The sequence below is a fragment of the Lichenostomus cassidix genome, chromosome 2, assembly GCF_008360975.1.
Source record: "Lichenostomus cassidix isolate B80296 chromosome 2, HeHo_3.0, whole genome shotgun sequence".
Lineage (NCBI taxonomy): Eukaryota > Metazoa > Chordata > Aves > Passeriformes > Meliphagidae > Lichenostomus > Lichenostomus cassidix.
This window is the reverse complement of record NC_139482.1, coordinates 4,081,614-4,560,610: the sequence shown is the minus strand read 5'-3', so window position 1 is coordinate 4,560,610 and position 478,997 is coordinate 4,081,614. Positions and strand designations below refer to the sequence as shown.

At 46.4% G+C, this 478,997-nt stretch overlaps 9 protein-coding genes and 1 long non-coding RNA gene across 20 annotated transcripts; 5 read left to right on the top strand and 5 right to left on the bottom strand.

Moving 5' to 3' along the window:
• Nucleotides 1–137,818: 137,818 nt before the first annotated feature.
• XIRP1 (xin actin binding repeat containing 1) lies at nt 137,819–171,178 on the top strand. Of its 3 annotated transcripts, XM_085050188.1 has the most exons (9): nt 137,819–137,937; nt 139,300–139,439; nt 140,662–140,716; nt 142,102–142,515; nt 143,317–143,395; nt 154,864–154,953; nt 159,620–159,762; nt 160,890–160,943; nt 162,540–171,178. In XM_085050188.1, exons 2-9 carry the CDS (start codon nt 139,312–139,314, stop codon nt 170,202–170,204), a joined length of 8,628 nt encoding a protein of 2,875 aa, XP_084906314.1. In that variant the 5' UTR covers nt 137,819–137,937; nt 139,300–139,311; the 3' UTR covers nt 170,205–171,178. The 3 variants fall into 3 exon arrangements, with proteins under 3 accessions (XP_084906314.1, XP_084906315.1, XP_084906317.1); XM_085050189.1 differs by lacking the exons at nt 137,819–137,937; nt 139,300–139,439; nt 140,662–140,716; ... (1 more) ...; nt 143,317–143,395; nt 154,864–154,953 and adding an exon at nt 149,138–149,294; XM_085050191.1 differs by lacking the exons at nt 137,819–137,937; nt 139,300–139,439; nt 140,662–140,716; ... (3 more) ...; nt 159,620–159,762; nt 160,890–160,943 and adding an exon at nt 162,282–162,416.
• A 10,368-nt stretch (nt 171,179–181,546) lies between these two features.
• LOC146440744 (solute carrier family 22 member 13-like) lies at nt 181,547–190,543 on the top strand. The gene is made up of 10 exons (XM_085050187.1): nt 181,547–184,342; nt 185,615–185,718; nt 186,160–186,314; nt 186,429–186,597; nt 187,032–187,152; nt 187,744–187,835; nt 188,326–188,540; nt 189,306–189,414; nt 189,559–189,769; nt 189,893–190,543. The coding sequence occupies exons 1-10, from the start codon at nt 183,971–183,973 to the stop codon at nt 189,923–189,925; spliced, it is 1,581 nt and encodes a 526-aa protein (XP_084906313.1). The 5' UTR covers nt 181,547–183,970; the 3' UTR covers nt 189,926–190,543.
• Nucleotides 190,544–192,997: 2,454 nt separating this feature from the next.
• On the bottom strand, nt 192,998–200,167 carry LOC146440743 (solute carrier family 22 member 13-like). 2 transcript variants are annotated; one of them, XM_085050185.1, is made up of 10 exons: nt 199,756–200,167; nt 198,681–198,784; nt 198,207–198,361; nt 197,703–197,871; nt 197,148–197,268; nt 196,463–196,557; nt 195,938–196,182; nt 195,350–195,458; nt 194,996–195,206; nt 192,998–194,517 (listed from the first exon to the last, which is right to left on the bottom strand). In XM_085050185.1, exons 1-10 carry the CDS (start codon nt 200,125–200,127, stop codon nt 194,422–194,424), a joined length of 1,677 nt encoding a protein of 558 aa, XP_084906311.1. In that variant the 5' UTR covers nt 200,128–200,167; the 3' UTR covers nt 192,998–194,421. The 2 variants fall into 2 exon arrangements, with proteins under 2 accessions (XP_084906311.1, XP_084906312.1); XM_085050186.1 differs by having other exon boundaries at nt 195,938–196,152.
• Nucleotides 200,168–201,438: 1,271 nt separating this feature from the next.
• OXSR1 (oxidative stress responsive kinase 1) lies at nt 201,439–290,348 on the bottom strand. 3 transcript variants are annotated; one of them, XR_014849654.1, is made up of 18 exons: nt 290,096–290,348; nt 270,933–271,045; nt 261,220–261,328; nt 250,411–250,552; nt 236,085–236,140; nt 226,858–226,967; nt 223,333–223,434; nt 220,587–220,720; nt 218,732–218,780; nt 216,054–216,119; nt 215,685–215,807; nt 210,599–210,634; nt 208,759–208,968; nt 207,235–207,311; nt 206,292–206,344; nt 205,891–205,959; nt 204,869–205,018; nt 201,439–204,118 (listed from the first exon to the last, which is right to left on the bottom strand). XR_014849654.1 is itself a non-coding variant. In XM_085050182.1 (18 exons), the coding sequence occupies exons 1-18, from the start codon at nt 290,163–290,165 to the stop codon at nt 204,044–204,046; spliced, it is 1,659 nt and encodes a 552-aa protein (XP_084906308.1). In that variant the 5' UTR covers nt 290,166–290,346; the 3' UTR covers nt 201,439–204,043. The 3 variants fall into 3 exon arrangements, 2 of the variants coding, with proteins under 2 accessions (XP_084906308.1, XP_084906309.1); XM_085050182.1 differs by having other exon boundaries at nt 204,954–205,018; nt 290,096–290,346; XM_085050183.1 differs by having other exon boundaries at nt 204,954–205,018; nt 208,792–208,968; nt 290,096–290,344.
• Nucleotides 290,349–290,391: 43 nt separating this feature from the next.
• Nucleotides 290,392–300,146, top strand: LOC146440741 (uncharacterized). The gene is made up of 3 exons (XR_014849655.1): nt 290,392–290,527; nt 294,943–296,936; nt 299,723–300,146. It is a non-coding gene; the product is annotated as an uncharacterized LOC146440741 (long non-coding RNA).
• Nucleotides 300,147–300,196: 50 nt separating this feature from the next.
• Nucleotides 300,197–311,159, bottom strand: MYD88 (MYD88 innate immune signal transduction adaptor). The gene is made up of 5 exons (XM_085050184.1): nt 310,758–311,159; nt 307,247–307,378; nt 305,441–305,621; nt 304,803–304,894; nt 300,197–303,200 (listed from the first exon to the last, which is right to left on the bottom strand). The coding sequence occupies exons 1-5, from the start codon at nt 311,098–311,100 to the stop codon at nt 303,046–303,048; spliced, it is 903 nt and encodes a 300-aa protein (XP_084906310.1). The 5' UTR covers nt 311,101–311,159; the 3' UTR covers nt 300,197–303,045.
• A 1,395-nt stretch (nt 311,160–312,554) lies between these two features.
• LOC146440739 (cryptochrome DASH-like) lies at nt 312,555–330,535 on the bottom strand. Of its 2 annotated transcripts, none has more exons than XM_085050180.1 (14): nt 330,396–330,535; nt 330,120–330,292; nt 328,904–328,997; nt 328,482–328,612; nt 327,355–327,503; nt 326,319–326,407; nt 324,189–324,262; nt 322,472–322,561; nt 320,256–320,335; nt 319,361–319,420; nt 318,295–318,452; nt 315,318–315,437; nt 314,076–314,322; nt 312,555–312,939 (listed from the first exon to the last, which is right to left on the bottom strand). In XM_085050180.1, the coding sequence occupies exons 1-14, from the start codon at nt 330,450–330,452 to the stop codon at nt 312,794–312,796; spliced, it is 1,668 nt and encodes a 555-aa protein (XP_084906306.1). In that variant the 5' UTR covers nt 330,453–330,535; the 3' UTR covers nt 312,555–312,793. The 2 variants fall into 2 exon arrangements, with proteins under 2 accessions (XP_084906306.1, XP_084906307.1); XM_085050181.1 differs by having other exon boundaries at nt 314,146–314,322.
• Nucleotides 330,536–342,820: 12,285 nt separating this feature from the next.
• Nucleotides 342,821–420,425, top strand: LOC146440738 (mitogen-activated protein kinase kinase kinase 3-like). Of its 3 annotated transcripts, none has more exons than XM_085050178.1 (17): nt 342,821–342,951; nt 363,116–363,195; nt 378,361–378,470; nt 387,998–388,038; nt 389,046–389,145; nt 394,168–394,281; nt 395,797–395,911; nt 402,835–402,968; nt 405,521–405,594; nt 407,732–407,799; nt 409,674–409,766; nt 410,711–410,905; nt 411,746–411,894; nt 412,452–412,583; nt 415,522–415,651; nt 416,232–416,409; nt 417,683–420,425. In XM_085050178.1, exons 2-17 carry the CDS (start codon nt 363,192–363,194, stop codon nt 417,909–417,911), a joined length of 1,866 nt encoding a protein of 621 aa, XP_084906304.1. In that variant the 5' UTR covers nt 342,821–342,951; nt 363,116–363,191; the 3' UTR covers nt 417,912–420,425. The 3 variants fall into 3 exon arrangements, with proteins under 3 accessions (XP_084906304.1, XP_084906303.1, XP_084906302.1); XM_085050177.1 differs by having other exon boundaries at nt 387,995–388,038; nt 395,800–395,911; XM_085050176.1 differs by having other exon boundaries at nt 387,995–388,038.
• A 1,435-nt stretch (nt 420,426–421,860) lies between these two features.
• ACAA1 (acetyl-CoA acyltransferase 1) lies at nt 421,861–431,853 on the top strand. The gene is made up of 12 exons (XM_085050175.1): nt 421,861–422,087; nt 422,835–422,928; nt 423,181–423,238; nt 424,086–424,165; nt 424,611–424,653; nt 426,384–426,482; nt 426,887–426,967; nt 428,600–428,790; nt 428,879–429,058; nt 429,835–429,890; nt 430,364–430,509; nt 430,752–431,853. Exons 1-12 carry the CDS (start codon nt 421,887–421,889, stop codon nt 430,825–430,827), a joined length of 1,305 nt encoding a protein of 434 aa, XP_084906301.1. The 5' UTR covers nt 421,861–421,886; the 3' UTR covers nt 430,828–431,853.
• Nucleotides 431,698–464,682, bottom strand: DLEC1 (DLEC1 cilia and flagella associated protein). Of its 3 annotated transcripts, XM_085050172.1 has the most exons (38): nt 464,446–464,682; nt 463,541–463,681; nt 462,840–462,996; nt 462,256–462,366; nt 461,074–461,225; nt 460,617–460,816; nt 460,299–460,380; nt 459,822–459,909; nt 458,846–459,019; nt 457,910–458,046; nt 456,924–457,016; nt 456,581–456,671; nt 455,546–455,708; nt 453,662–453,854; nt 452,298–452,356; nt 451,626–451,800; nt 450,274–450,367; nt 449,918–450,048; nt 449,438–449,596; nt 448,518–448,657; nt 448,121–448,274; nt 446,887–446,997; nt 445,697–445,827; nt 445,168–445,353; nt 445,021–445,076; nt 443,726–443,877; nt 443,099–443,202; nt 442,621–442,691; nt 441,733–441,950; nt 440,644–440,778; nt 439,310–439,432; nt 438,240–438,334; nt 438,072–438,156; nt 437,336–437,536; nt 436,275–436,436; nt 435,197–435,350; nt 434,469–434,589; nt 431,698–432,830 (listed from the first exon to the last, which is right to left on the bottom strand). In XM_085050172.1, exons 1-38 carry the CDS (start codon nt 464,584–464,586, stop codon nt 432,716–432,718), a joined length of 5,055 nt encoding a protein of 1,684 aa, XP_084906298.1. In that variant the 5' UTR covers nt 464,587–464,682; the 3' UTR covers nt 431,698–432,715. The 3 variants fall into 3 exon arrangements, with proteins under 3 accessions (XP_084906298.1, XP_084906299.1, XP_084906300.1); XM_085050173.1 differs by lacking the exons at nt 452,298–452,356; nt 453,662–453,854; XM_085050174.1 differs by lacking the exons at nt 431,698–432,830; nt 434,469–434,589; nt 435,197–435,350; ... (2 more) ...; nt 438,072–438,156; nt 438,240–438,334 and adding an exon at nt 438,835–439,147.
• Between the last annotated feature and the right edge of the window lie 14,315 nt (nt 464,683–478,997).

The window sequence follows — 478,997 nt, the reverse complement described above, 5'->3', positions numbered from 1 at the left end:
CTGCTGCAAGCATGAGGTTGTGACTGTGGACGAGGTGCCTCAGGCAAGCAGCGAAGCATAGTAGGACACGGGCAGACAGGAAAGCCAGGAAAAGAGAGGATTGCAGGGAGGAAAATGCGAAGGGTGTGAGAGGGACAGAGCTGACCCTCCAGGCGAACCCCTACTCTCTCCAAGAAACCCAAAGAAAATGGCCCCGTTGTGACACAGCGAGCTGCTTTCATGCGCTTGGCCGTCCTATCGCATGCCTTGCCGCGCACTTTTTTCCCAGGCATCCGGGGATCTGTCCCCCCAGCAAGGGGAGGAAGGCTGCCTGCAGACCAGCAGTGGAAGCTTTCTGTCTCCTGACTGGCTGCCAGGCAAAGCCTCTCAGGGGACAGAGCTTCCAGAACATACCTTAAGGTAACTGTTCTTTACCTCACGTATAACGTATGTTGAAGCATAAATAAGAATCAGATGGGTCTCTCCATTATACCCCGTGACTCAACTTTGCTCATACAGAGGCAGAAGAAAGGGAAAAGTCACAGAGAGAGGAAAAAGAAACAGAGGGAGGGACAGAGAGGGAAAAGATGGGGCTATCTGAACAATTCAAATTCCTTCACATATTCAACACTGGGTAGCAACAGAACTACACAGTTCACAGATATCTCTAGACCCATACAAGGGCAACTACTATCCAATTGTGGCGGCCAGCAACTATCAGGACTTTCCGTGGGTCCACAGGAAATCCTAGCCTGACTGTACCTTGCCCTGTACCAGTAAGTGTAGGCTGGACACCACCTCCATGCATCTCACTCTCATTCTGACCCGTTCTGATGTCAGTCGGTGGCCCCACAGTAGTATTTATTTTATGGGTGGGAATGCGTGTAGGAGTTAGGTAGCCATGAAAAAGGACGCTGCCACAAGATGAGCATTACAGTTCTTCCCATAGTAGCAATCTTCTTGCTAAAGGAGTGATTCCATAGAGTTCAGCTTCATGTCGGAGAACGTTAGTACTCACTCCCCATAAATCTAAGTCGTCTGTGCAGAGAAAATTTAAAATGGGTGCAAATGTTGCTGGATCTCAATCAATAAATATAGCACCACTTTCATCCTGTAGTGATGAAATTCTTCCACTCAGCAAACGGGAAAAAAATGAGTTTGGAATCCACATCAGTGTTCGTCTTAATGTGCTGAGCCTGGTGACTTCCACGTTGAGCTGGATGATCTCCCCGCTGCCGGCTCCGCCGAAGCCGCCGCCGTTTCCCGCCATCTTCCCGGCCGCCACCTCCCGCCAGGACCTCGCAGTCAAGGGAAGCAGCGGCGGAGCAAGGTGGAGGCAGCGGGAAAGGAGGCAGCGGGGGATCGGCCAGCGGCGGCCGGGGCAGGGTCGGTGGCTGGGTGGGCTGCTGCCCCGCGGGCTCCTGGCGCTCAGGCCCGGCCATGGGCGGCAGGCGGCATGGCAGCACCCGCGGGAGGAGCGGGGCCGGCGCGGGCAGAGAGGCCGCAGAGCGCTGTCGGAAGGCGGCCCGGGCCGGGTGCAGGCAGGGTGCAGGCGGCGTCAGTGGCTGTGTCGACAGAGAAGCTGCAAGCATGAGGTTGTGACTGCGGACGAGGCGCCTCAGGCAAGCAGCGAAGCATACTAGGACACGGGCGGACAGGAGAGCCAGGAAAAGAGAGGATTGCAGGGAGGAAAATGCAAAGGGTGTGAGAGGGACAGAGCTGACCCTCCAGGCGAACCCCTACTCTCTCCAAGAAACCCAAAGAAAATGGCCCCGTTGTGACACAGCTAGGTGCTTTTTTGCTCTTGGCTGTCCAATAGCATGCTTTCCCACGCACCTTTTCCATGTGCTTTTTTCCCAGGCATCCGGGGATCTGTCCCACCAGCAAGGGGAGGAGGGTTGCCTGCAAATCAGCAGTGGAAGCTTTCTCTCTCCTGACTGGCTTTCCAGGCAAAGCCTCTCGGGGGGCAGAGCTTCCAGAACGTACCCTAGGGTAACTGTTCTTTACCTCACGTATAACGTGTGTTGAAGCATAAATAAGAATCAGATTGGTCTCTCCACTATACCCCGTGACTCAACTTTGCTCATACAGAGGCAGAAGAAAGGGAAAAGTCACAGAGAGAGGAAAAAGAAACAGAGGGAGGGACAGAGAGGGAAAAGATGGGGCTATCTGAACAATTCAAATTCCTTCACATATTCAACACTGGGTAGCAACAGAACTACACAATTCGCAGATATCTCTAGACCCATACAAGGGCAGCTACTATCCAATTGTGGCGGCCAGCAACTATGAGGACTTTCCATGGGTCCACAGGAAATCCTAGCCTGACTGTACCTTGCCCTGTACCAGCAAGTGTAGGCTGGACACCACCTCCATGCATCTCACTCTCATTCTGACCCGTTCTGATGTCAGTCGGTGGCCCCACAGTAGTATGTATTTTACAGGTGGGAATGCCTGTAGGAGTTAGGTAGCCATGAAAAAGGACGCTGCCACAAGATGAGCATTACAGTTCTTCCCATAGTAGCAATCTTCTTGCTAAAGGAGTGATTCCATAGAGTTCAGCTTCATGTCGGAGAACGTTAGTACTCACTCCCCATAAATCTAAGTCGTCTGTGCAGAGAAAATTTAAAATGGGTGCAAATGTTGCTGGATCTCAATCAATAAATATAGCAGCAGTTTCATCCTGTAGTGATGAAATTCTTCCACTCAGCAAACGGGAAAAAAATGAGTTTGGAATCCACATCAGTGTTCGTCTTAATGTGCTGAGCCTGGTGACTTCCACGTTGAGCTGGATGATCTCCCCGCTGCCGGCTCCGCCGAAGCCGCCGCCGTTTCCCGCCATCTTCCCGGCCGCCACCTCCCGCCAGGACCTCGCAGTCAAGGGAAGCAGCGGCGGAGCAAGGTGGAGGCAGCGGGAAAGGAGGCAGCGGGGGATCGGCCAGCGGCGGCCGGGGCAGGGTCGGTGGCTGGGTGGGCTGCTGCCCCGCGGGCTCCTGGCGCTCAGGCCCGGCCATGGGCGGCAGGCGGCATGGCAGCACCCGCGGGAGGAGCGGGGCCGGCGCGGGCAGAGAGGCCGCAGAGCGCTGTCGGAAGGCGGCCCGGGCCGGGTGCAGGCAGGGTGCAGGCGGCGTCAGTGGCTGTGTCGACAGAGAAGCTGCAAGCATGAGGTTGTGACTGCGGACGAGGCGCCTCAGGCAAGCAGCGAAGCATACTAGGACACGGGCGGACAGGAGAGCCAGGAAAAGAGAGGATTGCAGGGAGGAAAATGCAAAGGGTGTGAGAGGGACAGAGCTGACCCTCCAGGCGAAACCCTACTCTCTCCAAGAAACCCAAAGAAAATGGCCCCGTTGTGACACAGCTAGCTGCTTTTTTGCTCTTGGCTGTCCAATAGCATGCTTTCCCACGCACCTTTTCCATGTGCTTTTTTCCCAGGCATCCGGGGATCTGTCCCACCAGCAAGGGGAGGAGGGTTGCCTGCAAATCAGCAGTGGAAGCTTTCTCTCTCCTGACTGGCTTTCCAGGCAAAGCCTCTCAGGGGGCAGAGCTTCCAGAACATACCTTAAGGTAACTGTTCTTTATCTCACGTATAACGTATGTTGAAGCATAAATAAGAATCAGATTGGTCTCTCCATTATACCCCGTGACTCAACTTTGCTCATACAGAGGCAGAAGAAAGGGAAAAGACACAGAGAGAGGAAAAAGAAACAGAGGGAGGGACAGAGAGGGAAAAGATGGGGCTATCTGAACAATTCAAATTCCTTAACATATTCAACACTGGGTAGCAACAGAACTACACAATTCGCAGATATCTCTAGACCCATGCAAGGGCAGCTACTATCCAATTGTGGCGGCCAGCAACTATCAGGACTTTCCGTGGGTCCACAGGAAATCCTAGCCTGACTGTACCTTGCCCTGTATGAGTAAGTGTAGGCTGGACACCACCTCCATGCATCTCACTCTCATTCTGACCCGTTCTGATGTCAGTCGGTGGCCCCACAGTAGTATTTATTTTACGGGTGGGAATGCGTGTAAGAGTTAGGTAGCCATGAAAAAGGACGCTGCCACAAGATGAGCATTACAGTTCTTCCCATAGTAGCAATCTTCTTGCTAAAGGAGTGATTCCATAGAGTTCAGCTTCATGTCGGAGAACGTTAGTACTCACTCCCCATAAATCTAAGTCGTCTGTGCAGAGAAAATTTAAAATGGGTGCAAATGTTGCTGGATCTCAATCAATAAATATAGCACCACTTTCATCCTGTAGTGATGAAATTCTTCCACTCAGCAAACGGGAAAAAAATGAGTCTGGAATCCACATCAGTGTTCGTCTTAATGTGCTGAGCCTGGTGACTTCCACGTTGAGCTGGATGATCTCCCCGCTGCCGGCTCCGCCGAAGCCGCCGCCGTTTCCCGCCATCTTCCCGGCCGCCACCTCCCGCCAGGACCTCGCAGTCAAGGGAAGCAGCGGCGGAGCAAGGTGGAGGCAGCGGGAAAGGAGGCAGCGGGGGATCGGCCAGCGGCGGCCGGGGCAGGGTCGGTGGCTGGGTGGGCTGCTGCCCCGCGGGCTCCTGGCGCTCAGGCCCGGCCATGGGCGGCAGGCGGCATGGCAGCACCCGCGGGAGGAGCGGGGCCGGCGCGGGCAGAGAGGCCGCAGAGCGCTGTCGGAAGGCGGCCCGGGCCGGGTGCAGGCAGGGTGCAGGCGGCGTCAGTGGCTGTGTCGACAGAGAAGCTGCAAGCATGAGGTTGTGACTGCGGACGAGGCGCCTCAGGCAAGCAGCGAAGCATACTAGGACACGGGCGGACAGGAGAGCCAGGAAAAGAGAGGATTGCAGGGAGGAAAATGCAAAGGGTGTGAGAGGGACAGAGCTGACCCTCCAGGCGAGCCCCTACTCTCTCCAAGAAACCCAAAGAAAATGGCCCCGTTGTGACACAGCTAGGTGCTTTTTTGCTCTTGGCTGTCCAATAGCATGCTTTCCCACGCACCTTTTCCATGTGCTTTTTTCCCAGGCATCCGGGGATCTGTCCCACCAGCAAGGGGAGGAGGGTTGCCTGCAAATCAGCAGTGGAAGCTTTCTCTCTCCTGACTGGCTTTCCAGGCAAAGCCTCTCAGGGGGCAGAGCTTCCAGAACGTACCCTAAGGTAACTGTTCTTTACCTCACGTATAACGTGTGTTGAAGCATAAATAAGAATCAGATTGGTCTCTCCACTATACCCCGTGAATCAACTTTGCTCATACAGAGGCAGAAGAAAGGGAAAAGTCACAGAGAGAGGAAAAAGAAACAGAGGGAGGGACAGAGAGGGAAAAGATGGGGCTATCTGAACAATTCAAATTCCTTAACATATTCAACACTGGGTAGCAACAGAACTACACAGTTCGCAGATATCTCTAGACCCATACAAGGGCAGCTACTATCCAATTGTGGCGGCCAGCAACTATCAGGACTTTCCGTGGGTCCACAGGAAATCCTAGCCTGACTGTACCTTGCCCTGTATGAGTAAGTGTAGGCTGGACACCACCTCCATGCATCTCACTCTCATTCTGACCCGTTCTGATGTCAGTCGGTGGCCCCACAGTAGTATTTATTTTACGGGTGGGAATGCGTGTAGGAGTTAGGTAGCCATGAAAAAGGACGCTGCCACAAGATGAGCATTACAGTTCTTCCCATAGTAGCAATCTTCTTGCTAAAGGAGTGATTCCATAGAGTTCAGCTTCATGTCGGAGAACGTTAGTACTCACTCCCCATAAATCTAAGTCGTCTGTGCAGAGAAAATTTAAAATGGGTGCAAATGTTGCTGGATCTCAATCAATAAATATAGCACCAGTTTCATCCTGTAGTGATGAAATTCTTCCACTCAGCAAACGGGAAAAAAATGAGTCTGGAATCCACATCAGCGTTCATCTTAATATGCTGAGCCTGGTGACTTCCACGTTGAGCTGGATGATCTCCCCGCTGCTGGCTCCGCCGAAGCCGCCGCCGTTTCCCGCCATCTTCCCGGCCGCCACCTCCCGCCAGGAGCTCGCAGTCGAGGGAAGCAGCGGCGGAGCAAGGTGGAGGCAGCGGGAAAGGAGGCAGCGGGGGATCGGCCAGCGGCGGCCGGGGCAGGGTCGGTGGCTGGGTGGGCTGCTGCCCCGCGGGCTCCTGGCGCTCAGGCCCGGCCATGGGCGGCAGGCGGGAGGAGCGGGGCCGGCGCGGGCAGAGAGGCCGCAGAGCGCTGTCGGAAGGCGGCCCCGGCCGGGTGCAGGCAGGGTGCAGGCGGCGTCAGTGGCTGCGTCGACAGAGAAGCTGCAAGCATGAGGTTGTGACTGCGGACGAGGCGCCTCAGGCAAGCAGCGAAGCATACTAGGACACGGGCGGACAGGAGAGCCAGGAAAAGAGAGGATTGCAGGGAGGAAAATGCAAAGGGTGCGAGAGGGACAGAGCTGACCCTCCAGGCGAACCCCTACTCTCTCCAAGAAACCCAAAGAAAATGGCCCCGTTGTGACACAGCTAGCTGCTTTTTTGCTGTTGGCTGTCCAATAGCATGCTTTCCCACGCACCTTTTCCATGTGCTTTTTTCCCAGGCATCCGGGGATCTGTCCCACCAGCAAGGGGAGGAGGGTTGCCTGCAAATCAGCAGTGGAAGCTTTCTCTCTCCTGACTGGCTTTCCAGGCAAAGCCTCTCAGGGGGCAGAGCTTCCAGAACATACCTTAAGGTAACTGTTCTTTATCTCACGTATAACGTATGTTGAAGCATAAATAAGAATCAGATTGGTCTCTCCATTATACCCCGTGACTCAACTTTGCTCATACAGAGGCAGAAGAAAGGGAAAAGACACAGAGAGAGGAAAAAGAAACAGAGGGAGGGACAGAGAGGGAAAAGATGGGGCTATCTGAACAATTCAAATTCCTTAACATATTCAACACTGGGTAGCAACAGAACTACACAATTCGCAGATATCTCTAGACCCATACAAGGGCAGCTACTATCCAATTGTGGCGGCCAGCAACTATGAGGACTTTCCGTGGGTCCACAGGAAATCCTAGCCTGACTGTACCTTGCCCTGTACCAGCAAGTGTAGGCTGGACACCACCTCCATGCATCTCACTCTCATTCTGACCCGTTCTGATGTCAGTCGGTGGCCCCACAGTAGTATTTATTTTATGGGTGGGAATGCGTGTAGGAGTTAGGTAGCCATGAAAAAGGACGCTGCCACAAGATGAGCATTACAGTTCTTCCCATAGTAGCAATCTTCTTGCTAAAGGAGTGATTCCATAGAGTTCAGCTTCATGTCGGAGAACGTTAGTACTCACTCCCCATAAATCTAAGTCGTCTGTGCAGAGAAAATTTAAAATGGGTGCAAATGTTGCTGGATCTCAATCAATAAATATAGCACCAGTTTCATCCTGTAGTGATGAAATTCTTCCACTCAGCAAACGGGAAAAAAATGAGTCTGGAATCCACATCAGTGTTCGTCTTAATGTGCTGAGCCTGGTGACTTCCACGTTGAGCTGGATGATCTCCCCGCTGCCGGCTCCGCCGAAGCCGCCGCCGTTTCCCGCCATCTTCCCGGCCGCCACCTCCCGCCAGGACCTCGCAGTCAAGGGAAGCAGCGGCGGAGCAAGGTGGAGGCAGCGGGAAAGGAGGCAGCGGGGGATCGGCCAGCGGCGGCCGGGGCAGGGTCGGTGGCTGGGTGGGCTGCTGCCCCGCGGGCTCCTGGCGCTCAGGCCCGGCCATGGGCGGCAGGCGGCATGGCAGCACCCGCGGGAGGAGCGGGGCCGGCGCGGGCAGAGAGGCCGCAGAGCGCTGTCGGAAGGCGGCCCGGGCCGGGTGCAGGCAGGGTGCAGGCGGCGTCAGTGGCTGTGTCGACAGAGAAGCTGCAAGCATGAGGTTGTGACTGCGGACGAGGCGCCTCAGGCAAGCAGCGAAGCATACTAGGACACGGGCGGACAGGAGAGCCAGGAAAAGAGAGGATTGCAGGGAGGAAAATGCAAAGGGTGTGAGAGGGACAGAGCTGACCCTCCAGGCGAGCCCCTACTCTCTCCAAGAAACCCAAAGAAAATGGCCCCGTTGTGACACAGCTAGGTGCTTTTTTGCTCTTGGCTGTCCAATAGCATGCTTTCCCACGCACCTTTTCCATGTGCTTTTTTCCCAGGCATCCGGGGATCTGTCCCACCAGCAAGGGGAGGAGGGTTGCCTGCAAATCAGCAGTGGAAGCTTTCTCTCTCCTGACTGGCTTTCCAGGCAAAGCCTCTCAGGGGGCAGAGCTTCCAGAACATACCTTAAGGTAACTGTTCTTTATCTCACGTATAACGTATGTTGAAGCATAAATAAGAATCAGATTGGTCTCTCCATTATACCCCGTGACTCAACTTTGCTCATACAGAGGCAGAAGAAAGGGAAAAGACACAGAGAGAGGAAAAAGAAACAGAGGGAGGGACAGAGAGGGAAAAGATGGGGCTATCTGAACAATTCAAATTCCTTAACATATTCAACACTGGGTAGCAACAGAACTACACAATTCGCAGATATCTCTAGACCCATGCAAGGGCAGCTACTATCCAATTGTGGCGGCCAGCAACTATCAGGACTTTCCGTGGGTCCACAGGAAATCCTAGCCTGACTGTACCTTGCCCTGTATGAGTAAGTGTAGGCTGGACACCACCTCCATGCATCTCACTCTCATTCTGACCCGTTCTGATGTCAGTCGGTGGCCCCACAGTAGTATTTATTTTACGGGTGGGAATGCGTGTAAGAGTTAGGTAGCCATGAAAAAGGACGCTGCCACAAGATGAGCATTACAGTTCTTCCCATAGTAGCAATCTTCTTGCTAAAGGAGTGATTCCATAGAGTTCAGCTTCATGTCGGAGAACGTTAGTACTCACTCCCCATAAATCTAAGTCGTCTGTGCAGAGAAAATTTAAAATGGGTGCAAATGTTGCTGGATCTCAATCAATAAATATAGCACCAGTTTCATCCTGTAGTGATGAAATTCTTCCACTCAGCAAACGGGAAAAAAATGAGTCTGGAATCCACATCAGCGTTCGTCTTAATGTGCTGAGCCTGGTGACTTCCACGTTGAGCTGGATGATCTCCCCGCTGCCGGCTCCGCCGAAGCCGCCGCCGTTTCCCGCCATCTTCCCGGCCGCCACCTCCCGCCAGGAGCTCGCAGTCGAGGGAAGCAGCGGCGGAGCAAGGTGGAGGCAGTGGGAAAGGAGGCAGCGGGGGATCGGCCAGCGGCGGCCGGGGCAGGGTCGGTGGCTGGGTGGGCTGCTGCCCCGCGGGCTCCTGGCGCTCAGGCCCGGCCATGGGCGGCAGGCGGCATGGCAGCACCCGCGGGAGGAGCGGGGCCGGCGCGGGCAGAGAGGCCGCAGAGCGCTGTCGGAAGGCGGCCCGGGCCGGGTGCAGGCAGGGTGCAGGCGGCGTCAGTGGCTGTGTCGACAGAGAAGCTGCAAGCATGAGGTTGTGACTGCGGACGAGGCGCCTCAGGCAAGCAGCGAAGCATACTAGGACACGGGCGGACAGGAGAGCCAGGAAAAGAGAGGATTGCAGGGAGGAAAATGCAAAGGGTGTGAGAGGGACAGAGCTGACCCTCCAGGCGAGCCCCTACTCTCTCCAAGAAACCCAAAGAAAATGGCCCCGTTGTGACACAGCTAGGTGCTTTTTTGCTCTTGGCTGTCCAATAGCATGCTTTCCCACGCACCTTTTCCATGTGCTTTTTTCCCAGGCATCCGGGGATCTGTCCCACCAGCAAGGGGAGGAGGGTTGCCTGCAAATCAGCAGTGGAAGCTTTCTCTCTCCTGACTGGCTTTCCAGGCAAAGCCTCTCAGGGGGCAGAGCTTCCAGAACATACCTTAAGGTAGCTGTTCTTTATCTCACGTATAACGTATGTTGAAGCATAAATAAGAATCAGATTGGTCTCTCCATTATACCCCGTGACTCAACTTTGCTCATACAGAGGCAGAAGAAAGGGAAAAGTCACAGAGAGAGGAAAAAGAAACAGAGGGAGGGACAGAGAGGGAAAAGATGGGGCTATCTGAACAATTCAAATTCCTTAACATATTCAACACTGGGTAGCAACAGAACTACACAATTCGCGGATATCTCTAGACCCATACAAGGGCAGCTACTATCCAATTGTGGCGGCCAGCAACTATCAGGACTTTCCGTGGGTCCACAGGAAATCCTAGCCTGACTGTACCTTGCCCTGTATGAGTAAGTGTAGGCTGGACACCACCTCCATGCATCTCACTCTCATTCTGACCCGTTCTGATGTCAGTCGGTGGCCCCACAGTAGTATTTATTTTACGGGTGGGAATGCGTGTAGGAGTTAGGTAGCCATGAAAAAGGACGCTGCCACAAGATGAGCATTACAGTTCTTCCCATAGTAGCAATCTTCTTGCTAAAGGAGTGATTCCATAGAGTTCAGCTTCATGTCGGAGAACGTTAGTACTCACTCCCCATAAATCTAAGTCGTCTGTGCAGAGAAAATTTAAAATGGGTGCAAATGTTGCTGGATCTCAAGCAATAAATATAGCACCAGTTTCATCCTGTAGTGATGAAATTCTTCCACTCAGCAAATGGGAAAAAAATGAGTGTGGAATCCTGTCACGGTCCACTCGTAAGCAGACGCGTGATGGTTCATACCAGCTACGATCTCAGAGTGCAAAAAGGAAAAGAAAACACAAAATGCAACAAGTCAAGGGAGTTAAATTTCAATCCAAGGGGGAACTTTATTAATTTGGCCTGTAAAGCGGCCTGCGATAGAGAGAGAAAGAGAGAAAATTGGGAAAAGATGGGGAGGAAAGGGAAGGAAAGGGGCTATAGCTACCACCACGGGTCCACAGACGTCCGGCGTCCCTGGAGTCCCGTCCAGTCGGCGTTCCTTGGCCTCTGCAAAGATCGATGTGATCTTTCGGTGGGGAAGATCTTCGGAGTTCAGCCACTCCAAAGCTGTCTTTTTTGCTAGTCCATACACCTGGTCCCTCCTTGCCAGCCGCCTTTGCCCCCCCTTAATTCTTGTGGAGATTTGCCAATCTCCACTTGGCAGGGTCAAGGGAGGAGAGTCCGAGGCATGGTCGGCAGGTTTTTCACAATGGGTGTCAGGGCAACGGGTGCAAAGCCTTCGTCACATACCCGCATTGGCAGGCACAAGGCCTTTGTTCTGTATCAACTCAGGCAGGTGCAAAGTCTTCGTTCTCTACCACCTTAGGCAGGTACAAAGCATTCGCTCCGTATCAGCTTTAGGTAGGCACAAAGCATTCGTTCCGTACTACCTTAGGCGGGCACGAAGCATTCGCTCCGCACCAGCCTTAGGCAAGGACACAGCATTCTCTGCATAAGTCCTGCACCTGTAATTTCTGATGAGAAATGTTGAGACAGAACTCGATTCTTGGATCGACCCTTACAAATCCACATCAGTGTTCGTCTTAATGTGCGGAACCTGGCGCCACCCACGTTGAGCGGGATGATCTCCCCGCTGCCGGCTCCGCCGAAGCCGCCGCCGTTTCCCGCCATCTTCCCGGCCGCCACCTCCCGCCAGGACCTCGCAGTCGAGGGAAGCAGCGGCGGAGCAAGGTGGAGGCAGCGGGAAAGGAGGCAGCGGGGGATCGGCCAGCGGCGGCCGGGGCAGGGTCGGTGGCTGGGTGGGCTGCTGCCCTGCGGGCTCCTGGCGCTCAGGCCCGGCCATGGGCGGCAGGCGGCATGGCAGCACCCGCGGGAGGAGCGGGGCCGGCGCGGGCAGAGAGGCCGCAGAGCGCTGTCGGAAGGCGGCCCGGGCCGGGTGCAGGCAGGGTGCAGGCGGCGTCAGTGGCTGTGTCGACAGAGAAGCTGCAAGCACGAGGTTGTGACTGCGGACGAGGCGCCTCAGGCAAGCAGCGAAGCATACTAGGACACGGGCGGACAGGAGAGCCAGGAAAAGAGAGGATTGCAGGGAGGAAAATGCAAAGGGTGTGAGAGGGACAGAGCTGACCCTCCAGGCGAACCCCTACTCTCTCCAAGAAACCCAAAGAAAATGGCCCCATTGTGACACAGCTAGCTGCTTTCATGTGCTTGGCCGTCCTATCGCATGCCTTGCCGCGCACTTTTTTCCCAGGCATCCGGGGATCTGTCCCCCCAGCAAGGGGAGGAAGGCTGCCTGCAGACCAGCAGTGGAAGCTTTCTGTCTCCTGACTGGCTGCCAGGCAAAGCCTCTCAGGGGGCAGAGCTTCCAGAACATACCCTAAGGTAACTGTTCTTTATCTCACGTATAACGTATGTTGAGGCATAGATAAGAATCAGATCGGTCTCTCACAGGGCTGAATTTCTGGGACCAGGCAGGACCACCACCCCCTGGGCATTCCTGTGATGCTCTTGTCATCTACTTGGCTCTCTGCAATGTCAGATCAATAGGATAGGAGCAAGACAACTAAACTGGGTGCCGGCCTTCTTCCTTGTCCCTCTTTAACCTGTGGAGGTGTCAGGTGAAATCTGCTCTTAGAGAAAGTTGTCCTGAAATGCCCCTACGTGTGGTCAAAGGGGAATGTGTACTTGGTGTAAAGCAGGAGCCTAGCTTTGCAGGGACAGGGCTGGGATCTTAGAAGGGCTTAGAAACAGGACTCCTGCAGCATAAATCCTCTCTGTATTTTCCCTATCAGCAGACTGTTCCAGATTCAGGTGTTGTCTGCACAGATCCTGGGCTAGAAGAGAGCAATGGATTATTAGCAAACAAGGGAAAAGCAAGCAGAAACCTTTGGCGGTGGCCCGCAGGTCATTTAGCATGAACTGTCTAACCCATCAAGATAAATCAGTGCACAGGCTATCTCTTGCCATAAAGCAAATATAGTTATTGTAGGATATAGTTAAGGGAAGCGAGACTTTGCTTTTCCCACTGCTGTGAGACTACTTCCATTTCTAAAGCCAATTGCCTGTGTCCCACTGTTTCGTGGGAGGAGGATTTCAGGCAGAGAGTTAGATTTTCATGTGTTTAAACTCACACAAACTGACTTGCATGGGAAATATGCATGCAAGAGAAAAGGGTTCCCCAGTGCAGGCTTTCAATCCATTCCCTGTGCTGGTTTTTTTTTCCTTCTGCCTCACTTTGCTCTGAATTGACAGCTGTGGATTTTCAGATTTTTCACTGTGAATCCACATCAAAGTGGTGTCCAGTCCTTTCTAGGAGGGACTTCATTTCTCAGTGTCCGCTCTCTTTTAACATATGTTTTAACATTAATAGAAGCACATTAAGTGGCATTAGGAAGTGGAGCAGGGGAACTGCCCTACCAGATCGTATAACTAATTGCTTTGCTGCTGGTTCTGTGCTTCCTATTCCTGTGACATTCCTTTGAAGTCAGAGCGGGATGCTCTGACATATCTGGTACATCAGGGAGCACTGAAAGGTTACTGCTTCCTAACTAAATAAGAACAGAGGAATGCTTAATTCCCTTTGCCTGGCATCCATCACACAGCAAGGTCAGTGTCACATGTTGGAGAGGATGCTAAACTGGACACATGTTGGGAATTGCTAGCTACAGGATGCTGTACATCCTCTCAAAACCCCTGGAGTAGAAGTGCTGATGGAAAAAAAAAAGAAAAGCCTAAGTGGATTTGCTGTCACTCCAGGGACATGGTTGAGAATGCTTGATGAGACAAGTACATATGGACTTGCAGGTGCAGGTTGGCCGTGTTTTGCATAGGATCCTGACTAGTGCTTGCTGGATAGTTTGTTTGATGCAAGTAGATTTTTCACTTTGCTCCAGCCGCCTGTGTCCACGGCTGTACTGAAGCGTCCCACAGACAGTGTGGTACAGAGCTGCAGCACAGGCTTGTCACAGCCACACACAGTCACACTGCTGAAAAACCTCTCCTAACATCTCCTTTGATAGATTTTCACTTCCCTCTCCACCTCGTGCATGAGAACATAGTGCAAACAGACCGAAAAATGCTTTACACATGGGAACAGGAGCTGAAACAAAGTATTGGGCTGATTTATCTTGGGTTTAGGCGGGTTTTGCAAGCTACAGGATACATCCTGGAAAAGCAGCTATCAGGACAAATTGAAATTTTTTCAGCTATACCCACTCTCTGTTCTAGGGTAGGTACTCCCTACACACCTAAAACTCATGTCCCCAAGCAGATTATCATGTAGTCTGTCTATTTAAAATGCCACCCCTGAGCAGAATGGCTTTTGGAGAAATTCCAAAAGGTTCAGGGACTTGGTTCAAGTCTGAGTGGGTGTTGTGTGGTCTGGTTGTGCACTTGCAGTCAGGCTGGGCTCCTACACGTCCTGGTTTTAGCTGGCTTGGAAATGCCCCAGAAATGACAGAGACACTCAGCTCTGCTGACTCCAGCCCACAGCTCCCCACCATAATATAGATGTAGCCACGGGGAAGCACAGGATGGGAGTCAGATGAAGCAAATGCAGCACCAAAAGCACTTAATTGCTGATTAGAAAGAGGCGTGGTCCATTCTTCACCACCTAGTCATTAAATTAGGATCAGTTGTCCTGCCAGGAGCAGAGTCCCATTCAGCTGCCAGCTATTTGTAGCGATGCAGGGCTTGGCACTGATGCAGCCTCTGGCCTCCTCCGTGTAAGAGATCAAACATGACTGCTGCAACTGTCCCTTTGGATCCGCTTTCCTGCTGTGCAGCTGGCACTGAATTGTTTGGGAATGAGCCTCAGTCAGATTTTTGTGACAGTTGTTCTTTTTTTTTCCTCTAGAAAAGGTTCTTGCTGCATGTTTATCCTCCTGGCTCATACTGGGAGCAGCTGGGGTGACACGGGGAAGGTTGGTGGAGTTCCTCTCAAAGCACATAACCACTTTTCCAGGATCCTTAAGGTCTCTGTGGTTGAAAATAAAACTCTTGAGTTCAAAGAGAGTGCTTGCCACATAACAGCAAGTTCTCAATAGAAATTAGTAATTTCCCTCCCCAATTAAAAAAAAAAGCCAAAAGCAAAAAAAAGCACCATGAGATCCTGCCTCTGCAGCTTGATGGGAATGTCTCACCATTTTTTGTGCTGGCTGGTGGAGTAGCAGAGCTCCAGTGTGGGGAAAAGAGCCTGAAACCCAGCCATGTGCTCTGGGAATGCACAAGACACAGAGAGGAAGATGCCAACAGGCAACAGAAAACGAAACCGTCTGGCTGCATGGTGTAGCTGGAGTGGGGCCAGCCCAGCCACCCACGCACGGCAGGCAGTCCCATTCCCATTCCCATTCCCTTGGCCAGGTGAGGGATGTGCCAGGCTGGGATCCCTCAGATCACTTCCCAAAGAGCACCAAAGCACCTCGGTGCCAGCACTAGGGTCCCTGCCACCACACGGGGAGTTGCTAACCTGGAGCTCATGCCCAGTGTCACACAGCAGCTTTGCAGGACAGCTGCACAAGCTTCAGGAAGTATGAAGTGATACTTGCTCCAGGACAGCAATTCCAGATGTCCCGAGTGTGTTAGAGCAAAGCTTTAGCTGGGGTCCTCTCCGGGCTGCAGTGAGAAGGGATGGGATAAGTCATGGAGTTCAAATGTCTTTGGCTGGTTTCAATGTGCAGAGCTCCACTGAATTCAATTAGTTTTGGATTATGTCTATCCCCTGAGGAGTCTGTGTCTGTGACAGGACTGACCCCTTCCCAAAATGAGGCTTTAGCAGCTCAGCTCAATGGAAATGCTGGATTCACCTCTAGTGGCAGGTGGGGCAAGACTTGTGCATTGGGTTTTAGGATGCACACACAAAGATGTGCACTCATACACAATATTTATGCTAGATCCACCAACCTCCTTTTGCAATGGGGATCAAAATACTACGGTTTTATTGAAAGGACTGTAAATTTGTATGTGCAGTTTATTAGAGCTTGATGTCCTTTCTGTGGGGTTTGAAGCACCCTGTGAGCTCTAGGAGACTCATGTCCTGAATGTGGCATTCAGTAACTTGGTTTGAAAACGCTACAGTAAGTTTGCTAATCCCAAATAAATCTGGGATGTCTTTTCCTTAACCATCTAGCAGGAAGCATTGATAGAGCCCCCAGTGAATCACATGCAACCTGAATTTTTTAATACTCCTGTCGATGTGCACATCGATCCCTTCCCTTCCAGGCAGCGGAGCTGGTATTGCCTTGCATACCACCACGTTTCTCAGGCTGCCTTTCACACCACAGAAATACTGTTTCTCATTTCCCACTAGACACTTTGGAGTCCAAAACCTCTACCGCAGCCTGAGTGCTGCAGGGGGGGCTGGGGCACCCCGGCAGGAGATGAGGAGATGCCTGTGAGAGCCGAGTGCCAGCGCAGGGGAGATGTGCTGACCTGATTCACCACCCCGATTTGCATGTGCGGTGTTAAGGGAAAACGCTGTATCCTATTAAATTAACAAACCAGCACATTCCATCAGCTGGTTCTCATGCCCTCGAGGCATCCTCTGGAGGTTTCCTCGACATGCCAATGAAACATTCAAGCTACAAGACAGCCCAGTCACTTCCCATCCATTTTTTATGGTACCATGGAAACAAAGAGTGCCTGGCAATTTCTTCTTTAAGCTTTCAATAAATCACTCCACAACTGTAAGAGGTACGTGCCTTCAATGCCCCTGTGTTTCGCTTGGCTCCCCTGGGCTAAGCAGCCTTCTGCCCCCTCTGCCATCTATTCTCTAGCCCCTGTCACCCTGTGGCCTCTGCTCCCCAAATAGCCCAAAGGGGTTGGGAGCAGACTGGCTCCATTCAGGCTTTGTGTTTGCAGACATTGGAAGGCGTCCTGTACATGTGCTGGGATGATGTGAAGCCAGAGCCTTAGAGGCAAAGATGGTTTTGCAACAGCTTTGCCAGCCAGAGAGGAGACTGAGGGCCATGGGACAGACTCAGCGACTCCACTGCCACAGAAGTCACCTTTTGTCCTGCCATTGGGATTGCTCCCCCAGCCATTTCTGGGCTTTGATGTGTCCATCAGAGCAGATTTTCCCTTTTTGAATCCCACAGCCACTCTCACTCTCAGTCAACGTCTGCCTGCGTGCCTGTGTGCAACCTTTTCTCTTCTCTTCAAATATCACCCTCCTGCAGAGGTCAGGATGCGTGGAGTCCCCCGGGGTGGTGTTTGTTGTAGGTACTGACATGTGAGCAGCTATGGCATCTGTCCTGGAGGAGAATGAGCTCCTCAGTTTGCCACACAGCACAGCAGGGAGCAGTTGAAGGATTCCTGCTCAGGTCCCAGCAGTCAACGCATGTGTGTTTAGCCCAGCTAAAGTCTGACCACTCTTCCTCTCAGGGATTCTTTACCTGAGCTGTCCCTGAGATACTCCCAGAAAAAGTTTCCAAGGGAAGACTCAGAGAAAAGAAAGAGAGAAGAAAAAGAAAAGCCAGAGCTATGCTTTTCTGTCCCTCCTGTCATTGCAGGAGAGCTGAAACCTTACAGCTCCTGGCACCCAGTGGGGCAGGAAACCCTCTCAGGCCATATTTGAGATCACTGCCTGATAGTTAAGTCACTTGTGTGGTTGGGTCGAAATTGCTACTGCAGAATCTGAAAGTCAGAGTTGGCCCAGGTGTTCCCAAGGGAGGAAAGTGGAAGTGGAAGCACCAATATGTGCTGCAGCTCAGCAGAAAGTTTCCGGTGACTTTAGCACTGGTGTCTGCTGCAGATGTCTGGAGGACAGAATGTGTGTGCACATTTATGTTGTAGGGTTTATCCTGGTCTCTGCTTAATTCCACCATTTTTAGTGGTGTAAAGTCTGACGAGCTCAGCTTGAAATATCAGTAAGAGATGAATGGGACCTTCCATTGGAAGCAAACCTGTCAGATAGCCTTGCTAAAGCATTTCTGCATGTGGAGGTGCTCAGCTTGATTGTCTGGCTTCTGCCCAGTGCTGATCAGTTCTTACCTGGTGGAAATTGCTGAGAATCCAGACCATTAGAAGTCAAAGACAGAGAAACAACCCCAAAAGCAAGAATGCCCAAATCAAACCAAACCTCCCTTTGATTTCAGAGGGCTTTGGATCAGGGCCTTCATTGTTTCACTTCAGAATTCCCTGAGGGTGAAACTGCATCCCACAAACCCAAACAGCCAAGGGAAGGGGGTGGATGTTGTGCCAGGCTGTCCTGGCTCTGGTTGCATTAGGGACAGCAACTTTTCCAGAGAACAAGGGGTTAAAATGAACATTAAATTAAGAAGCTGCTGAAGCAGTGAACAGGGAACCATCTGCAGCAGCTCTGGCTGTGGTGATTCCACCAAATAAAACATCTCCAAGCTGTGAGTCTCAGGTCCCCATGCTGCAATCCCACCAGCTCCAGTGGATGAATCCCGTGGCACTGAGACTGGGATGTCAGTGGATTCGCACAATCCTTTGCTCCTGAAAGCTGTCCTCCCATTTCTGTCCTGATGGCTTAAATTAATGTCCCATTAAGATGCTTTCATCTCTAAATTGTCAGAGTCTGCCTGGACACCCTTGGCAAGGTAGGATTTGTGCTTTTGCCAGATGAGCCTGGCACATGCAACAGCCCTGAGCAGCTCATGGGCACTGGCTTTATTAAACATTAATGGTCTCAACTCCTCTCCAACAGCTAATAATAAAAGGGATCGTTTAAGTTTATTCTGACTCAAGTGAAGAGGTTTAGCTTCACTGGGAAGCTGCTCAGTGGTGTTTCTTAAATGTTCAAGTCCTGCCTTCCAGCAAGAAGATGAACCAGTTGTAACATTAAAACCCTAAGGCAGGTGGTGTGGTGAGGATGGTCTCAATTCGCCCTCAGCGTGGCCAGCCCTGACCAGGCTCCTTCTCCAAGGAGTGGACACAGGGCTTGGGGACAGCTCTCCCCATCCCAAGAGCCAGCTTGTTCTGCTCCCACACATGGCCACTGGCAAGTCTGCAGCTATTTCTAACTGCCTCTGTCCTAACCTTGAACAAAACTGACTCTTCCAATGAAAAACATCCACATGCAACCAAAAATAGTTTGGTTTTCATTTATTTGGGGAACGGCTTGCAATAATGAGTTGGGTTGCTTGAAACTTTAGTTTGCTGTGGTTAGAAGAGATGGTGAAGCTTCTGTTCATGATGCATGAGGAAAAAAAAACCAAAAAAGCAGTTGTGAAGCATGTCTGGATTGGAGACCCCAAAGGTCTTGGGAAAGGGACTGGGAAAGGGATTGTGGAGCAGCAAAGTCAGGCTCCATCAGACCACAAATCTACCTTGACTGCTGCTCCACTCACCCTGTGCTGGCAGCTTACCTGCTGCCAGAAAAGTCTGTTTGCTTTGGCACGCTTTTACCTGCATGTTCGATAAACGTTCTCCTAATTCCGAGATGTGGGGAGGAATGGACCTTTCCAGGGTGTTAAGCTGCCTGCTGCATCCCCAGAGCCCCTCTGCGCTTCCTTGCAGGCCGAGCCAAGAGCAGGATGTGACCCCGTGCACTTGCTTGCGGTCCTTTGCTACCGGAGGGGTTATTTCAAGGCTCCCCATCACCGGCTTCAGATTCCTCTTCCCCTTTTGTACTTTCAAAAGAAAACATCTGTGAGCAGCTCGTCACAACAAACCCCTGCCAGTGTCTGATCTCTTACGATAACATGCTCTAATGAGGTTATAGCTCTCCTGTCTCGCAAGTGTTTCGGAGCTGCTCGGGCTGAATGAGACAGGAGATAATTAGAGTGACATGCTTTCGTGCTCAGAGAGAATAAAGTAACACAAATTTCCTGAATGGGCAAGAGCAGTTTGGCCTCAGCTGAGGGAAATAACCAGGCAGTGATCTAATTCACTTTACTGTTAATAGATTGTTATCTGCGGAGCCCTAGTGCAAACATGATAAGCTGTAAAGAAATACAGATGAAAGCCAGAGCTCTGAGGGCTGCAGAGATGCACATTCAGCCCAACGCTGGTCTCATTGGCCTCAGCCCAGCTCTGCTTTCTGCTCATCCCTGGAGCTGACTGGGGTGATAACACTCGAGTAGGGCTGTGCAATCAAATCCCTTCAGGAATTGCAGGATTGTTTGGCTCCAGCATCAGTTTGGGAATTCCGTGGTTTGCCTTGTGGAGTTTAAGACACAGTGGGAAGAGGTGGAGGCAAAAACCCTCCATGCGTTCAGGCTTTGACTCTGGCTGCCATCCCCCCCATGAAGGGGTTTGTGGTGTCAGCAAGTGGTGCTGTGGTCCCCAGGGAGGTCCTGACTGAGCACATCTGCCCTGGAGCAGCTGCAGTCACAGCCATCCTCTGGCACAGCAGCCCTTCAATGTCATGACTGCAGGCAGAGAGCCCCCATGATGGCTTTATCTACCATTCCCCTCCCCATCATGCTCTGAGATACACTGCTGTGTCCTCCTGTGTGCTTTGGGAGGAAGATATTCCACAGTTTGTGCAGAGGGGCAGACCCTGATGGTGGCTGTCACTCAGCCACAGGCGCTGCCAGAAGACTGGACTCCTCGTCATGGGAGGAGTCCGAGAGCAACTCCGAGGTCTAGCTCCCTGCCCTCCTCCCGGGAAGTTTTAAGTTCTGTCAGTTGTCACTGGTTAAAAGTTTTACTGTCCCATCCTCGCTTCCAGAAAGCTCTGTTCTCTGTTGATATGGATTGGTTGTTTTGTTGCTACGCTCCCCTGAGAAATTTTATTTGTTCCCCTGAGCGCCACTCGCCCCCTCGGTTGTCCCTTATTGGCTCCTACCCCTTTTCCACGCCCCATTTTCCCAACCCCAAGAATCCCTGTCGTGACTGCGTCCACGGGATTTCCCCAGGATCTCTTGTTGTTCCGTTTCTCCCATATTAAAGAGATCAAGGACAATCTCCTCTCGTGCCTCTTTATTGCTGCAGCTGTCATCACCATGTCGTGCCAGTGCCTCTCCTGGAGCTGCACTCCCTCGCCACAAGCCATCTGCGTTGAGGCAGAGGCGCCTTCCATGGCACTCTGCACTTGCTAGCTGGCATCCTCGGCTGAGGGCTGCACGAAAAACCCAGCCGACAACAAGAAGTTTGTACCAGGGATGAGTTGCAGCTGGAAAAACATGGTGAAGGTGGGTCTGTGAGGTTCCTCTCTTCATAAACAGGAAACCAGTCCTGATGTACACCTGTCCAGGGATTTGGCCAAAGTACTTTTTCTGGATTCTGTAAGCATGCCATGCCATTGCCAATCACATCCATGATGCTATTCCCTCTCCTCTCCCCTTGCATGGAGCTGTGCTGAGTTTATCACTCTTGTCTCCAGCCGAGCCAGCTGCCAGCACAGACACATCACACCCTGCTCACATCCACTCTGATTGTAGCTCTTCCCTGTCATGGGATGAGACTTCCTACCCTTCCAGCTGAGGGAATAAAAGGACATCCATGGGGACCTGGAAATTTGCTTCCAGTGCTCACAGTGAGGATGGATTTCTGCATGACCAAGGTGGTGCAGGAAGGGGATCCATTGGGGTCTGCCCAAGCCTGCAATGATTCAGAGTGTAGAGGACAAGCTGAGGAAGAGCAGGAGCCTTCCTCATGGTTGTGGGGTGAAGCATCACCCTCACACAGCCTTTCTTCCCATAACCCACATGCTGCCCTGGCCTTACATGTAATACATCATGTCTTTTATTCATTTTTTCTTTCCTCAGGCAAGAATGCTGTCAGCTACCCAGGCAGGTTTGAATGCGTCAAAAAATGTAATCTCTTCAGCCAGATTTAGCCTACTTTGGGAAGCGAGTGTGCTCTGATTTCTCCTTCCCTGACAGCTTCATTAGAGCTGAGAGAACCCCAGCCCTGCCTGCCCCATGTCTCCTCAGCCAGCACCCAGCTATTAGAAAAACAACAGCACAGCTCTTTATGATCACTCTCCTCAGCATTTCCAGGAGTTTCTGGGTCCCTCCAGCCCTCATTTCCACACTTGAAGTACCCATTATCTTTTTTTTTTCCAGTTCTACCCAGTTTGATGGCAAAGAGATGAGGGACTGCAGAGATCCCTGCTGCAGTTTTACATCTCCCTGACATTCCACTGGAGCCTCTAAAGGTGCTGCACAGCAGACATGAGTATGTGCTAACCCTCCAGACACTGCTTTGCCACTCCTCCACTATAGCCACAGTGAGCCAAGGCTACAAACACTATAACCATTGTGGGCCTACTCAAATATCATCAAACTCAGGCAGTGAGGCATGTCTCCACCAGGTTCTGCTATCAGCCAGGCCTTTAGGAGCACAGTCCTGGCCAGGCTCTGGCCACTGAACTCTTGACACAAGCCCAGGTTCAGGCTGATGCTTGATCCAGGCACACGTCCTTGATGGGTGGTTTGGATGCAGCCATCCTGTGCTGGAAAGGAGGAGAGTCATGTATGGACCTGCAAGCTCTGCCAGCTGCTGGTTGTGCCTGCAAATAAACCGGTTTATTTATTTATTTAACTTAACCCATTTTATTTAAAAGTATAGACTTAACCCTGGCCATCCTTCAGCCCATCCTTAAAATCCTGCCTTGGATTAATGCCATGCCAAGTGTATGGAGAGCAGTCTGACTTCCACTGCGAGTGCCAAGAGAGAGTGGAGGAGGCACAAACCAGCTCTCACTCAGCTGGAGAGTTTACTGAAGGCTGCAATCTTCCAATTGCTTGAAGAGCTGTCATTAGACAGTTTAAGATGGCAGATTGCTAAATTGCTTTAAGGCTGGAGCCAAGCAGCACTCAATAGGGCCCTCTTTGCTGTGAGGATATGTGTGCACCACAGTCCTTTGCTGGGAGAGAAGAGGAAAATCATTGTTGTGCCTCAAGCATCCTGCGGGGCTGGGAAGGGGCAAAACTCACTGTGGAGATAAGGGGGAAAAGGTACAGGGAGGGGAAGGGGAGCATGCAAGAACAGAGTCCCAAAAACTCTCTGCTGCCCAGTGTCTGCCCCATGGTCTTTCACATGTTTTTTTTCTGTCACTCACCGCCAACACTTTCCTCCTGTGATGGAAGGAGATGATATTTGCTGTAGCTTTTGCAGACCTGGTGAGACTGACCTGGAGGAAATACCTCTGTGACCTCACCAGGGGTCAAGCAAGGAGCTGAGCCAAGGGAGAGAGGCTGGGAGGGAGAGGAAGGAAATTCTTCGCACATCAGCTGGTGCAAGAGAATTTCAGGATCCACCAAGGAGTTTGGTTCTGCAGTGACATGTTACTGGCAGGGATCAGATAATCAGCCTCTCAAAGTATCCAACATGGCCAATTCCAGTACCTGTCCTGAAAAATTCAGTGGTGCACTTTCTGTCCCCTGGGGCTGGAGCTTTCTCAAGAGAGAAGGAAATCAGCAGCCAGCACAGCACAAACCTGCTGACAGGACCAATAAAGCAAAGGGGACAGCAGCAGGACTTGGCTGCAGCCTCTTCTCCACTGCAGGAATACAGAACCTGGACATATTGTCCATTGAATGCATTCCTTCTTCCTCTGCACCCACCCTCTGTCTCTAAATCCTCAAGTGCTCTTGGACACTGTTTCCAGGCCTTGAAGAAGTGTTGGCTCATCCCACCTCCAGTCCCAACATCTGGAAGAAGAGATCCCAGCTCTGCTCAGCAATGGGGTACAAGAGTTACTTATCCCTGGGGTCATCTTCAGTGGTTCTCACTGCTGGCACCAGCTCCACTGAGCAGCCCCCACAGGACTGAGTTTTGTAGGGACATGCTGATCTTTTTTGGGGTTGAGGCCACTCCTGATGGGTGTGATGGGTGCAAGAGGGTCACTCCCTGGGGTCATTCTGCCCACTGGGAACCCCCAGTGCTGATGGAGTCTCACCTTTTCCAAAAGATCTTGTCTGCTTTGTGTCAACCAAGCACTTGGTAACCAGCCAGCGGAGAAGCACCTGAAATGTCCCCCAATGCACCTATGACACCAAATTTTGGTAGGAACCAGACAATTTGGGCTTGCCCAGGCATTTCCAGCTCTTGACTTTTTTCTGCTTTAGGGAGAGGCCTTTGGATCCACTGGTCCTGAAAGGGAAAAACCACTCAGTAAAGGTGCATCTGGCTCTGTTTTGTCTCCCCCCAGGAACTGCCCCTTCTCCCCTTAGTCTCTCCATTTCCTCAGGTCTCCAGACTCCCAGGTGCCTGCCAAGCACACATTCCACAGGCCCTCTGTGCACACTTCCACCCCTGCAAAATTAAGACACGTGACCTCCATAAATCCCCATCAAAGGCCTTTATTCTTGCGCTATTCTTCTTGCTGTTGTTCACTCTGAACATGCATGTGACAGCCAGATAAAAGGCATCATTCTCGAACGAGCTAATTCAAGTTAACCACTGCGGGGAGAAGGACCCAGCAAAGCCAAAGCACTCTGGCATTTTGATGTGCAACAGGGGTTTGAGCCTCCAGCTCATTTTTAGTTTCTGAAACCCCAACTGTTAGCCAGACACGTTTGGCAGGAAGCAGAAATTGAGGAAACCTGGCTTCCTTTGCATCTGTGTCCCAGGATTTTGGTGTAGGAGAGGGAGGTTAGCTTGAAGGATGGGTGACTGAAAAGGTGGGCCTTGTTCTCATTTTGGGGTATGTATTAGCAGTTCAACCCTCGTGGGTCCTTTAGTTTACCCTTCCTTTTCCTCAGAAAATTTAGGAGACTCTGGGACACATCTCGTCCTGCCAAATTTGGTTGAAGTCAGCAACAGATATAAATGTAAAACAGAGAACACTAAAAATACATATTTTTTAAGTTTTGAAAACAGATTTTTTTTTCACTGAACAATTAGAAGAATATGAGTTGAAGTCATATCAGAACAGTGTGACAGTTTTCTTCTGTTCTCCTTCAAGCTTGGCCAACTGGGGATGCTTCTGGGATATACACTAGGAAGCGAATCTCTAGTACCTTGAGCAGAAGGTGCTCCTAATGCAAAAAAAAAAAATAGAAATATGCAACATCAACTTTTGTCCTATTCTAAATCTTGCTACACAGATGATGGTACTACCTGCAGAGTCTGACTCGTGTTAGATTGTTCACTCTGAAGGTCTGGAGTAACCACAGGAATCCCTGCAGGCAGGGACTGAGGGGCTGTCCAGCCTCTCTGTGCAGGGCCCTGATATAACTCCCTTTGAATTCCACCTAAAATGGTGTGCAGGATCCTGAGTCCTGCTGGAAGATGGCATTTATAACTCGAATTATGTCAGTGCTTTTGAAAATTATTTCCCATCAGGACTAGAGGTGCTGTGAAAAGCCAAGTGACACAAACTCCAGGCTGAGGAGACAAAGCACAAATTACTTGCTGTAGCCACCAAAAGGTGATGGACAGCACAGCAAACTGAGCAGCAGGAGGGTCACATCAGCAGCAGCTCCAAGAAACACCTGAATCACCCCAAGAAACACTTGTCCCACCTTGCAGGCTGCACAGGGCAGGTGGCAGCAGAGCCCCCGAGCTCACGTTTCATTCCCCTCACGCGGAGAACGTGGGGAGATTGGGAGTGACAACAGCCGTGTGATTGCAGCTGAGCAGGCTCTTTAGATGTTGTCCTGCTGGTAGGACCCCAGGGATCTCATTTTGTACTCCAGCTTGGCGCCCCAAGCAGCGAGAGCTGCAGATGAGAACTCCTTCCGAATAAAAATGCAGCTCCAGTACTTCTCAGTAGTTTCTCACTGGGCTTGACATTCTCATCTACTCACTGCCCCTGGCAAACTTCTCTCGTGGTGGCTCTTCATCTCCCAGCTCCACACGGGGAAATTAAAAATCCTTGTTATATTTTTCTTTAATCTAGTCCAAGATTGAGCTGCACTGGGGGAAGTTTACATGGATGAGGGGTGCTCAACTCACCTCCACTGGTGAAACTCCCTCTCCACCTAAACTTCTTGAAGTACGTAAATAAAGAGGGAGCAGAGGAAAAAACAAAGGAACAAAGAATAAAGGTCTCAGCAGAGAAATGCTCTGACTGCCATTGCTAAGGGGCAGAACAGGGGGGAAAGCTTGGATGTTTGCAAAGGGCAAACACATCCTTCCTGTGGCTCGCTGTGGATTTGGAAGCAAGATGAAAAGAAGCTGAGGTAAGTTTGTGACTTGGGACACCTTGGCTGCTGCCACCTTCTTGCCACAGTCACATGGTGTCTCAGCTCCTTGCCTGCTTCCCATTCTGGTGCCAAGCACCCAGAATGCAAATATTTTTAAAGTCCAAGCCTCAATCGAGTCCATGGTAGTGCCCTAGGAAGGTTTTTTCTGGCAGGTTTGCAGTAGCATATCTGATGTGGTTTAATCATATAAAAAAGAATTCCCACATGGTTTTCCTTGGATGATGCCTGTGTCACAGTTCCCCACAGGATAACATAATTTAATGGTTTTGTATAATTCAGGCAATCATAAATCCCCCCAAAAGAAACATATTTGATCCCTAAAAGGTTTTTCTTCCGAAACATCTTTTTTCAAAAGATACTATCAAGAAGCACCTTATTACTATACACTGCTTAACATTTTCCCAACCCAAACTGTTGTTCACACATCCTGAGTGAAAATCAGTGCACAGTTTGCAAGCTTGGCAGAGGCTGAAAACCCCAGCACAGGCTAATCCATGAATATAGACCGAATGATAAGTTACTTCAGGGAAGAGTGGCTATATTTGGGTACTTTGCTCCCCCTCTATTACTGCCAGCCAGCTCTAGGTTCAGAGATGCTGCTGCCCTGCCTGATAAATTGAAGGACTTCACGGACATATTAACACAGCCAGACCGTAGTCAGTGAGCAGACAATTGATTATATGTCAGAAAGTCACAGACTGGGCAATTTTGCTCCCAGGCTTTGCCTCCATTTCTCAAAATATACGTTACAAAGTGAAGAAATCAGAAGTGAGAGATAAGAGCCTGCGTGTTAGGAAGCTGCTTGGAACAGGTTCTGTCTGTCTCCCTGGTTTTGTGCAGCACTGTGTGTCTTGTTGAGATTCTGAGAGGAACAGAATCTCTCAATCGATGTCTTGCAATTAAGAGGTTTTTCATCATGAAATATAGGACTCTGTCAAAACATAACTTTTGACTCAAAACCAAGGCTTTCAACAATATTCCCCTATTTTTCACTAAGTCTAAGCAAACAGTTGGTTATTTTTTTCCTCCCTTCCCTTTCAAATCACTATTTGTAAATGTTGAGGGTTTAGCTGAAAATGTTATCATTTATGTCAAAAATGTTGAAATCTTTCCCCAAGACCCTGTCACCAGATGTCAGACTTCATTATTCAGAGAAGACACTCAGGTACATATTGTTCCCAACTCACCTTTCTCACTCTGTGTCATAGTGAAACCAACATTGCAACTTTTGGGGGGCAGAAATTGCATTTCCAGGGAAGTGAAAAATTTGAGTGTTGAACACCAAGGCCTTTCTTGTGAAAACTGCCTGAAATAAATCCTTATTATCTGTATTGTAGTGAGGGCTGGAGGTCAGTGGTGGGTTTTGGTGTCTCATTGTGCCACACGTGAACAAACACACTAGAGGCAGCCCTGGCAGCAGAGAGCTCACAGGCTCATCTGACAAGACAAAGCACTGAGGGGAAAGGGAAGCTGGGAGAGGTGGAGTGACTCAACCAAAATCACACCAGGGCCAGGTCAGTGGCAGGAGGAAAACTGGCATGTCCAGATTCCCAGTGCAGAGAAGGCAGGATGGCTCTGATGGCTGCACCAAGGGAGGAGTGGAAAAGGGAGGATGTTTTGCTCAGGTGATCACCTTGTCTCCTGAGACCAGGAGGACTTGCCTGGCCTCTAACTGAGATCCACTCTCCTCTTCCCTGCCCTGAGGGCTCTTCTGGATAGCCCAGATGGCTCATCCTCCAGCATTCTTTCTGCATCTCTGTCCCCCTGCAGTCCATCCTGCCTTTCTCCTCTTGCAGCTGCCTCCTGCAGGATCCCCCAACAGCCCTGGGTCCTGCACCAGGTAGAGCAGAACCCCTCTGCTCCTATATATGGAGCAGATATACCAGCAGGGCAGAGCAGATCATGGCAGATCTTCCTCTTTACCATCAGCTGGAATGACTTGGTTTCCAAAATCAAGTGGCACGTGCCCCATGGCGCTGTGCAATCCCACAGGAGACCTGGGTAGTGCTTCCTTGGGTCACTGTGATGAGATTTCAACAAAAAACGTGTTTTGGGGGCTTTTCAGCATGGGAGCATCCCTTTCTTCCCACCGCAGCTCAGCCTTCTCTGTGCCCCAGAGCACACAAAAAAGCTCTGGCCCATCTGCTCCAGGGCAAGCACAACCTACCTCCTGCACCTTCCCAGGAGGAACAAAAGGCTTTTTTTTCCCCCAGCCTGCAGCTGCTGAACACATCAAAGAGGGGGATCAATATCTATCGACCATCGCTGTTTCCTTCAAGTGTCCCCAGCCCCTGTGATTATGTATCTGCTCTCCATTCCCAGCCTGCTTTCCACATCAGGAATTCACCTCATTTCCCCCAAAGGGAGCTCCAGAATTGGGTTTTTCAGAGCCAGTACTAATTCACAACCCAAAACAATGGTAACAGGGATAATGTTTGCCTCCATATTATAGTTACTGTGGAAATTCTGGCTTTCTGTGTAGAAAATAACTGAGGTATTACATTAAAAATGCTCCTCTGGTGCTTTTCTGTGTGGAAAAAAAATGCTCAGTACCAGCATGTGAAAAGTCTCATTGCATCCCCACATGGGGTAGGGGAGATGGGGAAAGAAGGGCTTTCTCCAGATGTGGGATATTTCCTCAGTCTTTAACTCAGCAGGAATCCCTGGGAATCCCAACCTCCACCCCAGTTCTGCCTGGGCATCCCATCCTCTCTCTCCCCCTGTAGTACCTGCCCTCCCTCTGCAGGCAGATGGTTTGAAGAGCTAAAGCAACAAAAAAGCATCCCAAACAAGCAAATAGTTTCCCACTGTCTCATTTTCCTGAACCCACTCACCCCAGGCTGAGCTGTGCATTTGTTCCTGCAAGGCAAGGACTCCAAACGCACACCTGGGGCACAGGGACAGGCAAGACTTTGGGGGGCTCAGCTGATTTGCATTGGTTTCACCAGGACAAAATGACTCTGTAACCTTGCTGAGAGTTTAGTCCCCACAGGGCAAAGGGCCATGGAGGGCACATGCTCGTCTCTGCAGCCAGCACCCCAAACCTGATGCCTGTCTGCTCTGAGTACTTGCCTGAAAATATTGTTTAACTACAAAAAAACCTTCCTCCAGCCCCGTGATACTGACTGCTGAAAAACAAACAAGCAGCTGCTGGCAAAGGATGGAGGGAAAAAGAAATTGAAAGAGCAACACCCCAAACTTGACACAGCTAGGGTGTCTTGCGCCTACAGGGCAGCAGAAGCAGCAGTTCATGTCTCTGCCCTCCCTTTATTTGGGATAAAACAGCTTTAGCAAGCAGCTGAAGAGGTGCTGGGAGCAGATACCCAGTAACCCCCCTGCCCATTCAGTGGAAGCCCAGCTCTGGCACTCCCTGGAACTTGTTGTTCATCCCTGGGAGCCAAAGCCAACCCCAAACCCTCTGGATTTGACCTCTTTCAGCTCCTGCTCTGGTGGGAAAGCACTCGGGCACCACACAGGAGTGCAGGGGGTGAACAGCACGTCGGGATGCTTGTGCAAAGCAGGCATCTGTGACCAGGGCACATCTTGACTGCATCTTTTCAGATAAAAGCTTGGATCCCCTCCTTGCCTCCATCCTCCTCCCCACCCCCAGTGTTTACTGCTCTCAGACTCTGATTTAGGTGGTTTACTGTGGCTTTCATCTAAGTGCATCAGCATTTTTAAATTAGTCACAGGTGACTCACAGGGTTACAAGAATAATGTTAAATTGCCAGACATACACAGCCCATATACTTTATTACCTCATTTTTGTATCTTCTTTATGGTCTGTGATAGCAATGACCTTAAAGTCTGTGGCTGAAGAGCCAGTTAAACTTGTTCTCTGTCAAAACAGTAATTAAAAAATTCCTATAGGCTAGGAAGCAAACCTTTACTCTCCAGTATATTTCTCCTTCCAACAAGGCCCCTGAACGAAGCTCTGTGAGCAACCGAAGACAATGTGCACAAAAGTCTCTTCTGAACACATTTATCAGCCAGGCAGAGCTCATTCATCTGGATTAATATTTTAAATAAATATGTATTAGGTTTAATGGCGTACAGCGCATGTCAGAGCCAGACACATACAGCAGTTTCCCTTTAGCCACTGACAGAAATTTGGTCTGATTGAGAAGAAGGAAGGAAAAAAAAAGGGATAAATGCATTAAATATATTTAGCAAACAGTTGGTATTTTTCTCGCTTTTAAATTAAGATTGCAGTTTGATATCTTTTTTTTTTAAATCCCCTTCTTTTTCTAATTTTGCCTCAGTTCAGTTGGAGAAAAAGAAAATAAAAAGGAACGGAAAATGCAGTATCTGAGGAAAATTTGGAAGCTGAGGTCATGAAAGAGATGGGAACAAAAAGAGATAGGAAAAAATTAGAAAATTTAATTATTTGTTGAGGGAGAGGTATCAATTTTGGGAGACCACCTCCAAAAGGCAGTGGAGACAACTCTGATAATTTTTCACCCCACTATTCTATCTGCTCTGATATTATAGACATGATCCTTCCTCCTCCACCCCCCACCCTGAAAAAAACCCCAAACCCACAACTTTTCTCTTGGGAAGGTTGGTCACATCTAATTTTCCACCACATGGACCTCACAGGGTGCCAGGTGTTTTTATTACTGGCTAGAAACAAATTCCCAGAAGGCGTAGAAATGCTAGATGAATCTCACCTTTTTCTCTTCCCTCCCCATTCAAATTCCTTTTATTGGTGTCATTTACAGGTTACTAACCAAGTTGAAACATCCAAGCTGAAAGTCCAGCCGTTAAAAAGCAGCAAGGCATTCAAAGCCTGCTTCCCGTGCAATTTTTAAAGTGCTGCACTAAGGAAATGTTCAGGAGAGTGAAGCTTTGCCTTTTATATATCCCAGCAGACTTACACTTTCTAATAGACCCATCTAAATCAACAAAGTATTCCCCAGCCAGGGCCAAGAGTCGGTGAAAATGGCTCGGAGGCAACTGATGCAGCCACAACTTTCCACTGGAAGTTAATGAACTTTTAAAAACATTTTGGAAAGTGACGTATGCGCAGAGCTCCTCGGTGTATCACAGTTAATATAATGTGTTTCTGTCCCCAGGGGAGACCCTGGCTGAGCTGTCAGCTGTAAGGTTGTTCTTCTGGAGCTTTTTCTTTGTACATACAACCCTCCCTCTCTGTCTGTGTTTCTCTCCTTTTGCTTTGCGGGGGAGACAAAAGGCAAACCGGCTCCCTCTTGCATAAATTGGGTGCTTCAAAGAGTTTGAAGGGCAAGTGAACAGAGGGGGAAAAATATCCCTGGGTGAGTGGATGGAGGAGTCAGGGTGCTGCCCTGGATGTCAGTGGCAGTGATGAACATCCCGGGGATGTGGCTGCACACTCACCTGCACATGAGTTCCTACATCCCTGTAGCCACACGTGGAACAGGAATCTCTGGTGTAAGGGAGTGTTGCCTCATCTCACTGGCCTTCTGCAACACAGCCCAGCAAGTAATGAACTGGGGCAGGGTGGCTGGTGGAAAAGGACCTGGGGCTGGTGAGCAGCCAGCTGAGCATGAGCCAGCTGTACCCAGGTGGCCAAGAAGGGCAAAGGCTTCCTGGCTTGTATCAGAAATAATGTGGCCAGCAGGGAAGGGATTCTTCCCCACACGTCAAGTGCTGTGTGCAGTTCTGGGCCCCTCACGACTAGAAGGACATTGAGGGGCTGGAGAGAGTCCAGAGAAGGACAGCAGAGCTGGGGAAGGGTCTGGAGCAGCTGAAGGAGCTGTGGGGACTCAGCCTGGAGAGAAGGAGGCTCAGGGGTGACCTTCTCACTCTCTAAAACTCCCTGACAGGAGGGTTCAGCCAGGCTCTTCCCCCACATAACAAGTGACAGGACCAGGAGAAATGGCCTGAAGTTGCACCAGGGGAAGTTTAGATTGGATATTAGGAAAAAATTTCTCCACTGAAGGAGTGTTCAGGCATTGGAACAGGCTGCCCAAGGAAGTAGTGGAATCACCTTTCCTGGAATTGTTCAAAAGGCACCTGGATGTGACCCTTGGGGACAGGTTTAGCAGTGAACACAGCAGCACTGAGCTAACAGCTGGACTTGATCTCAAAGGTCTTTTCCAACCTTAATTATTCTGTGATTCTCTGGTTTCTCCTTAAGAAACCCAAATACCCCTGTAGAGGAGTCCTTCCTGGGACTCTTTAGGATGGCCTGAAGCTCATCAGGTTTATCTTACTGTGGTCCATAAACAGCTGCCAAATGTTAAAGGAACCAAGAAAAAGGGGGGGTGACAACCAGAGCCTCACTGGTCCAGGAGGCCACCACTGCTCCAGCTCCATCCTTATTTAAATTCTCCTCAAAGATGAGCTACAGCATAAGCTAAACAGCTTATCTGGAGAGAGCCCAGATCACCATCTCTCTCCAGAACACCCAATGGTCTGTTGTCTCCAGCCATAAGGAGCTGAGGGCTTCTTTGGGGGTGAATTTATTTGATTTTCAGATATGATCACCCATCTCTGGGTGTCCCTCCGAACTCTTCTTCATACTTGCCTTCCCAACACATCTGGACTCAGCACAGCTCTCTCTCAAGACTGTATTTTCCCTGTCCCAGCTGTTATTACCCACCTTTTTAGCTGCTCTGAAGATTATCCTTTTTTTTTCCTTTCCCTGATGGAATTACCATGGTGAGAGCTCATCTTGAGAGGTTATCACGCTGACCCTGAAGTCGTTCCTCAAGACACTTCTTTCAAACACAGAGCTGGCTCTTCTCTAAGCACAGCCTTGCATTCTCCACTCCCAGAGGGATTCCCTTCAATTTTGCAGGACTAAAAGCATCCTGCTGAACCATGACCAGTTAAGTACACAATCCATATCTCTGAGTAACCCATACCTTCCTCATTCTCTGGACTGCAAATTTCTGTGTCATCTGTAATGCCATGAAGTGTTCCTCACCCCTGTATGTTCTATATCACTGCAAAATGACCTGCACAAAGCTTTAAACACAGGTGGAGCAAGCAGTCTCTGGGGAAACCACCTCAAAATAGCTCTGCTCTTTGGAGTCATGGCATTAATGGCTTTCAAAATGCAGCAGAGGACTGGTCCACATAATTGTTGACCCCTTGATACTGCAAAATGTACCCTCAAAAATGAAATATCATCAGCTATAATGGGTAATATTCCTTGAAGGATTTTTATTAGCCATATCTGTGCTGTGGTTTAACCCTGGCCAGCAGCTCAGCTCCATGCAGCCATTCCATCCCTCCCAGTGGCATGGAGGAGAGAATCAGAAGAGTAAAGTGTGACAAAACTCGTGGGTTGAGATAAAGACAGTTTAATAGGTAAAGCAAAAGCAAAATAAGGAATGAATTCACTACTTCCCACTGGCAAGCAGGTGTTCAGCCAATCCCAGGAAAGCAGGGCTCCATCATGGGACTTGGGAAGACAAATGCCATAATCTTAAATATCCTCCTTTACTCCTCCTTCCCCTGGTTTATATACTGGACATGGCAGTGCATGGTCTGGAATACCCCTTGGGTCAGCTGGTCAGTTGTGCTCTCCCAACACCTTGTGGACCTCCAGTGGGGCAATCAAGGAGCAGAAAAGCCTTGAAGGTGTGAGAGCCCTGCCCAGCAATCAGGAAAACATTGGTGTGTTATCAACACCGTTTTCATCACAAACCCAAAACATGGGAGTATAAAAAAATTAACTCCCTGCCAGCCCAAACCAGCACACTTCCTCCAGCCCAGCCAAGGCTCAGGACACCCCAGCAGGCTGTTCCCAGCCTGCCCTGAGTCACTCTGTCTGAGAGGCATTCCAAAGTTTCCCCAGTTCCGAAGGAAGCTTTGCTAATATCTGGCAGGCAAACAGCAGAGTGAAATCAATAGAGGGAATTGAAGAAGATTATGGCTACAGGTCATTTGTTTACACAGCTTTGCTAGTGACCTGACTAGGGGAAAGTTAATACAAGCCTGCAGTTTGGGAAACCAGAAAATGTTCCCATGTTCAAGGAGTGCAGGGATCAGAGCCTGTGAAAATGGACACATTGGAAGAATGTCCAGGAGAGAGATATTTTAGCTTTCCAGTGTTAACCATTTTATGCTGGGTCAGAATACAATCCCTGAGCAAGACTTCAGCAGCAAACCAGACCCTGCTTGGGGTATTCTGTTTTAATGCAGTTTTAAATAAGAAAAAAAATCCTTTTTTTTAATTCTCTTAGCAAGCCTGCACAAATATGAGACATTATTTAGATATTAGCATTTTAATTAAAACCTCTATCCATGCTCCTACTGCATTCACTGTACCACTGCACTCCAGAATGATCCCATCCTACTGTGTTTTTCAGAAGTTTACATGAAATTTGCTGTCACAAATATTTTTCTGAATATGAAACATCTGGAATGGACAAATAAAGCAGAGTTGTGGAACGTCCCTTGTACAGCACACTGTGCAGTGAACCAATAATCTAGGACTTGTCTGTCTCAGAAAGTCACTGGGGAAAAAGCAGGGATGTGATGTCTGAAAGCTCATCAGTGACTCAAAGAAGATAAACAAGGACCAGGTGTCCGTGGTCTCCACCAGCACAGGAATTAGAGACCAACAAGCAAAACTAACAGGCAGATGTCTTGAACAAACACCAGGATGTGGTTCATTAACCCACGCTCAGTTGGGCTCTGGAGCTCCTTGCTGCAGGAGGCTGTGGATGCTGGAGAGGCACAAGGGAAAAAGGAATTCCTCAAAAAGGAATTAGCAAATTCTCCCAAATAATCCATCAGTTATTGGAGCCAAAGGCACTGCCTCAGAAAGACTCCATTTGACACACTGCTAAAGCCTTCAAGTGTCCAATGGAAATATTATATATATTTCTCCTATTTTTCAGCTTTTTTTCCCTGTTTTTTTTCCAGCTCTTTCCATCTATGGGCTAATCCAGCAGTCCTTAAGCATTTTTGGCCTATTTTACTGTTTGAATTTAATTTCCCAGCAGGATTTTGGTCCTCTTAGTGAAACAAATTTTGCCATTACCAAGAGAATAGAACAAAAATCTACCTAGCAGGTTAAGAAATCTCCATGGAGTGAGAGAAGGAATGATATTCCTATTGTTTTCATGAACTCATATGCCAGGGGGCACGAGCTGCTGCATGAGGCTGGAGAGATTTTACAAACTAGACACATTCCTCAAAGTCTATCAAGAGAGCTGAAAGACAAAGCTGCAGACACAGCTCTGTGGATAAGGAAGGTATTAATCCTCCTCGAGCCAGACATCAGGGAGGTGAAAGACTCACTTCAGAATTCCTTTATTTCTCCTCTCTTCCCTGGGCATCTGCAGGAGACCACTATGAAAGCCAAGATGCTGCACTGCTGGGCCCGGATCAGGCATTTAAAGCTGCCCTTGCTCCTCAGCCTGGAAGAAGATGCCCCCCAAAGGGTTAAGAGTTCTGACTGAGCAGCAATGCTGTTTTGGTGCCATATGGTCCTCATCATCTCCCTGTTACCAAGGCAGCTGCAGCAGAGGCACCTGCAAGCTCAGCCCCTCCTGCTGCAAGTGCCCAGGGACAAACCAGAGCCTACCTGCCTGCCAGGAAACACAAATGTTCAACCATCACCCCATTTCCACACCAGCAAAATGGTTGCTGGCACCAGAAATTGACTGCAGTTCTTCAGGCCAGCATTAGTGCTAATAGAAGTTTGTTACCCTCCTCTTGGGTTGTTCTCATGCCCAGGTCTTGGGGACCAGGAAATCTTGGATAATATTTTCCTCAGTGTTTTTAAGTGAAGTTTGTGAGCAGCTAGATTCTCAACCTTGACATTTTGGTTGTTCCAGTGTCTCTGTGCTGCTCTCTGAAGGATCATCATGTGGATTCCACTCACTGGCTTCACTCTCTGTCTTCCAAGGAAGAGGCGAGTCACCATATTTGAAATGCTTAATTATCTCCACAGAGAACAATGCTAATATCAAATCCAGATGTCTACTCTGGAGAGCCATAAACACCTTTGCAAGACCCTTCTAATTGTTTCTTCCCTTGAAGTAAAATGTCAAGGTTTTGAAGCCAGGCTCATCATTTGTAAATGGCTCATGGTAGTCCCACTTCATCCCAAGAGGAGAACAACTGCACAGCATATCCCTCTACAGCTAAAGAGCTGCCTGGGCTGGGCTGGAGATGATCTCTGGGCTGGGCTGGCTTGCAAAGGTTAATAGCAGAAAAAAACCCAGCTGCTGAGGGAATCTAGAGGTCTCAGCTTGTCCACAGGAAATCCACAAGTCAGGGGGGAAACAGAGAGGTAAATTCCCTAGGAAATTGCTGAGATTTCTTTATTAAGAGAACATGGTGTTGTATATCTGAGTTTAGTCCCAGAACAGTGAGCTCTTTCAGAGGGCTTGGGTTTGGTGGGAACTTCATTAAAGCAATTTTGTTGGTGCTGGAGGGACTAAGGAGAAAGACTCAGGTGCCTGTGTTAGACAGCTCAGCTGGGAGGCACGAGGTGTTGGTCCTGGACAGCCAGAACATACAGACATGCTCTTATTGATGGTGATCCCCAGCAGGAACCTGAGCCAGGCTCTGGAAAGGCTCCCTCCTTGTTGCTGACCTGTCTGAGCTACTCCTTGATGCCCTGAGACTTAGGAGAAGGAGCCCAACTTGATAACCATTGAAAAGTTATAGAATGGTTTGGGTTGGAAGGGATTTGAAAGATTGTCCAGTTCCAGTCCCATTCCATGGGCAGGGACACCTTCCACTATCCCATCCAGCCTGGCCTTGACCACTCCCAGAGATCAGGCATCCACAGCTTCCCTGGGCAGCCTTTTTCAGTGTCCCATCACCCTCTGAGCAAAGAATTTCTTCCTAATATCTCATCTAAACCTGCCCTCTTTCAGTGTGAAGCCATTTCACCTTCTCCTGTCACTCCAGGCCTTGTCCCAAGTCCCTCTCCAGCTCTTCTTGGAGCTCCTTTAGGCACTGGAAGGGCCTCTAAGTTATTCATGGAGCCTTTTCTTCTCCAGGTGAACACCCTCATCTCTCTTAACCTGTCTCCAAAGCAGAGGTGCTCCAGCCCTGTGAGCATCTTTGTGTCCTCCTCTGGACCTGTTTGAATAGGTCCAGGTCATCCCTAAGTTGGAAACCCCAGAAGTGGGTGCAGTACCCCAAAGGGAGTCTCATAAAAGCAGACTGGAGGGGGAAAAATAAAAAATAGTGACCTCTTAGGGACTCCTGGACCATGACATTGTATGGAGAGTGTAAGTAACACAAAGTATAATTGTTTAATTAAATCATGTGTTGGCAGGGAGGCAGAGTGTCACCATCATGGTGAGAGCTGACATTGGGTCCTTCTCCACTTCACACCAGGCTCAGGGTGAGAACAGAAGATCACACAGTCAATGGAGCAACAGCTGCTAGGAACAGCACAGCTGTGGACTCCTGCATCCAGCTCAGGTTGTGGTGTCAAAACCCAGGGATGGATTAAACTGCCTTCAGAGCTTGCTGTTAAAGCTCTGTCAGCCTGATTTTGCTTCAGGCTGGACACAGTTTGCCCAGGAGGGACACAAATGAATGTCTCCCAGATGGCCACGTTGAACTTCTGCCTGAGACACACTCCAGGCTTCTGGGCCCAGCTGGGACTGCACATCCCATGTTCAGCTGTGGCTGTTGACAGCCTCACTGATAACAAACCAGCCAACATCAGGGCTGGGAGTTGCATACACAGTGGAGATTGCTTCAAAGCTGTGTGGAGACCAGATCCTGCCTCCCTTGCCAGCACTGCACCCAGCCAGGTGGGCTGGGAGACATCAACCCAGCAAGGCTCAGGGTGGGTCAGTCAGATTCTATCCCTTGGTGTGGAACATGAACATAATGGGATCTCCCAGACTAGCTGATTTTCCCCTGGTTCATCATGCTGTGATCTTGGATCACAAAGCTGTCCTTTTTTCATATGGTATCCCCAAAAGAGCAGGGAAAAACCCTCCAGTATTTATTGCTGAAAAGCAATAAGGGCCAGAGCCCAAAGGAAGAATAGCTCTGGATCACACAATCATAGAATCACAGAATGGCTTGGGTTGGAAGGGACCTTAAATATCATCCAGCTCCACCCCCCTGCCATGGGCAGGGACACCTTCCACTAGACCAAGTTTCTCAAATCCCCATCCAGAATGGCCTTGAACACTTCCAGGGATGGGGCAGCCACGACTTCTCCAGGCAATCTGGATGTCCCAGCACAGCCACACCACCTGTAGCTGGATACCATTGCAAACCCAGCCACATTCTCACCCCCTTACCTGGCCAGCCTTGCTAGAGCCACCCTGTGCTCCTTGAAGACTCTTACCTTTGGGGGTGATTGCAAACCATCCCTGCCCACAGCACAGCAGTGCAGCACAAGCTCACCCAGCACCGTGTTTTGCTCAGCACAGACATTCCTCCCTCCCTGAGGTCTCAGTGAGGGATCAGTCAGCTCTGTGTGTGTATTTGTGTGTGTTTGTCTGTGAGTGTGTGTTTGTACACCACTGTGGAGAAAACTTTGACCTCAGTGAACACAACCACTGCTGCGGTGGCTGAGGGAGTGATTTTTTATCACTCACCACTTAAGCACAGCACCAGCAAACGAGCCTGGAGAGTGCCAGGGGCTAACAAACCACTCTAGATCCTTCAGGGAGCTTGGTTACCTCCACAGTGCTCTACCCTACCACTGGTTCTGTTAAATACTGTGCTGAGCACTTCAGAATGGAGGATTTTTGATGCAATCAAGTGCGAGCAGCAGCATCTTGGAGGGAGGAAATAGCCAGGCTCAGCCTGACCTTTCAATCCAGGGTGACTGCAGCTGTGACTCTGGAGCAGGATGAAGCCAAATTAGTGATTTTCAGAAATGTTTTGCTGATACCGGCGATCGCTCTAAGTTGCTGAATGAATGCAGACACCGGTGCCCCGCTTCCCAGATAAAAAGTGATTAAAGTCTCCTTAAGAGCTTCTAAATCTGCTCTTCAGAAATTCCATTAAGCAATCTAATTAGCTAATTCTATTAACTGATTAGGTGATATTAATTAGTTAATTTAGGGGGGAAATTTATAAAGCTATCGAAGGAAATACAGAAAAAGGAGGGGGACTTTCGGCCAAGAGCTTCCTTTCTTCACCCCCACAGTGCCTTAATTAGAAATTTTAATTAGCCATATGCTGGGGGTAGGGAGTCGCTAATGGACCTCTGCTCTCCCCATCCTCTCTCCTGCTAGTCGTGTGTCTGCTGGTAATTCATGGTGTCCAAAGCAACTGTGGAGGTTGGAGGTTTGCCTTTTGGGTTTGTTTTCTTCCCTTTTAGTCCTGGCTGCACTGCACAGTGCACCAGACCATTGATTTGGGGGATTAAAAAAACCAGACCAAAGCTGGTGCTTAGGACAGAGCACCACCAGGACACTGTGAACATGGACCTCTGGTAGCCTCCAAAATAATTTTTCAGTTTACAGCAAATGCCATGGGAAGCTGGCAAGGCTCCTCACCAGTTTTATAGGGGGAAAGCCCCAGGCTGGGAGACCCCAGGCTTCAGTTCACACCACTGCACAGGGTCTCCTGCCAGAGCACGTGTGTGGTTTGAAACAGGGGTGAGCCACTTTCCAGGCATATTCCCAGAGATCCTGGGTGAGGACTCAGTCCTGGCAGCCTTCTGCAGCATTGACCAGATTGGAAATTTGGCCACCATTGCTGCTGATACCATGATTTCAGCTCCTGATGAATACTGGCAGTGGTGCAACTGAGAATGTAAATCCTCCCGACCTGGGAGGATGTACAGGACCTCCAAACATGCCAGAATGACTCCCACTGTGCCCCAGCTACACGTGAACCGAGCGTACCAGTCTGTCACCAGTTCCACACAGACCTACCAGGGGAAGTAGGAAACCTCTCACACAGCTGCAGTGATTTCTTCTGACAGGCACCCATGCAGAAAAGGCTCAGCATGCTCCAGAATCCTCTCTAATGTCTGCTCTACCCCCACTATACTGCCCTTTCTCCAAACTCGGTGATTCATGAAGGGAGGAGAGTGGGTACCACCACCACAGAGTCCCCAGACTCTCAGTGAGGTGCTGGGCTAATTGCATCCCAGCCACTTAAATAAGACTCCCACACTCATTAGCTTTAATAACCCAGGTGGGCAAGGGCAGAGTTTGGGGAGCTGCAGTGTGAGGAACAGGGTCAAGTGGTTGTAGAGAAGATCCTGCAAGTCAGAGCCCTTTGCACTTGGATCAGGAGCTTCTTGGGACAGAACTGTCTCATGCATCGCTTCTGCAGCTCTGTGAGAGACTGCTGTGGGATGAGTTCTGTCACAGAGCAAATGCAAATGGAGTCCTGGACCGTGGTGGCTCTGTTAATATTAATGCTGGCAGCGTTCCTGCTAAAAGCATCAGTGCCGCTGCCTGCCTCCTCCCGCGCCCACCCTTAGCAGGTTTCTGAATCCAAGAACTGACAGCTTTTAGTGTAAATTTTGAGGCTATAAGCTTTCCAATTATGCCTGCACCACGCTTTCAAGTCTTCCCCAGCAACCGTCAGGTTCACAAGTTTTCCAAGTGGAAGGTGAGGATTCGTGAAATCCCAGGAACTGGGGCAAAGCCCCAGGGATGGTGTGATTCAGCCAGGAGCCCTGACTGTTAACACTGCACTGCCTTGCATGCTGATGGAAAAGGAGGTTTGTGGGTGTTCTGGCAGGGAAAGGAGCTGCCCCACAGCCTCCAGGTCCCCAGACTGATCTCCTCTGCAGGACTCATCTCCTTGCATGTCTTCATAGCCTCAACCGCAAATTCTTCCTGCAAAGAGGAAGCTGCATCTCTTACCTGAGCTGTAAGCAAAGTGACTTCCAAGCTATGGTCCTGCTCCATCCCAAGGCCCTCCTGAGACACACAGCAGTATGGAGCTAGGTTTGGACTTCATTTGAAAGGCGAAGAGCCACCCCAAGTAATAAATACTGCAGAGGCTCTCTGATGAAACTAATTTCTACCAACTGTGGTTTGGTCCCAGCCAAAACACACAGGTTTTAAAAGATATATGGTAAAGTGACTATTTACTGTCTTTCCTGACTGGATGTTCAGGGGATTCAGGGATTGTCCTGCTCAGATGGAGTAAGTCCACGAACACTGCTGGCCAAAATCACAGATGAACTCCTGGTAGGAGAAGCAGTGTACACATCCCCTGTTCAAGCTCAAACTGGGCACCACAGCTGAGCTCAGCTGCATGCAGAATACCTCAAGGCATTTATTACTCTTTCAACCCAAACTTGTTGGGTTTTTGCCCTGTTACTTTATTCTGTGCCACAGTCTATACACCCTTCTAGATCTGCTGAGTCCTAGTCATTATTTCACAGGAAAAATTCTTTTCTTCCTCACAGTTTGTGGGCACATGGAGACTCCAGATGTGTTTTGTCCAGCCTGCCTCATCCTTCTTATCAAGTCTCATACAGAAATAAGTGCATTTTTTCCAGTGGTGTGTAATTCCATCATCATCCCCAGTAGAGGATGAAAAATGTCATTGGTTGAAAATGTTTCTCATATCTTTATGTCCCACTAAGACCTGGGCCATACCTGTAAAACCTCTGCTGAGAAGTGCCTCAAATTTTTCTTTCTGTGGAAGAAATGGAGGAAGACAGCAAGGATGTGCAGCATTAAGTTTAGGTTATGGTAGGCTCCCATGTGGGAATAGACTGAATGGCTTTGAATTCTTCCTCTGAAAGGAAAGAATTCTCTGAGGATATGATATTAGAGGTTGTAAAACCATGAATAAGAAGGGAAATATTAATATTAAACAGTTGTTCATTATTTCCCATGCCAGAGGACCCAGGAGCACGCTGAAAATTTGCAATTAAGCACATTTTAGGCACCAAAGTAAGCACATTTTCCCCGTGCACATAGTCCGTCCACAGAACTCATTGCTGCAGGATGATGTGGAGGCCAAAAGGCTGTTTGGAAATTCAAAAAATTATGGTGGATATATTGACCAGTGGCTACCAAAATCCTTGGTCTGGACTCTATTTCAGGAGTCCTCCACTGCTGATTGCAACAGAGTGGCTTTTGAGGGAGCCTGGAGAGGAGACACAGTGGGCTCTCTGGGCATCACCACCCTGCAAATCCTATTTCTCTGCCTCACCCGCTGCTCAGCCCATGCTAATTGCGGCTCAGAGTGCACTTTTGCGAGGATCCCTGGAGCAGCAGAAGTTGGTACTAAAGTTCAGCTGTAACAGGAGCTTTGTTTGGCGGTGCTGGGACCAGAAGGTCAGCAGCAGCTGCTCTGCCAGGCTTTAACGCTTTGTTCACCTCCACGCGCTCGCCGTGCAGAGTTTCCTGTTCCCCAGGCAGCGCGAGGAAGAGCCTTCTTTCATTTTGTTAGCCCTATTATCCATCAATTTTAGCTCTGTGACAACACCGAGAGGCCAGCCTGCCTGCAGCTCTGCTGGGCTGTAATACAGTAGCCGGCAGCAGTTTTTCACTGCTTTTTCTCAAGCAACCCCAGTGGCACCGGGAAATTTCACAGCTTGTATGTTTGCAAAGTGCTGTTCAAACGGTGGAGCTTCTCCAGAGCCACGGGGCTGCAGCACTGTCAGGATATTTAAATCAGGATGAAACAGAAGTACTCGAATGAAGTCCCACTTTGCAGGAGATCAGTGATGCAGAGGGCTCAGCTGCTATTTCCCAGTGCAGATCTCTCCTAGTTTGAATTTTCCTGAGCATCTGCAGGGCTGGGGAGTGCATGTGTTAACCTGACAGAAGTCGGGGAGAGTTCAGAGGTGACTATAAACAAGCAGAGGAATCTCTAGGAGGCCATTATGTGGAGTGACTCGAGTGCACAATAGATATCCAGGAGTCCTGGGGCTGCCAGACCCCATTCTGCACCCTGGCACCATCCTGGCTGCAGCAACCAACACAGTGGGCATGAGACCCTTTTCCAGCTCTGAGGATATAGGGAGCACCAGCATAGTTTGCATCCATCCCCCTAAGGTGTTCTTGTCCTTCTTAAACGACAGCCACTGTGCTGATATCTATTTTGGATGGCTCCAGCCTGGGATAACCCCCAAACTGCCTGGGAACCACTTGGGAAATGCCAACAGGACCATGCCAAGAGCCATCTGTCAGCAGGGACACTCTAGTGCTGCAGTGGGAGCCCATGCTCAGGACCTGCATCATTTACCAGTCGAGATGCAGCTGATGCACCCTCCTTCCCTGGCTGCTCTCAGCCTTAAAGGTCTCCCCCCAGACCACCAGCACTTGCATTTTCTGCAGCTCCTGAGCAGCCAGCCCAGCCACGAGCTGCACCAGACCTGCCAAAGCTCTGGCTCAGCCCACGCAGCCCTGCTCCCTCCAGGGCAGCGCTGTCTCCAGCCCTGGCAGCACGCCACGTCCTGTACACACGGCCAAGGCATCTCAGAGGAGATAAAGCTCCAGCTTCCCAAGCACTCACCCACCCTGCCAGGCCCAGTGCCACGTGCCTCCCTGCTGAGCTGCTCTCTGGGTCAGCTCGTCTCATATCACAGCTCTTCAGCAGCCCCTGCCTGGCCATTCAGCTGCACTCCCTGGAGTTATGGTTTTAAATTATACCGCTGTGTAATGCTGATAGCCTCTGCTTCCCCAGCCTCCTGGCTGAACAAGCATGACACTTTGACCAGAAACCTCAAGGAATTCCAATTTACTTAGAAATCGGCCCCCCTGTTCCCTGGGGTTTGCTGGTGTGAAGCTTCTCTGTGGCTTTGCCATTTAGTGCAAGACTGAATTAGTGCATTTAGACAAGAACATCATCATGCTGGCCATGTCACACACAGGGCTTCTCGTGTCACAACCTGGCAGTACTCACTGTCATCTCGTGACACAGCTCTGGGACATTAGTGCTTTCTCGTGAAATGCTGCAGAACTCTTTGTGCCCACTCAGAAATGGCTTGGAGGATCAGCCAGCTCTGAACCACCAGCAGATGCTTGGCAGCATTCCCCAGGGCCTTGTGGAGTACATGCCATGCTCAGCTGGTCATTGTGTGAAGGCTGCTTCCCCAGGTCACCAGCCTTCCTGCTTCTGATCACATGAGGAAAAGGCTTTCATGTGCCATGATTCATCAGCATTTTCATTTCTGCCTAGATTTCTACCCTGAGCATTGCCACCAGTGTATTAGAAGAAAGAGGTACATGAGAGCCTGTTCAAGGGAACAGCCCCAAACAAGCACTGCTGCCAGTCTGGAGCAGCTCAAGCAGCGTGGTACAGCCACAGCCATGGGGTGCCTGTGCACCTACATCCCAGGAAATCTCCATCTGCCCACAGAAGACTGTCAGGGAAAAGCCTTTTCTAGTTGGGTAGGAGCTGAAGTCACAGAGGGAAAGTGGGATTGTGTGAAGTGTGATGAAGACATGTCCTCCAGCAGCTCCATGGTGAGCCTCTGTGGCAGTGGGAATTCAAGCTCTGACCCTTCACAGCACACCAGACCAAACTCCATGGAGGCAAACAGCATCCAGCTGCAGCAGAGTTATCTTGGGGGCTGGTTTTGATGTGTCATCCGTGGAGGGCAGCAGGAGAAGGCAGATGTTCTTATCTGATTTGAACCAGATCAAGCATCGCCAGCAATCCCTGATGTACAACCAAGGGCCAAGGCAAGAAACACGATCAGTGCTGGGGCCTCCAGCTGTTATTGCACTACATCATGAAACCTGCTCCCTACACCTGCTCATATAACCTGGTTCCATGGGGGAACAGCCTCCCTGACCAGCCCCAGAGATCAGCTCAGACCTGAGGAATCAAGCTGGCCAGCCCCTGTCATTGTAGCTGATGTGGTTAGCATTGGCTTCCCACTGCTCAGGGTTTGTTAGCACACTTCTTGCTTTTACAGTATGAGTTTGGAGCCTTGGAACTGTCTTCCCCTTCACTGTTCAGTGGTCAGTAAATCCACAGAGAGATGTAAGCCACGAGAAGGTGCAGACACACCTCTCTGCATGGGCACTCAAGACTGCCTCTTGTAACACCATGAGTTGGGATGGGAATGCAGCCAGGGCTGAAGGCAAGGATCTTTCTCTCACTGTCCTCTAGGAACAGACAAGGAGACAAAGACACCATTTGCAAAAGCAAGAGTGACCTTTCAAGAAAATTTCAGGAACAATATTGATCTAGACACAAGCAAAGGTCCCCTACATCACCTGTCATCATCGTGCAGCTCTTTTTAATGACAGTCCCTATCAGGACAAAGCTTGATCCTTTCTGATCCTTGGGGTAAGCAGCAAAATACTCAGGACCAAATGGAGGTAGATTTCTATCCCACTCTCACCTTTTCATTCTTCCTTTTCCCCAAAATTCACAGGAATGTTTCCACAACGCAGCAACATAAAAGGGAATACGATACAGCAATATCCCGTAGAGAGGCAGCTGTAAGTCAATTATGAGCTACCTTTAAGCCAAGAAAAAGTCTCTGAATTTAAGAGGAGAGACACCAATGAAGTCCTACTGGGACAGACTCTACAAGTAAAAGAAAGAGCGTTTTTGCACAGTTTCTTTTGAAAAGCACAGAAGAGCAGCACTGGGCAGGAATAAAGTTTTCTCTGTGATCCATCAGGGGCTCAAAGATTCCAGCAGAAATGTACCCTCCTCCAATAAATGACAAAGGACCAGCATTCCCCCTTTCCTCACTGGTTGCAGCGAGGTCAAAGCAGATGCAGTGACCCACAGCAAGTCAGGGTTTGAGTTGGCCACTCCGTAACCCAGACTTCTCCAAGATCTCCAGGAAGTTGTTCCCCAGCAGAACCTTCAGCTGCCCCATTCATTACAGGTTCTTCTCCTGCCCCCACGGCAGGCTGGATCAAATAATATCAAGGACATCTGCTGTCTGTTGTTCTTTTTCTTTCATCCCTCCCCCAGGCAGAGACCAGCCTGGCAGGAATTCCAGCTCCCTTGCATTGTTTTGGATCTCCCTGAGGCAAAGAGGTGGAGAGGAGGCCTCCAGGTCATATCAGACAGTTCCTTTTAGCAGAGTAATTGTAAATATTTGGGACAAAAGCCTTCTGGATCTACTCAAACAGGGCTTTTGCCAGTGCAGAATAAGACACATGCCAGCAAGTGTTTTGTTTAACTGTGTCCTGGCTCTTTCCTAACTCTCCAGGTACTGAGAGGGATGGGAGGTGACCTCAGGCCAAGCAAAGTCAGTCTCTGGTCCTTCCCACTGGAGGCAGTGGGTAGGATCATGCCTGGAGCCCCACAGTATCCAAACATGTGACAAGCACAATAAATGTATTCACATTCTTATTACCAGTTGCAATGGACAATTTCACTTTCTTGCCTCCAGTGCAGAGTACAAGCCCCGTTCCAGAGCTCTGAAAGAGTTCTCTACACAAAACCTCCAAAATTTTTAAGGGTTTGGCAGCAAGAAAAAATCCCACATCTCCCTGCCCCGAAACTAAACCGTGACTCTTGGATTCCTGCACACCACTTGCAAATAGGAAAAAAAAAATTGCTCTTTTCTAAGAAGAAGCTGTGGCTGCAGCTTCTTACCAGACACAGGTGAGCTGTCATGATACTGGTTTGGATAACAGGATTGGCCTCCCTCGGCCTGGACCCAGCCTTGCAAGCTCAGGATATACCATTCTTTCCATCAAGATGAAGCAGCAGAGAGAGGGAGCAGATACCTGGGCATGCACCACGTCCCTTTGACAACCAGCTTCAACCCGCCCCATAACTTCTGCCTGCTGTCTTTCCCTTGTAGAGCTTGTAGACCTTGTACCTCATCTGGCCCTTGCCTCACTCACTTTCCTGTCCCTGCAGCATCAAAAGACATCCCCTAAGTGCTGGCAGGGCAGTAAGAGTGCTTCTCATTGCAGGGCAATTGATTTCACTGTCACTGATGCAGACAGCATCACTGGGGACTGAAATAACTTCAAACTAGCTTAATTGATTAAGCAAAGCAGCTGAAATGGATATTAGGACCGTGTATGGGCCAGAAGTATGAAAGGCAAAGAGCAAGGCAAAGCACATGAATGCCAACCTCCAGCTGTGCTGAAGGGAGAGGAATGACAGGAAAACAGGGAACTTTTTTCCCTCGTTTCATTCAATCTCAGCTTCACAGAACTGGAGAATAATTTGGGTTGTCAGGGACCTCTGGAGGTCTGCAGCTCAGTGCCCTGATCAAAGCAGGTCTGGGTTCAAGGTCGTCTCCAGTTGTTCAGGGCCTTGCTCCACTGAGTTTTGATTCCCTCTGAAGACACAGACTGCTCACTCTCCCTGGGCTTCTCTTCTAGTGCCTCAGTGCTCTCATGACAAAGATGCTTTTTCTTATGTCCAGAATTAATTTCCCCTGGTGCAGCTTGCACCCATTTCTTCATCTTTTGTTGTCTTCTCAATATCACTCTTTTAAACACAGCAAAATCTGTTTTCCTCCTTTTTCCTTCTCTTCTCCTGAGCCCTTGAACATTCCTTTCGACCCAGAGTTAAACACTGTCTTGTAGTACAAAAAGCAGTAGCAATGAGTGCTGGATTCTGGTGGGAGGGGTTGGTGTCACCTCCCCTTCCAGCCACTCTCCACACTTTGCTTTCCAGCTGAAACTGTTCAGCAATTTGCAGTTTGAACGGGTAAATGTGCTTGTGGTGACCAAAAGTCACATTTCTCATCAAACTGAATATTCACTGGAAAACTGTACCCAAGGAAAATCACTAGAAATTGGGTTCCTTTGAAAAATTTCACCCATTCTCAGCATCCTCCCCCTCAGCTCTCTTGGGTGTTAAATATTAAAGTAAGGAGCTGCTGGCTTTGATACAGAAGTAGTAATTCTCTGCCTGAGGTATTTCCTTTCCTGGCTCTCCTCCCTTTCAACTCAGAGTGATTTGATTTTTTTTTTTTTTAATTCTGTATTAAAAATAGTATTTGCCTATTTCAAACACCTCCCCCACGTGGCATGATGTCAAATCAGCAGCAAGCAGGCCAGCACAAAGATATATTCCCATTATCTTCAGCACTAGAGTGGAAGTTTTTAACACATAGCTGATAAAATCATCCTTCTGCAGGGCAGTTGCTCAGCAGAAGTCCCTCTTGCAGGAATGTCACAGTGTGCTTCCCACAGCAAGGCAGCCAAAAGGCTCCTGCAGTTACCAGCAGATGGTTGGAGGGTCAGCCACAGCAGTGCCAGGGCTTTCTGGATGGCTTCCCTGGGATGCAGGTAAGCAGAATTATTGCTGTGTGTTTGGGAAGAAAATGCAAGGCCACAGCCAAAATTGGGGAGCTCCTCAAAGTGTGTTTGGAAGGGTCACCTCTGTGAGAGTCAGCACAATTTCCAGTTGTCCCCAGCCCTGCCCAGCTCTTGGTCTCTCTGCAATCCTGTCAGGGAGAAAGGTCTGCAGGCCAGTTTGAAATTTCCCCTTTGGAATTTGTTTTTCCTGTACAAATTCCCTCCTCTTATTACTTTTGTCCCATATCAAAGGCTCAGAGAACAGCAGTACCTTGTCTGTCTGAGAAATGAGATCGAGGCACATGTGAAACAAATGATCCCAGAATCATTTCCTTAACCCACTGACACACAAATGAAAGCACTTTAGTTTCCTCTCTTTCCTTTTTTCTCAAAGAAACCAAATCCTTTCCTGCTACAGTTCAACCCAAGTGTTATTAGATCAGCCATCAGAAGATGACCAGACTGAAGGAACCAGATGAGAGGGATATCCATAGAGGTGGTGTTGGACCTCACATTTGTTACAAACCTAAGCCTCAAGGAGATAAACATGTGTAGTTCTGGGCTCTACTCCCAGACCTGTGACCAGATCTTTTCCTGTCCCCAACAACTCAAAACTTTCTGTGCAGCTCTCACCACATCAGAAAAACATTTATACCCAGTAACGCAGAATATATACCCTTCTGCTTCAAAAAATTCAAATGTTATGCATTAAAAATTGCTTTAGGGAGGGAACAGAACCAGTGAAGACTCCGAGCATGGTCATGGGAGGCAGGCTCCAGGAAGATGCATGAGCTACAAGGCTTCTGGTGCCCTACGCCACTTTCCCTAATGCTGGGGACAATGGTGATCTATTTATTTTATTACAAACCTTTGCTGTGTTTTAAGCTGCTGCTAATTAGAAATATCTGCTTCAATTGCCACTGTAACACTGATTTAGTTTCATGTAATTTTAAGTGAACTGAAATGTTTCCATCTATAATATTTCTCTCCTGCTCGTCTGCAAACAACAAAGATAAATGCTGATCAACCTGACAGATAAACCAGACACAGCTAAGGTGAATTATTTGGATCAACTAACATTTATCAGGCAGTCACTGCATATTCCCATGTTCCTGGAGTGTAAGGGAACTTTCTTGCATTACAAAAAGAAAGTGTACTGCTTGATTGCAGAAACCTGAAATACATGTCTTGCCATAGGGATTATTACAGGCCTTTGCAAAATGAAGATTTGTATCTTTAAAAAACCTTGTTAGCACATATTTTTTAGCAAAATCTGACTGTGCAACCTGCCAATGGAGCATTTCCTGTATTTTCAGTCAATTTCATCAGCTTGTTCTTGATGTGAGATCCTGACCCACGAGTCACAGTCTGACTGAGAGGTGGGCATGCAGTCCCCTCAGCAAAAATGTCCTGCATTTCCACACCCAGCTGGACATCCTCCCCTCTTTGATGACATCAATAACCATGGGCAAGGTTTATCTTGCAAACAAGACCCTTAACTGTGGGCAGCCAATTGCCCCTGTCTGCACATGAGCTGAATGTCCAAATTCCCAGAATTGTGAGCAGAGCTCTGGGCCTTGGTTTGGTCATTCAGTCTCAAGATTGTCACACACCTGTACACAGGTGGCAGGTGACCTTTGGGAGACCCTTCTGGGGCACAGCTGGAGCCCCTATCGGGGTCTTGGGACCACCTCAAAGACACAAAGGTGATGGGAAGGGAGTCATGATCCTCCCCAGTACAGCCCCATGAACAGGAGCAGTTCATATGCTCAGCTCATGCCTGTCTGTTCCAGAGAGAGTTGATTTTCCCTCCAAATTCCTCTGGCTCTATCGAGTGACTCTTCACCAGCTACAGTGGAGGAGATGCCTAGACCTCATCTGGCCACTCAAATTCAGATGCCAAATTCTTTCCATCCGGATTTCCCCCCGAATTCCCTGTTGTGCACACTGGACCAGGTCACATCGCCCTCAAGTGGAGAAGGATCACAACGAGCAGCCCCAGCCAGAGATCACCCAGAGGCTGCTTTCTTTTGAGGACACTAAAAAAAAGCAGGGAACTACCCAGTCCTCCAGGACAGTGTGTACTGTGACAAAGCTGAGTTGCAGGAGCACAAAGATTTCAAAAGACAGACCAAAAAAAGCTACAATGGAGAAAGCCATAACTCATGCTGTCGAGCGCCACCATAACTCAGCCACCTTGTACAGTTCCATTAGGATACCATCTCACCCAACTCAACATCAAACAAAAGGTGGTAGCCAAGCCAAGACTATAATTTACCTCTCCTGGATACCCACAGTGTGCATTAATCACCAGAGAAAGTGTTTGCTTTACGGCCTGACTCACTGTCCAACCAGCATGGTGAGTGAGGTTGGGCCCCTCTGCTGAAATATGCAGGGTCTTGTAAAAAGAAATCAAAATAGGAGATCAAACTGAACTGATGTGAACAGCCTGACTTCTGGCAGCTCCTAGCACCGGGGTGCTTGGCATTGAAACCTTACTGTTGTTCTTGGTTGGACTTTCTCCAGGTTACGACAAAAACAAAAACAAACCAAATCAAAGCAGTGATGTAAGAACAAGAGCTCTTTTATATGGAAATGTACCGACGGTGCTCACTTACGTCTAGGAAAAAATCTGAACCTATAGAGGAATGTACAGCTCTTTGCAGCTCCAAGGAGTGGCTGGTGGTAGTGACAGGTGATTATCTCCAGTTTGGAGGCTTTGCCAGAGAACAGTACTCTCTGTGCTCTGTTTACTTGCTGGATGGGAGAAGAATGCTGGAAACAAAATGTTATGAATCCTTCAGCTGGCTCTGGAAGGAACATTCTCCAGCAGCAGCAGCAGCAGCTGACCTCACAGGATACACAGGAAATGCAAAGCTGGGATCTCTCCCAGGGAAGGGACCTTCCTTGCTTACACACTGTCTTGTTTCAGCTCAGTTTCTTAATGACTTCTTATCTCCTCTGTGGGTGGACCTATTGCTTGAGATTCTTTTCCTCCTTGTCTCAATTCTCTTCCTCAAATTCTTCTCTCAATCTCCCAATTTATCCTGTAAACTTGATGTTCAGTCTGTAGAAGTAGTTGAGCTCTCCACCCAAAGTGAGGGGCACAGATATATTCCAGGTTTATAACACACTATTCTGGCTGCCTTGGATGTACCAAGAAAATGGTTTGGGTGAAAAGAAAGAGGCTTCTGGAACAAACCTTTTTTTCTTAGATTCACCACGAGCACATTTCCACTGCAGCGTAGCCTGTGCCTAACCTTTCCCCAGATTCCCCTTCTAATCTCAGCCTGGAGCAGCATGTGTGCAGCCCATTTTACAGCACAAGGACCTAATTACATTTTCCAGCTGTGCAGCAGACTCCCGCAAAGCAAAATAAAGCCTAATAATGTACATTTCTTAGCTACCACTCTTGGCCCTCTTGGAAGCAGTCCATGACTCCCAGGCTGACAAGTGGTCTGAAGGATGCTTGCACCCTTCCACTTTTACCAGGAGAGCTTTTCCTCTTTCATCCCTGCTTTTTTTATGCATCAGGCCTTCGCTTTCCACCCAAGTCCACTTAACATCTTCTCAGTTTGCTAATTGCCCTCTGGAAAGCACAAAAATGAACCCATGCTCTGCTGCACCCATCAGCTTTGGCAGCAGCTGATGGATTTTGCCCTCCCCATAGCAAGATGCCCTCCTGCTTCTCCATCTTCATCCAGCTAGCCATTCCTCTAGGATCTCCTGCCAACATGGAGAGGAGCACAGGCAGCAAAAAGGGAATCCAGCAAGGTACAGTTGGTCTGGGAGCAAAGAAGCTGCTCTGAGGGTGGTGGATTGCAAGAGTGCCACCCCACCAGTGTCACCCCAATAGCGTCACCACAACAGCCAGGACATGACACTGTGGAGAAATGAAGAAGGGGTTTAAACACAAGAGAGTAGAGGAGCAATGCTCCCCAAAAATCCCTTGCTCATCAAAACCAAATGCAATCTTAATGAGAAATGCATTCCCCAGGCAGTCACAGCGAGTCTGTTTGAGGGAGGTTCATATTCTATCCCCTACAAAGTTTCATGGAGCATTTCATGGCGTGTAAAGGATCATCTAACTTTATCTCCCCTGAACAACAGGCTGTGTGCCAAGTGCTTTTGGAGCTTGACAATGATGATTTGGAAACAGCTCTTCACTGAAAAGGAGGTGAAGGATGTGGCCAAGAGCTGGAGGTATCAAGGCACCATAGCCAGAGGAACATCACAGCCTTGTGACTGCAGGATGCTGGGGGTTGTGTCTATACCCTCAGATATTCCTGGATTTTAAGATCATTCTGCAAACCAACCTATTTGGCATCAGAGAAGCCTGGATGAAGGTAGAGCTGAGCTGCAGGGCTCTCTGAATGTAAACCAGCCCAAGTGTGCTGGGCATCGCAGCTCCAGCCCAGCTTTGCTCAGCTGAGTGAAGTGAGTACAAGTTGGACCTGGCATGACCAGACCAACCTACAAATTATTACCTGAAAGGGCTTTAGATACTCTGTTTAAACCTAACCCTTTCAGAGACCTCAATACAGCACTTAGCATGGCATCATCAGTGAAATAATATATATACATATATATATACATATATCATATAAGATATATGAACTCTTATGGACATCTTAGGGAGATGAAGAATGAGTTAGTCTGGCCAGTAGGTAGAGCCTGAGAATGTCAAAGGTGTGAAGTGTTTGGGGCTTTTCCTGGGGAAAAGGCTAAGAGGAACAGCTTGAGTGTCATGCAGCCAGGAAACAATTTTTTCCTTATTCAGATTAAGACAAAATGGTGTGATTGTAGCCATCTGTTTCAGCTAGATGAGGATATTTTTAATTATTTCTTAAGAAGTAAAAGAGGGATCTGATGGCCCAATTGCATTCCTGTCCCCAAGCTGGCATTCATACAATGTCCTCCACCAGCAGATGCCACAGCCTTGCTTGAAATTTAGTCACAACACTTATGCCAAATTTCTAGTAGTCAATTTCCCTATTATCCTTTAAGGAAAAAAGCAAACCAAAACTAGACAAAACAACACTATAATTCCCTTTTGATTGTAAGCTTATATGCTTCCCTGTTTTACATTGAGTTTATTTCCATTTGTGTTAACATTTGCCTACAGCTCCTATCAGTTTCACAAGCAACTTTCCCATGCCATATCTGCCTCCCTTTATCCTTTGTTTACCCATTGTAGTAACTGATTACATTGTTAAGCGAAATTTGCTTTAATCTGTCACCATGAAAGCCTAATCATTTTGGGGCAGGCTGCCTGAATTACTGGGAATGGTGATCTCATGTCTGTGAATCGATGGAAAATAGGTAAATAGAAGGGAATTGTGAGCATCTCGAGGATGCTGAGACCATACAGAGTCAGGACACATTTGAGCTGTGAGTGAGTTAGGGTGAGCACCTTAAGAAAATTCGTGGTTTATGGACTCACAGTATGAAATTTGCTTTCTGCCCTAAAAACCAGGCAGCACTTGTGTGGCTTTCCCTCTGCCACCTGAGCCTGCAGTGCCTGCCCTCCTTCAGGTGCCAAATCTTGGTTCCAGTGCCTGAGGGCTGGGCTCTCACCCTGGGTGGGCTCAGGCTTGAATCCCACGTCTGATCACAGTGCCAACCTCCTCATGACACAAACCTTCTCCTCCTGCCAGCAATGACAGCAGAGCTGACTGCAGCTTTTCCTCCCCCGATTCCCACTTCTCCCCCGAATGAGCCATCGGGGCCACCCATGCAGGACTCCCTGGGTTTCCACAGAAGTGCCTGGGCTGTGTTTCCTGTGGCTGTAGGTGTGAGCTCAGCAGCAGAGCAGCCGTGCTGACTCACAAGCCCCAGGATGGCTCTGTCACCACTCGCTCCAGATGAGTCACCGCCGTGAGTCACTCGCTGCATCTGCACTGCGTATTTATGGCAGCTTTGCATTGACCGTGTCAGCGGGGAAATTGTTTGTGTGGAGTCACCATGGAGAGGGAGGAAATGCTGGAGAGGACGGAGAGGTTAGGGATGAGGAAAAACCAACAGGGGGGAAAAGTATTCCGCCTCCACAGCCCCGGAGTGCAAAAGGAAATATTTGCCGGTGTTGGGTTTCTTCCCCCTCTTTTTTCCGTGATGTCCCTAATTGGGAAAAGCTGAAATGCTGTAAGAAGTAGCCTTGTGGTGGCACCTTCAGGGTGTGGAGGCCTTGCAAACCTCACAGGGAAGTGTGTGTTGGCACAGTGGATTCAGTTCTGATCAGCTTTTCCCAAGAGAACAGCTTTAACCAGATGCATCTAAGATGCCAGGCAGGGTCACCTCATCAGTCCTTTCATCTCACCCTACACACTCTGTGATCATTTGGCTCAAAAATCATAACTAAGTGATTGCTGAGGGCAGACCTCAAAACATTCACTGCCTTGCTCTGTCTGAAGTTTTGGGAGAACAAGGGTCAAGAAGGCAGGAAAAGTGATGTTCGTGTCATTTGGGTCCTACCAGCTGGCAGAGAGCTCACACTTGTCTTCTTCCCTCCATCAGTGTGGTTTGTACCATCCAGACCACCTTTGCAAGGAAATTAAAAAAACAAAAAATTTTTTTTTAAAAATCCCATCAGCTAATTCTTTAAAAGAATTATGAGGTGCCTTTTTCCAGGAATAGTTCAGACCACAGGACTTTTAATAGGTGGTAAAGGATTATGACATTATTATTATGTGTTCTCATAAATGGTTAATCAGCCAATAGATGCAGCCACCAATAAATGTTCCCATAGATGTGGTTTAACACCTGTTAGAGATAACATCTGTATCTCCAGTATCACTTTACTCTGTATCAAACCACTGGATTAGTCATAGGCATGGTCAGTTTTTCACTTTTATTGTTGGTCTCCAGACCAGAAACACCTTCAAGCCATGGGTTTTACAAGGCTGCACATCTGGCTCAATCTTGAACATGATTAATTTGTCCACCTGCCTCATAGAAAGAACATCTCCCCCTGCAAACAAGGGGACTGCACAGCTGATTGTGACACAAACCCCAATGAGATGGAGCAGAAAATTCCTGCTTCTGCACAGGTTGTGCCACGAATGTTCACAAGAAATAAAGTCTCTTTTTCACTGCAATACAGAGCTCAGCTGCTCCTTTTATTCGCATCAAAACTCAGCTGAAAATGTTCTTTTTGCAAAGATAGGGTGGATTTTGTGTATTTTTTTTTAATCACTTAAAGTTGAGAAAGCGCCAAAAGCAAGTGAATATGTTTATAGACTGATTTGTAAGGCAGAAAAAGCTGTACTTTGCACCGCTGAGAACCAGTGTGTACACAATGGGTAAACACACAATGAGAACAAGCAAGTTTAATTTTCTTTCCAAACAAACTAGACAAGGGAAAGATTATCCCCTCCTTGGAGCTGCCTCTGCGAAGTTTACTGCTGATTAAAACTGCTCTACCTTCCCTCTGCGGTGTGTTTACCTTAGATTGCACATAAAAGTTAGATATGCAGAGGTAAAAATAGCTGCACATACCTATCAGACAGAAGATAAGGCTCCTTTTCACGTCATTTTATTTAAATGTACTGGTTCTTTTCGAACTCCCTCATGCTGGGACCAGTTTCCAGCCAGTCTGTACAGCAGCAGCTCAGTCCCTCCAGGCAAGGAGTGAGATGTGCTGGTGGTTACCAGCTGCAGAGGTAGAAAATGCACCCACAGTGCAGGGACTGAGTGCTGAAAGCAATTAAAGACATTTAGCAGCTCCCTGAGTAGTGTGACCTCTTTCCAGCCAAGGTCTGTGTCAATTCCCATGTGGGAGGTTCCTTGTTGCTGCTGGCCAAAACTGTCTTCTAACCCAAAACCACCTGTGGATGTGTTTCACAACCTCACCAGGCAGTCAGAATCCACAGGTTAGTAAAAACTGCCCAAGATTACTCTCCACAGCCCAGATCCTGGCATAGACAATTGTTTTTTTTTAAATTACTTTCCCAGAAGAAGTACCGTGACATGACCAGCTGTCAGGTACCTCAAGGTACAGAAAACCTGTTGGAGGCTCCTTCTCAGAGCCAAAAAGCCAGGAGCAAACTCTGTCTGATGAGCATTAAGAAAGGCAGAGATTAACTTGATTTTTTGGCAGAACTGAATTTACAGCTTGTCTACACTACGATGTTATTTCAAACAAACGGAGAATGTGAATTAAAGGCACGGTGGTTGTGCCAGAATGGCTCTGTGTGTGCACTCATTTTTCTGTTCAAAATCCTTGCGTCTGTCTGGGAGGGACTGGGACAGCACAGCCATGCCAGGCAGGTCTCTGATGACATCAAAGCCTCAGGGACACACGTGTGAAGCACAGGCAATGACTTGCCCCGAGCCCTGGGAATGTTGCTGGCAGCATGACAAGGTTGAGGGCCAAAGGTTGAATGGGAGAGCCAAAATTCATGCATGTTAGTGCTGAGCTGTGTTTGCCAAGGGAGACTGCCCTGGGTCTGGGAGAAGCTGGGATGTTTTGCCAGCCTGATATTAGAGCATGGAGAAGAACTGATTAAACCACTTGGGAATAGAACCAGTGTTACTTTTACCTTGGCCCAATATAAGTACATTTTTCACTTCTTGGTCTCTAAAACTCTCTGGAGCAGGAAAGCACATCTGGAATGCTGCACAGAGGCACAACTTTTGTGTTCTTCACATGGAATATCCCAAGTCCTCCTGGCCCATGGTGAGCTCCTGCTGTCCCACTCTAACCTGTGCCTGTCAGATGTAGCTCTGTGGTGCTTTTCCAGCACTAAATCATGGCAATTTTGGCCCACATGTGAATATCTTCATAAAAACAAGTTACCATCAGATCCCCTTAAAGGTTTGTGATTCTGGTGTGATTCTTCTCACCCAAAGCAGACATTCAAAATAGATCAGGGGAACCCTTCCAGAAAGAAGAGGTTTTTTCTTCCCTTCCTGCTGCTCAGCCTGGGAGAGCATAGTCTCTCCTCACCATCAGATGACCAAGGGCAGAGAAAATGTTTATCAGCTAGAGGACATGGAGGGCCAGCAGACATCTGAAAACCACCTGCTTTATAAAGCAGATCTTCAGGACCTGTGTCTGTGATAGAGAAGTCTGTGTTGTGTATTTCAACTCCAGCTCCACCTATCAGCTTCTGAAAATAAAGTTTATTTGGATTCAGGTTTGGATGAAATATAGATTTTGGTCAGGACCTGAATTCCTTAATGTGTGTCTCACTGTGGACTTTATTTCCCATTTCTTTAAAGGTGTGTCTTGCTTGCAACTGGAGATTGAGAAAAACACACAAAATAAAGTGAAAATTTTCCTCAAAGATTGATGTTGTAGAGATCTGGCAGAAAAATAGAAGGCAGGTTTTATTTTGTCAACTGTACATAAACACAGGCATTTTATAAACAAGGAATTGATTCAATTGTTTCCAGAGGTACGAGAGTGAGGGAGAGAACTGAGATTTAGCTATTAAAGACAATCTCAGGAGAGGCAGGGAATTAGTCTCCAGTTGAGCCAGATATTTCCCTCTCAAAAAATAAATGAATCAAAGTCATGCTCAGTCAGCCAAATTATCCAAGCAGCTGCCAGCATCCCTGGCTTCTGGGGTTTATGTGATTTTGAGAGAGGAATGCTGTATTCCCTGCAAATGGAGCATCCTGAAGGGGGTCAGGACTGTGGAGTGTCCCAGTTTGGGGATTTTTAAATAAGGCGAAGCTGGTGACTCTTAGAGCCTCTCCATGCTCCAGATGCTTGGACCTGTTTTGCAGCTTGCTCTCCAGCCTCCTTTGGACCCAACTCATGCCTGCACAGCTCCCTGCATGGGTCACTCCCAAAATCACTGCAGAACTGAGTGCCTGCCTGGGAGCAGCCCTGCAGTGCCTCCCACTTTGCTACGGGGATGTCCCACCTCTTGGTGCCCCACTTTGCTTTCATGTGCTCTGCTCTGGTTCACACCAAGTGGGCCAACATGCCCTTCATATGATCACAGGGCCAAAGAGTGCTTTGGGTTGGAAGGGACATTTAAAGGCCATCTAGTCCAACCCCCTGCAGTGAGCAGGGTCACCTTCAGCTAGATCAGGTTGCTCAGAGCCCCATCCAAACCTTGAATTTTTTCAGGGATGGAGCATCCTCCACCTCTCATAGCCAATCTGTTCCTGTGCCTCATCACCTTCATCACAAAAATTTTCTACTTTATATTCAGTCTGAATCTACATTCCTTTTCTTTAAGACTGTTAACCATTGTCCTATTTCTACAGGCCCCACTAAAACTCTGTCCCCAACAAAATTAAGTCACCTAATTAGCTCTGGAAAGGGTGCTCCTTCATCCTCTCCCCATTATGTGGCAGCCACAGCAGCAAGGGCACAGATCAGCATCTGCTACACGACCTCAGCTCCCAGCTTCCCTCAGAATCTCCAGCTGGTCCCATGCACAGCAGCCAAGAGCTGGTTTTTGTTTTACAACCTGGTCCATGGAAATGTGTAAGTGGCTTGGAACAACTCTTTCTCCTTTCCAGAGCTGTGACATGGAGTGTGGCTGCTGAAGTGAGCCAAGGGCTTGGCAGGTCCAGTGGTCTGTGTGTCCCCTTGGTGGGACCAGATGATGCTGATGTAAGGGACATGAGCTATTTTTAGCATTCTGGAGAGTGCAGAGCACGCCCAGGCACAGAGGGATGGGATGTAAGCTAAGCTCAGCTCAGCCTTTGGCTGATTTTCCTGGAGACCCCACCTTGCAGTGACTCCCAGGGAGCACAGCAGGGCCCAGAAGTGACACCCACTGGGGGCATTCCCACCTATAAAAGCCACCTCCAGGCACCACTCACATGTAACAAAGGCTGTGGAGCCCAAATTTCCCCTCTCTCACAGCATGACAGCATCCCCTGGCTCCCTTCCCCTGCTCCCTGACTCACAGCCTGAACTCAGCGCCGGGCAGGGGGCCAAGGAGGGGTCACATCCAACTCACAGCTCCCTGCAAACCTCCTTCAGGAGGGGTTCCTGCTTAAGGGCAGCATGAAGCAGAGGCCAGCCCTGCAGGAAAGGGTGGTGGGACCTAGGGAAAGCCTGGCTGTGCTGCATGCTGCCCCACTGCAGCTCAGGTTTGCCTCTCACATGCCCTGCAATGAGCTGAGCCTCGCTCAGGCACAGGGCCTGACGTCAAGTGTCCACCCTGGCTCCCTCCCCGGGCTCTCACTGATCCTATTAGTGCTCACACGGTGGCAGCCAGCCCTGCCAGCCCTGGAGATGCCACGGGGACCTGCCACAGCCACCCCACGCTCCACGTGAGCCTGGAAGAGTGGCTCAGCCAGCAGAGTGCCCTTGGTCCTCTGCAAGGGACACAGCAGGGGGATCTGCCAGAATCCATCACTGACAGCAGCCCTGGCTGGCTCGGGTAGAGCAGCATCTCCTCTCCTGGCAGTGCCAGGGATGGGGGCAGCTGGGCACTGGGGTATGCCTGGGGATGGGAGCAATTCCCCTCTGGAAGGGGATGGAGCCATGCTGGTACCCCTTCCCTTGTTCTGAGAGGTCCCCACAGCCTTTAGAAAAAGCAGAGCTGGGCAGTGAGAATTGGCAAAGATTTGCCTGAAAAGGATTTTTGGAGAATACCTCTTTTGGTGAATATTTTATTTCTTCCATGACTGATGTTTCTGCGCAGAGGATTAAACAAGGACGTGGATTAAAAGGTACACTTTCAGCAAAAAGGGCTCTTCTTTTGTAGCAGTCTGAGGCCCTGGAGGAAAGCTTTCCCTGTGAGGAAAACTCCCACTTCTGGGCAATCTGCACAGAGCATTTAGTCCTAGGATTTGTGCTCTGGGAATATTTCTGTGTGTCCTGGTTTGGTATTCGCCTGCTGTAGGTCAGATCCCAGGGCAACCTTCTGGATCCACATTGGTGTCTGGGTCAGCGTGTGAAAGGTTTAGACCTGTTTGAATTCAAATACAAAAAAAAGAGGGAGACCGAGGGAAAAAGAGAATAAAACAGCTTTTATAAAAGGTTGTCTGAAAGCTGGATTGCCATCCAAACCAGAATGGAAAAAATGATCAAACCTGAGGGAGACAGTTTTGGCCAAGAAGGATCCTGACCTTCCTGGGCAACCAAAGAGACCTATCCCAGACTTGAAACCTGGCATGACACTCACACATGGAGTGACAAATGCAGAAGCTTATAAGCCATGCCATGCAAATAAGGAGGTCTCAGAGCATCTCAGCGCAGGTCCTGACGAGATGTGAACAGACTCACAGGTTGTGGGAGACAGCATATGGCTTCACCACTTGCAGTATCAGGGCTGCAGTGAGCCAAGGAGGTGGCTTCTGGTCTGGTGGCTCTTTACTGTGACAAATGGTGTCAGTGAGTCCTTCAGCTGGATGCCATCTGCCCACCCTGCCTGCAAAGCTGGTCTGGAGTTTTTCAGCAGAGATGCAGGAAAGCATGGATTTAGGAAAAGGTTCTTCACTGAGGGGATGGTTAGGCACTGAACAGACTCCCCAGGGAATGGGCATGGGCCCAAGGCTGCCAGAGCTCCAGGAATGTTTGGACAACACTCTCAGGGACAACGTGGGATTGTTGGGGTGTCTGTTTAGGGTCTGGAGTTGGACTCTATGATCCCTGTGGGTCTCTTTGAACACTGGACATTCTATGATTCTATGGTGAGAATCTCTAATTCTAGAGCTGACCCCTGGAAAGGTATCCCTGGACAAACAGGTGGGATTCATCTCTCTCCTGGTTTCCACACTGCTCTCAAATGACATGAGGAGGGACACACAGAGCTTCTGCCTCTCCATGTGCTCCTGGCAGTGCACATCCTGCTGCCAAGTCTTGAGCCAGGCACAAAGAGATCACCCAGGGTCAATCACTCCCCTCACAGCTCTGACCACAAGCAGGTGCTCCCCAGGAGAGCAAGAGGCTCTTTCACAGCTTTTCCTTTCTCCCTCAACCTCACATCTGCTTGCTGTATTCATCACCATCTCTCAAAACACACACGATTACTCTGGTTTTGGTTCATGTGGTTGAATATGGCCACAGTCCCTACCTGGGCCTGCTGGGTCAGCTGCAGCACTGATGTCTGTAATGCTCCATTAGGGAATAACTTGCCCCCAGCCATCCAGCTCCTGTCTGCAGGAGATGGGGTCATGAGGAATCACCGCCCATCCATTTCCTCCTGCTCTCAGGTTGCTTCAGAAGTTCAGCTGCGGAAAGTACAATTTTCCAAGCTGTGCCTAGCCAGGGGCACTTACCACCAACAGCCTTGACCTAGAGAGGTTTCTCCAGAGCCACCTGGTCTCCCCAGGAAGCTCAAAAACCTCCTCCTATCGCATTGCATCTGACAGGAACTCATAAATCAGCCAGCAGTCGCTGGCAGCCCCTTTGAGGCTCCTGGTCCGTGTTTGCAGTGCTCAGGTGAGGTGCCCTGGGGGAAAGCAGCCAGGAGAGCTGAGTTCATCACCACCCCTCTTTTCTCAAACCTTTGTTCAGGAACAGAGTTTGGTCCAAATCTCTGGATTTTCATTCTGTGGAAAGAATCATAGACTAAACTGTGCTGGACCAGTTATTTCTGTCTGTGAAAAAACTGAAGAATTTATTTGTAGAGCAAAAAGTAAAATGAAATGAAATGAAATGAAATAAAATACATAATGAAGTGAAAGAAATGGAATGGAATGGAATGGAATGGAATGGAATGGAATGGAATGGAATAGAATAGAATAGAATAGAATAGAATAGAATAATACACAGCAGATAAAAGGATAAACCTCTGAATCTCACCAGTATCAGATCCCAGTGGATGTATTTCCATTTAGTAGTAATGCATTGCATACACAGTCAGGGCTGTATTGTCCCTTTGAAGATCATGGGAATTTTGCCATTTATTTCTGTATGAAAAATAAAGTGCTGAATGCTGAGCAAGAGTCTGATTGGCTGCTGACTGAAACACTCTGCAAAGGGAAATCATCCCAGGCTTTCTGTCCAAGGACTGCTGCCTTTACTGAGTCTCACACAGGTAACATGGGTTTGGAAAAGTCCTGTGTGTTGGGATTGGATGGTTTGGATATAGGATTGCAGTTTCATTCTCTCCATGACAGGACATGGCAGCATGGGATGTCAAAAAGATTGTTGGGTGACCTTATCTGGTCCATGGGGAAGTGGCTTTGGAAAATTGCCTTTTCACTGCATGTGGGGAAACCAGAGACAGGGAGGAGTAATGGTGATCCAAAGAGCCCGTGGGAGACACCAGAAGAATGTCTGGGGCTACTCATTTTCCAGGTTGAAGTTGTCTTGCTCTGTATAGAACTGATAATTCTACCACTTTGCTCATCCAACACCTCAGATGAAGATGGCTTTGATGCATTAATGCTCAGAGTATGCAACCAGAACTCCAGAAATCAGTGAGAATCTGAGCCTTTTTACAACCTTGGGCCACCAGATCCTTGATCCCCACCCAGTCAATGGAAAAAAAGGACTTGTTGAGTAGTTGAATAGTGATCTCTTCTGGCTGACACAGAGGTGCTTGCACTAGTAGTCAGACTGAATTTCTTTTCTGAACTTCAATGACATTGAAAACATCTCAAATACAGCCTTAAACCTCAATGATCCTTGTGGGTCTCTTCCAACTCAGCACACTGTGATTCTATGATCTCCTATCATCTCTTAACTAATCGACAGTTTCAACACATAAAAGTTCTCCTAAAGCCTGAATTTACATCTCTTCACCTCCATCCACCTCCAGCTAATGATTAATATGCTGAGGGAGCAAATGGGAGAATCTGATCTTCAGTGAGCAAAGAGTTTGTTGCACAACACACCTCCAGCCATCTGCCAGCAGCTTTGTTTGAGAATTACAGCAACTTCATAGTCCTTACTCTCTGAGAGCACCAAGTCTTTGTACCAGGGACCAAGAGACCTGGGTGAAACTTCCTTCCCTGTTCTGAAATGATCAGTTCTTGATAATGAAAGTTTGAGCCCAGATTGTGCCACTTAGTCATACATGTTGATATAGAGCAGCAGCACAACAGTAAATAACAGATTTCCATTCCTGCTTTTCCTCCTCTTGGAATTTAAGCTGAAACACAAAATATTTCAACTTTTGTTGTCCTTCTCCAAAAGTAGAAGGGAAACCCATATTTTTAAGCAGCTCATTTGCAGAGCAGTGCTAAACAAATGAAGCAGAGTCTCTACCAAAGCAGCGGAACAAAGATTTCACATTTGCTCAGCAAAAAGCTGCCTGTTCCTCACTCAGCCCCTTTTGTTATGGGATCAGTAGGAGACACAGCCCAATTCCAGCCATGAGTGACCTGACAAACCTTGATATCTCATAGCATCCTTCAGACAGTGAATACATTTGCACCCACAGGGATTAGCTCCAATGCACAACCTTTCTATAAACACCCTTTATCTTATGCAAGTAAGCGCTGGGGATTAGCCTTGGTAACCCCACCCTGCTTTGTGTCCCATTTTCTGCTTTCCCACAGGCTTAAAATGACCATCCCCTTCAAAAACCTTCCTGTGGATGAAGTTGCTATTGAAGCCACAGCAGTAGCTGCCTGGATAACTCTCTTCAGAACCCTCTCACCAGTAGTGTGATGTTCTTCATATCAGGTCAGCTGTCCCAAGAGACCAGGAGTCCACATGCTCTGGTAGAAAACAGACTAGGGGTGAAAAGACAGGAGGGAATTCAGTCTGAGCAGAGTAAAGTTTAAGGGAGTGAAAAGAATACAGTGAAAAAGTAGTATTAGGGGAAGGAACAGTCCTAGAAGGCAGCACAATTCAACTGCTCGTTTGACAAGAGTGACAAGAGTCAGAGAAAATGCAGAAGTGGTTTTGCAGTGATTAAATATTAAAGATAATAATAACAAACTGGTGGATTGTGGAAATGGGGAATGAGGAGATGAGTGGAACTGCATAGATGAAAAAGATGGTAAAGGCAGAAGTTTGTGGGAAGGAAGGTATCTGATGAACAGGCTAAAATTCAGGAAAATCCCATGGCAGGAGAAACACACCAAGAACAAGGTTTTCCCTTGATCCTTCTTCCCAGTAAGGGAGTTCTGAGACATTGTGGCATTTCTACATGGGCAGCTGGGATTGCTGAGATTTCACATCACTTGCATATTTGGAATTCCTGGTGAAGGAAGAAAGTGAGGATGAGTTCCCTTGGCAGTTCTCTGTCACCTGCCAGGTTGCTAGCAGATCCTGCATTGCCATCAGATATTTCTCCAGCTGCCTCCAGGAGTATTTATTTTCTTTACTGTCAGGGCTCATATAGGTAGATCAAACAACCTAATCCCAATAAATCATGGAGCTCATGCAGATGAGGCCCCTGACACTTACTGGGTTGAGTGGCTGCCAGTGGCCCATGGGATATTGCGTGGAAAAGGGATAAATGCATGAAACCTGAGAGGGAACTGGAGACTGCTGTGATCTGTACCCAAAGTCCTAAGGTCTGGCAGATCTGGGGCATTAGTAACTCTCACAACTTCCTCACCAACCCTTCTATTAATTTCTATGTGATTTTGGTAACAAGAAGAAGCAGGGGGGGAACCCTCAATGAAATAATCAGTGGAAACCACAATGGGGACATCTTTATAGGCTGTAGGATCCATGGAAGCCACAAGCAATTAATCTGCAACAAAAAACATCTTTAAGAAACCTCTTTTTTAAAGTCATTCTAGAAAAACATAACACAGCAGGAGCTTCAGCCTTCATGAAGTTTTGTAACCCAGTCCAATGGAGCCCATTTTGTACTTTATAGCCCTTATGTTCAATTTTTAATTATTAGCTTTTCCCCCTTGTAAATTTAAATCCACTTCCATTACATTTAGGGAACAATAGTGAAACCCTCCTGTAGCTAATTTAACGCCTTTAAATTCCCATGGAAAATAGCCAAAGATCTTTTCTCCTAATGGATAGTAAAATGCCTACCTTGTTCTAGGGAAGGCAAGTTCAAATCCTGCTGTGGCCATAGTTATTAAAAGAGGCTGTTGGTTAAGTTTTTGTTGTTTTCCATCAAGATGGCTAAAGAAAAGTCCTTACTCATTAAGATAAAATGATGGTGAAATATGTACAGCTTGTCCAAAGTACTTCATATTCCCTAAAGGTCATCTGGGAAAAAAGTAGCTTGATGCCAAAGAAATACACACACCTTCAAAAAAATGGGAGAGATTTATCAGTTCATTTTTATGAACCAAGTTGTGACCTCTTAAGAAATATGATGCACTTACAACAAACATCCTTCCACACCAGAAGATGCTTTTTAACCCAAACTTCTACTATCTTGGTTGAGAAGACCTCAATGCCTAATACATATTATCCTGTACATTTAATAAATATGAATAAGTCAAATCTCAGCTATATCTGTAGGGAGACGTATTACCTGTTTAATAGGTCACAACTTGCTTCATAAAAATAAAAATAATTTCATTTTCATTTGATGTTCACATGCATCTTGATGTTGTGTCTGGGTTCATGTGGGTGCCTTGGGTGTTCTGAGGGCACATGCATTTCTCCAGAATCAGAGACTGTCTGAAAATAAGTTATCAACAGCTAATTTTTTTCTCCCTTTCTGTTTCCTTCTCAGTTTCTGGTTACATTCTAAGAATTTTGCACACTCACTTTCTCAAAAAAAAAGAAAGAAAAACCAAACCCAAAAACCTTTACCAAATAATTTTGATGAGTAATTCCTAGACACAGTTCCCCAACACCACTTCACTGTTTGGTCAGTTACCAAGGCTATTCTGTCTGAATATTGCCTGTACTAAGATCTTGTCATTTGTTAGTACTTGGGTGGTCATGTGAAAATCTACTTGCACAACTTCGTCTGCAAGTGGTATTTCAGCCTGGGAGGAAAGAAAAGAAAAGAAAAAGTCTGTATCTATTTATATATCCACAGAAAGACAGATTTAAACCTGCACCCCTGAATCTGTTGCATCCAAGCATAGACACACCAGTTGTCCTTTATTGCAGGTGTGTGACAGATCTGTGTGCAAGATCCCCCATTAGGCCAACCAAAAATGCTGAAATGAGCAAATGAGCTGCCTCAATAAATCCTCTCAGAGCCTGGGAAAGGGTTTCCTCAGTTAGTGGATTTTTCTAACAGTTTTGGTCTAATAAAATAATTTTGGTCTAATAAAAAAAATAACATCTCACCCCACAAGACTTGCCTCACTTGTTTCCCTTGACCACCAGTGGTCCAAAACCACCAGATGAGATGCACCAACTCTCCAGAAACCAGGTGTCACTCAGACTGCTGGAAAACACTCCACTTCCCAAATTCAGACCAGTTGTAATAGGAGGTTTTACCCACTACAGAGGTCACTTCTCATCCTCAGTTCAAATCACCTTCAATTCTGATGACCATTGGTCAGGCTTATACACTAATTCATGCATACATAAAGCTTAATGAAAAACCCTTGTCCAAAAATGATCCAAAATGCATATTTATGATAAATCAGGTGCTACAAAGGTGGCTGCTGATGGCTTTTACTTGATGTTGAGTACAGTATGAGGCTTTCTTCCCTGACCTTGTGCACGCTGTTATAACGTGCAGCTCCTCCACCACCAGCCCATTAACCTGTTGTAAAAATCTCTGAGATAATTTAAGGGTGAATATGGTGACGGATAAAAAAAAAAGAAAAAAGAGAGAGGGAGGAAAAAAAAAAAAAAGAAAAGAAACCAAAACTTTGCATGTGAAAGGGAAAATAGTGGGAGGAGGGTAAAATCACCAGGGTGAAGTACAACATGTTCAGCAGACTCCCGTCCCTTGGCTGCCTGCCCGATGACTTTCCCGAGCGGAGCTCTCCTAGCAACCGGTCCCCAGCCGCTTGAATTTTTATGTATCGCTATGTCGGCCGTGATGTCACGGTTTCCATAGCTACTATCAGTTGGAGGAACGATGACACTTATGCCGCTCAGTAACTGAGGGGGAAAAAAAAAAAAATTAAAAAAAAAGATTGTCCTGGCTGAAATATTCCGCGGAACTCTGGGAGCTGGCGAGCGTGGGACACGCGGTTGAGCATTTTGCTGATGGAGCCGCTAGCTCTTCGCGCTTTCGGCTGGAGAGGCAAATCACAGCTGCTGCAATATTCATCCTCCCCTAAGTGCTCCATTGTAGAAATTAAATATTGTTATTAATTAAACTCCCCCATCCCACAGGCTGCTCAGCCCTGTCTGGTTAGAGCACACTCGTGAGAAGAGAGCAGGCAATCCATTTGTCATGCGGTGACAACTTCTGGCATCGGGAACGGAGTGTTTCAATAAGAGAAGGCTTTGATCCTATTCATAACAGAGTATTTAAATAATTGCTAACCAGGCAGAGACTTCAGGCATTATCCCAGGGAGTGTTGCATTATTGCTAAAGGTTAAACTGAGCCATTGGTGCTCAGGCAGAAAAAAAAAAAAGGAGGGCTCAAGAAATTTGGTCAAGGGATTAAATTTGAAGCACATGGCTTTGCTAATGTGAAATAGAGCAGAGACCAGGAGATGGTCCGGACACAACGTTCCCTAGGAATGAGCCTGGAACATGGCACAGAGGAATAAAACACTGCACAGAGGAATGAGACACAGCACTTGCAATCTCACAGCCAATAGTTCAGGTTGCAGCAACTTCCAGACTGAAGTCAGAGGGCTTTTGACAGTACTTTGAATTTTACAAAAGCACAAACTGCTGACTGCTCCCCATGGTGACAATATTGTTCTCCACCACATTACCAAGCCTTGCTCACTGTTCTGGGGGGCTTCACACACGTTAAGTGCTCAGATGCTAACAAACTTCTCAGACATTGACAACAAAGCTTCGAAGGACAGGGGGCTGCCTTTTCACTCAGTTAAACCACATCTTTCCCACTAGGGTTATTCTTAGCACAGTCTATCAAAAAATCCCGAAGAAATAATCCTGGGGAAAAAAATCCTGAGAATAAATAATCCTGAGAAATAACATTTTGGCCAACATTGGACAGTTCTCACATGGAATGTTGAAGGGATGAAGTAAACTGGGGACCTTCCCTGTGGTTTGTATTCGTAATTCTTTGGGGATTTTTTTTGCAGGATTTGCCTGTGAGGGTAGTGAGCCACTCAGCACATGCTGTTCATCAGCCCCACTATAAAAATCACTTCCCCCAGAGATCATGTCCTCCCTGGTGCTGTGACCACTTCTGCAGGTCTGTCTCACAGTTCTTCATGCTGCTGGGCGCAACAGCAATTCCCTGAGATTAAGATAACCACAGATTCAATTTAAGCACTTACAGGTAAGTGTCTGGCATCTAAATGCTCCTTGCAGTGGAAAAAGAGCCAGTTAATATAGCTGAGGCTCCAGAGAGCTGTTCAGGGTCCCAGGGTAGACACCTGCCTTTGGTCAAACCATCTCAAAGGACACTGACATGAGGTGAGATTCAACTTCCAGCCACAGGAACTCCATGTAATTTCTTCCCATTCAGGTGAGATGCCATCAGGTACTTCAAAGGTCTCCAGAATCTTCTTTCCTAGTTCTCCACATGCCTGTAGACATCTTTATGCAGGTGTAATAATCTCTGGGCTGATTCCACTCGTGTCTTCCATGACAGCTGTGGCCAGATTCAGTTCTCATGTATCGTCATGCAGTGTCCTTTCAGGTGCTCACACATCCTCTCTGGTCTCCAGCTGCTGCTCCAAAACATCACAGGTCTCCTGTAAACATTTGATTCTCATCTCCCAGCCCTTGTGGCTCTCCTTGGGGTGTTCCCACACTCTAGAGCTTTCCAGAGAGTTTTCCAGAATACAGGCCATGCCTTTGGTACCTAATTCAATGCTCACCATCCAGGCTTTGCTGCGGTGCCTGAGCAGCCTCAGTGATGCTACTCCACCTGTGTAGGACATCCCCATGTGTCCTTTAGATCTCCAGCCAGCTGAGCAGGGCACCAGCCTCCCTCTGCCACCCTGGGGACAGACAGACACCACCCCGGGACAACTCAGAGAAGGAAGATGTGAATTGCACCCACCAGTATCAGAGGTGCTGAAACAACCACGTTCAGCCAGATGAGTCATTTCACCCCCATAGCCCTGTCCCTCTCTGAGCAGTGAGCTGGGAAATCAGGACATGAATTCTCACAGTGTCGTCCTTGCTTGCTTTATTTGAGATCCCTGGCAGGCTGAGCCAGAGCTAGGTGGGTGATCTTCACACGATCAGACAGCTGCACACTCGGCAAGGGCGCCGCGATTCCACGACCTACAGGAATCACAAATCCACGTATCATCCCCCTGAATGGTGGGGCAATACCTACACTCACTCTGAGCCTTTCACACAGCCACTGGTGCTTTATTTCCCGGGCAATAATTAGATTTGCTATTGACTGTGTGCCTGCTTCCAAGTAATGCTGGATATGCTATTTTCAGGCATGATTCAGAGTAACCTACAGCAGCAGCTCAGGGGTTTTTTGGCAAGTGTTTTGCAACAGCACTGTAAAGTTTTTAATGTGCCATCATTTCATTTCAGTTGTTAACACAGATGTCTGTTGAAAGATAATGTTGCACATTACAATCTTTCAGGCACCGGCACAAGTCCACTTTCTCTGAGAGGCAAGTCCTTGGCAGAATTAATCCCTGAAACTCCCTCTGAAAATGTGTGGGAGCAGTTCTCTGAGGCCTGATGCCTGCCTAGTTAAGACCAGGCTTGTTAAAAGTGTGAATGTACACATCTGCACATACACAGGCTTTTTTTTTTCGAGGAATCTCTGTAATTGCACTCTTCATGCTACAATCTGCACGTGGAAATGACTCCCTGCATATTCACTTTGGTCATTTGCAGAGGTCCTTATGAGGAACATATGTAGGACTGTGATTGCTTTTGTGATCCAGAGACGTGACCAGCAAATGCAATCACCAGACAGTCCAAGGCTCATTCAGGAGGAATTAACCATTGATGGAGGATGTGAATGAAGAGAAAAACCCAACTAAGTGAGCATATGCACCTTCATGCTTTAATGCTCAGCCTAGCCTAGCTTAGGGATGGGCAAGAAAGCCTTCCTCTGGCCTGGTGCCCTATAGAAGGCCATCATATTGTCCCTGCACTCTGCTCTGAACCCTGGCATTGTGATTTTCTCCTGCCATCACCCATCTCCTCTGTCCTTATGCACAGGAGCAGCAGCAGAGAGCTGTGGGCAGCAGAAACAGCTGGAGAAAATTCATCGTGGGGCTGATGGCTGCAGAAGAGAAGCCACAAGAGTTAGCTAGCGAGATTCTAGTGCCCCTCTTGGGGTCTGTGTGCAGATGCCCTCAATGACACAGCATAGCCAGCAAGGTTTCATGGTGTCAGGAAGATTAACCCACAAACTCCAGAGGTTTATGTCCAAAAAGGAGACAGATGAGTCCTGTACCTTTATTCATGAATAAAGGGAGAGGTCATGGGCATTTCCCATGGGGTTGCTCTAATTGCTGGAGGACACAGCCTCTTTTATCCTAATTTCCAACCACATTTCCCTTTCTCTTTCCCCATTGCCTGTGGTACTCGAGAGGTACAGACTTCCCAAATCGCCTAATACAGATCCCCTTCTAATATACATCCCCCCTAATGCAGACCCCCTTAATATACATCTCTCCTTTTCTTCTTCTTGCATCTCTGTTCTTGTAGTTCATTAACACAGTCTTGGGTAACTCAAATTAGGGAAATTCCAATGGAAATCCTACCCATTGTTTCTTCTATCTCTCAGTATCGACCTTATCTTACCAGCAGACTGAGATCTTAACTTACCAGCCTTTTGTTTGTAAAGACACTCCCTTATTCCTTTCAATGGCCAGCTCCCTACCCTTCTTCTCCATCACCTTTTCCCACAGCTCTGTTGTGCTACAGTTCTTGGTCTCCTCCATCACTGCACAGAGGACCTCATCCAGACCCCTCAGGCATCTTTTCTGCTCTGGGGCTAAGTCCAGAGTGAGAAGACACCTCCGAGGTGAGAAAGTATCCTGGATTTCCTCATCTTTTTACCACTCCTAACCCACCCTGGGTGTCTCCAGCTGTCCCACCCTGCAGCCCAACCCCTCCAAGCGCTGTGGAGCAGGATTTCCCCAGGGTGCTGCAGCATCCTGAGGCTCCCGGAGGATTCCAGGCGGTCCAGGGGCAGGAGTGTGCCCGCTGGCTGGTACGGGCAGAGCTCCAGCAGCGACCTCAATGGAACGCTGTTGGCTCACGGGCCTGGCTCCCATTGTCACCCGGTGATGAATGGGCCATCAGCGCGCCGCAATCCTCTATTTGTTTTAGAGGTCAGTGTCACACTGAAGGGTATTCTTCACGCACCGAATCAGGGGCTTGGTGCCGACGTGACCGGATTGGTAAGTGCACGCCGAGCCCCCGGTAGCTCCCATTGTCCCGAGTGGGAACAGAGCTCCTTTGAAGACCTTGCCCATAAATTATCTGACACCCCCCGTGCCCCCACCGCTCTCTGCCAGCTCCCCACTCGTGCTGTGATTCAAACATCAGCACAGAGGTGATGGGCTTGTGCCATTGTTTAAGGTTTGCTCCTATCTGGGATCACAGTCTCATTCCTGAGGGAACAGCACAGTACCTGGCTTGAGCCCCCAGCCCTGGTGCGAGGATATCATGAGGTGGGCGGTGAAATTCTTTCTTTGTTTCTGTTTTCTCCCCCTCCTGCCTCTAAGCATCATCTGGTCTGATCTGACAGCTCACAGGAGAATGCTCAGTGCAGGGAGCAGTCGCTGGGAAGTCAGCATCAAACAGGACAGGAGACCATTTTCCCTTGTTTTGAAAATAAGGCTGTTTAAATATTTCTTTCTTGCTCCTCTCGAGAGTCCCACAGGAGCTACAGTCTGGGACATCACATGCTGGGCTGGTATTTCCAGACAGGACACATGGGACTGGCTTGGCACAGGTGGTTAAATCTTCACCCCTCTCCCTTCACAGGCACAGGGAGGACCTGCATGCTGAGCATCACCTGCCTGGCTTTGAAGAGCCAGATATCAAAGGGATTGTCCTTTCCCCTAGCTTTGTCTGTCCTCTCTGCAAGGGGACACAAAAACTAGGGACCACGTAAAGCAGAGAAGGGGATGTTGCAGAAACAGAGCCAGTTTTCCTCCTCGTTAGGCCTGAATGCAACAAACCAGCCACACAAATGGAGGCAGAGGTCAATATTTTTGAGGACAGAATTGAGACAAAAAGCTTTCCATTTGCCAGACCCACATTTCTTTGTTTAATTTTAGGATGATGCAATGCCAATTCCAGATGCCCGTGATGCCTGGGCAGGAATTTGTACAGATGGAAAAAACTCCAGTAGGCTTAAACCTGATTGCAGTTCATATTTCTTAGCATTGACCATGCCAATCACTTGTCATAACTCTGGTGTGCAGAGAGTCATGAGCCCTTGCAGCCAGCCAGGTTAGAACAGATTAATTTCTCTGGATTTTTCTGCATATCCCATCCTTGGAGAGGAAATGGCCTTGACTGCCACCATGACATTCATTGTTCCAGGGCATCTTCCCCATTAGGCACAGTATGCCACAGTTGCAGGAGTTTTCTGCTCCTTTGCACACTAACATTTGCTGCCACGTTTCTTATTAAGAGTTAGGAATTTGTGACCTTTTGCAGCGCAGAGATCTGGAGATTACTTACCAAAAATAAAGTAGTCTATAAACTACAAAACTGCTGCATGTGCATTGCTGATAGAGAAGAAGAGTGAGGCACCTCTCAGTCCAGCCTGATAGGATCTGTGGCTGGGAGGGTGTGTGTGTGTGTTGCATGGCAGATACTCAGTGTGGGGACCATGAAAAGCCTTTTTTCTTTTCTCACTGAGTGGCTTTTGTTGCTTCATAAGAGTCTTTCTGTGCAAACAACCTGGTCTGGTGGAAGTGTGATTAGATATGGCACCCAACATGGTGAAAATATCTTCAGGGGGGGTACAGGCTGTGGTGGGAAGGGGAGGGTGTGTGCTAATCCTCCCATTGCTGGTCAGCTCTCTGAGGCCTCAAGGCTGGCAGAAGGTGTGGAATTATCAAACCCTTTTCACAATCAAGTCCTTTCTTCTGTGCATGGCTTGTCCAGAAGCAGCAAAATGTAAATGAAAAAATGACCATGTGTTTTACCAATAGAAGAATTGGGGGCATCAAAATGGAAGGGGCAGGAGATCAAAACAAGCAGCAAAAAGTTCTTCAGCCTGTGAAGAGTTGGGCTGCAGGTCACCCAAACCAATACAGTCAGCATAATCCTATCAAACTAGGCAAGTAGTTTATGATACATCACAGCAATTTATTTAAATTGGGGAATTCTCATCCCCCAGGACTAATTCCAGAAGGTGGGACATTTCCTTGGGTCCATGCTCTTGGTGGCTTCAGCAAGAATGCAAGAAAAAATAAAGATTACATCACTCCAGATAGCCTGTGTTGACAACATTAAACAAACAGATGAACAAGGGAGGGATGAGCAGGTAATTAAACAGAGAAATTAAGAGCTCAGAGCCCTCTGTGGCTCACAGGAGCAATTCTGTGCAGGGTCAGTACATGCTGAGCTGATTTTACTCAAAGGGATGTAGGTGATCACAACTTCCCCAGATGATGTAGAGGCAGAATGAATTCCCAGTGCTGCACACTGCTCAGAAGGCAAATATTAAATGCTGGGTGTGTAAAAAGGGAGAAGGATCTGACAGTGGGAAAAGCAGGTGAGCATGGCTCTACCTGCACATGAGCAGGACTGGTCTGGGAACCTTCTCTTTGCAGAGGCTGTTTCCATACTGGCAAGAGATAGAGGGAAAACTCCATTGATAAGAAATCTGGAAAATACTGAGAAATATCAATATCCCTTCCCTTCAATTTATGCAAGACATTAAAATGTGGCTTGAATCTCCCTTCTCCTTCTGTGTGGAGGCTGCAGGTGAACACTGGCAGCAGCCAGATGTTAGCTAGATGTGTCAGACAGCATTTGCCTAAATGTAGACAACCACATCTCAGTTGGGTTGCTCCAGGCCCTGATTTTGCCAACAGATCCCCAGCCAACAGTGAGATTCCTCCCAGCCTAAAGCAAACAGAAGAAATAGGGATGATGGAAACCACCATCAAGTGCTTTTTTTCACGTCTTTGAATCTGAAAGGACTCTCAGGCCATCAGTTCAGCTGTGGACATCTACAATGTCCCAACATTGTAAAAAACACCCAAATTTAGGTAAGATGAATCCCACCAGTTCAGGCTAGAAATGATGTATACACCTTGTGATGGCAAAGGTAATGAAGCATTGCAACAACACATCTATGGATACAGTGGATTCTCCATCATCCAGGGATTTTAAATGAAGACTGAGCATGTTCTTACAGAAAATGCTGTAGTTCAATCAGATGCTAAAAACCAAACACAAAGTGGCCCTGGACCATAAACCTCTTCCCTGTGTTGCAGAGGGATCTGGCAAGAACCATCTTTTCCAGTCTTAAAAATATTTTGAATCAATGTCACAAAGGACTACTAAATGTTTCATCAGTTCAAGATCTACAGATCATATTTGATATTCAAATACATCTTGCACAGGGCCACTTGGAAAATCAGTATTTTTAGCCTCTCACACACTGCTTTTCCTTTTCTAAATAAGAAAACAAAACCAGCAAGCAAGAGGACTACTCTGCATAACTATGGCTCTTTGCTTTTGAAATTATTTGTGTCTTGTCAAAGTGGTCTTGTAAAAGCCCCCATGAAAAGAAGATATGGTATTGTCAACTTTTTCCTGTTGTGCTTTGTTTTCAAAAGTTGCCTTTTTTGAAAGAGGGAAGCTGTTTGGCCACAAAATGCAACTGTCACCTCTCACAGCCCCAGGACTTAGAGCTAAAATCGTCAGTGGGAAGAGGGGGAGGGGAATGGAGAGTACAGCTTTGTCTTGAAAAATAGACTATTTAAATTCTCCTCCAAAACCACAGGGGAAGGGGCAGCCATCACATCCCAACAGCCAGAATTGTGCAGAAATGGTCTTTGCACAAAGGATTCTTCTCATTCCTGGAGTGTCCTGTTGTGGACACCACATCCCCACTGTGCCTGGATGGGAATTATCTGTTAACTTTTTTTGCTAGGAAAGTGTCAGTTAAATGCAGCTCTGGATTTCAAGGGAGTATCTGAATGAGGATGTCCTCTCTGCCAGCATGGCTTGTCCTACAGGTGTCCCTTCAGCCCCTCCTGTTGGAGCTGCTCCTCTGTGCTGGTGGCTCAAAGCCACAGGAGACAGGACTGGGATTTGCCACACGCCGTGTAGGAAGGAGAGGAGCTGACACACACTCCAGCTTTAACAACAAAACCGTCCTCTCCTCACAAGTTTATTTGTATTTTTCGGAGGTCAGAGCCCCAACATACTCAGATAAATCAAACTCAGAGGATCCTTTAGTGTAGCATCAACTCCTGGCTGACAGATAATGTGATTGCATGTAAGATTCGTGCTTGGCTCACCACATTCTTCCTGCAAGCATAACAACAACATGATGGTAAGGAGTGACCACAGTGGGATCCAGAGCAGCAACGCTGCGGCAAACAGTCCTGGATTCAGTTATCTTTTGAGTCACCCTTCCTGTCAATATTTATAGAGAAATAAAAGGCTCTGGCTGGAAATGAAGGAGGTTATTTTACTGGAACAAGAGGCACATTTTGGCTGCTCAAATCATCCACAAAGCCTTTTAAAAGTGATTGCATGCTGTGAATCTATCACTGGACACGGCGACTTAGAAACGAGTCCTCAACAGCTTGAAACACTGAAAGATGGATGGAAGGATTTTTTCCATATTAGTGGGAAAAGCTCATTCAAAAGGAACACTCAGTCCCACACCACCTTTTCTCTCAGTTTCCTGGTTCGTCACTTGGTTTCCAATGACTTTCCAGTGGCCATGGAGGTTTCAGACAAGGTTAGTAGGAGCATGGCTTGAAAACTGGATGAAAGCTTGGATATCATAGAATTGTCAAATGGTTTGGGTTAAGGTACCTTAAAGATCACCCTGTTCCAACCTCTCTGCCATGAGCAGGGACACCTTCCACTATCCCAGATTGCTCAGAGCTGCATCCAACCTGTCCTTGAACACTTCCAGGGATCCAGGGGCATAATGTGTCTCTTTTCCTCATGTCAAGGGGTTCGAGTAGCCCTGAACAAGGAAGAGAGAGCAGTTAAGATGCCTGGCTGTGACTTTGCATCTTTTAGCATTGATTACACACCTTGGCTGGCAAGTTCTTCTGAGGTGGTTTCTCAGAGTCCTCTTCCAGGACAGCTTCACTTTGTCTGACTGCACAGACAATTTGCATTCAGGAGTTCTACACAGAAACAAGGGTATAAGATAATAAAAGATGAATATTCCACCACGTCGTGTGAGAGACTGAAGTGAACAGAAGAATACAAATAGCTGCTCCAAATATATTTAATGGAGAACATGCCTCTCTTACCAACTAAGCAGGAGAGGAACAAAATAGAGGGTTCTTGCTATTTCTGGCTTCATCTGTGGTAGTAAATTAAGCAGTGCCAGGAAATGTTCCCCATTAGTGGAACTTGATGAGCCATACTTTCAGATCATCAGCACAGTCCCTGGCTGGTTTATGCTCATGCAAACAAGCACTGTCCCAAACAATTCCTGGAAAGACCCACTTCCAGCAGGCAGCTGTGAACTCCCTTTTCTTCGAATGCTGACTGGGATTACTAAATTGAAAATGGGATGTTCCATGCTGGTATATTTTGCCATCTGGGTTTGACTTAATAGTACAAGCAAACTGCTAAGATATTTTGGTTTTTTGTCCACATCCATCCCCTTGTGCCAGGAGTGAAGAAAGCACAAGACCCAGGTGATTCTGGAGTCTCTGACACCAAGGAAATCCCCCCAAGAAGATGTGTGTAGGTTGTGCCCACAGCATCATTTAGGGTCAGGAAAAAATAGAGCAGGACAGAATATCTCCCCCCGAGGTCTAGTAAATAGTGTCAACGAGGCCTGGGAGCTGTTCAGCTCATCAAATATGGGCAGCTGTGAGCTCAATGGAATTGCTCACATGCAACATGTGGATGTCCAGAGGCACAAATACCACGCTGGTTCCAGAGATGGATGGAGAAGCTGCTCAGTGTTGGATGACAAGCAGAGCCACTGGAAGGCTCTTAGCTCTCACCTGCCTGTGAAGTTTTATCTCTAAATTTAGGCACATGAATTTAAACTCTTCCAGTTATCAGCTTGACTGCTTTTGTACATAAATATCCTCACTTTAAAATAAATAAAAAATAATAAAATAAAATAAAATAAAATAAAATAAAATAAAATAAAATAAAATAAAATGAAGTAATTTGGTGGTTTGTTTATTCCTTGAATAAATCTATGCTGGTATAACCAGTATTGCATAAGGGAATGCTACTGGCAAAACAAGAGCATTCTAATTAAACTAGCATATCAGAAAAATTAAACAAAACTAAACAAAACAAAAAACCAACCAAAAACCCAAACCACACCATGCTCATCAGCTGTGGAAGCAAGACAGCAGCTGCTCTCTGCTCTCACAACCAGAGTGGAATGAATCATGGCACTCGACCTGGATTTGCATCTAATTCCACTCTCCTTCTCTCCCAGTGACTGGGTTGAAGCTCATCCTGTTCCTACACACTGAGAATGTTTTAGCTTCACCCAGCAATTCCTCAAGCTAGCAGTAAACTTCCCACTACTACAGAGGGCTTTAATATGTTTTTTAAATGAAGAACAAAGCTCTGCAGAGCAGCAGCAGCCGCAGCATGGCATCTGCAAGCAGCCACTGTCTTATCCCTCCAGCTCATTTTTCAGCTGTAGTATGTTTCTTGGCAAAATCAATTCAGCAAATGTCCAGATTTATAGAGTTCAGCCACACAGCAACCCTTTTTCAGGGCCACATGAACAGCTATTATTTAAAGCCTTTTACTGTGTTCGTAGAAGGGAACAAAGTGCACTTTCCCATTAAAGATTTAAAGCCTTTTTGTGGCAAAGCACATGTCACCCTGAAGGACATCTTGGGTCTTGCATATAGATGCATCCTGTGCAACTTCCACTGCAGGATCAGCGGGTTGGTTCTCAGCCATGGGAATTCTTGGGAATTTTTCTGATCTTACCATTAGGTTGTAAGATAAGATCTTTCTCAGGGGATTAGGAAGTGTCTCCCACATTGGCATATAAGAGCATTTTATTCTGCACTGTGCAGAGCTAAGCACCAGAAATATTTTGGGGACACAAAAGAAAATCTCCATGTTAATGCAGTGCTCTTCCCAAGGACTTAGAGCTCAGCAGCAAGGTATAGACAGATATTTTCGGGCACATATAGTTAGGAGGCATTAAAGTGCTGTGATTTCTTCAGCAGTTTGTTACATCCTCTGCTGAAGGGCACTGCTCCCCATCCCTGAGACCTGTGTGCATCTTTAACAACATCTCCTGGATTATCCTGGCTGGACAAGCTTTACCTAGGTCATCCCAAGGCAAATGGGAAGCAATGCAGCTGGGCTGACCCTGCCCAGGCAGAGAGGACAATGACACAACTCTGCTTTTCTGGGACTATAACCAGAGCTTGAGCCTGCAAACTTGTCCTCAGGCAGACTTTCAGCTCCCCTGGGCTTGAAGAGCCTGTCAAGGTGGGATCTGGGGGAGGATCCAGGGACGGATTCTCTGTTTGGCAGAGACAGTATCCCCCTTAGGAGCAGAGCTGACTTAACTTGGGAAAGAGGAGGAGGAGGAAAAGGGATTTGGGCAAATCCATGTGTTTTGCCCCTCTGTACAAGCATCCCCATGGCTGTCTTCATTCCAGAGGAAGTTGCTGGCAAAGGAAAATCTCCCTGCAGTTTGCTTCCTCCCAAGGCATAGATAGAAGTAAACCACACTGCCTCCTCCTTTATGCTTTCCACCTCCCATTTCACAGCATTTCCTATGACAGCTTGATGGGAAGGGGGGGGTGGTGGGTTTTTTTGTAGGGCTTTTTCTTTGAAGGCAGCTCAATCTCCATTTATCTGCATCCCCTGGGCTTTAGTGCACACAGTGCTAATGGAATGCTTCCACGAGGAGCTCACTCCCTGCTCTGTGAGCACAGTGGGGCAGCAGGAGCAGGAGCAGCACCTGGACTGGTCACCCCTCTCCCCACTCCATGCCCGGGTGGGAGGGCAGAGAGGAGCACTCTGCTCTGCTATAAACACATTCCCTGCCATGCCAAGAGCCTGCCAAGTGATGCCAGTAGGAGAGCTTTAGTGATTTAAATGATGTACGTGACAGAGAACAGCTTGATTAATTCATATGAATTGTAACTACTTAGGGCTCCATTCAGCTGGAATGATCTGTGGTCCTGTCTGCCGGCAGAAGTCACAAAAGGTCCCCAGCTCTGGCTGCAGGTGAGGCATCAGTCACCCCCTCCCCAGGACACTGAGCACAGAGAGCTGTTTTGGGACTGAGAGCAAGACAAACACCAGGGAGCTGCCCCTCAGCAGAGAAAAATGGGGAGCCCCACCAGGCTCCTCTCCAGGGAAGGGGCTGCAGTCTAGGGATGTCTAACCCCAGCTGGCTCCTTCCAGGGTGAATGGCTCTTCAGAAACGCTGCTGACTTTATCTGAAAAATCAGGTACATCGTGTGTGAGGACATGTGGCTGAGGCAGAGCCCTGGGCCAGACACTGCTTTGACAGAGTGGCTCATGGGATCACCAAGTTTGGTCTCATTACTCCTGCACATGATAGAAGAGTTTGGCCACAGACCCCAAGTTAGACACGTGGATGAAGGATGGGGCTATTTGGTGGCAGCTGCTCTGGGTGGAGGAGCCAAGGTCACACACACAGACCCTCACCTCTGTCCAGAAGCTGTTTGGCCTTTTGGTTAACTGGAGGAGACAAGGTCTTCATCCCCCTTAAAACTGAAATCTTTCAGGAGCAGCAAAAGGAGCCATGGGCACAGCCTGGTCTGCTGCTGAAACCAGCGTGTGCCTTGTGTCACCTGCAGTGTGAGGAAGATGTGACTCTTGCTGGCAGCACTGGTGGAGACAAAGCCAAGCCCTGGAGAAGGCTGGTGCCTCGGTGAGATGTGGAGCTGAGATTCCTGCTCCCTGGCACGCTGTCAAGGCTGATGCAGAGAAGGTGAAGCTGTCCCACACCAGCCCTGCTGTAGGATTTGCACCTCCCAACACCCCTGGCTGCTGGGCACGACCTGTCCCCACAGAGAACAATGGTGGCAGTCCAGGACGCTGGGTCGCAGTGCCACCGTGTGGGCTCTGCCAGCTCCCAGAGCACCGAGAGAGGGACCTGGGGTGTTCTGACCTGGATCTGGGTCCCTCCAGCTGGTGACTGATGGACCGTGGAAATAAAAATATCAAGCTGCAAGCAGACATCCCAACTTCCCTGAGGATGCAGAGCTCATTGGCTGGGATCACTTTTATTGTGCAAGTCCTGGGTGTTTTGGTCAAACATTTGCTTTCTTTGCAGGTTTCTTTAGAGAAACTCTAAACTCTCCCAAAATGTTGCCACCCTCTGCACCCCATATCTGAGGGCCAAGGGTCCTTCAACCCCTTCCTTCAGCTGTGGGTCAGTGGAGAGCCAGGATAAAAGCACAAACCCCTCATACCCTTCAGTGTTTGGGGCTCTCCTTTTGCCACACCAGCTACATAAAACGCATGCACTTTCTCAAGCAAAAAACCCTTCCAAAACCCCTTCCCTTGTGTATTTTATCACCAGCCAAGTAAAACCATGTGGTGATGCCTCCAAGCTGTTATGCTGCTCCTTAAGGAACCTGCCTGAGGGACTGGGAGCAGTTTTCCTCCCAAACCTTCCAGCTCCACACACATGCATGGTGAAATCCTGGTGCAAAGCTCAGCAGCTCTGGATGTGCCTCAAACACCCTTCAGAGCTGACACCCATCTTCAAAGCCACCACAAGACCTGAATTTGCAGCAGCTGTGAATCAAAACAGCAAAATTCAGCAAAACAGAACTGAGCAAAAGAGATGACTTTTAGGTCATTTTTTGGTGACAAAGAATTACTCTCCACTGATCATTGCCTTCCTGATGGATGGCTTTTCCCCTTTTAGCCCCCCTGAGTACACAGCCCTGTCAGGACAGGCTGCAGTGCCCTGGTTTGCAGATTATCAAGGACCTGTGTAGCCTCTTTGGAGCCACACCAGTGTCAAAGTGTGAAATCTGCTGCCTCAGATAGCTGTAGGAAGACTTTGATGGTGGCCTTGGTGGAGGGAAATGAGAGAAGATGCCTAGTCCTGGGCAGGAGAGTCTCCTGCCACTCCACATCTTGGTGCAGCAGCTCTCTCTGAGCCTGTCCTCATAAGGATTTTGCTGGAGGGAGTCTCTGGAGACTGGAGTGACATTCCCCATCCTGCAGCACTGAGTCACCAGCAGGATTCCAGGGCCATCCAGGGCACTGAAGCTTTCCTCCCGCAGGGTTTCCAAATGTGTCAGCTTCTTGGAGACTCTCAGGCCTGGAGCTTTCCCAGGAATTTCCCAAGGAGCCTGGCCAGGCTGGGACCCAGCACCTTCAGATGATACTGGGAGCAGAAGGGGATCTGCAGCTCCCTAGGCACTGCTGGCCCTCATTGCCACCTGAACAGCATCAGTGCAACCATCAGGAGACAGCAAAGGCAGCTTTACCTCCCACCCACCCCACTCCTGCAAGAATTAAATAAAAGTCATGTGCTCCATGGTTCACACATCACCTCTTGGAGATGTTCCCTGGAAATTCTCCAGGACACAGCTCCAGCTGTGGAGTGGCTCTGGCCCCATGGCACAGGGGAGATGTTCTGGTCCTTCAGAGCTTCAGAGACCTGCCTGGTGCTGGCCCTGTTCTCATGGAAAAGCCTTGCAGTCCCCAGGGACCCTGGGGAGGAATAGAGAATTGGAATTGGAGATATGTCAGCAATTACTTTGCTTTCTCACTGCCAATCAGGCCATTGAGTAACATGAATGAGCACTTCTTGGAGGTTTGGACCTGGATGGTGTGAGATGGGGCAGAAAGTGAAGGGCAGGAGGACACTGAACTGGGAAATTGAGGGCTGATGCTAATATTGACTGGGTGTGGAGTGTACAGACTGGTGACCCCATGAAACTCAGGGTCAAGGGGTTTCTCTTCTGGCTGGCTGTCCAGCATGCCTGGGGCTACCAGCATCAAACACAGCACTCAGAATAGCTCCCCTGTTCCCATTTTCTCATGTTTTGGCATCCATCAGAGAACTCCCCACCAGGGAACACAGTAGGGTGTTTTTTAAATCATGAAAAAGTATATTGTGGTTACAACAACCATGACTTAAGACCTCAGCTCTCCCCCCCGAGGCTCTGTGGTGAGCTGCCCCCACAGCTGCCTTGCAAAGCTGTGTCACATAAAGTGAGCTCTCACGAGCAAAGAGGTGGCCTTGAGGTTCTTGTGGCCAAGTTAAACCCAGCAGCTGCCAAAGCCCTTGGCAGGCACAGCTGGACCCACTACAGGTGAGCCTACCCTGCAGCAAGCCCAGAGAGCTCTTCTGGAAAATAAGCAAGCAAAGTGTGGGATGTGGCAGAAAACCCAGCAGAGACAGAAACTGCACCAGTCCATCGGGAATGAGAGCAGAATTCATTGGAGAACACTGCTCTTACTGCACTGAGGAGCTGCTCCAGCAGGGCACTGCCTCAGCACTACACAGCACAGCAGAGGGGTGAAAGGAATAACAACCTACAGACTCAGCTCTCTTTTCCACAAACTGCCCCTGTGGAGCTCCATGCACAGACCAGAGCACTGTGGCTTTTTTTCCCCTTGTCCTCTCTGCTCTGGTGTTGTCTGTTCCCCTCTCACCTGCTCACAACATGAAGCATCAGACACTTCTCCCTCCCTGGAAAAGGGTCACAGCCTCAATAGAAGATCCAAAATCACTCTCTCCAAACCTTCTGGCAACAGCTCTCACAACTTATCTCTTAAGCCTGTTACTCTTACAGTCCTTGCTAATTAGCCCTTAATCAGGCTAAACACCAGATCCTATCCACACTCCAAGACTCCATTTCCCAACTTTTCCCATTTCCCTACCTTGTGTCCACCTTATCTGCTGAAGCTGGCAGTGTTTCAAGGGTTGCTGGCAGCTGTAGCTGTGCAGAACTCACCAGCATAGAGTTCAGGTAATTCTTCTTCAAAAATATGGGTGAATAATTATTTTCAAGTTACTGTCTCGTTATCACATTTACAGCAGGCGAATAAACTTCAGAGTGAAGCACAAATAGGCTTTAAAGTTTTTACAAGCTTCTCCAGGCATCCACCACTCTGGATCCTGTGTGTCACCTCCTCCTGCTGGGGACAGGACTGTAAGGAGGGTTTTTACCAGTTTGGGTGACATTTCCCTGAGAAACAGAGCAGTTGGACTAAATTAGGGCTGCAGTAACACCTTTAAAACCCCCTCTGTTCGGGATCTCCTGGGAGAATATTCCATGTTTTGTGGCATCTTGCAGGCCAAGACTAAGGAGACACGGTTGGGTCCTCTGGCCCTGCTACCACCCAGGACTCCTGGCATCCTTCCCTCCCTCCAGCAGTGCAGACAGGAGCCCCAGTGCAGTATTTTATTAGCAGAAAGGAAATATGCCTCCAGAAAACTTCCAGAAATCCTAAGGATTTAAGATGCTAGAGAAACCATATTTCATAGGCAACAAATGCTGGCAGACTGAGTGCCAGAAGTGCCATCTAACGAGAGAGTGATTGAGCAACTGCTCCCATTCCTCATCTGCAGCACCCAGGGGCTGTTGTGTGCTCTAATTGAAAATGTGAGTGTAGAGGAGCCTGGTCTGTACAACCTTCTCAAGAAAAGGCCTATTAAGTTTAATAGATCTCAAGTGCTCCCAAAATCTATAAACAATGAGTCCTCGGGGAGCAGGGGGAGAAAGGGACCTTTAAAGCATTCTTCACTGGAGCTGTAAAGCACAAAACACAAATTGTGGGTGCGTTATTCAATTTCATTCAACTGTTTGGTAGAAGGAGACTTCACTGAAGGCTTGTGCCCACTAACTTATCTATTTTTTCCCAGTGGTGGGATTAAAACTTGTATATCACTTCTGTCTCTGCTGTGTGCTTTATCAGGAGCAGCACAAACCAGTGCTGAGCTTCCCTTACCTGCATCCCCACATCCTGGAGATAAATCCTCCAGGAGGTTGTCCTTTGCACTCCCTGTGGATACCACAAACCTGAGAGCCTCCCAGGAGCTCAGCAGCCCCTGCTAAAATCTCTCACAAAGTGCAAATTCCTGCCAAGGTTAGGAATGATGCCATGAGTAGCAGTGGTCAGGGATGAGCAGGTCAAAAATGCTGAGCTTCCCACAGTGGGGAATCCAGACCAGCACATGATTTATGCGACCCTGGTGTATCCAGGGGTTTTGCTTTCCTCCAGCAGTTGCATCATAAATGAAGTTGTTCCAGGCTGTGAGCTTTGCTCGAGCTGTAGCTTCCTTCAAGGACAACTGGTGGAAGAGTTAATGTAGCTGCTCTGCAGAGCTGGCTCAAAAGAACCCTTTTCTTGCCTCATATGGGAAAATGAGCATTCGTTCTACTTTAAATTTCCCCTTATTTCTTGAAAAAAAGAAAATCCTCTCATTTAAGCCACAGAAAAAAACATTTCACAACTCTGCACTGTGAAAAAAAAATGCACAGAAAATTGATAGAAAATAGGCAGTGCTGCTGTGTTATCACATGGACTGTGATCCATGATCTCTGCTCTCCAGAGCTCTGCCAGCATGTGAACACCTCCTGATCAGCTTCAGGGCAAAGGTGCTTTTCCCTTTGCCTCACACAGGTGAGAGGGAGCTTTCACAGCTGGAACCAGGGGTGGGTGAGCAAAGAGAAGTGCAGGAACACCATGATTTGGGCAAAGACAGCTTTCCCCAGCCTTTTGTTCTGGGACACGTTTCACTGGCTTGTGCAGTCATGCCTTTTATTGACAGGGAACCCAAAACTAAATCAGTCCTTGGGAGTCTCTCCTGCATTATTACAACATTGCAGGCTACAGTTTGAAACAAGAGATTGATGCAAAGGCTAAAACCAAACGTGGAAAAAATGAAAAATAGTAGGAAATTGCTTTATTCAGAGACTTTTGAAAGAAGTAGGTGGTAAAACACAAAGCACTGTAAGGGAGCTGCCAGTGTGACCTTGGCAGAGCAGGCTGGGCAGGGAGAGCTCTGCCCTGGGCATGTCAGGTAGCATCTGCAGAAACTCTCCTCACTCTCCACAGCACCAGGAACCACGCAGGGCTGCTGCCTCCAGCCCTGGTGCCACAGCGCCGGGCACAGCATGGATGGAAAACAAATGGCAACATCATTCATTCTGAGAAGACCTCCCAGTCTAAATGCCCGGAGACACAACAGGGAAGAAATTCCTTGGCTGAGCTGTAATCCTGCCTATAGGATCTGGCCACACAAATGCACTCCATGTGGCAGTGCTGCTCATGAAAGTGATGGATGTCGCATCCTCTCCTTTGCAACACACCAGAAACAAAGCTCAGGTGGGTTTCTGTGCTGGGAAATCTGTGCCTGCTGCCCAGGCAGGAGCTGTACCTGAGCAGATGTGCTCCTGCCATCCCTCACTGTCAGACAGGAGGGAGCAGAGCTGGGGCTGAAGTGCATTTGCAGGAGGACTTTGCAGCTTGTCCCCAAAGACCTCCCTCATGTCTTTGTGGCTTTTCCAGGGTGGGACATCATTGTTTCTTACAGAAAGGCGTTTCACATCTCTGAGCTCACATATGTACCATATATTTGCTCGGTGAGCAAAGGCTTCAGCTTCCCAAGGCCACAGCTGTGTTGGGCACAGGGAGCTGGCAGGGAGGAGCAGAGGACTGTGTGAAATATGGCCGTGGTGGGAAGCCAGATCCACTTCACCAAGCAAGCCCAGAAAGGCTTTTCAGGCACTCAGGCAGTGCTGGGCACTTTCAGAACCTGGGGACCCCAGGCCAAGACCCTGCTCTGGGACCACAACATCTTCCACAGGAGGAAAAACTTGTCGGGTTTTCACCCTCTTTATTTAATCTCCTTTAAAATTCTATGGAAAGGGGATTTCCAAAGAACTGATCATTCTCCTGTGCTATCACATACTGTGTCCAGTGTGCAGCACTACCCCTTTCTGGCCTACGCTGGAACTTGTGGTTCTTTCCCTTTCATTTCTTCCAAATTTGCATTCTGAAATCCCTTCACTGGAAAGACTGCAATCTGTTAGTCAGGCAGGGTTATGTATATCCAGCAAGCCTCTCTTTCATAAGCATCCTTGCCCTGGTGCAGCTGCTTGGCCCCTCACCAGTAACATGTCCCTGTCTATTTGGATCACGAGGGAACGTGATCTTTCATGTTGCAGGAGATTTACATATGGCATTTCCAGCAGCATAACAAAACCCCACCCAAAGTCTCAAAGCTTCCAGGAAGTTCAGATACAAATTTTACAACCTGGGACCTATTTTTGTTTGGCTTTGTTTTAAAAAAAAAACCCTTTCTTTTCTCTCTTTGATGATTTTCCCTGCTGTCATGGACAGATGAGAAAACATCAGAGACAGCACTGTGCAGCCTGGAATTGCTTCCCAGTGCTCTGGTCCAGCTCTGCTCCCCATCCACACCCCAGCTGTGTGCTGGGAGGAGGCAAGGGTGGCATGTCCCTTTCCCCAGGCCACAGGGGTGAGGTGAAATGTGTCCTCACATCTGGACCATCAGGAGACCACAGCTGCACTTACCCTGCACCCCGGATGCCACCACTGTGGAGGACACCACTCCAAATGGGAAAGCAGGAGGGAAATCATGGCACTTGCAGGAGAAAAGCATCCTTCACTTCACCCTGGCAGGGTAGCACAGGTCTGAGCTCATTTCCAAAATGTGCAAGACACATAGAAAACCCTAAGGACCAATCTGTGGTCATCTCCAGAGCTCTCCAGAGAGGAAAAGCCTCAGTTAGAGGATGTTGTGACAGTACTTTACAAGGGTCAGGCCAAGATCAGGCCACGTGTCCCAAACCCACCCCACCTGCAGTTATCCCTGGCTCAGCATCACCTGGGGCTGTGGAAAACCCTCCTGGCTGAGATACAGGGTATGGACAACCAGCAGGAGATGCACACCTGCCTCGAGTTCTTCCTCCCCCATTTGGCATCTCCTGGTTCAGGAACAGCTGGCAGAGGGAGAGCAGCTGATTTGCCACAGATGAAAGCAGAGAAGTGTCCTCTTCCAGTCTTCCTCTTCCCTGGGGATCCTCAGAATGGGACTGTCTGCAGAGGTGCTGAGGAAGGGAGTTGATCCCTCACTGTCTGCATGAGAGCATCCCCAGGAGAAAGAGAGGTGGAGAGTCCAGGTATCTGACACTTGGTGTGACTTGGCCATTTCCCTGTGTGACCCATGGATCTGCTGTCCACAGGTGTCTATGCTCAAGTGACAGAATGGTAAAAATGATTCACAGCGATTTGCCAACAGTCTGTGAAATCTCAAAAAACCTGATGGTTTCATGTAATCCCCCTCCTTTCACAGAACCACCAGGAATAGCTCAATGGTCAGGCTGGACCAGCCCAGAACTCTTCCTGGGCTCTGTGTCAGCACAGATGTAGTGCAAGTGTCATAAAGTGCCATAAATGCACCCATAAAGTAAAACCATCTATCTAAATGCATGCACACACACCCACAAAAGATTTTTTCCCTTGACACTGTATCTGCAGATCATCAGCATTTGGCTTATACCATGATTTCTGTTATCAGAATCTCACTTGTAATTTGTCTTTACAGTGATTTGTCTGACCGTCGGGTTTCTGTGCAGAATAAAAATGCAACTTGGGGAAATGAGAGGGAGGAGGCGAAGTGTTTTCCAAGTGATCTCAGTGGTTGTTTGGTTTTTTTTTCCCAACTCAGTAATGGGTACTGGGAGAAACCATCAAGAGCACATGAAAACATTAATGAAGGTTGGAATGATGTCTAGTATCCAACCCAATAATTCTCCTCCCAGTAATTTCTTTAAGCCTCATACTTGGAGTTCAGTAGGTCATAAATTTTGCCTGCTCTGAAGTTAACTGGATCCACAAGATGCAAATGTATTACTCATACACTGGTTAATTTGTATGCTCATTGCTTTCCAACCTCTCCACAAATTGATTTTTAGATTCGTTATTTAAGCCAGGAAGATATTTCCTGGCTTGTCCCTCAGAAGGTCACAGCACAATGTGGTGATGCTGACTGCCACGGGGAAGTAGAAAGTCAGGCAGAGGGCTGGAGAACAAGTTTCCCCATCTCAGGCTGGGGAAAAAGTCAATCAAAATGCAAGATGCAGTTGGCAGATGCCTGTTTGGAGCTGTGCTGGGGCAGGAAGCAGAGCTGCAGGGTGGTGGGCTGGGCAGAAGGGAAGCAGAGCAGTAAAACAGCTGAGCAGCACGCAAGCTGACAGCTCCAGGTGCTTCCTTTGCTCTCACTTTCATCTCTCTGCACACTCTGGATTCATCTGCCACTTGGACCCCACAGGCTGGTGGCATCTGTCCTCTTAGAAAGGATATATTGATTTTTTTAACCCATTTGGAGGATGTTGTCTGGGCTGTCAATGTCCTGGCTGGCATCATGCTATCTCCACAAGTTGTCCAAAGTCCACCTCTGCCCGTTTGGAAGCTGTCTTGAGACGCTGCCTGGAACTGAAGTGAGATTTCAGTGCTTACCTCAGGCAGGGATTGGGACTCAGGACCATGGTGAGACCCCCAGGCCACCTCCAGGGTGCCAACTTCCAGAGTGCCTCTCCATGAAAAGCTGTCAGCGCTGGGAAACGTGCAAGTCCACCAACTTGGAAGCAGGCTGGAATATGGCTCCATTCCACCTCCAACTCCCCTGGTTCTCAATGGTGCTTTGGGAAAATTAACCTTCACTTGGAAGCAGGAGTTCTTAACAAAAGGGCAAAGAGGTCCAGAGCATCTTCAGACTTAATAAATGGAGTCATTAGGAGAGATTCACCTCTGATTTGCATCACTCACAGACCCCTCAAAAGCTCTCCTGCTCATCCCTGCATGTTCCTATTAAAGTTCCCCAAATCCTTTAAGGAGGGAGCTTCACCTTCTCACAGGTTCTCATTTCATTCTTCTCTCATCCTCTCTGGGGCGTCCCATCCATGTCTTGGTGTCTGCTTTTGCTTTCTTCTTCCATCTGAATTCATTTTGACAGTGATTCTGCAGCCTTTATGTACTGGCTCCCACTCTGTATTCTAGGAAACATTTACAGCCTGTCTGGCTTGCCAGCACCAGGATTGCTCACTATCCCTTGGGAACAATGAGAAATGATGTGTCAGAATTCACCCGCTTCCCAGCACTCCCTGTTTACTACGAGGACCCCATGGGCAAGAGAACAAATAGATTACTACAATTTATATCTCTCTGGATAATGTCTTGCAGCTTCTTATCTTCCCAATTGGGATATTGTTCACTCTGTTGGGCCCCTTTCAGCTCAGGAATTGTGTGATTGTGGCATCCAGAGTGGTGAAAAATTGCTGCTCTGACAGCAGCAGCATGATGGGAAAACCAAGATTTCCCCCCTTTTTCTATTCTCAAATGTGCTTATTATAATGTGGTGGAAATTTGGGCTTGGCGGGAAAAGGTTTCTGAATCCTATTAAAACTTTTTATGATTTCCAAAGGTTCCCCATTCCTCAGTGAGACAAAGGCCAGAGCTCCCATCCTGAAAGATAGAAATTAAATTATCTTCTTGGCCAGGACCTAGCAGGGTGACAGGTTGCTTTTGCCCCAGACTGGGATGCTGGGGCTCAAGTCCCTCTTGCTGATATGTCCAGGCCAAATGATGAATGGACCAGGGTGGCTTTTGGCTGTCCTGAAGTGGTTCTGCCTTTTAAACTGCCTGTTGGAGGTGTTCCATTTTGTATTCAAATGTCCTTTTGAAACCATGACTTGATGCTGGGATTTCCACATCCCTTGGCACTGACATTTTGGAAAAATTATAACCTGGTCAGTGGTGTGCAGACCTGAGGAAGCTCCTGCCTGTCCCTAAAATAATTTCCAAGACTGGCATTTGGACTCAGTGTTCTTAAAGGTCTTTCCCAAGCTAAATGATTCAATAGGTATATGTTTCCAAATCTCATGAAAAGTGTTTTTTGACCATCATCGTTTTCTGCTATAAATAAATTTGTCTGAAAATTTCCCAATGCACTCTAGCAAGAGTTTAGCACAGAAGCACAGCATTTATTAGGTTATTAGCAAGGAAGTCCTCCTCTCCTTCATATTTTACCTGCTGTCTTTGTTTTCCAAAATCTTCCTAAAACTAAATCAACAATCACTGTCAGGGTCGCCTTCACCTCCCAAAATACCTTCAAGGTCACCAAGCAACAATCTCATTGTGTTCTGCCCTAGGCCTCCGTGGTGGTGGCCTCAGGAGCCAGGTGATGTCACAAGCCAGGTGGCCTCAGCTCTTTTCATCTCAGACTCCAGTTGGGTCTTTAACTTTTGCCGCCTCCATGGTAACTGGAGCTGGGAGATCTTTGACTGAGGACTTTTTAATTAAATTCCTCGTGTTGTGCCCTGCCAAGACAGATGGATTTCCTGGTCAAGGCAGGAAATGGTGAGGAGGGAGGTGGCTCCTTGTGCTTGCAGAAACCTCTGCTGCTTTTTTAGCCTGTGAATCCCATAAAGAAATGTCACTGTGAGAATTCAGATTTCCACTGATGCTCTGCCTGCCCTCAGTGAACACCACCACACTCTGCACCTCCCAGCCTGCACAACACAACTCATCCCTCCCCACACTCACCTGAAAGGTCTCAGCATCCTTGTCTGAAGCCTCCTGATGCAATCAGTTGGCTTCAATCCCTCATTTAACATTCCCCTTCCTGCTCACATGGGAAGCCTGCCAGCCTGACAGCCCTGAGTGCCACTGAAGGGCAGTGCAGCCACGAGGAACCCTCTCTCCCAGAAGAGCCATCTCCTCTGGCAACCTTATTCACTCTGCCCAATCAATCCCAACCCCATTCCCAGCAAGGAGGCCTTATTAATCCTGCCTGAATGGAGAGGGAGGGCTGTGGTCTAGAAGATTTTCCCGCAGGAATAGGAGCAAGACCACCAACCCTTCCCCAGTGGCCACCCAGATGGAAATAACCTTTGGCCAGAGCTGGCATGGGCTGGGCTGGATGCTGGACATGGTGCTGCTGAATAGAGGGGTTGAAGCTGTCTGGGGGTGAGGATGCAAGGAGACTGGGGAATTGTTTAAGAGAGCCCTGAGAAATATTGGTTGAGTGCTTCCATTTAATTATTCACTCTGCTTAATTTGCTCTTGGACAAGATGAATCGTTCATTGACTGTGCAGTCTGGAAGCAAGTCCTTCCTGACTAAACAGACTCAGCATTAAATGGTAAAACAAATGAAAGCCAAGCAAGGAAAATTCCTCTTCTCTGATTGATCACGTCAGGGTAAGATTCTTGTAGGGAAGCCAGAGCTGATAGAAATATAAACACAAATTCTACCACTTGGCAAAATAACTTTCTCCAGTTTTCCCTTTATTCCGGCAAAAGGTTTTTTAGGCAATTTTGTTTTTTCAGAAAATAGTGCACTGACAATGTTAATATCAGCTGGAGGTCTGGGTGGATGAGTGGCACAGGCAGGGCTGGTCTTAAGCTGCTGGGATATTTTTTTTGCTGGGATGTCAGGAGACATGGTGGGAGTCACCTTTACCCACTTCAAAACCCTGAAAAGTAGAATTTTCAATCTTCAAGTCCTCCTGCCTTCACAGTCTTCATCATCTGTGTTTACAGAGAAGCAGCACCACTATGGGGCACTTCCATCTGAGATTTTCTGTCCGAGGACAGGAGGAATCACCTTCTGGCTCATCTCCATGATCTCAGCTGCAACCACACAGCTACAAATTTCTGGTCCTGTCCACCCTGTTTTGGGGCTCCCCACCCAGACCAGGCACTGGCAAGACATGGGCAAGTTGATTCCACTTTCTGCTCTGTCCTGTGGAGGTATGAAAGGTTTCAGGGTGTTTGCTAAATAGCTGCAGGTATTTATGGGCTTTCCAGCCCAGCAGGATCCCCATCTGCATTTGGCATCAAAGCAGTAATTATATAAATAACGGATGGGTGGATTTACACAGGAGTAAAGCAGCAACATCTTCAGCCCTTGATTTTTAACCACTGACTACCAACAAAGACTTCTGGCAAACTGGAATTATTCATTTACTAACCTCAACCCTTGAACTAAATGACTGGCAACCATAATTCCAGCGTGAAATCATTCAACCCTCATTTTCAGGTTTTTAAAATAAACAGGACCAAGCTTCACACAATAAAGATGTGAAAATTCTTCCAACACAAATGTCTGAGCCCAGCACATGCTACATTAATTTTATTTTCCTTCTTTCATCCTGATTAAACTGTCCACTAGTAATTCTTTGCCTCTGGCCAAATGCAAACACAACTCTGCCACTAATAGGAATTGAGTATGTCTGCATAAAAATACAATTAAAGTAACAGTACACTTCACATTTCATGCCACTCAAATTCTCAAGTAGGTCTGTTATTACAGGATTTCTCATGCATTGTTAGAATTTTTTTACATTACACTCTAAGCAACCAATTTTCTTCTCCGGTCAATCAGCATTAAATATAATGTCATGCCTTATCTTGCCTTGAAATAATAACAATTAAAAAAATCTTCTCCCAGATGTTTAAGATGTTTTTTCCTCTTCTGAGAGGGGTTTACAGATGTGAAAGATTTTCCCACCCAGCATTTCAAGGAACCCATGGATTTTTACAGTTTTTGGCAAAACCCAGGAAGACCCAGACAGTTTCAGGCCAAGGAAGCTCTGCTGAGGTGAGTGAAGGATGATTTTCAAATCACTCCTCTGAGCAAGACAGAGAGGAGGTTTGATCCCAGCATCCGTAACGGGAGAGGAGACTTCACAAAACCTTTTGCACCCTACTGAAGTGCTGCCACTTGGACTGGGGATAACCCTGCACTCACACTTAGCAGCAGGGACAGGTCAATGTATTTTGGACAATTCTCTTGTGCTTCAGCAAAGAAAAAGCTGCATTTACTAAGGTCTGGGAAGGTCTTTCTTCTAAGAGCCTTTCAGACATGACACTGAACAGCTGTGAAGGGCAAAGAAAGAGCTGGAAACCAAGAAAAGGTTGGCTGAATGAGCTAAATTGTAAGAAATCTTTGGCTCATGTGCATGAGGTTAAAGGCCAGAACCTCTACAATGTGTATGTCAGCCCAGTGTGGTTTAAAGTCTTGAGGAAAATTGCAGGTTTAGCTGCACTGGGTGCATTAAATAAAAGCCCTAATGTAGCAACTCATCTCACAGCTCACTCTAAACAACCTCTGAACCTCATTCTATAGCCAATTAATTCAATCACTTCTTTTATATCTGCTGGAACCAAACTTGAGCAAAAAAAAGCTCAGCAACCCTTTTTATCGCCTGCCAGCACTCAGCAGTCATCAGAGAAGGTTCCAATAGGTCATAATTTAGTCAATATTTTACTTTGCAAAACACATGAAAACCCTTTGACATCAAAAGCAGTAGATTTACAGATGCTGGGCATTTACAGATATGGTTGTTCTGCCAAACTGAGCGTGATCACTAGCTCAGATTAAACTTCTGTTATTGCCTCGGAGTGGAAATTGGCACTCGTCCATCAGCTCCCCAAATTCAATTCAACAGCTCCTACACATTGCAACCACATTTCCTCTCTGGCTGGCCTGTGCCAGGGTCAGGGGTACAGATGCAGGGGTCAGATCCCTGCCAGCCCTCAGTGTCACCCAGAGTTGTGTCTTGTCCTTACCTGCTCCAGAGATGCGTTTGTCTATAAGTTCACGTGTCACAGAGGAATCTGGCAGGATGCCTTAGCTGGAAGGTGACACACAAATATCTGTCCTTGTGTCCCTGAGGACACACCAGGTGTCTGCTGCTCGCGGCACTGACACGGTGGTGGGGAAGTCTCAGGGGATCAGGACAGTGGAAAAATGTTTCTCACCACATCAGGAGCTTTTTCTCAGTGCATTTTTCAGAGTGACAGTGAGTAGGGTGGGGAGGATATGGATGGCCCATCTAGCACAGCCCTTCACTTACTGCATTTCCATTAAGGCGTGCAATCGAAGAGTTTTAATTTTATGGTGTCTGCATGGGGGACAGAAAAGCTTTTCATTTCCCCTTCTCCATTGATATTTTGTCCATGAACCAAGCAGTTTCATTAAAAAGCAGGTTTTGCTGAAGACGCATCCGCCAGTAAATTGCTCTGCTACAATGAGGGACTAGAGTGGATGGATTACAATTTGCGGGACTCTTGGCTTCTGTTTCAAAATCTGCATTAACTCCTGAGTTGACCCTTGGCCTATCAAGAGCTGAAATCTTCTTATCTTATTGAAGTGACAAGGAGGAGAGTGCCAGTCTCATTAGACCCTTTCTGAAGTCATTTACTTTGGGTTCTGCCTGCGATATTTCTCGTAAGTCTTTATTTTCATTACATTACATTTGTATTGGGAGGGAAAATCTTTTATTCCTCGCCCAGCCCAGTGTCACTGTGCTTCCTCCCTTCAAGGAGGACAGGGGATATTCCAGACTGCTCTTCAGCAGTCTTACCTACCAGCTTTGTTTGGGGAATGATCTCAGAAGATGCAGTACCATCATCACTCTTTGCCCACGCAGGTTTTTAATTATGTTTCTTTGATGTCTTCTTTTCTGCATGGAAGCAGAGACCCCACTAACCCACCAGCCACACCCCAAAGTACCCTTTTATGTGCTGCTCCTGGCACTGATGAAGAAAGGCAGGAGACTTCTCCTCCAAACACTTAAAATGTACAGAAATTCTTGCTCCACCAACTCCTGCAAAGCTAAAAGCCTCATGTTCCACCTGCAGGAGCTACCCTAACCAAATCCCCTCTGCCACCACTACCATGACAGCTGAGGAGATGCTGCATGGGGAGGTTTTGCCTGGTGCTCAGTGATTCACAGGAGCTTGTGCCATGCTGCTCCAGGATTTATTCTGCTCCGAGTTTGTTCTCCAAGTCCTTCAGCCTCACCAAGCAGGATACCTCCAACTTCACACCTCTCCTAACTTTCACACGTCCATTTCCTACACATCCTTTGTCTCAGCAGCTGCCCAGGTCCCACCCAACCCACCAGCAGGGCTCCTCCATCCCTTGCAAACCTGCCGGTGCTTTACCAATCGGTCCAAAGCACTGTTTCAAGCCCGCGGTCGGGAGCGCAGTGCCGGCGGAGCAGATGTGCGGCGCGGAGCGGGCGGGAGGCACCCGAGAGGAGCTCGGAGACACAGAGGGATGGCAGCTGGAACACAGACGGGCTCTCCACAGCCTCGGCCAGAGACGGGGGAGCCCCTTCCAGCCTGTCCGTGCTGTCGCTGCGAGCTCGCATCCTCATTAATAACATCCAGAGGATGTGATGGATGCAGAGCGCTCGGGGATGAACCGCGGCCAGCTGCCTGGAGCTGCCCTGGAAAAGCCATATGTAGCTAAAAGCCCGGCGGGTTTTTTCCCCCATCCTGCCAGGTTTGGAAGCACGAGGGACATCTTCGATTCACTCGCTGAGATGAAGTTGCTTGGATCTCCTTCTGTTTCCCATGAGGTGATGCTGCACTCCAGAAAGCAGAGAGGGATGCAGCTGGCGCTCAGGGAGGGCTCTTTGTGCGAGAAAACAGGGAATTGCTTCTCCCCAGCGGTTGTGCCGCTGGTACTGAGATGTTTTGCTTTCCAGTATACAGAAACATCAGTTAACCAGGAAAACAACCCCGAAATTATGATATTCCAGTTTCAAAGTGTTTGCACCTCTGATTTTTGAGCTTCAGCTGGATGGGTGAATACCAGGAAATAAAAGCAAACCAAGCAACTAACCCCACACAGACACACATACAGAAACTGGAAGATACAGGCATGAAAAACACAGAAAATAAAATTCATAGAGGCCTCCTTGGTCTCAACCAGGTGTACGTATATTAGGGGTGAGAATCATCCTCCCATAGGTCTTCCAAACAGGAATGTTTTTAAAGTTCACAGAATTTCACACAGGAACTGGATGTGACGTCAACATCATGTCAAATTGAAAAGATTCATCGAAACAACTTCAAAAGTTTATTTGTTTCCCTGAAACAACTCTGAGGATATGCAGAGGTATTTCTGACATGAGAGCATCCCGGATTTAAGTAAATATAGTCCTGTTATAAACAAATAAATAAATAAACACAAGAAGTGCATCAAAGCTCTCTTTTTACAGGAAATGGGCCAGATCTTCCAGTGGTGTAAATGAGTGTCTGCCCACTGAAGCAAACCAGTCTATGCTGGTTCCCCTTAGCTGAGCACCTGGATTTAATTTAATTTTATATATCTGAGTGGCACACACTGGAAATAGCTGCCTGCCTTTAACAAGTGGTTGTCACTGGCCCGAGCAGATGAGAACAAACCAAACATTGCTGCAGAGCTCACTGTTCCCACCTGATGGGACAGGCACAGCTCTTGGCATCAGCTGGGGTATCCTGACACTCTGGGGCTTGGGTGGGAGCCCTGGAGGGTTTATAACAGCACATGGATGTGAGTGGCATTGGGAATGTCATTATATAAATCATCTTCCCAGCAAAGCTGATTTAATTGCTACTGAGTCTTGGTGCTTTTTCTCTGTATTTCCACAGCCCCTCACCAAGATGCTCTGACAACTTTAGCACCTCCTCTGTAGAGTAAGAAATGGTAGAGATCAGGATATGAAGAATGGAGATGGAAACAATTCCCTCATGTCAAGGTATTTTCAGGATCCTTTGGGGAAGCAGACAGTCCATCCACTCTGAAGTTTGGGAAACTGAGGCAGAAGTCTGTTATGTCTTGCAGGTTCACCCACCAGAAACCATTTCTTCCAACTCCCAGTGACTCTTTGCCTCTGCCAGGAAAAGTTATTTCTTATAATGTCATTCCTGCTGTAAGCCAGACCATCAGGGAGAGGCCAGAGGGTCATGATCACATAGGGTTTAATTTCATGGGAACATAGGATAAAAACATACTGAGATTTGTATTTGATTCCTTCATTTATGTCTGATTTTGAAACCTTCCAAGTTGTATTTCCAAGCTTCTCCCACAGAGAGCAAAGCTGTGAGTTTTCCTAAAATATATATTGCACAAAGCGAGGAAACAGATAGTCCTCGAAAATCTCAAGACTCCAGGAGGTGGGGATTAAAAAAAGAGAGGAACACTCCTTTCCTTCTGCTCTCTGAAAGCTCACGTGGTAACCACCACATCTGCCAAAACAAGCAACCCTGAAACACACACTCCCACCACCCCATCTTGGGGATGAGGACAATATTGGGGGCTGAATGCTCCCCCTAAACCCAGCTGGCAGCTTTGGGACACTCACTTTATCCAGGCAGAGGCTGCCAAAAGCCACAGGTTTAGTGACAGCACACACTGGGTCAATCCCTTCCTCCCTTCCCCTCCCACCTGTGTGGAATCACACACCTACACCCTCCTCTCCACAGCAGCAGTGTGCAGAGAGGGATCTAAAATTAGCTGGGTGGATTTAATGTCGCACAGCTTCCCTCTGCTTTCGAGTGCTCGGCTCCCTGCTATATTTAAACCAAAGGCAACTGGTAAACAAAGGTTTGGTGCGCTCTGCTCTGACAGAAATAGGCACTGCAGCTATTTTTATCCTGCAGACTACACACAATGTGTGTCCAAGTTACAACCAGCAGCAACAAAAATATCCCAAAGAGGGTGAAGACGCCGCTGTGAGCAGTGAGCAGCAGTGAAACCACTCATTTCTCTGAATGCCAGTGAGGCAGCCTTATCCAGTCCCTAATTTCTCCCTTTGAGGCTCATCACACAAAAGCCTCACAGAAAGCAGATGAGGTTGTATGTCATGCTTTGCATGTATTTTTTTCCCCTCTGGGTTTTCTATTTTATCTTAAACTGAATGGTGCACTGGAAATACTAAAGTATCTTGATCACAGGCTGGATGCACGAGGGCTATTTCTGCTCTGTCCAGTGCTGACACACACAGATGAGGTGCTCAACATGAAGAAAGAGGTTTTTACCTTTCAGGTGACTTTCAGGAAAGGCTCTGAGGCTCAGATGCTCCAAGGCAAAGCCAGGAAGTGGTGTTTATAGCACATTTAGGGTCGATGATGTTTATTCTGCTAACCCTGGGGTTGCTGCCCTTGTGGGACATCACAGGCAGTGCTGAGCAGGACAGAGTGCCCTTACCTGCTGTCACAGATGGTCACCTGGGTGCCTGTGGCAGGAATGGACACTGGATTCAGACCCTCTGGGAGAGGGCACAGAGCACTGATCCGCTGACCAGGACTTCACATCCTCAAAGTTTGCCCTCCTGTCTCAAACCCCACACGGTTTTGGTGTCATGCCAAGGTCAGGCACATCCCTGCCTTCAGCAGGGATTTGTGGAGCATTGCAAAGGGCTCAGACCAGACAGTGCCATGTATAGTTTTTAATTATCCTCCTAGTAGCTGGTATAGGGCTGTGTTTTGGATTTAGGATGAGAAAAATGCTGATAACATGCTGATGTTTTGGTTGTTGCTAAGCTGTGCTCACCCTGAATCATGGACTTTCCAGTGTCTCATGCTCTGCCAGTGAGGAGGTGCACAAGAAGCTGGGAGGGAGCATGGCCAGGACACTGACCTGAACTCCTGAACAGAACTCCATACAACAGAATATCCTGCTCAGTGTAGAAACTGCAGCTGGGGGGCCCTGATTGCTGCTCAGGGTCAGGCTGGCACCAGGCAGGGGGTGGTGGGAAATTGTGCTGTGCATCACTTGTCTTTATCAGGTTTTATTTATCTCTCTCTTTTTGTTGTATCCCTTTTCATTATTATTTTTATTATATTTTATTGCTATTGCATTTTATTTCATTTCAATTATTAAACAGTCTTACACCAACCCGTGGATTTCTCAATTTTTTTTCTCTTGTTCTTGCCCCACCAGGGGTGAGGAATGTGAACAAGCAGCTGTGTGGTACTGGAATGAATACTTTTAATTAATAATTTTAATTGTGTTGCCAGCTGGAATTAAATCTCTACACCACCTTGACTTGGACCTTCCTCTGGGACCACTTTGCAGGTCTGCTGTCCCCAGCCAGCAAGCCCACAACAGAGCTGAGATGGCTCCTTCTTTTCTCAGCCCTTTCTTCCCACTCTGGGGACAAACCCTGTGCCTGCATGGGGGAGCACACAGTGATGAAGGTGTTGCCACATCTGGCAGCAGCTGGGAGAGCAGTGCCCCACAGCTGGCACACTGGGCACTGCTCAGAGCTTGGGAAAGGAGAGCCCTGGGTCACCAACCAGCCCTGGCTTCTCCCTTGGCTCTCATTTGTCACCAGTACAGGCACAGCAGGGCTCTTTTTTATTTTTTTTTCATGCAGCAAATCATTAAAAAGAAAGGAGGAAGGAAGAAAAAAAAACCCTTTTAGTAACAACTGTAAAAAAAAAAAAGGAGCAAGGGGGAGGCAAGCATGCAACCACAGACAGATAAATGGAGTCTGGTTACAGAGCAGTGGAAGTCCAGCTGGGAAAAGGGACCACAAAGTGGGTGAGGCTTAGCAAAAACCCCCTGGTGCAGGGCTGGTCTGGAGCCTGCAATGAGGGTCAGTGCCCTCCTGGAGCCCAGCATCAGCGATCACAGACCCAGGTGAGCATTTCATATAAGCCTGTGTGGCCTTTCAAAGGGGATCTGAGCTCAGCAAGCCTTGCTGAAGGGAGCAGACAGAGTGACCCACCAAGGATGCCTGGGTCAGCATCACTGTGAGGTGTTGGGAGTGGCTTGGTTTGCTGCACCAGGAGCAAGGTAGGGGTGTGGGGTGAAATATAAAGAAATATATCCAGGTCTATTTGCAGGAGAAGATGCTCACCCATCTGCAGCAGGCTCCTTTCACAGGGCTGCATGTCCTGTTCACCCTCCCAAAGATTTAGCAAAGTCAATGCCCTGAGAAGAGCTTGCTGGGTTGGCTTTTACAACATCCACCTCCTTGGGACTGAAGGTTGGGGTATGCAGCTGCCAGAATCTGTCATTATCCTCTTTCTTGCTCCTTGCCAGCTTTATTTTATACTTTTTTTTATTCCTCAGTGTAAAAGCTTCCCTAACTAGTCATTAACCTCAGTCACAGGACACAACCATTAAACATTATTGTGGCTGTAACATGGTACATTACTTGCAAGCATTTCCTCCAGCAAGGGAGTAAAAAAGAGACCTGCATTAAGGTCAGGATTCTCCTGCACAGGAATTAAATCAGCATCTGGCACTGCAGACCTGTTGCAAGGAGTTTGTTTGCACGGAAAGGACATGTTACAGGAAGAGTGCATCTTTCTTAATTAAACACATGAGTGGGCAAACCCATCTTCAGTTTCATCCCAGGGAACAACCCAGGCATTCAGATCCCAAATTCAGTAGTCCCCATGCCACCACAGCCCACTGCTAAGTGGGTGAGATATCCTTGTGGAGAGACTGTCCTTAAATTCAAAACCTTCTTCACACTCACAGCCCTGCCTGGGCTCTGGAAATAGCATCTTCTACAGAAATCAGTTTTGTGAATGGGACATGGAGAGGTCCCCTGTGCCATGTGCTGCTTGTAGACACCGACTGAAGGAGGAAAAACTGCTTTGGAGCTTACAGTAGACATGGCTTTTGCTGTCCACCAGCACTGCAAAGCCCCTAGGCTGGATCTCAGGGTCCTGAAACACAAAGAAAGGGAGGGATGGTCACTACAACCGTTCCTTCATGTGCTCTGCGCCAGCTGATGCTGCAATCAGCTGTCTGGGGATGTCCTACATTATCCAGGGAGCCTTCCTGAGAGGCAGACAGAGCTGCTGTGTCTCAGTGCAGGAGGGAACAGAGCATGTGAGCTCCTGAAGTGCAGTCTCTGCAGTCACAGCCCCGGGCTGACAGGCAGTGCTTGCGATGGCTCCTGCCCGTTCCCATCCGTCAGCAGACCCAATGAGACATGACTGATGTGAGTGGAGCTGACAAAGGCTGCAGACCACTTCCCCATCTGGGGACGTGCCACCAGGCCAGGGGGGGAAAGGCTGCCTTTTCCCACGTGGGGGCTGTTTCATCCAGCAGCTCCCTTCTGACAGCACAGGGGTCCTACAGCTGCAGCACCTGCCTCATAGCTTAGTATGACCTCCCCTTCCACCTCGCTGCCTCCAAGAGCACATCCTAAATTGGAAGTGGCATGACATGAGTAGTCCCCCCCTCTGGAACTAGGCTGACCTCCCACCTCAGGCTGGGTATCCCCAGTGCTCGTTGTCACACAGGGACACCCAGCAGGAGAACGTGGCCCCAGGACTGACAGTGTTTAATGAAGACCTTTGATGTTCCAGGGAGGTGATGGCTGTTTGGCAAGGTCAGTCGAGTCAGGAGAAAGGGACAGGCCAAGCTGAGCCCGTTGGGCTGGCAGGGCCCCATCTGGAGCACTTAGGAGCTGTCTGGTCGGAGCCAGGCAGGTTGGAGGTGGGCAGCTACAGGGGGTTGGTTTCACACTGAATGCCAGCTGCCACCCCGAGTTACTGTCCCTGTCACTTGCCTGGGGCCAGGACCACTGCCTGTGGGTCAAAACCTGGAGCTCTCTCTCATTCCTTGCACCCCAGGGCTGAACTCCCACGTGCTTTACAGCAGAAATGGGAATGCCAGTGTTTAACAGGGGAGGTTGTTAACAAGAAAGAAATCTCTTCGAGAAAGACCTGGGAATTGCAGTTAATGACCCCACAGTTCAACCTCTCACTTGGGTCATTGATGTGGTGAGGGAAGCACTCATCCTTCTGCAGTCCCAAAATATGTCTCTGTCCAGGGAAATGAAACAACATCACCCATCCCAGTGGTTGAGCATCCTCCACAGAGGTGTCCAGGCCACTGTCCATGGCTCCCACAGAAATGACACATCCCTGGAAATGTTTTAGGGCCAGGTTTGTTGGGGTCCTGGGCAAACAGATCTTATGGGTCTCAAACTGATCTAATGGGTGTCATCCTTGCCCATGGCAAGATGATCTTTTAGGTCCTTTTCAACCCAAACAACTCTAGGATTCCATTATACAATTCTATGATTCCATGATTCTATGAGTCTATGAGTCTATGATTCTGTGGTTCTATGAGTCTATGATTCTATGACTCTGTGGTTCTATGCCTTAAGGCTCTTACACAACTGGAGCATCTTCAGTGGGAAAATGAAGAAAAAATTTTGTTTTGCCCAGCAGTCTGGGAGTTTTCCCAGAGATGAGAGGGTAGATGAAAAATTCCTTTAAACAAGAGGGAATTTTGCTTCTTTAGAGCATGAAGAGCAAGACCATTCAGAAATTTGAATTAGTAGCTGTAGAAACAGCCATCTGGATGTTTCAGAAATATGGCATTTTTGTCTACCATAAATATTTTTTCAATAGGAACAAAGGAAAATTAACAAAAGATAAACCAGCATTTTTTTCTCCAGCTCTGGTGGTGACATATTTCAAAGTATTCCCCTGACAGAGTGTGTTTTAGCTACTAACCACATTCCCATGTCCTTCCTAAGTGCCTTTTATTTCTCACCTGTGCTACAAAGGTAGCAGGTTTAGGTAGAAGACCAGCCCAGTTTTAACATGATGTCCCAATCTGCAGTCACTGCACATCAGCAGAATAGGATCTTCTCAGAAGCAGCAATATTTGCAAACAGAGAAGAATTTTCAGCAAAAGGAGAGGAACTGAGACAAGTTTGACCAGAACTCCAAGAGTGACCTGGTCGAGCCAGTGAGTGTAGGTAATACACATCCAGAGCAGGAAAGAGAGGGAAGATGAAGATTTCTGAGGTACTGACCTTTGTTATTTCCTATAAGGTGATGCCAAGATTTTCTGCCCAAGTTCACCATGTGGGCAGAATCACTCCCACCCAAAACATCCCTGGTTTGAGACAGTACAAATGGGATTCAGCACCACCAGACAGCAAAAGACCTTGAATTTGCCAGTTAAACTCTACTAAACTACTAAACTCTAACAGTTAAACTCTACTAAACTCCAGTGAGCAATTCATTTCTCACTTGGAAGCAGATTAAAATACCCCCATAACTCCTGGTGTGGTTCAGGCAGTGTCTGAACACCCTTTTCCATCCTGAGGTATTTTGCCTGTTGCAGGCCGTGGAGGATGGTGGTCACTGCTCACACCAGGCCCATGGAGGAGGCAGGTTGGGGTTTTCCTCTGAGTCAAACTTACTGTATTTGGGAGAATGATATGGATATCAGCCACCCATCCTAATCCAGGAAAAGGGCTGAATGCTGCAAGGAGCCCAGGGCATTCCTCTGCTCCTATTGCCAACCTCATGGGGTGAAAGGAGGCACTGACAATAATCTGCCTTGCATTTTCTGCTTTGGGAAGTCATGTCAGGGTAGCCCTGCATCAAAACTATCTCCAAGACTTTTTTTTTTTTTTTTATGTTTCATTACAACATTAGGAAGTGTTTTGGTTTAGTTCCCTGGGGGGAATGAGGCTTCTGTGACAGTAGTACCTGTCTGTGCATATCTTAGTCCTGGCCTTTCCCAAATCTTCCCAAACCCTTGAGCAATTTTGGCCATTTGGCTACAAGTCTACAGAGACACGAGGTTGCCACCAGCTTTTGAATGCAGGTGGGCAGGGAGAGGACGGAGGCACAAGAAGCAGCACAAGCCCAGAGGCACCAGCAAAGAGCAGAGAAGCCTCTTGGGTGAGAGAGAAAAGCTCTGGGGATGTTTCAGTCAGAGCTGGTAGCTCATGAGAGGTGTGACAAAAAGCCACGACTCAAGACCTGAAGCCTGTATGAACATCTTATTGTCTAGAGAAGAGGGAATGTTGCTGATTGCTCATGCTGGTTTGGGTCTGAGTCCTTCAGACTGGCCCCACAGGCTGCTCAGGAGCTCTGCCCTCCTCTCTGCACAGCCTGGTGGACAAGTGATTCATGTCACAAGAGGGGAAACGCGAGAGCAAAGCAGAAATGAATCACCCTCCGCCGCAGGTCATTTAATTCATTCTCCCTCCAGGAGGCAAGTGCTTTTGCACACTAATTAGATAGTTCATCCTAATGGCAGCTACATGATCTTTTTTCCTTCCTTCTTTACAACTTTCAGCGAAATGGCATAAAACCTGATGGATGTTTAAAAGGAAAAGAAGCAGTGCTACCCTGAAACCAACCCCATGTGCCATATGGCTCAGACAGGACAGTTGCAAAATCCCACAATGTGCTTGTTACATGGGTTATCTACACTGTAGTGCTCTCTCTGCTCACTGCCTCCTCTGCCCTAGTTCCCAGACTTTGGGGTATAATTATAGAAAAGCAGCAACTGAAACTGCTTTAAAAAATATGGTCTTTTTCCATGGAAAAAAAAAAAAAAGAAAAAAAAAGCTCTGAACAAAATAACAAAAAAAAAACCTTGGCAATGTGTTGATTTTTTCACTCTCTTTTTTTTTTTTTTTTTGAGAAAAAGAGAACAGAAAATGTTCCATCTTCCTCCCCCTCCCTGCCCACCTGTTTTTTGGAGGAAAACAAGGAGAAAAGAAAAGGGCTATGGTTTCAAAAGTATTAAAACAATTCTACCAAGGCTGACATTTTCTAAGGAAATTCTCATTTTACCTGAAAACCCCTTTGAGATCAGGAAAGTACAACTGCTTGTCAGAACAAAAGGAAGAAGAAGAAGAAGAAGATAAGAAAGCCTCTATTTTAACTTTCCTCCCCAAAGCAAGTGGCAATGAAAACACAGACACTTGTGGGTGAGGAGCCTTAGAATGCAGACTGTGCAGCCTGGGAGGTGAGGAGCACTTTCCCTATGGATAAAATCTGCTCAAACATTACCATCATGGTGACACTTCTGTATGGGGGCTGGCAAGGCTCAACCTTTATGATTTCAACCATGTTTTGTTAAATTAAGGACATGGGGATTTAGGGCAGAGTCAGTATCTTCAGGACTGCTTGCACCTTGGTCTGGAAGGCTGCAGAGCCAGCAGGGTCCATCCAGAAGCTCACATGGGATGCAGAGGCTGCAGGACTTCTCTCCTGCTGGAAGACACCAAGGAATGCCCAGGTGTGGATCTGGTGGGAGGAAGGCAGGTATGGCCCCACAGGGATGAAAAAACACCTCGATTTTCCTGAATAAAGGGGATTTGAGCAGCACTCTGTGATCCACCCAGAGTCTCCAGAGCCCTTCAAGGAGGGTTCAGTGCTGCAGGAGGGATCAGTCACCTCAGGCTCAGGTGCTCACTGCTAATTCTGGGTGCCAACACACCACAGGCCAGGAAAAGCCCTGGGCTGCAATGCCTGGCTCTTTCTAGGTCATCTCCAGCATTCCCTTCCCAGCAGAAGACTGAGGATTCTTGCTGGCATCACTCCTCATGGAGGAGATCTCAGCCCAGCCCTGGGATACATCCACATTTCTACCAAAGTGATGGATTTGCTGTGGGATAAAATGAGGAATGCCGAGAACTGGAGGCCAAATCTCTCATGCATGAGCCATGCCCTTGTAGAAGATGACACAGCCTTTCCCCACACCTTCAGCTGGGAAACAGATGAGTGTCCAATCCTAAAGCCACCACCACCCAACCATACTGCTTGGAGTCCCCATTACCTCCATCCAGCTGTGAGCTATGAGGACAAGAGCCTTGCAGTGAAAACAAGGCTTCTTGCAAAGGCTTCCCCCAGCAGCTCCCACACTTCGAAGCACAATCTCCCTCCCAGAGCCCTCATCTATCTGCCTCAAGTCCTGCCCTGTCTTTGATAGATGATTTTCATTACCATTTCCCTGCTGAGGCTCCCACCACAGCCGCTGTGCCAGTGACACAGCGCGAGAGCTCGCAGAGGGCTGGATGGCAAGTGATGAAATGCTGCTGCTCAGGCCAGAGAAAAGCTTTTTTGGGACTGACCAGTGCTGTCCTGTGTGTGCTTGGGCTGGACTGATAGCCTGTCCACAGAGCAGTCCCTGGTGGGAGAAGGAGGGGTTATTCTGCTCCGTCTGTGTCCTGCCTCCCTCCTTCCCTGGTCGATCTGATGCCTCTTCTTCACCACGGGGATTGTCTGTGAACCCCCTGGGGATGATTAATGCCCTGCTGCCTGCACATGCCCTGCATTTCTAATGTCCTTCTGCCCCCCACAGACAGAGGATGTGCTGCTGCCTCTGGGTCACTCGGAGGGATTGTCATCCCCTGAGGAATGAAGTGGTTTACAGCATTTGATTTGGTTTGTTCTCAGTTTTTGTATCACCAGTTCATCCCATTCCAATGAGAACAATCAGCCATTGGAATAATCTCCCCAGGGAATAGTTGGATTCCCCATCTAAGATTCAGCTGGACAGGATGCTGCACCATATTTTGCCAAGAAAGGTTGAACCAGCTCATCCTCTAAGTCCCTCCCAACCTGGTATTTTGTGATTCTATAAAATTATTATCTTACAAAAAAGCAGTAGGTCAAAACACTGCATCAAAATATACTTCTTTTTTCTTTTATTTTCTTTTTTTTTTCTCAAGGGAATCCCAAGGAAAACCTATATTTATGCATAAAAGCTTTTTGGCTGAGACATTTGCAAGTCAAAAGAACCTCACCAAGAAGGTGCAGAGAATGTGTTTAGGAAATAAGTCAGAGCCTGTGAGGTCACAAAAGGCCCCTAAGCCACACAGGAGGCATAAAGGAAATGCAACAGCAAAACCCCAGCCTGTTTTACAACACCCTCTTCGATTGCTTAGCACCCATGTCTGATATTTCACACCTGAGCCTGAGCCCTCGGGCTGAACATGAGGAAAAAGCCTTTCAGTGGGATTACAGCTCCTAAAAGGCTGATTATCACACACCCCCAGGCTTTGATCCAGACCTCCCCCAGCCTCCCGAGGGACAAACTCCCTAAAGAGCCATCGCTCCACGGATGGGCATCTTGCAGGTGTCATTCTTGTGTCACCAACAGTACTGTGCACATGCTGCTTGCTGCCTAATGGTGAGCTCCAGAAATCCCTGCACAAAGGCACAAGGATTCCCTAGATTGAATCTAACCCACATGGGAATGTGTACCTGGAGTCAACACAAGCTGTGCTGATCACAGCAGTGACCCACACTCCATCCATGGAAAACACTCCCTGCTGACAGCCTTGGCCTTGCACCTTCCTTACAGGGGGCCATCCCAAAATTTAAAAGGCTAAAGTTCTTCCCTGGGAAGTTTTGTTTCTGAAAATTCCAAAAGTGGCATCAGTTCATGTAATACCCATATTTTTCCATTTCACTACTACAGCACTGTCCTGGCAGCATAGCAAAAAGCCCCTCCATCCCCCTGGAAAAGCAAAAGTATAAAGATGGGAATAGAAAAAAGGCTGGTTTTAGGGCAGGAGGGTCTGACATTTTTTCCCTGATCCAGAAAACTCTCATTCCCTATGACCTTGTTAGGAGGCTGGAAGTTGCTGTTTAGTCAGAGCTGTCAGCCAGTGGTGCTGGCAGGAGATGGATGAGTTGTGGCTCTGCAGAAGGTGCTGTGGAGACAGGCTGCTTTGAGGAGCAGCTCGGGGAAAAGGCAGCACAGAGGGCTGGGGCAGCACAGAAATGCCAGGGAAGGCACTGTCTGGCTTATCTGTGTGCAAGAGACAAACACATGGGGCTCCTCAAACAGCCACTGAGACAGCAGAGCTCTGGGATATCTTCAGGCTGAGCTGACAGCTTGGCTCTGAGAGGCTGTGGGACCTGCCCTTGATGCCTCAGGATCTTGATGCTGTCCCCTGCAAGGTGCTGATGGGCACCCATTGTAGTCCCCAGGCATCCATTTGGGCTGTTTGAAGAGCAGGGAGATGTGTCCTCCAGCATCTCCCAGCAGGACTCCACCACACTGCCTGCTTCATCTCAAACACCAGCACTGCAAAGCAAACCCCACGAGACAAAGATGCTGAAAGTTTTGCTTTATTTTTTACTGTGCAACATTAAATATGGGTTTGCTTTGACATTCACTGCATTCATAGTGGCAAGGATGTGATCTCCCCCTGCCCTGGCACAGAGAATGGATTTGGGTACAATCCTGCCACTGTTCTGATGCAAAGCACAAATCTGGAGGTTGTTTTACTGCTGCCCTGTGCTCACTCTCAAGACATCTGACCCTGCCATTTTCAGCTGTGCAATGATGCCCTTGTCACACTGCTGGTCTTTGCAGGACATCTGCAGCTGCCCTGATGCAAGCCCAAAGGAGATCAGGACAGTGTTATTGTGCTCCATGAATCGTCACTGAAGTTCCTGGACTCTTTTGTGTGGCTTTTTCTGAAGCAGAGTCTTGACTTTGTTTGTACCAGATGTTCACAGACTTTGCCCTGTCAATGTCCTCAGTCTGCTCTGGTCAGGAGAAGACCTCCTGCATGGACACTTCCTAGGTGGGAGAGCAAGTGCTGACAGAAGTGTGCTTTAGGAAGCAAGAAAAATATTTGCCTCTTTTGTATTCAGAGCACACACAACCCCTTCCCACCCCCAGGACCTCCTGCTGCAGAGAGAGCCCTCAGTCCACATCTGAGGCAGCCTAAAAAGCTGCAGCTGTGGTCCTGCACCAGCTCCTGTGCTAGAACACTGGTGGGGCAGACATTCCAGCTGAGAAGTAAGAGAAATCTCTGGCTAACACCAGCCCTGGGATTTGGGAGGGCTGGATTTGTTCTCTGCTGTGCCAAAGATTCCCAGCCACTTAACCCCTCAGCTCCTGGTCTGTAATAGAGGTGCTGGTGTGCCCATCCCTCTCTGCCTGGAGAGCTGTGAGATGCTCAGGCAGCAGCCACAGAGGCACCCTGAGCAGTTTGGCAGAAAGAGACAGAACATGTCCAAGACTGTATGCCTGCAATGGATTTGTAGGGTAAAATTCAGCCCCAAACTGCTCAGAGGTGATCTAGCCTTGGCTCGATCTCCTCTGATCCCTGCAGCATGGTTTGTTGGCATTTTCTGTTTGGCTCCTCACTGACACAAACACAGGCCTCTGACCAGATGTTTTTATTTGGGAAACTGTACTTCCAAGAGGGTGGGATATGTGGTCCCTCAGTTTCACAGTCAGGATTCTGCTGAACAAGGACACCATGTCCATATCAGTAAATAAAAGGCACTAGGAGCAGTTGTGTGGCCAGATGGCAAACAGACCTACAAAGCAAACCCCCTTCTCCTCTCCAAACCCTAACCAGGGTGGCCTCAGCCATGCTGACAGCTGGGGCTGATCCCTGCCCCATGCCAGCCCTTGAAGGATCCCCAGGCACTCTCTGGGAGAGAAGGACGCCGTGCCAAGGAGCTTGATGACAATTTAACAGTTTGGACCATTGTGAACGCCTGGTGCCTGGCTTAGTGCAGAATTATGAATGTTGCCTTAGAGATTTTGGGCTCCCCATTGGTGCCTGTCCTCTGATGACACAGAGGTCTTGAAGTGGGCACACCCAAGCATGAACCAAGCACTGGGGTCCCATTTATACCCCTTTGTGGGTCTGCATAGAATTCCTGTGTCACAGAGCAGTAGGATGCAAACCTTTTATCCTGGCACAGTGCAATTCAAAGGGATGGTGGATCCCCACTGGCTTTGCATCCAACTCTCAGCAGGTTAAGGCTACAGAATCAGGGGCTGTCACACCCCACAAGGAGCTACTGAGTCTGGCAAACCCTTCATAAAACCCTCCCTCCCAGCTCAGGGTACAGAGCTCTGCTCCACAGCTCCAGGTCTTTGCTGCTTTATATATTCCTCCTTTCTGCTTGAAAGGTGTTATTTTTTCCTGCTCAAGACACCCACAATGGGTTTTGGAGGGGTTATCCAGGATACCCAGGATGCACAGTCAGCGTACAAATTGCCTGACTCACAGAATCCCAGAATGGTTTGGGTTGGAAAAGATCTTAAGATCATTTCATTCCCAACCCCTGCCAAGGGCAGGGACAACTTCCACTATTCTAGGCTGCTCAAATATGTGCAAACTTACCCAAAATTCACCTCCTCTCTCAGGGTCATGGCATGTGCACTTTGCTGTTCATCTCCACTCATTCAGAGACTATTTTTTTCCAGGAGAATCCTGGGTGGAGGGGGCCAGGAAAATCCAGATGCAGGGAAACCCAAACAGAGACAGGCACCTCTTGGAGTGCTTTACAACCCATTTGCTCAGCTCGGAGGGGCATGAGCAGCAGCACAGCAAAGAACAGCGATCTTGATGTCTCTCTTGGATCAGATACAGACAGTAGCCTGTCTGGTTACAGAGAGCACTTTCTTTGATTAAAAGCTAATAAATATTCATCCCTCTCCTCCCCTGCCGTCCCTCCCAAATCCCCAGAGACAAAACTTAGACAAGCAAAACTGGTTCATTTGTGATGTATTCCAGTGCATTGCTCCAAAACACTTGGAATCCTTCCAGACAGCAGTGCACGGCTGCGAGGGCTATGGATCATCAAGGAAAGGGCCAACACTTTGCATTCACTTAAAACAAGGCTCAGGTCATAAAGGACATGCTCATTATTAATGGTGGGTGTTGGGAAGCAAAGTATAAAGTGTACACAGATCCTTATCCCCAGCTAATTCCTCAGTAAATTGGCAAAGATACATCACTGCCTGCAGAGTGGGAGACAGAGAGGAATTAGATGTTAAGGGCAGCTCAGTTTCCCGGGAATACAGATGTGCCATCAGCTGATGAAAACTACAGTGAGGAGCAGGGCAAGAAGATATATCAGTGGTGAAGGCTGTCTCCTTTTAAGGCAAGGAAAACTAAACTCTCACCAGGAACGAACAGATCCAAACAGATGGAGAGATCGTGGCTGGTGTAACAGCACAGGACACACTGAGCTGATCCTGGAGAAACAGAGTGCCAAACCAAGCCACTGCCACCCAGCAGAGGATCAGAGGAGCCAAGGGCTTGTTCAGCACAGAGATGTTGCTGGAGAAAACCAGTCCTGCCATAGAAATATGGAATAGATGCAATACTGTGCTGTCTCCAGCTCAGATTTAAGCCACAGCAATGCAGGGAAAGTCCCCTGAGGGCACTGGACTGGGGATGAAGAAGAGCTTCCCACCTCTGGATGAAAACCTATCCCTTAGTTATCTCTGAAGTTGCTATAATCCTGTGTTTTCGCACCTCTTGGCCTACAGTCAGAGTATAGAGCAATTATTTTTTGGGGAAGGGCTTCCTTCAGCCTGTACCAGTAGGGAGTCCAGAAGTAATCATGCAATTATTAGCAAAATAGTAAGATTAAGATAATAATTTATATTTAAAGAGTAGTAGTATATACCAATTATAATAATTTATAACCATCATTATTATTTATTATGATTATTACTGGTGTCACATCCAAGCACCTGCATCCTCCTGTATCCTGGGAATGTGGTGCTGGGACACCAGGCTTGTTCTCTGCTCAGGGTGAGCAGCAGCATGTTATCCACATGCTTCTGCAGCCCACCACCTGCCCATCACTGAGCTGGATGCAACCCCACCAGCATCACCATGCTCAGCAGCCCAGGGACAAACCTCCATCCCATGACCTCCATGCTGTTTAAGCACAAATAAACCTCTGTCTGCTGCCTTCCCTGTTAGGAACCAATCTCTCGTGTCTTTCCTTGAATTCTCAGACTTCCAGCTAGAGGCTGACAGCAGAAGTGGGTAGAAGATGAAGTATTGCAATTTTCCAGCTTTTCTGATGGCATCCCCCAGCTTTGCGGGGGCTGTTGGGCAAACAAGAAGCACGCAGCTTCATGGCTGTATTTCAGCTGGCACCAGCACTGCAAAGCCCATATCGTGGGCCATTTTCTCTGCTGAGATGAGATTTGCTTGGCACATCCCTGTGGTGGGTCCTGAGGGAGCCCAGGGTTGCTCTCTGATGCTCCAGCTGGGTCCCAGCCAGGCCCTGCCGAGCTATCCGTGGCATGAGGGGAGCATGGCTGAGTGGGGCCAAGAATTGTCTCAACAGCTCAGCTGATCATGGCAATAGAGGAGGAAAAAAACAGTGGGAAACTGAGGATTCTCACAATTGAAGGGGAAATCCCTCCCCAGGGACAGGATCCAACCACCCAGGTGATGCTGGAGAGCACAAAGGCACCACACACATGGCAAAGGGACTCTGGGCCTCCGTTTGAAGAGATCCAGGCTCTGGGGTGAGAGCAGGATGCTTTTCTTTAAAAAAAAAAAAAACAAAACACAAACCCTGCCCTTTCACACAGCTTCTCACATAAATGGGATGCTTGCAGGGACACCTGCATGAACAATTCCTTTCTCCAGAGCCCTCACGTTCCCTTTGCCCACATGAGCTGAAAGAGCTCTCAAGGACAGCAACAGCCCCATGAAAGGCATGGCCATGCCATCATTCTGGGATTTAAAAAGATAAGTGGGACAAACACAAACCTTTCCCTTTTTTGCTACTGTTGGTGTTCACTGTTTCAAACCCTTTTTAGCATTTACTGCCCCTTTCTGTGTGGGGTCCATCAGATTTCAGTACTTTTAGACCTCTGGTAGTTTCTCTTCATGGGGATGTTGTACAGCACAGACCTCAGGACTCATGGAGATGCTCTGCATGTCACAGGGACTACTCAGGGATGGGCCAGATTTTCTGCACCAGGCAGAGAGTCAGGTACATTGAGAAATTTGTTCTTTTTGTTTCCTTTGTACCCCAGGTTAACAGGCTGGCAAACTCCCTTACTCCTTTGCAGGACTCTCACTGGTGAGGCAGAAGAAAATCTTGGAGTAACTTCAAGAAAAGCACTAAAAGCCCCTCAAGAGCTGCCAAAATGGGTACAGTTAAACCTCATGCTTGACTTCGTCTTCAAGTTCCTCTTGCCATGGCAGTTCAGCAGGAGCTAACAAGGAAAATACTTCAGCAAATCTGGCAGGGAAAAAGTAGATTCAGGGAAAAAAAAACCCAAAACCACTGTATCATCTCCTAGCTAACATGTTTTTTGTGACGCCTATATGTGCACATGTGTAGGTGGACATATATACATATATATATATATATATGTATGTATGTGTGCATATATGTATATATGTGTGTGTGTATATATATATATACACACATACACACATATATGTGTCACATCATGTTCCAGTCTGTTAGGCAGGTCAGATTAGTTTATATGAGTAACTTGCACAGCTTTGCTTAACAGAAAATATTGCGCCCATGCACAAGCAAAAAAGAAAAAATATAGCTTTTGATAAAGAAAAATTAATCTTGTATGTGGACAGTTTGCTGAAATATTCTGTAATGGTCCCAGATGTATTTTTGCATTTATTTGCTGTTTTGCAAGACCCTGGCTGTGGTTATTTTGTGTTCAGAAGACTCCACAAATAGTGTGGTTTAATGCATGATTGTTAATGAACTTGTTCAGGATTTAAACCAGCACCAGAATCTGACCCACTGCATCTATATGCAAATACACTCTCAAAAGTACTGTGCAGAAAGTGACCTGCTTCCACTAATGCCCAGATAATGAGGAAATGAGGATTTATGCCACCAGAGACACTCCCCCCTTGGAGCACATCTTCTGAGACATTCAGTCAAGGAATCGCTTCAGCACAGCCTCCAGAGGGAAGCCTGATCATTAAAAAATGACATTTCTGTGCCGTGTGATGAATGACAATTGAGCTGGCAGCTCAGCTTTCATCCAGGCTGAGGACTCATCCCACCAGAGCACTCATGTCAAGAGAAACAATCCCTTCAATTTAGGGCTGGGCCCAGGCTTCAAATGCAGGGGCTGAGGGCAAGATCTTGTTTTCCTGAGAGCCCCAGGCTGTGCTGCAGCACATCCTAAAAACCCTTCCACAAAGACATCCCAGGGTTTATCTCCTTTGAGGGTCTTTTCACTGTTCATAAAGCAGGTGTGTCCCAGGCCATCACAGGTCCTGCAGCTCCACCAGTGTCAAATTCAACACCACAAACCACTGTCCCTTGGCACCTGAGCCCAGATTCTCCTTGAAGGCAGATGTTGTAGGTCAGGGTGTCCTGTGTGTCCCCCACACCAGGCCTGATGTGGTTTGATGTAGATCCCAGCTAGGAAACACAACCATTCCCCAAAGCCAGATTGCCTGGGAGATGAGGACAAGGTCATCCTTCACAGGGGAAAAAGTTGGAGCACTGTTGGGTTCATGTTTGCCTTCAATGGCAGAGCTGAGGCTCCTGCAGCTGATGAGGTGGAAACCAGGGTGGGACAGGACAGGTGGCACCCAGTTAAAGACATCTGGGCTGATGTTGTCTTTCTGAACACCTCACGTGGGACTCCCACTAGAGACAATGAGAAAAAAAGATCCTTGCAAAGACCTCCTCACTTTCTGCTTCGGTGCCTATTTTGGGTGAGAAGAGTCACACTCTGGGATGGACTTTCACATAAAAAGGGCTGAGAACACCTATTCTAATGCAGAGCTTGTACCTACCTCCTACAAGGAGGTCCTTGTCCTATTTTGGAGGCCTGTCTAAATTCCCCACCAAACCCAAGAACCAGCTGATTCTCTTCTTGTGTTTCACCACAGCTGGGGCCCCACCAAACTTGCCTTTCATCCCAGGAATTCCTCTTCATGGCACTCCAAATTGAACAGCGCTGAGCTGTCACCAGGCACTCCAAATGCTGAGATGTCATAACCATCCTAGGCAGGACCATTCCATCCACCCAAAGAAGAAGACACATAAAAGTGTGAGGAAAGAGGAAAATCCAGCTGTGGCAATTCTGAAATGCCTGCAAAAAAACCCTGAAACCGACACAACTGGATTACTTAAGACATTCTTAACCAGTTTTTGATTCCTGCTTTCCCTCCATTGCAGCTGGAGGTGCCAGATCCCATCATATTTGACAGCATGCAGAGCAAGGTCTGCACTGTCCCAGGAAATTTCTTTACTGTCAATACATTGCAAACCCCCTTGGAGATTTCCTGGGGTGCTTAACTCAGCCAAAGAGTGATATATCGAAGAGTTCTACATTTTCTAAATTGCAGGTCAACAGAAAAAAGTGCCTGTAGCCACCAAAGCTCTCAGTCGCTTTGAAATGGAAAGCTTTCCCCCTTTGCACAATCTCCCAAGTATGGCAAGTGGCCTAATTCTATAATTACAAAATAGATCTGAATTGCTTCAAAGGAGCTGTTGTGTTCCAGCAGGTATATTACAGGTTTATAGCATCAGCTAATTGCACTGTTATATAAGGGTTCAGAATGACTTTTGAAACCAACAGGCAGACCATCTAGGTATCAAACATATATTGTTTTGTTTGGGGAATTTTTCATTAATACCTCATTATGAAGGTAACCTGTGTTTTCTCCATCCTTTCCAGACAGGATATGAATGTTAATACTGTGCAGAAAGTGCTGGGCTTGATACTGAGCTGCTGCATATCATCTCCACTGACCTCAGTGGATCATTTGGGATGCCAGAAAAATCTAAATAATGTATGTAAATCAATGGCTCAGAGCCCATGTTCACCAGAGCTGTGGGGACTCCATCCAATGGGAATTACAATGGTTTTAAGAAGTTACTGCCAGGTGTTGTCCATCTTGTGTCAGGCTGGTTTGATGTTCAACCTCACTGGTGGGAATGATGCAGGAGCTCACAGCTGAAGGGACATCACCTCTGTCACAGCAGCTCAGTTGTGCCTTTGCATCCCTTATCCACAAAAGATAGGGAAATAAAGGTGAGTTTTGCCACAAAGAGCCCCTTGTTGTTGTCCTCTGTTATGGGTGAGACTCTTGAGAGCTCTGGGCCTCAGTTATGAAAAAACTGCTTCCATTTAGAAAGCAGCACCAGAGCCAGGGTCACTCAAAACATGGGCACCACTTCATCATGCAGCCTCAAGGAAAAATTCCCAGAATACAGCAGAATCATGCAGAATGCCCTGGGAAGAGTCACAGCACTAGATGGGATGGGGGACACCCTCCCTAACCATTTCCTACCTGGCAGGAAATTTCTACCATTTCACATGCAGAAAGTGCCCTGTTCAGCAGGTACCTGGACATTCCAGTCAAAGGAAATATAATTCCAAGCCTGTGCTCCTTTCCTCTCCCGTGCTCCAGCTCACCCAATGCACATACAACACCCAACCCCATCAGCCCCCATCTCCCAACACCCCACAGGGCAATTGCCTGCTGTAGCTACTGCCTGTCCTGGCACTGAAGGAAGCTGAAATCAGGAATCACCCCATCCGCCTCCTCAAAGCTGCTGTGATGTGAAGCCAGCACGATGGGGGAACCCTCTGACCCAGAGCACACATTTGCACTTTGTTATCAGCTATTCACCCTTCGGAGAGCAGCTGGGATTCCCCAGCTGCAATGGGAGTTCTAACTTTGTAAACTCAGCTCAGCCTTTCAGGAAGAGATTTCTAATTTTATCCAGGCCATTCATCCACCCTTAATTTGCAACAACTAAAAAAAAAAGAAAAAAAAAAGAAGAAGAAGAAAAAGAAGCTGTTGCAGGGTTATTATTAACTATTGGCCAAAACAGAATGAACTCCAGGCTTGGCTGACTCCCTCTTTAGCAGAGAGCAAGTGCACAGACAGCAGACACATTGCTGGTTTGCTTCCCAAGCTATTCTGCTCCTGAGTGAGGATGTCTGAAAGCCAAAGCAGAACCTTTATTTCACAGGTGTAGCTGCATTATCCAGGCTCCACCTTAGCCAGCTGGGCTTGGAGACTTTTGGCCAGCCTGCAGTGCTCAGCCTTGTTCCACTTCCATACACTCATAATGCCCTTGCCCTGCAAAAATGAGTGGGAAAAGTCCCCACTGGCCTCACCCAGGCTCTGAAATCAGGTCTTAGACACAGGGAGAAGTGGTTTTTTTTACCATCAGCTTGTGGGGTTCACATGTCCCCACTCTCCTCTGAATACTCACCAAGAGCACAACTCCTTGCAGTACAGAAGGACATATTCAAACCACTCCATCAAGCACACAAGACAATCCAGGGGCTTGGTATGAGGCCAAGGAAGCAATGTTCTAATCTTGCCAGCACTGCAGAGATGTAAAATTCCCTAAGCTGGATACCTAGAGCCAGTTAGAAGAGGATCTCCAGCCAAACCCTTATACCCAGCCATGCCATTAGTCACTCTGCTTGTTGGCAAAAGGTGATTAATGACAAGCGTTCAGCTATGATTAATCTTTTTAATAAAGCATGTAAATTTACAAATAATAGCAGAAAGAAAAGTCAGGAAATCCATACACTTATTAGTTGGGCTGGTAGCCCAAGGATTAAGGAGAACCCAATAGATCTTGACCAGAAATATTGCAAAGGTTGTTACCTTTTCCCTAAAGTCTCCTAAAAACCCAGTTATTCTTATGACCATTGTTGTAGGATTTATTGCCACTTGTTTCATAGTTTTGACTTTGATGAGATAGAGGTTTCATTTAGATTGAACTTTTGAAATATAATGAATACTCCATGAGAGTGAGCATATTTAAAATGCCCTGATCTGAGGGTAAAACAATTTAATTTGGAGAAATTCATGTAGAGCTCCCTTGAAGTCAGGCTGCCTTCAGCTGATTATCACACTTTAGGAAATGTGTATCTATTTATTGCAAACATAAAACTCAATGCAATTATGTTTTTTCTTTCCATGCAGCTGCAAGAGTTTTTCTGTGATCAAGTTTTTAAAATAATGCTACTTTTCCCAAAATTTATCCTGGAAAAATGTTCTTGCTAACACAGCAGGTATCCCATTGCTCCACCTGCTCTTCCTTTCATCCAGAGAGGATCCACATGGCACCCAAACAATCCCTCACCACAGACATAAATCAATTCTCACCCAACATCTACCCAAAAACCTCATTCCAGAACTGCCAAACTACCAACCCCTGGCCAAATGAGAGGGGAGGCAAATCAGGTCCCAGAAAAATACACCCTGGATTTGTGAGCATGCAAAGCTGTGGGACCTGGGGACTTCCATGGAAACTCTGTGTATAAACAGCACCAAACAGCTTGAAGTAGCTGCTTTCCTTGCAAGGCCAATGAACAAAGTATCTCTGTAGCTTGGCCAACACAGCAAGCTCCAGCCAAATGTAAATAGCCTGCGGGGCTTTTTGGCACTTTGCACTCTATTTTGCATACAGCTGGTAATGTTTTAAAGGCCAGGCCCAGCCAAGGGTAATGCTTCCAAGAACAGAGCAGGAAACACTTTGTGTACAGAAAAGAGTCCCAGGAGAAATCAGGGAAATCTTAAGACCTTTTGTGTTTCTTTCTCCCTCCCCAAATCAATCAAATCATTTTTATGTTAAAAATTTCCAGAGCTCCAGGTAGATGAGGTTGCCTAGCTCAGAGTGCTCGATGGGAAAGGGAATATCTTGGCTCCTGCAGGCACATAAACACTGCTGAGTGTAGGCAAGTCCTGCTGGGCACATCCAGGATGTCTTTTGGGGCAGAATTTCTGGAGCTGGCTGGCAGGAGGGCCAAGCATGAGTGACAGCATCAAGGGAGGATCAAGGTTCTGTCAAAGCATCAGTGACACTCCTTGAGTCTTCCACAGTGACAACACCAAGGAAAGGCTACAGTATTTCCAATTATCTGGATATTGCTCAGCATTTTGGTAAAAATTAGCAGGACCTAAGGCTTAGGATGGGTTGGTGTGATGGAATGAGGCAGTCATTACCTAAAATGCTACTAAACCCCTGCTTCCCAGGAGTTTATCCTTGCAGGTGGTATGGGATTTCCCTCTTGATAGAATGCTGAGGAAGTGGCACTCCACTATTTTGTTTGTTTTATCACCTTAGCACCACTATGTAGAGCGTGAAAAGGGCAAATCTGGCTCTCCTGCAGCCTCTCCCCATCCTAGGTGCAGAGGGCTGGGGAGGGGATGCAGATGGATTGGGCAGAGCAGAACCACCCTGAGCATGCAAGGCTGAAACACAGTCAGAAGGATTAATATTGCAGCAGAAATTTTGTTTTCAAGTGCTTAAAATCACGGTGTGCCTGCACACACATTTTGCCCACCTGGTCCTCTCCTTTCAACCTCATCATGTGCGAATACACTTGTGCATCAGGACCATCATGTCCTGGAGGGAGATTGTCCTTCTGTTAGCTGTCCCAGTCACTTGATTATTCAGGGTTGAGAGATGAGTGCTGGCTGAGTTAGCAGCAGCCGTCAAAGCTGGCAGCAAAAGGGAATATATGTCAATAATTCAGAAAAGGGAAGCAGAGACAACTTAGAGAGGAGTCATTGCTACACCCACACAAAGCGAAATCGAAAGCCCTGTTTATCATAATGTAGTGCCCTTTCCTTTGCATCTCACAGATTTCTGTCCTTTCACAGGTAATTCATGTGAGCAAAGCCAAATCCCTGCCCTGCAGACAGGGCTGGAGCACAAAGGAAGGGTCAGGCTGCAGAGGGACCCCGGGGACAGATGGGGGACTGTGTGCTGCTGTCAGATGGCACAAAGGGCTGTGCTTTCATGTCTTTGTGTTGTGGCTGCACATGATGGGCCAGCCAGGGAACAGAGAAATGGGGGGAAAACAGAGCTGGGATCTGTAATGAAAACCATGCATTTGACCCCTCTGGCTGTGGACACAGCCTAAATCTCATTGCTGGCTTTAAAGATGACAGAATCAGGTCCTCTCTGCTCAGTGCTTAGTCCCTTTCCCTCTGACCAGCTTTGACAAGTGGGTATTGGACCTTCCATGGGATGCAGAAGCTCTGGTACTGCCAGATTTCAGGGAACTGAACTGTCCTTGGCCATGGGGACATGATGACACACAAACATTCAGCAAATCCCTTCCTTCCAGAGCAAGCATTGATAGGCTGCACCAGTTCAAGATCTCAGCAGGCTGGTCCCAAACAGGTCACATCCCAAACTGCTGAGAGAGGCTGGGCTCAGCCCCAGCAAGAGCCTGCAGAGATACTTGGTTTGAGCTGACAGGAGGCCAACATGGAGCTCACTTGTCCCTCACTGATGCCAAAAGAACTTTTGCCTGGATATCTCCAGGGAGCTCCAGTTTTGCCCAGGGTGAGCTGAAATACTGGAATTCCCCCTAGGCTGGGGGAAGAGAGATGGAATGGCCTTGCAAGACAAGCATACACAAACAGCTAGAAAAGCAAGATAAATATGGGACATAAATATGTGATGGTATAGGAGGTGGTGTCATAAACTTATTTTATTGCCACTTGTCTGCAAAGGCCAACGTAACTCATTCCCTTTGCCTCACTCTGTCGTTCATGAATAATTAGATGGCCCAAACACATGCTGATAAAAACCTTCTCACACCCTGCACCTGGGTAAGGAAATAAAGAAATGGGGATTTTTTAATAATGATCAATGTCCTGCTCTCCATATCCTGCATACTTTATGCGGTTTGTACTGATTACCAATACAATCTGCTTGTTTGTGGTAGCTCCTACTCAGCTGCCCTCTGCCTTAGCCCCTATCTCAGGAGTTTTTAGGGGTGATAGGAGCACAGCAGAACCCACGTGCTGCAGGCAGAGGGTCAGGAGTCTCATAAACAGCTCCCAGCCAGTGCAGCCCATGCTGTGGGGTGAGCAGGTTTGTGCAAAGACACAAAGCACAGTGTCAATACACATCCTGGGGCTGGATCAGCCCATCCTGCCTCTCTGTGTGGCTTTTGGCTTGTTTTGGCTCACCACAAGCTGTATAGGAGTACAGAAGAGCCAGGCTGTGCCCAGAGGTGCTGACAAGGGCTTGACCTGTGCCTCCAGTGGGAGCAGGGAATCTGCCTCGTGGTTTTGGAGATGCACATTGAATTGTAAACACTGTGCTACTCATACTGGCAGATAAGAAGATGATATTTACTACCCTTTAGCTGAAAATCCTTTTCTTCCCACCTGCCCCAGAGGACTGTGAATACAGGTGGTGTTCTCCTCCCTCACTGTCCTGGCCAGCCACATCCCCACAGCCTGCTCCAGCCCCTGCAGAAGCCAATATCCACCAGGAAATGTGATAGGCATGTGTGGGATTGACTGTGCCAGAGCCAGAGGGGACAGAGAGGGATCAGGCTAGTGGATATACAGAGCCACAGAAAGGTTCCTGGTGCCTGTGGTGAGGCTGCACTCCCTGACCCATTGCTCTGGCACATGGATGTGTGGCCATGCCAGAGCCCACATCAACACAGCCTCTGGCTCCTGAGGGAAAACCACTTCAGAGAGGTGGCAGGGATGTCTCTGCCCTGCCCTCGCAGCCCAAGCCTCAGTGAGCTGGAAGAGCAGTCAGAGCCAGGGCAAAGCAAAGCCAAAGAACTAATCATCTTTCCTTCTGTTTCAGACTAGCACTTCTGAGCCACCATGGTCCCAGGGCCAAAGGAAAGCAGACCTTGCTGCCTTCCCCTGAGTGGGTGACAGCAGCCTTTCCCCAGCTTGCTCAGGCTGCATCACCTGCTCCATCTGGGCTGAGAGCTGGAAGCTGTAAATCAAGGTGTCTAGTGGAACTCGTAAGGGGATAAAGCATCCTCAGTAAAATTTCTCTGACAAGTAGTCACAGCTGAGATATCACTTGACGAATGGCAGCAGAATTCCCAGTGCAAGGTGATGGATTCTCTGTGGCTGTGAGCAGACTGAGCTCTGTTGAGGCTGACAGGGCTTTAGGACATCTGTCACTTGAGCAGGTATGTGTGAGGACATAGCAGCCACACACCCCTGGGATGTCCCCCTACACCCCCAGCACAGGTGGGTTTTTCTTCCAATTGCCTCCAGCTAGGGAGAGCTGGCTTTGTCATTAAGCCATCAAACATAGAAGCACTAGTATTACGCCTGTATGGAGTACTTTGCTCTTCTCCACTTCATGGTCCATGTTGGTAAAAAGAAATAGGTAATTGCCTCATCTATCAAGGGTGGTTTCTCCAGAGCAGAGCTTAAAAGCAGTGACAATCCCAATGGGCAGCTCAAAATGGTTTGATCTCTCTAGATAGATAGATAACAGGTTACAAAAAGTGTTAAAAAGTGGAGATACATGGACCATGACACCCACACCAGGTGCCAGGACATGGAGCTCACACCTTATCAAATTATGGCCCTAGAACTGGAGCCAAAACCACAGCTGAGCTCTGTCACAATGGGAAGGTTCCCAGGGGCGAGCTCATGAGATACAGGAGAAAGTTCATGTCCTGATTAAAACCAAGCACCCCAAGGGTTATTTTCAGGATGGTGGGAATGTCCTCAGTCTCATGGAACAATCTCCAGCCAAATCAGGATGTACAGCCACCCTGCAATAAATTCTCATCCTCGTTTATGACATGATTATAAATGTTATAGCAGGAACTGTAACAGAGAAAATAGTCCCAGATATGGCTTGGGAAAAAATAATCAGGGCAGGGCTTTCCATTTCTCTTTGCTTTCCTGGAGATACCAGGAATTTCAATAGATGTGGTACATCTCTGAGCTACTCTGATACTCTGCCTGCTGAGCAAGAGCCCTAAGAATTATTTGGGTTGTATGAAGTGAGGTTGTCATGGGCATCTTCCCAGAACTATAGAATTTCATTTCAACTTCAAAACCACTTTTGGTATCTCAAAAATAAAATACAGGTGCCTAAATTCATTCAGCTGGAGCACATACTGGGTTGAATTTACTTTGGTTTTCCACCTTCAAATTTTTTCTCTGCCAGCTTCATGTGCCTCAATGTCCTGACCTTTAATCCTCCATCTGGGGACATGTACGTGGCACTGTCTGGACAGAGAAGTCCCACCAAGAGCCTGCTCTCACCTAGAGGACAGTATCATGACCCTGATCTACTCATGACACCAATATGCCCACATTGCTCTCATCAGACCCAGCACAGAATTCTTGTACATTGGAGAAGAAGATTTCTGAGAGGTGAGGCCCATTTTTCAGCTCAAGACTTCAGTGTCCAGCAGATGTACTTGATGGAAGAGGAATTAAGGCAAAAACATTTGCTTCTCACATAAAAAGAAGCATGTTTAAACCTCATTTACTCCTGGGAAAGATCCAGTGTCATTTTGTGACTGGCCATGGGTGATGCATAAATCAAGCTTGCTGGAAAACCAGTCTGGTTTGCACCAAGGGACAAAAATGTACATTACAACTGAGGGCTTTCCATCCATATCTCCCTTTCTGCCAGGCCCAGCCACAGAAGCTTGTTCAGCTGAGAAGGGAAGTGACAGAGCAGTTTTGACGAGTGTCTGCCATCCAGTCAGGGTCAACACCAACGTGCTCTGGTGATGCTCCAGATACAACCTGCACTTGGCAAAAGTCTATAATAAATACCACTGCAAGACAATCCCTTTCATTTCAGTGAGACTCTTCTCAAAGAATGCAAAAAATTAAAATCCAGAGATGGAGGAAGAAATGGACTAAGATGACACTTGGATCAGGTCCTGTATTAGGTTCTATTTCCTGGAGCAGATGTGATGCCCAGACCCCCAGGTGAGGCACTTCCAAAGAGCCTGGAAGTCACTGTTTGAGTGCCATGAGCTGCTAGGCAGCATTTGGGAGCTACAAAAAGTTACCAAGCCTCCTAAACTCTCTTCTTTCTTCCTTGAATGAGGACAAACTTTTTGGAGGACTGAAATGACCTTGTGCTTCCCTCCCCTATCCTTCCACTCTCACTGTGCCATTCCCTGCCTTTGGTACCAATCTACAGTGACAACACATCATTTAAGTGAGGGGAAGGGTGACATTTCCTAAGAACTGGGACTTTCTGAGGTTTGCTAGAGATGACAAACTTCATCAGGATGAAGACCTGGGCTTTCTGGTGCATGACCCTAAAACAGGGAGCACAGGAGGCTCATATCCTTGGCAGAGGAGACATCAAGGTGAAATTGTTAGCAGGCAACAAGTCCTCAAACAATCTCCACTGGGGTGACAACAACCCCCTTGATGACCACCAGGGTCTGCTGAGGGAGATGAGATATATGAACATCTAAAGCAGGAATCTGCTCAAGCACTCAGGAGGATCTCAGCTGTGCTTCCTAACAGGTGATGCTCAAGAATTCCATCCTGACAGACGTTGAGTTGGACCTGCAATCCAAAATCTGTCACTGCTGCAGAAACTACTACACAGGAAAAAAAAGTCATGTGGCTGTTACCCTTTAGCACTTTGGCTTTATCTTCACAGCAACTTGCCTTCCTGCTAATATAGATTAGATTAACACTGACAAGGAACATGATGGAGTCTAACCATGTCAGACAGCTGGAGAGCTGCTCTGATCATGTTTAACCAACCAGTACATTTTTTTGGGGGGTTGGTTTACTGTGGAGAACAGGACCAACCCAAGACAATGGGAATAAGGGGGATCTGGCAGTTTCCAGGTATCTTTGCCTACATCTGTATTTTTCCCACACATTTATATGCACTTAAAATCTGCAGCCACACTGGGAAGTTCTTAAAAATACCTATTCCCTTTAAAGACCCTCCATCTCCAGGGTCACATCATCAACTGGAGTACATGGAGCTACACTCAGAAGCTCTTTACAATGAGGGTGGTGAGGCCCTGGCACAGGCTGCCCAGAGAAGCTGTGGCTGCCCCTTCTCTGGAAGTCTTCAAGGCCAGTTGGATGGGGCTTGGAGCAACCTGGTCTCCTGGAAGGTGTCCCTGACCATGGCAGGGGATTGGAACAAGATGATCTATAAAGTCCCTTCCAACCCAAACCATTCTATGGTTCTGTGATTCCATTGCAGATGCAGCTTTGTGTCTTTGTGACAGCAGAGATTGGTGTGGAACTGTTAAGTCTTGCAGCCTGGACACCAAACAGGGAGAGTTATTCCTGTGGGGCACTGAAGGTGTCCTGGGCTCTTTGATGGGATCTGTCTATCCCACATTAAATCAAAACATGTAATGAATTTAAACAGCTGCAGTTTTCAGAAGGGGTGACTGCAGTAACCAGCCTTACAGACAGAGCTGCCAGCTCCCAGCTGGTGGAAGAGGTTATCAGAGATGGTCATCTTTAAGAGTCCTGGGATTTGTCTGAACCAACATCTGAAAATCCCTCAGTGCTTTCCTTGAACTTGAGCCACTGCAGGCAAGATCCAGGTTGGCACTACTGCACTGCATTTTGTATTGTTTTGATATCTGCCTAAAGTCTGCTTTGAATAAGTGTCCATGAAAGATGCAGCCCTGATCATACACTGGAGTTATTTAGGTGTTGGCCAGGGGAAGGAGAATTAGAACTGAAAGTGCTAAATTTTTACCCCTCTTACTGTTCTTGTGCCAGGTGGCCTTGGTGAACTCAGCCAATATTCTTCTGCCCTAAATCATTCACAAGAGGAAGATTGCCCTACTCCATCTTTCCAAGACTTGTCTTCTTTCAGTGTTAGCTTTATTATAATTATTTTTCCCGTTTTCAGGTAAAATACTAAAAGGCTACATCTTGGGGGAAAACATATGAGGACCATCTTCTCCTTGGGTTTATAACCTCTTGAATACTCAAGGATTGGTGTAATTTAAATACAAGAGTGTGTTGGAGGAGAATTCCAGCCTAATTACACATTACAATGGTGTTGTGCTGCTTCTGGGAGACCAGCCAGGCATCTGGAAAGAGGTTCAGCTCCCAGCAGGGGTGAACTGACAGGACAAAGGAGAGAAGGCTGGAGAGTAATCGGACACAAAATACAACCAGAGGAGGGTGGCCCAGCTTCAACCAGGAGCTGGCAATATTGCCCATGCCAGGCAGCATGGACATGGCAGGCACGTGGCCAACCTCAGAGGTAAATCTGGGTCACAGTGGTTTGAATTCAGGTGCCCTGGGCTGCCCCTTCACCTCATTGAAATCCTGGCACCAGAAGCATGCTTGAATCACAGCTGAGCTTCTCACTTGCCTTGGGCCACCTTGGAGGTTCTTTCAGTCACCCCAACACAGTTCCTAAGAGCTCTGCTCCCTTTTAGGACACCTTGGAGGTTGTTTCAAACAGCCATCCCAACACAGTGCCAAAGAGTTTTGCTCCCTTTTTGAACACCTTGAAGGACCTTTCAAAGTATAACCTGACACAGTGCTCAACACCTCTGGTACCTCTCCCATCAGCACAGCAGCTCTGCACGTTCTGTCAGAACCTCAGCCACTCCCAAGATGCTGGTAAAAGTGTCTCCCAGCTTACCCCTCTTGTACAAATTCCCAAGTTAGAGATAGGATTGCAGGACCACCTTCCCCACACATTCCCTACATCCATGAGGTTTCCCTGGCTGAGACCAGCAGCTGAGGATGGTTAGTAGACACTGTCCCTTGCAGAGAAGGGTTGGTCTGGACTTTCTTGGCATACAAAGCTCAGAAGGTGCCCTGCCAGCTGTGTTTGAAAGTTCTGCTTAAGTGACTGTGAAGGGCCAGATGGACTTCAGCCCTGAAGACTTGAGTGCCCTATTTAGTGGGGATGCAGTGAGTTTCTGTGTGCAGGCTGTCTCACTATTCTCCAGCCCTGGTTTGGAGGACTCCATCCAGGCTGGATCTCCAGATCCATTCAGCCCTGCCAACAGACTGCAGGAGCAAGCTTGTGGAGCTGAGCAGCAAGGAGCCAACCCATTTCACCAGCTCTTCAGATGGTAACAATTGTCTCCAGGCCATAAGCCCGAGAGCAGAAGAGGGGAAAGACTCCAGATTTCATTCTCAATCCTGAAAGTTATTCATCCATTCCCCAGCATTAGGAAGGACAACGTTCCCTTATATGGTGAAGAAGAAATGGGGAATATCTGCAGTGCATTCTCACATCTGTGCTCAGCTGAGCCTGGCACAGCATCCTTGGGAATGCAGGGGTTGGAATCGCCAAGAGTTGTAGAGCAAAATGCCTCCACCCTGCTGTGAAAAGGGATGAACAGATATGGGTGGAAACATTGCAAAATGGGTCACGTTAAGCAATGCTGCTCCATGGGTCTGTGGTATCTCATCTGGGATGTTTTCCCATGAAAGTCTGGAGTCCAGTGGGAAAAGGGGACCTGAAAATGTGAAAATAACAATAAGAAAACACTGCAAGGCCAACTCCTGGAAAAGTAACTAAAATGGGGCATGTAGATCCCCAAAGGACCCAGAAGGAAACTGGTTCTTACTAAAACAAATAGGTAAACATTCCCCTGCTGAAATCCTTCAACATTTTCTTGTCTGATACAAAGGCCAAGGTTTGAAACTGTGGAGGCTCAGGAAGAAGAAGGAGGATTCAGACAAGTTCTCCAGGGAAAAAGGGACAAGACCACTGGGGAGATCCTCCCAACAGATAGCATTAGGGATATAAAGAGGGAGATGTTGCCATATTTCTCTGCTGATGGAGAATTTTGGAGTTTTAAATACCAATTCCTGTGCCACGTCATGCACAAGACACATCTGAAGGTTTTCCCAGGCAGTGTTTGCCCAACTGCTCTTCACCATACTGACTTCTCACACCTAGCTGTCCAACTTTCAGAAAGGATCAGCTATTCAGTACATGGGTTTAGGTTTTGAAGGACCCTTGTATGAACATTAAAGAGACCTAAGCATGTTTTAAAGTGCAATCCACAACTCTGAGAGCCTCTGGGCTATCAAAAAGTCATTCTATAGTCCTGAACACATGGCATGTATGGCATCCATACAGTGAAACCCAGAGCTGTGTGGCCACATCCAACCAGACTCAAGCACTGCCTGGGGTCACTCTGTCCAGGGCACAGCAGTGCCAGGTGTGTGCTGCTGATGGAAATGAGCCTGGCTGTGACCTGCTGGTCTCAAAAAAAGTTTTTTCCATGACACCATATCCTGCTCTGCCCTCCTACTATCTTGGCCCTGGCTTTGCAGCCAAAATCCCTGAAGGTGATGGTGTAGAGAGGAGGTTTTTGGGCAGCAGGGCAGCAAGGTGGGCTCAAAGACACCTTGGGTTTCCTTCCTGCCTCCCACATCCAGTCCTGCCAGGGGATGTTCCAGGCCCAAGGACCAGGTTGGGGCAGAGGTTGAAGTGTTTGGAGCTGAGGCATGGAGAGGAGGAGACAAACACAACCTCCTCTTGACTACCCCAGATTTCTCTCTTCTGATGAATATTTGATTTGACCTGGGATGGGACAGCAGGCAGGAATGTTGTGTTTAAGTCACTTGTAGATGGCTGGAAAGGACACACACAGTTTCAGAACCCAGCAATGCTGCTCATAAGCCCCCTCACCAACTCCTCCCCTAAGGAGCTACAGATGCTCTGGAAATCAGAGCTTTTCTGTGTCCAGCTCCATATTTGAGAAACTAAACAGAGGCAGTCTGATTTTCAAAGGTGCCAAGCACTTTTAGTTTCTTTTTCCCCTAATGGCCTTTGTTGCTTCATTAAAAGTAGAACACTTGAAAAAACCCTTTAACATGTAACTAGTGTTTGGGGAACATCCTGTTCCAGAACACAGCTTTACACATCAGAAAATGGTCTGATTTGCAGGAAAGACCTTTCCTCCCATAGAGCACTTGTTGAAAGACAGGCATCTTAAAAGTATCTTGATTCAATAGTCTTTGAACAAAAAAATAATACTAGGCAGTAACCCATCCAATGTCAGCCAGCACAAAAACCCACCACCTCTACATCCTGGAGATTATGCAGCCCCAGGAAAACCTAAAGCCCTGCTGTTTTGATGAAAAATACCCCAGCACTTTGATTTTCTCCTGCAGGTTGTATGAGGATATGTGTCTGGCTGCACACTCTGTGCCTTCTCCAGGTCAGCCCTGCTCTGGCTGTAAACACTTTGTCCCTTTCTGCCAGATCTGCAGCAAAAACATCCCTGTCCAAACACCTGGAGGGAAATCTGCTTTCCCTGTGTTGGGACAGAGGTGATAGGACAAGGGTGCTCAGGAAAAGTTGGGTGCTGGCTAATTAGGCTTTATTTAGAAGCAGGTAATTAGGTGTTGCTGCAATGAGAGATGTGTTCCCATTGTATGGGTGTCCCTTAACTCTGTGGTTCTCCAGGAACAGCCTGTCTGGAGACAGCCTTGAAGGGTGATGGAGAAGGAAAAGCAGACTCCAGATCCCAGGAGTGAGCCAGCTAAGGAAGGGAATTCCAAGACTGCCTGCATACAATCACTGCTGCACAGCCTGGACTTTCAGGCTGCTGTTCAGACTCCAAGTGTGGAGTTCTTGGATACAGCAGGGAATAAGAAGTACCTTTCACTGCCAGTGTCATGCTGTGTGCACTGTAGGTCAGCCTGGGGGTCAGGGGTCCTGTGTTCTCCATCTCCAGAGCATGGCTGGGATATGGCCATCAGCAGGTAAAACCTTCTCAGGAAAAGAACACCAGGGAGCAAATGGCCCCAGTTAAACGGACACAGACAGGTTCCCCAACCTCTGGCAGCTTTCTTACCTGTTCTGCCTCCTCCTCAGTGAGGGGGTGTCAGATGTGTGATGTGCTCACTGCACACCCTCTGCTGCCACACCCAGTGGGGCAGTGAGTACAAAATCCATTCCCTCTCCCTCCACAGGCTCCCAGCTCTTGTTTTTAAACCAAATCTCCCCTGGATCTGTCAGCTCTGTTACAGTCTGAGAGGATCCCAGCAATGCTGCTTTGACATGTCTGTGTTTCTCACAGTGAATGATCAAAACCAATGACATATCTCAGTGTCTCAGTGTCAGAAATATCTCAGGATCCTCTGAGACATCCTCCAAAAATCCACCAGATCGTGAAGTAGAACAATCCTTGTCTTACACACATAAATATGATTTAATTTGCTCTGTGTGCAGCTCTGGGAATGCTGCAAGGATGAAGCTTCCCTCAGACGAGTGCCTTGCAAACAAATACAGAGACAAGTTCCCTGCTCCAAGGACCTTCACCCAACCTTCCACAGCTGACAGGGTGAAGGGGAGAGAAATTTCCTGCTACAGAAATCCTCCCTATAAGTGATGTGGAAGCGCCCTCTTGTGTCCTCAGAGATCCGTGTGGGATGGTTACCCAAAAAAAGGTGGGTGCAGGCTCTCTGCAGATCGTTTTGCAGAAGTAGGAAACACCTTCACTACCTAAAGGATAGAAGGTGGGAACAGGGAGTGTTCCTAATGTGACACCGTGTGACACCAAAGCTCCACCTCGTACTGTGAAGGCAGTGGAAAAGACTGTGCAGAGGTAGAATGGAAATGGATTCTATCACACCATCAGGATGCTCAGCACAGAGCCCACCACACTCAGGCAGAGAGTTGTGGGGAGGAAAATGCCAGATGGAGGACAGCAGTGGGGGAATTTGGGGAAATAAATGGCACGGAAAGTTAAAATAAACTACAATTATGTTTTAAGAGTATTTTTGCCTTCTAAATCCCGGACACCTTTGCAAGCAGGACCCTTGAGCATCAACAGAGGAGCTATGTCTGGGCTCTGGCCTCTTTGCTCACTCAGCTGTGGCTGGGATGCAGTTTGGAGAGCAGGTGGATGCAGTCTCCATGAGGGCCAGAAGCAAACTCTGGGCAGGTGGTTCAGGACAATCCCCATACTAAAAAATCTATTTGGAAAAGAGCTGTCTGGAAACCACACTTCGACAGTGTCAACACTAACATGCCATTTTCAACATTCCTTCTTTGAATGGACAAACTTCCCAAAAGCACTCTGGGGCTACCCTTGGCTGTTGTGCAATAAACCCTCTGAAGCTGGGGGAGCAGTGAACAGCAGTTCTTCGAGGTGAAGAAACTGCAACAACCCAATACTGATTCTGGAAAACATGTGTAAATCTCATGACAAACACGATATTTAGAGTGCCTCTGCAGGCATGAAGACAAGACAGACAACAGGGCTGTAAACAGAGAAACAAAGCTCAGAAATGCAAAGAGGTCACAAGCAAGGAGAGGGGAGAATGAATCAGGGCTTTGAGCCTCTGCAGCTCAGGGTTTATCCACAGCATCTGTCCATAGGTAACCCTGAGCTTGCCATGCTGACAGCAGAACAATCCAGTCGAGCAGAAAGAAAATCCAGCTCCCCTCTGCTGTGTGCTCTGGGCTTGCTGACTCCTCTGTATCAGCAGCCCACAGATCCCAGAGGGTTTTGTCTTGTCAGAGGCACAGCAAGCCCCGCAGGGCACACTCTGCACACTCCTCCATATGTCCCCACGTGGCTGCAGACAAACACCCTCTCTCCTGGTGGGGACATCCCTGGGGCTCCGTGTGTTTGGCAGCTGTGGGCTCCACACAGGCAGCCCCCAAATCCCTCAGTGCACCATTTCTTGTGGCCAGAGAGCACTTTCTGAATTCTGAGTAAATGGTGGCACCACGGGCTGGGAGGTTTCAGGCTTCACAAACCTATTTACAGGGGAAAAAAAAGAGCTGGAAGCAATCTCTTATTTTTACTTTTTCTGCCTTCCAGAGACCAGCAGAAGCACGCCACTGTTAATAATAACAATAATAATAATGCTGAATAAATCTTACTCAGAGCCTACTTTGGTATGCAAATGCTTCCTCCTTATTTGCATCTTTCCAAAGATGCATGCAGATATGAAACCAGATCTGTTCCTTAACGGTTGCATAAGGTTGGCATGTGAAGACCTTCAAGATAATTACATGGGATTCGGGAATACAGCTCCTCAGTGAGGACTTGCAGGCATTAAAGTGGAATAAAACTGATACCCAGCCAGCTCATCTATAGCCTGCAAGCCCTTCAGCCCACTGCAGAAAAACCCATCTGCACCATTCAACCTACAGTTCCTTCTGATATATGATTTTCAAGGTCAAACTAGGCTTGGGGGGAAAAAAAAAAAACCAACTGTTTTTTAGGCAAACATGAGCAGTTTGGAGTCCTATCACATGGAAGACTGATGCAATTCTGCCCCATTCCCCATCCTCTGGCCCAAACCCCTTTCCCAGGAGGGAGCTGAGTCTGAGGACCAAGAGGAGGGAGGCAGTGACAGCTGCCAAGTGCCCCAGCCAGCTGGAGAGAGGCTGGGATGGAGCAGGGCTGTCTGAGGGGCCCAGGGGAGCTGCCCTGCACCTCCCAGCATCCCTGCATCCTGCAGCAGCCACTGTGCTCCAGATGAGCTCAGGGCCAGAGCCCAGCTGAGAGCGATGGAGCAACACACATTTTCCTCCTGGTGAGACAAGGGAAGCTGGGTTTGCTGCTTGGGCTCAGCAGAGGTGCAGTGAGGCAGGACTTGAGCTGCTCCTTGGCTCCTTGCCCACTCTGCTGAGCCTGGTGTGGGGAGCAGCTCCCTCTCACCCACATACACTCTTGTTCACATTCCCCAGGCAGATCTTAGCAGATTTCCTATTCCTTTGCTGCAAGGCTCGTGGTCAGGGCTGGCAGGCAGCAGCCACTCAGCCAGATCCCCCAGAGCTGCTCCCTTTCCTCTGAGTCTACATTTTCAGGTACTCAAGTTTGTGCTGCCAAGGGTTTCTAGTGCAGACACAGAGGTAAAAAAAACCCAAAAACCAAAACCAAAACAAAAAAAAAAAAAACAAAAAAAAAAAAACCACACTCATGGTCACCAAACCTTTGCACACTTTTCGAACAACCCAAAAATACACTGCAAACTGTGCATAAGGGCATTTTTACCAGGGATGCTGAGGCTGCTGTTGCCTTTCCCCCTCCTTAACACCAGTCATGTCAGTGTGTATGCTTTAGGCCCTTACAGAAAAGAAGGATAAGCCTAATATTATGGGTTTTGCCCCATATTTGCCCACAGAGTACAAGAGCACGGGGTATGCACACTGTGCAGTTTGCAGACAAACACACACACACAGAGCCCCCATGGTGTCTTGGATGCAGCCAGGAAATATTTCCTCCTCACAAGAAATGTATTTTTGCTGGTTTTAATTTTCAGAGCTTCCCAGGGGGGAAATAAAAAAAAGATACTTTTCAATGAGAAACTGAAGGCTGAACAATCTGCGGTTTCGCATTTTGCTGGGTGGAAAGAGGGTGGAAGGAACATCCACCTCCAAACACTTCCATAAAACCATCACAGGCAATCACCCCTTTTCATGGGGAAAAGCCTGTGAAATAAAAACATGATCAGCCCGAAGGGACACTGCAGCCCCATACAGTCAGAATATGATGGTTTATACACTAAAGATTGAAAAGATGAGGTTTTCCCTCGAGAAAAAGCAGTGCATGGGATGAGCAGAGCACTCAGTGTAAGGAGAGTCATCCAGCTTTTATCTGTGTGGGCTTATTGTATTCAGAATTAAAGGTAGCTCCAGTTCTTCCTTTCTTTCCTTCTTTTCCTCCTTCTTCTCTTCCTTCCTTCCACAAACACAGGCAGTTTCCCTGCTGTGATGAGTGAAGAGTTAGGGGATGTGACCTATAACCATGGAAAAGTATGTGAGAAACCAAGGGAATTTGGGGGGACTGTCATTTGGCTTTGAAAGCAACTCAGCAAAGTCTGGGGTGATGATCCACAGGTACTGTTGCAGCAGTGTATCTCCCTATGGGGGGAAAGCCTACGTTCCTCTCCCAAAGAGGTTGTGGCTGGATATTAGGAACAATTTCTTCCCCAAAGGGGTCATCAGGCATTGGAACTTCTGCCCTGGGACATGGTGGGTCACCAAGCCTGGAGGTATTTCAAAGGCATGAAGGTGGTAGGACTTGGGGAAAGGGTTTAGTGGCAGTTCTGGGTAGACATCTGCACTCAATGCTCTTAAAGGTCTTTTCCAACCTAAATGATTCCTTAATAATCTTCCATTTGGAGGGAGATTCTCTGGTGTGTCAGGAAGACATTGTCACCAGGTATTTCTGGAGGACAGCTCTGGTTCTGGGGGAGGTGGTGGCTGTCACTGAGTGCAACCCAAACCAGCAAACAGCCCTGATGTTATCCCTCTGCTTGGTCCTGTGCACCACAAAATGATCAAATTTGGGCAGCATTTCAGGTGTTTTCTACTCACAAACCCTGTCAGGATGTGCCAGCACTGTGTTCAGAATCAAACCCTAAAATTGAACTCTTCTCTCCTTTCCAGTGTATTGTATTCAGTGTTTCATTTCTTCCAGTCCAGAATGTACATCATCTTCACACACCCTGAGGTGGTGGCTGAATCTGTGGTCACACTGATGTCCTGAGAGCTCCATCTTGACTCCACTGAAGTCCAAGATTTGCTGGATTTCACTTGCTGAGGCCGAGCAGGATCTGGATTTTGCCTCGGATGTCCCCACACCCTGAGCCCTCCATCCTTGGCCATCTCTGCAACTCAACTACCATCTGAACTTGAGAACATGGATCCCAAAAATTTGTGTCTTTTGCTTTCCTTGGAGAAGCCAGGGGGCTTCTTGAAGTGAAAATTACCACCACAAAACACAGCAACTACAAAGTTGCCCAAAAAAACCCCCAATTTTCCACCCTGAATGAAAAAACAAAAATCAGGAAAAAAAGACTGGGGGATCAGGAAGTATTCCAAGGGAATGTGCATTCATGAAGGTTCTTGCAGCAGTTTTTCCGTGCTTCTCACAAACCAGGAATTTGTGTTCCTACATGTTGGGGTGAAACTGGAGCCCCACAGTCCCAGGGGGAATGGGGTGAGCACACGTGGGGATCTCCCCAGCACGTGCCAGGGCTGTGGAAGCTCATTAAAATGGACTGAGCCATGTGCCAGCTGCAAATGCAAAGACAGGTCTTTTCAAATAAGCCCCATTAGTTCCACATGTGCGTTTGATAGATAATTTTTTTTTTTTTTTTTGGTTATGTAACGTGAAGCCAATAATTATGGAAATGACTGTGAGGACCCAGATAGTCTCCACAAGAAAAAGGAGGAGAGCAAACAATACCAGAGACTTTGCAGGGATTTTTTTCTCCCCTAATGCACCCATCCTTAGCAAACTGCTTGTGAAAAGTACTATCCAGCAGAGCAAAGGAAGGGAATTGGCTCTGGGAGCAGCAGCTCCCTGGAGATGCACAAGGCCTTCAGCTGCAGGATTAAAAGCTGGCTAAGCAGCCACATACCCAACCCTGAGGCCACACAGGCAAATGGCTCTCCTCACCCCCAAAAAATGTGGAGAATGTGCTGGAAAGAGTGCAAAATCTGGTTCTTCCCTCAACTGCTTGTAGCTAGTTTGCTGTAAATTCCTTGGTTGAGGATCAAATCTGGAGGAAACAAACATCTCAACCAGTATTTTTCAGAAAGCCATTTATGCACCAATCTGTTTATAACAAATAGCAGATCTCTATTCACACCCAAACTGATTTATTCCCTGTTGTGTTTGCTCACACCCCACCATCCCCACTCACACTCATCTGACAAGCAGAGCACAAATCTGCGTGCAGCAAAGCTGGGCACATGGGGAGGAAAGAAAGAGGAACACACAGGTTTTTAGTGGGAATACAGCTATCAAAACAACATTATACAATTGGAAAAAAAAGAAAAGGTGGGGGGGTGGAATAGAAGTGATTATGTAAACTGCTGTCCCTATCTGGTCAGCACAAATCTCATGTGGGCTTAGGTCAGTCGGTTTGACACGGCTACAAGTAATTGTCTGTGTTAACCATTAGCAGCTCCCAGTTCAAAGTTCCCTGTGAGATGCCTCTGTTCCCTGCCAATATTCCCTGTGTCTGGCTCAGGTAAGATGCAGGCAGCATTGCCCACCCCTGTCCTTGTCCCTTTTGGAGAGCTCAGCTCTTCAGCAGGGAATGAAACACCAAACTGCAGCTCCCAGCCTGGATGCTCCCCACGGAATGTCTGACCACAGCAAGCAAAACCAAAAAGCAGGGCTTATTGTTCCTAGTGTAGCCGTCAGGAGATGTCCTGGGCAGGCAGTGAGGCCTCTGAGTGCCTGGAATAAAATTCCAGCCCCTACCCTGGAAAAGTGCTGGGATGCAGTCACAGCACAAGGAAGGATGGGTGGTTCTGACAGGTAAAGCTGTGACCCTAAGGAGGAGCATGGGAGTGGCATCACTTGCTGCCTGTGGAAGCATCTGGAGGACTTTCTCCCTCCCTTCTCATTTTCTGCAGGGAAACCCCCATTGTTTGTGGGGAAAGGGTGTGATTTGGCTGTTGGTCACTAAAGGTGCCTTAAAACCTCTCAGCTGCCTTCTCTCCCAAGGTGTCATCAGGACAGACACACATGAGTAATGTGGCTGTTCCCACCTTTCTGCAGGAAACAGAGGAGCTGTTTGAGGCTGGCTGCTCTTTCTATCTGGGCCACCGGTTTTTAATTAGAGTTAAGGACATCTGGAAAGGCCTTTTCAGAGGTACAGGCAGTGCTGAACTGTTTGCTTCCCTTGGAGAAAGGGAGCAGAGCAGCCAAAAGACAATCTGTGTCCCAAATATCTCAAGGGTTGCTGGAAGGAGCATTTGGGAGCACAGAGGCACTGAATGATCCTCAGAGCACCTCTTTACCCACCTGGGGGAAATGATGAAGCTCAAAAATCACATCCCATCAAAGCTTTCAGTTTCTACAAGAGATCTCTTCCAATTTCTCCCAGGACAAGACCCAAACCCCAGGAGTCTTCAAGAGTGATTATTTCCCTTCCTTGGCTGTGGGAGGAAAAGTTGTTTTGGGGACTGGTGCACCTAACTAGTCCCCCACTGCCATGATTTGCTACCTGGAGGCAAATCAAAGTGATCCAGGCTTCTCTTCTTCATAACAGCTCAGCATGAAGAATTTTTTCCCATGTTCCCACAGATCCTTGCCAACAGAGCAAACCCAGAGCACTGCTAATAGCAAAGGCTGAAATCACTGTGAGCTGAGCAAGGCCCCCAGCAGAGACAGTAGCTGAGGAATCAGCCTAAGGCTCTGTAATCCTGGCAAAATACAGTTTCAAAACACACTTTATCTAGTGAGGGTGCCCTAGAGCTGTGCAGGGAATTGTTTCACTCAGCCCTTTTATGGAGAGAGGAGCTGGAGAGCAGTAGTCCCCGAAATAATTCACGGGGCTTTTAGCAGCCTCTATTACTCACTATTGGAAGGACTGCAGTGCTCATTGTTTCATTCTGGCAGCCAAATTCTCCTCCACTAAAATAAATAACTATCGACGATGCATCCCAGCTTCAGAGCTTTGGTTTGCCCATGCAATTAAAATCCTTCTGTCCTCTGTCAGGTTTGTCTCTTGATAGTCCAGCAGCTGCAGCAGTCACTTGTATTTTCCCATTACCATGCAGGGCATCCTGCACAGTTCTCCAAGAACTGAATGTCCATCAGTTCAGGGAGACCCTGTGAGAACATCTGGCATGAATCTGAGCATGTACAAAGTCAGGGCTGAGCTCCAGGCTGGTTCTTAGGCACTGCTGCAAGGAACTTGACTGATAGCATGACAGGAGTCCACCATGTGGAGCCAAACTTGTTGAATCTATCCACAGGACAGAGAATTAAAACCATTAGTGCCTCTCAGTTGTTTTAGATGCTGAAATAAAAGCTCAATAAGGAGATTTATTCCAGTAAGAGCTGAATCAGAACAGATGGAGAAGTGCAAGCTATTATTTCATGCAGCAATGACACGGACACACTGTTTGTTAATCCAGATCTCTGCCTCGCCCTGACTCACTGGCTTCTCATCTCAAAGATTTCTTGCTTAGCTTAGTCATTTCTGAGTAAATTATTTTCCAGCTTTTGATGTCAAATGTGGCTTTTCTTGTTCATTATAAACCAACAGAGTGATCTCTTATTTGTGCACCGGCTTTGCCGCTTGGTCAACTTTCCAGCGTGAGCAGAATAAATCCCAGGGAGAACCTCCCAGTAACCCAGTTCTTGTTTGGTGAAAAGCAATTCCTTTTTGGTGGCTATGGTGCTCTTTGAGAGGATAAAGAGGCTACTTTTTTAAAACTCTGACTTTAATCAGACTTAGGTTTTGGCTAAATCAAATCTCCTCAGACAGTCCTGCCCTCTGTTTCCCCAAATGGTGAATTATTTCAATTCATTTCATCTGGACCCTTCCTTTCATTTTTGCCAGGAGAAGGAGAGCATTCCCTGGGCTGTCAACACCCCAGAGGGAAGCTCTCTCCTGCAGCTCATGCAGAACCTCCCCAGCAAAGCCACAAGCCCAGGGGACCACAAATTGAGCTGAAAACCCTCTCTGGTTTGGAGGATTTGGAGGATGGATGCATGACCTGTGCCAGAAGCATCCATTTAAAAATCCCCTTTCAGAGGAGTTCATTCTGAGATGAGGTGAGGACACAGATTACAGAGCTTCCCACCTAAATCAGAATCCAGCTTTGGGTTTAGATGGCTGTGGGTGTCCCAGCCAGCATCTGAACTTATCTGGTGATTTTGTGGGGAGGAATGAAACCTCAATAATTGGCAAAAAGCTGACAGGAGGAGGGAGGAGGCTTCATCTCCTCTGCTCTCCAGCGCCAGCTCTCCGATTCACACCATCCCCATTTGCACATCAGCTTTTAATATTTAATTGCAGCTCTGCCAAGGGACTTTGCCTCCTCTCTTGCACAGGAGGGGGAGAGGAAGGAGTCAGCAGCGTGGTGCTGGAGAGCCCCAAGGAGACTATCAAATGGCAGATCTCGGGCAGAGGGAAGCGCTCTAGCATGTAAGTGATTTTACACAAAAAAACCCTCCCAGATCACAGGAGATGGAATGAATTAATATCAGAAAAATCCTGTAAACCCTTAGCAACTGGGGGATGCTGTGCTGGTTGTGGGAACTGCTCAGGGTGGGCTGAGAAGGGTATTTTCATCCACTGCCTGTACTGTATTTAAGGAAAAGGAGGGATAGGGAATACTTCCCTCCTAACAGGCTCCTTTTGCCACAAAGTAAATCCCTGGAGGGCCCTTAACCTGGAATTGTTTAATGTTAGACACCACCACAAAAACGGGAAACAATCCCTGAACTGTGGGAGGTGGGAGCCTGGGATCTGACAAATCTTCCTCTTCTCTAACACCATGGGAAATGACCTGGAAAACAAAAAAAAAGGAAAATTTTAAAGCAACTGGTGAGAAATATATCTCCCTCCCTCTGGTCTTGATTTCAGCTGTCTTAAAGGCATGAGAAAAGAGGCAGAGATTCACAAGCTGCTGAATGACATTCCTATCCCCCCAAAAATCTGTCCCTCTTGAGTGCATCTGGAAGTGGACACCCAAACAGAGGTGGACAATGACTCTGGACACTGAATAATATTCAGGCCAGAGCCACAGAAATCGCTGATGAAACATATTTTACAAGCAACGTGGCTTTTAGAACAAATACTTTCAAAATATAAATACAAGTACTGAATAATCCCACAGTTCAAATGTCTGTGTCAGTAATTAAAAAGCAATTCCATACAACTTGTAGGTCCCCAGAGCTCTGTCTACATTCAGAAAATGAACCCCAGATGACCTAATGTACTTCCAAGTGTCAGATCAGTCACTGCAAATACAATGCCTGAGACTTCTGCTGCACATGGCTGAAGTCTGGAAAACAAGAATATTTTTGGCAGAGGAGGCCAAGGGGTACTTAAATCTCCAGTAACTGTCTGAATCCAGAGCTGGTTCAGGTCTACGCGACATTGGAAATGTAAGAAATTTTTAACTAATGATGCATACACAAATTCCATCAAATAACTTTTAAATTATTTAAAGCTAATTTTCTTCACATCTTTTCCCTCTCACTGTCACAGAGATGAACTTGGGGATCTAACAGAATGAGATAAGTGGTACACAGAGTAGAAAAGACCAATTCCCTGCATTAAGTGTGATTTAGTTTAACTTGTGTCTGCTTTAACCCCATTTTGTTTTCCAAAAGTGAATTTAAGTGATGAGGTTTGCAGATGTTTCAGTGAAGACAGCATTTGTTCCACAGCCCTTTACTGATGCACCAGTCCCATGAGTGGAGGTGGACACTGATTTTTGGCCTCTTTTCCTGAGTCTTCACATCCAGCACCATAACCTTTGCTCTCTTGTTCCCTTGCCAGCAGACAGAAAACATGGAAAAAGCTGAGAAGCTGAGGCCAGCTGGGTCTTTCCCTTCTCTGTGCCATTCTCCAGGGAGCAATCCAGAGCTCAGGACAGTTCTTCTGAGGAAAGCTGTGTCTGTCTCAGAACTGGTGGCCAGGTGGGTGGTTAATCTGTGGTTGCAGTTCACCTCAGGTCTGAGGGGTTCCAGGGAGGACTCTCCCTCTCCCAGCTCTGTAACAAACAAATCTCACTCAGATAACTCCTTTCCCAAGCACAGCAGCCCAAATTATCAGATCTCTTCTGCCACAAGTGCTCCTATCTGTTATATATTTCCAGTGCATTATTATGTCTTGGAAGACAAGTCCTGATTTAAAACCCAGACACACTTGACAACCTTCACTAAATAAAATTACACAGAGGAATTTTCCCTCGACCCCAAGGACTGGAGCATTCCCAGGTGGACAATTAAAGCTTTTAATCTTGGTGGTTTGTAAGGTGCCACAAGGGAAAGGAGCAAATGTGGAAGAGTTGAGCTGATGGGGAAGCAAGTGGGGTATGGGCACTGCATCCCCTCCTGGTTTCTCTCAACTGTCTCTAACCAAAAGGCTCCAGGGAGAGTCACATTTCAGCCCAAGCCTCTGAAGAGCTGATTTTCTTCTTGTTACAACCCATAACTGAGATCAGACCAAAACACTGCCAAGCGTGAAACGAGTAAGATTAGGAGCAGAACCCAAAGTACATCTCCCTCCATGTAAGAGTGACAGGGCAGCTGTCAAGTCTGTCTCTTGAACTCCCCCATGGGACAGTTTAATTCCAAATATCCCAAAATTGGTTAGTTTTCACTGTAAACAGCCATCTCTCTGTCAGGTCTTTGGAAAAAGCTGAGAGTGCACTCCCCAGAGCATGGAAGAGAAGGAAGGTGGTTTATTCTGAAAAGGTCTCACTCATCACTGGTGTATTTTTTGGTCAGGTACTGACTTGGTAAATCCCTTTACATCAGGTTAAAGCTGAATAAATTGACCTTCTGGAAAACCTGACTTCAGCTCCAAACTATAAACCAGCAAAGTTCAATAATTCACCTCATTCAGGCAATGTAAACCCCCAACACATCCTCCACCAGTGGGGACAGGGATGGGACATGTCTGCATGGAGCTCAGGAGAAGAGAGCTCACAATGGGTCTGGAAGTACTGCACTGACCCCAAACTAGTCCACTTTGAGAGATTTCTTACATCTCTGTCACTCCAAGTTTGCCTTTGGAGTCTGTTGGGTTTGATATTTTCCAGAGGGTAGGAGAAGGCAGAATGATCCTGTCCACAATATGCAAAAATATATTCAAGTTGAAAATGGACTAAGGTGCCATTTCCTGTCCTCCCTGCAGGTATCAGCGCATCCTGGACTGTGAAAGAAACATGACTAAGCAAGAGCATCCCAAGGTGAGAGCCAAAGGCTCAGACCAGGTGGTAAAAGTCCTCACAACATAATTCTCCAGTTCTTGGCAGTAAGAGACAAAAAAACAGGATTTTCTTCAATAACTGGTGCTGTTCTTAGGACACTCCAGGGCAGGCATAACCAAGTGCTTCTAAGTACATACAGATGGACTGATATACATAAGATGCTCCAGGATGGAAATTTCATATATTCATATGTATAATATTTAGATTGCTGTGGAGTGAAAAAAAATGTAGAGGTAGAGATTAAACAGAGGACAATCAAGAATTGAAGGACCTGGCAGAGGATTTAGTACTGGCTTGAAAGTGAGGGAAGGATCCAGCCTGAGGTAAAGGTACACAAAGTCATTAAGGAACACAGAGAGCCACACTGGGCTGGCAGGGATGACACTGGGGCATCTCTGCCCTCCTGCACCACCAGCTGGAGGTTTTTTGACATTGCCCTGTGTGTTTCAAATTAGGTGCTTGTGTGATTAGTCATTCTACCATGCCATTCTATCAATTTCCTGGTGCTTTTGGCTGTTATGGGGCATAGACATGAAGTTCATGGGTAGATTTTGCTCCCGGATGCATTTAGATGTCTGCATTTCAGCATCTTAAATGGAATTCTCCCCAAGCCAGAAGCTGTGACTGCTGTTCTCACATCATGGCAGAGGGGCACCTCCCACCTGCCAGTGTCCCTTACATTTTGATTGCAAACTCATCAGCACAATGTGCAGTTCTCAGCTCTGTGTTTGCTCATTTGACCCTGCTTTGTGATAAGGGGCCTTTTACAACCTGAAATAAAAAAGATAAGATAACACAGCAAAAGCCAGATATTCTGGACTTTATCCAGCTTTTCTACTCAAGATGGGGTTGATTCCCACAGAAAGAATAACTCCACCTAATTAAACAAAAGGCAGAATCTGAAAAAAAATTGTTTTCGGTCCAGGTTTCTAAGAAGAAACTGGAGGTTTCTTATTAGATTATAGACGGGAGGTTTTCTGACCATTTGGAAACACATTTTCACTGAGTGGGAGGATGGAGATGGGAATAACACAGTGATCCAAGAGGGAAGATAACCACTGGCCATATTTTTTCTACCCCAAGACTTCCTTGCATGTTCATGGACAAGTCATTAGAGTTCCCTGGAAATAGGCAAGACAGAAACTTCCACACTTCAAAAATGGCCTGGAGTTCAAATTGTGTTCCTGATATTTACTCCAGAGAACATAGAGAGTGATGGGACACTCTTTCATTCCAAAAAGTTAGAAAATCAACAAATGTGATGCTTGAAGTAGAAGAGCAGGAAATAAAAATTTTTCATGGTTTATTATTGAAGTTATATAAGAAACTATTTTGATGGTTTTGGTTTGATTTTTTTTTTTTAGCTCATGGAAGCAAGATATCCATCACAGAACAAAGCCATTTCAGTGGGGAAAAACTCTGCCTCATCTCGAAGTCATCCCTGTGATATGTGCTCAAACAAATCCATGGAGGGTGTTCCCATCCCTAAGATTGGTGCTCCAACCAGGAATTTCCAAGGGCTCCTAACCAGCTCTGACACCCCTAAAATCACTCCACATGCTCAGAGTTCACACTGTGCTCCCCTGGAGACAGCATCTCCCAAAGGCCTTTTGAGGAAGAGGGAGGCTGATCACACCAACATCCTGACAACAATCCAGCCCCTGAGCACGAAGAGCAGACCCCACAGAGACCCAGCCTTGCCTTCCCCTCTCCAGAGCATCCAGAGGAAGGCACCATGGAGCTCTGCCACCACCCCATGGAAGGAGTCTGCTGCAAAGGTCAGTAGGTGCTCTTCTTCACAAGTTCCTGCAAGTATATTTTCTTTGGATCTTATCATTATAAGGACTCCATGGTGGTGCTTCATCACCCACTGATGACAATCCCTAGGCACAGGGGACAGGTTTCCCTGTGGATGTTTATGTCTAGTGCCATCCAGCTCTGGGGGATTTAATGGCACCAGGGGCAGAGGGGAGATGTTCCACAAACTAAAAATCTTCCACAAAATCTTCCCTGTGAAGATCCTGTTCCTGGAGAGGAGTAGGTGGGAAAGGGCAGCCTAGACGGAGACCTACATCAAGGAAACAGGAGAGATTATATCAGCTTCATGTTGATATCATCTGGAATATTAATTATGGATGAGATCCCATCAGAAATGGTCATGTCCATCTCTTTGCTGTATGATATTGTCCACATCAGGGACTGATGGTCCTTTGCTGGTCCTTCACCAGGACTGCAGCAAAGGACAATACAAATCACTACTGGGTCTGAGACACAAAAATCATTGTGGGAGTTGGTAAATGAAATGGATAATTCTGACTCTGAAAGGTGGCCTCAAAATCAAAGATGGGTAGAAAAAATAACACTTAGCTCTGGAAATGACACAGAGCATCAAAAAGCTGTGAAGCACAGCCCTTGGAGAGAACAGAGCAAAGCCAAGGCTGGGTCCTACAGGAAAAAAAAGGACTCCTTTGCTTCTGGAAAGCCTCTGGTGCAATCACCTTCCCCACACTGGGCCTTTGTGCAGTTCCTCTCCTCTCTTTGTGGGATTTACCTGTTTCCCTGCTGTTGTTCCCACACAGGAAGGGAAGCTGTCCCGGAACAGGCAGGGGATCTCCTCGGCACCAGATACATCTGATGAGCCAGCCATGGGCAGAAGCTGTGAGTTGCATTTATTTTGGTTACCAGGCATCATTGCTACCCTACTTCCACCTCCATAGCTGCAGCTGGGAAGGATCTGCTTGGTCCTTACATGGGTTGTATTTCCCACAGAGCCCCACAGCAGACACTGACCAGGCAGTGCTGGCTGGGGACAGTGTGGGTCCTGCTGGGACTGGACATTCAGGAATGTGGCCAAGGACAGGGAGCAAAGAGAGCAGACAACCCCTTGACTGCAGCCCTGATCAGTCCCACTACACAGAGCTGGCAAATCCCAGCACAGCCGGGATCTGGGCCAGGGATGAGTCCACAGAGCCACACTGGCTCTCCCTGTGCTGTTATCCCAGCAGTTAAAAATAGTTGCTATTAAATAGCAAGGCAGAAATTCATCCATGTTTAGTTTGGGATGAGTAATATCTCCCTGCACCTCGGCCTTGAGGAGAGGAAGAGGGAGAGGTTCCTTTGTACCTAACTAAGGAGCCTTGGCTGGGCTCCTGTTTGAATTTGGCAGCAGTGGTGTATCAGACAGAGTCATCCTTGGCTTAAGATAGGGCATGTAAGTGATCCCTAAAGTTATGATATCATCGGGACTAAAGCAGGTCAGGGATATTTCAAGGCAAGAGGCATCTGTCAAGAGTGAGAAATCCAAGCTTTGCATGGGAAAGAGCTGAATTTTGCCAAACTTTGTTGTTTGACTTGGGGCAGAAAAAAACAGATCTCCAAAAATCTCATAGTGACTGGATTAGAGACCACTGGACGATCCTTCCTTCTTTGGCCCTGGATCAGGAATCCAGAGTCTCCTTAAACAATGTATTTAGGATTTGTTCTTTTTCCATTTCTTTCTGGCCTTTCACACAAGAAGGGGAAAAAGGACGACATGCTGCCTGGATTTGAGACCCTGTATTTAATTACTTTAATTACTTTAAAAGAAGCGTCCTTCATGAGCACACAAACGATGGAGCTGAGGTTTCCACAGCATTGCTGGGATTTGTTTTTTAGTATCAGAGCACATGAAGTCACCACACTATCTAGCTAAACACTGTCACAGTTTTGTGTGCCTTTTTCAATGCCAGGAACATCTTTTCCTCTGGCTGGCAAGGGATGAATCATGGCCTATCTTAGAGCCTTACACCACTGCCCAGCCCCTGACTCAAAGGCCTTGTAATAGCCACTGGAAGGGCTTTGTGTGAGGTCCTTCTGGGGAGACAATTCCATCCAGGGAGCTGGGAACACGACAGCTACTGCTGAGGTAGGAGCTGGATTTGCTCGGAGAGTTGTAATGCTTCCTAAAAAAGTCCAGGAACCAGCTGTCCCAAATCTCTGTGGGATAAGACACATCCAAGGCTATACCTGTGCTGTGTTCTGTCATTCCCATGGAGTGAGAGAGATATCAGTGCTCCACGAGCCTCAGCAGCGACCAGGGCAGATCTTCTATGGGAGCCTCCTCACCATCCCACAGGGACACTGCCCTTCCCTAGGGGTGAGGGGGGACATCCCAAACCTGGGATAGGAAAAGCATTGTCAGGTGGTTTGAAGCCACACAATAAGGTAAATTAAGCACAGACCACAGTTCTCAGGGGCTGGGATGCCTGATGTGGAGGACAACAGCTTGGCAGTGTTCAAAACAGCTCTGCTGACTGGCTTTGGGCTTATCAGCAAACACATATCAGTCTGGAGCTGGATAACTGCACACAGAGTGGCTGCAGCTCTTTCCAGGCATGGCAGAGTCACACCTGGGACACTGCTGAAGGCCTGAGGACATCTGCTGCACCCCTTAGAAAAGTCCATTCCCAGGCAGCCAAACCAGCTGGGCTGTGTCCCTCCCTGGCCACACTGGTGATATCAGATGATCCGGAGGAAGCTGCCACCAAAGACGTCACCAAGTCACTAATTAAAGAGGTTCAAGTGGCTGTAGGCTGCAGTAATGAGATTAAACTGAGCACTGGAAGACTTCCACAGCAGAACAAAATTCTTCCTGGGAAGGAAGACAGCAAATCAAGGGATTTTTCCCAAAGGGAAATCGTTGAAAGCTTGAGTCCTTTAATATTCAAAAGGAGAAAGCACCAGCTAATTGAGTGCAGGTAGAGTCTCCTGAGTACCCTGGATTTAAAAATCAACAACTTGTAGATGAACTTTGGCAATCAGGGAGAGGGAATTGTGGCCAAGGAGGATAGAAGAGGGCCATGCACACAGGCTTGTGAGTGTGTGTATTAGCAGTGCTGCATTATCCAGGGTTTCCAGCTGAAGGGCACACCGGGATGTTACCTCGGTGCAGAGCAAGGACGAAACAGGAGCCTGACGTGACTGCAAATTACAGAGCAACCAGGCAGCCTCAAACCTTCCTGCAATCCCCTCCTCCCCCTCTCTATCCTATTCTACCTTCGTTTCGAACTCTACCCACGGGAAATTCTCCAAGCAGGGAGGGGAGGCGAAGGAGAGGGCAGGAAACAGTGGGATCCCCCATTCTGCACGCAGGGAGAGCCAGGTTTGGGTTAGGGTTTGCTTGACAGGGGAGGCTTCTTCCCCTGCTGGCTGCAGCATCCTCACTCTCTGCTGCGAGGGGGTTCGGTGCCATCTAGCGACAGCGGGACCGCCTGGCTGCCACCCCAAAATCGGGCTCCGCAAGGATGCTCCGGACACAGCGCTGTCCCTGCAGAGCCACCCTCCCTGTCTCCGTGACCTGGGGCTCTGCAGCCATCATCCCGCCGTCTGCATCACGCTGCTGAGCAGACGGGCTCGGGAGAACATCGCTAGTGAACTGGAAAGGTCTGAAAGGCGGGGGGGAAATGCTGATTTAAGATAAAAGGCTGCGCTCAGGCTGCAGACGGCTCTGAGTTAAAGGAAGCTCTGGTACTTGCCATGTTAGAGGCTCCTGAAGTCAAAACAATCCTTAAAAGCTCATTTCCCTTGCAGCAGTTGCTTTTCATGGGCATGACAAGCAGGAGTTGAATGTCAGGACTCCTGTAAGGGGCCAGTCTGTCCAGCTCTCACTGCTTTGTGCCTCTGCAGCTTGGGCAGGAGGGAAATTTGGGGTGTTTAAGCAAGAGATCCAGCTTCTCCCATGACTCAAGCACCTCAGATCACAGGAAGAGGGGCAGCAGTAAGTGCCATCCGTCCTCTGTCAGCTCTCCCAGCCCCTGTGACAGCTGATTAGGGAAGCTGGGATCACAGGCATGTTTTGGGGAAACTCCCATGGGAGCATCCAGTAGTTCCCAGGCAGTCATGGAGAGCCAGGGAGGGATCAGCCTCTGCTGATCAGTCTGGCAGAGCTCTGCCAACAATCAAAGCAGACAAGCTTGTCCCTCCTAATTGGCTTTTCCTGCAAGCCCCAGTCTCTGCTTTCACTCAATCTAACCTAGAGAGCCTTTCCATTGCTAAGACCCTCCTGCCCTCTTCATTGGGCTTCCAGCAAGAGCCTCCCCATCTCAGTCCAGGGCTCAGGGCTACCCTCTGCTCCAGACCCCCAGGCTGCTGATCCCTCCCATCACACTCTCAGCACCTCTCAGAAAATCCCAGAGCCTCAGTGATTATATTTTCCTCATTTCCTGCTTTCTAATTAGTTGCTGTCTTCCAGACAGGAGGACAAAATCATTTCCCCAGGAGCTGTGCAGAGCTGTCAGGTAGCTCGGATCTCTCAGGGCAGCAGGAGCAGCTTGCAGGGCACTGATGGGGACACAGGTGGAAGTCACAGCCCACAGCAGAGCAGGTCCTTCACCTGGGGATGGAGAGAGACAGCAGGAGTGTGAACAGCCAGCCATGTGTGCAGGCAGACCATGTATGTGTTACTGATGAAGAGAGAGTCCACACAAATACACACATGCAGCCTGTGTGTTCCTGCTGGGCACAGGCAGGCCATGACACACACACACCCTCTGTGAGCTGCTGACTGAGCTGATTTGCTCTGCCCTTCACCTCCTGCGTTTGTGTCCCTCCATCCACATGGAACAAATAAAGTATCTCAGCCCCCAGTGTGCTGCTGGGTTTGCTGGCACCATTGCCACCCACTTGGTGCTACCTGAGCTGTGTGTGTTTGCTGACAGCCCTGCCATCCCCAGCCCTCTGCCCCACCACCTGCCTGGCCATCATGACCTGTCTGTCACCCTCCTGACAGGTCGTTTTCTGATCCTCATTTGTGGAAGGAAATAACAAAGAACACAGAGACTTGAAGGAGGGGTGATGATCTCCCGAGGCACCAGGCAGCAGGGGAATGGCAATTCATAGCCCTGCAGGATGGTTAAAGAAACTGGGCTATGTCAGAGAGGAGCTGGGCTCTTCCAGGAGCCTCAGTGGAAACAGATGGTCATTTGGAGCTGGATGTGGTGTGATGCCAAGTGATGCTGGCAAAAAAAGCCATTTCTCATGCTAAACTGCAGCCTGTAAAAGTCCAGCAAAACTATTCAGGAGAAGTGCATGAAAAAACTTAAGCATCTCAGAACTTATAGGGGGCTTATATAAAGAGGGAGAGAAACATTTTACATGGGCACATAGTGACAGGACAAGGGGGAGTGATTTAAAACTGAAAGGGGAGAAATTTAGATTAGACATTAGGAAGAAATTCTTTACTTGCAGGGTAGTGAGACACTGAAATGGGTTTTCCAGTGAAACTGTGGATGCCCCTGGATCCCTTGAAGTGCTCAAGGCCAGACTGGATGGGGCCCTGAGCAATCTGGGATAGTGGAAATTGTACCTGCTCATATCTCCCCACCATGGCAAGGGATTGGGAACTGGATGATCTTTAAGGTCCTTTCCAACCCAAACCATTCTTTGATTCTGTGAAACTGGAAAATCAGCACCAGTTGCTTGGCCCTTTGGAACAAAAAGAGTGAAGTGTTTTATCTCAGGTGATAGGGACTTCTGGTACTGGCAGAGCCAGCCCACACCTTTCATTGCCACAGGGTGATGTTCTCAAACATACACTCTCTGAAGGTATCAGAAAAACAAACCCAAGAGAGAACAGCCGGGTGTGGTCCAGTGTTATTGGGTACATCAGTGAAATTGCTATCCCAGCCTGCTAAAGGTGGAGAGCCCTTGGTTATATTTGTATTTGTGAATTAGCTGGGCCAGGCAGGATCACCAGCTCTGGCACACAGCTGTACCCACCATGAACATGCTAAAAATAGTAATTTGCCTTTGCCCAGCTGAACTTTGAGGCCATTGAGAGTCCTCCAGGGTTGAGTGTTTTATAATTATCCCTCTCCAAACACCTCCTAGAGCAGTTACCTGTGACACCACATTGCTGCAAGGATGGGAGCAATTCCCACCTTAGCATAAACCAGGTGGAGTCTTTGTCCTTCTTTAGTCACTTTCCCAAAGTAATTTTTTCCCTTCTTGGTTCTAAAATATTGGAACTGATGAGGAAACAAGGAACCAGACAATGTAGGTAATCCCTGTCACCTTCACAGCTTTTCTGTTAAAATTTTGGCAGTGGCCAGAGGTGAGAGGGGCCTGGCTGTGTGGATCACAGCCTGAGGACATGACAGTGAGTCAGGGAAATGCCTCTTCCCCATTGCAGCACTGCCTGGATCATCCCCTGTCCCGTACCAGGTTACACCAGGGGTATTTTGAATGAATAAATTCTGAAAATAAGCCAAGGCCCCAGCCTTTCCCAGCCCCTGTGCAGGATTGCTGGGACTCATGATTGACTCAGCCTGGTGGAAGGGCAATTTCACTGTTCCCTAAAAATAGACCAAGTGGTTCATCCTCTCAACATAGCCCAGCACTCTGAGATAAAACCAGCTGCCAGAGACCACTGGGAGGCACTGAACAGGACCCAGGGTGTGGGGTGTGGAGCAGGGCTCCTCTTGGGATACACGAAGGGCTGCCTGGCCCTGGGTTTCACACAGATTTTCCACTGGGGCTGTCTGAGACTTGATTCACCTGTTGGAACTACAGAGACCTCCCTGTAAGTAATTTGGGAGTAGATTAGAGTGGGGTGAAGTGTTGCATGAATATGAATCTCAGACTGATCCTAAAATGCAGGGCAAAGGAGGATGCATAGTGCTTCATGCTATGAAAGCAGCTCATGGGAAGCCATGGATTTTATTCTGTTATTCTGTTTATTCAAGTAAATCCTGCTCTCTGCTGCAGGTGTGCTCCAAGTATGGTGGCTTTGGTTTGGTTTAACACCGTGGTTTAGGGCTCCTGGGCATGTTCCAGCCAGAAACAGAGCATTGTAACTGTGTGCTTTTCCTCCACCCTGGAATACTGAAGTTCACAGTTTGAAGCCTAAATTCATGGGGACAGATCTCAGTGTCTATTCTCTTCCCTGAAAAATTACTGTTATTTACCGTGACTCTGGTCACTGTGACCACAAAAAGGGGAATTAATCTGTAGGGGATCCAGCTGAGCCAAATGGATGCTGGGGGTGAAGGGGACAATCCCAGACCCAAACTGTGATCAGGACTGGCAGTGGGTAGGCAGCAAAACGTGGACTGTTCAGAAGGAAACCAGCTTTGCTTCGTCTTACATCCCTAGGGAACAGGAGGCAGGAAGGATTAATTAAGGAGGGAATTTCTTTCCCTTTCTCTTCAGTCTCTGTCTCCAGAGAGGGTTGAAAAATGTGTTTGTGTCCCTGAGCCAAACAAAGGGCTTCAGGAGCCTGTGGGGTCAGCAGCATTAATAAGGCCATATCCCACTCCCTTTTTGTGCTCACGTGGGTAGAAGGAAGCTCCAAAAACCTGTGTCACTCTAAGCTGGAGCAGAAATACACCCTTGTGTGTGCACTTGTGTGTCCCACACCTGATGACCCATTTGCCTTTTGGCTCTCAGCTCTGTCTGGTGGTCACCAGGAGAAACAGGACTGCAGGTCCAGCCCTAGGGCTGCCCCTCAGTCACTGTGGGAAGGACCTGATCTAAGCTGAAAGCAGGATTTATTTTCTGCTCATGCATTTGTCGATGGCTGATGTTTCCTTCTGAGATTCACATCCTGCCACAGGAATAACAGAAATTCTGTAGCTTTCCCCAATTCCCTCTACTTATTCCGTTTTCACCCAAATGTTTACATCTAAAAAACGTGTGAAGTATCTGCAGATTTTTATTAGAAAACAGAGGTTTAGGGAAAGAGAGGTGGAGTTGTCTTTCTTTCCCTATGCCTCAGGTACAGATATCACTTTGTGAGAAGTGGCAAAATCTAAAAACCGGTATTCTCATCCAGGTCAAGTGGTAGAAGATTCTAGTGGCAATTAAGGGATGCAGCATGGGTGGAAATATCTAGGAACATCTTGCAAAGGCTGTTTGCAGCCCTTGAATAGACTCAGTATTTTACAGGATACAAAAGCTTTGTTTTGGGGGGAAACTGGCAAGGATGCTCTAAACCTGTCACTAAGAGAGTGAAAATCCTTCTTCAGTGCTGGTGAAAGTCCCAGGACTGGGTCTGAACAGGAATCTTTTCTTGAATTACTGTACCTTACTGGTATCTTACTCCTTCAAGCCAACCATTTCTCTCTTTTCCCATATTCTCGCTGGCAATTTGCCTTATCCAGAAACCAATGAAAATTCTTGGGAATCTCAGCAGCTACAAGTGGGTTTGGGGTTTTCTCCTTAAAGGATACTGCTAAATTGGTTTGGGGCATGACTCTTTCTTCCAAAACAGTATTAAGTTTTCTTGGCTGCCAGCGATAAAGAGCTGACGGCGGCATGGAAACACTGGGACAAGAATAGAAAGCCAAGGCAGGGCCTTGCAGCTCCTCAGGGCTCAAGGCATCCCTGCAATTCCCCCACATAAACACCATGGCATGGCAAAAAATGCTGAGGGATGCCTGCCACAGCCCTGGGCCCAGCTGGGCCCTGCAGGCAGGGATGAGGGATGCTCTCAGGGCTCCTGCCTGCACACACATTCCCAAGGTATCTCTTCAGAGGGGTGAGAGGGGATTTCCCTTAAAAGGTTTGGAATTTGTGGCATGCCAAGGAGCCCTCTCCCCAGGCTGAGGCTGTTCCAGTGGGGGAACTCAGTGCTGCTTTCCCTGGGGAAGGGGATTTTAGAGGGAGGGAAGCTGCTGTCATGGATGGTCATCCCAAACTCCGCGCTGCAAGGGCTCAGATGCTGCGCTGCAGGAGGAGGTGGGACAGGGAAAAAATTCCGGGAGAAGGATTAGGGATAAAAGCCATGCTGATGATGGAAGAGGTGAAATAGAGAAGTGGGGGAATGAAAAGAGCTCTCTTTGGACGTAAGCAGGGGTGTTTATCACCATTCCAGTGAAAACCCCTCTGTGAATAGCAGAGAAAGAGTCACTGGAGGCTACGAGAACAGTGCTGGCATGAGCAGGCCGTGATTCACAGCGTGTCAGGGGCAGTGCTGGACACCCCCAGGGACACAGAGAGCAGTGCTGGACACCCCAGGGACACAGAGGGCAGTGCTGGACACCCCAGTGACACAGAGGGCAGTGCTGGACACCCCAGGGACACAGAGGGCACTGCTGGACACCCCTAGTGACACCCATCCAGGGTCAGAGTCACTCAACATCCACCCGGCCTTTATTAACCCTTTATTAATTTATTGATCTCTGTGTTCCTTAGCAGAGGAACACCAAGAACTGAGGGGACAGTAAGGGCTGCACCCACCTCCTTCAGGCCCTTGCTACCCAAAATGTGGGGTGATGGGGGGATGCTGAAACCCTCCCTGAGGAAAGACAACCCCAAAGCAGTTGGCCCACTCGGGAAGGCCACGTCCCCAAACAGCAATGCCACTCGCAGCTGTCTCTCAGCAGAGCTTCTTGGCATTTTTTTGGTGCCAGGAATAGAGTCCTTCACATTCCTGGATTTTTGCAAAGCCCAGAAATAGCCCCGAGCTGCCTTGGGGCAGATGCTCAGCTCTGCCTGAGGCTAAATTTTCCCAGCTCTTCTCAGAAGCTCTTTAAATTACCTGGGGTGTCATGATGCTGCTCCTGCTAAAGGAAGTCCAGCTGACACCGAAGAGCCAAAAACATTTGCAGAAGTGACCAAAGATCATGAACCTTTAGTTTGGAGATGCTGGAAATTGCAAAGAGATCTGATTTTGAAAATCAAGAGCAGGAAATAAGACACTCCTCAGTAGATGTTTTTTTCCTTCACCACCTCCCACCCTCTCAGATTTGCAAATGCAACTTAATACATGTGCAAAATGTTAATTATTTGACTATAATTAGTAGACAACTCCTAAAAGCATGAAATGATAATTTAAATCTTATTTCCTCTTCAACACAGCTGGTCTTTAGTTGCATTATTTTATTTTATTTCTTTGTTTAGCACCTTCCTCTGTTTCTGGTGCTTTTCTTCTCAGCCCATTTCCCACCCCAGAATTCACCTATTAACTCTATGTACCAGAGCTCCTCTAATGATTGCAAGATGTGGCTTGCAGACCGAGAAAAATGTCTCTTAAACCCTTTCAAAAGGAAATTATTTCTATTTATTTGATATGTGTTAGTCATTACATTTATGTTCTAAACCAGCAGTGCTTCCCACCTGCAAACCAGGGATCTATTGTATGTGATGCTGGACAAATTTAGTTGAAAGGATAACGTGTGCTCATGAAAGTCTGGAGTCAGCTAAAAAAAAAAGGTTTGTCAAGTTGTATGATTTTCTTTAATCATCTAACTGTAATTACTGCTGTTCCTGCATCTGATTTGGTAGGTTTGAAAATCTCAGTTGTCCCTTTTAAAGGTCGATTGCTGGTCCATATAGTTAAAACAAACAGGTACTTTTGGACCAAAACAAAAAACCACATGAATTCTATGTAAAAAGAACATGTTTACAACTGCCACCCCATCACATAATGGGCCAGTCCACGGCAGAAAGAAAAAGCTTGAATTTCAAACACTCGCTGTCCTTTGTAGGACTGAAAGTGAGAGAAAGTACTGCAGTTTGCAAAGAGAAAAAAGTGTGATCCCAGTGTCAGGAGGGAGCACCCGTGAGGGTAAGCAGGGTGCTTTAGAGCATGACTGACTTGTCCTCAGTCTTTGCTAGAGCCTAAAATCCCATCCATGCTCCCTGTTGCATCTTTGTCCCACCTTCCCCTTAATTCAGAAAAAAACTGATGGTATTTTACCATTCTGTAAAGCCTCAGGGCCATGAGGGCAATGAGAAATAGACAGAGATGCTCTCCCCTGCCCAAATCCTCACCCTCCCAGGACTACCCTTTCCTGCACACCCCGAATCATCCCAGGACCACTCACCTTTCTGGCAGCCTCCAAACTGGGGCAGCAGGGAGCCTGCCCTGCTTCCCACACCTCCTTCAGCCTGTGTCCCCTCTGGCAGAGCTCCCCTGTGGACCAGGGCCGCTGGCAGAGGGGTTAGGGCAGAGATTTAAACCTTTCCCCGCTGACTGAGCACCCCCAATGGGCTGCCTGGCTCCCGGATTAAGCAGCAGCACTGGCTTCCCAGCCAGCTTTTATGGGTGCTCACCCATCCATGCAAATTCTCCCAGGCCAGCCGTGGAGCTGGGCTGGTATTTAGGAGTCACTTTTGTCAGGGAACCGATGCTCTGAGGAGAAAAACTGGGAGGAGGATGGGACAGATGTGATTCTGCTCATGCAGCTGCCACATCCAAGGGCAGAGGTGCTTAGGAATGGAGTTCCCATCTGCAGGGATGTGCTTCCAGCTTTGGGAGGGTCAGTGAGCTGCTAAGGTTTCACTGGCAGGAGCAGCAGGGACAAGCAGGTGGGAATGGGGACATGTCCAGTCACACAGGGGTGACACATACTGCTGGGTCAGGAGGCTGAGCTGGTAGTGACCTTCTGATGGGGGTAACCTGTGGCTGATCCCAGGCAGGGAGGGACACCAGCCCCAAATTCCCAGGAAACAAGGAGCTCAGAGGGCCACAAAGCAGCATTTCCTTGTCAGTCCACCTCCATCCCTTGGAAAAGGAAGGTGCTTTCACCTTCTGAAGAAATTCCTTGTTTTCCTGCTCTGATTTCCCTGGTGACAAGGAGCTCCAGGACATGGATTCCTTTGCTCCCACTAGCGTTTGAGTGCTGGGTTTGCCTCCTGCACCATGGGATGCACCAAATGTCCTGTGGTACTGGAGCTGTGGCATAGCCAAGGGATGAGACCACAGCACAGCTGTGCTCCATGGCACAGGACATGCCAGGCCCTGTGACAATCCTAATGTGACAAACCCAAAATTGACCTGCAGAGCAGCAACATCACTGAGCAGGGGGTGGAGGATGCCAGATTCGGGATGAGATGCTCTCTGCATGACCTCTCCCTTCAGCAAGCGATGGAGAGAGATGGGACCCTGGCAGAACTCGTCCCACAGGGCCACCCCTTTCCCTCCAACTCTTGCAGCCCCCATGAGATCCCAAGCGCCCATGGGATCCCAAACCCCGTTACACAACCCCTCTGCTCCCGGACCGCCGTGGGGCGAGCGGCGACACAAAGGGCTTTGCTAAGCAGCTGTGTTTGCTCAGGACGGCTGATTTTGGGAGCACAGCTGATGACGTGATTGGCCAGGCGACCCGGGAGACTGGTGCTGAGCTTGCAGCTTCCTTTTTTAGTAGGTGACGCAGGCGCTGGGCAGCTCACTGGGGTTGGAGGTGGGAGCCGGGCTGTGAAGGAGTGCCAGCGGCAGAGGTGGTGGACACCGACAGGTGGGTAGCGTTGTTTCTTCGTAGGATAAAGTGGTTTAAATAGAACGTAGAGCGAGACAGAGCTGCCCTGGTAGTGGTGAGATGGGGTTTTCTCAGGGAGGGAGGGGGCAGAGGTTTTGTTGGTGATTTGTTTTCCACTTGTCGGGAGTTGGCTGTCGGGGGTGAGATGATTCTGGTTCAAGAGACCTGCAATATTATCGACAGCAGGAGAAAGAACAGTTGAGCGATTTATGGGCAATAACTGGAGAGGATTTGAGTGAACTTTTGGAGGAATATTTAAGAGTCTTTTTGCCCCCGTTGCCTTGCCTTGCCTTTTCCCCCTGTGCCTAGAAAGACCAGTGAACACAAACGAATACAAGGCATTATTTTCCCCTCTTGTAAATTTCCATGTCGTGCGCTGCCTGGGGTGTGGCCATGGAGCAGAGAGGCTGCAAAACAAGCCCGACGTGCACATGCGTGGGGCACGGGCAGAGCTCAAAAAACCCGACAGCTGCTCCTGATGGGCAGTCCTAACATCGCAGCCCCTCTCTCAAAATGTGCAGATTCATCCGGCGCCAGACAGTGGCACGAAGGACATTTTGTCGGCGAACGCCAGCAGGGAAGAGCATTCCCCGCATCCTTCACTGGGACAGCAGCGCCGTCGGCCGCGGTGCCAGGACGGGGTGGGACGGGAGGAGGGGGGTTTCAGGAGATCTTTCCTCCTATTTTAGCTCGCAGGGGATGCTTTAATGCCTGAGGTATCGGGTTTAACGCCCCCGGGGCCGCAGTCCGTGCAGTCAATCAGCGCGGCGGGGGATGCATCGCTCAGCACCGCAGAGGATGCCGAGCGCGCCGAGCGGAGCCCTTTGGCTCGGCGAGGCAAAAACCTGGAGCTCGGCACAGGTTTCAACCCGGGCTTCCACCTCATCCCCAGCAAATAACACCCTCAGCCTGCTCTGCACGGTGACCTTTAGCTGTGCTCCAGCATCTCCAGCTGGGAAGCTCCGCGCTCCCTGCCGGGGATGCTGTGAAGCCACACCTCGCTCCCTCCCAGCTCCTGAGATGTCCTCGGTGCCGCTCGGATGTCGCTATCCGCACACACGTGGCAGCTCAGCCCTCTCGTTAGCGGAACGAGCTGTTGTTCTTCGGCTCTTACCTATAATTAGCAATTTAGAGGGTGGCAGCAGCCTGTTTCTTCAGGCAGAGACGTGTGGAGAGACCAGACTTGGTGCAGAGGCAGCTCAGAGGGTTGGAGCAGCCCCTCTCCAAAGGCAGGAGGCTTTGTGAGAAGTGAGAAGTGAGAAGCAAACACAGGGCTCTGCACAGCCTGGGAGCTGCAAAAATTAAAAAAAAAAAAAGGGAAAAAAAAATAGAAAAGAAAACAAAGGCAGCGATAAGGAGAGGCCTTCAACGAAAGCCTTGTATCTAATTATATCTGTCATTAAAACAAGCCCTGTGGCCTTTCATCCATCCAAGCTAATGGGTGAAGGAACAGACAACACTACATTGAGCTATTTTCCACTGCCTGAACTGGAGGTCTTCCTTCAGCTGCATTATTTGTTCATGGCTGGAGGGACACTTTGCTTTTCCTTGTGCAGTATGGGAACCTACAGGCCTATAGGTCAGTACAAATTGTACCATCCCAGCAGTAATACCATAGCCTGGAGTGGGAGGAGACCATGAAACATCAGCAGCCGTGCTTACGGACACAGAGATGCCTTTGCTAAACATTTCACACTGAACTGGTTAAGCACAGAAACTCTCATCTCAGCCTAGGCAGGATTTCTGTTTTGCCATGAGGTGCTTCCATCTCCTAGAGGTGGTTTTCAAGAAAGCCAAGGGCTTGTGTTTATTTTCCCAGGCAGAAAGGTTGCAAATCTGTGCTTGGTTTCCTTTCTGCTTTGAAGCTCGTGAGGCTCACTGTCCCCAGTTCTCCCCATTGCTCTTATTGGGGTGCTTAGCCAAATCTCATTACTGTGCAAAGAAGGAACTTTCTGTTTGCCAGATTGATTGGAACCCTTTTTGCTTTTCTAGTAGGTAATTCAGCAGTGTAGGAGGAAAGAAAGAGATTCCCAGACAAGATTTTTCAAATTCCTCGAAAGCAATTTTTTCAGATTCCCCAAGGCTTTCTGCAGCTAGCTCAGCACATGCTGCAAGGACCCTCCTGATGTCCTTAGGACAAAGGGGAACAGTTTTAAACTAAAAGAAGTGAGATTGAGGTTAGGTATCAGGAAGAAATTCTCTACTGTGAGGGTGGGGAGGCCCTGGCATAGGTTGTTTAGAGAAGCTGTGGCTCCTCCAACCCTGGAAGTGTCCAAGGCCAGGTTGGACAGGGCTCAGAGCAACCTGATTTAGTGAATGGCATCCCTGCCCATGGCAGAGGCTTGGAACAAAAGGTTGTTTAAGGTTCCTTCCAACACAAACCATTCTGTGATTTAAAGGATACTGTCCATCTCAAAACTCCAGGGTCTAGTCAAAGTCTGGGATGTCTTGAGCAGAGTGGGAGGGAAATGATGCAACCAGAGGGTGGTTGCAACCCCACAGCCTATCTGAGGATGCACCAGATCTGCCCCAGCCTTGCCACTGTCTCCTCTGGCTGTGGACAGATAACTTCTTTTGACTCAGTGTTTAAGCTGTGGAGAGCAGAAATCAGGGAGAGAGGTGTCATATTCCCATAGAGATTTAGCAAAAAAAAAAAAAAAAAAAAAGCATTAAGGAAATATCTTCTTCTGTTTCCTCCTCTGGTGCCCTAGGGACCTCCAGCAGAACTGGGCAGATAAATCTATATTGCATCCCACTGCTTCCTCATGTACCCAGCCTTGGTTCTGCATCAAAATGCCTGTACATCTTCAGGAGCAGCTAGAATGAAGGACAGCAGAAATCTTGGGGTTTGGCACCTTCCAGCAGCAAAATTGGCTGGGTCTGACAACTCACTAGGGTACCCCTGCTTTTATTTCCATGGCTTTTGTGCCCATAGGAACTGGTACTTCAGTTGAAGCACCTGGAATCCTGTTGGTGCATTAAAATACCTCTTGTTAATTTAAGATAAAACCAGAGTAAGTTTCTTCAGTATTGTAGAGAAAAGCTTGAAAATCTGAACTTAAAACACAGAAAGAAGAAGTGTCATTAGGTTTGTTATTGTTCTCATGATTTGTGGACTGAGAGTTGAGGGCAAAGAATGCTGGAATGGCTGCAGTGCTTCTAGTGTGCACATATTAAAAAGTACATCAGCCCTTTCCTGGCTGTGCAATAGCTGGATTTGTGGAGAGACAGCCCATTGTTCAAACAGAAAGCATTGCAAATACCTCACTAAATCCAAATGCAGCAATGCAAGCCCCACAGAGAACAGGAGAACCTTCTCGTGTTTTCACAGTGGGAACAGAGAAATTACAGCTCTGACTAACCTGGAGGGCTGAGAGGCATCCTATAGGTGTAAATCTCTATATATTATGTATGTCTGTGATGGGAGGTGGAGCTGGCCATCCTTACACCTAGCATATTAAATACAAAAAGAAAGTTCTTAGCTATATTTTGGAGTTGCCTCTTTCTTTGAAAACTGAGGCTCCACTGGGGACCCCATGGGAGCTGGTGAAGCTCAAAATATCAGATCTCTAAATTCAGAGCAGGGTTTGGTTCTCTGGCTTCACCAAAGGCTCTCTGCCACATCCTGGGACAAGTGTCAGCCTTTTCATCTCTCCTGAAACAGGATCCCAGGGGAGTGGCAAAGATAAATGGATATAACTGCTTGTGAGGCACACCCACAGGAGAGTGGTGAAGCCACAGAGTAGAAAAGTGGGAATTGGCTCAGGTTGGATATGTGTAGCTCCTCCATGTCCTCTGACTCACTGTGTTTGGTGATGGCCATGCCCCAGGATGCAGGAATGGGGAATCAGGTCACTGCCAAACATGTTACTCTCATCCAGCCTCAACAGGCCACTCAGCCATGAAAAACAAGGGAATGCCAATGTTTTCTCCCTGAACAAGAAGTGTCACCAAAACTGCAGGAAGAACAAAAACCTTCCAACAACATTTTTAATGTTAGAATGTCAAGGCAGTACTTTATTATCTGGACAGGATGTTGTTCTTGCCAGGATGTACCACAGAAATAATCTCATCCACACATAGCCTGGGTGTGCAGAGAGAATAATTCTGTGACACATAAATTTTACAGGATTTACACCCAAACTTTATACAGTCAAAACCCACAGAGAAATGCTGTTTCAAAGTTCACTGGTCCAGAGTTGAGCAAATGCCCAGGATTCAGTTTCCCATTGGATCTGAGTCTCCTTGCCTCCAATGTTAATTAGGTCTTCTTTCTTATTTCTCTTTTCCCACACCAAGTGTCTCTGACCAGCCAAGGTGAGGTTTGGAGCTGATGTTCCATTAATGAGCACTGACAGCCCTTACCTTTTTGGGCTACTCTCAGTCTGTTGATATATTGAGCTCATCAAACCTCACCTGGTACAACAATGCTCTGGAAAGAAACTTAAAATCCCTTTGCCTGGGGTAAAGACAAACAAAACCTTTGACTGAAGTTATAAAAAATCTTTAAACTGATATATTTTCCAACAGAAGGGTGTGATGTCCCAGGGAGGGGGCTGTGGGGGGCTCAGTGTGTGGTGCCAGAGGGCTAGCAGAGCCCATGGAAAGCACTGTGGCTCACCACACTCCTCTGTTCCCATTTCAGATGATCGGGCACGGTCATTTTTAGACACCAGCTGCATTCTTCAGCAAGGACGAGGGAGGTCCTCTGCGCCCTCCGTGAAGGAGCTGTCGGCTCTGTATCTCTCCCAGACAGCTGCTGCTGCTGACACCAGCCCTGCACAGCCGGTAAGGACCTGGTGCTTCCCCTCCCATCACCAGCGGCATCCCAGCAATGTCCCCCACCGGCAAGTGCCTGTGAGAGGGTGACAGGGAACGTCTGGCTTTGTAAAGCTGCAGAAATGCAGCATTTGGTTTCCCAAAAGTGGCCATTTCCCCCTTGTAATTTGCAAATGTTGGCTAGATGTGTACAAACACACACATATATCAGTTAGTTATTAAATTCCCACATGCACACACATGCACCCCTTTGTCCACCAGCCTGTAGAGTTTACTCATAATAAGATTTCCACTTTATTTGCACATTTATATTTACCTACATCCATGGAGGAAATACTTAGTACAGAGTATCACGTATGTCTTCATGATATCCCCATTCTCCCCCTCCCCACACACACACATATATATATATTTATTTATTTATTTATACATATATGTGTATATATGTCCATATATGCCACATTCAGGCATAACTTTATAGTGTAATCTCCCTGTGTTATTCTGTTTGTATCCCTTAGTCTGGGATCCAGGGATTTAAGGCCCCACTACAGGGTGATCAGTGGCCCACAGGATAATTCAGGTTATAAGGGTTAGGAGGCATATTTTTCCCATTTTCCCAGTTCCACTGGTGATCCAGGGGTGACATGGGATGGGATTTCATATCTGGACCCTTCCTGCAGGCACCTTCATCTTCCCCCACATTCTCAACCTTTTATGGGGCACCTGTTCAGAGCTGCAGTCCCAGTTGAAAATAAATAAGTGGAAGCTGCAATTGGAAAATTACAACTGGTTAGAAAACCAAACTATTTTTCTAAAATTACAAAGCAATTATTACACAATCCATAATGCAATGACAAATGTAGATCAGTTTTCCCCCTAACATTAAAAAATATATGTTTGGGGTTTTGTTTATTGACTGAGACTTTAGGAAACATGTTTCTGATTAACCTGGAATATAATTGTGTTCTCATCTGTACAAAACTGTCAGTAAACCAAAGGAGAAAACCACACCTGCATGGTTTTCTGGTCCCTGTAATTGATATACACATTACTATACATAAGTGTATAAAAATGTATGTGCAGATAATGTGTCTTCCAGTGCAGTTTCAAGGCATTTCTCTTCATATCTTTTCCAGAGTACTGTGAAGGACAACTCCATTCACTCTCCCCACAGACAGAAAAAAAGCAAGGTAGGAAATGTTTGAGATAAGCACTGTTATCTAACCAAATACTTGTGGCCTGTGAGTGTGATCTAAATACCCACACAAGGCAGCCAGGAGCACTTTCATACTGAATATAGCTATCAGCTGCTCGGTTGCCCTTCCCCACATTCAGAAGTTCTTCACAGATTAAAAAAAAAAACTCGACAAACCCCTTATTTAAAAAAGTGCATTCCAAGTACATTGGCTCATGCAATTCGCATTTTTCACTCGCTGCAAAATATGCTGAATTTGGTGTTCTGAGTGTGGGTTTCTTTTACTAATGCTCAAAACTTATTTTTAGCCAGAACAATCTGTGTGTAACAGAGTGAAATAACACCGTGCACCATTGCTTTGAGCAACAACTAATAATATTCCGGGCATAACTCTGCAGGCGTAACTGCACAGGCATGCCAAGGGTCAGCAGATCTGTTTACTGAAAGGAAAGCCACCAGGATTACAGTCTCTTTTAGACAATGATTAAAGGCTTCAGCTACCTTCCCTGGGGATAAATGCCCAGGCAGTGCAGGTTGCAGGTATTCAGTTCAGTGTTCGGTGCCCAGGATGCACAAACTAAGGAGAAAAAGTGCAGAAAGGGAGGCTCAAAGGGAGGCTGGACAGCCACAGTCCACTCTGTTCATTTCTGTCCCAACCCTGCTGTGATTTGAGATGAGCTCAGTCTGACTGAGTATAAACAGGTCTGACTTTCCTGGGCCCCAAACAGAGGTGTTACTCCAACCTCTGGTCCCTCAGCCTTGCTTTTCCTCCTAAGGCAGCACAGATTTTTGCCCTGCTGATTCCAGCAGTTTGCACACTTTAGTTAGCCTTGTGCCTGTACAAGTCTGCAAGGCAGAAGAGCTTTATTTATGTCTGTAACTGTATAAATGTGCATCAATTCTTGTGCAAGTAGTCACATGGGGCACACTCGTGAGTGCAACAGAAGAAATCATTAATCAGATGAACATTCTTCCCCAAGCCCTCTCTCCAAAGCAGTGGACACCCCATAGTGCTGCCAAAAGCTCATCATGCTACCTCACCACCCAAACTCATCAGCTTAATTTAATATTTTGGTTGCCTCTCACCATTTTCTTCTTGAGACCTCTTGACAAGTAGCTCCTTGGCTTTCTCCTGCACCCAGATCCTTTGTTCCCAGACTCTGTGCTGGTCCTCAGCTGGGGACACAACAGTCGTGGGCACTGGGGAGCAGGAAGGAGAAGTTAACTTTTAGCTGGCTCCTCTAAGTCAGCCTTATCCATGTAATTTTTGTGGTCCCTCTCTCTTGGTGGCATAGTCCAAATCGGGCACCTCTGTTGTGCTCTAGCTGGACTGAATCCTGGGAATTGTAGACTAACCACCTCACCTGGACTAGAGACCTCGCTTTGCTGTGGAACCAGGGCTAACCCCAGGCCTGGAGCGTGTGCAGTGATGTGATGTTTTGGAGTGCTGTGTGCTACTGAACCAAAGGTATGGAGCTTACTGGGTGCATGGAATTCCCTGTTGGCTTTTCCCTTTGCCGTTCTCTCCATTAACGGCCAGGGGGATGGGGGGTGAGAGGTGGTGCTGACCTTTGAAACTGTTTCCCCAAAGATGTCAGAAGCTCAGAAATCATCTAAAGTTGCCATCAAGAAAATGGAAGACGACTTGCCTCCCCCTCCAGCTGTCAGCTCAGTCCAGGTCGTCGCTCCAGGGGCTCAGGATCTCAACCCACTCCCTGTGCCTCCTCCAAAGCAAGCCTTCTCCAAGTTCTACCAGCAGCGCCAGGTGAATGAGCTGAAGAGGCTCTACAGGCACATGCACCCTGAGCTCAGGAAGAACCTGGAAGAAGCTGTGACTGAGGACCTGGCAGAAATGCTTAACACTGAGGATCCCAACTCACAGGGCTCTGTGAACCTGGATAAAGTTCTCCCGGGAGAGGTTCAGTCCATGCGCTGGATTTTTGAGAACTGGGCACTTGACTCCATTGGGGACCATCAGGGCACAAAGAAGCTGACAGAAGAAGAGATCATTCCCAGTGGGGATGTGAAAAGCACTTCCCTGAGGTTTGAAAGCCAGTCCATAAATGGATACGGCCCGTCAGCATCAGCCAAAGTGTCAGAAACAGACCTTGCCAGAGGCGATGTTCGCACTGCCCGGTGGCTCTTTGAAACCCAACCACTGGACACATTAAACAAACTGTATTCTGATGAAACTGAGGTGCAGGAGGCAGTTCTCAAGGAGCCTGTCCAGGGAGGTGACGTGCAAGGGGCCAAACAGCTCTTTGAAGCACAGTCCTTGGATGCCATAGGACGCTGCTCCTCAGTGGAGGAGAAGAGCATCCTACAGCTCAAGTCAGAAATCCAGGAGCTTAAAGGTGATGTTAAGAAGACTGTCAGGCTCTTCCAAACAGAGCCCCTCTGTGCCATCAGAGACAAAAGTGGGACTATCCATGAAATCAAGTCAGTGTGCCGAGAAGAAATTCAGAGCAATGCGGTCAGGACGGCTCGCTGGCTGTTTGAGACTCAGCCCCTGGATACCATCAACAAGGACACTTCCAAAGTGCAAATTATCCGTGGCATTTCACTGGAAGAAATTGGAAGGCCAGATGTCAGCAGTGCAAGGTGGATATTTGAAACTCAGCCTCTGGATGCCATCAGAGAAATCACAGTTGAAGAACAGGACTTCAAGGCTTCTACAGATTTTGTCACAGGGGCAGATGTCACGAAGCAGCGATTGCTCTTTGAGACCCAGACTCTCGACTCCCTGAAAGGAGAAGCTTCTGAAAGTGTTGTAGCCAAAGAACAAGTCATTGGAGGTGATGTGAAATCTACACTCTGGCTCTTTGAAACGCAGCCAATGGAAACCCTGAAAGACAATTTTGAGGTGGGACGTTTGAAGAAAGTAGAGCTTTCAGCAGAGGAGAAGGGAGATGTGAAGCAAAGAAAACATGTCTTTGAGACCTGTCCCCTTGGCAGTATCTCCAAGGCGTTTGAGGAAGAAATTCCAGCCAGCAGCATGGAAGAGGTAGTGAAAGGGGATGTGAAATCTTTCAAGACCCTCTTTGAGACTCTCCCCTTAGACAGCATCAAGCAGGCTGATGCTGAGCCCACCACCAAAGAAGAGGAGGAGAAGATTCCAGCTGGCAATGTCAAAGCCAACCAAATCTTGTTTGAGACAACACCCCTCTATGCCATCAAGGATAGCTTTGGCAATTTCCACGAAGTCACCTCTGTAAGCAGAGAGCAGATCATCAGTGGTGACATCAAGAACTACAAGTGGATGTTTGAAACCAGGCCCCTGGACCAGTTTGATGAAAGCATCAAGAAAGTGGATATAATCCGGGGGATCACGAAACAAGAGGTGGTGGCTGGTGATGTCAGGACAGCCAAGTGGCTCTTTGAAACGCAGCCCATGGATGTCATTCATCTCCGAGCCACGGAAGGGGAGAAGCATTCCTCAGTGAAGAGGGAGATCTCCCAGAAGGGGGATGTGAAGACCTGCAGGTGGCTGTTTGAGACCCAGCCCATGCACACCCTGTACGAGAAGGCTGAGAAGAAGCAGGAAGAGGATGGCAGTGTGCCCCAAGCCGATGTGAAGTCCTACACATGGATGTTTGAGACTCAGCCCCTAGACTCCCTGAAGGGCCAGGAGGAGCAGTATTTGCAAGTCAGCAAGGCCTACAGTCAGGAGGAATTACAGGGAGTGGATGTCAAAACTGTCCGGCACCTGTTTGAGACTGAGCCCTTGGGCAGCATCACTGCTGGAGAAGCTGATCGGAAAAAAACCATGAGATACTGCAGTCGTGTGGAGATCCAGTCTGGGGAAGTGTCCCGAGTGAAAGAGTTCTTTGAAGCCAAACCCTTGGACACAGCCACCAAGTCAAAATCCCAAAATGATGCTGGAACAATTGAAGCTGGATCTGTACACAAGTTCACCTGGCTCTTTGAGAACTACCCCATGGACACCCTGAAGGACAGCTCTGAGGGCATCCAGGAAATCCCTCCAGAAAAGGATGTCAAGGGGGGAGATATTGGAGGCAAAAGGTTTGTATTTGAGACCTATTCCCTTGACCAAATCCATGACAAAGTGGACGAGACAGAGCTCCAGAAAATCCAGAAAGACACCATGAACAAAGCTAATGTCAAGTCCTGCACAATGCTCTTTGAAAGCCAACCTTTATATGCTATCCAGGACAAAGAGGGGGGATACCACGAGGTCACCTCAGTGCAGAAAGAAGAAATCATGAAAGGTGATATGAAAGGTGCCCGGTGGTTGTTTGAAACTAAGCCCCTGGATCAGATCAAGAAGGAAGAAGAAGTGTTTGTGATTAGGGCTGTCACCCAAGAGGACATCAAGAAAGGAGATGTCCAGACGGCCCGGTGGAGGTTTGAGACAGAGCCTCTGGACTCCTTCTCAGGGGCAAAGCTGTCTGTGCCCAGAACAGTGGATGACGTGCAGGGGGGAGATGTTCAGTCCAACAAGCAGCTCTTTGAGTCCCAGCAAGTGGGCCAGAAGAAGTACGTGAGGATGGTCAGCGTCAGCGACGTGCAGCGGGGTGATGTGAGGACATCCACTTGGCTCTTTGAGAACCAGCCTGTGGACTCCTTGTATGGGGATGCAGAGAGAAGCTCATCCATGAGCACAGTGCAGAGAGAGGACAGCCAGAAAGGGGATGTGAAACGCTGCACCTGGTTGTTTGAAACTCAGCCCATGGACACTCTTAAGGACACAGAGGTGACAGCCAGTGCTGGGACCCAAGAAGAGATCCCTCGGGCAGATGTGAAAAGCACAACGTGGCTCTTTGAGAGCACGCCCCTGGATAAATTTAGTGCTCCTGAAAGTAGCATAGAAACAGAACTGAAGGAAAGAACCATGAAGGAGACTTTAGAGACTCTCTGCACTTGCCAGGCTATCCAGCATGACGGGATCCTCATTGAAGCTAATGATATGGAGAGTGTGAAGATGGTGAAGTACCAGCTCAGCAGCCCGGGCACTCCAGAGGTCCTGAAAGAGGAGATTGTGGGAGGCCATTTGCAAAGGATTATGCTGCAGCTCCTGCACAGAACCAACGTGGAAGCGCAGAGCATGCTGGTGGAGGAGGACAGAGAGGGCAAGATCAAAGTAAGCCCATTGCAGCTGCTGGACCAGAGTGAAGCTGTTAAAGGCAAAGAGGACTTGAGTGGAGATGTAGCCAAGGCCTTACAGGGTCTCCTCAGCCAAGATGCTTCCATCAAGAAGGGGATGGTCCTGCAAGAGACAAAGTCGGGATTGCTGAAGATGACTCTCTACTCCCTCCTGTTCCATTCTGTCCAGCAGAAAGTCGTCAAGGGGGATGTGAAGTCAACGATTGGGAACCTGTTGGCTTCTTCTCAGGAGCAGAAGGCAGCAGCCACCATCAAGCGTGAGGACAATGAGAAGGGAAATGTCCAACTTTTTGCGAGCTGCATTGAGAAGGGAGACCTCAGCTATCTGAAGAATCTCCAGCAGGAGTCAGAGATCCAGTCCCTCATCTCTTCCCAAGCAGAGGAGGGGGCAGATGAGAGTGCCCCACGGGTTGTTCAGGGGGCTAACATACATGTCTTGCCAAATAAAGAACAAATAGAGAAAGTAATTGCAGACCGTGAGCCAGGGGCTGTGGAGGGAGCAAAAAAGGGATTTGTATGTGAAAGCATGGGCAGAGAGGGTGTGTTAGAGAGAGAGGCTGTGCATGCAGCAGGTGTGACAGGCACTACTGTGCAATGTCTTGGGAAGCCCCTGCCCACAGTGGTGGGAAAGGAAGAAATTCTGTCCGGAGGGCTTAAGGTGACTACAAAGTCAATCCAAAGGGTTGCAGACACCAGCAAGAAGGCAGAGAAGGAAGAAGCCACCACTGCCCATTCGAAGGAACCCAAAACTATGGAGCAAGGCACATTTCCAACCCAAGTGACAGCTCAGAGGGCAGAAGTGGATGGCAAAAAGCAGAGTGTGGAAGCCAGCCAGACTCAGACAGAAGAAAAGGCCCTGGGGAGTGATCTTCAGGCTGCAATGCAAAGCCTGAGGCTGGCGACAGCAGAAGCAAAAAACATCCAGCACCACGTTCAGAGCAAGTTCCAGAGGAACAGGGAGGAGGTGCACACAGCCTGCAGGCAGCAGACAGTCAGCTCACAGGGGACCACAACCCTTCAATCGACCATGCACCAACAGGACTCTTCATCCACCAAGCAGGAGAGCAGCAGCACAGCCACTAGGACCACCACCACCAGAGTCCAGGAGGCATCCAAGACCCACACAAGCGTGTCTCAGAAGAGCATAGCGTCACACAAAAAGGTCAGTGCTTCTGAGGAAGTACAGGCAGGACAACTATTGAGCCAGGAAAGCCAAGTTGTGCCCAGTAGAGATTTTAGCATTAAGGATGGCCTTTATACTGCCACACCCGTGAAAACCTATATAAACCCTTGTGTTGAGTCTGATTCCAAAGAGCAATCAGTGCAAGAAGAAAGAGATGTTGTTGACAGAGGGGATGTGCAGACAGCTATCAGAGCACTGCACAGTGCCACCACAGAACAGCACCTGGTAGAAAAGGAGGATGTTGTCCGAGGTAATTTAAAAGCCACTCTTCAGTCGCTGGAAAAGTCTAACATTAATGTCTCCAGAGGGGATTTTAAAGCTGCTATGATATACAGAAATGCAGGGCAGTCCTATTCGGTGTGTAAAAAGAAAAATGAGACTCAACTCGCTAGTAACCAGACTGCTGTAGTGGCTTCAGGGTCGCAGGCTGATAATGACTTTCCTCCTCCTCCCTCAGTTGCTGTGATGAAAGCAGAGCATTGCCCACCCTCAACCAAAGCAGCAAGAGAAGGTGCCCTTCCATTGCCAACCAGCAAAGATGAAGCCCCAGGATGTTCTGCACTACTCCAGACCCCTCTTCCTACCTTCCCTCCTTTGTCCTGCAAACCCAGTGATCAGAGTCCTGCAGAGAAGCCCAGGACTCCTCCAAAACCAGAAACTACTGCCCCACCCGGGAAAAAACCTGTTCCCCCTCCAAAACCTGAGCACCTCTTAGATGAGGTGCATTCTGCCTCTGCAAATAACAGCACAAGCAGATCACCCAAACGCACCCCTCCACCGCTGCCTCTGAAACCTTCAGGCCTGAAGGATTTCAGCAAAGCAAAGCCTTTCCCCACAGAGCTGGGATTGAGCTGCATGGAAGTTCATGAGCAATCAGGCTATGAGGAGGTTCAGTCAAAATGCTGCAATGTGGAGACATCTGCGAAAAAGTCTGTCACGGTTCAGGGTATAAACTCTGAGAGAAAGCTGCCAAAATACACTGCCAAAACTCCTCTTCAAATAGCAGAAGAAAGGTACAAGGCCAGCAAAGGAGGACAAGGAAAGGTAGAATCAGACAGTGCTACGACCTCAAAGCCAGTAAAAAATGGAGTGATTGGTTTTGAAGTCAATCAGGAAAGGATGAGTGAGGAAGCAGCTTCTCCAAGGAGATGCCCAGGCAAGGTGGCTCAGAGGCAGATAGAGCTGTGCCAGGAGGAGAACGGGTGCTCTTCACTGTCACCTCCAACCTGTCCTGGCAGAGCACAGACACAGAACGTGCCAGGACAAACTGAGCCAAGCACCTTCCCTGTGGGCCACACCACCCCTCCAAAGAGAGGAGATGGCACTGCACAAAATGCCTCATCCAAGGTGGAAAGGGAAAGTGTATCTAATTCTTACGGATCGTGGGATAGTCAGAGAGTTGTGCAGCAGGTGCATGAGAGGAGGCAAATGTCTCAATCAATGTCCTTCCATCAGCAGTCAATGAACTCCTTTGAGGAGCACCAGCAGGGGAATAGCAGGCAACTGAAATGTCCTGATAGGGAGGCAGAGACACCTGCCCAGGAGAAGCCAGAGGTTGTTATGAGAGAAAAAAAAAAGAGAGAAACGGAAGATGAGCGTCGGAAGAGGTTGTCAGTGCACAAAGAGGAGATCATGAAAGGCAATGTCAAGGAGGCTATGGAGATCTTTGAGAACCTCAGGAGACAGGAGCAGCTGCAGGAGATCTTGGCCCGAGTGAGGGAGTTTGAGGAGGAGACAAGCAAAGTGGATGTGAAAGCTCTGAAGAGCTTCTTTGAGAGGGTCCCCGAGTGGGTTTTGCGCCAGAAGGCCAAGCAGCAGGACAAGGCTCAGGCAAAGGAGGACAGTGACAGTGTCTCCTCAGTGGACCTGGTTTTTGAGGACCTGGAGCGAGCAAGTGCTGAGATTCTCCACCTGAAGGAGCAGACACTTGCCCGCATCCAGGACATCGAGGAGGCCATCAAGAAAGCTATTTACTCTGTTTCCAGTCTCAAGTCTGAGTCAGACATTGCTGGGCTCTCGGGGCTCTTCAAGGAGTCTCTGGGGAGCACCCAGAGCTCTGTGAGCAGCAGCAATATCAGTAAAATCAGCATTGTCTCAAGCAAAGCCAAGCAGGAGGAAGTCACACTGGAGACAGGGCAAGCAGCATCTGTGGAATGTGCAAAGGTGGCAGAAAAGACCGAGGCAGCCAAGACAGAGCTAGAGGTCCCTCGCCTCATTCAGTCTCGTGTCAGCCCTCCCTCCTCACCTTCCTACATCACCATTGAGTCTGCTGCCAGGAAACCAGCAGAATCACCCAGGACAGCACATTCCCCCCAGGATGTGCCTTCACCAGACTGCCTTGACTCTCCAGGAAAGAGGGATGCTTTTGCTCAGAACAGCTTTAGCTCCTTTAACCACCCCTCAGCAGGGTCAGCTGGCCAGGACACGAAACCCTCAGAGAAGAGGCCAGACCCCATCCAAAAAAAAACTGGGCTGAAACAGCCCACGCTTGGCAACGCCAGCCAGCCAACCAGTGACAAAGAGAAGTGTTCTCCAGACACCTCCAAAGACAGCTGCCACTGTGGGGTGAAAGGCAGCTTTTCGGAATACCGCTCCCTGAACACCCCCAGCCCACAAAATCCACGGAGGCAGAAAAGCATCTTGGAGCTGCAGACAGGGCCAGATGGGTCCAAGCTCTACGGAGCCACCCGGACTGTCATGGAGCAGTACGAGGAAATGGACCAGTTTGGAAACAAAATCATCACTTCTTCCACCACAGTCACCAAGCAATCCGAGACACAAACTTCTTCCACGTGCGATGTGGTTTCTCATCCCCAGTATGAGGTATCAGCCTCACCCATGTTTCGGAGGTACGTGAAGAGCCCAGGCGAAGAGTTCCACACCAACGAGACTTTTCAGGAGCCAGGAGTGGTCTTTGTCACCTTTGGCAACTCCAAACCAAAGAAATAGATTCTGGAGAGTGAGAGAGGACTGTATAAGAAAAAAGAGAAAGGCTACGATAAACATTTCTCCTGTTTTATCAACATTACACCCAGGGATTCACCTACACCCTAAGGACTTCTCAGGGTCATCGTCTCAGTGTTTGCATACAGACAGGACAAGTGCAGTCTGCCTTGACACTGGAGAAGAGCCCTCACCTGGCCAACCTGACAGACTTGGTGCTGCACCACAACCCAGAGTCCTGGCACTGTTAGAAGCACAAGGGAAAAATCCATCCATGAGCACCTTAGGGTGTCTTCCTCCTAGAATATTTGGTGGGGTGGCTGGAGGTGTTGGATCAGGCTTCTCTCAACTACTGCAGAAGGAAGGAGAGGTAGGATCAGTTAAAGAATTAATCAATCTGGTCATTAGCAAACAAACACCTTTATGGCACCTTCTTTTTCTAAGAAGGGCATCCTACACATACACACACACGTTTATATACACAAGTTCATGTTGATGGGTGCGTTGGATAGGTTTTCTCTTAGCTGTTAAGAAAAGAAAAAAAAAAAAAAATCTTGAATTGTTGTCACTTTTGGACTTGGGGGAGTTATTTATCAGTTTGTTTTTCGGTTCCTGGAAATTGTTTGATGCTACTGGAAGTTGTAAAGCCAAGATCTGCAGCTACTATCAATGCCATTCCCCCAAGAAAGTTGCTATGAAAGATTCTTGAGTCAGAATGGTTACTGCTTTCTTTTCTTTATTTCTAAACTGTAATTTATTATTAAGTATACACAAACCCTTTATTTTAGATTTTCCATGCTTTCCTACATGTTTACTGTTTAAATTCCTTTTGAGACTTTGTAAAGCAATTTTTCTTATTATTATGACTTTGTTTTGTACATTCTCAACTCAAGATTTTAGATATTTTGTGGCTTTTTTTTTTTTTTTTAATTATAACTTCTATTGCTGCGTTCTGACAGTAAACATTACCTCTAAAAATACTTTGGTCTGGTTGAGTTTCTTTTGTTCAGTGCTTGTTTCCTTCCAAAGTACCTAGGAATCATCTCTCGATGGACCAGTTGAATCACACATTGAGAGCACTCTGAGCCAATCCAGGGATTTGGTCTACATCTGCTTTACTGTACACTCAGCTCGGGGCAGGGTGGGTGTGTGGGTGAGCAAGGTGATTACCCCAGGTTTGGGGGAACATGGGGAGGCTGTGGAGGGGCTGGATGGTTTCTCAGAATAATAGAATGTGTTGAGTTGGAAGGAACCCTCAAGGACCATCGAGTCTAACTCTGGGCCCTGCACAGGAATCCCCAAAAACCCCACTCTGTGCCCCAGAACATTGTGCAAACACTTCTAGAGCTCAGGCTGGGTGCTGTGATCACTTCCCTGGGAGCCTGGTCAGTGCCCAGCCACCCTCTGGGGGAAGAACCTTTTTCTAATATCCAACCTAAACCTCCCCTGAGACAACTCCAGGCCATTCCCTCAGGTCCTGTCACTGTCACCACATAGCAGAGATCAGTGCCTGCCCCTCCTCTTCCTCTCACGAGGAAGTTGTAACTGCAATGAGATCTCCCCTCAGTCTCCTCCAGCTGAACAGACCAAGTGACCTCAGCCACTCCTCACACAGCTTCTCCTCGAGGCCTTCACCACCTTTGCTGCCCTCCCTTGGGCACTCTCTAATAGTTTAATGTCCTTCCTGTATTGTGGTGACCAAAACTGCACACAGGACTCGAGGTGAGGTTGTGGAGCTGTGTCTTACAGCCTGGCTCACTGAGACTGCCAGCCCCTGGGTCTGATGGGGTTGATCTCCTCTGGTTGATCTACAGGCAGACACCTCATCTCTCAGTCCATCAGTTTATCTGAGAACAAGACAGTAATTTCATTAAAAAAAATTAAACAGTAAGTTGTTATGATTAATGTTCACATTTTTCCTCTGAGGAGGAAGAGCCCACACTAATGAATTAAGAGCAGGACACCAGGAAGGAAGGGACTGTTCAGAGTCTGCCACTCCACATCACTGAGCCCACAGTTAGGTTTCTAAAAAGCAGTTGTCATCCTGCATCACAAAGACTTTGTTCAAAGTGTTCTAGACCACGTAGGAGTTTTGCTTCCTCCCCAGAAAACAGGTACATACCCAGAACTCACTGATTTACATCTAGAACCCCAGAAATTTGAAAGACATGACAAAAGAAGAACAGGAACATAATTTTCAGTTCCACACTGAAGGTTGAGCTGGAAGAGCAGATCATCATCAACTGAGCATATCTGTTTTCAGGCAATCAGAAAAAAAAGAAACAATACTTAGACCTCCCCAGTTCCTTTAGCAGGACCAGTTGCAGAAATAAGGGAGAGTTAGTTTTCTGGAGAAACCCTTCAAAAATTTTCCAACACTCCTTTCTTATCCTTGTTTGTTTCCATCTCAGCTTCCATCACCCATATTTGTTTCATTTCTCTTGAAGGACAACTGTGGAACAATTTTAGTAAGCTGCAAACAGGTTGCTTGGGCAATTGAAATTACTCCACATAAACTCAAATAAACCCAAATATCCTGCACTGCCACTGCTTGAAAATACCAATCTTATTGTTTGTGTTTTTGGTTTTATAGGATTTCTAAATTTCTCAAAGATCCATTTATGAGGCTAAGATCATTTAAGACATGTTTCTTTCATGGTATTTCCATCAGCTAGGAGCTGAAATATGAAGAGGAGACAGATGCTGTATTATTTCTGATCATACATGGCTCCTTGAGACACTGAAAGAGCTGGAGACAAAAAACAAATGCAAAGATTTGAAACACAAACACAAGCTGAAGGATCAGCTCATATTCTCCATGCTTCAGACTTTGCAATAATAAACCAGCAGAGCACATACAAACTTCCAGATCTCAAATGAGCTGTCACCAGTTTTCTGTGATTTTTGGGTACAAGACATGACATTGTTCACTGTGCTTTGCCCTGGTGGGCCTCTGCATTCTCACACAGTAGATATTCTCAAAAATAAACAGGCTGGGAGAGTTACCTGGACCGGGGGACAGAGGATAGTTGGTATTGTGAGAACTGTACCTCCTTGAGGGGTCAAAGCACAGGTTCAGCTGCAGATCTGGTTCTCTTGCAGCAGTGGACAGGAAATCCACTTGGAGTGCCCACAAAAAGTACTGCCCTTGCCTCAGTCACTGCTCTCCCTGAGGACACTCAGCCTTAAGTCTGAAAGGTTCTTCCTCACCATGGAATCACAGAATCATTAAGGCTGGAAAAGCTCTCTAAGATCATCAAGTCCAACATTAACCCATCACTGCTGAGGTCACCACTACCCTGTCCCCAAGGGTCACATCTGCACATGTTTTAAACCCCTCTGGGGTTGGTGACTCCACCACTGCCCTGGGCAGCCTGTTCCAATGCCTGACAAGCCTTTCTGTGAGGAAATGTTTCCTAACACCCAATCTAAACCTCCCCTGGCACAACTCGAGGCCATTTCCTCTGGTCCTATCTCTTGCTGCTTGGGAGAAGAGCCCAACCCCCATTTGGATACACCTTCTTGTCAGGAGTTGTGCAGAGCCAGAAGGTCCCCCTAAGCCTCCTTTTCTCCAGGCTGAGCTCCTTTCCCAGCTCCCTCAGCTGCTCCTCATCAGCCTGGTGCTCCAGACCCTTCCCCAGCTTCTCCACTTATCAACAACACAGGCGTTTTCAGGATGACTTCTCCTACTATATAAAGATTTTAATTCACACAAGGAGAAAAAGGCAACAACTGATAAGCCATAATCCAGCTGCAACTTTCAGCACTGCAGTAATCAGCAGTGTGCTGGAAGAGCCTTCCAGGAACACCCTGTAGCTGCTTTTCACAGAAGCCTTAAGATAATTTCCTTGCCCACAGTGCCATTCAATTGCTTCTAATCACCTCTCTATCTTCCAGACCATTAGGAAGGCTTATTCCCAGGGCTGATAAATACACCTCTGAAGAGCAAGAGTATTTGCCATGCATCAGACAATGAGCATTGAAAATGAATCCCCCTGTGAAAGAGACCTTATAAAAGGTCTCTCCTATAAAAGGTTATCCGACTTTGGAGACACACTCCAGGAGTACAGACATTCATTCCCAGCTCAGAGCAGAGAGATCCTGTTTGCTAAACAGCATTGCTTCCTTCTTTGGTTGTGATTAAAGGAAGGCATTTTTATCTTATACAATACAGACATGTTGAGTTACTCTCTCCTCTGCCAGGACACAACCCCTTGTGCTGGGTGAGAGCTCATCACCATGAGAGGAAGTTCTGCAGTCACACTGGTGAAATTCACCTTGCAAATGGATTGATTTTGTACAGCTACATGGGCCTGTTTTAGGGTAGATGCATCACCCTCTAGGTTCTCTTAACTGGACCTCCACTGAGTATACTGGGAATTTGTACACCCATTACATCTGGATTCACTTCCACTTTGTAAGGTCTGCCCTGTGCAGAGAACTGGAAGAGCAGAGGGATGCTGGGATCATTGCAGACTGAAGGAAATGCAGGGAGTTTGTTTGTATGCTTCCCTCTAAAAAGAAGGAAGAAAACTGAAGATGTTAAAGTCATCTGCTGGAAAGTGTTGTCACTTTCAAGGGAAACAAAGATGACCTGACCCTAATGGTATGTTCATCCAAAATAAAGTTAAAATTTAAGAAATTTAAAAGTTAAAAATTGGTCCCCCAGGTGTGTGTTGCAAGTAAAAGACAGGGTTCTTGTTCCCTGTCTTGTTATTGTTCATGTCAACTCACCTCCTGAGATACAGAAACACCTTTCATTTTTCATGGAAACACAGAGTCAGAGAATGGTTTGAGAATGGATGGGACCTTAAAGATAATCTAATTTCAAAGCCCTGCCATGGGCAGGGACACCTTCTACTAGATCAGGTTACTGTCCAATCTCGCCTTGAACATTTCCAGGGATGGGGCATCCACAGCTTCTCTGGATGCCAACTTGTTTACTCTGGGCAAAGCTAAAATCTGGCCATCAGCCTATTCCACACAACAGCAGAAAGTAAACTTACTTTTTCTGTGAGCTGACAACGCTGCAAACCAGGGTGAGAACATAAAGACAAAAGGCAGAGGGATCAGACAGCACCAGCAAAACTGTGGCAAATAACCCCTTACAATGAGGCAGAGTTGCCCTGATGTAAGGGAGTGTCAGTGCTCAGAGCACTGACCTGTCAGAGTTAGGCTGGGCACAGCTGTGCTCCTTCTGGGGCTTTGGAAAGACCTGAATTTTCATAAAACTCACCAGCTAAGCTGAGCCTCTGCTTTGCACCACAGAGGAGTGCACAGAGACATCCTCACTGCCACCTGCATCCTCTGGTCACTTGACCGTGCAAAATGCCTGGAGCTATTGCTGCAGCTGGGCTATAGCCAAGATGCTTTTTTCCCTCTCTCTCTCCACTAATATGGCTGGTGCTGGCAGTTCTTTCCAGAGAGATTCTCTGGGCTTTTAACATAAATAGGTGTTTGAGGAATCAGGTCGTGGCACACAACACAATCCAGAGAGTAAACATAGTGGAGTAAACCACCAGATTCATGGAGCTGTGGAAACTTTGTGCTGATATGAGCTGCCTTTCCAGGGTTTGGACTATGTGTCTGTGTGAGCAGCTGTAAGATTGCAGTGATTCCAGGAGCTGCACAGAGTTTTTGAGTCAGAGCAACATTTCTCACCTCACCTTTTCAATTATTTAACTGATTGAATCATTTACTCTCAATCAAAAGAATATATTTTTTTTCATCAGAGATCCAAGGGTGGTCTGTCTTTCTGTCCTGACTGAAAATTAACACTGACCCATCCAAGATGACAGGTAGATTGAGTCAGACAGGAATCTGAACTCCCACAACAGATCTGCGTAAGAACAAGAAGAAAATGTAACAAAAGCAGAAGATTCAGTAAACTACCTTGCAGATGCACTTCCAGGTCACGATTCCATTCCAGGTGGTCATGATTCAGTTATTTAACCACAATCTCTCCTTCTTCAGCCCATCTTGAAAGAAATGTGTGCCTCCTGCCTGAAGCCTGTGTACCCCATGGAGCGTGTGGTCACTGACAAGGTCTGTGTGCACCACTCGTGTTTCTGCTGTCAGATCTGTGGGAGGAAGCTGAGGTGAGTGGTAAGACTCAGGTGCATTTATTTTTAAGGGATGTCCAAGTAATTTCCATCGCAATTGTCCAAGGGTAATTCCAACAGAGCAGGACTCAGGAAATGAGAAAAAGGGCAGAGAGTTTCCTGGATTCCATCTGCCTCTCCATCCCTGGAGGCTGAAGCCTGCCCACCTCAGAACTGCACACACCTGTGGATCAGGAATCTGTGTAGATGGAGGAGTAATGGTGAGCTGAAACTACTGTAAATATGTACAGTTTGGGAATACTGATGGGGAATGTAATTGGAGGAGTCATTTGTGCTCCTCCTATGTTCATAGAATCACAGAACCATTAAGGTTGGAAAAGGCAATTAAGATCATCAAGCCCAGCCATTAACCCAACATTGTCCACCACTAAACCATGTCCCCAAGCACCACATTGAGTCAGGTAGGTTGGAAGGCACCTCTGAAAGTCTCCACCCAGCCTTCTGCAGGCCCAAGGAGGGCAGGAGCTCAGGAACAGGTCCAGGAGAGGTGTGAATGGCATCAAGGATGGGGGTTACACACTTCTAGTTGGGACCTCTCTTTCAGTATCTGACCACCAGTGAAAATGGTTTTTCTTGTATCTCATCACAATTCTCAGTGTTACAACTTGTTCCCATTGTCTCTCATCCTGTCACTGCCCAGCTTTAAGGGCACTCCAGCCCTGTCTTCTCTATAACCTGCCATAAAATAGACACAGAATATTTAATTTCTCCCTCTTAACCTTCTCCTGGTAGGACCTGGCCAACCCATCTCTCAGACTCTCCTCAGATGACACAGATCCCTCACCACTTTGGTGGCTTTTTGCTGGATTCCTTCCAGTGCATCAGTGGTTTTCTTGCTTTGAGGAGCCCACAAGTGGACAAAGTATTCCACATAGAATCCTACAAAAGTCAAATGTAGAGGAACACTCATTTTCTTAGCCATGCAGCCCACAATGTAGTTGGCTTCCCTGTGCCAAGGGTACAATGCTGACTTGTTTTCAGCTTGTCAGTCGCTGAGACAACCACCTCCTGTGAGGCTGCCTGAAATCCTGTTGCAACCCTGCAGACACTTCCTCCCATCCTGCAGTTGTTGTGCCATGGGAGCCCTGGGCACTTTGACCCATAAAGTCCTCGCTGTGCATACAGGGGCAGAGATGGAGAGTTGGTATGAAGCCTGGCCTGTAAATGAGAAAGGACTGCACATAACCCAGGCTACAGCCCCCAGAGGCATTGCAAGGAAATGTTTAATTTTTCACGTTTTGGTGTTTGAAAGAAAAATCAAACATGTTCTGAGAAAGCCAACACTACTTTTAAAGGGTTTCTTTCTTCAATCCCCTCCTCCCTTCCCTGCTGAGAAATGATTTTGCCGAAAGCCTGTCCATCAGTGCTGCAGCTCCCCTCCCACACAGCCACTGACAGCTGTGCCAATGTGTGTTTTCCAGCTTGCAAAACTATGCTGCCCTCCACGGGGTGTTTTACTGCCAAGTCCACTACAAGCTGATGACTGGGGCTGGAAGCAGAGGTGAGATGGAAAGGCTGGAGCACCATGATGTTCAGGATGGACCACAGCCCTGGGATTGCAGTGACAAGGCCAAAAAGACTGAAACAAGAGAGAAATCCACATCCTTCAATGCTCAGTGTGAGCTGGCTGAGCACAGAAATAGCAGGTCTGTCCTCTTAGGGAACAAGCTCAGAACAGTCTGGCCACCTTCAGAAGCAGCCTTGGCTGTGGATGGAAAAGCTGGAAATGGAGTGTGTTCCTGGAAAAAGCCTGCCCTGAGCCTGCAAACCTACCAGGCTGCAGGCAGCAGGGCAGGCAGGATGGGGCTCAGGGGTCAGGAGGGAGCAGTGGAGAAGGGAAGATTCCTACCTGGAATCACCTACACCAAGGAGAGAGAGCAAGTGTGCTCCTGGCCCAAGAGCAGGGAGCAGAGAGGCTGTGAAGATGCTGGGGATGGGGATGTGCCTGAAGGGAAGCGAGGGGGGAAGGTGTCCCAGAGAGTGGCTGCAATCCAGCAGGGCCAAGCCCAGCTGAAGAGAGGAGCTGCCTGTGCCTCCCTCCCTCCAGTCCTGGAGCCTGTGAAATCCTTGTCTTGTGGCTCACTTGCTTCCCACGCCACACACCAAAGCACCAAACCCACCTCGTGGGTGTGCCTGGGGGGCTCAGGGGGCTGCATCCTCCCTGACACAGACCCAGTGGCACAAAATAAGGTCTGTGAGTCTCTGAGCACACCCAGAGGAGGCACAATGACAGATGACAGGCCTGAACTGACTGCAGGGGCCAAGCATCACACTGGAGAGGGAATGATCAGCACACAGACCATTAACATTCCAGGAGAGCCTAAAGCCAGAGACACCACAACTACAGAGCTACAATGTGTAGCTGAGGGTGTTGATCCCCCTGACAATGAAGCTGAAGAAGCTCATTCCCCCTCTGGTGTGTCAAGGACCTCTTCTGTATCTTCTGATTCCCTGGAGCCAGGAGGGCTGGGTGTGTCACCTGAGGTGACTGAAATGCTGAGTGAGAAATCAAAGGCAAATACCAGTGAATTCCCTGGGAAACAGATGCCAGTAGTTTTGGGGGAAGATATGCAGCCATCCAGCATGAGTGATTTGCCTGGAATTGAGAGCAAAGGGGCAGAATTTGAGAAGATAAAAGAAGAGAAAAAAATAAGTGTGTCAGGATCTCTAGGAGAGCCCAGTCCTGAGCATACATCTCAGGAAAATGAAGCTGAAAAGAGCAGAGTCTCTTCACGTCATTGTCCAGATAAGAAAGATGATCACAATGTGTCCTCTTTACAAGAAACAGAACTTCAGGACACATGTGGCCCTCTGAAAAGTAACAATCATGAGGGTGTTTGGAGACATGATGTTAAATCACCTGGGAAGGATTTTCCAGTATCAACAGACACACCTCTGAAAGGAGCTTGTGCCACTTGCCCCTCACGTGATGATGAAGTCAACAACTCCAAGTCAAAGGATTCCAGGGAAGTTCTTAGTGAAAACACCTTGAACATTTCTGAGCAACCAGCCAAGACATCAGAATATTCCAAGCCGAATATATCCTTAGACAAATCTGGAGGCCATCCAGTAGGTGAAGAAAAAGTGGATCTGAAACTCCCAGAGGAAAGCACTGTGCCTATGTCACAGACCAGTGCCCAGAGCAAGGAGGCCAAAAGCAGGCAAGCCTGTAGAGAGACATCAGGTAAAGGTTTCAGGCTTGGGAAAAACCCCTTCATTACCCTTTTTGGCTCTGAAGACAAAGGCAGAGCTCCCAAGAAAGAAACAACCACCCAGAGAAAAGCCACGAAGCCCCATTCAGCCCTTGCTACTTTGTTTGGTCACTCCTCAGAGAAGAAGCAAAGTCCACAAGAAAAACCTGCAGGCTCCTCAGAACAAACAAATATTAATGGCAAGCCAGAAAAGACCCTCCTCAGCTCCTCCAGCCTAGGAAACCAAAAGGCCTCCAAGAATGATCAGCTGCCGCAGCCTGGAAAGATGGAGGTGTTCCCTAAACACACCCAGGAGAGTTCTGGAGGATTCTCAAGCTCTGCTGAGGGCAAGGAGACTGATGAGCTGTTGTCAGCTCCTGGCACAACCACATCACACGATGATAAACGTGAGAGAACTGAGCTTGACATTCATGCCCATCTGTCTTTAAATACTCAGGTTTGGCAGCAACAGGACAGCTGTTGGCCTCCTCTCCTGCCAGCACAGGAAAATCAGAAAGAAGCTGCAGGAATCTCAGAAGGTGCAATAAACCCTCTACAGCTTCCTCCAGAGCTCGTGCCTGCAGCTGACAACAGCAAAAACCTCACCAAGGAAGAGAATCACCATGATGCTCATCTGCTTGAAACCCAGAACCTGTTGAGTTTGGATGTCCAGGACACAGTGGCACAGGATGGCATATTTTTTTCACCAGGCAATTCAGAAAAGTTACCCAGGGAAGCTGATCTTCAGTTCAGCAATATAGATTTTCTGGGGGACAATAATAACTTGTTCTTTTCTGGAGGACAGGGTTTTCCCAGCATAGAAAGTAAAACCCCAAATTCGGATTTGCAAAACTCACAAGCAGAAACGCCACCTTTCTTTGATCCAAATCCTTCAGATTTATTCCAGGAAATCTCAGCAGAAACAAATGCCTCACTGGAGCTGTGGGACACCTCCAGCCTCTCGCTTCTCGACGGGCATGATGAGATTAATATTAGAGAGCTGGAAGGGATTCAGAGCTGTGAACTCCTGCTGCAGTTGGATCCACAGTGTGAAGCTCCAAAGGCAGCAGAAGAAATGTTTGGAGTGGGTCTTGGTGCTGAAGGCTCCACGAAAAAGAATCTCCCTACAAAGGAAGACAATTTTCCCAACTTTCCATGCCTGTTCACCAGCAGTGCTTCTGAAACCTCTAATCAGGGTGTCTTTGATCATTTTGGTGCTGATTCAACCAAAACAGGCCAGGAGGCTTCTGAAAAAACAAACAGGAGCAGAAAAACATCAGGAGCTGAAGAAGATGAAGACAGTCTGTCTTCCGAAGACTTCGAGATGTTAAGTTATGACCTTTCGGAGAAGGAGTTTTTTATATAGGTGGGAAAAAAAGGTTAAAAAAGACACACAGCGCTCCCCTGCAGCACAAATTAGCTGATATGGGACCAAAAGTGATTCTTGAAATCAGCTGTACAATGATGAGCAAAGAAAAGTGAAATGACTTTGCCAAGGTCAGAAATGCAGAGGAGGGGAAATGAACTCTGGTGACTTGAAATCTTGGGGTGTGAGGACATTGCTACATCTGCTCTCCCTGTGCCATTGCACTCTGCTCCTCCCCAACTGCTCTTTGCATAAATATTACATAACATAAATGTTATAGAAGTTAACAATTACACTAATGATAAGCAAGCTCACGAGAAACCCCAGAGGGTCAAAGCATGAACACGTGCACTATGAAAAGGGTCAGAGAGCATATCACTTCACATGTTTTAATCACCTGTCTGTAAAACATAAAAAAAGATAAAGGTGTGAAAGTGATTAATTTTTGAAACAGAACAAAATGAAACAAAATTAAATAAAATAAGTAAAGTGAAATAAAAGAAATAAAATTAAATTTAAAAATGAAATGAAATGAAATAATAAAATAAAATAAAATAAAATAAAATAAAATAAAATAAAATAAAATACCCTAACAACCTCCCTGCCTCACCAGTGCCAAAATAACCCTGGCTCTGTCAGATCTACTGGAGGAAGTAGATCTCACATCTCAGAGCTGTGCCTGAAACCTGGCCAGGCTGCGCTTGGAGCTGGAGAGGAGGCTTGCAGAGATCAAACACCTCTCCCTGGAGCAGTGGGAAGTGGGTGGCCCTGTCACCTGTGCAAAAGTGCTCAAAAGGATGTCCCAGACAAGTTATCACTGCCAGATGACACCCATAAACCTGATCTCTCCCTGCCAGCTCTAAGAGGAGGAGGGAAAATGCAGGAGCACCACAGACGGTGGGTATGAATCCATTTCCCCACAATTCACCCCAAAACAGAGGTGTCCAAAAGGGTGTCCAGCCCCTGTCACTCCTGACATACAGAGAAAAGCCAAGTGCATGAATTAGTGCATCAATGCCCTATTTCCTGCACCAGGCCTCATTCCAGGCAGTTGTTTCTTTTTCTGAATTTCTCTCTAGGATGCTCCCTCTCCCTTGTCCTTAGCATGGCTGTACAGTATTCCAGCTGTCCATCCCAGGCCTTCCCTGAGACCTGCTGCTTTCTGATGCCCCCTGACAGAGGCTTCTCCATTTCCAAGAGGCTTTGCCAGCCTGAGTAACCCACCTGGGCAGAGCTGCTGGACAGAAAGAAGCCCAGGATCCCAACCATGGGGGCTCCAGGAAACAGAGGTTTGCAGGGCTGCCCCAGCCTCTGTCCCTGAGAGATCTCCACCATGAGGGATTTACCCACTCAGCCCCAGGTGATGGAAACAGATATGAAAACAATGTTTTTCCATGAGAAATGTCATCTGAAGGTGACAAAGGGCTGAAGCTTTCCCAGGGCTTCAGAAGAGCCTGTCTGGTGATGGCTGGAAGAACAGCTTTAAGGGAAGAGTCACATCTGCATTAGCATGTGAGACTCATTCAGGTCTGGGTCACCCCAATGAGGTTTTATGGTCAAAAATCTGACCTCTGCCACAGGAGTTGCTGGGGACTGAGCAGTGGGAGGGAAGACCATGAGCCACACACAGCAGGGTGAGCCTGAAGGCTTGAGCTTGTTGCACACTGATGGAGAAGGCAGGAGAGGGTCAAAATGTCTCTGCCACAGCAGATCACCTTGGCCAAGTCATCCCACAAAAGGACCGGAGATGGATTTAGGGTAAAAGGAACCTCTGGAGGTCCTTTTAGCTCAGCCTCCTGCTCAAGGAATGTCTCTGAATAACAAGAAGTCTCATCCAAGGGTGTGGAAGCAGAGCTGAGTGATGTTTGGCTGTCTGGTGTGTGCAGATGATACATACACAGTGCTGGATTTACACAACTCTAAGTAACATTTATTCCTCTCTTCCCAATGGCATTAACCAGTAATGATCTCACTCTCCCACTCCAGCTTAGGGGGTGATGCTTTAAAATCCAATATTCTACCCCTTTTCCCACTTCCATAAGCACAATAGTGCCATTCCCACCACTGAAACACCAATCCAGGCTTGTGTGACCCCTCAGTGACTTGGCTGGAGGCTCAGATGTACTATCAGCATTGAGTGGACAAAGAAGGACAAAGAATTTGAGGGGACACATGAAATGAGCAGGTCAGTGATGTCTTCAGCCATGGTGAAAGCAGCCACGAGATCTTTGACAAACTGCACATAAAATTTCACACACCAACAGCAATCCAGCTACCCAGTTGACCAGAATAAAGACACAAGCTGCTCAGGGAGACTACCCAGGAAGCAGCTCAGATGTGCAGCAGAAATCAGGTCAATCTGCTTTTCAAGTGACATCAGAACCTCAGGCAAAGGCAAGCTGGTGTCATTTCCCAGATCCTGTATGTCTGTGTGTGTAACGTGCTGTTTTCCCTGAGGGTACTCTCTAAGCCAGGTCTATTTTAGGATTCTCCCCAAGACACCATAGTTTAGATCCAGTTTTATGACTAACTAGGGTTTCTACAGATGAAAACAGCTTGGGACACAGCTGTCAAGACCAAATCTACTGGACTACCAGCCATGTTTCTTGGTCCAGAGCAAAAGTGTTCTTCTGGTTCTCTTCCCTATAGTCTCCAGGATGGGTTATATAGCAACTAAACCATTAATGGGATCCACAAATTTACTCCTTTAGCTTCACCCCACTGAGTAAAATTAACCCTCATTTGCAGAATCCCAACTTCATGCCTCAGACAAAAACCATGCACTGCAGCACCATTGCCTTCAGGAGGCCTTTTGAGACACTCCAGGCTGGAAAAGAACAAGCTGTCACTATCCTATCTCCAAGAATGGCAATGCTCTGGCACCTTTGTTCTCTTCCCAAGAGCAGGGAGGGAATGGCTGGTGACAAAGTACAGCCTGGAGGACTTTAGGGTATCATCATAATGGAGTGGCGTGCCAGTCCAGGTGCTCATTTTATCTCACTGGATTAGGGGTTTAGTGCTCCTACAGTTTAAACATTAATATTTGCCTATTTAAGCCACAGGCACCAGTGCCTGGCCATAGAGGTGCTCGCCATGGCTGAGTTTGGAGATCTCCTAAGCGCTGTGGGGGAGTGTGGGCTGTATCAGAAACTGCTGATCCTGCTCATCGCCCTCCCACTGCTTTTCAACCCTTTCCAAATGGTTGGCCAGCAGTTCATGGTTGTGGAAGTGCCTTACCACTGTGACACCAGCTGGATCCGCGCCGCCGGCCCCAACCTGACCGAGGAAGAGCAGCTGAACCTCACCCTGCCCCGGGGCGCCGACGGGCACTTCGAGCAGTGCTCCATGTACTCCCCGGTGGATTGGGACCTGGATTCCATCGTGGCTTACGGCCTGAACGACACGCAGAAGTGCAGCAGTGGCTGGGTGTACCCCTCAGCACTGCCACCCTCCCTGCTCACCGAGGTGTGTAATTGTGATTGATGTGCCGGGGGTGTGGAAAGGAGGGGATGGGAATATCCTGGCCTGTGGTTTGGTCAGCCAGTGCCAGCTGTGGTGGCTGAGATGTGCTGGGGGATTTTGCCTCCATCACACAGATGGCAGCTGTAATCCTTGGGAGGTTGTTGCAGGAAGACCATGATGCAGACGCCAGGGGAGGGGACAGGCAGTGACAGTGGGGGTGTGTGTCCAGCACATGTTCTGCCCACCATGTGTCCCTTTTCCAGTATCCAGACCCTTGAACCTATTATGTATTTTGGGCATTCCTGCCACAGTTTGCCCTATTCTTCAGTCTGGTTCTACTCACATCATCTTCTCTGTGAAAGACATTTACTTTCCAAGTGCTTTTAATTGATATTTCTGTCATTGATATCTCCAGAGACTTTCAGGGCTGCAGCAAGACATCCCATGGGCCATGCAGTTAAACAAAGGCCTTGTTTACCATCATCTTCAATTTCTCTATTCTGCTTTGTCTCCCACCTGCTAGTTGAAAAGGTGGTGGTCAGTCAAAGGTTGGACTTGATGATCTTGGAGGTCTTTTCTAAGCTGAATTATTTTGTGATTGTCCCTCTGTGGACTTTTGTTCCTTTCTCACTTTCCTTCATTCCTCCTCCCTCCTTTCCTATCTCCCAGTTTCAGCACTTTCTCACAAGTACCTTCCTCTGAGCTGGAACAGAGGAGAAAGTCCAGCCTCTGGCATTTGCAAAGACTGCTTGGTGTCCCTGAAGAAGCAAGTTTATTTCAGAGAAGGCTTCTCTAGAGGCTACTTAGCAGCTGCTGCATCCCTTCCCATTCCTATGCTGGTTCTCCTTTACCAGAAAAAACCACTTCTCTCCTCATTCCACCCTGTCCTGCCTTTTCAGCTGGAGAAACCAGCTGATACAATTCATCCCAACCACAGCTGCTCCAGCTCTCACCCCAAGGTCCCTCTTTAAGCAAAACTTGCCAGCCAGGAGGCTCCCCCAGGGATGTTTGGGCTGGAGGGGAATCCTGCAGATCCCAGCACCCAGGAGATGTGCACCAGGATGCAGAGCCATGCTGAGCACCTCATTGATTTGTGTCCCAAGTGCTCAACATGAAGGGCTCAAGCCCTTGTGAGGGTTTCTCTGCTCTCAGGGGCTGGAGCAAGAGCTCAGGCACCCAGATCCTGGATCCACCACGGACCAGAAAGGCTGCCTGACCCCAGAAAGCAGCTGAGGTCTGTCCAAAGCAACAGCATCTGTGTTTTCCTTCCTCCAGTTTGACCTGGTGTGTGACAGGGCGATCCTGAACGATGTCTCCCAGTCCATCCTCATGGCTGGGCTTCTTGTAGGATCCACACTCTTTGGGATGCTAAGTGACAGGTGAGGAAACAGATTCCCTTCCCAAAGCCACTGCCCGGCACCCAGGAGCATCCCAGCTGAGGGTGCAGACTGTCCATGCAGTGAGCATGAACTGCTCTGCTCACAGGACTCCAACCCTTGCCTGAGAAAGGGAATCTGGGGCCACCTGAGAGGTCTGTAAATGTCTGAGAGTTGAAAAGAGAGGCAGATGGCCTTGGGGGGGGGTTCTTCAGGAATCACAAGTTTAGCCCCTGCTGGTGTCTCAGGCTTTTCCAGCACCATGATGGGTCAACAGTGTAGACATTTTCTGCACATTATTTCTTGGGGTATATAGAGGAGCTTTGTTCATATGGATATGAGCTGTCCTCTGGTTCTCAAATCCCTTTGTATCCCACCCGGGCTCTTCCCTATCCCCATGGGGTCTGTCCAGACACTGACTATGTCTTCCCTCTTCTTCCACAGGATAGGCAGGCGGAAAGTCTTTCTGATCACTGTCTTCCTCCAAGCCTCGTTTGGCCTGGGCGTTGCCTTTGTGCCCCATTTCTATGTGTACATGGCCTTCAGGTTTGTCATTGGAGCTGCAGTGGCAGGAATTATGATGACTGCCGTGCCCCTGGGTGAGTGGCAAGCCCTTGCCCTGCGGCAGCAGATGTGGCCTCTCAAGATACAATAACCAGAGAGCCTGACATGTTTCTGAAAAGGTGACCCTGAACCTTTGTTTTTCGTCTCAGTCACAGAGTGGGTTGGTGTCTCCTACCGGTCAAAGGCGCTGCTGGGCACTCACACTGCTTTTGCCATCGGACATATGACAGTGGCTGGCTTGAGTTATGGGATTCGCAACTGGAGGCTGCTGGAAATTGTAGGATCTGCTCCTATGTTTGCCCTTTTCTTCTACATTTGGTAAGCAGGAGCAGCGCAGAGCTTCTGGAAAACACAGGAGTGATGTGAGGGGTGTGGGTGAGGAGGCAGCAGCAGCTCAGGACCAGGGTGGCTCTTCCCCATTGCAGTGCAGCTGCTGGAGGAGCTGCTGCAGAGCTCAGCACATCTCCTTGGGGTACTGCACTGCTGACAGCAGCAGCTGCTTTGCTTCAGGTCTCCAAATGGGGCCTTTGGAGCCTGAATTTAGGGCATTCAGATCCATCCATCCCATGGGCCATTCATTGAAGAGCTGGACTTGGTGATCCTTGTGGGTCCCTTCCAACGCAGGATATTATTCTGTGGTTCTGGGATCTGATTCTGCAGTGGCCACGGCTTGCTGGACGTGGTCCCAGAGGAAGGGGCTGTGGGGGAAGTGAGCAGAGCCCAGCAGCATGTGGTGGCCTCCCCTCTGGCAGGGTGCTCCCAGAGTCAGCTCGCTGGCTGGTGACCAAAGGCAGAGTGGAGGAAGCCAAGAAGCTCCTGCAGAAGGCAGCAGCCACCAACAAGCGCAGCCTCCCGCCAGGGCTCCTGGAGCAGGTACTGGGGGTTCTTGTCCTCACACACTGCCCTGGGCCTTGCAGCAGCCCTGGGGCTCAGCTCATCCCACCAACATCTCTGCATTCCCACTGGGGTGATTTGGGATGCACTGTGGGGGACGCCAGCTCCAGATGAGTTACACAGGGACAAGTCAGGGAAGAGGCACAGCTTCTGCTGAGGCTCAGCCTGGAGCTTTCTGGAGTCCACCTGGGGATATGGAAAGGACTGAAGTGCTCCCCTGGCTTTTCTCCTGTGAGGATTGCAGGAGTGTGGCTGATGAGCACAAAGGCTCTGTTCAGTCTGTGTGTTTCCATGCAGAAATGCCTGAAGGGGAGTTCCCTCCTTGCCCACCCCAGAGTTCCTACACTGGGGAAATGTTCCTCCTGAGGAACCTCTCAGTCACCACCCCCAGTACTGGGCATGCAGAGCACAAGGACAGGAGCTCAGCCTCACTGGGCTGCCCTCCCTCCTAGAGCACTGGGGGCTAATGGGCCTGTCCTACTGAGGCTTTCCATGGACTGCAGGTGGGAAAGGAGCTGGATGTGGGTTTCCTTTCCCTTCTTTGACTCTTTGGCTTTCTGTCTTTTGAAGCTGAAGCCTGAAACAGATGTGAAGTCTGGGAGTCTACTGGATCTCTTTCGGAAGCGCCTGCGGAAGGTGACTTTAATCATGTCATGTGTCTGGTAAGACATTCCCCAGTCCCTCTTTCAAAACTTCTAGGTGAAAGAAAAGAAGTTGATGGTTGACAAGAACTGTAAATTAATGTGATTTTGGTGGTCATATATATTTGTCTGTCTTTATCTCCTATCATTTTACCTCCCCATACTGGACCAGATTTACCTTGTCTGGGCATGGGAAGGAGATGATACTGCTGGTTTTGTTAGAAGGGCTTGAGTAATTCCAGCTTTGGCAATCCCTGGGCCTTGGAGCAGTTTTATGCCTATCCAGAAGTTTTGGGTTCGGTCTGGAAGTTGCTGACCATATGGGGACCCATTCTGCTTTATCTCCTGCAAATATGTCCCACAGAACTGTCACAGGTGGTGACTAGCAGCAAAACAGAGATTGTTGGGAGTTTAAATAAGTTGTGTGTGTTCTGACCTTTCTAATTTTTGGTGATGAACCCCCGTAAAACCATCTGGTGACTCTTTCCATTCAACTTTACTTGAATTTCAGGTTTGCAGACAGCATTGCCTACTATGGGCTGAGCCTCAGCGTGACAGATTTTGGTCTGAACATCTACCTGACACAGCTGGCCTTTGGGGCAGTGGAACTTCCAGCTCGAATTTCCTGCATTTTCCTGCTGGAGTGGTTTGGGAGGAAGAAAGTGCAGGGCATCCTCCTGCTGCTGTCTGGCCTGCTGTGTCTAATCCTCACTGGCATCCCTGAAGGTGAACTTTCCCAGCCTGTGAGCTGAGCCAGGCAAAGCCCCAACCATCCCTATCCCTGCTCAGACCAATCCTCCCAGCTTGGCAGACCCACACTCATTCCCAGAGGCTCCAGTGCCACAGCCCAGAGTGCTGCATCCCCACATGCTGGCTGCCTCTCAGCTTGGATTCCTTCTCCCTCAGGGCTGAGCCTGGTTGTTTCACAGCTCCTGGCCCTTGGCAGGCAGTGTCCATCAGACACCACCAACCACGAGACATCACCACTTCCTGGCAGAAAGGTGTAGTGCTTCAAAGGTGTAGAAGAAGTGCTTCAAAAGCCACCATGTCTCCCTTCTTTAGATGGAGAGAAAAAGCAAATGCCCGGTCCCCCTCATCTGTTTGTGCCTCAGTCCATACCCCACCCCTCTTGCTGTGTCAATGCTGTGAGAGAGGCTGAAGGCAACAGTGGGGATTCTCAATGCTTTCAAGCTCAGGGATGTGGCATTTCCAGCTGAGCACTCCCCAAACCCCTGTGGTGGCTCAGAAGCTCACTTCAGTTGCAGATCTAGAAAGTGCCTGAGGCCTCAGGAGAAATCTGGGTTCTCTTTGCCAGAGGGTATTTTCCAGGTAATGGTATGCTGGAACTAATGTCCAGTGGGTTAGGTGGTAGGTTTGCTCAGTAAGTCCACTAGAAAGGGCTGTCCCAACAAATCCCCCTGCAGAGAGTTCTGATCCCAAATGACCCATCTCCCTGGAGGTGACAATGGTGGTCTCTCCTCCTCCCCTCAGACCAGCCCGTGGCAATCACCGTCCTGGCCATCATGGGCAAGTTCACAGCCACGGCCGCTTTCTCCTCCTCCTATGTCTACGGCGCTGAGCTCTTCCCCACCATCCTCAGGTGAGGTGTCCCCACACATCAGGGCTTCCCTCTGCCCTGGCTAGCAGCGGTGATGGGGCAAGAACCCAGTTGTCCTCATGCCCACACTCAGTCCAGGAGGTGCTGAGCCCTGCCCACACCTCCTGCTGCTCCTTTCTCCCGCAGGCAGACGGGCGTGGGGCTGTGCTCGACCATGGCGAGGGTGGCAGGGATCCTGGCCCCACTGATCATCCCCCTGGGCCAGTACCACCGGGCCATCCCCATGGCCATCTTTGGCAGCATCCCCGCGGTGGTATCCCTGTTCTGCATCCTGCTGCCTGAGACCCGCGGTGTTGACCTGGCAGATGAAACGGGCAACGACCAACCCCCAGCTGAGGTGGGTACAGGGAGCTCTGAATTTAAGGGAAGAAAATATTTAAAGCAGCAAATTTAGGGCAAAGAAAAAAAATGTCAGAATCGGGGATGAAAACAGTCTCATCTCTTCCTCTTTCCCTCTTAGCTTCAGGAGCAGAAAACTGGAGAGCTTCCCTGAGACACCAAAGGGGATGAAGGAGACTTGGAGAAGGATGTCTGCAGATGCTCAGAGGGCAAGCGATCATTGGACAGGAATCTACTAAAGGTCAAGTCTGATTCCTTCATTCTTGAAGCAGACCAGTGAGGCATTGCTGCCTGGAAACTGGTCTTTCAGATGATGAACACAATATCCACGGTCACAGGGACAGGAGATCTGTGTCGCTCTGTGTTTGGAACAGATGCACTTCCAACTGTCCCTGAAAGCCAGTTTGGTCATGCCTGGCTGGCCTCCCAGCGTGTTCCCCAGTCCTTTGCAAGCTGGTACCCGTGGAACCATCCCTGTCGTGTTTTACAGCAATAAAGAATCGCCAGTAGAGTGGTTGTACTGGGCAGAGCAGGCGCTGGGTTTGTCCCTCCTGCACTAAATCCCTTGGGTCGTGGGGCTGCGTGTCAGCCTGAGCCTCGACGTTTGATCAGGATGTCACTGCACCCCTGTCACACACGTATTTAGCTTTTCTTTCCATGTGGTGTTGAAGTTGAGTTTCTACATGAATAATATAAATTATGCTCTGAGTTTGATAAGAGACACTTGTAATGCAATATGTGAATAATAAATGGTGTTGACTCTTTTTTTTTCCCTACTGTTTCACAGTTGGCCTTTGTAACTGCTCTTGGCTCTGGAGTGTTTTCTACACAGAAATTGTAAGTCTGTAATTTGACATGCAGATGGAAACGTGCTTTGTTTCCATCAGACACAAACAATGCAGAAACAAAATGTTAAAGCAGAGTGGCTGAGTTCAATAAGGACTTTTTTCTTTTTTCAAAGTCTTTCACTGAACAATCTATATTTATTTTCTTCACTAGCAGCTGTAGAAGTTTTCTGAATTGCATAGAGAACGCCTCAATTTGATGCCAAACTGTGTGGGCATTTGGACTCTCCCCAGTCACGGGTGAGCCTTTAACAATGACCTTTAGTTGGCTGCTGCCAGCTCAGTCATGACATTTTAGTGTCATCTAGTGTCATGCAAAAGAAAGAGAAGGGCGTGCTCCTCTCCTGTGCTAATTTGTTTGCAAGCAGAGGATGTATTTAGGTGCCCTTTGATGAATCCATCTCCTCAAACACATCACTACTCTCGAAGAAGAAGGCAGCTCCTCACTCGGATTTGCTGCATCCTTTAGTTTCCTATTTCTTTGTGCCCTAGTAAATGGTGTTTTGAGGGCTGGGGTGTCCCAAGTCCAGGCCAGATGTGCCTGGAGGTGATATTCATTTTGTACTTTGGCTCTGGTGCAAAAAATCACCCCAGAGCCATGCAGAACCTGGCCATGGGATTGGAAATGGGATGGGGAGTTTGCAAGATCTGGGCTTTGGCACTGAAGGGAACAGAGCTGGGGAAGGGGCTGGAGCACCTGGAGCAGCTGTGGGAGCTGGAAAAGGAACTCAGCCTGGAGAAAAGGAGGCCCAGGGAGGACCTTCTGGCTCCCCACAACTCCCTGACAGGAGGGGGCAGCCGGGGTTGGGGGGGAGGGGGTGGTCAGGCTCTTCCCCCAAGAGACAAATGACAGGACAAGTGGAAATGGCCCCAAGTTGCACCACGGGAGGTTTAAATTGGATAATAGGGAAAATTTCTCCTCCAAAAGGGTTATCCAACATTGGAACAGGCTGCCCAGGCCAGTGGTGAAGTCACCATCCCTGGGGGTATCTAAAAGTCACGTAGCTGTGTCACTTGCTGAGATGTTTTTGTGGTAGATCTGGTAGTTCTGGGTTGATGGCTGGATTCAATGGCCTTAAAGGTCTTTTCCAACTTATATGAACCAATGATTCTATGCCTCCTTGTAGCTTTAATGCTCATTTCCTCACCTCCTCAGCCATTCCCTGCTGGGTCCCTTTCTGCAAGCTTTGCTCTTCTCGTTGACCTGGGGCTTCCCAGCATGGGGTCAGGAGAAAGGAGAGGGTGATGTCCTCTGGATAAAGAGGAAAGTCCAGGATCCTGAAATCTCTGCCTCACAGCTAGGATTTCAGCAGAGTTTGTTGGTGTCACTGACAACCAAAACGTGCTGATTGTCTCAGTGGTCCCTGTGGGGCTCCTCTGACAACAGGAGCTGTTGTCCCAGCTAAACCTCACTATCCCATTTTGTCACCTCCTCTTCAGCCTTTTGGCTCTCTCCCTTCATCCTCTTTCCCTTATTTATCCCTCGGGTCACTTTTTGCCCTTTGCCCATGGCCTCATAATCATGAGAGCCCAGAGCTCCCCACTGTGTGCATGCAAAAGTGTGTTTGCATTCCCACAGGTTGTCTTTGCATTCCCACAGGTTATGTTTGCATTCCCACATGCTGTTCCAGCACTCTTGGCTCCACTTTGTGCTGTCAACTCTGCTCATTACAGTGCAAGGCCATGTGTGGGCTGGCTAGGAGTGACATCAAGGCACAGCAAAAGCCCTGGACATCCTCCCACTTCTGCTGAGCTGGGCAAAACATGAGTCAAGCTATTCAGGTGCTCTTCAAGTGCTTGATCCAGGGGTATTCAAACTGACAAGGTCCAGTGATCCAGAGAAGAGCAGATATAATATGATATTGAGCTGCTGGAGTGAGTCCAGAGGAGGCCACAAAGATGATTAGAGGGATGGAGCACCTCTGCGAGGAGGAAAGGCTGAGAGAGTTGGGAATATTCAGCCTGGAGAAGGCCCCAGGGAGACCTTAGATCCCCTCCCAGTGCCTAAAGGGGCTCCAGGAGAGCAGGAGAGGGACTTTGGACAAGGGGTGGAGTGATGGGACAAGGGGGAATGGCTTCACACTGACAGAGGGGAGATGTAGATTAGATGTTAGGAAGAAATTCTTCCCTCTGAGGGTGGCCAGACCCCGGCACGGGGTGCCCAGAGAAGCTGTGGACACCTCTGGATCCGTGGAAGAGTTCAAGGCCAGGTTGGATGGGGCTTGGAGCAACCTGGTCCAGTGGAAAGTGGTCTCTGCACATGGCAAGGGCTTTGGAACAAGATGGGCTTTAAGGTCCCTTCCCACCCAAACCATTTCAAGATTCTATGAAATGGATCTTCAGCCCACTGGAGGCACGAATGAGACAGAAGCAGAAGTACATCGGCTGTGCTTGGATGTCTTTATTTATTAAATGAGCTAAACCAGAGAGTCTCAGAGCACAATTCCCAAAAGGAGCCGTGGTTCCCTCAATAACTGCACATTTGGCTCCAAGCTCTTCCCTCAGCCTTTACCCTCAATGCCTTGTTTTCCATAAAAGCCTGAAGGAGGCACTTCCCAGCCTTTCCAATGAAAGGACAAAGGACTGAGCTCCTCTCTTCTCGGGGTACTGAAGAGGAGCACCACAGCAAATCCTCTGAAGAGCAGTGCCAGAGAGAAGATGGCACCACAGCCAGTCCCACCTGGCAGGACACTGTCACAGGGCACTGATTATATCCAAAACTCTGTGAGGTCCTTTGGTCCATGGAAAACATGTAGGCATGACAATGGAGAGAAGAAATATTCTGATTTAAAAGCTTCTTGACACCACCAGAAAATAACCTTTGAGCTGTACAAAGATGAAGAATCATCATGTGCAATTCCCAGGCTTCATCTGTACCCATCCAGTGGGAAAAGGAACAGGAAATAAGAGGAAAGGAAGAACAGGAAAAACACGTGTTTTTTCTTCACAGTATAAAACAAAATTTGTCCTAAATCTTTTAAAGACAAAATGGATGCAACAAAAAGGAATAGACTAGAACAGAGTATAAAAGACCTGATATTTCCCAGAAAGATTTGCACTTTCTTCTAAGAGACCAACTGCCACAACATCCCTCCGTTTCCTGGGATGGACAAATCAATTTGCTCCTACACTGCAGCCCAACAGCACCATTTTCCATGCCCAAAGCACCATGACAGGCATCAACTCAAAGCCACCAGCACTGAGGTGAAAATTCTTCTTCTTGTTAGACATCCTTGCTCCTTGCATGCTGTTTCTTCCATCACATCTTTTTTTTTCTCAACTGAGTATCTCAAATTTTAAAAAAAATAAAAAGGAGTGTTTTTATGAGAGAACAGGATGATCTTGCTAGACAGTCACGATAAATCACTCCTTGCAAGTGTGAGATTATTTTCAGTGCTGCATCTGCTCCAGCTCTCCTGTTAGTGAGCCCCGTTCTCTGTTGCAAGTTTATTCAATGTTCTAGTGGATGCCTCCCTGGACAAAGTTTATAGTTTCACCTTCTGGAGACATGACAGGAAAAATGAAGAGAAAATGCCTCCATTCTGATTCTTGATTTCTTTCTTTTTTCCCTCAAATAAAAAGCACCTGATTTTCTCCAGCGAGAGCACTGTTGGACATCAGTGACAGCTTGCAGTGCCTGAGCACAAGCTACAGAGGGAGATACAGGAAGGCAAAAAAGACAAGGAAACCCAAGAATTGGCAGTGATGGCCTGAGCAATGGTGGTATCCTGTGGTGGAGACCCTGCCTGTCCTCAGTGCCCACAAAGCCCTGGGCTGTTCCATCCACAGCCACCTGCAGAGCTGGCTAGAAGTACGTGGTCTTCGTGCTCTCATTGTCTTGGCCATCCTCTTTTCCTTTCACCTGCCCATTCTCAGAGCCACTGGTGGTATTTTTGCTGACCTGATGGAAGGAAAAAGGGTGTAGAAGTAATGATGAGCTGATAGCAGCCATCCCTGAGACAAGAAGCCTTCAGCAACTTGGATCCCATTCCCTGTTGTTCCTGTGGACATCCTTCTCCCAGCAAGACCACAAAAGTATTGGGGTGCAATTCCACCTGGTCCCATGGATAATGAAGGCTGGGAGTTCTGAGAGGCTGAAAGCCAGGGGACATGGCTATGAGGCACCAGCCCTTCCCTGGGGAGGGCAGAGGGAGGAAAGTGGAGTGCTGGCAGTTCTGTCTCATGGACAGGAATGAAGGGATGACCACCACGGGCAGGATTATGGGGTCGCCTCCCCTCCCATCACAGCAGGACAGCCTCACTCCATGCCCTGCAACCCCTGTAACTGCTTAAGGAACCCCCAGAACACACAACACCAACAGGGTCCCCCAGCACTGTCTCCCCACATCCCCACCCCAGAGGCAGCCCCAGGGACCCACCTGAGCCGCGGGGTGGCTGTCCCCAGTGTCATCCGGCAGGTCGGTGCCGTGAGTCTCAGGCAGCAGGACACAGAGCAGCCCCCCCAGCACTGGGCCACTCCCGAAGATGGCCATAGGGATGGCCTGGTGGTACTGGCCCAGGAGCCGGACCAGCGGGGCCAGGATCCCTGCCACCCGCGCCGACATGGAGCACAGCCCCACGCCCGTCTGCCTGCGGGAGCGAGGGAAGCTGGGCAGGGAGCAGCACCTCCAGGCCACCACGGGGCTGTGTGGCCATGGGGACAGCTGGGCTCCTGCCCCATCAGCACCGCCAGCCACGGCAGAGGGGAGCTCTGAGGGGTGGGGAGAGCTCACCTGACTACCGTGGGGAAGAGCTCAGCACTGTAGACAAAGGAGGTGGAGAAGGAGGCTGAGGCAGCAAACTTGCCAATGGTGGCCAGGATGGTGGTGGCCACGGGTTGGTCTGAGGGGAGGAGGAGAGATGGCTGCTGTGGGATGGGGAGGGCTCAGCACACTCAGGGATGGTGACTGGGGATGAGCAGGGACAGCTGTGTCACCTGCAGGGACAGCTGTGTCACCTGCAGGGAGCCATCATCTGACAGTGCCTGACCACGGACTGATGTGCCCTGGCGGCCACTCTCAGTGCCCTCTGCATCCACCATCTCACCTGCCCAGGTATTAACTTTCCCACAGGACAGCTCTCCTGACAGGATGTCCAGTGGGCTCAGCTCTGCCCTCTGCTATCACAATCGGCAAGAAAAGGTTTGGTTTTTTGGAATGGGCCCTGGGGGTTCAGCCAGGCCCCTGTGGCCAAGGCCAGCTCAGGCCTAGAGGGATGCAAACCAGCTTGGTTGGGAGGGCAAGACCAGCAAGGGAAGGGCTGGGGATCTGTGTCTCCCTGTCCCAGAGGGTGTCCTCTCCATATGGGACGAGGGCATTCACCTTCAGGGATGCCAGTGATGATCAGACACACCAGGCCACTCAGCACCAGGAGAACAGCCTGGGGTATCCTCCTCCCGAACCTCTGCAGAATGAAGATACAACCAACACGGGCTGGGATTTCCACTGCTCCGAATGCCAGCTGAGTCAGGTAGATGTCCAGGCCAAAATTTGTCACGTTCAGACTCAGCCCGTAGTAGACAAAGCTGTTCACAAACCTGAAAGCCAGGCAGGGTGGCACTGAGCAGCTGTTAGCCAGGAGAAAATGCAGCATTGATCTCCAATGACATTTTGACCACGCCACAGCATTTCCAAGGCAGCATAAAACCAGAGTATCACAGGACTGCCAAAGCTGGAAATGCTATTTCCCACCTTTCCCACAAACCGCATAGCATCTTAACAGCCAGAAACAGAAACACCCATCAATAACACGCAAAACCTGCAAGATTAATTTAATTATGAGTAGTTATCAATCCTTTCTCTTCTCCACCTAGAAGTCTGGAAACAGGGGACCAGGGAATGTCTTACCAGGCACATGACATGATTAAAGTCACCTTCCGCAGGCGACTCTTCCGAAAGAGATCCAGAAAACTTCCAGACTTGGTCTGTTTCTCAGGCTTCAGCTTCAAAAACAGAAAGTCAAAGAGTCAAAGCAGGAAGAGGAAACCCATGTCAAGCTCCTTTCCCACCTGCAGTCCATGGAAAGCCTCGGTAGGACAGGCCCATTAGCCTCCAGTGCTCTAGGAGGGAGGGCAGCCCAGTGAGGCTGAGCTCCTGTCCTTGTGCTCTGCATACCCAGCACAGGGAGTGCTGACTGAGAGGTTCCTCAGGAGGAACATTTCCCCAGTGTAGGAACTCTGGGGTGGGAAAGGAGGGAACTCCCCTTCAGGCATTTCTGCATGGAAACACACAGACTGAACAGAGCCTTTGTGCTCATCAGCCACACTCCTGCAATCCTCACAGGAGAAAAGCCAGGGGAGCACTTCAGTCCTTTCCATATCCCCAGGGGGACTCCAGAAAGCTCCAGGCTGAGCCTCAGCAGAAGCTGTGCCTCTTCTCTGACTTGTCCCTGTGTAACTCATCTGGAGCTGGCGTCCCCTACAGTGCATCCCAAATCACCCCAGTGGGAATGCAGAGATGTTGGTGGGATGAGCTGAGCCCCAGGGCTGCTGCAAGGCCCAGGGCAGTGTGTGAGGACAAGAACCCTCAGTACCTGCTCCAGGAGCCCTGGCGGGAGGCTGCGCTTGTTGGTGGCTGCTGCCTTCTGCAGGAGCTTCTTGGCTTCCTCCACTCTGCCTTTGGTCACCAGCCAGCGAGCTGACTCTGGGAGCACCCTGCCAGAGGGGAGGCCACCACATGCTGCTGGGCTCTGCTCACTTCCCCCACAGCCCCTTCCTCTGGGACCACGTCCAGCAAGCCGTGGCCACTGCAGAATCAGATCCCAGAACCACAGAATAATATCCTGCTTTGGAAGGGACCCACAAGGATCACCAAGTCCAGCTCTTCAGTGAATGGTCTATGGGATGGATGGATCTGAATGCCCTAAAGTCAGGCTCCAAAGGCCCCATTTGGAGACCTGAAGCAAAGCAGCTCCTGCTCTCAGCAGTGCAGTGCCCCAGGGAGATGTGCTGAGCTCTGCTGCAGCTCCTCCAGCAGCTGCACTGCAATGGGAAAGAGCCAGCCTGGTCCTGAGCTGCTGCTGCCTCCTCACTCACACCCCTCACATCACTCCTGTGTTTTCCAGAAGCTCTGTCCACATCCCACTTACCCAACACAGAAGAGAAAAGCGAAAATAGGAACAGATCCTGCAATTTCCAGCAGCCTCCAGTTGCGAATCCCATAACTTAAACCAGCCAAAATCATCTGTCCAATGGCAAAACAGCAGTGAGAAGAGAGCACTGCCTTTGGCCGGGAGGAGACACCGATCCATTCTGTAGCTGAAAGGAAGAAGGAAGGGTCAGAGTCATCCAAATGATTTCCCCTGATGGAAACAGGGTGTTTCTCCTGGAGAACTCTTCTGGAGGTGAGAATTACATTGACAGTATCCTGAGCTGGGATACTGTCCCAGTGTCCTCCTCTGAGCACTGGCAGGGGAGAGATGCTCCCCACAGCCCTTACTGAGGGCTGAGAAGATGCCAAAGAGCCAAACACAGTGAAGAGCAAGACCTGCCTCACCACAGTATTTTTCTTGTGAAACATGAATATTTTTATTTATTTACAGACTTTTGCTATTGCATCTTGAGGCACCTCAGGAGAAGGTCATCCTACTCACCTAAGGCCAGTATAGTCATGGTGATCCCTGTTACAGTGGCCCCCACGACACACCTGAAAGCCATGTACACATAGAAATGGGGCACAAAGGCAATTCCCAGGCCAAACAAGCCCTGGAGGAAGACGGAGATCAGAATGACTGGGCGGCGGCCAATCCTGGGAACAGACAGGGACAACACAGTTGGTGTCTGGAGAGACCCCATGGAGATGGCAAGGAGCCCAGCAGTGATTTTTATCATCCTGATAAGGCTCAGACTAGACTGTGGGGTGACAAGTGAAGCACTGTACACACATGCTGTATCTCTCTCCCTTCCCCTCCCTGTGTAGCCATGTCCTCATAGGACCCAAGGACTTTGGTCAGGGTCTGTATTAGTGAGAAGTGGTGACAAAATGCACAGGGTGCAGTGTCCAGACAGGCTCACACCTGCCGTGCTGGCTTTGCACAGACCCTGGGCAGGGGGTTGTGGCTCCTCACCTGTCACTCAGAGGCCCAAAGATCATGGATCCCACGAGCAGCCCTGCCATGTAGACCGCCTGGGCAATGTCATTCAGGTTCTTCCTGTCACACACCAGGTCAAACTGGAGAAAGGAGAAACAGATGCTTTTGGATCTTCCAAGGATGTGAATCTCCACAGTATGCACAGGGCACAGAGGTCAGAGGTGGGACAAGCCCTTTGGGCTATCAGTGGTGCCATTCTCCCAAGCAGCAGCCCGGCCAACCCAGGGGAGCCTTCTGATCAGCAAATTTTGTTTTAGGAGGACATGGAGGCAGAAGCAGCAGCTTGCTTCCTCCCTGACCACCTGACCTGCCAGAGGAGAAAGGATGAATGCAGTGCTGATTCCTGGGACAAGCAATTTCTTTTACAGAGATGTCCTGCAACTGCTGGCATCCAGAGTGCCTCAGTGGAAGTAGTGACAGGGAGGATCATAGAACTATAGAATGGTTTGGGTTGGAAGGGATCTTAAAGATCATTTATTTCCTACCCCTGCCATGGGAGGAGAAACCTTCCACCAGACCAGGTTGCTCCAAGCCCCATCCAACCTGGCCTTGGACACTTCCAGGGATCCAGGAGCATCCACAGCTTCTCTGGGCAAGCTGTGCAGAGCCTCCCCACCCTCACAGGGAAGAATTTGTTCCTAATATCTAGTCTAAACCTACTCTCCTTCATCATAATTAAATTTCTCTCTCAGCTAACAATTGTGATGTTGGGGATTGACGAGATGACTTTTAAAGGATCCTTCCAAGCCAAACCATTCCATGATTTTAAGATGAAAGGTAACCTCCTGTATGCAGAGGGACAGGAAGTCCCTCCAGGAGAGATTCATCTCCCCACTGGCTCTGCATGTAGCCCCACTGACACCTCTATCACAGCCTGCACCCTCTTCAGGACCACAGCTGGAGGCTGCATGGTGGAGCCAAGGTCCCTAACACCCACCTGATCTCAGCCCACCCCAGCTGCACACGGTCAGGCACCAGCTCTCAGGGAAGTGGGGCCATTCGGGTGTCCCCTCCTTTCCACACCCCCAGCACATCAATCACAATTACACACCTCGGTGAGCAGGGAGGGTGGCAGTGCTGAGGGGTACACCCAGCCACTGCTGCACTTCTGCGTGTCGTTCAGGCCGTAAGCCACGATGGAATCCAGGTCCCAATCCACCGGGGAGTACATGGAGCACTGCTCGAAGTGCCCGTCGGCGCCCCGGGGCAGGGTGAGGTTCAGCTGCTCTTCCTCGGTCAGGTTGGGGCCGGCGGCGCGGATCCAGCTGGTGTCACAGTGGTAAGGCACTTCCACAACCATGAAAAGTTGGCAGAACTGGTGGAAAGCCACGCTGAGGCAGGGGATCACGGAGAGAAGCACCAGGCATTTCTGAAATCGCCCAAAATCACCAATTGCTTTCAAAATTTCTCCGACACCTGCCATTGGTGACTGTGTCTGGGACAAGACAGTGCTGGGACAGGCTTCCCAGAGGGCTGGAATTAATGTTTAAACCTGAGATAAGCGCTGCAGTCAGAGGCAGTCCCCCATGTAATATATTAATCATCCCTGTACCACCCACGAATTTCCAGTGCTGGCTGGAGCAGGACCCTTGTTTCAGGGAACCTGAGCCACCCCCTCTGCCAGGGCCAGGTGGCATTGACAGGGAACAGTGACTGCAATGGCTGCATTTGCTGAACCACTCAAGAAAGCAAGGTTCAGAGGGACCAAATAGAGCCCAGCCTGATGAAGAGCTGGGAGTAGCCCAGAGGAATGAAGGGAATTATGTTAATGGATGGGCAGAGCCAGAGACAAGGAAGGGCAGACGGTTTATTGTGATTACAGGTGATGGGAGCTGCAATTTTCTTCCTCTTTTGCAGCTTCCCTGTGCAACACAAGCAAGCCAGGCATGGGATGTCCCCCCTTCCCACCAGTTCTGGGCCACCCTGCAGGCTCCTAAATGCAGGGAAGACTTGGGGAAGAAGAAATGGGAGGGGAGAAATTTGACACATGGCAATGGTGCTTGAGGCAGGTTTGTGATATCTCAAATGATATCACAATCTCTGTGATCTCAAATGATCACAGAGAACCCAAATCCAGCCCTGCTCAACCCATCCCTGGTGTAGGAACAGCATTTGCCCCTTTGAGATGCCCATGAGGTGCCCAAAAGCCACTTGGATATTCCTCCTGCCCACAGATCCATGAGAAGGGCATGATGGAAAACAGACCATGACTGCCCCGTTGGGAGTGACCAGGACACCCACAAAGAATAACTACTGGGGAGGAAAGGAGGGAGTGCAGTTCAACGCTTGTCGGGATATAAACCCTCCCACTTTCACACGAGCCTGTATCATCCTGAGGTGTTTCTGGACAGGGGAAGCTCACTACCAGCTGCACAGGGCATGCAGAGGTTGGGGCAAACCTCTCAACTGGAGATAAGCTCTCAGGCCACCATCCCAAGTGCCCTCCTGGCTCTGTTTCTGCACACAACTTCTGCACAGCTGGACTCACAGAATGCTTTGGGTTAAAGGCTCCTTAAAGATCACCCAATTCCAACCCCCTGCCATGGGCAGGGACACCTCCCAGTAGATCACATTACTCAGAGCCCTATCCAGCCTGGACTTGATCTCCCTTTCCCCCTCCTGGGGGCTGCCAAACCTCCCACCACCCCAAACAGAAATGCCCCAGGGGTTGCAGACACCACTATGACAAACCCCTTCTCCAAGACACACCATCAAACCACACATCAAACACCTGGCAATGGACAATTTGTTCTTTATTGATTAAAAATTAGACACATGCAGTAAAATACAAAGTCCAAAAAAGGAAAAAAAAAGCCTGACTATTTTACATCTTTCATTATAATCTACAATACACCAAAGTTGTGAAGAGGATCCGTTTTCATTAACAGAGCATTGTCCTTAAAAGTAGGAACTAACTGAAAATTACCACCTGCTTCCAGGTTCAGATCAGAAATTTGCACAAAAACCAAATTCTTAATGACACTGGAAAACAATTATGAACAGCATTGGCACTTACTGGAACAACATCAGAAAAGACAGTTGTCTAGCACTGTAATAGCCCGAGTAAATATTTTGGATCCCTACCCAAAAGATCTGGAGATCTATAGAGCAAAACCCATCAGCTTCTTCCTCACTTATTTTCTCCATTAAAGAACTACGGAACCTTGGGTTAGCGTGAGCTCAAGCTCTCTAAGTCCTGGCTTTGGGAAGATGGGGAATAACAATAAATAGATGCTGCATTGTTCCATTTGAGCAGTTTGAGTCCTAACCTTCCTCAGCACCAGTACACAAATGAACGAGGAGGTCCCCAGGGCATGCAGGCAGAGGGAAAATAATACTGTACCACAACAACCTTGTCTCTGTATCCTAAAGGTTCCCAACACATCCACACTGAGCACAGGGTGACGGGAAAATCAAGGTGCCAGCCTGCTCCTCCCAAGCCAAGAAGCTCGATGGGGAATGCCATAGAGAGTGCTTTGTGTCAGGCAACAGGGAATGGTGCCACACACACTTGGCCAAACCCAGCCACCACCAACTCCCTGGGATCAGCATTCACTTCCTGGGCTCTTGAGAGCATCAGCTCAGCACCCTGGGATGATCTCGCTCCCAAATTCTCATCCTCCTCTCCCTCCCCTTCACACTCACCAGCCATGGGGCTGCAAAAAGCCCATGGGGACACACCCAATATCCACCCAGAGGCTACAAGCAACAGGGGCAGTATAAAAAGAACATGCACAATTCCGGAAGCTTCCACAGCTGCTCATAGAGAACAAGATATAAATACAGACTGTTCGTCTGAAGACTTGGAAATTAAAAAAAAAACAAAAAAACCCAAAAAAACCAGAACAAAAGTCCTAATTGAACCTAGTCATTCCACTCTGTTTCTGCATTGTTTGTGTCTGATGGAAACAAAGCACGTTTCCATCTGCGTGTCAAATTACAGACTTACAATTTCTGTGTAGAAAACACTCCAGAGCCAAGAGCAGTTACAAAGGCCAACTGTGAAACAGTAGGAAAAAAAAAAGAGTCAACACCATTTATTATTCACATATTGCATTACAAGTGTCTCTTATCAAACTCAGAGCATAATTTATATTATTCATGTAGAAACTCAACTTCAACACCACATGGAAAGAAAAGCTAAATACGTGTGTGACAGGGGTGCAGTGACATCCTGATCAAACGTCGAGGCTCAGGCTGACACGCAGCCCCACGACCCAAGGGATTTAGTGCAGGAGGGACAAACCCAGCGCCTGCTCTGCCCAGTACAACCACTCTACTGGCGATTCTTTATTGCTGTAAAACACGACAGGGATGGTTCCACGGGTACCAGCTTGCAAAGGACTGGGGAACACGTTGGGAGGCCAGCCAGGCATGACCAAACTGGCTTTCAGGGACAGTTGGAAGTGCATCTGTTCCAAACACAGAGCGACACAGATCTCCTGTCCCTGTGACCGTGGATATTGTGTTCATCATCTGAAAGACCAGTTTCCAGGCAGCAATGCCTCACTGGTCTGCTTCAAGAACAGACTACATCTAAGATGCAGAATGAAAGCAGCAGGAAGGACTGCTTAATGTAAATGAAAAGGTTCAGCCCTCATGCCATGCCTGGCACTCATGTGGAGAGAACCAAAATGATTTAAAAAAAATAAAAAAAATTAAGGCAGTTTACAAAGGGAAGCTGACTTCTAACACCTCAAAGTCAAAGAACTTGTCAAAAACACAAACACAAGGGAAGGCAGCTCTCCCTCCTGTGGTTTAAGACTCTGCTTGCTTTCTCAGGTGCAAGCATTCAAACCAGCAGTTTTAAAACATACAGCCAAAGAGAAGCAGATGTCTCAGCACTCCAGGTGACCCAAACAACATGTACATTGGTGTTTCAGATAGGAGGAGAAGCAGGTAAAGAACAAAAAAAAAAAAAAAAAAATCCGTTCAGTATTAAAACTTGTGCAAAAATAGCAAGTGAAAAAAAAAATGAAACCACATGTAAGCAAACGCTTAGGCAAGATCATCAGAGCAGTGGAACCCCCTGCTTCGTACTCAGTAGTATTTTTCTTTAAAGTAAGGCAATAATAAAATGAACATGCAGGCAATGACGTGTTGGGTCTGCATGTTTGAGATGACAGATACAAAAACATGAGAGTTGTTTACAAAAGGTGTAAACGTCATCGGTAATTTCAGGAAGATTTGTGATCCTATTAAGGAAAATGTTAAAGCTTCTAGGAAGGGGGCTGTAGTTCAATTCTTTGGCAGTAGTGGTTTTTTTTTTAGGCTAACAGAAGCATTACGAATATGCACATGTGGGTTCTCTGTTGGGAAACATCTCCTGGGACCAATGTTTAGCTGATGGTGAGCTGTGCAAATCCTATAAGTTTGCCATCATCCGGAATTTCTGAGCCATCGACACCAGATGCCTGAAACAAGGAACAGAGATCCAAATAGCAACACACATGCTCTGTCTTCCAGTACAAAGCACTAGCAGGTGTATCAGACAGGGTGTGGGCAGGAAGCAGACACAGGACAGCTTTGCACTGTATTCAGCAGCTGACACTCTTCCAAAGTTAAAATTGAGGGCTTTTATTTTTTTGCTTTTTTTTCTGAAGCTATGAAGGGCTGGGACTGAAGTTTTGCCAGTGTCTGCTCCAACTAGACATCATATGTGCAATAACTGGGGCAAAACAAGTGAGAACTCCTTACAGGAAGGGTGAAAAAGAAGAGCACTTACTGCTTTGCTCCTAATAACCTGGTTACACACCACTGTGACTACCTCTGAATTTCAACACCTCTGAAAGATTCACCTGCTCTGTTCTCAGTTTTGGCTCTCTTCTTTTGCCCAGCATTCTTCTATTTTCCCTTTTTTCTTCTTCATTTCCCCATTTCCTCCTCAGGGACAATGTATCTGGACCTTACCTCATTCTCTTCCTCCAAGAAAGGAGTCTGTGGCAATTCTTGTCCCATCTACCTGCCCCGAAATATTTCTGCAAGTGTACATCCCAAGCCCCAAAAATACCCTTTTGCAACATTTTTCCATGTTGATTAGCACCTCATCTCACGCTTATTTATCCCAGGTGCTCCTCAGAGGATACAAACAGGGAGCCTGCACTACCCACAGTTATATAACCAGTAATAAGCTTGGGAAAGAAGGGAGGATTTAGAGTGCATACATCAGATGCCTGCAGTAGACATCTACATGCAATGCCTTCTCCTTGCAAGGGACAACTTGATCAATTAGGGAACAGGAATAAATACCAGTCTGAAAGTGATGGATCTGTTTGCCTGGGGCTCTTCCACAATTTTCTGCAAATTAGCTGCAACTGAAATCACACAGACACAAAGAAAATGGGCAAATATTAGGACCGGCTGGAGAAAACATCCCAAACTCATTAGTCTTCTTCCTATTACTTCAACTTTGAATTTTTACAACAATAAGACAAGGTTTAGGTCTCAACTAGACTCAATCTACTCAAATCTAAAGATTTGACCTGTGAAAACGCTGTTATTGTTACTACATTGCTTTTTCAGAGGTAGTTATTTTTCCCAGGATGTGATGGGACTAATAGGAATAAACTGCCAACTGCATGTGGAAATCCAGTTAATTTTGCACTAGCAGCCTTTCCTGTGTACAAGAACAGTTCTGCTTGCTGCAGTTGAAATACACAGGCAGTGCTGACAGTTTAGAAGTCTCACCTGTTGCATAGAAGGACATATTTATTTAGCAAACTGCTGCTAGAAGCAGCTGTTCCCTCCATACAACTCATGATGCTGCCCCAGAGCATGTACACCTCACATGTCCTTCCACAGCCCAAATTAAACCCCAAAAGCCTGGCTGATTCTGTTCCCAGAGCTCTCTTGTACAGGACCTGTGAGCAGGACAGGCTTGTGCAGCAATTTGGTAATGCATCTATGTCAGATGATCATGATTTGGCTAATGCATCAATTAGACTTCATTCTGCATTACAAGGAACATTTGCTTCACTATGTCACCAACTAAATCATCTTCTTGTAAACTGGGGGTTGCCTACATGATGGCACAGAACTCTCACAGGAAATGACAGCAGTTGTGCAGAGCCACTGGGGTAGAAAATCAAGGCCACAAGAAATTCTTGTATCACTCACTAATCAGGTTATTTTAAACATGCAAAAAATTACCGCAATGGCTAGAGCATAAAAAATAATTTGTAATTACCTATTACCAGATCTCTGCCATCAACAAGACCTGCTGAAATGAGCTCCTGAGACACACCATCTGCAGTATCTGTTGGGGAGAAACCCAAGAGCCATCAGCACAGAGCAGAAATTGTCCAGCTGGTGGAGGCATCACATAGAAACCTGAAGGAGCTTGTACAAGCCAAAGAGCAGAAGTGTTCTTTACAAAACACAGACATCAGGGTGCACACCAGGTGCTGTGAATTCACTGGAATTTGCTGAAGGGTTGCACTGTGGCCATATCCATGAGTTTTACAGGAGTGCTCCAAGCCCAACAACAAGCAGCCCTTTTGGAAGGCACTGTGGGCAGACACTCATATAACTGCACAACACCAAACACAAAGCTTCCCCTTCACACAGTGGAATTTCCCATCAGCTCACCTCTCCCTGGGGTGAATTCAAATCGAATATCATGGAGCTCTTTATTTGAATTCCTGTGGAAAGAAGAGAATTTTAAATAAAAGAGACCATTTCGTGGCACTGATAGGTACCCAAAAGAAAGTCCTGTCATTGAATAATCAGTCTGCCAAGTGAATTCATTGCATTCTACCCCCTCAATGGCAGAAACTAATCACTTGGGTGTGCATGTGGAGGCAGCACATTCTGCCTCCCAAGCTGACAGAGGCTGGGCAAGTCCAGGAGAGGTGAGTGCCACCTCTCTGGTACAAGGCCGTGTCATTCCACTGTCTCAGCAACTCATATCCCCCAGGAGAGATATCCCTGGAGCACATGGTTCAGAGGAGGGGAGTGCTCACTGGCTGCAGATGCACACACATTATGGAACTGGCAGGTGCTGCTTGCAATCCCCAGTCCAATGCCTACCAACCAGCAGGATGCCTCCAGAGAGAAGAGGCAGGTGCTTTTAATGAGAAACATCGTTTGTGTAATGCATGTAGAAAGATCTTTTTTTTTTCTGCCTATTTCTAGTAGCACAGACCAGAATCCACTCCCTGAATTGGATAAAAGCTCTTCACTCTCAGAACTGGCTGAACTTACATGAAGAGTAAGATGGTCCTGCACAAGGCCAGAACCCCTGGATCCCTGAATCCTTTTAGGGAACCCAACAAATTCCTTCTTCCCACTCCATTACAGTTTAGCAATGTTTACACAAATATCAAAACCTCTTTCAATACACAGGTTTTGCCAAACTGAAGTGGATGTGATAAAATGCTTTTCAGGGTCACAGTTTCAGAAGAGTGGATGAAATCCAAGCTGACAAACAACATTTAACCACCACCCTAATAATTAAAAGGCACACAAGTCTGCCACTGTCCCTCTCTACAAAGGCTCATGTTGACAGAAGAGGACAGTTTTGTGTCCTTACCTTAACCTTAATACAAGGTTGATGGGGACTCTCACATCTTTCTGTACCGGAGCTGCAGCAGGGGCTGCAGGTGGGGCCTGCAATAGGATTAAATCATTTTAAACCAGGTTAACAATTCCTTGCTCTGGTTTTAAAACTAAAGATAACCTTCATCAACTATAGATACAAGTAAAAGTTTAACTCATGGTTGGAATAATGGCACTACAGTGAGAAAGACAACAGATCAATGAACAAGGAAAACTTCACACTTAAATAAGAGGGTCTCTGCAATCGCCTTGAAAATGGTAAAAGCTGCAGAACTTTGAGAAATGCCAAAATGGCAGGAGAATTCAAAAGTGCTGAATGTAAAATGATTGCTTGCTTTGCATTAAAACTTAAGGTTTTAGGGTATTTAGCTTCAAGACCTCCTGTGTTTTAATCCCTGCCCCAAACATCTGATTTAAAAACCTGATACAATTGTACCAGAAAAAAAATTAATTTGCAGATTATTATATACTCTCAGTTACTTATTTTTATGAAATCAAAGGCTTTAAGAGCATCTAGCAGCAATTTTATAGCTGCCTATTTTCAATTATGAGTTACTTCTGAGTAATTATTTGAATGTGTATCAAAGCATTTTATATTGGTCAGCAGCAGATTTCTAGAAGGGAAGATCCAAGAGTTGCCCTGCACTTGTGATATTTCCAGTAAAGAGCTAAGTGTTACTCAATCTCCACTAAAAAAACCCCAAATAAAACAGAGAGGGGTGTTGTGCACTTTTCCACTTCACAAGTCACCTGCACTGCCTGTGCTGAGGCAAGGATTTTATACCTGCATGAACAAGACAGACACAACACCAGGCTGATAATTTAGGCATAGAAGTTTTAACCAAGTGGTTTTCACATAGATCACTTGTTTTTCACAAGAGAAACAAAAAACAACCCTTTGTTTAAGACTAGCATTTTACTCCAAGGCGCTCTTGGCCCAGCAAAGCAACTCAGGGCTTCTGATCACAATGTGGTTTCTGTTGAAGCTGAAAACCACCAGGTCAGTGAAAACAAACAAGGGTTCATGGAGAAGCCCAGAGCTCTGCAAAACAGTAACCAGTGAACAACAAGAACCAGAGGAGAGCCATGAAGAATAACACACTGACACAGAGAGCTGTAAGGAAGAACATATTGACAATGCAGAGCTATTAAAAAGAGCATATTGACACTAAGAGCTATAGAGAAGAACACAATGACACAAGTTCATGAAGTTCAGCTTAGGACAAGCTACCAACAAAAAAGCTCTTGGGCACTAGTGGTAGGTACTCTCATAGTGCATATCCAAAGTGTCACTGACACCAACACTGCTCCAGCCTTCACTGCTGCTGGTGCTTCAAATGCTGCACAAAATTCAGGGATTAAACACTGGCCTTTTTTAAGAGATTTGAAGGGGTTTGATTTATATATTAAAGCTATTTTAACATAGCCAAGAATATGTCAAACTTCCATGGTTTCAAATTGTTCTAGCACATCTGGAATAGAACTGCTAAGTGCAAACCTGAAAGCTGGCAGGAATGGTCTCTGCTCTTACCTGGGCTGCTGCTGGGGCTAATGCTGCTGCTGGGGCTGCTGGAGGAGCCAGGCAGGGTGGAGGTACAGCAGTTGGAGGTTGTGCAGGTCGTGCTTGTCCTGCAGCCTGAGGTAGTTCAGTAGGTGCCTGTGCTGGAGCATTGAGTGAAGGACCTGGAGGCCCAGCTGATGGAAACAGCTGCAAGCAAAGAAAGGAGTTTTAGTAAGAATAGGAACTCAAGAGTTCTGATTCAAGCACCAGCTTTCCCAGAAGTGCTTGTCTGCCACATAAATCATTTAGAGAAATTCAGTGCTAAGGGCATTCCCAGGCCTCCAGGACATTATTGCTGATCCCAAGTTAGCATTCAGGAGTTTAATGCATCCTTATGTCCAGGGATCCATTCTGTCCTGACATTCCCAAGTTTTACTAATCCATAAACTAAGATACCAGCATAGCTGTGGGTCTGGGACAAAAATTACACCGTGTGGCAAGGCTGCATGCACACAGATATATAGAGCTGGGATGAGAGCACCCTATCCTTCACTTTGCCTCTTTCCTGGAATCTGAGTCCTACTTACATTTCCAAGTAGTCATACATTCAGAGCAGAGCAACCCTGCTTTGACTTGTAGTTCCTTTCAGAGAACAAAACCTTGCAAAGCAGTGAGATAACTATCGACAACTGAGCCTTTCACAAAGCAAATGTTGGAGTAATTTGGATATCGATGGAAAGTGAATTCAGAGTTCTTCAAATCACACTAGACAAGATTTAGGATTGGACTTTAGTCTCTTGCAAAAACCAAAACCAACCAACCAAAAAAAGCCACCCCCAAAAAACCCCATATGAAATTAATTTGATGGTGGTGATACAGAACTAAATGAAAGTTTAATCTCTTTTTTAGCTCTTGTTATTCAGTACAGAAAACCCAATTTTGGTGTTGGAGCCAAAGAACTGTCAGCTTGATGGCACTTCAGTGTGCTCTCCAGCTTACTCTGATAGGTTGTAGGAAATATAAATCACCTTGAATGTTGGAAACCTGGACAGGAGACCTACAATGGGAAAATTAATCCCAAAGGGATTCTGGTTTTCAGCTTTTTGTTTGAATTTAGAATTTATGTCAAACTACACGGCCAGAACTGTAGTCTTTCTCAAGATCTCCTTTTATAAACACTTCTCGGAAACAAATGAATGAAGAACAGGACAGCCCAACCCAAGACTAATTTCTAGGAGACAGCTCTGTTTATCTTTCAACACAGGTAGGGAAAAGACAGACATAGCACAGTCTCTGGAAGATAAGCAGTCACTCAAAGATTAGATATACTAATATTCCTAAAGTAAGAAACAGTTCAGAATTGAAAAAAGATGATAAATTGCAGCAAGTTTTGTTTGCTGTCAAATGCTATTACAGATTTATTTCACAGTTGTGACCACAGGTTCCAAACCACAGAATTAGACAATGGAAACCAGACATCCTAATGTTGTCTTCTGTTGAATTTGTATTGCTTGGGTTTGGTTTTTTTTTTAAGGAGGAAATAAGAAGACGGTTGTTTTGCTTAGATTATTCTTGTGACCAATTCATTACTTTACAACAAACAGACTTTTGCCACAGCAAGTTGACAAGACATACAACAAACTTACCTCAAGAAGAGCTCTTGGCATTACACAGCCAAGGATTCCTTTTATAGGAAGCTCTTCAAACAGAGCTCAGCTAGATACTAGCTTCTACTTCACACAATATTGCTTTCAAAGGCTAATAAAGCATGTTCCTTGAAACAACAGCAGTAACTAGGAGTCATCTTTTCAGGAAGCCATTTGCAATTATAACTCACCTCGGAATTCTGTAGAGGTTCTTTCACTCTGGGAGACTGAAAAACAGAGAAAAACATGTCATTGCCTAGACCAAAGTGAAGCTTACTGACTAGGAGGACTTGTCAGAACCATACTGAACATGAGAAACCTACATAATTGTTTCAAATTACACATGTGTTTTGAGATGCATGATAAAAGGGACACTACACAATTTGTTGTTATATTGTACCACCCAGAAAAACAGTCACGTTTCAGAACTTGCAGTCAGTACTTCCACTGTGGCACACAATACCCTAAGCTGCTATCAGTTTTACCCATTAGCAAAATCCAGGACTCTTGAAGATCACTCAGATTGGATCAAACTATTTATGCACCAAGATGGGAAAATCCACTTTAAGCTACTCATATCCAGCAGAAAAAGATACAGACAGATCTGCCTGACAGAATTCTGCTAGAAAACAAATTACCTTGACTTACTTAGGGAGATAGTTTCCAAACCAACTTGCTAAAAACATACAGAACCTTTGTGGGGTGGGAGGAGAGAATCAGCCTTTCTTGTGCTGCTTTTATAGAAGGAAATCCCCAGCTTGCTCTCCCTGCCCTTGGACCCTGCATTCTGCTGTGCTCTTTGTGAGAGAAAGCAGAGAGCTGACAGGTAGGTGTACACTCAGCAGTGAAACAAAAAGACCAGTGGAACAAAGGGGAAAGTGCAGGCAAAGCCTGCATGTGATCAACCTCTGTTTATCAGGTAAAACAAAGATAACACTGCACTAGCTGGTTCACATGAGCAGAGAGGAATTGCCAAGTACTCCTGCAAGGCCCTGCAATTAAGAGTCTGCAGCTTTGACCTCCAACAGGTCCAATTGCTATGTGAAGATCAGTGGGATGGTTTGGTCCATGCTGGGAATAAAAAAAATACCTGTTTCTTCTCCACATAAAGGTCTAACAGGTTGTTTGGAGAGTACAAGCTGGACAGCAGAACATGAAGTCTCATCATGCCCCACTGATCTCTCAGAAACTCAGAGCCAGTTTCTGCACTAATATAGGCCACTACCTCAACAAGTGCCGATCAGAGCAATTTGTAACATATGACTCATAGGCTTCTCACGAGAAAAGGTTCAGAAATCTTATTCTCAGAACAGCAAGTTTCAAAAAGCCCTCTGGACAGGAGGAGAAGGAACAGTTCCCTCAGGATGACTACATGCAGGCAGTGTCAGGAAAAAAGTCACACAGCCAGAAAAGTAAAGCCTGAAATTCATCTCAGTGTGCTCGGCCTTCACTTGACAGTTACCAGGCAGGATGAAAAACATGGCATTGCTCCCAGAGAAACAGCCCTGCTCCACATCTGCAGGCTACAGCTGCTGCAGTGTTCTTCCAGGAACAAAGCTCATATCCAAGAGTACTTGGATGCCTCAAGGAATTATGTAAACTGAACTCGTCTGAAAGATCAGTGTGCTAAGCACTGTACACACAAATATGGAACCATTGGTCCTGCCCCTCAGCTGACAACTAAGCCAGATAAATGACAAACAGAAGTGGTGAGAGCCAGTTGAATATGAGCCAGTGAATGCCCAGGTGGCCAAGGAGGTCAGTGGAACCTGGCTTGTAGCAAAAGTAGTGTGGCCAGCAGGAGCAGGGCAGTGATTGTCCCCCTGTAATCAGCACTGCTGAGGCATCTCAAGTGCAGTTCTGGGCACCTAACTACAAGAGAGACATTGAGGGGCTGGAGAGAGTCCAGAGAAGGGAATGGAGCTGGAAATGGGTCTGGAGCACCAGGCTGATGAGGAGCAGCTGAGGGAGCTCAGGGGGCTCAGCCTGGAGAAAAGGAGGCTCAGGGGAACCTTCTCACTCTCTACAACTCCCTGACAGGAGGGTGCAACCAGGTGGGGGTCAGGCTCTGCTCCCAGGCAACAAACGAAAAGAGGAAATGGCGTCAAGTTGCACCAGGAGAGGTTTAGATTGGATATTAAGAAAAATTTCTTCAGTGAAAAAGTGGTCAGACACTGGGACAGGCTGCCCAAGGAAGTGGTAGAGTCACCATCTCTGGAGGTGTTCAGAAAACATGAAGAGGTGGCACTTGGGAACAGGGTATAGTGGTGAACACAGTGCTTCTGGGTTAACAGTTGGACTCAACAATCCTCGAGGTCTTTTCCAATCTCAACAGTTCTATGATTTTATTAAAAACATGGACAGAAAGAAAACAGGACAAACATTTAAAAACATTTACCTAAGGCACAAATAGGATGACTCTGGGGATTAGTTCTAACTAATATTTGCTTGTGTAATCAAAGATGATGTGAGTAAGCAGTGAAATGTGACCACACAACTCACCACTGCACAGATTTATTGGGTAACAGAAGGTGCACGATTTAAAATCTCACAGAGCACAACTGTTTTAATTTGAATTCAAGGTTTTAAATGCAGAGAGGAAGGAAGTTCAAAAAGTCTTTACATGTAAAAGATAATGTTGACCCATGAAGTCACCATATTCAATGAACTAAAGAGATATTTCTGGCTCTGCATATAACAAATATTTGCCTGCTGTTTGCACGTATTAAATTCATCCTATTTTTTTCTGTAAAGTAGAAAGAAGTGAAAAATACAAATAATTTTTATTTATGTAGATGACTTTATGCAAGGTTAATACTTCAGTATTTTGGCAAGTTAAGTCAATCTGCAAAGCCTCATTTTACTTTGTGGCTGACAGCAGTAAATGCAGGTACAGATGGAATCACAGAATCACAAAATGTTTTGGGTTTGAAAGGACGTTTGAAAATCCTCTACTCCACCCCCACTGCAATGGGCAGGAAAAAAAGGTGACACTTAGTTAACACGAGTTATTCTATACAACAACTTAGTTAAAATTGCAGAGCGATTTACAGACAAGTGGAATTTATACCCAGTGTTTGAAATATGGCCAAAACACAGGATAAGCACTAGTCCTCAGTAACATCACCATATTCATGGCAAAAATTGGCAGTTTGGATGTAAGTCTTAGGACTGCTTGAAAAGGAATCAAATTCAAGTACCCAGGCAGACATGTAGTGAGGTCTGAGGTGTCACAGTGCCCTTCCTGACATCCTGAAACACACAGGTGCCCCAGAGTTCTCTATTACATACACATGGGATACCTCCAAAATGGAAATATACACCTACAGTGAGGTAACTGAATTAAGACTACTACTCCAACATCCATGCTAAAGGTTTGCTGAATGGGAGACCTACAAGTAGAGGCCAAGCACAGCCCAAATGAGAGCAATCAGGACAGGCAGCAGTACAAGGAAAATATATCAAAGCATCAAGAAAAAACTGCCTTGAAAAGGAGCTTGTAAACGTGTGTCAATCTGCTTTTTTCCTGCCTGAGAGGAATGAAACAAGTACATACTGTTCAAAACACAGTAAACAGTGTTAAGCCACTGTACCCCAGGCTTCAAGACAAGATACAACAAGTTCTAAATAATCTCTGAAACAGAATCAGGGTCTCTTACAAAATTTATCATATTCTAGCCTGCAAAAGGAATTTAGAAGAATTCAGCTTATAAAGAACCAAAGAATCTTAGTTGTAGCCACCTGGTACCAAGACATCTTCCTTGATCATGTGTAATAGAAAGCTGGACACAATAAGCTCTTTAAGAAGCCACAAGAGTTGTTGTCACAAAGTATGGAATTACTTTTAGAAAGCCAAGCATTTCAAAAGATGCTAAAAAGATGCAAAATCTTGCATTTAATATTTAAGTGTCAATTCAACATAGCAACAGAAGCCAGGCTAATGAAAGAGAAATGAGAAAAGTGGTAAAGGGATAAATGCTTCAAACAAATACTGGCTTTTTTCCCTTTCATATTGAAAAGCTTTCTCTAAAAATCCTTCACTGTCTCAATAACTCAATTACAGGATGATTAAAACAGTACACTTCCAGCCACCTGCTGTAGTGAAAAGGGACCAGGAAACCATTACAGTCAAAACCCACAGTGGTGACTGTTGGGGGAAGACAACCTGAAAATTCACTATAATCTTTCAGCTGATCATTATGCATTACTCCTCTGAGTTCTTGGGGGATTTGTGTATATACTGGGAGAGGGGAAAGTGGTGTTTTCTTGATAATTTTCAAGCACTACACCAAGCACTCCTGAGCCCTCAGGGATGCTGTGAGGTTTTCCACCAGGATAACTGGGAGCACAGAACCAGCACCTGCATGTTCAGGAATCAGACAGAAGCATGTTGCAGTGAACTAGCTTTGAATTTATAATTTCTGTTCCAGAATTTTCCCCCAGCTAAAACATCCCATTGGTTAAAAGTCATGTACCGTCCCCTGCAATACTGTTACTGGTTTGTAAGCCTGCCCTTCACCCTAAGACCCTTCCTGATAGGTCCTCTGGGTCTGGACACGCCCCGTGCTCGCCGCTCTTTTTAACACTGTGCAGAACCGGGCTCGGGGCTTCTGGGTTTCCGGATTCTAGGCTACCCTATCCTTTACCTTGTCCTCCACCCCCGTTCCTATAATAAACCCTCTAGAATCCCAAACGCAGGAGTCTACGCCTCTTTCGTATTTACCGCTTTCCTAAAGCGCTACTGTTCTCCTGGAAGCCGCACTCGCCTGATTGCTTCATCGCGGCTGCGCGCCCGGGCCGTGTTCAGCGCTGCCAGCCGCCTTTCCGTTGCTGCTTTTGGGGCAGCTGGCAGTCTTTCGGGGGTCAAAGCAGCAGAAGCACAGACCCTATTGATTTCAGCTTCACCCTGGAGAGGGCAGTAGGATAAAATCTCTCCTGACACTTCCAGAAGAAAGCATTCCAAGCAGTCAGCACCCTTAAAGGGAACACCCTAGCTGCAGTGAATTAGTATGCAGAGCTGAGAGCAGGCTGTCTGAATTAACATTTCCAATTATGCTGAACATCCCTGAATGAGACCAGCTGTGCCCCACCACAATGACAGAAGAGATCAATACAATTTCTTCAACCTTCAGTCTGCTTTCTTTGCTTCAGCTCCCAACTTGAGGAGTTTATCATAAACTTGCTGTTTATCATACTTAGGGCCATGTGCTCCCTAAATATATTTAGACGTATCACAATTGGAAAACAAAACAGAGACAGTGGAGTTTGAGGACCCACCCTGAGCTGTGAAATTGCTGCTCTGCCTTCCTCACTTTCTTCATCAAGCTCATCATCACTCCATTCCCAGCCACCATCTTCAGTCTTATGAAGACGCCCGCTGGAGCCTGGGACTCTCCGAACCTGCTCAGCACAAGGACACAGAACTTACACCTCATGCAAACAGTTTCTACAGCTGACTGTTTTAGAATAAATAGCACCAGAAAATCTTCAGGTCCACCACCTGTGCCAGGGAGCCTGATTATTTTATCGAAATGAATAGCTCTATTTAGAAAAAGCTGTACTGCAGTAGTTATCATTAAAATTGTGAATACAAATGTAAAAAGATAGTGCAGCTGTAACAGCAAGAACCCAGGAGATTTTCAGTACCTTTTTGGATCTTTCAGTGATTGTTGGTGCTCTCTGCAACATCTTCTCTTGTAAAAACTCTTTATTCTGCAAAGAAAAAATACCAAACATTTGCATTGCTGAAAATGCCCTTTGATGCCTTCAGTGTCTCTGACAAAGTAACTGCTAAGCTGTTTCTAGCAGACAGTGGTTTACATGTTTCATCCCTATCTCCCCATAGATATTAGCCACTCCCCTACTTTGGGCTGCAGTAGATGATGTTTCATCCTAAATACCTTTTCAGTTAGTGGCACTCTCCCTATGAAAAGTGACATGGAATTAACAACTGAGGAGTTGGATATTATTCTGATTTACTTGGAAATATACTTATTATACTGCAGTATCTGATACCCTGCTGAGGCATTTGGCATTCTTCCACTTGCAGATACTACACCATCTGGATCCAACCCCTTTGCTTTATCTTACTCGTAAATTTATGCCTGTCCAACTGTCAAAGGCAAACCTCAGATGTCAGACAGGTGGGGATGCAGGAATCCCTCTGTGCTGGAGTAAAAAGAAATTGGGACAGCAAGATTTAAAGTGGCTGGAAAAACATACAGCATTTATGTTTAGAGAGGAAGCAAATGAAGTGATCACAACAGATTGAATACTGGGAAACTGCTGTGATGCTTCATTGTATTAAATTTCGCTTTCAGCAAGCTACTCCAGACTGGCCAATGTGAGCTCCTGATAATATAATTTTCTGACTGCTGGACTGTGGGGCCAAACTTCTGGCAGCAGGGGAAGCATGGTAGTCCAGGCAGGCACCCTGGCATTTGGATGGGTATTCCACACTACAGAGTGCAGTTGGAAAGCCCTGTTATCCCTGCCCACGCAGAGCTCCCAGAACTCCCCCAGGATGACTGCTTGCAGGCAGGATGGAGAGTCTCAAGACACACTCTGTCATTCCTGGTAAGTGGCTCCCAGCATTATCAAATCATGCTTTTACATAACCTAGAAGGTATTTAAATATATGACTCAATATAGATGTATAGAAGCTGCACTCTTCAGCCCTCAAGTTACAGCTGTCAGTTTGGCAGTGGCTGATGTGTGACAGTAATTTAACCCTCAGTGTGAACAGGCACACGTTTTCACTTGAGATGCTGGGTTAAGCATTGCCTCATTTATAATAATGTTAATTTTCTATTACCACCCATGCTAATATGTTACTCTCCAGCAGCTTAATGAAAGCACAAAGGAGATTTAACACACAATGAAGTGTAACGTGAACCACAACTCGCGTAATCAAATGGAGAAAGGTCAGCAATGTGTAAACTATCTTGTCACTTTGGACACCAAGTGTGCACCCAGCATACAGATGCAGACTAATCAGCTGCCTAAAATCCCACCATGGGCAGTGAAACCCCAGTTAATACTGTCAAGAGCCCAGACATCAATTAAACTTGCCCTAAAGCAAACTGCTGCATTTCATCAACTGGATCACCCTCCAGACTTCCCTGGTTCTTAGAATAATCAAATCCCACATACCCTGAGCTGGAAGGGACCCACAAGGACCATCCAGTCCAACTTCTGGCCCTGCACAGGACACCCCAACACCTGAGAGTTCTGTCCAGACACTCCTGGAGCTCTGACAGCCTTGGGGCTGTGACCATTCCCTGGAGAGCCTGTTGAGTGCCCAACCACTCTTTGGGGGAAGAACCTTTCCCTGATATCCAAACTAAACATCCCCTGATACAGCTTCAGGCCATTCCCTTGGGTCCTGCCACATGTCACCAAAGAGATCAGCACTTGCCCCTCTGCTTCTCCTCATGAGGAGGAAGTGCAACTCTCCCTGGGTTATACCTGTTAGATTCCTGCCAGCTTTAATAGGGCATTCAGCTCCTGTACAGATACCTGACATGGCCAATTCCATTTAAGCATTTTAATCTGGAAGTTGAGAACTACTCTGATTAATTGGTGATGCTGCCATGCTATCCCGAATACAGAGTCCCTTTCTGACAGTTTAATCTGTATTCTGCAATAAATCCCACACAATTTGATTAGAGGCACACCATAAAAAAAATAAGCAAACAGAAAACATTCCCTCATGCCCATGGAAATACAAATCCTCCCTTGTGTTACTGCTGTCTGTCTCCCGCAGTAAGACCTCGCACGTTGCATATGCACTAATCTCCAGGCAGTAATTACATAATGCTTGCTGGCAGTTCACTCCAAGGCTAGAAATGGGAGTTTCCTACTGTTTTGTATCACAGGATCTTCACTTTCCATAAGGCAACACAGGGTGAAATATCTTTAGGTAGCCCTTGCACCGTGGGCCTCATTCAGCCCCTTGTACACAGACTGATTATAGAGTTTACTAAAATGTAAGTTACACTCCCTGCCACAGAGACCTTTATGGTTGGACAGGCAGTCAGAATGGCACCATTACTAGGGAAGAACAAACCCAAAAGGCACTGAAAGACGTTTAAATGCTCAAGAATTTCTAGATGATTTCTGTTAACAACAGCATACACAGGAGGTACAGAAGGAGGATTTCATTCTGTTCCTTCACAATGACCCATTCAACTCACTCAGCTCTGCTGGCTCTGAGTGAAAGAGCCCACACTCCTGCCAGTAAAGCTGTCACCCACACCTATCATGCTTCTGAAAAGTCCTTTCCACAGCCTCTGCACAAATCAGTTTAGGAAGTGTTTTCTTACCTTTGCTTTCGTGAAAAATTTGTGTCTTAGGAGTTCTGCTGCTGTTGGTCTGTCAATAAAAACAGATGTAGAAAAGACAATTATAAATGTTCCCTTTCAACCCAACGGTCTTCCAGGCTGCTGCAGCTTGATGGCATCTTGTGAGGGCATCAGCTTCTCCTGTATAATTCCCCTAAAATCAATGTATTCCAAGTAAATTTTACACCAGCAATCATTTAAATTACTCAGTGCATTCTGAACAAGGCCTGTTCTGTTCAAAAGCAATGAATAACTTGGGACTGGTGGGGAGAATTTGCTCCCATTTTGATGCTGAACTTGGGACTCTTAGATAACGACAGGGTCACAGAACCAATTTGTTCAAAATTGAAATCACAGAATCATCACTGCAGTGCAGGACTTACCCTGTGCAAGTAACAGTTATTTCAGAGATACTTGATGTGTGTGATCAGTTCTAGTAAACACAGGTGGGATGATCAATCGTGGTCTAATAGAGATTAATAAGTATAAACTATTTTCCCGTTCAAGTCAGACTTCAGAATAAATACTGGAAAGTAAGAGACATCCCTTGGTCGGTTTAGGAGGAGTTTCCTAAAGACTCAAGCCTAAATGAGGAAGTAGCAGCTAACAGCATTTGCCACACTGCAAATGGTGTTTAAGTAACAGAGTTGAATCAGTGACTTGCAAAGGCAATTCATCACAGGGTTTATTTCACCACTGACTACTCCAGCTAAAGGCATCCACCTTATAGCAAGGGAGCCCTTAAAATAACCAAAAAGCAATTGCACTCAATTCTCTTCCCATGAAATATGCCAGCCTCCTGCTCCCACAGTCAGGACAATGCCAGTGGCTGTCAGTGGTGCTTGAGGAGAGGGAGGGATGTGCCACAGTTCAGTGATTATGTATAATCTGATAAGCACACATCCTAACCTGCAAGGATAGGATATGCTTTAGAAAGGGGAAAAATGTCATGCTGGGGGAAAAAAAACCAGCTATCAACTTGTATCAAGCACTCCAACTGGATTCATTAAGCATTTCAAGTGCAATGCTTGTTAGAAGAGAGAGACTCATTGCACAGTGCGTGAGAAGCCTGTGTTCCTGGATCTGACATATTATTATTATTATTTTATGAAAGCACTTTTTGCTTCCCAGAATTAAGTTTGCTTACTGAGGAGGAAAAAAAAACAACCTAAGAGGCACGAAAAAATGGCACAGCACACACACCACCCCCTTGGTACTGTTTCCTACATCACTGAGTAGTCAAGATACCATTCAAAGAAGGGTGGAAGTGTCATCAGGTCACTTAAGCAATCTGTATTGATGAAAACATGTTGGTAAAATTTGCCACTGTTTTTCTTGATTTGCCCTCCAAACCAAATATTACATATAATTAAACAAGTCAAAATGACACTGAAAGACTTCTCTGCACTGGCAAATTTTAAAAAGTTTACTTATGTCGTTTTGCAAGTAAACATGTATTGCCCAACCTGTAATTTCTGATTTGTAAACACTGAGCAGTTTTGACTGGGAACAAAACATGAACTGAAGTCACCTGCTGGAGGTGGCCAGGGCAGAATGGCCTACCCAGGCAGTGGACTGAGATGCACTCTCATTAACCCAAATGGAAGATGTGTGCCCTGGCCAGGCACAGTGCCAGACGTTTATCCATAAAAATAAGGACAGCCAAGAGAATTTGCTGCCACACAGCAAGATTGCTGTGTTCCTTGTGACTGAAAGGTTGGAGGGGCAGAGAGTATACCAACTTCAAAAAGCAGGGAATACAATGAGGTTTGTGAGTTTGGTTTTTATTTGTGTTTGCTTCTTTGTTTTAATTTATTTTGGTGTTAACTGTTCTTACCTCTTTTCAGGGTCTTTTTGTAGGCATGATGAAATCATCTTCCTAAATGACTTCCCATATTTCTTCAGCATCTCCTTATCTTGCACACCAGTTTCCAAAGATGGAGGATCATTTTGTAGCGTCAGCATTAAAACCTGAAATAATTATGTCTATTGGCAATGAGATTTTCCTTGGCCTTTGTTAGAGACAGATCTTGGGGAAAATGTATTTTAGACAAGCTCTTTCATCAAGCATCTGAGTCAACAAGGAGGACTTGTTGACAACACCCACAATTTAAGTTATTGCTTTCCATCCCCTTTCCTGGCCCACAGTGCAGTCTGTGGGCCAAACACAAGGCTGGAATGTGCTTTCAGGTCTGTTTTGTGGGATTAAAAGTGCAAGCAGAGCAGAACTTCTACCAGCTTTGCTCATGTGAGATGAGCAGTTGTGCAAGGCTTTTGATTCAGTATACCTCCCTAAGGTATTTCTTATCTAGAAATTAAATTAAAGACAGAAGGGCAACATAAAAAAAATACAAAAGTTCACTTCCATGTACCAATGTGACAGCAGGTGAAGACATTCCTCACATAAGCACCCATCAAGCCAAACTGATTATTTCCCTCACATCACTTAAATATTCTGAAGGAAAGGAAGAAAATTACTCATTTCCATTTCCACTTGTCACCTACATACAGATGAATATCTATTTTTAGAAAAGGAAACAGCACATAGCACATTTAAATAGCTTTCAACAGCTATATTGCTTAGGGCAGCAAAAGCCCATCAATCTAGCTGAAATTATACAGCCCATGACAGAACTCCCTGCTTTCTTCCCCACTCCTTGAAGGGTCACTTAATGCATGAATAATTTTGCTGCATAACAAAAATAATCTGCAGTGCAATACAATTACATTCAATAAATAAAATAGAGAAGTCTTCTTGCAGGCTGCATGACGAGAACCCAAACCTTATAGAACTGGGGACTCAATTCTATCTAGCATATGACAGCACTAAGCAGGTGCTGTTGATACTGAATAGGTGATGTTGGTATTCAAAGCTTCATCCCATGCATTCAAACTACAATAAACAGAAGTACAACTTGCAGAAGCTGCTGCAAAATGCTACCAATAATCACAGCCCAGATGGAAATATCAATGAAACCAGCAGCACCTACATCAGCAACACATTCCCCTGAACAGCTCTTTGCTCTGCCACAGCCACTGATATTGGAGGAAATTTAATGGCATTTCTCAACTACTCAGCCTCTCAACAGTCCCTGCACGTCGATGACAAGTCTTAAAATGAATTCTGTTCCAGAAGAGTTAAACCTGTGCAAAGTCTTAGCATTTAAAGGGATACATGGATGCGTCTGTTCTGAGTTAGGAGTTGCTGGATTCCCAAATGCTACAGTAACTGTGGGATGGGAGAGGATGAACCCAGGTCCTGAAGAGGTGACACCCAACTCCCACAGCACTCCAGCAGTGAAAACTCAGACAACAAAAGTCTGCCCCCAGGGATTATTGAATGGTTTGGGTTGGAAGGGACTTTAAAGCCCATTTAATTCCAATCCCTCTGCCACAGGCAGGGATACCTTCCACTAGTCCAGGTTCCTCCAATTCCCATCCAACCTGGCCTTGAACACCTCCAGAGATGGGGCATCCACAACTTCTCTGTGTACCATGTTCCAGTGCCTTACCACCCTCACAGTAAAGTATTCCTTACTCACATCTAACCTAAATTTGTCCTCGTGGCCATAGTAAAACATCACTCTCCCAATGCCAAAAACTGAGGGACTTGACACCACAGACTTCATATCCCTGCTCTAATCAGCAGCCATGGGGGCAGAACAGGCTCTCCACAGCCTCGTGTAGAACCAAAGTGGCCTTCAAGAGGATAGGGCAAAGGGGTTTAAAGCTTTGTGATTGAGACAAGGCCTCATCAGATATCACAAAGGAAATAAGGAAAAAGATGTCAAAGCTCAGTAGAAGGACAGGATGTTTCAGACCTCAGCTGATGGGTATAAACTCTTAACTTTACGATGTGCCCTCCCCCTGAAAGAGCAGCATGTTAGGAGCAGCTTCTGGTTCAAGAGTCAGGAAACAGGGACAGTTAGCCAAACTGTAAGGTGATCTAAGGTTCAAGACATTTGAAAAGGAATTTTGAAGTGTCAAAGTTTAAACAAGAACATTTCTTTCACTTCAACCTTATTAAATTACTATTGTTGCCAATATCACACAGTTTCAGACTGATGTGGTATTTTCAACTGGAGCAGTGATTGACAGGACTGTGTCAGTGTTAAACAAAATTAAACATTCTTTCAGATAACTAGTAACACGAGAGGTATCAAGAGAATCTCTGAGAGGTATCAAGATGGATTATCAGTGCAGGAGAAAGAACGGCTCGCCATCCCAGTGTCACTGGATGCCCATAAGGCATTCTGAATCATTATTTATAACTCCAAAAACATCTGCTGACTTCAGAAGTTTAAACATACAGCACTTTCCTTAAGAACGGTGAGACTCAGGATCTAAATAAAAACTGCAGTTTCAGATAATGGTGATTAAGTGGTGTATTTTTAAAAGGTGACTCAAGATACATCCAAGAACATCATGATCCACAAGTGCAAGTTGAAAGGACAAACTCTTCTATGCACTGTGCTAAGTTGAGAGGACAAACTCTTCTGTGCAACATGCTAGCCAAATTCTTGGAAACATCCACAGAACACACTGATCCCTTATCTTGCACAAGTATCTGGAGACCCACTCACCTTCATCGGTGGGTATTTATGGTAAGGAGCTGCTCCCGTAGCCAGTTCAATAGCAGTGATCCCAAAGCTCCAGATGTCTGCCTTGAAATCATATCCTCTGACCTGAAAAATATTAGAGGATGTTATCATGTGCCTCTTGCTGTCCTGCAGTACCATTCCTTTCACACAGCCTTTCCCCTCGTGTTTGGGAAGACCAGCACTACAGAGATGGAAAAAACACTTTCTCCCTTCTCTCTCCCCAGGTCTTTACACCTTCAAGGAGATGTTTTAGAAGTCACAGTCTGATGAAAATCGTGGTTATTCACTGTACAACTAGGACTGCTATGCCATAAACTCCAGTGCAGAACATAAAGGGGCACTGGGCTAACCCAGGCTCTGACACAGAGAGTCATTACACAGTGTAATAAAGCTCTCATAGTTAATAGATGGAGTGCTACCCCTTGGGACACCTGCCTCACTACACTTTTAGTCAACCACTTAATCAATCTGACTGCAAACATGCTGCATATCCTGAACTTCCCGATACAGCAGCCCAGTAAAAGCCCCTCATTCCTGCCTGAAGACTAATGCTTCCCTCCACTAATTAACAGTAGCTTCTGCACTTGACATTAAACACAGGCTCGTTCAGGAAAATTTATAGCATTTACTTCCCCTCCTGCACAGGAAAAAATATTTCATATGCCAAAGCGGTTACTTCCTCATTATCATTAGGTAATATTTTGGCACTTGCTTTCTCCGCTGCAGGGGAGAGACATTATGTACTAACTTCAAGAGCAGCTCCGAAAATCAAAGCATTTTGGTTGCTTAGGATGGTTTGTATTTCTTCTCGCTACACTATGGAAAAATGAAAATTGAATCAGAGCAGAGCTAACAGGGGTATTGTGCTCAGCTAACCTAACAAGATTTAGAAAGACACTCCTTGTGATGAAGCCAAAAAGCATTCCCCAAACTACCTTTAAGATGATCTTGAATTTTGGCAAACTAACAAAAACCCCTCCTGCACTATTTGTCATGTAATACTAGAGTTGAACTGAAACTTGTTATGGAGACAGGAATTTATATCTTGCACTGATTTCTTCCACCCTTTAAGCATAATTTTCATGAGCCCTAAAAGTCCGAAATGTTTCTTGAAGTGCCTCAGTTTATGGATGCTATGATTTTGAACAGATTTCAAGTCAGTTAAACAAACAAGCACAGATATCTAGCATAATTTAAAAGAGCACAAGGTAAGAAGAAATACATTTTAAGGGTTGTTTTTTGTCCTCTCACACTGTTTTTAGGTTTTGAGAATAATTTTTTCGGCATTTCTTAGCTCCATCTTTCAGTTATTCTTGCAGCACACCAATACAGTGCACAACTTCAACTTCCTGACAAGATTTTAACTCTTTAGTGTGGGGCATTTTTTTTTTATTATTTCACATAATCCTGCTTTCAAATGAAAGCTATAAAGCTATAAACTGTCTGCATCAGTTCATCTTGACATCTGCTCAATACATTAGTCACCACCCTGCAGTTAGTTTATATCAACAACATTTATTTTTCTCATTCACTTTTTTTGCCATAAATCTGTCAAGTGACCATACATTAAAAGACAATGTTGAGCAATCAAATATTAACATTCTAAAGGAATTTAATGGTGCTGAAGCAAACCAGATGGAATTGGATCGATACTATCTACATGTGGAAGGCCAACCTAGAGCAGCCTCTGTCCCTCTTCCTGGCTGATCCAGTGGCTCAGAGTGACACCTGCTGGAAGGCAGCAAGATGATCTAATGGACATTGAAGGATTTCACATCAGCATCATCAGCATCCCAAATACTGCTTTACGATGATATTTGCAACTGGTTAGATGTGCACAGTCTTGGCAGAGGTAGTGCACTCCCTAGAAAATTTACCTCCTTTGGAAACACATTTGTGGGGGATTTCCCCCCACCTTGTCACTGAAACCTGTATTTCCCCTTTTTAGCTCCCTCCTTGAGATTTTTTTTTTCCCTTTTGTCCTGCAGCTGCAAAAAGCCTGGAGCAGCACCATTAGGTCCTGGCCATGCTGCTGTGCCCTGGGCATGACACACAGGACAGAAAAGCAAGGGACAGCTCTGATCTGGCTTTGGAAATACAAAATACACTATTTATTTAAAATTAGTGTTAAATAAAAGAATCTATAAGAATATGGATATCCTGCAGTGAAGCAGTTCCGAATCAAGGCTGCAAAGACAGTCCTGACTTGGGAAGTGTGGCTTTATTTTGCAGTGTTATATCTGCACTCTGAGGAGGCTGCAGCAGTGCTGAAATGCACCAGTCCCTCAGTGCCACCATGGGGAGCCACTGAAAAGGCCAAACATTGAACAAACCTTTCATCAAAAATATATTTAAGCTACTCCAAAATGATCTCCATTCCTCAGGAAGTTTTAGATATTGGAAAAAGTGCATTACAATGCACTTTATTGCACTCGTGTTTAGCTGCATTTAATTTTAGATACAGATATACATGGGGGTCTTATTCAAGTTCCTTCCAAGCTTTTTACCACTTATTTTACTGTGAATAATAGCAAAGAGAAACGTATTAAGGTGGATTTACTGTGACAAAACAGCGTTTCCTTAAATACTTTTGTTTAAAAAAATTTTGAAAGAAAAATGGAAACCCATTTATAGCCAGTTATTTCTCTGCTTAGCACACCTGTCAGAAACCCAGCCTTCTGTCAAACTGATTTTAAGGGAATGAGGGATAATTTTCAGTGTTAATGACACTGAACAGCAATGCCATAGACAGCTACTGCAAACACCTTGGTAAGACTGTGGTGTAATTTTCTCTGTGGATCTTGCTCGGAAATGGGCAGCAATTTTACTTTAAACAAAGTTCCCAGCTGTCCTTCATCAGAAGTCACACAGACAAAGCTTCTGTAGTTTAGTCTAGAAGCAGTAGAGGACAAAAAGTGGCATTTCTCCACCCAAGGGGAAGAAGTATGACGTCTTTTAGTGAGCCAAAAGAGCAGAGGAAGAAGTCAGAAATGCAAGCATTTCTCAGCATTTAGAGCCTGGATACTCACAGGCCAAGAGGAGTTAAAAACCTGAATAAAATCAAACACATGTTATTTTACTGAATTAACTCCTCACTCTGACGTGCCACAATTAATTACCCCAAATTCTCATGTTTGCAGCTGCAGAAGAACACGTTACTGAGCTGTGTATGTGCATATTTACCACGTGTGAGACTATTTATATTCTACCTCACATTTATGCAAAAGGGAGGGGCAGGTTAATCTTCTTTATGCAACAGCTGAGCTGCCTCATCCTCACCTTAGGCAAGAACCTGAAGAGATGCAATGGGGCAAAAATCTACTGAACACTTACTATTCCCCAGTACGAGTCTGGCTGCAATAGGAAGTCAAACAAAATCCTGTGGTTTTAAGAAAATCCTTCAGGATGTCAAATTATCATCTTAGTTTGAAATAAATATGGTCATTGCTGATAACAGGGAATTCCAGGCGCAGATCAGCTCAGAAGACACTGGGAAAAACAATTCACCTGTTCCATAACTTCTGGTGCCATCCAGCAAGGTGTGCCCACGAAAGTTTTCCTGACTTTATTCCTGGTAATGTCACCACCAGTAGCCAGAAATGCGCTAACACCGAAGTCTGAAAAGAAAACAAAAGCATAATTAAGAACACATCCTGAGCAAACTGAAGGGCTGTCCCTTCTTTCCCCTCATATTCCCAGCCACCTATTAAGTACCAGACCATGCAGTCACGCATGAGGAGTTTCCTAATAAAGGAGAAATGATCAACAGTTAGCTAAGAGTGCTGGTACATGAACTGCCATTCAGCAGTTCACCACTCAATTCCTGGGGACAGCAGAGCTTTCAGTCCTGGCCGGCAGAGAGGAAAATTCCACTCTCCATTACAGCCCACTGGTCACATTAGAGCCTGCCCACACTCCCCCAGCAGCCCTGCTGCTGTACAAACCTGCCCCTGCCAGCCACAGCTTTATTCACATTTGCATACACACACAACTGTACTGACCCTCATGCAGCATCCTGTAACATCTGCAGCGATCAAGATGGGTGCAGAAAAAGTCACTGGGTAACATTTAACTGTCCTAACTGAGGTATCAGCCCCTTATTCTGGATGTTTTATTACCAGAATATGCTTTATTTGATAATTATCCATGGCCCAAATGCTCAGTGCTTTAACAGGACCTCAGACCAGCTCCTGATGATACTGCACATGCCACAAACCAGCCTGAGCATCCCAAGGAAGCTTCACAAACAGGTATTCACACCCTGCACAGCATCTCCCCCACCTGAAACATTTTCTACAAATTGAAGGATGCTCAAGGATGCCCTTTACATTTGCTGGTAATTTTATTTCTTGGAATAAATCATTCTTTTAAGTGAAAACTATGCTGTCAAACAAAGCAAACCCTGATGCTTTATGCAATTAAGAATGACATGGAAAACAGAATCTGTCACCAGCAGCAGCATACAGGGACAGCAATGGGATAAAGCATGTTTGTTCAGAGAAGAGCATTACAAAAGATCTGGCAAGTAAGTCATTCAAGAGAGGATGGCACTTTGCTTGGAGGAAAAAAAAAAACAAAAACCCCAAGTGACATGGAAACTGCTAACACTGAACTGTGTAAGTATTTCTTCCGAATCTGCTCCAAACTACACTACTTATGTATTGCTGAATTATAGGCCTGCAATGGGCCTATAACTCAACATATAACTCAATTTCCCATAACTCAACTTTATCACACACAGTTGGTTTTTTCTTTAAACATAGTACAAGCAATCAAGATCTCGAATGCCATTTTTCAGATTGATGACAGGCTTGGAGGGCAAATCTCTGAAATTCCTGGGCTATTTAACATAAAACCAGAACATTATTGATCATAACTGCTTTGAAAATTCTTGAAACTCTGATGACAATGCAAAATGTAAAAGCCTTTGCCTCTCTGGCCAGAGGAACCAGAGTTACTGCATAGCTTAAGGATTTTATAGTGAAGAATCAACTGCAACAAAAGATCCCTCCTTACAATTTGCAAGTCATGGCATCCATACTGTCCCTAAGTTTCCCTCTGCATCACACCAGCAGTGCAATGAATCACTTGTCATTAGTATTTTGATATTTGAGAAACACCACTGAAGTTCTCACTCGGAAGATGCTGAAAGCTTCCAGCCCACTTCAGTTAGAGATTTCCAGGACAGGAACTTAGTGCTCACTGAAGTACTAGACCTGGATAATTGAAAGGTGACATTAAAGAAAGCTGCACAGAAATCTAGAGCTAAAACCAGCACTAACACAAGCCTAGCACTAGGATTCAGCTCTTCCAGATGTGCTGTCCTGTTCTTTTCCTGTTCCAAAAGGCATCTTGGCTTCCTGCTAACCTTCAAGTTTTAGAATACCTAGATGGATCACTGCCCCCATCAGCACTGCAACCTGTATTTTTCTGGAAATCCACTTTTTGCAGCAGTGATTTTTGCTTAGAGATCTTCCATGTGAATATGCACCGTCCCAGTTTTTCTCAGAAACTGAAGGAGCTTCCTAAAAGTCGCAGAGTAAAGTTGCCTTTTACTGCTCATTACAGGAAGTCTTGCAAGATCTATTGTTCTAAACACAAGAGCAATTAGCAGTTCTTTTAAATAAGATAATAAGAACAGAAACTTGTCCAAGTGCCATCAGCATATTATTGTGATGTGCTGTATTTGAACTTGCACATATTATCTTACCTCAAGTTTCCATGCAGTCATTTTGAGGGGAAAGGAAATGCCATTCAAAGCAAAAGCATTCCAGCAGTAAAAACACAAGTCCTTTACACAGTGCTCACCACATCTCACATCAAACATGAGTTTATAAATTCCAGATGGAAATCAGGCCCCTACATCTGCCATCTGAGGAAAGCTTAAATGGAATTAAAGTTTATTTCATTACATGGTTGATTTATTTAATGTTTTCCCAATTAATTTCCCTCATTTCCAGTGGGCTAAAACAGGCTCAAACAGCCTGTGCTACTCTGCTGTAAGGAATGACTTAGAGACCATCTTCTCAAATGTCATCTTACTAACTTTATCCAAGCCCCAGCTATTCAGATAAGAATGCGCCTGCTCTCAGGAAATATCTGCAAAGCAATAAAACACAACCCCAACCACAAGTTCAGGTTCAATTCCTAATTCTGAGCAGTTGGTACCATCTGTGCCTCAGTCTCTCTGCCCTCAGAAAGGTTAAAACAGAACTAGGTTACTGCAAATGGATTTAACTCTAGAAAATGGGAAAATCCATGAAATTCAGGATAGCTCCCAAGTGTTTATACATTTGTACTCTTCCTTGGCAGCTCGTAGTCTATATTGGCTCACTGTGGTGATAACTGGAAAGGACTGAATCACCAGAGACAGGAGCGAATTGGAAACGTTTGGACCTGGCTTGTAATGCCTGCAACCACCACTGCTGGGGATCCACCGACTGTCAGATATCCTGAAGGAGCCCAAAAATTGCAGACTTCCAGCAGTCTGATAGCAAATAACAGTCTCCAGGATGTCTGGGTGCAAGTGGTAGGATCTTTTTTTTTTTTTTTACCTTCTTTCTGAAGCAATGTAGAAAAGATTCATCTACTGGAGCTGTTTCAGCCATATAAACTAAAGATTCTGGGAAAAAAACCCATAAAGATGTGTATCTCCAGACTCTGATATCACAGCAAAACCAAACCGGGATGAGAATGTCAATTCTGCTGATGCATGCCCTCCAAAAAATATGGCAAACTTTGTCTTTTTCAGAAGAATCATGTTTTGCAAACCACATACCCTACAGGACAACTCTACAGTGGCAATGAAGTTGCAGAGTAGTGTTTGAAAAAGTATGGCATGAGGCAACAGTTCCTGATATTAAGGTATCAAAACTTAAAACCTATTCTGGCCACTCAGAAAATGCAGAAGCTGAGAAGAAAGAGCCAATACACACAACTCACCAACACGAGAATGCTGTGGCAGGACCACATCACAACAGGTACCACTGCAGGTGTGTCTCTCAGGAAGATACATTTCTACCATATTATGGATTGTTTTATCCGAATCTAGAAGTCAGTTGTTAAAAATCATGTCTCCTTGGCCATCTCATATTGTAACATTAACCTTAATCCTAAAAAGCCCAAGTACCTGCTAGTGCACATAGGTACACAGAAGGGAAAGAAAGGAAGTATGTGCCCTAAGAGGAGGACCAAAGCCCGCTGACATCAGAAGGGCTCCTACAGAGTTTGGGGGGCTTGGATCAGACCCTAAAGCAGTTTTCACCGTCAAGAGGGGCAGAAGAACAGAATAATTCAATCTTGACTTCAAAACCACTCAGAGTTGTCTTTAAACAGAAAGTATTTCAGAAGACAGCACTAAGTGGTTTTTTCACCGGTCACCTTCCTTCTTGTTCAGTTGTTCTCCATCAGAAAATATCTGCAGTTGTATTTAATGTTTTCCTGCAAATCTTACAGCTTTTAGAGCACTGAAGATGAATAAACCTGGCATCAAGAAGAGGAAGGCCGTGATAAATAGCCATTTTGTGCTGAGAACGCAGCAGGTGGTAGGACACCAGATTAAAGGAAGATTAGTGGAGAACAAGAATCAAAGGCTTCTTTCCTTTTAAAGTCTAGATGGATGCACAGTGGTATTGGATCTGTAAATGCACACTTGTCCTCCTACTTCACAAAGTAACTTAAGGATTACAAAGCCCAGGCTGGGTGATGCCACCCACCACCCTCAGAGACGTTCACAAGTGGTTTCAACAATCAAATAGTGCAATACCTCATCAGGAAACGCAGATCGTACAAGTGACACAAAGAAAAAGTTATTTCCCAGCACGCAGCTGCAGGAGAGGCCCTAAAATTCTCCATCAATCACAGAGAAAAATACTTCTGGTCCTTTTTTTGAAAGGGAGAAGAGGCTCCAAGGTGTTTGTGATGTAACACAGGCTCCTCAAGCGAGCCCTGCAACTGACACTCCCCTCTCAAGTTAGATTTGTGCCTTCCCCCTTATTCAGGCAATTTAATCTCCCAAAGTTAGAATTTCCTAAGGGAAAGTGGGCAATGACACTGCCTGCATCATAGCTCGATGTTTATGTAGAGCGCTATTTTAGTGCAATGAATTAAGAGCAGTCAGGAACACAGCGAACCGGTGACAAGCTGGCATGGATTTGTGGAAAGTTACACAAATTCAGTTACACAAGTTTTGCCTGGCCTTAACTATCCCCGTTTTATAAATAGATAAAGAGAGAGGGGTTAGGCAATTTGCCCAGGATCAATTAGCAAGTCCTGAACGACTTAGTGAAATCTCAATCTACTTCAACTGCTTGGCAACGCGGCCTGCCCGGGCCACGGCTGACACTGAAGGCACCTCTTGGGAGTGCGCAGTAAGAATTCTCTGGTTTTAAAACCCAAAGATATCGTGTTATTGTCTCCACAACCAAAAAACCTACACGTGGAGGGATGTGCGCCTCTCAGCCTTTAGCAGACACTTGCATCATTACATGCAGTCTCAGAGGGGTGGATGACAGCATTATTTAATATCTCAGTGGATAAAATCAGAGGAGAAAAAGATATAGTCTGCATTCAGTTTCATCATTCACATCGTGCCAGGGCTGGAGCATGGCTCATACTGAGCAAGTCTCATGCATCCTGGGAGAGCTTCCCCTCAACCTCTCCCATCTCTTCTCAGTCTATCAAGATGTTCACTTCATTTCACAGTAATTTATAGGTCCTGCATAATTAAATAGACTGACAAATGCAAAGCTTTGCTTACTGTGAGAAGCCATCTCCTGGTTTATGCAGCAATATTGGTGCCGATGCAGTTTTATGTTGACATAGTGCTTTTATCCGTGCACTTTTAGACTCCAGGGAGCCAATAAATGCCAGGGCAAAGAGGTTTTATGCTCTGATTAAAAGAAATGAAGTAATTGCCATGGAGAGGCTGAAACACAAAAGAACGTGGCTATCTCCATTTACATTGCAACCACTGTCAGCACAACTCAGAACAATGGTATCTGGGAAAGAGTCCTGCTCTCTCCAGAAGACAGATTAATCCAGTGTGCAGGAAAACACTTCAAACTGAGAAAGTGACACTTTGAATTGTAACAGGCTCCAAAAACTCAGTGCCAAGCCACAAGCCCAAGCCAATGCCCTTGGGGGAAAAAAGAAATGTTAAGATAGAAGCAAACTGCCTCAGTTTAGGTCTTGCTGGTCAGCTGGATCTATTAAAGGCAATTTTCTCCTTGGTTCAGTGGATGCACTTTTTGAAAGCAAAAGGAGCTAGAGAGTCAAAAATAGAGTCATGAGTAAAAATAAGTCTTGGGGAGGAGTTTCAAGCTGGGAATTTGTGCAGGCCATTAGAGGAATTTTTAGAATTCCCACTTCCAGCAGATGCCCCTGAGCTCACACATTTCTCCTGCATCGCTTTACCTGCACCCACCTCAGCTCACAGTGTTCCCACAGTGGCTTTCCCCATATGCAAAACCACCAATTCAGGGTTACAAACAGAACCTGAGAAAACTCTGACACAACTTCACCAAGTTGCTTTTTCTGTTCAGCCTTAACAGAACTGCAGAGCCCAAAATTCACAGAAGAGGCTTTAATTTTCACTGGCTAAAACTGTCTTAACACTGCAGCAAAATTACTGCTGTGAATGCCATACAGGGAAAGTTTCAAGTAATTAAATTCACTGACACGTTGTGGAGGTATAATCCTGCAGTGAGGTTTCCACACTCAATCTCAAATGCACCTTTGCTTTTTTTCCTCAAAGGATTTGCAGATTGAGATGTACATTCCTCATTTACATTTAAGAATTACATTTCATCTGGGACAAGAAACAGGAATTGTGTCAAGCAGTAGGAAACACACAGGAACACAAGGTCACAAGGGCCAAAGATTGAATAAAACCTTCTTAACAACTGTTCTCAAGCAGTTTGGATAGAGGAATGGTAGAAGGGAAGGAGTCATTATAAAAGAATGGAAGTCTTTCTTCCCTGCCACATGATTTAAATTTTTCATGTACACCAAAGCAGCTCCTTGCAGGGAGGTGCCCTATTCACACCAACCCTCAGGCTACATTCCACAGCTGATCAATCTTTTGTTTTTTATCTTGTGGTGTAACTTTCCAGCGAAACTTAAGAGCGTTTGTTTCATGGGAACAAAGTGATGTCATCCGGCTCATAATTGAAGCACTCAACAATCAACAGAATTATTCATAATATGCATTAATATTATTGTCAAAGGCAAGTGCTTTGATCTTACTCAAACAAATCTCATTTTACTGGGATTGGTTTGCTTCCAACATTTTTTCCTCCTCAAAAAATTCCCCAGAAATTCTGCTACTTCATCCTGGGTCAGGAGGCAAGGAAGTTTAAGTGTCAGAAATTCCCACAGAAAGAAAATCTAATGTTATGACCAGGTCAGGCTCTTCTCTGTTATTCATTCATTTATTTTCATTTCTTTCAAGTCATCAGCTGCCTCCACAGAAATGAAAGTGCTTCCTGCCACTGCAGTGAACCTTCTGACCTTGGTTTAGTGGCCCTGCTGTGGCTGATGAAAGGTGGCAGGGTTGGTCCTTCTGCATGTTCAAAGAAAGAATCTGCAAAGAGAGAACTTTGCACATCTTGCAACGCTGCTTTCGCAGGATATGCAGAGAGGTGGATTTCATCATTTAAATGTTGCACATATAAACCACCAGTAGTTCAGTCTAGGGGAACATGTAAAATCATAGACAAAATAAAGCCTCTGAAATGTATTGAGCTAAGATCAGTCAACATTAAGTCTCTTTTTTAACTAAAAATTGCGTAGCAGAAAAAACACATTAAGAGGTACCTACTGCCAGTGAGCCTTAATACAAAAAAGCCAAGCCCTGACACCCTTGAGGAAGAGAAACACAAGCAGCTCTCTCTAGGCTGGCAGAAACACTCGGAGTTACAGCTTTTTGTAGCGTCTCCCAGAAGAGCATCAAAAGCTTCATGCAATTACAAATCCAAAGTGTTACATCTTGGCTTGGCCCCGTTATGGAAAAAACTGTAGGATTTCACTGTATAAAGTTTGCTCCTTTGAGCATTTTAGAGGCCACTCCCTACCTTCCATTAGCTACCACACAACTGAATTATTTACACTTCATTAGAAATATAACAGCAGGCATTAAGGGCACCGGGAGACTTGAAAACAAAGCAACATCAGGTTTTAAACAGAAATAGGTGTTATGTCCTGTAAAAGGGCATATTGTCCTCTGCAGAGAGGAGACCTATCCATAAAAAAATTGCATTGCAACATATTCTGCTTCCTGATGGAAAATCTACACCTTTCATTCTAAGGTTGAACGCCAGTAGGTATTCCAAAGGAACAAACAATGCTACAGGCATTTCTCCTGGACATAACAGTCACTGCCTTGTCCCAAAACTTCCAGCACACTGTCTTGACTCACTGCCATGCCTCCACCAGCAGGACAGGGCACTACAGAAGAGACCTTGTCACACACACAGATATGGCTCTTCCTAATTAAATACAGGATTGGAAATGTTAAATATATACAGGGATGTTTGCAAAGATGGCAGGACTGGACACGAGCTCTGCCCTCCAGTCAGAGGTGACACTAGGACTGGAAAGGCACTACAAGATCCATGGAAAGAACATGGTACAGAGGGAAAGGAGGAGAAAATTGTACTCAGGATATGAAAACAGTGCACTGGGAAGAGAAGAAAAACAAATATCATAGGTTCTAAATGTACTCTCTAAAAATCTTGGCTTACTTAATAGTCTGCAATAATAATAATCAAAACCAGTTTAGGTTGGAAGGGACTTTAATGGTCATCTTGTCCAATCCCCTGCCATGGGCAGGGGACACCTTCCACCAGAACAGATTGCTCAGAGCCCCCTTCAACCCTGAATGTTTTCAGGGATGGGGCATAATTCTTGATTTCTGGAAAGAGTGAAGTCTGTAGAAACACGTACGAAATAAAATAGCAGAAGGGGATCGGGGGAAAAACCCACCACACAATACCCTTTTCCCCATGGTCTATCCCCACCCAGGACTGCTTCCAGCACAGCTCTGTTGCTGCAGCTCATGACAGCAGTGACTGCAGACATCTCCAGGCACTTCTGTATTAGCTAAAGCAATTGTCTTAACAGTTTTTCCTTGCATGACTACTTCCAAGACTTCCAGCTCACCCTAGTTTGGGCTGGGCCAGGGCAGCCATTTAAACACCCTGTCTGCCATCCAGCTCAACTGAAGCGGAGCAGGGAGCATCCACAGGAGCAGTTTGACCGGCTGATCTTTCCTTAAATGACTTTTACCATCAGATATGCCCATTTCCTTCCAATAGATCTGTCCACCCTTCACCAGAGTCCTCTGGAAAACCACCTCCCACATCAGTGATAAATCGTTGAGGTCTGTGCACTCCATTTCCAAGCCTATAAACTTGCTGATGTAAAATCTGACTAGCTTATGCCAAGAACTTTATCTGATCTATTGATTCTGAGGACTTCACAGTCAAATGATTTATTTCTGCTGATTGTCACTATTCCAAGTAATAGTATTTTAAGATAATAAGATATTATAAACTCTGGGTTGGTTTTTCTTTTTGGTTTGTGGTGTTTTAATTGTTGGGTTTTTTTGTTTGTTTTAAGAACTGTGGGGCTTTTTGAAGCTAACGTTTTTATGTAGGTTTCTCCTCGATCATTAAACTGTTTATTTGGGTGTGCAGTTATGCCTAAAGTTTACTCAAAGCTACCAGGAAAGTTACCTGCAATTTGCACTGAGCCGTCTTCTCCAAGAAGAATATTTCCTGCTTTCACATCCCTGCAGAAAGATAAAGCAACAATAAGTGGAAGTCATTAAATCTTTCCTTCAACCTACAAAAATACATTAAAAGGTTATTATTTCTTACACTTTGTTTCTTACATTAGTACTTCTTGTGTCAAATCATGCATTACAGCAGTTTCAACTTCACTAGACAAGCACTAAGAAAAACTTATACGTATGATTTAAATTTTAGGTACTACACACAGGAAAAAAAAAAAACTTTGCAGAAGGTACCCTTAAAAATGCAAGGAAAGTGATTTGTCCCAGGTTCTCAGAGTTAGCTAAAAAAGTGAAAACTGAACCTAGCACTGGTCTGATACTCATTTACTCCTTTAGGGGGAGAGACTTCAAGAGACAGTGAGTCGATCTTTTTCTCCCCCAGCCCCACATCTCAATGCTCTCCATCCCTGGAGAAGTTCCCATGCTTCCTCAGGAAATCAGTCTAGCCCCACACACTGGTGAAAATCCAGAGAGAAGAAAAATGTTGTTTGTTCCAGGCTTAATGAGCAGAACCACATTAGCCTGGCCAGTGAAAAAAAATCTCCTTGTTTTTTGTTTTGTTTTTTTTTTTTTAAATGAACAAACACACAAGAACATCCAGCATGCACTATGAATGTTTTGTACTATCCTCTTTCTAACCAAAAGCTCTGGTTTTCAGGCTAACAGCAACACTTCTCCATCCTTGAGGGGAATGCTACTTTCACTCCAAACACTTTGAAGTTTTCCAGTTTATTTTCACAGGCTGCTCCCTACGCCAAGCCAAGAGAAGCACTTCATAGGTGACACCCCTGTTCGTCAGTATGGCTGCTAAGCTTTTGCACTGCCCAGGAATTCACGTGGACTGGGAGCAAAAAGAGGAAAACAACCCTAAACAAGCAGATTTTCCCTCCACTGCCTTCGGCAAATATTCCAAATCCTTTCACACACAGAAAAAAATCCAAAGTTATTTTCTCCTCTCCTCCCTAGTGCATCATGAGAACAGAACTGGTGTGATGGCTTGGCCAAAGAGCCCCAGTCAGGCCCTGGAAATCTCCTTCCTGGCTTTGCTGTTCTGAAGAGGAGGCTGGGCCACTGCCAGTTCCAGGCCAGGATAATTTTAAACACATCCTCTCCAGCAATAGCATTTGTCAGACTCATCCCAATACCCAATGTAGGACAGTGGTATGTCAAGGCTTTTCCCCAGCATACAGCAGAACAAAAATTGTCCGTAAGACAGTCCCACTAAAGATGAACAGCAAACTGCAGCTGACAGCACCTATAGCCTTCAAACAGGTATTTCGAGTGGTGCCAAATGTACACCTATTGCTAGTAGTGCCCATCCTGGAGCCTAATCCCAGTTTGAAGCACAAGTGTGAGAGCAAGTACAGGAAAAATTCTAATTTGCTTTAATAATGCAGATAGATCTATATGGAAATTCTGAAGTTATACAACACGATAGCCTCTAAAGGCTGACTTTCTCTCCAAGCAGCATGATTTTATTTTCTTCCTGCAATTAACACTGCAGCCATTTCAGACAAGACAGCATCAGTGGATGGAGGCTCTTAAATACATGAAGGACCTGAAGGGATTAAAAGCAGAATTAAGCAGGTGGCTACACTACCACCCCTTAGCACCTATTGGCCAAATCCAATATAATTGGTATTTTTGAGCTAATTGCCATGAGAGACACAAACCTGACTGAGCCCTGCACTCCCACAAGAAAAGTTCATGGTCCATAACAAGGAGGAATGAAAAAGCTCCCTGACAATACTTGGGTAGAAGATGCCTTTGGGATCCAGCCTCAGGAGCACATAGAGCCCGAGAGCTCAGGCCAAAGTCTGCTGTGTCCTAGGTAAGGAGCTGGCTCACACGGTGTGAAATGTGCTTGGCACAGGCACAGCCACTTCCAGGAATCCCCCAAACACCAGCACTAATTCAAGGGAACACAGGGCATTCAGGAAATTCTCCAATCCTACTGGAAATGTTTACCCACAGTAGATTTTCCTGCAACAGCCAGGATGCACAAGGCCCTGCCAGTTCCAGGTTATGGGGAAAGAAATAGCATGCACGAGGTTGCCTGTTGAAGTTATTATTTCTCTTACTGGAGTAAGAGTAATTTCCTCTTCCATCTGTACTCCAAGGCAGCCCAGGATGCTGGAGCATTTCCCCAGTAAGCTGGGCCATGCAGTATTGTGCAGCCTTTCCAAACTTCCCCTCTGGCAGAGCTGCATGTGTGGCTCACCAAGCTCCTGGAGCAGATCACAATCAACCATGAAGAAGTGCCAGGGAAGATTTTAAGCAAAACTAAGGTTGAAGTCCCAGCTATCATGCAGTTCACAATCCAAGACAATTCAGGCAGGTTTCACTGCTGTAGCAATAGCAGCCAGAAACCAGCAGGCATTCCATATCACCAAACCATCCCACCACAACAGAGCAAGCTGGACAGGCTTGGAATGCAAGAAGTAGTGAAACAAGCACTCAGATTGAATCCCACAGAAAAAATGAGCCAAAGTACTCCAGGCCCTTAACCCCTTCAAATCAAGAGGCTTGTTTTCTAACTTCAGCTTGGATTAATTAAAATGTATGTATTTTCTCACTGGAAACAAAAGCCAGTAAATATGATGCTTAAAGCTGGCTCAAGAAATTAAAACAAGTCATGGCCACAGTACAAAATCCAGGAGGCCAAAACAGTCACTGCCAAATATCCAAGTCAAACTGCAGAGTTAAATCACCACTTCATGTGGCACCTCCTCACAGTGACCACCCCTGCAAAGGCCATTAGTCACCCCAGCCCAGCACACTCCACCCAAGAGCAGGAAAACTAATGGCACAGCAAGATGTCTGGGGACACCAACGCTATTTAGGAGTCACTGTACCATAGAAGCAATTTTCACCTTTTCCATTTCCCACCCCTGGTGCCACTGCAACAGCATCAGGTGAACATGGAGCAGCCATAACACTGGGTGAGCACAAATCCCTTTCTATTAGCATATACTGCTGCAGTGGCAGCATCTTTGAAGTAGGTCCTCCTCTAAAATCATATTTAGGATTAATAAATTGCATTGAAAGCAATGGGGCAGGGGAAAGAGGGTCAGTGCTTTCCTGTTTATTTTCATCAGGAGATGCTTATAAACTTGAAGTGAGGTGAATGGCGAGAAGTTTGTTACTCCAGGATAGAGTTATTGCCAAGTATAACAATTCGAAGGCACTTCCCACTAATGTGGTAATGACCATATCCTGGGCTGATACACTGGGAATAAATGGTGTGCCTCTGGCATAATTACTACAGTGGAAACAGGAAGCAGCTTTAGGCTTTAGTGTAAACAGTAATTACATCACATTTGAAATGAAGTTATAGAAGGCTGGAGTAAACTTTTTTGTCAATAGCTTAACTAAATGCTACACTAGTTCTGGACACTCCTGCTCCACAGCTGTCATCTTCCTCTCTTCTAAAGCCTCCAAGAGCCCTTCCACAAAATAACAATTATGTTTTTATTTACCTTGTACTTCACAACCAGAGTGGGAAGAGCGGTTTGGGCTCGCTGCAGCGCAAAGCTGGATTCTCCACATCAGCCTTGAAAGGTTTCACAGCAGGGCAGAAACCCTTCTCCACCTCCATTCCAAACTGGTTTAGCTTCCCAGTTTGACCAGACACTAATGCATGAGTTACATCACATTAATGCCTCCAGGTTGGGGCTGGGCCATAGACATGAGGTGCTGTATAACCAAATCTCATCCCAACAACAAAATTACAGCTGAGCTCCAGCTACAGGAGAGCTGGGAGCACAGAAGGCAATGAGATGATGCTCCCCAGTTTTAAGTGCTGTGCTCCCACATTCCCCACAATTAATTTTTCAGTGGGGCACAGGGAAGTTAAATGAACTGTATCCTGATGGCTTGTTCCCACTTAAAAAAGAGTCCTTCAAATCCTGCTAAATTATCAGATCTGCCCTCACCTGTAGCCCTCAATCCCCTGCACCACCACACAGTGGTTGTTACAGCCACTGCAACCAAACTAGAAGGGACCTGAGCAAAGAGTGTCACCCCAGGAGCTCTGCAGCCCAGCACTGAGAAAATTGTCACAGGAGAGGGGAAACAGATAAGCCCTGTTTACTCTGCCTCTGCTTCCAACCTGCTGGCATGTGCCTTTAGAACACAAAGCTGGCTGTAAGCACAGCCGTGAGTCATTTGCCCATTAGATGCAATTTACATCAACGGCAACAATAAATTTTCGTGGACTGAACTCTACAGTGCGTAATTTGGCACAAGGAAAGAGTGGTTGGTCCTGCCAAGTTTCATTTAAAAAAAGAGAAGGTGCAAGATGCAACAATTACTATTTTCTGTTAATGGTAATGAGTAACTCAAAATATTTATGTTGAATGCAACCAATTGCTGGAGTTGACACTGTTCTGAGTAATTTGCAAAATACTTCCAGGACAATATTTCTACACACAGTTAAATATGAGGCAATCTGTGACATTTTACACCAAATGAATACTATTCACTCCCTACCGGCACACATTCCTCTCCCTTCAATAATATGCTGTTACCTGTGTCACCTCTTCCCTTTGCCTTATAAGCCAAGTTATAAAAAACTGGTGACAGGCAAGAGCTTTACCATTTAGAGCTGCAAAATGTAAACTAGGCTTGGAGCACACAGGCAGATCAGTATTTTTACACCCTTAAATGTCAGCACGTTCAGTACAATATAGGAGAAGGTATTCAAGGCAATTGAATTGGAAGTGCTATACATTAATATGTCCCTGTTCCTGCTCAGGAAAGCTATGTGCACTAACATTTCCATGCTACAGCATTGAACCTAAAGCCCCAAACTCTTGGGTGAGATGCAATTACTGCCTGTTACAGTGCTGTACTTAACTGCAGAGCCGGATTCAGAAACATCTCCCAGAGCTTGAAGGTTTTCCAACGGCAGAGAGCTGGCAGAGCAGCTTCCATACTCCCTGCTGAGCCAGGCATAAGTAGGGGGAAGACAGGGCCAAGTCCACAGCTTGCTTCATCCCTGCTCATCCACAGCCCTCCCAGCAGGTCCTCGTGGCCACTGGCAGCCAGGCCCAGCGGCAGCAGCCAGACTGCCATAAATTCCAGCAGGGGACCAGCCCAGTGACATACTTTATTGCCCAGGATCAGGGAAGCACAGCAACTGCTTCTTCCCTCTTCTCCAAGCTGCTCTGTCAGCTGCTGGGCTGTGGTAAAAGACCAGGACCTCGACACAGGAGCTGAGCCAGCAGCACAAGGCAACTCATAATTAACTCCCATAATTAAATGGTAGAAGCATTTTTGAAGCTACAACTTCATGGGGCCTGCATAGGTAGGAATAATTAAAGGTTTTTGAATTATCATTTTAATGGCTGGAGAAAGTTAGATGAATAATCCAATGTTACCATAAATTTTAAAAGTTTTTTTGGGTTTTATTTAAGCAGTCTAAAGCCAGGCTTTGAAAGGCAGAAGTGACTGGCAGACAGACTGTGGCTTTGCAAACAGAGCCATGTGTAGACAAAGTCCACTGGAAAGGACTGTCAGCTTCCATCACAGAGAGCTTTAAGAGTACATCAAGTACTCGTTTTCTCCGTGCCTTACCTGTGATCCAGGCAGATCACTCTGAGTGCTGTGAAGAGACCTCTTGGGAGAGGTAACTCCATCCTGTCGCCCGGCATAGGCAAAAAACCCCAGTAAGGGTTGCATGAGAAATTAATCTCCCATTATTGTAAAAACATAAAACATCTTTCAGAGGCTCCATGATGCACTTACTAGGCACAATCCCTCTCGATCTTTTGCCCTCCAGTGCTTCAGAAGTGGACTGCTGCTTTAAGTAAAGGGTTTGGGGCCCAAGAAACGATGACTCAAATTTGATTTCTTTTAGGTTAAGTCGTTGTGTCAGCTGAGACAAGGGGCGACTCACTAAAGAAAGCTGCAGGAGATCTGCCTGGAATTCACTGTCATCTTGGCTGTCTGAATAGCTCCAGGGGCTGAGAAGATGCTGAGGCAGTACAGAAAGAGTTGCAGACCTTGGGCTAACTCGGTGCAAGTCTCTATTATGAAGTGAGACAGGCAGCAGTGTGTCACATCCCTCACTGTGTCCCTGTCTGTCACACAGGCACTGTTATCGCAGCGCCTGCAATTTTCCTTTATCTCAGCAAATTACGTCCAGCTCACACTTCTCGTTCCTGTGCCAACTTTGTCTCTGATGGTTTGGTGCTCTCATTAATTCCTTCTCTTCCCACGTGGTTCAAGCCTAACAGAGGATTAAAGGAAGGTGTGGCTCAAGGACAGATCCTGCCTGCCTTGGACTCCACCTCCCATCCATGACCAAGCCCCCAGCCCAGCAGCAATGCTCAGGTAATCTCAACTGCACATCAACGTGGGACAAGTTGCTCCAGCTAAATTCAAAACCTTAACAAACAGTTTTTAGGCACATCAGCTCCTTCAGCCAGAAAATAGTGCTACAGCCACTGGACCTAGCCATGTCTCCCAACGTGGAGACAAGCTAATTGTATCAACTCTCACAGCCCCACTTCCTCCTCCTGCAAAAGAGGCCATTGTTTCACACATTCACCCCAAAGCACATCACTGCTCTGACATCGTGGCAAGGAGGATTTGCCAAACAGCCCATACTCCTGACAACCTTCAGCAGTCAATGCAAGAGAGAAGCTACATCTCCAACTTCATACACCACTTTCAAAGTTTCCCCTAGTCTGTCAGAACATCAGGGTTTTTTTCTCTTTTATAAGTAAAGGGCTCTGCCCAGCAGGCTTTAAAATCAAGCTTTCATACATTGAACAGCAGCTAAAAATGTACCAGGATTTCTTCCACAAATTCATCTATTCAGCCCTTCCATTTCCTGATCTTACTTCCTAAGGACTGCAGTGGGGACAAGGCACAAAGACCCTTTAACAGCTGCTGCATAAAAAGCAACACACACAGAGGGCTGTGGAGTCACAAGGTCTCTTCCTACCTCTGGAGGCCCAGCTATTTTTGGGACACCCTGCGTTAGTCACTGGTAACAGAGGGAAATAGTCAAGTTATAACATGGTCTTATTTCAATATTTCATGTCAAATTCTTTCATGTGGAAGGAGGTGGGTTTGCTTCCCGTGGCAATACCAGTGACACACCACCATGCTGTAGTATCTCCTGCATGTCGTAACATGTTCCTACTGTGCTCAGAAATCAGACTTTCCAAAAAATTACCATATGTACATCACCCCAGCTGGAGTACAAGCTGCACCAGGTAGCAGAAGAAACAGGAATGTCAGTGATTCACAGATCTCCCTGCCATGATGGAAAGATAAAAGGTCGTTCCAGTAAATACAGAACCGACTTGGATCAAATAAGGCCACAAAAAACTGATATAGGGCAGCTCAAAAAGGTCTCCATTTCCAAAAGGTAATAAGCACCCCTGTTCTGGAGAAGCAGAAAATATATCCCTATACACACAAGGGCCAAGGCATTCCCCATGCAGCCAAGAGCTGTCCCTATCTACAAAGCCACCCACAGCTCCTGCTCAACCATGTCTGCAAAGTGACACAGGAGGAGAAAGTCAAGACAGCCAGGGCTCACAAGAGACCTGTCAGCAAAACTTCCTTCTCCAAAATCTGTAACATGACAGTTTCAAACATGAGCAGCGTAGGAAGAAGAAAGACCTCTTTATTCCATCCGTTATTCCCATAAAATGAAGAAAGCAGTTATAAAATCAGGTATCTGTACAATGGAAACAGTCCTCTCTGCACTCCCAGGTCTCACTTGGTGATGCTTTCCAGGTTACTACGAAGAGATAGATTTCTCTGTGGCAGTTCTCTGTTGTCCTAAACGTGTGTGGATTTTGTCTCACTTTTGTTTTTGGAAGTATTCACCTTACTTTTTAATATCAAGTGTTCCAGTTTTATTAGAACTCTGCAAGGCAGGATATAATTCAATTTAGCAAAAATAATTTCTGATGCAGCCTTGCAAAATTTTCAAGTGTGTTTAATATGTCACCACACAAATCTAGCAAATGGCCCTTTTCTCCTACTTTAGCACGAGACATAAATGAAAAGACTGCAGTGGTCTGAATAAATGTTTAAAGTATCTCCACATATGCAGCTTGTAGGTTCTATGAAGGCCAGAAATTCTGCTGCACCAAAACAGGGAACAATATCCACAGCCACCTTCTTGAAGTGAGTTATTCACTTAATGTATCCTCACAGTAGAACAGATGAACAAGATAATTTATACAATTCCTTTGCTGCTGGAGAGATGCTGCAAGAGCCTATACTGAGTGACCTAGTCTCAGCAATCTACACCAGATAAAGGCATTGACATGAGAAAGATGTCACAAACAGTGTTGTACACATGTGTGAATGCCACTTGGTTTCTTCAGAGTAAAAGCTAAGAGTCTATTACATTTTCACTTGATACATCAAACGTTGCGGACAGTGAATGACTATTCCCCCTGGAAACACATCAAATTCAAATACTGCTGACAATTTGAGAATTGCTAGAAACCACATTATTTGAGTGTACAATTCAGTCATGGATCACTGACCAAAACCTGCCACTACTGTTGAACCTTTGGAAAATCACCCAACCTCTGTTTTCCCATTCTTCATTGTATTTTCTCCTGCTTCTCATCTCCATGTAGCAAAGAGAAAAAACTAAAAAACTCTCCTCCTTTTTATAAGTGGCCAAAATAGTTCTCTCAAACAGTTGGTTTTCCTTTGGACTAAACTGATGTTGCTTTGAGTAACTGCAGGACACCTAGTGACAAAGTTCAGAGGTAGCCCCTGGGTCTGAGGGAAATGACTGGGGGACAAACACCTGATTTCAAGAGCCACACCTTCAGGCATCACCCTGGGAAACCACCTGGACTCTTGTACCACAGGGAGTTGCTAAGACTTGGGGCACTGGCATTACCTGGAGCCATTGCAGGGCCCCCAGCACCCCTGCGATTTCAGCAGCAATGATATTTATCATGAGAGGTTGAAATCCCAGGTTTTTAGATTTCAGAGCAAAGACTGTCTTTGTCTACTTTGAGGAAAACTGTCTCCACAGGAGTTATTGTTTCTGGCTGTCTGCAGATTTGGGATCTACATCTGGTTCAAATTATCTCTCTGCAACCACAGGGAATTTTCTTTTTTCTTTTTCTTTTTTTTTTTAAACAATGAATTTCTGGATGATGCAGTGGAAGAAACAGTCACTGAGAAAAAGTGCTGGGTTGCCAAACCACCACAATACACCCCAGTGTGACAGGACAGAGAGTGGGGGTTTGGTGGTGCTTGGGCCCTTGATGCTGCACAGCAAGATGTTTATTTGGGGGAACAAATCACCCAGTACAATCTAGAGCAGCATCTTGTCCTCCTTCCTATTGAGACACATAAAAATAATATTTCTATTCTTCTGTCTTCTGAATCATTTACCTATTAAAGCTCTAAAATTTATATTAATTACCACTTCTAAAAGTTATTTCTACCCATCCAGTACTGTAAGACAGAAGAGACCAAAGTAGCCCTCTCTGAATAAAAAATTCAACTTCCCACAGCTAAGCAATAGCTAACTTTCAAATTCCTGGTGTCCTGACTTAAAAATCAAACTGGCAATTAGAGGTGGAAAGGCTCCACATCCTGTTATCCATTCCTCAATCCTCCCCTACCAAACTTCACTTCCAAAACACATTCCCCAAAGAAAGATCACAGCACTGTGGAGAGGAGGGCTGAAGTTCCCCCACAGTATTCCTACAAAAACATAAAATGCAGCATTTCAGAGGCATACTGGAATCCAGTTTAACCACAGTACCTGCCAGCATGGCTATCAATGCATTAATCAGCTACATGAAAATTAAGCTTGAATCCTCTAGGGCAGCCAAGTTCTGCCAAAATATATCCATCAGCTCCTTCATCTTAAATCCTTGCTTCTGGAGGTGAGCTCCTGCAAAATCCCACCTGCAAGTATTGGTGATGTGTATGTACTCACATGTAGATACCCATGTTTCAGAAGCTATTTACTCTTAGTATAAGTAAAGAGGCAAAGAATTAAACTTTGATTCTCTGTCAAAACCATCCTAAAGTCCAAAAAAAAAAAAAAAAAAAAAAAAGTGAATCTATTTGGCATAAAAGCACAGCAAGAATATTGTTTCCAGGGCCTCTTCAAAGCCACATTCGAACAGCTGTCCCAGCACCCTGCTGCCCACATTCTGATTTTGAAAAGACACCAAAACCCCCCCAAACATTGTGTATGGCAGCACAGGCTGATCTAACTCAGCATATCAAACATGCTGCTGCTCCTCTCACTCTGTAAGAAGTAGAGCAACAAACAAACTAATAGCTGGATTGCTGCCATGCCAATAGTTCAAGTGCATGCAACTCTAAACTACTTCCCAGGCTTTTTTGTTTTTACAAAAAAAACCAGGCCAGTATCACATTTATTGTGCCGCAATAGGAGAATCTGGTTATATTTGAGCAGTGTATTATTTCACCTGGACTAACTAAAATATTCAGTTACACAACAGCTAATCATGAACAGAAGATAAGCTCAGAGATAAAAATAGGGAGAAAGACAGAGAGACCTTGTAACAGTTAATCAGCACGATTCATTTGTCAGCCTGCCATACGCAGCACTACCTGAAAAAGAAAGCCTTGAACTTCCCTCCAATAAATCTTTTTAAACAATAAAACCTCTTGGGCTGGTTCTGCTTTGGTTTTATTTCTAAGTCATTCATCAAACTCCTGCTAATCCCCAAACACACAGAAGAATCAAGAGTCCAAATGGGGAAGAGGTACAACATACCCTGAGTGTCACCCAGCCCAGATTAGCCCAGCAGTGACCCCTCACAGCACATCAGTCTTGTTTGACTTCCATAAAGAAATGTGCCCGAGCAGATTCCTGCAGGACAGTTTCACCCGAAGGCTTCCGAGTCTGGCCCTCTGTCCTCAGCACACTGGCTGGTGCCCAGGTACTTAACTCACTTAACATGAGCCGGATCACTGGGATTTCAAATCCTCATTGGGATCACTGTGCTATGCAGGAAACCACAACAGGGACAGTAGCAGCTGGCACGGGAGAGGAGGCCAGGGACAGGCACAGGGCAGTGAAGGCAGGGAGCTGCCAGCTCCCAGATAACAGAGGCACTGGGGATTTTGGAGGAAGATGGGGACCATTTGTAATCAATCGTTACTGTGGTATAGAATGTTTCATGAAAATAAAACCGATTTTGTCTTCTCCTTTGTCTTTGCCATAAGGCCTCAGACACTTCCCAACAGCCCTTGCAAGTTGAAAGCAAGAAAAACATCACTTTGGACAATGTGGGAGACTTCAGCATTTGTTCCTGAACAATGGCGTCTATTCAAGTCTCAGACTCGCTCTGGCTGTTAATTAGGAAAGTAAACAAGAAAAAAATTATCATTTAAGCTTTCACTAGATATTTGGCTTTCTAAACTCCTCTAGAGAATACTGTCAAACTCCTCTCCTGTCCAAAGCAGGGATTTGCACTTCCACACCAAGCCAGCTCCCCAAACTTTAATTGGAAGTGGCATTAAGTTCAAGGCGGGTGTAGGCAGAGCAAGATTCAGCAGCAGCAAAATTTCATTAAGGCAGTTTTTCACGTGTTAACTTCATTTACCCATTTAAGATGATGCATAATTTAGAAGTATCGAACAGCTCCGCTGACAGAAATATGTTCTCTGATCTCACCAATGATTTACAGCCCCACTTCTGGTCTACAGTGCCCACAAAATTACATTTGGGACCCAATATTCATCCTTTGGGCTGTGCCACTGGCCTGGCTGTCCAACTTCAGATGTGCTAATTACAGTCATTCACTCATACTGTGTCTCTAATTTTATCAAGTTGTTTTCCCCAAGGTGTAACATGAGCAGAGCTGGGATATTTAGTGTAACCAGCTGAACATTTGTTCTGCTGGATGACTGCTTGCTTTGGGCTGGCTGTTCCAGGTCTTAACTAAAGCCCTTTGATTTTGACCCTTCACAGCTGATCTTGCTCTGGCCTGCAGTTCACCCTAAGAACAGCTGCCCCACACTACAGACACAATATTTGCAGTTCAGCCATCACTTGATGTGCTTTCCTCCAGAGCCAGATACTTTAGGCTGACCCAGGGGACCGAAGTTGAGTTATTTTAAACACTTCCTCTCAGAGCATCTCAGGCGCAGCTGCAAGATTTCCACCTGCATTTCCCATCAGGAATGACCAATATTTTGACCCCTAGCATTAAGCAAAATGGGAAAACCATACAGGTATTCCTACGGATGAGGAGAGGTCCCAGCTGCACTGCAACTTTACACTGTGTTTTCCTCAGCAGCACACACACATCTGGATAAAATGGAACACAGCACGAGGAACTCCATTAAGGAAACATGTTTCATCCCTCAAAGGCATGTCAGCTTGCCTTCTGCCAACAGCCAAAACAGCTTTGCATCGCAGGTAAGAAACCACACAACTTTCCTTCTGTATCCCACTTCTCCAAGTTTTGCAGACCTCTGTGCCCAACAGAGTGACATAATCCAAATCCTTTCCTATGATAAAATATCACACAATTGTTGGAGCAGCCCCAAAATACAGGGATGCAACACATGTAAAGTAGGTGATGCACAACCACAACCTTAAGCTGCAGCAATGACACAGCTTTGGTTTCTTTGCTGAAGTATGGGCAAAATGCTTCAATGAGCAGGATGAGAATGGTCACAGCAGGTTTGATCCAGTTCACTTCCAAATGATTCAATATGAATCACATTTTCTTCAGACCAAGCAGTTTGAATTTTGTGAACATGGTATTTTTGCTGAGTGCAGTAAAAAAAAAACCCACACCACACACATAAATATATTCTCTCTAATCTTTACCACATTTACTAGTTTTGCTTTTCCACTCCAGCCAGCCAAATGGAGAACCACCTCTCTTCAGTACATAAAACATTATGCAGTATCTTCCGAGAAACTGAGATTCAACAGGTTTCTGCTGTTTAACATTTATATTTCAATTTCACTAGACCAGAAGATAACTAAATCAGCCAAGCAAACCAACTGCAGGTCACAGATGAACACAGCTCTGTCAATTACTCATGACAAAGTGAAGAGTTACCATATAATTGGCAAGTAAATTAGTTTATTACTTTACTCTAAATTCCCAGAGCTGCCTCAAGTCTTATCTCTAAAAAACAAAGTTAAGCAACCAGCTATGAAATCAAAACTGTCTCCAATGAAGACAACAATTGTTAAATCAGAATTTTAATTGAGAGTGGAAACCGAAATCGGAGACTTCTTTCAGGGAGAAGAATTCCACCTGAATTATTTCCAACTGTTTCATTCCTTTTAATCCAAAATAGCCTACAAAAGCCAGTCAGTTTGATTGAAAATATGAAATAAACACTTATTGTATTTTCTAATTAAAATAACATTTTGGCAAAAAAATTACCTCCTCTTGTGCAGCTATAAGAGGACAGCAACTTACTCCAGCACAGCAGCAGCAATGCTTATAATGGCATTGTACCAGAAGAGAGCCAAGCTCACAAAATTCCCAAGAAAGAAGAGGCTGTTCCAGCAGCAGTCTGTGGCTGGGACTGTGTATATTACCCACAAGCAGTATATTCTATTTTCAGCACATATTTAGGATTGCAAATCTCAGTCTTTTTAACGCAAAACAGACCAACTTAGCATCTTCTCCTACTGAATTACACCACACCTTGACACCAGGAGAGAGGAAAATAGGATTTAAAAACATAACCCAAACAAGACAGCAGCACAGAAATCCACGTTTCAGTGATCTGTCAAATCACAGGCCATTAGTCAACTGGGCCTTGCCTACAGAAGAAGTTTTTCCATTATTTTTATTTCCTTTTTTTTTTAATGAAATCACTCAAATTGAAATTTCATTATGTTGATCTTGCAGTTAACCTCAAAAAAAAAAAAATCACAGCTTGAAGGACTTTTTATTAAATTGCTCAACTCTGCCTATGTAGTGCTGTTGGTGATTTGTAACTCTGCAAGAAACAAAACCAGTTGAAGTTTTCCAGCTTTCCATTAACTACACTTTCCAGCTGAACATTGACATTTAGAAAGAGATTCTCTATATTAGAGCTTTCAACACCCCAAAGTTTACCCAAAATTGGCCTAGTCATAGAATATAGACATAGTATATAGGCTACAGACATTTAAATTATGCATTTTTATTAAGCTCCCACCTTTACTTTCCTCTCTTCAGGCCCTCACAGTGAGCTGTGGGATGAGACTGTGTGCTCAGCTACTCTGTTTTAATAGCATTCTATGACAAAGTGAGAAAAACAAATACCTGTGGATTTGCCCGTTTTTATGCAGGTAGTCCAGCCCCTCCAGCACCTCCTTAAGGATTGTGGCTATACAGGCTTCATCCAGGACACCAGTCTTGTGTTCTCCTTTGGCCACGATGTGCTTGATTATATCCAAAACAGAGCCTAGAGAAAAGAGTTAAACACCATATTTTAAACTAGAAGAACTGATTTACAGTTAAATGTAATTTATCATCACTTAATACACAAGTTCAAGGGATTCACTGATGATGATCAGAATCAGAGTCAGAAGTTGAAGTCTTTGCTGCAGGAAAGCAGAGGCAACAATGAACCCCTCGGGGCAGATCCTCAGGGTGGGCTGTAAAACCCCTGTGATCATAAGTAACTGAGAATTTATTTGAACAAGCCAAAATGTAAAATGTACACACACACAGCACTCTTGGAAGGTTTTGAAGAAGATACTGACGCTACAGCTGCTTTAGTGCTGAGTACTGGAGAAGCTGAAGGGGGAAATGGAAAAAGCAGGGGGATGCCAGGACTCACAAGCTGAAGGCAACAAGCTTGATAAAATTAAGCACTCTTTTTCAGCTCCTACCAGCTCTGTGCAGAGGAATAGCGGGAAAAATCTAATCTGTTAAGGGCTGGTACAACCCTAACAAGGAAAAAAGTGGAAATCATTAAATAGAGAACAGATGAGGCTGAATTCTGACAGTAAGACACTTCTCCACTGTGTACAAAACTGGAATAGCTTAGATCCTTCCCTAGAAGCATGTTTAGTCTCTCTCCCAAGCATGGTGTGAATTACATCATCTTCCATGACAAACCAGGCTTTACAGAGCAAACCACTTCTTCAAACTGCACCCAGGAATAAACGGAACCAATGACTCGCAGCAGGCCTCTTGTGCAAGGCCCTGCTTTTCACAAACACTGCATCCTGCACTCTGTATTTGCATCTGGACTGAAAACAGTCTTCTCAGAACTTTTTATTGCTCCAGTATGGGATGGCTAAGCCTCTTTTCCGAAGTCTGTGCCATTTAGCCCCATTAAACTTGAGTTTCTATGGTTTAATGACTGGATAGGAACTAGTAGGGTTTTTACAGCTATCGGCACAAAGCAATGTCAGTGGTGCTGGGAAGTTCTTGAAAAATGAGAAAAGCAGGTACAACTGCAGAGCACAAATTCCAGCTTTGCTTGTCTTTGAACAGGAAGCTTACAGGCAAAGAACATCCTGGTACTAACTCAGCTAGCTCAGAAAAGCTGAGCTCAGTTTTAGAAAAGTTTAGAGAAGTTCATTCTTCCTAACTCACAATCAAAATAGTAAGAGAAAATTATTTTTGAATCTGAAGAACAGAAACTCTCATGAATTTGGCCCATGGGCGAATTAAAAGTTTCACCTTGTAAATTCTTGAAGTAAGTGGTATGTTTTTAGTTTGATTTTCTTCTCACCCTTCAGGTTCAGGCAGACAAAAACCCCTTTTGTCTCTAACATTTATTTTATTAACTATCCCAACTGAATTTCTAGGCCAAAACCATCGTGCAGATGAGTTTTTCCCTTTTTCACATTTTCCTTTTAGACTCTCCTATGAAAGCAGAGGCTGCAAGGTTTGAATCCAAACACCATGTGTAAAGGATCATTTTGCACAATTCAAACTGCACAAGCAACAATTACATGGGTGCATAGTGTCTCTTAGCTGGTGTAAAGCAATGTATGCTGAGCTCATCTAAAAAGCTTTCTGGAGCCAGCAGAGCCGCTATTTCTCACTTTCCATTTTCTCTGGCCCACTGGCACCAGCCTCACCTGGAAACCAAGACACCCAGTAAACCCAGAGGAAATAAATTGAGGGATAAATTGGTTGCCCTGAATGGTACCTTCAGCTTCCTCTTACCAGAAAACCTTTGCTTGGTTCAAGGTATTTGCAGAGGACACAATCTTAGCACAGCAGACACTAACAAAAATAGAAAAAAAACCCAGAGGAAAATCAAAAAAATAGAGAAATGAGGTTACATAACATCACCCCAGCATTTTATGCAAGAATACTCAGTGTTCTTCCCGGTAAAGGCCTTCCTTTACCCCACCTAAGCAGAGAAACACACTCATGTTTAGTGAGTTTTGACATAGGTCTCAGCCAAAGGTTTCACCTACACATAACACAGTTTATTTTGACATATGTTGGACTTCTGCATCAGAGCAGAAGTATCTTTTCTGAAGAAAACTCAGATGCTGGTGATGTACCCTTCATTGAAATCTCACCTTTATGTTCTGAGAAAAGGATCCTCTGTGATGTGTCATGAGGACTCACCTGGCCTTCAGCCTACCATATTCTCACATTTAAAGACCACATACTTACAAACTTTGAGGCTCATTATTCTGGACAAGAATTTTTGTGACATCAAAAACAACTCCACCAAAAAAGCCCCTCCACTTCCATTGGTCAAGTTTTTCCTCTCAAATGTGCCTTAATCTGGAGAACAAACTGCCACTTATTTTAGAAGTCCAGTGAAAATATGTGGTTCTTCACGTACTCGTTTTGTCCTCTTTCCACCCACGACTCCGTTAGCAGACTTTGTTCACAAACATCTCCTTTCTCCTGCAAAGGGCTCAGGGAACATGAGGAGGCAGATCATATGGTGCTCAAATTCAGTTGGTCAAAAAATGTGCAATTTAGCCAAGTTAGAGGTTGTATTTAACCCTCAAAAGGGGGTGGAGGGTAGACAGACAAGAGGGCACACACAGAGCCAGCCCTGGTTGTGAAAAGGCTGATTCACACCCAGGCTATATCTGCTCACAGTCCTGCCTGCCTCTCTTTAAGTACATTTATTTTAAAACCACTTTCACGTTGAGTTGTTCCTAGAAGTGAGAGAATTTGGCAATCCTCTACAGAAAGGAGAACGGCAGAAAGGGATCAGCAAAATGTCCAGTGAAGGAAACAGCAGAAAAGCAAACCAAGAGCCACCTTTCTGTTGGAGAAAGTGTTATTAGGATCATCCCCCTCTGTCTGCTCAGGGTTTGGCTACTGGCACCACAGCACCATGAAGCTGTGATTTTTCCACCTCACAAATCAGTAAGTTTGGGAGTTGGTTCTGACTCACAACTCAACTGCAACTTCATTAAGCACAGCACCATGGAATACAAAGAACAAAGCCAAGCTGCATTTCCAAGCCCTGCTCAGTGCTGTGTTCCAGCATTCTGGCTCAGGAAGCCTGGCATGGTGCAACAGAAGAACCAAATCCCCAAGCAGAAACCCACAGCCAAGGTAGAAACTATTTTGAAAGCAGAAGTCATGGGAATTTCACTATTAAGGAAAACACCTCCTGCTAGAAAGCCAGGATTGGATTTCAGCCTTAGGCTGGTAAATTCAATACTAAGTTGATCCCTGGGATCTCAGTTCAGTGTGTGACACACTCACTAGGATAAGATCTCCACTGCCTTAGGAGGCAGATAAATTCCTACACCAACTCCATTATACTGGACCAAGAGATCAGGGGATCAGAATCTAAAGGGAAAAACAACTTTTTTGTACAGTGGCCTGTTCCCAATCCAGCAATACAATAACTGCTAAAATTAACTGGAAACTAATTCTGCTGAACTGGAACCAGGGTCTAAACCACACCAGAGCATGTGCTTTACAAACTGACCACACTGCTGGAAAGCACCAGCATGACTGCAGATACTGCCAGCTTCTGAGCCAGCTTCCAAACCAGTTTAGGAATAACTGGGGCAGAGAGAGCACATCCAAATGCAGCTGGATCTCTGCTCAAATGCAGTTTCACTATGGATTTGTGCCCCATGTGCAAACTGTTCAATTTCACTGTGTAAGAGAGAATCTAGTGGCCAGAAGACGAGGTTCACACTTGGAAATAAGGCACCCTGCTCTGTATTAAAGAACTGTTACAAGATTCTCAAAAAGAAAACCAATCCACCACGAGGGCTCCAGAAAATAAAAAATATCTTTGACTCCTCCCTAAAATAAAACTTCTATTTTAAATAATGCTGTGAAGCACTCTGGTCTGTATTATACATGGCATTAGGCTTGATTACAACAATTCCCTCATGATTTTTCTCATTAGAAATGCACAAGAAGCAAGTAAAGACTCACAAGGAAGGTGAGCCCCAAGCCAGAGAAAGAAAAAAAAAGAAATTAAGTTTGGCTGAGGCTGACTGGAAAGCTCTTCCAAGCCCAGAAAGGGCCACATACCAAGAAAAGACAAAACAAGACACAGAGAAAAGGGTCACAACTGCAGTCTAACCATAAATATAAATAATGCTGTCATTAACAAGGATGTTTAAAGAACGCTGGTGATGAGCAACTGATCTCAAAGCCCAACAGAAGACAAAGGAAAGGAGACAACATTTAGTGATTGATATGGAAAAAATGCAGCTAAAACAAATTCCTGCCCATCACATATACACTGTGCAGCACATCAACAGGAAGCCTACGAGATACTGTGCAATCTGATAAAGCATTCAGCATGACTTGTCATTCATCATCCAAGTGCCTCGGTGTACTCTGACACCAATGGTCATGGAAATGCACCTACTTAGTAAAGAGCAATCTCTCAGGGCAAACTGCACAGCAATGGAGAGGGATGTGGTTTTCTCCTCCAACTCACAAGCTTCCCAGTCTGCTCCTAAAGCTGATTATCCAGTAGCTCCTAAGGACAGCACAAGTCTCCAGGAACCACCTGTACACAGACTTACCCTCAGCTGAGAGAGCTGTAACTACTTGTAAGAGAGGGATATTCAGATTTTGGATATTGACCATCAGGCAGACCACTGGTAATGAACAGTCTTGGATCCCAGCAAAAGCAGTCCTGACTTGCACCCCACACACATATCCAGTAAAACTAACTTTTTCAACACCCTGAACTATGTGCTACTCCAAAGATACCAGGTTACCTAGGGCAACAAAAAGTGATTAAAGTTCTACGGTTCACCACCTTGCTATTGTGCTCCTGCACCCACTTACAAAGCCATACTGTAAATGGAATCACTGCAGTAACTGGAAATCCAGTTTTCCAGGCAGGGTGGAGACCAAACAGCCAGGAACTCCTTAAACCAGCTTTGCTGCTGCAGAAAACTTCTGTGTAATCACACCCTCGGGGCAAGAAGTCCTAATTGTTCCACTGATTCGCTTTCAACAGCAAACCACCACAAACACTGAGGCTTCCTGTTCCAAATCCAAAGCACTATTCCTTGACCTCACCTACACCAGCAAGCCTGTGGAATGGCATTTAGGAAGCCTGCTCCTGACGTGTCTCTGAGTAGAGGAAGAAAACATCCACAGTCATCATTGACAATGCTTAGTGCTTCAGCACACTGGGGCTGAAGCAGAGAAGGGTATGAAAACCTGAGCAGAAAGGAAAGCTTGTTTGGAACAAGATTACAGATAAATGCAGGAGTATTCCAGCTGGAATTTTACATGCCCCCAGAGGCAGAAAAAATGTACAGCAGAGTTGGTTGCTATGGGAACCATATCTTGCCTGTTATATTATAACTTAAGTGACAGAACAAAGATATACTATAAGTTAAATACAAAGAAAACACCTTTAACTTTGTCTAGGAATCAGAATACGAAAATTTAATATTCTAATTTCCAACCTGAAAACAACAACAAAAAAAAAAAAAAACCCAGGTAACAGTACCTGCACTGATTGGCCATTTAGAGGCCTGGCACAAATAGGCTGAAAAACAGTGCTGGGGATCACTACACAACTTTGTGAGAACCAATATCTGCCCCAAACCTGACAGATACTGATGCTGAACAGGCTGCACCTCTGAGAAGGGGGAGTTGGCAGATTCACTGCTGCTTCTTTCAAGACATCTCAGCATTAGCCAGTGATTGCGGTGAGCTTGGCCGTCATCAGAGCCAAGAATTAAATCTGCACCTTGTCAGTCTCTGGCAAACAGATGAAGAAAATGCAAAAGAAGAAAGAACTGCTTGGATTCAGTACTTCTGGGACTGAGGAATACAGATACAGCAAGAGAAAAGCAAAGTAAAGGAAACAACAAGTTTCACAAAACAAAGGAAAAGACATTAACCCTGGTTAAACTTCAGAGGGAAAGCTAAGGAAATTTCTACTTCTTGCCTACTTCCCTCCAGGGCATGTGCATGAATGCATAAGAAATATGAAAAGATTAAGGCAGAAAACAAGATAATACAATAAAGGGAGCAAACCAGCCTATTGCTGTTATGATCAAGACATTTATAGAAGAAAATCTGAAGACAAACTGGTTTTTCATGCTTTTCCTATTAGAGTTTGGAGTGGCAATGTATCTACACACTCTGCAATCATGTACAGTCCCTGCCTTCTCCTGTTTCTGACTTTTCCTATCCTCAATTGTCTGAAATTAAATTGTGTTTCTACAAATAAAATTTAAAAACCTCCTGATGAATTAAAAATAGCATATCTCTCTTACAAGAAAATAATTCAACATAAACATGAGGATTTCTAAGAACCTGTGGTTTATGCTTTGATCATAACTCTGCTGGAATTAGGAGGGGCCAGATGAGAGATTAACACAGCAGAAGCAGAACAAGATGTCCTAACTCCCTGGTAGAGAACTAAGACTTGCCTATCTCCTTTTTGGTCTAGCTTTCTAAACTTCCGATCAAAAGTTGAAATAAGAAGTTGATTACATAATCTAAAAAACTTTTGAGAAATAAAAGGTTTAACTACTTCAATACAGCAATCTCCTCAGCAGATTTCATTAGGAGCCTTCAAGAAGGCAGAATATCCAAGAACCCTATCTGGAAATGTTTCAATATTTAAAGGATTTCCACAGTGTAAAAATATTTTGGCATTTTCATCTGCTGTAGGCTAGGACAGTAAAAATTGTTGTGTGATGCACCAGGTCACCAGAGCTGGCTGCTTCATAGGAGCAACTGTTTTATAGAATTATATACAGGCTTAGGTCACCTGTGAAATGAGAGCTCTTGTTAAAAGCAGGGAGAATTTAGAAGAGCAAGCAGGTCACAATCAATAAAAGCACAAGAACAAAAGCACAGCTGCTCCTCTTCCTACTAAAAAGCCACAGGAGCTTGAGAGCAGGACTGGGCTTCAGCAGGCTTTAAAATGACACAAGTAAAATCCATGAGAGGAGAATGCCAGGGAGGCAAAAGATCAGGTCAGCACTTGTCCAGAAATAGCCATTGGAGTTTAGTTTGGAGTAACACCGGACCCAAAGGCCGAGGTGTTGAGTAAGCTTAGTGCCCTACAAAACTTCCATCGTTAGAGAAAAGGGCCTGCAATTTCTACTGAAGGGAACAGAAACAGCAGACCCTGCACAAACCTGACACAGACACACATCACCAGACCTGAAAGAGGCTGTCAGTAACTGGACACAGCAGCACCTCTTGTCTCTACCAGCTGCCTCTCATCACAGCCACGTTTCTGCCATCAGCAACTCCACACCTGCTTTGGTGTTAGCGCTGCCAGTTCTTTCTGCTCTCAGCAGTGACTCCCACCAGCCTGCCTGGGCTCTGATGCACATCAGCAGTGCTGCTGCTCCCCAGTGTTACCTCCCGGCTGCTGACAACTTTCAAATATAGAAATCTCCCATCAACACAGTGCGTGTGGAGACAAATCGTTCCGTTTCAGTGACAATGTCGGTCAGGTAATTACGGCACCTTTGAGTGCACCCTCTGGTTGTCAGAGGAGGAAGGCACTGTTAGACAACAGCACTTTATGGATTTAGAGTATTTTCCCTTAGAGACACTTCTAAAACACTTGCATGTTTGACCAGGTTAGGATCTCTACAAAAGACCACCAGAAAATAAATCAAATTGCACTTCAACAACAACAACAAAAAAGACTTGAATTACAGATTGGGCTGTCTGTGGGCTCTTTATCAAATTAATGAGGTCAATGTTTGTAGACTGAAACTAAAACTAGTTTCAGCCTGAAATCACACACCAGCATGCACTGACAGAAGAGAGGCAATAAAATTCTGAACTTATACCCAGAATAAATTCTCAAGTACAAAAGCTATGATCAAGATACAGAATGGACATGAAAATGTATTTCATATGTACTTATTGGGAAGTACAAATCTCTTTGAACAGCTAAACAAAATGAAAACATTAGGCTGTACTCTGTATTGGTGGAGGGCTTTTTGTTTGCTTGTTTATTTTTGGTTTTGTTTTTTCTGTGAACTTTTTTTATTGTTGTTTTCTGCTTTAAAAACCAGCTCAAAGGTTTTTCCTGTTGAGAAACCCAGATCATTATTTTTCCCACTGGATGACAGATGACCACAAAAGGAGCCACTTTATTACAGATAAGAACTAAGCTCAAAGGAATGAGAAGCAGTTTTAAAAGTGTCTCTTGTTACATAAATCACTCAGCCTAAGACCAACTGAAAATAGTCTCGTTAGAAGTGAACGAAAAAGCTCTTCAGCCAGAAAGCTCCAATCACAAGTTACTTCCGTCATCCTTATGATTGTGCTGTCTTAGAATTAGCCTATGAGATCCAATATGAGATTTCTGAAGCAGACATAAGAAAATTTAAAGTGAAAACAGCTGAAAAACACCTCACAAGGTACCCTCCTGCTTAGAAAGGGACAGTTCATTGTCAAAGTCTACTTACTTTAGCAATTCCTCCAGCTTTCAAACGATTCCTTTGAAATGAGAGAATTTAACACTGACTGACAGAAAGGTTGGGGAGAGGGAAGAATGGAAGAATTACACTGTTCCTAGTCTGTCTTTTATTGTATGGTCCTACTCTTCAACATATGCAACCGAGTAAGAAGCAGTGAGATTTCCCAGCACTTGCAGCTCTACTGCAAGTCCCCCACTAAATGCCAGAGCTGCACAAGGGTCAATTATCAGGCTGAAGAACATAAAAGCCCATTCAAAGGGAATATTAAATGAGAAGCAGGTCATCATTCACACCAGTGAGAGGCTGGTTTTGAAGCAATGATTATTTTTCCAGAAATTTTCCAGTGTAGTCTTTACATCTGCAGTGCTTTGATAATGATGGTATGACCTTTTTTCCCAGCTTTACACAAAAAAACAAAACAACCAAACAACAAAAAAACCACCTCCACACAAAATTGAGAACAAACAGAGACAACATTTGGAGGTTCAAGGATGAGCCTCATCGTGACTCAATTCTGACAGAAAACTGCTGTGAAGTGACTGAGGCAGCTGTGCATTTTCTTCAAAGAGGTTGTGTACTCTCCTGGAAAAGGCCAAGCCCATTGCTGCTGCCTCTCCAGCACCCCTGAAATGCCATTTCCTCGTGTTGTGGAAACTTTCCCATAGATACACTTTTTATACACACAGCAACACTACTTGCTCTAAGCTGGCAGGGGATTCTTTTCCACACACAAACAGTCATCATATCTTTAATGACCTATTACATGTCCCTCTAAGAAAACAGAGGGTATTGCTTGATGACACATGAGCACATGAGACATTAAAAACCCTTTAAGACAGACTTAAGTTGGCATAGAATTCGATTTCCCCCAAGAGGACTGGTAAAATTCTCTAAAGAGCACCTTCAAAGACATATGTTTTATGGTCATTATTGAGCTCTTGTGCAAAAAGCAAATAGGTTTAGCCAGATTTTTCCACATCATCTTCTGGCATTTTACAGTCCTCAAAATTAAGCCAAGAACAGAGAAGCCAAGTTGGGGTTTTTTTTAAAGCAGGAAAATAGGGATTTTTTTTTTTTTTTCAGTTCTCAATTCCTTTTCATTGCAGTGCCAGGAAAATTAAGTCTTCCTAAAGACAGGCCCAGGATTTAGCAACAGCCCTTTGTGTTACCATCCAGAACTTGATTCCATTTCTTGTCTCAACCATAATTTAAAAAGGGATCCTGGAAAATATTATGACTTCAAGTAAAACATTGCTGATACAAACTTTTCAAACTCACTCTCTCAAAAAAAGCTGTATCTCCAGTGTCTGAGAGAATAAATTCAGAAAAGGGAAGTTTCCCTGCCTTTGTGTTAACCAGGCAGTGATTTTAAAAAGCTAGCTACATGTTACTATGGACATAAGATGAGAAGCTATTTCTGAGCTGAATGGGTTGAAATCAAATATTACCATTCCTACAGAATGGCTGGAAAGATGGCTGGTGGGAAAGGACCTGAGGGTGCTGGTCGACAGTGGCTGAATGAGCCAGAGAGTGCCCAGATGGGCAAGAATGCCAATGGCACCTGGCCTGTGTCAGCAGGAGCAGGGCAGGGATTGACCCCCTGTACTCAACACTGCTGAGGCACCTCAAGGGCTGTGTGAAGTTTTAGGCACCTCACTACAAAAGGAAGACATTGAGGGGCTGGAGTGAATCCAGAGAAGGGAATGGAGCTGGGAATGGGGCTGGAGCACCGGGATGGCAAGGAGCAGCTCAGGGGGCTCAGCCTGGAGAAAAGGAGGTGCAGGGTGGACCTTCTGACCCCCCACAACTCTCTGACAGGAGGGGGAAGCCAGGTGGGGGTTGGGCTTTGCTCCCAGGGAACAAGCAGTAGGAGAAGAAGAAACTGCCCCCAGGTGCACCAGGGGAGATTTGGATTGGATACTAGGAAACATTTCTTCATAGAAAAGGTGGTCAGGCATTAGAACAGGCTGCCCAGGGAGATGGTGGAGTCACCATCCCTGGAGGTGTTTAAAAGACATGTAGATGTGACACTCGGGAACAGGATTTTAGTGGTCAATCTGGCAGGGCTGGGGTAATGGTTGGGCTTTCTGATCCTAAGGTTCTTTTCCAACCTAAACAACTCTATGAAACGTCTTAATTCACAGGTGGGAAGCTTAAGAGGTGAACAAGGGAGAGAGGAAGGAGGGAAGACAGGTTTTCACGCTGCCTTTTAGGGTAAAGAAGTTGGACCACTCACCTCCACTAAGTAACTTCATCACCAGCCAAAGCTCATCTTTCACCACAAACGATGTGTAGTAAGATACAATGTTGGGGTGATGGCATTGACTCATGGCTTGAATTTCTTTCTGTAGAGAAAAATAAAACATTAGCAGTTGGACACAGTGATTATTACTCCTTGGGCACAGAAATTACCTTTCTCAAGACACAAAGAGGGTGCAAAGGAAAAGGATATCTAGAAGGTAAATGTGGAAAATCTAGAAATATTCTAAACACTCAGGCTGCATCATACTAGAGCTCAAAAGTATTTTAGGGTGTTCTTCCTGTCTGTCTAGAGGAAGAAAAAGTTAACCAAAAAACCCTTGGTAATGTCATCAAAGTGGTGGCAACCAAAACACCTGCATGCAGGCACAACAGAATATTCCCAAAAATTCACTCCAGTTTGTGACCTAAGAAGTTCATGCTGACTTCTCCTTTCAGTAAGACACTATGCAACAGATCCTTAATCTGTTGAAGATTATCACTTGGACAAGAAAGGAAAATACTGGCCTCTGGGAAAAAAAGACCTGTTATTCCTAATGTTTCTTCCCATCAGGAAAGCAGATGGCTTAGCTCCATCAGGTTGAAGGCACAAAGGACAGCTGTATCGTATGTCATACTGGAAGAAGAGGGAGATCACTTTGAGATTAGAAAGTCATTAGCTACCACCAATGGAGGACAATATGAAATATGTTAAGATATTAAATTGGTTTGAGTTTTGACTGTGCTTAGTCTTAGTTTTGGTTATGGGTTCAGGATTGAGGTTTTCCAGGTTTTGGAGGAAACACCACCACAGAAAACATTGGCTGATTTCATTATGCAAGCACAAATCACCAACTTGGACAGAAAGACTCGCAGTTTCTTGGCTGTCTATAGACAAAAGCCATCCACTGAGCCAAGCCTGGCACCCTGCACTGCACCCAGCTGAGCCTTTGTGCTTCAGCCAAGTCCCCCAGCCTGTCAAGTTGTACCCTCCAGCAGCACCCACCCCAGACACTCATGGTCTCATCCCCTCACACCCTGAACTTCTGCTCTCCACTACCACATTCCTTCACTGGACACACGCAAGGAGGAGAGCAAAGGCCCTTCACCCCCTGATCCTTCCCTCCTCTAAGCACAAGACTTCCCTGGTACTGCAGAACAAGAAAGAGCTCTGAGAAGAATTCACTCGTGCCTAGGACACCCCACAAATGCAGCACATTCTGCTCCTGTACAAAGCTCTGCTTGTGACTGAGTCCAGCATAAAGCCACTGCTTCCCCTTGGCAAGGCCTGAGCTGGCAATCACAGCTCCAAAGGAACAGGCTCATGTTGATTTATCCACTTAACGCTGCTTTTCAGGGAGTAGGTGCATTTGAGGAATCCAAAGCAATTGGTTCCTCTTTTTGCTTCCCCAGGAGAGGCACCAACTTTCCAGGAAACTTAACAAGCAGATTAAAGAAGAATCCTTCTAAACAGGAAAAGATATTTGAAGAGTGGGGAATAGGCTATTCATCTCCATGTAGCATACTCTGACTAAAAAAACACTCTGTGAAAATAAATACAGCCTAAAACAATATATTCTGCTTACTCTGACAGCTCCAGCTCCCTTCCTTGCAAACTTTCACTTGTGTCAAGCCATTTTTCCAAAAGGAAATAAATCAGCTACTTTGGAGTTTTCTGTGGCTCTCTGTAGTTCTCTCTCTGGCAATTAAGATATACTACATGAGCACAAGTGGCACCAGAGGAAACCAAGGTGGAAAGCAGCAAGCAGGACTGGTAATCCATCCCATCAACCAGACCTGCCCAAAATCCACCACTCTCAGAAATTATCTAGAGGAGCTGTTTTTATATTTTCTCAGCTAGACTGCTCAAAATATTTTGAAGCAGTTCCCTAGGAGATCAAGAATAATATGAGAAATATATACAAACATTGCGTATTTAATATATATTTGTGTATCCTACTGGAGTACAGGAGGCAATGAGACAAAGTCTGGACCAAGTTTACTTCAGAGCCTAGACATGGATCAGATCTTTGCCATTTAAGCAGTCCTGTACTACAGAATTTTTCAGGCATTCCGTGACACTCAGTTACCAATTCATTATTTTTTAAGAACTTCCTCTCCCATTCACTACCACAATCTGCTCCCTGGGCTGGGAAGCACAGCTAAAAAAAAAAATAGCTCAAGTCTGTCATGTGCACCAGAGCATAAAGAGGGGAAATAAATAATCGCAAACCTGATCTGTACAATTAAAACACCTCTGTCAGCCAGTGGATGTATAACACAGGCCGATTAATCCATTTCTCACACAGTGTAGCACAGCTCTGAATAATTAACTGCATCACAGACCACAATTTTCAGTGTTTTTACATTATTACTAATCAGCAGCAGCAGCCACGCAGACTTTCCCTCCCTCCCACAAATCCCCACTTCATTTTCAGCAGTTTTCTAGGCTAATCTCACACTGGCTACATCAAAGCTTGGTTCCTCTTCTCCCCCAAAGAAGGTACCAACATCCTGAAAGATCAACCCCTACAATTGTTCTAAGTGATAGTGGCAAATCCCAGTGGGCTTTGTGGTTGAAGTGCTTCCTGGCCTAACTGAAACCAAGCCAATTCTGTCATACATACACAGTTTGCTCCAGCAGTACAAATGCAGGGGCTGAAGGGTTGTAGCTAAAAGAGGAATCCCACTCAAGGATCACTGGGCAGCTCGGCTCAAGAACATACTTACAGTATGTGTAGGAAGGGATAAAATGCAGCCACAGCCATTCTGTGTGTAGTAAGCTCAGCTTTAATGCCAGTCCTAAAGCTTTTGGGAGAGTTTGCTGCTCTTCAAACACAAAGTCATAGCAGGCAAAGGTTTCCTCTTCCTACCTAGTAAGACTGCTCTCTCCAGAAAACAAGAGTTACAACTGTGCTCCCCACATTTTCCCCAGCATCAAAACTATATTGGAACACAGCTAATAAAAATCTCAGTGATTTCCACACCTCTCTAATAATTCATTTGGGCTGCCCTACACAAGTTTTAAGGTGGGAAGGTTGTTTTATTCCCTCTCTGCCAGGATGCTTTATTCCCTGTCTGCCAACAGCCATGGGTCGCTTCATACAGACCCCCAAGCCATCCAGAGATGCAGCAGGTGATAAGCAGCTCTTCCACCCAACACCCCTCACACTCCATGGCTTCAGTGATGAGAGACAGCCTTCCTGCCAACTCCCATAAATTGCTCTGCTTTCTGCTCAGCTGTGGAGAATGAATTCCCGACAAAAACATGTCTAGACACAGGCAATGGTTTGGAAATGGTTACATGCTCACCCTGGGCGAGATATTAAAAGTATCTGTATTGTCAAATACCAAAACAAATAGACAGGGATTAGCTGTAAATGCCTCCATGGCTTCCATTAACAGTTCTGACAAATGTTTTCAGTACTTCTACAGGCAATAAAAGAAACATTTCAAGGCTTGCAAAATAGTAATAAAACTGCTGTGAAGTGTAATCTAGAATCATAAGCAACCTATTAGTCTCCTGTAAGTCCAACATGCTTCTGAAGATCTGCTGTTCTGGATGAGGGTTTATTTGCCCACTGACATACAACTGAACTTTGAATTAATAGGAGTGGGTAAAGCTGTGTTTTAGATACCAGCTCAACTTTCTTAATGGTATTTTCTTCTCATATCACCTTTTACTCTGTATTTATCTGCCCCTGAGGTTTGCTTCAGAGGCACTTGCTCTCAAACAGCAGGATAAAAATTGTGCTTTATTTAGTTTTACTTCCTACATGTTGACACAAACTCAAGGGATGCAGCACAGCAGCAGAGTGCTTTCATGTGGCTACCTGCAACTTCAGAGAGCCCAGAAAGCTGTCAACGTGGCTACCCTCTGAAGGCAATCACAACCATAAGAGGACTGGGGAGGGAAAGCACGGCTGGGGCAGAAATGAAAGCAGGTCAGATGTGATCACCCCTTGAAAACACCAATGCTTCTACTACGGATGGCAAAGATCTTATACCATGAGATGTCAGCTGAGAGATAAGGCATTAAAGCTGCTCTTCATCCTTTTAAAGCAGGATTTAGAGCTCCAGTCCTACAGGCAGCCATAACCATTCATATTTTGCTCCAAGTGAAATTCTAATGGTTCACCTGAAAGGTTGTAAAATTGAGAATAATAATTCATTTGACTTTTTAAGCGGCAACATAAAAAAAAAAAACCCAAAAAACCCCAACCAAAACCAAACATGTTCTTCCATCAAAATCAACTTGAGAGACTTTTTTAAAGAAGGTGGGGAAAAAGTACAAAGCTCAAAATCAGAGATTTTGATGCAAGTCCCAGTCCTTGGATTATCAGTTCAGCTCCTTGCCTCAAGTGGCTACAGGAGCTAAACTGCCATGAGTAAAGGGGGGCTAGCTTAGCCCTAGAACAACAGTGGAAAAGAAACAATTCTGAAAGGGATAAAGACACTTAATCCATGAATTAATCTCCAGTGATGGAACAAAACAGTCCCATGGCAAGTCATTCAGCAGTTGCCCATTTTAATGGCTACCCTTCAGCCTCATTCAGTGATTGTTCTCTCTCTCAAAGTCTTCAGCATTGGTGAAAAGGTATTGAAGGAAGCAGGTGTTATAAACTGTCGTGGGGTAGCAATTCCTATGTGGCCATTTTTTATTGGTTTCAGCCAAAAAGTAAATGGGCAAGTGACTGCCTCCTCTCACAGATACAAGCAAGCCAGCTTTGCCCACATCACCAACTAACCTATCCCTGAGCATTACAGTTATTTCAGGTCAATACCCAGTTGTTCAGTTACAATTGTTACTTACAATTGTTCAGATCAATACCCAGTGCTTACAGCTCAACAGTGCTTTAAATGTGATTAGTCCCCACAGACAACTGCAAACTCTCCAAAGCTCTTTACATGCACCATCTCATGTTCATCCAGTCCAAGTGAAGGAAGACATTCTACATTCAGGATTTCACCCACCTTTAATCCTCATGTTCATACTGAACTTTACCAAAAAAACCTCACACTTCAACTAGTTCTGTAATTAAAGATTTCTGTTCTTGCTGTTTTCCTAAACAATCAAACAAAGCAGGTATCCAGCATAGCTATAAGTCTCAAGATGCAATCCCAACATGCAAGAAACATGTAACACAGCCGATCAAATGACCATGCAGAAACCACATATTACACATCAGACTGCCTGGCACCGACACTTGGGGACCTTTTTCTCCCAAAGCAAGGATAAAGGTCCTCAGGCCTGGAAATGGAATTATAATGGCAATTCTCATCAAATGACAGGCATGGATGAAACATCTGTACTACTACCACAGCAATCTGCTGCTTTGTTCCCAACAACCTTATAGTCCGGTTAATCCACTTGTAGGAAGTGCTCTGTCAGATCAAAGGCAGTTCAATATCCTGTCCAAGTCTTCAAAAGAAGGTGTAAAAACCCTATAAAAAGCAGTTACACAATTATCTGCCCAGAGGGGAGACTTCTAACTAAGCCTGGGCAGTTAACAGTTGGCTTATGCTTTAAACCAGGGGAGTTCATAATCCCTTTTTTAAATCCTATCTAATTTAACCTTCTCAACTATAGGTTGATTTATTTAATCTCACGCAATGTTTGATCTCCATGTTATTGGCAGCAAGTTCCCCAGGTTATTTCCATGAAATTCTAAAGGACATTTCTGTTTAACTGCAGTTCAACTTGTTCCCTCAGCCTCTTTAACTGCCCTGGGGCCAGAGCAGTGAAAGAGTAACACCTTCACTGCTCTTGTGTGCAGACCTGTCAAGCCCAGTATTATCAGTCTCTGGAGTAGGAAGAATTTGGAATCTTTCTAGGAACAGCAACACCACATCTTCCATGCTCTTTCCTGAGCCTATCTCCTCTTGAATCATCTTAGGCAATAAACAGGCAGCAGTTCTCTCTAGCTGGGAAAGCCCAGTGTGAAATATCCCATAGCTTATGTTTCCCTCTCTGCTGTTCAACATTCCTGGTAACTGCTAAGCTGACAACCCACGTCATCTGCTATCCATGGAGAAAAAAAGTCTCCATCTGGATGAAAGAAAACTCAGCTTTAATTGCATGAAAATGAAGCAGAGTTTGTAGGACAGAGGGGGGATTTAAGGCCTTTTAGATCAGTAATTCTTTAAAACAAGAAAGCACTTGTATAAGAAAAAAGCTGAATGCATGGTTATTATAAGGCAGATGTTACACCACTGTTTCAAGGACTGGCAACAGCAGCAAAGCAACCAGCATCCCACGATGGAAAAGAGTAAGTGCAAAACACAGCACTGAATGGTGTGCAGCTGTGAAATACAACACATGAGCAAGCAGACTGTTTGCAAACCCACACCACCAGTGTGGTTGTTAACTACTATGGGTTGCAAGACAAACAAAAAGTGGAATTGAATAAATTCCATTTCAGTAATAAATCAGAAAGTCCATGATCATTTGTGGACAACACTATTTGACCACCTCTCCTTACACTCCACTCCCAGTCAAACCCCTGAGCAAGAATCATTATAAACTACATTGTACTTTCCCATCAGCTGAATACCACAGGTGGCTCAGGAAAAGATCTGGGAGCATTCAAAAACGCACAGGGAAAAAGATAAAAATCGAGCACTGAAATAAATTCTTGACTAACATCACCTAAATTCAGTAGCTGGGCTACAAAGAGGCACATCTCTGCACAGCATTACTCCTGCTGTCTACATTCTTTACTGCAATTAGCACTTCAGCTGAAGAGCTGAATGCCCTTGCTTGGCTTGCCCATGATTCAACAAAACTGGGCCTTCCTGCATTTTCCATACCCTGTAGCAGCAATAAATAAATCCACTGCATTAACCTAGAATGTCATACAGGATATGCAAAGTGTGCAGTTTATTCCTGACCATGCACACAGCTCAAATGCATATTGAGATAAAAGGATCAAGATCAATACCTTTAATGAGCCAAGTCATAGCACTTACTCACTGTAAACACGACATCTCCAAAGCAAGGACGTGGCCCCAGATTTCCTGGCCTCTGGACACCTGCTAGGCTTAAAGGAAGCTCAAGGCCACTCATCCATTCAGCTGGTGATAGAGCCACTTACTCTGCATTTCCCACTCCAAATTAACCTTCCTCTTCTCCTCCATGCCAAGAAGTAGAAGTGCCAACCACTAAGCAGTACAGATATTGAAAGACATGTACAAGAACCAAGTCATTCTTATCAAGATGGCAGAACTGTCTGCTGCTCTCTCTACCCTCTCCCAAGCAACATGGCACTGTTTTACCCTGTTGGCTAGGCAGATTCTGGGAATAAGGAAGCTTGCTTCAAATAAGAGAAGTCTACAGGTCTGAGGCACTGTAGAAAAATAATTATAAAATAATTTAAGCATGACTTTCCCTTTGCTATCACACTACCCGATGAGTGGGCTGTGCTGTAACCCCAGATCACTGTCCTGACCCCTGGCAGAAAAGCAAAGCTCACCATAAGCTGACTGCTGTGCTCAAACGCCTTCAGAGCAACAGAAGGATAATGGAGCTCATGAAAGCCCCAGTTTGTGGTTTTAATTGCACTGGGGGAGAAGAGAAAGCAACAAGGGGGCATAACACACCCCAGTATAAATTTATATTTGTCTTTGCATTTGCTTGTTAAAACAACTGTAACCTGCAACAATCTACAGTTACTTTTGGTTTTTTTGGTGGGAGGGCACAGTCTTGCAATAAGAAGTAGTTGCTCAGAAAAGTTAATTAAACTAACTGGGGAAAGCTGCCATGAAGGGAGACTAGAAAAATGTAAAATTTGAGAGTATTTACTGTAGGGTAGAAGCAAATATGAAAACAACATAAAAAGAAATGAAGAGTTGGGAAATCAGGATCTTCCATTCTTTTGGCTCTTGCATTGAAAAACATTGGGTGATCCAAAAAACTGACTAATTCAGAACAAACCCAAGGAAAACACTTCTTCCCACATCTACCTCAGCAACCCCTGCCCCAGGAAGCTGCTACAGCTCAGAACCATCTCTGTGCCCCTCTACCTCTCCATGACTTTTAAGTTCAAGGATATTTACAGCTGCGTACCCAAGCTTAGATGAGGACCCACACCAGAGCAGTCACAAAATTAGAAGCTCTGGAGAGCAGAAACAGCAATATATTGCAGGTCTACCCGTAACAGGAAAATACATTGTGAGGAACAGGTCAGCCAGAGATTTAAAAATGCAATTGGAAGTACTTATCTAAAATTACACATCAAGCCTCCGCTGTGTCTCTTTCTGAACCTAACCCCTTTTACACAGAATTGGCAATTACTAAGACTCACAATCTCAGTTACTACATCCTGACAATGCAGTCAGCAATACCACTGAGGCAGGGTAGTATGGGCAAGCCACATAAAAGGCTTGAAAAGGATAGCAAGGGTTGGTGTAAGGACAAAAAGACCAACTGTGAGAAGAGATCTTGAACTCCTACACTAGCACGAGCTGTAAGAGGATTTGAACACAGGCCATCTTGAGTCCTACACGCAACCCTCCACAGGAGCACTACAATGTGACAGACTGAATGGGGCTTTTCCTCTTTACAAGGGCAGATTTGCAGATACCTATGATGACAAAAATGGCATTAGACACTAGATGGAAACTGGAACCGTGGTTCAGGTGATTTGCTGGAGATTGTACAAATGTAGAGGTACCCAGGACTCCCAAATGCTGTCTCTGTTCTACTTTCTAATTGCAAGCAGCAAAACAAGTGCCTGAGATAACACTACAGAAGCTTTTGAGATGCAAGTGGACAGGCAGACTACAGGTAAGATTATAAAAATCCTAGAGAGTTGCTTTAGAAGAAAAGGTGGTACAAGGCCTCATCTCCATAATGCCAATATTTACTGAAGAAAGTTTTACCCCAGAGAGCTTTCTCATTTTAATGAAAACACCTCAATGCTCACAGGAATGTCCTTCTGCATGGCTTAAATTCAGGGACCTTCCAGATGTGAGGTGAATGTGACAACCATGCACTGCACCAGCTCACACACATGGAGAGGAGAAAACCAAGCCCATCAACACAGGAGCCAGATGAGAAAAGGGAAATTTCAGTTACCACGGCTACTGCAAAAATCTGTTTTTCATTGAGATAACCTTGAGCAGAGGCACAGAGCAGCAGAAAATTACAGAGCTACAGCTCCAAAGGACTCTGTCTCCTGTTCTGAACTCAGAATTAAGCGGGTTTCCATATGGCAGCCTGCAATATGTCAGTGATCCCTTCAGCTGGCATCAGTACCAGAAAGAGATTAGGAACAACAGCTAATTCATTCAGTTTGTCTCTTTACAGGTGAAGGGGAAAAAATGTGAAGAACTACAGGAAAGGAAAAGAAAGTAAGGCCATTCCCTTAAATTTTGAATGCTCTGAAAGCATGCAGCTCTGGATCCCCTTCAGACTTCAGAGCTCTTGTGGGTACAGCTGAGCTTCACACTTGCACATTAACTCAGTTCAAAACAAAGGGATTATACAAAGTGCTGAGCTCTAAACAAACAGTCTGAAGTTTTGCAACAGTTGATCTTTTTAACATTTTAAGTACCATGTCCCACAAACTGTACAACTGAGCTGCCTCTAATGAAGTCAGTCAAGCTCCCTTCACCTTCAACCCCACCTCAGGAAAGGTTTTAAGGCACTTGGCAAAGAGATATTTCAGAGGCAGCTGAAATACAGCTCCCCAGACAATTCTGATTGCATACCAGGAGTTCATCCATGCTTGTCTGACACTTCTCGAGATTGATCCGTTTAATCGCCACCTTCTCCTTCTTCGGAGCGCAGAAGGCTGCCTGGACCACTGCAGTCGCTCCACTCCCTGGGGGGGGAAAAGAGAGAGTTACCAACACCTTACAGACTTCAGCAGGAAGGGAGGGAGGCCAGACAACAAAATTCTGAGTGCCACATAGTAAGGACAGCAGAGCCAGGTAAAAATCTAGTGAAAGCCCTCCAGGCACTCCCCACTCAGGTCTGTGCAGCTCCATGGGTTGGCTCAGCCGCCACATCCAAGTGCTGGGCAAACCGAAGGAAAACAAGTGGATCTTTATGATCCCTTCCAGGGATCATTATAGCTCTGCAGACCAGAAAACCCCTCCAGACTCCAGCTTACTTACAAAAGAGTGATTCTACTCATGTACTTTTAAAAGATATGCCACTGAGGTCACACATACCTTTAACCTGATGTGTTCACCCAAAGTATCATAATAAGCCACTCTTTGCTACAGACACTAATGCGATTTTTCAAATATTTTTATGCACTAATTGCTGTTCTCATCTCCCCTCATTTTATGCAAAGACACGAGGTAGGTTTCATTCAAGCAGGTTCAGCTCCAGCTCTCACACTGCCTCAGTTGCTGGGTTGAAAACCACAGCCACAGAACATTTAAATTCCAACGGGGAAAAAAATATCACATTTTAATGTACAGTTGCTCAAACTACTACAAGTAGGGAGTTCTGGATTTAATGTGCACAGCAACATCATATCGTTTGACGTCAAAAGGAATTTGCAACTGAGAGACTTAAAATCTATTTGATGTTAAGTCCATTTTTGTTGGCCTCCAGAAGCTGTTGCAACATTCACCTTTCATCAATAGGACACCTTGTTGCTTTACTTTGTACCTTCATCTTGGTTCCCCACATTTACACACTTCACTGGAAAGGAGTAAATACAAATTGATCAAAAAGGGGGTAGGAAAAGTTGAAAATAGCTCAAAAGCTTCCACCTAAAAAATGCTAATAAACATAAACCCACAGCTATTTTGTTTATTATCCCAGGCATAACTCTTGAGCCCATTTGGGCTGAGAGAAATGAGAACAACTATTCTGCATTTTGAGTAATACACCTGTTTTAGCAGATTCTCCTATTTTTAACACTATAAAAACTACTTCCAGAATCTGCACTTCATTTTGGCATGCTTCATGATTTTTTTCTAGTACATTCACATAAACTGGGGGGCAAAAACTTTCAATCTCATCTTCAAACAAAAGCTACCAAAGCTCTCTGCAACCACCAAGAGTGTTCTCATACCAAGTTGCCTCAACTCAAATAAAATTCCAGGTGGGGGAAAAAGCTTGAAACGCAGCCCTGAAAGATACAGGAAAACTGCTCTATTCCGAGTCACACTGAAATAAATTGAAAAGCCCTGAACTGTGGGACTCTGCTCCTCTAATCTTCAATAAGTACCTGCTACAGCAGAGCTACAGGACTTTGACTTCACTTTATATGGCATGGCCAGTGCACCCTGGACATCAGCGTCAGCTTGCCAGGATTCCCTGTACTCAGGAGTTTATATTTTAATGGCAGAAGTCAAAAGTGTGCAGAACACAAAATGCTAAGGTTGCTAAAGCATTATTATTTCACAAAGCAAATGGATTTTTAAGAAGTTCAAGACTTAGGCCATTTATTACTTGCACACATATTGTTTTTCAGAGACTATTCATAGCACAGGGCAAAACAAAGCTATGAGGAAAAGGACAGCAATAACAGCAAGAAGATTAACAAGGGGCTTTTAAAACAAAGTTTGAGTGCTATAAGCAGGTCCTTGAGCAAATGACAGAGATGATGGAGGGGTCTAGGCAGACATTTAACAGAAAGTGTTCAGACAGAGGAAGGGGGAGAGGTTTTGACAGCAGAGTTTGGTTAGACTGCCAGAGGCAAGGCTGAAATACACAATATTAAGCACGGGACAAACATCCCAAAGCAAGCCTCCACATCCAGTCCCTGTAGTCACTTTGCCCAGCAGGTGCAGAATCCAGCATGAAAGCAGCAGTCCCAGCACAGATGTATTTCCACTGGGAACCCTGGGTGGCAGGATTCCTGACCTCCTCCTCCAGTACCTGCTTCTTTGGTTGGGGGAAAAAGATAAAAACACATAAAGGCTTAAGACAAAGAGAGGGGAGCACACAGAAGTGGTAACAAAAGGCAGAAGTGAGTTTGCACTTCGTAGCACTGCTCGTCCCCTTACAGCAATAGCCTTTTGGAAGTCAGAACAAAAAACAAACAGTATACCATTTCTTTGGAAAGAGTTAGATCCCAGAAGAAATGTTGCTGCTGACACATTCAAAGCACCAGTATTATGATTTCTCTCTTTGGATGTCTTGGTGCATAGTAATAGAGGCTGAAAACACAAGCCAGATGCTGGAATAATATATTACTGTGCACCTCAGAGGACTGTCTTGTCACACTCTTTTCACTCCCCCGTTAGTTTTTCAGTGTGTATTTTCATCTCTAAAGCTACCTGTCCTCATCAGCACAGGTATCTGTGTTCAAAGACTCTTTGTGGATAGCTCAGACACTCAGTGTCAGCAGCATGACATCCCAGGACTTGTGTGCCAGTTAAACCCAGTTTGTGTAAGCACAACTGGCAAGGGTGCTACTTAAAATCCAGATGCAACATCACTACTGTGAACCAAATCCTTCACAAGATGAAGTTCAGGGCTTTATAGAAGTCACCACACAAAGAATAGCTTTGTGTTTTATGCTTTCAGGATGTTACTACCAAAAACAATAGATACAGCCTAATTAAAAGCAGGACCACTCATGCTACAGGCTCCTTTCCAGTCCTTGATTCTCCAGGATCAATGCTCACTAGGACTTCAGGGCAAAAACTGCTTTTCACTAAGTGCTGGACAATGCCCCAGCCTACAGAGACCCGATCTGTTATGAGTGTATGGCATTATTTGAACAGTAATGAAATCCCAAACTAAATCCTTCTGGGCACATGGCAGGGAATCATCTGAACTCGAGACTCCTCCCATTTAATTCCCTGCTGCTCCTACTTTTCTGGCAGCTCTCTTTAGTTCGATCACCACCTGCTCTCCCCACTCCCCCCTCTCCCGCTAATTCGTCATTTCTTTCAGCTCCTCTGTAGCACTAATTATAGAGAAACAATGAAATCTCAAAAGCGTATCAAGCAAGGATTAAGCCAAGCTGCAGCACGATGTGCCACAAGCAAGCTGCTCTTTGGTGGCAGCAGCAGCGTGCCGTGCTTCTGGGACCAAACAAAGCCGGGTTTCCATGCTTCTTTGGAGAGTTCAGAAAACATGGCAACACGGGCACTTCAGCCTTTGCAGCCACACAGCTTGTTTATTAAATGCCAGGGTGGCAAGAGAAAGAAAGGAGAGAAGCTGCAGCAAGGATGCCGAACACATTGCAAGTGAAAACAAGCATAGGGAAAGATGATGACACCAACAGAGAGAAAAAGTCTGTCAAAGAAGTTTTATAAAGTTTAAGAGAATGTAACAAATATATGGGGAACAGCTGGAAGAGATTGCCTGGGCTGCTGTGAAAAACCTTCAGTGAGGAAAAACCCCAAGGGCAGTTTGTGCCAGGGTAGCACAACTTGGACAACCAACTCTCCAAGCAGCCACAGACCTGCTGCAATCAGAGCCAGTTGCAATCCCAACATCATGGGCAGAACGGGGTTAATGTTCCTGTGCTGGGTTCCCACTCACTCCCCACCTCAAGACACTCTGATCAAGGTCAGTGCTGAGGCTCTTCCCTCGGCCTCTCTCAAGATCAGCTTTCGGAGAAAATTTGCTCCCTGGTTAATCTCTTCCAACATAACGGCTTAGCAAAACAATGAAAACCAGGCTCAGCCAAATGCTTGATGCTTTATTCCTGAAAAGCAGGAGATCATTTTGTTGAAGGGTGGTGGGGAGGAAAGAGACCCCAAATGGGTATTAGGATCTGCTTAATACCCCCTGCTTTCGCCTCTGCAGGCTCTCAGATATAGTTCCAACCCTTAGGATAGCAGCTGCAAAATTCCTGCATAAGAGGGTCATGACCTACTTTAGAAAACACCGCCTTAAGAGGAAAACATACCCTTTCTAACCCTTGCTTCTTTCATGTTTCTACGATTAAATGGCTCTTTCTGAAATAAAACCAACCTCTGAAAGGATTAAAATAACCCAAATAAAAAAGTCCCCAAGCACTCAGTTACTAAAGCCTGATTTCCAGGCTATCTCCTCTGGACCCTGGATCCATGCTCCCTGTACATTCAGTATCCAAAGCTCCAGCCTGAACTTCTCCTGAAGTTGAGACAAATTCCCCATGAAAGCCCAGCATCAGTCTTCAAGGCACGCTGGACATCATCTCTTCTACAGCTGCACAGCTTACAGGAAGCTTCCATTTTTGAAAATAAAGACAAACCCTCTGAGATCTCTGTTGAAGTTAATGAAAACCAATTATTTCAGGGCTAACTGGAGGAATGGAAAGACAGGGGGCTGACCAGAGGACACAGCATGTTCCTATACATTGTGCTTCCAATTTAACCAAATCTCTGCAGCCACATAAGGACATTGCAGCTCTCCCAGTAAGACTGGGATGAATTGCACCAATGCCTCTTCCCAGGCAAATGCAATTGAAGCTGGAGATCCTCTTGGCAGAGATATCTGTTTAAGCAATGGGAACAGTCATGCCAAACAGTCACAAGACAAGCATCAAATCCTGGCTCCAGGATAGATTCTCCTACCACATGCAATAGCGATTTGAAGTAGTTACATGGAAGGACTCACAAAACAGTGTTGCCCAAGCTTTAAATTTACTTTAGGCACTCTGGGAGATGTGAAGATTTCCTTTCACTGTAAGTCAGTTGCTCAGAAAGCTCTTACAATCAACAGGGGACATATTCCATAATAGTCTTGAAGTATCAGTTCTTATCCTACTGCAGTATCAAATCCACTCTGTAGAGGAAATATGCTTTCCCAGGTCAAATGAATGTTACAAACCATTTAGGTCTGAAGGAACCTCTAGTCCATCTCTTTGATCCTGAAAGCAGGATCAAATCCCAACTTAGATCAGGTTCCTCAGCATCGAATTCAGCCTAGCTTGAATTTTCTTTAACAAGAGACATTTCTACAACCTTTTTGGCTGTTTCTGTTTGACCACCCACATGGTACAGCTTTTTTCTCCCCTTGCTAACTAATCAGATTTCCAGTTTTGCTCACAACCTTGGCATTTCGCTATGCACCTGTGTAGAATCCAGCTTCATTACCTCTAGAACTTCCCACTGAATAGCAGAGGGCAACAACAATTCTTCTAAGGCTGGAGAAATCCAACTTTCTACACCTGCCCCCATAAGTCACGTTCCCAAATCTCCTTCAGCACTGAGCCACGCTCAGCCGAACACCTCTGCACAACCCTGCCCTGTGCGTCCACCCTTCTCCAGCACACACACGACCTCTCTATTTTTAAGCAAGATCTGGAATCCATCCTCCACTATCTGGAGTGCGGTGCCAGAAAGCCGCTTGTGACGCAGGCTCTGTTTATAATTGTGCCCCCGGGTTTTCCTCTTATGAACAATGCACACAAAACACTTCCCTGCAAGGCTGCTCCGGACCAAGCAATGACTTTCAGGTTCCGGGTACCCCAAAGTCCAAGAGATCTTTAATGCTTTACATCCCAGGCTCAGTATTCATGTCTCTGCAGGCTCGCTCCATCTCTGGATGCCTCAACTCTTTGACAGCCTCATGCCAAAGAGCTGTGGGAGCCCTGCTCTGATTACTCATTCCAAGGACAATACAGCAATAAAACAAGAAGCTACAAGACTGGGAATAGAACTTCTTATGCGTTCTTACAGAGTATAGGGCAAATACAGATCTGATTAAACCAAAAATTAAATACCAGATTGTAAATTCAGACTGATCTTTGTTTGGTCCATTTACTATGAAGACAAAGTGATGCCTCGATTTTCTGTACCTCATTTGAGGCCTGTGGTGAGAAGAATCCTCTTGCAAAGAATAAGCCTCTTCTAAAAACAAGCTAGCAAAAAAAAAAAAAAAGCCTACTCTCGAATTTCCAGCCAACTCAGCATGGGGTGGGAATACTCCTTTCCCCAAGCAGGACTTGGTAACAAGAGTCCACTGGATGTCAAAGTCTTGCTGGCACAAGCCCCACGATTCAGGAAGAGTGAAGTAATGCAATGTTAATGGTCCTTGAATATGTTTTTCAAGCCGTCTCCTCACTACATATCACATTCTTACTACAAAATGGAGGATGCAATCTACAATTATAGCTACAAATACTATTAATAAAACCAAAGGACGTTCATAATAGGACTCAGAGTATCCCCAGTACTGCCACAGAGGGGGCAAAAAATCTGCTTACCTGTGGAGAGGAAAAAGCTTTCACAGCAAAGTAGCATCTACTCAGTGTGGGACAATGCAGGAAGAGTGCTAGCAATTCCAGAAGTGGAGTTACAGCCCCAGTCAGCAGGAAGATCACTTTGGTGCTTCTAGCTCTGCTCAGAGTGACCCCAGACAGCTGTTAGAGACACTGGGAGCAGCAGCAAAACCAGTAAGGGAAAATTCAATTGGGTTTGCTCTGTGCCTGGTTGGGAAATCTGTGGGAAACTGAAGCAGCAGCAGAGCAATCCATGGCCAAGACACATAAAAACTACAAAATCACAGAGTGAGCACAGCTCCCCTCCCACAGCAACATGGGAGTGCAGACCTACTACCCCCAGGAAGCTCCCAGAGCTGTGCCAACACAGCCACACTCACTCCCAGACACCTTTCCACCACTCATTCCCAATACAAATTTACTATGAATAGTATTTCCTATTGAGAGAAGAACCAGAGCTTTACATTTATTTCTTTACAAGCTGAAGGAAGACACATGGACAGCACAAGCACCTACATAAAACCCTGGCTGAGGTAGTAAGAGGCCAGGTTTAACTTGGTGCACCTTCTCTCAACTGCAGTCACGCAGCATTTGATCTACGGCAGAGATGGAAAGGTACTGTGCAGAGAAGAGGGAAAGAAACACTTGCAAATACAGTGCAGGGAAGAAATAAATCAGAGAAACATAAGCAAAGGCAGAAAGTAAAAGCAGATTTAACTGAAAAGTTGTAAGGGAGAAAACTTAAAACCCTGTATGGGGAGATGGGTTGGAGAAAAACCAGCAATCCCCACTGACTACATATCACAGTGTAAGTACACACTGCATATGAAGACACCTGCACTGTGTATGCAACAGTCCTGTAGGCAGCAACAGCTGAACTCTCACATTTACAAGACAGTGGCTATCCTCATATTTTTGAGGAAAAGGCTTTAGGAAGAGCAGCTCAACCCTAGTTTAAATAAATAATTTTAGAACTTTGCACTTCCGCGTGGTCAATGTCAAAACGTCGCCCCACCCTTCAGTCCAGCCCAACTCACATCACTGCATGCAGCAGGTTCATTCCTCATTCAGGCTCACCTTGAGCATAGCTCAGTTCTGGGAACATTCAGCTGGGTTCAAGCCAAAGGTGGCTGCAGGTACACTAAGACACAGGGCATGTGCTGGACAACACCCTGAGAAAGGGCAAGGATGGGGAGGTAACAAGTCCAGGCAGAGAAATAAGACTTATATTTAAGTGATTTCTATTTCACACCAGCACATCTGATGACTACAGTCGAGACTTTTTACCAAAGAATTGAAATGAGGAATGGGAAAAAGCAGATTTTTTTCACTCGTGAATTCCTGTTTGTTTCATTTAAAATGCAGGGGTATCACTTTGCAATGTTCTCTGATCATTTATTGCAATATAGCCAGAGCTCAAGTAGTTAGAGATTCTGAGCAAGCTGCAAGGCCAAAGATTCCAAACAGTCCTTACAACACAAGGGATTTCTGTTATAAAGCCACCAATGCATGTGCTCCCCAAAGCCCAAAAATCTTTGCTCAATTTATGTCAGCACCTGCAGTGTCTAACAGCAAGTGATATTCCAGTATTAATCATGCATGTTCAAAGAATTTCAGAAAATAAGGAGAAGCATATTTTGAAAGTCTGCTGTCCAATTAGAAACAGAGCCAAAACATTTGAACAGCACATAAACTTGCTGACAGTGAGTTATTCACCATCCTGACGAGAGCTCTCACAGTTGACAATACCACTGGAAAACCACACATCGTGTCCAGAGCTCAGAGGTTTCTGCCCATGTAAGACAATGTATTTCTCAGGATTCCCAGTGCTCCATGTGCAGTGGAGAAGGATGATAAGCCAGCAAAGATCACACAGTGCTTCCAGCACTTGTTTGAACATGTTTCCCCCCTCCAGTGGTCCAACAATACAGAAACACTCAATGCTGCAGACGTATCACCCAAGTCTTTAATTCACGTCTCAGACTCAGAGGAAGGAATATAAACCCATATCCAATCACTTGTAAGAAGTCCAGTACAATTTTCAGAGCCATCAGCAACTGATGGGCAATACCCACAGCTGGGTACATCTTCCCATGGCCCCACTGAACTCTACACGATAAATAAATGACATTGATTTCTAAGCAGGAGTGAGGTTAGCTACTGTAATCTAAACGACTCAATGCCAAGGTTTATAGAGAAAGGAAGGGGAGTCTTATGGAAATTTTCACCCCACCCCACATTGCATTGTTCTCTCAAAAATCTTTCAGTATCTCTTAGGCCCTAAACACAGAAAAATGTCATCTGTTTTCCACCTTCAGCAAACATTTGGGTTGAGAATCTTCCCAGACTAAGCAGGGAAGTGACAGGCTTGGAGAGAAAATGGTCAGCCTGTCATTATAAAACAGGCCAGAACTGGAACAGAGGGCGAGGAGTAGGGCTGGCCATGCAAAGCATGTCAGCAAGGTATGTGACAAAGTTGTCACGGGGTTACTTTGCTGTTTGATTTCATCTGCAGTCACCAGCCCACAGCACAGGTAGCCAAGGCAAGCTTTCCACTGCCTCTCTATGACACAGCTGCAGCCCCCCAGCATCAGACTCCACATCAGAGCAAGAGATGCAAGAGAAAAAATAAAGACCAGGGGAAAAGCCACAGGCCACAGACGGTATCAGCAGAGAGAAGGATTACCAGGGAGGAGTATCAGCCCATCTGATATTCCTCCAACATTTCTACTGCAAACACCCAAGCATGGAAGAGTAGGTGGCAGAGGCTTCTCTTGGCTGTATGCCTGACCTCCCACAGCCCTCACAATATCCCAAATCAGCCCAGACTAGCAGACATCCCCATCATGCTTTTAAGAAAACACACTCCAGCTGTCCAAGGTACCCAGGTGATTTGGGGAACACCTCTGAGACCATTTTCCCCATGGTAGTAACTACAGTAAGCTCCAAGGGCCAGTTACACAAGTCCTGCGTGACCTGCCACATTTACTTAAGATGCTATTAGCATGCCTAAATTAGATTTTCAGTTTGAAACCAATTATATTTATTTGATTTCGTGCCAACATCTCTGGCTAATTTAAAGGGCACTGCAGCTATGCAGTGTTAATTCTACACGATGGAAAGCAGGCTCAAACATCTCATTTCCAAACACAGCAATTGCAGTGGAGAAGGTTCATCCTTCCCTTTTAATCACTGTCAGTTGCCTATATAGTATATGCAGCAATGTAAATATCATGCTGGCTGTCATCAGGTATTACCAGGGCTCAAAACACAGCACTGGTACAGTAGCCAAGCCAGTGTTCTCCATTCTTCCCTCCCAATCTTTATCTCTGAACTCTGTCTCAAATGTAATTGTCAGCTGTAGAGGATATTTTATTTGGCCAGGGTTCCACTTAACAGAACAATCTGTCTGCTTACAGTGCAGATGTTTGATAGTACCATGGTTATTTTAGGTAAATAAGCTTTTAAGTATCAGATATATCCTCTCTCAAAGGCTATTATCCTTTCTTTTCAGCAAATATCTTGATCTCGTAAATATTTTCTGCATCTATTAGTCTGTTCAGTACACAAAATTAGCCCACTGGTTAAAAATTACTTTCTTTAACCAAGAGTAATGAGAACCATCCTGAGCCTTAGGATCTGGACAAATAACTGAGCTGAGGTTGCCAGTCCATCAGGTCTCTCAGCTGTTCAAATAAGATTTGCATTGGTGAGCTGTTCAACACTATAACTGTTCATGCTCAAGATGCTTCAACACTATAACTGCTCATGCTCAAGATGCTTTTTTTCAGCAAAGTACAGTTTGCTGGAAGTCAATATCAAGGTATTTATTAGCTGTTAATACCAAGCTATTTATTAGACAGCAATTAGCATCCTCAATGACTATTTTTACTTCAGTGAAAGGATGGAACTTACGGCTTCACCTTTCAACTTGCTTGGTGCTCCTAGGGAGGACCTCATTTTTTAACTCCCTGGAAGGAGGCTGTTGCAAGGTGGGAGTCAGTCCCCTCTCCCAGGTAACAAGTGACAGGAAATGGCCTCAAGTGGCACAAGGGGAAGTTTACATTAGATATTAGGAAAACCTTCTTCACTGAAAGGGCCATCAGGCATTGGAAGAGGTTGCCCAGGAAAGTGAAGGAATCACCATGCCTTAAGTGTTAAAAAACACTGGATGTGGCACTTGGGGACAGGGTTTAGTGACGAACACAGTAGTGCTGGGTTAATGACTGGACTTGATGATCTTATCCAGTCATGATTCCATGACTCTACAGTTTTATGACTACCTCACATGGTGAGAGACAGAAAAGTTCACAAAGAAGAGGCCTAGGAAGTAAAGACATATAACACACCAAGTTTCCAAAGGACTCCATTTCCATCAGCAGATCTTGAGGAATCACAAACTGAAGACATTTGTATCAACACCTTTAAGGTTTAGAGACAGCACAAATGCCAAGGTTCCGCTTACCTGTGCCTTCACAAGGAAGTGTCCTTGCAGAAACAGCCTGAACATAAAGCAAGGAGAGTAATAAAGCCACCAAGCCTCAGCCACGTGCTCTGAAAGACAAGGCATTGTTACTTCCCACTGTGGTGGGGAATCCATTAAACAGCTGTTTCATCCAGCGATGACAGGGTCACAGGCAGGCTTGTGTGTTTAATAGAACGTGTGTCGGTAATTCCCCCATGTGCCACTTCCAGCACAAGCATTCATTAATTCAGTATAGGGATTATACAATTTGGCATCAGCTAGAGCAGGGAACTGAACTCCACGACCCTGGGAGTCCTCACTAGCTCTGCGTCTCAGCAAAGTAAGTGACAGGAGCTTTCTGGTTTTGTTCTGAAAACTGACATCATGAAATCCATCTCTGTGGATTTTGCAGAAAAGGTGTTTCCTCCATGACAAGAAGTGTTGTCTTTAATTGATGAGTTTTCAAGCCATCAAGATAACCTAATAATGTGTTGCCTGCCCGAAGCTGGAGACAGCCTGAAATTCCCAACTGCAGTTTCAGCTGCCCCACTTACCTCAACAGGTATCAGCTCAGAGCACAGCCAAGCTGATCATTTTGTTAAGAAAAATATTCTGCAAGTGCTCCCATCCCAGCCATTAATGTGCTCTCTCACTCTTCAAATACCATCATTTTCCACTACCCTGTGCACCGTTTTCAAAGCTTCCTTTTCAGAAGAGCTGGAATGAACCCCAGAACCTAAGGAAATGGACTTAAAATCCCCTGAAGACTGAAAATGAGCAAGATCCTAACTTGGACCAACTCAAAACTGAAAATGTACAACCTGTCCAACAGTAACTATGGAGCTTTCATCCAATGTTTAGTAAACCATCAGTTTTACAAAACATGTGTTGAACTGCTCCAAGATGCAATAATCTCACACCCTGACCACAAGTATCTCAACACAATTCCACATTCACAAATAGTTTTTTTGACATTTTCCTACCTGACAACACCCTCCCCGCTAATGAGCTTCAAAAATTGTCAATTAACTGTGCTGTAAGACAAAAGCTAACTTCAATTCTTCAAAAAAAACAAGCCAGCAGAGGATACCACTGGACAAGACATGTGCTCAGTCAGATCTCACCAGAAGTGAGGTGGGTACTCAAGGTCAAATTTTCACTCTGCAATTTTAACTTAATTCAACTCTGTGGATGGATGAAATGGGAACAGCATCCTCCCACACAGCTTTATTAATAGCAAGGTGCTAGCAGTAAGAGTAAAGCTTGTCCTTAAATTACCATTCATGACTATAAAACAGCAAAACTTTGGCAAAACCCAAGGAGAATTTACTACATTAAGAGATGATCACTGAAGTATTTAAATTCACACTGTTCTTTAACAGCTGCTTGTACCTCTTCTTTCCAGAATGAATACACATAGGCCCATTTCCTACCCAAAGGAAGTATCCATTGGGGAGAATGCTACAGTCAGTTTAGCATGAAACAGTGAAATGAAAGAAAACAAGAATTTTTTCTCTCCCCTGCCCCAAGCTCTCAAGACAAAGTGCTTGGAGCAGAAAATTGAAATCTGGCAAAAAACTAAAACCTCATTCAGAAAAGCTTTTCTGTATTCCCTAACAAATGCATTTTAATTTGACTGAGTTATCAGACTTTGAAGGTGTCGTTTCACGAGCCTGCAGTACAAGCTGTATAAAACTGTAAGGGATGGGAGGTGGAAGGAAGATTTGCTTAATATGGTGATTTGGTGAGAAAGTGAATCAGTGCTCTGAATTTACTCTGTACTTCATTCATAGATGGGATCTGTGAAGCCTTTAAGAGTGGAAGACAGTCATCCCCTGCAGACTTCGCAGTGTGTAGAACCAAAGAGGTCTCAGAAATCCTGGCAAGGCACATTAGACTCTAGTTTGATGGGGGTTGATACATAACCAAATATTTTTTCCAGGATGGAATTTCTCTTAATTACAAGAAAATCCACATTAAGAAAAAAATCTTGTACGGTGATGCACATCGGGAAACAATCTTTAAGAACCTTGGGAAGTGGTGAGAGAAAGGACTTGGAAAAAAAACTCTGCTGGTTGTTGTAGCTGTTGAGCAGCTGTGAAAAGTAGTGGATTTTTCAGTTTTGCATTTGTATCACCACAGATCTCTACCTGCTTGTACAACGTGACAGGACCACCTAATATGGTTAAAACCAAGGAATATGCAGGCTGTGATGATTAACATGAAAACCTCACTCATGGGCAGTGTTTCAAGGCAACCAATGTGCTCAGACAAGTTAAGGGGTCAAACTTAGAGCTGACAGAATCCCACACTAAGGTCAGTCCTTTCATTTTTGTTTGTGCACACGAGGGACAGGAGAAATTCTGACTCAGTACCATGGACCCAGTCAGGCGCCTGTCTACTGCTGTCATTCAACTGTAGTTACACCACTTGTAAAGTGATCTTGTCTTACTCAAGCCCAACAAGTTGGATTTTGTTCTTCGTCTGGCTCCCTTCATTAGTATATGTATTATTTTGCCTACCAGAGCAAAATACCAGAGGTACCCCATCTCTTCTCACACAGCAAGAGCAATGACCTTCTAATTAAGAGCCTGGACTGCCTGTCAGCCAGGGACCTATCCCTGTCTCCAAGACTTTCCCGTGTGGCTGCCAGGAAGAGAGACGGAGTTTCACGTGTTTTTTAGAAACGTCAAGGCTGAACTCCCTTAGGTGAAATCACAGGAAACTGCAGCAACTTTGAGAGCCAAGTCCTTCATATCTGCATCTCAGTTGTTTGATTCCAAAGGGAGCGCAGGATAATAGGCTCAACTTGTCTGGAAAGCCCCAGCATCCTGATATTTTAAAGATTTTGCAATGCCAAATTCCACTGCTCCAACAGCTATTCTTCTACACCCACAAAGCCCTCAAGTCTGTCTCTCCCTATTAAGAAAGTTTAATAACACCAAGTTTACAAGCACTCCATTAGCATGTCCACAGCTAAATTTACTGCTGCAAAGATTTACGATGGATATGGTCCGTTTTTGGGGAAATCTTCCAAGAAAATTTGACCAAGACACAGTTTATCACAACACACTAATACAATTAGCAAAAAGTGCTACTGCCATCATTTTAAAGAGGTCCAACTTTTATTAAAAGATTTCATCTCAAGACACTGGCTTAATGGGCAAGCTGCTAACACTCAGAAAGAAAAGAGATGCTGCCAAGTCTAAGCAGACAACCATTCTGGAGAAGACTTAGTTCTCTTCAAGATTTCATCTGTTGCAGAAGGAAGAAGCCTCCCAGGCATGCATTTCTCAGGGAGCACGTACACCCCTCAGGTGTGCTCAGGAGCACAGCACAGCCACACTTCCCAGCACCAGCCAACACATTTGCATTAAACTGAAACTATTTAAATGGATTCTTGAGAAATGGAAGTGTTAAATATTAATCAGTCCAGGTACCAACAGTACTGGAAGCAATTTCTACATAGAAAACAACCCCAGGAAAGCGTGAAGTACTTCCCCATGAAACACCCTCCATGTTAGTTTTTTTCCCTTAATACCCAGATGAGGTGAAAGCAGCAGGATCTGTCTCTGCTCTCCCCTCAAACCAGCAGGCAAGGCTAACAACCACAGATTCTTCCCAGCCAGCCTTCTTGATCACTGCTTGGTTTTGTAAGTCCTCATTCTGCTGCCTTGTGCATTTTATTCTTCTTCCTATCAGGGCACAGACAACAGAAGCACTAAACAAAGGCACACGCACAACCAAATAGCTTATGCTTTCACCTCCCCAGAGGTGAAAAGCGACTCAGTCCAGCTCTAATTCCAGCAGGGCAATGGTAGCAAAGGGCTGAAAGAAACGAGATGTGTCAAGTATCCAAAGAAAGGTAGCAGGGATGCAGGAGTAGCCTGGCTATTCTGCTGCAATCAGGATTGCACAAGATATACTTGTCTACATACAAGCAGCTGAGAAACTGGTACTGAGCATCTCCCGCTTCAATGCCCCAAGCAGACCAAGTACTCTGACCAACCAGTCACGTTTTTTAACTTATGTACATTTGCCCAAAGTTAATTTTATATAAGATTTAACATAGTATGAAACAACCAAGGCTTTTCTACCAACTTTAATGGAAAAAATGAGCACACAAAGCAAGTCTTCAAATGAATTAACCAGCCTGAATACTGGAAATACAGTGTAGGAATCAATTTTGCTCAGCTAAGCTGGGGGGGAGGAGTGGGAATCCACGAGGAAATGCTAAAACAAAACATATGGCACCAAGACTGAATCCTAAACACTCCATTTAGAGCTCTGGCAGTTATATTTTGTACAGCGTAACATTTTTCTTGAATGGGTTTTAAATAATCAGGCATGTGAAACTGGCTGCAGCCAGCACATGGGCACCACAGCAAGCAATGAACACCGTGCTCCCAAAAAAATCCCAACCCCTGAAGTTATCATTGGACAAGAACCTCTCATTCCAGCCTGGTTTTTACATCCAAAGACTCCAATCGCTCCTGGTGCACACCTCGTGGCTGCTCTTTTCCAATGGCAGTGCTTTCTCAGCACATGAGACAACTACACAAGCACCAGATGGATGACCACAGGCATTTTCATAAAATTTGGGAAAGCAGAAATCTTAATTCTAAGAAGTTCCTCTGTACCCACAAAAGAAAACTTCTCTCACACAGGGTTGGGATGAACACTGACAGAAATCGAAATATTCAGCCCCAAAAGATCGACATATTCACAGGCAAAGCTCAACTCCAAAGCTACTCAAACCGCAGTCATTAAAAAAACTAATCATTCCTTAAATGGTGACTTCAATTTTCAATTTAGGCTTGATTTCTGATGGGATAAGAAACTCCCACCACATCTGTTCATGCAGCCTGCGCTGTCCTCATCGCTGCGAAGGAATCTGTCAGGGGAGAGAGGGCACAGGAACAGAGCATGGGAGCACTCCCACCACTAATTTATCTCCTGTTTCTGGCACAGGCTGTTTGCAGCAAAGGGGATGCTCCTAAATCAAACAGCCACAGCCAGCACGGCTCTCGTCTTTCCAAAAAAGTAGCAAAATGAGAATGACCCAGTTCCAACCAAGTTCGCTCCTGCTACCAGTATTTCCAAGAGGAATTGTGAGATCCAGGGGAACCCGCATGTGTGAGTATCTGATCAGCACAAGCAGCATGAGGTCGAATTTTTTCCAGGCTTCAAAAAGAAGACTGTAGTAATTTATATGCAATCCACGCTCAAAAGACCAACCACCTTCACAACCACGACCACAGCACAGACTATATTCTGCTTTTTAGATAAAAACTGCAGTGTCTCCAAAGGCCCTATTCACCTGCAGAACTCTTGTTACTCTAGGGGTGCATTTCACTGAAATGCTTTATAAAGTGCTTCCTCTACCCCACCTCCATTTTATCCTCTTTTAAAATGAAATCAGGTTCTCATCTGATCAAAGTTCCTTGATTCAGTGTATTGGAAGTTATTTAAGCCTAAGGAGGCTACTCAGCAGTTATTAACACTAACTGAGCATAATCAACACGGATATTAATCCATACCTTTATAATGGCATGAGTCATCACCAGTGCTGAGTAATCCTTTTTTATTTATATATAGCATTAGCCAGAATCAGGGGGGCAGTTTTACAGTAGAGGTTCTCTTTGCAGATAGGAAACTTGCTCTTTCTGTTTCGGCAATGAAGTGGATGGAATCATCCATATCCAATAAAAGCCCCATATGGCTATTTTCAGGCAAAACCAGTGCAAATTAAGGAATTAGACTACACATGTATTTCCTTTATTCCATGTGAAAAAACAGCTGAGCTGATAATCTCAAAATTTACTCTAAATTTTAAGAGCAATTTTTTTTTTTTCATCAGGAAACAAGTTAAATCCTTTAAAGGCAGGGGTGCAAGGTTCATCTCTTTCCACACCAGAACGTCTCTTTGTTCCATGCTGAAGGACCTTTACAGATCTACAGTTATAAAGAGAGCTCAAAAAAAAAAAATAAATAAAAAAAACCCAACCAAAACCCCCTTGAGGTTTACAGGAGACATGAAGCAGGAGGCAAGGCAGTCCAGCTCAGTTAACACAGTGACATTTTGTCCCACAAATCATATACGTGCTAGGAAACTTGCGTCACATCTCCATCCAGGCCGCTGGCAGACACACCAGGGTTTGAAATGAGTAAAGGGGGGGTGGGGGACGGGAAAGTTAAAAAGAGAAACCATATGTTTGCAATATACACATCTCAGTGTACACTCCATCACAAGCCAAAATGCCAACACAACCTTTCACTGAGCAGGCGACATCCAGAAACTCAGTCTGCAGAGGGACAGGGAAAAGATACAGAAGAAATTAAACACTTTTTCCAGATTTCTCCCCAAGTTCTGTCAGTTAACATGAGACAACACATCTCTGTGCTCCTAATACTCTGAGACTGTGGGATGTGCGTCTGCAGCAAGTTCTCTCAAGAGCAGAAGTGTATTTACGTTCTCTTTTGTTCCCATCCCACCCTGCTCCCCAGCTACAAAGAGGCATTTGCTCCTATCCTTGATTACTCAGGTCCAAATCCTTGCTTTGTGCCACCACAAAGCACCCCTTTGCAGGCTCTCAAAAGAAAAGGAAGCATTTCCTTCACAGACAAATCCAGTTCTCTTTCCCCAGGAAATGGGCAGCATGTTCTCCCCCTTCCTCCCCACACCTGTATCCCCTGCTCCTCCAAGAGGTTGAAAATCCTCCTCTCCACACTCCACCCCAGGGCACATTTTCCAGAGGAGATTTAAAGGGTTGGTGTGTAGGATTACATCTTCCCTGTCTTTACAGGGAGCTGGTCTCCTTCCTAAAGCACTGAGCAGAGGGAGAGGACAAAGCTTCATCCCACAGAGCAACACGGATTTCCAGAAGGATTTCCCCACTCCACAGCTTTAGTTCCTTTTCAGTTTTAAACAATGCTAAGAATTTAATCTCTTAAAACAGCATTTTTGGTAACTCTCCCACCCTCAACAGAAAACAAGCCTCCCTACGAGGAAGAGATGGAAAGCCTGGGCATGACAGCGCTACGTCATTTAGAAACTTCAAATAAAAGCACTCCGTCAAGATTACTCAAAGAATTAACCTCCTTCCTAAAACCCTTTGGCCGGGAGCCTGCCCTACCACCTCCTGCTTCATTCCGTGCCTCCGGAGGGTGAGATGGCAGGCACCGACCTTAGCGTCACCTGTGGCACCACCTCTGATGTATCACACACTCGCCCTACAGCAATATATCCCTCAAACACACCCCAACAAAATGGTCGAGAGAGCCAATAAATCAGCACAGCGGGAGGCCTTCGGTAACTGGGCAGTTTAACGCCAAGAGAGGGTGAAGAAGGGAAAAAAAAAAAAAAAAATCACTCATGGGGAGAGCAAGGGCTGGGGCCTCGAGCTGAAGACAATGAATGAAAACGCACGGCAGCAGCAAAATCCCAGGATAAAAGGCTCATTCGCCCGTTCTACCAAACCCTCCGTGCAAGGGCCAAAGCAGCGCGGGGCTCCCGAAACTGCTGAGAGGTGTGATCACCCCAAAATGAACGGGGGTGCCCAACAATGAAGAGAGCCCAATCTATAACACCCCACAAGCTCTGGAGCTCACTCCCGCTGAACACCTCACGCCCAGCACACCACAGACCACATCATGGTGGGAATAAAAGCCCCCCAAAGCAGACCCCGTCCCGCTCACCCCGACACGAGGGGACTCAGATCCCGCCCAGAGGAGCCGAGAGAGGGACGAGCCCCTACCACGGAGGTGTCCCCGCGACCACAACCCCCTCCTGGGACCCACATCCCCTTCCGTGGGCCCCACACAGAGGAGGAGGGGCAGCACCCCCAGCAGAAGGGTCCCACAGACCCTCACGCTCCTCAGATTGCCCCGCAGGGCACAGGGACAGAGCCTCTCACATCCTTCGCACATACGTGGCTGGAGAGGGGGAGGAGGTCACACAGCCCCAGTCCGTGACAGGGTGTGTGCGGCAGGACCCCTCCGGTTGAGGGGCACCCAGAGTCTCACAGCCCTCAGAGCGGGGGGACAGACCCTCCGCAGCCGAGGGAACCCCCAGACACTCGCACAGCTCAGCGCGGGGAACAGACACTCGCACACCCTCACGTGGCTGAGGCAGGGGGCAGCCATACAATCCCACTCCTTTGCGGGGTGTGCGATAGAATCCCCTCAGCTCAGGGGCATCGGAGCCCCCCTTCCCTCAGCGGACTCACACCCCCACATACGAGGGGCACCCTGCATCCCCCCAAACCCCGACGACCGCTCACCGATGACCTCCTGCAGCTCGTAGTCATCCTTGTTGATGGACCAGGGCAGCGCGCTGGGCTCCTCGGCCATGGCCGCGCCGCGCCCGCCGCCCTCCGCGCCGCGAGGGGGAGCGTCCCCGAGGGGCGAGGGAGCGGAGAGGAGGCGCTGCGGTGTCCCGGCTGCCCCCGAACCCCGGCCGAGCCCGAGCCCCCTCCTCCTCCGCCTCCTCCTCTCCCGCCGCTACCGCCGGCCCAACTCCGGCCGCCGCCACCTCCTGCACCTGCCCATGCCCGGAGCGCCGCACGTCACCCGCGCGCGCCCCGCCCGCCCGCCACGGCGGGGCGCCGCCCGCCGCCATCTTGAGCGTGGCGTGGCGACTCCCCGTCCGCCGCCACACGGTGGCTACGCCACGGTTCGCTCGGTTATCACCACCGGCCTCGGGGAACGGGCCGGTAAGGGGGATTCCGAAGCGAAAGGCGGAGGAGGAGTGCTTAAGGAAAGGGCGGGGATACCACACACAAGATGGCGGCCGCAAACATCGTCCCCGCCCTCCAGCACAGGGCGGGAGCGGCTGCCGGTTTAAGATGCAGTGAGGGCGTCGATTGGCTGTCCGCTGGCGGTTCCGCCGCCCCTATTGGCCGAGCGGCTGTCAATCATGCGCTGGCCTTTCCCGGGTCCCTGCGCCCGCGGGGTCGGGCCTGATCCTGATCCTGCCGTGAGGGGAGCTGCAGGCTGCGGGCGGCAGCGCCGCTCGGCCCAGGCGCTCCGGGGATGCGCATTCCGTGTTTAAAAATAGCGTCTGGGTGTGGGGGATCTGGTATTCTTGCAGCCCCCTAGGACGGGCAACTCTCCGCGCCACGCTGCGGTTCAGCGTTCGTGGATATGTCCAACACCCTCATGGAGATGTGCTGCACTCTCATCGTGTGGTTTATGGCTCCGCAGCCGGAGCTTTTTTATCTGGATGCATTCGGGAGTACATCTGGTGCGCATTGGGGAAAACAAGTTGGGATTAAAAAGTGGGGAATGCAAGGCTGAGTGGCACCATGGACCCACAAAGGCTGATGTCTTTCTCTAATATATATACATTTAAATTGTTTGTAGTTTAAGGATCTTTTTTTTTTTTTTTTCCTTTCCCCACATGAAAAGAGATGAAACGGCATCTCCCAAGGCAGGACAGTAACCATAAGGAGAACCGAGTTGGATCTCAATATCAGGTTTCATCCTTTGCTGGTCACTGTTCTTGTGGCTTGATGTCAGGCCTTTCCACGGGTCAAAGAACATCAGTTACATGTATTTTTAGTTTATTAGGACAAATTCCTGAGATGCCTCTGGTGAACCAGGCTTTGTGGAGGGCCATTGCCAAAGGCATGTTGTGACCACACTGTTTTCACTTGTGCTCTAATGCAGGACACCAGCTCCTTCCTTCTACTCTTTTTTGTGTCCTACAAAAGCCCCACAGCCCCATCTCACTCCACAGCTCTGTCATACGGCAGAGCCTCCAACTGAAAATCTGTTTGTTTTCCTGCTTGTCTGTGTTAAACATTCCCCTGCTGAGCGATTTTTAATATTTGCTAAATATGCCTTAATTACTGCTCGGAACCATCTCTGTGATCTTTTAACCGTGTTATAAAAGGAGTTTATATAGCAATTAAAAACAGGTTTTACCCCAGAGCAGGCACCCGGGTAGCCAGTGTCGTATTTCTGATAGCTAACAGCATGTTAAAAATGGATCTGAGCCAGGCACCAACAACAAAAAGAGACTTATACACTTAATTTTACCACAGTGGTTTTAAATTCAGAACCATCTTCTGGATTCTCTTATTCTGGGCTGAATATCCTCTCCTTGACAGCAACGCTAAAACTCTTACTGCCTTACACCACTGGGGCAGGGTTAGGTCTACAATGAGCCTTGTTCTTTAAGAATAACCACAGGCTTTGATCAAAATTAAAATTTAAAATGTGCACTGGCAAGACCACCGGCAGCCACGTGAGCATAGTGAGATGAGTGCTACATTTTAGTTTTCCAACTCCGCAATGAAAAATGCATTTCCATATTTTTAAACCCAAATCTCTCATTCACTCATAGACTCTGGGTCTCATAATTTTTGCATTATTTTTTTAAATGAACTCAGCATTTTGAGTCTCTCAAAATTCAGGAGTTGCTGTTGCACTCATTCATTCAGTGGGTTGTTCCAGCCTGAGTCTGATGAGGGATGAAGACATGGAGCTGGATTCCACAAAGCTTTTATTCCTTAGCCAACTTCAGACCTCCAGCACCACCTTCTCTTTCATCCCTTCTGCTCATCCTCTTTTTCCTGATTTGCTGTATTTTGCCTGTCTCGTGTAGGCTGTGAGCTCCTCAGGGCAGAGGCAATGCCTCTATTTATAAAAGAGCTGTGAAGTGGTGCTGCTGAATCAAGTGCTCTGTTGTAATAACAAGAAATTTTAGTGGAAATCTGAAGTGGAAAAGCAGCTTCCTGGTGTATCCACCTCCGCTCTGGACCAGGCTTTAGGGGAGAATGAGAAATGGAAAAACTTCAGATGTCTTTCAGGTGGGAAGGCTGCAACCTGAGGGAAAAAAAAAAAAATCCCAGAGCTGGGTTTCCTGAATTTTTTGACTTCCAGTAAAACACCACGGATCAGGGCAGGCAGGGCCCTCCTCCTCCATTGATTCTGCAGCAGAATGGAGGCTTTCTCCTGACTCCTGCATTTCACTGATATCCTGGGGCTGGTGTTCCACTGCCAAAGCCTTGGCACACCAAACACACAAGGCATGCTCTCACACAAAATGCTCCCCTTCTCGTAAGGCACACGGTTTCCTGCCTTTCTGGGCCAATTACTTATTGTTTCAGTGAAACTTACTGGCACTGTCCAGCTCTTTGCTTGGTTTTTCCATCCATGTAATCTCATAAAACTGATGTTTAATGCACAGGTTGGTGATTCTGATGCTCAGCACACAGACATTGCTGCCTTTAGTGCCTGGAAAGGGTCCTTGATGGTTTTTGGGTTTTATCAGCAGGTCAAGGGAGGTGATTCTGCCCGTCTCCTCTGCTCTGGTGAGACCACACCTGCAGAGCTGCATCCAGCTCCAGGGTCACAGCACAGGAAGGACATGGAGCTGTTGGAGCGAGTCCAGAGGAGGCCACGAAGATGCTGGAGCTCCTCCCCTATGGAGAGTTGGGGTTGTTCAGCCTGGAGGAGGCTCAAGGGAGATCTTATTGGGGCTTTTCAGTGCTTGAAGGTGGCCTGTAATAAAAATGGGAACAAACTTTTTAGCAGGGCCTGTTGCACTAGGGCAAGGAGTAATGACTTTAAACTGAAAGATGGTCAATTTAGATGAGATATCAGAAAGAAGTTTTGTGCAATGAGGGTGGTGAGGCACTGGCACAGGTTGCCCAGAGAGGTGGTAATGCCCCATTCCTGCAAATATTCACGGTCAGGTTGGATGGGGCTCTGAGAAACCTGTTCTACTGGAAGATGTCCCTGATCATTGCAGAGGGGTTGGACTTGGATGGCCTTTAAAGGTCCCTTTCACTGTTTTATCATAACTGTTTTATGATTCTATGATCATCGTCATAACTGTAAACATAAACGAACTTCATTTACACTTGTGTTGTAGAAAACTAATTTAAACTCCAGTTTCTGTACTGAGGCAGATTTCATCTTGCTAGTCACGTAGCCTCTCAGATATATAATTTTCTTCTTAAAGTTTTAGCCAAAGTTGCTCTTTCAGCACAGCCATGCAGAGACATTTGCTGTCACAGTTCAGTGGTGTTCGGGCTGTGGCATTTGTTGCCCTGTTTATGGCTTAAGGCTCTTTAAGGCATCATAAACCTCTGTGTGTAAATGCAGTGGCTCCCAGGGCTGGTACAAACAATGGCAGTTAATGTGCCTGTGGAGCTGCCTGGTACAGGCCTGGGCTGGGGGAAGCCCAACAATGCCTTTTTTATTGCCTTTGGAGCTGGGCAAGCCCCTGTCATTGAGCAGAATGCCTGACCTTGTTCCACTGCAGAATTTGCCCGCTGTTCTCTCTTCATGGAAACACTTCCAGGTTTATTGAAGGGACCTTAGTCTATCAAACTGCAGCTGATTACTTAACTAAGTACAAGGCAGTTTCCTCTCCAACAAACAAAGGCAGGCACTGCACTTGATCTCCAGGGGTTTCTCCTGGCAGCTTTGCTTTGAGTTTGGAGAAATGAGATGAGGACCCTGCAGTGGAGGGAGGAGTAGTGATTTCAAGCCCTCCAACTGAAGCAAGCTTTTAATAATAGTTGTTTTCAAACCACAAGCTAAATTCCAGTCTAAACCACACCGGCAGGTTTTCCTAAGTGATCCCGTGTGCTACCCTGCATCTCCACCCCGTCACTGAGCCATTTTAAATTCAGCTCTGAGGTCACTTTGAAGTCAAGTAGCTGAAGGCCTGGTTTTAACAGGTGAATTCTGGTTCTCACAGGGTGTTTACTGAAACTAGCTTTTGCTCTGCAAACACACTTCTCATCCCAACACCCTGCCTCTCAATAGAAACTCTGCACTGTTCTCTTACTCCCTCCACTGAAAATATCCCCCAGATTTTAAGCTCCAGGAAACAAGCAAAGGGTTTATGACCAAGACAAGTTTTTTTCTTCTTACTCTTTTCTTCTAAGTTTATAATTTTTTTAGTATATAAACTGAAAGCCAGTTAGCCCCTCTCTGTAGCAAATTAAAGCTTTGCAGCCTCTGTCCAATCTAATATAAAATCAATGCTCGGCTTGTGAAATAATTATAATGAGATCTTGATTACTACATACCTGAACCACAGTTTAATTATCAGCCCTTGCTCTGCTCTGGTATACAACAATGCTTTCTTCATACCTCTTTGTCTTTACAGAAGCCAATGAAAGACACTTCACTTGCCTGTACCTCTTTTCACCCTGGGAATGTCACAGCTTCTGAGGACAGAAAGGTTTTCCCACTGGCCTCTTCTGTGGAGTGTAAATCTCCATCATAAAGCATTTTCTAAGCAGCTGACCAGGACAGGGTTGAGAATGCATTTCAGAGCTTTTCCCCTGGTTCTTGAAAGTGCAAAATAAGTTTGCTGCAAGCAGCCAGACCCTGATGGACAAGTGAATACACCTGGCCTGACTCTTCTGCAGCTGATGAAGAGTGGCCAAGGGCTGTTGGTTCTATGATGTAAAGCTTTGTGTGTGTGTTTAAGACCATTTTGACATTTTATTACTCAACAAAACTCTTCTAGAAAAAAAAACTCAGTCTGGACATAACCCCTGACAGGCCCTCAGAAGGAGATTGAAGATCCAGGGACACTTGGAACTTCTCTGCTGCAACAGCAAGTGGCAGGAAGGGTTGGCTACGGCAGGACTGAGCACAGAAAGCAGCTTTTGGAGGTGACACTGCTGCTCCCAGGTGGTACAGCATGACTACTCTCTCAGCTGGGAGTGCTTGGACCCAATTTACAGCTGGGAAACTTTGAAGAAATAAAATAAAACTTCTTTTGTAAAGTCACAGTGAGGTAAGAGGAATTCTCTTAAAAGGCAATGAGAAGAGAAACCCTAGGAATAGAAAGATAGGATTGAATAAGATTTCATTCACTTCTTGCCATCTGGGAATAAAATTTGTGAGGGAATACTGTTCTTATCCTTATAAATGGCCAATATCTTCTCAAACTCAGCAAAGCACAGGCCAGGCAAGGTTTATGGTTCACATTAGCAGATTCTAGTGACATGAGTTTACAATAATGGTCTAATAGTTCAGTATAACAGTGACTCATGGCTTATTACTGTGGCGATAGGAATGTAAAGGGATCTCATTTGAAAAAAAAGATATTTGGATAGTTCACATCCTTTCCTCCCTACTCATGAATTCCTGTGTCATTGACTGCTGGCTGCTAAAAATAGGATCCTTTTTGTGTATCTAAAGGAAAACCTAGAATCAGAGAGACAGTGGGAGGGGACCAAGGTCCTGCCACACAGAGCCTTCAGGAAATACTTGTAACGAAAGCCCTCTGAGAGTGCAGGAATGTTTTCAAAAGATGGGAACAATCTAAAGAAGGTATTTTGGAAAGAAGAAGGAGAGGAATTAATGAATCACAGCAGTTCCCAGCTTTGGTTTTTTGCACCATAGGGGTGGGAGGTACAGGACCAAGCTGCAGCTTTGTCTTAGAGGAGCTGCTCCACTTCAGCAGCAGGAAGCTCCAGGGAACAGCCCCTGTGGGCTGATGAGGAGCCAGAGAGGAGCCACAAGAGGAGACTCACTAGGAGTTATTTGAAGTTATACAAGTCTCTTAAGGACAGCAGCAGGAAAAAGGATCTGGGAAGACATGAGTAAGGTATCTGCAAACGAAATGGATTATCACCACCACCCCTTCGAAAAAGAAAAAAAACCCACATGGCACCTCAGAAACAAACCGCTGAAGTGTGAAATCATGCGGCAGGGAAAGCTGTCACAGAGAATCAGAAATTGATTTAATAGACACAAATTGACTGCTGCATAATTTGTGCAGATTGCTGCTGGCTGAGAGGGAGAGAGATCCACAGCTCTGGAGAGCTGAGCGCAGGCACCGTCTGGCAAAAGGTGTAGAAAGCAAAATTTCATTGTTGGTAATTGTACGTGTACTGAATGCTTCCTCTTCAGTAGGGAACAATTAAAATCGATGGCAGGATGCAAGGTAACAAAAGGAAATGACTGATCAATATGCATGTCTTGGAGCTGAAGACAAGCCCATCTGCCAAGAGCAGCATGCTGATGAGGCAAGATTCTGAGAGAGAACCTGAAAAGCTTCCACTTCTGATGCTCAAAAACACAGTGCAGCTGAGCAGATGCCAGGTGCAGTGCTAGGAGAGGTGAAGGCACCAAGGAGACTAGAGAGTAACTGTTAGAAAAAATCAGGGAATATTAATTTTAAGACAGAATAGCTTTAAAATAAAAAATGTGGTGCTTCTCTTTGCTTTTCTAAAGATCTCTAAAGCCCTTTACTGATATTGAAAAATTATGGTCTTTGCATACCTGTGTAAGGTTCTAGAGATGCTGAGACAGTGATACTTTAAAGGCCAATGTTAAATTTATTCCTCAGCTCAAAGCACTTGAAATCTTGCTTCCCTGTATATTTCACTGGGGGGTTTCTGCCAAGTGCTGCCAAAAATCAAACTCTAAATCTTCTATGATTCAGTAGTTTTCAATCAGTCACCCAGATTTTTGAAAAGTTTTGAAAATGTTGCTGTAAAGCTGACTGCAGAGTCTGCCATAGCTCTAGTGGGACAGGGAAGGGCCCATGGAACTCCAGGTTTGTTTTCCCAGTTTTTTCACTCCCAAGTGGTATTTGTTTCTGAGGCAATAGCCCAGAGACTGGCACATGAGCAGTTAAACACCTCAGGTCTTGCAGCTCATACATCTCATTCTGCTGACATAGACAGAAGGTGGACACAGCTGAAGATCAGAGCCAAAAAAATGCTGCAAAAACTTTGTGAAAGTTCACTTCATTGTAACCCCACATTTGCCTGAACATATCCCCCATGAGCTCCTGACTAGCATCCTAAACAGTGGATAAATACCTATTTTATCACCTCATGACTTTGATTTCATTAACAGACCAGAGAAGATTGGTAGCATTGAGCCCCCACGTTCTCACTGGTATTGGAGCAAGGGTTCTCCTCCACCTGGTCCTGCACCGTGTCACCCACCGCCTCCTCCAAAGAGCCCTCCTGCTCCCTTGGCACAGGTGAAGGAGCAGCCACTTCCCTTAGGAGCCAGCAGGACCCACTGCATCTTTCCCTGGAGGCTGGCACTCTGCTGGGCATGCTGCTCTGCTCTTTCCCTGCGGGAATGCACAGAAGGACTCAGAGCTGTGCAAAATCTGTCCAGTCTGTGGAGAGTTTGGATGCTTGGCTGTTGAGGAAATGCTGGTATGTTCCTCCCAGTGCCTCTGTGCCCCAGCCATCTGCCACCTGCCTCCTCACTGGGAGTTTTCCACTGGGAAGGGGAGGCTTGGAAGCACAGGGTGGAACAGCTGTGCTGTCCTTGGGCTCAGCTGGACACACTGCACATTGCTCTCCAAGGCAGTGGGAAGGTGTGTGAAAACAGGAGGAGGAAAAGGTTCCAAGCAACCTTTTGCAGAGAGCCATAGTTAAGTGTTTCATGAACTACACAGATAGGTTCATTCCCTCCTTCCAGTCCAACCCCACCAAAACCCACCCTACACAAGGCTAGGGGAAATCAAAGCCCCTCTGCTGGCTGCCAGGCAGGAGAAACTCCGTGTGCAGTTGATGCAACCTTCATGTTCTGAACTGCAGGGATGCATCCCCTGCCTTTTTGGAAACCATCTCTCCAGCTGAAATTGGAGGATCAGGCTGTCTGGTGGGCAGGGACAGCCCCAACCTCTGCCATGGCATGAGCAGCTTTATCAGTGGGAATGGGAGGAGGAAAAGGTGCTGCAAAACTGGGCTCTGCTGCAGAACAGAAAATGCATTGTCTGTAAATCAGACTTTGGAACAGCTTAAGACTTAAACACAGCTTCAATTAATTAAACTTTTGCAGAGCAGCACAGCCCCAGAGTGAATACAACACTATTCAGTCCCCTGATTGCAGATTTTGTTGCAAAATAAACAAGTTTTTCCAGGGCTGGGCTTGATAGTGCTGATCAAGAGGCTGGGTTGGGTTCAAAGTCATCTCAAAGTCCTAGTGGGGATACGAAAATGGCTGTAACACCTAGAGAAAATTACCTTTAGCGAAATATTTGTACACAGCACATGTTGTAAAGCCCAAATGGTCTGACAGAGGTGCTTTAATAAGCTCTATGAGCATGTTTCCCAGCAGTGTGAACCTTGTGGGGTTTGTTTTTTATTGCCTTATTAAAATCTGTTTCCAGGATGCTCAAATAACACTTTTACAGCTATTTTTTATGCATAATTATACTTTCTTCCCTATGCATAATTATACTTTCTTCCCTATGCTAATTTTATTCCTGTAAATGTGCCCTCTGGACCAAGCAGTGCCTCCATCATGGTAACACAACTCTTTTCACATTGGTGAAAATGAAGGATGGAATTTGATCCATCAAGGTCAATACTTCACACCTCACCTTCCTTCTCTGAAGCTGAGAACATTCTGCAGCAGTTTCCAAATGTCACCAAGTAAATGCTGTCCCTTCTGTAAATGAGGAAATGGCACCAACATTTCTGCACCAAAAGGAAACAGAGGATTGGGAATATTTCTTCAGCACAAGGGGAATGACAGCTGGGAAAAAAAACATTGCAGCTGGACCCCCTGACCCCACCTGATTCAGTTACACTTTTGCTCAAATATGGGCAATAATCATTAACTGCTCCAAACCACAGAACAGGGGAGTGTGTAAAGCTGCACTGGGAGTGATGGGATGCCAGCACTTCCAGGGAATGGGACTCTCCCAGCAGGCTGCTCCTGCCAGCAGTTTCCATCTAGAATAATGTATCCAGGGATGGTTTCCATACTGCTGTCCATATGTTCATAGTAGCCATAGCAGAGACACGACTTCATATGCTTTATAGGGAATGTGGCCCTGCAAGTGGCTTAGGGTATGGCCCCTCCCATTGGGAAGAGCAGCTTGGCCTTGACCTCCAGGAATTCCTTCCAACCAACACTTCCGTGATTCAGTGATCCTTTGTCTTTTCCTGTGGCAGGGCCTTGGCCTGACAGCTGCTGGGTTTGTAAGTTATTTCCCTGGCTTGGACCAGCTCCGAGCAAAAGGAAATAAAGCTGGCAGAATCCCCCGGATCGCTGTGCTGTAATAATCCCTGCTGGGGCCTCCAGAAAGGGTGTGGAACAGGAGCAGCATCCCAGCAGAGCCCTGGCTCCATATCCTGCAGCCTGATGGGCACCAGGGCTGAAGAAATCCAGGATGGCAACACAGATCACAAAACAAAAAATGAGACCTGGAGAGGAACCACATGTCTGAAGTACAATTCCTTGATAAACTTTCCTCTTGGCATGACATAACTCTATTTTTCTCTCTCCCAGGCACAGCCAACCACCCCCTCTGATGAAGCTATTAAGCCAAAATATGAAAATAAAATAAAGAACTATTCCATATCATTCCTCATTTCATTTTAGACACAGTTTGATTCTTCAGTGCCCATAAAGCACATTCAGCCTGCTGGGCTTTCATTCTTTATTTTAAAATGTTTTCACAAGTAGCAAAAGTTTGTATTTTTGAGGAGAAAAACACGAAAATGGTCTATTTTCAGAATAGCTATAAACATGGATGCTTTCCCCCTTTGTATCAGGACACAAAATTAATATAAATATATATGTCTGTATATAAAAATAAATGATTTGGCACTAACAGATTCAACTAAGACAATTTCAGTGAGGGACAGAGACAAAATAGAAAAAAACTTGTAGCATCACAATTTTATAAATCCCTTTTTTAAAGGTGTTCCAAAATTTTGACCTTCCACTGAGCGTGAAAGAGGGGAGAACTCCAAATGCCACTGAAATGGGCAAATGGTTCACAACAACTATATTTTGCATCATTCATGATGTCACACCTCAAGTAACTGTGACAAGGCAGATATGAAAGTGTCAGAAGTGCATAAACTCTGGGGTTTACATAGGATGCATATTTAAAGCATATTTTATGTTTTAGGGCTGTTACCTCACTTTACCCCAAAATAATTATTTTAGCCTGTAAGATAAATTGTAATAAAGCAACAGCCCCACAGCTGTAAGACCTTCCCAGCATCCAAGCCAAGCAGAGAGAAGGGCAAGGACACCACAAGCAGGGTGGTAACAAGACCCCAACATCTTTCACCACTGAGTTGAATATGGCATTTATCTATTGGAAGTCAGAACATTTAGAAATTCAGCTCCTCTTCTGCTTTCCCTTCCAGAACCAGCACTTTCCCAGCTGAGTGATCACCAAATCATCTATTACAAACATCATCATTTTTCCTGCTGTTATTTTCCCCTCATTCACAAGACACCAAGTCCCAAACCATCAGGACTCAAAAGATATCGCATGAGGCTCAAGCTGCCAAAATTCTCCCTGGTTTAGGTATAGCCTCCTCAGAAGGGGAGCAAAAGGCAGAGGGGGAGAACCCACTTGTCTTTATTCCGTGCCAGGCAGAGGTCAGTGCCCAAATCCCAGAACTCTCCATCCCACCCACATTCCCTCCCAGGAATGAGCCATGGGCCATGGCCTCCCTCTAGCGTCCACAGCAAGGGCTCCTCTGCCTCAGCTCCCCCTGAACAGCCACCAGAGCCCTTCCAGCTCTCCAGGCAGGAGGAATCTGGTTCTGTCCTGCGAGTAATGACCCATAATTGATGTTTATAGACTCTCCAGAGTATGAGAATTCACCGAGCCCCCGGAGCGCCTGGGGATCAAGCAGCCTCCTGAAGCTCTTCTATAATTAACATTTAACGATTATGCAAAAAGCCCGAGGCAAGCAGCTGTCTCCACTTCTGCAGGAGAGGCCTGAGGGCAATAGGACATGAAGACAATCTATTCAGAAGCCCCTCATCAACTTAGCTTTCCTCCTCCCGTGCCCACAGACTTCTCACTTGTTCTAGCAAGACAGGAAGGTGCAAATGTCACCTTGGCACGACGGCAGCAGTTATTTTTGTAGGAGAAACACCCAGCTCGTGGGTCTATCCAAAAATGGCTCCTGCTGCCAACGTGATGTGTGTGAATGAGCTTCACCATGCTCAGGTCAAGGGCTGCTGCTGTCAGCTGGGAGGAACCAGCAGCAGCACCTGGGCAGGATTTGGCAGCATCCCTGGTAAGGGATCATTCACTGACAGGAAGAGGTAGGAGCACATTTCTGTCTGTGCCTCAGCCCTGGTAATGCTTTAAAACAAAGCTAAAACTGAAAAAAAATCACATCCAGATGCAACCTTAAAAATGTAAACTAGTAAAACATTAAGCTCTAAAATCAACATGAGTCAGTGGCTGAAGTAATGAACAAAGGGGCAGAGTTCAAGCAACTGTGGACACATAAGCGAGATTCCTCTCTTCCCCAATTTAAAAAGTAAATATTTACGGTAAATCTGTTTAATACACCAACGGATCGCTTTAAACACTCCTTTGGGCAGAACTCCTGACCTCCACCCTGGAGCACTGATGAGATCCTCTCTAGTCACGGGCAGGATTCAAGGCCAAGTCTAACAAGCAGAGCAGTCTCGACATTGCTCCGAGCCTTAGTCACAGAAATACAGTAATTATTGTGGCAGTTAATTAAATTAGGCTCTTTCCTATTAATATAACATTGCCTCCATAATTTAAATAGCCCAAATGTCAATTTAATACACTCCTTATCCAGTATTTAGCCCTGTGCCTTTGAGGCATCCCAAAATCTGCTGTGTTTTGGAAGGCTTTTAAAGGTGAAAGGATTTGAAATCTGGACCCTCTGAGGTGCAGATCTTGGTCAAGTCAATGAGCAACAGCAGCCCCTGCTTTGTGTAGTAAGGACTGTCACTGAAAAGATGTATTTTAAGACTGAATTTCTCCTGAAGGAGAAGTAAAGATTTAGCAATATCTGGGAATATTAAATGCTGGTATAAAGTCACTGAATCAAATGCGACCTAAATAGAGATAGACCATGGTAAAATTCCAACCAAGCCTCAATGTTACTGTAGCTTTTAAAACATTGGTAAAGCCTGCAGTTTGAGGCTCTGAGGTCTTGCTAATGCTTACAACAGACACTTGCTAATGCTTCCTGTGTCAGACACTCTTTAAATGTGTATTTTCAGTACTTTTAGTGAAAGTGCTTACTCCACAAATGCTGGATGCTGCTGCTCACTGACTTAACCCGTAACACCCACACAGTTGCTTTATTTCCCCTCTGAGTTGGGAAGAAGTGCTGGAGAAAGTTCTTTGTTCCCAGTTGCAGGCTCCAAGCAAGGATCCAGGTTCTGAAGTGGTGGAAGACCCTGTGTCAATGACACCCCTGCTCCGAAGGCACAGCCAGGACAGCTTACAAGAGCACCCAGCTCTCGGGACTTTGCATCAGGGCAGCATGAGGGATTTTGCCAGTCTCGTCCAGAACCATTTTTTGGTGCAAGGGTTGGTGTAGTCACAAATGGTAATGAACCGTAAGATACTTGGGAACTCGTTCTTCATGGATTTGTACTTGACTGGAATCAGTCGTTTGTGACGAGCTCCTGAAAGACAGGTCACACAGGCAGAGGGTTACAGAGAGCCACAGGCAGATCCTGCAGCCATTCCCTCCCCACCACAACACACACATCACATGATCCAGGTTTGCTCCTGATTGTGCATCATCTCATTATACTGCAACCAGCTCTCACCCTGGAGAACAAGTGTCTGAATCCTGATTAACTCAGGCTGCAGATGTTCCCAGATGAATCTCCCTGCTAACATGAACTGCTGTTTTTGAGACATCATGAGATGAGAACACCCTCCCTGTGACTGCTGCTGTTTGAAGGAGCAGCTCTTCTACAGAGGAATTCCTCCCCTTGTAGTGCTCCACAGGGACACCTGCCACCACCTGCACTGTGCCCAGCACAAGTGACAACACCGAGACCAGGAAGAGGCAAATAACCAAGATTTCATAACTGCAGCAGATGCTGGAGTAATCCATGGAGCTCCCAGAACCTGCCACCAAACCCTTCTGTGTATTAGGAACACCCCACACAAACAGGTAACACTGTGACTTCTCCAAGCCTGTGTTCCACCCGTGTTCTCACCGGCAGAGCTCAGGTCATCCCATGCAGATGAACTTCTTTTCCTGTTCTAATGGAACATGTGATGCCCACAGAAACTGGTGAGGAATTAAAAGGACCTTTCTACAAATCTTGATGACTGGGGGCTGATACAATGTCCCGGGGTTGTTCAATGGATTAACTGATATCATAAAAATTCAGTGTGTCAAGGAATATGAAGTGAATTCCTGACTCTACCACTGGCTGCCAGTCTGACCTCTGGCATGTCATTTGTACTATCATGTCAGATACCTCATCTAGAATAGAGACTCTACATCGAGAAACTCTTCCCAGTTCTACATATGCTCTATACTATTAGGCTGCAACTTACTCCCCAGCAACATAGACAACTGTAGAACAACTAGTGGCTAAAGAAAAGCAATCACAACACACCCGGCAGAAGTAAATTGGTGGCTTTTCAATTCAGGACAAAATATGTGAAAAATTTCCCAACCTAAATTGAACATTCATTCTATTATTTTGTTTACCTGTCTGCAATACTCAAGGATCTCTATAAGAGTCATAGAATAGAATGGTTTGGGTTGGAAGGGGCCTTAAAGATCATGGAGTTCCAACCCCCCTGCTATGGGCAGGGACACCTTCCACTAGACCAGGTTGCTCAGAGCCCCACCCAGCCTGGCCTTGAAATCTGCACGTTCATTTCCTGCCACCTTTTTCCCAGCTTTACTCACATCCTGGCTTTATTATACTACTTGTCTCTTTAGCAGCAAATTTTCCTGTATGGATCTGGAAGCCTTTCACAAGCCTGGCATGCAGCTCTGACATTTCTGGAGCAGGCAGCATTATCCCACTGACAGCTGGAGCAGTGCAGCCCAGGCAGCTTCTTGCTCACAGCCATGTGAGGCAGGTCAACAGCAGGGCAAAGCACTGAGCCCAAGCCCGTGCCTGCACTATCAAATTATGAAGCCCCTGTTAGTTCCAGTGGTACAGTGCCCATTGACCTCATCTGGAGCTTTAGATATCACTGTAATAACAATAAAATCACATGCAATTGTAAATGGGACATTAGTGCGATCTTACCTGGGGAAAGGCTAAGAGCAAATTTGGTCTGGAAATCACATTCATCGCTTTCCAGGTAGTCATCTGAAACGACAACCACCATCCTCCGACACCTGGAGGTGAAGCAGGGGAGAAAAAAAATAATAAAATATCAAAGGAGATGGTTCTCATTCCCACAAACAGAAGTGTGTACTGCTCTGAATTGCTCCAGTGGAGAAGGAGCTGGCTGTGCTCCAGCAGGAATTAACTGCAGAGCAGGAACAAGTGACAGACACACAGCAATGTTACACACAAAAGCCTGATTACAAATACACACTCATATACCAAAAAATGAGGCAATAGCAAAGTCCAGACTATCTGTGCAACCTTTCTGTGATCCTGTGCCCATATATGAAACATAAGGCCAAGAAAAGTGATCAAAAAGTGATTGAACATAAGTACCATCACCACAATGGCACCTCCCTTGTGAACACAATGAAGCGACACATTGGGGAATGCTTGAGTCGTCCTTCCTGAGCCAAGAGCATAAAACAAACCCCATGAAGCTGTTCTTGTGGGTTTTTGCTGTTTCACAGGCACCCCGCTGCAGACATCACTGTAAAATGAATGTAATGTTGCACTACACTCACAGCTGGCCCCAACAGCCACGGTTCACTTACCTCCTCTCTATAAGCTCTCCACTGATGGACCACACACAGGTTCCTGGCAAGACATCCCGATCAAATACACACAGCTTCAGTTTGAACTCTGTTTGCTCCAGCTCCCTGATCATCTCCTGGACAAACTGAAGGTCCTTCTGACAGTAGCAGATGAAGGCATCAAATATCTCTGTTCCGCTCCCTGAAACCATTAAAAATGTAGTTGTCATCTTCTACTATAAATGAAGATCATTCCTGTAGTGAACTTTCAGGAGCTCCCACAGACTTCAACTCAGAATGAGGAGTCTGACAGAAAAGCTCTGGCCAAACTTGCAAAGGTAATTTAGCATTTTATTAGATGAGCTGCCCTTCAGCCCACACTCCTGTCCTTAACAAGGCTGGCAGGAGCTAGCACACATCAGTGTCCTGACTGCTTTCACTGGCCAGGCTGGTCACATACACCCACATTGGCTGGCAGGGGTCAGGGAAAGGGAGCTGAGATGCAGACAGGCAAAATCTGTGGAGGTAATAACATCCAGCCACAGGGAGTCTGGGAAGAGCTGGAGGGAGCAGAACATCCCAGAGGATGCAACTCAGAGCCCTGAAGCTCTGGGATTTCACTGAGAGTTTCACATCTAAAATATCCTCATGGCTCCAGGGTCCTTTTTCTCAAGTTCAGGTCACAGAGATTCAGCCTTCCCAACCAAAACATTTGCTCATCCAGCAATGTCCTGCCATCTGCTGTCCATGGAGCTATGGGGTGAGCCTTGAAATTTGGAATCTTTCATTTTCATGGCTAAGATGTCTAACCTGGATACCTGGAGTCATACCCTAATGGGCCTGTTTTCCAATTACATTAATGGCTGGCAGCTCTTGTTTATTTAGCAGTTATACAAATATTAAAGTGCTGCATTTTAAGGGCAATGTCTCCCATAATTAAGTGCCTTAATACTGCTGGATAGTTTCCAACTGTGTTATTTTTTTTCCATATCAATGTCACTACAGATATATTCAATTTTTTATGCAAGTTAAAGCCTACCACAGTGAAAAAATAGGTCAGGCTCTAAAAGCTGCTGAGGAAAGTATCAACCCAGCAGGCAAATCGAGCCCAAGAAGCATCCAGTGAAGCAGAAGGGGAATGTCTGCCAGGTCAGTCAAACTGAGGGTACTGCTGCAGGGGCACAGCGTTAACTTGGGGGTCACATCAGGCAAAGCTGCTGTGTACAAACACCAGAATATTGGCCTGTGGACATTTGGGGATGGTTAGTGATGTCCACACATGCAGCAAAGGTGGCCACCCAAGGTCAGACTAGCCAGCACACACGTGTGCACTCTGGCTGCACATGCAGAGCTGCACACACAGCAGTGCACACACACAGAACTTGTTTCCTCTCTCCACCCACTTCACCCCAGCCCTACTTCAAACCTACTTCCTTTCCATTCAAGGTGGTGCCACCTGCCAAAGACAGGGCAGGGAAATCACCTCTGACATCCTTCCCCCTGGGCTCCAACCCCCTGAGCTTTCAGCAGCTGCTGCTCTGGGCCAGGCTTGGCTAAGGGACATATTTCTGGGAAGTCACCTCCCATGGGTGTCCAGTGGCTCTGTGCCAGCCTGTTCCTGGGTACAGTGCTCCTCAGGGTTTCTTTCCCTCTCTGCTCTAAGAAACAGGAAAAATGAAGATGCCCAGTGACCGTCAGCCCAAGCATTCTGATCTGTATTGTGAAAAGTTGTGGGAATAATGAAAGCAAACAGGTTTTCCACACTTCCCATGGGGAAGGTGATTCCACCATGGGGTATCAGGCAGCAATGGAAGTGCAGGTTCTCACCATATGGATCATCCCTGATGGTGATGCCCATCAGTTCTGACGTCTTCGGCACGCTGCTGTCCACTGCTGGCACTTGGAGAGGCTGGTTGGCCTCTTCCTGCTTCCTCTGCAAGTACTTCTTACAGTCCTCCTCTGCAAAAACACACAACCAGGGCAAGAGGCTCCTGTGACATGGGTTTACACTGCTGGACTTCATCAAAACAGGAATAGCTACTCCATGGATCAGGGATGTTAGAGGGAAACCTCCTGTCTGATTTTTTGCTATGTAGAATTTCTCTCACCTCTTTCTAAACCTCTTGATGCTGCCTCCACCACCTCCTCTAGCAACTAATTCCTGGACAGTGATGGACACAGTTCTATTATAAACAGACTTGGTTTAAAAATAAATTATAAATCTAAATGTGAAGTCCTTGGAGAAATGACAAGAAACTCTGCAGCCTCTGCTACTCTGCAATTACAGAAGAACTGAAAGTAAAAGGAGATTTGAAAACAGGAATTAAGAAAAAAGATGAAACCCCTTAGAGCCTTTGCTTTTACTTAAGATTAAAAAAAAACAAAACCAACAAGTGTTAATCAGGAAGGTACCAATCACTCAGAAGGTTCTGCTGGCACAGCTCACAGGTCCAACAGCAGAGTAAAGGATCCCTTAGAAGTGCAGGAGGAAGGTGGGAGCCCAGTGAGTCCTCCTGTAGCACAACCTGGCATGAGCAGGTCTGCAGCAGGCACAGCTTGAGCCCCCATCCCCTGCTTCTATCTCAGCTTTGCATCTCATTACTGGATTATCTCCAATCTAATAAGGCTCAGATCTGATCAAAGCTTTTCCTGAGGTGGAGCCATTCCCAATCTGCCTTCCTCCTCCCCAGTCCTGCAGAGGGAAGAATCAGCCACATTCTTTACCAGCCAGAAGGTTCAGATTTCAGGTATTTCCTCAGTAAAGCCCTAACTCAGGTCCCACCTCTCTGCCAGCTGCCTGTTGTGTGAGGTGTGTCAGCTAAGTCAGTGTCTTTGAAATCATGATTAAAGTTACTTTGAAGTTGCCAATGGGTTCAGCAGTCCCAGAGGAAGGGCTGGCACATAGCCACCACTTATGTGTGCCTTGATTCCCTTGGGAGCCAGGTTCCCAATCAAAAACACTGCTGAATAGGCAAGAAAATGCAATTACCTAACAGCATTGTATAGTGCTCAATATAGAAGTGTTAATTTTCAGTGTTTTCGCTCCAAGTCTTCTCTCCTTGCCTCTGATTTAGAATGGATCAGTCCCCAGCTGGAAACAGCACCTGATTGTACAGGTTAATGGGAGTGAACAAGGATCAGGGATGATCTTGGGACCATAAAGGATGCTAAACAACACAACCAAGTCCCAATAAACTCCTCCAAGCTAAGTTGTCCTGCTCCACCAAGCACCTAACTAGGCTTTACATTCTTCTGGCAGTCAAACAAATTCCCAAGGAATTGGAAATAAAAGAATAGAAACATAAAATCTAAAGTGCAAAATGAGTAGCATGGTGAGAACACAGAGAAAACAGACCCAGTAACTGTCACCCAAGAAAGAAGCACTTTTGTTACAGGTCAGGGAAGAAAGAAAAATCATTGAGTTTCAGCAGGAAAGAGCATAAATGTATCAAAGCAAAAAGTTTCACATGCCTAAAGATGATTCCACAGCAAAATAAACTGCTGAGGAGGATCACATATATATATATATATACACATATACATATACATATACATATATATGTATGTATATAAAACCTATCTTTTAGGTATAATGTACAATCTGTGTTTATAATCTATCTTTTGGACTATTCACAGTTAAGGAATTTCCTGAGCCACAGACAGTATTTTTGTTGAACAGCCCTTAGTGGGCCTCTCTTCCAAGAATTTACCTGTCTCCTCTGATCAGTGTGACCTAGCTCTGAGCTAGGTCACGAAAACTTGTGATTTTCCTGCAGCCCAGGCTACTCCTGCTCCTGATGGAGTCTATTCCAGATCTTTCCAGAGAAAGCTCATCCACCACACTCCCTTCCAGTGGGACAGGTCTTGAGCTCAGGGCCAGAACCAGCCTAGGTGTTCTCAATGTTTTTGTGAAGCCCCAGATCTTTTGCACAGCTGGAAGCTTCCTCTAATCTGTTAGGAACCTCTGATCAGCAGATCACAAAGCACACTGATGCTTTTGCCTTTCCCAAAACCTGGTCTTCAGACTGTGCCTTTAGATAGGAAGAACCACAGGAGCAAAGGGAAGTCCTCCATTGCTTTTTGGTCAGGCTCTCTACAGAGATGGATTTCTACATCTTCCTTTATCTCCATGAGTAACAGGAAGCAAGATTTATTACTTCCTCATCGCTAACTCAGTAAGCTCTGTTATACAACACAGGCCTCCAGGGAATTCTCTGGCTTTGGAAATCGTTTGACAAAAAATTTCCCACTCTGATGACAGCTGGGTTCCCTCTGAATTTCTCTGATCACAAAGAATACAAAGAGCCCAAAAAGAAAAGGTTATTAGAACACCACGAGGACCTTCCTTCTTCTCACTGACCTATCTCCATTTTTTCAGTTTGTATGGAAATTTTTTTTCCTCAACATTATGCAGTTCCACACATCCCTAATCTCTCTCAGAAAATATCTTTGTATGCCACTATATCCCCACATTGTAATTTTCACACTGGCTGGTGTCAGCACAAGCTGTCTCCTGGCTGACCTGGCCCACAGCATCTTTTGACACCCAGAAACTTTCTTATTGAAGGTTTGGGATAAGATGGGGCTCCAGGTTACTTTGCAGGGCTAATGGTTAGCAGAAACACAGCACATTTCTCTCCTGGAAGCCAGGTGAGACTCCTGGGAATCCTAGAACGGTTTGGCTTGGAAGGAACCTTATAGGTCATCTCATTCCAAGCCCTTGCCATGGCAGGGACACCTTCCACTGTCCCAGGCTGCTCCAAGCCCTGTCCAACCTGGCTTTGGACACTTCAGGGATCCAGGGGCAGCCACAGCTTCTCTGGGCACCCTGTGCCAGAGCCTCCCCACCCTCACAGGGAAGAATTCTAATATATCTAATATAATATCTAATCTAAATCTCTTTTAGTTTAAAACCATTCCCCCTTATCCTATCATGACCTGCCCATGCAACAAGTCCATCTCCCTCTTTTCATAAGCCCCCTTTAGGCCCTGGCAGGGGCTCTAAGGTCTCCCCGGAGCATTCTACATTTCAGGATGAACACCTCCAGCTCTCCCAGCCTATCTCCAGAACAGTGATGCTCCAACCCTCGGAGCATCTTTGCGTCCCTCCCGAGAACACGGAGGATGTCACTCCATACTTCGCAAAGGGCTTTTCTCCTTGTGCGAGAGTTTTCTTTCACATCACTTTCCCGGACAGAGCTGCAAAGATCGACACGAACAGCAAACACCGCCAAGAACATCATCCCCTCCCTCCGCAGGCATCAAGGAAGCAGCACCGAGGGCAGGTTCCCGTGGACTCCCCGGGCTAGCCCAGCTCTCCCCCTTCCCAGCGCCTCACCCACGCTGCCGGCCAGGTCCGTCAGCACATCGTCGCGACCCAAGCGGCGCAGCACATCGAGCAGCTGCCCCACGGTGGCCCCGCCGGGGCAGCGTGCCGGCCATTCGTCCAGCAGCGTGGCCGTGGGGTCGGGCAGCCCCTCCAGCCGCCGGATCTCCAGGAAGCTGCAGCCCAGCGCCTCCGCCAGCGCCGTCCAGTCGGCGGCCGCGGCCGCCCGCGGGTTGAGGTAGAGGCCGAGGCGGCGGCGAACGCCGTAGTTCAGCGCTACCAAGGGCACGGCGTGCAGATCCAGCGGCGGCACCGGGCTGGGGCTGGGAGCAGGGTCCGATGTGGCCGTGGCCATGGCCGTGCCGCGCTCCGAACTTCCCCTTCCCGGCACTTTCGCTTCCCGGCTCGCCCCGCCCTCCACCGCCCCCGCAGGGCTCTCTCTGCCCGCCCGCCCTCCCTCGGCAGCACCGGACGGGCTTGGGTCGGGAGAGTGCGGCCAGGGGAGCGGGGAAGTGATGCTTCCCCCGTGCTCGGCACCGCGAGACCTTGTCCGGGTCTGGGCTCAGTTCAGGAGGGACATTGAGGGGCTGGAGAGGCTCCAGAGAAGGGGATGGAGCTGGGGAAGGGTCTGGAGCACCAGTCCTATGAGGAGCAGTGAGGGAGCTGAGGGGGCTTAGTCTGGAGAGAAGGATGCCCAGGATCACTCTCTAAAACTCCCTGCTTCGTGGTTGTACCCTGGTAGGGATCAGCCTCTTCTCCCAGGCAATAAATGATAGGACACGATGATAGAGTCTTTAACTGTTCCAGGGGAAGCTTAGGTTGGACATGAGGAAGAATTTCTTCACAGAAAGGGTGATTACATTGCAATGGGCTTCCCCACAGAGGTAGTGGAGTCAGTATCCCTAGAGGTGCTTAAGGAAAGACTGGATATGGCACCCAGTTGACTCGGTGGTGTTGGGTCACAGGCTGGGCTCAATGATCTCAGAGGACTTTTCCAACCTAGTTGATTCTGTGATTCTCCTGCTAGGCTTTGTCCAAATGTACCACCCTGCCCTCTGGGGTGGCCCAGACAGGGATCTGTGCTCTGTGTCAGGAGACACTTATGCCAGAGAGAACAGTGCTGTCACTAAAGCTGTTTCACTCTTTTTCCCCCCAAATCACTCCCTGATGGCTACATCCCTGCCCAGACCCCTAACACAACAAACTGGAATTATTAATGTGTCCCTTTACACCTGACAGGGTGTGTGTTCAAAATCACTTGGTTTGTCTGCTTCTGCAGAACAACCTGCTCTTGTGTTCAATGTCAGTTCATTTCTCATCTAGACCTGAATCCATCAACCCAGAGTGTTCAGAGATTTTACAGTATTACAGTTACTCTTCACCAAACAGGCCCAGTGGATCTCTAGCAGTAAATCCAGAGCCTTGTCCCATCTTTGGTGGTTTAGAGTGTTTAGAGCTGGGCTGCCCCTCAGATAACAGTGCTCTGTGACAGCACAAATACAGCCATCTCCAAATTCCCAGATTCTTCCAGCAAGTACAACATTCTGCATAAGAATAATATGCTAAAAATGGTTAGGAATCCATTTCAAACTGGTTTTGATGCTGAGTAGAAAACACGATTCTTGGCTATGAACTGAACATTTTTCAGCTTCCAGGCTGGTACCAAAAACAACAGGATACTGCAAGGACCCCAAGGAAGTTTTCATGAACAACAGACTGTTTCTCCTAAGTACCCCAGGAGACACAGTAGAAGAACATCCTCTGAAGTCTGTATCTATGGATCTGTGTGCAAATGAGGAAGATAAACTATTCCAGTAGCAAAATTTTTAATTGCACAACGAGCAGTGGGTTTAAAACTTTAAAACATGAAAAATTATCATAAGAAGTTTCAGTTCTGACTGAACACCTGCCACATAAACATTGGCTCCAGATTTTAAGGAGAGGTGCTCATACATGATCTCCAAATACCCATGTCCACCAAGTTACTTTACCATGCCAGATCTGTATCTTTGGCTTGTTTGAGGTGATTACCCATTATCCAGACAGCCTCAGCAGCAAAACCTCCTGCTGAGCACTCCTCCAGCCTTCAGCAAGCATCTTTCTTGCGAGAGAAGTAAAAATCTATCCCTCTGTCCTTGTGCTGTGGTGGTGCCTGTGCAGGTCCCCTCCTGCCCCTGGGATGGGGACTTCCTCCCTGTGGCAAATGACAGAGGAACAGTGAGATATTTACTGATGCTGCAGAGTGAATCTGGGCACAGAGCAGTGCTGACGTGCAGGAGAATGTGAACATGGAATTTCTGCCTCACAAGTTCACTAAAAAAGGCAGGAAGGCCTCACAGGCACTGCTCTAGGCTGGGATTTAGGAAACCAGGGTTTCTGGTAAGGTGAGCTGGGAAAGTTGATCAAAATTGGACTGTGGTCCAATGGAGAAGCTTTCTGGCTTCAAGTTTTATCAGTGCCTCAAACCAGTGTCTCACCAAGGTGCTCCTGCATAGAGTCCTGTCTCTGATCCCAGGAGGTTGGTAATCCAGGCTCTCCAACAACATGGATGAAACAGAAGGCTTTGCTTCCACAAAACTTCCTGCTCATGGCAAAGGAATCTGGACTAAAAATTTGGTACTGCACCTTGGGATTAAAACCTGAAATGGGGACGTGTTTCACTCTTCACTGACTTTGTACAACACCTAAGTTTGAGCCTCCACAAACTATCCTCACTCAGGAGGAGGCAGGGAGGATGCATGGGGGAAAAGCAAAATGCTGAAAACTCCTTGTAACACACAACCCCTGGTTATATGCATTTCCTTCCATATCCACCTCCTCCAAGAGCAACACCCCAGGCAGCAGATAAAAGCCTTGACATGATGCAGGATCAACATCTTGTTCTGTCCCCATTCTAAAGAGGAGATACACCCAAAAAAGCAAAGTGCAAGGAGCAGTCCCTGTATTTTCAGGTCTTGCTGAACTCCACTTTGGATGCACTCAAGCAGGAAGCTGGTTGTTTTTACTTCCACCTCCTGAACAGAGGGAAGGATGGCTCCCTTCTGTCCATCTGCACTGGGGAGTGGTCAGGCCAGTGGAGGCTTTGGAGATACCCCATTCCTCCATGCTGGCCAGGGCAGGGAAGGATGGTCAGAAGGAAATTCTCTGGCTAAGCCTTGCTGACTACACAAGGCTGATAGGACAGAAAAGCAGCAAAATTTACATCCTTCACCACTATGAGCAGGACAGACAGAGCTAAATAGCCCTGAGGGCACAGCCCCTGCCTTTTTGCCCCTTTGCATTAAAACAACTTTTTTCCCTTTACACCTGACAAAGAAGAGCAGAACTCACAGAGACTCCTACAGATGCAGAGCAGCCTCCTGGATCTCTCCCAGCCCATCCCAGCCTTCCCAGTACTCACAGGCCTCTGGGGGATGTGTCGGCTCCACTCTGGGGCTGTCACAACTGGCTCTGGGTAGGTCTTGCCTAGAGTTACTCCTGCCAGGGAGAGAGCAGCACTGCTCAGTGCCCAGGGAGTGTGGATGTCTGCTCCCTTTATGCCCTGCAGCTCTGGCACCCACAGCCGGATGTAATCCCCCTGCAAACAGAACCAATGGAACAGGATCCATTCAGTGACAATCTGTAAGGGCTTCCCAGCAAGGGTCTTTCTCAAGGGGAAAGAGAGGAGCCAGGCAGAGAATTTCCAGGTAGAGAAGCTGGTGTTGTACAGCATCAGTTATCTCTGACAAGCCTTAGCCCCTCCTGCTAAATCCCCTACCCAGAATGAGCTCTTAAAGATAGCCCTGGATGTCAGAGATCTCCTCACAGGCTCACTCTGCAGGCAGAGGAGGGAGGCAGAGGTGCATTTTTGGCACTGTTCCCCTGTCCTGTTTAGGACATCCTGAAATGAAGTTACCCCCAAGAAGTTTCCCGTGACTGAAGGAAATTAGGATGAGTAGCTCAGCTGCACACTCTTGTGCTGCTGAATCTCTCCTATTAACTCTACTGCTGTGTCCTCTACTAGGACCAATTTCTGATTTCTTATAACATCCTGCCAGCTACAGTGCCAAAAAGGCAACAGCACAGCCTGACATGAATAGTGTGGAAAGGAACAGTGTGGAAATGGGTAATCCAGTGTGTAAACACTGGCTAAGCACATGGAAAGATAATTTTTCTGCTCCCACCATTTAAGAGGATAGTCAGAGGAGTCACAGGTTTACTCTACAATTCAGCAGCTCTCAAGGAGCAGTTTTGTCTCTCTGGTAACTCCTGACTTCTCCAAGAAGCTGTTCTGTGCTCAGGGAAGCATCTCTGTGAGGTACTGACGGGATGTGGCTGTGACTCGGAGGAAATGGTGATGAAACACTAAACACACCGACCAGGGAGCGTGTGGGGAGCTCCAGCCTCCCTGGGGACAGTGGCAGCTTGGTAAAGTCACATCTCCCTGCACACAACGAGGAACTTGCCTGGCTGTTGGCCAGGAGGCACAAAAACTGCTTTTGTATCCACAGAGCAGACTGATCTCCTCTGCTCCCTGAAAACACCACATCCTTCCCTGCGCTCATCCTTGTAAAACAGCCAAACAAGACTTACATTGCCATCGTAATCCAGGCCTTGTTTGATCATGTTGAACTTCCTGCTGTCCCGTGGGTCATTGCCAATGCCAGCATTGTATAACCAGTTGCCATAATTGCTACAAACATCGTAATCCACCTTGAGAACAAAAGGAGAAAAGAGTCAGAAAAGCTGGGCTGGCCCTTGGTGAATCTTCTTGTCCATCCTTTAGCTCAAGGGGAAAATTCCTTGAATGGGATTCACTCCAGCCAGACTGGGGTGGTCAGAGCTCTCCCATGTAGATACAAGCTCCTCTTCTGGCTCAGAAAAGGACTGTGCTGCATAGCAGCTTTCTACAGCTGGGATCAGCTTCCCAGGCTACTTCAATTCATGATCCTTAGGTCAATGAGACAGATAAAAGTTCAAACAAAGTCTCTGTCTCAGTTTCCTTTCTTATAAAGAAAATTCTTTTTTTCTGCCTTCACAAGTAGCCCTAACTTTGGAGTGTTTACAGTAAAAAAAGTATTCAAATGTGAGAGAAAATTGAAAATTCTTCCTGACCAGTTACCCAGACACCACAGACTGACAAAATCATCTCTGCAGATCCTACTAGGCACACTGGAGAGAAGTCTATCTCAGACTGTGAGGAGAAACCACACAGTCTATATGAAGATGCAAACAGTACAAGCACTGCAGTTTTCTCCCACTGTCAAGTTAGTCCTCATCTAAACAAATAAAAAGATCTCAAGGATGCTTAGGTAAAATGGAGCACAGCTTTTGGAACAGGCACAAATGAGAGCAGAACATTATCCCATCTGAGCACTCTTCAGCTGGGCAGGGTAGCTTTAATCCAACACCAGTTTTCCAGTTGTAGGACATTTAAACCCAGCTCAGGAGGGGCATGGAAGTGATAGCAAAGCAGGTGTGGCATCTCTGAGCATTCCTAGGGGTGTCTGTGCTGCAAAAGCAGCAGCTGTGGCAGAAAGAGCTGGTTCAGTGCTGTTCTCCCTTTACTGCAGCCACAGCAGCAACACACAGAGATGTTTCCAAGATCTCAGCTGCTCCTTAGAGTGAGGAGCTCAGTGCACCAGGATGGGCAGAAGGCACAGGGAATGGGTTCTGTCAAGTTTTCCTTTCCCTGCAGAGCCAGTGAGTGCTGGGGTCAGGGTGAGCAGCAGCCAACTCTGCTCCCTGCACACCAGGCTTCCCCTTCCCAGCTCCCTTCCTCTAGCTGGTGAGATAAGGAGGGAAGAAAGATGCCATGGGAGGCCTGATTGTGTGATTAGCATACAGGAAAGTGTGTGGGAGGTGAGGGCAAATCCAAGGGGGCCCGGAGGAGGCAGGCTCATTTCCCCCTCAGCCTTGCCCCTTCCTGGCATTCTCTTCTGTTTGTTTCTCTGCCTTTCCTTGGGGCCTGACCCTGTGAATGAAATCAATGAAGTCAGAGCTGAGATATTCTCAGTTCAGGACACCAGTGGTCTCTGGCCTTTCCCCTGGCTCCAGTAGGTTGCAGAGAGCTTGTGCCTCAGTTTCCCTGCCTGTCTGGTGTGGATGGCACACACAAACACTCAGGGGCCTTTGTTGACAGTATTGGAGATGAAATAGGCATCACTTTCCTTTTCTTAGAGGCAAGTGAGACCAGTTTCAGTTCAGTACTGGCCTCTGCTCTTCTACAGCCATGTCTTCCCCACCAAGCTGATGTCTCCTATATGCTGCTCTGGGGATGCCACCAGGCTGCAGTGACAGAGCTGTGTGACACAGGCTGAAACAGAAGGGCACAAAGATCAGCCTGTGCCACACCAACCTACAGTGTCCATCAGCATCTGGGGCTTCCTGAGGTGAAAGGGCCAGTGCAGAGTGCTGGGCTGGTAGCACTCATGTCCTTAGAAATAAATGCAGATAACACAGGGAGCAGCTTTCTAGTGTGAGACCTTCCAGGTGTTCCTTACTTGTGGAACAGGACACACTTGTGGAAAGCTCTTGCTCTTATCTGGGAAAGCATCACTGCATGGAGCTACCAAAACCCCTTCCTGGAGGATCCTGAAGTCCTGCACTGTGTTGTAGTGCAAACCCACTGCTGCTCACAGCCTTGGAACAGCACCCAGACCTTCCTCCTGCAGCCAAAGCCATGTCAAAGCCCAGCTCCAAGGAAGTTAAAAAAAAAACATTCACAAAAAAGGCACTTTTAACTGCAAATAATGGGAAGGCAATTGGGCTTTCTGTGTCCCTCCAGCACTCCAAGTGAGTGGAAAGTTTTCTGATTGCCAGTAGCCTCCTGTATCCCACAGATAAGACTGTTAAAGTGAGGCTGATGTGAGTATTTGGCTTTTTCAGTCAGTACCATGAGAATCCATGGGGACTGAGGTCAGAGAAGTGACCCAGATACTTAACTGAGCTTGCACAGCTGCTGATTGATATATGAGAGGGCAATTGGTGCTCCAGTTGGCAGGGAGGCCTGTAACACCCCAGAATGAAGAAGGATGCCTCCAGCCAGGGTGGAGCTCCCTGGAAGCTGATCCAGCTATTGTCCCTACTTGCCTGTGCTTGACTAGACTGGCTTCCCTGTCCACAGCCATCAATGCACAGATGCTGTGCCAGCACACATTTCTTTTTATGTCCTATTTCTGGGCTGCCCTCCTCCCAAGCCTCTGGGGTGAGCAAATCAGAGCATTGTTAACATAATGTTTGAAAGTTTTCTCAAGTGTGATGGATCTCTGGCTAAAACCCTACATCAACCTATTACTGCAAACTTATCAACCTATTACTGCAACCTATTACTGCCTTATCAACCTATTACTGCAAACTTCCTAGCTACATCTTGGTTGATGATAGCTTTACTGTGGCAAAATTCCTTTTACTTATGTGATCCTTGGGAAGTTCACACCCTGCAAATAGTATATACATAGACTTGGATCAGCCTGAAAATTACTGATCACCATCTATATCCTTTCTCATCAATCAGGGCTGTCCTCCTGCCTGTCATTGAACTCCAGGTGCACAAAGGCTCCATTCTTACCAGCAGGTATTCAAACCATTCTGCCCCCATCCTCCAGTCCAGCCCCAGGTCCTTGGTGAGGAAGCTGGCGACGTTCTGCCTCCCTCTGTTCGACATGAAGCCCGTGGCACTCAGCTCCCGCATGTTGGCATCCACAAAAGGAACCCCAGTTTTGCCCTCTGCAGAGACAAAAGACAGCACTTGGACATCAGGATGTTTTTGTAAACCGACCTGTGGTCATGGATTCACAGCCATTTCCAAGACAGTGCAAATGCACAGCAGCAGGGAGAGATTTCAGTGTGGTTTAGCTGGAGTGCAGCCACTAAGATCCACTGGAAATTATATGGGATATCGCACTGAAAATTAAGCTGAGGAGGATTTTTGGCAAGGAAAAAATAAAAAAGGTACAGAAAAATCTCAGACTGGAAGAACAATCAGGCGGGTTGCAGGGAATTTTGCAGAGTAAAATAAATATTAGTGAGATGGGCCAAGAACAGAGAGATTCTTGACAGGTGACTAACAGAGGGATGTACTGGACAAATCCCCCAGGGTTAGCACCTGAAAAGTAGAGTTTGTCTGTTGTTAAGGAAAGGATTTATTTTGCCTGGGTGGTTTATTTTATCCTGTGTGCAAATGGGTACACATGGCATTAACAAGAAAAAAGATATACAGGTGTGTATTTCACTGATTTTGATACTTTAATCTGTTAGTCCCTCCAAGTTTTGAGATATTTTGTTTGCTATTCATGTTACAACAAAGTTATGAAAACTAAAGAAAAGACTGTGGGATTACCAAAGATGTGATTTAGTCTAAATTTGTTGTAACCTTGTAACCAAAGCAAACAGAACTAATTATAGCAGGCACGGCAATCTAACATTGATAAGAAGGGCTGGTCAGCCTCTGTGTGACTGAACAGAAGGGACCAGCAGGTCACAAACACTCCCTCCTTGGCAGGAAAATCTACCTGCAGTGCACCTCACAAAGCAGGACAATCCTGTGGGCTGTACAGAGACCCAAGTCAGCATCAGGACATGTGTGAGCCCCAAGAGGCATGTGGAAAACAGCAGCACACCCAGCCAAACCTGACCTTTCCAGCAGTCAAAGAGCTGAAGGTCCTTCTTCCAGGGGATCTCTTTACTTTGAAGCCCTATGGAGGAAAATAAAGAGCTGCTGATGAAGAAACACTGACACAGTGAGTTACTCATACAACAGCACAGCCAGGGGCATTTGGTTGACACAAGGTGTGAGGGTGAAGCTCAGCCTCTCAGTGCCAAAACAAACCAACTTTCTGCACAGGTTTAGAGATGATCCATTCCTCCCCTCAAGTGTTGCCAAGGGGTGACTTTTGCACACAGAGGGTGCTCAAGCCCTAATGGATTTTGACTATTTGTTTTCCTGGTGGTTGCTCAATTTTTTTCCCCTTTTTAATTAAAAATGACTCAGACCTCACAAGTGGACCAAGATGTGCTCTGGCCCATGCTGGTATTTTCTTTTTCAGCTTTATTTCAGGACAATGTTTATGTGAAATCCATTTCTGTAGCAGGTACTAAACCCAGAATTACCTGGCAGAAGCCCCAGTTAACACTTTTCCTATGTATTGCAATATCTGGTTTCTTGGGATTCACCCTGCTGGGTCAGTTCCTCTGTCCCACATCCTCTGGTAAACTTGGGCAAGCCTGGAGTCTGGATTCTACTTAAAGGTGGAATGACTCTGGAAACAGCATCTTCACTCCCGTGCTGCTGTTTCCCACAGACATGTGTTAATAATACTCCCCATATCTAATCAGATTTGGGGCTCAGTGTCCAGCACTGTCACGCTGAGGCACTTCTGTGCTAGAAGTGAGTCTCCAGCAGCATCCAGGGTGGTGACACAAGCACTGTGAGAAGAAAATTTGTGCAACTCAATGCCAACAGCCTCTTCTCTTCCTTTCCCTGTTATGAGACAGTACCTTGCCACTCCAAATACGATGATCCATACACACCTCTTAATGAGAAAATCCTTCTGCCATACTTCAGGGCCACAAACCGAAAGTAATCCCTCCACAGCAGCTCAAACAGGACCCTGAAACACAAAGCCATCTCTGTATTTCACTGTGGGTCAGATGTGATTCCCGAATTAGGATTTTGCTGCCATACAACCCATCATTAACCCTGTGAGGTTTATTCACAACAAGTAATTTCAGGGACTTCCCCCTGACACCAGTTCTTTCCCCAAGCCTACTCACCTGGCTTGCAGCTGGGTGACTACAGGCAAAGCAAACTTTGCATGAATCACTTGGGAAGCTTTCCTTAGCTCACATGCAGGAGCAGAGTTTCAGGAAATGTGTTCCTCCTCCGTCCCTACTGGGATGTAATTCTCCAAAGAGCAGGGCGAGGGCCTGATTCAGCTTCACGCTTCCGCAAGAACGAGTGCATCAGCACATTCCTCAGAGCTTGGCTTGATTTAAGCAACAACCTTCACAAGGGACTAAAGGCACCTTTCAAAACTGGTTTGCAGAGCTCCAACTCATGAGATCAGCTGCTTGGCCCATGGAAAATAGGCAGTTTCATATAAAAACTTTTATAGAAAAAGAGCTTCTTATAAAATGATGGCACATCAGCCTCAGAGACCTGCTTCAACTCTCTGCCATATGGGAAGCACTCTGCTCAGCTGATTTTTAGGCTGACAAGATCTTTCTTGTCAGCCCAAAATCTGGTTGCTGAACAGAATCTGGTTGCTGGACAGAAAAAATCTGGTTGCTGAACAGAATCACAGAATCAGGGAATCAATTAGGTTGGAAAAAACTCTGAGATCAAGTCCAGCCTATGACCAAACACCACCAGGGCAACCAGACCATGGCACTAAGTGCCATGTCCAGTCTTCCCCTGAACACCTCCAGGAACAGTGACTCCACCACCTCCCTGGGAAACCGATTCCAGTATCTAATCACCCTTCCTGTGAAGAAATTCCTCCTAATGTCCAACCTGAACAGGACACTGTCCAAATCCTAAAAAGTAGTGTCATAATACTGAGCTTTGATGAGTCCCTCACGTGCAGCCACCACAACCTACTTCACTGTACAACTGACTTCTTGGGAGCTTGACAGCTTCATTTTTATAACTACTGAACACTTAAAATGCTAAAATCACCATGGCATGCCAGCTGCCAGCAGGTTGGTTGACTGTTAGATGGAAAACATGAGTATGTTCATTTCTTGAAACCTTTCCTCTCTTAATTGTCTTTGAAGTTAAAAAACCCCAAACATGCACTTCAAGGGTGTTGATATTTTATCTGTCACTTGAATTTTAATGAAACTGAGCATTTTGGCCAGAATGGTTGGCAGTGTTCTGCCTGTTCTTCACCAACCACTGTGCTGTTTGACATGTTGCAAATGTAACAAACCAAAAAGAATTATTTAGTTTCTAGATTTTGCACAGATGTTATGGTTTGGGATTTTTCCCATCCAAGTCCAGTGTTAGGCCAGGCTCTAACATGAACCTGCTTCTCTATCAGAGCTCTAGGTTCTGATTCACAGTGTCAGGGCAGAGCTGAGCAAGGCAAGTTCAACGCCAGCCCAGGGATGGATAAACTGAGTTCAACCATCCCCAGACTCCCCCAGGAGAACCTGCAGGCAGGAGAGCAGCCAATGGAGAGGTGAGGAAGAGGACAGGTGGCAAGGTGGGTGCATTAAACCCAATTTCCAGTGCCCTCTTGCTCTCTGCTCTGGTGTGGGGGTCATTGCCAGGCAGCTGAGCAAACACGGTGCCATTTCCTTCAAACACCATGGGATTTGTACAAGTCAGTTGCTGAGACTTTGGGGTGAAATCCTGCTCATATCCTTGGCAGGAAAAACCCTGTGGCTTTTATTTGTAAATTATTCTTCCTTCTCATCTAGCCCATAATAACAACACAGAGACGGATGGTGTTGATTTGCTGAGACTGTTTTTAAAAATCATGAACTACAGTTCCCCAGCAATAATAATGACAACTAGCATTCATAATCTTTACTTACACAGTGCCTAAAGCCCCTGGGTGTCAAAGACAGACTAATAAATCCATACTGAAAAAGAACTACAGTGCAATTCAGAGGAACCAGCCAGCAGGCACAGGAAAAACAAACATTAATTACAACGAGAGTTAACAAATCATTCTCCTGTGCACAAAATGCCAGGTTCCTTTTCAGAGAAAATAAGCCCTGCTGATGGTGCAAAGACATACCAGTATGTGCTCTGATTTGCTGTTCTCTCTCTCTCATACTTCTGGATCTGCTCATAGATGTATCGAGGTGAGATGCAGCCCAGTGCCAGCCTGAAAGCAGAGGAATGATGTCCTGAATGCCATGCAGGACTGACAGCTTGATGTCAGTTCAGAGGGAGGGCAGGGGCAGTTTTGTGTCTAGAGTTGTTGTCTAAACAACTCTAGATAAAAAGTTCTGCTTGTTTTGCAGTTCTGACCCTGACTTCCTAAATGGCTTTAGTCAAGTTGTGTAACTCCTCTGCAACTCTTCAAGAGAGAGAATCCCTTCCAAGAATGAAAATCCTCCCCTTCCCAGAGTATGACTGTTACAGGAGCCTCCAGGCTACAGAGAGAAATCATTTTTACACAAGTTTGACAAGTTGCTCCTAAATGATTTGACAAACCCAGTGACAAACCCAGAAAAGGATCTCAAATGTCAGCCTCTGCATCACCTGTCCTACCTGTCCTTTTACTACAAACCTCCTTGTCATAAGCCCAGGGCTCCTTTTCCTTCAGTGTCTCATTTCAGCAACCACAGAAGGCAAGTGACTGCTGAAAATCTGAGCCCAGGCAGGAAAACCAGGGAATCAAATCCCACTCTGGCATTTCAACCCACTGGGCTCCTTCTATTTGTTCCAAATCAGTGCTGTGAAAGACAGGAAAGAGCTTGCAGACTCCAGCCCCATCATACAGGCTCATAATGAACAACTTTTATCTTGATTTTCCTAGAAATGCATTTTATTGCCATTTCCACTATGGCTTGGACATTCTAATGAATTTTGGAAAACAGGAAGAAAGGCCTTGAGGAAGAGTTTTTCCTTAATTGCTGACGAGCTCTAATGGCCAGTGTGAGATGGGAATGACTGGCTGCAATCTGAACCACTCTGATTTTGATTATTTGACAGAGGAACATTTTGGGACAGGCAGATCAGGACTGTCTGCTCTGGGCAAGTGGCCAGCTTGGAAAAATTCAAGTGGAGGCCACAAATTTCCACAGTGCCAGCAGTCCTGAAATCCTGAAGTGCCACCAGATGGAGCCATCCACTGCAACCATAAAAGCATGAAGCTAGTTGGAAACTAGAAATCCTAACCTTTATAGCCTCAGAAATTTGCTTCTCATTGCAATTCTATTGGGAGAATCCAGATGGTCTCAGCTTAGGCTGAACTGGATTCTGCTGCCTGCAATTCCAGTCTGGAATTGAGTCTGCCTCTTCCAGCACCAGGGACCAAACCCCCCAGTTAAAAATCAAGATATTTACCCAAAAAAAAGATCCTTTCCAACAAGAATAATCAGAAGTATCTCTTCACCCCACAGGAAAAGAGAAAGGCAGTGAGGTGGGATGGCTTGCCCCAGAGTATTCAGAAAAACAGAATTGGGCTGAGTTCTGCTACAACCCAACTAACACTCTGAAGCTGTGTTGTTTCCCTGCCCTTCCCTTCCCACACAAAGCAGCACCAAGCCAAAGGCAAATGGTGAGTCCCTCCTGCTCCCTGTCCAATGGTGCTCCCAGCACACCCAGTTCTGCTGCACTGCAGCAGCTCCAGGGAAGTGCAGCTTCAGAGCTGCTCTACCACAACAAAAAGGGCCAAAGGAATCACACCTAGACCCCTAGCCATACCCAGCACTCAGCAGACAGGTAACATCAGTTTGGGATGGAAGCAGAAAAGGATTTTCCAGTCTCACAAAAAAAATCTTTACCATGGTGCAAATTTGGTTGAGTAATCCATTCCCACCAGCCCATTCCGAGTCTCCTTGTAAGATGCAATCAGGTTCTGGAAGAGCAAAAGAACAAAAGGTTTTAATACTTTACAAGCAAGCTGCTGTTTTCTTTCCTTCTGGAGCCAGAGCAACCTGGCAGGGCTGGGTTCCCTCTTATGGCTGCCTGCAAGGATTGCACAGCTGCCAAATTCCTGCCTCCAGTGCTCAGGGATTAATCAGGCCAGCAGTTTTCATTACAGCTCTGGGATGTGTGTCACAAGCTGTGCTCCCCACTTCATGCCTGTAGCATGTTTCTTTCTACCAGCACTGTGCACCTGGCTGTGCTGCTCCCTGGCCATTCCCATCTGATCCTGGATCAATAATCCATGCAGAAGCACCAGTGGAATGGGCAGCTGGCTCCCTTATCCAACTGGCTGCTTATTTGGGGGCTTGAGAACCACTCTGACACCACCCAACAATCACTCAGCTGCAGGAAGCCTGATCACTGTTCTTTCTGTGCCCCCACATTTACAGCAGGATGCAGATCTTCCAAGTTCTGAGCATTCCATGGACAATGCAGAGGACAGAGGGAAGACCCATCTCTCCTTGATCCCCTTCACTGCACAGGTCACAGTTGCTAAAGGGCTGTTGCAGCTCACTGGGGAAGACAACATTTGCACTACAAAAGAGGAAAGAACAGGTTTTCCAGCACTGATTATATTAATGTTTAACCAAGAGCAGAAGCTATGCACACTCTACTCATTTTGGCTGGGATGGAGTTAATTTTCTTCACTGTAGCTAATCTGGGGCTGGTTTGGATTTGTGCTGAAAACAGTGCTGATAGCACACCAATGTTTTCCTTACTGCTGAGCAGAGCTCACACAGCCTCAAGGCCTTTTCTGCTTCTCTCACCACCCCACCCCAAGCAGGCTGGGGGTGCACAAGGAGTTGGGAGGAGACACAGCTGGGACAGCTGACCCCAGCTGACCCAAAGGGTATTCCAGACCATATGATGTCATGCTCAGTATATAAAGCTGGGTAAGGAGAGAGTGGAGATGTTTGGAGTGATGCCATTTGTCTTCCCAAGTAACTGTGATGGGGCCCTGCTTTCCTGGGGATGGCTGAACACCTCCCCACTGATGGGAAGTATTAAATGAATCCTTACCTCACTTTGCCTGTGCACGCAGCTTTTGCTTTCCCTATTAACCAGTCTTTACCTCAACACATGACTTTTCTCACTTTAATCCTTCTGAATCTCTCCTCCATCCCACTGGCAGGGACTGAGGGAGCAGCTGTGTAGGGCTGAGCTGCCTCTTGGGGTTAAACCAGGACAATGCTCCCCAAAAGCAAAGGAATGTAGGAACTTTGGAAACCCAGCTGAAAGGATGCCCTGGAGTTGTCCCAGTGAGGTGCTGGGAACACCACACTTTTAACCCATCTCAGCTGGAGAGGTGCTCCCTCCTTTATCCACAAAGCTGCTTGGGGTCTGATGCTGTTGGAAATCAGCACATGTGCTTTTGAATTCAAACAAGGCAAATTCAAGACAGTTCCTCAAATTAGCCCCAGAAAGAAGTTCAAAAACTGTCTGACAAAATGCAGTCAGCAGGAGCTTCACCAAAGCAAGGAAACAAGTGGTAGCTGTCATCATTGGCTGCAAGCTTTTAAACCACACTACAGAAACCTCCTACTATTTATAACTGCGGGCAGAACTTGGGTCGCTTGTTCCTCACCCCAGTTGCAATTCCAGCCCTTCAGGCCACTTTTCACTCCTCCAAAACAGAGGAACTACATTGCTGATGACGTGGGACATGAGCACAGAAGGAGCAAATCAAGGTAAAGCAGCTCAAAAATTTTGTCCCAAGTCCCAGAAGTTAATGGAAAAAAATACTTCAGCGAAATGGCCAGTAAACTAGGCTCCTAAGCATTTGGCTTACATTCCCCATTCCCAGATGACTTCTTTTTGGTCTAGTTTGTCTTTCTGAAAAAACTGAAATAATGCTAATTCCCTCCTTTGCAAAGTTTTATACAGGACCTAAGGAAATATTATTAGGAAGTGAAATTGCAGCCTCACCCACTTGCACAGCCCTGTGTACAAGGGGGAGGATGTAGGCAAGGAAATGTAAGAGTTACCGTGTCCCAAAAATAATATTGCAGCCTCATTAGAGCCTGGGTCTCTCCTCCACTGCAGGGGAAGGCTGTTCGTGGATCAGTCACAGGATCTGCCACAGAAAACACCAGCACCTTGTTACCCCCTGGGAAAGCATCTCAAAGGCAGGGAGCTTAAAATCTAGGGATGCTCAGCAGTGGGGATGTCTGCTTTGAGGGTGTAAAAGATTGTGTGGTCTCCCTTCAAAATAAGGAGCACATCAAACATATTAAAAATCACTAAGAGGATGTTTCCTACCCAGCTGCAGGGCAGCTCCTTGCACACAGGGAGTTTACCTTCGTTTGCAGTGTGAGTGAACTGAGGCTTAGCTACTGTTTGAAGGGCAACCACTGCCTCCCTGTTTTGATTCTCAGTAAGACATATCATACAATCATAGAATCACACAGATTGGTTTGGGTTGGAAGGGACATTAAAGATCATCCAGTTCCAACCCCTGCCATTTCAGGGACACCTTCCACTATCTCAGGTTGCTCCAATCCCTGTCCAACCTGGCTTTGAACACTTCCAGGGATCCAGGGGCAGCCACAGCTTCTCTGGGCACCCTGTGCCAGAGCCTCACCACCCTCATAGGGAAGAATTACTTCTTCACATCTAATCTAAATCTACTCTTTTTCAGTTTGAGGACAAATATCTGCCTAACCCTGCAACTAGAGGCAGATGCTTCTGCAGCAACTCCTAGACTGAAAGGGCCATAATAATCCAATCACCCTTAGGGAATATTTTTCATTTATCTCTTGAGCACTCGTTGTCTCTGCATCTTTACAAGGAGACACTTCTGTGAGAGAATATAATGTGCAGTGCAAGATGCTTGGCTTGCAATAGCAATCAGAGCTCAAGTGCAGCCACTACAGGTACTTCACCCTGGCTGAACATCTGGGAATCTGGAGCAGCAGGGAATTCATAAACCGTATTTTTAAAAACAGATCTAAGTAGGATATCTTAAAGAACAGAACCCTAGTAGGATCTCACAGGAGCAATAGCCAAATGAAGTTTTCTCACCCTTCTGTCCGAAATCCTCCATTGTAGGGATACTCCCTTCTTCCAGCCCTGGAGCCAGGGGCTTTAGCTGCTCTGCCATCTGCAGGGTTGGCCTGACTTTGGCTTGGGATTCCAGGGCTTTTCGGAAGTGAGTGTAGACATCAGGTAACCTGCAGGGACAGAGCACTCAGGTCACTGCAGGGTGGCTGCCCTGGCCCCTCCACACCCCACACACCCCTTCCTCAGGAGGAGGATTAGCATTCCAGGCTGTCCTCTCACGTTTGTGATGCCTGTTTGGACACTGCCAGCCACAATAGAGGCAGATGCCCCCGGGGATAACAGCCACCAGAAGCTCAGTCCTTCGCCCAGTTTCTTTCTGCTTCTGATGCAAATTGTGCCTTTTCAATGTAAGGTGTGTCCTGATGGGGAAATCCATGAGAGCCAGATTAATCTCACCTAACTTCTGATTAACACAGCTCACCTCAGTGTAAAAATCTGCATCCTCATGGTGCCTTTTCAGCTGAAGGAGAAAAACAGGCATTTTCATGGCCTGACTCATCTGCCCCTTATTTTACACATTTTACACAGAACACCATGAATCACTCAACTCCATCAACTACACCTCAAGTGACTACTGAAGAGTCCACACACAAAGGAGGGGTTGGAAGTAAGTAATCTCTTAGGTCCCTTCCAACCCAAAATTTTCTGTGACTCTAGAAAGTTGCTCCAGGGGAAGTTTAGATTGGGTATTTGGAAAAGTTTCATCATAGAAAGGGTGCTCAGGCTGGAACAAGCTGTCCAGGGAAGTGGTGCAGTCACTGTCCCTGGAGGGATTTAAAAGATGTGTGGATGTGGCATTGAAGGACATGGTTTAGTGGTGGGTTTGGCTTAGTTCATGGCTTGACTTGATGATCTTAGAGGTCTTTTCCAGCCCCTTAATAAATGGTGAAACACACACCTTGGCTTTAGACATATTGAAGCATAAATCCTACTAGTGCAGAGGGGTCAATGTGCTGTTTCCCCTCTGTGTGCCTCAGCATGACAGCACTGTTCCATAAAAGCACAAATAGATGGACTAATGGGTCCTTTTCCTGCGGGACCAGATGACTGGGAGTGAGACACAAATGTGACACCATGGATCAGCCCACCTGTCAATAGGCCTGAAGGGAAGATCATCCCGATGGTACAGCGTGGAGCCCCAGAAGGTCTGAATCTTCACCCCGTGCTGCCTGCACACCTGGCACAGCCCCTCCTCCACATCCAGCTCCTCCTTCGTGGCCTGGGGAGAACAGGAGAGTGAGGCCATGGCTGCACAGCCTCAGCTCCCACCTGCACACAGACCCTGGCCCTGGTCTTGCCCTCCTCATGCATTGCCTCCTCCACATTGCCTTCATCCCTTTGCCCCATCGAGGACTCCCACTTGGGGATTCCCCATCCCAGGAACTACTCAGTTTCCCCGAGGTTAACACCACCACAGCCAAGAAAAGCTCCGAACACACAGGATCTGCATCACCACTCGGTTGTGGAAGAAACCTTCACAGCATAATTTTAACTCGAGTATTTCCCTTACCTCTTCATGGAAAACCACAACGCTGACAGAGCCCAGCTGAGTAATCAGATCACGGACCACATCTTCCGGCTTCCCCTTCCTCACAACCAGGGTACTAAAATACAAAATACTGGCCTGAAATAGGTTTGGTATTATTGTTATTTTTGTGTGCAAAGAGGTCCTCGTCCCAGCCCAGGCAAGCACCCATGTCCTAATTTTCTATGGAGCACAGTGTGTGGAGGCAGACAGACAGGATTTGACCAGCCTGCATTTTTTAGGAGCCCCTGAACAAAATTTGTAAGCCTCTGGGGCTTAGTTTGTGTCAAACACATTTCTGCCACTCCGAATGCCTTAGAAAGGATGACTGGGCACAAAGCCAGGCTGTTACCTAAAACTGAATCTGTTCACCCTCACACACTACAGAAATTAAAGGGCTGCCTGATGCATCTTGCCCAGGTTTCCCACAGAGGTGGTGGGTGTCCCATCCCTGGAAATATTCAAGGTCTGATTGAATGGAGTCCTGAACCTGATCTGGTTGAAAATATCCTTGCTCATGGCAGGGGGTTGGACTGGATGGCCTTTAAAGGCCCCATCCAACCCAAACTATTTTATGACTCTATGATCTTTCGTTAGCCAAAGCCAGATATTACCTGCTAATGGATTCCTCAGGCCCTGGTCTACCCTAATTACGGTTCCAAAGGCACCATAAATGAGGCATCTCTGAAGACCCCCTTCCCACAGAGCAACCTACCAGAGACTGGGTTTAGTGGGACAGGGCAGAACCCTCCAGTCTCAGAAGCCAGGGATCCATGCTGGGCTGCCTCAAGTCCTAGGGAAAACTCTCCAGGGACAAGAAAGGCCAGAGGCCACAGTGGCTACTGTAATTACCCACATCTCAAAAGAGTGCCATTGGTATCTCCCACTGTCAGGGCTCCGAGCAAAGCACTGAAGGCTGAACACACCTGTGGCATCAGAGTTCCAGACAGCAAAACCCATGTGGCACAGAGCCTGGATGGCTCTTTGTCCCCTGTGCAGGCTCTTTGTCCCCCAGCAGCAGGTCACTTGAACAGGGGCTCCACATGGGACCACACTGCATCTAACAGAAGGACAGTGGCTCTCTGCAATAAGCCATCAGAGCCCAGATTACCCTGCATGAACCAACTCACAGCATGGTATGTGTTGGAAAAGAGTAGAAAAATAAAACTAGATGTTATTTGCACGGTGCTTTCTTAACTACCTTCCTTTTTTCTTGAGCGTTTCCCTCAGATCCGTCACACTTTCCAGCAAAAACCTGAGCCTGTGTGGCCCCGTTTTGGGGAAACCATAGCAGTGGGTGCGCAGGTAGTGCCGCGGGTCGAAGCAGTAGAGGGGAACCACGAAATCCGCGTTGCTCTGAGCCCAGTGCAGCACCTGGAAACACAGGGAGGGCCGTGAGAGCTGCGGGGGCAGGATGCAGGGAGAATCCCTCCCCATCCTGCCGAGCAGCGGGGTTATCCCCGCAGAAACTCCCTACCTGGTTGTCGTGGGCGCGCAGGTCGCAGCGCAGCACGCAGATGGCCGTGCCCGGCATGGTCCCTCAGCGTGGCCTCTGCCACCTCCCCCGGCCCTGCTGTGTCCTCCCCGTGCCCGGCGGTGTCCCCTCTGCCCGGCCCCTCATCCCGCCCCGCCGGGGAGGAGCTGTCCTGCCCCCGCATCCCGTGTCCGCCCCCAGCGCATCCCGTGCGGCGGGCGCGTCCCGTCCTGCATCCCTGCAGGGCATGGGGACCGGGGCGACATCACATCCCTCGGGATCCCCGCGCTTTTCCACGGCAGCTTATGCCACAGCCCTTCCCCGGCCGTCACACTTATTGCTGGGTGTCTTTTTAACCTCTTTATGTTTTTTTAATCGATCTTTCACGCAGCAGCATCAGGGAGCAGCCTCGCTGCTAAGGCTCAGCCACGGCGACAGCGACCCTCTGCAAAGGTCGGTGTCACCGAGCCTCGCCCTGCTCCGACTGTGTTGATCGGAGCTTGTCCTTCAAATCCCGTGGCTGCGATGTGATGTCCCCTAGCACAGCAACCAGCTTTGCAGAGAGTTTGTCACCTGCTGACCGACAAAAGGCAAGCTGTAAATTAGCAATAATTAATGTATTTCGTTCTCAGCACCGGCAGAAGTGGCTGAAGTGAAAAGGCTTTGCCTCATCTTATAGCTTCCGTCAGCTGACATTGGACACCAGTAGTCACACATCCCTTACTCACTGAATTCTCCCTCCGGATCCTTTTTATCCTTCAGCTACTCATAAGAGGAAACCAAGCACAGGAACAGCCTGGCCAGGGAAGTGGTGGAGTCACCATCCTTGGAGGGATGTAAAAGTAGTGTAAATGTGGTGCTTAAGGACACAGCTAAGTGGTGGATGTGGCAGTGCTGGGTTAATACTCGAGGTCTTTTCCAACTGAAATGAGTCTCTGATTCTAGGAAATGCTTGGTTGATGTGGTCTCCAGCCACCTGCTTCCCTTGTGTAACTTCACTGATTGTCCTGGCAGAGGATGGAGAAGGGCTCAGCTCATGCTTCAGCAAGGAGCTGGTGAGATTCAGGATCCAGATTTACAGCAACAAATTGCTGCAGCTTATTTAACTACCTGAGCTGCTGAAGTGCAGCTTTTGGTGAAGCCACATGGACTCTGACCAGCTGACCAGAAATTAAACGTGGTACCCAAGCCCCAGTGGGGACTCCTGGCTTTACTTCCATCTCCTCCAGGCCTGGAGGTGCTCTGCATGCAGCCTGCATGGGCTGCCTGTGGGAAGTGATGTGGTTCTCCATGGAACCCACATGACACATCATCTCCTGATCTCTGCTCTGTGCACCAAGGGCTCCTTTTCCTGGCTCAGCAGCTGCAGCCCATTGAGAACCAGTGACTCATCCCACAGGGCTCATGTTTGGTAACAGAAAAGAGGAGCCAAAACTTTGGCTCATGCCCAAGGAAAACACTGTTGTCAGCTTGCAATGCTTAGAAGACAACATGTCTCTTTATCATATTAGAAATAATGAAAAAAAAAAAAAAAGCAACACCCCAGTTTATAAATCTTCCCTGTTTCCCTTTGCCTTCATTTGGATGAGGACAAACAGTGCAGTTGGCTTTGCTTTTGTTTGCAGTCAGGCTTCCCCCACAGTGTCTTGGTTGACATTAAGCTGGGCCAAGTCTGGCAATGCTGACATCCTCTTGCAGCTTACTCAGAGCAGCGAGACAGCCACCCACGTGCACTGCAACGCCAGGAGCCTCCTCAGGAGGCTGGGCAACACAGGGGTGCCCTGCTGCCTGCAAAGGGGGTTTTCCCATTGGTTTCCTCCAAACACACACCTCTGCATCGTGAGTTAAAAGATTCGAAGCTCTCGATGTGACGGTGAGGAAAGAAAAGTGGGTTTAACAGCAAGAGAGTCTCAGCCAGCTTTGGATGTGTATTGATGTAAAGGGTGTGAGGTGTCCAACACTGGCTGTGAGAGCAGCACAGCAGACTCTGCACCCACGTGGCTGTTGGATTGCTGATCCAGGCAGCTAGAGTGGGCAGGAAAAACAGATGTCCATAAGGGATGGGCAGTTTGCTCAGGCCCAGGATTTGTACCAAACATTGTACATTTTCTGTCACATGGCTGGAGGTTGGTTTTATTCCCTTTGCACTCCTGTAGCAGGGTACAAATCCTGTTGAACACTTGAGCCAGTGCTTCCTAAAACAGTGCTTATCACACCCACTCTGGATTCTGCTCTGATGAAAAATTATAGGTTTTTCTTATTTACACAGTTGCTTCTTTTCAGACTCTTCAAGTATATCTGCCTAGTCCCTGCTTCTGTGAGACCTTATGAAATCACCCTCTGAAAATAAGTGTAACAGGGTTGTTAAGGAAAGGCAGTGTGGGCAGGAGTACTTTGTTCTAAAATTAGAAACCAGGAGGCCTGGCATTGTGAACTGCAGGCCTGCCAGTCTCCTTGCCTGGATTTTCCATTCAGATGAACAGAGTCAATGAGAACAAAAGCTTTCTTTTTTCCCCCACTGACACCTGTCTCTTTACTCCAGGATGATGTTCCAGCTTTCCATTCTCCCTTTGGGAAGCAGGGAAGCTTTGCCTGCTTGCAATACCAGCAAACTCTACGCCAGTATGGAGGGAACAAGCTGTCCACTGTAATTTTTGTTCTTTTAGGTATCCTGCAAGAACCAGCTTCTTTTCTGGAGTCCTGAAGTTAGGCAATTCATGGGAATTGGGAGGAAGTCTGTGAGCTTTGATGAAGTTACATAGGGGAGCTGTAATAAAATAACTGGACATCCATGGACTATCCAGACTTAGTGGAAACCTTGGGACCAGGCTATATAGTATCTACCAATTGCTTCTTGCAATGTGAGCAGCAGCATGTGAGCCCTTGGTTTCTCAGAGAAAACCTGCTGGGATTCCAGGTCATGGACACACCCCATTGCCCAAGTCAAGAATCATTTAGCAGTCCTTTCCCCCTTGCTGCTTTGGGTGTCTTTTTTCACTCATTAAAGCCATTTATGGTCTCTTGTTTATTCCTTGTGTTGAGTGTGACAGTCAGAACTGCCTGTTGTACCCATCTTGGATAACAGTCAGAGGATTCTACCTCATCACCCCTGCAGTAAGGTCACCTTTTATGGCTTGTGCTGAACAAATCTCTTAGAAATATAGCCAGTTTTGTGACATTTCTCTTCTCCTCTCCTCTCCTCTCCTCTCCTCTCCTCTCCTCTCCTCTCCTCTCCTCTCCTCTCCTCTCCTCTCCTCTCTTCTCCTCTTCTCTCCTCTCCTCTCCTCGTGTCCATGCTCATGAGCATCTGTGCCCAATTTCATTCATGATGTGTACCCACATCTTCATTCAGATGGTGTTTCACCTGTCAAAAGCACAAATTGGCCTGAATAATTTCCTCTGTTTCATTTTGGAAGCAAATCCCAACTGTTGCTCCTTTCGAGTCTCTGTGAGAACAACGCTTTGTCATTTAGCTTGTCACGCGTGAAAAGTTTGACATCGTTATTTGATGTTTTACTGATTCTCCCTCTGAGCCCTTCACTGAATCTTGAATCATGTCATCGTTAGCTGTTCTCATAAAAGCATAAAAACTCCAGGATCAACACAGAGTGCTGCTCTGCTCAGGGGCAGACCAGAGATTCTGTTACCAGTCCTGATGCATCCAAGCGTGTGCTCTAATGGCTCTTTGACTGTGACAAGCACAGTTTAAATAGCCTGATAAATCCTGTCCACCAAACACCTCTGTCTTTTCATGCCTATCTGATACTGCACCTAGATCTAGCTTTCATTTTTTTTGAACCATTAGTAACAGTGACAACCTGCTTTTAATGCCAGCTCCCTTCCAGAGACAATACTTTGATGTTTTGACTGCAAAAGGCTTGGCACTCTCTTCCCTGATGGAAGCAGGACACAGCCCTGCACCAAGGGTTCAGTTCTCTGCCTGCAGAAATGCAGCCACTCTTTTTAGGGGTCAGAGGCTTTTCCCTGGTGTCATTTGTCATTCTGGTTTGGAGGGGTCTTGCCATCAGATAATGTGCAGGGACAGTCTGGCCTTGGTTCTGCTATGATCGTCCTTGTAGGAAAACATAGAAACTGATTGCTCTTTGTAGTTCAGCTTGTGACCACTATTCATTAAATCTGTCATTTCCTCTTCTGCCTTTCAGCAGTGTTTCCTCCATCAGGAACCTAATGACCCTCTGCAAGCTCTCATCCACCTACAATTACTGGACCTGTCTGAGCTTTGCCAAGTGGCTTAAATACTGTTTAGTCTCCGGTGTCAGCTGCTGCTGATGGCTGCCACACAGGTTTGTGACACACTCTCACCTGGCTTTTATTATACCCTCAAAATCCTGGGAAAAAAAATCTACCCAGGCAAAGGATCAGACATGCACCACTGCAACTGAAGTAGCTTAATATCAGTTGAGTGTTCTCACATCCTTGGCTGATGGAATTCAACAGAGCTAACCAAGGATTTACTTCAACCCTCAGCTGACAAAAAAAAATCTCAGTTCGAGAGGCTTTTAAAGCCAAAAAAAAAAAAAAAAAGAAAAGAAAAAAAAAAGAAACGGTGGTTTTGTGGTAACAACTAGACCTGGGAACATGATGTCTGTGTTGTGTTCTGCTCCATGCTTCTCCTTGTGTTCTTGGAAGGGATCATTTCAACCCTCTGCCTGTACAGAATTTATTCTGCTGTACAGTGGATGTAACATCACTTCCAGCTCACACAGGGCAGAGTGGTGACTGCCTTCACATCAGAGACCCATCTCTAATGGTGTTATTAAAAGCACAGAATATTCTAGAAAATAATAGTTATAGAGGGTTACAGTCAAATCATCTTAGACATTTAAAAACATCCAAATGTTACTGGGTTAAATGGTTAAATCAATAGTCACCAGGCCATCTCAGACATGCAGGCTGTGACAAAAGGACTGCAGCTGAGGTGAGCTTCAGTGTCTGCCCAGCTCAGTGGCATTTCTACAGCAGTTATGGGCACTGTCAGGGACAGAGGAAGACATCACAGTCCTGCCATGGGTGCTGAGGAACAGCTACCCCACACAGCATTTTCTTTATCACATCCCCACTGGGTAGAGGGTGGTTTATGTTGAGTTTTGTTTAAAGACTACAGTAGTTTAGAAGACACTATTTCTGGGAATCACATAAACACATTTGCAGGGTAACCATTATTAGAAGGAAATGCCATTTTAAAGTGTCACATCTGTTAGAATTTTCTCCTGGAGACAAAGCCCAAGGTCATCATGGTCCTGCAGTCATCTCCTCCTTCCCCTGCAGAAAGTGAGGCTCTGCTGGAGATGGGAAGAACCAACACTGACCTGGGATGTGAAATATTGGCTTGCAGGCTCAGTTTGGAGAGCTTAGTGCTGCATCTGCAGGTGACACTGGGCCAAGGTGAATGACAAGGGAATGGAAACCAAAATAAGAGTTGAAAAAAAAAGCCTTCACTTTCTCCACTCCCCCCAATTCATATTTACTGTAGTCCCCACCAAAGTACACCTAAAATAGCTTTTGTCTGTTGCTATTTAGCCATTTAGGTCAGATCTACCAGCTGCATGAACTTGCCTCTATTGTACTATTGCAGTTGGACTGTTGCCATCCTCCCCCCATGGGTTTTCTACAGATCTATATTTCAAAGTTATGGCTCTTGCAAAGCTCTGCTGTGTGAGTTCAGACAAGCTAAAAAAAAAATTAGTCATGTTTCCTCTGGTCCTGCTCCTTTACTAGGCTTCCTATTTGCAATCAAATTATTTTTAATTTTGACCACGTTCCTATTGTTTGCCAGGAAGATAATCATCTTATCTCGCCGCCGGGATATTTCTCTCCTTTCTCATGTAGTTTCAGATGGATTAAATAAATACCCCTTACACAAAGCACACCAAGCTGGGCAAAAGGGCATTTCACCATTGCTAGCTGCTCTGAAATTTAGGAAATGTCTCTCTTTTGGGGAAAAAAAAAAAAGTTGGGAAGGGTCCAGACATGCCATAACGGCAGCTGTGCTAATTGTACACACTCAGTTAATTTTTATCCATCTCAGAGTGGCTTCATGGAAATGTGTGGGTGAAGTTGAAAGTCAGTGAGTGACATTGGCTTGGTTTTCCAGTGCCAACAAGAGCCACAGGTACGGTCATTGGGTTTTTGGCAAGAGAGAAGCCAAAAAATGTCTGAGTGGTCCTGTGGGACCTTTCTGCTCCTTCTTCCCAGGTGACAGTGTATTAGCTCCATGCAAGAAACAGGGAATTCCCCACTGGGCCATCTGTCCATCCGAGGAGAAGGTTTTTTTACAAGACCATCAGTGGGTGCTTTTCTCCCCCTCTACCTGTCTGGAGATCAAAGGGACTGAAATGGGACCAGATCAGCTCACTGCATTTTGAGATCTGACTTGGAGTCCTTCTCAAGGGAAGGATTTACACCCAGAAAAAGCCAGCACCCAGCTCAGAGCAAACAGACTGGGGAAGATCAGGCATGTTCAGACCTTCCCAGTGCTCCCAGTATCCCTCCATGGAGGAACTGGTTTGCAAACACGCGAGCCACAGGCGCGCAATGGAAAGTTGTGCCGACCAGTGGCACGGCTGGAACCCAAACTGCTCTGTGCTGCTTTGTGTTTTGCAACCTTCACCCACATCCACTTTCCTCCTGCTGGATGCTGAGTGCTTTACCTCCAGCTTCCTAATTATCGGAGCGCCGCTGCTTGTGTTCTGCCGCAGATGAGGAAATGAGGACATATGGCTTTTGTGATAAGGGATTTATGGGAGCTGTCTGTGCGGCGCTGCTGCAACTTTCTATGCAAGTCCATTTATAAAACAAAACACGCGTAAACAGCCAGGTTTTGATTGTTTCGGTGATTTCTTCCCCCTCGTGACAGATGTAAAGGAAAAACTGGAGGTTTCCACTTGATGCGTGCAGATAACCCTGTGGCAAATGGGAGAGATCCCACTTGCAGCAAGTCACTCAATACTTGCTTTGATTTCTGTCACCGAAAATTCAGCTCCATGTGGGTAGATGGGAAGAAATACAAAGAAGCTGGGGCTGGATGGGTGCTTTTGCATGATCCACTTTCTGCTGTAGGAGTACAAATATTCCTGAAGAGTTCTGGTAGGAGCTTCTTTGTCAAGATACCAAATCTTGACAAAATACCAATCAAAAAGGCAGCCAAAATCCTGTGATTATTATGGGTGGCTTTGACTACACCCCTGTCGATTGGTTATCTTTCAAATCAAGAGACAGATTAGAGAAATAGGGTCATATTTTCAGGGAACAAAATCCTGTTTTCAGTGGGGACAAAGAACATGGCAGTCTGGAGACACATACCTATATCCATGTCTGGGCTGTGCTCTTTCAGTCCTTCCCTTATCCTTTACATTCTACTCAAGAAAATCTAGTTGCAGGGTGGAGAATCTTGGCTCTTTTCAGGGAAAGTCTCAAGGTTTTCTCTGAAGTTTCTGGGGACGTGAGATGAAAACACTGGATGTCCCTTGCAATTTTCGTCTTTCTTGCAGTCCCAGCTGCAAATGCCACAAGGGCAGTATTTCTTCTGTGATTTTCCACAATATTCAGGTGCCAGATGAACCCATAAATATCCTGGGATAGTTCTGACCTTACCTGAGAAAGTTTAAACTGAGCCTGTTCACAGATAGGTACAATAATTCTCCAGGGCTTGCAGCTTCACACTTGTCACCAGTGTCACCAAGAGTCTCCCTGCAAATACAGTTTGGTCGCCAAAAGTTCCAAGCACGACACACACGTGAAAAAGCTCCACAGAAAAACGCCCTCCAACCATGTTTCCTTAACAACCCACCCAGAAATCAGCTCCACTTTCACTCTGTCCTTTTTGGAGATGTTTTTCCCTCTGTTTGGCAGAGAAGGTGAGTCATGGAACAGAGACAGTGTGGAAATTTACGTTCAGCTGAAAGTGCATGTTATGACTACCATGAAAAGAAAATCATCCACACAACTCAATCTCAGTGTAAGTCACACCCAGCTTTGAAGAAATGAGTTTAAACCTGTTCTTTTTGGTTGACTGACACAGCTGGCTGCTGCAAGCTGCTTCCTCTGCATGTCACACTTAGCCTTCAGCCTTTGTTTTGTAAGATCTGAAATCTCTCTCCAGCCGTGGCCAGCCAGGTGGATGGACACAAATGCTGGTCAGAGAGGGCTGGGGGCACCCCTTTGCTCTGACCCCTTCATGAGCAACTTCCCAACCCCTCAAGACAGGGAGTTGCAGTATTCCCAATGTTTGATGGGTGGCAGAGCATGGAGAGTTCCCCCCTGCTCTGAGGTTTTCATGCCCTGAATCCTCCCCTCCAGGATGGGGACTGAGCATTTTATCTTCAAGTGCAGGACTTGCCCTTTCCTATTAAAATACGGTGCCTGCTGCTGCCACCTACCTTTTGTGCTGGAGTGGATCCTAGAAATATTCCATACACACAGTCTGGGAAGGAGCCCTGGCTTTCCTCTTCATCCCAAGAGCTAAAACCAAGCTACAAACCACATGGTTAATTTGTTGTGTGGGCAGGAGGCTTCATCTGACAAACATTTTCTGCCATGGAAGAGGAAAGGTTTCAAAACCCATCAAGAGATCACTTCTTGCTCTTGCCTGGTTGTGAGGGCTATCATGCAGATTTTTTCATACAGATTTTGGCATCGTGCCTGCAGAGCAGGTGCTCACAGATGGGTGATCATCATCATCCCTGGATGATGATCCAGGGAGCATTTAATGCAACAGGAGATGCAGAGGAAGGTGGCTGGGAAGTGTGTGGTGCTGCAGCAACTGGAATCTGAACCTGATTCTCACCCTTCTCAACCACTCCATGACACTGTGATAGTAAAACAGATGTAGAGGTAGAGATGAAATGCTAACCCCAAATGTTTGTCCCCAGAAAACCTCTGCATACCTTCAGGCATGTTCTTGGAGGAGCACAAAACCCTTAGGAATGCTGACATGTGGTTAGTGCCAGTTTTGTCTATCAGGCTGTCACCAGATCGCTCAGAACACGTGGGAAATATTTAAGTGAAATAAATGTGGCTTTTCTATGGGTCCTAACATTAAGAGGGACATTAGATAGCTCTAACTCTCTTTCCCCACCTGCTTTTCTGCAGCAAACAGCAAACCTGCAATTAATTTTTGGTGAGGAGGAGCTGCAGCTGACGCAGATCTGCCAAGCCCAGGCGCTGCTGTGCAGAAGTTTCAGCATCACAGCTTGGATTTTTGTGCTGACATCCCAGCCAGGCCCATCACCAGCTCCAGCCTTCTGCTGAGGAGCAGCACACAATCTCTGAGTAAGTAATTGGTTCCTTTTCTTTACCCCGAAACAGCATCACTCCTGTACAGTTTGGAAACTAAGTATAGGAATGATTTCACCTCCCATTCTCAGACATCTTGATGGGAGAGAAAGCCTGGCAGACAACAGCTTTATGCTGCTGTTCAGGGCAGGAAGCAAGAAAGGATGTTATATCAAACAGAAGGCATGGGAGAATTTCAGGTTAGATGGAGCATACTTAGTCACAGAAGAATTGGGTCAGTGCTCTGGGACCTGTGTTCACTTCCTGCAGGAACCCTAACACAGCCCAAAATAGTAGCAATTAGGTAAAAGCCAAATATCTTCCATTTTTCTCCCCACAGTAAATACTAATGCTTACGTCATTAAAGGAGAAGCATAAATAGAACAAGCCTGAGGCTGTGATCTGCAAAGTTCTTGGTCTGTGGATGAACCATCAGCTTTTCTTATAGCTCACTATTACCCACTTGTGCCATCAAACTTTTCACTGGAGATGCTAGCAGGATGAAATAGGCCAACATTTGCACCAGGCAGTGAAGAATCAGAGCGCACATCTGGAGGTTGTATGTGTGACATCTTGCTGACAGGGACAGCATGGGACAGCATGCACCAAAGAATGTGTCCTAGTGGCAGTTTGGACACTGTTTTGGAAAAGAAGGGAGAGTTTGGCTCTGTGGGTACAAGTGTGGCACACCTGTTGTCCCAAGGGACACAAAACAGCTCAAGCCTGTTTAATTTCACCTCACAGAGCCACTACAGCCACTGCCTCCAGCACTTGGGTTCACCTCTGCTCTCCACTGTGCCCCTCTCCACCAGGTGTTCACTTCTCTGCAGAAACTGGCAGCCAGCATTTGGAGGAAAACACCTGAAACCCTGCACAGAGCCACACATCTCTGCCCATCCTTCTGCCAGGCTTTGTAAATGTTTCCAGCTCTAGCAGGGAGAATCCAGGGGCAGGTCCTCAGCACACCCATCAGCAGAGAGCTGTTGACATCAGTGGGAACAGCCTTGACACACATGAGGATCCTTACATTGTTCAGGGACACCCTAGAACTGAAATCCTCCTAGCAGGATTCCAGGGGCACCAAACATATTCAGGAAAGAAGAGATGCTTGGAAGAACTGCAGCTTTCAGCAGTAATTGGTGTGTGCTGAATCAATTCCCATTAAAACCAGGTGGTTTTAAAGGAACTGCTTGTCGCTTTAGTGCCTTATAATACTTGAACCCAAAGTCCTGGGGTCCTGTGCCTGGTTCCCAAGGTAAACACATGTGACTTATTTCAGAAAGGCATCTGCAGCACAGGAATTCATTACATACATCCCTGATGGGCAGCAGCCAACATTTCAAATGTGCCAAGTTACCAGGATTTTATTAAAAGCTGTTAAGAGTTAGAGGGAAGGTGCAGAGGAAAGCAACCTCCTTCCCAAAGCCAGGTGGCTTAGGCTCGACTCACACTGCTTCCCGAATGGATGAGGCAAGCTGGAGTCAGAGGTTCCTTCCAGGAACAGCTCAGTCCCCCTGGATGTATCTCCATAAGCTGCACAAATATTCTGGGGAGGGGGAGGGAGAGAGAAAAGAGTGAAACCTATTCAATTACATCAAGATCACGACTGGCCCTAGTAAAATCATTTATGGAGTGAGGGAACCCGGAGCGGTTTGGGCTGGAGCCATCTGCAGTTATTTGGTATATACAGAATCGGTTTCTATGGATTTTATTAATAGGTCACGCGATTGTATATGAGGATGTGAGATCTGAATCTCTCAGGAGGGGTCCCTGGTTGGGGTTTCTATTGCCTTTATAGGCAGTGGCTCAAACTTTCTTGCAGCAGCAACTCCTTAAAAACTTGAGGGGAATGGGGCTGGGTTTAGGATACAGCATATTTTTTTCTCTCCCCCACCAAAATCTTGAATTGACTTTGTTCCTCTTCCTCTCCACAACACATTTACTAAATGGGGAAACAAGGAAATAATCAGAGAAATATTCTTACTTACTTTTTCCATTGTCTGCATGAATTTTCTCTCTTTCCCACCAGTCTGAGGGATATCTGGTACATAACTCAGCTCCCACTTCCATCTGTTTTTCAGCCTCTTGTTGGCCCTTTTTTAGGGGTAATTTTGCTTCTATGCCATTGTTGGCTCCTTCCATACAGAGTCGAGCCCAAAGGAACTTGGACACAAAACAGAGACTTGGGACAGTGGGTGTAGATCAGAACAGCCCAGATGCTTCTCTGCCTCCCCAGGGAGCTGCCCAGGGAGCCATGAGCTGCTCTGGAGAGCAAGCTGTGACTCAGGAACAGTCTAAAGCCCTCTGGTCTTCACTACGGCTCGATTTTACTTTAATTGCCACAAAAGAGGCAAAACCAAACCAAGTTTTAAGAGCAATTCCTGCACATCCCAGCTGTGTGGAGAAAGCTGGGCCCTGCAGAAAGCCACCCTGCTGCAGTAAGATTCCACCATCTCCACCAGCATTCCAGCTGATGAAGCCCCATCCCAGAATCAGGGGGTTTCAGCCCTGTTCCTCATCACCTCCCGTTTTCTTGCATCAGCCCTAGGTAGGGCAGCTTGCTTCCAGCCCCCCTCTTCCAGAAGGTAGGGGACCTGAAGTGCAGAGGTCACATTCCATCCTTCTTGAAAGCAAAGCCGGGAGATCCCACGGTGTCTCACCGGGGTTGACCCGACCTGAGGAGCACAGGAAGCTGCAGCTGGGCCGAGCGGGGCTGAGAGATGGGGATGCATCACTCGGGATGTGGATGGGTTTGGAGCTGCCCTGGGATCGGAGCTACCCAGGAGGTCGGAACTGCCCCGGGGCTGCTCGTGGGTCGGAGCTCACCGCGAGTCTCACCGGGGCTGTCCGACCTGCGGGGCCGGGGGAGCACCACCGGGACCGAGCGGGGCTGCGGGACGGGGCATCATCAGGGATGCGGATCCGCCCGGGGGCTGGCACCGCCCCGGGGATCGGAACCAACCCGAGGTCCGGAGCTGCCCCGGGGGTCGGGGCCGCCCGGTGTCGCCCCCCAGAGGCAGGGCACGTCCCGGCCCCGCGGCGGCTCGGCTCGCTCGGTCCGCCCCCGTCCCCATCCCCGTCCCATTGGCCGCGGCGGCTCCGCGCGTCACCGCTTCCTCCCGCTTTTGTGCGCCGCCCCAGCCGAGCTGCCGCCGAGCGGTGCCGAGCCGAGCGGAGCTGTTCCGAGCCGCGCCGGCACCGCTGGGACCCGAGGTGGTGACACCAGCCCCGGGTGGCCGCGCATGCCCCTCCGCCGGTGACCCCGGTAAGTCCGTCCTCAGCCCCCCTCTCCGCGGCCGCCGGGTCCTTGCCTCCGCGAATAGTTTCGTTCTTTGAATTATTTTACTGTCTGCAGTGGTGACCGAGAGTTTTGCCGCCGGGTCTGGCTTCCGTGGCTTTCTCTTCCTTCCTCGCTAGCCTTGCAAGTGGGAGCTTGTCCCTCCGGCTGTGTTTGGGGGGCGAGCGGGGGCTGGAGCGGCTCCCCGAGAGGAGCGGATGGAAGGATTGACCTCTCCGGGGCTCCCCGCACAGCCCCGCTTTGCCTTGGTGCTCTCGGGTCACTGTTTCCCCAGGTTGTCGCTTGTCCCAGCTGCAGCTGCTGACAGCGCCGGGATTAGGCTCCAGCACCCGTTTAGGGATGCGTTAACATCCGAAGCCAGCGGTTTGGGGATGTGGTCACTTGTGTCCCGAGTCCCTGGAAAGCATCCAGGGAGGTGCGGGGGCACTTGGCCATTCCTCCCTGTCCTGCAAAGCTCTCCCTGCCCCGTCTGTCCGGAGCGATGGGGATGGGCTGGGCAGGGAGGAAGGCTCCGCGGCGGGCATGGACCCGGAGCCCGGACCCGCCTGGTGCGAGTGGGCGGCGGAGCTGGAAAGCTGGATTTCCACCTGGACGGAGCGAGCGGCTGCCGTGGGGCTGTGCCACGAGTCGGGATGATGCTCGGCAAGGATTTGTGCTGCCGGCACCAAACCTCTGCCCTCCGCGGCTGTGCGGGGAGGAGCGGAGTAGAGGAGGGAGCCGTGGACCAGCTGGGCAGGTCGTGCACAGTGGCCAGGTACAGCTCTTGCTGGCCCTGACACAGCTTGGAGAGTGGCTTCTCCCTCGGCTGCTGCTGTCATCCTCCTCTTTAATTCCTGTCTTGTAATCCACCAGTTTTTGGAAGTAGATCTGCTCCCGGTTCGGGGAAGGGTCTTGCATGTGTTGCTGGTTCATAGACTAAAAACTCACGGATTTGGAGGCTTGGGATTTGTGCAGGGTTTAAGTGAACCTAGGAATTTCCAGGGTCAAGCTTGTTCAGTTTTTTTGGCGAGAGTGAGAGGTTTGGGGGAATTCCTTTCTGTGCCACCTTCTGGATTTATTTCCAGTCTGGTATGTGCAGTTTGATGCAGCTCTGTGCAGGATTTGTGCATGGAGTGCGGCTCTTGGGAGCATTCCTCAGGTGTGCATGAGATCAGTTGCATTTGGGGAGTTGCCTGTGACTACCTGTGTCTCGATACCTGTGTCAGATGGTCCAATTTCCAGAGCCCCTCATTTGACATTATTTATAATCAGGGGCTCAAGGCTTCCCAGGGCTCCTGCAGATCAGAGCAGACCTCCACGGCTGGGCACAGCCTTTGCCCCGGGAAGTTTTTGCAGCTTGTAAAAGCTCCTCTGTTGAGGCAGGACGTGAGGCTGGATGGGCTGCCAGCCTGGTGGGATGTGAATGTAAAGGACCTTTTATACCTTCCCCGTGTGAACGGGTTTTGGTGCCGCAGCTTTTTCCACGGGTCCTTAATCTCCACCAGAAACCCACAGCTCTGCCCTGTCAACGTGTGCTGATGGGCAACGCATTTATTTTTTTGGAGGCTGTTAGAGCCCTGTGAGGGAAGTGTTCTCATGCAGAGAGATGTGGTCTGGATTTTCACCCAGACGAAGCGACTCCGCCGCGAAGAGCCAGCGACTGCGGCAGCCAAGGAGAGGCTCCATCCCGTCCGGAACGTTCCTCTTGCTCCATGATGCTTCGTGATTTTCGCCTGCAGCTTGGACTTGATGCTCTGCGAGTTTTCCCGTTGGGAAGATGCCGGCGAGGATCACACGGTGTGTCTGGCTCGTTGGCAGAGCCGTGGGATGGAGTGTGCTGCTGCTGCAGCATGGAAAGTGCTGTGCTTCCAGCCCTGCTCGCCCCAGATGGACGTGGGAACGAGTGCGAGAGCTGGCAGAATGCTCTGTCCTGGTGGATCTGGCCCTGCTGTCGGAGACCTCCTGGTCGAGGCTGGAGGGAAGTGAGTCAGGGTTTGCTGTTAGAAGGGATATCTTTTATTAGACTGCCCGGGGAAGGCGGGCTGGCTTTGGAGTGCACAAGCCTGTCTACACGTAGAAGAAAGGAGGGAATGATTGCTCTGAGTGTACCTTGGCTCTCCAGACTGAGAGGATCATCTGAAAGAAGAGGGGGGGGGAAAAGAGATTCAACTGCCATTCAACCTGTGCAGTTCATCTGGCCTCAGGAAGCACATGTCATCTCTCTGCAAATCTCCAGACTCTTTAGATGCTGAGACCCAGTGGGAGGAGGGAGGAGAGGGACATGCATCCCACATGCCAGCCTTTCACGGGGGGTGGCCAAGCCCTTTCCAGCCTGGCTCCCGCAGCGAGGAGCTGTGGGAGACAGGGATGGTGCTCAGTGATGCCTGACGGTAGCAGGAGGCTGCTGGACTCAGTCCCTTCCACTCCCCTCTGCACAGAGCACAGGCCAAGCACAGTGTGCATAGAAATGTGCAGAATGTCAGCTGTGCACTGGGGAGATGGAAAATGCAGTGCGGAGCCATGAGAAGTGGAATATGAATTTAAATTGTTGTTGTTGTTGTTGTTTCCTGAGACACTTTTTAGAAAAGCTATAAATGGCCCACTGATACTGAACCTGGCAGGTTCACCCTCAATCCCCAGGCTTTATTTATTTACCTTTTCAGGCTCCACAAGGGGAAATGGGTGACCAGGTGTTTTCGGTGAGTCCCTCCAAGGAGCAGTTCCCCATCCCCACATGCAGCTCTGCAGGCCAGGGCAGTTCAGCATTCCTTTCTGGCACCTTTTCTGCCTTTGCTGGGTGCAGTGTGAGGTGCAGAGATGGTGAATGTCATCTCACTTGTGCCTGAACCACGCTATCTCTGCAGGCTTGCCCCTTATCCCACATGGCATGAGCTTTCATCTGATGTGGTCAGTGCTGTGGTGAGCATCAGACAGGCAAGACGAGAGGTTTTCTGTCTGTGAAGGTGCAGGTGAGCACGCAGGAGTGTGGATATGTGGGCATTTTTGTTTGTTTTCTGTCTGTCCTCAGAGTTCTGATCTGGTCTAGCCAAATAATCTTCCCGTTAGTCACTAAAATGCTGCTGGTGCCCAGATCAAAAGGGTGGTCTGGCTTTGGAACAGGCTGCCCAGGGAAGTGGTGGAACCACCATCCCTGGAAATGTTCAAAAGCAGTGTAGATGTGGCACTTGGTGACATGGTTTAGCAGTGGACCTGGCCGTGCTGGGTTAATGATTGGACTCAATGATGTCAATCATTGGACTCAATGAGGTCTTTTCCAGCCCTAACGATTTCTATGACCCAATCAGTCTGTCCCAGTTCATCTTTCATAACACAAGGAATTAAAAGTGAAGATCTGCTTCAAAAATCAATGTCTTGCTCCTCAAAGCCCCTGGGGAGCTGTTCCCTGCAGCAGACCTGTTGCTTGGGCAGGAGGAGCAAGAGAAGAATGCTGTAGTGGGTCTGCAGGCAGGGGGTACCTGGCTCCCTGCTTTGTTTTGATGCTGGAGATGTTCCTCCTGGAGCTTTCCCTGGAGCCACAGGGCTTGGGGCCAGGCTGAGAGCAGGATGGTGGGAGAAGCAGCATCAGCCTGGCCTGTGATGGGGACCTTTGCAGCTCTACATCCCCATCTCTGTCACCAGGCTGGGGACACAGCATGGCATGTCATGGCTGTGTCTGGTCTCAGGTGCCAAGGGTGCTTAGAATGTCTGTGAAGGGAACCCACAGGGTTGGACCTGTATTTCTGAAATACACCTGTGAGAGATATACCTCTCAAAAAAAAAAAGATATTCAACTCACAAATGCATTCCCCAAGCACATTTTTTTCTGTGCTGAAAGATCCTAATAAAAATGTTATTGGGAGACCAAGTGGCTCAGAATTTAATGAGAATCTGTTGCTGGTTCTGCTCTCCTGAGCTAAACCCCAGGCTGGCCACCATTTTAAGCAGAACTAATCGTCCCTTCTGTGCAAGCTCCTCTGATTTTGTTCTCTCCACTCTGGAATATGGTTTGGTGCAGCCCAGGGAGAACGAACTGTACCAGCAGTGAGCCAGGGTGGAGCTGAGCCAGGGTTTGGCTCAGGAGCTGCCTGGGACAAAGTCCGGCTGGCAGAGTGTGCCAGGTCCTGGAAGGAGCTGGACGAGCTCCTGCGTGGGCTACTGTGGAAACAGCATGTGTTCAGGCCAGGTCCTGGGGGTGGGAGGATAGGTCAAGTGTTCAGGTAGTGATTAAACACCAAATTGCTTGAAAAAATAGCCCTGGATGGGTGGATTAGAGGCATTCTGTGATACTACTGCAGCCAGGAACTTGAGTGTTAAAGTGACAGAAAGTCATCTGATTGATAGCTGGGTGATTCAGAGGGAGAAAAAGACTTTGTACAGCTGCTTGGGGAAAATAATTGGTGAGATAAGAAGTCTTTGGGATGGAGGTAGGAATGTCTCAAATCCATCAGTGCTGAGAGGTGCATGTGGCTCCTGCAGTGCTTTGAGAGCTGCTGTACCATTAGGACTGTCTTGGAGTGGTTGTGTTTGTCTTGTCCATGTGCAAGTGTGTCCTGCACAGTGGCTTTCAGGTGCTCCTAAACCCCCAAGGGAATATTGAAAACTTTGCAGCTGACTGTCATTAGCACAACTGGTGCAGAGGGTCAGGGGAAGATGCTGCTGCTTTGGCACATCTGTTGAGGTCTGTCCTTGTCCAGCTGGCCTTGTCCTTCAGTCCTGAAGTGGTCAGGCAGCTGGACTAGATGATCCCCTGTAGGTCCCTGTCTATTGAATTATTCTGTTCTATGGATGTGCATGGAAGTTCCTCGTGATGAAGGTGGTGGATTACTGAGATTGCTTAGCACTTCTGTGCCACAACCCCTTGTTTTTGGGGTTTTTGTCATTCAGCAGAGGTCAGATCATCACAGTCTAGTTGTGAACTGGGTATAGTGCAGCACCATCCATGGTACATAGGAGCCCAGAAGAATTTAACAGTTCCTTAATCTCTTCACAGCAGGCTGACTGCACCTTGTGCTCTTCGATGTGGCAACAGGGATGCTTTATCCCAAGCCATGGGAATCCTGCAGAAGGGTGGTGTACATAGGGTGACGGGCATGTCTGGCTCTCACCAGCTCATGTTAACAGATTTGAGGGTTGGGGCATCCCCTGCATGAGGCAGTGGTTTGATAAGGAAGGCTTGTTTGGGTTAAATGGCTTGGGGAGAAGGTGTGAGGGTGAGGTCTGTTACCACAGGTGGTGAAGGTGAGCAGCAGGGCAGGTGAGAGTGCATGCTGAGAACTCTCCTTTAAATACCCTCTTCCTTTCAGCCTCTCTCTGCTTCCTCTCTGTCACTGCCTGGGGAGTGCCCTGGGGTGAACTGTCTCTCTTTGCAGGGTCAGTGCAGTGTCACCGCAGAGGGCAGCTGAGAACACTGTTATCTATAGCTGGGTGATGCTGATGAAGGCTGATGATAGTGTTCTCCACACAGGGGTGATAACTCTGAAGTCACTATGCTGTGGGAGGATGTGGCTGCAGGGAGGTGTGTGCAGTGGGTCTGTGGGGCAGAGGTTTTTGGGAATGTGTAAGTGATGAATATCCAGTACCTGGAAATCAGAGATTTGGGCTTCCTCCTGTGGAGACTGATCTGTGCACTGATGTTGTGTGGAGCTGTGGAGCAAAGTTTGTTTGATGAAGCATCCTTCATTAAAGATACCAGATTGGGCCAAGCTCCTGGAAAGCTTTCCTTGCTGATGCAAAATGTTCACACAGCAGCCTTGGTGCCTTCTGTTTGCCTTTCAGCACAGAGCTACAGCACTGATCCCTCCACTGCAATCCTTCTGCTGATTCCCCCTTGGAGAGTGGCTTCTGGGAAACCTCAGCACCCAGTGATTAATAAACTAGTGGAATGCATTTGCTGCTCCTTGGTCTTAGTCCCTCAGTGCTGGTGCTAACAGAATAGCAAGAGTCATTAGAGAAATATGCAAGATATTCCGGTTATTTCTCTTTGGATGGTGCTGGTAGCAAGTAAAAGAGATAAACAGACTGTGTTGAGCTGTGCTTAGCTTATTGCATCATTGGTTTTTATTGAAAGAGTCAAGGTCCAGCCCTGGATGTTGTTGTAGGATGCATTTGAGCTGCTCCCGAGCTGTGCTGTGCCAGAGGGAAAATATTTGGGAGAGACATCGTTTCGGTGCTCTCTCCTTCTGAATGGTGGCCTTGGCTGCAGTGCCTTGGTAGAGTCATGATGGCACAAGTCCTGTCAGGTTAATTTCTTGTCTTTGCACTGGAAAACTCTGCCCTTGGCTCCTGTTGAGCCCCAGGAGCTGGCAGTGGCAGCCAAGGGAAGCCCAGCTGACATCTGCTGCAGCCTGCTGGGTGTTGGGGCTGGGAGGAACCATCAGGGCTCCCTGGATGTGGAACCACACAGTGCAGAGTGGTGCTCTGTCCCACTGCTGTCCTCAGGTGTCTGCTAGGATGGCTCCTGGTGGCTTTGCTGGCTGGCTGGATCTGCTTCACTGGGGGCTGGGCTGAGGTCTGCTCACTCCTCTTGTGATATGGTGGCTTTTGGCTGTGCTACCCAGGGAATGGGAGATGCTCCTGGATGCTGACTTGAGTCACAGGTGGCCCTGAGGAAAGGACAGCTGTGCTGTTTTCTGCATGCCCTGATGATAGTCTTTGTCTGAAGACTGAGTTGGCTTCACCTTGCTTGGCTGAAATGAAGGATTTGAGGAATCATGCCTGTTCTTGCCTGTTTTTGTTTGGATTTGGGGAGCTTACTGAGGCTCTCCCCAGTGCTCTCCCTGAGATGCTGTAATGTTAAAAACATGCACAGTGCATGTCACTGTGTGACCTGGCTGATGATACAAGAAAAAGAGAGAAAATGTTTGTTTGATCACTCCAAAATTTCAGCAACTTCACCTCCAGCATCACAGGTGTGAGAAACATCTGATGCAAGCCTGGTCAGCTGTCAGGGGTGAGGATGTGTTTTCACAGTTGGCTTTTGGACTCAGCACAAAAGGTGCTGAAGATTGTAACTGTCTTCATCTCTGGATGGGCATGAAATTGTGCTAGTCTTGGTCTGTGTCCAGGAAATCCTGTGCTGGAGAACTTCCCTTTCAGGAGCCCAGTGGGGCTGTCCCAGGGAGGTGGTGTGGCAACCTGAGCTTGGATGAGATGGAGCAAGGCTTCCCATGCCTGGTTCATCATCATTTGGGAAGTTGATTTGCTTTTCATGCCAGGTGTTGGCAGAGAGGTGCAGTTTGGTGTCTCACCCCTGCAGGAGCTTCCTGGGAAGCAGTGGCTGTGTGTTTGCTGGGGGAGTCACCAGGAGGTGATGAAAGGGGAAAATGTTTGTGGAAGAACATGGGAGATGTTGGGCAGGATCTCCCCTTGCTGCATGGGGATCCTACTACCTCCCTGAGCTGTGTTGGACTGGATTTCCAAAACCTTGGGCAGGCATGGTTGAAGGGCTCTAGGCTGCACCACAGAACATCACCATTCCATGGCCACGTTCAGGACTGTCCCCATGGCCTTGGAGTGGTGCCCTTGCAGGAGTCTCCTGAACTCAGAGAGGATCCTTGCTAATCCCTGCCTCCATCAGTCACTTCCCTCTCCATTTGCTGCCTGTGGAAGTCATCTCTGCCTGCTCCAGTGTGGAGCACTGATGACACCCCTGGATCAGCACCATGGGGGATCCTGGCTGCTGAATGCTGTGCTAAACACCTTCAAGGGACACACTTTGGTGCATTTCCCATGAAACCTCCTGTGAGGCTCTATTTTGGGGCTGTCTCTGACGTAATCTGTCAAGACTCAGCTTGCACTTTGACTTACTGCTGCAAGTCTGGTTGGGGATGGATGACCACTTGCTTACCTAGCATTACCAAAGCAACGAGTTGTTGCTTTCCATGACTCATGAAAATGCGCTGTAGGCTCTCTTAAGAATGGCTGAGATCATTTTTTGGCTGGCTTTGGGCATCTGGTTTCCTTAGCAAATAGCAGTGGGGGTGGAGGGAGGGGAGGGGGATTTCCAAACTCGTTTCTTTGTATGTGTGATCTGGAGTTTAGAGCTCAGATGTAGTAAGTACTCAGAAAGTACTTACTTCGTTTGAAAAAAGGGGTGGAAAAAAAGGACTTGTAACTTCCGTGTCTGGTTTTTGTAGCATGTCTCATTTAGCTGTGGTTTGGTGTAAAAAGGGGAAAGGTGCTAATAATATTACAGAGCTGTGTGCTGTGTTTCTCCTCTGAAATAAGAAAGGATAGAAACATTATGAGTGGTATTTTCCTTTTAGAGCAAATCCTTCTGGGGAAGGAAGGAGAAGGAGGTACAGAGAAAATTCTGCAAACAAAATTTTAATTTCATCTTTTTTTTTTTGTTGTTGTTGTTGACCATGTTTGCTTAAATAGGGGACTTTGATTCTACAGTGATGCAGCAGAGCAGAGTCTTAGCAAGAGGTGTTTTAGTGCTAGGTTAATCTGATTATTATGTTTTAAATATTCATTTGTTTATTTGTAGACCCTTGATTCACTTTTTGCTTGCTTCCTGTGCAGTCCAAAGGTAGCAGCACTGACATCCTTGAGAACCAGGAGCAGCAGGATTAGCATTAACCAGAGGAGAAGCAGAGCTCTGTGGCAGCTTCAGAGGGCAGGAGGTCCCCAGATGTTCTGACACCTCTGCAGCCAGCTTGCAGCAACCTCTGGGATATCTTTCCCAAGTCCAGCCACCCTTTGCAGGCACCTGAGAGTGCACAGAGAGAAGGGAGGGGAAATCCTGGGTAGGCAGAAGGTAATTGTTTGGGTAAGATTTGTGGGGCAGTAGGTTTGGTGTGCCATCCTTTGCAGGGGTAGGAGCAGCAAGGGTTTGGTGTGTTCCACACTGTGCAGCTGAGTTCAGGAATTTGACAGCTGTGGATTGACCTCTAATGCTGTGCATGATCTGTGCTGGGCTGGGGTTAGTTCTGCAGCCAGGGCAGGCAGAAGCAGAAATGTCCTGCTGTGCTGAGGGATGGGTTGGAGCTGCCCGAGGAGCCACAGATCTGTGCTGGGAACAGCAGGAACACAGCAGCAGCTCAATGGCCCGGCCCTTGGCCAGGGGTGAGCGGGAACAATGTGACTGAACAGGTTTGTGCTCACTTCCTTGTAATCTCGGAGATGAGATAATGCAGAAACCCAGCAGCGTTTGCCAGCGAGCTGCGAGGTTTCCTTTCTCTGCCCCCTGCGAGCAGGAGGAGCTGACTTGCTGCTCTCTCTGATGAAAAGCTGATGAAAAGCAAACCCTTGGAGCTCGAGGAATGGCATGGTTGGGCTCCAGTGAGGGTGATGGATGCTACATTGCCTGTGCAAGCACCCTGTGCCAGGAGCTGCTGAGCACCACAGCTGCTCAGGCTCTTCATGTTCTCCTCCTCCTCTGAATTTCTCTGCACCTTTGTTAGTTACTTTGGACAGGATGGGTAAAGACCACTGATGTAACCAGAAGTATATTCCTTACCCTCTTTTTCCATGGGTATCATATATTCAATGCATAGCCTAGCACGCCACAGATCCAAGTCTTCTAGATCTTAATAGTTTTGTTCCATGCAAAAATGGGAAATAAATGGGACCTGAAGTCTTCTGCTCTTTGTGGATCTTGTGAGTATCTGAACATGTGGCCAGGGTTTGTTTTTCTGAAGTGGTGGGCAGCTGCAGCCCAGGTGCCTGTAGTGCCATGGTGACACTGCCCCAGGCTCAGCAGCAGCACGGGATGAGCTCTGTGAGATCCAACACAGGCTTTTTCAGAAGGCCAAGTCCTTATTTGTTGACTAATTTTTACCATAAGTTATTTCTGCTAGGCAGGATACAGCAGCGGTAAATCTGCTTGTTTTGGTGAGCAGGGAATGCCAGCAGATGAGCTGGCATAGCTGAATTCCATGGCTTTACCCTGCTTGAAGCTGGATAAAAGAAGTGGAAGCAAAATTTGGAATGCTTTTCTGTTGTATTTTTTTTTTTTTAACTGCTGTGCCTTGATATCGTCCCCCAGTGCATAATGTTCTTTTGGCTAGGAAAGCCAGTATCAGGGTACCCCAAAGGGGCTGCCTAGTTTCTAGGCAGGTGTTGCTATGAAAACTGGATTTTTCCATCTGTAAGTTACTGATGGAGATGTTGAAGGAGCCCAGCTCTCCCTGAAATTAAGTCATTCCCTGTCCAGTTAAAGGCTTCCAGTGTATTGTATTTGGGAAAAGGAATCCTGGATCACATTCTTCCCTCCAAAAAGTAGTGATTCATTTCTTTTAAGGTAGATGTTTCTATTCCTTCCTGTTTGAGCATTTCAGACATGACTTACACTACTTCAGCTTTTGACATTGCAAATGCTTCTTTATAACAAAAGAAAAAAAAAAAAAGGGAAGTGTGGATTCTGATGTAATCATGTGATTCCGGGAACCAGATTCTTACGAAAAGCACAGAATCCTGTGAGACTTGGCAGTGCTCAGGGTTAGCCCATTGTCCAGCAATTGAACTAGAAAATGAAGTAAAACCTTCTACTCTCAGCTCCCTTTCCAGAGATGCTTCCCCATCTCTTGGTGTCCATCTTGTTGCATGAGAAATTTAGATTGTGTAGCTTTTGGGGTTTTTTTTAATGTTGTGGGGTCTTTTTTATGACTTATATGGCAAAATATTTTTCTCTTTGCATGGTGAGATTTGCAGATTTGTGGTCTTGAGGCTCTTAGGTGCTTTTTGGGTTGTGTGTGAAGATGGTCTCTTGTGGAAGCCTTGTGCTCTTTGGGCATTTTAAAACCAAGAGAGAGCCTTGCTGCTGTTGTGGCAGGAATCAATGCCAGGGCAAATTGCCATCTAAACCCAAACCTTTAAGCTGCACTGGAGCCTCTTCTCCCCAAACCTGTGGTTCCTTGCATTCCCCAACAGGGGTGGTTGGTGGTTGGGGTTTTTTTTAGCTTTTTTCTGAGTCTGTCACAGGCTTGACCCGGATGTTTGCTGTCTGTTGTCTTGCCAACCTACTTTCTGCAAAAGTAAATGAAGTGCCTTTCCACCTTGGACAGGGAGAAGCTTGAGTGCTCAGAGAAGCACAAGCACTGATAGTAGAAGAATGAGGTTTCTGCGCTGCCTGTGGCTGTGGGACAGGAATTGAGGGACTTGCTAGGGTGCCTCAGAGCTCACTGAAGCCAAAAACCAGCCTAATGCAAGTCCTCTGTTGCTTAACTTTCCTTGGGTAAGCTTTGTTAGCTGTCTCTGGAGTTATTCAAAACCTGCCTGGACGTGATCCTGTGCAACCTGCTCTAGGTGAGCCTCCTTTAGCAGAGGGGTTGGCCTGGGAGATCTCCAGAGCTCCCTTCCCACCCCAGCTGTTCCGTGATTCTGTGAACATCTGGAAAACAAAACGTCTTCAGAGGGCAACACTCTCCCACCACAGGCAGGCAAGCAAAGCCAGCGTGTTCCTCCACAACGTGGGAGATATTTATCCTGTGACTAAGCAGAAAAGTTAAGAGATGGAAAAGGTCCTATTAGATCATCTCGTCCGCCTCCCTGCTGGCGAGCAGCTTTTCTCCCTGGTGTGTATTTATTAATAGGCTGCTGGGCAGACAGGAGTGGTTTGCTCAGGGCACTGTGGAGGAGCAGCAGGCACCCTGTGCAGGTGAGGGATTTCTGTGTGCATGTGACTCGACCTGCACGTGCACCAGTTGCTCTCAGCAATAGGATTTTGTAGCAAAAGGGCCAAAATCTCTGATGCTAAATTCTTGGAGTGTTTGGAGCCTTCCCGTTGACTTGCTGTCGGTTTGTGCAGGCACGGGCTTGTCTTTTTTTAGCATTCTAGGAATAAGCTAATTTTACTTTATATTTATGATGGAGTAGGTGGCTTGAAAACTAATAATAATAGCGGGGGGGAAAAAAATAGAAGCCTTTTGGAAAGGAGAGGTCAGCCAGCTGGACCTGTGCACAGCTGGCTTGGGCTCTGCTGGCCATGATCGATGACGGTGGTGTGCAAAGGCTCCCAGAGGAGATGTCAGAGAGGTGCAGGTGGAAATGCTATTGCCATGACAAACAGAGCAGTGCTGGAGTGTCAGGCCAGAGCTTGGGGACCATCAACATTGCTTGGTTTATTAGTGCTTAGTAACCACAGCACAGCCTCATGCACTCGGATTGGTTTTTGCTTTGCATTCCCCAGCTGCAGCTCAGAGTGCTTGGGTTGAAATCACTGAGTGTTGAGTATAAAGGGATGAATTGTGTCCTTCACTAACTCAGGGAAGAACTAGAACATGTGCTCAGAACAGGTAGGCAATGGGAGCAGAAATTTTCTATCCCCAGGCATGTACTGAACTGCCTTCTCCGGAGGCTGTGTTGGCTTTTGCATTTAGGATCACTTCACTGCTCCAGAGGTGTCTCCTGCTCAACACCAGTGGGAGATCAATATTTAGGGTTAAGGATGAGAGCCATTCTGTGGTGCAGGTGAGCAGCCAAGCCTCCTCTGCACCAGTGACATCTTTCTGCTGGTGGTGGCACTTTGTTGGGCTCCTGGGGCTGTTCTGCAGGGCCTGATAATCCATTTCCTGACACCACAGTACATTCTGTGTGGTTTTCTGGAAGAGTTGTGGGACATCTCTTGGCTCTGTTGAACTGGGAGCTCTCTCCCAGATCCATGGAGGGTGTTTCTTGGTACAGGCAGTGTCCCTGGCACTGCTGGTCTTTCTCTTGGCATGTTCTGTGGAAGTGACAGTATCACAGATGACGTTTTCCAGGAAAACTTCCAGCACTTGTAAAGAGCTCTGAGGGCTTTGCCTCCCTTCCCTCCACCAGACATCTTCTAGGGAGGAGGGAGCTGGAGCAGGGCACAGTGCATGCAGGGAGCAAATCTGCCTTATTATTATTTAATTTAGAGAGAATTTGGCCTAAAGATGTAAAAAGAAATTGCAAGCGCTGTCTGGACACCACCTCTCCTCATCAATTAGCAGCATTAAACTCTCAGCAGGGAGGATTAATTAGAAAACTGAGATCTTTTTATCATGACAGCCTTCTGGTTTCCATTGAAATGCAGCCGGAGGACTGGAAAGGCTTCTGTATTTTGTTTTGATATGCAGGCATATGTTTCTTTCCATCCTGGAAATTAATCCTGTCTGTCTGTAACGGAGCCGTGGGAATCAATATTGAGCTGAACTGTGTTTCTCCAGAGCTTTCTTCTAAAAGTAGTTGACTGCTTCCCCACTGTGCCTAATAAGTGACCTGATTTCAGAGCAGCTGAGCAGTTGCTCTGCCAGTTCAGAGGTGTTGTATGGCTGCCTTGATGGTGCAGGGCTGGTTCATGGTCTCTCAAGGGTGATGGGCTTCTCTTTTCTGAAAATCTTCAGGTCAGACTTTCTCTGAGCTGGACAAAATGCCCACAGTGACTTTCCATTGCTCTGCACCAGGCTGGACATCGTAGGAGAGGAAATTACTCATCCTGCTGCCTCCCTTGCAGACTGCTCTTGACCTTGGTGAGCTGTCATGCTCTCAGTCTTAAGTTCTGCAATGCCCTGAGCTGGGTTTAGAGGCAAGATATGCCTTTTCCTCAGTGTCATCATCTTTCCTTCCCTCCACTGGGCTTGGGGAATGAAGCAGATGTAAGGAAGCTGCTGCCTTGCACTGGGGGAGCAGAAGGGCACTGTGGGGTGATGGCACAGCTTGGGCAACTCTTCTCGAGAAGAAGCTGCACTGGGGCAAGCAACAGGCCGTGCTCAGGCTCTGCAGAACCACAGCTTTGTGGAAATCGGGTGGGGAAGGGCTGGCAGGAGAGGCAGGGCAGACCTGGGAGGCCCTGAGTGCTCTGAGCTTTGGGCAGTGTGTGTGCTTTGCAGCCTGTGAGGCTGTGAGAGTGACTTTGTGAGTGTGGCTTTGTGCTCACAGCCTGCTTCCTGTGCTGTTGATTTCTCATTTTTCACCATGAGGGCAAGTGCACTTGAGTTCTTGTGACGCTGCAAGTCCAGAGGACAGGGACAACAAAGCCTCTGAGCAAGCTGCCCCACATGCTTGTTTCATAACCCCATCACCACCCCACTGAGGGCAGGCAGGAGCCAGCAGCTCATGGGGACAGCACAGTGCAGGAACATGGTCCTTCTGCCCAACAGCACAGCTGGCTTGGAATCTTTGCTTCTCACTAAGCACTCACTGACCTCTGCTTCCTCCCTCTGGTCTCATCTCAATCCAGAGTTGGGTGGCAGAAGTGGCATGAGCAAGGAAAGGGTCTGGCATGAGCAAGGAAAGGGTCTGCCAAATTTTGTGGTGGCTCTTGGGGTCCTGGGCCCTCCGTGTGCTGTGGAGATTGTGCTTCTTGCCCACGAGGAAGGAGCAAAACAAGCAGGTGGCTGCTGAGAGAGCAGAGAGTGGTCAATTAGTGCTGAGCCCTCGGCTTCGCAGTCGATGGGAAAGTCTGGATGGGATCAATGCAGCCCTGCCAGGCTGCAGGGCTGAGGCTGTGGCTTGTTAAAGTGGAAGCTGTGCAGGGGGATGGCTGTAGGGACTATTGATCGTGGCAGGCTGAGGGGAAATGCTGGATTACAAAGGCTGGAGGGATGGCTCCCGGGAGATGCAGGTGTGTTATCCTCTGTGCTGTCAGGGTGCAAGGGAGAGAAACGGGACAGGGACAAGGTGGGGTGAGTGTGGAAGGTGGCACAGTGGCTTCAAAGCCCTGATCCTGCCTCAGTGTCCTGCCAAGGGTGTGGGAGGGATCTCCCTCCTTCCCAGTCCAGAGCTTGGTCACTTAGTGTTAAAACCCCTGTTGGAGCTTGTTGGATCAGCCATAAAGTTGGTTATGCATTTGATGCTTTTAGAGGTTGAAGCTAGAGGGACAGGGTTAGTTTCTGCCTGCCATTATCCTCGTGGAGAGCTGGGCATCCCAGTCCCTGGTGCAGATTCCAGCTCTCAGGCCAGGTTCTCCGTGGCACAGTGTTGGATTTGCAGCTCTTTGGTGTAAAGCTCTGTTCATGGAGACTCTGTATTTCTCACACCAGATGCTTTTCTCCCAGTTGCTTTTCTCAGGAAAGACTTTTCTCTGAGACAAACACTTTTCTGATGGCTTATTGCACCTGAAGGTTTTACTATCTATTCTTCCTTTTTGGTTTCTGTCCTTCTACTTCCTGTTTTTCCCAGAAATATGGAATAAAGAGGCCTGAAGTTTCACTTCTCCAGATACATGGTTTTGTTTTAATTTCCCTCCCACAAAGCCTTCGGTCATTTGAGGAGAAAGACAAAAATAAGGCTGTGAAAACCTGCAGGAGGAAGAAATTACAACATTCTTCTGCATTGGCTTTTATTTATATGCAGAAATACCTTCCCTTTGCTGTGTTCACTTAGAGGGAATGTTCATTGGAATCAGGGTTTCTGTAGGTGCAGCTGGCATCAGGTTTTCCCTCTGATTCATAAGCACATGGAGAACCATCTGAGGACAGGATTTCGCCTTGTAAAACGGAAAATGATGCAGGACAGTGCTCTCCCCTAGCTGCAGATCCTCATCCTCACAGGCAGGGCTGTGTGTGTAAATAATCCTGGCTCAGCTTCATCTGCAGAGATGAATGTTCAGGGTTGAAGGAGATGAGGATCCTTCAGTGCCTGATTTGAAAACTTGTGTTTAGGCACAGTGTGAGATGGGACAGAGCAGGGCTTTGGGGTATCTGCAAATTGGTTCATCTCCACCAGTTGCTGGAGGAGGTGGTTCCTCTGTAAAACATGTGAGTTCAGTAGAGACACAGTTCTGTGCTGTGCAGATCCTGATAGAAATAAAAGCCCAAACAGGTGGGGAACGTGTGTGTTCTCTGGACATTGGCTTTGCTTGACTTGTCTGTTATATGTAAAGTAGATTAACTCTGGCTCTGGCTGCCCAAAGAAGCTGTGGATGCCCCATTTCTGAAAGTGTTCCAGGCCAGGTTGGATGGGGCTTGGAGGAACCTGGGATAGTGGAAGGTGTCCCTGCCCATGGCAGGGGATTTGAACTAGAAGATCTTTAAGATCCTTTTCTACCCAAACCACTCTATGATAACTTACTAGAGCGTGCTGTCTGGAACATTTTGTTTGTAAAGTAATTTCTGAGAAGAGGATTTGTTTTGAGATCTCAATGGCTTCTTTAAAGGGCTGTAATGGAAGTTAACAGCAGGACTCAGGCAGGTTCTGAAGCTCTTATTCCATGTACACATTGTGCTAGAACGAACAGGAAGGCTCAGGAGAGTTTTCTCTAGAAGCAGCTGACAAGTACAGCTGCCCTGGCTGGGTTACTGCCTGAAGGAATCCTCCACTGTGCACGGTGGCTTTGAAGAACAAATCCCTTCTTAAGCAGTTTTGGGGTGTTGTGCCCAAAACTGGGGCAAAGGAGCCTCAGCTGATGGGTGTTGATACAGAATGGCTTGTGGGGTTTTAGGGGCTGTAGTTCCCAGGGCACTGGCTGGCTCTTTCCATGAGCTGTTCTGGTCTGTGCATGTCACTTCTTGCTTAGCAGCCTGATCAGGGAAGGCTTTTTCCTCCTCATCTTGGCTCATGAAGTTTGTCCCTTGAGCTCTCTGGGGAGATGCACCTGCAAACCTGGCCTGGTAACACACATGTCTGCAAAAATTCCATCCCAGCTGCGTGTTCATGAGCATGGAGTCACAAAATCATTTAGGCTGGGAAAGAACTTCTACATCACAGAGTCCAACCATCAACCCAGAACTGACAAATCCATGACTAAACCATGTCCCCAGGTGCCACATCTACATAAATGCAGTGTCTTAAATTTTTTTTTTTTTTTTTTTTTTACTTCCCTTGCATGGCTCATCCTTTGGATAACCTGGGTGGAAGATGCCATGAGAGCAGGCTCTTGTGTGTCTAAGTGGCATCAAAATTTAGCTGTTCTTTTGTGTATCCCAAAATGTGGATCCAATTTCCAGGACAGTTCTGAGTACAGCAGGTCAAATGTTCTGTATTGTGTAGAGAAAACTGTAAGGATGAGGTTGGGATGATCAGAGAAAACCTGTAATATTCCAACCACTCTGCCTTTGAATCCCTCTTTGCCAAGCCTGCAGGCTGCCTGAGCTATCAGCACACATACATTTGTGTTCTCACCATTAAAACAATCTCATTTGCTCTGCTGTTGTTTTTAACACTACCCTAGCTCTGGCCTCTGAAGCTTTTTGAAAATAACATTTACAATAATATTTTTAACAGTTCCGTAGTATACAGAACTCCAGAGCTCTGGCAGGACTCCCGGAAACTTGCTGAAAGTTAATGTGGTCAACTCTTAAAAAGGAGAGATTTTTTCCGCTTGACTCTTGCTTGTTAAACTCTCTGAGCCCAACATGTTCCCTGCTGCTTGAAAAAACAAGGAAAGTCCCAATTTTAGCAGTGCTAGTTTGGGTAGCTTTCCAGCCGATCCCTATTTCAGGGGCAACTGTGACTTACTATTATTTTTTTAATTTTTTTTTTTTTTTTTTTTTTACAATGGTGTGTCCCTACACCTTAAACCCAAAGTGTTAAGTGGTGCTCAGGCAGGAATAAGTAGGTGCTGCTTTCCCTGGAAGCCTGGGGATGATAAACTGCAGAGGGAGATGCCACTTGCTTGTGCTGCAGTAGTGGCAAGACATCCTGGCTTGAAGTCTGTGTTTTATGATGGATGCTGAGCCTCTGTGGGATAACAACTCTTTTTTGGGGTAGGTGATACTGTAAATCCCATATATCAATAGCAGGTGACTCCAGCTCTCCATCTGGACTGCACTCTCCCTGCTTTCCTAACCCTCATTCTACATAATTTCTCCCAGTAAGTCTCCTAGACAGTCTTTTTTGTCTTCCCTTAAATCCAGGGAAAAATCACATTTCTCCATCATCTCCTCTCCTGCTTTGCTTGGTGCAGCTTAGATCCACAGAGGCAGGAATCATGGATGTGCAGACATGTCATAGCTGAACTCTTGTCTCCCTTGAGCTCAGTCTTGCTTAATCCCTTCCCAGCCAGGACTATAGGAAGAAAAAAGAAAAACTGTTTTGTGTCACAAACTGCCAGCACTTGAAGGCTCTGATCAGGGAGCTTATTGGGAGGAGAAGCTGCATGGAACTGCATCTGTAGGAAAAGGATTTTCCCCTTTTCTGCCCTCTTATTTTCCCCCTTCCCCCCCTCCCTGTTTTTCGAGGGACATAATAATAGGGCAGAATTTGTACTAGAAACAGGAATTTGTCCTTCTGTAACAGGAAGCTGCTGGTATGTATTTTTGGGAAGCCACGGAAATCGCCAGTGTTTGCAGTCCAGTTTGAAGGCTGGCTGTCCTCAGGATTGAAGAGATCTGCTACAACAGAAAACCTTATTTTCTCTCGTGTATCCATGGAGATTTCCTGCCCTGTGTGCAGGGGCTGGTTTGCTCACCAGGGCTGGGCAGGAGGGTCTCAGGGGTTTGCTGTGGCAGAGGTGATGGAGAGCAGCACAGGGGAGGGAGGGCTCTGCTGGTGGAAAGGTCACCTGCTTTTTTTCCAGGGCTCGTTTGCACAGTTCCTGTAGGTGCATGTTTTTGTGACTAGATATGGATTGGAAAGGTCTGGAAGGTCTCCGGGAAGCCATCAGAAAAATCTGTGACACTGCTAGGAGAGTTAACCTAGGCTATCCCAGGAATTTACAGTTAATCCAGGCTATCTGCCCGTGGCACTGGGTGCAAACTATACACGCAGCTTAATTCCTGGAAGTGTCACATCAGTTTTGAAAGCAAAAGTGAAGATTTGGGCCGTTTCCTGCTCTTGTTATAATGAGATGGAATTTTCACCCTGCTTTCTGCTGGTTTTCTGCTCCCTCTTGATTCAGCATTGCATAGACTGACCAATTCCTTCTCAAGGTAGGATTTTTAACCTTTCAAGCTTTTTATTTACTTCATTGCCTCCTCCTTCGTGAGGCAAGGACAGAGCAGAGTCCCTGGTGGCCCTGGGCTCTCAGGCTGAGTGGTGCTGCCCTGGGAGAAGCTGCAGCAGCAGAAGGAACAACACTCTCAGGGGTACATGAACATCTCTGCCTCTGCTGCTCTCTTATCGCCTTCCCTTCCTGCTCGTTTCTCTCAAAATAGGTTGGATAAATATCCCTCTGCTCGCCAGCACCGAGGCACCAGGGCTGCAGAAAATAATTTTAATCTGTGCTTGGGACCATTGCTGGTTCACTTGAGATTTGTTGCTGTGTTTGAGTTGATTTGCTCAAGCCACAAGGATTTCAAAGTGCTTTTCCCTACCATTTCTGACCTATGCATCCTATGTAACATGCCAGGACAGAAAATGTCTTACTCTGTGCAAGTCTGGTCAAGTTCTTGTCTCCCTTTTCTTGTGCTATCACACAGGTTTATGGCCAAGAAATCTGAGGGCTTATCAGGCAGCTAAAGTGGAATTTGATGTTGTCTTCTATCACAATGCTCTTTAAAAGGTGTCCATCTTTAGGTGGGTTTTGCCTTTGTTCAGTCTGAAATGAGGATTCCATTAGTGAGCAGGGCTGGCTCCAGCAGGCTCAGGTCTGCTTTAGTTTCTTGGTGGCCAAACCCCCCCCAAGCCTCCCTGGGTGCAGAATTTTGGTTAAATGCAGGATGGCAGGTCACTGAACCCACTTCTGTGCTGGTGTTGGGGGCAGATTAAAGGCAGAAACTCTGGAAGGGCTCCAAGGGCCATGCTTTCCATGAGGGATTTGCAGGGCAGTCACTGCTGCTGAGAGCTGCCTGCACTCAGCTTTGTTCCCAGGCAATCAGAGGAAAGCTGGTCCAGCCTTGAGGAGCCTTGGCTGCTGTTTGGAAGGCCTAAATTTAGGTTTCTGCTTTGATTCAGGCTGCCTCTGGGACTGCGTTTCCATGATCTGCTGCCAGTCTGTTCTCTGAGTGAGTGTTATCCCACAGGGATGCTGAGGAATGTAAAGTGTTAAAGATGGTTTTGCTATAGGGTTACATTAATCATGTAAGGACACATAAAAAATATAATGTAATTAAAACGTTCTGCTGCTAAGGAAAGGAAGTACAGGTTGTTTACTCCAAGGTTTTGAAACTGTGAAGATACCAGATTTGTGGTGTGTTACCTTTGGGGTGTGTAGACGAGGGCAGACTCCTAGTCTCCATTCCCAAATAAAGGTTCTCTTCCTCCCTCCAGCCCAGGTGATGGTGGGGAGAGGCTTTGTGAAAAGTTATCCTGTACAGTGACCCTGCTGTCATGTCAAAATTAATGTGTAACCTGTGTGTGTTTGTTACAGGGTGGATGCTTGAGAGAGGAGGATAAGGCACAAGTGTCTGGGACCAGTGGAATGGAGGCCTGATGTAGATGGAAAGATGGGTAAGAACTGGATTCCCCTGGAGCAATTAATTTTCTGCAGCCTGGTAATTTTGGTTGAGACTAACAAGAATGGTGACAGAGCAGGAGACATTGCCAAGATGCTCTGACTGAATATTACATTGCTTTCTAATTTATTTGTTGCATTTTAGTGGTGCCAAAATTGGACAGATTTCCTTATTCTGAATGTGATCTGGTGGGTCATGTTCTAGGTGGAGGAGTCTCTTCCCAAGTGTGCCTTGTATTTCTTTGCAGAGCATCTTCATTCCATGTAGATATTCTCCCAAGGAGTTTTCTGTTTCAAACAGAGTTTGAGTATATTGCTTTTCTAATTGGTGATCTGGATTACTTCACCTTCTCCTTCTTCTGCTGGAATAGTTGTGTATCAGGTGCTCTGTGGTGCTGAGGGAAACCTTTTTAAAGTGGGAATTATTTACAGTTCTAGAGGTACATAATGATTTTGATCTTATCTCTATAGATAAGTACTTTTCTCCTAAAAAAATTCATTATTTCAGAAATTGGGACCACTTGGAAGTGCTTAAATGGCTTCCTGACCTGGTGACCCAAGAGAGGAGATCTTGGAGGAGTCCTGGTTGAAGCTGAGCATTTACTCAATGCAACTCAAACCAGGAGTCCTGGTTTGCAGCATTTACTCAAGTTCACCCAAAACTTTTCAGGGACTGCTGAAATGATGCTTTGAAAAAGAAATAAAAAAGGAGGTGTGTGGGAAAATAGCAGTAAATATAGGGATTGTTCTTGCAGATGTGTAGAACTACAGAATCATAGAATAGTTTGGGTTGGAAGGGACCTTAAAGGCTACATCATTCCAGTGGCAGGGACACCTTCCACTATCCCAGGCTGCTCCAAGCCCTGTCCAGCCTGGCCTTGGACACTGCCAGGGATCCAGGGGCAGCCACAGCTTCTCTGTGCCAGGGCCTCCCCACCCTCAGAGGGAAGAATTTCTTCCCAATATCTAATGGAAACCTACCCTCTGGCAGTTTGAAGCCATCCCCCCTTGTCCTGTCACTACCTACTCTCATAAAAAGCCTTGTAGAAACATGATTCAGAGTTTGGTAGTGGTTTGAATTTAAAAATTAAAAGTGTGTGAAGCCACTGCCACACCTTAACTCTTTATTCTCCCCTGTGGAGAAAGGAGAAGAGTGGTATTTTTACCCCATCCTGGCTCTATGTGTCTGTTCTTTTTTCCTCTTTCTCTGTTACCTAGAAGAGAGATTTTGTGAGATTCGTAGAGAACTAATTTAAAGCTAGGTTAAAAAAAGAAAAAAAAAAAGGGAAGGGAAGAGAAAGTCCAGATCTGCTTCTTCAATATAAAGAATGACAAATTTCAGTTTAAAATCCCTGGTGACTAACCCCAAAACTTTTTAGAAACATTTTCACTTTGAAGGCAAAAGCCACTCCTTTGTCAATGCAGTGTGGGGTTTTTTAAGAAGGAAAGGGCTGTCAGGATGAGATGGGTGAAGTGTGGTGTGTTTCCATCAGTGCTACTGAGTGGTACCTGTTAAAGAATTGCTGCAATGGCTTTGCTGAAGCCCAGAAATTTGAGCTAAATTTTGAGGGTTTACTAGTTTCACTTCTCTCCCTCTTCATTTTATATGTGTTTGTTTATTCCACGGAGTGGGATGAGGGAGCATTTTGAAGAGAAGTGCAGGGAATTTGCAGTCATGCAATTGATTTCCTTCTAAAAGACAGCAGAGATGTGTTGGATGAGGTGATCTCTGACAGTCTCTTCAAGGTCTGTCTCTTTTTTTTCCAGGATCTTATTTATAGTCTGCTCAGTGTCTCAGAGTTCAGCACAGGACTGTTCAGTCCTAGACGTGTTCTAGGGAAGTTGTGTGACCTTGCCTGGAGACCACAGGACGGGAAGTGGGGACTTCTGGCGTCTCTGTGTCATGCAGTGTTTGCACCAACCCTGTCCAGCTGTGGTATCCCAGGGCTGTTGCAGGTCCACAACAACATCCCTGCATGTGCCTAAGTCCCCAGCATTGAGTATTTTTATTCCTTCATCTCACTTCAGTCCACTTTCATTTGCAGCCTCTTAAAAACTTTTTATAATTTCATCAAACAAGTGCTTATGACACTTTTAAAGATGTCCATATCTCCAGTGCTACACAGTGGAAAAAGGATGGTCAATTGGTATTAAAAATTGTGTTTAAACATGACATCACAGTAAAAATAATACTAAAAGAATGGCAGAAGTTGGTACAAAAAGCACCAGCTTGTTTGTTACTTAACTTTTATTCTTTTTGTTTTAAAAGTGATTTAAGTATTCCTGACTGTGGTTATGAAAAGGTGTGTGTGTTTCTGATGATAAATCCTCCAGGAAGGCTGATCTGTTCTGCTCAGTGGGCATTCATACAACTCAGGTTTAGGTCTTTAGTGCTTTGCTGGAGCAAGTGTGACTTTTGCTTCAGCAGAAAGGTCATCTGAGGTGTGGGAGATGGGAGAATGATATTGTTTATAGTATTGACTTGCCAGAGTGTGTATGATTGCAGGCTGGGCTGGCAGAAGGCACAGCAGCTTGCTGAAGGCTTGTTTGAACAGCCATGGCATGGTCATTTAACTCAATTAATTGGTTTCTGGGGGCCTGTTGAAACAGACAGAGCTGCTAGAGCTGGTGGGGGCAGAACAGACCCAAATCCCATGGATGGAGGTGTTGATGTCTTGTGTTTTCCTCATTCCTCAGTCCAAGGCAGTGCTTTTGTTCTTCACTTCCTTATTGCTCTTAACTTTCTCTTTGTGTGCTGAGAGCTATTAAGGAAAAATTAATTCACGTTGAATTGCAGCACTTTACATTATAATAAGACACATCAGGCATTCTAGCTCAGGTTTTGCTATTTTTGAGAGGTGTCTGAATTTAAAGGTGCCTGTGTCTCCTTCTCCCTTTGCTGGCACTGCACTCATTGTACCCAGGGCTCAAATTTAGGGTGCTTTGGGCACCTGGGGAATGTGGGACTGGACCTGCAGCACATCTGGGATGTGGCAGCTGTTGCTGCAGCAACAGGTTAGGAGTTCACAGGCTCTGGGCTGAGGCTTTGAGCATTGGAAGTTGCTGGGCTGGGAGGGAGAACGAGTTCTTTATGATCCCTCAAATAACCTTCAAAGGTATCAGAGTCAGTCAGGGGAAATAACTTGCCAGTTACATTTCTTTGCTGGGTAAACATTTTTCTGCTTTCAAGTGTGCTCAAGAGAGAGGTACAGGTTGTGGGGAGAGGTAATATCTTTTATTAGGCCAAATGATAGATGTGGAAAAAACCAGGCTGCCTTTTAGGCATATAAGCCCTTTTTCAGAAGGAGAAAACTTTAAGCTTTGCAGGGAAACTGCTGGAATAATTGGCCCAAGTTTAATTCAATTATGTTAATCCACTAGAGGAAAATTAGTGTTTGTGGAGCAAAAGCCAGGGTTAGGCAAAAAAGTTGTGAAAGTTTATTGTGGGATGAGAGAGAAACCTGGTACCTTTCAAGTGGTGAGGAGTAGCAGAGCTGCAGGCATGCAGAATTTTCTTAAATGTGGTTAGTTTTGCTTTCTAAGGGTCTAGCCCCTGCTTGCAACTCTCCTAGACTAACTTTCATCTACAAAAGCAAACGAGAAGCAAGGGGTTTGTCAAGAGCAGCGTTAGGTTTAAGGCTGTGCTCAAAGGGGACATCTGTTCCAGCATCCCATGTGAGGGGCAGCAGCTGTTTGCCCCAACTCTGCCCTCTTCAGCAAACCTTCCCCCACCAAACACCACCCAATTGCCACCCAGACGTTTGCCCCATTAGCCAAGGGGAGGTGGCTGCACCTCCACAGGTTGTGCTCCTGAGCTGCTGGAGGCAGAGAGCTGAGGGAAGGGAGGAGAGTGACTGTCAGGATCTCACATGGGCTGTATTTGGGGGAAAATGGGCTTCTTAGCCAGGCTTTGCCACCCTCTGAGTGTGTGGGGATGGACAGGGGACTTGTGGTGCTAAGTTTGCTCAGGGATGGGGCTGTGGAGAGTGTGCAGAGCCTGGGGAAGCTCCGCTCAGGTCCTGTGGAATTTTACTGCTCACAGCACTGTCAGGGATGGCTATTTTGGGAGAGGAGGCTTGTGGTGAACCACAGACGTAACCTTGCTTTCCCTCCCTGCTGAGCTAAACCAAACACCTTTTGGATCCTCAGACCTTTTCCATTGCAAAAGTCCCTGGTAAGCCTCCGGGGCGAGGGCACGTGGGCATTGTGCCACTCACAACTCGGCAGGAGAAATTTCTGCTGTGATTTGTGGCCTAACCACTGAAACTTTTACATGGGAGTAAACTTGCCATTCCGAATGCTTTGGTTTTGGTGTTTGCAAGGTGCTGATCACTCGGGGTTTTAAGGGCATCACTCTCACCTCTCCTAAACTGAGGTGCAGTCCCAGTAGCTTTGCCTTTGTTTTTGGTTTTTCCTGGGGAAATTCAGAGGACAGCTGAAGTTCTTAATTGTTGTTGATGCCAAGCAGCCTGGTGGAAGGGGGCAAGAGGCAGAGGAGCACAGGCAGCAGAAGAATGCACAGCAGGCATTTGGGTTCACTGATTTATTTAGGTTCACAGGTGAGGGTCCGGGGAAGGCAAAGCAGGTCGGAGAGAAGGGGACAGGCAAGGGGTCTGGATGTCTGGAGGCTGCAAGCTGCCCCGAACAACCAGTTGTACAGACTTATATGAGGAGGGAAATGGGGAGTGGTTTGGCTCACAGAACCAACTGGGACAGTCAGAGGGAAGAGGGACAGGGATACAGACCAATAATAACATAATAAGGGAGGGTACAAATTCAAGTGAACCGATGATATACAACTCAAGGGGGAACAAAAGAGAAGTCTCTAGAAACAAGTCCATATACAGGGAGAAAGGCGAGGGAGTGTGCTGGACTAATCTTCTTTCTTGCTGGTGCACAGTTAATTCTTCTGCTGCAGTGGCTGTTTGATTCTTCTTGTCGTCCTAACCCAAACAGCACAGGCTGTCACAGCCTGCCACACCTCCCCTGTTTTTATTTATTAACAAAAAGTAAATGAAATTATAAAACTCAATGAGCATTCTGAACATTTTGGTCTGGAACATTCTGTTGTTAAATGTAATTGCCAATCATATTTTATCCGCACAAATTGTGCTTAAAGCAATTTAAAGAGTTTCAGAGCAAAAGTTCGGTGGTTCTCAACAAATGAAACAACACAAATACAGTCAACTTTATTGGTCTGAGTCCCTGGGGGCAAGCGTTGATTAAGGGGGTTTAACTTAAAAAACACAAACTTTTAAAGTCTTTTGCAGCAAGAGTGTCTCTGTCCATCAGCAGACTTTTATTGAGGTAGATTGTTTTCGGTGCTGTATAGTTTCAAAGGTTGCTGCTTTCCTGGGGAGACACTACTTAACACTTGATTAGTTTGAATGGTGGTTGGCAGTGCTAGATGTTTCAGGGACTGGAGACGGCACTGAGGGGAGGGATAGCATAACGGTGGGAAAAGAGGGTGTAAAAGGTGGGAAAGGAAAGTGGGAGGTGGGAAAAGCAAGGGACTGGGGGAAGGAGAAGCCGCTCCAGGAACCCGGGCACGCCATTTTAAAGTGCTAAAACTGTCCCCCCACCGCCATCTTGGGGACTTTTACAACTTATAAGAGAGAGGGGGTATAGGAAAGCAGGGTAAGGATTGAGGATTTCGTTGCCGTCGGCTGAGACCAGACCATAAATCTCAGTCAAGGGCAACAGGTTAGGTGCCTAAGTGGGTTGCGGAGAAGGGTAACAGATTAGGTGAGGGGTTTTGTTACTGTTGGCCAAGACAGGACATCAATATCTCAGTCAAGGATAGGGGGTTAGGTGAGGGTTTTGTTACCACTGGCCAAAACACTTAAGTCCCAGTCAAAGGCAATGGGTTAGGTGGGGGTTTCGTTACTGTTGGCTGAGACAACTCTCCACTATCTCCGTCAAGGGCAATGGGTTAGGAGCTTAAGTGGGATACAGAAAATGGAAACTTATCTAAGAGGGGGAAACATGCAACCCTACCTAGAGAAAGGGACAGTCTAAGCGAGGTGCCAAAGCAGGACCCCTTCCAACTGCCTGCATCAGCACTCTCTCTCAGACGAAGGGGGCAAAGGGGTAGAGGGGAAAGGATAGTGGGAAAAGGAAAATTATGAACGGGGATAAACTAAATATAATCAAGACTAAGGGAAAACAGGGTTAGGGAGCTTAAAATTTTAAATTATAAGCAGAACAAAAGAGGAACTTAAGAATTTTTGAATCAAACAAAAGGGAGGATAAAAGCACATTCTTTGCTGTCAGTGAGCGTTTGGATTTAGTAGGGAGGGGAAAAGGGATTTCTGCCTCACCAGCAGAGGGCTCCGCGCTGTGATGTTCCTTGGCGACGAGATCGGAGGCAGCCCAACCCGGCAGGCAGCTTGGCTTGGCTCAGTCCGGTTGCCGGTCCTGGTGCAGAGGAGCCGGAGAGAAGCCCAGGAGTAGGTGACAGCCCGGCGTCTTCGTGGATGGGTTGCAATTCTCCAGCTACCCCACCTCCGTCCGGTCCGGTCTTCATTTGTGCACGATGATGGCTGAGTTGAGGTGACTCCAGCTTGCCAACTTCTCGGGAGCACCACCTTTCGCAAGGCGTGCTACAACCGGAAGATCCGTGGGACTTCGAGCCTCCACGTTGGTGTGCCAATTGTTGTAGACACCTTCCAGCCCGGTGGAAGGGGGCAAGAGGCAGAGGAGCCCAGGCGGCGAGAGAGTGCATGGCAGGCAGTCTGCGGTCATCCAGTGATGTATTTAGGTTCAAGGGTGAAGGTCCGGGGAAGGCGAAGAGGGTCGGAGAGAAGGGGACGGGCGAGGGGTCTGGATGTCCGGAGGCTGCAAGCCCCGAACAACCTCTTACACAGGTTTATATGGGGAGTGGTTTGGCTCACAGAACCAACCGGGACAGCCAGAGGGAAGAAGGACAGGGATACAGACCAATAATAACATAACAGGGGAGGGTACAAATTCAAATGAACCAATGATCTACAACTCAAGGGGGGAGAAAGAACTTTCTAGAAACAAGTCCATATATAGGGAGAAAAGGCAGGGGAGTGTGCTGGACTAATCTTCTTCCTTGCTGGTGCATAATTAATTCTTCTGCTGCAGGGGCTCACTGTTTGATTCTTCTTGTTGCCCTAACCCAACAGCACAGGCTGTCTCAGCCCCCTGCAGTCGGTACTCTAGCTACTGTCACTTGCAGGCATAGCCTGCCACACCTCATGAACCCACACCCTGGCTCTCAAATAGGTTTTAACACAACACATGAATTTATGTGCCATTTTAGTCTCTTTTGCTGTTCTCTCAATGCTCTCATTAATTGATTGGCTTCTTAGCATGTTCATATACGTTGGGGGTGTTTGCTTGTTTGTGTGCCCAAGTATTTTGGGGACTGGTTGGCTCCTGCCATTGGTGATTTGATTTAGTTATATATGTGTTACACATTCATAATTTTAAAAATAACTTTTAAATCTTTTTTAAAACAGATTCTGGCCTTCCCCTCTAAGCCCATTCCTGAGCTCTGATTTCTCTACACTTTTGCAAGGGCATGTAAAGGGAAGGGGTTTTTTTTTTATCTGAACACAAGTCTCCAATTTGGCTGTGCAATTTTTCCAATACCTGTATGGATCACCTGAGGGATAGCACAGGGTAGAGGGGGCATAGAGGAGGCAGGAACTCAGCTTTACCCCCAAGAAAAGGAATGTGTGAGATAGTGCAGCTGTGCCCTAAATCCTGTGTTCTGTTGGGCACTGAAGGATATCTGTAGCTGTTAAAAGCCTCTGATGAGTTTGATGTTGTTTCTTTTCACAAAGCAGTTACTGATGGTGCTATAAAAGTGAAATTAGAAATCCAAACCAATGTCATTTATGGAGAACAAGAGTTGAGCATTGATTTGTCAGGTGAAGGATTAATAATCTCCTCTATCTGGTGCACCCTTTAGCATGAGAATTCTTTGATAAGGAGAAACATGTTTTCACGAACCCCCAGCACCCCACAGCACTGATTTTCTATGTGAGTTTGTGTGCCCCAAGCTCAAGATGTCAGCAAGCAAACTCCTGCCAAGAAGTCCTGCCTATCAGGAGGGTCTTTCCTCACTTCCTCCTGTATAATTACTCTGCTCGACCTGCTGGGCTGTGCCCTGCCCTGAGTCCTGCCCAGGGTGACCTTGGCATCCTTGGGTGGGGTTGCAGGAGGGAGGACAGCAGCAGGATCCAGCCGCTGGGGAGCCTTTGCTGACTTGCAGAGGGAACATGCTCCACTGGTGTGTCTGCTGCACTGCAATCTGGACTGAAGGAGGTTAATTGGATAATTTTTATCAGATTCTGGACACAGCTCCAGGTGGTGGCAAAATGCTTTGTGCATGTGGGTTGAATTCACTGGGGGTTTGTCTGCATCTCTGGGAATGTGGGTGCTGGCAGCACTCTGCTTGTCACAGATCATTCACAGGCAGCTCTGCCAAGAGAGGTGAGGTGCAGAACAGTGTTTGTAGAGTGTCTGGGTCTCTTCTTTGCTTTCTTGGGGACTTTTGTTATGGTCCAAGTCAGGCTTCTGAGCCTCTGGCTCACTGGGCTCCTTCCTAGTATTGACTGGGACAGTCAATGATGGTATTTACTCACTAATTGATCCCTTCTATTAAGAACCAGAATAATTTAGTTTGGAAAAGACCCTTAAGATCATCAAGTCTGTGCTGTCTCGGTACCTCTGCCCCTGGTGTCTTGTGAATCCTGGTGGCTGTGCCTGCCTGGTGGTGGTGTTTGCAGGAGCTGAAGAAACCTCAGGTCAGGGTTTCTCTTCATCTTCAAGCTTTTCCCCCCTCTGACTTCTGGAGAAAAGGCAGCATTTCTCTTTACAAGCAAGTTCTTTGACATCTGCTCTCACATGGGTGAGTGTTGTCCTGTTCCCTGGACCAGGAAAGACCTGGCCTGGTCTGACACTGATCTTCTGGGAAGGCAGTGAGCAACCCAAGTAGCTGTTGGTCTGATGTGGACTTTCACTGTAACATCTGGGCCAAGTTTGCTGTTTTCCCCTACTCACACAGCAAACAGACATGAAAAGGTGCTTTGGCCACTGAACATTGTGTTTCTCTGATGCTTCCTCTTGGAAAAAAAACCCAAACAAACATTGGAAAGGGCTGCAGAAATAAATGAAGTATCTCTCTAGTGGCAGAAGCTGTGTATTTCCATTTACTTAAATGAAGAAGGGTTAAAAGGGGATGAAATCACAGTCTGAGTACCTGGAGAAGATGGGGAATGTCTGTTAACAGAGGGGTCTCTGAGATACAGGGGTATCAAGATCTAGTGAGTAGAATACAAAGCAAGCTGTGCTCAAAACTGGAATTGAGGTGTTTGTTGCAAAGAGGTTACTGCAGTAAGTGCATGAGCTCTTCAAGCTAAGGCTTTCTGAAAGAGGCTGTTTTGTGTGATTCCAGGTCAAGGCTGGGATGTGGAGGCTGCTAAATGAATTGCTGTTGCCTTTGTATACAGCCAGGAAGGCCAGATCAAGTTGTCCTCTCTAAGTTTAAGCTCCTTTAATGTGTTTAGCTCTGGCTGCAGACTCGTGTGGTCTTGAGCAAGGCTTTTGTCTGTCTCAGATTCCTGTCCATCAAATGAGACAGAAACTCAGCTCATCTCCCTTCTGACACTGTAGCTGAAATGCCATCAGGACAGGGGCTGCTCTTTAAGTTGAGATTCCCTTTGATAAGTGGTAAATGTTATATACCAGTTGAACTAAAAACTGTGTATTTTCAAAAAAAAAAAAAAAAAGTGAAAATGAAAGGCTGATGTCTCTACAGACCAAAGTCAGGATTGTCAGTGTCATCTGCATGTGGCTCTGTATTTCTTTTCACTGTATTTAACTCCATATCAGTATTTTGTCACTCTGTGTTCAAAGTCTTGCCCATTGAAAGGGCTTTTGCTGAAGGTGACAGAGTTTCTGTGTGGCTCCCATCCTCTCTTCAGCCTCCCCAGAACTCTTCTCTCTGCCTGGGGACATCCCCAGTGGCTGCATCACCTTCTGAAGAGGAGGATGCTGCTGGAGTTTACACAAGCAAATGCACTCTCAGCATCACAGCTGTGAAAAGCACAGTGGGATCTTCAGTGACCACAAGTGGTCACATCTGTGGTTTTTCTCTGGATCCAAGTGCATGCAGGATCCTGGAGCTGCATGCTCCAGCCTTGCTCAGGAATGACTCACAGGACAATATTCTTCCCTTCTGCTGCACCCAGGATTTTTTCCCAACTCTTCCCAGCCTTGATCCTGCTTGGTGTGTGTGAGAGAGGCCCAAATGAGAGCTCACCATGTTTTACAGGACTCTGCTTTGCTCCTGCAGGCTTTCCTGTGGGCTTCATCCAGCTGGTGCTCTTTTTTTGCAGTGTTGATGGAAGCAGCTTCATGGAACTACCGTAAGCTGCCTCTTAGTAATGACCTATTAGTGAAGCCAACAATAACAGCAGTGTCTAGACCATCTGAACACAGCAAAATTATTCCTTTGTCCCTTCTTCATTTGCTTTCTCTCCTGACTCTTGAATTGTTTTGGGTGGTCCGTGTTGACCTTCAGGCTTTCTGTTTCTCCCTTTTTACATTTTTTTTCCCCTCCTCTTTGAGCAGTGAACTTGTTGAACTAAGACTGAAAGTCCAGGTTCCTCTCTCCCTCTTGCAGGCTGGATCCAAGGCCATGCAGCACCACTGGAAACATTTCTCTGAAGGGCAGAGAGATGTGTCATCTGCTGGCTTTTTGGTTTCACTCCCGGGTTAGTTTTGATGCCCCAGATTCGTACTGGCAGTGCCTGGGACTTGTGAGTCTTACCATCTTGAAGAACTGAAAACTTGATGAGAGAAGGAGGCACTCTGGTTTTGATCTAAGATCCTGCCAAAATGGATGAGTGTACTTCAATAAAAATATAAACCCTGTCTACTGGAGCTCCACTGCTTATTGCTTCCTGGGAGTGCTCTTGGCTTTCTACTCCTGTGTGTCTCTCTTCTATGTGACTATGGATATTTCCCCCACCTCCAAACGTCTGGGAAATTAATAACTTTTGAAACAACTATTATTTTTGGTTGGAAGTGATCCTTGGTTGGATGGGCTGGCAGTGTGATCAAACGAGCTTTGTCACAGGAAGCTGATTGAAAAAGCACAAAATTAAGTGTGTTGGTGGAAAGTTGAGAAGAAAGAAATTAGTTTCCTACTAAGGGAAAAATAGTTGAAAATAAAGACAGAACTGAGGATGGAACAAGAGACATTGGGGACAGAGGGACAACACTAAACGCAATTTATTTTTATGTTTCATTTTTGCTGTCTCTGTAATCAGCTTTTCTCCATCCTGATCTTCCACGGTAGAAATAATCCTGTTTACATGTTGTGTTGGAGATCAAGTGGGATTTGTTGTACAATTCATCCTGTCAACCCCCAGTACCTTAAGTGAATTTGTACAAAACGATGCCAGAGTGGAGCTGGGCCAGGAGGCTGTCAGGGAGCAGGAACCTGCTCACGTTGCACAAAGATTTCCAGGAGTCTCCCAAGTCCATCCCAGCTCCGAGGACACTTCATGGGTATTGTGCAACTCACAGCTGTTTTGTTCTGGAGCCATGGCAAAGCCTGGGGAGGTGTTTGCTGTGCAGCCTCAATGCTGCCTTCTCACAAGGCTGAAGAATATTTGGGTCCTGCCAGGGCTGGGTGAGGAGAGCAGGATTTTTCCTGTCCCTTGGGCACAGGATTCTTGAGAATTGGCATTTTGTCCCTGGGAGAACCATCCATCCTTCACCCTCTCCTGGCTCAAAGCAAGCCAAACAGAGAAGGAGCAGCCTGCGACGCCCCTTTTGCTGGAAAGGCTTGGGAGTGGCATTTGGATTTAATTATCCAGTTCGTTTCAGTGCTTGTTTGAATTTTGACTGCACTGGCTGAGCTGGCTGCTTATTTCCATGGAACAAAGTTCTCCACCCTTCTTGGGAGTTAGCTTGGAGACCCCAAGAGCAGTAATTAGGATGGGCAAGAGGTTCAGTCTGGAAAGCATCAGTCCCTGTGCAGAGCTGTCCCGGAGAAGACTGGGAAGTGTCGGTTTTGCAAGCGATGATGCAAATCGTGCTGCTGCTCAGAAGTTGCTTCAGAGCCTGGTGTGGGGGCTTTTGTTTTGAACAGTTGAGGCTTTGGTCATAGCCTCCCTGAAATTGCAGTTCTCTTGGGCTGAAAACACACTGCTAAAAGCAGTTGAAAAATACTTAAGCACGTAGAAATATGTTAGCTCAAGGAAATGCTGTGTTTCTGGTTGTGCTTAAATCATCTTTCACCCTCCAGCAGCAGAAAACAACCTTTCCTGCTTGTATATGAAGAAGTTAGCTTATTTTGTAGCAGTGATATCATGGATGTGCATTTTAGTTTTTTGACAGGTTAACACTCATTTTTTGTAATTAAAAATTCTCAAATGCTTTTCAGGATGCTCTTTTGCATTGGTTTTTTGGTAGATAGAGGAGCAAAAATGCTGATTTGACAGCCAAATACAAGAAATAACTTCTCTTTCTTTTTTTTTTTTTTTTCCTTCAGTACCTGATTCAGGACAGCTGGGGGCCAGTTTTACACCACTGATTCTAGGCCAATTAAGTTGATGGTTGAGTATTTCTGGAAACTTGTTGAATTTAAGCTGTTACTGAAAGTGAGTGGGTTCTCCTTGCTCTGCTGTGTTTGGAGAGATGCAAAAAGTCACTTCTGGCAGAGATTTATAGCCTGACTTCCTAAGAAATGTGACTTATCATGAACTGAGTTTACAGGCCCAGGAATTTTTAAACCTGTGTTTGATGGACTTGGAAGTGTGTTACAAATGTTTTGGCAAAATTGATGTGTAGATAGAGGAGGAGGACAACGCCATATAAACCAGGGTGGGTTTACCAGAGATTCCTCTCCTGGAAGATGCTGCCAGGCAGGGCCAGGGGGGTTTGGATGGGACAGCAGAGGTGAATTGGGTGGTTTTGCTACCAAAACCAGGCTCTGCCTCTGCCTGCTGGCCCTGTTGGCCTGTGACATTACAGAGTGTGTTTGGTGTCAGGCAGTTCAGGAAACTTTTGTTGTCACTCACTGGAAAAAAGAAAGGGGTGAGGGGCACTGTCCAGATTAGAGCTTTGGTGGAAAATTCCTGGAGGGCGGTGTGAGGGGGTTTTGTTTTTGTGGGTTTGTTTTAGCTCATCCCTCCCACTGTTCCCTTCCCCCAGTACCAAAAAAAAAAAAAAAAGTTTTTTTTTCTTCCTTTTTTTTGTGTCTGGTATTTTCCTACTACAAAATCTGTGTGGAAAACTATGCTTGTCCCAGAGGACCTTTAAAAAAAAAAAAAACCCAAACAAAACAAACCAACAACAAAAGAAAAACACTCCAAATGCAAACTATGGGGACATTCTTGATGTGGCTTTGTTTTGTTTTTTTCCTGAACTAAAACTGAAATTATCTTTTTCTTGAGTGTTTTCCTGTGGCATTTCAGGCTGTGCTCCCTGCCTACCCCTCTGGAAAAACATACTTGTTTTTTAGTAAATAGGGAAATGTGAAAGGCAGAAGGGATTACATTTTACAGTACTTTGGTATGAATTTTATTATTTTGTCAATTATAGATTTAATATTTATGTACAGATACATGTTTATGTATTAAATATGTATACACACATTGCCTACAGGAAAATGTAGGCTATTTCCTGATAGTTTGATGCAGGCATTGGAGCTCATTTCTGAGCTCTGAAATGTGAGCCTGGATTTTAAACACTTTCCCCCAATTTTTCCCCTTATTTCTTTAATATATTCTGGGAGCAAAGCACACACGAGAAGTCTTTTTTTTTCACATACTTGTTTTCTTTTCATAGCTTCAATCCTGATAGAACCCAGCAGGAGGAGCATAAAAAGAGGAGATGGTGTTGTATCTGAGCATGAGGATCCTGGACATGCACCTCCCTGGGGAAAAATCCTCAGTATTTGGGTCCAGTCCTGTCTGATTTCATATGGTTCTTGTCATTTTTCACATATTTGTGGACTTTGAGTTAAATCTGCAGGCTGGCCTGGCGTAGGGGTGGTTCTGTCTCTGGAGACACTCATTTTTAGACAAGATTTGTAGCTGTATTTGTATTTTTACAGTAATAGCTGCATGTGCCTAATGCTGGCCTGGACTGTGTCACGAACAGGGGATGTGCAGTGGGTTCTCAGCCCCTCCTGAGTGTGCCCTGCCCTGGGTCTTGACAGGTTTCTGAGTGCTTGTGGTTGGTATTTTGCACTGTAACACTTTACAGCCACAGATGGCAAAGTGTTGGAAAGGAGGAGATTGGTTTCAGATCCAGTGTGTCCCTCAAAGTTGTCCTGTTACTGCAGAAATCACAAATTCCCTGTGGGTTCTCAGTGCCTTCTATCCAGCATTGCTGAGTTTCTCTTTTCATGGATTCCTTGCCCTCTCCTGTGGTTTCTCACTGCCTTTGGCTTTGAAAGCCAGTTGTGGCTCTTGAGCACGTTTAATGAAGAGGGAGGCAAGGAGGAGATGAAGAACTGTGTTGTGCTGCCTCACCTGCTGCTGAGAGCTTGCTGGGTCGTGAAGGGTTTCTGTCCTGTGGAGCACCACCTCACACCTCACAAACTGGATCCAGCCTCTGGACAGTGCATCTGGAAGGGACCTTACAGCCCATCCAGTCCCACCCACTGCCATGGCAGGGATACCTTCCACTATCCCTGGTGCTCCAAGCTCTGTCTAGCCTGGCCTTGGACATTCCCAGGGATCCAGGGGCAGCCACAGCTTCTCTGGCACCCTGTGCCAGGGCCTCCCCACCCTCACAGAGGAAACTTTCTTCCTAATATCCAATCTAAACCTGCCCTCTTTCACTTTAAAGGCATTTCATCGTGTTGTATCACTGTATGCCCTTATTGAGAGTCCCTCTCCAGCTTTCTTGCAGGTCCTTTCAGGTGGGGGCAATGAGATCTCATCATCTGTCTCACCTGTGATGTAGGAACCTTTATTTTCAAGTCAGGGTGGGCTGGAAGAGACTGTGGTGTGGTCTTGGAATGCCTCTCTTAATGGGAAGGCTTGACGTTGTGTCTTTTGGTCCATTTGTGTTGAAAGTTTATATTTGCAATGCTGTATTTTTGCTTTCCACATCCAAGGGCGAGGTTGTCTTCCACACTTCAGTTGTCTTTTCTTCTTTTGCAGATGAAGAAGAAGCTCTGAACTCTATTATGAAGGATTTGGCAGCGTTGGGCAAGTGTGGGGGGCTGCTGGACAACAACAGGAATAAAAACAGTGTCCACTCCAACAAACAGGTAAGGCTTTGCAGACCAAAGAGGTGGGTGTGGTGCTTGCTGTGCTGGCAGAGCAGAGTTTAAATGTTACAACTGAAGTTGACAAGTGCTCAGCACATCAGAAATATCATAACTTTACCGAGGTATAAGCTTTTGGACCTCTTTTTGAAGAGCTGAAAGGAAGTTACAGCCTTCCCCATATCACAGAGGAGCAGAGAAGAGTAATGCCCCAAATGATTCACAGATAACAACTGACCCTGCAAGTGGGTTTAAATCTCAATTCCCACCTCAAAGCTCTTCTAACTGTTGTTTAGCTCTGAAAGAAGCAGAACTTGTTTCAGGCTGTGCAATTTCAGGACTTGGACAAGTCAATTGTTTTCTATTGACAGTGTTAATGAAATACAATATTTATTATGTGCACATTTTACTTCAGATATTTGAAAGACAGACTGCCAAACTTTGGGCTGTAGACACCCAGGCTCTTTGGGGAGGAATAATGTCATTCTTATATAAAGTGTTTAATTATGAATTACTGCTGTTTATCTTTATGCTCCTAAACCCAAATGTTTTGGCCCTGTTGTGCGTTCAGAGTTGTTTTGGTGAGCAAAAAACATTGTCCCTTGAGCAATGTCAGAAATTATTTGCTGACATCGATACAATAGCTGAAGTGGATTTGATAGCCTGTTTGTGTGTGGGACAAATACTATGTGAACATGAAAGTTGTGGAGAAATAATTCAGTTGTCAAAACAGCAAGAAAAAAGAGGAAAGGAAGGTTAGGATGATGGGGAATCTGCTGGAGAAGCATGGGAGCAAATCCACTCGGAATTCCACCTCTAGTACTGTGGCTTAGAATGAGCTTGCAGACAACTCTGCAATTGCTAGGTGCTTAGCAAGGGAGAAAACAAATTGTCATTTACTGTTGTCATGCATTTTTTTAATGGCACTTGTGCTACAAACAAAGAAGTCTGGGTGCAGGGAGGAAAAATCCCTTCCCAAATCCCTCTGGAGTTCCCAGCCACATGCAGACGAAAACACGTGCGCACGGAGCGCGTCGTGTTTCAAAGTGTGTCCTGGCGGCAGCAGCTGTCCAAGTTGAATCACTGGGTTTGTGTTCAGCTCATGCTGAAATAAGGCCAAGATGTTTACAGAACTGACCAGAGAAGCTCGGGGTTGGCTCCCTGCAGCTGCAGGAGGAGCAGAAAACCCAGCGCAGCTCTGGATGGCTCCAAGGGCAGCATCTTGAGCACGGTGATGGGTGGGGATCGTGCTGAGCCAGCTCGGGTTGCTTTCAGGGTAGCAAAGCTTTTCAGACTCCTCTGAAATAATGTTTGTTTTGCGCAATGGGGGAAAATCCCTGCTGTTGTTTTTGACAACCGGGCTGTAAATGCAGCACATACACAGTTAACCAGATAATTAGTCAAAAATAAGGAAAATTATAGTTTTCGTTGACTGAATTCTTATCTGCACAAAGTTGACATCTTGCAGTCAAGTTCATACCCCCAGCTCATCCACTCTGCATCTTCTTTATAGATCACAAATACAGCTACGCCATGCTCTGATAACAGCTTTAGAATAGCTGGCTGTCACTTGTGTTTAGTTTTGCTACAGCAGGAATCAAATTTTCCTTCTTATTACAGCATCGATGCTTAGAAAAACACTTCTTCCTTTGTGATTTTTTTTTTTTAATCCATAAACTCAGGTTTGCTCAGAGCTCTGTGATGGAGGAGAGGTCAGGATGGTCAGGATCCCACTCTCCTCACACATCCGGAGCTGAGGGTTCAGACCAAAAGGCCCCAGGAGGTGAAGGGCGTTGGAGGATCTTGAATTGTTGCCTCACTAAATTGGATTAGCTGGATGTCTGGCTGGCGGGTGTTGAGTTTGGGAGGTGGGGAGCGGCCAGAGGAGGTGGAATTAGTGGGGACTTGGTTCATGTTTGCAGCTCGCTTTAATCAACTTGTTTGGGTTACGTTTAGGGGTTTTTCCCTTGCTTTTTAGGACAGAAATGGGTGTGGGGGAGAGATTGCTTTGGAAATGGTGTCATAATGACAGTGATTTCTTATTCCTTTGGTACTCGGTTTTCCCTTTTTATTTTTTGTTTTTCCCTGTGATTAGGTTGGCTGGTTGGGCTGAAGGATGCCCTGCACAGTTTCCCTTCTTGGAGTGGGAGTGAGCATGGGGGCATTTTGGTGGTAAAATGACTTCTTGGTCATTGTTGGTGCCTCTCATGAGGCCCTGCAGCAACTTGCTCACGTTGAACTACTTGAATCTGGGAGTTCAGTTGTTAGATTCATAAAATAATATTTCTTTTTCTCTGGAAAAATGTTTTTTCTGAGGCATGGGAATCCTTTAGTCAGTGTTCCAGATTTCCACTGAAAGACACATTTAAACAAGAATGTGTTGGCTAACTAGCCAGTTCTCTGTGGCTTGCAGCAGTTTTTTGGTACACAGAGAAACACAACTGAAGTGCTATCTCATTCCTGTCTCCTGGAGGGCTTCCTTAGTGCTCTCTTGACACAAGTTGAAATTTGAAGCCTGCCAGATTGTATTCCTGGTAGGCCTGGGCCACACAAGAAAACAGCCTGTGGTGGTGTGTGCTCCAAAAGATTTCTTTCCCAAAATATCGATAGTTTTGCTTCAGATCATCTTAAGAAATTAACATCCTTTGGCCAATTTATTAAAAATCTTTTTTTTTCTTAGTTTTCTTTCCTCACAAATTAATTTAGGGCTAAGGCTGGGTTTCTGGATTTGTAATGCCTTGTAGTAGAACAAGCTGGAAATGAGAACAGCACAGTATGGGTGATTTTCCTCCCTTGAATTGCCCAGGCAGCTGGTAGCAGATGTGATGGCTGAGCTGGAATTTCCTGACTCCTGATCAGGTGTGTCAGCCACTACATTTTCCTGCTTTTCTGCCTTGTGGGAAGACAGAGTTATAGGGCCAGAGATGGACACTCTTTCCCTTCCCCATGTGAGTTAAAGTGAAGCCATTCTTTGGGAATAGAGGGTCATTCTGACAACATTCCTAGAGCAACTTCTGCACTGGTATTCCTTTGTTATTCCTTTTATTACTCTGTTATTCCCTGTGCATCCTCTGGCATGGCTGGAAGGAGTCCTTTCAGGCCATCTCTTGGTCTGAACAAAGGAGTTTGTTTATAGAAATGGCTCTAAAGAGGGGAAGGAGGAAACAGGAGAATGAAGATCTGCATTGTGTTCATTAAGTAAAAATATGAGTGGAATAGGAAGGGAAACCCCGAATAATTAAGAAATCCTGAACAAAAGGATGGAGGGAGAAAAGAGCAATTAAATTGGCATTTATTTTGCATCTATTTATGTCCACATCCATTCATTCCTATAAATAGCACTTGGCAACTGGCAGTGTAAAGCTGGTTGTCAGTGGGCTTCTGTCACGGCTGATGACAGCCAACAGTTCCTCTGCCACCTTAATCACGGTGGCCAGTTCTCCCACGCCAATTAAATATTTGTAAGAAATGTTTTTCCGTGTACAGCAAATGTCAGAGTGTCCTAAAAGTTGTTCTTTCAGTAAATTACCTCTGCACTCTCTTCTCTTTGGCAAGCTGGATGCAAGACAAGGCTTGCTCATAACCCCAGTAAAATACAGCTCATTTTGTAGGGCTTTCTGTGGGTCTTCAAGAAGCCTAAAAAAGGGAGTTTGGCTTTTTGACTCTGTTTTACCTTTGGGGAATATGATTTGGATGGGAGAAGGTGGTAGTCTCTATGAGGGGATCTGCAGGGATTTCCCCACCTGGGGAGCAGAAACAAGGTGCCAAGGGGGAGCAGCACTGACTAGGAAAGCCTTGGCTGAAGATGGCAAAAGCAGAGGAGTCCCAAAGATTTAAGAGGCTTTCCCATGTCTGCGTGTGGAGCTGATTTGGGTGCGAAGAGAGTGATACCAATGAGAAATCCAGCTGGAAAAAAGCTATTCCCTGCCAGATGGGTGGTTTTAGATAAACATTTTGAAGCCTGAGATTTCTGCTGCTGCCTGAAACAGAAATAGGGAACCTTCTAGATACCATCTTTCCCCTTTCCTCTGAGCTGCTCAGGTGCTGGACTTGCTTTCAGAGGGAAAAAAAACTGCAAGCATCCGGGGTGAGCAGGATATATTGTGCCTTCCACCCCAGAATGGAGAAAGGGGCAATGCCAGACAAACTCCTCTCAGTCTGATTGCTGAATAACCCGGTGTGCGTGGGGGTTCTGTGCAGATAATTCCCAGTGACGTGGATTAGTCATCTCCTCTTGCGGTCTGGGGCTGCGCTCCAGCTGTCTGGCGCGTAAGGAACGTCCCGCTGCTGGAGGCAGGGGCGAGCACAGGGCTGATGCAAACAACCTGCACCTCGGGGAGGTGTAGGAGTCCCATCAGCCTGGCCCTGTGGTGCTGATTTCTCGTAGGCAAAGCCAGGAGTTGAGGAGGAATCCCACCGCTTTGTGGTTTTGTACGAAGGGAGTAACTCGAGCGCTGATGATTGCGCAGCTCCACGGGGTTTTCTTGTTGTTTCCTAATCCAGCGAGTAGAAAATGAGGGAAGTGAAAACTATCCCTCTGATTACCATGTGGCATGCAAAAGTGGGTGTATTTCATTGCCCCTCTATTGCCCAGGGGGGAAACTGAGGCAAAATAAGTGCCCAGCCTCTCATGGGTGGATATGAGCAAGGCTGGAATGAGCCCCCCTTGGAGCAGCACCGAAGGGAATAAGAGGCCCCTTGTGATGATTTTTCCTTCCTTTCTTGACCGCAGAAGGGTTAATGTTGAAGTCACAGGCTTTGTCCCAGCTGGTTTGTGAGGCAGCTGTGGATTTGGGTGGAAGAAGTGCTCCCAAGGCCCCATCCCTGTGATGTCTCAGCATGGGCAAAGCTGTCCTCTGGTCAGATTTGACAGGAGCAGCTTTAAAGCAAGCCACAGAGATGAGGTCTGGACAGAATGCTGTTTCTGATGGCAGCTGCATTTATGAGGAGAAGAGGACATGATGGGGGGAATCTTTGAATTTGTGCTGGTCTGGAATTTTGCAGAGTGGCAGTTTTAGGTGTTTCCGTGGTGCAGGCAGGCATGGAGGTGCAGGGTTGGCTCCTCTGCTGACTCTCTGCCTGCCTCTCACCCTCTCCATGGGCATTGCTAAGCATGGACTTGTACCCCAATTTGACCAAGCCCCTGGCTGTTCAGCACTGAGGCTGCTCAGCACCTTCTGCTCCTCCAGAGCTGCTTCCATTTTAGGACTGACCGCTTGTTTTCCTGCTCTCCGTGTGTGCTTTTATTACAAACAGCAGTCAGCTCTTCAGGGATCTCTGTATAAGATCATGATTCACCTCGTTTGGAAACACTTTTTCCATTTTTTTCCAACGTTTTCCTTAATTTAAACCAGCACACAGGGCTGTTGCTCCAGCTCTGAGGGCTGAGCTTGGCCAAGCCCGCCGGGGTGCATGGTCCCCAGCTGAGAGGCAAAAGCCCCTTTTGCCCCAGATTCCTGTCTGAATTCCCTCTCTGAAGCTTGGCAGTTGTGGTCTTTGCTCTGTGAAATTAGAAGTTTTGAGGAAGGAGCTAAAAACACCTCAAGGAAAGCCTGGAAAGATGGTGATGTGTTTGTGGCCACGGCAGTGGCTTTGCGTTTTCCTTTCAGAGGAATATGGCAAGAAAGAGTAACATACCATTTGTTTGCAGGGCCAGAGGAAATGCCGGTACAAGTATTTTGGAGAAGAAATTATTGTAGAAACGAAGGGAATGGCTGTGGTATTTCCTGTCAGGGCTGTCGCTGGTTTTGTTTGTGTCGCAGCAGGGTCTGCAGGCGCCAGGCGGGCCGTGGGCTCCTCGGTGCCACGGAAACACACATGGAGAGGGAAAGCTGCTCAGTTCACCCAGCCCAGGAGGCCAAACACCTAAATTCTGTGCTTCTCTCTACCCCTCTTCTGCTTCATGGAATGAAGCACTGAGTGGTTTGGGCTGGGAAGGCTATTAAGGTTCGGTCTGTCTGCTGTGGGAAGGGACATGTTACTAGATCAGGTCACTCAATCCAGCCTGGCCTTGAACACTTCAGGGATGGAGCATCCACAGCTCTTCTGGGCAACCTGTTTTAGCATCTCATCTGCCCAATAATAGAAAATTTCTCCTTTATATCCAACCTCAGCCTAGCCTCTTGCTGTTGAAGACTGTTGCCCTCATCCAGTCACTACAGGACCTGGTAAAAAGTCTCTCTCCATCTTAAAAAGCCCCCTTTTTATATTGACATGCTGCAGTAAGGTCTCCATGGAGCCTTCTCAGAATCCCCAGGCTGGGCATTCTCTTCACACCCTTAGCCAAAGCCCGTCCTGCCTTCGTGCCTCAGTTTCCCTTGTTTTCTCCATTACCTGCCTGAGCTCTCATGGTGCTGATGAAAATGTTGTTTAAATGCTCTACCAGAGCTCAGGGTTTAGGGCTGGTGACTGATTTTTGCCTTACCCCTCTCTCCTGCACTGTATTTAACACAGACCCTTGGATGTCTCAGCTTGTTCTCCTACACCAAGGACCTCTTGATTGCAGGAGAACAGGGCTGCCCTTGACCTCATGTGCCACCAGAGGCAGGGACAGTAAATAACACAACCTGGATTGTGCAAGGGGGGCTCACATCCTTCACAGCATTGCAAAAGTCAGTGGGACCCAGCAGCCTCCACCACCCACACGTCTTCCAGCTCAGAATTTGCACGCTGTGTTGAGTTCCTTACAGAGAAGGTGCTGGTCCTGCCTTGCCCCTTATGGTTCATTTGAGACTTTGGGTACACATGAACTCACATGAGGTTCTGCTCCAGCACTTGGCAGTGCCCCAGGCTCCCTGTGTAATCTTAAACCGGTTGCTCCAAACCAGACTTCCATGGGTGTAAAAAATCACAGCCTGCTCCAGCGTTTAGGAAGTGCTTTGCATCCCCTGAGATTTCCTAGTACTTCGGGCACTGCCCACTCTTTTTTTTTTTTTTTTCTTTAAAAAAGGAAAAAAAGCATTTGTTGCTGATAGCAGTGATGAATTCAGCTTGAGCTGTGGGTCAAAAACACTAGCAAGCCAAGGAAAGCCTGAAAAATTAAACTGTAATCAACTTCTCAGACTGATAAATATGAATTCATCCCTCTTCCAAATGCTTGCGAGCAAAAGGTCTTGGTTTCTTTGAGGGAGGCAAGAGGTTAGTGTGTTTTATGTTAAAGAAAAATGTTATCTAATTAAGAAATGAAGTGGGTTTTCATTCCCCTGTTGCAGCCAGTGTGTTTGTAGCTCTGCTCAGAAGCAGAGCAGAGCAGCGTGGGGCAGCTGGCGTCCTTCTGCTGGCATCAAGCCATGGCACATCAGCTTTGTTGATGTAGAAGAAAAGGATGCAGCAGGGTCGTGGCTCTTTTTTTTTTTTTTTTTTCATTTTCTTCTCTCTCAGGAGCTTTAGACGAGTGTTCTGATATTTTCCAGCCACAAGCTGTTTTCCAAAACTTGTTTGTCTGTGAAATCTGTGCTGCTCAGCACAACCAGGCAGCGTGTGCTATGTCCCAGCTCAGTGCAATGTTTAGGGCTGTGCTGAAAGTGAAACCTGTGTTTTGAAAGGTTTCCTGCAGCGAGGCCAGAGCTGTGTGAGCTCTTCCCCTTCCACGTCCTGCTCCTTTGTAAGGAGAAACCTCGAAAGTTCCTTGCCCTCTTTTTTTTTTTTTTTTTCCTCTTTCTTTAGAGAAGGGTTTTGTGTTGTTACAGTCAGTGAACCCACACTGGCCAATTTATTGCCAGCATCCAGGAGGGATGAACCAGCCAGACCTGCTCAGAGAGGCACGTGCAAATAAAAATTTACATGAAAGAGCCTCTATCACTTCTTTTCCAACACAGATAATCCAAGGTGGCAATCCTGCCTGTATTTGCCTGTCTCTCCAAAATTATTTGAACCTTCAGCACTAGGTTGGTTTGGGTCAGCTCTTCTCCTTTTCAATTTTGGACTGGTTTAGAATTAATCTGGTGCTTTTACAAGTTGGGCCTGGTTCTGGAAATGAACCTGGAGATTGTCCAAACTTTGTGGGTCTGGAGAACTGGCTGTAGACACCGAGGTGATGTAAGTGCCTGTTTAGCACAAGCCTGTATCACTGCTGGAGTGCCCCATTTGGTGACTGCCCCAGCACTGGTTCTTCCCAGCCCTTCTGGAAACACAGAAAATGCCACGAGCAGAGATAACAAGGATGCGTTTTGGGTGATCCAACGTGTTTACCCTGAATCTGTTGGGTTTTTTGGGTTGGTTTTTTTTTTTTTAAGCTTTTAAGCAGAATTGCCTCCAGCCTTGACTTCCTGGATTTTGGTGGGTGTTTGCAGAACTTGAGGAGCTGTCAGTTTAAAAATAAACCGGAGGGCGCCCGTCCAGCTCGCTTTCCTTGTTAGAAACAAAGCTGTTTCACTGCAGCTCTGCTTTAGCTCTGAGAGGATGGAAAGTGTGCCTTCACACGCTGGCAGCCCAGGCCCAGAGATAAGTCCTGTGCTCAGGAAGGGCTGTCACCCACCCAGCTGGGAGTTATCCCTGTGAGATGTATTCTGGGGTTACACCTCGCAGGGAGGTGGCCAGCACTTCTCTCTTCATGGGAAGAGAACTGTTTGAGGAGGCTGGTGGGCACTGTGGGGGGGAAAATGCTGGTTAAGTGGGGTGGCTAGACCTGGTCTGGGAAGTAAAGAGGGTTTTGATCTGCGTTGGAGATCATCGGAAAGTCCTGGGATGATCTAAGGGATGCTGGAGGGATGCTTGGCTCAGGCTCGGTCTGGGAAGCTGAATGAATGAAAAGGCTCCTTGTGGTCTTGATTGCTGCTAAATATGCACAAATAGAGGATGGGAGAAGTGGTTTTCACTGGTCCCTGCACAGCTGTGTGCCCAGGGTGTCTGTGACTCCACTGGCTCTTCTTTGGGCAAATTTTGTGGTTTCTTTTGAGGTGAGCAATGGGTCAGTTCAGGGTGGGCATTTGCTGTGTGTTGTGTATTGGGCCCAATACACTTTGCATTTTGTAGGTCCTACATGACAGCCAGCCCTGCAACCATCCTAGCATTCTTGGCTTTAAAATCTTAGACTGCCTTCTCTTCCATTAGAGAATGCTTGCTTTTACTTCTTAATTCTTTGCCCCAAATATTCCTGTGTTCTCCTGGACATCCTCTGAGCTTTGGGGTTTGGGTTTCCAACAGGAAGGTACTGGGGTGAAACCATGGGAAGTGCTGAAGGTGGACAGGCATCAGACACATAACATGTAGGCCTTTTTGATTGTAGTGCCTTATTCCAAAGTGAGTTCAGGACTATTTTCCACTTTATTAATGCATTTTATTATAACTAGCAGTTATACAGGCAAATATCTTCTTGTTTACAGAAGAACTTAGTTTTTGACAAGCACATTCATCAGCAGTGTGGAGTGTCCCCAAAATCTGTGAGTCCACCAGACAGCTTGGCCCTCAATAAATCAGATGCCTAATGGACTTAGGAGAGTCTCCCTGAGAACTCCTGTCAGCTTTGTATCTATGAGTCAATCCGGGATGCAGTTTGGGACCTCACCATTTTTTGTGTTTTCTTTCAGCTGCGAAATGTCAGGATCAAGTTTGAATATGAAGGAGAGAAAAGGTAGGTACCCAGCCTAATCTCCATGAATATGGGGACAAATTACCTTTTCCACCCAACACTATCCTGCTGGCTTCAGCCAGCTGCAGATGAGCTCACAGCAGGATTCATTCCACTAAAATCAACTACAGTTTTATATACAAGAGCCTTGCCTCATCATCATCCCACTTGCCACAAGGAGCTCCTGGGATTGCATGCAGGCAAAGTTGTTCCAAGCTGGAAATCATTAAATGTCGCTTTTACCAGGGACATTGGGTGCATGCTTGGATCCTTTTCTCTTGTTAATTCTTCAGCCCTGCTGAACCACAGTGGAGCTGGAATTCTACAGAAGTGTGTCCTTTGATTAGCAGTCCATGACACTTACTTAAGATAACCAGATTTTGGGCATGGGTCCCATAAAAATAGGGCTGGGAGTTAAAGCTTGTCCGCCCTTCCCTGCTTGACATTTTCATGGAATCACCTCTGCTTGGTGCTTGGTGACTCTGACAGGGCAGGACACAGGCTGATGGTCCAAGTTGCATGTTAAAGCCAAAGAAAATTTAAGTAGTGGTGTTGTAGGTTTAGACTGTACCTGCTGTAAATACCTATAGAGGTGCTGCATGTGATGGTGCAGGTGAGTCACAGGATGCCAAACTGCACCATCCCCACTTCCATCCCTCCTCCCTGTTCAGAGCCCCTTGCAGAAAATGGAGGTGGAAAATCACTGACCAGTGCCTGATCTGGGTTTTCTCCAGTGAAGGGCTGCTGGAATTTCTTTTTTTCCACCTGTACCTCACATTAGAGGGAGCAACAGAGGACTGCACCAGGGTTTTTGGTAGATATTCTTGCAGGGTAGTCCAGTCCCCTCTTGGGCACAGCAGAGAAGCAGGATTGCTGTGAGTGTAAAAGCCAGGAGCTGACTTCATGCTTTTTGATGGAATACAGGTATTTTCTTCTGCACTTTCAGTCAAATCCCAAATTCCAGTTTGCTTCTACTAAACTGAGACTGTTGTATTTGTTTGTGTATACAGGATTATCCAGTTTCCAAGACCAGTCAAATTCAAGGAAGTGGTGCAGAAGGTCACGGATGCTTTTGGACAGACGATGGACTTGGTCTGTGTGAACAATGAGGTACTCTTCTCCTTACTGCTGAGGGGCAGCTTTAGGGTGCCTGGTGCCAACTTCAGAATTGAGCAGTGGTTTGTTCTGCAGGCCCTGATTCTGTGTCTTACTTGGATGTGAGGAAAAATAACCCTATTTTGTGGTTCCCAGATAGTGGGTGCACAAGAGCTGTTGTCTGGACACAGCTCAGATGGATTCTCAGACCCCAAGCCAGGCTTTTCCCTTCTCAGAATTATTTCAAGTAAGGCCTGCTATGCAGGATCATTGTCTTTTCCCCAGAACAGAAGATCCCCCTCACTCAAACGGGGCTGTGAGGTCTTCCCACCTTGGGGGCAGCTGCAGGAGCGTGAAGTGCAGAGCAGGAGGGACAGTGCTGCTCACAGTGTTCTTTTATCCAGCACTGGCTTTGTCTCACCCAAACCCCCAGCACGATGTGCACATTCTTGTGGCTGGCTCTGCAGTGAAATGTGCATCACTGAACGTTCCTCCTGCAGGTCCTGTGGCCACATAAAAGCAGCCAAGAAACCCTCCCTCTGCAATCCTTGCATTTTAAGGCTCGGAGATCTTTTTCCTCCATCCTTCATCACATAGGCCTCTGTGTTTTTCCCACTTTCTCTCTGAGCCCAGCAGCGTGTGAAAGGAGGGTTCTGCTGAGGGCTGTTGCCTGAGGGGGGAAATCCTTGGCATCTGTTTTGGTGTGCTCAGTGTTTTCTTGTGAGGCATCTTGCCATGAGCTGGGCAGGCATCTGGAGCCACTGGGCTCTCAGGGTGGGATTGGCTTTGGGGAGGAAGAGAGGGCCAAATGGCAAAGAGGTGGGCTTTTAAACACAGATCCTTTTGGATCTGTCCTGACAGCTGGCTTGTTCAAATACTAATTACAGATGACCTACAGCCTTTGATCAAAGTATGAATGGAGAGAGAAGTCCTGAGGAGAGCTTTCTTATTTTTTCCCCCTCTTTCTTATGTTCTCCCTTCTGTTTCAATAGAGATTTGCTCCACAAAGAATGTTTCTATTCTTTTTCAGTAGGTGCTTCATGATAGCAAAGTGTCCACTGGGTTTTGACTTTGAATGCAGTCAGGTTTCTAATCTTGGGCATTCTTTGACAGCCCTCCCGGGAAAAGCCTGCCATTGAATTCTCCAGGAATGACTCATTTCATTCCAGGTTTCTTTCCACTGGAAGAGGATTTCTTTCCAACAACAGCAAACAGAAGCTTAAATAATGCATTTTATCCCATGTTAGAGACTGTCTTTGTGGGCATGTGCACAGCACATAGCAGGACCATGAGCAGGCCTTTGGGTACTCCTGACTTCTTGGGGCTGGGGATGATTTCCAGGGCTTTGTTTTCCTATACATAAAAATTCCACCTAGTGAGAGCCCACAGCTTTGGGAAGATGTCTGAGAGGTAGTAATTCAGGGTTGTTACTGTGGAAACACTATAAACAGACAAGAGTGATCTTTGGGGACATAGCCTGCATGTCCATGTGGTGACAGCCCAGCATCTGGCTCCTGGGTCAGAGTTTTGGGGATCATCACTGCAAGTCTTAGAGGGAATATGATGACAGACTCATTGCAGTTGAATATTTCACCCTGTCTTTATGCCCTAAGGGAATCATGTGGTTATTTTTTGCCGCTTTCTTGCGGTAACCTTATAGACTAAATTTACAGTGAGGTCAGCAGGCCCCTGGAAACCTCACTGAGTGGCAGTCCCTGTCCTGGTGGAGCAGAGTCCTGAAGCCAGGATCAGTGAGATGAGCATGCCAGCTGGGTGGAGCAGGGGCATGCATGAATCACATCCTGGTGGGACCAGGGAATCAGCAGGCTGGGGCTGGTGCAGATAAGAGCAGGGCCTGGCCATGGGTGTCCCCCCTGGGGCATGTCTGTGTCAGCTCCAGGCTGGGCTCATCTTCCTGAGGAGTGGGACAGCAAAGCCTGGCCTGGGGCAGCACAGACACCAGCTTGTGGTGTGACCTTGGGCACAGCACTGAACCTCGATGTGCCACCACTTCTGACCTCCTGTTGTCTCCTCCAAGGCTGCCCTCAGCATCATTCTGGGAGCTTAGGGAGAGTTAAAGCCTAGGGAAGCGGTAGAGGCACCATTATGGGGGGGAGGGAGGAGATAAAAGCATATTTAACAAACATTTGTCGAGAATTGTTGATGCCAGTTGGTCCTGCATTGGGCAGGAAGATGAACTAATTGACCTCTCAGATTTTTCCCCAACCCTGTTTCCTACAATTCTTTGGCTCTCTGCGGTGTCTTACGGAGTGAGGTCTGGCAGTGCTGCTGCAGTTGGTGAAACCTCACTCTTTGCTCTCACTTTCTCAACCTGCCGTGGAGAGACCACCAAGTCCCCCACGAAAACATCAGACTCTAGGGGAGGATAATATTTAAAAGCAAGAAGAAAATCTAGTAAGCTCTATTTAGTGCAGCTTCTGTATAGGTGAGCTTTGCTGTTCATCACAGCTACTCAGTCTTTAGATCAAAAACCCCATTTACTGGAAATCCACCCTGGCAATGACTCCCATGGTTCTGCACGAGTCTATTGATTTTCATGCCTAGCAGATACCTGTTCCTGATACCCACATGTGCCACAGTCTGGCAGCCAAATGGAGCGGAATTTTCTTGCCAGATGTGGGTAAAAGGTAAAGCCAAACTAAATACTGGCTTCAGTCCCCTTTACAAGAGGGCAATTTCTCCCTGATGTTTTTGGCTCCTCTGAAGGAGGCACGCAAACATGTTCATGTTGTGATGTTGGAGAGAGATGGAGTGACCTACAGAACATTCTGTTCAGAGCAGCAGCTGGGGGATTGCTCTGAGCACTTGTGAGGAGCTCGGTGAAGGGGTGGCTGAGCAGAGGGATTGTGCTTAGAGCTCAGAGTCAAATTCTGCTTGGTGGTGAAACACAGCAGAGCAGCTCTCCGCCATTCTCAGTTCTCTTTGGGTGTGTGTAGGGGAGGAGCCTTGTCTGCTTGAGGCTGAGCCTTGCTGTGGAGCCTTTGTGGACTTCAAGAGGGTTAAGCAGTGCCCAATTCCCAAGGGAATCTCTCTGCTCCTACTGCTTAGGGGAGCAGGCTGATCACTGCATTTGGGAGACATATTCAATACCATCTTTGTCTGATATCAGCAGGGAACGCAGGTTGTTCATCCAAGTATGAATGAAGGATGAGAAGGAATGACAGAATGGTTTGGTTTGGAAGGGACCACAATGGGTCATCTGGTCCAGCCTCCCTGGAGAGAGAAGCACAGGGCACAGGATTGTGTCTGGATGGTTCTGGACTATCCCCTGTGATATTCCACACCCTCTCTGGGCAATCTGTTCAGGACTCAGGCACTGCACAGGGAAGAAGTTTTTCCTCATGTTCAGGTGGAATTTTCTGGGCTCAGTTCCTGCCCATTCCATTGTTGGGCCCCTGGAGCAGAGCCTGGGCCCTGCTGTGACCCTCCCTGCGCACAGGGACAGACAGGGATGGGGACCCTCTCAGTGCCTCCTCTCCAGCCCAAACAGCTCCAGCTTCTTCAGCCTTTCCTGCTAAGAGAGATGCTCCAGTCCCTTAATCTTGTATCATCTGCTGGCCCCACTCCAGGAGCTCCATGTTCCTCCTGTCCTGAGGTGTCCAGAACTGGACACAGCACCCCAGATGTGCCTCACAGGGCTGAGCAGAGGGGCAGGATCACTCCCTGACCTGCTGAAAATGCTCTTCCCAGTGCACCCCAGGATATCACTGGTGTTCTTGGCCACAAGGCCAGGGGCACACAGTCAGAGGTGTATTTGCCCACGGGCCAGCAGCCAAACCTTGGCAGCACCCTGGGATCAAAAAGGTTGTCACAGTCAGCTTGGGTCACCTGGTGTGGTGGCTGCTCTGAGGTGGGTTTGCTGTGGCTGGTGGCAGGAGCCCTGATCACCCAGAGGGCTGAGCCACTTCTCAGGTGTTCTGGGAAGCTGTGGCTCCCAGTAAGACCAGTGAGAGCCTGCTGGGAGCTGTGGCTGCCCGGTGCCTTTGGTCAGTGGAGTTACAGTGTACTTTGGCACAGGCATGAGAATAACATGTGCTGTGTTGGCCGAATTCAGTGCCTGAGGCAACCTGCAGAGGCTGAGGCCTGTTTGATATGAGATTAGGCAGAATATCCCGGAATGAGGGGCAAGAAGTTGTGCTTTTAATCTTAGCCCAGGGCAGCAGAAGGCCACAGAGCTCCTCTGAAGTGCAGCTGTGTGGGATGTTGGAGGCTTTGCAGGCTGTCTGCAGGACATGGTACACCACACAGCAATGCTGGGAGGATCAAATTCCCCGTGGAGGTATGAGGGCAATAGTCTGCCATTTCCCAGGAAAATATCAAGACTTTTTGCTGCCTGACAGACACGGCACTGTGTAGCTCTCTGTTCTTACAAAGAGCAGAAGCTGAATTTGTTCTGCTGGGAGTGAAAGAAGTGGTTCTTGGAAGGAGAGCAATGCACACCTTTCACATCAAAAGGGAAAAGACTCTTATTAGTGGGCTGTTCCCTGGTTTCATCTGATGGCCAGACACTGGGGAGGATGTCAGTGTGCAGGAGCACAGGTTGCTGCAGTAGGTAAGAGCATCTGCCGAGTAAATCCTTGGGTGCAACTGACCCGAGTTCCTTGGAGCACCACAGCATGATCATCTTCCCAAGAAGAAATCCAGGAAGAACGAGTGGGGCTGTTTTGGGGCTGGTCCTGCCTGCAGAATCAGAGCAGCCCTAAAGTAGCAGGCAGCAAGCCCAAGGTTTCATCCCAGCCCTCTCCTTTTCCCACTAGCTAGATTGCTGGTGTGACCTTTAAGCTTTCTCCTTGCAGATGTTGTTTGTTGTGATTTTTTTGTGCTGTTCCTTGGTAGTGAGGACTTGGAAGAAAACCTCTAGAGCTTGGGGGGCAGGGGGGCTCTGTTTTCCATCACCTCCTTGGGTTCCTCCCTCATCCCCCAATTCCTAAGCTGCTCCTTCTAAGAATCTGGCTCCTTCTGTTTACCCAGAAGTGTGACATTGTCATCCTCCGGTGTTTTTTTAATCCCTTCCAGCTCCTGATCCCACTGAAATCCCAGGAAGATTTGGACAAAGCGATGGAACAGTTGGAGCTGAGCCCTTCCCTGAAGAGCCTGCGGATCCTTGTGAGCGCTCCAAAGAAAGCGAATGTGAGCTCTTCACCTTCTCTGCTCTTTTGTGTCCGGAGTGAGATGCCTTGTTATTGTGTTGGGGAGTGGAAAAGAGTCTCCTGACGGTGCAGAGCAGAGGGCAAGCTGGTTGTGAGGGGGGTCAGCCCTGCTCTGGCTCAGCTGCTCAGAAATCTTCCTGATAGTCACCCAGAGGCTGAGCTCAGCTCCCTCTGCTCCTCCTGCATCATGTGGAGGGTTAGATAGCAGACTGAACCTCAAACATGGTTAAACCCCAAGAGAACCCCTTCCCAGGGATGCTGCCACCATTCCTTTGTCACCTCTTCTCTGATTCAGGGTGATGCCCTGGCCCTTGCCATGCTGGGTGGCAGCTTGGGGAATGTTCCCTCCACGTGCTGCTGCAGGGCTGAAGGCTGGGAAGAGCAAACTGGGGAATCCTTCGTTCTCGTGCAGAACTGTGCGGGTTTTTTTCCATCCTTATTTATTTATTAGTTTTTCCTGAGCTCAGTGGTTTTGCAGCTAAGCCTGTTAGCTTGACCTCGCACAGAGTGTCTTGCCAAAGCACATGTCGTGCTGCCCCAAGCACGGGCTGTAAAGCAGGGGATTTGTAGATGTTGCAACTCTTGTTTCTTCTGTGTATTTCCTAGAAATACTGGAGACACTGGGAGTCTTGAAACTCACGGTGCTTATCCTCACGCTACTGCTGGTGCTCACATCCCCTGGGGTTTTTCCTCTCCTTTTGAGAGGCTTGGAAAGTACAGGGAACAGAGTCCCAGGGGAAAACTGAGCCATCTGATGGGTTTTCCTAAACCTTGGGTGGAACTAGGGCAATGTGGCCTTGCAGCTGTGGGAACACAGCAGTATTGTGAGTAGGCTGCTGGGAGCAGAGGAGCCAGGTAGATTCCTGCCTGCCGTGGAAAGCAGGTCTGTCTCTTCCTGAAGCATAAGGCTGTGCTCTTGTAAGAACACACAGTTCTGAGGTCATACACAAAACTATCACAAAATCACACCTCACTGTAGCGTGGGGTCTTAGTATCTTAGTAAAACCTGGATGCTTCCAAGTTACCAGCTGGATATGCATTTCTTTGCCCTTTCCTTACCTGTCCTCCCTGACCTTCCATTCTCTGTTCCTCTGCCCTTTTAAAGAGGAACCTCTGCAGTGCCTAGGCTGCCACTGGAGTCTAGGGACCACAGAAGGAGAGGTGCTGATTTTGGGGTTGCAAGTATTTTCAGTCCAGTGATCAGCCTCTGTATCTATCTGGAGATAAAGCAGTGCAGGAACAGTCTTTTATTCAAATATTTGTATTTGCCATTATCAGTAGGAGCTTAATTTTATTAGATTGTTTTATTAACAGATGTGACTTGTTTGTGAATGGTTTTTGGATCGCTCTAGATTATGTGCATGTCTTCTTTCCTTTTTTTTTTTTTTTTTTGATAGTTCTTGGGTAATAGGGTCACAGGGAGCCAAATACAGGGTTTCACATGGTGTGTCCACAGGGCTCTGGCCAAGCCTGATCATTCCCTTTGTCTGATTAGCAGCTCCTGCAGCCGAACAACAGCAAGCAGCATGAGATGAGGATCTCCAGATCCATGGGTGATATCATGGGATCTCTGTACAAAGACTCCGAGAGGACACGGAAATATTCAACAGGTCAGTGGAACGCCATGCTGTGTGGGGTATTTTGTGCTATTTCAACCTCCTTTCTCTTTTTTTGTCACACCCTGTGGTGTTACAGTCTGGACAGCCACCCTGATGTTCCTCACAGTAATTCAGTGCAGTTGCTGCTGATCCTCAGCCTGAGGAAGAGACTCTGCAGGCTGGGTGGGGTTGTGCTGAGCAGAGTCACTTTGAGCACAAAAATGAGGAGAACAGGGGACCTGAGGTGTAATTTGGGGGTGGGAAATGCAGTGATAAAAATTTCCAATGAATTTGGTGCCACTGAGCTTTATCTAAGTGAAAAGTGAGAATCTATAGGAAGCCAAGGCTGTTTTGGACCTTGACATAGTTATTCCTTTTAACCATGAGCTGTTGTTCTCTCAGTATCTGTCCCACCTTCCCAGGTGGCAGAATAATGTAGTTCAGTGGGTTTGGGCTCCTTAGCTCCTGGTCTGGGAGCAGCTTCACCACATGAAGACCAAATATGTGTCTGTGTGTCACCAGTCTGTCCTTGGTGAAATGACAGCAGTGGTAGCTGGTTTTGGGGTTTCTCAGGGGAATGTGTGTAGTGTTTTGCAGTAGGCACATGCCAGAGGAAGGGGAGCATCCCTTTCCTTCAGAGGTGCTGGAAATAGGAGCCTGCAACCCCTGAAGCCAGGCTGGGAAACACCTAGTCTCTTCTTGCAGCCCTGCAGGGACTGCAGTTTGTTTGTAGCCTTGTGTGGTCTTCTTTTTTGGTTTTCTGGGCTTCAGTTTATGCTTTTCTTGCTTTCTAAAATACTCTGATTTTTTTTGAAATGACAAATCCTGTTGATCAGCTGTCTTTAGAAGCTTTTGTGTGAAGAACCTTGTAGGATTTTGTAGAGAGCAGGGTGCGTTGTACAGAACTGGTAAAGCAACACACAAGACTGTATAGCAGGGGTATAATTATTCCTATTCCAACCTACAGGCAGGATTAATGATTTTTTCACACAGTGAGTGTTCTCTGCCATGTCTGTGGGTATTATTATAGGGTAATTTCTGCAGATCCTTATCATTTTCATGCAAATACTCACCAGCTGTAAAACTGACAGCCTTGAATAAAGTGGGACCCTCCTTCAGAAATACACACGGAGAAATACTTCATCCCCTAAAGATCCTCTGTACTTATATGGCAGTAAATACTTCCAAACTCATCTCTGTGCAACAAAAGAGTGTTTTTCTCCAAGGACTCGCCCCTGCTCTGTTTCACAGCCTGTGCTGCCTTGATAACATATCCTGTGGTTTGCTGCATCTCAGACAAGATATGTAGGAAATGTTCTTCTAGGGTTGGTCCAGCACGTGCAGCCATGCCCAGCTCTTTCTGAATCCAGGGATTGGTGGCACATGTGCAAGAGCTCTCTTTGGACCTGGTGCTGGGATATACCAGGGTTATCTTTTTCTATTGTTTTTTTTTTAACCCTAGGTCACATGGCTCTCGAGAGTTTGGCAGACACTAGATGACCCTGAATGAAATGCACATGTAAATACATGGTAAAGCACAGAGTCCAAGCAGAAACTGTGCTTGAGCAAAACATCTCTTCTGCCTTATTTTTTTGGCATGTGTTAGGCTGTTAATGTGAGCCAGCAAAGAGCTGTGGCACTGGGAGCTGTCACTGACGTGTGAGCCGAGCCTGATGGGCAGAATTAATTCCATATGTAGCTCTGCTAGTGGGAAGACGAGTCCTTGAAAAGTTAAGACTTTTCTACCAACTTTTATGCCATGTTTTAGCCTTTCCTTACTGTTTTGGAGCTGCTGGTTCCTGACCAGGTCTGCACCACTGACTGTGAGGTGTTGCTGCCTTGAAAAACACCCTGGGCCAAGGCAAGGTAGATAAAGGGTGAGATACCAGCTCTGCAAGGGTGAGAGACTGAGGTGCCATAGGATTTTGAGGGAATGCTTGAAGAGCAAAGTGGAGGAATGGGCATAGCATGCTGGTTTAGCCAAGGAAACAGAGGAGAAGTGCTGGGCAGTGCCAGCTGTGGGATGCAGAGTGTGCTAACATTGAGATTTTCAGGAGCTAATGCACCAAAATCAGAGTCCTTGGCACTGTTACATAGCCAGGTGGCAAAAATAACCAGCCCAAGCATCAGTCATCCCTCTGTTTCTTTTCCATGTAAACCAGCAGTGTTGCAAAGAGGTTTCAGCAAGCTCTCTGCATGATATCAGAAGGTCTCTCCTCTCCTTGGGTTATCTGGGGTCTGCGTAAAGCTACTGCAGCTCTGCTTAGGAGGTGCTCACAATCCAGCAGATGCATTTTTGACCTCCTGAGTCAGAGCTGGGTGATCCAGCAGCTGGGCAGAAACTCCAGCGAGCTGAAAAGGGAGAGCAGCATTTCAAATGGAGCATAAAACTGAATGTCAGGGAATAGACAGACAGACATGATGCTGTGTTTTGGTTTCCCGAAACGGGGATTTCACTGAACTTGGTGCACAGTCAAAAGGCCTCCTAAGAGGCTGGGAATTCTGTAGGAGAAACTATTCTTCATTTGCAGTCATAAGGCATTTCACAGTGTTTTCCTTCTGCTGTCATCAAAGTGGTTGCTATCAAAAGAGGATCTTAACTAGGTTCAGCTTTTCTCTTGAAACCACATTTGAAAGGAGATTTAAATGACTTTATAATGAAAGGTAGTTCAGGGTCATGTTCTCTGTGTTTCTGAGCTGTCTCATGTTTTTCTGCTGACTCTGCCATGTAAACAGCAGTGAAAAATAATAAAACTGTATGTTACTGGCACAAGCACGTTGGAAGGGAGGTAGATGTTCTGGGGAAGATTTAGCTATTTTTGCTTCTGCTGGGCAGAAAATGTCTTCACGCCATGTCCCTGAAAAACCTTATGCAAAGTCAATATTTTCTTTTTTTTTTTTCCCCATAAACTTTTTTCAGTGGAAATCCCCTTCCAGTTTTTTGGTGGCCAGCAAAAGTGCAAGGAAACTTGGACTAAAATCTTTTTGGGTTCTGGATTTTCAGATAATTGAGGATTGTTTTTATTTACTTTGAAGAAATGTATGTTTCAGAACGTTATCCACAAATTATTTAAGAGCCCCATTCCAGCGTCACCCTTTCAGTGGAAACATTTGCCAGAAGCTTTATGTTACTTTTTTTTCCATGGAAAACCAGGCTGCTGAGCCATGGCTTGGTGTGCCTGCCAGCCCTCTCCAGACCAGGAGTGTTGCAGTAGCTAGGAGAGATGAGAACCTGCTCTGTTTTGAGGAGGAAAATTTGTCTATGTGCACCATGCCAGTTGCTCTAGGGCTCGAAAATAGGCTCTGTCTTGCTTATTAGTTTAAAAGTACCCTAAATTGGCCTTAAATAAGATGTAGAAATCCATCCTCAGAGAGATCAGCTTAGAGAGGAGGGAGACTTGCAGGCATCCCACTGGAAAAGAAGAAAAGGAGGGAGATTTGGTCCATCTGCTCACACCTCCCCTCGACAGGACCGGAGTGAGAAATTCCCAGCAGGTTTCTCTCTTCCCCCTGTGCTGCCCTGTCCTGATCCTGCTGTTTTTCCAGGGCTCAGAGCAGCAGCACATCTTGACGTCGTGTCCCTCGTTTGGGAACATCATCCCAGGGCTGGGCTCCCTGTGGCTGCAGCTGTGAGCAGTGGCAGCTGCCAGCAAAACCTCCCCCCAGATGTGGCTTTTAAGGGGCTTCTCTTCCCTTCTTGATGCTGGGTGCAGTTTTGGGAAGAGCAGGGGAAGATGAAGCCAGGGAATGTGGGGGCGGAGGGAAGCCAAGCCTGGCACGGGGGAGCTGGCTGTACGTGCAGCACCACGAGCTCTGCACACACTGCATGAAAGGCACTTCAATAAAAATATCAGAAGGGAACATGAAAGGCCCCAGTGGGTGCCAGCAGTGACTGTGAGTCTCCGTGCTGTCCTGGGGACACGCTGTGCTCTCGTCTCAAATACACGGCTTTACATTTGTGTGTGGAGCATGGAGCAGGAATCCCTCCCCAAAGCACCTTGCTAAGGAGGGCACCCGAGGTCAGATGCTCAACCAGTGCCAATTTGTGGAGTTTGAGTTCAGGAATCCTAAATACAGCTGCTGAGATCTGACCAGCATTCTGCCCTTAAAGAAGTGCTTCACAGCCTGCCCCATCCCCACTGGAGCTGGCATGCAATCCCATAGACGCCAGGACAGTCCTTTGGGGGCCTCCTCTCCCTGACTGGTGCTGCTGCTGATTCTTGAGTGTTAGGGCAAGTGTGAAGAGCATCTGTGATGTGTCAAACAGGCACATCTAGGCTGTTCTGTCTGTTTCTTCCTCTGCTTCAGGGTGGATTAATCAGCATTATCCAATATATCCAACATACCTTGTGTTTTCCCCACTATGAATTAAGCCTGCCATTAAGTACCACTGTTGCACTCCTTCTCTGACCCCTATTTTCCATTCCTCCACTCCTCTGGCAGCACTGGGATTGCCTGGTGTTTGTTAACAGGGCAGGATAGGGCTGGAGTGGGGAATCCACCCTGAGCCCCAGGGCTCCTCTCTCAGCATCTCCCCATGTTCCTCCCCGGTGGATGGCCAGGCTGCAAAACAGCAGCAACCAGTGCTCCTGGAGGTGTGAAGCTGCATAAATTACTTTGGGCAGCAGTTCTACCCAAACAGCCTGGCTGAAAGAGATCTGGTTCACTCCAGCAGTTTCCAAGCATGCAAAAGCCTAAGCACTTTGTTTAATTTCCTTACCTGCTGGGAAATAGCTGGTGTCTTATCCCCTTTTAAAGTTTTTGGCAGGAAATGTGACTCTGGAAGGTCAAACCCAGCTGATCTATAGCTGGGAGTAGTTGTAACAGGCAAAGGCTTAATGCGAGATCATGCAAAGCCTTTGTGCTTGTGATAAATCTCATTTAACTCCTTGGGTTCAGAGTCGAACAGGGCATGTACAGCTCTTTGTAAAATCATAGCCAAAGGGTTTCTGGGCAATGAGTGGGTTGTTGGAGCAAGAGATCCCAACAGTGCATGAGCAGACCCACACCTCACTGCAGCAGGAGCAGAAATGCTCAGCAGAGCTAAGAAACATCAGTTAAACACCACACTAAACCCTCCAGCAGCTTTTTGGGGCAAGTGCCACCCAAGTGTCCTTGTGCTGCATTCCAGATTGGCATCTGCTAAGCAAACGAGGGGCTGCTGATGCAGTGATTTATCCAGGGTTCCCAAACTGCTCAATAGTTAAAAGTTTGTTTATTTATCTTCAAAGAGAGGATGCTGTACTTCCCAACTGGTTTTGCTTTAGGGCTGGTGGAAAGCCAGTTCGCTATGAGTGCTGCAGCACTTGAGATTCTCCTCTTGATCTTGGCGTTACTTCAGTTGGAGTTTTTTCACTGTGTTCTTATCCTGCAGGAAATCTGTGAAGGAGAAAATAGGAAGAAGGAAAAAAAAAAAAGTAACTCAAAGCCATATGACTTTTATTTTTACAATCTGAGCAAGGAGTCAGAAGGAAGATGTAGCATGGGACAGACAAATCTGTGTGTTTGGTATAAATCCAGAAAAAAAGCCTGATTTAATGATCTTTAATGCTGGTGTGACACTGTTAACATTAGCAACTCCTGATGTGTATCTGCTGAAGTGAAAGGTGAGAACTCGAGTTTGCAGTGTTGATCACAGAGATGGATTTAAGCCAGAGATCCATCTGGCACAGTAACTGTGGTGCAGAATAGCAGCAGAAGAGGCAGAAGTGTGCTGATAGATCAGTGCTGACTCTTCATGATGGGATAAGCCCCCTCCCAGTACCTTTCTCTTGTGCTTAGCCTGGGCATGTTGTCAGCAAATGGTAGTAATGAACCCAAGAACTGACAAGAGTGCCCCAAAAATGGATACAAAATGTAAGGAAACACATATCCCTGTGCTTTCCATCTCCTCGAGGATGTGTGCTTTGCAGAAGTCTGCATGAAAACAAGTTGTTGTGCTGTGTGAAAGCTCACGTTGCACCATGCTGACCAGCTGAAGCTCCAGCACAGATCTCCATCAGCAGTTCCTTGCCATGGAGTGATGACAGCACAGGGATGGAGGGGAGGGACTGCAGAGAGTCAAGCAGAGCCAAGACTGCAGCTGGGCCAAGCAAGGGCAGAAATGCAGAAATCCCTAAAGCTGGAAAAGGCATGAGGAATCAGAGTGGATTTGGGGGAATAGGAGTGAGGAATGGAGTATCTACATAAAGAAGCTGTGGAGTTGTCTCCCAGGTGCAAGATAGAAATCTCCTTCTGCCAAACGGGCCCTGGGAGGGAGCCAGAGGAAGCCTTGCTGTCTGTGCATGGGATGCACAGGATAGAGGCTGTTGGGTTACAGGCAGGGGAGACAATTCCCTTGGCAAAAGATAGGGCAAACTGATCCCATAGGTCATTCCCGTCCTGGGGTTTTTGGATTTGAGAGCTGGTTTTCCTTCTTCTTTACTTTCTAATAGGGAAAGGGGAGAGAAGAGAGTATTTGAGTGCAAATCATTTTCCATCTCAGAAGTGTTTCAGTGCTCTTGCACTGAGCACAGAGAGGCTCTTTCCCAGATGGCTGAACAAGGCAGTGACCTGCCACAGGGAGGGAATGCCCAGAGGTCAAAGTGGGCAAGTGAGTTTGGAGTTGGTGGTTTGCTTCGATTGTATCACACCAGAACTCCAGAACCATTTCCTTTCTGGCATCCTACCTGGATGCAGTGACAGCTTTTGGGATCCAGGGTGTGCTGAAGGTCAGTTCTGCTCCATGTTGTGTGGCCCCACAGTAACAAACTCTCCCCTGTTGCCAAAGCTTTGGAAGATGCCCATAAACACCATCACACCTCCAGCTCCATCCCCATCCACACAAATTCAAACCCAGCCGCATCTCCGGGAGCTCTGTAATCCCTGGAGCAGCATTTCTGGGAGGATTTGGCCTGGCAGGCTTCCTCCTTGACCCATGTCTGTCCCTGTTTCAGGCTCTCTGCACACTGGCCGGAGCTCTCCGCCGCCGGGCAGCGTTCCCGAGGAGCAGCAGCAGATCGCCCGCCAGGGATCCTACACCAGCATCAACAGCGAGGGCGAGTTCATCCCCGAGACCATGGACCAGAACGTGAGTGGGGCTGGGGGGTGTGGGTTAAACTGGGACAGTGCTGGGGGTGAGGGAGGCTGTGCTGGGAGAGCTGTTCCACCAGGAAATTCCCAGCAGGGCCTGTGCTTGGGGCTCCAGCCAGCTTTTTCCAGGAATGGGTGCCCCCGGGCTTGACATGCCTGGGAAAGTTGGGCTTGACTTCAGGAACGCTGAGAGCCAGCTGCAGTGGGGATGGCAAATGAGCCCAGGCACCTCAGGTAGCTCTGGAGGAGCACAGATCTGGGGCACACATCCCAGGTTCCCAGATCCCGGGACCACGAGGGAATGTGCCAAGCAACCGATTGCCTGCGATTGCAACAGCCTGGGGATATCAGCAGCTCTGGCTGCTTCCCATGTGAGGTTTCTGCCTGAGCTCCAGTTACAGTTCTTGGCTCTGCCCACAGCCTCTGTGGTTTTGTGTCTCTATCCCTCCCCCATAAATATTTTTTTTTTCCTCCCTTAATAAGGAGATTGTATATTCCAGTCACTCAGTAATAAAAGAGCAGCAAGTTCTTCAGTGCTGAGCAGTACCTTGTCCTCCAGTCAATTTGGTACCCAAGACAGGGGAAACGTGACAGTATCAAGGGACCAGAGTGGGAGCAGCTTGTATCTCCCTCTCCCTTTGCATCTTTGCTTGACATGTAGCTCTGAAGAGCTTTGTATAGATCTTGTGAAGTCAGCTGGGCTGTCTGGGCACATGTCATTCTTGCAAAGCTCTTGGAAATACAGGACCAAGATCCAGAGTTTGCAGGAGGGACATGGAGGGACATCTGGAAGGAGCTAAGTTCAATCCATCAGTCCCCAAGGATGCCCCTGGGGAGATGTGCATTTCCTGCACTCAAACAGCACCCACTGGCTCCACATTTGTGTGCAGGCTGTGCCAGTGTTTCCATGGCAAAGCTGTGTTTTCAACACTTTATTACACAGCCATTAATAAAATAAGAAGTCACTCCGGGTGAGTCTTGGCAGCGTCAGAGTGCAGATGTATCGTGTGCTCCTTGCAGCCAAAAGTTGGCTGTCTGTTGTTTCCACATGCCTCCAAAACACGGTGGGGAGGATTAAGACAAAGTGTGTGTGCATGCAGGGGGAGGGTCCTTGTGACCCCCCCTGGGTGTAAATCAGCCCAGCTCCACCGGCTGTTCATGGAGCTCTGTTAATTCCTAGCCCTGAGCCTGCTCCTGATGAAGGTTCCCAGATGCTCTCCTTGCTTTTCCCCAGCATCACACTGTGGGTGGCCTGCAGCCCTTTGCTGGTGGATTAAATGGAGGGGAAAGGGGTTTGGGGAATGGTTTGGGGTTTTTTGTCTTTCCTCATCGAGCAGCCATGCTTTCCCCTTTATGGGCTTTTCAGAATGTCCTTGTACTGCTGCTTCCATATGTGCCTCATGGAAAACCACTCAGAAGCTGGAACTTGCTGCCTTTTGGGGAATGCCCCTGTGCAAGCCTGTGATGTAACTGTGGTCTTGAGACCAGCCTGGCAGATGAACAGAGGCTGAGTGTGGAGCATGCTCCAATTCCCAATTTTATGCTTTTAAGAAATGAGTCTTTTTCAGCATTAACTGCTGGAAGAGACCTGGCATGGCTGGCAGAGGTGGGGAGTGGATTCTATCAGAGTTCTTGCTCTTCTTTGGCCTAGTGCGTTTTTGAAGGAGGAGGCTTTGGGGTAAAAACCAGGAAAGCAAAGAAAAATCGCGCTTTGCATTTGGGACAGTCAGTCCAAAACAGCACGAGCTGTTATGACAACCAGCCGAGGAGGGCTGATGGGAGCAGCCTGTGGAAAGGGAGGCAGTGGGGAAGGAGGAGTGATGTGGGAAGCAGCAAAGTGTGGCTCCACAAGGTGTTTCGCCCTCGTTGCCCAGCTTTCCCAGGAATGAGCTGCAGAGCAGGGTTAGTGAGTGTGCACAGCCAGGAGGGAGCATGGCACTGCTGGCAGCACAGCATGGCCCGGAGCAGGCTCTGCTCCATGTGGAAGCGCACACAGCCCCTGGCTTTACCACTCCATACAAACCCTCTATTGTTACTAACCAGCTATAAATAACCCTGGCCAGTACAATGTCTCATCCAGGAAGCAACACAAATGCAGCTTTTGACTCACTGAGCTGGTGAGAGCCAAGCCGGTTCCTCCAGCCAAAAGCCCTGATGATGCTGCGCTTATCAGTGGAGAGGAAGGCTGGGCTCATGTGCCAGGGCAGCTCGGGAAGTCAGGAGTCCAGGGCTGCAATCCTGCCTGTGGTACACAATATCCACTTGGCCTTGGGCACATCATTTGTGTCCTGATACAAATTTTCCTTTAATAGTAGTATTATTTCTCACAAATACTTCGAGCACTTTGAATCTCACTGACTTCTCCGCACGCTTCGAACATCAGGGCGCTGATTATCTTTGCTTCAGTTTTCCTGCCAGCAAATAGCAGTTGGAAAGAACAGTAACACAGAGAGGGCATCATACATGGATGACCCTGCAGAAGTCTGCTAGTTCTGGAGCTTGAAAAGCTGCAGTGCATGGTTTGATTGTTTCCCCTTTTTTCTCTGTCAGATGCTTGAAGCTTTCATCAGCCCTGATGACTCGCTGTCTGGGAGCTGCCAGTCACTGGACAGGTCTGTAGACAGGTGAGTTGTGTGTGTCACCATGTTCACAGGCTGAACTGCAGCCTCTGCTCCATGGCAGGAGAGGAGTGGGATCAGTGGCATCTCCTGAGGTTTCTGTTGGGGTGAGGATGCACCTGAACAAAACAAATAATTCTTTAATGCTGAAAACTCAGATCCTAGCACAGTTGTCTGTGCAATGGTATGATTTGAATTGCAGTAATCTGAGCTGGACAAAGGCAGCTGGCTTTGTGTGACCAGGTTTTGTTTTTTGTCTTTTGAGACAAAAATTCTCACAGAATCACAGAATGGTTTGGGTTGGGAGGGACCTTAAAAGATCATCCAGTTCCAATCCCCCTGCCATGAGCCAGGACACCTCCCAGTATCCCAGGTTGGTCAGTGCTGCATTCAGCCTGGCCTTGGACACTTCCAGGAGGGATGAGCATCCACAGCATCTCTGGGCAACCTGTTCCAGTGCCTCACCACCCACACAGCACATCCTCCCCCTCTGGCTCTGCAGTCACCAGGTCAATATTCCATCAGCCTCTCCAGGCACGCCGTCTGCTCTCCTCTGACCACTGCCAACCTCAGCAGCCCCTGTGCAGTGCCAGCAGCCACAGACGTGTCAGTCAAGGTGCTGAGGACACCAGATGAGCAGTAACTAAGTTTAGCTGCTCAGCAGGAAGCAACTGGGACACGTTGTCCTAAGCCAGGCTGCGATTCAATGGCTGGTGCAGCCGCTCAGCCCCAGCTCACACGTGCACAGAAACTGTGTTTGCTGCTGTGCAGGGTGAGCTCTGGATAAGACACAGTGTCCTTTTGGGAAGCAGTCTACTTTTTTTTTCCATCTGCATCAAAGATTTTCTATTTTTTTCCACTGTTGCTGTTGCCATACAGCACCGAGGCTGCGTTCCAGCGTGTCTGCGTTGGGTTGATTGTGTAGCGTGCTTTGGGTTTGCAGCTCTGTGCGCTTTGGATCTGTCTCAGCATCGAGGTCCATTTCCTTTTTGTGGCTTTTAATAATTTCCTGTGATGTATTTGCTCATTGTTAAGGCTGTATCGAAGCTGGATTCCTTGTGTTCCCAGCCTCTCTGCCCCAGCTTTGCTGTTGCACAGATTTTGCTGGGAAGAGCAGCAGAAGGAGCATGGGCTGGTTGTAACACTGTTGTGAACTGAGAGAAGAGCTTTAGGCTTTTAGCTCTGTTTGTGAGAAGGTGGCATGGCCTGATTTCACATGCAAAGGAGGCAGATTTGTTCAGTCATGGGTCTGGGAGCTGGAAAAGGCACAAGGAGGGCTATATTATTTCAAGAAAGAGGAGTAAGCAGGACTATTCCTGCAAAGAGGTGGCAGACCCTTTGCAGCCAATTGCTTGGGATGGCATCAACCCAAGAGGCTCAGTGACCAGGCACAGGCTTAGCAGCAGCACCACAAACTCCTCTTTGCCACAGCAGTGATCAGCATTGACATGAGTAGGGTTCAGAGCACTTTACAGAGCTGATTTTCACTCTGTGCCCATATTATTAAAAGGGAGAGTGGAAAAACATGTCCAGATCGCCCTGTTGGCCCTTTCAGAGCCTGGGGTGAAATTGGAATTGCTGAAATCCCCTTGCAGTGCTCTATCATCCTCTCACTGTAGTTTAAAGACCTTGAGGCACCAATCCCACCCTCTCCCTCCTGATCTCCCTGGAGCTGCATGTTCCCAGTGGAGGTGCAGAGTGTCTGTGTGAGGAAGGTGGGAGATGATGTTGCACAGAGGGGGAAACCTGCATGATCTGAGCTTGGCTGAAGGACTCTGCTGTGTGCATCTGCAGCAAGTGAGCAGGAATGCTCATAGAAAGCAAAGGTGTGTGGTTGGACACTTGGCCTGGAGGGAAAAGAAACCTGCAGTTCTGCTTCTGTGCTGCCTCATGCACAGGGGTGATGATCTTTGGCTGCTTCATTTCAGCCTGGTAACTGTGGGGTTTGCAGCATCCCTTTTGTTTGCTGCAGGAACAAGCTGTGATCCAGAAAAATAACCAGTCTTCATTCTCGTGCAGGATGAGGCTGGGAGCTCAGTGATCAGAGCAGTTTGTGGTTTATGCTGTCCTTTCGCTACTCTATTAATTCCAGGTCTTTCTGATGTATTAAATGTATCCTTCTTTTTTTTTCATCCCTTTGCAGCCCTCCCTTTACCCAAACCCCTGTTCCTGGAAGGAAGAGCCACCCCAAAGATGGTCTTGATTGTATGGGTAAGTACTCTTGGTGGCTTATATTTGCTTAAAAGTATAAAAAGCATGTAGTAAAGAGGCTGGATAAAGGCTATTAGAGAGATGGCACGGCATGAAAAACCTTTTAAAGCAAAGAGCTTACAAGCAAACAAGCTCCATGACTTAGGTGACACTTTAGAATTGACCCTGCAGTGATCAAACATGAATGTTCTCTAAAATCAAAAGACCCAGAGCATCAAACACAGGCAGGGCTGCTCTTGTCTTCATTAACCCTTCCTGACTCTGCAGCAATACTGGTAGCACTGAGGAACCTTTGGGCCTGGTTTGGGAATCAATTGACACTAACAGTCCAAAGTGGGCAGCAGGGACCCTGAGGTGGATAAATGCAAGTTAAAAGCTGTTGAGGGATCTGTGTTGGAAGATGTTGCTGAGAGGGGCCATGCTGTTGTGTTTGCAGGCAACTGCAAGGTGCTGGCAAGCTGGGAACAGCCTTGTAGGATCAGTTTTTGTCTCTCTTAGTACCTGGGAGTTGCCCCTTCAGAATCTCAGCTTCATACATTGCAAACCCCATGTCTCTAGGGAGTTACACCTCTTCCACATGCATGAATAATCTGCAAGGGTGCAAATGCTGTGAGAGAAGCTGTATTGGTGCTTGCACAGATCATAGGTTACTGCTTAATCACTTATAAACATCCAGCTGGTTAAATAATGGAAACTCTGTAATATTGTAATGACTTGCACTATTAAAAATGAGCAAATGGCAGCCAGCCTGTGGCAGGATAACTCATTGCTGGCCCGAGGCAGGGTTTCTAGATTGAGCTGCAGAGATGAAGCTGCAGTCAGCCCTCATTGCTGAAGGTTTTAATGCTTCCCCCGTGGCACTTTGCTCTGAGACACCTCTGGGCACTGTTGCTCACACGTGGCTTGCCGAGAACCTCTTGCCCTGTCCTTGTTGCTTCTCTTGCTGACCATATTTCAGCCATTATGTGCACTTTTTGGCAATCACACCGAAGTGCAGCAGAGGCCAGGAACAGCCTCTGAGGAGCGGCTGCTGGCCCCAGGCTAAGACAAACAAACAATCAGAAGGGGCTGTGTCATTAGAATTGGATGGAGGAAAAACAGCAGGTGAAAGAAGGGGGTGGAATGACAGATATTTTAATCTCGAGTTATTTGGTGCTACCAGGAATGGCTTCCAGCGCTGTGGTTTTTTTATTAAAAAAATATGTCCTTATCTTGCCTGTCCATCCATCTCTCTCATCATCCAGTGTCTAAACACTGATGGTCTTTAATCCCTCCTGTATATTCTATCTTTCTAGCATTTAATCAAGTAAGTATAAAAGTTTGGAGCTCTGGAGGTATAAATTGGTCCCTGACTTTCAGAGTGGAGGAGTTGCATCTGAGAAAAAAGAGGGGAGAGATTATCTGGTGTTAGTCAAGTGCTGGATTTTTGCATTTCCCTGAAAATAGCCGATATCAGAGCAAAGGCTCTGGAGTGGATCTATCTAGGCCTGACCCTGCCTGGCAGTTCTGTTTCCACACTGATTTTTGCATTCTCCGTGTGCAAATAAGATGTTTTAGTGCTCTGCCTTGGAAACCAAGCATGGTCTGTGATAATCCCCTTGCACTTCAACAGTGTGGGCCAGGGTCCATAAAGTCTGCAGTTAAACCTCAGCTTCAGGGGCACTAAGGGCAGTGTGTCTAACCCTGATTTTCCACTGAGGAGTTTGTGACTGTGGGCAGATTTCTGAGGGAGCCTTGGGGAATGTAGTGTTGTGTAAATGAACAGTTTGTCACCTCCCTCTTGCCTCTAACTCAGTGCTTCCCATGGGAAACACTCTGGGCATTTGATACTTAGCTGATCTCAGAAATCTGTGTGTCTGCTTCCCTCCTGCCAGATTTTGACATCCCATTCTGCGAGAGGTTTGGGAAAGGTGGGACCTTCCCCAGGCAGTACCATCTCTCCCAAAGTCGCAAGGACTACAGTGACGGTAAGGAAATGATGGAGGCTCAGGGAGGGAGGTGATCAGTCCTTGGTGGCTTGTGACAATGCCTGGGACTGGAAAGACTTGGGAAGGGGAGGTTTCTAATAAAGGGAGAACCACTTTGGGATTCATTTGTGGATTCTGAAGAGGATTCTCTCTGAGACCTTGCAGCTCTGCTCTTGGGAAGTGCTGAGCATCTACAGCCTGTCCTCTGCTTGCACCTCCTGTTTTAATTTAGCTGTGGGAGTGATTGGCATTTCTCATCCCTGGCAGTATCAGCCTTTCTATTCCCCTAAATTGCTTGCTTTTGAGGATGCTTTTTGTGACCTTTACAGCAGGTTTCTCACAGAGCTGTAGGAAATCCCCAAGCAATTTTAGGGTAGCAGTATCTGTTTGCTGCTCTGTTTTAAGCTGGTGAGCTCTGAGCTTTGGGGATCACTCCATCACCTTTTTCCTGCACATTCTTTCACTCCATGAGACTGCAAGTGGTGGGAGGCAAAAATTCACTTGGGAAAAATGTACTGAGGACGTGCAGAGAGCATATTGAGCTTTCTAGAATGAACTTCATCTCTCACTGACACCCCTGTGAGAGCAGGTCTGGCACTGCTGTGTGGTCATTTGCATTGTGGACTTTGGGGATGGCAGGGATAATTTGCATTGTAAATCCCTGCCTGTTCAGTGTTTAATTGTGATTAACAACCAACAAACCCCCTGATGTAATTAAACTGTTGCAAACCCCTCTGGAAACATCTGCATTAGATGTAATGCCTGCTGTTACCATCTCTTAAATTGAATTTAAAATCTTCACAGTGCTTTGCTTCAGTTTCATTACACTTGTTTTGTTTAATTTTGAGAGCTGAGGATGTGGGCAGTGATGTGAGAAGGCAGTGACAGTAGACCTAAGCTGGTGTGTGTGTTCTTGCTGTAACTTTCCCCCTTTTCCCCTACAGGCAGGAGGACTTTCCCCAGGAGTTACTTCCCCCAGGAGAACCTGTTTCAGCTTGTCCCTTCCAGCAGAACTAAGAGCTTCACTGGGGACAGCAAGCTCAGCACCTTGCAGTACGATGAGTACAGACCCAAGTGTTGGAACAATTGTGAAAAGGGTCTGCAGGTCTTCAGCACCTCCCCTACAAAAGCAAGGAATTGTGAGTGAACCAAAGCCCTGAGTGCCTGAGGTGTCAGCAGAGCTGGGTTTTGGCACAAAATTGAGTTCCTGTGACCTGCTGAGTTACTGGGCATCAGTTAAGCCAGCTGTGGGTGAACTGTGGTTGCATCCCCAGCATGAGGCACATTGCACCAGCTTCTGTCTAGTGAGAAAGATTCAGTACAGCACCCTGTGTCTTACCTTGGCCTTGAGCTGGGAGCTGTGTGGGGTCAGCTGGTGTTCAGCACTGGCTGGGCTGCAGATAATTGCTTGTGTGTTGGACTGTCAGTGTGGTCACACAGCAGAAGCTTCCCAGAAGACTTGGGATGTAGAAGAAAATTAATCCAGAGTTTCCATTCCTTGGGTTACATTGCTGTCACCCCAGCACCCAAAGATGGTGTTGCAGGCTCCTCTGTTTTTGCTAGACTGACCATGATATGGAAGCTGGTGCATTTTGGGCCTGTTTAGTGATAAATAACATCCTAGGAATGACCAGTGAGATAAAACTCCTTACTGGTCCCTGGCTGGGGTGCTGCTCAGCCATCCTGTATCCTGCTAAACACTCCCACAGCAGAAGGGAAATTCCAGTGCTGGCTAAGAAAACAGCTCTTAGAGGAAAGACTCTTAATGACATAGGACTTTCCTGGGACTTGTTTCTGCTTTATGCTAATGCAGACTGGGAGACATTCGCCCCACACCAGTAGCACCAGTGCAGTTAAAATTAGTTTGTCCTGGGAGAGGGTGGCTCACTGGCTGCCCTGCAATCTGTAGGGTCAGGTTCCCCCTGATGCTGAAGTCTCCCTGTTGTGCTCATCTCTCAACCCTCTCCTCTCTCCTGTAGCCCTGCAGGCACCTGTGAACTGGAGGCTGGGGAAGCTGCTGGGAAGAGGAGCTTTTGGGGAAGTTTATCTGTGCTACGATGCTGACACTGGGCGGGAGCTGTCGGTGAAGCAGGTGCCTTTTGACCCTGACAGCCAGGAGACAAGCAAGGTGAGTACAAGGCAGGGCTGTTGTGCAGCACCTTGGGGAGCTGTGGGCTGGGGGCTGAGGTGTCTGTGTCCCTGATGGAAGGCAGATATTGTTTTCCCTCTCTGGAGTAGTCTTGAATGGGTCATGGCCCAATCAGTGCTCTGATGACTTCTCTGCCTCCTGATTCCTTGGTCACATTGGCCTGCTCTGTCTCAGGTATCTCTTGCAGGTCTGTCTGATCTTCCTTAGTTTTATCCTTTTTGCTCCCTTCACCTTGTTCCCATTCTGCTCAGTGATTTCACCGACACCTTTCCAGAAAAACTCCTTAAACTCAATTAATAACAATAATAATAATAAAAAAAAAATCAACCTGTCCAAAGCCAAACCCTGTCTTTCTCCTTGCCTTTCTCTTAGGGCAGTGGTCCTAATTTCTGACCCTCATGTGGCCAATGTCTTCATGGGCAGCTTCACAGCTGTGCCAGGAAGCCAAAAACTCTGCTCAGCATGGAGCAGTATTTATATCATATTCCCAAAGACTCCGTTCCCTTTCACCAGGAAGCCTGTCTGTTTTGTTCCAGGAGGTGAATGCTTTAGAATGTGAGATTCAGCTGTTGAAGACTCTCCGTCACGACAGGATAGTGCAGTACTATGGGTGCCTGAGGGATCCTGAGGAGAAGAAACTGTCTATCTTTGTGGAGTACATGCCAGGGGTAAGTGTGGTTCCTGCTAGAGATTGCCCTGAGTGGCAGAAAACAGATTTAGACTGTCCTGGATTTTGGTGAAATTTGAATCTGTCAAGCTGAATTGTTTTAAAGCTGATGAAGCAAACCAAAGCAGTGGAGGCATCCCTGAGGCTTGGGAAAGTTTAGGATGTGAGTCAGATGTCATGGTGAAGCCCCTCAACATGCACTGGGTGAAAGGAAAAGCCTTGCAGGCAGGTTTTAGATTTGAATCCTGAATTCAGGGTGTGTTCACAGTCTGGAATCCGAGCTTGGTGAATGTGGGACATGATCCAGATCTGGCTCCAAACACTGTGGCCTGAGCCCATCCTTAAGTATTTACTGCAAATCCCTGCAGGAAAAGCTAATAGTACAACTGTCCACCCACAGCTGTCACCAATTATTTGTGGCTTTCAGCACGTGTGTGTTAAAAACAGTGTTACTCACTTAAAATCTTCTGTTGAGGACAGAGCTTTTTGTGGGCAGCGTTATCCTCTTGTGCAGGAGTGGCTTCAATTTGTGGCTTTGCTGATATAGGATGAAATAGCCATGGGGAAAAAGATAAGAATGCTTTGAGGGAGTTTAAGCAGAGGCTGGAGAATGTACATGGATGAGTTGAGCATCTCTTTGTGTTTGGGAGCTTGTGAATTACATCAGCCATTAGACAAAGTCACTGGTTGGTGTAAAACAGCACAACACTATCTACATTGCTGGAGGATCTGTTCTCCTAAGTCCCTCCTGTCCAGCTGGATTTGTTCCCCAGAGTGTGGTAGAATAAACCCTTGTTTATACAGAGATTTGTAAGGTCAGAAGGGACAATTAAATCATCTGGTTGCAAATAATTTCGGTCATTAGTCAATGTGCTAGAAGCTCTCTGAATCCATCTTGCATGTGAGTGATCAGGTTGACTTCCATGCCTCTGAGTCCCTTCCAAGCCCTGTTCTCTCTTTATCCGTGTGGGAATCTCACCTTCGGGCCCTACCACAAGGTATGGACCCAGAGGAGTAAATCCCAGGAATTCCAGCAGTCCCCTTGCTGCTAATTCCTCAGTGTGCTGAGGTTTGTTAGCAGCCAGGAAACCAGCATTTGATGCTGGGGCAGTGTCCAGCAGGGCTGGAAGTGCAGTGTTTGTTTTTTTTAATGATAAAGTGGAGCTCTGACCAAATACAGATTGACTTTGCTGCTGCAACAACAGCTCATTTCACAAAAGCAGCTCAGGGCTCTGGTTTCCAAGGCCAGTGGAAGTGAGGGAGTTCCCAAACCTTGCAGGACAGCAGCTCTGCAAAGCTGGGTCTGGCTAAGCTTCCAGGTTAAGACAGTCAGCTTGGCAAAATCTTCACAGGGCCAAGGTTGGGTGCACTCTTAGCCTGCCATTCTTATGATGGCCCCCAGTTAATAGCTGACTCTGTAGTTTCAGTCCTGCCCATAAACTATTCTTTTAATCTATGCATGGAAAACAGAATTGTCCATTTGACCACAGGCCTCAGAGAACCTGTTTCCCCTTCTGGTATTCCCCCTGTCAGAGTGAGGGAGGGCAGGATAAAAAAGCTATTTTGGTGGTGGTGAGGGAACATACCCTGCATACAAACTGTACAAGGGGGTCATTTAGAGCATCTTGGGTTGCTGCAGCAGCGCTGAGAAAGGAGAAGGAGAGGCACATCCACAGGATCACCACCAGCCTCAAAAGAAGCCAAAACAGTAGCTGGGCAGAGCAACAGCAGAGATGGGTGGATATGGGAAAGTTAATACAGTTTGACGGGCTGTCTTGGAGCAGAACAGCCACTGTTCCCAGAACAGGACTGGCAATCTTGGATCAACCCTGGAGCTACAGGACAGGCAGAAACAGGATGAGTTTCCCCTCGTGCTTCCCAGCCAGCCCAAATACTGGAGGTAGACCTGAGTGTGAGCCCCAAATCTGCCTCTGGTTCTTTCCTGCTAAAACCCAGCTCTTGTGCAGTGAAACACATCCATTTCCAAGTGACCAGAAAATACAGCTGAAACCAAGGGTACCAACCTCTTGCAGATGATAAATGTCTGCACCCCTGCTTTTTTTCCTCATTGATCAATACAATCAGAGCAGTTTGTGCCTGCATGCCTGGGTCAGAAATTCAAGGGCTTGCAGATTGTCTGCCCTGGGTGGTCTTGCTGGAGCAGTCCAGTGTGGGGCTGGTTGTCCCTCAGGGCTGTGGGTGCTCCTTGCTGTGCAGAGTTTGGGAGGAGGCTTTCAAAGACTTGACTTGTTAGCTTGGCCCTGAAGAACTGGCTCTCTACAGCTCCCTGAAAGGAGATTGTACACAAGTGGGAGTTCATCTTTTTTCCCAGGTAACAAGTGATGGGAAAAGAGGGCATGACCTCAGGTTGCACCAGCAGAGATTTAGATTGGAAATTAGGAAAATTTCCCCTCCCTGAAGGGGTTGTCAAGCACCAGAACAGACTGCCCAGGGAAGTGGTGGAATCACCATCATTGGAAATGCTCAAAAAACACGCATGGGTTAGTGGTGGACCTGGCAGTGCTGGGTTAATGGTTGGACTCGATGGTCTCAGAGGTTTTTTCCAACCTTAAACTTTCTATGAGTCTAATTAATCAAGCTGACCTTCTCATTTGAGTTGGAATTCCTCATCAGTTTGGTCCTTCTCCATGAGCTGTCGGTGACACCCCTGCAGCCACTAGAGGGAGAAGAAGGTCTGTGGTGCTGGCAGGAGGAATCTGTGACAGGCACCAAACTGTACCTTCATCTCTCCAGGGATCTGGGACACCAGCACAAGCCTTTGCTCCGTTCAGCACTTGGATTTTTGCTGTTTCTGCACAGAAGGGTTTGGGGTTTTTTTTGAGCTGGAAGATAGAGTGGTCAGGAAGGTTAAAGAAGTTGCTGTGCCATGATGGTTCTGCTGGTCCTTACGGCTGGTGGCTGTTGTTTCTTTGCCACAGGGCTCAATAAAGGACCAGCTAAAAGCTTACGGTGCTCTGACCGAGAATGTCACACGGAAGTACACCAGGCAGATCCTGCAGGGAGTCTTCTACCTACACAGCAATATGATTGTCCACAGGGATATTAAAGGTGAGTGGATAATGCACAGAGGCTTCTTGCTTCTTTGGATTTGTTCAGCCCAGCCTCTCCCTTCCCCAATACAAATTTTGTGCACAGCATAGTGCTGGAATCTGTTACTTGAAGCATTTTTGCCCCTGCCTTTCACCAGCCTGAATCATGAAAACCTTGAGCAAGGAGCTGAAACCATATTCTTTTGCTGTCTTCTCTCTCGAGGGGGTATTGTTAACTGTCCTTACATGTCTGAAAACCTGGTGTAACATAGCCGAGAACTGAGAGGCTCTGGCATTTGGAGAGGTCTGAGGCTCTGTTCTGCTGCCTGTGGGTGGGGAGGATGATCTGTTGGCCCCATGCACTGCTCATTTTTGGGAAACCTGCTGAGTGAGGGGATGCTGGTGGTAGTCAACCCTCTTGGAGAGCAGGATTGGACACAATGCTCCTTAGGAGAGAAGGGTTGGACACAATGCTGAGTCCAATCCCACCACAGCCCTCCTCCCTGGCTCCTTGCCTATGCCCTTCCTCTCTCCTCCCTGTAGCCACTTCAGGTTGCTGCTTCATCTCTTGGGGGCCTTGTCTTTGCTTTTCACCCCAGGTGCCAATATTCTGAGAGATTCTGCTGGAAATGTGAAACTTGGAGATTTTGGGGCCAGCAAACGCATCCAGACCATCTGCATGTCTGGGACTGGGATTAAATCTGTCACGGGAACACCATACTGGATGAGCCCAGAGGTTATCAGTGGAGAGGGCTATGGAAGGAAAGCTGATGTGTGGTAAGGAATGCAGTAAAAACCTCAGTACTGCTACTTAAATCAAACAATCCTTTTGGGGAGTTGTAATGGGAGCAACAGGTGTTACTAGTAGTTGTAAGCAGTGCAAAGGATGGAAAATAGGAGATGCATGTTAGGATCAACTGTGCAGATATCCAGAGGAAACATGTTGTAGCTAAGTTCCCAAAACAGGAGCACTCAGAATCACAGCTTGCTTTTGGAAGCTCTTGTCTTGTGTGAGTCTTGCATCCAGCTCAGCCCCGTAACTGCTTTTTAATTCTGGGAAGCAGGTTGATAACAAAGCTCACTAAAAGACCTGATGAGTTTTGGTGGCCTTGATTTTGGGTCACTAAGACCAGCTCAGAGGCTCAGGGGATCTTCAATGGCCTTCCCAAATCTGCTGCTGGATGTTTGGATGTGGCTCAGGCACAAAGACAGCCAAAATCATTGACTGCTTGTGAATGTTTTGATCTGTGGAGGATGACAGATGGAGCCTGGAAGAGCTGGGATAACACTACTAACCTTCCCAGTATATGAGGAGGAAAAAACATCTTCACAGTGCACTTTCCATTGAGAAAGAGGTTCAACAAAAAATAGTCCTTCCAAGAGAACCCTATCTGAGTGGGAAAACCTAGGGGGTCCTTAGCAGGCATCCATGTACCCTACACCCCGTGCTCTGGCTGATGGGAGGCAAATCTGGTTTAATTTTTTAGGATCAGTTATGAATGGAGGTGGCAGAGTATCTGCTGAGGTCAGGATTCTTGAGCAAGCTGCAGGAAAGCTCTCGGGCTCTTCACTGCTCACTCCACATGTTCCTTCTCAGACACACCTCAGAGATTAAGCTGGATGCAGGCAAAAATGTTTCATTCTGGCTCAGCCTCCTGGGGAATTACATGCCATTGCTGAAACTGTGCTGTCTGAATCTGTGTGTGGGTTTCCCTTCAGGGGATGCTCCAGTGAGCTTTTATGAGACTTAGTATTTGCCAGTTAACTTAACATCTCCCTGAGCTTTTATGAATCTCAGTACCTGCCAGTTAAGGTAGGCAAGAAAGCCACCAGTTTTAAGGCAAGGCTTGCGTGTTCACTCCTGCTATGGGAGCGGAAAGTTAGTGCCAAGGAGCTGTGTGGCCAGGGAGCTTCAGGGGACCAGGCATGTCCATCTCCTGCAGGTTTGCTCCCTGCACAGTCCATGTAGGCTGTGCAGCCCCAGAGCTGATTAGATTGAGCTGCAGGGCTGCCAGCCCAGTCGCTCACGCTGTGCTTGGCGTTGTTGCAGGAGCGTGGCCTGCACCGTGGTGGAGATGCTAACAGAGAAGCCGCCCTGGGCAGAGTTCGAGGCCATGGCGGCGATTTTTAAAATCGCCACGCAGCCGACCAACCCCCAGCTCCCCGACGGCGTCTCCAGCTCCTGCCGCAACTTCCTCAAGCAGATCTTCGTGGAGGAGAAGCGGAGGCCGACGGCCGAGGACCTGCTGAGACACCCCTTCGTCAACTGCGGGCTCTGAGCGCTGGCAGCGGGGATGGGAAGCGCCGGCGGGAGGCTCGGGCCTCGCCCGGGGCTGTCCTGACAGTCCTTCTCGCTCTGCTGCCTCGGCCCCCGCCGCCTTGTGGGATTTTCAAGCTGCGCTCGGGACTGTTGGCGCCGGGAATTCGGAGCGAGGGATTTCCCGGCCCGCTGCACCACGGAACCTCCCTGCCGCCAGCGGTACCGGGGTCGTCCCCCCTCGCCACGGAACTGCTCCTTCAGGGGAAGCGTGGCAAACGGGAAATATCAGCATCCTTGGCAGCATCCCCGGGGACCGGTGGGGGAATCGGCTGCTCGGTGGCCATCGCCACCCTTCGCAGAGGAACAGACAGGGGCTTCAGCCAAGCCGGAGGAGATGATCCTCAGACCACAGAGTCGGGGGGACCTGGGCGTCCCCGTTCCCAAGGGGACCAACCCTGCTGGAGCAGCCGGCGGCTCCGGCGGGGCGGCGTTTCACACTGTCCTGTGCCTTACGCGGTTACAATCAAGGAGTGATGCTCGGCTCGGAGTCTGGAGTGAGGATGCAGCAGCCGTGTTGACTTTGCCTTGGCGTGTGTGTGTGAGTGAGTGAGTCTGGAACAAGGGGGTCTTCTCGGGGTGCAGGAGGTCTGTGCCGGGTACGCCCGCGGACGGATGCCCGGGACCCCTGCCAGGGGATGAGGGATGGGGAAATGATGATGGTGGTGTCTAAATGCTGCTGATGGCAGTGGTGGGCAGGGCTGAGCAGCAGCTGGGTTGTGTTGGGAGCCATCAGGATTCAAGTGGGAGCTGAAGGGAACCTCAGCAAGGATGTTTCTGCTCATAGCTGCAGTTCTGGGGCTGGAGGGATTCCATCGTGTTTGGCAAGTGGAGCTGCAGGAAGAGCTCAGTGGATCTCTGTAAAACCAAGAGAGTGCCTAAAATGAGGCAGAGAGGACTGGTGCCTGTGGATCTGGGTGCCTCCTCCTCCATGCCTTGTGGGCCATCCCCAGGTACAGGAAGGGGAGCATCACTTCCATGGTGGTGCTTGGGGGAGCAGCTGCAGGACCATGGAGCCTCAGACTGGGAGAGCAGAGCTGTAGCAGTCGAGGACAGCTGGAAGCAGATTTCTTCCTGTAGTAAGTTTGAAGTTTTAGGAGAAAATTGGGCCAGTCTAAAGCAGAGCTGGGCTATGGCCTCTGACCAGCACCATCCTGCAGGAAAACCTGGGCAGGAAGCACACAGAGTCCCTGGAAGCTAGTTAATTAATTAATCAATCAGATCTTGGGGGGTTTTGGATAAATTAATTGCACCATCCCACCTCCCCCTTCTCTGCTGCATTAGCTATCTCCACGACTCAGCAAAGGGTTAAAAAAGCAGTTACCAGGAGGTTCCATCCTCAGGCCAGTGTGTCAGACACAGGTTTATTTTAATGCTGCTTTTCATTAAAAATGAAAAGTGTTGCTTAGACTTAAGAGGAAAGTGTTAAATGGGTTGTTTGTGTGAACACATCCTTGAATTATTCCATGTGGAAGAGATCAAGGCTTTGCACCACTGGGGTGGCAGTGGGAGTGTGTCTGTGTGCTCAGCCTGAACAGAGAAAGGAGATTTAAGAGGTTGCCCAGAGTAGCTGTGGGTGCCCTGATTCTGGAAACATTCAGGGTCAGGGTTGGATAGGGCTTGGAGCAGCCTGGTTTAGTGAAAAGTGTCCCTGCCCATGGCAAGAGGTTGGAAAGAGATGAACTTTAAAGTCCCTTCCAACCCAAACCATTTGATGACTTTATAATTTTAAGAGTTATTTCAGTTTAAGAAAAAAGCCACTGTGAGTATTAGCGCAAATTAAAAGAAATACCTAAAAGGATTCCCTGTAAATTTGTCTGAAAGCTACAGAGGTTGGTTACTGCCCAGGCCAGGATCCAGGGAAGCTGAGCAGCAGTGGTGGAGCAGCACTGGGGATTGTGTCAGTCGATCACAGTGGTGATGAGCAGCTCCCCATGGGGAGGGGGAGAAACCTCCTTTTGCTGAGGGGAATGGAGAATTTTATGCTGTGGATAGGACCAAATCCATCAGTATGGTCAGTAATATGGGATGGATGTAAACAAACACAAGGGAAAAAAAATCAGTGTTGTCTGGGAATGGGTTTGGCAGAAGAGGGTAACAAAGTGTGTGTTCACCAAAGCTGAAAAAAAAAACAAACAAAAAACCAAAACCATTTTTAAGCTGTTTTCTCTTCTTTCATTGAATCTGTTTGGTTTGGGTTTTCTCAGCCTTTCAGTGGTGGGTGGGTGTTTTCCTACTTTCCAAAGATTTGAGAGCCAAAGGGGGCTCCTGGCTGCCCCAAAACACTCCCAGGGCCCTCAAACCACCCAAATCCTCCCATGGATGGATGTGGCTTGTGTGAGTGTGTGTGAGTGAGTGTGAGTGTGAGACACTCCTCAGGTGCCTTTGCCTTTCTGGTTTGTAAAACCCTTGCAGTGTTCTGATGTACAGAATGGAACTAGGAAAAGCAAATGGAATATTCTGCCATGTAAAGTCATTTTCTGTTTGTTTTGTTTTTATTTTATTTTGCCTGTAGCGGGCCCTGCGGCTTTCCCTGTGCACTGCTGCACATGGAGAAATTAATTCTTGGGAGGGGGACTGGAGTAGAACACTTGAACAGGCTGTCCAGGGAAGTGGTGGAATCACCATCCCTGGAAGTGTTCAAAAGGCACGAGGATGTGGCGTTTGGGGATGTTGGTTAATGGTGAACATGGTTGGACTCGATGACCTTGGAGGTCTTTTCCAACCTTCACGATTCCATGATCCTACATTTCTGTTTGCTGTCACCAGTACAGCCCATTCCCAGCAGGGCAGGGACAGGAGCAGGGCCAAGGGCAGCAGGGGCACCTGGTGTCACCATCCTGGGGGTGACAAGGAGTTCTGGAGCTAATGGATCTGTGCAGCTCTCTGACCTCACAGCTCTGCGTGTCCCTTTGTCCTGATGTCCCACCTTGGACTCCAAATGCACAGGCTTTTATGTTTCTAAATTTAATTTTCATTTCTTTTAATTTATTTGTTTTTATTTTAAAATTTTGGTCTTTGTTTTTATTTGTCTTCATTTTCCCCCTCTTCCCGCCCTTTCCCCCTCCTTTTCTCTCCCCTTTTCCTTTTTTCTTTTTTAACTTTTCCCCCTTCCCTTCTTTTTCCCTTTTCTCCCTCTTCCCTCCTTTTTTCTCCTTTATCCCCTTTGTCGTTTATTTTTCCATTTTTTCCTTTTTTCTCCTTTTTTTACTTCTTTCCTCCTTTTTTCCTGTTTTCCTTTTTCTCCTTTCCTCCTTATTAATTTTTTATTTTTCCATTTCCCCCCTCATTTTCTTTCCCCCTTTTTTTCCCCTTTGTTCCTTTTTCTCTTTTTCTTTTCCCCATTTTTCCTTTTTTTCCATTTTTCTCTCCCTTTTTTCCTTCCTCCTCTTTTCCTTTTTCTCATTTGTTTCCTGTTCACGTTTCGTTTTCTCCATTTTTTCCCTTTTTCCCCTTCTTTCCACTTCTTTTTTCTTTTTGCCACTTTCCCCCCCTTTTTTCTTTGTTTTCTTTTTATCCTTCTTTTTTCCTCCTTGTTTCCCTTTTTCTTTTCTCCTTTTCTTTTTTCCCCCTTCTTTCCCTTTCTTTTTCCTTTTTGCCACTTCTTGAGGTTTTTTCCTCCTTTTTCTTTTTATCCTTCTTTTTCCCTCCTTGTTTCCACATTTTCTTTATTTTTTTAATTCCCTTTTGTCCTCCTTTTTACTTTTTTTTTAAATTATTTTTAATTTTTTTTGTTTTATTTGTTAATCTTACATTGATTTTCTTGGGTTCGGTTTTGACGTTCGGGACCAGAGCGTGAGGGGCGGAGTTATGCAAACGATAGGGGCGGGGCTATGCAAATGAGTCTACCAAATCGCAGTGGTTCACGCAAACTAGGCGTGGCCATGCAAATGAGGGAGCGGCCCTATGCAAATGAGAACCCGTGTCCCGTGAGAAGATGGCGGCGGCGGCGCGGCGGGCGCAGCTGGTGCTGGGGCACCTGGCCGGGGCCCATGCGGGGCCCGGGGCAGCTCCCGGGGCAACTCCCAGGGCTGTGCCCTGCGCCGGGGGCCCTCCGCGGGCCGCCAGCCCCGACGATGTGGTGGTGGTGCACGGCCGCAGGACCGCCATCGGCCGCGCCCGCCGCGGCGGCTTCAAGGTACGGCCGGGTGCTGCCCGCCTGCTCCCCACAGGGGCTGGGCGCAAGTTCCCTTGCTCGCCTCCGCTCCTCGCACGCCCGGGTGCTGGGCCCCTGCTTCACCCCCAGAGTCTAAATCCTGACATCATGTGATGGTTTAATGCTGGCGGAGCGTAGCCCAGGTGAGGCATCCCCCGAAAGGGCCCGGGGACCAGCCACAGTCCGCTGTCACCTGCCCTGTCACACGGAGCAGCCGCTTGGGACAGCGGTGTGTTACTCACCTGCACAGCTTGGCACGGGTCTGCCACCCCTGTGGAACCTGCTTCTCCCTGGCTGGCATCCTGAGAATCCTGGGCAGGAACACGGGGGCAGGATGACCCCAAAGGGTGCACACTTCTTGTCATCTTTCCAAACAAGTCTCACCGTGCTTCCCACCAGCTGAAGGGTCACCCCTGTTCTTTCACAGAATAAATCGAGGCGCTCCCTTTGCTGCGTCTTGTCACATAACTTTCTGTAGTTGTGTGATTTTAAAGGCCCTGCAGAGTGCATTCCCATTAAACTGTGAGGTAGGTGAGAAAGCAGTGTGTGTGTTACAGTGCCTGAAGGAAATCTGGGCTGAAAACATGCAGGTAATTCTGCTGTGGTAGGAAAACAATAATTGCTGTCAGCTGAGAAGTGGAGTAAAGCTGCCTTAGCACCGCATGCCAGCCCTCTGGTGATGAGGCACTTACTGGTGTTCACTGGTGGTGCTGATCCCTGTGCTTTTAGGACACGACACCCGATGAGCTGCTGGCTGCTGTGATGACAGCTGTCCTTCAGGATGTCAACCTCCGTCCTGAGGTCCTGGGAGACATCTGTGTGGGTGAGTGAGAACCTCTGCCCCGTGAAACTCCTGGACAGCTGTGTGGGACAGGCTTCTCGTGTCCTGTGGGATACTCACAATCTTGTGGGGCTGGAAGGGGTTCTTGTGTAGCATTAGGTTTTCATGCCTGTCCTGTTGGTGGTGGGGCTCTGCTCTGGTGCTGGGCACTACTGAGCTGTGGTGATGGGAACATCTTTTGATGCCTGCAAGGGGAATGCAGCTAATTGACTGGAACTGTGTCTTTGCACTCAGGGAACGTGCTGCAGCCTGGAGCTGGAGCCTTGATTGCAAGAGTTGCACAGTTCCTAAGGTAAGCTCTCAGCCAAAGCAAGGTTCTTCCTCTCCTCACTGGGCCGTGGAGCAGCACAGGGTCAGAGGTTGCCATGAGGCTCATGCGCTCCCAGGAATTACAGCAAATCCTCTTTTGCCTAGAAACTAGACTTTGATCGAGTGTTCAGAGAACCCTGATGGCAGAGGGACAGGGAGGCAGAGGTGGGGCTGTTTAATCTGTTTGTGCTGCCTGTGTTTGGCCTCTGAATGAGAGATACCTTGTGGACTTCCAGCTGCAGCTGCTGCCTCTCTGGACTGGGAGGTTGCACTTCTCTCTGCTGTGCCTGGTCCCAAAACCGTAGAGTGGGCTCAGATCTTTCGGTCATTGCCCAGTGTTGGTCAATGGCTCGTACTGAGCTGGATTCCAGATCCCAAATATTTTTGCTGGATCCCAGATCCCAGATATTTCAGCCAGTTTCTATTGCCATTGTTTGCTTTTATCAATCACCGCACAACTACCACTTTGGAGAGGTGCAGGCACCTACCTGTACCCTACCTGTAATTAGGAATATTGCAGAGCTTTTTGGGGTTTCTGGCCTGGATCAGAGCTCAGGATCTACAGGGGAGGGCCCTGCTTACAGAGGACCTTCTGAAGACAGACTCATGGGGAAACAGCACTTGGAGCCACTTGCAAATGAAGTGTTGAAATTATCTTTGAACTTTACTTTGCTTTGGTGCAGGGCCAAATAGATCAAGAAATGGATAAAGGGATCTACCTGGAACATGAGGGTCAAAGTTTAATCAAGTGGATTTATGCACTCTTTAGAGCTTTGGGTTGTTGTTGGTTTTCATCACTGAGTCTTTGCCATCACTGTCTTGTTTTCCAGTGGTATTCCAGAGACAGTGCCGTGCTGCAGTGTGAACAGGCAGTGCTCCTCTGGGCTACAGGCCATTATCAACATAGCTGGTAGGTGTTGTGGGCACTGGCATCAGAGTGGACGCCTGCCCCACCCCAGAGGCTCATTCCTCTTGTCCTCCAGTCTCTCTGACTAGTAAAAACAGGGATAATGTCTTGTGCTGTGGGAAATTTTCAGTGTAGTGTTAGTTGAATACTCTTACATCCTTGAGTGGCCGAGTTTATCCCTAGAGAAGTAACTTGTTTTTCTGGGGATAAGTTCTGCCATCACCTCCATATCAGGCAGCTTCCACAAGGGTCCCTCCAGTTCTCTCTGGCCCCATGTTAGTCCTCAGCCCCATCAGCTGCTTGGCCTGGCTCTTGCTCTGGCAGGCAGGAGGGTGAGGAAATGCCCATTTTGGCTGTACTGGGTGCTCAGGTGTTTGGAAACTGCAGCTGGGCTGGAAATGCTTTTGCTCCTGATGACAGTAAGAATGTTTGTGCACTGCTGTTACAGGTGGCATCCGAAATGGATCGTATGACATTGGCTTGGCCTGTGGGTAAGGAAGTATTTTCACAGTGCTTGCTTAGGCTTCCTGAAGGTAACACTCTGTCTCTCTGCAATAACCTGCCATAATTAGCTCTTTAGCTAATCTCCAATTAACTAGCCTCTTGGAAGACCAGTAGCTCTGTTGGATAAAGAAATTAATGTCGTATCTGTGATGATGAGTGTTCTGCAGACTTACAGGATCTGTTCTGTGCTGGCCAGACAAGCTGTTCTGTGCTTAACAGAAGGAGTGTTTATTTTTTGGAGGTTTACGTAAATGCTAGGTTGGCTTTGGGGAAACACTAGTGACCACATACACATTGACTTTAAAAGAAGGAGTGAAAAAAGCTAATGAGTAATCCTGAGGCTAAAATATTGGGTTTCTCTTTTTCTATACATTGAGGAATCTAATCTTTCATTAAGTATTAGTGCACATAATTATCCATTAGTATTTAGGAAAAGGTTTATATTTACAACTTCTCAGCATCTGCAGACATACACATTGAGCAAGATCAGATGTTGAGTATGCTTTTCCCAGACTGCTGCAAAAGAAAGAGCTCGGCAGGACAGGTGTGTTCCTCTGCTTTAGGCAGAGCACCTGGTGTAATCAGCGCTTGTGTAATGCTTTTCACACCTCCACTTTAACACACTCCTTTCAGAAAGCTGCTTGGCAGTGTCCACCAAAATGTGGTGCTTAAAGGGACTGGCAGCCTTTGCATCCCTGGCTGTGCCAGACACTGGGTTTTGTTGTGGGAAGCTCTCTGGTCTCTGCCCTACAGGGTCCTCCATGAAGACAAACAATCCATAAGTTACAAATAGGTTTTGGGACCTGGGTTTATCATAAGTCTTGCTCTTCTCCAGAGTGGAGAAACACTGGATGACAACACAAAAGACAGTAGCTGGGGTTTCTCTTACATAAAACACAGTTCTGTGCCTTCCTTCAGGAGCAGATGCAGCTGTAGTCAAGTGATGGAGTGTCCCATCTTAGAGCTAGTTTAAATTGATGACAGCATTTACTACAAGCTGCCTTACTTTCTCCTTGCCTTTTATTTTCCAGGAATAGTTTCTTTGTTATTTTTTCTTCTTGAGGGTGTTTGTGTGGCGCAGAGTATTATTCAAACCCTCTTCCCATTGCAGGCTTCATAATCTAGACTGACCTTACAAAAGCTCAAGAATCTTAAGGGATGGCTTTGTATTTCTGCAGTAAATTTGAGTATCTTCGATATGTTAATTCATTTGTGGGTCAAAGATTGCACCCTGTGGGATCCATGTCTTAAATTCTTTGTGTTGCAACACACAAATGGTGCAACTCACTGAAATCTCTTTGTCATGGTTTGCTTAATACCTCTCTTTTTCTACTGCCAAGCTGTTCTTAAGATCTGAGATCTGGTATTTTTATGTCTGTTAACAATCTCACTGAAAACTCTCCAGCCCTTGAACCTTGGGTTTCTCATTATGCTTGAGGACAAATGTGCCAGAATTATAGCAATTCCTTCCTAGCTGTGGGAACACAAGAAATTAACTGCTGACATTGGTATCCTGTTCTACTGAAGCAAGAACCAATTGAATCTCGCAATCTGTTTTCATTTCATGATAATTCTTATATTGATGATTAAAGAGCTCCTGCCTCAGCCAGTTCTTAATTAGCAGCTGCATTTCTGTGGGATAATAGGAAAGCATGTTGTCAGGATACTGAGTTTTGATCAGTCTTAATGAAACAATTCAAATTTTTCCTGTATTTAGCGTGGAAACAATGTCCCTCAGAAGTGCAAATAACCCTGGTGATATCAGTTCCAGCATGATGGATAACAGCAAAGCTCGAGATTGCCTTATACCTATGGGGTAAGTGTTTCCCCTTCCCACAGTTTAAGGATTTTATAGATGCTCTGTCTCCTCAGTGAGCATAGTTACAAAGCAGTGTGAATGTGGTGAGCTTGGAGCAATGTGTGTTGGAATCTATGGTTGCAGTGGAAGATTAATGATGTGAAATGTGGGGAGATCACCAACTGATCAAAGATTTTCTTGTCTTAAGCTGAATGGTGTGTTGAGCAAGGAGAATGGATTTGAACCTTGTTCTGGTCCTAGATTTGATTCAGGATTTGCTTCTGCCAGCAGTTCTAGGTTGAGAAGGCAGCAGTTGGCTTTGAGACTAAAGTCATTGCTTGTATCTTGTCATCTTCCTAGAAGCCAACTGCAGCTCCATTAGCTGTATCCTTGGATTAACTGTGTGTTGTTGTTTTCCCCAGAATAACCTCAGAAAATGTTGCAGAGAAGTTTGGAGTTTCCCGGAAGAAGCAAGATGCCTTTGCTTTGGCTTCCCAACAAAAGTAAATGCCTTTTTTTGTCTTTTGGGGTTTTTTAACCTTTTAGTTAAGGAGTAAATACAGCTCGAAAACACACTGTCACTTCCTGGTGAAGTTCAGCCTTTGAGTTGCCTTCCAATCCTTAATAGTGAGCAAAGAAGCCTGAGGGGGTCAGATGGAAATTCAGTTCCTGTGCAGGGTTGTGTGTGATGTGTGTGATGAGGGAACTGAGTCCAGAGCTGTACTGGGATTGTCTGGCTGACCTTGCACAAGTATCAGTGGGCACACAGATCCTGAACAGTGAGTGCCCTGCTTATTTCAGCATCCAGAGGTCTGGGCCCATGGCAGTGGGGTGAAACTGGATGCTCTTTAGGGTCCCTTCCAACCCAAACCATGCTGTGTTGCTGTGATAGAACCTCAGGGAGGTTTCTGGAACGAGTGCATGGTGAGGTATTTTCGTAGTGGTTTTGGCTCAGGATCACTGGAACCTGAACGTGGGAGCAGCAGCAGAAGGAACCTTTCCCATGAGGGAATAGTTGAGCTTGGCTGTTCATAGAGGACTGCTGAGCTTGTGAGAAGAGTGGCTTGTCCTCCCTGCAGGTGTTTGGCTCTGAGTGAGTCCAATCCTACCTCTGATAACCTTCCTCTTGGGTTAAATCACTGCCAAAGTCAACTGACCCTGAAATCCATGGGGCTGTACTGGCAGAGCAGTGGCAGGTGAGAGGGTAAAGTTTCTGCCATCAAAGAGTTAAACTTGCTTTCAGGGCTCTGTTTAAGCATCAGCCCAGTCCAATTATTTATCTAACACAGGAAGCCACTGCACAGGGTAGTTAACCTTTAAATTCCGGCCCTGCTGCTCAGGGAACTTGGCATGCCAGCTTTTCTCACTGCCATGGAACTGATAACCCAAAGGGTATGTGAATGTGATCCTCACACTCACATGAGGCAAGGGGTGACGTTTTGGCCTTGGTCTTAGGATGTCTGTGCAGTTACTGACCTGTGCTTCAGCACTTTGCTCTAGTTCTCACTTGTCTACGAGCATTGAATATTTTCATTCTATTAATAAAAGTACAAACTGAAAAAGGGCTAAAACAAGCTTTTAGTCTCCAGTTTGTATTCTCTGTAAAGGATTTATCTCTGGGAGGTAAATCTTCTAAATCAGCTCCACTTTGAAGGCTTTTAAAATATCTTGTTGATAGGAAAGATTAAATCTATGTGGCTTGAGCTAATTCTGATTTAGTTAATTGTATTCTGCCTGGTCATGGCAGTTGTTCAGTATTGCTAGTTCAGGGTTCATTTATTTTCTTACAGTTGTGATGTGACTGTACCCCTGGACAAATACCAACTTTGTGTTGGGGGCTGGTGGTGGTCAGTCAGGCACAGAGGTGTTGATGGGAGCAGAATGGGGATCTTGCTCCAAAATGAGTGATCCTGTGACCCAGATGTGGGGACAATACCCATAGTGTTGATGTAGAGGTAAAAAGTTTGTTTTTTCATGAATGGAAATAACAATTTGCCTGTTGTCTTGACCACCACTCAGTGACGATGTACCAAATTCCACCTTAGCTCATTCTCTGTGTAGCTACTTTCCTTCACTTTAGTTCTCCCTCAGTTCACCTCCAAAATATTTTAACCTTTCATACTTTTTTTTACCAGAGCAGCAAAAGCTCAGCAGATGGGACTGTTTAAAACCGAGATTGTTCCAGTGAAGACCACCATTACAGATAATGAGGGCAACAAGAAAACAATCACTGTGCACCAAGATGAAGGGATTAGGCCCTCCACAACGCTGGAAGGCTTGGCAAAGCTGAAACCTGCCTTCAAAGAGGATGGAAGCACTACAGCAGGTCAGCTCAGCTGTTACATTTGTGTTGTTCCTGTGGTTTACCTGCCTTTACTAGAACAAAAGAGATGTTAATAGGTCTCTTCCAACAGGGAATGCCAGCCAGGTCAGCGATGGAGCAGCTGCTGTTCTCCTGGCAAAGCGCTCAAAGGCAGCACAGCTGGGGCTGCCGGTGCTGGGGGTGCTGCGCTCCTTCGCTGTGGTGGGAGTTCCACCCGATGTGATGGGCATAGGGCCAGCCTATGCCATCCCTGTTGCTGTGGAAAAGGCAGGTAAGAGCCACCTGGCATTCGGGCAGTGCTTGGCACAAGCAAATCAGACTTCCTGCGTGGGGATTTAAGGTTATATTATTCAAGCATGTGCGGCTGTTGGCCGTGGGAACAGTGAACTTAAATCTGAAACCTTAGAAGAGGTCCTGCCTCGCATTGCTGCAATGCTCTTCCCTTGTACTGATGTGTAAATTGTCATTCACTCACCTTTGAGAAGCTCAGGAGTAAATCCCTGCACAGACTCAACAGGAGTTGACATATGGCAAGTAATTTAGTGTTCACTTAGTGCTGTTTTCTCTTCTTTATTATGACCAGCATGTAGGAGGTGGGGTTATGTTTGGTTTTTGATGTTTTTTCTCTCTACAATTTTGTCACCTTACTTAGGGTTTTTATCACACTTATTGGGTTAAACAGCTTTTGTAGCTGATGAGCTGATTTAGCCTGGCCTGGCTACCATCACATGCCCACCTGTAGCTTTATCTTTCACTTTCCAAACACCTTTCAATCCTTAATCCCTCTGCAGAGAAATCACAATTAATCTGGGGAATCTTGGCAGACTCAGTGACACAATGCCATGAACTGTGAGGTTTTGCAGTCTTTAGACACTGCTGTTCATAAACTTCTTCAAGTATAGATACCCTACATGGAGCTGAGGTTCCTCTTTTTTAGATGGAGTAGAACTGGAATTCACAGAGGGATGCTGTCAGGCAATTACTCTCTTTCATATAGTCATGAGGCAAAAATACCTCCTCTTAACTCCTGACTTTTCTGGCTTCTAGGTTTGACTCTGAATGACATTGATATATATGAAATTAATGAAGCCTTTGCAAGCCAGGTGAGTGAGCATCATGTTTGTGTTGCTGCATTGCTTGGCAACTGAGCGTATTTCGGCTTGGTCTCCAGGTTAAGATTTTTAACATGTTCCATGTACTACATCTTCAGCCAAATGTTAATAACATGTGCAGACTATTTTCCCTCAAATAAACATGAGCAAGGCATTGCTTATACAGCTTCATACTAGAAAAGTCCACTAAATAAGAATTGGCTGTTGTATTCTCATACCAGCTTGCAACATCTGTTTCACCAGGGCTGTAATTTATTGTCAGGTTGTCTGTCTGAATGTGTGTGGGCTTAGTCTGAGATGAAGTGGATAGTTCTAGCTCACTTCTCTGTGCCTTGGATCAGTTCCACTCCTTTCCACTGAGAAGGATGGACTAGCTGCAGTCAGGCCTCTGAACTGGAGGAGGAGACTGAAAACTAAAAACACGTAAGAGCATCTCCATGAAACCATTCCCTGTGTCTTTCCAGGCTGTGTACTGTATTGAGAAGCTGGGCATTCCCATGGAGAAGGTGAACCCCCTGGGAGGAGCCATAGCACTGGGGCACCCCCTGGGCTGTACTGGTGCTCGGCAGGTTGTCACTTTGCTCAATGAACTGAAGCGCAGAGGGAAGAGGTGAGTGCTGAGCTATTGGCCTCACACCAGCTGGGTGTGCAGCTGCCACAGGCTCAGGGGTAACCAGTTTGGGTGAAGCTTTCTCCATCCATTGGATGGCTTTGAACCTGAACTCCCCGTGGCTCTCCTAGTGAAACAGGAGAGCAGTGGGCAGCTATAATTCATTGTATTCTTTATTTTTTTCCCTGAATGATGCAAACCTGAGCTGTCTTTTCCTTAATTCCACATGTTCTTTATTTCAGAGCATACGGAGTTGTGTCCATGTGCATTGGAACCGGCATGGGCGCTGCAGCCGTGTTTGAATACCCTGGGAAGTGAGCTCCAGTGCTGACAGAACACCACCACAGCACACTCTCTGCCTTTCCTAGTCATAGCAAGTGATTTGCATGGAAATCAAGTGGGTTCTAGGATTTGTTACTAGATCTACTAATGTTAAGCAGAAATTGTGAAGTAGAATTAATGGTACAGCTCTGCTAAGAATGTGGGAAAATGCAAAATTGGCACCTGGCTTCCTGACATAAGAAAATAGCTCAGCTGAAATTGAGCTACAGGCCATGGTGTGGTGATTATGAATGAGTATTTTTAATTTAATTGATCTCTTTATTCTGTGACTATTACCAGAGAGAAATAGTTCATGGGACAGTATTTTTGTATGACAAATTGGCAAAAAGGGTCACGCAAAATGAAACAGTCAATGCACATGAAGAGACTTTTCCAGCATTTTCTTAAAAGGTTTCACCATTTTTTAAGAAGTTTAAAACAGCTTGATTTGAAGCAAAGACTTTATATCCTTGCCTTTATACCTGTGTCTGTCCTATCTGAATCATAAGTTGTCTGTGTCTTAAATTGTCTCTACACTGGAGGAGGGGCTGTAGCTTGCTGCTGGTGGAGCTGCTGTGAAGCCTCCAGTGGGGGAAAATGGAAGGACTGGAATGTAATTTCCACAGGAAATGCCTGAACAGAAAGGTTCTGTTGAATTGTTAGAAGCCACGATTTGGATGTGGCCATTCCATTACAATACATGTCTAAATATCAGTTTGTGTGACTCCAGGGACAATCTTGTGCTTAATCATATGTACTTGCTTAATATGAAGCAAATTGCAGCATTACATTTGCTGTAAGCACTACCTGAACATCAGTGACAGCTCAGTCCTTCAGTGCTAATACAAATGTGTTCCATCTTGTGTCTTTTGTCATGCATTATTCTCTTGTCTGAACAGGAAGATCACTGAAACTCAGCTTGAAAAAGAAATGTATGTATCGGTGGTTTAAATTGTTAACAAACTGAAGTTCTTTGTCCTGACTTGTTTTTGCACTTAATAATACAATTGGGTTCTTGCAATACATTTGTTTCCTTTTTATGATGATTGTTAGTTGAAGGTCATGATGAGTTGGAGCTCTGATATTTTCACAATCCCATGCTGTAGCCTGTCTCACCCAGCAATCACACAGGCTCTGTGTTAGAGCCAAAAAATGGAATTATTTAGAGGAGGTGAAGGACCATTAACAAAAGCCTTTTATTTAATGGGAGTGGAAAACTTAACAGACATAGAAGTGGGAATTCCAGCGACCTTTAGCTAAAATAATAATAAAATAATTTAAAGAGAAGTGTGAGTAAATGGGAACCATGTGGGGGAAAGAATGAAAAGGAAGAAGGGTTCCTCCCTTTGTTGCTGAAGGGGATGTTCTCAAGGCCCAAGCATGATGAAACACACAGGTTGGTAATTTTCCAAGGAGCCCAGGGAAAGTTGGCTCTTCCCTTTTTCATGTAAGGCACTGAGAAAACAGCCTGGGGAATGCTGGCCTGTTCACTAATTCTTGCCTTTATTATGTGTCAATGTCCATTTTAATGTCAAACAAATGAGGCAAAACAAAAGCTACTTTAAGGTATGAACAGTCTTTAGCTGTAATTCAAGGCTTGCTGGGCTCTGCAAAGGGCTTTGGCCTGACCTACACAGCTACTTTGCAATTTAAACCTTGTTCTGTGCCTAAAGCTAAGCTTACCACAGCAATAAAAGTAACAGTACAGACTGTGATTACAACTGGTTAAGGTACCATGAGAATTTATTTCCTAATAACCTACATTTTCATTCTGCTAAAATTCCAGTCTCTGCTAAAACAACAGAAGTAGATGAAAATAGAGGCTCAGCTGGTGGCATATTAGCATCCAGCCTGTTACCTTGACATTTGTCCCACACTGTCTTGCTCAATTGTCTTGCACCTCCCCACTGTGAATTCCTTGCCCTCTGAGCTGCAGCTTGCAAGGCTTTTCTTCCAGCATTCCAGTGATGGTCACAGTAGCTTCATAATCAGTGTTGCTCCTAAAAGGCACAGCAAAAAAACAGTTCAGTGACATCTATGTGCAGTCCTGTGTTTAGGGACAAGATACGTTGTGGAGAAAAAGGGGAGAATGGTGTCGTAAGAGTGCTCCAGGTCACAAGCACAGGTCTCTAATGTTAGTGTCAAGTCCAGGTGACAATCTCACCTCACAGGGCTGTGTCCCATGGGTACAGTACAGAGTGTTTGAAAAGAGTGCTCAGGCCTGTGCCTGAAGACATTGGCTTCATGTTTGAAAGAACTCCAGTATCCTCCTACTTGGGAAATTCTGTTTTAGGTAAATAAATGAAGTGAAGCTCTGCTGGGAGCAAACACCTGCACTGCCTTGATGCAAAAACTCCTCCCTGGGATAGACAAGGTTTGAAGGGAAAAGTTTCTGTCACTCCCCTAAGGCAAGGGCAGTCAGTGGAGTCCAGATTATAAATTAACATCAAAAAGTTTACAACACCTGTAGTTTTTCACTAAATTGAAGAGCATAATTTGCTAAAGGCTAATGCCAGTCTGTGCACCTGAGACTGTTCCTGTGAAGGACTTCCCTGTGTCCAGGTGATGGCTTTGTGAGGGCCTGAGGCAAATGCCTGTTCTGCCAGACAGCTTTTGTTTTTTTTCTTCTCATGAAAGAATTCCCCTGCAGGAAGACCACTGATTTGGGGAGGTGAATTATTAAAATCACCTCACACCTTGCATATAATTATTTACAAATGCCACAACGGCCCTATGCTTTGCTGTACTGGAAATTCTTCCTATGGAGCCACTCAGATGAGCTGGCTGCTATACAGCAACATCTTTGCTTTCTGGTACTTCCAGGCATTTTTCAGCCATGCTGATTAGCGTATTTGTCAGACAAAAAGAAGTGCTTCAGGCATATTCAGCAGAATTCCAGAAAAATTGAGGCAGTTAGGAGCTTGGGGAGGCCTCTGTTCCACCATGCTGCTGTGAGCAGGGACAGGTGCTCAAGGCTTCATCCCACTGAGACAGCAGTAGCTCCAGTGATGGAAATCATTGGATTGTGTTCCAAGGAAATGGAAGTTATGACAATAACTCAAGTCACCTTTCAAGTTTGCTTCTTGAAATTTCCCTGTCAGCAGTTTTCAGAGCTCACTGAAATCACTCGGATAGACTTACTGTAAATTCCTGCCACCATGTGATAACCTCCAAGAAAATAATTTGTAGTGGGAGATGATTTTTTTTAGCAGGAGTTGCATCTCCCTAATCAGAATCATGGAATGTTTTGGGTTGGAAGGGACAGCACAGCTCCTCTTGTTCCAAACCCCTGCCCTGGGCAGAGACACTTTCCACTAGACCAGGTTGTTCAAAGCCTCATCCAGCCTGGCCTTAAGCAATTCCACAGAAGGGGCAGCCACAGCTTCTGTGGTCATCCAGGGCCCCTCACCACCCTCACAGTGCAGTTCTTTCTAATCTAACCCTGCCCTCTGTCAGTTTGAAGCCATTTCCCCCTTTGTCCCATCATTCTATCCCTTGTCCAAAGTCTCTCACCAGCTCTCCTGGAGCCCCTTTAGGCACTGGAAGAGGCTCTAAGGTCTCCCCCGAGCCTTCTCTTCTCCAGGCTTAACAACTCCAACCCTCTGTCAACAGCACAATTTCAGTTCTGGTAACTGTACCTTGCAGCAAAGCTGATCTGCAAAATCTCTCTGGTAGGTGCCTCCCCTTCACGTGCCTCTAAAACGCCTTTAGTTGGGAAGATGGAAAATACTTCCAGGGCCTTAGGCCTTTTCTGTTCATCTGCAGTGAAAGGAGCAAATATCAAGCAAAGCCATACAAGACCCTTTGTATAAATGTTTACAGCATGTAGCACTCATGGCAATGCACCTCTTTGCTGAGCAACTAATAAATCACATCTCACACTGTCAGAGGGTTTCTATGCATGTGCCCAGCCTCTGTTTTCATCCTCTATTCAATGGCAGTGATCAATGTCCTCCACATTGAAATAATAAGGCCCTGACCTCCTTTCCTCTGGAGCCCATCTGTTGTTAACAGCATTAGGCACATGCTCAAACTGAAGTCAGGAGGAGCTGCTGTTTCTTGTTGCCCCTTAGGATTGATTTATAATTGAGCAGAGCATGTCCAAGAATTGTGAGGGCTGAGAGTCAATCTTTGGTTAGATGTGGAATAACTGCTGAAATCAGTAGTGATACAATAATGTCAAAAAAGGGAGGAGAAAGAGAGGAGGGGGAAAAGCCCACGTAAGTGAGAACAAAAGCAGACTAGATATGTTTGCACCCAAGATCATCTCATATTTCCACTATATTGAGTGAGTGCATTCAGTCTTAATAAAAACACTGAATAGTGAAACTATATAAGAAGGAAATCAATAGCAAAACTAGAGTACCCAGCAAAGCAGTCCAGTAGCTTCTGCAGCCACTCCTGTTATACAGGAAGACATGTTCTGTCTTGGTCTGTTCAACAAAGCAGGTCTGGAAATCAACCATGTCACAGGAGAGCTCCAGGACTGGAACAGTAAGGTAGGCAGTCACTGGAACCACCTGCAAAACAGAGGAAAGGGAAAGGAGAATAAAACCCATCTTATTTTAATAGAAATTTAGCAATTCCCGCTCCAGCTGAATCATTCTTAACCCTAACCACTGAATCAAGAATCACTACTCCATGTTCTTTCATAATAGTCAATTTCCATTCTACAGCCTTGAGTGAATTAAGTTGTTGCTTGTGTTACTGTTTTGGGACAGGTTTTCAAATCAGACACTGTGGTCTCAATGAAGCAACATGAAGTAAAGGTTCTCATTTGTTTTTAGGGTTTTCGGTGGAGCTGCAGACATTACAGCATCTCATGGTCCCTCAGGACTGTATATGGCCCACTGTGAGTCACTCAGTTTGTGCAAATTGCCTAAGATTCTGAGTCAATTGACTGTATCTTAGATATGGTGCTCAATCTTACACAGGTCACTCCTCAGAAATACCTGGTATGAAAATAGAAGTGCCTGCAGCATACTGAGGCTGCTGAAGGCTTGGAAGTGGGTTATAAATTCCTGACTGGAACTCAGTCTTTAAATGCATGTGGGCTTTGAGCACACCACAGGCGCTCAACACACTCAGGAGCCTTTCCAGAAGCTCTCGGGCGCTGCAGGAGGCAGTGCCTGGTGACTCAGGCATGGCTTGTTTCCTGAGACAGCCCTGACCCCTGTCTCAGAGTCATCCTGTGACTGGGCGTGTGGCCCTGTGAGTGTCACCCAGGCTGCTGTGCCATGGAGAGAGCTGGGGCACCCAGTACCAGCGTGTGACCCCAACCTGCACTGACCACCTGAGCAACCCCACAGCCACTTCCTTTACCTGGATGACACCATTTACTCCAGAGGTGCCTGTCATTTAAGCTTGAACAAACCCTAATCCGAGTCAGAGCTGTTGCTGAAACAGCCCTTTCCCAGGGCCCAGAGATCCTGTTCTGACCTCACCTGGGTAGCATAGTTACTGTGTTCAATGACCAGATTCTGATTAAACTTCAGCTTTCTCTCTCCATTCTCCAGCTGGAGCACTTGGAATCCAGGAAGCAGCTGGGAATCTGGCAGATGTTGATACCTAAGTAACTCCAGAGTTGTGTGGAATGACACTTTCACCTGTGGGAAGAGGAATTCCGATGACCATCATGTAAGATGACACTGTGGGCAGGAAATACAAAGTACAAATTGCACAAAGGCCCAGGCACACATTTTCCCACTGGAACCCAAAGGTGTCATGCCAGTAGCTAAATTCCCACTGGAACAAAGCATTGTAATAAAAAAAAAAAAACAAACAAACCAGCTATTTCCTATGAATCAGTACATGGAGATGGAGTGTAAAGGTGAACAGCTGATCTCTGAACCACAGGGGAGAAACAGCCTCTAGCCAGATAAAGGTTTTAAATTCCTGATGGTACAAATACCATATTCCCAAAGCTGTCTTAGGCATGTAAATCCTCTTTCTTCCCACAAATGCAGAACTGAGATGTGTGCATCTCCATGTTAAAATGAACTCACCAAAATGAGAAGCACGCTTCAAAAATTCAACAGTTACTCATTCTGTGCAGGTTACCTATTCCAGGACTTTGTTTCCTTTAATGTAATTTGTACACCCAAAACTAATCAAATTTTCCTGTCCTTGCACTGCCTGCATCTAATTTAAGGAAATGAGGGACTGCAGTCTTTGGAAATCTTTTAATTTGTCCAGTGTATATATGGCTATTGATTTAGGTGAGCTCCAAAACCCACAGGATTTTCTGCAGGAGTTTGCAACAGGTCAGAGTTGATGGGAAAAGCACATCAGGAACAGAAAAATATTATTTCTAGAAAAAATAATCTGCACCTGCAAAATAGCAGGCAAAATGGCAGTAATTAGTATTTGCTAATACACCACTATTTCCCCTGAAACTGGGAGATTTCTATGCTGGTTGTGTTTTTCTGTGGTTCATCTGGGCCACACTAACACACCAATTACTAAACTCTCTCTTCTGGCACAAGATTATTATTTTTGAGCCTACCAGCATGTTTTGCTGTGGATGAAGTAGATGTTGTGGTTGCTGTTCCCTTTCCTCCTTCTTGCTGTGGGATGTTTTGGTGCTCTTTTTGGGATCTGCACTGGAGAGGCTGAAGGGTGTAGACAGAAAGAGCCTGAAGTACAGAGGAACCTTGGTGCAATTGGTGAGTTTCAGATTCTGAGTAATTACTGAATCTGTCAAAACCTGGGGGAGAAATGATTCAGAACTGGTAAGTTTTAACTCCCTGGAGAGGTTTGTGTTGCTCTGTCTGGTCATGGAGCACCAGAAGGGATCTGAAGGATTTTATCCCAAAGCAACCCAGTATTTTCTACATGTGTTTTTCAATATTTTTTGAGTGAAAAACCAAAACAAAAGTAATGTAATAAAGTCTAAGTTTTTGAATGTGAAGGGTCACAGAAACTGAAGTGACTCATTTTGCTATTGGACCTTTGTGTCCTGAAAAACAGAATTTATTTTCCTACTTAGAAACTCCCCTACAAAGAAAGAGAAAGTTGAATAAAATAGGCATTGGCTGAGCTCAGTTTTTCTTATTCTGGGCTAAACAGCTCTTAATAATGCTTTTTTAAAATTTTCTTCCCTACCTTGTTATGTGCAATATAGAAAATACGGCTACTGGTGATAAAGATACATTTTCAAAGCCATGTGCACACAGCTCTGAATTCTCACAGCAGCACAGCAATACAAAGCAGCCAAACACATCAATGTGGGAAATACTTACTCCATAAAAAGGCTTAGCAGGTAGGAGATCACTCGCCACTGAATAAAACACCATTCCTCTGTCGTGATCCATCTCCACTTCCAACCTGAGTGTAAAAGAAAGGTCATAGGCCTGTCCCAGGCTGTCCCATTCCATGGGGGTGCCAGCTGTGAGCACCATGGCACTTACAGGGGATGCCTCACAACAGCTTTCACGTGCATTCGTAGCGCTGGAGCGTCATGGCCATGTCTGCGATGCACCTTGTTAGGCACCATCCTGGCAAGCTGACAACAAAATGGAAACAGAAATTATGTATGAAATGGTAGCACTAAACCTGAAATGCTGCTTTGAGCCCAAGAGGCTGCTAGATAAAATAGGATTCTGCTTGACAATGCAGTGCCTGTTTGTCAGACATGATGGAAACAGCAGAGAGTCGACAAGCAGTAGTTGAACTCTGAATGGCTGTGGGTGATACAGATGCAGGGCAGGTTTAGATCAGATATTAGGAAGAAATTCTTCCCTCTGAGGGTGGTGAGGTCTTGGCATAGGTTCTCCAGAGAAGCTGTGGCTGCCCCACCTCTGGAAGCATTCAAGGTCGGGTTGGATGGAGTGTGGAGAAAACTTTTCTGGTTAAAGATGTCTCTGCCCATGGAAGGGGGTTAGAACTAGATGGTCTTTAGGGTCCCTTCCAACTGAAATCTATTATTCTGCATTTCTTTCTTCAGGAATAAGGAATATTAGGGTTGTTTTCATAGAATATTCTATTATCATTCACTCAGTTTACCTTGCACCTTTGCAATGATTCATGTCAGAGAATTGCTGAGCCATTCATAAAACACTGTCCAAGCCTCACATCAGCAGTTGTTGAAGAGGAAGTTTCCCAGAGGAGAAATATGCTGTCCAAATTCACACAGGAAGATGGATGCAGAGCCAGGAACCGGACTCAGCAGTCCTGAGTCTCACTCCCATTGTTAACTATTGTTATCAATAAAACCTGATGTTGTGATAGCATTTCAAACCCTGGGCTTTTGTCTGGGGTCTGCTGCCCCAGACAATGCAAGAAGATGGTCACATTCCCACCCCAGAGTGCTTCCAAGCTAAAAGACAAATGCAAAAGATGAACAATCCTGGTTAAGGAAGGATGTACAGGATAGCAGGAACAGCACTGTTTACACAGCCTGGCCAGGTAACAGCAGCCTGTACATAAATTACAGGAAGGGAAACCATTATTTTTAGCCTAGCTGTGACAGTGGGTTTACCTTGTTGTCCAGGCTCATGAAGCCCAACACAAACCCCTCACAACACAGCTCAGCCTCGGTGTCCTGGAGGACGAGCGGGGTGAAGGAGATGTAAACGTCGCTGCTGCCACCTCCTGGAACCACCTGCCATGAGAGAGCGTTTAGTGCAGGGATCTGCCGGGGATTGCACAAGAACCTCGGGACTCAGCTGCCAAAACTGAGTTGCACAAGCACAATGAAATCCCCTGGGCATGGGCTACGCTCAGGCTTGCACGAAAATGCCAACATGTGACAGCAAAACCGACAATTACTTCAGCTGCAAGTATCAGTGTGGCCACTTTTTGGCATCAGAGTTTAAGCACAGTCACAGACCAACTTTCGAAGTACACAAGCATATGCATAGATCTGTTTGTTTTTAAAAATACCCAGTTCTGCAGGTGATTATTCCACAACTTATATATGAAACGTTTTTTTAAGAATTACAAGTGTGAACTAGGAGTATTTGACAGTTCAGTCTTGGCTATTTTTTAATTTTACATGACAGAAGGGAATGTAATCAAATGTACTAGCCAGCTGCAGTGGATTTTCTGGGATTTACAGGTTGACTAGATTCTGCTTTCTTGAGGTGAATTATACAGGTTATGGTTAAATCCTGATATTGCTGGTGGCTACACCCCACAAAAGCTGCCTCAGAGTGTTTGTCTGACCTTTCTCAGTCTCAACCACCTCAGAGCTGACTGCAGCTTCATTTCTGTCATTATTTCTTTTATGTAATCTTTAGCTCATTCTAATTTGTAACTGAAACCCTTTGACAAAAAAAAAAAAAAAAAAAAAAAAATTGACACAATGATGTTTTGGGTAACCCTGTAACTCATAGTTAGATCATTCCAATGCTGTCTTTGCTTTATGATATTCCTAAGGGATTGTGACACTGTGGCTTCTATTTGCACAATTTACTTCTGAAGCACTGTGGATTACAATGGTTTATCCAAAGGAGCTGTCTATAGAGTTTCCCTTTTCCAGCAGCCTGATTTCCAGCTCTGCATGTTTCTAAAGCTTTAGGCTGGAAGACTCCCACATTTCACCATGGCAGCCCAACTGAGAAGACCAGAGATGCCACTCTGGAGAGCCCAACACCTTTACTCCAGTCATGAGTTCACTGTTCAGATGTAGGTAGTACACTTTGTGTTGACCTTGCAAACTCTGCTCATGATCATCTTCAGGACCCCAAAGCCTTCCAGCCTAATGTTTCACTGTTTAGTAGTCTACCTCAAAACAAACTCAAAGCTACCTCCTTCTGTGTCTTCTAGCAGAAAATGTGTGAAATCTCAGCACAAAGAAAATGTAAAACTTACTATCTGCCTTGGAGTAATCGAGAAAGGGTTGTCTGCAGGAACCCCCTCATGAGGTCGGAGAAATACAGAGATAATTTTCTCTCTTGGAGACTCCTGACTGCTGATTTCCTTCTCTTTGCTGTCAGAACCTGGAGGCTGCAGAGACAAAGGGGTGAGGAATGGTTAAAACTTTTACACTGCAAGGGAAGAATGTGAGTGATGTGCACAGGGAACTGCTGCACTGGTCAGGAAGCATGGCCAGCTCCAGTTTCTTTCTGGCACAAGAGCTGGACACGTGGATGTGTCCTGTACATTAATCTTCTCCTGCATAGAGTAGCTCTCCTGAATTCCTTGGAAAATGTGTATGCTTGGGTTCTTTTCTACCCAGAGAAGCACCAAAATATGACATCTCTGGCCCATTACACAAACCAGAACCCTGGGGCAATAATGTTCCCTTGATGCACAAGAAAGGTTCAAGGTTTGAGCTAAAGCAGAGCAAATGTGATTTTAGTATCTTTTCTGCGAAGCTTTTGCCAGAGAAATATACATATAGTGGGGGATACCTTCTCCCTGTCAATCCCAGCCCTTCACGACAGTAAATTACTATATTATAACCATACTTCCTGTGTAGTATGATACCATATTCTAACAGAACCAATCTAATTTTAGCACTGGGATAAACACCTCCAGACCATTAGCTGCAATTTGGAATTTGCAGGGTAGTTTCTGCTCCCTGACTACAGCACACATTGATACCAGGAAGCACCCACGAGAAAAGCAGAGCCAAACTAAGGAGTTTTAGTTATTTGAATTCTTTCATGTAATAACGGCAATAGTTTGTCAACACAGTATTTTAAATAGAATCTCTCTGGCTTTTCTAACAATTTTATGGAGAGCTAATTGCTTATAGCTCACTCTGGAAAAAGACTGCTGATCCCCACAGCCACCTACCCACATATTGCATGTTTGACTGGGAGAGGAGCTGACATTTCTTTCAACAATCCAGCTCTTAGTTACCAGTTATATCCCCTGTTATTGTTTTCAACCCTTCATGCCAAAAAAACCATCCTGTATCTCAGCAGCAGTGTAAGAAACAGCCTAACAGCTGACCTCATCCTTGGTTTCCAAAGCTGGATAAATGCTTCCACAGGGAATGGCAGTTTGATCCAACTTTAACACGACCTCTGACTCTGAGGTGCAACCTCTTGATGCAGCCTCATTTCCAGCCACGTCCATAGGAGGAAAATGCTCTCCAAAGAGCACCAACAGGTCCACCAGCTTTTCACCGTCTGAGTCTTGGTTGTAAACTTCCCAGTCCAGGCGGATGTCTGAACGGGAAAGGAAAAAAGGACAATTACTTTTAGTCAGTGAGAGGACTCATGGCTTAGACAGTACCAGAGAACCAGAACATCATTTAACAAATCTGTGTCTGGCAACCGGGTTTGTATTAAAGCATATCCCTGAAGTTTACCATGTTTGCCATAAACTAAAATGATTTAAGCTTTTGCTGTAGTTTGGTCACTTTCTGTGTCTTAAACTATAATTAAAACAAATTATGAGTATTTTGTTTAAGCAAATGTATTTGGTAGACTTAAAAAAAAAAGAAAAAGAAATGGTGATTGACTTCACTAGGAAGAGCTTAAAATTTCACTCAAGAGTTAAAAAGGCTAAACAGAAGAGCCAGATGATGCCAATAAGAAGCAGGCAGCACATCTGATTGACCAGGGTTAGTGTTGTGACACATTTATAAAAACAGGAATGAAAATCATGAATTCCCATTATTTCAATAAGGGAAAACCCAGCTACATCAGGACAGAATGTGCAATTGCACAGCAGCAACACATTGAGTCACTCTCTCATATATATACTCATTACTTTTACTAAAAATACCTTGATAAGGAAACAAGTAGGCCTGTTAATTAACATGTTGCTGGGGTCTTCTACTTTTATTCTCATAAGGAACACAATGAAAGTGTTTGCTGTACAAGTCATCCTTACCAAAGGGAGTGGGATTGTTGAGCCGGACCTTCCGAAGGACAGGAGAGCCTCCTGAGACTTGAGTGCCAAACCTGAACAGGGAACCTTGCTGTCAGTGCATGCAGAGAGAAGAAGTGTCTGAACTATTGACGTTGGGGCTGCATTTCTCCTGGTCCAGGTAGAGGGCCAGGGAGAGATGAGCTGTGGGTGATAACTGCCACCATGTGCCAGTTTCCATCTCCACAGTCAGATGAGGTTGCACTGGGTGAAATTTGACGACTGCAAACCTAGAACAGACTGTTGGCAAACCTGAGCAGCTTTGTGTGCAGATTATTTTCTAATTGTGTTGGCAGAGACAAATATATTGATGCTCTAGAAGCAGATACTGTACTTTGACAGCCACTTTGCTGACCTTCTCAAGATGGAACAGGTGTCTATGTTGGCTGCAGTCCATTGGTATTTAATTCTCTGATTTCTCTGACAGTATTTTGCACTATACCTGATAATGGGTGGCTCTGGTTGTGGCCCTGTCACCGACAGGAAGATTGGACAGCCTTTCACAGTCATTTGCATAGGAATTAACTTAGGTTGTAAGTCTCCCACCTATGAAAATGCATTTTTGCTATTAGAATCAAGATAAAACCTTAGTTCTCTGTGTTATACAATTAATGTTTTGCAAACTGATTGGATTTTCAAATATTTTTTACTAGTTTCTTTTGACAGCCTCTAATTCATATGCTAACAACTCTTCCCAGCAGGAGAATGCAATACCTCATGCATTTATCAGCTTTCTTACTGCTTTTCTATACAACAAAATCTATGGTATTGGTAGAGCAGAGCAGTGCACTGGCCAGCTCCCAAACAGATGTTATAAATAAAAAAAAAAAAAACAACAAACCTACTCCAACCATTTTCAAGGCACATGAAAAGCTGCCAAGGAAAAAACATGTCCCCCCCAAAACCAAACAATTGTTCCTTACATATTGTTGGAGGTACTGGCATAGCAAGATCTACCCTGAATTCTTACAGATGCCCTGAAAAACTGAAAAAGTCTTTCTAACATAAAGGCATCTGGGAAATATAACAGGTGTAAGATCTGCCATGGTAAAACCAAAACCCCACCTACCTTGCAGACAAGATTATCCTGGTACTCTCCCCACATGTTGTTGTAAGCTGCTATTTCTATGGTGAGCTTCTGGAAAGCTTTCAGAGTTCCTGTGGAAGGCTGAACATAGAAAGCTGCTCCCTTCCCCTGAGACAGCAATACTCCTGGAAACTCTGAAAGAGCACAGCAAAGAAACATTTGATAAATTTTGAGGTCTTTCAAATAATACATAGGACCAAGGTTTTAGTTGCTGTTGATCAGCTTAACCTCACTGACTTAAAAAACCCCCCAAACAACCTGGGATCATTTACACAACTCACATTTATACCACTTTACCCAAGTTCCATTCTGTAGTGGGTCTTACTCTGTTTTTTCGACTTAGTGCTTGCCCAGAATGTTTTACAGCAGGACTCCCTTCCAACAGCCTGTTCCAGGACTCTCTGGGATACACAAGGCACTAACTGGTTACATGAAAACAAGCTTTCAGTTTGAGGAAAATAGGCTGGGATTTGTGTTGACTGTTTATTGTTCCATTAGCAGCTGCCTGTTTACCTCTGTGTGCTCTTCCATGCAAAGAATTAATTACAAAGAGCAAAGCCTTTCCACATTCTGAGTCACCTAGGCCTGCGTGGAATCTGTCAGAACAGCATTTTTCCAATCTTAAGCACTAATTCAACAGCTGAAAAGCTCTGTCTGTGTAACAGATACCAAACTCTATGGCAAGGTACCAATATGTGCAAGTTTTATTTTGGATACAGAAGACACATCCACACTCCACAGCATTTTGCTCCCATTTCCCCCCTCCCTTGGTCTCCTGTGGCTCCAAAGATTATCATTTTTCAGTACAACACATCAGAAATGACAGATGGGCTGTGCTGAGCTTTCCACAGTGGGGAGGGTATGGTAAAGGGTTTGAGGGAGAAAAGCCTGCTGCACTGGTACTGGGAAGTGTGTAGGAGAGAAAGAGCCAAACATTCTGTATGTCATCCATACTGTGTGCTGGGAGTGTTGCTGGGACTGAATTGTCACCAGAATCACCAGCTTTGTTTCAGACTCTTGTTTTCAAGAAAGAGAAAGAAAGGGAGGAGAAAAGAGAAAAAAGCAGAAGGGGAAGAGAGAGATTGACCTAATGGTTATACAATGTGGGCTTTCAAACTCAGGAATGAACTGAGTAACTAAGTAATTTAACAGTTTAGACTTCACCAGATACTGCAGCAATGAAAAGATGTGTCTGACTTGCACTTTTAGTGCAAAATATGGTAGTCAGTTGGATTTCACCTTCTCTCCACTGAAGGAATTAAGTGCTATTTTCATACCTGACTTTGCTTTTCTGGCTGCATGTTCTGTGACAGGACCTCTTTTCACCAGGTAGCTGGAAGAGCGTGAAAATAATAAATCTGATTTCAAGTTCAATCCAGACCTAAATTAGTATTTGAGTCATTATGCAGAACAGCAAGACTCACGGGCAGGCTCCTTGTTCTGGAGGCAGCAAACAGGCAGTAAAATACTCAGCTTCCACTGTGAATGGAGCACTGATTCCAGTGGAATTTTTAAGAATCAGATGACGCTTTACAACATCTTTGAATGCAACTTCAGACCCAAAGTCCAAAAGAAGCTTGCGTGGTCTTTGTGGCATTTGTCCTTCATTGCTGCCAGAAAATATAACAGTAGCATTTAGACATGGGTCTTATTTTCTCATGCCACAGATGATTTCAGATTTAAAAATGTGCAACATGCAATGTGGTTGTGATGCCCAGTGTAAAAGAACCAGGCAGCCTATGATTTTTGTCTTCAGCATTTTCTGTTTTTCATTTTTTTCCTTTTATCCACATAAGGATTTATTTGGGGTAAAATTTTTATCATGTGTAATATGCCAACCTGCCAAATTAAAGCCATTTTTACTTATATGAAAAGATATAAAGATGAGCATGCACCAAACACAGTAATCATGCAACAGATCAGAAAAATAAGATAAAAATTGGTCAGACATACCCGGCAACTCCACTGTCACGAGGGATTGAGTAGGTGACACGCAGTCCCCTAACTTTTCCAGAAATGCTCAGAAAGAGGGGTTCAGCCATGTCTTCTATGCTACAGGAAAGGGTGAGGTCTTTCAGCTCACACTGAAAAGCAAAGAATCAAGTTTCCTTGTGAATGCAGTATACATCACAGAGGAAAGGCAGCCTCATTGGGATATTTATTTTTAAAAAGTGTGTAAGCTTCCCTGGATTAAACCCAGAACAATAGAATTGTGAGAAGTTTTACTGAATTGTTTTCAGTGCATTTTCTGCCAGCATCAGAACTGCTTAGAAGGCAGTACTGAGGTAAAAATTTGAGACTGTTTCTCAGCTTTGTACCTGCAGCATTATGTGAGCCTAAAGCTGCTCCATTAGTGATTTCTGACGCAATTCCTATACTGCAAGAGTTGAATCATAGAATCATATAGGTTGGAAAAGACCTCTAAGATGATTGAGTCCAACCATTAATCCAGCATGCCAAGGTCACCACTAAACCATGCTCCCAAGTGCCATATTTACATCATTTTTAAATACTAACTCTGATAGTACTGAACGCCTAATTTTAAGCAAATAAATGAAACCTAGATCTCCAATTACTGTAATGGGAATTAAAACACCATATTTATCGGAAGATTCTGGATTTAGTTGTATTAACTCTGCTCTTTGAATGCCCTTTTAAAATTTGTTTCTGAATTCCTGGAGTTTGTAAGCTCTGCTCCTGTATTTTGAAGACTCTCAGTCCCATCAGCCCCTTTTAAGTTTTCAAATATCAAAATGTCATGAGCCTAGTTGCAGTCAGAAAATCAAATGTATTACATATATGCCACTCTGCTCCATATCATTGCAGATAATCCAAAGTGAGGATCTGTATGCTCCAAGAGGAGTGATAAGCATTAAGAGCAATTGCACAGGATTTCAAGAAAGGAAAAAAAAGGGGAATAGATGAGATATAAAGAGGCAGTGTAGAAATTGCACATCATGTGCGCTTCTTTAATCCTTGTCTTCAACCCTTAGTACCTGTAAAGCAAAGTCATTTCAGAGATACTGTCTGGAAAAAAGAACATGGGGATTTGTACACAGAATTCCTTCCTTTTGCCAGATGGAGGTGAGATGAAAAAGCCAGTGTTGCTGTTTTGACAAAAGTGCATCAGTTTGTAAACTTACCTCAGTGTTAACTGTCAGCTCTATGCAGAATTCCTTTTCCTCATTTGGGCCTAAGGTGCCACTGGCAGGGGAGACCACAATGGAGCAGGAAGCTGCCTGGCTTCCAATGAGCTGCCAAAAAGAAAGGACATTCAGCTCATGCTGATTCTCTCACATTGTCTCTTCACACCACAGAGGACTGTGAAGACCAAGCTGTTCTCAGGCTTAGGACACTTTCAGGCAGCAACACCTACAGTTGGTTAAGACTGGCTTTACAATTCCCCAGGGGTGATAAGATCCTCATGCCTACATTCACTCCAAGTAACATCAGGAACAGAGTCACTGTCATCACTCTCACAGTCACAAGCCTTTCCAGGATGAAGCCAACCTATTTGATATCAGAGCAGGATCCCAGATGTGCCCCAGCTCTCTCCACTACAGAGGTGGCAGAGAGACAATCCTGGTGTTGGCACCTCCCCTAAGTGACTATTGGTACATGGAACGTATCCAGGGCCTCCACTCAGTTGCTCATGTATTAACATATCAGGAAAAATACTGTAGATATTCTTCCTAGGCTCCAGAAGCTCCAAAGTGTTTTCCTGTAGGTCCTATAAAATCCACATCCTCTGTTAGGATCCCCTGGGCACCAAGAACATCTTGGATGGCACTGAGTGCTTTTATATAGGCAACAGAGCTGAACCCTGGATGTCAGAGTAGATCTCAATGACCAAAGCACTGCCAAATTGACTGAAAAGAGAGTTCAGACCACAGCTTAATTACTGACACTAAATCTGGGACTCCTACTCAAGCTGAATTGCAGTCAGAATGTGAAATTTAGGCAGAATTCAGACACAATTCAAAAGCACAATAATTTCTTTGTTTTACTACATTAAGTGCAAATCCTAAACTGCCAGGATACTTTGTTTAATACTCTGGTAGCTTTATATCCTGTGACCCCTCACATCTGCTCACCCAGTCTCCCAGGGATCCACAGACAGTTAAGAACAAATTGACATCAACTGGTAATTAATCTTTTCATAAAGGTTGCTCTAAAGCTGAAGTTCTGCTCCCAAGCCAGTAAACAGCAATGACTACTCTAAAAATACATCAGAAAAGCTTTTAAGAATAGCAATTATTTTTATTTCTACAGAAATAAAAATTTCTGTAGAAATTAAAAAAAAAATTTATTTCTACAGAAATTTCTACTGCAATTTCCATCCCTGCTGTACGCTTCAAATATTAGAAGAGCATTTACCTTTCCCCATAAGTATTTTGTTGGCAGCAGTGTCTGGTTAAAAAGTTTCCTGGTTGCTTTGGCAGGAACTCCAGCATAAATTTTAGTGAACACTAGATGACTAGATATCAAGCACACTTGGGGGGTCTGAACTTCAACAAAAACAGGAAGATGACTGGAAATAAATACACAGATGGTCTATTGTTATTGTTAATGAAACGTGCTAGACATAAAACAGCATGCTGGGAAGAATGATGTTTATGTTTACTTAGCAATATTAGACATTTGATGGTTCATTGATAGGTTACACAACCCTACTCTGAGTTCATACTTTTGTTGTAGGAGAGAAAACTACCTAAAGTGAAAACCAGATGTGAATCTCAGGAAAAACAAAACAAATGCTGCTTTTCCTCCTTACCTTCCTTCTCCATTTTCTACCTCCAGTTCCAACACTGTCTGGAGACGCTGGCACTGCAATGATGTGAACTGAACTGAAACTCTGCACAGACCCAAAGGAGGTATTTCTCCAGCTGATGGCTGGATGGAAAAGGGGGACACCTGGGAGAGGAGAGAGGGAACAGAAACCTTTTTGACATGTGCAAAGCAACAGTAAAATGTTGAAAAGCCACACAATCGAATTAGGGCTTCCAAGTATCTAATTTTTCCTCAGATATGTCCTTTCTCTCTGCCCCTCAAGTCCCACTTGGGTTGATGTCAGGAAGCCCAGTGCCAGCTTTGTAAAACCTGGCTATACAAGGAGGCAGGACTTTGCTTCTGAGAGAAGGGCAGTCAGGGCCAAGGGCACAGCAGGGTCAGCTGTGCATGGACTGACAGGGAATGTGAAAGAGAAGCAATCAGCCTCAGCAGCAGCATCTGCTCCAAAGCAGCAGCAAGATGCCACATGTGGGAAAGATTCTTGGACAGAAGGGCAAGAAAGGAGGCTTGGGAGAGAGGAAGAGCATCAGTGAGGAGTGGGGGCTCAGATTCTTGTCTGAGATGCTGATGTAGGTGTATGGGAGGAGAGTTCAGCAGTCTCAGTTCTTTTAAAGCTTTAATCTCTTACTTATATCAGCAGCAGCTGAAAGCACTGTCATTCAGGAAATACTCTGTGTCTTTCAATCAGGCTGGCAGGGGATTTGTGATAAATGGAAACAGAAAACTTGTAAAGAAGCATTTAATCTCAAAAGAACTCATGCACTTATGAAACTGTGCAGGTCTAGTTTCGTAAGAAGTCACAAAAATTGGAACTTCTGATAGCTGGAATGAATATTACAACTCCTAGGCAGAAGGAATAAAATAGCTAAGGAGGGAACACAGGCAGCTATAGCAGTGACTTACCTCTTCATTCCTTTCAGCCAGACAAACCTGGCTTTCTTGCATCCTCCACTGTGCTGGCACCTGACACAGATTTTTAATCTCAAAGGTTGTTGACACAGTCTCACCCTGCCTGGTCAAACCAAACCGGAGTGATGGAACATCAATACAGAGAAATGGACCCTAGGACATCAGGAAACAGACATCAGAGTGGACACCTCTGCCAAAACTGCCTCATTAAGAAGCATATATCATCTAGGATTAACATTTGATTTCACAGAGAATATCAGAAAGCAAATGCATTGGGTAATGTGGAAAAATTCTGAGTGTCATGGGAGTATCAACATTGACTCAGTAGTTACTACAGCAAAAATAACTACAGCAAAAATAACTCTAAAGTAAGTACTTTAGATTTCTCAAGCCATTGAGAGGCAAAAAAAGCTTTATTTGGACAATGGCCAAGCCACACAGCTCATCTTCCTGCACCACTAAACTGTTCCTTACCTTAAAAGCAGCCTCAACATGCAGCACAACTGGCTCTGGACACGGCTCAACATGACATTGCAGGTTACGGCTGATGACCCCAGGTTTGCTTCCAGAAATTGCCAGTACAAATTCACAGCACTTATTCACACCTAGAAAAGAAAATATCAAGCTACTGTCCCACATTTAACCACCTGCTGCAAGCCTGTTACTGAAGCTTCTGGAACCAAATTAAGTCTCTCGTTGGCTCCAATGGGATGGGGATCAGGTATTTTTTCAGTTTGCATTATAGTGTTCTGTGTGTGTCATAAATTAATATAAATCGATTGCTGTCATTTCTTTCGTTAATTGATGCTTGAAAGTCACAGAAACTTTACCTATGACACCAGTATGAGGTTCAACTTCCATGATCTCACAGGCCATGATTCTCTCCCATGTGTACTTGATCAATGTTTTGCTGTTGTTCCACAGCTGAAAAAATTAAAATCAATGAGACAATTAATGCACTTTAAGCTCTCATAGCAACAAGTCAATTTGCTGAGAGCACTGATACTGCAAACTAGGTTTTGTGAGTCATCATTTAACAGTGTCTCCTTCACACGGGTGAAGCTGTTCCCTCTGACCTGAAGAAAATCCATTAACCGCTCATTCCAAGAATATGATCATATTTGGGACTTTTAAACTTATCCCCTATTTTTCAAAAATGTAACACTTTCTGAATTTAAACTGCAAATCTTTCTTTTGAGTGGAGGTGTTTTTTTTGCCACAGGATCTGTTTGTGAGGGAGATGTAAACACTTGAAATGTTTGGCCTCCTCTTCAGATCTAGTCAAAACATTACTTCTTAATTACAGCAAATAACTTTGTCCTCTGAAGCACAATTATCTCTACGCATAGTTCAAATTCTTATCTTTTTAAGACTTAAAAAACAATTGGAAACTGCACAGGATGTTGTTATATCGTTAATAAGTGGGGCTTAATTACATATATCACGTGTAATACTGGATTACTGGAAAGTTTGACATGGCTGCCTTAAATTGAAAAAATAAGTTCTAGGAAGAGAAAGGATGAAACCAAATGCTGATTAACAGGATCTCTAAAAAAAATGGGAAAACCATTAAGTGGGAAATGTCTTCCTGCCTGGCTCTTGCTAACAGGCCTATTTTTCCCAAGTGAATCTAAGATCAAAAGATTCCTGATCTTTTGGGAAGTACTGAAGAGGATGCTGTGCAAATGGACAACTGCAGCAGTACTCTGTCCCAGAATGGCCAAAGAGAAACTATCACAATCTGCAGGAAAGAATTACACCTAGTAAGAGGCAGCACATGTGATTTTTGTAGCTCTTCTGTGCTTCCTGTAGTTTTTTGCATGAACAGTGCCTCAGTAATAAACTAATTTAATCATTAAGTATTCCTCCCAGGTGGAAAACTTTTACACTACAGGAGTGACAAAGCGATAAGCAACAGGTTAGTGACCCAGGAAAACATTGAGAAGGGTCAAACTCCATGGTATCAAACTGGAGAGATGAAAAAGGAACAAAGGCTGCTGACTGGAGTGTAGGGCTGAGCAGGCTGGGTAGGGCATTTCAGTGCAGACCCTACTGGAGTCACAGCCTCCTTTGAAAACATTTCAGGAAACCTAAAATAGCACTGACTGATATCTTCTAATAACACCTGTGACATCTAGTGAAACAAAACACATGACAACAGTGAAGTCAAAAGCACACAAACCTTAAATTTCCTCTTGACATTTACACCAATGAAGTTTTCTCCAGGGACAAAAATGGCATATGGTTCCAGAGCAAGATGAAATGGTTCTGTTGATCCTTTAACTTCTATTTCCAGTGCTATTACATCCTCTACTTTGCATTCTGGGATGTTGTGAAGCATCCCCTCTTCTACTAAACTTTGGGAGGAAATATGGTAGAATCATTAAACATGTTAAACTGGTATTAAATTGGAACCTGTCTTTTAACTGCCAGATCAAAACTGATAATCAGCGAAAGTTTCTCAAGTACAGACTGCCTGGGTGCAATTAGCTCAGCCTGAGGACAATTAAAAACTCCATTATTCTTCAAGTTACTCTGGTTGTCCCAGTCTGTCCATGAACAAGTATTTAAGTCACAGACTGCTGTGACAAAGAGTAATAACAGGAAACCCTGGAATTAAGCAGACAAAATGACAGTATTATCTTTTTCCAAGCGAAGAAAAGCTGAGAAATATCAGAAGAAATAAAGGATATCAGATATCAGAGATGCTCTTTGTACCACAACTACTTGTGCAGATAATATTCTTTATACTTGTCAATCCATCATCACCAGAAAGAAAAATCCCAGTTACTTAATAAAACAGGACAGATAAATTGTTGCTCCATATCTTACTGGGAAATGTTTCTTAGCTTACCAAGGTGATTCTGGGATGTCCCTCAGTACCATTTGAACCACACTGTGATAACTCTTCAGCTGCACAGATGAAGGAGAAAAGGATTTCACTGTCAAGTAATCAGTTATGTTGAGGATAAGAAAAGGATGGAAAAGTGGTTTACATGTAAAGGATAAATGATCATCATCAGAGTACTAAGCTCTGATAAACAGTATTAAAACTCCAGAGTTACTAAAAGAAAACATGTTTGACTGCAAAACATGAAGCCAGATTCTGATCTCATGGTGTATGGTTCCAAGAAAAATACTCATTTTTGACATGCCTGTTATTATTTCCCTTGTATATTGCATACTACACATAAGCATCTGCAAAGGTTCCCCAAATTAAGCTCAGTATTGCTGTACTAATTGAGAAGTTTCTTCTAACTGCTCCAGAATATTCATCTTAATTGACCATCAATCTGATTTTGAGTAAGAAACACAACTCTTCCATCATGGGAAGAGAATGCCTTCTGTATCAAAATGGAGGGGGTAAAAAAAGAAACACAGAAGCAGGCCTTAAATCTGAAGGGCTTTGCAAAAGCTTCATTTCTTTGTAGACAGATATTAATTTCATTGTATATTTTAATTCAATATATATTCTATTAAGTAATTATTTTTAAAAAGGCACATAGTTTCTCTTCCATATGTATTTGAGGTGTTTCTTATGTCTGTCAATCATCACAGCATGTGACATTCCCACTCTTGGGCTTTCTTTGGATCAAGTTTCTTTAAATGCAGTGAGCTCATGCTCCTTATGTCCATGGACAGGGGAGCAGAAACTGAGAGAACAGTCACTGGGACAACTGCATTCCAACATCCCTGCACTCCTCTTTACCCACAGCTGCACACATAATTTCTCTGCCAAAGGCTCCTACTATCCCCTTAATTTACCACTCAGCTGTTCATAGGACCAATTTCAGGCCAAAAATACTACAGCTGGAAACAGTTTAAATAATCACTGTTTGTTAACCAACTTATTTAGGCAGGACTAGGTAAAAGACACATCCCTAAAAGAGAGGGGAAAGGGTCAGGAGCTGGTGGAGGAGTGAGGGTGGTAACTTCACCAGCAGCACAGCTGCAGCTAAGAGGATGTGGCCATCATTTCAATGTAAAATTGACTGTGTCCAGTCAGTCCCCAAAATTACATGAGATCAGAAACTGTCTCACATTTTGCAGTCAAAACATGTTTTCTTTTAGTAACTTTCTACATTTCGAACACTGTTTATCAGAGCATAGTACCAGCTAATTAAATTTAATTTAGAAAAGTTGCACAGCAAGGATTTTATGACTTGCATAAAAATACACAGCTGGAGTTTGTAGATAGGAAGGAATCACAAGCCATACCTCCTGTGGAGTGTAAGTGAGAATAAACTCATGATCTGCACAGGGAAGCAAAACTCCCTGCTCAGGATACAGGGAGAAGGCTGACTCTGTGTCTTGATTGTGTTCGACCTTTGTAAAGTCTGCAGTTTCTTTCGGTATGAATGGTTTCAGATTAGGCTTTGCTATCTGCCAGAAGAAGGGAAGTTCCACATGGCTGCAAAGAAGTCAATAAAACAACAAAAAAGCCATGATTAAAAAAACAGATATTTTTGAGTAAAATATATTAAGAAAATGTTCAGATCCTTTATCCATGTAGGAAATTTCTCTCTCTACAGATTCCAGACTTACCAGTCTTTGTGAGCTACAAAGCTGATGAAGCAGCACACAATCAGAGTATATAAATCACATGAAGAACATGCTACTGTGTGAATGTAAATTCTATAAATGTGTAAGGTATCTTAACACTTTCTTGCCTTATTTGACTAGTTATACAATCCAGCTTTAAGAAAATTCTACAGTTCTTCTTTCAAGGAGCAGGGATGAACAGGACCATTCCTGCTGACACCAGCACGTTTGCCTTGGATCACTGCTGATGACCTACATCACATTCTGAATTTAATCCAAGTGCAAGATGTGGTCTTTAACATGTCAACAAACACAATGGCTCCAGCTAGAATTATAGCCATGGCTCTGCCACACTCTTTGCAATCCAGAAAAGGTTGCTTAACTAGGTTGCTTCAGCAGAAGTGCATTCCATGGAATGTCTTCATGGGTTTGAGAACCTTGCTCATGCTGACCTCAAATATTCTGCCTCAGTAAGAGGAGGAAAGTATAACGGACAAAACTGGACATCTACAATTTCTTGTATCACTTTCTCTAGCAGAAGAAAGGTTTTCTTTTTCCTACTTCTGTGGAGTTTACTCTCAGCTTGGCCAGTTTTGTTTTATACAAATGCTGACACCAGATGTGCAGAGATTGCTGTAGTGATCATAGCACAGAGAAAATGTAGAAATTGGCAAAGTGACATCCTTTGTCAGTTTACAATATCCAGTTCACCAACCACACTTTCTTTACTCAAAAATCAGCTTGTTCTGGCATTATGCATGTGTGATTTCCAGACCACAAAACAAACTGCCAGATATTCACTGTAGTAAGTAGCAATTTAAATTATTGCACCTAAAACCAGCACTGACTTCTTTACTGCTTTGATGGTCTGCAGCCTCTCACTGCTGCAATCATACATGAGTGTATTTCTGTTAAAGTCTGACTGATTTGGAGCAAAATCAGGATGCCACTATGTTCAGTATGGTGTAATTGTCCATAAGGACACATTCTTTGACTTTAAATTGAATTTACATTTAAATCTGTTAGGACTCAATAGTAGGAACCATGTGAGAGTTTTAAAGTGAACTTGTTACATTGGGCTCCCATTTTAATCAGTGGAGATCCAGTGGAGTCCAGGATGTAGTATGACCTTTCTGTGGGAGATGTCTACAGTCAGAATTGCATCCTTGGAAGCATCTCTTCCCTGCACTATGAAAGGAAAGGAGTGCTTAGCTCAGTTGCACAAGTATATATAGTAGACATGTAAAGTTAGATAAATCTCATCTGTTATCACCCTGTAAGTATTTCCTGCAACCATCCATATTTATGAATCTTTGGTAGATTTACCTCTACTGAAGCAAATATTTTGACCTTGGCTAATGGCTGCCATAATGTTTGATTTACGTACAACATTCCTTGAACCTTAATTACCAAACAATGGAGCAAAACTAAGCAAAGACTCTGCACAAAGTTTATCAAGGGCATGAAGGTTTCTCCAGCTTGAGAGAGTAGAGTATGACAAATGAGATCCCCACCAGTATGTCCAGATTGCAGAGCATTACTCTAACAGCAGCTACGTACGTGCAGTTCTTTATAACCAATTTCTTCTCTTTAGTGGTGTGTGGGTTTTGGGGCTTAAATCGTATGAGATGCTGTGCTGTCATATCAGTGACTTCACCCAGCTGAGCTTTGCTTTCTCCCCCTGTGACGAACAAAAGCTCCAGAGCAACCAACTCTCCAACCCCTGGAAGAAATAATTAGGTATTACTGTTTACCATCAGACAATTAACATAGCTCATATCACTCATTAACAGCAAATGCCAGTAATGGCCATTCCTGGTTATATCTGCTTTTTCCTTGAGTTTCAGAACTCCAGTGTGTTGCTTGTACAATATTTTCCTCATGTTCTTCATTTATCAACATGAATTAATAGAGACCTTCTATCCATGAATTTCACAGATTGGAATTTCAGGGCTACAGCCTCATCTCACTTCCATCAGCATTGTTTCACTGAAGTGAGCATGGTGTTTGCAATGGTTGACAATGGGGCTCCCACATGTTTTGAGCAGTATTTTAAAATTAAAATAAGCAACAAATGAAATATTAAAAAAATCCAAAGTAAATACCTGTGATAACATGATTCAATAGACTACAAGTCAAGCCTTATGTAATAGCACTCACAGTTACATTACAGTACAAGCACCAACATCTACAAGAATCTGAACTGGTTTCATTAGCTAATCCAAAAACTGCCTACCTTTCCTGAATCTAAGATGTGTCCCAAATGTGGTTAATTTCTGCCCTATTACAGCAGATGTTTCATAGTTTGTCAAGTTATCTTAGCGATAGAGAAGTAAAAGAGATTAGTTGCACCTGGCAACTGGTTTTGTTTTCTGTGACTTGGTTGACAATTTTGATTTTTGGCTACTGTGGGTGAAGAGCTCAATGTTTTCTGAATCCAATGTATTCCATGCACTGGGAAGCAGCAGTAATAACAATTAAAAAAAAAAGCCACTGGGAACACAATATTTGCTTAATCCAATGACATCTTAGGCCATCAACCACCACTCATATTATCTGAGTATCTACAGAGTTAGAGAGGAGCTAGAAACAAACCTTTGACTGTAACATAATTGTTTGGATAGTCGTCACTCAAAATGGTGTATGTTTGCTGTGAGGTTTCTGGCAAAGAAGGGAAAAACACTACCTGAAAGAAAGAAGGGAATTAGCAAGGTCTGTAACTGATTTCTCTCCCTGAAATAATACATTTCAATGTGTATTCACTGAAGAACAGTTTTAATGATTAGTAACTGAAACTTACACTTGCAAGAAACAGCCAGAGTAATTTTTTGCTCTTATAAACCCAAACTTGCAAGGTCCATCCACATCTTCTAAAATTATCTTGCTTGTTAATTTATTTGGTAAAGTAAAAAACCTATTTATAGCAGTTGGCACTAACCTCTACTGTTGCATTCTGCCCTGGAGCTAGCTCCAAAACAGCAGGCTGGATCCCAAAAGGATCCTGTATCACAAAATCAGCAGCGGCAGTCACCTAAGGTATTAAAACAAACAAACAAACCAATAAACAAACAAACCAAAAAAATTAATAAATGAAATTGATCAGGTTGCTATGTTTAAAATACAGGGTTACCTGAAACAGCCAGTATACTCCATCATCATTGTTTTACCTCCTTCCATACTCTTTTCCACACATCTCAAAAGACTGTGTCTCATATAAACAATTTAATTAGAAAAAAAATACTCCCTACTTTATAATGACCTTGGCAAAAGCAGGAGGGAAAGTGCAGTCTCTGAAGTCAAATGACAATGTCAGAAAACCTAATATTCATGTTCACAGCAGAACAGCTCTGCCTGAGAGAGAGGCTCTGTTTTTCCACACTTAAAACTCACTTTGAGTCAGAACTGTAAAGTTTCAGGAGGGACAACCTGGCCCATCTGCTTTTTCTCCAGCACCAAAAATACCAGTCTACCTGTTCCTTTATCTCCTTTTCCATCACATTTAGACCCTGGTTTGTGATGGGAAACTAAAGACAGAGCAGGACTGGAGTGGATTGCTGTGTCTACAGGAGCACAAGGTCAGTAAGGGATGATTTTGGTGAGGAGGGAGAGAAAATTACCTCAAGCAACACTAGAACTGATTGCATTTCTATTTGCTTTAAGGGTAAGGTTAAATCTCGAGCCAGTTTTCCTTTCCCTCAGTTTACCTTGCCCCTGAGCAAGGCAACTTCTTCCACAGGCAAACCAGAGAACAAGAAGAAGACTGGTCTTCAGGACAACTGTGAATTCCTGAAGGAATGGCACAAAGCAGATGTGTCCAGCAAGGCCTTGTGACTTCTGTGCTAATACATCTTGAAAGGCTCAAAATGCCTTCACACCAGGGCACCTACAGCATGCTGTGTCCAGTATTTCCTTCTAGTCACTCACCCCAGAATTAGGAGCTGGCCAGACTTTCCCTGGCATTATAGAGAACTTCCCAGTCCTAACTCCCTCATTTCTGCACAAAACTGCTGTTGTTTTCACTCCTCCAACAAGGCAGGAACCACAGTCTATAATGTCAGGCACTGCAACGAGTAACACAGAAAATCAGACTCCAGGGACAGCAAAGGCCGCTGATTAAAGAACTCTTTACAGACATTAATGCATGTGGACATTCCAGGTTTTGCTATCCTAAACCACCTCAAATTCTTTCCACGTGGAAATTGAACAGTGTGAGATGTATATTTCTACATTCATCTTAAATTTTAATGATGCTTCCTACTTAAAGTTTATTGAGTGATAAAAAGTAAGATGATCTTTCTTTAAAAAGCTCAATGTAACAGGAAAGGTGACTTTACAAAAAATCAAGGCAAATTTTTGCAAAAGTAATCCTGTTTGTTATAGTTACAGTTAGATATCTGAGAGGTGCAGGTATGCCATATCCATATATAATTAATTTCAAATCAATGAATAATTATTAATAGCATCAAGCAGTTATAATTAAATCATAATTCAATAATATTTAGGATTAGCAATTACAGTTGGAAGCTCAGGAATCAACAAAACACAAACCTAGAAATGTGGCTCCTACTCGCTCCTCTAATATAATAAAAAAACAAAACAAGAGATTGATGTGGCAAGAACAAATAATTGAGGAAAAATTCAACTGGATTACATTTTAAAAACTAACAAATCTATGATGAGTGAAAATGAGATAGATATCAAAATGTAGAAACTGCACTGCCAATTCTTTCCACATTTGTTTTGTGACACAAAATTGAAGACAGTCAAATAAGAAAAAACAAACCTGCTTATCTTTAGAAAAATTTAATATTTGGACTCTACTAACATGTTAATACTGGAAGTGATCTGGACATTACTGACATTTTAATACTGGAACTGATACTTTGGCTTGGACTGGGATGAGAAAAGGTTCTGATACTTGAGTCTCCACTAATATATGATCTTCAAAATTTTCCAGATATTCAGGAATAAACTGGACTGTATACTGGCATGCCATCCCAGGAGCAATCAGTCCTCCCTCTCCTGGATATTTTCCTTGGGGGGAGAGAATTAACAAAAAAAAAAGGCAGAAAATTAAAAAAAAAATTTAAAACCTCCTAAAATTGGCAGTAGTATTTATGACACATCTTCCTCTGGAAAGGTGCCTGTAAACTCCCCCCCGTTTATTGCTTAAGTCAAGCTGATAAAAAGGGATGAGCACAGGAGACCTGGCAGTGCAATCTGTAAATGTGCACATATTCCAGGGAGCTCAAAGATTGCTTTGTCTGAAATATTTTTCTCATAAACACAGAAAACAGTGAGGAGAAGCTTAGAGACATTACCCAGTTTTCTTTTACCACAAGACAAAAGGGCTTACATGGAGGCCTCTAATTTCTAAATATTCCTCCAATTCCTGGGATAGCACAATCCCCTTAGGCAATCTATCCCAGTGCCTGGCTATCCTACTGTAGAGTAGATAATGTTCTAAACTTTCCTTTAACCTGTTCTTCCATACTGTAACTGAAATGTGTTATTTCTTGCTCTCTCCTCCTAATTTTTTCAGTGGAAACTACATCTGTTCCTAGATGAATTTTGGATAAGACTCAATCTAGGTATTCCACAGACACATTTTAATCTAATATCAAACACTGTAATTTAGTCTTCTTTAATTCCTCATTTCACCATTTCAATCTGCTGATGAGTTATATATGAATGGTTCTCAATCAGCCTTAAGTTTACAAGGAATTGAGCACTATGGATAGCAGAACAAAACAGAACATCTCTGAAAAATCATTGTTAGAGCAGGTAAGTTACATTTTTTGTGTTAACATTTTAAAGGCAGAAGAAGAACACTTACCTGGCCAAATGAAAAATACTGAAGTAGAAGGGGGGATAAGTCTCACATGTTGAGCTGTTGAAGTGATGTTCTGTAGCTCTATAATCATCTTCATTTAAAAAGAAAATAAGATGCTCCACTGTATTTATCACCACTCATTAAAATATTTGCAATTCCCTAGTACTATTAATACTGCCAGTAGTAACTCCTTCATCATCACAACCAACCCTAAAATCCCAGTTTATTCAGTAAAAGCTGAATCAGAGACTACCAAAACAGAGCCTGAGAAGGGCCTATTTAGTCTTCTGGTTTGTGTGTCAGCAGCAGCTGTGAAGGAGTACCTTCAAGAAGTTAAAGGGTCATAAATTCAATACACAGAAAAAACTCAGACTTCTATTAAAATTCAGAAAGGCTAAAGATTGGGTGAAATATGTAGATTGTGACAGGACATAATACTTCAGGGAGGCAGAATCAACTCTCTATAAAGAACCTTCTCACCTCATAAACCTGCCCAACTTTATCATAAGTAAACAGGACAGAAGGTGGATTGGCAAGAAACACAGGAACAAATGAGGTATCACTGAAATATAAAAAAAAGAGACATTATCTTACTGCCTAGTTCTCTAAATACTGATAAAATGAGAAATTGCAAAATGTCTCTTTTGGCAAAAACAACATGTCATACAGACATACTTTGTTATTAAGAGACTATATAACAAATTTAGCTCAAAATATCTATGGGTACATCCACAGCAGTTCTATAGTGGAGCTCTGTGTGCTCCAGCACAGAATCGAGAAACTGTACATACTGCATACCCTTTGGTATCTTCTGCTTTTCTTCTGGCCATGATTTCTTCCACTTTTTCTTGAGAAATTACAAGAGATTTGCCTCCATGGAGAGTATTTGGTGGGTAAAAGCGTGGGTTCTTCAAGTAATTCTGTGTTTTCTCAAGCCTGGCAAGGCACTCGCTTTCTTCCTCTGCTTTCAAGGACTTAGTCTCTTTCCCAGCTCGTTTCTTGAAAAACAAGAGTACATGGTGCAACATTAAACAGTGATTTTGGGGATGATGAAAAAGAGAGCTGCACACATCTGATTAAAGCTACACAGCAGTGAAAAATTCATGTACAAAATACAGTGTTTCTCTCTTTTTAACAGAGTAAATAAATAAAGTACTGGAGCCAAATCAACCATGGGTTGATAATCACTTTTCCTTACAGGAATAGCAATAGGCCTTGCAGATCTGACAGATTAAAACCAAGTTGTAAAATGTACCTTAATCTTGGTTTTAGTCTGCTGGCTGGAGTATGGAGTAGAGGGCAGAGTTGAAGACACCCTTGTCACACTGTCAGGTAGGCAGATATGCTGGTCCCGTGAAAAAGCACGTTGTTTACGTGTCCCTTTCAGGTATCCAGGTTCTGATTCTCCTGCAATTCAAAGAAAAAAATTAATTTTGTAAGAGGAAAACATGAATGATAAGCATTTAGTCTAAGCATAGGTGTATGACTTTAAGGCTTGCTGGCGGCAAAAATCCTCCAGAATTTAATTTCCATTTATAACTTCTTTTGTACAAATGAAGCATAGCTCTGTAATAAGAAAGCTTCTAGAAACATTAATTAAACACTATATAAAAGACACACTTCCAAAAAGCTATGTTAACCTTACAAAGGAGTGGGACTTAAAATGCCCTGTGCAGTTTACAGAAAGATCTATGTGGTGGACTTATGACAGTTAGAAAATTGACAGAAATGGGATGTATCTACAGTTACACAGCAAAACTGCCACCAACTTTAAGACTTTAACTTTCACTTTGTTTGGAATCACGATGGAAAAAAACAAACACCAAATCTTGAAATTTGTGATAAAGTTGATTGCTCTGAAATACTAGTTTTGGCTTGACTGAAAAAATTCATTTCAATGACCCTAAAACCTTTAATCTTGGTTCACACAGAAGTAAAACAAGTAAAGAAGTCTTGACATTGTCCAAAATATTTTTCTTACTGATCTTCATGTGCAAATTGAACTGATGTATTTCCAAAACTGGAAAATTTTAAACTCTAAACGAAGAATACAATTTTATTTGACTGAAAATAGTTTTTACTTTAATGTAAAAGTTTACCTTCTCTGTATACAAGATGTAGTTGCAGCTTTTGTGCTAATGAAATTGGATAGAGATAGAACTCACTAATACAGTTTCTGTGAGAGATGGAAAGAACTCCAGACAAATGTGCAACAACCATTATGTTTCATCTTTAAGCACATGTAAACTCAAAAATTTTGAATTTATCAATTATACTTTCAGAATGTACCCTCAGTGGAATTTTATGCTTAAAATACGAGAGTCCCTTCTGCTTTGGCAGAAAACTATAAAAACATACTCAGATCTGCTACATCCTCCAACACTTCAATTATAGCGTGTTCTAAAAAGTCTAAATTACTTTCTGCTTCAAAAGTTACCTTTTGGTGCTTTAGCAAGAGGTAATTTCTCAGTGATGTAATCAACAGGACAAATTAAATTATTTTTTCTGAGAAGTTTCTGATCCACAATCCACCGAAAAGAGGATGCCACTGCAACAGTAAAGCCAACAAACAAAACACAATCAAAGAAAGCAAAATATTAGCCCCTTAAAACACAGTATCTTGACCAAAGCCAAAGTAATGTTGTTTTTACAACTCATGCCTGTCAGGTAATATTTTTTATACAGATACAATCTGGTATTTAAATCCCAACACTTGGATGTGTATCTCCACAATTCTAAATTCAGTTCAAACTCAATTAAGCACCCATATTTCATCTCTGTTTGTAGCTCCTATATACCAAGGTATGTAGTCTTGTAGTATTTAGGTGGTAACCCCTCAATTGCAAATTTAATACCTTGAACATGGCCTGGTTGTTTAGTTTCTCAGTGTTAAGCAGATGTTACTCTACTTGAACCTCAGCACAAAATCCTTCCAAGTCTCTGTGTTGATGTAAAGCTAACTCCAAGCTGGTCTCCAGCTCCATATGGATGTCCTGAGGAGCAACATTCCAGAGCCCTCACCTGGTGGCAGCCCCAGTTTGTGGAAATGTTCCCCTGCATTAGCCTTCATCTCGTTTAGAATCCTTTCATCTTCAGCTTTTGCTCGGGCCTGGGCCTGAGTGATCTCCTCTTCTGCTTCATCAGCATTTCTCAGTCGGTTCTTATACTCTGCAAGAAGCTGCCACAGGCATGGGTGAATAGAGAGAAATTTGTGCTGTTACAGGTAGGTATTTTCTATTTGTCTTTGAGAGGTAAACAGAGGTAGATTGGTAAAGCATCATCACTTTGCAGGCATAAACTGGCCTGCTAAAACACTGTCATTCCATGATGGCACAAACCAGGAAAAAATACCTCTTGCTCAAATCACCCAGCATCAGCCTCTACTTTTATATGCTGACAACAGCTATTGAGTGATAAGAAACCTGGGCCACTGATCAGCAGGTACAGGAAAAAGTTTTCAGGCAGTACAACAGGCATTAAAAGGGCTACTGCTTTTATTGGTTGTACTCTGTGTCTGAAAAGCCAACTTGAGATAACAATATCATGAAGGATCATGTGAATATTAACTTATATGAAAGGTCCTGTGAGAAACTGTACTTAAGTAAATTTCCATTAAAATGTCAATTTTACGATCAACACCTGTCTTTTTATTTTACAGAAGATCTAAAATTACAAAGCAGCAATCAAAGATATCCAAACCTTAACTTGGTTTGGACTCATACCTTCTCTAGCTCATCTGTATAACTCTCTTGATAAACACTGTCTTCTCCTTGGAACTCAATCTGATTTGTTGCCATGTCCACCTCAAAAACGTCTCGAGTGTACAAGTCCCCAAAGGCACGGGCCAGCACATCAGAGATATCCTGGGGAAAGAAAATGAGGATGTTTAGTGCTTAAAGCCTGAGATAGGATAGGAAGAGATCACTGAGTGCATGCAAATGGCTGGAATCAGCAAATGGGAAAAGTTACCTAGAAAGGGGATATGTGTACACAACCACTGAGTGTGGATGTGTGTGTGTGCTGTGGACAGTGTGTCCATGGTGGCTGGAGGTGTAGGTGATGGTGATGGACACAGTTCTGTGTGTGCACACAGTGTGTGTCATGGTTTGTGCAGGGATAGGGCTGTGTGAGTGGGGAGAGTGTGTGTGTGTGAGGGAGATACGAGCACTGTACAGGGGATGTGTGTGTGTGTTTGTGTCAGTCCTTGTGCAGGGAGTGTTTATGCCCCAGGATGTGTGCAGGGGTGTGTGTGAGGCTGTTTGCAGGGGATCTGTATGTGCAGGGATGTGAAAGGCTGCTTGCAGCAGGGTCTGTGTGAGGCTCTCGGTGTGTGGGTATGAGTGAGGCTGTTCATGTGGGAGGTCTGCGTGTGCAGGTGTGTCTGTGAGGCTGTCTGCAGTGTGGGTCTGTGTGTGTGAGGCTGACTGCGGGGGGATCTCTGTGTGCAGGGGGGTCTGTGTATGTGTGTGTATGTGTGTCTGTGTGTCCCAAAGGTAAGTGCAGGTGTGTGAGTGTATGTGTGTGTGAGAGAGAGAGAGAGGCTGTTTGCAGGGTCTGTATGCAGGGCTGTGATGCCATTTGGGGCCATGCTATTTGTGCCCATGCTGCCCCAGCCCGGCTGCGTTACCTGCGGATCGGGGCCGGGGCTCTCCTCAGCCATATCCAGCCCGGCGCTGGGCTCCTCCGGGCCGGGGCTGGGGCTTCTCTCAGCCATTTCCAGCCCGGCACCGGGATCCCGTGGGTCGGTGTTCGTGCTGCCCTCAGCCATGGCCGGCCCGGCCCCTGCTCAAGCTCCCGCGGCCGCCGTTGCCGAGTGACCAGCAGGGCACGGCCTGGCGGGGCAATGGCGGTGCTCCCCTTCCCCTTCCCCAGCGCCATCAGCCCTCACAGCCCCGGCGGCGCTCTGAGTGCGGCAGTCTGAGGGGCTCGTACCCCGTCTCCTCCTCGCCATGTACTTGTGATCTTTCAAGAAGGAGTAGCCTTGTGAATTAACAAGAAATAAAATGTTGGTTTGAAACCTGCGAAGGGGGTTTGGGCTGTGCGGGGGTTGTGAGCGGATACGGCGGGATCCTCGCTCGCCCCTCCGCCGCTGTGCAGGTCGTGGGTTGGAGTTGAGGGAAGGGGCCAAATCCTCTCCTGATTCCCCACACGCGGGATGAGGAGGCTGGGATCATCCCTGCCGCTGGAGCCGGGCTGGGAGATGGGAATATTCATCATCAGCCCCAACGCATGCATCTCCCGCTCTGCCTGAGGCGCCCCGGCTGTGTACACTGGTTGCTAACAACAGGCTCCGCTGAAGCCGGTGATATTTTCCATAGAAACCGGCACGGTGTAGATTTTCTCCTTGTCCTGCTGCCTTTTTATTCTTTCTTACTTCTTCCTCCCCCTCCTCCAGTCTTTTTGCTCAGACTGTGGCCCCCTGGGCTTCTCCATCGCTCTCAGGGCCATTGGGCTACATGGGCATTTGGAGGTGTAGGAAGCAGAGGTTGGCAATGTTACACCCTGCATGGAAAACAACCATGGCAAAAATAATTAGAATTCACCAACAGGTGTTGTTCCACCAGCAGATAAGCCAAAGGCTGTGGGTGTAAACCCCACGGCAACCATGGGGATGGTTGCAATTCAACTTGGTTTTTAAGCTTGGGCTAAAAAATGGGCTTGAGACTACAGGGTGTCACGAGCTTTATGTCCTCAGCTCACCAAAGTCTGCGTTTGGAATAAAACACCAAATTAAAACCAGAGGCACTGCTGTGGTTTTAGTTCTCCTGTGAAAAAGGGAAGCTTGCACAAGGGAAAGCTTGGCAAATCTGCAATATCCTGTTCCAAAGGTTAAGGCAGAGAAATCACAGATGTCTGAAAAGGATAGGACTAGATACCTGTGCTTTCCAATAGAAAAGGTTCACAGTTTTCATAGAATCTCAGAATAGTGAGGTTGGAAAAGGTTTCTAAGATCATCGAGTCCTACCGTTACTGCAGCACTGCTGAGTTCACCATTAAACCCTGTCACCAAGTGCCACATCCACACACTTTTTGAAGGCTTCCAGGGGATGTTGACTCCACCACTGCTGTGGGCAGCCTATTCCAATGCTTGACAGTCATTTCAGCAGAGAAATTTTCCCTAATATCCAACCTAAACCTTCCCGGTTGCAACTTAAGACCATTTCCTATGGTCCTGCTCTTGTTCCCTGGTAGCAGAGCCTGACCTCCACCTGTCTCCACCCTCCTGTCAGGTAGTTGTAGAGAGTGAGAAGGTTCCCCCAAGCCTCCTTTTCTCCAGGCTGAGCCCCTACAGCTCCCCCAGCTGCTCCTTATTCTGACTTGTGCTTTCAAACATCTTTGTTTCTGTGTAGGCTTGTAGGTTCTCGCCTTTAAAATTCACTGCATCCACATTTTAACGTTTCCATATTAGAAGTCCAGTTTTTTTCATCATGTACTATTACAATTGATTTTAACATCTGTTTGCTAGCTGGAATGTTAGTAAAATCCATCATTTTAAAAAAGAATTCTTTCCCAGCCTTTAAAATGATGACAGTAAAGCATATGTTTTTGTTTAAAACAGTATATAGAAGCACATGAAAACTGACTGTGGAAAAAACTTTCTGTACTTTCATCTTTACTGTCTTTCAGTAACTTGCCAAGCACATCATCTCAGCTTAGAAGCTGGATTTTGTTTTTCAAACCACAGTCCATAAAATCTGGAAGTGAAGGTGAGATCCATCTGCCCAGAAGCCAAGGATCAGAAGGATCAGAAAGAGAGGCTTAAACCACTGTTCCAGAGCAATGCACAATTGTTTCCCATATGACAATGGGATACTTTTCCTTAGATTTCCATATTTTACACCATCATCATTTACTCAGATAAGCTTAGAAAATAAATCCCACATTTCCTATTGTAAAACTGTTTCATTCACATACATATATGTACACACACATTTCTATATAAACATGATGAACATTAATTTGCATATATATCATCTGCTTTATCACCATTATAAGATGTTTAAGTTCCAAAGGCTGAAGAGAGACTCATGAATGTAGGGAATGGGAAAAAAAACCCAAACAGCAACTTTATCCTACATTTTTAGGTATAAATATACAGGTATAAATATTTATATGTGTAAATGTACACACTTTCTCTAACTGCCATGGATGACTTCTACCAGGCATTTTACCTTGTGTTTCTCCTCTGCACCATGTAAGGTTGAATTTTATGGTGGGTTTTGGGTTTGGATTGGGTGTGTGGATCTGAACAGACTCCTGAGAGCCCCACTTTCACACTTGTGTGCAGCGTGGAGCACAGTGAGATTTGTCTTGCAATAAACTAATCTGAAACTGAACTCTCCAGGATCGCCTGATCTGGTCCAGCCACTAATGGGCTCTCAGTCTACAGGACCAGGCACAAGCTAGTCTGAAATAAAATAGGCCCAAATGCCTGTCACAGACCTTAGAGGAATCATAAATTTCTGCTGAAATCCAGATTATTCCACTTTTTAAAGCAGTCTCCATATCTTGTCAGGATCATATTCCTTTTCTGTATTTATTTGGTTCACACTCTCCAGGTGGTCCCCACGCATTGTTATTCCATGGGGACTCTTCAAAGTCCAGCTGTTGTCCAAACTCATCCTTTCTTCTGGTAGCAGCATGTTCAGAAAAGGTCCTTCCATTGTAATCTAACAAAATCAGAGTCCTGCAGGTGACTTTTTCGGGCATTCAGGTACCAAATGACAGCATGAGAGGACAAGCCCTTCTTTCTCCTTGTGCTACAACTGACAGTAATAGAACATCTTTGCATGTAAAATAGCTGGATTTGATTTGAATGCAGAGAGCTGAATTACCAAGTAAGAGGCAATGTGTACATAACAAAATTGCAGGGTGGAACTGCATCTTACATTTTTGACAAAAATATCGAACTCCATACCAGTTTTATTTACCTTGCTCCTCTTTTATCAAAAATATAGACAGGTGTTATGTCCTGGGTCTGTAAGTCAGCCAGAATATTTCTTATTAATTCTATATTTATAACCAGTGGACTACTGCATCTGACTAACTATAATCTTAAATACCTGTGAATATGTATTCCTTAAATGTGTAAACACTGGACTAATAATAGCATTCTCTCAATGCTTGCAGAAAAGTTCATACACTTATCTTCATAGTGACCCTAAAATCTCCATGAATGTCAATGGACTTCTTTAGAGAGGGAGTACTCATTTTACTGATTCCCCTCACTTGATGTTTGAAAGCTTTCTCTGAAATTATGAAATTTAGGACACTCTTAAAAGTAAAAATCAAAGGTTTTCCCCCCTTGTGTTAATACAACAGTATGAATTCATTTAGAAATATGTACCTATACATATGTCAAATGTAAATATAATTAAAATTTATTTACATATATACATATAAATAAAGATATACAAAATAGTCTTGGCACTTACATAGATTTTTTTAAAAACTACAAATCCTTGGGGTTCAGAATGCATCAAGACTCCACATATTTTTTTATACTTTTAGCATTTTCTGACAACAAAACAAGTCCTGCAGGCTTAGGTGGCATTCTTTAGATGTGGGAAAGCAAGGGAACTGATAGTGCAGTGTTCCTTTTGCTCTATAGGAATTGCACTGTTTTTCATACTTGCATCTGGGTAGCAGAAAATTATTTCTAATTATTTATATTTCTTTGGTAAGTTTTTTTTGGGGGTTTCACGAAGTGATTCCCAAAAGTGCACTGATGAATGTTTCACTTTGACATTGCTGCCCTCCAGTGGTCCTGTTCAGGTTTCCATATTTTCAGGAAAGCCCTTAAAAACAAACATTGTGTTGAATCTTTGTTTTGATCAGGCAACAGAGCAGGCATAAATATTTCCATCTATACAATCTGGCATATGCTTTTACCAGTGTATTGGTTAAAATGTTTCCATTCACTACACTGTCAAAACAATATATTAACTTGTAATTATTGCAGATGCAGCCAAACAGGTATCACTGGAATGCAGTTCTTCTTTGCATATTGCCATGAAAGTAACTCCTTCTTCTTGAAGAAGACCTAAAACCAGCATCCACAGAGTGACCTTAAAACCCAAGTAAAATTTGCAAATATGGAAAATGGAGAAATAACCTTTCACTTTCAGGTGAAAAGTGCCAAAGAGCTCGGTTTCTAAAAGCTGGCTTCTCCCATTGCACTGCTCCCCTGTCCTGCCGAAGTTGTTTTTTATTTCAAATGTCCTAGTTTGGAGACAATCCATATCTTACAGATCTGACTTGCTTTGATGTGCTGTGATCATCTCCAGTTGGAGACAGTTTGAAATAATCTGCAACTGGCAGTTCCACCTGGATATTCTTCATTATTTTCTCTCTTTAATATCTTGTGTGGGGTTAGTTTGTGACTCTCTCCTGATGTGAGTCGACCGCGTCACTTGTTTTCATTTTACACTTCCTGACTTTAAGCATTTCTTTGTTTCCTGCGCTTCTTTCCTGTACCTAGAAGTCTGTTCCTCTCTAAAACATGTCAGTGGGTATTGCTGTGCTTCTGCTGAAATACTTATGCTGTAATTTCACTCAGGCCACATGGGATTTACAAACCAAGACACACCCAACAAGTAGGAGAAGCATGTGGAAAATGCATACACAAAGGGGCCAGTCATCCCTTTCTGGCAGTGTCTGGGCAGATACATCACTCTAATTAAACTGGAAATGGGCTACACCTCCCCACAGAGATCCTGGGATCTTCCATGATACCACTCCGTGCAGAGATCCTGGGATCCTCTATACTAACCCTCCACACAGAGATCCTGGGATCCTCCACACTCTCCCTCCATGCAGAGATCCAGCTGGAGGACACCACGCAGATGTGACACAGTTTCTCTCAGGCAGAGCACAACAAGGGGCTCCCCCTCCACTGACATGTTCCCAGATCCCTGGGTCAGAGAGAGTTATTGGATTACAGTCTGACCTCCTTTTCTCAAAAGTTATTATCTCTAACACAAAACAGTTTAACTCAGTGACATGTTTTGTTAAAATTAGAGATTGTCATTCTGTGCTCCATGACTAGATAGGGTGCCACTAATTATTGTAAGGAGTCTATGAAAACTAACAAGGAAAGTGGTTAGATTTACAAGCCAGTATTTGGCTTCTTCTTACAGATACACCTTTTGTCCCCAAATTAAAGAACAAGATTAGCATTTTCACACTACAGAATATTTTCCCTGTGATCATAAAGGTTCTGCATAATGCTAGTTTTGGTAGAAATCCATTTCTTGGCACATGGTGGTTGATCACAGCCTTCATCTCTCCAGATCTTAAAGACTGCAGCAACAAAAAGATTTAACTGATGCTTAGTCGTTTCTCAGTGCTTCAGCGGCATCACTGGGGAGTTGTCTCTACCCCAGACCTGCACTGCAGATTCCAGGTTTGCATATATATAAATATATATATATACACACATGGATTAGGTTTGTGTGAGCCTCTTCTGTCCTAGAAGCAATCTGGCATGCCATGGCAGAACTCCACAACAGTTAATTTATGCTGTTGGGAATAACCCAATGATTGACACTTTTTAGTAGGAAATATGGTTCTTTCTTCCCTTCTGGGTTTCAGTTCTTTTGGAAGTTCTTTTTACACAGCAGCCAGGATTTCTATAAATGCAAAAATAAGTATTGGAAGAGGAGAAACTTTCAGTCTGTTCTTTCAATTTTTCTTGCCACCCTTGGGAGCTCCTGTCTGAGATCACCCTACTACTTTTTATCCCCTTGTGATTTACCTGTCTGGGCTCATTCATCCAAGCCATGGCTGTCAGAAAACCATGGTTTGCGCCTGTCTCATGCTGTTCCTGTGCCTCAGTGCTTTACCAGGTTGCCCTTCGTGTTCTGTAATCTTGTGCACATGGAATTAAACTCCTTTTTCCTTACCTTTATCTGGAAAGTTTTTTCTCAGCCTCCTGTCAGCAAACTGTCAGACACAATGTGTTTGCAGATATTCCCCTGCTCTCCTGGTTTGGGTGAGTGAATCAGGTGAATTAGTTAGAGAGGAAAATGCAAACCATTCTTCCATGCCTGTTTGTGCTCCAGGTATCTGTAATGTGAGGATGTGCTGAGCAAGGCCCTCAGCTGGTAAAGGATGGGGTGAGGTCTGAATATTTGGGGTAGAAGATGGAGAAGACCCAAAATCTGCCTCCTGTAAGGTGCAGAGCGATGAGGAGCTGTCACCTAACTCAGAAGGAAAAAGAATCCTAACACCCCTAAGAACATCAGGAGAAAAGCTCTTAAAATTGTATCTTAACATTGAGTTATTTTCACCTTCCCAAAACCTGCTAATTTAGTCCAAGCTCCAAACAATATCTTTCCTGGCTATATTGTTTCTGGGTGATGAATGGGATGGGTTTAAATGGATTTTTTTCCCTTTATCCCCAGGAACTTGGGCACACATGAATGACCCACAAGGCCAGCTGAGTTAGGGCTGCAGAGCTGAACAAGAACATCTTGCTCTAGTTCCAAAACATCATCTCAAGGAGACTATTCACTTTGGGACCACATGAGTATGGCTTGTTAGAGCTACCTCCAAAAGCCCTTGCAAGGGTAGTTTGAGACATAAGTAAATTCATCCAAAGTAACACAATGTCATCTTCTGCAAAGGGTTGGAGGGAAAGCAGAGGACAAGGAGAGGGCATGAAGCTGTTGCAACCTGGTGTTGGTGACAGGGATGAAAAGGAAGTGATTTGGATTTACTAAAGAGGACTGGTCTCATTTTCAATGGCTCCAAACTGTGCCCTAGCTGCTGCAGACTGGGAGGAATCTCAGTGAAAATAGTGTTTGTAGGAGTCAAGATAAGTCAGTATCAGAGAAAGAGAATCTGTCCCACTGGGATGGGAGAGTGTGAGAGGTGGTGGTGTCCTGAGGGCACGCAGAGTCTGTCATCAGCAGAATGCACAACTGTGTTATCACCTCACTTTCCCAGTGTATGATTTCATTTTTGCTGGTAGGGAAAGATAAGGCTGGCTCAGCCAAACCATCAGGCTTGTGTGTGCTTTTCCATGTGAGCCCTGCAGTGGATCAAAGGCAGTGAGTTCACCAGCCAGAGGAACTGGGACCTGCCTAGAAAATCAGCATCTTCTTTCCTGCCTAGGATAGCAGAACACAATCAGTGGTACCCTTTACCATGCCAAGGAAATAATGAAACAAGGTCTATGTTATTTCCTTTTACCTTCATTTATTGCCATCTAACTGGCCTTCACTGCAGGCACTGAGTCAAGGAATTGCCCCAGTGTGGAGGTCCCAAAATGACTGGTTTTTCCCCTGTTATGCCCTGCTGTAAACCACACCTAACCACCCTTCTGTTAAGCTGATTGTTTTTGTATCATAACATATCTCTAGGTAGGCCACTCTAGGAGATACATTATATTTTAACATTTTAGGGTTTATTTCTAGCACAGGCATTTCCTTAGGTTCTGAGCAATGAAAGGTCTCCCAAGACAAGGTTTTGCTCTTAGGACAGGGCTGTCTACAGTTGTCCCCATGTCATGTAGGATGCCCAAGGATACATAATACATATGTCAGGGTCTGGCAGATATTGGGGCAGGGTTTGTAGGGACTGGCAGCTTTATGGAGTAAAAACAGGTGGGACATCCTGCAACACTTGAAATTACATGGAGACTTCTGTGTTTACGCAGCCAAGTACTGTTTGTACAGTTGTTAAGTTCAAGGAGCAGCACATTTCCCCCGCCAGGAGCACCCAGAAACTATTAGTGACTGATAAAAAATCAAAGCGTGACCTGAAGTGCTACACTTCAGCATGAAATTAATTGCAGTGTTGATTTTGACTGGGAAAGAGCCAGTAACTTAACACAAGAAGAAATGCTTGCATTTGGGGGCTTCCCCATTTCTTTCGTGTTCAGCAGCATGGGAAAATTACTTTTCTGCTTGCATTTGGCCTTAGAAATCACAGTCCTGCATCACCCCAGCAGCACAGAATTATCCCTGATGCAATAGAAAGGGTGAAAAAGCCTTCAAAAGCTCATTTTAAGCTGAGCTGCAGTTGGCAGCTTGGAATGAAATGCATCATGTCTTCATCCTCATTGGAGTTGAAGAATGCAAGGCATAAACCAGTGAGAGCATGTCCCATCACATCCTCCTGGTGTGTTGGTGTGCTGAAACTCCACAGGCTTGCAACACTTTTAGGTGAAACTGTTCATTAAGCAGCGAAAGCTGGTTTGTTGGGTTGTCTTATGTTTTGGCAGAGCAGCCCTTTTTACCTTTCATCAAAAGGAGATCTACTACCAGTAAAAAGCAGGAGTCTGTCCGCTATTTCTGTAGAAAAATACATGTCTGGGGGGATTTTCCCCTTCTGCTCCACCATGCAGGTAGTCAGAGACAGTGAGGAGGGTGAAGTTTTCATGATTCAATGATCACATGGTGGGCACAAGGGTAGCTGATGGCGTAATTTGCACTAGGTGGATGAGGGAAGCCCTGAGGAGCTCAGGGAGGTGCCTGAGGTGCCACAAACTCAAAGGCAAAGCCCAGACAGCAGTTGCAGATTGTATTCTCTGGTTCTTGAGCAGCCCACAGGCTCAGAGCTGGGATCCCACCAGCAATGCTAACAGCAGTCAGGCAGCTCTGTGCGTGACTTTCCGGGAATTGTTCCCACAGGCACATCCGTGTGCAGTTGCACAAATCAGAGCTCCTCCAACCAGAGGGAAAACGTGTCTGTGGGAAGGATTCAGTGGTTGAGGTGCCCGACTGCGGGAGCAGGAAGGAAATGAGTCATTCAACCTTTCTGCTTTGGCTGCACCGGGCTTGCAAAACTGATGAGGAGGCACCAAAACGCAATAAAATACTTCCTCAGTGGGTAACTTGCGTGGTTCTTTCTGCACCCTGATATCACCTCGGTGTTTTCTTTTTCAAAACCCAAATAACACCGCTGGCCAGAGGAATGTGGCTGCTTTTGACTCAGTCAGGTGTATAAGCGTGTGATTTTGGAAGTGGCAGTTGCCCCTTTATATATAAACTTGACTACTACTTTGCACTTAAACCAAAGGTTCATTATTCCCTTTGTAAGAAAGATATAGTGTGTGATCTCAGACTTAAAACACCACCTCTCTGAAGGGTATTTACTCTATTTTGAGATACTGCACAATCTTAATTTGGTCCTCTTCATCCTTTTCAAAGGCTCCTCTCTCTTCAGTGACAGATTATTGAACTGTGCTCCAAACTTTCATCTTATGAAATGAAACTAGATTCAAAAAGAATCTAAATCAGAGGTGATGAATACTCTTTTTGAGTACACTTGATGAGATTTTACAAGTTCATCCTTTTATTCATTTAGGAAATATATTAATCTAAAAATTAATCTAGTCATAAATTGCCATCTTGTCTGGTTTGGTTTTGGTTTTTTTTTGACCCTAAGTTTCAGTTTGTGTCGTTCTTGTCATCCCATGTTTGGCTGTTTAAAGAGCATGGCTGATTATAAATTAACACCAAAAATGCTGGCTGTCCATTAGGACTGGGGAAACTTGGGAATTCCTTGCATACTTCCTGCAGAAACATCTGCTCTGGAGAAGTTAGCAGTTCAAGAACATTTTCTGATTCTGTATGACTTGTTCAGATGGAGGTGGAGGGAAGTCTGATGTCACCGTGTTTGTGTGAAGCATGGTTTTAACTCTTTGGGATCAGAAATAAAAATGCCTTCCTTGTAACATCCCTGATTATCTGTGTTGCACACTCTGGAATCACAAGATCTTCATGTGCAGTTTAAACTTGTGAGGTATTCTTATATCTAGTAGAATTTTCTATAATATAGATGTAGTAGAGACTTTCCATCTTTTCTGCACATTAAAAAGTCACATGAACTGGCTACAGTGAAAAAAAAAACTGCAATTAGGTAATGATCTGAACAATTGCATCTAATTATTGTGATTATCCCAGTTGCAGAGAATTAAGCTGACAGATGAAGTATATTAAAAGGAGCCATTATGACATTAATCATCAAGCCTCCCCCATACTTAACCTGCATACCCCAGTGCTATGGGCTGGAAAGTGGCAACAGTACAAGAAAAATGAGACACATGTCAAGCATTCCTGACAGCAGATGATTTGGCCTAAGGACTGTGGTCTTTTAAGGGTAGAAATGTGTTTGCTGACCTGGACCCTGGACATCAGTGTTTGTGAAGCTCAGTTGTGATCTGGGATCAGAGAATCAAAGAATCAGTAAGGTTGGAAAAGTCTCCAAGATCATTGAGTCCAGTCGTTGCTTGTGTTCATCACTAAACCCTGTCCCCAGGTGCCACATCCACAAGCCTTTTGAATCTTCCAGGGATTCTGATTCCACAACTTCCCTGGGGAGTCTATTCCAATGCCTGACCTCCTTTTAAGTGAAGGAATTTTTCCTAATATCTAATCTAAACCTTTGCTGGTGCAACTTGAGGCCATTTCCTCTCATCCTGTCCAATATCAGAAGGAGCCATTAGTGGATGAAAGTGGCAGGAACCTGGGACCAATCTCCTGCTGTTCTCCTCTGTGAACAGAGACAATCACTCCATGTAATGTTTTCGTAGCAGCAAGTCTAGTACATCATTAGTTTCCCCAATTAGGTTATTGTTTCTCATTCATGCAACAATAACTTCATGTTAATGGTCAGATTCAGAAAATCATTCACACAATTATAAATCATAGCTTTGTGTGGCTGATCTGTGGTGTTTACTGATGCACTGAACTGAGAGGCTGATAAAATGTATGCACCATGTTTTCTTTGAGTTTCTCATTCACTGTTAATACAGGAGCTTTTCAGAGCTTTTAAAAGAAGTCTCTGGGGGGGTCCCCTCCCCCCTAGAAATCTTGCTACAAGTGTTTTAGCCTAAATGTACTTTTCTGTACAGCTCTCTGGTAAAGACATTTTTGTTCTCCAGAATCAAAATATTTAAAGTTAGGGAATTTAACATAAGAGGGCTTACTTTAAACCTACATTTGTTAAAGAATGGAAATGTATAAAAATAACTTTCAGAAACTCATAAATCTGTCCTGTAGTGAGAGAAATGAGGTAAACAAATGTGAAATAAAATTTTCAGCACAAAACTAGTCTGAAGGCAAAATTGGTGAGATGTCTAAATACCAAGCACTATCGAACTGAGGCAAAATTATTTAAATGTCTCCTTTATACTGAAATTCCAAGAGTTATAATGAGCTCCTTGGAATAAAGAGAGGAACCTGGGACTTTAATTTCCAAATCTTATGCATAATCTTGCTTTTAATTCTATTTTCATATAATTTTTCAGCCTGAAATCAATGTGAGACTTGTTGAACTGGCAGCTGTCTAATTGTGACCATACAGTAATAAATGACTCCTTTGATTGTTTTATTGCTTTATTTAGTGGTTAGAACTGCTCTTGATGACTTAGTCTAAGTGGAGGGAAAACCCTTTGAGATACTTAAGATACAATAAGTCAGGTAGGCGTATTTCTGGCTTAGCAAGTCAAATTTATCTTCTGCTCAAGCAGAAATACCTCATTAATTTTAATGAGACTCACAGAGGACTCTGCCAGCAGCAGGTTTAGCTTCACACATCCCAGCATCTGTTGCTTCCTTTTCCTGTGGCCTTGAACAGCTCTCCTAAATGGGAGTAACTGTTGCAATAAATGGTTTAAATGCAGATGTATACATCAATAGCATTTAGTCTGAAGGTACTTTGGCACAGCTGTCTGTGGTGATAAACAAGGCATCTGGCTGCCCTTCCCATTCCCTGAGCTACATGATCCTGGTGATAATTCCATTCCAGCCCAGTTTATAAATTATGGTGAATGAATCCGTCCAGTGATTTGTCCATAAACCCAATAATCTCACTGTTCTTGACAGTCATAAATCCCATTTCTGAGCTTTTTCCAGTTTATCTCTTAAGGGAACATGATTTCCAGAGGTGCTGAGCTCCACCAGCTCCTGCAGAGCCATGAGGCTGCTCTTCCCAGCAATTCAATGTGTTCCTTGCACATAAGGGACCAGCAGCTGCTGCAAACCTGGGAGTGCTGGGAAATTTGCTGAGTTTATTTACCTAATATTGGGTGGAGCAGACTCAGTGGCAGAATCAGTCCTAGGAATCCCAGGTCCTGCATGGGCAGGGAAGTGTTAGCAACAAGAGTGGTGTCCACCTGATGAAAGACAGCACTGATAACCTGAGTAATGATTGCCTTTACGGGAGGTGAGTCACTGGGGCACCAGGGCCTCCCACAGGGGGATTTAGGCTCCTTGGTGAGAGTTCTGGCACTTCCCAAAATGTAAAAGGCAACTGACAATTTTACATTTTGCTGTCCATCAACTGTAGACTTATCTTTCAGCCTAGTGGAAGGTGTCCCTGCCCATGGCAGGGGGTTGGAACAAGATGCTCTTTAAGGTCTCTTCCAACCCAAACCATTCTATGATTCTATGAATCTATTTTTATGAGAGTAGGAATTAGAGAGAACTGATGAATTGAGGATTGTAACACACCCTATCAAAAACAGTAAACAGACTGGCAAAAGATATAAAAAACATTTCAGTGAACAGCCAGACCATAACTAAAGTGTTTGGGAATTCCTGTCCCGCTTCTGCATTGACATGAACTCTATTTAATATGACATTTTCTTTTGTGTTGGTTTTTGTAATTCTCCTGCTGACAAAAACAGCCCCCACGTGGCTGCCAAAGCTCCCTGCTGGCCATATAACCCCCAAATGCTTCTTACACTGTGTAACTGTGGCAGAAATCCTGAGTCCTTTTTGCAAAGCAAACAAAGCCCTTTGCTGTTATCCTTTGGAGAGGTGGTTGGGAACATTTCAGTGGGGTGAGGAGGGTGTGTGTGAGATTCTGAAGGGCAGAGGGAGCCAGGAGGCATCTTCTCCATTGGAAATACTCGGTGTTGGGGCGGTGTAGCATTCCTCTGAGATGAAAAGCTGCTCCTTCCACTGTGTGCAATTAAGTCAACACTTGAGTCATGCTTTCGGAGTGGAGACAGGTAAACTGCTTCGCTTTAGTTTTGCTGTGATTTATGGTTCACTGTGGAATTGAATCCTGCAAACATTTTTGGCTTTGAGCACTGCAAGTGCTCTGTGGTGCCTGGGCTGGGCTGTGTGTGCAAAACAAAGGAGGAGAATGCAAAAGGGTGTAGGAGTGAGAGAAATGGGAGATCTCCTTGACTTTGCAGGGCTCCAGTTCAGCTGATGATCTTGGCACCTTTGCATACTGACATCTGTGCTGGAGGGTGTGTTAGAGAGGCTGCTCACCCAGCCTGCCTCACATTTAACTCATTCCAGCCTCATTTCTCTGGCTGGAGAGCAAAGGAGGGGTCAAGAAGTGTCCTGGCTTTAGGCCCTGTCCCTCAATAAAATATCACAGCTCCGGGCTTGTACCCTTCAGGTGGCAGTTTGCTTTGGGAAGGCAGTGCCAGCCCCCTAGCCTGTCTCCAGGCCTAGAAATGCCCTGACTCCACTTCTTGATGAGCACAGAAATGATGATGTGGACCAGTAAAAAGACATATTTATAATACATTTTTAACTGTATATTGTTCTTAGAATATTTTTTATTATTAGCATTTCTGCAGCGCACAGGAGCCCCGTCGCTCCTCACACCACCTTGGTTTCATTGTTATTGTGGATATATATCCGTTTAAGCAATGCAAAGGAAAGGGCATTTAACCACATGCAGAAATACAACTCCAAGGACTGCTGCCTTCTGAAACAGGGCTCTGGTGAGACCTGTGCTGTGGGATCTCAGATTCTGGGTGTTTGCTGCAGAATATCGGCTCTCTGATGGTGACTGCTGTAATTTCTGATGAGTGCAAGAAATGCTCAACTGTCTGTTACTGCTTGGCTTGCTCTGAGCACACACATGTCAAGCTCTTCAAGGATTTAGGATTGGTTATGGCTTAGCTTAGGGTGGCAGAAAATTCCCCCAGTGCTCCAAGGAGCCTAAATGGTGATGCTTCCGGATCTGCATGGAAGCAGGGAGAGTAAAACTAATGGCAACAAGTGAAAAGTTGGGCAAGGTTTTGTGAAGCCTCCTGACAGACACCGTTTGGATGTGACATTTGGGGATACAGTTTAGTGCTGAACATGGGGGTACTGGGTTCCTGGTTGGACTTAATGACCTTGGAGGTCTCTTCCATCCTCAGTGATTCTATGGTTCCAGCTTCCACGTCAGCTATGACCACGGAAAAGGCAGCACAGGAGG

What these genes read in the sequence shown, in the direction of transcription:
- XIRP1 (XM_085050188.1), top strand. Translation starts at nt 139,312, where the DNA reads ATGGAAAAAGCTGAGAAGCTGAGGCCAGCTGGGTCTTTCCCTTCTCTG. An exon ending in CTAAGCAAGAGCATCCCAAG is followed by an intron (nt 140,717 to 142,101) that starts GTGAGAGCCAAA and finishes TTTTTTTTTTAG; the next exon opens with CTCATGGAAGCAAGATATCC. An exon ending in GGAAGGAGTCTGCTGCAAAG is followed by an intron (nt 142,516 to 143,316) that starts GTCAGTAGGTGC and finishes GTTCCCACACAG; the next exon opens with GAAGGGAAGCTGTCCCGGAA.
- LOC146440744 (XM_085050187.1), top strand. Translation starts at nt 183,971, where the DNA reads ATGGCTGAGTTTGGAGATCTCCTAAGCGCTGTGGGGGAGTGTGGGCTG. An exon ending in TTTGGGATGCTAAGTGACAG is followed by an intron (nt 185,719 to 186,159) that starts GTGAGGAAACAG and finishes CTTCTTCCACAG; the next exon opens with GATAGGCAGGCGGAAAGTCT. An exon ending in TTAATCATGTCATGTGTCTG is followed by an intron (nt 187,836 to 188,325) that starts GTAAGACATTCC and finishes CTTGAATTTCAG; the next exon opens with GTTTGCAGACAGCATTGCCT.
- LOC146440743 (XM_085050185.1), bottom strand. Translation starts at nt 200,127, where the DNA reads ATGGCAGGTGTCGGAGAAATTTTGAAAGCAATTGGTGATTTTGGGCGA. An exon ending in CACCCTCCCTGCTCACCGAG is followed by an intron (nt 198,785 to 199,755) that starts GTGTGTAATTGT and finishes TCCTTTCTCCAG; the next exon opens with TTTGACCTGGTGTGTGACAG. An exon ending in GCTTTTCTCTTCTGTGTTGG is followed by an intron (nt 197,269 to 197,702) that starts GTAAGTGGGATG and finishes CCCCTCTGGCAG; the next exon opens with GGTGCTCCCAGAGTCAGCTC.
- OXSR1 (XM_085050182.1), bottom strand. Translation starts at nt 290,165, where the DNA reads ATGGCCGAGGAGCCCAGCGCGCTGCCCTGGTCCATCAACAAGGATGAC. An exon ending in CGGCTCAGTGCAAATTGCAG is followed by an intron (nt 226,968 to 236,084) that starts GTAACTTTCCTG and finishes TTTTCTTTTCAG; the next exon opens with ACTTCGGTGTTAGCGCATTT. An exon ending in CAAAAAGACCCTGAAAAGAG is followed by an intron (nt 218,781 to 220,586) that starts GTAAGAACAGTT and finishes TTTTATTGACAG; the next exon opens with ACCAACAGCAGCAGAACTCC.
- MYD88 (XM_085050184.1), bottom strand. Translation starts at nt 311,100, where the DNA reads ATGGCCACGGCCACATCGGACCCTGCTCCCAGCCCCAGCCCGGTGCCG. An exon ending in GGACCTGGCCGGCAGCGTGG is followed by an intron (nt 307,379 to 310,757) that starts GTGAGGCGCTGG and finishes GTGTTTTTGCAG; the next exon opens with AGGAGGACTGTAAGAAGTAC. An exon ending in CATCAGGGATGATCCATATG is followed by an intron (nt 305,622 to 307,246) that starts GTGAGAACCTGC and finishes TAATGGTTTCAG; the next exon opens with GGAGCGGAACAGAGATATTT.
- LOC146440739 (XM_085050180.1), bottom strand. Translation starts at nt 330,452, where the DNA reads ATGCCGGGCACGGCCATCTGCGTGCTGCGCTGCGACCTGCGCGCCCAC. An exon ending in ACGCTCAAGAAAAAAGGAAG is followed by an intron (nt 328,998 to 330,119) that starts GTAGTTAAGAAA and finishes TTTGTATTTTAG; the next exon opens with TACCCTGGTTGTGAGGAAGG. An exon ending in CCCTTCAGGCCTATTGACAG is followed by an intron (nt 327,504 to 328,481) that starts GTGGGCTGATCC and finishes CTGTCCCTGCAG; the next exon opens with GTTACCTGATGTCTACACTC.
- LOC146440738 (XM_085050176.1), top strand. An exon ending in GACACGGAAATATTCAACAG is followed by an intron (nt 395,912 to 402,834) that starts GTCAGTGGAACG and finishes TCCCTGTTTCAG; the next exon opens with GCTCTCTGCACACTGGCCGG. An exon ending in AGATGGTCTTGATTGTATGG is followed by an intron (nt 407,800 to 409,673) that starts GTAAGTACTCTT and finishes CCCTCCTGCCAG; the next exon opens with ATTTTGACATCCCATTCTGC.
- ACAA1 (XM_085050175.1), top strand. Translation starts at nt 421,887, where the DNA reads ATGGCGGCGGCGGCGCGGCGGGCGCAGCTGGTGCTGGGGCACCTGGCC. An exon ending in AGAGTTGCACAGTTCCTAAG is followed by an intron (nt 423,239 to 424,085) that starts GTAAGCTCTCAG and finishes CTTGTTTTCCAG; the next exon opens with TGGTATTCCAGAGACAGTGC. An exon ending in GGCCATTATCAACATAGCTG is followed by an intron (nt 424,166 to 424,610) that starts GTAGGTGTTGTG and finishes CTGCTGTTACAG; the next exon opens with GTGGCATCCGAAATGGATCG.
- DLEC1 (XM_085050172.1), bottom strand. Translation starts at nt 464,586, where the DNA reads ATGGCTGAGGGCAGCACGAACACCGACCCACGGGATCCCGGTGCCGGG. An exon ending in ATGTCAAGAGGAAATTTAAG is followed by an intron (nt 450,368 to 451,625) that starts GTTTGTGTGCTT and finishes TAATTTTTTCAG; the next exon opens with CTGTGGAACAACAGCAAAAC. An exon ending in AGCCAGAAAAGCAAAGTCAG is followed by an intron (nt 443,878 to 445,020) that starts GTATGAAAATAG and finishes GTGCTCTTTCAG; the next exon opens with AGTTTCCAGGAGTATTGCTG.